The sequence below is a fragment of the Pimephales promelas genome, chromosome 7 (assembly GCF_988280905.1).
Source record: "Pimephales promelas chromosome 7, fPimPro1.hap1.1, whole genome shotgun sequence".
Taxonomy (NCBI): Eukaryota; Metazoa; Chordata; class Actinopteri; order Cypriniformes; family Leuciscidae; genus Pimephales; species Pimephales promelas.
In genome coordinates this window covers 19,162,794-19,595,979 of record NC_142775.1, presented here as the reverse complement: position 1 = coordinate 19,595,979, position 433,186 = coordinate 19,162,794, and the positions used below count along the sequence as shown (strand labels likewise).

At 38.1% G+C, this 433,186-nt stretch overlaps 12 protein-coding genes across 23 annotated transcripts; 7 read left to right on the top strand and 5 right to left on the bottom strand.

The window, feature by feature from the left end:
• The first annotated feature begins 5,815 nt into the window (after window positions 1–5,815).
• itgbl1 (integrin, beta-like 1) lies at window positions 5,816–47,116 on the top strand. Its single transcript, XM_039655474.2, has 11 exons — window positions 5,816–6,031; window positions 7,677–7,879; window positions 20,662–20,808; window positions 21,480–21,602; window positions 22,226–22,366; window positions 26,737–26,877; window positions 27,486–27,632; window positions 36,463–36,579; window positions 43,103–43,249; window positions 45,034–45,147; window positions 46,538–47,116. Exons 1-11 carry the CDS (start codon window positions 5,940–5,942, stop codon window positions 46,624–46,626), a joined length of 1,461 nt encoding a protein of 486 aa, XP_039511408.1. The 5' UTR covers window positions 5,816–5,939; the 3' UTR covers window positions 46,627–47,116.
• Window positions 47,117–50,158: 3,042 nt separating this feature from the next.
• fgf14 (fibroblast growth factor 14) lies at window positions 50,159–198,786 on the bottom strand. 2 transcript variants are annotated; one of them, XM_039655476.2, is made up of 5 exons: window positions 198,609–198,786; window positions 96,710–96,820; window positions 93,946–94,049; window positions 52,496–52,694; window positions 50,159–50,424 (listed from the first exon to the last, which is right to left on the bottom strand). In XM_039655476.2, the coding sequence occupies exons 1-5, from the start codon at window positions 198,697–198,699 to the stop codon at window positions 50,285–50,287; spliced, it is 645 nt and encodes a 214-aa protein (XP_039511410.1). In that variant the 5' UTR covers window positions 198,700–198,786; the 3' UTR covers window positions 50,159–50,284. The 2 variants fall into 2 exon arrangements, with proteins under 2 accessions (XP_039511410.1, XP_039511409.1); XM_039655475.2 differs by lacking the exon at window positions 198,609–198,786 and adding an exon at window positions 106,422–107,057.
• Window positions 198,787–208,779: 9,993 nt separating this feature from the next.
• On the top strand, window positions 208,780–210,303 carry cfap97d2 (CFAP97 domain containing 2). Of its 2 annotated transcripts, none has more exons than XM_039655968.2 (5): window positions 208,780–208,990; window positions 209,217–209,297; window positions 209,448–209,566; window positions 209,656–209,836; window positions 210,011–210,205. In XM_039655968.2, exons 1-5 carry the CDS (start codon window positions 208,802–208,804, stop codon window positions 210,086–210,088), a joined length of 648 nt encoding a protein of 215 aa, XP_039511902.2. In that variant the 5' UTR covers window positions 208,780–208,801; the 3' UTR covers window positions 210,089–210,205. The 2 variants fall into 2 exon arrangements, with proteins under 2 accessions (XP_039511902.2, XP_039511903.2); XM_039655969.2 differs by having other exon boundaries at window positions 208,792–208,990; window positions 209,986–210,303.
• Window positions 210,304–210,596: 293 nt separating this feature from the next.
• Window positions 210,597–236,462, top strand: pikfyve (phosphoinositide kinase, FYVE finger containing). 7 transcript variants are annotated; one of them, XM_039655397.2, is made up of 43 exons: window positions 210,597–210,755; window positions 213,380–213,555; window positions 214,648–214,695; window positions 214,929–215,087; window positions 216,424–216,533; window positions 217,213–217,384; window positions 218,948–219,155; window positions 220,974–221,000; window positions 221,182–221,265; window positions 221,370–221,508; window positions 223,067–223,224; window positions 223,446–223,557; window positions 224,571–224,718; window positions 224,807–224,974; window positions 225,903–225,965; window positions 226,454–226,583; window positions 226,815–226,995; window positions 227,076–227,150; window positions 227,231–227,338; window positions 227,441–227,581; window positions 227,687–227,813; window positions 228,216–229,459; window positions 229,864–229,964; window positions 230,103–230,174; window positions 230,341–230,512; window positions 230,609–230,787; window positions 230,891–231,004; window positions 231,079–231,187; window positions 231,274–231,428; window positions 231,513–231,609; window positions 231,967–232,021; window positions 232,101–232,241; window positions 232,326–232,446; window positions 232,548–232,643; window positions 233,333–233,416; window positions 233,511–233,605; window positions 234,179–234,238; window positions 234,708–234,884; window positions 234,986–235,089; window positions 235,222–235,350; window positions 235,495–235,756; window positions 235,836–235,910; window positions 236,005–236,462. In XM_039655397.2, the coding sequence occupies exons 2-43, from the start codon at window positions 213,390–213,392 to the stop codon at window positions 236,118–236,120; spliced, it is 6,282 nt and encodes a 2,093-aa protein (XP_039511331.2). In that variant the 5' UTR covers window positions 210,597–210,755; window positions 213,380–213,389; the 3' UTR covers window positions 236,121–236,462. The 7 variants fall into 7 exon arrangements, with proteins under 7 accessions (XP_039511331.2, XP_039511325.2, XP_039511335.2 ...); XM_039655391.2 differs by having other exon boundaries at window positions 224,807–225,025; XM_039655401.2 differs by lacking the exon at window positions 214,648–214,695.
• A 5,013-nt stretch (window positions 236,463–241,475) lies between these two features.
• ankrd44 (ankyrin repeat domain 44) lies at window positions 241,476–268,757 on the bottom strand. Of its 3 annotated transcripts, none has more exons than XM_039655442.2 (28): window positions 268,269–268,757; window positions 263,278–263,361; window positions 261,183–261,261; window positions 260,831–260,901; window positions 260,386–260,586; window positions 259,250–259,337; window positions 258,050–258,192; window positions 257,753–257,965; window positions 257,589–257,667; window positions 257,153–257,267; window positions 256,963–257,045; window positions 255,147–255,264; window positions 254,438–254,506; window positions 253,194–253,334; window positions 252,280–252,345; window positions 251,060–251,171; window positions 250,729–250,800; window positions 249,548–249,749; window positions 249,363–249,450; window positions 248,820–248,937; window positions 246,555–246,774; window positions 246,379–246,466; window positions 246,201–246,284; window positions 245,918–246,063; window positions 245,717–245,799; window positions 245,433–245,512; window positions 244,735–244,826; window positions 241,476–244,415 (listed from the first exon to the last, which is right to left on the bottom strand). In XM_039655442.2, exons 1-28 carry the CDS (start codon window positions 268,293–268,295, stop codon window positions 244,171–244,173), a joined length of 3,207 nt encoding a protein of 1,068 aa, XP_039511376.1. In that variant the 5' UTR covers window positions 268,296–268,757; the 3' UTR covers window positions 241,476–244,170. The 3 variants fall into 3 exon arrangements, with proteins under 3 accessions (XP_039511376.1, XP_039511378.1, XP_039511377.1); XM_039655444.2 differs by having other exon boundaries at window positions 241,476–244,318; window positions 268,269–268,756; XM_039655443.2 differs by having other exon boundaries at window positions 255,147–255,210; window positions 268,269–268,756.
• Window positions 268,758–273,248: 4,491 nt separating this feature from the next.
• On the bottom strand, window positions 273,249–283,548 carry sf3b1 (splicing factor 3b, subunit 1). 2 transcript variants are annotated; one of them, XM_039655237.2, is made up of 25 exons: window positions 283,400–283,548; window positions 282,565–282,737; window positions 282,374–282,475; window positions 282,103–282,217; window positions 280,072–280,151; window positions 279,769–279,957; window positions 279,187–279,436; window positions 278,890–279,102; window positions 278,670–278,791; window positions 278,379–278,576; window positions 278,141–278,242; window positions 277,881–278,060; window positions 277,708–277,794; window positions 277,329–277,599; window positions 277,092–277,237; window positions 276,832–276,978; window positions 276,618–276,743; window positions 276,312–276,533; window positions 276,039–276,221; window positions 275,830–275,941; window positions 274,794–274,914; window positions 274,573–274,704; window positions 274,214–274,486; window positions 273,903–274,119; window positions 273,249–273,817 (listed from the first exon to the last, which is right to left on the bottom strand). In XM_039655237.2, the coding sequence occupies exons 1-25, from the start codon at window positions 283,425–283,427 to the stop codon at window positions 273,659–273,661; spliced, it is 3,948 nt and encodes a 1,315-aa protein (XP_039511171.2). In that variant the 5' UTR covers window positions 283,428–283,548; the 3' UTR covers window positions 273,249–273,658. The 2 variants fall into 2 exon arrangements, with proteins under 2 accessions (XP_039511171.2, XP_039511172.2); XM_039655238.2 differs by lacking the exons at window positions 282,103–282,217; window positions 282,374–282,475; window positions 282,565–282,737; window positions 283,400–283,548 and adding an exon at window positions 280,451–281,954.
• A 1,224-nt stretch (window positions 283,549–284,772) lies between these two features.
• On the top strand, window positions 284,773–291,461 carry coq10b (coenzyme Q10B). The gene is made up of 5 exons (XM_039655942.2): window positions 284,773–284,929; window positions 286,905–287,057; window positions 289,725–289,917; window positions 290,057–290,158; window positions 290,991–291,461. The coding sequence occupies exons 1-5, from the start codon at window positions 284,829–284,831 to the stop codon at window positions 291,156–291,158; spliced, it is 717 nt and encodes a 238-aa protein (XP_039511876.1). The 5' UTR covers window positions 284,773–284,828; the 3' UTR covers window positions 291,159–291,461.
• Window positions 291,462–294,393: 2,932 nt separating this feature from the next.
• Window positions 294,394–303,994, bottom strand: hspd1 (heat shock 60 protein 1). Its single transcript, XM_039656096.2, has 11 exons — window positions 303,835–303,994; window positions 301,917–302,092; window positions 300,435–300,770; window positions 299,957–300,052; window positions 299,769–299,862; window positions 298,468–298,636; window positions 297,687–297,786; window positions 297,297–297,542; window positions 297,039–297,213; window positions 296,758–296,936; window positions 294,394–295,853 (listed from the first exon to the last, which is right to left on the bottom strand). The coding sequence occupies exons 2-11, from the start codon at window positions 302,088–302,090 to the stop codon at window positions 295,686–295,688; spliced, it is 1,737 nt and encodes a 578-aa protein (XP_039512030.2). The 5' UTR covers window positions 302,091–302,092; window positions 303,835–303,994; the 3' UTR covers window positions 294,394–295,685.
• A 518-nt stretch (window positions 303,995–304,512) lies between these two features.
• Window positions 304,513–306,721, top strand: hspe1 (heat shock 10 protein 1). The gene is made up of 4 exons (XM_039656099.2): window positions 304,513–304,672; window positions 306,068–306,226; window positions 306,329–306,418; window positions 306,529–306,721. The coding sequence occupies exons 1-4, from the start codon at window positions 304,670–304,672 to the stop codon at window positions 306,577–306,579; spliced, it is 303 nt and encodes a 100-aa protein (XP_039512033.1). The 5' UTR covers window positions 304,513–304,669; the 3' UTR covers window positions 306,580–306,721.
• Window positions 306,722–307,734: 1,013 nt separating this feature from the next.
• On the top strand, window positions 307,735–313,800 carry mob4 (MOB family member 4, phocein). Its single transcript, XM_039656098.2, has 8 exons — window positions 307,735–307,870; window positions 308,576–308,638; window positions 309,046–309,146; window positions 309,560–309,602; window positions 310,994–311,080; window positions 311,430–311,509; window positions 311,935–312,046; window positions 313,262–313,800. Exons 1-8 carry the CDS (start codon window positions 307,811–307,813, stop codon window positions 313,391–313,393), a joined length of 678 nt encoding a protein of 225 aa, XP_039512032.1. The 5' UTR covers window positions 307,735–307,810; the 3' UTR covers window positions 313,394–313,800.
• On the bottom strand, window positions 313,260–329,240 carry rftn2 (raftlin family member 2). Its single transcript, XM_039656097.2, has 9 exons — window positions 328,712–329,240; window positions 323,035–323,215; window positions 320,112–320,220; window positions 319,083–319,260; window positions 318,263–318,481; window positions 316,517–316,623; window positions 316,326–316,429; window positions 316,159–316,237; window positions 313,260–315,286 (listed from the first exon to the last, which is right to left on the bottom strand). Exons 1-9 carry the CDS (start codon window positions 328,848–328,850, stop codon window positions 315,089–315,091), a joined length of 1,314 nt encoding a protein of 437 aa, XP_039512031.2. The 5' UTR covers window positions 328,851–329,240; the 3' UTR covers window positions 313,260–315,088.
• A 6,343-nt stretch (window positions 329,241–335,583) lies between these two features.
• On the top strand, window positions 335,584–410,821 carry plcl1 (phospholipase C like 1). Its single transcript, XM_039655565.2, has 8 exons — window positions 335,584–336,321; window positions 389,458–390,081; window positions 392,650–394,329; window positions 399,490–399,852; window positions 402,572–402,775; window positions 404,051–404,126; window positions 405,253–405,362; window positions 408,071–410,821. Exons 1-8 carry the CDS (start codon window positions 336,148–336,150, stop codon window positions 408,227–408,229), a joined length of 3,390 nt encoding a protein of 1,129 aa, XP_039511499.2. The 5' UTR covers window positions 335,584–336,147; the 3' UTR covers window positions 408,230–410,821.
• Window positions 410,822–433,186: the final 22,365 nt, after the last annotated feature.

The following is a 433,186-nucleotide window of genomic DNA, read 5'->3' as shown; positions in this document are numbered from 1 at the left end:
CCATTGTGCCCTATTCTTTGAAAACCTCTTAAAATCTTATTTAAAATTTTTTTTTAAGAAAATCAAAAATTATTTGTTTACATATTTAAATAATATTTAAAGGAAAATATTTTTATTTTAAATTTTGTTTAACAATTTAAATTACAAAAAATGTATAGATTTAGTGGGAATAAGTGTAGCCTACTGGGGCACAGAGCAGAAAAAGGGGAAATAACTAAGTCTTGAACATCTTGACAGACTAACACTTGTCTGAAAGCTTGTCTGCTTGTCCACGTGTTTGTTTGTTTTTTTTTTTGTTTTTTTTACTGGCAAGTGAAGGAGACTATAGCTTTCAGCAAGTAAAAATAAATAATGCGAACAAATCAACAAATCTTTTGAACAAGTCATTTGCCGCCAACTAGGCCTATAGTTTCTATAGTTATTGTTTAAAGGTCCCCTGACATGAAATTTTCACTTTCTGAAGTTTTTTAACATTAATATGAGTTCCCTAGCCTGTATATGGTCCCCCAGTTGCTATACATTTCAATCAATTCGTACGAATTCGACGCATGATTAAAAAGTGGCTAATTCGTACTAATTCGTACGACCTCACTCGTACTAATTCGTACGATTTGTCTAAACCCACGTGATGGTTAGGTTTAGGGGCGGGGTAAGGGGTAGGTCATTCGTACGAATTCATACGAATTGGCCAATTCGTAAAATATGTACGATTTAGCAAAATCGTATTAATTCGTACGAGTGAGGTCGTATGAATTGTTACGAATTAGCCACTTTTTAATCATTCGTCGAATTCGTACGACTTGGTCGTGAGATCGGGTTGGTGTAAACCATCTTCCTCTGCCTTTGAGCAAATGAAAGCTCAGATGGGCTGATCTTGAATCTCCTCAGTATGATATCATACGGAGGAAAGGTAAAAGCTGTTTTTGGTCGATGTACCATTGGGTTGTAGATGTATCGTCTGAACTTCACTCTACAGGTGTGGACGGAGTGTTTGTTTTGTTTATGCTCATTAAAATGTTGCTGTCATGGAAAGAGAATGCTGATCGCTCTCTCGAGTTTAAAGTTAATGTATGAATTCCCCCAAGATCACAGATCTAAATCAACAGGATGTGAACACGTGGAAACACATAGGCTATATCTGTGATTTTCTAATTTGTGGAAGTAAATTCGGTTGTTGTTGAATGTTGATCATTTCCATTCCATGAATTACTGAACCGTGTGTCAATCATACAAGCCCATTTTATATTTTTTGTCACACTTCAATGGGTAAAGGAATTTATTTAATGGATAAATCAAACAGAAACATGTAAGGCTTTTGTTCATTCACATAACATTGAAACTATGGAGTGTGTGGTTCTTCATCTGACTCTTACAAGGCTTCTGGCTGCTTTATTTTAAATGATCACTAGACGGAGCTGTTCTCGACACTTGCAAAGCTTTGAATCTTTTCCCGGAAGGGGAAAGCCTCATTGCTTCATGGTTTCATTTCCCCATCCCTACTTTGTATGTCATCTACTCGCGCAAATCATTAACCCTTTGATGCACAAGCTATGGATACCCCTTCTAATGCGCAACATGGGTCTAAAAAGACCCATATTCATTTCCTATGGTATTTCAGTGATGGCTGAGTGTTTTCTTTGCTAATCTTTAAAATATATGTATTTTATCATTTGTTATTCCAGGTTTTCATTAAATATCTTTTTTTTGATTTCCACAAATCATTGGGTTTATGTTTCCTTTCTTACTTTATAAACAAACACAGTTTTTGTATTTCTACATCAATTTTACATACATGGGTCTAAAAAGACCCGTATTCATTTCCTATGTTATTTAATGCATGGCTGGACTTTTCTTTTCTTTTTATCTTTTGAGAACAATTTATTTAAGCATTTAATATTCCATTATCTATAAATTTCATGATTTATAAATATTAAAAAAATATTTTTTTTCAATTACCAAAAATATTTTTTTTTTCATTTTTTTTCTAGGTTTTGTGTTACTATATCAAATGTACTTATCAAGCATAATAAAACAAAAGAATAAAGACAGCATTTTGTTAAATTAATCATCTTAGAAGTAATTTAGACAACACATTTAACACTTGAAATGTTTATTTGCCACTTTGTCTCGCATAGCATTCACATATCACAGATAACTGATAACTGATAACACTGAAATTGAACTGTGGTGTAGTGTAACTGTATTGAATTGTGGTGAATGTGATCAAAGAAAAGAAAAGAAAACAGAAAAAATAAAATCACACTGGTACAGCGGCATCTCAAATTGCCATCTTAGTGCTTACATGCCTCACAAATGACAACTACATGTTTGTGCTCCTTGCACACAGGCCTGGTGCTCTGGGAACACCAGCTGCTGACTTTTCTGTCTTTAGCAAAGCTGGGCATCATTTCAATCATAGAATGATTTCAGTATAAGAATCATTTCAGCATATGAATGATTATGAACTGTTAGGCCTACTAAATGTAAATAACCTTTAAAAAACAATCTTTTTTGTGTATAGTTAACATTAGCTAGCTAGAATATGTCAACAGCTAGCTAGCTAATAGTATTGGACATGTTTCTCCTTCTCACAAGTAATTTCTCACTAGGTTTACAAGGTCAAGGTAACCATAGCCTAATATTGAGATATTATGTTGTAATCTTTTACAATATATAAAAAAAGTCTGTGGTTAAAATAAAATAACATTAATAATAATTTTTGACCCATGTATGTAAAATTGATGTAGAAAAAAAAAACCCTAACAAAATGATTTGTGGAAATTAAAAACAAGATATTTAATGAATACCTGCAAGAAATGATTAAAAAACATATTTTAAATTAAAGATTCAGCAAAGAAACACTCAGACATCACTGAAATAACATAGCAAATGAATATGGGTCATTTTAGACCCATGTATGTAAAATTGATGTAGAAATACAAAAACTGTGTTTGTTTATAAAGTAAGAAAGGAAACATAAACATAATGAGTTGTGGAAATCAAAAACAAGATATTTAATGAATACCTGGAATAAGAAATGATAAAAAAAAACATATATTTTAAAGATTCAGCAAAGAAACACTCAGCCATCACTGAAATACCATAGGAAATGAATACGGGTCTTTTTAGACCCATGTATGTAAAATTGATGTAGAAATACAAAAACTGTGTTTGTTTATAAAGTAAGAAAGGAAACATAAACCCAATGATTTGTGGAAATCAAAAACAAGATATTTAATGAATACCTGGAATAACAAATGATAAAATACATATATTTTAAAGATTCAGCAAAGAAAACACTCAGCCATCACTGAAATACCATAGGAAATGAATACGGGTCTTTTTAGACCCATGTTGCGCATTAGAGGGGTTGCTATACAAAAACTATTTTTATTCAAAAAGTAAGAAAGGAAAAATAAAAATAAGGCTTTGTGATGATTAAAAACAAGTTAATTGAGGAATACCTGGAATACTGAATGATGAAATTAATTTCTTGCAAAGATATAGAAAATGAAAACTGAGTCGGGTCTATTTAGACCCATGTTGTGCATCAAAGGGTTAAATTCACATTCGGTGTAGAAAAAAACCACACACCATAAGACCATATTTCGGAAAAATATTATAGGAATGGCGAGAGACAACAAATATTTTGATCTTGTTTGAATTGTGCCCTTAATTACACATATGATGTTTGTCAATTTAAAAGATACATTTTAAAGTCAAGAAAGTCGCAGTTTGATGTAAAACTGTTGAGGTATAAGACTGTGAAAATATGTTACAAAGACTACAAACCCCAAAGCCGCACATTTTCACAATGAATGAAGCTAACTTTACTGAAGCTAATGTCTGTCATTTTTTCTAGTTGTACGTCATAATCGTAATGTTACGCCATCATGCCTGAGTGTATTGTACCAAACTGCACACATGGATCAACCGATCCTGGGGTGCGTTTCCCGAAAGCATCGTTAGCCAACTATGGTCGCAAGTTCCGTCGTTATCAGTTCAACGAGTCGGTGTTTCCCGAAACCATCGTTCCAACGCACATTCGCAAACAGCATCGCAAAGTTGTGTGGAAAACTTGCAAAATAAGCAAGCTGACATTCAGTACAACCGGTGCCTTTTATTTAGAATACACACAAATGGAATTTACGTCTTTTAGTTTGTCAAAAGATTTGAAGTAACGTGTTTGAAGAGTGCGCATGTGCGAACGTGTTCTACTATGTAAGAACGCAACGCATTCTCACCCCAAGGCGTCACCTTTGACCATGCTTCAATATTTGACGTTTTAGGCGCCCTTTAGCGTCACTTACATGACGCGATCCTACGGCGTCATCAAACTGACGCTAAAGGAAAGCGTCTGTTAGAGGACGCGGTTAGGTTTAGGTGTGGGGTGGGGGTAGGGTACACGCGATCCTAGGGCGTCATCTAACTGACGCTAAAGGGCGCCTAAAGCGTCAGATATTGAAGCATGTCCAAATGCTTCCCAAGGCGTCAGTTAAGTGACGCCTTGGGAGTGAGAATGGGCTGAAGAACGAGCCAAATATTGAGTCTGGTAATAAAGCAAAACAACTGAGAACAATTATAAATAGTCCTCAGATGGCATGTCTGTAATTTATTTAAAACAAATCTAGCGTTAATTGGATCTCAAACAGTTTCATTAAAAGTATAGTTATATTACTCCACCACGTGCGAAACCAACGGGGTTGAACGATACTTTGCGACAGTGGGTTTTGGGAAACAGTCATGACTAGCTAGTTGATTTTTTCCAACGATGCATCGTACTATGGTAGTGAATCAGCGAACTACGTCGTTGTACGGGGAATGTACCTCTGATCGTTGTTTCGCTTCCCAGGAGATATAGTTCATTGAGCAATTTTCACATAAAACTAAATGTTACGCTTCTGTTTTATGACAAACTGCGACTTTCTTGACTTTCAGAATTATTTTTTTAAATTTACGAACATCATATGTGTAATTCCTAAATTAAAACCTAAATTAAATCAAGCGATCAAGTCTCTTCCGAAAATTTGCTTTTAAACCACTCAATTCATATGGATTAGGCTAGTTGTACAATCTCTTTATAAACTCTTAGAAAGGTCAAAATGGTAGTTGCAAAGCTGTCAATGGAGGGACAGAAAGTTCTCAAATTTTACCAAAAAAAAGATCTTCATTTTTGTTACGAAGATTAACAAAAGTCTTACAGGTTTTGAGATGAGGGTGAATAAATAATGACAGCATTTTCATTTTTTTGTATCAGTGTGATTATCTTTGCAAAGATAATCACACTGATTAATTCTTCAAAATATGCTTGAAGACAATATATGAAGAGTTCAGATGCAAAAGCCTCTAAATGCCATTTGCAATTTTCTTCTTTAATGATGTTTTTTATCAAACTTGTATATTTAAGTTCAGTAATTTCACTTAAATAACAATTAATAGGTAATTATCATTGCCATTTAAGTGAAATCACTGAACTTAAATATACAAGTTTGATAAAAATCATCATTAAAAAAGAAAATTTCAAATGGCATTTAGAGGCTTTTGCATCTGAACTCTTCATATGTTATACAGTGTTGGCCATATTGCTTGGTTGGTGTCTGTAGCTACTATATTTGTAATTTGTACATTTATTTAATGTAATTATTCATGTGGATTGCAGACACAGTATATGGAGTAAATTTTAAGCACAACAGGTTTGTCGTTAAATAGACATCATATAAATGAATGAATGTTTTGAATTATAGTGACCAATTTTTCTTTTTTGCCATTTTATCTCTTGCTCCAGCCTTTGAGTCACAACTAATCAAAGGCATTCATACGAGAGCGCTGTTGGCCTCTTAAGCATTCAAGCTAGATCTGGCCAGCCCGTTCTCCCTCTGTTTTGGAAAGTGGAAATTCCTGAAGGCACTTCACTTCAGGTTTCTGTTGGGGATCTAAACATGCATGCAGAGACTTTGGTGAACTCCGTCTTAGTTTCTTTGCTTCTAATTTTTCTCTCTGCCGTTGAAGGAACTTTACAGCAGTCACTAAGGTGAGTTTAGCTGTGTTGTTTTTCCAATCAGTTTTCCACTGTGCAACCACATTTTGCTGACGGACTGGATTTTTACAGACGGAAAAGTTTCTGTTGTGTAGTCACCGCTACAGAACTATGGCATGTAGCTATTTAACTTGCTATTTACTTTTCTTTCTTTTTTGATTCTCAGCTATAAGATGGTGCCAGCAATGATTTATTTGTTTTACCTAATAGAGCATGAAGTATTTCCATAAAATCAGCAACATATGCACCTTTTTGATCTCTTCCTGTGGTTTTGGTAAAAGTCCACAATTGTGTCACTGTAATTTTGCAAATTACTTAAGTGGTTTAAACATAGCAGGTGCACATTCACCATAATACTATCAGTTCTGTACCACATTGCATGTTTACTGAATGCTCTCACTGCATTGCACTTAATCAGAGACAGATTCTGGAATCAGAGTGTGAATGTGCTGTTGTGGCTGACAGACTTGTTCCATGTAAGTGCAGCCATATTGTACCAAGCCCCTGAATAGTGTTTGGTTTTTTTATTTTATTTTTTTCTTTAAAGGATTTTTATTACCCTGTAATGTGAGAAAGGCTAACTCCAGAGACGAAAAGCAGGAGAGGTATGTAAGAACACAACCAAATGAAACATTTTTTCACAGGTGAACTTGGGTTGGATAATAATAAACAGTGGAATACAGTCCACCACGTTTGTTTTCAGTAGGTTTGTAATGAATTTCTAGAGACCCTTTACCGGCTATGGACTGATATATTATATTATATTATATTATATTATATTATATTATATTATATTATATTATATTATATTATATTATATTATATTATATTATATTATATTATATTATATTATATTATATTGGTGACCTCAATTGTACAGAAACATGAGTAACCTTTTTACTTTTTATTTGTAAGATTATTATTATAATTGAAGAGTTCAGATGCAAAAGCCTCTAAGTGCCATTTTAAATTTTCTTCTAGAATGATCATTTTTATCAAGCTTGTATATTTAAGTTCAGTGATTTCACTTAAATGGCAATGATAATTACCTATTAATTGTTATTTAAGTGAAATTACTGAACTTAAATATACAAGTTTGATAAAAATCATCATTCAAGAAGAACATTTCAAATGGCATTTAGAGGCTTTTGCATCTGAACTCTTCAATTTCTTATTGCTTATAAATTCAGATCTTCTACCTAAAACATTGCATTCACAGTGTCTAGACATGAGTTTTTTGTTCTCTGTAACACTGAATCCTCTAGCTAGCAGAATCATATCTTATGACTTATGGCTCCACTAGCACTAAAGCAGTCATTTCCACATAACCTTTATAGTTATTGTATTATTTATCTCCTAGGGCTATTTGTTATCTTTAAATATTTGCTTGCAAGCTTACAAGAAGATACAGACAGGAAATCTGCCTAAATCTGATACATTGCGGTACCTATCTTCAGAAAGATGTTTTCCTTCAGAAAGCGAGAGGGAGTCTGGTTGTCATTACTGGTAAAAAAGGAGGATTGCAAACCACCACCCACCCATCCAACATCTGGCATATGTTCACCTACATGGGAAGAACAGAGGTTTGATGTAGAAGGCAAAGGTCACAGGTGTGACTGAAAGCTCTTGTGTCTTGCAGGCAGGTGGGCGGAGAGTGTAAGATCTCCTCTGAATCATCACTGAGGCGCTGTCGGACCTCCGACGGGTTGATCTGTAGCGGTAGAGGCGAGTGCGATTGCGGAATTTGCATATGCCAGGTCACGGATCCTGGAACGTTCTATGGACCGCGATGTGAATGCCATGACTGGGTCTGTCCGACATATGATGGGAAGACCTGTGGAGGTAAAAGCTGTCTCAGACTCTCTCAAAACACCATTCCCACTAAGTACTTCAGTTACCAGTTATTTGTGAACAGGTTTCAATATCTGGTGTCTTGTTTAAAAAAAAAAAAAAGGGCTTTGTAGACGTGTGCAAGAGACACATCCAGCTTGTGAAGGCCTTTGATGGTCCATCCAATATTGTGTCATTAGCTTCAAGGTCTCATTTGAATTTCACAGTGCTTCTATTCAGACAAACACGGGCAGTTTCAAAGGAGCCTTTTTAGGTGCCATGTTGTTCTCTAGCAACCCTCTTTCTTTTTTTCCAAAGATTTTTCTGACACTACTTCAAAGGATCATTTTCACAGATACTTCCTTTACTGTGTCAAATGTCATTTCAGTAGTTTCCACTGGATGGTGAGTGTGTGCAAAATGTGTTGTGAGCCCACAGAAATCAATTAGCAAAGACTCTCGAATAACCTGACATCCAAACCCTTGACTGACAGCCCCATGCTGACGGCTTTGAAACATTTTATACTTATAGTTATAAGGACACAATCGTGATGCTAGTGTAAGATACTTACATCGTACACTCCATTGAGCGACTGTCCACTTTTCCTTGGTGCTGGAAGTAGTATCCTCATTCATCTACTCCATTATTTTTTAAATAAAGAGGTCAAAGCCATGAACTAAAGCCAACTGAACCTGCACAGATACAACCATGTGGGCAGGGTTGAGCAACATCTACTGTATGGTTACATCCTAACCATAAAATGACTGTAAAAAATTATGATTTAGACAACTTTACTGTTCAAAATAACAGGTATTGACAGAAACGTTAATTTAATTACCTTTTTATAAAATAAAATGGTATATTTCACACTTTAAACCATTTTTTCACAAATAAAATGGATCAAAATTATAAATAATTTTATTTATGTGCATGTATTTATTTTTTTTTTTTTAAATATTATATAATAATTTTATGGGTAGTGTAGTTTTTCTGAGTAATTGGAAAATCAACACATAAAAGGAAGTCATTTTGACTAAAAATCATATATCATCACTTAAAGGGACACTCCACCCATTTGCATTAAGCTTTCCATTGTTAGAAATCCAGTTCTACTATTGAATGGTCGTGCAACACTCTCTCATTTTCCCCTGAGATGAGAGAAATCTTTTTTTTACCTTTTTCACTTCCTCCCACAATGACGCAAAAATCGTCATTTTACGTCATTGTAGGAGGAAGTGTAAGAGAGGGGGATTTCTGTAAAGACTACAAGCACTAGATCTCACCCTTTCAAACCCGCCCATAGGGGGTTGGACCTAATGCGCTAACAGACCTATCACAGATCAGTGCCAGTGCGTCTGATTTCACCGGCAGAAATGTTTTGAAAACATGGATGAAGCTGAACACGCAGACGGATGCATTATGGAGGATTGGGATTACACATAGAGTCAGCAATCATTTTTGGAAGCTAAGCTAGCAGGCTTGTGTTCTCTGGAGAAAGCTGAGCAGTAGCTTTAGGGGTTACTAGGGGTGTAACGGTACATGTATTCGTATTGAACCGTTTCGGTTCGAGGCTTCCGGTTCGGTACGCATACAAACCGAACGATTGCTTGGACCATTTTTCTTGCCGGCAAAATTCGTGCTGACGCGGCCAACACAACGTTGCGCAACATCCAAATGGCAAGCGTAATGAAAGCAGAACGAAACTGCGCTACTCGTTATGTGCTTCACGGATCGTTTATCAGTTCGGACCAGCAACATCTGTGCAGCGCGAGCCGATCTCGATCAAGCAACACTGTTACCACACAGCGCTAAGAGATCCGGTAAAGAAAACATTTGAATTCGCCACTGAGGTAATAACATCGCTGCCAGATCTAGTGAGATGGATTCACATTTCTCCGTTATTAACCGTAGATCTCTATTAGATCAAACAGCGCTGTCATGGAAACCAGGAGAAACATTGTGCCGTGAATGAACATTATTTGTTCATCCTTCAAAGATGACCCCTATTTATAAACCTGAAGATCACACTTATTATGAACTCACACTTATTTAAAAAAAAAATTTCTTTAAACAAATAGGAAATTTCTCTGGCATTTCTTTCTTTTTGCTGTATCGAAAACGTACCGAACCGTGACTTTAAAACCGAGGTACGTACCGAACCGTGATTTTTGTGTACCGTTACACCCCTAGGGGTTACCGTCCTCTTTTTCCATGACATGTCCGGCCGTCGACGTCCGGGATTCAGCTTTTGCTTTCTGCAGTCACCATGCATTGTTTACATGTAATTTACAGCTTTTGTTTCAATCTAACTGAATTCATTCTGATTGCTGAATCTGACTTTAGTGTTTACATGAACGCTAAACAAGTGATCGGTTGATGTGCGTTTTGACATTGCTAAGAAAATTCCCGCTCCTCCGTGAGAGATACGAGACCGGTGCGTCTCACAGGTATCGCTCATCGGTAATCACGCCACCGGCCTCGCGCCGTTCTCCACACGGCCCTCACTCGTCCCACTCGCCACAGTAAACATGATGAATGACGACTGTAGAACGCAAAAGCCGAATCCTGGACATTTTGGGCAATCTCGAAACACATTTTCGGGCAGACTCATCACGGAGACTCACTAGTAGCCAAAACTGGCGGTTACCGGTAGGCGTGGCCAAGTGCATTCTGGGAGTTGTTGTCTTTCATCCACATAAACCAAAAATACATTTTCTGTCTTTTCTCAGACTAGAAAGCTCCAAATTCAAAAATAATGTCACATTTCTTCTTCTTAAATTACCCATTTTAAATACATATTCATCTTTCCAGAGGTGGAGTGACCCTTTAATAACCTCAAAGATAATCATATGTCTCTCTTGAAAGGTTTTTACATTGCAATCTAATTTTCCATGAAGAACATGAATGGACTTTTTGTTTACTTTTCTGCAGTTGCTGTCTATAGCTATAGTGTGTTGATTTTCTGTACTGATTTTTATACTCTTGAAAACAGAAACAGCAAACAGTCCTGACAGACTTTGAACAAAAACACTCATCTATTGCGGTTCCAACTTTCATGTTCAGATTTGATCTGTAAACATGAGATGTTGAGGACCACTAATGGACATATGTGAAGCTAGAACATTTATTTGTGGGGGCATAGTGCAAGCCAGTGAAGAGCTCATTAGCTTTGTGCCATATTGGTGATAATAGGGTTTTTTTTTCTTACTAACATCAAGGCTATATTTACTGTCCATATCTTTCAAAATAACCCGCATCTCTTTAACTATAAGCTGGTTTTAAGAGCTTATAAAATGATTCTGATGATATACCATTGTTCACATCCCTTAACTTGGATGTATTGAAGTTTTAGAACAGCATCAGGTAACCGTGAGAAAGGCTGTGCTTTCCTTTTGACTTCTGTTCAGTCATTCTGACCGTCCATTACACAAAGATAGATGTGCAAACTGAGCAGGATTGTTTGTATATTACTTTAAAAATGTGTCTTGTCATTTCAATCAGCACACAGGGCATTTAAGGTCTTGTTTACATGCTCCAGTTTAATAACCATAACAAATTATTTTGAAAAACTCGTCGTATTCCCTGACAATAAGCAGAATTTCTTATTGTCAGCCTTTCTTTTTTTCTTTCTTTCCTTTTTTAATTTAATTTTATTTTATTTTTTTATTTTTTTTTTAAAGATCTGCATGATAAGTGGAGCGTTTAATGAGAAATTTCTGTGACTTAAGAAGAAAAACATGTCTTGGTCTCTGGAGATTTGTATTTGTTCAGGGAGACTCCATAAATTATTTTCCTTGGAAACACCTGTTTTTGTTCACTGACAAGCAGATACACGACAACACGGCTTGACCCAGCAATAAGACTGCAAACCAGGACTCTGTTAAAAAAAAAAAAATGGGGGTGCATATAACTATAAAATGTTTTACCTGACAGCTGGTCACCATCTGTGTGTGATTTAATTTTTTTTAGCTCGCCTTCATCTCCAGTGTTTCAACAGGCTACATGTCTAAGTAACATATGTGAAAATTTCCTTTTCATTTGTTGTCAGCAAATACTTTGAAAATCCAAATGTACTGAATTGCCATGGGATTTTAATTGTTTATACAGACTGGAAAAAAATGGAGCAAAATTACATTTTCATTCCCTTTTTATGTGACCTGGTTTTGCTTTTTTCTTCTAGTTTATGGGGACAGATCTCAACGTGGCAGTTCATTTCCACTTTTCTTTCTCATTTTTTCCTCTCCCAAAACAAGTTAATTGGGTTTTCAAGAAGTCACGTGAAAGATTTGGCACAGTGGTGGCTCAATTTTTCTCTCTGTAGCTTTTTTCCATCTGTTAGAAAGGATAGTTTTCTCAGGTACTGTCAGGCTCATGCTTTTGTTTTATGTCCTGAATTGTCTGTGGAAGCTATAGCCAGGACTATAAAATATTTATCCAATCAATGAATTCGGTCTGAATGCAACGCTATGATTTCCTACCTGCCTGTCAATGTATGTATTTCATATTTAAAAAAATACTTTTCATACTTAAGTACAATAAATATTACATACTTTATACTTTTACTCAAGTGTGGCTTTCAGGTACTTAATCCACCACTGCCTCCACGCACCCTGCTCACACAGACATCAAGTGTCATTAGCAACTGTCATGCTATGCAGAGTTAGACAGACCTCAGTCACCGAGCACCACAACCGAAACCGCTTTACAGTTGCTCCTGATCCAAAAAAAAAAATTAAATAAATCCAAATCCAAAAATCTTATGCTGTGTGATAACTACTGTAATTTGGAAGAGATGGAAATCTGTGACATTATACTCTGAATGGTTTGTGACGCAAATGTATGCATATCAATGGCAACACTATCAAAGCTGAAATTAATCTGCAGCAGTCAGGTGGTACAGATCAGTGCTCTTTAAGTTGTTGTTTGTTCATTATTACTGTAATCTTATGTGCTTTGAGACATGAGATATTTTAACGCTGTCTCTCATGACACTTTTGTTTGCTCCCTGCTGTACACGCTCATGTGTTTTGGAGGAGGCTTGGCTTTGGAGAGCGCTATGAAGGGAGGGTGGGATCTTATGCTTTTAAAGCTTTCAAACTCGCTATTGCTAGCCTCTCCAAAAACTGCCTACCCTACATTTGATGTAGTTAATTACTGTAGTTCATCACACCTGTCCTGTTTCTTTGTTAATTATCTCTATGTTTAAGCTCTAAGTTCATTCTGTTGTTTGTTTGTTTGTTCTGCAATTCTTCTGAGCTTGTCTGAGTTGAAATATTATATTAAAACCTTCTTTATTCTGAGTACAACGAGGCAGGGGACCCCTCTGAGTCATAATCCACCCTGGAGCCTGAGGCCAAGGACATGTCTGACTAGGTGCACGAGCTGGCAACAATGCTCACACCCAAGGGAATTCTGGGAATTATCCCCTCGATTCTCCCTTCCCTGCTGGTTCCACCCAGGCCTGAGTCTCTTGTTTCCCCACTGGTTCTGCTCAGCCCGAGTCTTCTGTTTTCCCACTGGTCCCGCCCAGCTCAGAGTTTCCTGTATCCCTGCTGGTTCTGCCCAGCTCCAAATTTCCTGTATGGTTTCCTGTATTCCCGCTGGTTCCACCCAGCTCAGATTTCCCTGCGTCCCGCTGGTTCCATCCAGCTCAAAATCTACAGAAATCCCTGCCAGCCTCACTCTCCCACCTCGTCTACCAAACTCAGCTCTTCCAGTCCCCAGCTGTACTTAGGCATGAGGATCCGCCTTCAACCACAAGCACCGGACTCCACCTCAGTTCTCCGACCCATCGGTTCTGCCTTGTCCATGCTCCCACACATCCACTGTGACCTGTCATCCCAACAGTTCTGCCGGACTCCCTGGTTCCCTTACATCCACCTTGGCCAAGGGATTCCTGGCTTGTGCTACAACTCTGTCGCAGCGCATCGGTATTCCGTATCCCTGCCACCACCTCGTCCCATAAGCCATCAGCTCCACCTTGGTGCTCCACACATGCAGTGTCACCCTGGCTCTGTGTCTCCTCGGCTCTGTGGTTTCCACCACAGCCTGCACCGTAGCAGGAGATCACATCTCTGGTCCCTCATCTGAGGTCTCTACCATGGCTAGTCCCCCCTGCGACTCAGCCATGGAACATCTTGTTGGCTGTGGCCTAGCTCCCTTTTCTCCTGGTTCCTCCCTCCTCCCACTTACCCATGGACAGTTTTGCCTGCCCCTGACTGTTTTCGTCCCATTCCTGTTCCTCGTCCTCCTCCGAAACCACCGCCCTCACTCCTCTGTTACTATATACTACATACTATATAGAGTCACTTGTGACTGCTATTTGGTACGACCTTAATTTTTGGCCCCTTTTATCAAACAAGTGTTGCTATCTAGAGACCCTTCCTCTCAGTATATATATACAGTATATATATATATACACACACACATACACAAACAAAACAGCTGAGATGCCTGTGATTTATGATGCCCTCGAGTTCCTTTTTTTGTGTGTGCTTGAGGAACCATGTCAGAAGAGTGAGATTTCATGTTTTCAGGTCCCAGTGGAACTCAGTCTAAGACCTTTTGCACAATCCATAATATTTTTGTTGTTTGACCCTTCTTCTTCCTTGGAACACTCTGATGGGGAAATGAGTGTTCAAAGGAAGGAATATCATGTATCTTGGATACTTCCTCTGGTCTGAAGTGTATGATTTGGAAATTACTTTACAATTATTACTGCTGATGAAATATCAGTTTTAGGTTTCCATTTTTTTTACAAATAGTAAAAATCTAGTGAGATTGTTAAATGAACAAGGAGTCTTACTACAACAGAGATCTGATCTTACCTTCATCGAGTCAGTCTGGGATTATATGAAGTGACAGAAGTAATTTAGTTTAAATCTATTTAAAATCTGTGGCAGCGTCTTCGAGATGCTTAGAACAGCCTGTCTCAATGTCTATTTTACTGACTTGATCTGGGCTGATTGTTCACAAATATCACTAAATTATTACAATACTTGGATTTTTTTTAAATATAAAACAGACATTTCCTATTGGCAAAACTTTTGCTCACTATGACATATACACATTTTAAGTTACCAATAATAGTTTTAAAATGCTTAAGTGATGATAGTTTACTACATGATGGGCATGACAGCAACGTTTGTGGTTTAGGTGAACTAAAATATGAATTCTAGCCAGCTTCTGTCAACATATGGTGTGGGTTCTAGCTCTGGCAGCAGTTCTGATATATACTTCAAATTACAAAAAGGTCACATGCCTTCCAGGTCAGTGTGCTTGGGTATACAGTGGAAGAGGAAATTGTGTCCACTGTGTCATTTCACTGCAAATATGAATGATGAGGCCAAAATGACACTTTAATATCCTCTATGGTATTTCATCCAATTAGTAACAGGCAATCAAATGTCAGGTGAGAGGAAATAGGCAAGAGATGAACATGACATGGGCCGGACATGAAAACGCATCTCCCATATGAGCACTACAGCTTGAAATGCTAGACTGCAGCACTGACAAGTGCCATAAATCATAGATTGTCTATAAACTTATTACACACAGTGACCCTCATTCTTTAGATGATTTGGCCTGTCTTCATCACTGCGGGTCTGCTGTAGGTATGCAGCATTATTAGCCAGGACAGATGTCTCCCTCACACCCAACCCAGCCTAGCACATAATCATTTCACGCTCTACAACGCAAAGCAGGAGAACAACTAGGGGAAAAAATTACCTCACTGTCTTGTTTTATACAAAGCCGCTGTTTAACAGGCTCAGTGGAAAAAAATATCTTTAAGATCAAGATACCTCATAAAAGCCCTGGTTTACTAAAGATTTGTATGGGGGGAAAAAACATGTGCTTGCATATCACATTGATTAACAAAGAGTCTGCTGGGGATTGCGTCTTTTGAAATGCATATAAAATCTTGTAATTTTTTATTTTTTTTTGGTTGTTCCTTAATACATTTCGTGAGCTATAGAATTATAAGGTTCTATCTCCGTTTAGGGTAGTTCTGAGATATTGAGCATCAAAGTTTTTTACATCCCAGCTGGCAAAACTGTTATGTAGTATAATCTTCTATTATAGCTTTATCTATTCATCTTTTTTACAAAAATAACACCACACAGGCATTAATAAACACCTAATGGATCAGATTATGTCAAACTCAATTTCGACCAAAAGTGGAGATAGTTCTAAGCTCACGATTTTCTGTAAAATTTTACAAAAAGTTTAAACATTAGTTAACTACATAAGTTAACATGAACTAACAATGAACAATACTTCTCTTACATTTCTAATTGAAGTTCAGATCAAGAGTTCAGATGCAAAAGCCTCTAAGTGACATTTGAAATTTTCTTCTAGAATGATTTTTATTAAGCTTTTATATTTAAGTTTAGTAATAATTTCACTTATGGCAATGACGATTGCCTATTAATTGTCATTTAAGTGAAGTTACTCATAGTTTGTAAATTGTATAAATTGGACTATTAAAAAATGACCTTTATTTGCATCTGAATTAATTGCATGCATTCATATTCTTCGTCACTCCATATTCCTTGTCAGTATTTAACATGGACAGCACTGTCTGAAATGGGAACAGTCGTTAGCATCTGATGACTCATTAATCTGCTCACTGTCTACAATTTATCTGATGAGGACACACCATCTATTAATACTGTTCACAGCTGTTTTGACTGAGTCATATAGGGTGGCTACGCGACCGCCTTGGCCCATCAGCAGGGAGGGGGTAAATTATTGCCCTGGTGGCACAAAATCAGGAACACAGTGGACAGCAAGGACCAAAGTCTTCCTCCCACATATCAGTGGGTGGTAGTTAATGTCAAAGTATTTATATCTGCATATATAGGATTAAACTCTGGCATCAAACGTCTTTCAAAACAAATATGACTAGTAATGTTAACGTGTAACAATGTAGCTATACTGATTTCCAGTGTTATCTGGAGCAAGAAATTCACATATTTGACAACTTTAGGACTTTCATGAAAACTACAGATTATACATCCACATTGTTGTATCAGTTTGATTGACCGAGGGTAATTAAAGGAAGGGTTGGAAATTTTGTAGACGCTAGCAATTCCAAGCTAGCTTTAAAAGCATAGATCCCTCCCTTCATAGCCCTCTACAAAGCCACACCTCCTCCAAAACACATGAACTCGTACAGCCAAAGCAGAGTCTGTAAAGCGTCATGAGAGACAGTGTCAAATGACACCATGTCTCAAAGCACATAATATTACAATAATGATGAACATAAACAACTTAAAGATCACTGATTTGTATGACCTGACTGCTGCAGATTCATTTCGGTGTTGATAGCATAGAAACTCAAAAATTTGAGTCTGAGGATGTGAACCGCTCCGAGTATAACATCATGGGAAGACCACAGCCTTTTTTCTCTGTTTTCTTCAGTCAGGTAGCACTGGTTTAAATCATAAAGAAAAAATCGCTTTTCTTTTATAAGGCAGCAACGTCAGGAACCCCTTTAAGAACATATTAAATGTAATTTAAAAAAGGATGAATTTGTACTTTTACTTTGTTCCTGTTTTTAGAATCATCTGTACTGCTGGTTTACAACAAGGTGGTTTAGGCAATTCTTCAAATGACCTGTCTGGGTTGAACTTATAGAGAGCCTTAGCTATGTTAGTCATTAAAGGGCACTGCATCCATATTATTATTTTTATTTTTCCCCAGGTTTATCATTATTTATAGGTTTAACATTTGTCTTTACTTAATGTCACTCATCGGTATTCTCAATGGTCAAAACAAGTTACTTGAAAAGGCATTAAAGGTCAAAGCTGGATCCTCTGAAAAAGTTCAGGGGAAGAAGACACTTTTTAAGAGCAAGCATGTTATTCTAATAAAATGTGTAATGTCTGATCTGTACTGTCTGAAACTGTGCCAGTTAGGCATCAGAGGTACATGGTGGCCATAAAGGGATGGACATGGTCAGAAACAATGCTCAGGTAGGCCGTGGCAATTAAACGATGCCCAATTGGCACTAAGGGGCCTAAAGTGTGCCAAGCAAACATCCCCCACACCATTACACCACCACCACCAGTCTACACAGTGGTAACAAGGCATGATGGATCCATGTTCTCATTCTGTTTACTCCAAATTCTGACTCTACCATCTGAATGTCTCGGCAGAAATCGAGACTCATCAGACCATGCAACATTCTCCTCTGACCTCTAGCATCAACAAGCCATTTTCACCCACAGGACTGCTGCATACTGGATGTTTTTCCCTTTTCACACCATTCTTTGTAAACCCTAGAAATGGTTGTGAGTGAAAATCCCAGTAACTGAGCAGATTGTGAAATACTGGCAAGACCGGCCCGACTGGCAACAACCATGCCATGCTCAAAATTAAATCAGCTTTCTTTCCCATTCTGACATTCAGTTTGAGATTGTCTTGACCAGGACCACACCCCTAAATGCATTGAAGCAACTGCCATGTGATTGGTTGAATAGATAATTGCATTAATAAGAAATTGAACAAGTGTTCCTAATAATCATTTAGGTGAGTGTGTGTGTGTATATATATATATATATATATATATATATATATATACATACACACATACACACAACAGTTCTTTCTGGTTCTCCAATCTGATTTGCTGAAAGCCTTCCGATATTCCCCCAGTGTCAGCACTCTCACTGTTTCACCGTTTGTATCACTCCACATTTTATTTTTAAATCATCTTTTGGCTTATAGCTTAACATTTACAATACCAATTTGCTTTTAAACTCTAGGGCACAAGATAGATGTATCCTCCATTTGGTATTAGCATAAATCTTGCCTTTCCCTCCCAGATTGGCTACGAAACACTGAATGTTTGTGACAAGCAGCCAAGACTCTCTGGTAATGAGTACAGGAGCAGAACAAGGCTATTGTTGAGGACTGATGGATGGCCCTTGAAGACGACATCAAATTTACATGATGGATTAGTGCAGGGAGTGATTGAGAATGACACTTCAGGATGTGGCTAAAAGAGCTTGATTTACAATAACAGGATGTATTTGTAGCATATTTTGTCTGACTTTTTTTTTTTGTGCACAAATGCACTTTCATCCATGGAGTCAAGAATTTTCTTTCTTGTATCACCTTGGTACTCTTGCATGCAGATTGTAGAGGAAGATAGAAAGAAGAGGAGGTGCCAGGTGAGAAAGAATGGTGAAAATTGAATGAAAAAAAATATTTCAGTATTTGTGAGTAGAATGACTTTGCTTTCTTTGAGAGTGAACTTTATCATTATTCAGTAGGCAACACACAAAGTGCACAAACGGCTGTAGAAATAAGTGCTTTGAGACTGCAGGACAGACTTTGATTACATGGTATTAAATCCATTTCTGCCTGTCCAACAGGAAGTCCATGGTGTGAGAAGCATTAAAGTTAAGCATACTGGCCCTGACATTGTGGTTGCACAGCACCTGCAGAACTTCATGACTAACCTAAGCCAGGTCTATTCAATTTCATTCCTGGAGGGCCACAACCCAGAGAGTTTAGTTCCAAACCTAATTTAATCACATCAGAACCAGCTAATCAAGGGCTGCATCCAAAAGCACACACTTTTATACTATAGGCCTGGTAGGCAAAAGACAATACAGTATGTGGCATAAGAAGTATGTCTGAATTGACTGTACTCATAAAAGGCAGATAGTTCCTGACAACCTATTACTCCCAGAGAAATTCTTTAGTGCGTATACGATGGACACTTTACTATCCCATGAGACTACGGGAGAGGATTTGTGAGTGCCAGTGAAACAACGTAACTGACGCTGGTAGGTCACATGGTGATAATGACAACATGGCAAAGATAGTATGTCCGGATTACATTCATACTATATAGAACATACTTTTTTAGGGATTGCGAAGTTACACTTAGTCAAAATAAGTAATTACACTGGAGAGTATGCGATTTCTGAAGCAGTCATCGTCTTCAGCATTACCTGCAGGTGTGATTAGGCTTGGAACTTAACTCTGCAGTTCATGGCCCTCTAGGAATGGAAATGCCCTGACCTAAGCTTTCCTTTAAGTTTTTTGGCCTTTCATTTTGTATTTTCATTTCAGATTTTTTCATAGTTTCAAGAGGATGTCAAGCAACCTATGCATGTTGGCTTGCTTCTACCATACCACAAATGGATTTGCACCAAAATACAATAGAATTTGAACACAGTTGTTGAAGTATGCAACAAAATATATGGGAAACGTTTTGCTTTGTTAACTGAGCAATTAAATAGCTACCGCATCATTCAACAAATAGTGTAAGAAAGTGTTTAGTAGAGATCTTTACATTAAAGCATGAACCTGTTCAAGACTCTTACCTGACCTGAGCATTTTATTTTTATTTTAATGAGTTGCAAAAATGAAATACGTTTACGCTGCTCAGGTAGCAGACCTCCAGTGTATATGGGAAATGGCTGTGCAATTTTATATTGTGTGGAAGTAGACCATAAGAAATCTTCAACACCTTTTTAGCTGTGAAAAGCACACATATGTGAAACAGACACAACTCCTATCCTCCTCTCTCAGGGTTTCTTAAGCATGCATGTGTGGAGAGTGTTAATTTTGCACATCACCCTGCTCCTCACCTTTCTCCAAACACCTTACAAAATGTGTTACTAATGACAAAATCGATCTCATAGGGAGCTCTTTGGCTCCTCTGACATAATATAATTTGTTATCAACCTATTTACTTTTATGCTGTGGTTTTGTATTATGACTGCATGTTACTCGATACAATCAATAATTGTAATCTGCATATGTGTCCACTACAGATCATGGGATATGCAACTGTGGAAAGTGTTTCTGTGATGAAAGCTGGTTTGGGGAATCCTGTCAGTACCAGGAGCAATGTTCCCTCTCCAGCAAAACCAGTAAAGACCTCTGTCGCAATGCCCAGGGTGTAGTTTGCTCCAATGCAGGTAAGACGTTTGATATTTGGTATTGCATGAGGGCATAAAGGTAAGAGAATTAAAGGTCAAGATATATGGTGTGCAGTTGTCCAAACATTCTTTCTGGGTGGCCTAGATAATAACAGCCTGCTTGTATTTCACACCTTGCCCCAAACCCTGTACTTAACCCTTACACTGACCTGAACACTAACTTTTGTTGATGTGTCTGTGTTGTTAACTGGGGACCCAGCTGCTTTGCAGATATTTGTCACCATGTCAGGGCGTGTGTACATGAAAGTACTGTGCATCAGGATTGATTTTCAAAATGTGATATGTTTATTTATTCTGAGATATATGTCGATTTTTTTTTCAACTGATTAGACTTAAAAATTTTTATTGAAATTATTATTATATAGAATTTTATATAGCTATATGTTCTTGTCACGATTAGCCACGCACTTCCTGGGTTAACTTGGACCACATACAGTATAGTTGTGCTTATGCTAACATGTTTCTGGGTGCTGAAATTTTTTTTTTTTTTTCTAAGAATAAATAAATAGCATGCAATTTTATAGTATTTATAGCCTTAGGTCGGGTGTTGTTGTGTGAGTCTGTGAGTGTCTTCATATGTATGAGTGTGTTTGATGAGTGACAGCATGAATTTAGTGGATTTTGAACTTGATGTATCTTATGGCCGACAGGCACCTGTCACTGCGGCAGCTGCATGTGCCATAATCCCGATGGGAAGGGCTTGATCAGCGGACGCTACTGCGAGTGTGATGACAGCGAGTGTTTGGATGAAGACTCTGGAGAAATGTGTGGAGGTATGACCACAGTGTGACCAGTGCTTCTAGATTCATCTACAGTAGTCCCCAAAAAATATTTGCACACATTCATTTTATTGTATTATTTTACACCATATTATATCGAGTGGCACCTGATTGTTTTCCTTACTTGAAATACTCTAAAATGGTGGCTTTATGCAAATGAGATGGCTAGCCTGGTAAACAAAAAAAAAGTACTGTATGTAAATATGTAATATATATATATATATATATATATATATATTACATATTTACATACAGTACATATTTTTTTGACCTGACACAATTGACCTGTTTTTAATTGTGTGACGATTTGTACAGCCCCAAGCAGCACACAAAACAGGGATTTTTCTCAATTCTCGCTATGACAAGTATGAGAAAGATGCCCTCCGCAATATGGCAGCGCTGTTGACTTACGCTCCAGCGGCCAATAGGGCGTCTATGTATTTATTATGTCTATGGAACCACCAACCTTCCAGTTTGTTGACAACCTACATGAACCACTGAGCCACTGCCACCCCCTAATTTACATGATGCCTGTGTTATAACCTGCTTGTTGCCTACAAAGATGAGATATTTTTTTAAAAAATCTAAAAAATCCTTTTCCCTGTTCGTGGTTGCAGGCCATGGAAAGTGTTACTGTGGAAACTGTTACTGCTCGGCTGGTTGGCATGGAGATAAATGTGAATTCCAGTGTGACATCAGCCCATGGGAGAGTAAGCGGAGATGCACATCTCCAGATGGCAAGATCTGCAGCAACAGAGGTCTGTCTTTGTGAAAGTATTTACCTCACTTGGAAATAACCAATGTTTTCTATCACCCTTTAACAAATAATAAATGAATTGATGCTACTGCTGGGGCATCTAAATCTAATTATATTTTTATTTGATGGGTTTCAACACAGAATCTGTTACAAAATATGCCTAACTGTACCATATCTGCTGTATTCAGCAAAAGTAATTTCATCAGACAAGCACAAATAAGAGTGGGACAATGTATTCTCCATTAAGATACATCAGGCTGCCAAAAAAGCTTTGGCTCTCATATTGCTGGTGAACCTACAGGGAGCTTCTCTGAAATTGATTACAGCAAAAGGGTGAAGAGGCACTGTATAAACTCAACCTCACATCTGAACCACTGTCTGTGGTTAAGTAATCTGCCCACAAACCGTATCCACTCATCACAAGCAACCACACTGGTTTTCTGCATCAAAAGTTGGGCACACAGCATTTGTTTCTAAAAACAACAGCATTTTAGCAGCAGTTAGACTTTCCAATAGAACAAATACAATCTCACATGGTCTTCCTTTGACATCTTATCTACTGTATATTTTTGACCACATATTTATTTCATCAGCAGTATTGTGTTCTGTTTGAAAGAAAAACCCTCTCTAACAGCAATTAGGATACTTTTGCTCCAAAAAAAGTGCACTTGTTTGTTCCAGTGCACAAAAAGGAATTCTTTTTTTTTTCCACTTTTAAGCTATCCATCCTCATTTTTCCTATTTTATATTCTGTTTATACCCTTCAATTATATGTTCTGCCCTGTGAATGGCAGGTCTACACTGAGCTCCTCCCGAGTCTCCCGATCTTCTCACCCTATCTCTTAAGGGATTCCCCAGCCACCCTGCGAAGAAAGTTCATTTCGTCCCCTGTTTTATCCTTATGTTCATGACCCAAAGCTCATGACCATAGGAGAGAGTGGGAACGTAGATTAACCGGTAAATCGAGAGCTTTGCCTTGTGGCTCAGCTCCTTCACCATGACAGACCGGTGCATCAACCGCATTACTGCAGAAGCTGCACCGATCCGTCTGTCAATCTCCTGATCCATCCTTCCCTCACTTGTGAACAAAACCCCAAGATACTTAAACTCTTCCACTTGAAGCAGGAGCTCTCCACCGACCTGAAGTGAGCAAGCCAATCTTTTCAAACTAAGGATCATGGCCTCGAATTTGGAGGTGCTGATTCTCATTCCAGCCGCTTCACACTTGGCTCCAAACCAACCAGTGCACTGCACGCTGAAGGTCCTGGTCTGAAGGGACCAACACACTAACATCATCCACAAAGAGCAGAGACAAAATCGTATTGTCCCCAAACCTGACACCGTCCAGCCCCTGGCTAGAACTAGCCTGCTGGAGTCCAACATGCAACGGGAAGAAGTCTGACTTACTGCTGCCAATGCAAACCAAGCTCCTGCTTTGGTCAGACAGGGAGCGGACAGCCCTTGGCAAAGGACCGCGGACCCCATACTCCCGAAGCACCCTTCACAAGCCACCGTGAGGGACACAGTCAAATGCCTTCTCCAAATCCACAAAGCACATGTGGATTGGTTGGGCAAACTCCCATGAACCCTCCAGCACCCTGTAGAGGGTATAGAGCTGGTCCAGAGTTCCACGGCCTGGATGAAAACCGTACTGTTCCTCCTGAATCCGAGGTTCCACTATTGGTCGCATTCTCCTCTCCAGTACCCTGGTGTAGACTTTCCCAGGGAGGCTGAGAAGTGTGAGTTTTCTTTAAGGAATAAGTCTGAAGCACACCATAAAAAATGCTATCAATTCATACAGTACTAGTATGAATTGCAGCTGTTTAGATACTGTACACATCCAGGTATCGGATCAGTACTCAGTATCGGCCGATACCCTGAGTCCAGGTATTGGAAAAAAAGGGTCTCAGAACATTTCTCTTATGATTGAAGATATAGGAAAAACAGTATTATGAAAAATGATTACAACAGTTTTTTTTTTTTTAAATACATTTAAAACGTAATTTATTCCTGTGATGGCAATTATAAATTTTTAGCAGCTGTTACTCCAGTCTTCAGTGTCACGTGATCCTTCAGAAATCATTCGTATGCTGATTTTGAGTTCTTTACATTCTGTCGCTGCTTAATACCTTTGTGGAAACAGTGATAATGTCCTTTTCTTTGATGTATGTAGGCTGCAGTTCAAAATAAAAGCATTTATTTCAAATAGAAATCTTTTGTAACATTTTAAATATCTGTACTGTCACAATTGGTCAATGTAATGTTCTTGCTGAATTAATTTTTTTCATTAAAAAAAAAACTTACTGACCCAGAACGATAATACATACATATCCAAATATCGGCCAATATGGTCAATTTAATTAAATTACGGATTTAAAACACCCGAATGTTGGCTGATAACTGATATTGTATGCATCCCTGATCTTTAATCATTTCTGCCTTCTCTTAATGGACTCCCACTGAGTCTTAGCCAAATGGAAATAAGCCTAACCAAGTCAGTAATAAGGTTATGGAACAGTGGGCTATATCATTGTATTTGCTTTTCTGACTATGGGTCTTACAGTAAGGAACAATATACTTTTACGTGCATAACTAATAATTTAGCTCATGCCATTAAAAAATGCATAATAATAAAGCTCATGCCATTTTTTAAGCATTCACCAAAGTTTGCATACAACAAATCAAGCGAAATGTAAATAAGGTCTATATCCATGAGAAGAATCTGAATGATGGCAGCGAAAGTGGTCTAGCCTCCTGCTCTCAGGGCGCCAGCTGGCTCGGTTCCCATGGTGCTTTCTCCACACAGATAAGAGAAAACAGGATTTCCAGTTGTGCTGCAACTGGTCTGTCTAGGATTCATCAGAGTTGAGGTGTTTCCCGCAGCTCTGTTGCCATGACTGTCGCCCCAGCAATAGATTAGCTGGAACTGAGTAAGCATCCTCATCAATCCTTGCCATGCATGGTCCCTTTATTGTCAGCTGGGCTCTGGAGGATTTGGCCCCCAGGAGAAATTTGGCTTTCCTTTTCAACATCACTTCAATTATAGTGCTGTGCAGCTAACTGTTTCACTGAGCTCTAATCCTCCCAACACAGACAAAACCATTTGAACCCATATTCCAACGATCGTAAAACGGCCTTACCTGGCACAGACCTCTTGTTCATGTTTTGGTTTTCTGTTTTAGGGTAAATTTACACTACAACGATATGCTTAAAACCAAGAGTTTTCCCCGTACAGATGATACCATTGTCAAAACGATCCCCATTCACACGAATCCGCGAAAACGACTAAAAACGCTGTATTCTGCTGCCAGGCCATTAGATCAGTAGCACCTCATTGTAGTACACGATATTCAGGAGCGGAGTTGGGCCCAGATCTAAGGGGTGGTGATGGGTAGGATTAGGGGTGGAGTTAGGGATCAGGGGGCGGAGATGGTAGGTTTAGGTATTTGTAACTCCTCCCCCTGGATTTCGTGTTCTGTACTGAGGACCATCTCCATTAGATGGCAATGAACCGCGATAAACTGAACAAGTAATCCGCATGTGCATGAGAGTGTTTGTGGTTGAGTTATTCTTCTGGTTATTATTTTGATTCTTGGATTAAACATTTATTTAAGATTACTCTTTCGTCATTTGCTTCATTACAGCCATCAACCATGACAGAAATATGGTTCAAATGTAATTTTTTTCTTTGAAAGAAAGTAATTATATTAATGTCATTGTTGGTTGCTAATTAGAGCTGGATCGAATTGCATGCCGTGAAACGTCTCTGGTTACTCACGTAACCGCAGTTCCCTGAGAGGAGGGAATGAGACGTTATGTATGGGGAAATCCATTTTCCTCGAATTATGAAGTCTGATAGAATACCTCTTTTGCTTGCAAATAAGCAATGGCAATCCTGAAGAAATATTCAAGTTATAGAATCTCGCGAACGTATTACGAGATGATCAGCCTTTGTGTTTCATCGCCATCTAATGGCCTGGCAGTAGAGTACAGTGTTTTTAGTCATTTTTGTGGATTGGTTTGAATGGGCATTATTTTAACAATGGTGTCGTCTGTACGCTGGAAACTCTGAAAAAAGGAAAAACAAGTGTTTCCTCATATGTGATATGTCTGTGCTATGGAAGAAAGAAAAAAGAATGGGAGAAAATGATTATCCCTATGGGACAATAAAGACTATATCTATCTATCCATCCATCCATCTATATTGTGATTCAATTGTTTAAGATTTCTGAGCTCCTGTAAATGGTTAAATTAACCTTTCAAGAGTCACACCTGTTAGTAAATATGATTGTCAATGTTTGACTGCATGGTTTACTGTCAATGGTTGATTGTGAATATAATAGAATATAATTTAATATAATGTCTTTGTAGGCACATGTGTCTGTGGCGAGTGCACCTGCTATGACGTGGATCCCTCAGGAGACTGGGGTGACATCCATGGAGACACCTGCGAGTGTGACGAGAGAAGTTGCCATGCCATGTACGACAGATACTCGGATGATTTCTGTTCAGGTGAAGGACTAGTTGAAACATTTCTGTCAAACTTCTCGTTCTTATTATCACATTCGTGCTGTATATATTACATTTGTTTCCCACATGTCACTCTGGCAGTGTGTTTCCAAAGAAAAGAGGTTGAAATGTTCAGTTTTGGCTTCATCAAACCCCCTCAAAAGGAAATGTTTCACATTCCAAAATCCAGTAGTGAAAATACTGACGTTGCTGAAAAAGAGGACAGGGTGGAACTGTTTGATATCCGTTCACTCCACCAATCTGTGATCTTGCATAAACACAGGCCACATGGATTATCCTGAGCTGAAGAACAACAGATGTAGTTCAGAAACATTTCAACATCTGTTTTAATGCTTGAGGAATGACTCTGCGGCCATATGCGAGGCTCGCTTCAATATTATGTTTGCCTCAGAGGGGTGTGTACACAATTCATTTTTACATTCATGGTCAACCAGACCTGTGAGCTGTGCCCTTTAACTTCAAATCCATAAACCGACACATGCACCACTGATGTATAGTCTTTTCCTGTATCTGGGGCAGCTTCAGGTATAGCTTCAGTCAATTGTTCATCCATTAGATGACGCTAAATCTTGCTATGTGTCTGTTTGAAGGTCACGGCCAGTGTAACTGTGGCAGGTGTGACTGCAAGGAAGGTTGGGCTGGAAAGAAATGTGATCATCCTCTCTCCTGTTCGCTGACTGTGGAAGCCAGTCAGAAGAAGTGTCGGGGAACCTCCAGCCTGCCCTGCTTTGGCAGAGGTAATTAAGTCTAGTGTCTATTCATCTGTGCCAAAGTGGGTTCCGTCAGCACCGTTTCACAGATCCGAGGTGTTACATTTGTTGGTCGCATGGTAGGCCGGAGGACTCTTAAAGGTGAAGTGTGTAATTTTCGGCTCTCCTGATTAGTCGCTCCGACATGGCATGATGCAAAGCTTGAGCGGAAAGATCAATGCTAAAATTAGCAATACTGTCATTTAGCATTTAACAGTCTGTTTTGAATGACACATGTTGTTACATACGTACATAATGTTGTGGCTCTATGCGTCATTCTTTAAGGCCTGCAGTTAATTGGAAGCTGTGTTTCAGCAATAATTATAAGAAACCAAACACGTCTATGTATATATATATATATATATATATATATATATATATATATATATATACATACAGTATACTGTATATGCATATATATATGTATATATATATGCAGTTACAGTATTTGGGAACAAAAAACTATAAAAAGATTCTGGCACTGTTGGAGATCCCATATTAATTTAATATGATTTTATAGTAACATTTACATATATAGATTTAAGACGAATTGCCACAATCATCTGAATTACCCTCGAATATGTGGTTACAATGGTACTTTTTGTAATGAACTTTTATAACGCTGGTCTGTATACTGTCTTTGCATTTTTAGAAAGAAAAAATAAGTCAGAGTAGATGAATCATAACTAGTGTGATTGATCTGAGACCATGCTATTTCCATAGTTCCCCCTGCCTAGGAAAGTGAAGGGTGATAATAATAGTCCTGTTTCACTCAGCGAGGTGATAATTTAACTTTAATGGAGCCTGCGTTCTGTGCACTTGTTTTTTTTTTTTTAAAGGATTTCCTCCCCCGTGCTCTTTTATACTCTAGCGACATAGAGCAGATAATATAACTTGACTCATTTTAAAAGGAAAAAATTAAATGGCTTTTGCTGTTATGGCTGGGTTGAAAAAGAATACACATAATTCAGTACACAAGCTGTTTGTGTTATAGTGCAAAAGTAAATACTTGCTTTAGACAAAGTTGATGATGATTACATCCAGCGTATAAGAAATACAAATGTAAAAAATGCAGTCTGGAAGAATCAGATACATGTAGCTTTTGTGCTTCATCCCTCAAGGCTTTAGCTCGGCATGTTCTCTCTGTAGCAGCTGAAATAACACTGAATCTGGCAGTAAGTCTTGAAGTCTGTGAAACTTAGAAACAAGTCTTTAAGTGAACCAGATGCATTGTATTGTTCTAGTTTTTAAAGGAACATAGAAAGCACAATGTGAATTCTCTCTCATAAAAAGGAAATGATTATTATAAGTGTAACAATGTCACTCAAACTAATTAGCTTGAATTCTTTCAGCTGTAAAATTCTTTCAAAAATCTAAAATCTGCTTCATCCAAATGGTGAGATTTCCTGGAAGGAAGCCAGTTTATTTATTTAAATTATTGCAGCACTGACTGAAGTCAATTTTATTAGTGGTATACCACTATGTATTCTGATTAACCATATAAAGCCTGCTGTGTTACATATGTGATACCCACTATGATTTCTAAAAGGTTTCTTCTAAAAATTTTCCAAATGATAAAAAAAAATGGTTGTCACAATATACTATACCTTCTGTTGTCTGATTTATGGTTTTTTGCTTAAAATGCATGTTAGTGTAATTCTAAAGACTTCTCCTTTCAGGTTGTGGCACGCCTTTTTACTGTAAACTTGATTATCCTGAAATCACATTTTTTCAAATATGATACTGTGGCTTTCGAGGAACATTTATTTGTACATCTCTCAATAATTTTACTGCATTACCGCACATGTCCACACAATTAAAACTACTGAGCTTTATTTCTAAAAATGTATAATTCAAATATTGTACTGATATTTACAGTACATGCAGTTTTTTATAAGTAGTCTGTTATAATTTTAAAGAGATCACATTGATTTACATTACATGCGATCAGAATTTCATCTTACTGTTTGGCCATTCAAATATCAGCAACTGAACCAAATTGCATATTTCGAGTATGAGCTCCATATTGAGCCTAATATATAAAATAGTTTTTCAACAAAAACACATATAAACTTTTTTAGATTAATATATATATATATATATATATATATATATATATATATATATATATATATACTCTAAAGGTTCAATAAACTCATCAAAAAAAAACTTTTAAACTATTATTTCATGTCACCATATTTCATGTGTTTACAGGAATAAATAATAGTTTATATATTGTATAAAAAAATAATTATTATTGATTTAATGATTAATAATCAAGTATGTATTATATTGTACATAAAATAAAGTGTATATATAATTAATATTTCTTTATATAGACCAGTGCATCATTCTTTTTTAAAGGGCTTTGAAATAGATTTTTCTTCCACACAGCTCAAGATGCACCAGCCAATCAGCACTGTAATGACATCATTTTCCTGCAGCTCCAGGGTCTTTTATTTACAGCTCAGGTTTTTGGCTCAAACATGTTAATACCTAAGACCAGCCCCAGCCCCAGCCCTGTACTTTCCGAGTCCCCTGTGAAACTGTCTTTATGTTGAAGTGGTACTGCTGCTCTGAAGCTTTACCGTTCAGCATCAATAATCATAGATTCACTGTCCCTCCATACAGTGAGCTTTGAGACGTGGCCAGCAAAATGATGATTTATACATCTGTTCACATAGAATTTCACCCATGATTGGAGCTATAGGTCTGCTTGCTGCATCCATTATCCTGACAGCAGCTAATTATCAAGGTTTCCTCTGTTCTGAATTTCATTCCCACAATTAAGCCTGAAGCTTTTTTGTGTTATCCTCGACAATTTGTCTTGAAATGTGTATGGATTACCTTTGGCATGATTGTATCTGTTTGAGATCATTGTTGAATATCAAATCAAAGAAAGACTGTCATCCTGGCTGAATCAATCAAACATTTACACACGCTATAAAAAAAAAAAATCTAAAAAAAATGTAAAATAATGGTAAAAAAATCTAATAAAAAGAAAAATTCATTTTCTTTTAATATATAGTTTTTCTGTGTAAAATAACAACAAAATGATGTAAAAAAAATGATGTTTGTATTGTGTTGTTGTTTTTTTGTTTTGTACAGATCCAATTTCACAACTTTGACCTATCTCTAATTAAGTACTTAAAGGTGCATTGTGCAACATTTAATATTAAAAATGCCGTTTTTTCTAACCCATACATGCTTGAACAATTGTCTGGTGAGCTGAATAAACCCTTCTCTGATCACTGCGATTGCCTCTATAATCCTGTACAGTAAAATAAATAAGAGGGATTCGGGACAGAATTTGAGACTGGGTGTGATGTCATACGCGTTCACGCTCACCTGGCTATGTCTGGCAGTTTTGTGTATTTGCCGCCACTCTCCGTATCAGCGAAGACAACTGAGCGACAATGGATTCAAAGAGACCGGCTTGTAGTCCATACCAAACCCGATGCAAACTCCACGTAAGACAAAGAAAAGAAAACTTTTGTCTAGTGCCACCAAAAGGGCCAAATTTGAGTCAGACAGGCGTCAGAATACGAGGAGAGTCAACATCGGGAAGTCTTTCAACAAATGGAGAGATCTCTGTTCTGCTCTAGGGCTCAAGCGAAATCCTCAGTTGGTTTTTTTCTTGATAACTAATTACATGTTGTGTACAGTTTCCCTTTTTTCGGTCTTCTAAAAGTATGAGCTATTGTGGCCTTGCCCAGGACAGCAGTTGAAAAGCATTGACACATTTCCCAAAAATGTTCATCAGTGTGTATTGTCCCTGTCAAAATATCTACTAAATAAATCAGCACCACATGTAGTTTAGTGATTCGCTATTCCAGTAAAACAGTTCAAGATTCTTGAGTGTGATATAAAATGGTGATAGTTAGTTATTTAGACACAAATTTTGCGCAAATTCCTGCCTGATTAGGATGTACTGTATTGCTATTGGAATACGCTACTTAGCAGTTTAATAAAACAGGCTAAACCCACGCAAACCTTCGGTGGATTAGCCTGTTTGGCTATTACTGTAAAGTTATACTGCCATTTGATTATTTATTGACGGCCGGAAGTAGTTATACCCGTTTTTTAGAACCCGTAAACATGTTGCGCATAACCACTGTACAAATCTCCCGCTTGCCCTTGACACAGATCCAAACTTGACGACAGATCTGACCAGCTAACCGTTGTGGGACTAAACGGCAGATGTAATGGTGTACATTGCCCATTACATCTGCCGTTTAGTGCGTCATCATGCACGCGAGCAAGCGAAAACACACAGTCACTCGCACACAAACCACGCAATGTGCTGCAACGCAGATTTGAAAAAAAAAATATTCATAAAAGACATAAAATATACATGAAGTTAGGGGAGATTAATACAAATGATGATAAAAATGAGCATCTATTTGCAAGACAAGATTAAAAGACCTTCCTACTGTATGTAGCCTGTGTATTATGAGCCCGTTCTCATCCCAAAGCGCCATATAGGACGCTTTTGCAAAAGCGTAAATATCAAACGCACATGGCACCCTTTAACGCCAAATTAGACGCAGATATATTTGGGCAGAAGGCGCCCCCTAGTAGTCTAACCCTTACCCTACACCATACCTAAACTTAACCATAACCGAAGCGTCTCATTAGACGTTAAAGGGTGCCATGTGCGTTGGATATTTACGCTTTTGCAAAAGCGTTGTATATGGCAATTTGGGATGAGAATGCGTTATTATTTAACCTTAAAACTCACTTTAACACCCACATGCTTAATGATCTTCATGGAAAACATGTTAAATGGCTGTTGATTTCTGCAGTTATAGCTTATTTTGTTTTATCTGCAATTATCTGTAAAATATTACTTAATATTTTATGTAAACATTACACATAATCCTTTAAAAATACAGACAAATTCCTTTTTTTTACAGTCAGTTTGCTTGGGATTGATAAAGTAACAGACTAAAAATAGATAACTTAATGGTTTAAATCAGGCTTGTGCTTGCCTCATTTAGTTTAGTTAAGAATGATGGACATCACTGCCAGTGACTTGTAGCAAATGGAAACAAAGGAAGCAGGATTCAGTAGAAAAGCTTGTAAAAGGTTTTGAGAGTAAACAAAAGCCAGTTTAGACGGTGAAAATTGGGAAGATTTCACATTCTCTTCAGCCTGGAAGATCCTCCAGGAAACACCTGTTCTGAGAGTGTTTCTGCTGAGGCTGAAAAGACAATTTCAACTGTAACTGAGAAGTTGATTATTTTGTGAATTTGTCAGCATTTCCATTGTATATGATCTTTAGGTCAAACATTTGGCATTTCAATGATATATGAAAGATATTTACTGTATGGTTGTATATCTTACCATTTGAGAAGCAACAAATGAGTGATTGCACTGGGTTTTTTTTTTTTTCGATTGCACGGAAGCTACTTAGTGTTGGTTTTTACACTATTCATTAGCTCACTAATGCACTCCATAGATTACCATGCAGAGCCCGTATGCAAAGAATGCATCTTGATTAAACATGCACAGCAGCAATCATTCAACATTCCCAGCCATCTAACAGGAGAGGGGAAAAAAGGCCTAATTTGCTACGCAGATGTTGACTGATATCCAGTGTGTTGTAGGAACTGCTTGGCATGATGAGCGATCTTTAAAGCAAATCAGCAGAATTAGGGCTGATTGCAATCACTTCCTCTGAGTTTAATAATGGTGGCCTTCTCTGGTGCACAAGGACCGAGTGGTGCTCTGCACTGAGAATAAATGTACTTTCTGAATGTGTCCAATTATGGATATGCTTATGTGTACTTATGCATGCTGTTGAATAGTAAGTTGAACTTTCAAGTCACGTAAAAAATAAATGAATATAAATACATGCCAAATATACAGTACATTTTAGAAATGACAGTTTCAAAACAAATGTGTTATATAAGTGAATTATAGTTATTTGGTTTATGAATGTGTTGCACACAGAGTGCTGTGTCATTGTGGTGGTCCTTATGGTTGCTAGTGGGCAGCTCCTGAAAGTGGACTCGAGATGCCTTTAAATGTCACATCTTAACACAACTCGCACTGTCCTCCCTGACCTTTCATTTTCTGTACTGATTGAAAGGCTTCCAAATGCTATGTTTCAAAATTGGCTGACAGAAATGAAATATTGCAAAAGAAAAAGTGTTAAAGCTAGTACTTCTCCCCTGATGCTCTATATTCAGAATCAGCAAATGATGAGAAGTGGTGCATTAGGAACACATAAAATATTAATGCCTCTTAAAATGTAGAATGCCGTATATAGATAACTTGGATCGTAGAGTATTTACTTTATTTTCTAAACAAAAATAGTGCTAAATGGAGCGAACAAAGGATGTGATATGCATTTCACAGCAAAGGATCTGGTATGCAAATCACAGTAGTGTTGTTTTTTTAATCATGTTTATCATGAATTGAATTAATTGTTTGCGTAAATTATTTATTGACTCGCTCATAAAGACACTCACACCTGAATGAATCAGTGTTTTTGAAAGAATCAGTTGAATAAATGAGTTAAATTATAATAATAGATAATATAATACTATATAATATTGTACTCTTACTTCAGTGTACTTTTATTTTATATTCATGTATACAAACCAACATGCATTTGCATCTAAAAACCCGTGAAATGGTCCACCTCTGGTTCTATGTGGCTCTTGACATTTCTTAATTGCACTTAACACCCTGGAAGTCTCATTTGCATGAACCTCAGTATTTGGCAGGTTCATGCTTCACGGGACACATCAGGATACACTCAGCACGACTCCAGCACGCTTGTCATTTAATGTCAGAGCTGGCAGTGGTCTGTGCAGCTAAACACTGGTGTCTTTACAAGCCTGATTGTCCTCGTCAAGTTTGTGGCACAAGAGTGAGAGTCTTGGCATACATCATCAGCATTCTTTCCAGATATACTAGAGATTGACTTCAGAATGGCTGTCTCCAAATTCTCATTTGTCATAAAAAGTATAGGAGATTAGAATGTCTTAGGTTGAAAATAAGCATTACAAGGGTGGATTTCATAAGTAAACTCATAAATAAAGGTTATTTATTAGCAGCTGGTTCTATGTAGAACCATAAACATCCATGGAACATTTTTTTTTGCACAAAAGGTTCTTTATAAAGGAAAAGAGTTTTTCAGATTATTAAACTAATACTAAACTTATCAATAAGTAAATAATTACTAATAATTAAACTAATTATTATTCTTCACACTAAGAAAAAAAAATGTTATTTTAAGAACCGTTTCATGGAAGGTTCTTTGGGGAACCCAACATTTTTTTTTTTTAATGCCATTTCTGTGAGAAAAAAAAACAAACAAAAAAAACCTTTTGGAACCTTTATTTTTAAGTAAATGAATATATTTTGACTATAATATCACACACAAAACCTTGAGCCCTAAAGAGTTTTAGGGTGAGATTAGCACCAGCACAAACCCTGTTTTGGCGTATAAAAAAAAAAAAATAGGCCTACTGTCAGGATTTACTAAATACATGCAGTGAAAATGAGTGCTGAAAAGGTTTGGACATGGGTTATTTTTGCAGCTGACCTAATTGCATATGCATTCGTAGAAGTTGCCCTTTCAGATATAAAATAAATCTGTAAATTGTGGCATAACCATATACAGAAAACTGCTTAACAGAGATGATAATATGATAGAAATCCCAGTCTAACACAGAACAGCTGGTGCTGCTCCCTGTACAGCGTTTACACTAAAACTTTCCCATCTCAGGATTTAAGCACCATGGTCATAAATTTATAATAATGTAACTCTTAGAGATGAATTAGGGGGTTATATTATTGGAAATTGATGATGCTGAGCCATTATGATGTTTAACAATTTAGAGCAACAGGGCTTTTGTCTTGGCACCTGCAAAGGCACGGCTCTCTAGAGAATTGAACTTGCCGGGTGGCTGTCTCTCAAATATTGTTAAGGAATTAATTGTTTTGATTCGGACCAAAGCTCAGTACATGATCAGCGAGGGAGCCATTAATCACACTAAAGCTGCCAGCGCTGCTTTCTCCATTTACGCACACATAATGCCACCAGCCACTATGAAAGCATATGGAAAAGACACACTTTCTCTGTTTTGTGCATCATGTGTTTCATGCTGTCTGTATAAAGGAATCGAATAACGCGCAGAATCAATTTATGCTTAATAGTTTAGTTTGTATGATAACTCAGGCTGATCCTTCAACCGAACTCGTTGAGCTCCACTTGTTGCAGACAGTTCTGCATAATTTGGTACTCGTGATGGAAAAAAGCTATTAGAGAAGTGAAAAGGAAATGAATAAGACAGAAAAGACAGGTGGTTAGTGAACACTCTTGCAGTTTAGCATGCAAGCTTAAGGGAAGGGCTACATGACGTCACTCATGCTAATCGATAAAGGAAAAGTGTTTTGACATCACCAGTTACCGTGGCAACGGCAGTACGCAGCTTTTATCTGCATGGCAGGCTGAGAGGTTGTCAGACAGGGCGTTGCTTTGTTGTTCTCCTCGCCAGCACGGAGCTGGAGTTGTAGCGGCTGTCAATGTCAAACAACGACAGTGCCACTTTAGCAGACTAATGTGCTCTATGATAAGCATAGACTAAGGCACTCTTTGCTTTTCAATGCAATGAGCTTTTCGGTTGACCTTGATAAGCCATATTCAAGGTGAAATGTAGTTTTTAACTACCTTCATACAAGATCTTGATAATAAAATAGCAAAAATAGCCACATGTTAGATTGTTTTATTTTGTTTTTGTTCATTATGTTTTATTGTCATTTTTTGCTTTCTGGCCAGTCAAAGAGTATTTGTGTGTTTCAGGGCAGTGTTTATGTGGCCAGTGCACTTGCCACCCACCCGGAGATAAGCGCGTTCATGGCAAGAACTGTGAATGTGACAACAGGCAGTGTGAGGACCTGAATGGAGAGATCTGTGGAGGTAACACACACAAACACACACTCAACAGGACAGATAAGCATAATGGTGCCAAAGTTTGATATTTAACTGGTCCTGGTTTATGAAAATCTTATGAAAAACTGAATGGAAATTGACCAGAAATGCAATCCATCATTGGGGCTTCCAGCAAAACTCTTGCCTCTTGTCTCACCGCAAGGTATGAGTTTTTCTATAATCATAATCAATGAAAAGCTTGTGAGTTTAAACATTAACCAATGAAGACTCCAGCTATTCATATTTTTATATGGTCTGTAACATACACTTACACCATCGGACTTTAGTGCTATTGATAATAAACACTAGGGAACTAATCATGTTATACATATGTTTTTTATACATAAAAACTACATACAGATATACAGTACATGTACATACAAAGACATACAGAATTTACTAAAGGCAAGTCTCGACCCGAAAACGTCGAAACATTGCCTTTTAATAAATTCTTTTGGAGCAGTTATTCTCAGTGTGTAGACTTCACACTTCTTTATTTGTTTATGTCACTGAGTTGTCCTGCACCTGAGCCGAAAAAATAATACGTATCGAAAGGACATTACATGTAGTCACGCAATACTGACGTTGTTAACATTAACAATTTCAGAACAAAGTATAATTTCCCGGGTTTTGCGTGATATGTTAATGTATAAGCGATTGTTAGATTAAATCAGGGCGATTTACTGCAATGTCATCACCAGAACAAAAGTGGATGTTTCTTGTTAGTTTAGATAACATCTTCTGGTGAAAATTCTTATGTTGATCATACTTCCAAAAAGAAAAATCTGTGATTCTGAATGCCAGTCTCCACACCGGCGAGGTGACTGACAGCTGCACACTCTCCTTAAACATCGTGTTCATCCACGCTGTGCCATGTCAAGGGTGTTAAAGTACAACTCACGTAAAGTTGATAATTTCGTGAATGACTGTAATTGAAGATTTCGAACAGAGATGGCAACAAAGAGGAAAAACGCCAGACTGCAGCTTTAACCATCCTCAAACTTTCACTTTTACCCATTTAGGCAAATGTGCAAACCAGTCACCATACATGACATACAAACAGTGTAATTCACGAGTTTACATGTTAATGAAATTCAGCTCAGAATTCAGCCTCACCCCAGAGTACTCCCCCTAACCTTAGAGATCATAGGTATCTATGAGCGGACCCAGCCGAATGTGGGGTAAAGGGGTGGTGGTGGGATGCTGAGAAATTAGTCATGAGACAGGCAGTAAGGGAAGGCTTTATGTATACTGGCTTCTTCTTGTGCTGATTGGATGATTACCTGAACATGCTCCTCCCAAACTTTGTTACATAAAACTTCATACAGCGAATCATAGTGCTCACATTATTTGTCACATGAATTTTCCCACACTTTTGGACCTCTATGAGAATCTAATGAGCTAAATAAAAAAAAATGAAATTGTATTTACTGGTGTTGCTCTTGGACATTGTTACTTTTAGAAATTGTTTTGTATTATATACTTACTATTTAATCTCATATGTTTTGATTTTTACTGTTAATTAAAACAGTTAATTATTTTAAAGGTAATTAGTGTTTATTACTTTTTCATTTAAATGAAGATACACTCCTCAGAGAAAATATCCATTCTATAAACCTGCCAAAATGATTAATTAAAAAGTTGGAAAATGGAATAAAACTCAAGCCTTTGAGCAACCGAACACACATCTCCAACCCATATTGCTCAGTGACGTGTCAACGCCTGTCGCTTTGGCCAAGTGGTATTTATAGCACAGGGGGTGGGACGCTTTAGATTCTAGAGAACATTTGAATGGACAAAAGATGAGAAGCGTAAGTCTCTGTGATCTATTTTATCGGAAGTGAAAGACTATAAGTTTGAATCTCTTAAATGCGCATTTTGTCATTGTTTTGGAACACACCAGCTTATTCATAACCCTAAGGCTAACATATTCATACTAAAAGCTAAAAAAATTACATTTTGATTTCAGGGGGCCTTTAAGAACAAAATTACTCCTCTTTTAGTGGGGATACAAATTTAATGCTGGTGCTTTCTGAATGCTTACTGCGTTGTGTCACTAAGCGACCAGCCACCATAGCTCGGCTGGCTGCCCTTGTGTGGGCCAGCCCTAGGAGATGTTTAAATATGTATAGGGCTCGGGACTGTGACTGCCCGAGTCAGTCAGACTGATGAGAGTCTGCTAACAGAAGAGAATCGTGGAAACGCGCCGTCCCTCCAGCTCTCAGCTCAGAGCGACAGCCGACACACACGCTGATGAAACGTTCATCTCAGCTAATTGCATAGATGGTTCTGCAGGACTGAAGCGGTGTTCAAATGATGGGCAGCCTTTAAATATGCCTTGCCTATCATGGGATCTTTAGCTCTTGAGAAGCCATTCCATCTGTATTAATATGAAAGTGTTTTACTGAAATGCAGGATCATCAATATTTCAGAATGGATTTATATAATTTTATGAGGCACTTGACTGAGAGTTTAGGACTAGACTACATTCTTTGGAAAATATGCTTCCAAAGAAAGGTGTGAGAAGCACCGTGAATTCAAACATGCCCACACTCGAATTGCATTTACAGGCGGGATAATGGGGAATCGCAGGTGCGCTTTAATTGAAAGGACTGGGGTGCCGCTCACCAAAGCAATTAAATGCTCTCGTAGGCTGACTGATTGAAGCAGTCAAGCATGTCGCTCTACCAACACTGCATCAAACTTCAAGCCTGTATACCATACACCCACAAAATAAACGAGTTTGAGAGAGGAAGACAAAAGAGCCACACAAAAATGTTTTCTTGCAGTTATTATAGGGTACAGTGGGAATACACTGCCACCCCATCTATTTATTTGAAATAGCCACTGCAGTGCCTTTTCTGTTTATTTAATCACTTTGCCATTGCATAACCTCCTAAATAAGTATTTTATAAGAACTCGGTGTGTAAGTACAAGCATATTTCACAAATTAAATCTCTGTTGTGATTTGGCCCACTTTGCACATCCTCCGCAACAAATATATTTCCTCCCGACTGTAGAAAATAAACTATTGAATTGGGTTCTTTCCTTCCAATTTTGATTTGGTGTTCCAATTTGGATAAAATCACCTTGCTCAAAACACACACACACACTGTAATGTATGGACTAGTGGTTCTTTTTAGGAAGGGAACACTACAGAAAGATTCCGGCCAGAGAATCATTTATCTATATTTACAAGATCAGGATGCCAATATACAAGTTTGTATAATTGAGTGTATGTGGTCTAAGCAAAGATAAATGAATCAATTGTAATAATAATAACTGATTAACTGAGCCGCGCGCTGCATTTCTTGTCCAGGCACAGTTCACGTGATGGAGCATTAGAACGCATTTAGGAAACCTCAGCGCTGAACAAATAGGCTTTCAGACAAAGCCACCCCCAACTGTCCGCATGGCAGTTGAAAGAGTAGGAGAAAGTCTATTTGGTTATCTCTTCTTCATCCGCAGGATGAACCTGGCAACAGGACAAATTTAGGTACGGTCCTTCACTTGAACACTGATAGTCCGTACGTGTCCATCTGCTCCTGGATGAGTCTGGGTAATCCGTCCTACGGGCCATGATGCTTAAGGAAGTTGGGGATCCACGCTTATGGAGAGTGGCTTACTGTCTTTCCTCCACTTACTGTGCTCTTGTAGCCCTGGTTGGTAGTGGCTGATGAAGGATGACCAGAAGCTATTGGCAATATCTTGACAGTGCCTCCAACGTCTTCTCCCGAGGTCACTGGGGTCATAGACTGCTTCAGGAAGCGTTGAGTCGTGACGGCCCATGAGGAGGAGGTTAGGCGTGACCAGGTCTGGATTAGAGGCATCTGATGTCAAGTAGCCTAAGGGCTTCGCATTCCTTATGCCCTCGACTTCCACTAGAATTGTCATCAGGACAGGTTCAGAAACAGTCTGATCTTTGAGGACAGCGCGAAGTGCAGTCTTGATAGACTTCACTTCCCTCTCCCATGTGCCACCAAAGTGCGGCGCACTTGGAGGACTGAATTGGAAGGATATCTGCTGTTCAGCGTGTTGTTCTCTCCACTGAGATGCCATGGCAACAATGGCTTCTCACAACTCTCTCTCTCCACCGACAAAGTTGGTTCCATTGTCCATGAAGAGTTTGAACGGTCTGCCACGTTGAGAGATGAATCTTCTCAGTGACAGCAGGAAAGTATCTGTAACAAGGCTTTCTAATAGATCCAGATGCACCAAGCTAGTTGTATGTATGTATGCAGTTGTCTGTGTGTTATAAACTAAAAGAAAGTTTATATATAATATTGTCTGGCTAGTTTACTTTTTTAAATATAATACACAACCTTCAGCCAAACTGAATAATTAAAAACTTAATTAATTTTTTTAGAGTCTTTTTTTATTTTATTTTTTCTCTTATTCTGTGGATTTTGGGGACTTTTTGTGTGAAATCCTATTTATTTTTGTCCATCAAAAGTGTGCTTTCACTTTAATTTAGCGTGAGCAGAGTAGCAAAAACAGATTCGATGGCGAAACCCCCACTTCACTGCTGCTCACGCACTGTTCCTGCTTGCGGTGTGAATACACTTATTGATTAACATGCATACAGAAAAAAATATGTGCCGCTCACGCATGCAGTGTGAAACAGCCGTTAGATACACGCCATTGTGTACACATAAATCTCTGACCCATCGTCTTCTTCCTCGTCTAATTTCTGTCGCTCTACATACGTCATCTGGTATAATTGAAACGATTGACTATATGCTACGTAAAGGCGCATTTGATAGACATTCGTAGCACCCAATAAATGCCTCTGAGCATTCATAAACCACGCCTCAAATACGAGAAAATGAACGTGTGGTTCCCAGACCCAAGTCTCAATAAAACTTGGGTCTGACGTAACGCAGTATAAACATACAACAATAGTAAGCTTGCTTTTCATAAAATGCTCACAAATGTAAAATGCACACCTTGTTTTTTATTTTATTTACCAAGCACTGATTTAGAAAGTAAGTCAATGGGTTTAGGAGTTGTTCTATTGCTCAGTGTACTGTATCACAGTGAGTCACCAACTGCTCTTTAAAGATTAAGGGGAAAAACACAGTTCAGCTTCAAAGAACATTTGGTTTCTTTGCAGCCTACGTGAAATAACACCCATGCAAATCTCTGAAATGACGCTCTTGTAAATGCCAAATAACCTGGTCCACATACGTCAACATATGCCTTTTTAGGGCACCCTTAAACGTCAGTTAGATGATGATCCTGGGGGGTCATCTTTACCTTTAACGTCAGTTAGGTGACAGGTAGGTTTAGGATTCGATAATGTCATCTAACCGACGTTTAAGGGTACCCTAAAACGGCGGATGTTGACGTATGGTCAAAAGCGTCAGTTGTATGACGTCTTGGAATGAGACTGTGCTGTTTTATCAAGTAATCACAAGTATGTAAATACTACAGATTTTCAACCCATTTCAAGCCTCCCTTTAAAAATTGGACATTAACAGCATCTCAAGTTCTGTTTACCACTGAGAAGCTCGGGAATATGTGTGTTATTAGTTAAATAACTATAAACATGTTGACAACTTACTAATGCTTTCAGGCTTGTTTAGCTACCATCACCTATGTATAGGCTACAGATGGATTTTAAACATTATCACGAGTACTGCTGTTCTTAATGCTGATACAAACATGACTGCAACTGTGATACTGTTAGTTCAATAAAGACAAAGTTCATATTGAGCAACTTAGATTATACACAATAATACTTACATACTGTCTATTTTTCTCAACCAATGAACATCCAAAGAAAGTGGAGTTTCAACAGACTGGAGTTCCAAAATGAATCTGGGGTTTTGAACAAATCTTCAGTGAATTAGTCAACAGCTCACTCGATTCGTTCCTGGACAATTCAGTGTTTATAAATGAACAACGAATAAATTGAATAAATTACAGAATTTCTCATTCTTAAAGACATTCACTTCTTGTCGCCACCAACAGGCATTATGATGTGACCAACAAAAATCATTGAAAATCCCTACCACTAATGCACAGACTGTGTGGAACTTGTCACAGACATCGCCGATTCACACAGCATCACAGACAATCTCTGTAATTATTACAAATGACTAGAGGTCACCAGGTAATTCTTATCCCGTGCTATGTATCAAGCTTAAATGAAGATCTAGGCTACGTATAAAAGTATTTTAGTACCAGTTAAAACAAGGGATTTGAATGAATTCAATTTAGACAGCTTGTTACAAATGTCGAAACCAAACATCAACCTCATCCAACGCAGTCCGAGAGGCTGAAGAATTTTTCATCCCACGGGGTCCATAAGTGAAAAGAGCCTTATAGCTCGCGCAACACCATTAGCCAGTCTGGAAACGAATCCCCCTGTTTGAACCAATTATATTTGCCTGGATCAATCAGACCGTTGCTTTGTTTTGGCAGATACAAATGGTGGTTTTCTTTGTTAAGGAGAGAAAGTCATTGTGTGTGCACGCGCACGTACATGTGCGCTGTGTGTCTCCCCTAGGCCACGGCTTCTGCTCGTGTGGCCGCTGTATCTGCAGTGATGGATGGTTTGGGAAGCACTGCCAGTTCCCCCGCAGCTGTGACATGACGGACGAGCAGAGCAAGAGCCTGTGCGAGACAGCAGACGGCATCATGTGCTCTGGAAAAGGTAGGAGGGACGATGCTTCAAGCGCCACCTTAAAAATCTCTTAAAAAGGAAAGTGGGTTCCCTCATTTGTTTGTTGGGAAACAAACGGAACAATTAAATTGATTCTTCACATATGCTTCTCTAATGAGGTGGATAGCACACACAACTATCAATTGTTATTTGGGGAGGGTTTGTGTCACATTTAGTTGATAGAGACGGAATGAGATTGCATCTTCATAGAGCTGTGGTATAGTGGTTAGAAATGAATGCTCTTTAAATTAAGCAAAAGGAAGCTGGAGCGCTGCTGGTGTCCCTTGTATCCTCTGGTGCTCTTGGAAGGGCTGAAAGTTCATAAAAATTGGGAAAAAATCCAAGTCCAGGCACTCAGGGTTACAAAAGTGAAAAAGGCCTTTATTTAACAATCGAGGGCTAAACCATTAAAAAACACCAACGCGTATCGGCCCACTGGCCTTCATCAGGGTGTTGGTAACCGCTGGTTACGTTGGTGTTGGTGGGCCGATACGCGTTGGTGTTTTTTAATGGTTTAGCCCTCGATTGTTAAATAAAGGCCTTTTCCACTTTTGTAACCCTGAGTGCCTGGACTTGGATTTTTTTCCAATTTTTATGCTCTTTAAATTAATTGAAACTAAAATGTCCTATAAGATTACAAAAGCACAACATGTCTGGAGCATGTGCACAAACCGCTAGACAATGATTCCCATGTATCTCTTCTATTTAAAGCTGATACAAAACATTTTTTTTAATCTTTTCTTTCAAGTCGAGTCAAAATTGAACAGTCTGACAGAACTATAAAGGGATAGTTCACTTTGAAAGTAATTTTTGATATGTTTTAGCTTACCTCAAGGGCATCCAAGATGTACGTGTCTTTGTTTCCACAGTATTTTCAATCTTGATATTTTTAGGTCAAACCGTTCTTGTCTGTCAGTCATATAATGCAGGTCTCTGGTCACCACCTCAAACAGCATGCACAGAGAAGTCCAAATTAAACATGATTTAATGACTAAATGTAAGTACACATTGATGGCCTAAGACTTTTGTTTAAGAAGGTTTGTGTGAGAAAACCAACAGTATTTATATCGTTTTTACCTCTTGTAACCACAGCCACGTCCAAGTGATCTGAGGGCGCAGAGAATGCTTGTCATAACAACATCAGCATTATTAAGAATGAAACATTGGAAGAATTAAATCTATTTTTACACAGTAAAGATTCATGGTGAATATGTGGGCTGCTTGTTCCTCCCAGTTGAATAATACTGAGGTATTGTAAATGACACAGGGATGTACTGTCTGAGGGTAAACTACATGGGATGAAATGTTCATTTCCAACTTTCTAACTTTTACCGTGTTAAATATTCATTTTTTTTAATGCACAGTCAAATTCCACAATACACAAAGTTTTAGTTTTGATTTTTTTTTCTCCGCAAATCAAATGTATAATCTGTAATAGTCCAAAACAAATAACTATTGGCTTATCGACATTTGCTTGAATTGTATTAATGTTGCAGCTGTATTATCGACCAATGCAGATTATTTCCAAATGGCCAAATATCAGCATATCGACTGGCCTAGCTTGTATATTGGTCTGTTGCTGACTCAGTAGAAACGTGAAACTGGACCTTGCAAACAACAGCTATTTCACACATTTAGAAAAACAATTTACCCTATTTAATTTCCAATTAGGAACCGTATCACAGCTTTAAGTGTTTTGTAATCACGTGAAATAATAAGGGAAGACTAATGCATCTCCAATGGTTGTGTTACTGAAGCCTAATTTGTTCTTGCAGGCTCTTGTCATTGTGGACGCTGTATCTGCTCACCACAGGAGTGGTACATTTCAGGGGAATTCTGCGAGTGCGACGACAGGGAGTGCGACAAACATGATGGCCTGGTTTGCACAGGTATGTGTTCAAATGCAGCACCGCTCCTCCAAACACCCACTCGTACGCTGACAAGATCTTTGTGACGGATATTGAGGTTCTCTGATGTGGCTGCTGTTTGATTAGACAGCTCTCTGCGACTCTTAGGCTGAGCCGTCCAATCAGCGGGCTCCTGCTGTGTTGTTCTCGTCCTGCTTTTCAATGGGAAAGATGCTCTGAAGAGAGCCGAGGTTTTCCTTTAAAGCCCTGAAGAGTTGACCAGTCATTGGTAATAAAAATCACAATGAATATTTGTTATTACATAGCTCAAGGGCTCGAGGATGCTTGGACTGCTGTTTAGAAACTGTTTACTTATTGGTCTAATGACTTCGTTATCATTTTCCGTGTCATTCAACCAATTATACAGTTCTTCGTGCAGAGATACGAAATTCATTACAAAACGAGATGAAAAACAATTGACAAAAGGAATGCATAAATGTGCCTGTTAAATGTCACTGATTAGCATATTAACGATTAGGGCATATGTCATAATTTCCATATTCATAAGGATTATTAAAACTATTTTCTCATGTTGCTCAGGGATAAACCTTCTTTTCTCTTTAGATGAAATGCAAACAATCAGCCAATTCTTTCCCTTACCTTGGGTAACAGTAATGCAATCAGCTTTTATAATTGTAATCATGCCAAAAATGTGCCTGCCAATTTCTAAATAATAATCTTCATGGCTTCTTCAGTAAGATCTTCTCATTACACCCACAATTGATGAGCGCTGTGGAAAATTCAATGTATTGGGGAAAGCCAAGGCTTAATTTCATGCACAGCAGATGCAAATTCCAACTGTTTGGGTATTGATACAAAATATAGCTCTCAAGCTTTCTTCTGAAAGAAAGCTGCTGTCACATACATTTTTTTCTAACGGCAAATGTAAACAACCTCACTTTAGCTGATTTACAAGTAGGCGATATCATTGACCCGGCCTATGTAGCGTTTTGTCGTGCAAATTAAGGGAATTCCTGATACACTTTTTTAAGTAGCTGTAGAAAATGTTAGACACGTCGGTACAGATCAATATGAGTTCGAGTAATACACTTAAGTGTATAATATACAAATTACACACTTGAATTATCTCAGTAAGCTTCCACAGATAATGATTTTTGTGTACACCAGATAACAATGTTTACTAAATGTTGAATAAAAAGGACTAATAATAACACTATGTAATCGTATACCAGTGCCGCCACATGGACTGAATCTGAACTGAATTGATGGGACCCCTGAGATAGTGGCTCCAAAACTTGGTTTTTCTTTGCACATTCCGCCAAGGGGGTGTGAAGAGAGAAAGCATGTTGAGACTTGGAGAGTGGTGATCTGGGTTTCTCAGTTCTGTCTCTTCTCTCAACTTCTGTTCCAGGGAACGGCGTGTGCAACTGCGGAAATTGTGACTGCTGGGACGGCTGGACAGGAAACGCCTGTGAAATCTGGGTTGGAGAAGAGTATTAACCCCTGGTGGAAACTTGAAGACTGTTTCTGTTATCAGTCAATACAAGAAAAGAGTGGCTATATCAACAGCAAACAAGGGAAAATTGATTTTTAGAAATCTGTGCAATATATCAGCCTTAATTTTCTTAAAGAGATGTGGTTTCAAATCCATTATCAGCATATAAAACAGCTATGGGAGATGACTTCTGTAATCCTCTATAGTTTTTCACATAACTATATAGTATATATATATATATATATATATATATATAAGTGAAAATGGTGTATAATAATGCTTACATAGACTATTGACTGACACTTAAGCTCATAAAAGGAGAAAAAATCCATGGAAATACATAAGATACATAAGATTATTTTATTATTATTCAGGTTTCTGTTTTTCAGAGCGCTGCTTGTGTGAAAATATTTGACCCTCTTGCAGTTTCATGTGACAAAACTCACAAGTTTTAAACAGCCTGATGCCAATAAATAAATGTAACCTGCTCTGAGATGTCATGAGAACGAAAAAGCTCTTTTTTGCAATCTGCATATGTAAACTATTAATAATTTTACTCTTGTATAAATCATATTATTTCCTGTCATATTTTTATTTATGATTTGCTGTGATATTTGGGGACTGTATGATAGTTAAATTTCATACTGTTCTTTCACTTAATGAAAATTTTGAACGAAATTGTGCCCGAGTTGAAGGTAAACAATACTGACATATTATTATAAATTAAAATAAGGATAAGGATGATACAATAACGTCAATATATATATATATATATATATATGTGTGCATTGCATAAATATCACATTGAATTGGTTGGAGAGATTTCAGTACCTTTATATAAATATTTTATTCAATATGTTGTATCTGTGTATACAACAAACACAAACTGTACAGTGCAGACAAACTCTTTGCATATATGTATGTAAAATTAGCAGAACATACCAACAGTCCATGATACACATAGCCTACGACATGCAGTTCATATATGCCACCCTCTTCCCATGCAACAGATGAAGTAACTGTCAAATTAATGTTCAAAACCAATCAACAGACAATGGAGACCTTCCTTCACCACTGAAAATCAGAAATACGGAGAAAACACAGAAATGATCAATTGTTCAGCGATTGCTCCTCATTACGATAAACGACATCACGCACGACCTGAATGGAACGAAACAAACACAGTCTTCTGAAAGAGGAGGAAACAAACGAACATACTAACAAAATGCACACGTACTCACCAGTCACTTACAAAAATAAATTTAACCTTCGTAAATCCAGTTCACTGGTCTGCAGGGCAGCTGTAGCCCAGCATGTAGAGCTCATTGGAGTGAGAGATTTGTTTGGTGTGGAAGTGGGACACCAGCCTCGAACTGATTTCAAATATGAAGCAACTTTTCCTGTATAGTGCTGCATCTCATTCTAGCATTAAATCGGCTTTGTACAGACAAATATCTATTGAGTCTAACTAATGTGCTTGAACATCTCCTAATATGAAACTAGCTCAAAATCCCAATAAATGAAAATATAGGTCTTCAAATGAAGTGTAGAATATATTTGTATTTAGCAGCATAGCCTCGGTCTACTTCATAACATTCTAAACGGTATTCATCATTCAAACTATGAAAACTTTTAAAGCAAGACAGGCTTTGTCAACTTGGCTGATAATTGACTAGTCGTTAAAATACTAAGTAGATGTGAGTAGATGACAATTTCAAACGCAAAGTGCAATAGTCTCAATCCAGAGTATGAGATAGCCTTATATAATCATGCCCATTCAGTGTAGCCCTACACCTCAAACTAGCTTTAGACACTTTTAGCTGTCCCATACTTTGGTCCTTAAGAAAACGCATGCAGGTGATTAGTAATAGGTACCCCGGTCTTGTACTAAATTAACAATTGTAATAAGTAAAGGACATCATTTGGAATCTCTTCAAATTTGAATCGAGACGATTAAAAAGTAGAGACAATTGTTCTTCGTGATGAACTCTAGTCACAGTGAGGACAAAAACTGAAGAGGACCACCGTCCTCCGAGTCATTGAAATTGTTCGGCTGGATTATCGTGTTTACGGACTTTGGTAACAATCAACTTTTATGTGTTTGTGGATTAAGTTGCTACTGAATCTGTGTGTGTGTGTGTGTGTGTCTGGGGCATGAGGCACCTTTAACCCAGCACAGACTGGGTACATGTTTTTGCATGCTGGGTTAGAGGTCATCACAGGCACATGATGAGCAGTACTGGACTCTGCATGCTGAGCTAGGAAAAACCCCTCTCATTTCAGAATCATAATATCTGGTAGTTAAAAATCTATTTATTTACTTATTTACGTCTCTCTCTCTTTTTTTTAAGATTTTTCTTTTATTTGTATACAGTGAAAACATCGTTATAGAAGCCATTTCTTGCACTGCGTCAGCGTTGCAAGAACAGAATGTAATACTAATCTTGCCCATGCCTTTGCTGAACAAAATGGGTTTGCAGCCAACAGTAATGGTGCTTACTTACATTGAGCTGTTTTACCGCACACGTCTGAAGTAGACTGTATTTTTCTAAGGCTGCCATTCTCGTCACATGTAATGTGCTCGCCAGAACTAGCCCATAGTTCAGAGAAGTCAGCATGTCAAAGAGGGGCCTTGACCAGAGGCCTACAAGGCCTATAGATATTCCTAGAGCCCACGCTCTAAATTAAGAGCAAAGAAAAGTGTAAATTCACCTAGTTACTGGGGTTGAAACCTGTCTGCACCATACTAGATAGTGATATGTACTCTATACACCTTCTCCAGCTCTTGTGTTTGACTGCAGCGGGCGTGGCTAATGCCCTCGCTGGCATTTGCTGTCGAAGTATACTTGTGTCCCTTTCTAGACATTACGAGAATGAGAAGACATGAGCGCTGAACCTTGGATAATGAGTTTGATTCTGTTTGGGAGGCTCCATCCACTTGATCAACGTCTCTTGACTATTTAAGTCGTGAAAGGATGGGTTTATGGAAAATCCATCATCGTGTTTGAATAACTACCAGAACGCATCGCACACTGCCCCAACAACAAATTTCGTAAGTAACCCACAAAAGGGAAAGATTTGGTTATTCGAGCTTTGAGTGGGGGACACCTAGAAAGAAAGAGACACAGGAGCATACTTTAAAAAAAAAAAAACAAGTTGTGGACTGCAGTCCATCTATGTATATTTTTACAGTATTACCCCAGAGTGTGGCTGGTGTTACTGCGTATATAGAAAATAGATCTGAAATGTACGGTCTCTGCTGCGACAGGGTTCAAGAAAAGGGTTATAACGGGCAACTGTTAGCAGGCAAAAGAACCGCCACTCAAGCGCCTGCGGTACACAATTTCATTCTCGTGGATTGTCTCGATTACAGAAAAAACATCGGCTTTATTGTATGTCAAAAGGCATTCCATTATCTGTTAGGGCATTCCATGGTGAAAGTTTAGCTGGTTTCTCCAGTTGCATCCTCCTAGTGCACAGCTGACCACTCTTCCGGAGCCAGTCCATTGTCGAATTAAATCGGAACAGTCAGAGGAGTGAAGGGGGAATGGAGGGAATGGCGAGGAGAGAGCAGAGGACGCCTGGATCTGATCCACAAACATGGAGAGTCTGACAAAAGGAGCACGTCTCTCGGGGGTTGAGCATGGCCGAGCTGGGATCTGGCTATGTGGTGGGCTTGGTTTCCTTGCTGACAGGTTTGCCTCCGTTCATGACGGCCGGCTCTGTGCTTTTACTGGGAGGCACGGCAGGTTTGGGCACTGTCTCCCCCACGTCATGCAATGATGGCTCTCGGTACATAGCGACTGCGAAAGACATTAGAGAAGGCAAGAGTCAGTCAGGCAACCACATCTATCTCTCTTATTGGAAAGGATTTTGGGGGCCGGCCAAGAATATGACTGAAATCTGTGAATAATTATGTGTGGAAAACTTTCTCCCAACTCGTTTTCATTTCGAAACCTGAAACTTGGCTAAAAAGACGACATTCATTAGGGCAAATCTAAAAGGCAATCGGTCATCAGAAAATGGTCTGATCCCTTGGGATGCATTTGAATGGGTTCACTGCTTCATGTCAGATCAAACTTACTGTATTATTTGCAATGCCGCTACACTGTGGGTTGCTGACTGGTGTTTAGGTGTTAGCGGAAAATGATGAACACACAACAGGATGAGAGACTGATTTAAAATGTGAGCATCTGTACACAGCAATAAAGCATCCCACAGGCAGGAACAGGCCACACATCATTACAAATTACACCTTAAACTGTACATAAAGCATCAATCTCACGCTAGCCAGACACATTTTACAGTGTGGCCATAAAAAAGCTGTAAGGAATATTGGGAAGGACAGGTTGTCCATGATTATGGTATGAAGGTGGGTCTTGGATATGTAGTGTTGTGAAATAATGTTTATTGAGTAATAAATCATTATGTAATAAGATAATGGAAATATAAAGCCAATGTTTCTGGTCTGAACCCTTATTATCAAGATAAATTGTTCATTTTACATCCTCATTTACCCAAAATCTGAAATTCGTCAGTTACTGGGACCTGAGCTTGCTTTGTACAGCGATGCTTTTCTAACACACATTTGAATATTTGAATATAAAAATTTGTTCATTTAATAGTTAGTATATGACTTCAGAAGACTTATATAAGGCAATACAACACACATGCCATTTTAAATAATGTTTATGCTATTTTTATGGTATTTTTTTGTCTTTTTAGGATTCACTTTAATGTAAAAGAGCAGTTTGGATATCCTGTTGTGTTCCACCAAAATCATACAGCATTTGAACATCAATAGGGTTTTTACCCACAACACAGCTAACATCATTGATAAGACCACTTTTGCTGATTAGTGTTTCTCAACTTATTTTACACATTTCTAAAGTCAGTGATTTCAAAAGTTTATTTTCACTTTATAGTGACAGCAAATTAATCAAAGCAGTTGTGTTTTCTATTGACTGCACCTCATATTCAGGTTATGCTAATCATAAGTTATTTCTTTTCATGTAGTTTTAAAATATTTCTGTAAGCTTTTATATATATGCCACAGAGTCGCAAACCAAATGTTCAAAAATGTTTGCTGCCACTAAATATATAATCAAGAATCTCATTTGTGAGAATTTCCTCCACATCAATTCAAACTTTGTATCTAAGGAAAGAATGGTGTACAGTAGATGTTCAATTCACAACTGGCATGCACGGCCCCACGAGAGCACAGATGGTGATGTTGGGTCTTCCCTTGGTTTTCTTGAACTGCTCACATTAGCCTAAACTCAGTCTGGCCTCTATCAAGAGACCACGATTCACTGTTAGTTAAACTGGCTCACATTTCATTTGAGACTGTCCCCTTGCTTCTCTTCTCACCTTTTCTACTCTACTCCTCTCTACTTAATCTCCTTTTGCTGTTTCCTCAACTCCTCTCCTACATGCACTCCTATTTCTCTTCCATCATCTGTCTTCCTCCTACACTAACTCTCTCATCTTTATCTTTTCTTTCCATTCTTTTTGTATTGTCCTCTACCTCCTCCATCTCTGTAGTTGCTTGTATTAAATGTTTTAAAAGCTTAAACCAAGGACTAGAGATTTTGTGAGTAGGGTTTTTTGTTTCACTAAAAATGATGTATGTTGTCAATTGTATGAACACAATGAAAATGAAAAGTGGTTTTTTTGGAAAAGCGTTCAGATGCCCGTGTTCCTTGTTTAGAACACCTTGACCTTAGTTTTAAAAAATGTGTAAAAACCAGTTGAGAAAAAATCTGTATAGACACCAGGCAAAAGCATATCTATCAAGGACTCATGCTCTTCATTACTGCTAGTGTCACAGTGACCTGGATGTTAACTGTTCTCTTTAAGGTTTTCAGAGCATACCTTCTAATGGCTTGGGCAGGAAGTGAGCAGCTGGTTTAGTTTTCTTCACCCGGTTCCCCTTCATGGCCTGGCCGTCTTTATTCAAGCCAAGGAACCATGCTCTCCCCGACTCCTGCTGCCTATACAGCATGGATGAGTAGATCACATAGTAGTTTTCAAACACAGACTCTTTAAACTTGCATTCCGGCGTAAACAGTTCCTGCAAGAAAGAAAGACAAAAAAGAGACAAAAAAGGGGTCACACGAGAGCTGTGGGAAATTTGTGTGGTATTTAGAAAAGATAATTTTGTCTTTTGTCTGCTGAAGCCCATGAATCTGACGTACAAATACACAAATCCTCACAAGTTGATATCACAAATAATAATTTATAATTTGAATAGTATATATAATGTGTATATATATAAATATATATATATATATATATATATATATATATATACATACTGTATAATGTTTCTAAATACTATTTCACAGAGTTGGGAAACCCTAATTTCTAACATATATATATAATGTTTCTAAATACTATTTCACCCTAATTTCTAACATTCAGATTTAAGACACATTAAGGTCCCTATTTATTTTGGCAGAGAGGGAAATCACAACAGCTCTGTGACATAAAGAACAGATTGTACTTCTGTACCTGACATACTTGTTTCCATTCATTCATTAAATATGGCGGCCACTCTGAATAACATTTATGAATATGTTAACAGACAATTGAACAAGTTTGTGGAGTTTTGGTTTGTGTAATCAACAGAATAAAAATAGCAAACCCTGGTATCAGAACACAGACTTCCCAGAATAACATTAAATGCCTGTACATTTTCCTATTACTCTTTCTGTATGCATGGTGATATGCCTGAGGTCTAATTTGTAGGCAGAGACTGCAGGTCTGTCTGCTGATACCTGAATGAGCATACAGACAAAATAATTGGCCCCAAGACAAAATGTGATATTCGCTCATGACAAATTAATCTCTACTTTCACCTTCACTCCAGGTGCCATGCTCAGCCAGGCTAAATCTATTATTTTGTTCAAATAGGTATCTCCCAGTAAAGTGACCCCTAGCCGCATGTCAGCCATTTTGACGGAATACATCCATCAGCTACTCAGTGACAGATCTATTATTAGGGGTGGGTAATATCGTTGTGGGTAATAGTATATTATTATACTATTAGCATATTATTATACTAATAATATAATTATTAATAATATACTTCGCCGAGGTCGTAAAAAAAACCTGCCTCTTATATTGTGTTTTTAGCCCTCAGAACTCCACCTATTCTAATATTTCGGGGTCTAAATTATATGGTAATGGGACGATGCCTAAGGCAGAGGAGACTCAAGCTAGCCATCTTTCCGCTGAGTCTGCTTCGTCCCTTAAGGCATCAGCTTTGCCCTCTAAGCCTCTCAGAAACACTTCGGCTTTGGTGGGCAAAGCTTATTTGGCAGCTGGTCAGGCGCATGTCTGCATACCATGTCAATATTGCAGACATACCAGGCAGATCTTTTAAAGGATGTGAGTGAGGAGGTTAGCTCTCATGTGGTTTGTGAACTACGTCAGGCTGCGGATTTACTGTATCTCTGCGTGCCACCACGGAGTCGGCCAAGCTAATGGGCCGTACTATGGCAGCCCTGGTGGCCACAGAGAGGCATTTGTGGTTAAATCTTTCTGGGTTGAAGGATAAGGAGAAAACTTTTCTTCTTGATGCTCCGCTCTGTGGTATGAGTATGAGTCCCCACCGTGAGAAAAAGGTGTCCACTGCATCAGACGGTGCCCGTTCTCTCTTGGTGCCCTCACGGGTCCCTTCTGCCAACCCCACTTTCGTGTCGGGGCGTACGAGTGCTTTCCCGTGGGACGCTTCGAGGAGGGGTATAGAGCAGTCAGACCAGTTGTTCCCTGCCGGTGCGCCGTAACAGGGCGCTGTGTCTGCAGCTCAAAATATTCCAGAAGCCAGCATCGAGATTCTGGTACCCTTAGTAGATTTTTGGCAGAGTGGAAAAGTCCAAAAGTATCTCAGTGGGTCCTGTGTTCAATAGAGAAAGGTTATGCCATTCAGTTCAGGTTTCGTCCTCCTCGATTCAGCAGGGTCCTGCCCACAGTGATAGGCCCCGAGCAGGCTCTGGAACGAGGTGAAAACCCTCCTAAAAAAGGAGACCATAGAACGGGTTCCCCTCCTCCCAGAGTGTCCCAAAGAGTCAGGGTTATCACAGACATTTCATTGTTTCATTGTTCCAAAGAAGGATGGGGGGGGGGGGGCGTGTATTTCCATATATCCATCCTTTCCGACAACACAGGAAGTTAAGGTTCGCTTTCAGGGGCGAAGCATACCAATATCATGTCTCTAGCATTATCTCCCCGCACGATCATGAAGTGCATGGACGCAGCGTTAGTTCCACTGCACCCCCAGAGCATTCATATCCTGAACTATATAGACAAATGGTTGATTCTAGCTCAATCGGAGGATCAGGCGGTCCGGCATTGAGATATTGTTCTAGCTCACATCAGGAAGTTGGGGTTGAGGCTGATTGTCAAGATCAGGGTGTTCTGGGTGTTATATGGGATTCGACGACGATGCAGGTGCGCCTGTCGCCTGCTCGTATCACTACAATTCGTGTGATTCGGCCGAGGTCACGCCTGTATGCTTTTCCCCCGATTGCTCTACACCCAGGTGTTCTGGAGAGGGTTCGCCGGGACGGGGTCAGTCTGTTATTGGTAGCCCCATTCTGGCCAGCCCGAGTATGGTTTGCGGACCTATCTCTCCTCGACAGCTCTCCTCCGGAGTTTCCGATCAGGAGGGACCTTCTCTCTCACGGTAGAGATCCACTTGTCCGACACGACAGTCGCGTGTTGTCGCGACGCCTCCCCACATTTGTACTTTGATGGGCGTTCCTCAAGTTTACTGATATGAGCGTGGTTTTGAGCCAGCGGCCAGTCTAGAACAGAGCCAGAGGACCTGCGAGAGAAGAGACTTCCCCCCGTCTCCATATGCTCTACTTCTATTGGATTTGCATAAATATGAGCATCGGCCAGCTTTTTGATGCACAGCATTTTTCTAAATGAAGCGCCGCCTTCCCAGAATGCTTTACGGGCTTGTCAAAGTTGCGTGACGTCACCCATCGGAATAAAGCGGAGCGCGACGCAACAGAAGTGCCGCACAGACAAGTGGATCCGCACCGTTAGGCGAGTGGGTTGATACTTCACCCCTGTCCAGAACCCTTTGAGTGGAATCTCTTTGGAGAGACACCCACTTATAACATGCTTTCTTCGTGGTACTTTGAGGCTGAAGCCTGTAGTCCACAAGAGGGTTCCATGGGATTTGGACATTGTTTTAGAGGGTCTCTTCGTAGCTCCTTTCAAGCTTATTCAGGAAGTTCCTTAAAAAAGTTCATCACTTTGAAGACTATATTTGTCCTCGCTATCTCGTCTCTCAAAAGGATTGGAGTCATTCAGGCTCTTTTGGTTTCTCCCTCGTGCCTGGAATTTTCGCCTGGTATGCTGAAAGCCTTTCTCCATCCCAGGCCGGGTTTTGTCCCTAAGGTTCCTACTAATGTGGCCAGACCTACAGTTCTGCAGGCCTTCTGTCCTCCCCTGTTTACGACATCAGATCAGGAATAGGCCTAAGTGAATTTACTCTGCCTGGTTAGGGCTTTATGTCCACAGAGCTTCCCTGTGGAGGAAATCTGAACAGTTGCTCGTTTGCTTCAGGTCACCCAGGAAGGGGTGTCCTGCATCTAAACAGAGAATGAGCAAGTGGGTCGTCGAGGCCATCTCACTTGCTTACGAGTCGGTTGGTCAGCCTTTGCCTTTGGCTGTTCGGGCTCATTCTACTAGGAGTATAGCGGCATCCAAAGTCTTATTGTCAGGAGTTTCTCTCCTTGATTAAGTGTTCAAGATCTTTATTTGTCCCCGAGGGGCGATTAGTTTTGCAACAGTAGCCAAATAAATTAACATGCATTACACGACAACATCAACAACAGTTAAAAATTAAAAAGTTAAAAACATTTAACATTTAAATACAAGTATTGTCAATGTGCATACAGACATTACCTATTCTTTACAGAGTTAAGCAGAGAGATCGCAGAGGGAACAAAGGAGAATTTAAATCTATTAGTTTTGGCTGGTGGCTGGCTAAAGCGAGAACCAGAAGGCAGCAACTTAAATTCTACGTACAAGGGATGAGAACTATCAGACATGATAGATTCAGCCTTTTTAAGTACGTGTCTATTGTATAGTTCAGATAGTTTTGTCTGATGAATCCCGATGATTTTACTGCTAACTTTATGCTCAATTTCTAAAGTGTTTTTCCGCTTGATGTTTGTAATGTGGCAGATTGGTCCTCACTGCTTTTGTCAGGTTCTATAACCTAGATCTTAGCTCCACTCCTGGGGCGCAGGTGCTCTCAGCTGGATGTGCCTCTTGATTCACACAGTCGGTCACTTGCTCTTATGGCGATGTGGGTATAAGCGTTCCCACAGCGTTTGACACAGCTCGAGTTTCTGAAAAGGAATGCCTCAGTCACATATGTAACCCTAGTTCCCTGAAGGGAACGAGATGCTGCACGTCGTTGCCATACTCCTGGCATTCCCGTGATTGACTTGCTTCAGACCTTTCAGAAGCTTGTGATTTTGGGGTGCTTTATAGTTTCCTGGTCGATGACGTCACCCGCCTAGCGTTTTCAGCTGGCTAAAAACGCTTTGGTGGACACATGGCCTAAATGTAACAACTTTAGTGTTGCATCACCTGACTAACATGTAATTTATTTAGGCCACAAAATAAACTTAATTTTGTAAACTAACCTACACAAAAAGCATTTTCAAATGCTTTCTCCAGCACTTTATATAATTACACAAAAAATAAACAGTTCACCCTTTTTGCACATTATAACATCCGTCAAAAAATTGTTTGCCTGTCAGTTGGAATATTAGAAATGAAAACATCGATATACTGTAACACATGGAAATCACTCACTTCACGGAATACTTTCCGGCTAAGAAATAAATAATTATTACCATAAGATCCATCTGTTTTTGAATCCACATCGTTTGAATATCACAACATCGATGTCTTTCAAAAAATAACGTGCACAATTCATAGTAGAATTTATCATGTGTTGGTTTTGATGGACATTTTCATTCATTCATTCATTCATTCATTCATTCAGCACTTTTACACAACAGGTCAACAACAAAGTGCTGTACAAGAATGGAGACATAAAAAACATACAAAAACACAGACATTTACGTCACAGTTAAAAGACAATAAAATAAATAGCTCAACTAGAAAGCCCACAAGAACAGCTACTATACCTTGTTAAATGCTAAATCTAGAAGATATTCCTTTAGCTTTTGTTTAAAGACAGTTAATATAGGTTCTAATCTGATAGAAATGGGTAGGTCATTCCAGAGTTTTGGAGCAATCGCTGCAAAAGCTTGATCTCCGCTTCTCCGTTTGGTTCTACAAGTCGTCAAAACCAGCTGGTTAGCTGACCTTAAAGACCGTTTTGGTTCATATTCTTAATCAGATTGGCTAAATACAGTGGAGCCATACCATGATATGATTTATAGACAAAACATAAAATTTTAAAATGTACTCTATGGTCAATCGGTAGCCATTTTAAAGTGCTCAAAACTGGGGTGATATGGTCTCTCTTAAGAGAACCTGTCAAGAGTCTCGCAGCTGCATTTTGGACCAATTGTAAGCAATTGATCAATGATTTATTTATGATGACGTATAGTGAGTTACAATAGTCTAGTCTTGTAAATATAAAAGCAAGAATGAGTTTTTCGAGATCACGCATGGTTAGAAATGGTTTCACCTTTGCTGATAATCTCAAATGATAAAAACAAGACTTAACCACAGAATAAATCTGTCTCTCAAACTTGAGATCACTATCAAACAAAACCCCTAAATTTCAAACTAATGGCTTACAGAAAGGGAATAGATCACCCAGATCAACAAAATTATTTGAAACTCCAAACCACACAACTTCATTTAAAAAAAAAAAAAAATTAAGGATAGCCATGATTTAATGTCATGTAAGCAGTCCCACAACAATTCTATTTGGTTTTTGCTATTCTGTTTCAGAGGGAGATACATTTGCATATCATCTGCATAAAAGTGAAAAGGGATTCCATGTTTCCTGAGAATTGACCCAAGTGGTTGGTAACAAATGCAATGAGAACAAAATTGGGCCAAGGATGGACCCCTGTGGAACCCCACTGAGCATGGGTGCGGGTTGTGAGTGCGCTTCACCAATATTTACAGATAGAAAAAAGCCAACAAGGCATCAAAGACGCTTGCAGATGCGTCGCCGAGCCCAGAAAAATATCTAGCATGCTAGATATCTAGAGCTGTCGCACGACTCAACCTCATGTGATGTCAATCAGCCAATCAGAGCAAGACATGTGTTGAGGTCACTGGGTACATCTTTTTTTTCTTTTTGCGTTTTCTCAGAGCAAATTATCACGCAAACAGTTTGCAGCACTAAGTTTCTATCTGACGACCATATTCGCGTGTTGTGTTCTTCGTCTTCTTTGCTATTGGCACGTGTGCTGTTTCGCGTCATTTCCGATTAGTTTTATCGTGTGATTTTTCCTGACAAAACGTGATTTGAAGACAAGATAGAATCGTTGGGTGACAGAGTTGTTATAAACTCGTGTAGTGTGTTATCTCCTGTTGCGGATCAATCACGTTGTGTCGTGTGGTGTAAACAGCTCAACAACTTGAGCACTCCTGATTTCAGAGAACAAGTCATGTAGTGTGAACCACACAGTTCAGCCCGACATTTTTAAAATCATGTAGTGTGAACTAGGCTTTAGTTGTTTAAAATATTACAGCAATTATCAAAGTTAGATCAAAATGTTGCTTAAACTTGTTTTAATTATTTTTTACATTAAATAACCCCTTAAAAAGATTTTGACTCATATACCATCCTGACTGATTTAAGGATTTTAAAATATTGCTGTGTATGGTCGTCTTCAAAATGACTTTATTTAGCCAGTGAAAGCCATTCATCTTCTCTGTATGATCCATTATTTGGTGTCATCTGTAAACACTGTGTGTATGTTGCATTACCCTGAAAATTACTGCATTGATTAAAGCTTCCAGGCTTGTATGTCAATTCAATATCTTCTTCATTCAATACCACTTCAATAATCCAAGGAGCACTTCTCTCTACTGGTAAATAGCACCCAAACTATCATTTGTAAACATACAAGTTCCACATTGAAGACCTCAACATCTGAATAAAGAAAGATCCAAATGCATAAATATGCCTTTCTTCTAAAAGTCTCTTCTAATTGGCTTTATGCACAGCTGCACTACTTCCACTACTAATCTGATTTGGGTCACTTGAACCATGCAGTGTAAATGGGGCGAAACAGAACTCAGGGTTTAAATACACAGTGAGAGATAATTAAAAGAACTAGGAACAGGTGTGGAATTAATTAACAACCAAAGAAACTAACTAAGGACACAGAACACAGTGAAAACGAAGCCAAAACAGAACATGCACGTTACAGTAGCACCTGTTCATAATATTTTATACATTTTTAAGAACAATTCTATTGATGGTTATTAATATGTTTTTAAAAAGATATAGGAGAAAGTAGTTTTAACTTTCATTGTAATGTATTATAGGGATTTCTATATGTGATTAACTGACCTTTTAAAATCTGAGATGCATAATCTCATATTCATCAGTGTTATTTTCACAAGTATTTAGGTGACAGGTTCTCATGTGACACACATCGTATATAACCAGTAAACATGTAAGCAGGAAATAAAAACACATGGATTCCGATTTTCTCCGATCGGATTCAGGCCTCACTCATATGTGGCAATAAATCGGAAATGAATCGGATACGTGCATTCGCGTGTGCCATGTAAGCAGACAAATCGGATATTCCCCAGTAAATGACTTAATATAGGCACGATGGAGGACAAAGGATACACACAGTGGAGCAATGTGGAGGTTTCATGTCTTTTGAGTGTTTGGGGCAAAGAGTGCTGGAATAAATACAGAAATAAATCCGTTTTTGAAGACATTTCACGAGATATGGGGAGGCACGGTTTTAAGCACTCGTGGCTATAATGCCAACAAGGGCTCTCCTCTTTTTTTCCCGCCGTACGAGACCAATGTTTTGCTGACTTTTTTGATGACTTTTCGAAATATTGTGGAAGGCAAAACACTGCATAATTTTATTTGCATCTGCATCCATTGCAATTCGTGCAGTTTTACTCCCTTTTCCGGGTCAGAACGTCTACATTTGTTTGTTTCAGCAGTGTATAGTGTAAATGCAAAAATCGGATATGGGTCACTTTTAACTCTTTCCCCGCCAGCGTTTTAAAAAAAAGTTGCCAGCCACCGCCAGGGTTTTTGACGATTTTCGCTAAATTTGAATGCCCCGCTGAATATTTTCTTCCATGAATATATGAAGATGATATATATAAAAATAAAGATCTGAGCCTCTACTTTTAGGCAAAAAAAACGTTTTTATTTTATCTTCATCTGTTCTTTTTTTATTGCCTCTTGAACAGAGGTAGGTTTTGTCAAAAACACAACATTTTGGACAAAAAACTGAGAAAAGGGTATTTTTATCAAACAAGTGCATTTAAAAGCAGAATACATTCAGATGTTGTTTCCTTCATATATAAAACTTTCCAAAATAAATTAAAAACATAAAATAAATGTAAAATATATCAAATTTCCCAGGATGTAAGGGAAATGTAACTTTTGCAATAAAACTTCTGCCTCTGCCTCTCTGTGTTCTACCTGTGAATAATGAATAATTGGAATTACAATAAACAGGCCTAGACACACACACACACACACACACACATACACACAAATACATATTACAATGTGGTAAATGTGCACAAAGAGAGAAATAATTTGACAATTACACCTTCATATTTAGACAGCCACACATAAATGCCTGCACACACACATACATATTATAGTGTCATAATATTATACGATCTATCTGCGGCACGTCCATGGCTAGAACTTTCTGTGACAACATGTGCATCTCTCTCACTGACTACTTCGTCCCGATCAGATTCAGAATGATCAAATAAAGAGTGATCAGACTCCGAGTCCATTAACCTCCAGTACTTCAGCCATATACCTCTGCATTGTCTGTCTGATACATTCTCACTACTCCACTGTTTGAGACGATTGCAATCTGTTTCTCTGATCAAAGAGTTGCGCAATCATTCAGGACATGCGCGCGGGTCTTCCTTACCGTATACCACCTAAAACACGGATACCCGGAAAATTCCGTGTTTGGCGCAGATGCGTTTTTTCATTAAACACGGAAAATTCCGTGTTTGGCGGGGAAAGAGTTAAAATTTGATGTAAGTGGGTTGGAAGACAACTTACGTTTAATAATATAAAATAATATGTATTTAAGGGGCAAGGCAGGCCAATTTAGCTCAAAAGGAATTATCAATTAATTCAGAATCACTTCGGCCGAGAAAAATTACTCGTCCAGAGTTCATTCGAACAGGCCGTAACTATAACCTCTGCAGCGGATATACACATACAAACTATAGTGAAACACTATTTATTAGCAAGGTAACGATCAGCAGTTTGAGACATTACATCTGTAAGCACATAACACAAGACAATTATCGTTAAAATATAAACAAGACTTTATTGATTATTCGAACACATACAACTAATATCTAACACAATCACATGCACACACACATTTATACGAATTGCAGAAAAAGAGAGTGAGGAAAGAGTGAGTTTTAAGAGTCAGATGGTGAAATCCCAAGTTTCTATATGCACGTATAAGACATGAACTGAATGAACCATCAATCATTAATTTAACCCTTCTTTTGTTTCTAAGGCAGGTTTTACAATTTTATCTCAATGCACCAGTTCAGTTCAGTCTGGAGTGCTACTTGCTCGTCCTTGCATTCGTTGTTTGGCTGTCTCCTCGTGCCTGGATAGATGTCTCTGGGCGGCCAATCACGTGGTGTGTTGGCAAATGGATGAAAGTCTTTTGAGGTTTGAAGCGCTTTGCAGTCGAAACGTGTTACCGAAACTTTGCAGCAAAACTTAACTCATCTCCAGTATAGGTGTTGTTGGAAGTGGTTGTCTTTTTCTGTGATTCTGTTTGTTCATTACTGGATTGTGAAATAAAGACTTTGTTTATTCTCTAATGTTGTGCGCTCATAATGTTGAAGCCACCCTACAGCTACATTTTTGAGAACTTTTTTTTTTTTCAGCTAAAAGAAAGGCATTTCCACAGAGCTCATTCCTGCCTGTTATTTCTGTGCTAAATTATTTCTTCTCAACTACCTAACTTGATTAGAAAAGAAGTGGAGGCAGGAACTAAGTGACATGTTAGTCAGAAGCAATTGCAAAACAAATGGGATGAAATTGCATTATGTAAGGGAGATGAACTCGGATGTGTTTTGGAGGGCTCTCTTGCACCCTTGATTAAACACTAACAGCTGACTTCATTGACTGCATGCTAACCAAGTGCTTTAACACAAACTAGATCCTACCAACTGGCGATCAAACCTTGGCAAAAAACAAAAACAAAAAAAAACATGTGCTTCAGGCCTATTGAAAGGTGAAAGTTCAATTGTTGAGTCATTTTTATAAGCCACTTTTATTACACAAAAGAGCTTAGTCGAGTGTGCCTTTAATTCAAAATGCACAAGGCTTAAAAAGTGTCTGCAATGTGCTTCATTCAACAGAAATGACCAAAGACAATGATATAAATGTTTACTGTAAGGTTAAATAGTTAGGAATAGTGGACACTGCAAAATGTTAACAACATCTTACAACAACAGGAATCTAATTTACTAGTTAGCCTTAAGGCCCTTGCACACGGATTCCGAAAATCACATCCAAAATTTTTGCACGTTAAAAAGTAAATACAACCTCACGTTATATCAATCACGTTTGCAAACTGGCTTCCAAAACTTTCGTCTGTCATGAATAAAATCGGGTTTAATTTTCTGCATTTTTTGCATCTGTAGCAAGCATTTTGAATGGTGTTTTGATTAGGGCTGAACGATTAATTGCATTTGCGATAAAATCGCGATATGATGAAACGCGATTTTGTAATCGCAAGAGCTGCGATTATACTGGTCACGTGACACGCGAGAGAAAAGCAGTCTGCAAGATAAAGCATCAACTTGTCACGCTACGCGGTCTGGCGTCCAGAAAAGAACAGTTTATTGTGTTATTTATTCTCTCCTCTCCTCAACAATCCTCGATCGATTCAGAGAATTTCAGAATCGAGTATGAGCTTAGTTTTTAAACACATGCGTGATGACGCTGCGCGTGCTTTTAGAAACGAACCGTGTTCTGAATCTGCTTAGCTTGCTTCTATTTTCTCGCTCTCTCTCTTCCTCACTCACACACACGACACCGCTCGAACCTTCCAAAACATAGTAACGTTATTTCATAAAGTTCGGGATTGAACCGAATTACAAGGACATTCGCGGGCTTCATTGAACAGGTTTTGCCAACACTATCTCACGACCAATTCGTACGAATTCGACGCATGATTAAAAAGTGGCTAATTCGTACTAATTCGTACGACCTCACTCGTACTAATTCGTACGATTTGTCTAAACCCACGTGATGGTTAGGTTTAGGGACGGGGTAAGGGGTAGGTCATTCGTACGAATTCATACAAATTGGCCAATTCGTAAAATATGTACGATTTAGCAAAATCGTATTAATTCGTACGAGTGAGGTCGTATGAATTGTTACGAATTAGCCACTTTTTAATCATTCGTCAAATTCGTACGACTTGGTCGTGAGATCGGGTTGGTTTTGCCGCTTTGCTTGATGTCATAAAGTTACACTTGCAGTGCGCGTTCTCTCCCGCGGGAATTTTCTTTACTTCACAGAGGCATTATTTATGTCTTTTGGAATGCAGTTGGCTTATATATTAAACCCATGAAAATCACTAAGAAGGCTGCTTCATTTTAAAATACTAACGCGTGCTTTGTGAAGAGCGTTCGTGCATGCGGCCGTGAGTGACTCATTGGTAAATGTACTTGCATGTCAAAATGCTTTTATGACGCGAAATTAATGTAAACACGGTCAGTTATATCTTAAACCAACAGGACAAACCACATTTACAATTTCAAAAGAGATATGCATTAGTGTGAATGCAGCTTATCGTATCTAAACTGAGGGGAAATCACTCCAGCTCTTGAATGAAAAACATTCAGACAGCCTACTTTTAAATACAGACACCACTCTTTCTTTATTGCTTGTAATGTTTTTTTTTGTTTCTCTTTATTTACTAGCTTTTATATTTTGAAGCTATATTATTTTATATAGCCTATTTAAAATTCTTAACATGTAATTGCTTTAATTAAATGTTTTTTTTAATATTTATTTTTTTAAAGTATGTGTTTTTACACATGTAATTAAATATTTTAAGAGTTATTAAGATTAATTAATAAGAAAAAAAGTAGATCGGATCATAAGCTATCTAAAGATTCCCATCCATACTGTACAATGATTTATTGCTTGTCTTTGTCGACTAATACAGAAGGTAAATAACTTTTTTTTAAATCGCATATTAAATCGCAATCGCAATATTGGTTGAAAAAAATCGCAATTAGATTATTTTCCAAAATCGTTCAGCCCTAGTTTTGATGATTCAGAGCCATCGAATCGGGAATACGAAAAACCGCACACGAAAATTAGAGCCCGACCGATAAAGGATTTTGAAGGCCGATACCGATACAGATATTTTTTGGTTTTAAAACCCGATATTCCGATATATCGGCCGATATATTTTTTTTTTCCGGAAAAGCGCAACAAAACATTAACAGATTTCCCTAACATAGTTATTTGTAGTTATTTATGAGTTTTAACTAAAACAATATGATAAAGCATTTTAAAAAGAAACTTGTTTCTTTTATTGTCAGAACAGAACAGAGGAACATCAAAATATATTAAAGTTCCAATTAACTTCTAATTAATTAGTCCCTACATTGCCTTATTTGCTACCTTATAATTACAATGTCAGGTTAGCTAGTCTATGATGAGCCATAATTTAGCAATAGATAACGTCATACTGCAAATTGTAAAACATACATTTTCAGGCCAAGGAGAGATTGAAGCGCGTTTCATCTGTTTTTATTTTATTTTTGAAATATTCATTTATCGGCCATTATAACTGCCGATACCGATAGTTTGGAAAATGTCTAATATTGGCCGATAATATCGGCCTGTGATGCAAAAGATGTACATGGTAACGAAAAGTACATTTTTAGAAGATAGAGAAAAATCATCGAGACCAGAATAGAATTAATCACTTCTTAATGATTCTCATAAACTACAAAAGTAAAATGATGATTAGACTGTTTAGATGTCTTTCAAATTTTGTTTCATCTTAGCAACTTTGCAACTTTCCTTTTGAAATTGATTATTGCGAATTCTTTGATTCACACACTTGTCTTAAAACAAAGCCTGTCATTCTATGATGTCACTCTTAGATGTCTTGAGTAGTTACAATAACTGACTGAACTTAATAATGAATTTAAATTATGAATAAATACAAGAGATAAAGAGAGGTACAAACAGACTGCTTGCACTAGAGATGGAAATTAACTATTTTGTACACCGGCCACTGTGGCAGGTGGATTTCAAACTCTACCAGCCACTCAATGTTTTTTCCAGCCACTTTCTTGTTTTTAACCGACAATATGTAACTGCATGTGAAAATTAATACAAGATCTGCAATACTTAACCAGTTTATTTAATCTCAAGTCTCAATGAAATACTCACATTTTCTCTTTCACTCTTATACACACACAAACCATGAACTGATATACATTTTGTTAAATTAGTAGGGCAGATTAAACAAAAAACTGAAACGATGCTAAACCGCACTCTATTCTGGAGGTTGCCTCTCTGCGAGAGTACTCCCATAAAAAATCAAATAATAGCCAAGTCCCAAATAGACGCCTGTCTCTTACACGCGTGGTGTGGTGACAGGTTTGGGTAAATAAAGGCTTTTTTAGTTTCGGGTTGTATTTAATCTTCTAAAACCCATCAGATCATCCGCTTTTTGGCGCCGCCAACGCCTTTTTTGATCGATGAGTGATGTAGAATAGAATGACTGGTGAGCCTGACAGGGCGCAAACGAGAGAGAGAGAGAGAGAGAGAGAGAGAGAGAGAGAGAGAGAGAGAGAGAGAGAGAGAGAGAGAGAGAGAGCGAGCGCGAGAGAGAGAGAGAGAGACAGAGCCCCGGCCACGCGCAAGCACTCTCACTTCTTCAAACAACACGAGCGCTGTCTTACTCTCAATGTCAATGACAAAATAGTATAAGGTCAGAAGACCGCAGTTTCACATGGAGCATTTGGGGATTTTTAGTGATTAGAGACTCTAGGAACAACAGAGTTATGTCATATTTACATCATGTGTTCGCGGCTAGCTCCCACCACTCGCGCTCAAGCCTCGACGGAAGAAGCGCACGGGTAAATGTTCGCACGGCTAACTCTTTGCTACACGAGAGCTACCTCGCCCTAAAAATACATCATGCGCTCGCTGCTAGCTCTCCCTTTGGACGGCAAACTGCCTCTCGCACTCCCACCTTTTGTTCCCTCATCGAGCCTCGATGGAAGAAGCGCGCGGGTGTTGAAGGTGTGCCTCCTCTAAAAGTGTCCGCCGTCCGGGTGAAACTGTATGCTATTTTTATTTACCCGCCACGGTGGCCGGTAGGTGAAGTGAGTTTACCCGTCACAACACAAAATCACCCACATTTGGCTGGTGGCGGGTGCTAATTTCCATCCCTGGCTTGCACAAAATTAAACACAACAACAAACCACAAATGAGTCCAGTTTAGTTAATGATTTTATAAATATATAAACTATTCTAATAATTAATATGTAAAACTCTGAATCACATGATGTGCAGTCATTCAGTTGTTTTGACATCCTTTAATAATGCGGACTGGAATTCAGGTTCTCATCTGGGATGAGAATCAGCACCTCCAAATCCGAGGCCATGGTCCTCAGTCAGAAAAGGGTGGCTTGCTCACTTCAGGTCGGTGGAGAGCTCCTGCTTCAAGTGGAAGAGTTTAAGTATCTTGGGGTTTTGTTCATGAGTGAGGGAAGAATGGAACGCTAGATTGACAGACGAATTGGTGCAGCTTCTGCAGTAATGCGGTCGATGTACCGGTCTGTCATGGTGAAGAAGGAGCTGAGCCGCAAGGTGAAGCTCTCTATTTACCGGTCAATCTACGTCTCTACTCTCACCTATGGTCATGAGCTTTGGGTCATGACCGAAAGGACAAGATCCTGGATACGGGTGGCCGAAATGAGCTTTCTTCACAGGGTAGCTGGGTAATCCCTTAGAGATAGGGTGAGAAGCTCTGGTCACTCAGGTGGAGGTCAGGGTAGAGCTGCTGCTCCTCCACATCGAGAGGGGTCAGCTGAGGTGGCTCGGGCATCTGTTCCGGATACCTCGGAGTGGCACGTCCCACTAGGAGGAGCCGCCAGGGAAGACCTAGGACACGCTGGAGGGACTATGTCTCCCGGCTGGCCTGCGAACACCTTGGTTTGAAAGGTTCGCACTGATAATGATTGGTTATCTTATATGAATTTGTATTTCTGTTGCATTTTAGCCAGAAACAAACAAGGATAGCTCACATAAAAATAGCTTGTATGCATTGTATACCGATTTATAGAAAAAAAAAATTATTAAAGCAACAGTTAATTGTACCATTTTAGTCTTGTATCTATTTAGAACATATTGTTGACCAGGCTGAGCCTCCCTTGCTTGCAACTTGATTGCTGTCTGCAAATGTCTCCCATGGGTCGGCACAAAGAGACCTGGCGGGCAATACAATGAAAGCTTTATCTAATTTTGCATCCTAGCCAACAAATTAGACAGGTGATATGTGGCACACGGTCTAACTTTGATCTCTGGCAGCAAACAGTATGAGGACGAGGCAATCCATGCCTTTAACCGTCTTCTGCCTGATGTTCTTTTCTTGACAGCTCTTCCATTTCACAGCCTGCTATTAAAACAGCACATACCTTTCTATCGCGTAACCATGGTAACGCTTGAAAGGCTCCTGCCTAGCAATTAAGTTTTTTCCCCCTTCTTTCCTTCTTTTCTCCTTTTTTGAAGGGAGACATCAGTATTTTTAGTGTTCGAATATGCATTCATGAAGTCTTTTGTTCGTGTTTCAAGAGTCGCTGCGTGAAACAATGCATCGTGGAAGAGTTGGTGATCCCAGTAAGAGCATGTTGAGAACTTAATTACTATCAAGTAATTAAAGACTGTAACTTTAAATATAATAGAACAACCAATCTCCTATGAATGTACAAATACAAAAAAAAGAAAGAAAAAAGTCACTGTTTGAATTTAAATAGACAAATGCTTAAGAATCTATAATTGGATCATTATTGCAGTGATTATTACTGTATGTTTCTGGGAACAGTTAACCCTAAATGCTTTTTATTTGTTAAACAACCATGTAGGAAGACAGATGATGGAAATACATGTGATGTTATTTCCATCAATTTATTATTATTTTGGCTGGGCAGTGTATTAACTTTATTTTAATATTCCAAACCAATGAAATGACAGAAAAATGTAGATATGGATATGATATGGATCTTAATAATGGAAAGGGTTAGAAATACTGCTTTGAAGAAACAGCCCTGTGTTTCACCACTTACGTTCATTCTGCTTTGAATGTGTGGCCGTAATTGACCTTGGCTGGTGCCAGAAAGGGCAGTTTACTCTAGACACAGATAATCAACCTCATCCCTTTCTGAGAGCAGATAGAAACGGGGGGATGAGAGAATGAGAGTGAGAGCCGAAGAAGTGAAATACAGAAGTGAGAGAAAAGAGAGGTTAGGGGAGTCTGGGCTGAACTAAGAAAAAAAAAAAAAAAAAAAAAAAAAAAACAAGGGGAGGCAGAACACGAGAAAGCGAGCGAGACTTGCAAAAAAAAAAAAAAAAAAAACGTGCTGGGCTGCCAAAGATTTCTCACTAACAGAGAAAATGTTTAAATTGTTTAAGGTTAAAGTATTTTAATATTGAAGAGACTGAGCTTCCCTCACATCTCTCTTCATGTTGAAACATCAAAAGAGGATCATATAATGTGATCTTCACTGAATTTCCTCAACCAGGCAAACACTACAGAAAGGATGCTGTTAAATATGGATGGTACATAAATATGTATTGTACCGACAGGCTCTGATGAGCCTCTTGGCAAAGTGTGCATCTTTTGACTTGATATGAGGAACGATAGGATATGGCCGCAAGAGGCTTGTTGACGGGTTTGTGCACGTGTAATCTGTCTAAAACGCAGTCCAAACAAGGCATATCAGCGAAACGTACTTGTCCCTGTTAAAATTGGAGATGAGGGTGGGGCCTCAACCACGACACTTTACGTGTTACGGTTCACTCTCTTCAGTGGCAGACATCCGCTTTCACACTATTAATTTCTGCCTTAATAATATTCCTATTTGCATATTATTCTACTTTTACCTGCTCTTTGGCATATTATTAAGCCTGTGGAAGCCAGTCTGGATATCCAGTGACTTACACTGCTGAACATGACATAGATTACCAATTCAAACACATATTTTTAAAGTGCTACTATTAATCCTTTCTCACTGTCATTCATCTCTTTGTTGATTATGGAGTGATTTTTTCCCATGTTGAATAGCTAAGAGCCCATTGCCTTTTGAAGAGCAGTCTAACCGCAAGCACTTAAAACTCTCAGTTCAGCCTCCCTGAAGAGAGTGACCTTTCAGATGTGTGGTAGATTTTAACACCAGCTCTATGAAAAGCAATGTCCCTAGATTTTGAGTGCACTTTATGTGTCTCTGCTTCATCTCCTGTGTTTACTCAGAAAAAAAAAAAATCCTGTGAACCCCTAAAGCAAATTTTGTACTGTGCGTCCTAAATCCTAAATGCATACCACATGAGAGGTTTAAAAATCCAAAATCAACCGAAGTATAGATAAAAACAAGCGAATTATTTCTCAGATGAGGATATCTCCGTTTCTGCAGTATGTATGCCACTCTTGTCTGAGTGATGCATCCTGCATAAAGCTCTCAAGACTGAATTGAATGGCTGGTTGTGGTCCAGTTCACACTGGCACAGGCTGCATCCGAGGGCTGAGGAGGGTCATTCTCTAAAAACAGTGCCATTTGAAAACCATGTGTCCCTGTGATTTACTACTTAAATATTTAACAGAATACTTCTATTTACACTGTTTACACATACATTTTATTTTTAATGTTTGCTTTTCATTAGAATTTCAACCAATTTGCATGCCCCCATTTATCACCATTGTAATTACAAGAAATAGATAGGGCCCATGATTTCCGTGATGTGGAAAATGTATCAAATTTTTGATGAATAAATAAAAAGAAGTCAGTACACTTCAATCAAATCATGATATATACTAGTGTCTGTGAATATTAAACTGCAAAAAAGACTAATTAAATATGAATCCTACACGTTCTGCACTGAAGACGTGGTTTAATTTACCACAAAACCACTGAGGCATATGTAATTCGTTTTGCACACACACACACACACACACACAGAGAGAAGTACGTATAATACTTGTGGTGTTTTTAGCCTCTGCCATGTCACTATATTAGGATATGAATGATTTAAATTGAATTAAACCATTAAAATGAAAACCTTGAAAACACAAAATTTGGTCAAAATAGAATGGATTTTGAGAATAATCGAATAAAGCGAATATTTTTTTAGCTTTCATCGAAACTATTATTTTAAATGTATATGTTCTATATATGTATATATATATACCTTTTTTAATTTATACAAAAATAATTATAAAAAAAAGTCCTTATCATTATTTAATTTTGTTTACTTATTACTTAATATTATTTCCCTTAAGTTTGACAGTAACCTTTTCAAATGACTTAATCAAAAAAAAAAAAAAAAAACAATTCCAGAAATTTTCTAGCATAAATGGCACAGTTTCCTGTGAATGACCCTGCCGCAAGTCAGTCTAGGAACTCAACACAGTGTTCGACCTTGAGGGAGATCTCAACGGATAAACTTCCTGCGAGCCAACAGTTGCCACCAAAGAGCTGTTGATCTTTAAATTGAGGCCAGTCTGGTCTTAAAGGAGTAATCCAGCAGTCATTATTGACTAGCCAGGAGATGTGAGGTCTCTCTAACGAGCTGACAGACTGCAAGAAGGTTGTACTCGGGGCTGTGGCAGTCACACGGTGCACAATTCCCTAGCTGTCAGCCTGACAGAGATGTAGATGACACACAGTCCAATGCCCTAAAAGAGAAACGTGGATTTTGCCTTTAGACTTTCAGCTGCATCATGGGATTGATTCGAAAAATGCATCAAATATCTGTGCGATAAACAACAGCATTTTGTCAGCTTGAGGAAACCCCAAATATTATGCAGTGTGCAACTTGTCCTGCATAACTTATTACATGCACATAAATAATACTTCAAATGCTGCAGCTTGATGCCGAGAGGCATACAATACTTTCCTAAGTGATCCTAAGAAAACAGGCACAAAAAAAATCCATAGACTCTGAATCCATTGAAGGAGGGTGACCTGAGTTATGTCAGCTTGGGGGTGGAAATCTTTGATTTGGTCAGTTAGCAGCCTCTCTTAGCAATCATATAGCAACCACCTTCTTGGTCTAGCAACAACCTAGAAACCTGTTAGCAAGAACACCATAGTTTCTGAATAACAATCACTTATAATACCCTATAGCATTAAATATTGAAAATCATTGCAAATATTGTTGCAGCAACGTTTGCATAGCCAGCCACTCACATGTTCTACACAAACAAGTGAAACATTAATTAATTAATAAAAATGCAGAATTCTTCCTAGGGTGAAACTATGAAAATATCATATCATGATTTTAGTGACCAAAATTATCAATATTTTTCATGTTCATCAATACTATCACAGTTTTGTTAAAATGAGATGAAAATATTCATGATACACACTGATACGCACACTGAAGACATTTCAACATTTTTTTTATTTAAATCAACAAATAACAAATAAAATTAGCAGCTAACCCTTTGATGTGCAAGCTATGGATACTTTTTGATCAGTTCATCAGTAATATTCAGGAAATAGTAGATATTGAATTGATGTTGGAATTTATTTACATGCTTTTTTTATTTTTATCCTCATTCCAAATGATCGGAAAAGAGGAAACCAACAATATAAATAGGAGAAAGTACTAAATCCCCATTGTGAAAATGGTCAAAATTTTCTGTTTGTGCATCGTGAACAGTCGCGCCTTGCACAGCAAAGTTGTAGCAGGAGAGGCGCGGGCGGCACCATTGCGTGGCAAAGATGTACCGGAAGAAGTGTGATCATTAGACGGCCGATCGTCACAAGGCAAATATTCCCATTCAGAGTCAGGATCGGCGAATAACATTTGCAACACATCCTCACAGTACAAGTTTTTACTATAATAATAATAATAATCTCACAAATCTCACAATTTACTCAGACGCTCTGAGCTGAACTGCTTCCACATCAATGACACAATCGCTCACTTGCTCTGCTGTTTCCTCCAACACTTTAAATGGGAGCATAATAGATATCCATAAAATAAAGGCTAGATGTCTTACGGCGGAGTCTCTGTCGTCATCACCGTCGGCCATCTTGTCACAGGTGAGCTTTCTCTTAGTTCTGTAGTCCCTGATGTAAAATGAGTAATCAGCACGAACACGTTTGTAAATCTTGACGGATTTACAAACGGTTTGGTTTCTTACAAACATTATTAACATGGCAATAATTCTGGATGATTATTTATTTATACACTTATTTATAAGTATGCAGTGTTATAACTACATCTCTGACGTTTATAACAAACCAAACCGTTTGAAAATTGGTAGAAAATTGAGCGAGTAATGGATATTTAAAAAGTACATGCACCATTAAAACAATGTTACGAGTGAGCCGGCTGCCTGTGACAAGATGGCCGCCAGGTGCGGGCGTCGACCTCCATTGGGCAGCAGTGCGGACGAGACATTAGCCTTTATTATGGATCTCTATGGAGAACACGACGTAATTTTGATCTTGAATCGAAGTATTACATGTCTGCCATCTAGTGGAAGGGAATACAAATTAGGATCTACAGCCTGTTTTATTAAGTGTGATGTCCTGTCGCAATTTTGCGACTTTGGCGCTTAAAGGGTAAAGGCTATTGTTTGCTTAGGCCTATTTTTATTATGACAAGAAATACCAGATTACTCAGTTAATTGTCAAAATAATCGACCGATTACTCGAGATCCAAACCAATCGTTAGTGACAGCTCTAGACTCAATTTCAACATGGTGGTCACAATAAGAGTGTAACATGCCTAATATATAATAAATATGTGACTCAAGTAGATCTGTAATACCTGGAGATATCTGTCTGTAAGCATTCCAGGCACTTGTTTGGCATGGATGCACAGCCCATCTAGTGACTATGTTGCCAGAGCATGAGCTGTGATGTCAAAGGCAGTAAACGGGGAAAAGTTCATTTCACGCCTTTAAGAGTCCTCAGAAAAACTCTGGTGGGCTGCAGCTAAAAATATCAGTAGAGCATGTTACCAGGGTTGGTTTAAACTTATGTATGCATACGTGTCTCCCTCGCAGACAGGATTTTCCTCCAGCAGGAATTCCTGTCTGCCAGCGAGCACAGTGAGTCACCTTCCACCTCACATTTACAGCTTGTGTCAGTGTGGGAGAATTTGTCTGTGTGTGTGTGTGTATGTGTGAGAAAAAGTGAAAATTATTATTTCCTCTCTTCCATCCAATATCTGTTTTGAACTGCAAGCCAGAATATTCATTGAAGTATTTGCTCTAATCCCTTGATATGCCTGTTTGGCGGATTTGGTACGAGCAATCTGGTTGGAGATATTTACTTTATCATGGATGAAAATCTAGGATGACATTTGCTGGGCCGTACTCTTCGAAGACCTACATTTCATTTTACATAGCCAAAATACAGGAAGGATATGAAGATCTCCCACTTTAAGGCTAAGGAAATAAAGAAACACTTTAATTCCACATATCCCTAATGTGGAGACAAATAGCACATCTTGATCAAGGAAAAGATCAAGCTTTATTCAGCAATATAACAAATCTATTGAAACCTTTTGTTGTCTCCAGATAACACAGATGGAATCTGAGTGATATGGCTGATGTTCAGTAAGAGACTTGAATAGGAGATTTCGTTTCTCTTTGTTGTTTCAAATTGGGCTCTTACACACACCCAGGGAGGCAGACTTTCCATTTCACTAGTCCAGAGCATTGCTCACAGAGATCTGTCAAACCCTCTACACAAAGGAATACTGTATGAACTGCACCACGGGGCATATTTAAACCATCCATCTTCACAAGCATGGGAATAATATTCTCTGGCAGTTAAAGAAGCCCCATTGGGGTGACATCTCTGAACCCCAGAGGAAAACTTGTAAATGTAAAATGTATATTTACTGAAGACATGCTACAAGTACAAAGATGATAGATATTATTTTGCTGTTCAGTCTTCACAGTAAAATTGGGACAAGGTGAAAACTAAAGGGATAGTTCACCCAAAAAAGTAGACTTCATTTACTTACCCTCATATCTTTTTCCCCTGTGTCACACAAACAAGGATAAAAAAAAATATCTTAAATATTTGTACTCTTTTGTGACCCACAGAAGACAGAATTTCAAACAGGTTTAAAACAACATGAGGTAATGATGAGTAAATGAGTAAAAATGAGTATCCCCAAAGAAAGCCAAATTAGATATCTTCTCTGCTTCTCGTATAGCAGTAAAATGAAATGGAAAGCAAACATGTATAAATACATTAAAAACATACACAATGTCCTTTAGCACTTGCATAAATTCATAGATGTCTGGGGTGTTTGTATGGGGCTTTCCATTAAGAGATCTGTAAAATGCAGCTTACATACAGTGACATGCTTTGTCATTTGATTAAAGAAAGGTTATACTTATGTAAATCCAAGTAATTATAAGCATGAATAAATCTTACATCGGGCTTTATTCCATGACCTGCAAATTAATAATGCATCTGTATCATCTCTGGAAAATAATTTAATCCTAAGCTAACCCGTAGCCTACATTAAGTAAATTCAATGCAACTGCGTAAATTAATCAGACAAAGTGCCCTCACGGGATGCTATGAGATTAGCAGCAATGGGTTTTACGCAAAAGAATGTATAGGCCTATATATATATATATATATATATATATATAATTCTTATAATAATATATATTAGAGACAAATCAAGGTATTAGGTATTGCAAATCAAATTACAAATCAAGGTATTAGGTATTAGGTACAAGGTATTGCTACTAATGTTCGACTGTTGGATTTAGTTACTACTGCATTATAAACAAGTGTCCAATCAGAGCAGTGAGGATTGGGAACTTATCAGCCAATTGGGAAGTTTTAAATTGCCACTGTGCTCATCCCAAGATGTTTCAGGTGCTTAGATTAATGATATAACCCATTAAATGAACTGGGAGATGCCTGCTAAAGGAGGGGCCCTTTCTGAATGGGCTGTTATTGAGATCATCTCAGGTTATGACTGGAAGGATGTTCCCTGTTCCCTTGTTCCCTGAGACATTAGTTGGGTTTACATGGACCCTTATAATCGGATTGATGGCTAAATCGGTCCGATTGAGCTCAATCCGACAGGAATTTTGATCGGATTGAAAGGGGTGGATTACTCCTTTTGTAATCCGGTCGAGAGAACATGTAAACACTTGATCGGATTGCAAACCGAAACTAAAAGGACTGCGCATGAAGCCTGGTTAAAACCAGACAATTCTCAGTTGTAACTGAGTTATTGTCAGGCAAAGCGTCATAGCGGGTAGACCTAAAACCAATCAGGGCAATGAAGGAGATGACGTATGCAGAACGCCGGCAGAGAAACATCTCTGAGTGTTGTTCTTTGCTCGGTTTTTAACAAAAAGGAAACGTTCAAATCGCTTAAAACAGACGCGATAGCTGATCGAGTGATGTTCGACGGCGGCATCCATCTTAGGCTACAAAATCTGCTTCAAAATCCCAGAGCTGTCGTCATTGCGTAAAGCCCGCCCCAACGTTTCTGATTGGTGCCGCGATTTCGACGGATTGGAAATGGGCTTGAAAGAGCTCTTTGCCAGACTAACTTTCAGAACAAATCTAAATTTGCTTTAAGACACAAAAGGCATGTCCACTTTAATAAAAACCTAAAAAAAAAAAAAATGTATTAATCAAACCAGATCAAGATGAGAGCAGAAAGGAAATAAAGTGCATAACTGAAAAATAAAGCATCAAAACAAATGCAAACAGTGGGCACAGCGCAATTGCACATTAGGTTTAGGCATTGGATTGGGCTAATCCAAAAAAAAGTGAAAAAAGGGGAAGTGGATTTGTTCGTGTCTCTAGGGACATCCCACTGTCCACTGTGGTTTTCTCTCACCCATCCAGCTTAATTGGGGTTGGATGCCATGGTACAGACGTGGCCGAGGCTACACCTGTACACTTTTCCCATGATCGTTCTGCTCCCGGGAGTTCTGGAGAGGTTCGCCCGAGACGGGATCAGCCTACTTCTAGTAGCCCTGTACTGTCCGGCCCAAGTAAGGTTTTCAAACATCATAGCACTCCTGGCAGGCCAGCCTTGGCAGATCCCTCTGAGGAGGGACCTGCTTCCACAGGCCAGAGGCTTAAAATTCACCCTTGACCAGACCTGTGGAAACTTTGGGCCTGGCCCTTGAGTGGGCTCAGTTCCTAGAAGCTGGCCTGTCAGCTGGGGTGTTTGAGTCCATACTCAATTCGAGAGCTCCTTCCACGAGGTGATTTTAGGGCCTAAAGTGAAATGTGTTTCCACTTGGTGTAGAGAGTGTCAGGTGGACCCAGTTAACTGCCTGGTTGACTTCAGGGCTTCCTCAAGATCACTTCTGTGCTGTTCTTTCCCCGTCTACACTTTAGGTGTATGTAGCTGCCATTGTGGTTTTCCACGCTCCTCTGTGTAATGGGCCTCTGGAGAGTCATCAGCTGGTTGTATGTTTCCTCCGTGGGGCTCAGAGGATGAGACCTGCTGCTCGCGCCCCAGCCCGTAAGGGAGGCATCTGTCGAAGCTCCTTTCCGGCGACGTGATGCTCCTAGCATGGGGCCTTGGGACTGAAACCAAGCTTTTTTCCAAATAGATAGAGAACAAAGGCATCTGTGTGTAACCCTGGTAATTCGGAACAGGTTCCCCTCGGTCCTCATGGAATACATCAGGCTGAATTGATTGACGTTTGACACTGCTACCATAAGGCCTAAAACTCTCTGAAAATGTTTTACAGTGATGGCTTGGCCTAGCTTTATCCTGGTCACCATGGCCAGAGTGGACTCGATCCATGCAGGAGACAATTGTGCCTACATTGTGACCGAGTCCCACACCACTCCCAGGAACGTGGTTCCCTGGGCTGGTGCCAACACGCTTTTTTCCGTGTTGAGTCTCAAACCCAGGCTCGATGCCGAACTCGAGGCCATAATAAGCCAGTCGTCGATATATATTTTAGCACCCTGATACCCTGAAGCCTCAACGAGGCTAGAGCTGCGTCCATGCATTTGGTAAACATGCGAGGGGAGAGAGCTAGGCCAAACGGGAGAACCCAATATTGGAATGCTTCACCCAGAAAGTGAACCACGGGAATTGCCTGTAAGATGGAAGGATGGATATGTGTATGTGTCCCTTAGATCTATCTTGACAAACCAATCCTCAGATTTAACCTGACTCTAGATGATGGAAATAGTGAGCATCTTGAACCTGAATCTCCTCAGAGACCGATTCAAGTGCCATCCTTCATGGGAACTTTGAAGTAGCGGCTGTTGAACCCGGACTTCCTGTCCAGCGGTGGAACACGCTCTATGGCCTCCTTTATCAGCATGGAATTTACTTCCTGTCCTGTGGTTTGACTGCAGTCCACACTACCCCGCTGAATTTCAGTGGGCGGAATCGAACTGCAGCCTGTAAACCGTCTCTATTGTGCGCAGGACCCAAGAAGAAATATTCAGCAGGTCTTGCCATGCTTTGAAATATTCTACTAAGGGAACCAGCCTCTCAAGACTGATTTCAGGCATTAGAGATTCGTTCTTAATCCCCTGAAGCGCCTCTCCAACAGGGTTTGGTCAAAACTATTCTTGATTCTTGATGTGCGGACACGAGCGCTGCCTGGCCGCAAGCTTGTGGGGCAGACAGAGCGGCGTGTGTTCGCTGGAAACTGATGTGTCCCAAAGCGCACTTAATGGCAGGATACAGACATCGATTTCCTAAGGGCTCCCCAGAGGGGAGGCTCTTTCGGTTATGTTTTCGACACCCTGAATCTAAGTACTGACAAGGAATAAACGAAAACAGTTTCTGATGTGCAGACGCAAACACTGCCTTAGATGCAAGCCTTTGGGGCGGACACTGCAGCGTGTATTCTCTAAAAACCGATGTGTTCCTTGGCGCACTTGATGCTGGATACAAACATTATATTCCTGAGGGCTCCACGAAGGAGTGATTCTTGCTCGCCCCACAAAGATTCTGTATTGCAACGCAGACCTTTTAATCTACGCGCTGCCTCGGCAAACGCAAGATCCTGGCCACAGAATCTTTATTGCAGAGTAGACCCAAAATCGACGTGCTCCTTCGGCAAACGCGAGATCCGAGCCACTAGATTCTATGTTGCAATGAAGACCTTTATTTGAAATTCTTATGGGACAAACACCACATAGGACAGACAGTTCGAAAGAATGCTTGCTGAAGAGCAAAAAGCTAACTCTGTTGAGTGCCGGCGTCCCTTTGTAGCTTCCGTGAATACCTTCACATGCTACTTCATGACGCAGCACCAATCAGGACTGGATTAGTTTCATTCATATTTCAGATAAGTTACGCTAAGAGCTTCCCCAAAGTGTCGTAATCGAAGCAGTTTGAGTTCCCCTCGAAAGGGAACTACGGTCAACAATCCTGGCTGTCATACACGAGTTACGACTCCCGGCAGAGCATTTGGATTTTGTTTACTGACACACATTAGCGTATGCGCTTGTTTGCATAGTTTATTATGATGTGATCATTTAATAGGACAACCATTAAACTGAGAAAAAAATCTCAGTGCATTCTGCCAAATAACACTGCCATAAAATTACAGTAATGTTGTCAACACAATGTTTTGGCATGAAATGTCTCGCAAATGCCATAAATATTTCAATACTACAAACTTAATTCAAATAGATCCTGCTCATGAATACGTTGATGGAGGAGTACTTCAAAAGGGAGGTCTAAGGCTGAATCCCTGCTCTCTCGAACATGGTTTGCAAACCAAGCCTTTAGTCTTTAATCCCTATACGCATCTGTTCAATAGTTTTGCAGATCCCGTGGAGCCAAATTTGAGCAGATATAAGCCAGGCAGCACAGTCCAAATGTACTGTGTGGTAGAAGAGAGAAGTGATTATGTTGGGGGTCTATCTTTGTTTATAGAGAACTGAGAGCTGCCACCCCCCATTGCACACACACAAACCATCTAAAGCTCAGAAGAGTGAAGCTGCCAGAGCTGTCAGAGCAGACGTGTATGTGGGAAAGCGAGTGGGTGTTCGTGTATGTTTATAAAACAAGACTGTGGAGGGATCCCGAATGGTTGAAAATATCTCCCCGCCTTGCAGCGGGGATGAGGCGCCCTGTTAAAGGTAGTGTGTGGGTTGAGCGTCTGTGCTGTGAGGAGCGTTACTGAACAAAACCATCTGGGCCTCAGAGATATCTTCTGAGAAACAACTGGAGACGCGGTATCTCGCTTTTCATCTCAAAGCGGGTGCATGCAGAAATGCCATGGCTTGTGCTGAGAGCTAAAAACGCATTCAGACACTCCAATCCATGGTTATAGCTGTGACATATATAGACCATAACTCAGATTAAAAAGGCCAACCGGTTTGGATTTTAAGAAACTTTGTTTCCTCAGCTAAGCTAGCAAATATTGTAGTGTTTGTAAGTCACTCTAGATAAATTAATAAACTATACATGCAAGCATGCACTGCATTTAAAGCCATGGCATAAACATAATACACATTTGTTAGCCTTGTTATTTGATATTGTGATGACCTGATGGGGGGCTGCAGATGTAAAGTAGCCCTGGGGCTAATTCTGGCATATTTACATTGCTGAAAAGCTAAGAAGTTCATTAATTTGCATTGTCCCTTTTAAATAAATAAATAAATAAAAATTTATGGCAACAGATGTACACATGCTAGACATTTGTCTGGTGTCTGTGATCATGTATTAGTGCTTCTGATGAAGTGGAGTGGATGTTTTACATTAGCTTATAATAACCTCTGTAGTGAGATTAAACTGTCATCTACTCTTATATGGGCGCTCCAATGAAAACGTGACCTTGTCTTTTTAAATCGCTAACTGCCATGCCATTTCATCCTCTGTGCACCTTACCCTGATACAATGCCAGCTGTTGTTTACACGTTTTTTTTTTTTTTTCCTTTAGTGTGTGTTTGTTATTTATGACCTACTTCTGGCAAAGTTCACATGCAAGCATTAGTCTCAAATTATGGCACTCTTTCCAACTCTTTCCACACCAGTATTTTTTTTAAGTTGCCAGCCACAAAAAAAAATTTCATGGCCCCCAGCATAATTTGTTGTATGAAAATCCGACCATGCTCTACGCTCTTTACTATGTAAGAATGAGCCCTGATTGAATCTGGAAATAAAGGGAAATAACAAAAAAAAAAAAATATTCCTCAGATGCCATGTCTGTAATTTATATCAAAACATCTAGCATTAATTTGATCTCAAACAGTTTAAATGAGTTATTACACCACCCTGTGCGTGACGTCATAAACCAACATAGTTGAACGACCACTTTGCAACAATATGGTTTCAGGAAACAGTCGTGACTAGCTAGTTGATTTCTTCAACGATGCATCGTACGATGGTAGTGAACCATCGAATTGCGTCATTGTATGGGAAACGCACCCCAGATTTGTTGTTGCCGTAGTATCCGAAGCATTAGCTGTAAAAGCTCCGCCCTCTTTTGGAAAGCCGGCAGGGAGCTTGATGTCAGCTCATTTGAATTTAAAGAGATACACGAAAACAGCATGTTTTTGCTTACAGTCAAAAAGCGAATTTAGAGCATAGTATAATAAATGATTTGTAGGGTATTTTGAGATGAATATTCAAATACACATTCTGGGGACCTCTGAGACTTCCATTACATATTGTATAAAGAGGCATAATAAGTACAAGTTACAAATTTACAGCATGCTGTCAACAAAATTATTTTCGACAATGCGCTAACAATGAAAGTCTATAACCTTAAACAAACATTAGAATACAAGATTTTGTCAGTCACAATGCACTGCTGGCCTGATTGTGCAAGTGAATATTCTGTCATGTCTTGACTCCCGAAACGCGAGAGTCTAGTATTGCCACCAGCAGCGTGCTTGACGCTTGCCTTGTGCAACCCATTTTGATAGCCAGAGAGATGGAAGACGTAGCAGCACTGCTGAATCAGTTTTTAAAAGACTTATTTGATTTTATAATCTGTGTGGATAAATTTACTAGTACAACATGCTTAAGTGAATAAATTATTGTGGGAATTTAATTGGGAGACCGCGGGAATGATTAGAATTATGCGCAATACCCGGAATCCTGCACCGAAATTCGAGTCTTGGCCTAGCACATGTTCCGAAGCTTTAAAGAGCTTTGTGGCTCAAACACAACAAAATTATTTTGTAAGGAATAATTAAATGTTTGTCTAAACCTGTGACTTTCATTACAATTGCATTATTGTAAATGTAATTTTTGACCACCAAGAGAGGATTCAAACTATTTTCTATGTTAATCGACAGTATGATGGTATGACAGTATGATAGCCGGAATATTCCAACAGACAGCTTGGAATGGAACAGATGAGTATTGTGTCATTGCATCTCAGAAAGTTTTGAAACTAAACTTCATTTAGTTTACTGCAACAATAACAAAATTTACAAATATAAATTCACAACATTAACCAAAAATGACAACATGTTATGAAATCAAGCAACAGAAGTCAGTATTGGTACATTTACTGTCATGGCTTTCTTGTGTGGTTTGTGAGGTAAAATAAATCTGAATGATTCAAAGCCTTTCGGTACTACCTTTCCCTATTGATTTCTGTATAGCGCTTTATACAGTATGAAATGCTTTCATTTTGAGAGGAAATAAAAGACACTCTAGAGCTCTAGGGTCTGTGTGAGTGTACCGTTTGCTGCAAGGGGTGAAGGAGTGCTGTATTCTTTGCATTTTCTGAGCACAGCTTCATCTCTGTGACTGCCTGGTGCAACGAAAGACTTATAGAACAGATCTGTGGGAAGCTGTCTGTACCCTTGTGGCCCGAGGGGCTGGCATGGAAACAGCTATCGAGCTTGCAATGGTGCTCATTACACTTTCACAAGCAGCCCAAAAACACTGCGTAATGAAAAATAGGCTGCACTTTGTTCTGTAGACAAGTGTGAACGGTGGATAAAAGTGAGATAAAAAGATGAAGGAAACCATGACGGGGACATCTGTAGAGAGGTGATTATTCAGGATCTGTATAGTGAGATTGTATGACAGCCTTGCAACCAAGCAAGCTGATGGAAAAATCAAACACACTTCACTAGAATGTCCTCCCTTTCTCAAGTACTGCTGGGAAATGGGATTCATTTCAGCCAATTGGTTCAATCATCCTTGAAATGTGTTCACTGAAGTCCAATAAATATTAAGGTTTTGTTTCACTATTGCTCATACTTATTGTTCTTCCAAGCAATAAATAAAACAGACAGTTGGGGAAAATACCATTGACTTACAGAATACCTAAGTCAGAATGCCACAGAAACTTAAGAGTGGGCCAGTAAATTACCACCCTGGCAACCATCTTAAAATCTTGACAACTGCATAGCAACACCACCCAGAACACCCTCACATTTGTTTAAAAACATTACTCATATTTTTTTAAGAAAACATAAAACTCTAGTATTATTATCTAGATTTTTTCTTGCATTAAAGTCTGTCATTTTAATTAAGATCTTAATATTTACCTTATAAACAAATGATGAATACTGTTCAGATTTTTCTAATAAATTGTATTGTATTGTTCAAAAGTTTGGAGTTATTTTATTTTATTTTTTTCAAAATACATGAATACTATGTGACCATAAAGACATTCATAATGTAACAATAGCTCCAATTCTTTATTCTGATTGGTCAATAGCTGTACTTTATTCTCGATAATACACGGCTATGACCGCTTCACCCAACGGTTCTATTTTTCACTGTGCAACACTGCGGTTGCTATGTTGTTTTTATTTGAGCTTTCATGCATATTACACATTGGAACATTGTTGCTGTTCACGGTCAGGGACTATTTTTTTATAGCGGAAGGAAGGCTTTTAGTGATTTTACTTTATGAAAGTTTTTTACTTTAATATTTGTATTGTGTGGTAACCGTTTTATAAAAGCAATAAGGTACTCGAGGCAACTGATGCAAGTGCTCCGCTTCACGTCGTACCTAACAACTCCCTTCAGCCGTTACTTATTCACGATACAGCACAGCCTCTCGTACCTTATTGCTTACATAAGGGGTGTAACGGTATGTATTGTATAATAATACAATAGTTATAAAATGAAGAAAAAACTTCCACCAAATGAAGTTTTGTTATCATATTATAGTGTTGCTAGCAACTTTTTCAAAAGGGTAGCCTAAGGCTGATGCTATTTGAGTAGCTTGGAGCTTGGCAAGCTGCAGTTTCAAACTCCGTTAATCGCTGAATGTGTTTGTCTGTAGAGTTGCCAGCTTGATGGCTCTAACATTGCTATCTCCCACAGCATAAAGCAAAGGCAAAAGTTTGTGATGCTTTTATGAAACATTCATCCAAAGCATGCCTGTAAAACTGAGGGTGGACAAGGCTGGGATTCGATCCACAGAACACACCACCCACGATCACCATCAAATCTTCTCTGAAAATAAATAAGATGCTAAGCTAATTACAGGTCCTCCAAGTCCACTCCGACAGTTGCTACGACTATACCCAAATCAGTGTTATCAGGCTGTTCAGCTAAGACACAACTAATTACATCTTTTCACTTAATGTCCTAGTCAATTTTGCCATTGTAGCACCTCTTTTATCCTTCTGCGGGCTCATTTGCATGTTTCATGTTCGGAAAGCAACAGGCTGCACTATGCTTTGACATATTCCACAATTAGAAAGACAAATTAAAGGAACTATTTATTCAAGGGTCATAAGTCTTTTCTCATGTGAACATGTTTTCCCAGCTAGCAGGGAATGTTCTCAGAACTTTGGCTAACATTCCCTACAAGTTTGGTTAATGTTTTAAAGAAAACATTTGAATTTAATGTTTAAAGAATGTTTTCATGACGTTTCCTCATTTCAAATAATACTCCTATAAGGTTAAATGTAAACTTAGATATAATGTTTTAACTGTAACATTTTGAGGATGTTTTAGGAATGTTGTTTATTATTCAATGTTCTCAAAAAACATTAGCACAATGTGCCATAACAACAGAGGAAGAACATTATCAAGTCAACGTTCGCAAAATGTTTTGAGGATATCGTTGAGGCCTGAGATGACGATTGATGATGATTTTTTTTTATAAAACGTTCTTGTAATGTGATGTGTTAACAAAGCAAGAACATTTTAAATGTAAGATTTTGAGCAAGATGTAAACAACACTGGTCCAGAAGCACTTCCTGGTTCAGTTTTTTAACACTACATAAATGCTGGGATAAAATACAACCAACAGAACATATCAAACTGAATCAAAAAGTACAAACATCTTCAAGATGTTTTCTTTACATGTGAAATAAAGAAAACAGTTACAAACTGAAACAGGAAGTGTTTCTGAACCAGTGTTGTTTACATCTTGCAAAATGGTCAATACAATGTTCTCAAAAAAAACATTGGTACAATGTTCCATAATAACAGAGGAACATTATCAAACGTTCACAAAACGTTTTGAGGATATTATTTAGTCCTGAGATGATAAAATGTTTTTAATAAAACATTCCTTTCATTTGACTTTTTTAACAAAAGTAGAACATTTTGCATGAAACATTTTGGGGAGTGCGCTGCATGTTGCTAAGCAACCACCAAAACCTGTCAGTCTAATCAAGGATTATATCGTGAGCGCTTTAGAATCTTTGGTTTGCTGTCAAGTAAACTGTTACATTTTATTTTCTTTATTTACTTTTTGTTAACGGTGTGGTAGTTGCGGTTCACAAAATCATACAGCTCGGGGTAACCAGCAACAGCCACCACAAGTTTCTCCTCCCTCTCCAGACGTTCAAAGCAACAGTAAACATTTGTCACTACAACAGAAGGCCCGTTTAACACAGTTATGTATCATACAGTACCTGCCAATATTACATTAAAAACTCTTATAAACCCCTGATATTTTTTAAGGGAAATTATCAATTTTTTAGTTACAGATATTAATTGATCAAATAAATATCACTTACTCCATGTATAGCACTTATTATAGCTTATTCCATTATACACACTTTACTTACAGTAGCAGTATGTAAAGATTTTGATTCCATAAAATTAAAACACACTTTCTTTCTTCCTACACGGGCAGCTCTATCCAATACAATGATTCTATTCATAATCATTCTATTATTTAGCCTGTCTATAACTGAAACAACCTCAGTCAGGAAAACAGAACATGTTTTGTATGAATGCATAATCCACAAGGGTTACAGTAGACATTGTCTTAAGTGAAGCTCTTTGACTGCTCGTAACAATATAAAAATTCACGACATACCCAAAGCTTATTTTCTACTGCGCCATCAAGAAGATCCTCCATCTTTCAGACCGTCTCTTGCTCTAATCGATACTGCATACATTCCACTCTGTTGTGCTCAGATTATCTGTCAGATACAGATAATGCACAGCTCCAAAAGTAGGTTGTCTCTTTTTTTTTGCAATATCCTTTTTATGAAGACATAGGCAGATTTTACAAAGTGATTTTACCTGACACAATCCCCCCACCCTTTTATTTGAGGATCACTGTAAATCATCATGGTTGTGCGGCGCTTCCAAGGAGGAAAACTGGAGAATCAATTGTCCTGTTTCTGTTTTGAGAAGACAGTTCCAAAGCTTTATAGTTAAAATGCCAGTAAACTTACAACACCTTCATGTCGATAAATACAAGGCCAGTTGTACCCACCAAATAATTAGTGATGCTGATAGTATTTTGTGGATGATGGCCTTTGACCGATTTGTGAATGGTATCTCATTACATTTACATTTTACATTTATTCATTTAGCTGAATGCTTTTATCCAAAGCGACTTACAATTGCTATATATGTCAGAGTTCACATGCCTCTGGAGCAACTAGGGGTTAAGTGTCTTGCTCAGGGACACATTGGTGTCTCACAGTGTATTTGAACCCGGGTCTCTCACACCAAAGGCATGAGTCTAAATTGATCAAAAGTAACTGTAAAGACATAATATTACAAAAGTTTTCTATTTTAAATAAATGCTGCTCTTTTAAACTTTCTATTTATCAACCCTCCCACCCCACCACCCCCCAAAAATGATCACATTTAAACGATGCCCAATTGGCACTAAGGGGCCTAAAGTGTGCCAAGAAAACATCCCCACACCATTACACCACCACCACCAGCCTGTACAGTGGTAGCAAGGTGGATCCATGTTCTCATTCTGTTTATGCCAAATTCTGAAAATCTCAAATCAAGAATCATCAGACCAGGCAACATTTTTAGTCTTCAACTGTCCAATTTTGGTGAGCTCTTGCAAATTGTAGCCTCTTTTCCTATTTGTAGTGGAGATGAGTGGTACCCGGTGGGGTCTTCTGCTGTAGTAGCCCATCTGCCTCAAGGTTTGTGCATGTTGTGACTTCACAAATGCTTTGCTGCAACCTCGGTTGTAACGAGTGGTTACTTCAGTCAAAGTTGCTCTTCTATCAGCTTGAATCAGTCAGCTCATTCTCCTCTGACCTCTGGCATCAACAAGGCATTTTCATCCACAGGACTGCTGCATACTGGATGTTTTCCCTTTTCACACCATTCTTTGTAAACCCTAGAAATGGTTGTGCGTGAACATCCCAGTCACTGGGCAGATTGTGAAATACTCAGACCGGCCCGTCTGGCAACAACAACCATGCAATGCTCAAAATTGCTTAAATCACCTTTCTTTCCCATTCTGAAATTCAGTTTGGAGTTCAGGAGATTATCTTGACCAGGACCACACCCCTAAATGCATTGAAGCAACTGCCATGTGATTGGTTAATTAGATAATTGCATTAATGAGAAATTGAACATGAGTTCAATTAATGCAATAATCCTTTAGGTGAGTGTATATATAGAGGGACGTATAGGACAACCCTAACCAAAGGAGAGCATCTTAAATGAACATTTATGACTTTTCCTGTGGGATGTTCCAGGCCCAAATAGTAAAACTTAATAAGAACAGAGGCAAGTTATAAACAGAGAGTTATACATATTGCACAAGCAGATGACCTCTATGCTTCAGTCCATAAAGCCTTTTTTTTTTTTGGTTCACAGCTTGTTTTCCAAAGCTCATAAAGTCATTACATGGCTGAAAACAGATGAAAAAAAAAAATGAATGTTGAAAACATGGCCAAACTTGCCTCAAGATATGGCCAGACAAAAAGCGACCAAACTGGCATGGCTGTAAGGCCAATTTTCAGGGAGCAAGTAAAGTATTCTATTTAGATATAGTCTGACAGTGAAATTGCTTTCACCTCCATTAGTCACCTGACCTTGTATTTCCAAATAACCACACAAGCTGGCACAGGGAAACTTTATCAGCATGCCAATCTCAATCTCACTGGTGGGGCTTCCATTAACTCTGCAACTGGGCTTTCACGCGACACCTTTCTCCTAATCCTCCATCCTCCTTTAAATGACTGCATTGAATTCTATGTGAGCGAGCCTGCTCTCTACTCCAATGCCAGTAAAATCAATGAAAAAGCATGGACATTTTGTCAAGTCATGACCCTTGGGCTATGTGTTGCAAAAGTGCTTAAGCTTAGTGACAGACTACTCAAAATGTAATTGTCTGCACAATGGATATAGTACTTGGGTTAGATACAGTTTTGACTATAGTTAACTATAGATAGGCCAAATGACAATAATGGAAAAAGACATAAAAGCAAGTGTGGTATTATTCAGGTAAGCAGAATGAAAAACTTGGCCTATTTATAAACGACGTGTCCCCAGATTTCATTTTCCAAGCCAGCTTGTAGCTTTGACCTTATTGTTCATTAATGCATGAAGATGGCTTCTCACCAGGTTCCTACCTCTGCTGTCTCTGTATTCAGGTAACAAAGGTTGGTGAAGCTTATTTAAAAAAAAAAAAAAATACAGGTCCTCATGACGATTTGCATTCAAGATGCCAATTTAACACAAATAATAAAATATTCCATTTAATAAGGTGTTTCATCATAAAATGCCATGCTCTGTGATTCCGCTTGCTTGCTCAAACAATACAAACAAACAAAAAAATGTGTAGGAAGATTTCGACCTGAGGGTGAGAATAATAAACACTTGAGAATATAATCAGACTGAGCCATCTGCCATCAGTGAGAAATGCAATGGGATGAACTCGCTCAAATCTTATCTATTATAGCTTATATCCTCAGGTTGTTTTCGGGCTGCGGCCTCTTGCCCATAGAAGAAGCGTGCCCCTTATAACAGAAATAAATATGTCTAATAAAGTGAAGGAAGGTATTTTAACAGAGCAGCTAATCTTTCAAACGTCAGGTGGTGACCATCAGCAGGAGGGCAGGGATAGGATGATGCTTATCTAGGTTGTGTGAAACCTCTGGTAAGATATGAGATTACTGCACAAAAATATGCTGTAATAAGACAACTTCTTATCTTTATACAACATATAAGTCTACCCTACAATCCTGGCAACCAGCTAACTCATAGCTAGATTGATTGTTTGTATAACCCTGATTTATAACCCTATTGCATGAGATTACAAGTACTGTAGAAAAACATCAAGTGAGCGGCGGAAATATTGTCATTATGTCAGAAGATGACAGATGTGATTATTTTAATTCATGAAGCTAAAAGCTCGATCACTCAGAAATATGCCAAAAAGATCCATAATGAGATTTATCCATTACTGCAATGTGTTGTGGCTGCATTGTTCAGTAATTGTTTAGAAAGTAAATCAAATACTTAACAAAATGAAAACTGTCTCTATAGAGTGAACAGAGCTTTGTAAGCAACCTCTGGTAGCAATAGTTCAAACACAAGCACCAAAGGGATGTAAGTCTACAGGGGCTAGTCTACTGATGTGAAGAGTCAATCTAACACTCATGAAAGCTATAGCTCTAACAAGAGTGGCAGGGCAGTATATCTTCAATGCATAGAGAAGAACAAACGGCTTTGAAGAGACCCAGAGAGCCACAAAAGGCCAAATCATATAACATTGACTTGAATGAATATACAATTCATTTTTTTAAAGTTCTTTGCCATTTGTTTTAATAGTTACATACACATTTCTCATTCACTCAAGCAGACAAGTATGTTTGCTTTTCAGACCAATACTCTGTTTTGTATTTATATAACTGCATAACTGTCACACCTGCGGCCACCAAGAAAAGGAGCTTGATTATTATTCCAAAGAATGAATCAGCCTATGAACATCAGCAGCAGAGAGGAAAGCAGAGTTTGAGCCCTTTGAATTAAAGAGAGGGATTGAAAAATGGAAGATTATTGAAGCCTTTCTTTTCTGCCAGGCATGAGTCCATTGTGCCGATACTCCAAGACGTTTCGATACTATCAGGTCACTTGTACTCCTGCACTGTACAAAAAAAGGCTTGACAGACAAAAGACCAGGATGCAGTGCTAGAGCTTCTTAATGGAATTCTGCTCTATTCAACAGGACTATTGTATTCTTTCAGTCTGACTCTAAGATAGAATAGACGACAACTAATTAAAGGGGGCTGTCAGCATGCCTTCATATATGTTTGATTGATGAAGGCAAATGAGTAACGATTGATCGTCCACAATAAAATGTCATTAATCTGCAATACGATAAAATGTTGGAATGACAGAAACAGACACAAAATAATTTCAAAACTCATTTTAGCCAGGGCAGACCAGTTTTAGTGGCCTGTGGTTTTTGATAGAATAGTAATAAATCTCATTCTAGTCTATTTCCCTGTTTAGCGGCCTATGCCAAAATGCTGCATACTATAAATGCCATCATTTTTATTCATTTAATTTAGCAAAAACTCTCGAGTATATGAAGTACGAAGCTCTTTGAAAATGGTCCAAATTTGCCATAGTGCTAGGATTAATAAAAAAAATAATAAAAATAAAAATGGCCCCTAATAGATGGAGGGTCAGGTAATAACTGCACACTCTCATAGAAAAAGGAATAATGACAAATGAATCTACAAACCAGAGAAAGGGAGGGGAGCTTTCTCTGCCATTACCAGAGTCATTCACACAGGAACAGAGAGAGGAGAAAAGAAGCAGTGATAGAAAGCTGAGAGTGTGTGTGGGTGCATCCATAGAGTAGATTATTAAGCCCATTAGGAACGAGAAAGATTTTCATTGTGTAAGACTCCACAGTGAAGTGTGATGGGTCAGCTGTGGCTGAATATTGGAAGTTTAAGCTTTGTCACCTGGGAAAAATCGCTTCTGCATTTCAAAATGTTTAGTCCATTATCCTAAAATGAATGTCTAGCTCTAAAAATACCAGTATTATTGGAAACACGTATGGGGCATATAGAGGGGCACTTTAGACATTCTTAAAAATATATATTATATATCAAAGCAAGTTTAATTTATAGACCATTTTGCAAGATTTAAACAACACTGGTCCAGAAGCACTTCCTGTTTCAGTTTGTAACTGTTTTCTTTATTTCACATGTAAAGAAAACATCTTAAAGATGTTTGTTTAACTTTTTGATTCAGTTTTAAATGTTCTGTTGGTTGTATTTTATCCCAGCTTTTATGTAGCGTTAAAAAACTGAAACAGGAAGTGCTTCTGGACCAGTGTTGTTTACATCTTGTGAAATGGTCTATATTACACATACACATACTTTTCAAGCAAAAAAAAATCTCAAATTGTTCAAATTATAAAACAACTGATGAATGAAAATCTTTAGACCATCTGGTCATTGTAAAAAACAGTTTTTATGAAGAAATGGTCTAGAATTATATGCTTGCAGACATGACTTGTTTTGACATTTTGTTTTTGGGGGGATATCTCCCATCTGCCTGTTTCAGTATGCAACGTTTTTTGTATGATGATGTAACACATTCGATTTAAATTCATATTGATTAGTTCAGTAGACACTTTTACCCACACTAAATTACAACAACCAATTCCTTACCCCCAGAGAGGAATTGTAACAGTAGCAGTGTTTCAGCAACAGATCATATCAATTAAACTACTAATGCTTATGTGGGTGTGCATAAGTGTGGTGTGCATTTAAAATTAAAACCATAATAGAGACATACTATTATATATTATAACTCGAACACCTAATTATATATATAATAATGATTTCAGCCATGTAAAAGACATTTATACACTCACCCAAAGGATTATTAGAAACACCTGTTCAATTTCTCTTTAATGCAATTATCTAACCAACCAATCACATGGCAGTTGCTTCAATGCATTTAGGGGGGTGGTCCTGTTCAAGACAATCTCCTGAAATCCAAACTGAATGTCAGAATGGGAAAGAAAGGTGATTTAAGCAATTTTGAGCATGGCATGGTTGTTGGTGCTATACGGGCCGGTCTGAGTATTTCACAATCTGCTCAGTGACTGGGATTTTCACACACAACCATTTCTAGGGTTTACAAAGAATGGTGTGAAAAGGGAAAAACATCCAGTATGCGGCAGTCCTGTGGGCGAAAATGCCTTGTTGATGCCAGAGGTCAGAGGAGAATGGGCCGACTGATTCAAGCGGATAGAAGAGCAACTTTGACTGAAATAACCACTCGTTACAACCGAGGTATCCAGCAAAGCCACAACACGCACAACCTTGAGGTGGATGGGCTACAACAGCAGAATACCCGGGCGGCACTCATCTCCACTACATAGGAAAAAGAGGCTACAATTTGCAAGCTCACCAAAATTGGACCGTTGAAGACTGGAAAAATGTTGCCGGTCTGATGAGTTTCAATTTCTGTCGAGACATTCAGATGGTAAAGTCAGAATTTGGCGTAAACAGAATGAGAACATGGATCCATCATGCCTTGTTACCACTGTGCAGGCTGGTGGTGGTGGTGTAATGATGTGGGGGATGTTTTCTTGGCACACTTTAGGCCCCTTAGTGCCAATTGGGCATCAGGAATTTAAATGCCACTGCCTACCTGAGCATTGTTTCTGACCATGTCCATCCCTTTATGGCCACCATGCACCCATCCCCTGATGGCTACATCCAGCAGGATAATGCACCATGTTACAAAGCTCGAATCATTTCAAATTGGTTTCTTGAACATGACAATAAGTTCAATGTAAAATAGCCTAAGCACTAAAATGGCCCCCAAAGATCCAAGAACCCAATAGAGCATCTTTGGGATGTGGAACGGGAGCTTCGTGCCCTGGATGTGCATCCCACAAATTTCCATCAACTGCAAGATGCTATCCTATCAATAAGGGCTAATATTTCTAAAAGAAGGCTTTCAGAACCTTGTTGAATTAATGCCATGTAGAATTAAGGCAGTTCTGAAGGCGAAGGGGGGTCAAACTCAGTATTAGTATGGTGTTTCTAATAATCCTTTAGGTGAGTGTATGTAACTTCTGTCAGCTACCTTTGTACCTATCTGGACATATATTGTCCCACATCTGTTTATTAATGCAACATGAATGAAATAATACACCACAAGATCCAATCGGAAAATTTGCAGGAGTTACAATGACTATGAGTTTGAGCTCTAGAGGTATAAAGGTAGCAATCAGCTTTGAGCCTGAGCTGATGTGTCATTGTAAATGAAATGGCCATGCCGACATCTGAGAAAGGGCAAATGACTGATACTGAGAGTGGGGGTGGGCAATTTTGTATGTGCAGATTTTGTATGTCCACAAAACCATTTCATAGTTAAACTATGGTAAATTTAAAATCCAACCAAACCCTGTTCCAGAACCAAGGGAGCTTCCTTGAAACATACTCGTCTAATTACAATGGAATATATTAACCAATATTTGTATGTGCAAAGTATTTTGTGGCTATTAAAGATTAGCATATATAGTTTAGCAATATGCTAACAGAAAAACTTCATTGGAATCAGTTGTGTATCACTTCTCCCATGTACAATCAATCAGTTGTTTCAGCTAGGATACCTAATTAGAAGGAGATTCTGGTACAGAGCACCAGAATCTTGAACAAACTGCCATCTATAAGACCTGAATTCTTCACAAACACAGTGTACTCACTGATGTGTACAGATGGCCTTCTCCATTCATGGCAATGTACAAGCCCGTCTTCACAGACTGAATAGCAACGACCCGAAGGCCCACAGGTATGAGGTTGAACAACGCTGTAAAACAATACAGGGGTTAACAAATGCGAATTTCCCATGAATTAAAATTTCAACAAATAATATCTGAAATAAGAAGTGTGAAAATGTGGAATTACTGTCAAATTTCAAAATGAAGAAGATTTGAGTACAGTAAAGTGCTGTTGAATGTCGCTATGCAGTTCTCAGAGTGATTGTGATGTAGAACAAACCAGAGTCCTGCATGAGTATGGGTGAACAGCTAATTTTGATGTGACAGGTGGAATAATATTTACGTTGTCATTTGCATTGCGAGTGCGGGTCGAAAATCAATAGGCACGGGCGGACTGCGGGTCCAATAGACAAAATACTATTTTGACTGAATTTGGTACCCACTGATAGGCAGCTGCTTAGTTGTGTTTGCACTCTGTAGTCTGAAGACTGCCAAATGTTAAAATGTTTCAAAGTGGTTTAGCGTTGAGCACAACGTTTGCGCGCTGCCTGCAACTGAAGTGATTGACAGCTTCAGTCATTAAGAGAGTAATGACTTTTCTATGGCCTACAATCTATTGTCAATTTGAATAAAAGTGTTATTGTTTGTGCTTCTAAGAGGACCAATGTCCACGTATACAATTAAGAGTTTCAGGAGAAACAGCCACATTTAAATGCAGAGTGAATCCGTAACAATATCCCTGATGTAATACCTATTACGACAATATAGGCTCATTTGGCCATATTCTTCTAATTTATGGAGAGCTCTAAGCCTCGGTATATGGCCTATTTATGCAAATTTCTTCAAAATAGCCTGCATTGGTTTATTGCTCACATAAGGAAAAAGTTTTGTTTACACGTAGGTTTCTGTTAATTATTAGCATGTGCTGCCGCATGTCTATTTTCCATAAATGCATCAACTCAGAATGCCATGTTGGTTTGATTGCTTGTTACATGATAAAATATATGATTAAATTAGTCAGGTGTTCTGTTAAGTACTGTGGGTTCGGGACGGGTGCAGGTTTACCAAACAGGGCCCATGCAGGACTCTGGAACAAACCACTAACCCCAAAAATAATAGCAAATAATAGCATAAAAATATCACTAAAATAGAATTAGAATGAATTGGGCTTCAAATCTGAACCCATAAACTGAACATGAGCCGTACTCCACAGCATGCATAAACGTGTGGTGCATAAAAAAACTGATAGACAGAAATTGAATGGAGGCCTCATATTATGTAAAATAATTGTTTTTATGCCCAGTGGGCAGCAACAGAAGCCTGGCGCTACAAGCTGGAGCATAGAAGTCTAGTGATTGGAGACAGTAGTAGTGCGTGTCAGAGTGGATCTTTTGTTGTTGGAGCAGCTCTTCGGTCTTGTTAGGTAACGGCCATTGTTTGTACTGGAGGGAAGTAACAGCCAAGCTGGAGACACTAAGTGCATCCAAAGGGGTGATTTAAAGCTAAAGTGTAATGAACTGATTTCAACTCACTGATAATTGGCAGAGCTCCCTGAAAATTATTTCAGAAAAGCCCTGTTCTGGTAGACTCTGGTGTGGCAAAATAAGAGTGGGACACTTATCAAAGAGAGTTTCTGGAAGTGCTCCACGGGCACATTGGAATGGTTTCTTCCAAAGGCACCAAAACAGACTTTGTATCCTTTCTTCCAAAGCAAGCATGATATTGAAATCTCTTTTGCCATTTCATTCTTTTCTCTCTCCCATCTCAATCTAAATATGGGTTTGCAGCTTATAGAATTTATATAAATAACCCAAAAAATATTATTATTTTACTAAAAATTTTAATAAAGATAACACAATAATTTTCACAGAAAATCAAATTTATTTCAGAGAAAAGGTGTAGAATTATTTTTTGCAGATCACTCTTTGTTTGGGATTTTGTTATCTAATGCAATTAAATGTTTTAATTTTTTTTGCAATTACAATACATCCAAGTGAGGCTTACAGTAAGTGTCTGAAACTATCCAAATACATCTGTGATTATATATATTTTTTAATCTATATTTGGGTTTGCAACTTATATAAATATTTTATATACAATTATAAATGACATAAATATAATATATAAATTATAAATCCTATAAAATAAAAATTATATAATATATTATAATAACATTATAATTTGACTTAAAGTTAAAACAGTTTGTTTTCATCCTTCTGTTTCCTTTAGGAACACCTAGTCACTGCTATTACCTTAAGCTAAGGTAACTACTTTAATTCCATTAATAAAACTTTGATTACTTTGAAAAAATTATTAATCAACTTTTTGGGGGGAATTTTTGTAGGTGTCACAACTGTCAAGCGTCATCTTCTCTTGGAGTGTTTGACTGACAGAGAGCCCTCTGTGTGTCACTCTGTCGGTACAGCTACATATTGAAATCAAATTAAGCAGCTGGCCCGAAGCATTGAAGCAGGCCCAGCAGAGGCTAATAATACACCTCTGCCTCCTGAGTTATCATCTCACATGTACACACAAGTCTCCCAGGACCAGCCTACTGCCATATCAGCAACAGTGATAACCACAGAAAATGAATCAGTAACAGGGATTTCAAAAGTGTGTGCATTAAAAGTAATGATATGCATATGTGCACACTTCACCTTTTAATTGTAGCATTTTCCCCATCAGAAATATCAAGCAGTAATATCGAGATGTTAGTATGTGCAATGATTAAGAAATAGGGGGAACTCACAAGAATTACTACTGTCATCCTTGGTCCCGTCAAGAGATCCATCTGGGTTCATCTGCAAGTAGTATCCCTGCCTGCAATATAACCTGGTCACTATACCCTTGAGCTGGGGATCTGTGGAGAAAGACAGAAAACAACAGTTCTTGAACTATGGAGTCTACAGACACCATTAATGTAAAAGGAAGTTTATGTAATCTACCAATAAATCACAAAAGCAATGTAAAGAAATAGTCCACCCAAAAATGAAAATTCTTTCATGATTTACTCACCCTCATTTAATGTAATTTCAACTCGATATTTTAAAGAACACTGGGAACCAAATAACACTGGAGCCCATTGACTTCCATAAATTATGTTCCACATAAGAAAGAAATTACACAGTTTTGGAACGACATGCGAGTAAATGATGACAACATTTTTATTTTTGGGTGAGCATGATTATGCAAAAGGATAGCTAAATGTTAAGGAGAAGATGTAAATAAAATCTGTGCTGGATTAACTATAAGGCATTTTGTGCTGTGCAGTGACTTTAATATGAAGTAGACTCAGTAGCGCCCTCTTTAGCTGGGCCTGATAAAGACTTTTCTTGACCTTCTAGTGCTGGAGTACCATACAGCAAGGCCGTAACCATGTCTTGAACATGTATTAACCATGTATTGGTATTTTTTTTATTTAAAATAATTAAATAATTACAGGTTTGAAAGGGATCTAAGCAAATAATAAAAAAATAAGAACGACAAAAAGTTCTAGGTTTAATTATGAAGTAATCAACTATTAGATGCGGTTTTATTTTAAAATATGCACACATTCACTCTTATTCATGTTTAATATATCAAACATGCAAACAATTCTTGACTTGTCACATTCAGTTAAATATCCTGGCAAAATCTCACAATAAACAAGTTAGGCCTAAAGTTTGCATGATATTACTGTCAGTCGTTGAACATTTCTATTGTAAAATTGTTGTAGCTAAACATTTATGTTGTACATCTTACCACGCACATTTCCACCATTAAAACTAAAGCATGTTGGAATTCACACTCATCTTCCTGCCTTCTTTGATCTGATTGGCCATCTCAGTCATTTTGATATTGATGAGCGCTGTCAGACCGCTGAGCCAGATCAGCCTAAAAATGTAACTTTTAAAACTTTTTGTCATCTTAAAAACATTCAGAGCAGAGCGTAATGGAATGCAGCAGAGCAAGCATCAAGAATATCAAATGCTTTTGGGCAATTTGGCCATTTCTAATTATTGGGGGGAAGAGCTTGTCCCCCTCAATGTCTATGGTGGTTACAGAAATACATTCTTTCTTAATAATAATAATAATAATAAAAGGATATTGTTGCTATAATGTAATGACATAATTGTAAAGAAGAATAGAAGAAGAAACAAAGACAATTATAATTTGATATCAGTTTATCGCTGTTCACATGAACAGTTTGGGTAGCACTGCAGTCGGATTTATAAACAGAAGGAAAAGGTTTTAATGATTACAAATGCCTCTTATTTTGCATGCACAATTTGTCACAGGTCTGTTTTTGGAAAGAATTACATTGGATTTGAGGATATCATACTGTAGTATGTCAATAACTGATTCTGTATGAATTTGCTCCTGCATGTGTTTGTCACGGTTTCTTGCTTAGAACAGTAAGAGGAACAAATTGTTTTGTCATATGAGAGTGGAAATCTAAAGGAACTAATAAACCAAAGAAGGTTCTATCAAAATATTCTTAACTTGAGTTAATACACACATTACAGCTACGCTGCTTCAAGATGCGTCTGTTTGGAAGTATCGCAAAGGGAATACCAGACGTGTACATACTAGGCTGTGCTAATTCAGAAAGACACAGAACAGCAGTTTGCACTGTTGGAACTCATCTAAATACAGTAGACATGGGGTGGAGGAGCGTTCAAAAGCAGCAACAGACATTCACACGAAATTATCACATTCCAAGTCTTCTGATGAATTACACAGGGAGACACGTTTCTCCAGGTTTGACTTCAATAATTGTGTCTTCAAATCAATCATAATGTCCCAAGTTTTAATATGTGGCTAAATGTGCAGTCATGTGGGTTTAGAATGACATGAGAAAGAGTAAATGTCTTTTTTATGAACTATTGAATTAAAATTGTAAATGCAGCATGTGAGGATTGTACGTAAAACCATAGTGTGAAACAACAACAAATACACTACCTTTGGATGTTTAACTCTGGGGAGGCTGTGTTGTGCTTTAGCAAATGCTGCTCAGGGGTAATCACATGATAAATAGATGCAAGTGACACCAATTTCAAGAGACAGGAAGCGAAAAACCAAAGGATTTTTAACAGCATGAAGTGCTTTAGTCTGATTTGGTTATAAGGGTCTCCTGTGATACACTTAACCAGTCTTGTTATGCTTAACTCCATGCTGGTAAACAAATAACTACCTTGTCATATTGATGTACAATGCTGCTGTCTACAGTTGGCCTGCTGCCCTGGATTTGCCTGTTTTACACTAGGGCAGGGCTGAAGAAACTGCCACATCAAAGGTGGAGAGAGAAAAAGAAAGAGCGGGAGAAAAGAACAAAAGAAGGGAGGAGAGGGAGAGTTTAAAGGGAAAGATAGATACAAAGAATGCTAATCACAGACGTGCTTTATGATATCTGCCTCCCCACACAGAGATAACGCTGAGACAGCATCCTGAGACGCTTAAAGATAGCAAAGATATCCCTAGAATTGAGGGCACTATGTGAAAAAAAAAACAAACAAAAAAACAACAAAGAACAATCAAAGTGATGGGCATTGAGCTATAGTTCCATGTGCATGCCCAAACTAACGGATGCAATATTGTGAGGGTGTATTGAGAATATGAGAAAATTGAGAATATTGAGAAAATGACATTTCCACATTTTCTGAAGAAAATATGTGGTGCTTGCTCTTGCAAAACTCACCAGGGTGATGCCGGGATGTTACTAAGGTTGATATGGTTTGTTTGTGTTTGGCAAGTTGCTAGGCAGTTGCTAGGGTGTTCTGTATGGTTGCATGGTGGTTTCTTAAGGCTGATTTTAGACTATGCGTTGGTTTTCATTTATACTTCTAGTTTTCATCTATGCTTCTCAATTACACATGCAGAGGGAGCATGTGAAGCGGTTCTAGCAGACCAATCACAACGCTTGCAGTATGCATAGATGTGACGCGTTGTTAAATTTTTGGAGAGGTGCATGTCATGGTATGCGCGCTACACACAGCCTACGACGTAACTACGGCGTGAGTTTGACGCAGAAGTATAAATTGGGTTTTACTGGCCCAATTCAAAAGAGCCCAATTCAAGTGTCTAGGTCAAATTCAATTCGGCTCCCTCCTTTAATGTATACCTATGGGATTTTTTTCAACTGGTTTATCACCTTACAGGGAAAAACCATACGCCTTATTCACGGCAGCGCCATCTTTGATTTTTAATGAGAATGAAAGCGAGGCTGTGAGGGATAGACTTGCATCTCTTCAATGGGCTGTATTGTTATTTAATGTGTTTTCGGATTGTTCTGCTCATGAAACACTGGAAAAATATCTTTCCAAGAAATGTCAGTTGACAAAAAACTCCCCACAATGTAAGCTGTGGAAAATTGTAAGTAATCTAGCTGCTTTATTCAGCTTTTTACAGTGGATGCCATAGGTAAGTCTATCCCTCACAGCCTCACTTTCATACCTGTCATGGCGCTGCTCTGAATAAGGTCTAAAGGCACAATTCTCTTCGACAAGCCATCAAATGTGAGGTATAATATAACCCTGCAGCACAAATGGTGCAAAATGAGTTTTGAAACATTATCTCTACACTTCAAAAAATTATAACAAAGCTTATATTAGCTAAATCAATGTAAATAAATGGCATCCATGTAATCAAAATACAGAACATACATTTCTCTTTTTTTTTTCATGAAAAAATGCTTAAAGGGGTCATATAATGTCATTTTTGTACAAGTTAATTTAAAACTTCAGGGTCTAAATGAAATGAAATTTGTAATATACTTTTATTTAAAATTATCATTAGTATTGTAAGAAAACACTAATTTTACCTGGTCAAAAGCAGCTCTGTTTCAGCATGCCGTTTCAGTGCATATGTCTTTAATGATAATGAGCTTCGCTCACTCCGCCTTTCTGTTCTTTGAGCCATTTTGACACAACGCACATGGAGTGTTGCCTTGACAACAGTTGAGGGTATATTTTGGAGAAAGAATGGCAGCGGGAGTCTCTGAGGACACATCTGTGCAACCGTATTTGAACCGGAGTCGGATCCGGAACAAGATGACAGCCCGAAGAAGTTTAACAATTAAGGCTCGAACAGGACGTTTCTGAATGGTTGGTTAACGTAATATCACTTTGATTTATTTTTGTGAACTAGCAGGGTAGAGTAGAGAGATATGAATGTTATGTATGAGTTTACTGATTAGTTCGTTGACAGATTGATGTTACAGCTAATTTCTTTTTTGCGATTTGCAAAGATTCATATAAATATTAATAAAACTTTACAATTACTTCTTCTGGAGGTGCAGCAGGGACACGAATAGTACTGATTCTTTTTGTCAGGAGCAGCTTTTTAGCAAAACCAGCTATATACTGACCCTTATTTATAAAGCAATCTAATGAGAAATGAATCGTGCAAAGATGACGTTGATCGTGGGGAAGATTCCCTTCGAAAATAAAACTCAGCCACTCGGATTTCGGATTTGGGAACATCTAAATGACGGCTGTGCTTGTTGTTACACCCGAGAAAAGAATATCACCATCGCTTCGACACCATTCCCATATCCTGCTCCAGCGTATCAACAACGACGGACTATAATGATCAGGGCAGGGATGTGTTGAAACGCATCTGTCAATCAACAATCGTGGAAGGAGCGTTCGATTTAGTGACGTCACGCGGTCGAACGGCTCGATTTGAGGCAGGGGAAAACATGAAGAGTTCAGATGCAAAAGCCTCTAAATGCCATTTGAAATTTTCTTCTAAAATGATCATTTTTATCAAGCTTGTATATTTAAGTTCAGTTATTTCACTTAAATGGCAATGAAGATTACCTATTATTTGTCATTTAAGTGAAATTACTGAACTTAAATATACAAGCTTGGTAAAAATGGTCATTTTAGAAGAAAATTTCAAATGGCATTTAGAGGCTTTTGCATCTGAACTCTTCACATATAAGGAGATTAAAACGAAAACACTTGATAGATTTTTATCATTATATGATGGTTGTGTACAGGCACTGCCAACACACATTTCAGTACAATAAACTTGCAAAAGTGCATGTACCAGACTCCTTTAAAGTGATAGTTCACACAAAAATAAAACATTCTGTCAACATTTACTCACCCAAATGTTGTTCCAAAGCTATATGACTTTCTTTTATATGTGTAACATGAAATAAGATATTTTGAGAAATATCTGTTTTTTGTTCTTTTCATATGAAGTTGAAGTCAATGGGCTCCAATGTTGTTAAAATAATCCACTTTTGCATTCCACAGACGAAAGAAATTCATTGATTTGGATTGATGTAAGGGTGAGAAAATCAAAATTTTTGGGTGCATTATTCCTCATAATCATATACCTCAAACTATCTTTACAAACTGCTTTATTGTCACACTGAGAATAAAGAATCAGGCATTGTGACATCTGAAAATTCTGGAAATACATCTATTTTTTAAAGATGATTGTTCATAACATTCATCCTTATAAAAGGTTAGCAGCAGGTGCAGGTTTTGTGTGTGTGTGTATGTGTGTGTGGTGGAGACAGAAGGAGACAGACAGGTGGAGGCAGCTATCATCAGACAGACAGCGATGGGGGCATGTCTAACTGAACACTGTACCAGCTGCAAACTAAATCACATGTGATTGACCCATAGACCTTCAGGAACAGAAGAAGGGCTTTTCCAGCTTTCGTAAGCACACCCGCATTATTCACAGGAGAAAGACCCGCCATTACATAAAATCTTGAAACTACTGGCAATATGAGATTCATACTGTCTTCCCAAACATTGATGTAACTCATTAGATTTTATGAAAAAGATAAGGCAAGAATAAAAAAAATTACAACCGTAATATTGTGGAACAAGGACGAAATGAATTAAACGTGTAAACCGGAAAGTAATTTAGTCATTACAGGCGAACTGACATCAAGCTCAGTAATTTACACAGTGCAAGAACAAGCACCACCTTACACTCAAGACTAAAGGAGGCGCTGTGCACTTTCAGTCAGGACTAATTGAGTGTATGCAAGATTCATCAGACTTTTTAATGAGACTTAGCATTGAGCGAGATTAAAAGACAGTCTCCACTGGTGGTCTTCCATTCCATTGAGCATTTTAATTGGTCGCAACATGTAATGTCCAAACAGCATGTTGAACCATGTCTTGTAGTGAAGAATCTCAGTCATATTTATCACTTATCCAAATAATAAGCATTAGACGAGCACTGAACTTTCACAGTGGATAAACACAGAACCACAAAATTACAATACCACAAAACTATATTTTGGGGCATTAATTGATACAGATGTTTTCTGCACCCTTCCTGGTTCGCTACATGCTTTTAGCGAAACTTGAATACAAGGTTACAGTTTGCAATAAAATAACTTCTTCAGCCTTCCACCAACTAAATGTATAGCTAAATTGAATTTGCCACAGGGCATTTTAGTTAGCAGTCCCTTCACAACAATGATTATTTTTTCATGGCCATGGGACATAAAATGTCCCGTGGAGTAAAAAGGGTAAGAAATTGCACTCAGGGATGCAATCAAAAAGATAACCTCTCTGTTTTGAACGAAGAGATTTTAAATAAATGAAAGATGTACTTGTTTTTACCAGCTTGACGGAGACCCTTTCATGATTTTTTCAAATCACCACCTCACATTATTAGAATTGTGCCATTCATATATAAGACATGGATGGATTGAAATGGCATAAAGGTGCAGCATCAAAAGAATAAATATGCCAACAGTTGGTAAACCAATATCTGACCTTAATCAATCTTTATTCTTAAAATACCTAAGCCAGCCTAAAGTAATTTGCAATTTTAAAACGTTGTTGTGACCCCAGGGAAATAGGGAAAAGCTAAAATATACAACTATCCGACTGTGTATAATATACATTTATCTAAGACTTTGGTAACAACTGACAGCATTGACTGGGCATTTGAAATAAACAGTCTGTTTCCATTCTGACATCTTAAATCGAAATGGTACCTTACAAACCCAAGAAAGACATTGTGCCAATGTTGGAAAAGCTTTGCTTGAGAATACTGAGATATTTAGGTTTTCTTATTAACTACTGTGTTACTATTGATTCTTCACTCAATTTTGCCCTATGAGCAAAGAAATAATTTATGATCCCAGAAATTTGTTTTAGACAATCATGGCAAAACTTTTCTTGTGCTTACTAGTGCTAACACATTTATAAAAGTCTTGGGGAAAAAACAGCATGATAATGTTCAATGATAATGGATCAAAGCAACATGACACATAGGCTATCTCTGTAATAATCTGGTCAAACCAATACACTGTCAATAATAGCATTTTGCTTGACAGTCAAGAAAGTCACATTGAAGTCACTGTTTCTTGTTAAATGTTTTTGAAAAGGGTGCTGACCAAACCTGAAATCACAAGACTGAGGTCCACACTAGTACTCCAAATGCAGGAGGAAAAAAAAAAAATGCTGAAATATCAAACGGATATTGCCATTATTATCAACGTTCATTCGCCAGACATTTGACTAACCGAAAGGACACTAAAAATACGCTTGAGGATTTTTTTTTTTTTAAACTATGTCTTTTCTGATTTCTGTTACTGCACTGCCACAAGGCAAAATGTCTTAGTTCATGGTCTGTAGATGCTTTTCCATACTCTGGGGGTATATTCCTATTGTCTGTATGTCACGACCTAAAAGTCAGAGTTAAAATGGAGACGAATGTAGCATCTCTGCCTCATATGATGGGAGGCTATGCTCAAAAGCTATGCTCAAAGTGCTTTTTGTGACCACTTCTAAATGACCACCACTAAGCTAGCCATGATTTCTCCTGAGCACACAGGTTACATGCGAAAGAGCCTACGAGGGTGGGCAGGGTAACGCTCAGCTTCACAGAGCCCCTGGTGAGCCCTCAAGGCTGTGAAAATGCTCACTGAAGATTTTGTAAATCTAGCTGCAATGGGAAATTAATGAGGTAAATCCCAAGGGGTGCTCCGTCAAAAGTAACTCAGACAACAACGCAACAGGCAGAAGGACTCAAAAGAGGCTGTCCAACCAGCTCTGAGCACTGGTAGTCATCTTAAACAGCAAATGCTTAAAGACACCTTATTTAAACGTTTTCGATTATCCAGTGTAATAAGTGACATCATGGGTAAGCTTAACCTACAAGCATTGTAAGAAGAAGCTTTCCAAAAAAAGTTAAACCTAGGAGTGTAAGGGGAGGCCATGAGCTGTTCGCCATCTGTAATAAGATGGCCGTCACAGGTGCACGTTAGCCGAGACGTTGCAGGGCTAATTCATCACTCTCAGTTTCTCCTGGAAACAGCAACATCTTTTACTCACTACTTATTTGTGCAAGATTCCCCTCTGGACATCTCTGACAGGTATCAAGATATACAGAATGCCAAACCACCACCTCTATTATAGTTAAATCAGACTGTAGCTCATCTATTGGAAAAATTGAAAAAAAAAATAATAATAATAATAATAAAAAATAATAATTAATTTCCTCATACAGCCAAAAATTTACACACAATACACACACAAATATGTTCTGGATCTAAAAATTAGTATTTAACACCTGGGCTGTGATTATATGTTAACATATTACCTCTATGACTGTCCTGAGCTGACTGTCAATTTATAAGATAAATTGGTTGTGTGCTGAAAGATTCCTTATCTTTTTCTGATTATATAAATGTTATCTTTATACAAGTAAAATTGCTATGTAAAAGTGTTGTATTATTAAAATGTATTTTTGGTGTTGTTATTATACATAATTACATTTATAATAATGCATATTTAAATCATGGCATTTTTTTTTCACACCTGAACAGGTCTCTATTACTGTGAGGGTGACAGGAATCTAATGTAATTTAATTTTAATCTTACCTAAACTGAATATTGTGTCACTGGCATTTCCATTAAGATAAGCTGTCATTGGATGTTGTTTACTGATGGAGTGATACAGTGATATATATATTTTTTTTCCTGCAACATGTAGGGCACCTGCTGCTTTACTTGCATTCATGAAACGTGCCAATAATTCAACATCAACAACACATCTCAAGGGTATAGCAAAGACTGGGAGAGAGATTTCCAAATCTCATAATATTTCAAGCAACATAGCTTAGAATTAAAATCATATCTAGCTCTGATATAGGCTAGTGGCCTTAAAACAGGAGAAAATACTGAGAATTATTTTGAAAGTATGACGTACATTGGTTTGAGTTGAATGCGTGGTCTTATTACTGACTTAACAATTTGTGACAAAAGAAATAATGACAGATTTACAGACTGATGGAGATAAAACTGTCTGTCAAAGAAATCTATCAAGACTCTATAAGCTATTCTCGTCGAGATAAACAGCAGCTCAATGCCGTAGGTCCCTCGTTGCCAAAGCTGAATGTGAAAATGAAATGTGGGCGTATTATCTTAAGACATTAGACATAGCATAGACTTCTTATGTGCACAATTATGGTTTGTGTACGGAACTTCCCACACCTTGTCGTCGTAGTCTGCGTTTCCTGAGGCCGAAGATTCGCACTTTGGAGAAGATGTCGACCAGGTTCCCATTGCAAAGCCCTTTATTCTTATTGGGGCTTTTTCTCCTCCTGTTGGTGGATGGTCGGTCTATATGCTGCTCCCGTGCCTGTCTCTTCTGGCGGATCAAACCGCTGGCAATCGCCGCTGCCATGTCTCAAAAACAGGGCTGTTGAACTCCTTACACACAAAGCACAGACAACAACAAACCGCCCGATCTGTCTCAATTATTGTCCCATTTTTGCGACTGTTTGTGTGCTCTGCCCTATGAAATGCACGGATGATGATCAAAGATATCCACACATCACGAACGGCGAAATAAGACACTGAATTAGCATAATGAATACAAAGGTGAAGTGTAACTCAACTGTCCGTATTTCACATGTTCTCCGATTTTCATTTTGAAGTCACGCAGGATACTTTTCATTCCTGATTTCACAATGGTTTTCGGAATATGATTCTGACATGAGTTACCCGGCTGCTCCAAAATATAGAATAGGAAAATATATTCACGTCACGCGTGAGAGTCTCTCCGATCCGTCACTTTCCTTCCTTTATTTCTGACCCGGTCCTGATGAAATTCAGCACCCTGGCCAGCGACGTCCAGTCCCGGAGTCTTATCAAACAAAGCGTTTTTCGTTCTGAGCTGTCAAGCGGAGAAACGCGACCACCTTCGTCTCCCAGGTGGAGCCCTGCGACTACACATATTCATGTCTCACATATTCACCAAGTTTAGCAGATATCCACGCCGGTTCTGGTCAAATGTTCACTCATCTTGAGAATAACCGACGGCGCAACGACGATGACTTGAAGTTTGAACGAAGGTGCTGATAAGGGATCTCCTCAGACGATCACTCCCCATTCAGTCCCATGTTGTAGCTCGCGTGGTTATTCAATAACGATGTGCGTTAGGTCTTTTTCTAAAGCAGCATGTCTTGAGAGAGAGAGAAAATGTAAGTAACACTGAGCGGCTCCGGAGAAAATGACGTCTACCCGGTGAGACGGGAGCGAACAAATAAATAAACTCAAATAAAAAAGTATTTGACAGAAGCGGGAGTACACAGATGTGCAGCATAAGTGCTAACGTTTGCCAGGAAAAAGAACACGTATTCAAGAAATGCTTCCCATCATCCTCCAACTCGGTCTCCAGCCGTTTGGAGCGACTGAGGCGCACGCGCTTCCCGCCTCAGTCTCATAGATCAACGGCATCAACAAGTATTAACGACCACGCGCTTCCCGCCTCAGCCTCACGGATCATCAACAAGTCTTAACGACAAACTCCTCCTTTGCCATCATTTCAAAGACGAGACAAACCCACCCTTCACTTGATGTCCATATGTGCACGGAAGGATTGTTCCGTGTGCACTGGCTGATAATTAGATTCAAACCCGCCGATGATGACATAACATTTATTTCAATTCTGATATAGGTTAATTCATCTGATCACCTGAATCGTCTGGTATAGCCTAGTGTTTATAGAAGCTATGAGCAGTTGAAATGCGCCAAACAAATATTTATTTATAAATATACCCAGATCCTATCTAAATAGAAGATATCAGACGCAAAAAAAAACAACATTGAATTGCTTAGGAACTATCACGCACAATTTGCTGTATGTGTATGAGACAGAAAGCCTGAGAAATTCAATGCATGAGAAATTAATTTTACTCAACCCCACCGACACGCCGCACGAGTGCAAAATGATCGAGTTGACAATACACCTCTGAGGTGCTATTGAGACCCAACCCAGTGCTTTAGACAAACACACCTGTGTAATGCATTGAACGGATGAGTGTCTGTGTTCCTATATGCCTACATATATCTTTCGTCTGCTTCTTTAATCGTATGGTAATGAGTGTTGCGATAAGGGCTGGGATGCCAATTTAATATCATGCCCCAATAACACGCAGTATTTTCTCATTTAGATTAATATCACCAGTGAAACACAATTACAGAGAATGAATTTTAAAAAAAGAAAAGAAAAACTCAAGAGGGCCATCTGCTGTTTGTTGGTGCAATGAAATATTCAGTCTTTCATCCCCCTGATGTTTTTCGACCCCTTTTACCAGACTGACAATGTAACTCTGGAATGGGATTTCCACACCGGTCACTGCTTGAGCAGATTACACAGAAAATATATATATATAAAAAAATATATGGAACATGCATTTAAATCTAATAATATACACATTCATAGACATTCACAAAAGTCTCATTGCATTAAAATGGGGGGCTGACCTTTTAAGCATACAAATCATATGAGCCATATGAGAAATACCAGACTGCTAAAATAATGAGAGCTTAAACTGCCTGCATCATTGCCGGTGAAGCAGCCACTGCAGTTTGAGCAGCCGCCAGCAGCGGACACTGTCAGCTTAACTATGACTCCATTTATTTACAATAGCACAGACAGATCACTAGGTTTCATGAATAAGCCATTTACACATCTGTTCTGCATGGACATTCAAATGTAAATATATTTGAAAATATATAAATCCAAATGCATTATTTAATGTAACATTAACGGATGATGTAAAGCATTTTATGATGCAGTCATTTTGGCTAATAGCTCATACATTCAAGTTATGCAGCTGTTATAAATAGCTTATATAGTAAATGCAAAAAAAAAAAAAAATGCAAGCAACATGAGATTCAAAATAGACATTTTACAGTCTGACAACATGACTTTGTGCACAGAAAAAGAACAAGAGATTATGTAAAAAAGTCTGTAATCAATGCAACTGCGGATGAAAGAGCATGCCGGTGGCATTTTCTTAGTTCCTCTTTTCCGAGTCTCATGAATACAGAATTGGATCGTTTACCTTTTCCTCTCCAATTTCATCTTTAGTGTATGTCAGGAAACTTTACGCTTCAGAAGCATTTACTCAAAATATAAGGAAGCAATCAGATGGCGAACGGACTGCACAGAAAATCCCATGACAAAAAGAGCCCAAATAGGGAACAAGCATTTAAATTCTGAATAAACTTGCACGCATGAGAGATTAGAAGAAAAGAAAAGAAAAGAAAAGAAAAAGAAAGACAACTGCATTGATATATATACGTGCACATACCTACATGCTTTCTCCTTCTGAACGTATGAGACTCCATAGTGAACCCATTTGTACATTCAACCGAGGTAACAGCGCATTTCTCAACTTGGCTGTCAATGACATGGCCCCATTTATAGGGTCTATACTCACAGATAACATTATTAGTAAGATCTGCCCAAAACAATTGCCGTTTCAGCCGCCTGATCTACTCAGAGGCTTCAGAGGCAAATTCTTAAATAACAATGTTCCACTTTGAACTTTTAATTATGATGAGCTAAAAGTGTTCTGTATTTTGCTCAATTTTACCTAGATTTTAATGTAGAGGCACCCATGCGAACAGCACAGATCAAAGATCATAAGAGAGCAGATGTGTAATTCAAGAGAAGCACTTTTGATGTAGAACTAATTAAGTGCTATATAAATGTGAGCCAACTCCAGCCTCCCACGCTGTCCTCCACCTGGTATTTTATGAACATTAGCTGACAAGATGAATGAAACATGGTGATTCTAGGAAATGCCATATGATACGACACAATACCACATGATATCAAAGAGAATGGACAGCTAGGCTTTTTTTCAAAAAAATATGAGATGACTGCAATTTCTGTTCTTTACAAATGTGCTCTAAAGCTGTCCAAATAATAAAAGGGAAAGAGAGACGGATGAGATATAGAGGTGGAAGGAATAAGAACTTCAAATTCACCAAAGCCCGGTGGAGCGACAAGAACAGGAGAATTAAATCTTACTTAAAGAAATGCCACAGCAGACAGAGACACCAAATAAACAAGTTGATACTTTGTATCACTATATGGAAGCCTTTAGGGTCGTCTGACTTTCATTAGCTGTCATGATGACAGTTGTAAATTGGACTTAAAGTCATCATACGTGCTGAGACGAGAGGAAAACAGGAGATTTAGTGCTTTGTTTAAATCAAATTGTTTCACACTGTTGGGGTGGGGAGAGGGAGTTTAATTTAATTGAGGAGAAAGTAATGATTTTCGGTTATGTTGTTGACATCGGGTTTAATCGGCTTGGTGAAATGTCACCGTTCTGAGAAGCTGAAGACACTCTAAGAGGCTCTAAGACTTTGAATGTGGAAGTGAATGTAGTGTTTTGAACAGAAATCTCACCATAGTCTACTTCAATGGCTTTAGCTAATATAGCAGACTTGATTTGGGAGTAACAAATCAAAGGATTAAAAGGAAAATGAGAAGTGGTGGAGATTAACTCTCTCGTCTTGAGGGAATTACTGGAGACAAAGCAAAATTGTGTTCTTTCATTTTCTATTATTTTTTTTTTTTCTGATACAACAATCGAAACAATCTAGACGGCAATTCCAAGTCTTGTAAACAACATTGAAGCAATATGACTGTAATTCTGGTTATAGTGATAGGCTGTTTCAGCATTAAAGATATTGCAAACCAACATGGCTATCAAAAAGTCATATTGTCAACACATCTACAATAACAGCACAGTGTCATTTTGTTATAGAACCAGATAACTTCAAATATAATTGACCATATAAGGTCTAAACACCTATGTATTCTGAATGACATGCATATTTCTCATATTTTATATGCAATATGTATATTATGTGCACAATGCAAATGCTACAACATTTGGCAACATATGCAGTACACAAGCAGAGGACACTGTGTGGGATATTCTGTATCCAATAATGCAATGCACTCAAAATCACCTTCCATTTTTAATAACTTTTTATTGAGTTATTTAATCAGACTAATTTAATCACATATTTGCATTTAAAAATGAAATTGTTATATATTTTGCCATATTTTCTTTCCAAGATGTTAACTTGACCTGCTATTAAATGAAGAGTTCAGATGCAAAAGCCTCTAAATGCCATTTGAAATTTTCTTCTAAAATGACCATTTTTATCAAGCTTGTATATTTAAGTTCAGTAATTTCACTTAAATGACAATTAATAGGTAATCTTCATTGCCATTTAAGTGAAATTACTGAAGTTAAATATACAAGCTTGATAAAAATGATCATTTTAGAAGAAAATTTCAAATGGCATTTAGAGGCTTTTGCATCTGAACTCTTCAAATGTAGAGAGAGGGAATATCCTGTGTTAATTTTGTTATGTATTGTTGTTCGAAATAAAACATGCATTGGTGCATATTGTTTCTACATTTTTTATCTGTGCATATTCTTCTATAATAAATTGCATGCAGTCTACACTGTAAAATATGCAAAGCTCTATCTTGACTGCATTGCAAAGAATACATCATACATGATTCTCTCACTGTAAGTAAAAAAGATATTCAGAAACTGATTTGCATGGCTGTATGTGCATGCCAGTGTTATTCTGCGTTTTGAAAAAAAAATGTGACTAGTCTCTAAATCAAGCTAAAAGCTTATAAGACGAGCACCTGTGTTAAATTAAATTGTAGATTAATTAGACAAGAACAAAAAGAATCCAGCAAATCAATACAAGTCTGTTTGAGCTTGAGGGTTTTGCCATTAAGCTTGACATTTAAATATCAACAACAGATCTCATTACAGAGGTGAGAATGTCAGTAATGTAGTAAAATGAGAAGAGACACTTTCTTGTAAACAACCATACATATCCTTCAAACTACAGACATTTTATCAGGGGCCAAAAAACGAATTAGCCTAACAATAGGCTCTATGCATGACGTATTTCCGGTGAAGGTCTAAGCATGCTGGACTTCCGCCGATCGTAGAGTCCTACTGTATATGCTATACCGAGAATTTATATTGGCTTCTATACTCTATGGCTATACTAAAGGAACATTAGTCAAAAAACAAAACAAAACAAAAAAAAAACAGACAAAACAGACACCCCTAATTTTGTTCATGCTTATTTGTTTATTATATTAAATAAACATAACTATATATAAAATAACATCTAAACGTGTTAAAGTTTTGTTTCAGTACATTTTGAAGACTCTGCTATAATCCCATTTTCCTCCGCTTTAAAACCTCCCCAACCAGAAACTGAAGAGCAGGCTTGCGTCAAATGCGGAACTTATGCATGCAAATAGCCTATACGCAATCAAAATACATTATTGTATATTAATTATATTATATTAGAGCAACTGGTCCTGACACTGTTGAGATATTGTTGTGTGTGATTTTATTGTTGTGACTGTCTTGTTTTGTTGCTTTTTCCTTTTATTAAAGCTGCAGTCCGGAGTGTTTCCTCTTTGTCGCCATCTCTGTACGAAATCTGCAATTACAGTCATTTGCGGAATTATCAACTTCACGTGAGTTGTACTTCAACACCCTCGGCACAGCGTGGATGAACACAATGTTTAAGGAGAGTGTGCAGCTGTCAGTCACCTCGCCGGTGTGGAGACTGGCATTCAGAATCACAGATTAGCTATTCTTTTTGGAAGTATGACCAACATAAAAATTTTCAACGGAAAATGTCATCTGAACTAGAAAGTAACATCCACTTTTTATCTGGTAATGACATTGCTGTAAATCACACTGATTAAATCTAACAATCGCTTATAAGTTATCATATCAGGCAATAACCATGCAAATTATACTTTGTTCTCAAATTGTTGATGATAACAACGTAAGCAATCATTGCGTGACTTCATGTAATGTCCTTCCGATATGTATCCTTTTTTTCGCATGGGGCGGTTGCAGTCTCTTTTTTTTTCTGTAGCCACTCCAAACGAAGTCTTTTGCATTTTACAACGGGTGAATCTCTAGTTTTCACTGGGATTGTCATCGCCATAAAATTGAGTTTAATTATATCAAGTGCTGTGAGAAAAGGGTATAAATCTCCTCCTCCGACATCCTCACACGCAATATAGCCTACTAGCCGAGACTCCATCTTTATGTGGACAGATGTAAAATAATGACGCAAAGACATGCTTGAATCTCCCACGGAAATTCAATTAAAAACATTATCACAAGCTTACCGCTTTGAATCGAGCTAAGGCAAGCAGATAGATTTGAACACTGGCTGGTTATGTATTGTCTCAAATATATATTTTGGATCATTTTTAACTCCAAATGTGGGGTTAAATGTGCTATAAACAACATAAAATAACATTGTTGGGTTTTCTTGTCATTAGTTTTTAGTCACTGTTGACATATTGTACTGAGAAAAGCAGTGCTTAGTGATATACACAGCTTCAGTGTTGACTCATCACTGAACTCTGAACAGTGAGAGCAGAGTGAATTTCTCTGTGAGAGTGTAATCTAAATGACAGAGAAGAACACAACGCATCACACGCCGTTACTCCCACCAGGGGGTGTGGGAAATGCCGGGATAAGCTCCAAAGAGATGGATATAGAGAGAGCTGCTCCCTGACAAGAGTTAAAAATTCAGCTCACATCTCTCCATGTCCTTTGATCCGGTTTTTAAGTATGCAACATTCAAAAGTGTCTTGTCAGCATTGGAGCAAAAAAAAAAAAAAAGAAGAAGCTCATCCGAGAAAGCCTGGGCAGAGACTGTGAATTTAAATGAGTTGATTCTCTGCCTGGAAAGCCCTCTTTTTCTGGTCTGTGAGAGAGAAGAGGAAAGGACTCAGCAAAGTAATCTCCCAGTGGAAACCCAAGGGACCTCCAAGCATACAAAAATGGGCCAAAAGCGTATAGCCTTGAGAAACCTATGTTCAGTTCAGTTGAAGTTAAAGCACTGCTACAAAGATCCACACTAAATGCTCTCATTTCAGTTTTAGAGAACATCAGGGTCCTGTCACGGTTCGTGAATTCTGTGTCCTTCTTGTCACGTGTCACTGTTGTGTGTGTGTGAGTGGGCGTGGTCTCTGATCATTACCGCTGATCAGCAGCGCCAGATGCTCATCTCAGCGCCAGCTGCACCTGATCAGCGGTGCCTGCCTACTCTTTTTCGTCTTGTCTTTGTCAGATCGTTGTGATGTTTTCCCAGTGTTTGTTACTGATCCTGTCTGGCTGCTGTTCCTGTTTTGGATTCATTGTGTCGTCTTCTCTGTTCTAGTTTGTCAGACTCTAGATTCGGATTCTTCACCCATTTATCACCATTCTACCCGCATTCCATCAAGATCCCTGTGTCTGCCCCTGTGTGTTTGTTTGTGTGGATTTGACTTCACAATTTATTCGTATTTAATAAACGTGTTTTACCTGCTCTTGCCTCATCATGACAGGTCTAGTGCACAGTCACCGGTAGCTTACATCAGTGTTTCCAACACAGCTCTGTTTTTTGCAGCAGGAATATGATAGGCTACTCATAGAAATACAAATAAATAATAAATGATACAAACATGGCTGATTATAATGAGGATTTGCAAGTGATTCATTAGCTCTAGTTGATTAAATTAAGAGAAGGATTCATCCCAGTAAATTGTCTCTCTTTAGTCTTAACTGCTATTTAAAATACCCAGCTCATACTGTAAGTAACATTTGTTCATGAATGAGGCTACATTGATGATACTGTGTTTTTGATTCACCAAAAAACTGGATCATGAGTCATTTGTTTATGAATCGGTTTACACTACTCACAGTTTAACAAAACGGATCATATTTTATTTGTTCTTGAATCAGACTAAGTTTGTGAATCGGACTACACTGCTCATGCTGTATGTTTTTAATTCACAAAAAGAACCAGATTAAAGAGTCATTTGTCTGTGAATCAGTCTACACTGCTCATGCTGTATGTTGTTGATTCACAAAAAAAAAAAAAAAACCTGATCATAAGAGTCATTTGTTTGTGAATCAGACTACACTGTTCATGCTGTAGGTCTCTTGATTCACTAAAAGAACCAGATCACAAGAGTCATTTGTTTGAGAATCAGACTACGCTGCTCATGCTGTATGTTGTTGATTCACAAAAAAAAGAACCAGATAATAAGAGTCATTTGAGCGCAGAAGACGTTTCTTATTATTTGACAGTACTCTGCCATGGAGGACTGACTTTGAAAAGAAGTGCAGACATAACCCTGGCTGACATTAACGGTCATGTTATGTTGAACCACTATTTCCCCATCATTCTCACACCAAATGCATTTTATCTCAAACTGAAGCCCAAGGGAAAAATGTAGCCTACCTACAGTCTGCAGTGACATTTGAGCTGTTCAAACACAATGACAGACTCTCAGAAAGAGTGTGAGAGAGTGAAAAAGCCCTAAAGGAGATGTTGGCACACAGTGAACGTCCCTTCAGTATATCGTCCACAGTGTATTTGCTCCCACACACCACATGCTAAATGGTAAATGGACTGCATTTATATAGCGCTTTCACAGAAATGCTAAGGCCACCAATCACAATCACCTCACAATCACCCATTCATTCATTCATTCATTCATTCACAGACGGCGGTGTCACCCATGCAAGGCACCATCCAGCGTGTCGGGAGCATCTGGGGTTAGGTGTCTTGCCAGGGTTATGTCATGGACACCTCGACACTTGGTCATGTGGAACTGGGGATTGAACCAGACAACCTACATGCACCAATGTGGCCTGTTCCTTACGCTGGCCTGAACCAAATAACATCAAGTAAGAAGGACACACCTAAAAATCCTAACAAAAGCCTGCAGGGCACCCACACAAAACCCTACATACAAAACACATTTTTTTTTTTTTTTTTTTAAATGCGTTTAAAGTCTGGCAAACATGAGAAAGAGAGACTGTGACAAAATAAGCATGAAAGCTGGAGGGAGAGACACGCATCACTACCCCCTACAATTCATGAGATAAATGGGATTTCTATTAGGTACATCCATTAAATGCTAATACCAAGCAAGCTGCTTATAGTCTAATGCCCATCCCTAATCTGAACCTTTTTCTCTGGACTGTCTGTTTCAGCAGTTACATGTAAAATGCCTGTTGGTCAACTTTACTATAGCTCAGTGGATTTTTACCCCCATCGTGTTCGCTCGTTTTTTTTTTTTACCATAGCTTGCTCCCAAGGATTTGTTCTCTTAGCTAAGATGGAATGCATAATGAATTTGCACACTGACAACATACATTTGTCATAGTGATATGTCTATGTCAGCTATTTTGAATGACAGGAGTAGATTACAATGTGTTAGAAATGTGTTATAGTCAATATTTCTCTGAGAAAGGTTTATACATCTCTCATGAACAGCCTGTAACAGGCCTTGATCCATTTGTCAATGCAATGTGTCCTCATGCAGAGCAGCACAGAAGTAACTCTAAACGCACATACACGCACAGGCCTTATCAGCGCTAACATTCCAGGTCAACTGACCTGGAACCAGCTTGAAATACTAATACAGTCTCAATTAAATCACAGTGTTGGAATTTTATACCTAAGTGAAACTCATTTAAAATGAGCAAAACCACAGATCAATAGGAACTGTACCTTTTGTTGCAGACTTAAATATCACTTCCCATGAAAACTGATCTCGAATGCCAAACAATGAGAAAGCTTAAGCTATGCCAACTATTTATTTAATACAGCAGTAATCAACCTTTATAATTTCACTTTATACACTTTAGGTTATACTTTATTTCAAAAGTCCACTTTATACATTTTACTGACTAGGCTTTTAGTAATTTTGTAACTACATTTCAACTAACTTATTAAGTAATAAGTTGACTTGTAATTGCAAAGTTACTTATAGTTAGTAGAATGCCTAAACTGGACTATTGAAATAAAGTGTTACCACACTTTTAAAATAAATTTCATCAGGAATATTAACGAACATTCTTAGGTTATGTAATACCTAATGGATCATCAGTTAGAAATGAATTAATAATAGTTAGAAATGGCATTAAAAAATAATTTGACACTTAAAAATAAGGTTTAATTTGTTAATATTATTTACCATATTGTAACATGAATTACAGTAACAAGTTGGAAAGGTCCAGTCCTTATTCATGGTGTGAAAAACAACACAGAGCACCACCATTGGGTGAACTATCCCCGTACAAACCATGTTGGGGGGGGGGGGGGGGGAGAGGTAAAAATAGCAAGTTTTACTTATTTATCCCCCCTTTTTCTCTCTAGAAAAGTGGGGATTGTGGGATATGGATCTCTGAGCTGCTTCGGATATCCAGTGTTTCACTGTGTCTGTTATGGGAATGACATTTAAATGTGTGTTTTCCTTCAAGGGAGAATCTGTTTGCTGTAAATATGTCAGAGAGAGTTTATCATGGCTGCATAATGGCTGGTTTGTGTTTGCAGTGGTTGTGCACACACTGTAAACAAGTAGTGTGTGTTGAGGTTATTGCACGTTTTCTGGAGGTACATACATAGTCAACATTTCCACAGTTAGTACAACAGTTCACACCTCACTAACAGTATTGAGTGCATTTCTGCCTGCTGTAGGCCAGACGCTAGACAGCTAATCTCTTTGCCTGCCAATGGGAAGGGTTCAGAGCTGGTCTTTGTCAGTGTGTGTTCTCTGCAGCTGACCTTCCCTTGGCTTTTAGCACCTGGTCAGCGGTTTTTCAAGGTTCTGTAGGACTTAAGGTTCCTTTAAAAGGATGAAAAAGCATTAAACCTTCTTACTATTGAGGACAAGATAATTGGAGACTTAGATAATATTGTAATGTATTGTATAAATGGTGTAATTGCAGGATTATGCAACATTATCACATATACTGTGAAGCAAGATTGAGGAAATGTTTGTGATTGTAGGACTACTGTAATGTAAGACTGTAAGATTACTGTAATGTACATGTCACTGACTTGCCGAAGTAGAATCACTTTTTTTCTGTTGAAAAAAACAACAACAACAACAAAACTGCTGTAATAAAGTAAGGGCTTTTAACCAGGGGTGCTGTGCAGTGGATATATAAAACATACTGTTAAGTTTTCGGAAACTCTTTACAACAAGGTATTTTTAGCATCAGTTAGTGCAATAGCTAATATGAACTAACAATGTGCAGCATTTATTAATCTTTTATAATATTATCAAGGAGTAATAAATGCTAAATTTATTGTTAATTAAAAAAGGACAATGAAAGTGGTCTGTATGACTTGTGCACTGTATTCCAAGTCTTCTGAAATCATAAAAGATTTTTGGCTCACTAAATCAGTGAGTAAACTTGTGGTGCTGTGTGGAAAGATTGTTCTTTGATCGCTTTCTGTATAATTTGTTCACAATATAAATATTATTTTCATCCTACTAAAAGAAACATTGTGGTATTTTAGTCACTAGCTTGACTTATGCATAAACAGTATTGAACGGTTTTGAGAGAAATATTATCTGTCTGAACAATTAGGCTACACATCCAAAATAGTTGCTTGGTAGCTCGATCGATTTATTTTCAGACGTTTATCGAGGCAAGGACTGTACTGGCCCAAGTTGAGGAAACAGTCGTCGGTGAAATGTTTGGACCATACAAAACTTTGGGAAGTTGTGTCGGCACATTTACAAGTAAAATAAAATTAACCCATTGTTTCTACAGAGGCTCGGATGACTAAAAAAAAACAACAAAAAAACAACTTTTGTGTTCATTTGTACATCCACACACAGATCAACTGCCATGCTTTGCTCATTTGCATGATATCTCTTGAGGACAAACTCAAAATCGCACTCGCACGTTCATACTTCTTAGCTCATTTTCTCATGGGCAAGCCAAATTCTCTAGGCGGGCAAAGCAGAGAAAGGGGAGGTTACCGTTGCCCCGTATGATGTCATATGAGGAGATTCAAGATCAGCCCGTCTGAGCTTTTATATTCTCAAAGGCAGAGAAAGATTTACACTGATTGACAATTTTAGCCACTGGGGGACCATATACAGGCTAGGGGAACTCATATTAATGTTTAAGAAAAAATAAAATAAAAAAAAACTCAGAAAGTGAAAATTTCATGTCAGGAGGGCCTTCAAAATTCCCATTTTATGTTCAACAGATGGAGGAAGGTCATACAGGTTTGGGTAAAAAAAAATGTCAATAAGTAAATCATTTATTTTTAAATAAAAAAAGTGTAAGTAATCAAATGAACCAATGTATAAGCAATGACAAAATACATAAAGGGTTTTAAGGGCTATATATATATATATATATATATATATATATATATATATAAGGTCGTTACTAACAAAGCAATACTGGAAAAAGTAGGATATTAGAAGACTTTGTTGGGAAATTGGAGCACCCACCCCCACAAAAAGACCAATTGAAATAGCAAGACAAATAACAGCACTCAGATCTGAACAGTTAGAGCTCAAAAATGTTTGTTTTCATTGGTGATGAATGTTTGTTTTATGCTATGCTGTTATCAAGCCACAAGAGGGAGGTCAAGACAAGAGTGCAGAACAGCTCAATGATATCATTTAGACATCAGACACACACTCCAAAAGGTGGCTAAACAATCCCTCATGACATCTATTATCCGGTATGTCATACCGTAATGACTCTCTCAGACTTTCAGCTGAATTGTGAATATAATACAACACTCATCATAACATCCTGAATGTAGGCCCCATGATGAGGTCCCCCTAGATAAAGGCAACAAGTCTAGAAATGCTATTTCTGTAGTTTATGTGTCTTATTTACGAATGTGCTGCAAAATGAAAATAACCATACTAATGAATAAAAAAGGCAAGATATGAAGACAGATAGCAAAAAAGGAAAGGGCCTTTATGTACACGTTTCTGACAGCAAAGATGCCCTCAAGTGGTCAGACTGGGCTACTTCAAGATTGAAGTCAGAGGAGTGGGGAGGGGAGGGGGGGGGGGGGTCATCACTGCAGAAACAACAAACAGTTCCTCGCTGATTTAATCATAGTACAGAACACAGCCACAGCACTGACCAGTGAACAAATTTAGCCAGCAGCCACAATTTAAACACACATGCTCTTTGCAAATAAATAAAAGAGAAGTCTGAAATTCATGCATATTAAATGTCATCGAAAGCAACAAACACTGGCAGTTTCTGGAACAGAAAACATCTGGTATGGAGCTGGATGACATGCTTCCTGTGAACTGCTGCAGGCGCCATTACTCACATTCAAAATCATTATGGCTCTGTGTCCTGGCCGACGTAGCGTTGTGCAGTGAAATGCATTGATCTATTGTCCTGTCCTCACCCTGCTATGACATCATCAGCAAGAAGATCTTTGGTGCATGTTATTAGGAAGTGTATTATTTCACTTCTAAAAGTTACGTAATACAGACTCTCTGTATAGTTTCTCACTGCTCTGAACCCCACAGCATGGATTACAGCCCGAAGCAAAAAGCGATCCAATTGGAGTGCAAGTGCATGTGTGTGTGTGTTGGCCCAAATTATACATATTGTGCAACACTCTCACACAGACAGTACAGTGAGAGATTTAAATGCTTTATATGAAGGTGAGAAGGACAGCTTGTGCCCACTGCAATTTGGGAATTCAGAGAACTAGCTGTTAATCGTGTCATTCATTTAACACATCAGCATTTTTAATTGATCCATCTAATTAATCCCCCTTACAATTAAGTAGTTAATGGGTTTATGAATTTATCTTCCAGCCACGAATGTGTGCCGTGATCATCCCAATATTGACAAGGTCACCTATCCATTGTCTTTGTGAAGCGACTATCAATTAACACAACTTAAATCCAAGTAAACGGATTTTGATGTTTTACTGCAAGTTACCACAGTCCATATGTAATTAAGGTTCCAGTAAGTGAAATATTACATTATAGAGAACAAAACCGATTTTGAAGCGATACTTTGAGTGCGATTGCATTAGTGAAATTTTGGCAGGCAAAAAAAAGGTCTATTTTCCATAATTTAGCGATTTATGAAGCACAGCTCACACATAGCCTATATACACCTAAGCAGCTTTAGCAGCTTAAATCAATGCATGACCAACTTGAACCCATTGTGAAATCTGCATGGGGAAATGCAGAATTCCAGATTGCATAGATTCCTATTGAATTGACCATAAATTTGTGTGCACATGTACTCATACTAGACCAGCAACCATAGTGCTATAGGATGTTGTGGGTGATTGCCAGGGAATTTACATTTGTATTAGTGACTCAAAGTATTAGTCTAGCAGCATGCCATCACCAAACTCTAATGAAATAAGGTGTAAATTGCATCTTCCATGTAAATAACCATTTGTATGGTGTGAAGAGTTGCTACATACAGTGTTCCTGATCAGTCACATAGGAGTTTTTTTGCAAGGAAGCTCACTCTTATTATCTTAACCATGTATCTGAGAATATATGAAGAGTTCAGATGCGAAAGCCTCTAAATGCCATTTGAAATTTTCTTCTTTAATGATGATTTTTATCAAGCTTGTATATTTAAGTTCAGTGATTTCACTTAAATGGCAATGATAATTACCTATTAATTGTTATTTAAGTGAAATTACTGAACTTAAATATACAAGTTTGATAAAAATCATCATTAAAGAAGAAAATTTCAAATGGCATTTAGAGGCTTTTGCATCTGAACTCTTCATATGGTTTTCCATATGAGAGCTACAACAGGGTTAAAATAATGAAAAGAGTAGACATCTAAAAAGTTCAATTTAGAAATTGGAGGACATCTTTCAGGCTGGAGAAAGAGTGGTAATGGAGCATGACAGGATACATCCATTTCACGGGAGACAGATAGACATGCAGAAAGAGAAAGAAAGAAACAAAAAAAGACAAAATGTAGCAGCGCTCATGTTGTCTACTCCTAGTTATGTGACCTTTTAGCACTAGCTATATATAGCTCTAGCTGGGGAGGGGGGCAGGATTTTTCCTCTCCATTTCGTTCGCCACCTCTTCTGCCCAGGTCTCTTTGACAAGTGGGCAATTCCAGCGAAAGCAAGTCTTATTGACAGGCTTTAATGAGATTGCTTGCCTTCATCTATCTTAAGTAAAGATCCATTGGCTCTCAGCTACAGTAAAGATCCATTGGCTCTCAGCTACAGTAAAGATCCATTGGCTCCTTAGCCACAGCTACATGATGCCCATCAGGCCGTGATTTACAGTGCTAACCCATCAGCTGACATCCAGTGTTTTCCGTAAACGTCTTTTTTCATATAGGTCCTTTTTTTAAAAAAAAAATGGGCCATAAAACAGGTACCTGATAGTCCTGAAAGACAAAGGAGCCATCTTTATCACATACATTTGGAAGAAGGATGGTACAATAGAGGCTCTATCTTTTTTTTAGCATCACTATTATTTTTGCTCAGATTTGGGGTTAGGGATTTAAACAAACCCCTCACCCTGCCTGTGTACTAGCGCGTGGTGAGCAAAGATGAGTGAGTAAATTTGCCAATTTATTCTTTATGGGTGGCAGATTTGTGCAGGGGACTTTAGGATTCACAGCAGAACAGAATAAATGGTGAAAGTTTCTTTAAAATGAGAGTTTAAAAAAGCGGGGTGGCAGTGATGTCAGTCATAGACCCAGAACGGATCTATTGGCTCCATTTACATTTTTATCACATTTACTATTCTCAAGACCTGCTTTTTCAGAGTTAGACATATTCCTGGGTCAACATATTTTTGTTTATCCTCGAACAACATTCCTGTCTGAAAATGTAATCCTAACCTATACCATAATCCCACTTTTAAACCGGTTGTAAGCCTACACTTTGCATAAACTGTAAACTTGACCCTCAAATCTGATTGGTAGATTGTAATGTTGTTCCAGGATCAACACATGTTGAAATCAGGTTCTGTGTATTATTCAGTAATAATCTGACAAAACAATACTTTCTCCAGACCAAAGTACTCTTATAAGCAGGTTCTTTTATTCATTTTTAATTTATTAAAAACATTTATCACAAGTATAGTCCAATTCCCAAACAACTGACTAATAATGCTTAATATTAGTATATATATTTGAATAATCAATAATATCATTACTATTAATAAAATGAATGAATTAAAAGTCAATACAATATTTTTTTCTGTAGTACTGTTGTTTGTTTGTTGTTATTGTTGTTATTATTCGTTCACCCTTGAAAATACTGTCAGTACTTATACTCGAAGAAAGAGATATTTTTAAGAAAATTATTATTATTTTGAAAAGTTCTTTTTAATATATTATTGTTTTAAATGTATTTTTTTTTTCAATTCAATTCACATTTATTAATAGATCATTTCAAAGCAGCTTTGAAGAAAGTAATCAGTCCATATTGCAATTTAGAGTGTTCACAGTTACAGTACAAAATCACAGTTAGCTAAAAATGTACTCATTTAAACAATGTAATAATTTAATGAACAACAATGAGCTCAATGAAGTAATGAATATTTGTTTGTTAACAAATGATAATGACAATTCATCATTATAATCATTTTGCATGAAACCGAACCGCTAAGTAACCGAAATCTTTAAGAGGAAGTAGAACCAGAAACATCAAAGTCCTACTCCTAACACCCTATAGTGGTGAGGACTTGTGCATGTACAAAATAAAAATAAAAATAAATAAAAAAAATCTGTTTGGTGTAGTGGCTGTGGTTTGAGAGAGCTGAATGTAAGGATGGGGTCTGGCTGAAAGAGGCTCTCAAGTCTACAGCAGCTCTAGAGCGATCCGATGGAAGTCTGAGTGTGAGCAACAGACGACAACAGATCTGGGATTCCCCAGTTTACTGATTCTCGACACGTTCCCTCTGCCCGACTTTCCTCCACCCACTCTCTCGCTCTTCTTTCTTTCTCTCTCATCCTTTTACAATAAAAAGGTGACAGCCTCAATGCGTTGGGAGACCACCACTGTTAGGTAACAGCCTGCAAGTTCCCTAAAGGCACGTGTAGACTGTTTATGACTATATCACTCCACAGGTGCATCCATACTGCATCAACACGCTTAGAAGCACATGCACAGCCACACACAAACTATCGAATGGGGCGTCTGCACTCTAGATGCCTGCAAGCATTCACTCACTGTTTACCCGTAATACATCAGTAAAGGTCAAATGCTGTAAACCTCAGACTGCTATTCCCTGAACCCCGCCATTTATGACAGTCTCCATCTATGTCTGCTCTGAGGCGTTTCTAAGAGGTCAACGAAAAATACTAACGCAGCCAATGTAACACTTCCTCATGCAGAAAGCTGCCAAGCAGAGCTGGAGTAAAAAAGGAGGTGCAAATGCCTGTGTGTTTGGTGGGAGCTCTCTATGACGAGCAGAGCTGGAAAGTAACGAATTATATTTTAGTTTTACAATCGGTACTTTTACTCAAGTACGTTTTGTTTGAAGTATTGTACTTCTCTACATTTGAAATCATATCCGTTACTGAGTAAAAAATAATAATGCAAGGAAAAAAAATCAAGAAGGGCGAAGCGCCCTCGAATTCTTATGAAGCGGATTATGGTATGGAAATACTTTGTAGAAAAAAGGCATGGTTGTCCTCGAGGATAGATATACAGTTTGAAAAAAATGTGGACGCAAAGTGGCTGGAAAAGAAGGATACATATGACACCCCTCCTGCAGAAAAAGGTATGTCCCGATTATAACTTAAAGGGATACTCCACTTTTTTTTTTTGGAAATAGGCTCATTTTACAACTCCCCCAGAGTTAAACAGTTGAGTTTTGCCGTTTTCAAATCTATTCAGATATTTACTGTAGTTTCTGGTCTCATTGACTTCCATAAAAAAATATACTATGGAAGTCAATGAGACCAGAAACTGTCTGGTTACTGATATTCTTCTAAATATCATAAAATCAGCTGAATACATTTGAAAATGGTAAAACCCAACTGTTTAACTCTGGGGGAGTGGTAAAATGAGCCTATTAAAAAAAAGTGGAGTATCCCTTTAAGGTTGAATGAATTACGTGATGCAGAGGGAATCCTGGAATCCAGTCATGAAAATGGAATTTACAAAACGCAGATGTTGCGCAAACATGCAAAATAACGGATAGATGAATTCATGGAAAGTAGAACGGTTCAATAAATCCAATCCGACATGGTCTGTGAATATTTGGGGTGGTTGATTATGATTTCACTTTGCTAACTTTAGTGAGTGTGTAATGTTGCTGTTTGTGCATAAACAACATCTGCGATGTTACAATGCTCAAAGTGAAAATCAAAGGGAGATATTTGCTTTTAAAAGAAATCGTTTTTTAAGGACTACAACAAACGGCTGGTAGGAACTACATGAGCTTCCTCCTGGGTTTGTTACATCACTAACCCTACAATTTCCATAAACCCCACCCTCGGGACCATGCATTCAGTGTTGAGAAGAGAAAGAGCTGTTGTTAATTTAACTGTCATTTTAACTGATGATGATAATAACCATAATTTAATAAAATAGAGCGTTTATTCATTTAATTGATTAATACTGTAAACCGTGAGACGTTATATTATCATACTGTAAAAATCGAATACCATTACAACCCTACACGGGGATTCCCCCACCCCACCCCAAATTTCACATGAAATTTTAAAGTAGAAAAACTGAACTAGTATTTTCTTGTTTACTCCAATAATCTTTGGGTTTTTTTGATAAACAGAGCAGCAGCAGAGAAATGTCCCCTGTAAGTTCTAATAAAATATTAATCTGATCATGACCGATTCAGTCAGGCAGAGGCAATATGGCTTTGACCACTTAGACCGCCATAATATAAAACCTTGTGTCCTGTGGGCTTGACCTCCTGTGAATAAATGTCCAGGTTCAGCAACTGGGGAGGATCAAGCTCCAATATTTCTGCTAGCATTACTCAATCAGGACAGATTGCACCAAAACGCCTTCAGATGATTAAATACCTTAAAGATTCTGGCGATGTAGTAATAGATCAAAGAAAACACAATTAAGGAAGCCATCTGTCCACTACCTTTTTCTTTGTGCTTGTATTGGGGTGTAGTATTATCGCTGTACTGTACAAAAGCATCTATCCAGAAGGCTCCTATTTCCGTAGTTTTAGCATTCTGGCACAGTTCACACAGCTAAATGAATGACTGCATCAGATCCACTGATGGTTAGAGCCATTAAGCCGGAGAGTGATATAAGAGAGTGGATGGATCAATCTCTCTGGAGTGTGTGTTGGAGTGTGTGTGTGTGTGTATGTGTGTCTTAAAGTAGATATTCAATTAAAGTAACTCAAAGTGTTATAGTGTAGGTCCAACAACCTGAGAGCTGTCAAGAAGGATCGCTCCTACCAAACATTCTCAAAATAATAGTCTGTTTTTATACCTGAGGAAAAGGACAGAACTACTGTAGATTGGTACCCCCTCTCTCTCCCTGTACTGTCCTGCTGATTCATCTCTGTCCTAGTATATAATATCATATATTGTGTCCCATTAATATTGTGAAATATTATTATGCTTTTAAATCATTTTAAATTTTAAAATGTAATGTATTCCTGCTGTGATGGTAAAATTGAATGTCCAGCAGCCAATACTCTAGATTTCACTGTCACATCCTGAAATCATTCTAATATGATGATTTAGTGCTCAAGAACTTTCTTTTCTTATTATCATCAATGTTGAAAACAGTTGTGCTGCTTATTGACAGCATTTATTTGAAATAGAATTTCTTTGTAGCATTTACTTTTACTTTTAATGCATAATTGCATTTAAATGCATCTTTCCAGAATAAAAGCATTAATTTATAAAGAAATAAAAAAAATCATACTAATCCCAAACGTTTGAACAGGATTGTAAATATGAGAGTAAATATTTTCTAATTCAGTTTTATGCATCTGGTTACAAGGTAATCTAATGAAAAAAAGTATATTTTATTTATTGTAGACTGTGTAATTAAATTATCAGTTTTATTTACCTAAGATACCTAACCCTAACCCATTATTACCAATTTTAAGCAAAAAGAAGAGATCAGTTCTTGATCCATCGGTCTGATGTAGTTTACACCATAGCTGATCAAAGATTGTCTGCTCTAACATGTCATTGTGGGAGCTTACACATCTGGTCCAAGCGAAATACACGGGCACCCTGATAATAAAACAACAGCAGCCTCAGTTTGCTTTATGGTCAAACTATTAATGATAATATGATCAGTCTAGGATAGGTGGTGCAAGATCAAACTCCTTTCTCATAGCGATCGAAGAAACAGGCTTGACGTAAGGGGAGACGATTGCTCTTTGACAAGGGCACTTGGTAAATCTTATGATACAAATTACACAGACATAATAAGAGCTATCACTAGCTTAATTTTCATTTTTGTGATATGCGCTAGCCTTCTGAGTTATTCAGTTGTCACTTTGGATAAAAAGGTTTGATAAATGAATTAATGTTAATGTACTGAAGCCACCAATTACAGGCAATCTACTTTATTCTATAGAAATAGGAAGTGATCCAGGGTGGTCTCAGTGTGCTGTGGGACTGTATAAGATGGATGAGGTTTAAATTCAGGAGGACTTATCACAGGGGCCATTTACTGTATGTGAAGTCCCTGGAGAAAGGCGATGTTGAGAAATGGCACAGTTGAGCTTCATGATTATCAAATCCAGACTGCAGAAAGCTTCACTTTTGTGTTAAACACTGTGATTCTATAATAGCACTATGAAAACATTGCTCTGTTTTTTTTTTTTTTTTTTTTTTCAGCATCCTTACAAGCCCAATACAGAAATATTGGCTAAACCAATGGCAATGGGCATTCACATTTCCAATTATATAATATTTAATATTATAATTGACATTATGACAGTTTATTTTTTTATTTGTGAAATTATATTTAAACAACAACCTTTTGTTTTAATAATATCATGTTTACTATTTTTCTCACACATGTCAGTATCGTTTTTATACATAAAAATGTCTTTACATTTTAGCACAAGAGAACCTAACACATTATATTATATATAACATATTATATTTTGAGGACCCATGGCATTTGAAAACTTTTGCCCTAGTTGGTTTACTTTACACCACTAAAAAAAACTTGTATTGCCATATGAGTTTATTGGGGTAATGTATTTATCAATTAAAACAGAAAAAGAAAATCAAATTCATGTCTTGTTTGGCAATCGGCTGGTTATTGGTTTTCTGTAAAATCACACAAGCAATATTTACAAAAAATAAAAACTAGAATTTAATACAATAAAAATTGAATGCATGAAAATCATAGGGGGGGGGGGGGGGGGAATCATAATCTATAAGCAATTATACACTACATCTAAAGAGTCATTTAAAACTGCATTCACCCCACAGTGGAAGTGTATTATATGGTTTCCTTTATTTTTTTCCAGTCAGGAACAAGATACATTTTTCTATGCCAAAAGAAGATTTCGATGGATCTTTAAGAAATTGCTCACCTGAAAATTCTGTCAATAATTACCCACCTTCATCTCATTCCAAACTTTTTATTTTTTTATTTTTTTGTCTATACAACGAATAATCTTGTTTGGACTCCATTGACTTTCATTGTATGGAAAGAAAAAATCCTTCAAAATGCTTTATTTCGTGCTCACAGAAGAAACAGAAGTCATACAGCTTTGGAACGACATGAGGGTAAATCAATGATGACAACATTTTTATTTCCAGATGAACTATTCCTGTAAGTAGTTTAACTTGTAATACTCCCTTAAATATGTGTGTGTACACGCGCATGTGGTCCCGATTAATCCTTCATTATGGGGACAAAATTATCCCCACAAAGATGCAAAATCTGAAATCCTTGTCCTTGTGGGAACACTTTTATTTCTTTTTTTTTTTTTGTCCTAATGAGGAAAACAACTTATAAATCATACTACGTGATGTTTTTTGAAAAATGCAGAAAGTTTTCTGTGATTGGTACTGGTAGGTTTAGGGGTAGGTTAGGGTTAGGGTTAGGTGATAGAATATACATTTTTACAATCATTACGTCTATTGTGTGCCACAAAGTACTATAATATGATTTGCAAGAATATGGTCAATCCTGCAACCTAACCTGTAACCGTCTGGCCCCTAGAGAGGGACGTTTTCATTTATTAAGTCAAACAGTGGCCGCAAATGACTCTGACTTTTCTCTGAAGTGGTGGTGGGGGGAAAATAATGGAACAAAACATATGATATAAGGCATGATATAATCCCGGTCGGGCCGCAGTAGACGAGCTGAATTCAGAGAAGGAAAATGATTCATAAGCACTCTTCTCCATGTCACTTCATTCATCGTAATTCATATTGAAATATAACCGAACTCAGCATCTGTGAACAAATCAATACATCTCTGCAGCCGGATCCAAATAAATAAATAAATAAATAAATTAACTTAGGCTTTATTGAGCTTCTTCAATTATTCAACAACTGCTCTATTAAACCCCAGGGACCTTTAAAGATACAGTAAGGAGATGAGGGAAGCATTCTGAGTGGCGCTCACTTCCAGGTCTCGGCCCAAAGACAGCTCTCTCCGCACGCCGAAACCCTCAGGAGGCCAGCGTTAAGAGACCTGCCTCTTTTATCTGTGCGCCGTTGATGTATGGCACTCGCGCTCGTACATCCTTAACTATACGTACTCCAGTGAAGCTTAGCTGGCGAGCAGGTGATCCTGCAAAACACCTACTACGCCACAGGGAAAATCGTCTGCCTGATATGTGGCGCCAGATGCTGATTTAGTGCACTAGCAGAGTTCTAAGGGGAAGGACTGGGGAGTGAATAGGGCATTAAATCATAAGCTGAGCTCTGGGTTTCAGAGCGGCAGAGATAAAGAGAACTACAGTTAAGGAGAGAGAGAGAGAGAGAGAGAGAGAGAGAGAGAGACGTCACCTCATTTAACCTCCTAGCAAGTTCTCCTGGGACCATCAAGCCTCTACCTGCACCCGCAGTCTCTGAAGTGGGTGGCACGCAGAGCTGGAATGCATGTGGGCAGCAGGCTAAGTGTTGCTATGGGTAGCAGAGAACCCACTGACCTGCTGAAAACCACATTGAGCCATCCCATAACTTCCAGCATGCACCTGTCACATTATATCACCTGCATTCAGGACAGCACTTTCTAAAGAAGAGCTCTTAACATCTTAGCTCACTAAAAAAATGCCAAAGTGAATGGCTTTGATCATCAGGCTGGTAAAAGCATCAACAGTTGCCATTACGGTATTTATGAAGCAAAGGTGCTGTTAAATGCGTAAGGCCCTGCTATGATTCTCCATTGCGTTAAAGGCGCTGTATGCAAGAAATTTATTTCAATTAATCATACATTTTCCCTGATATGTCACTAGACATTAAAAATCATGTTAATTTCAAATACTTATATCGCTGACAACAGTTGTCCGGTCAGGATTTAAAAAGTCAAGTCGCAACCCTTGACTGGTGTTTATGTTGTCATTTTGTGTTTTGTTCTGATGCTCCACCCTCCACCGATCTACCAATCATGAAGTCAGTAGTGTTGCGGCATTGGGGTTGCCAGCTCTTCTCTAGTTACCACAGCTGCAGATACAAACGTGTCGGAATCGGATAACAAAATGTCTAACGTTGCGAAACCAAAAAAAAAAAAACTCGATTTGAATCCGAAATACTTTGACGAAGTCCAAAATAAATAATTAACAGAGAAAAACTCACCGTTTTGGCCACAACCTTGCATACAGTTCCTTTACTATCAATGTTGGGGAGTCATTACTGTAAATAAGTGTGTGTTCACACTTTTTGTCTGGAGTATAGACTGTAAAAAAAAAGATGGACAGCGTGTCTCCGCTCCCTTCCACTGCAGAAAAATGCAGCCAAACATATTCCAGTAATGGTCATTGATAAGAACTACCTAAAATGACAGAAACCATCTTTGGAAAAAAATTATTTGAGATTTTATTGAATTGTTTTTAGTTTGGCTCATGTCCAATTTGTTTACATCAAGAGGGCGAAGTTTAAGCCATCAGGGCACAATTGAAATGCTTTGGCTTCACTTTTCAGGACTTGTATGGCACACTTGGACCATACCAAAACAGAATATGATACATTTAGGGGGTGTTGTTCACACTTGTTACTTCGGTTCTCTTGCTTCTTTTGGTCTGGAGGACCAACAAAGAAAATGAGACCCATCTTTTCAGAGGTCTTAGTTCTCTTGTTTAGTGCGCACCAGGGTTCGAATGGCAGCGTTCAGACTGAACTGCACTAATGGAACAATCGCATGAGAGTTCATTTGTGTGAACAAACCCATAGTCTAATTTCTAAGACCAAACCTAAAGATAAAAAAACAAAACAAAGAATAAATAAATAAATAATCACTTACAGAATATCCAAAACAATGCAGTGTGCTGATCTACATGTGCTCGCTGTATGTGTATACATATTATAACATGTATAAAGGAGTCAAAAAAGCACCAGGAATTCCACACAAACAAAGATCTGCTGCAAGGAGACACGGTCCCGACACCTGTACCAAACTGTAATGGGATATGTAGCTCCTATGATGAGAAAATCCAGGTATACTTGAGCATTTTGTCCTATAGGGTTGTGACTTGACGGTGAACTGTATACTGTGGGTGAAGGAAGTGAGGTATAATAGAATAGAATAGAATAGAATAGAATAGAATAGAATAGAATAGAATAGAATAGAATAGAATAGAATAGAATAGAATAGAATAGCATGTGGTTTACTTCTTTATATATATATATATATATATATATATATATATATATTATGCTATAACTGATACAAAATGAATCTGTGATATAAATACTGTGATATAAGATTTTGTTCATGCCGCCCACTCTCATATTGTACTCTTTCTGTCCCCTCGTTCCCTCCCCCCAATTGTATAAAGCAGCTCTGGGCTTTAGAGAGTTGGTGACAGGCAGAACCACTGAGACAGACTGAGAAAGCTGAGAGGAGTTGCCGGAAGAGCCTGCAGGACTCACAGGGATTAGCAATAGTGAGGGACATTGGGTCATAGCACTGCCAAGCGGGTCAGACTGCTGAGGACCGAGCAGTGGGGCATCTCTTCATTCCAACTATATCAGGAGTGCTGGGGTTTCTACTGTGTGACTCATATTAACCCCTGGTGGGGAAATTACAGTGATCGCATTACTTTTCCTAGGTATTCGTAATGCTTTAGATTTTGCCAGTTTGTTAAAAATGTACGTCAGGGTTTATCCAAATATAAAACAATGTATCTGTGCTAGAAACACACAAAAAATATCCCTAATGAGATCACATTGAGGAAGCACATTTACTGTTGTCTGTTTTCAAATCCAGAACCATGGACAGCTCCAGTAAGTAAAAATGCCTGCAGAGATACACAGTTCTTCTAACATTTGTCTACATTACACCTTTCTTGCTGGGCGCTGAATCCTGCAGCAGAAAATTGGGTTAAATACTTAAAACACATTGGGAAAAAAGTCGCTTTATACTAGTGCAGAACAAAAGGATAACGCAAGCATAATACAGCACATACAGCTTCATTCAATGCTGCTATTTAGAGGATGGCCCATAGAACTAGGCATGTTACACAGCATGGTCTCACAATTACCCTACGTATGTCACTGGGAAATGACAAGATTTATGGACTTCATTGTTTTTCAGAGCAAAATAGACTCCAAGTTCTCCACACAGTTTGTTTTACAATAGACAGCAACAGCAAAGGAGAAACAGAAACTGTTCAGATAGATAGATAGATAGATAGATAGATAGATAGATAGATAGATAGATAGATAGATAGATAGATAGATAGATAGATAGATAGATAGATAGATAGATAGATAGATAGATAGATAGATAGATAGATAGATAGATAGATAGATAGATAGATAGATAGATAGATAGATAGATAGATAGATAGATAGATAGATAGATAGATAGATATATAGATAGATAGATAGATAGACAGGTAGATAGGTAGATTGATAGATTACTGCTATTCCTCTCTATAAATCACTGTGTTCTTGACGTAAGGCAATGAGTAATGATAGCCAAGCACATCATGAGACTCACTAGCTTATGCACACACATACCCACTGTCTGTGGGTATGTAGAGTATGCTTGGTTAGTTGGAGGCATCTCCAGTGGGAGAGCGCTCTTTGGTGCAGTCTGGACTGATGAAAAGCCAGAGATGTGGGGGTGGTGTGGGCTGGGTCATGCTGACTGCACTGAACTGGCACCAGGACTGATTAAGTTCAGTATCGCTGCCTGCCTGGGATCAATGATTTCAAGATATCAAAAGGTCAGTCTCATCAAATGCAGTATAGCCACCACCTAACCGCCAAATGTTTAACATGGGTCTAAAAGCGCAAAGGTGATTTGGCAAGAAAAACAAGCAAAGCAGCACCAGATGTGGCCAAAAGTAGTCTCGGCATAAGACGCCCACAGTCCGCTCATTGACCATCTGATGCATATTGCTTACAAAAAAAGGAATGCAAGATATCAATCTGAAAGCTTTAATCTGATTGGCTGACTTTACACAACTTCCGGGAATAAAGGCACATAATTACTTTAGGACAGACAAAACTTCTTACTAGTCTTTATACTAGTCTTTTTTCATATGTTTTCTGTAAGGGATGCACAATATATATTAACAGCATATCGTACATCTACGTAACTGATAAAAAAAAAAAAACGGGAACACTTTACAATAAGGTTTAATTTGTTATATTTGTTAAGGTATTAACTAACATGAATTTACCATGAGCAATACATTTGTTACTGTATTTGTTAATCCTTGTTAACATTGTACAGCTGTTCAATGTTTGTTCATGTTACTTCACAGTGCATTAACTAATGTTAACAAGTACAACTTTTCATTTTAATAATGTATTGTTGAAATTAACAAATATTATTAAATGCAATTCATTATAGTTCATGTTAGCTAATGTTAACTAATGAAGCCTTACTGTAAAGTGTTACCAAAAAATGCCTATTTCATTTAAAAACTATCGAATCGGATTGATTTGATGACAAATTACAAGATGACTTCTTTATTACTTCCAAAATTACATGAAATGTCCTATTAGATATATTATAGTTATTCACTGTACAGAGAAAGGGAAATTTACCATAACATTTTTCAAAAAATGAACATCTATTTCTCATACTGAGCATTATGTTGTGAACTTAAAAACTTAAAAAAAACAACTATTTTTAGTATTTTATTTTTAATTTGTTCAATACATTTTACAAACAAGGAATTGTTCTATGGCTATGACATAAAGATGACTCTTAACTTAGCTTATCAAAAATGTAGGTGCATCTCAAACCCCATCTAAACAACAGTCAATACAAATGTCGGATAACCAATGAATGACACGATTGTTTAATTAAACATAATGGCATTAGTGCTTTTGCTATTTGGCAAAGTGCGAGATCAGCTACCGCCTGCCAGTACAAGACACCAATCAAGCACAAGCTCCATAAAAAACCTATTTGCATGCACTATGGCAGAGTACAAATGATCCTACAAAAAAGCACTGAAATGATCTGATCCATGAGAGTCTGCTGAGTGATTCACTCATACGGAAAATGGTACACTCTCCACACAGAGTCACTGTTGCGCATTAGGGTGCAATAGGCTATTCGAGAGAAGTACGGCGCATAAAAGGTGGCATAAAGATCCTACACAGCTTCCATTAAGCGATGAACATCCCCTCATTTACAGTGTAGCAGTCACATTGTTTCCTGCACTTCGGAGTGCACTTCTGCAGGTATGTTTGAGAGCAAATTAACTCTGGCTTTTATGCCCACTTAAAGCGGTATGATGCTTAGTAATGCAGCTCATTCACATTTGCTAGGCTTGAAAATGAATGGGCAGAGTATAGAGTGATTACGATCTCCACATTTGTCAGGATTACTTTTCCAAACACACAGCGAATGTAAATCACAACCGGACGTTGAGCTCTGCTGTAGAGTGGCGGGTTATGTGGTGGCTGATAATAAAACACTAAACCTAATTACACAGCTTTTGATACAGTATGAGAGTAATTTTAGTGAACTCTGAGCACTTGAGAAAGAAGGATAGATGGAGATGAGGAGGACCAGGCCATGACTTGAGAAGAAAGTCAGCGGAAGGACATGACATCAGAAGGAAGCCAGTGATCAACGTTAAGTGGATCATGTGACATTGAAAAAGGGGGTAATGATGCTTGAAAATTCATCAAAGGAATAAATTACATTTTAAAAATATAAAAAAAGACAACTGTTATTATAATATTTCACATTACTGTATTTTTGTATTGTATATCACTTTTGCTGTATAGACCCTTTTACAGTTGGTAAACATGGTGACGTTTTTTTGTGGGCGGAGCTTAGGTGGAGGCAGAAAGATCCGTCTGGACGCTTCACGAACGCTAGTTAGCAAGGATTGTTAGCTTGTTTTTTTAACAATGACTGGAGAAAATCCGATATTATCTTAATGTGTAAGGTCACTCACTGTCCAGGACTGTGATTGTTATTTCCAAAAGTTATTTTTTACGACGCAAAAGGGTTCTATACAGATCAATATTTATTTTCATAATATTTACATTTCTTTTTACACAAGCATACGATGACATCCTACTCAAAACCAGTCTGAGCAGCAAATGATCTAAATTTGAGATGCGCTTCTACAGATATCCCCCTGCTGAGAGTGTAGGGAGCAGTCAACATTGTGCGGGGACTCTGTGAATCGAAAAACAGCTTATGATTTTGCTAAATGGGGCAATTTTTATATTCTTGGTCTTGGAACCATATTTCTGTTTAACCAGGGCAGGGTTGGCCCAATCTTAATCAAGCCTTTTGCCTCTGATTTAACATTACTTAAAGGGTTAGTTCACCCAAACATTTCTCACCCTCATGTCATTCCAAACCCGATAGACCTTCGTTCAACTTTGGAACACAAATGAAGACATTTTTGATGCAATCCGAGTGGGGTTGAACCACTGCAGTCACATGGACTATTTTAACAATGTCTTTACTACATTTCTGGGCCTTGAAAATATCAAGATATCAAAAATATCTTGATTTGTGTTCTGAAGATGAACGAAGGTCTTACGGGTTTAGAACGACACGAGGGTGAGTAAATACTGACAGAAATTTCAATTCTGTTTGATGGGAATGTTGTTCTAAGAGCAACAAAAGCTGATCCTGGAACACTGTCAAGATGCACAGGACATTGCACGTGCACAGATGCACATGTGCTTTCTACGCCCCTACTGCATGTTGGGATGTCACACTTAAGATGCAACGAGTCAATGCTAGAAAAAGCAGGCCTATAGGCATTTTTTGAGTCACATCTATGTATCTGGCTCAGCAGCACTGCATAATCTAACTTTACTTGTCCATTCTCATTGAGGGATGATCATTGTTACTGCAGGCACATTTTCTGGATGTACACCATTCATTTCATACAATACCCATATTACGTTTGATTTTTATTTTATTTTGAATTGCAGTTCTGCATTCCTCTTGATACCTAAATTCAAATTCAACTCCATATTGAAATGGGAAAAGGGGAAGCAAACCTGCACCACAACACATTGATAAATGCAATTAAATCTAAATTATGAAAATGCATAGCCTACTGTAGTAATGTTAAGTCATGACTTTGTGGTGTGGTCATGACACCACAAAATGGCTGCAACAACAAACAAATCAAAGGAAATTAGAATCCAACTTGTCCATTCATACGTACTCATTAATATTCATTATTTAAATTAGATAGACTACTCAAAGTGCTGTTTGATTTTTTGTAATACTTCTATTCTAGTACAGTTCTATTCTATTCTATTTAAAGTGCAGACACAATATAAACCATAAGCAATAAATAGGTTAACTTCGCAAATACTGTAAACACTGTGGCCGTGTGGTACTGACACTGCTCTGTTTGTCTGAGAGGCATTGTCACGGTGTGGGTTTTGTGTCTTGTCAGGTTCTATGGTTCCCTGACTTGTCTACTAGTGATCCCAGGAGTTTCTGATTAACCACACCCCCTTGTTATCTTGTCTAGCTTGTTTGTCCCTGATTATTTAAGCCCTGTGTTTCAGCCTTGTCTTCATGAGTTCTTGTATGTCTTGCAGTTTGCTGTTGCATGTTAAAGTTGATTGCGGTTGCGCCTGTTCTCGTATCCTAGTCCCGAGTACTGTATCCAATCTAATTTGTATAGTTTGTGGTCTGTTAAATAAAGTCTGTCCTGCATTTGGATCCTGCCTCATCTCTGCTTCAGCCGCACCTTGTTACAGGCATGATACAGCATCTTTTGCTCAACCAATGACATGAGTTTGTGGCGGTTGAGAGCCAGTTGAAAATGAAGAGTTCAGATGCAAAAGCCTCTAAATGCCATTTGAAATTTTCTTGTTTAATGATGATTTTTATCAAACTTGTATATTTAAGTTCAGTAATTTCACTTAAATGGCAATGATAATTACCTATTAATTGTTATTTAAGTGAAATTACTGAACTTACATATACAAGTTTGATAAAAATCATCATTAAAGAAGAAAATTTCAAATGGCATTTAGAGGCTTTTGCATCTGAACTCTTCAAATGTTTGAAATTCATTCTTTTGTAATTCTGTTTGTGCATCGAGTAGTTATAAATACACACAGCTGCTGCAAATAAATTCAGCTGAATGACAGAATGACTGCATATGTAATTCACAGAGATCTATGCTGCAATAAAGTCAAACTACCTCATAAAAACCAAAGCCAATGCTCAATGAGACTTCAAGAGAAAAACATTTTAGAAATGATTTGTCCATGTGACAACAACTGTCTCAACATTCATAAGTTAACAGCACAGCTTTTTAGTGAATGATAACTGCTTCTCATCTGAAGTGTCATATTTAATATGGGGTTTCTTACTTTTTTTTCCTATCTGTCCTTAACTGTGAGAAAAGAGTTACAATTTACACTTCTGTAAAACGCTCTTAACGCCTGTGGTTAAAAGGGAATTCAATGCAAACAAAAACATCTACAACTCTCCCACACTAAACATCTTCATTCCTCAAAGCTCCACACGGGAGATTCGGTGTTGCCCTCACCGTGGAAACAGATCCTTAAATAAAGCTCAGAGGTGAGAAGACACGTGCAACACCTTTCCTCAGCTCAGCACTTTCAACACGCATTAAATCATGCTCTTAAATGTTCATTACAACAATTTGTTCATCTGTCTCTAATGTGTGTCTGATGGTGTGACTAAATGTGTTCATATGTAATTCAGAGAGAAACTCTCCTGTACTTCCTGTACACGTAGCGTTGTGAGAAGGGCATTAGGTGTGGTGTGTTATCCCGTGAGGATTTCATCACACCTTTTGGGAACATAACACACCTATGCACTGTTATGGGAACCAAAGAGAAATAACACCTGTACTGTTTCTCTGTTTTAGTAATTCTGTTGCAAATTATTCAGATTATGAACATGCAAGAGGGGGAAATGGAAATGTAGCACTTTTGGTGTATTTTCAGAATGTGCAAAACAGGGGTGAAATTATTTAAGTAAGTGTTGATGAGAAAGGGAACGTGAGAGGGATACTGTTAAAACAGAGTCCTGTGGAGCTGTGGTTAATGTAGGTACAGGTGATGTATGGTCTATCTCAATGGCTCGAAATAACATAAAAGAGTCTACTTATCCTATCATTGACTCATTGTACATGAGTCACAGTGTGGCACAGCAAGAACAGCAGAATATCCTCCACTGGGATATGAAGAACTCCCATAAATTTCTGCATGTGACATTTTCAGGGAGCTATTTGCAGCAATACCGATATGAACATAAAGTTGAAAATATATTTAAAAAAATAGTCCAGCTAAAGCCAGTTTAGATGTAGCATTTATCTGCTAAAGCAGTGCTTGATCATAGACATATACTTAGAGTGATCTTTATCGCTGTATATAATTTTAAATAATGTACATCTAATTATCATCAAGCAATTTAATACCATAACATGTACCAACACCCACATGATGCAATCACTAGTCCAATTGTAACCATCTTTCTGCAAATTGCATCACTAAACCAAGTGATTGTCTTTGAAAGTGAGTGTTTAAATTCATTCATCAAAATATGTAGATTCGTTCAGAAATGAAACAAGTGACTGTGAGTAGAGGTCCATTCAGACCAAGGACGAAAACAATAAAGATATCGTTTTAAAAATCATTCTAAATGTAAAATAATAGCAGAATACAGGCCCCACCACAACGATAATGGCACAGAGAAACAATATTGTTGGAGTCTCTTCAGAAGGATTTTTTTCCAGTTGATTAAAGATGCCCTAGAATTTGAAATTGAATTTATCTTGGCAACACCATTGTTTTCTCCTTCTTATTTAAATCTTGTTTTTGAAAAACACCCCTGAAAAGTATAGGCGAATCTCCACATAACAATGACAGTGGGGACAACAGTCGGGATCACTAAAGGAGTAGTTTACTTTAAAAAAAAAACTTTTGCTGATAACTTACTCACCCCCATGTCATCCAAGATGTCCATGTCTTTCTTTATTCAGTCGAAAAGAAAATAAGGTTTTTGATGAAAACATTCTACGATTTTTCTCCATGTAATGGACTTCAATAGGGAACCAAACAGTTCAAGGTCCAAAAGACAGTTTCAGTGCAAACTGCAAACTGTTCAAAGGGCCTTAAATGATTCTAGACGATGAATAAGGGTCTTATCAAGCGAAACGATCGCTCATTTAAAAAAAAAAAAAAAAAAAAAGTTTAAGTTTTATAAGCTCAAATGCTCGCCTTGCTCTTTTCTGTGATGCCCGTTTGTGACTCTCCAGTTCGAACTCGTTCATCAAAATGAACAAATCTTTTTTCCGAGTAAATTCGTTCATTTCGTTCGTTGAATGAACCAAATGACTCGATAAAAAGGTTTGTTCATTTTGATGAACGAGTTCGAACAGGAGAGTCACAAACGCGCATTACAGAACAGACCAAGTTTATTTATTTTTTAAATGACCGATCGCTTCACTTGAGAAGACCCTTATTCGTCGTCTGGATTTGTTTAAAGCCCTTTGAACAGTTTGCAGTTTGCACTGAAAGTGTCTTTTGGACCTTGAACCGTTTGGTGCCCAGTAAAGTCCATTATATGGAGAAAAATACTGGAATGTTTTCATCAAAAACCTTAATCGCTTTTCAACTGAAGAAAGAATGACCTGGATATCTTGTATGACATGGGGGTGAGTAAATCATCAGCAAAAAAAAGTGAACTACTCCTTTAATATGTACGCCTCCAAAAGTTTGCACATGACAGCTCATATTCAATGCCTTGTAGAACTGTGCAGCCGAATCATCGGAAGTTCTGCAGGTGAAGAAACAAGCAAGGATCATAGGGAAAATGGCAGACAATGGAAACAAATGTTATGTTCCAGGCTGTGCAGGGGATGTAAGGACTTTTCATACCATTCCCACAGAAAAGAAATGTCAACAGGCTTGGTTGATGTTTATCTATAATCGCAGCAGTTGTTAGTTTGCTCTGCCCATTTCACCACGGACTTATTTTCTAACCTGAGACAATATCAAGCAGGCTTCTCTTGCCATCTCATACTGAAGGAGGGGGGAGTTCCAACTATCAGGGGCAAACTACATTAGTTTAGTTGATCACAGATCATGTTAGCTCACTTGATCCATCTAGCTAATGTCACATTCTTCACCACATAAGTTGAAGCTATTTATTTGACAAGGCATCTAACGTTAGTCCATCTGAGAAAATGTTTTAATTTTTGAAAATTGCACGCTTGTATTTCAGAGTGTCTGAAGTGAAACAGCCAATCAGAGCAGAACTCCTTATTACTATTCATGACCCTTCCAAATAAGGTAAAAACAGACCATTTCATTCTAGGGCCAATTTCTAAAGTTGAAAATGGACCTGTAAAACCATTTTAACATTTTAAATGCCCTTAAATAAGCCACATACACTCTATGTAGATATCAGAGACAAAATTAAAATATTATTTCAACACCTTCTAGGGCAACTTTAATGATAAAAACAGCCAATCAGAATCCATCCTGCTTTAAAGATCTTGAGCATTTGTAGAGGCTAATATAGTTATCGTTACAGGCCTCCAGTCAATGAATCAATCACAGATTAGTTTAAAACGTATTTATTCAGAAAAGAAACAAGCCTGACTGAACTGAGAATAGCATACAGTACTTCAGTACCATTCTTACTATTTTGCCATATGAAGCACTGTTTATATGAAAGAGTCACTGAATCACTTTCACCGATTCGTAAAAAAAAAAGAAAGAAAGAAAGAAAAAAAGTTGATTCATTCAGAAATGGCTCTGTGCCCTTAAGGGTTAGTTCATCCAAAAATGAAAATGATCCCATATTTTACTCACAATAAATGTGCCGTATCTCTCTTACAAAGCTTGATTTCCACCAGAATTCGACTTGCATACAGCCATCACCGGTGTTTATAAGTTGTGAATATGGATACTTTTCGCACAAAAACGCATCAATTCACTCCAGAAGGCCTCTATTGTACCACTGGAGCCGTATGAATTACTTTTATGATCAATGGATGCGCTTTTTTGGCTTCCAAATTTAGGGTACCATTCACTCCCATTAAATCTAGGAAGAGCCAGGATATTTTTTTTATATATATAACTCTGATTGTGTTTGGCTGAAAGAAGAAAGTCATAGGATGACTTGAGGGTGAGGAAAATATGGGATAATTTTCATTTTTGGGTGAACTAACCCTTTAAGGCACACTAAATCCACCACTTCGGAGCAGTTTTTAAGGATTAGCCAATCATTCATCATGTTCAGGAACTCACGTATCCCGAAATCGTGAGATGTTGAGGAAAACTTTCTAGTATAAGTTCAATTAATTATTAGAAATTTGGAGTAAAAAGGTTTTTTTGCACAAAACTTGCAACTGCTTTGCAACTGCTTTGCATTACCTAATTAGAAGCACCATAAATAAATTGTATCATGTTACATATAGGGACTATAGGCTATATGCACGCATAAGTTCCGCATTTGACGCAAGGCAGTTTCTGGTTGGGGAGATTTAAAGCGGAAGATAACCGAGGAAAACGGGATTATGGCAGAGTCTTCAAAATTTACAGTCCACCTGTCTTTGAAATGAAACTTTAATAAATTTAGATATAATATAGTTATGTTTATTTAATATAATAAACAAAGAAGCATAAACAAAATGAAGAGTTTTTGTTTTGTATGTTTTTGTGACTAACGTTTCTTAAGTATAGCCAAAGCCATCGGCGGAAGTAATTCAGCATGCTTAGACCTTCACCGAAAAAATAGAATAGACATTTAGAAGTTTAAAGAGTTAAATCGCAAAGAATTGTAAATCAAAATGTGATAATAAAGCTCTGTAAAAACTTTTGTATTTTTACAACACTAAACAAATGATCTACACATGAGGTCTTCATGCCCACTTGTATAAACACTGCATAAAATGTTGTAATCAGTATAAACCTATTCTGCCCTACAAAGCCAAAAGGCAGTAACTGCATTTTTGGTCAAAAATGAGTTAATGGCATTTTTGGGATATTAAAGACCTCCTTTATCATGTGGATAAATATCTATACTCAATTTGACTGTTTTTTCGAAAAAATAGAGGGTTGTGTTCACAGTAACTCCCAAAACCATGCAAGCAACCATGGCAGAAAGCGGTAACTGCAGTTACACTTCTTTGGCTTTGATCTTCGACGCAAAAGTCCAGTTACGTACTCTGCCTTTGTTAAGCCATTCATAAAAGAGATGTTACGGTGCCACCTTGCAGTTACGATGATCTGCCTTTGTTTTACTGTCCATAAAAATTTGCCGCGCTTCAGTTACTGTCCATGTATTGTCACTAAATCACTTACTTCTATAACACACAAATATCCAAATAAAAAACGAGCTGTCAAATGTGTTAAGTGGTCGTTTTATCAAGTGTTGAACTACTGTAAGAATGGCAAATTGCTCTCGAGGGAGAATGATGGTGGAGTTGGCGTTGAAAAGAAGACATGAAGACCAAGGTAATAAATTATCTTATAAAATAATGCATTAGATGAAGTATGAAAGTGCCATATACTTAACGTTAATTTTGAATTGCTAGGACAAGCAACTGACGAAGAAGCTAACTAGTCTACTTATTAGCCAGCACACCAACACCAACCAAAACATTAGATACCTAGACAGCATGACATCTAATACTTAAATAATTAAAAATCACTCAGCAATCCATTCTGTGCCGACAATCCAGAGATGCAGACATTGCAGGAATGTAGCCTATTCAATGTTGACATGTTAGCCCCAGCCTAGCTATCATGCTACACATTACTGCACAGCGGCAGTAGCCTGCTAACACATACTGCACGGTGGCAATAAACAATCATTTCCTACCTTTTCTTGTAACTCCATAAAATCCATTGCAATACACGTCATCTACGATGTTTCCACAATCCTCAAAGGTTTTGAACATATAGTCCGTGTCCCTTGCTGGTATTCAGACCAAGCTATCCACAAGTTATCTAGGCTAGTTTCAAAGCGTCTTCTGTAATTAAGCGTCATTTAGCGTTAGTGAAACAGCATAAAGTGTATTTGTTGCAAAATATTATCCACGTACACATACAACTTTTTGTTTGGTCGATTCTCTTCCCATTAGACTTTAATGAAGGTGATCAAATTATCTTCTAAATGGTGGTAATCAAATTGATTATATGTCAGTTACTGCCTTTTGCCTTTGCACGACTCCTTATTTTTTAGTAAATAATACAAAGGCAGAGTACAGTATCTGACAAATAAGGGTCAAAAGTCAACTTTGAGCACAAGATTTTTTATATACACACATTTCTTGATCTGGGCAACAAGTCACCAGATTTTCATTGCTCTACCTATAATACATTTGTGTGGACAAAACAAAAAACTTTAAAGTCATTTTTCTCAGTTTGACACTCTGGTCAGTTACTGCCTTTTGCCTTTGTAGGGCAGTATTGTTTATTGACCTGTTGTATAAAAGCAAAGTCACTCAATTTCACAACTCATATCTTTTGCTGTGCTGTAGATTAAATAGCAGCTGAATATTGGTGCAGGAAATGATGTCAGAGTATTTTAAGACAGTGTTCCTTTTTGCATCGGCTAGACAATGCAGACCCTAAACAAATGACCGATCATAAGTATTTTTCTTAATGGAAAAGCTTTTTGATTCCCAACCCAAATGCTGAATAATTGAATATTTCATATTAGCCCACATTCGTCATTTCATGTTCTCATTAATTGCGATGGCAGTTCTGTTTTGCACCATCACATTTTTTGGAGACTCCAAACACAGGGATTAGGTTAAGTGCTACTCCAAAAACACAGAATTATCTAAAACTCAAAAAGCTAAAAATATATGCACCTCTTAAACTAAACACACATCTGCACAATCAATTGAAAACAATGCTGTCCCCTGCGTATACTGACTAAACTAAGCATGCATCACTTGGAATTGTCATGTTGGAGAGTCATGAATAAGTCATGAACTCAGTAATAAGAGGTTTGTAATTCCCTTGCAGTCACTTATCATTAGCGAGCTGAAAATGAAAACAGCATCAGACTGCAATTAACCGACATGTAACTTCTGCTACTGTGAAACATTTGCGAAAAACATTTTTCCACCAGAAATTACATTGTTTTTTCACCTTATCTTAGGTACACACAGACTGGCAGAAAATGTCCCGCTGAACAACTCACAACTCCATTACTCTTATAAACAAAGGTATAACAATGGTCATAAAATTCAAACAGGAGGGATTAGAATTTCATGTTGTGCTCTTTTTTCTGACTGTAAATCAATACTGAACATGTCTTGGGGCAGTGCATGCTGAGTTCTTTGCTGACATGTGCATTTGTGGCTGTTAGAGATGGCTATATTGAGATTTGGAAGCTGAGGTTCTACAATAATGACATTTATAATTGGATTCTGCACAGATCTTAACATTACTCCAGAACTGTGGTTTTCATATAGCTTGGCCATACATGTCAGTGCTCATGAATGAACAAGTATCATTGTTTGGGATAGAAAATCAATAGTTACCTTAATGCCGCCTCCACACTGGCAGTTGAAATCAGCTCCGTAATACAAAATACGCCCCCAACGGACGTCGTACTACACAGTGAAAAGCGCCGGACGCGAGTGGAACAAAAATGGCAGAGAGATTAGAAAGGTTGATTCTGTCAGTTCTGTATGATCTCTCTGATAAGGGTTTATAGAGATAATAATAGGAAGGCTGCTGCGTGAGGAAAGTTGCTGAGGATGTTGATATGTCAGGTCGGCTAAAAAATTTTATATAGTGGTATAGTGGTCAATAGTTCAGTGTCTGCCTATACAATTTAATTGTATTAACTGCCCTAATAACAGAAAATAGAAAGTCATGAAAAAAAAAAAATGACATGACAACTTATCGTTATTGTGGCATGGGGGGCGTGGTTCAGCGCCGTCTGCGGAGAGAGAGCGGGGGAGGAGTCGAGCGGGAGGTAAGCTGGTCAAGTTCAAATGATAAACACCTGTCTGTAATTTCAGTGATTGGCATGGGGAGAGTATTTAAGCGGGCCAGGCAGATGCTTCAGTGGAGAGAGAGCCTGGAGCTTGTGTGCTGTTGAAGGACTGGAGCTGAACACTGGTCGAAATTGAAAGAAGCTGTAATCAGCGGGAAAGAGTTTGAGCGTTGGTGACTGTCTGACTTTAATGTGAGTGCTACGGCGCTGTGGAAAGAGTATTATATTATTGAATAAAAAGCACACGAGCTCCAGCATTCGCCGACCCCTGTGTCTTCTTCCATCACCCACATTGAACTTTATCACAGTTATAAAATCATTATTTATTTTATTAAAAGTTAAGAATTCAGGTTTGTTTATCAGGACAATAGTAACGCTCAACTTCCGCTGGAATTGTTGGATAGGAACCGTCCGTAGATTTTCGCATGAGTTCAAATTTTTTGAACGCATCCTGATGACCAACGGACACGACTTTCTTCGCACCGCACTCGGTCGGACCCGTTTCGGACCCATTTCCATGCCTTCTGCAAATTTACATAGGAAATGAATGACTTACGGTCGTTTCGGAGCCCCATCGGAGCTGATTTCAACTGCCAGTGTGAAGGCGGCGTAAAAATGCTGGGTTGTTTTTAACCCATGGTTAGGTCAAATATGGACAAACCTAACTTTAGGTTTTAATTTTTATATAAAATTTTAAACCCAACGGTAGGGTCTTTCCATATTTGTCCAGACTTCCTGGATAATCTAAAACCTGGCTGTACCAGGACGGCCTTCTGCCCAGGCTTATTTGGCTCCTCACAGTCTATGAGTTCCCCATAACAGTTGTAGAAGGCATCAAGAGGAAAACCAACAAGCACCTGCTGAGCTTCTCTTTGGTGGGCCTCTACATCCGTTCAGGACAGCTGCAGCTCCCTCTGTCATCTGTCGTGGAGGAGTTCAAGGTGGCAAAATGCAGAGTCGCGCTAAGTCAAAGACTGTCAAATCATCAAGCTGACCGTGCAATGGGAGGAGGGCTGTGAGGAGGCTCATGAGAGGAAGGCCTTGAAATATGGCAGGCATGGCTGTTCCCTGTGGAAGTAGGGTGCAGAGGCTTTCCTGCCAAATCAACATGGCGGCTGTTGTCAGCTTTAGGCATGGACGAGAAGAGCAAAAAGAACGCTACTCGTAGGATGGGAGAGGAGGCTGAACGAGCTTCATGCTGAATATGGAGTAAGAAAGAGGAAGACAGCTGGAGCAGAAATTCAGTGATTTGGCCACCACTGCCGACCCACCAACTGGAGAGTTTTGTGGTTAAGAGTTGAAACACTCAAGGAAGGATGGGTACCACCGTAGCTTTCAGCCAGAAGGAGATATCATTATATCTCCTTCTGATATCTCCTTCTGGCTGAAAGCTAAGGTTATCTTAAGGGTAATCGATGAAAGCACCCAACAGGTGTATTCCACAATATTATGTTGATATTACAAACCGTTTTAAAGGGATACTCCACTTTTTTTGGAAATTGGCTCATTTTCCAACTCCCCCAGAGTTAAACAGTTTACCAAACTCATAAAAGAGTTTTACCATTTTTAAATCCATTCAGCCAATTTTCGGATATTTAGAACAATATCAGTAAACAGACAGTTTCTGGTCCCATTGACTTCCATAGTAGGACAAAATATGCTATGGAAGTCAATTAGACCAGAAACTGTCTGGTTACTGATATTCTTCTAAATATCCGAAAAACGTCTGAATGGATTCGAAAACGGAAAAACCCAACTGTTTAACTCTGGGGGAGTGGTAAAAAGAGCCTATTTCCAAAAAAAGTGGAGTATCCCTTTAATTCATAATTGTAATCATAGACACACTGCAGTGGTTTGTTGAGCAAAATAGTTTATTAGTCTTAATTAAAATATTATAATAGTCTTAATTATTTATCTAGCAGCTACTGAATCAGAAGTCTCACACATTCACAGGAAATAGCTTACTTCTGCATTGACAGATAAGGTTGTAACGTATCAGGGCCACGCCAGGGTGAATCATGCATTTCAACACCCTAAGAATTAAAACCAGAATCATGGTTCGTTCATCTGAACACAAATAATGCACATTCTTCTTCTGAAAGCTTTTAGACTCTGAACTCGCGAATGTAAATCAGGACTCTCTGCAATCAAAATTACTGAGCACGGTGCCAACATGTCTGCGATTAGTTTTCTGACAGCATTTACGACTCTGCAATATTCCCCAGGGACATCGTAGACTCTTCTCCACTCACTCCCCCAAACCCCCGACCCACATGCAAAGTTAGAAGACTCACATACACATACACATTTTTATGTTGGCAATGTCCTATCCGGGTATCTATGATTTTATCGTAGTATTAAATGGACTATAAGTGCTTGTAATAATGCATTAAGCTGTATCTTTGTAATTTCTATTCTTTTTCATGTTTTATTCGGTACCGTTGTAATCCTTAGTCTCAATGAGTTAACCAGATACAGTAAATTACAGTAAAATGTATTATTCTATGCACACCAGCTTTCTGGTTAGAAATTATATCTTTTAGTAATGTCATAAACTATACAGATGAGTTGTCCTGACAAGACAAAAGAATACTTTCCCGCTCACAAAACTCAAGAGGAGGTGTGGACTGTTTTATCGAGCTTTCAGAGCATTAAGATTTGTTTCCCTGTTGTTTCTCAAAGGTTTACTGTCAGGTAATTTGCCTCTCTATGATCCTTTGTGATCTCTCTCACTCTCTCCCTTTTTCTTTCACTTTCATTCTGTCATTGTTTTGTCGCTGTAATCTGTTGTATACATGTATGTATACGTAGTTTCTTTTATTAAATACTTTATATTCCTTTGATTGACTGTCTCGTGTGCATAATTTTTTTTATTTCGATCTCCATTAGCTGCACACAAGCAGCTACTCTTCCTGGAGTCGATGACATGTCCCCTTAATGTTGCGATCAAGCTACAAGCTTTAAAATTTGTTGATACTTAAATAGTAGAACAGGAAAGTTAATCATGGTGGCCAGAAGAATAGCGTCTCCTGGAAGTCTATCAGAAGGATATTTTTTTTCATGGGGTGATAAAGATCGGATGATCAGTTTGCTGGCCAAAACAGATTAGTCAGTACTAAATTAATCGAATGGGAATTGTCCTTAGAATGAATCTATTTTAGACAATTGACATGTTAATATTCAATTATAATTTGTTGTGATTGATTATTGATTGTACATTGTTTTTTGCCTACCTGTATGGGGAACTGATGGATAGTTCATTGTATTCACTCATTCATGCAGAACATTGGCAACTTTTTCCCTTACGGGTAATTTTATAATTTGCTGTCACAATCATGTTTCATGATTCGTTATTAAAATTATATTCCCTGTATCTGAGCAAATAGGAGTATCCCTACAAGGTGGAGAGATTTGGTTTAAAACCAAGATGATTTAATTAAGAAGCCAGAGACCAGAAACATCATGAGCTGAGTTTATATAATGATTTGAATTGCACAGCACCATGGCTCTGAGACACATTTTTTTACAATATTTTATTCCCCTCAGGGTCAATAAAATATTTTTAATTTTAGGTTATTTAAATATATTCCACATAAATTTCCAAGCAATCAACTAAAAAATACACATATAAAACATCAACACCAGATAGATCTGTTGGTTATAATGAGTCCCATCTAGTTTTGTTGCGATTCGATGTAAACGTCCAGTATAGACACAAATACAACATTTAAAACATTCCTATCCCAGCAATCACAGTCACACTACATAGGTCTATGAACTACACATCACCAAGTCACAGCAAACGAGCGGTGAACAAAGCTATCCTTTCTGCAAGCAAGGCAACATCTACACACTGTGTCTGTAAAAATGCTGTTCGATTTCAGTTACCCAAAAATAAAAAATAAGCCATGCCTCAGACAGCTGACAGTAGAACAAGAGGATTTCATTTTTTAGAATACAACATAAATATAACAGTTACTTTTTTACAATTAATAATAATATAGTATTTGATTTTTAGAGCAACATTTCTAACACCCACCTAATACATAACATTATTCAAACGAAGCATATTGGCTTGAATAGAGCTGAGATAGGCAGGTGTGTGTGGAACAGTCAGTCCAGGTCATAATAATACACTTGTTTCATCTAATGGCTCTGGATTATGTCCGGCAAATGGGGCTTGGATTGGATTAACAATATTTAGGAGATGAACTATTTTTTTCATAACAGATGAACCACAAAACAAAGGGATATAAGAACATCTGACTACAACATTCCAACAACAAAAGTGAAACACTAATGATATTACAGAATTTTGATGTCTGGTTTAAAAGTGTGTGTTTGTGTATGTGTACCATAAGATCAGGGTTATTATGCGAGGGTGTTAACAGCAGAGTGATTCACACCCGGGACTCTGCACCCTCAAGTCTCACTCAGCGCCACTGAGGCATCAATAGTGTGTTATCAGACCCATCAGGTGACATGCCTATTCTTGGAGTTTCCATTCAGCATGCAGAGAAACAGCACACCCAGAGCAGGTGCCCGCAGGACACTGGCGCTCAAAACCAATATAATATAAACCAGTTATAATCTTGGCTTTGGTCATTCACGCACACACATGCATGTGATATGCACTTACAGCCTCATTAAAGTACACAAAAGGCCAAGTGAACGTGAATTACTAAAAGGTGACCGTAAGGAAATGTTAATACGCTGTCTAAATGTGTGAGAGCATGTGACAGAAATCTGTGTACTGGACTATGACTTTCTCCATCTGCAGGACTGACGTCACCTGTGCTGTCTCTCTGATCTAGTTAAAGTGAGGAGATCTCTGACAGGAACCAGAGCAGTAGCAAAGAACTCATTATTTACAGACTTTTTCGCCAAATAACATTAAAAATAGACAGCTTAAAATAAATAATCAGTTAAAAATGTGATTGTTAAACCTAATAGTGTCCAACAAATATTATATGAGCAGTTTTATTTTCAATTCATTTTATGAGAAGTTTTAATAGTATAACAGTTTTAATCAACAAACATTAAATAAACATCAAAATTAAATAGACAAAATGTAAAAAAAAGAAAGAAAGAAAGAAAGAAAGAAAGAAAGAAAGAAAGAAAGAAAGAAAGAAAGAAAGAAAGAAAGAAAGAAAGAAAGAAAGAAAGAAATAAAGAAAGAAATAAAGAAAGAAAGAAAGAAAGAAAATAAATCAATAGTAAACATGAAAAGTACCTTTATACCTGTCCCACCTCGGAGGTCTTGAGCTTCACAAATGTTTTCAATAAAAATAAATTAATGACGTAACCTCGGTTCTCACTAAAAGAGGGATTTCTTACGCTAGGGGAGGAAACCTCTTTTCAACGAGATATTGAAGCAAAAAATTATCTTTAATTTTGAATTAATGTAAAACGTGTTGCGGCAGCATGCAAATATAAGCAAGGCAGCTTAGTGTGCCTATTGGCTGTCTTGCAGCATCTGCAGAAGCCTATTGAGAGAGGCCCTTTTGTGACGGTCCAATGGGGGAGCTTCGCACCCATTGCATCACACTTCCGTCGAAGCAGGCGTGGCCTAGCCCTATAAATATAGCTCGATGGGCTGATATCACTGGTTTTTCATCACCGAAGTGAACCAGAGTGTGTTGCAGGCACGGCAAAATAATGCAGTATCGTTCCCTCTTCTAGAGAGAACCGAGGTTACGTTAGTAACCGAGTACTTCCTCTTACGAGAGGTTCTTTCGTACTGCGTAATATCTTACGCTAAGGGAACACAATGTAAAACGCTGTGCATGCAGGGATCCAACACCAAAGTCCCAAGGGCAAGTGCCCGGGGCTCATATAGTACACAATCACCATAAACTCACAGAGAGTCTGAGAAGAGAGGCTGGCAGCATCTTTTCCAATAAGTTAGCCTCCAAAGGAGCTAATCACTCTAACAGTGTCACACACAGTCAGGGTGAAAAAGGTTCGGCCTGAACTGAGAATTAGTATGGGTATTATTTGCCCATGTGGAAAACTCTATCGGTCAGCGAGCGATGCTCAAGCGTTTGTAGTATTCTGCGCCAATGCAGCGGAGCAGATAATACTTGATTTTAAACCGAGATTAGTTTAGCCTAAGCGGGAACCTCTAGGTTATAAAACCTTATAAATGTAGACAGGGAGGCCCAGCCTGCTGCCATAAGATATCTTGCAAGGTAATCCCGCTAGACCACGACCATGACGAGGCCATGCCTCAAGTGGAGAGCGCTCTAACTCCTAAAGGGCACTTAAGGCCCTTTGACGTGTATGCCAGTGCTATGGCATCAACTATCCATCTGGATAGGCTCTGTTTCGATGCGACTAGACCCTTAGTGCGACTGCTGAACGAAACGAAAAAATGCTCAGTCTGTCTAAAAAATGGACGACCAAGACACATAAGCTCTTAATGCCCTGACTGGGCAAATGAGGCTTGCTACTATCTCCTCGTTATAAACCGGTAGGGCAGACAGGGAAATAACCTGGACACTGAACGTGTGTTGAGGGATTTAGGCACATATCAGTGTCTTGGTTTGAGTATGACTTTCAAGTCATTTGGCCCAAATTCCAGACACGCCGCGCTCACTGAGTGAGCTTATAGATCCCCTACGCGCTTTACTGAAGGGAGAGCCATAAGAAATGCTGTTTTGAATGACAGGCGTTTTATATCCGACATCTGGATTGGCTCAAATGGGGCACCTTTCATGGCTTCCAGAACCGTGGAAAGGTCCCACATGGGGAATGAGGAGGGTCTGGGAGGATTCAGCCTCTTAGTTCCTTTTAGGAAGTGGATGACCAGATTGTTTTTCCCCATAAACGCTGCTATGGTCGCCACATAAACTCTGAGCGTGGATGGGGTTCTGCCCTAATCCAGCAGCTCTTGAAGGAAGGAGAGCACTTCCGTCACCCCGCTGTCTATGGGTGAAAAACATCAGGCTTTGCACCAGTCAGCGAACACTGACCATTCTGAGGCATAGAGTCGTCTGGAAGATGGCGCTCTAGCCTTCATGATTGTGTTTAACACTCCCTCGGGGAGGTTTGCGGGTACCTGTTGATGGCCCATGCATGCAGGGCCCATGATTCCGGGTGAGGATGCCAAATCGAGCCTTTGGGCCTGAGAGAAGAGGTCTTTCCTCATCGGTATTGGTCATGGGGCAGTGCTCGTCAGCTACATCAGGACTGGGAACCAGGCTTGATTTGTCCTGAGCGGAGCCACAAGGAGCACTGAGCATCCGGTTTCCTTGATTTGTTCCAACACCTGAGGCAGGAGCTAAACTGGGGGAACAGCATAAAGCAGGCAGCGGGGCCAGACGTGGGTTCTTGCTCTTCGAGAAAAACTTCAGGCAGTGAGCATTCTCTTGGGACACAAACAGGTCTACCTGAGCTCTGCCGAATGTCTCCCACAGCAGAATGACCGTCTGCGGGTGCAGAGACCATTCCCCTGCTGGAATATTATTTCTGGACAGTCTGTCTGGCCCCAAATTCAGGAATCAAGGAAACCGTCCAGGATACTCATCCAGGCACGTGTGCTGCTCTCAGTGCTCTGCTCCCAGACCAGCAGGCGTTCCGTCAGCCTGTAAAGGTTTCGGGATTTGACGCCACCCTGGTGATTTATGTAAGCCACGACCGACATGTTGTCCAAGCGGGCTAAGACGTGGTGACATTTTATATGGGGATAGAGGTGCCTCATCGCTTTGGACTAAAACACACTCTTTCCTCATTTCGCCGGTGACGCATGCCAACGTAAATAAAGCTAGCCACGGTTTTGATGCTGACCCCTTTCCCTGACGACTCATGGACAGAAGGGGGGAGGTCCAGAGTTCGCCCAATCCTCACTGTCCGACGCCAGGATAGATCAGCTGGCCTTCTCTACAGATGCAGCTATCTTGTCATCATTAATGGCGGTTGTCCGTCAGTGAGCGACTCGAGTGAAGCTGGTGAAGCTTGAGGGCGAACTGGCGAGCTTTCACAGGCTGGAGAAGGATGGGATCGGCTGAGTACAGACTCAGAGAAAAAATGCCAGGAAAGTCCTCAGAGTCACCATGGCAATAGCCCGCCGAGCATGAGAGCTGCATGATCCTTACCTAGACGCGAAACGCAGATGAAATGGCAGTCCCCATCGCTAAGTGCGGCTCACCAAGAGCCACAGGAAGGAAGCATCTTTAAAAAGACGTTGCTCTTTTAGATACAAACCAAAGGGCCTCTCTCGATAGGCTACTGCAGTTGCCACAGAACAGCCATTAGGCATGCTAAGCCGCCTTGGCTATGTCTGCATGCTTTTACATTAATTCAAAATTAAGGATAATCTTTGGCTTCAATATCTCATGGAAAAGAGGTTTTTCTCCCCTAGCGCAAGATATTCCGTAGTACGAGAGAAATTCTCGTAAGAGAAAGTCATATTTTTAATACAATAAATTGAATTGATATTAGTGCTAAAAGTAATTCTTTTAAAATTTTAATCTTGTAAAAAGTATTTTATATATTACCTAAATTGTGAAATTGTGCAATAATAAAACAATTTGTATAATTTTTATATTATATAAACAATATCTAAATAAAAGGACACCAAAGTCCACTATATTGATGCAAAGTGTAGGTGGTGTAGGTAGTGCACTACTGTAGGTAGCATAACTACACTAATACCTCCTCTCAGCTTCTGTCTACTCTTATCATCATCCTCTCCCTTTTGTTCACTCACTACTGAATGATAGTAGATGCTGTGCACTGATGATCTTTGAGTGGGGCCACCTCTTCACTCTCAGTTTATCCTACACAAACAAGTGGTTTTCTGAGTCGCCCGGTTAGTGAACACTGTGTCCTTTAGCTCTTTAGCAAAGGAATGAATATATGAATGAATGAATGAATGAATGAATGAATTAATTAATGGATGAAGGAAGGAAGGAAGAAGGAAGGAAGGAAGGAAGGAAGGAAGGAAGGAAGGAAGGAAGGAAGGAAGGAAGGAAGGAAGGAAGGAAGAGGAAGGAAGAGGAAGTGTGGCTGCAAGATAATGACACATACATAAATATCAAATACACAAGTATACAAGTAGTCCATATTATTTACACTTCCTATCCTTGGAAGTAAGGCCGGAGACACACTGGTAGCGTTGCGTGAGCGTGGCGTTTCTGTTGCGTGTCAGCTGTGTGGCGGCTGCGTCGCGTTTTCTGTGTCTTTGCACACCAGAAACGTGTCTGACGCGGGCCGGCGCTGCTGCTAAGTGACGTACAGGGAGAGAGACATATGGCAGAGAGTTGTGGAAGACCTATACTTCATGTTAAGCAAAAATATAAAGCCTATTGATAAAGACACTGTCAGTAGTGTTGACTGCAAAATAGACTACAGAATATTTGGTTCTATATTGACAGGTGCAATATTTGAAAATTGATAATTATTTAATTATGTTTAAATTATATTTATATCTGAATTTGTCAAAGCCTAGACTTTCAACCATAAAATTTAATTTATTCATTTGTATTTGTACACAAAATAACCTATATACATATTTTCCTATTCTATGTTGCCTTGAAACGCTTCCAACACGAAAAATAGGCGTCGGTTCTATTTCTAGCATGCACGCGTTGCGTTTTCCGCGCAGCCTGAGACGCGTGTGCCACGCAGGCAGTGTGCAAGCTCTAATCTGTTAATCTGTTATTCCAATTAAAATCACTTTTTAAATCACAATTTATTAAAAATAAAAATCACAGGAACTTCTCTGATGGATTTCCAAACAGTATTATTACACACCTGGTGAGAGATGGCCCTCCAAAGTGCCAAATATTACACAATCTCCTGCTTTCTGCGTCTGGAGGGTTTTGCTAAGTTGGCTTGTGGTCGTATGGTTTGCAAAGCCATTAGACATCATTATGTCTGGCTGACTCTATGTTCACACACAAACTCACAGTCATATTCTCTGCGATATGCATGTGACCCTGTAGGACGTTACTGAACCGCATCAGTCGGACTCATAGTCACGCAGTCACTGCTAATACACTCTGACACTAACAGGAGGGGGATAAATTGGTTTGATGTGTGGAGCACTCAAAGTGGAGGAAAGCTATCTGGGTCAAATTCTGCTGACGTCCTTCCACACTTCCTGAGCCACCTGACCTGAGCAGACTTCATTACACAAAGGTGGGGAACGTGCTGGTCACCGTTCCGGCATCATGTGAACTTCGGAAATATAGCAATATCAAACAGGAACATAATGGAAAATAACCAAAGCCTGCTTCCACTGAAATCCCAGGATCCTGGGGAATCTGTTATTCAACACTTACTTATCTTTTCAATATAATACAGTAGGCAAGAATGCCATATTCATTCCAGGTGCAAGGTATAATTTATTTTCTTCTTTGATATTATTTTGCTATTTGCATGTTAATTATGTATTTTTCATTAAGATGCATATAGGGCCAGATTTACTAACATGGCAAATTTGTGCTAGAGCGAAATCCCGTAAAAGCACCAATGGGAGTGGAAAGTTATGTGGGCGATTTTACAGACAACGTGCGCATTAACCCTCTGGGGTCTAAGTTGTTTCTGGGGTCCTTGAAATGTTTTGACATGCCCTGACATTTGTGCGTTTTTCAGTTGCTTAAAAACATATTAAATGGCAAATGTGTAATTACACTCTATTTAGCAAAAACAGGACTACCATAATATGTGAGCAACATGTATGTATGTGTTTTTTTAGATAATAATGTGTATGCATGGTTATTGAAAAAAAAGTTTCTGAAATAAGGCCACAAAACACATACTAAATATGTGTCTACAAACAGAGTAGAGTTTTTACTTGAAAATTATCTGGAAATCATCCTGCCTAATCATTCACATAAACAAGAGATTGATTTAAACTTTGTAATACATGTTTTGTTTGGAAAGGCAATACGTGAATGATCATGGCTAATGCTCTGATTTGCACCTAAGAAGACAATGACCCGCATAATGAGCTGCATAATGAGCCTTTCAGCTTTCACACAGGTGTGTTACTGGGTACCACAAGAAAGAATGGGAGGACTTATTTTGTATGCATGCAAATTGTGTAATATCCAAGGTAAACATTTCTAGTAACTATGCAGCTAATTCGCATACTGTTTTTTTCAGTAAGTTTTGGAATATATCCTCTCCCTAAATGTGTCACTAATAAAAAACAATAATAAATCATTTAGAAGGCTTATATTGACCTATTAATTTGTTGCTTACATCTACCCTGTAAATACATTTTTTGGTATTTTCTTAAAAAAGTTTTCACATGTAAATCAACAATTACAATTTTAACAATATTTCAAATGTAATCTTTCTTCGTAAAAAGTATGCATTTCATCATACGTATTTCAACATTAAGGATTCATTGGTTTTAATATTGAAAAAAAAAACACTATAAAAAAATCTTAGTTGATAATTCAATATACTGTTTATTTTTGACAAAACATCCCAAACTGTATATTTAACATGAGCAGAAATTGGCGAACAAAAGCTTATTTGAGAAATTGGTGAACAAAAGCTTATTTGATATGACAGTAGTTTTTTTAGAGTAAAAACTTTATAATCTATCCAAAATTAATCAACGAAATCTTGTCTAAACATTCATATTTCGTCTGTAACATATCATTTTTATGATATGTCACGGAACGTGCAAGGCAAAAAAGGTGTGAGGACTCAAACGCAGGAGAATGGTAATTTATTATAAAATAAACAAACATTAAAAAAACACCCACGAGGGGGAAAACACAATAAATAAACATAAACAGTAACAGAACCTGAACGTGCTGTGACATCACAGGGAACTGGAGACATTAAACAATGATCCGACAAAGACTGCAAACAAGAGGAGACTTAAGAAGGGGACTAATCAGAACTCAAACAATAAACAGGTAACGAGGGGGGGGGGGGGGGGGGATCAGGCAATGTTTACACGGAAACGATTCTGAAGAGAAAACGCAAAAGTGGCGTTGCGTTATCACTTTTTATTCTTCGTTTAGACGAGCGTTTTGGGTGGGAAATCCGCGTGCGTATGGTGACGCAAAACTGTGTGAAATTCAATGTAGTATGCACTCCAGGTGGCTAGGTGGCAATGTGGAGCACTGCCACACAACAACACCAAGTCCGCGCGCCTGCGTACAACCTTCACTGTCAAGCAGACTTTTGCGTTTTTACCCTTTACACAGGAACGCGGCAGTGGAGCGTTTTTAAGATTTCCACTCTGGAGGGTGGTTTCACTTTTTTGCGTATTTAAGCCCCAAAAATGCCATCACCGTGTAAATGAAAGGCACATCCGATAAAATATTTTTACGTTTTCACCCGCAAGCGTTCTCGTGTAAACAGGGCCTGAGACAACGACAAGAGCACATGGCCCAAAATAACATAACACCCATGTGCAGCACAAGACAGGACAGGCATGTGACAGATATATAAATGTTAATTTGCAGTTTAATACTTTGCTTGTACGGCACAGATGCAAGCTGTTTTGTAGTAAACAACAGCACGCATCTGTGCAGTTCATTCATTGACACAAATTCTTATTTAAACAATCCTTTTACAGTTTACAGACACAATTGCATATCGCGATTAGAACAAAGCAAGAATAAAGAACTTACTATTAAATAAATAAACCAGCACTTCTGTGGTAAATTTTCCAGGATACAATAGTATTATTCCTCACAACGTTGTAAAGTACAAGTCTGATTAAACTTGATGTGTTTTATCGAGTTGATGTGGGGGTTGACACATTTGCATGTATTGCCTGAGATCATTTGCGTTTGAATAGCGTCCGCTCTCTGTGGGCGTGATTATATTTAAAGGTGCTCTAAGCGATGTTGGGTGATGTTACTTGTTGACGTTCGAAGTAATCAAACAAGTATTCAAACAAAACGGAGGTTAGCTAGACCCTTCCTCCTCCTCTTCCACTCCCAAATCCTTCTTGTCAGTTATTGGCTGGAACACTGTTTGTTATGTTTCGTGTTGGCTGGCCCAGTTTCAGTTTTTGTGTGACTGTATTCCATCCGAAGCATGCACCCTCCGAGGCGTAATTTGTTGTAATTTATTTATGCCTTTGGAATGAAATGGTTTCTTTACTGAAATGAAGCAGCTTCAATGACATATCTAATGTGGTGCAGACTGTATGCTAAAGCTGAATTTTATTGATCAGCCTTTTGACGTTCAGCTATTATGCAACAATCACCATTGTTCTGACTTCAGCTGAACACAGGCTCCGCCTACTCTGAACAGAAATAAATGTAATTAGGCAGCTGAACAGACTCGGGTGCGTGATACTGTTTCTCTATGTCACCCTTTAAGAGAAAAGCTATTACTTAATTTATAGATTTTATAACTAAACAACTCAAATTATATCCCATAAGCACACAGACACTATCAAAGAGCCTTACTAATTAAAAGAAGCATTGATTTCTAAATACTACCTGCAATGCACTACAGTAGCTGTTCACAGGCTGGTTTAAAAAAAAAAAAGGTGAGCAGACAGTCACTGGCATACTCAGGGAGCATGTTTCTCTGAATATACCAAATATATATATATATATATATATATATATGACCCTGAATGTATAAATTTGATTTTCTCTTTCTTATAAATATTTTGACCACTTGATTTTGGCATGGGTGACATGGGTAATTAACTTAAATTATATTTTCATACATTATAAGTCAGCCTTCAAACTACATTGTAAAACCTTACACAATAATCCTTAATTACATATTTTAATCACAACGAGCTGTCAGTAGTGCCATTAAAACACATGCTTACCAGATATTTATAGACAATAATACATGGCTCAAATGCTATTCTGCTTTTAAAAGGGAAAGTTCATCATATATTTGTTTTCTTTATTTTCTCACCCTCTTGTCTTTTTTTATTTTTCTATCTAGCAGAATGACAATATTTGTTTCCATAAAATGAAAGTATATGGTGCCAAGCTAAAAAAGGATGGATGGATGGATGGATTAAAAAAATGCAATGTAAGAGTTGCATGAATAATTATTTACAATTCTGGAGCAACAGGTCATCATATCAGTTATATTAAATATTCATCTTTCTCACCTCTTTTAAATGAGGTTAAAATAACAGCTCTATTTCACCAGCAAGTGCGTACAACATGCCTGGACTTGCCAGGTTGAAGACAATTAAAGAGCCAATTATCAGCGTGCTGTAGAGAGTGAGGCCCTCAGCTGTGGGCCAGTGGAGATCAACACCAGCATGGCCGCCTGTAGAGCATGGCAAAGGTGGAGTGTGAAGCAGTTCTCTCAGGGATATGGTCTGCACACAGATCTCAAAGAGCCATCTATCACAGCCAGACATTTCCAGCAAGTCGGCATTTCTACAGCGGCCACACACGATACACACCACGCCAAGCACTACCCATGGGCTACAGCAGAGAGATGAACCTGGGACATAAGCGCTTATATGCATGCAGGAGATAATAGTACTGATTGCCCTAATGCCTCATTTGGATAACGTTTGAGAAAAGTTGGCATCAAGCAGGAGGACACGTTCTCCCTGTGCTACGGTTTTGTTTTTCCCCTGGATAACCGAAGCTGGTTGCTTTCATTTAAAATATGAATAGCATCATTCATATTTACTGTGTTCCTATTTAGCACCCAAACTCTGGAATAGTCTTCCTAGCATTGTTCAGGAGGCACTCTGAATCTGAATTCAGACTAGTGACACAGCTTAAATCATAATCACACTGTATTTGTTTGTTGGCCAGAGAAGAACTGGCCTTCCCCCCGACTGAACCTGGTGTCTCCCAAGGTTCTATTCTCAATTCTGTCACCTGATGAATTTGGGTTCCTTGCCACTGTTGCCTCTGGCTTTCTTAGTTATGGACACTTAATTTTCAACATGACATCATGACTATTACGTAAACATACATGCCACTTTCAAGTCAAGCGCAAAATGAACCTTTGGTCTAATAAAACATTGGTACCTAGGCAACTGTTCTCTGAGATTTGCTTTTTTTTCTTACTTAGTACATGCCCCCAGTACTAGCGTTATACGCTAAACAGTTTTTAGAGATAAAACTCTTTACATTCGATTATCATGAAAACAAATCTCAGATAACGGTTGACTAGGTATCGATGTTTTATTAGACCAAAGGTTCATTTTGCGCCGGAGTTCTCCTTTAACTAGTCAAAAAAAAATATTATTTAAAAAATAATAATAATAAAAAAAAAATATGATTATCAGTGCGCATGAAATTACCAGATTACCAAGTGCCCTGTTACAGTGTTTACTTCCTTTTTATTTACATATTCATGTTTTAAAAAAAAATGACTTTATTTGTGTAAAAAACTGAAATGGGATTGCAGATTCAAGAAATAGCCATCTAAATATAGGGCATAAGCATGTTTATTTTAAAGATTTTTTAAATACAAGTTTATATATACACACACACACACACACACACACACACACACACACATATATATATATATATATATATATATATATATATATATATCGGCTTTATATCGGCCACCATATTTTTCCAATTATCACTGTGAAGCTGCTTTGAAACAATCTGTATTGTATAAAGAAAGCACTATAGGCGACTTGACTTGGCTTTTTTTTTTTTTTTTAATGTAAAAAATACATGTAATATTAGATATAATTTAATAATAAATGATCAATAAATATAGAAATAAATGTTGTGTATTTTTAACGATTATATTATTTATAGATATATAGTAAACCATTTAGAGGTCAGCACTGCACAGTTCTATTACAATGCAAATTAATGAATAAATAATAAAGAAGAGCTGTTGGCACCAAAAACAATCAAAGTCTCAGAGTAATCGAAAATAACCCTTAAAAACGAATACAGCATTCCTGGCCAAAAGATTGCTTACATGAGCATTCACTTGATCCATCCAGGAAGCCAAACCCTGAACGTGGGATGCAGCACAACACCGGAGCCAAAACTCTGAAAGCTGCTGGTTGCAAGCATTTCGAGGCATTTTTTAAGCAAACTGTAATGGCCAGTAATGAATTTAAATGATATCCAATGTATAAATAAGTGATATAATTTCTGCTAAAACAAATCTGTCATGAATTACACAAATACTAGCCTACTTTTTTTTTTTAAATGAGTCAATGAATTGTTAATGTGGTGGCCTTTTTATAGACTTTCTTTTACTACATTTAAAAAAACTACTTTAATGCAGTCCAGTCTTATTTAAAATTCATAGATTTATGTTTGAAGAAGGTAAGGGATAATCATTGTTCATGCCGCTGCTGCATTTCAGATGCAGAAAAACAGAAATGAGAAATCCTTCTCCTCTTTAAGAAAACATGAACTTGTTTCTAAAGAAACATATTTCTATACTAGTTTACTAATTCAGATCATATCATTTATAATTTAATCAGAATTTTACTTCTCTGTACTTTATCTGGACATGAACAGATACATTTACAAAAAACAACAATTACAACAACAACAGCAGTGTTTATCTAAATGTTCTTCTAAAAAATGCTTTTGGAGGATCTCAGATATTCCCATTTCTTTTTGAACATGACTCATGCAAAGGAATCCTCTCACTAAAACGAATTGGACTTTCCAGTGCAATAGCAAAAATCTAAGCATTAGTAGCATTTTTTTAACATGTTATAATATTACTTGTAGAAAAGTACACTACAGTAACTTGTTACTGAATAAAGTTTTATGAACACAGACTGGAATGTTACTGAAGACTGAACATTGAAGACTGAGCACTCCTAACCCATTTATTCTTCTAAACCATCTAAATAACATCTTGTGTGCATTATTAAATTATTAATAGTTTAAAGAACCTTTTCTCTTACTTTAATATGTATCCATACAGAAGGAACACATCTCCTGGCCATGAAAATCTTACAGATATGAAAGAAGGAAGAACCTAGTTCTAAATAACCAACACAGACCATACTGCTGGAGGGATATGACATTTCTGGATTCATAATGCAGTTAAGGCACAATAAAAAATACAGTCCCAGTGCTCTGCAGACACAAACACACACAAACACACGTGGCTGAACCTAGAAATGAAATGAGTAAGGCTGAGTAATCCCATCATTACAATCATTAACTCTAGATGTGACATATGTGACCTTGCTTGTATATATCATGCTTGCATAAGTGCCATAACCTTCCAATGAGGTTTGTTTAGGTTTCACCGTGTATATATATAGCCTAATAGCTCAGACATCTGCAACAGAATGTCCAGAAAGATGTTAAATTGGCATTCACCAGATGTTTTTTTTTATGTATGATTTAAAAATGTATACTTTGCATTGCTATTATGTATGCTATTTTAAAGGCTCCTGAATTTAGTCAACTACAATAGATTCATATTTTTGCACATCACCTAATTTCTCAAGGAGTTTGAAAACAGTTTGTTCGAAGATTCAGTCTCTCTAACCCTTTCTACCCCAGAGCATACCCTGCTCTGATTGATCAGACGGCTCAGCCTGTTGTAGAGCCCGAAGCCATTTGTTTTGAGAATAACGGCTGGCTGATGAAGTTATTGGCTGGCTAGCCGGCTCAGCCAAAACCTAAATGGCTGCTGCAGCCGCCAAACTTTTCATAGCTGCAAGTGGCTGAATATCTAATTATTCAGTAATTATTTTGCAAAATCTAATTAAATATGTGATAATTTGCATATATTTCTAACAAATGAAATCTGAGTATTGGATAAAGCCAGGTTAATTTTTTTTTTCCATTGTGTTCATATATTAGATGGGGAAAAAATTACAGAGGGATTTATGGATATCTACTTTTGTTATCTTGTAAATCAGAATATAATGATTTTCGCCATATTTGTTTTGGAATAAAATGTTATATATCAGGCTAGGAATAATATATTTACAAATCTCTCAGTAAATGTATTCATAATATAACTAGGTACTACTGAAGTGGAGATTTCTACAACAGACGAAGTGCAGTAAAATAAAGACCTAAATGTGTATTTCAGACTTTTTTTCACCACAAGTCTGAAAGAAGACAAGTTCTTTCACAAAAATTCAAAAGTTCTTTCTTCAGAAAACAAAAATCTCAAAACTGACCAGTAAAAAAACCCAATGTTTTTGCCTGCCATATCGCGCCTTAATATAAACACACACTGTTATCAGTATTATTGTAAGAGTTAAAAGTGTAGCACATATATATATATATATATATATATATATAAATTAATGCTGATGTTATATTTGAATATTTCAATGTTAATTCATCGGTACATTGTGTTAAAGTGGATGTTATTGGAAGGACTTTTATTATGACGAGCGGAAGAAAAAGAGTTAATAAAGAGAGACAAGAGGCTAAAGAAGAACTCGTCCGTGTCCGAGGGTTTTATTTATATATTTCTAAAGTTAGCTTTGGATTAAAGCCCCGAGAACATCCACAAACAAGCATTACATTATTTTGGACAAAGTTTTGACCATTTCACTTTAATTTACACTCAAGCATACATCGTGAATTAGCAATGTGGAAACGGTGGTTTGTTACTGCAGTAATATCACGTTCAGTGCTATAAATCTCTCCATTCCAGAATATTTGGTCCATAACATCAATCTTTGATTTAGGTGTTTGTGCAACCGTGCCCTGAAATTAACAAAAGTCTAGGTAGGCCTAAGTTTAAAGAAAAACTAGTAAGTAGAAATTAGGAAATTTTGTGAGAAGTGAGAACAAAATTACCTTGCTTGCTTCTTTCCTCCATTTCACCTCAGTGCGAGAAAAAAAATGCATTGCTTCTTCTGTACGGAAAACGAGCAATTTAAATTGCTCGTCAATTCACTGAGAGTCTGTGTATCGTAGCAACGAGCACAAGACTATGAATCCAATGGGAAAATTAGATCTTGTGTATTGTTTATATATTTCGTGTGTGTGTGTATCTATGTGATAGAATTATCATTTGATGCAAACAATTCTAACCGGCTCAGCCAAACTTTATCAGCTGGCGGCTCAATTTGGCTTACAAAATTATTGGCTGGCGGCGGCTGAAATTCTAAATGGCGCAATTGGCGGCTCCTGGCGGTGGCTTCGAGTTCTAGGCTGTTGTGATTGGTCTACTCCTTACAAGGCATGTCGACCCTTTACTATATCGAAATTCCAGCTCTGGAGGGTTCATCAGCGCTCGATACGCAGTGATACGAACGGTAACGATGGCGTCTGTTTTCCTGTTTGAATTCCAGTGCGGTAACTGAAATTCCAGTGCGGTAACAGTTATTCAATTCCATAACTGACCCTCATCCTTTTGAAGTGCATGCAAAGTGGATTTGCAAAGCTAAAAACAGCGTCATCTTGACATGTTGACAACAAGAACCAAACTCTTCCAGGACGTAACAGGAAGCCTAAGGCACACCCGTGCAATAATCATGCCTCTTGATATGCCACACCAGTGAGGTGGGTGGACTATCTTGGCAAAAGAGAAGTGATCACTAACACAGATTTAGACAGGTTTGTGAACAATATTTGAGAGAAATAGGCCTTTTGTATACATAGAGTATTAGATCTTTGAACTCAGCTCACCATCTAAAAAATGCTGGGTTGTTTTAACCCAACTTTGGGTCAAATATGGACAAACCCAGCCACTGGGTTAAATTTTTTCATTACATTTTTAACCCAATGTTTGGGTTTGTCCATATTTGACCCAAAGTTGGGTTAAAACAACCCAGCATTTTTAGAGTGTGAAAAATGGGGGCAAAAACAAAAGTGTTGAGATTATAATTTTGTTCAGTGTATTATTTTAAGCATAATTACACTTTAAGATATTTATGAGATTGTTGTACATGCGAAAAAAAAAAAAAAAAAACACTTTCAGTGCTTTCCAGAAGGGACATCTCTAACGTATGTTTGCATACTGGAGACTTATTCATTGTTGATAGCACTTCTTTTAACAGCTGTTGCACCAACATAGGTATCTAAAAACCATTAGGGTGATTGTGTTCTCTTTCTCTTGCTAACATGAAAACATTTTAAAAAAATGCAAATCCACCACTTAGGCCTACTACTGTTAAAGTACTGTTGGCCTAGTTTCTAAATTTCCAACACAATCTTTGCCAAATCCTATCATAAATACTAATCTACATGAGCAATCACATTACTCAAAAAAGAAAAAAACAAACCAAGGCATTTATTTCTTTTATGACTACATGTTTTAAATAAAGCTGTAGAACAAAATGCATCTTGAAAAAAATATTTGAAATAATTCTGAAAACTATTTGTTTTATAGCCCCCAGGTAAGTGTCCTTGCCTGTTCCCCTTACCTGTTTGCACCATCAACACTCCTGTCTGGCTTTAAGAGGGTAATCAAATAAGAGGCTGCGTGAATCAGGGAATCCAACAACAAAACTGACCCCTGATCTCCCCTTAAGTCACCACTGCAGCAAACTACAGCCACCTCAGCAGTCATGTACTTCAAGGACACGCTGGAGTTTCTCCATAATTAGACAGTGTTCATACACAAACAGCATTCTAATAGCAGTCCCACATTCTTCTTTCAAACCTTAGGATTTCAAATTTTGAAACAGATGCACGGAACAATACTTTTGTCACATCAAATGTTTTTCGCTTTGTTTTGTTTTCCATTGATGTACACCAACACATTCTCACCCCAAGGCGTCACCTTTGACCATGCTTCAATATTTGATGCTTTAGGCGCACTTTAGCGTTAGTTACATGACGCAATCTTATGGCGTCATCTAACTGATGCTAAAGGAAAGCGTCAATTAGATGACGCAGTTAGGTTTAGGTCTGGGGTGGGGGTAGGGTTACACGCGATCCGGCGTCATCTAACTGACGCTAAAGGGCGCCTAACCCTACCCCCAGACCTAAACCTACCCGGGTCATCTAACTGATGCTTTACCTTTAGCACCCTAGGATCACGTCATGTAACTGACACTAAAGGGTGCCTAAAGCATCAGATATTGAAGCATGGTCAAAATTGTCAGTTAGATGACGCCTTGGGATGACAATGCGTTATATGCCAACATATTCATAATTCATTTTTTTAATGGAAATCCTGTGGCTTATATTTATATTTAATATGTATTGTTTATACATGTTAAGCTCAATCAACTGCACATGTGGTACAATGTTAATTACCACAACAACAAAATAATAATCAAAAATTCTCGGTTACAGTGAGGAACTTTCATTGGAACTGAATGAGGACAATTCGTAAACATTAAAATGTTCCTTTTCTTTTTAAAGTTATCTAATTGTACAACTGTATTGCCATGACAATGTAACACCTAAATACATAAAATGACAACAACAACATTACAGCTCAAATAACACTGAATACATTTTAATAGAAGAATTAATGCAAGTGCTTTTATATTATTACACGATATTATTAAATCGTCCAAATATTAGCACTCTAACCTCAAATTTTTTAACCTCAAACCTCAAAAATTCGTAAATCTCATTATAAACATTTTATCACAAATGCTGTCCATTGAGCTTAACTTGACTTCAAGATCGATCAATAACGCTGTCTGACTTGTCCATTCTTTTTGCCAAACTTTCCCTTCCTCTTCCCTTTGCCAGAGATTCATGCATACCCCTAACATCCATTTGTCAGTGTCATCAAAGGATTCGGTTTCTGAGCGATAAGAGTTTTTTTTTCCCCCTTCTTGTCTCATTCCCTCAACTTTCTATCCACTCAGACCTGCTGAAGGACAGAGAGGTCATCTTAAGAGATTCAACAAGACACTGGCACGCAGAATCACAGGTCTATACTCCCCGAGGGGATAGGGTTCTACTGACACCTGCCTTTCCGGGCCGATCCAGTGCTGAGATGTTGCACTCGCAGGGAAAATTGATACAGGCCGATAGATTGAGAGGAAGCACATCTAGCCACAAACAGATTTCCCCCTCTTTTAAAGCCAGTAGAGCAGTCCTCTGTAAATACGCTGACATTTGACACGGGAATATTACACCACAGTGAATAGCGCTGTGTGTGCTTGTGGGCTTTACCAGCAACCACATGTAAATAAAAGTGTTTAAAGTAATGGACACATTCGATAAATAAATTCAATCTGTATCACTGAACATTTAGCTCAGGTTTCATTTCATATGCGTGAAAAAATGTTTTCGCTGATCTGTAAGTGTAAATCACCAGACACACAATGCGAGCTAAAAAAAATCCTGGAGGGAGGGGGGGAGCAAATGTATGCTTTCTAAATACTGATTGTAAATCAGGTAGGAAAATATTCAGTCAACTTAATACCATGAATTATTTTCCAGATAAAAAAATATATTTTTATAAATATTATTTTTCACAGTAAATAACTGACCATCATATTTAAAAATCCTAAATAGGCCTATCAATACAAAGCTCCATGATGATAGTTGGTTACCAGGGCGTTGCTATGGGATTGGTAAAGTGTTTTTGAGGCCCCATTGACCTATGGCTAAGCCACTCCCTCAGACGCGATTAGCCAATCACAGTGCACAGGTAACCCAAAACACTCAGACATTCTCTGCTTCCACGTCCATTGAAATGCATTGCAGTTAGTCAGTTTTCTTTCATTTTTTCTTGTCATTTTAAGATTAAAATGTTCATGGGGTACATGTAACTCCGACACTAGGTTCCCGAGAGGGTGTGCGACGGTGTGAATTTTTTTTTTTTTTACTGTTTCCAAAGCCACATCTCAACCGAGATAAGTGTCTGCTCTGGATTAAGTTATGCGGTAGACCACAACACCAACTAAACTTGGATAAATTAAGTTAAGTCAACAACGTATTTGAATGTTATCTTTAAAATCTCTAACGTAATGTTAGGCTAACGTTAGCCTTACATTAGAAAACGTTAGCGTTAGCTTCTAGCTGCATTGTAAATCATGTCACTTAGCTTCATTAACTTCTCTGTAAATAACTGAGATATCAAATGTTAAAAATGTCGTGCTGAATGATTCATGTAACGTTAAATACTGTACCAAATGGTGATGGCAACGATATGTGGTTTATCGCGTTTACACTATGACCTGTACATTTTTGCCTGGAGCTGAAGCTTTCCATCGACCTTCTCAACCATAAAATTATTAATGTAACCCTCCAATGCACAGTTAAGGCCCTTTAAGTAACTTCGAGATGATACTGTATATAATCTTTCTGTCTCCAAAAATCACCAATTGCCTCCTGTGAAATGTCTCTTACTGTGACAGGAGCCATAGCACCTGTCCCCGAATGTTGACTGTTTGTCCGAGTGAGTGGAGGGGGCGTGGCCTAGCCATAGGTCAATTATGAGGCATAGCCATAGGTCAATTATGAGGCAGTGATGAACTAAACCCTGTACCCTATATTGGGGGGGAAATTAAAGGCGTCAAATTCAATTTTTTTCCCTAATTTATTATCCCTAATGTTTTGTTCAATCACTTTAGTTTATGTCGTTCAGATAAAATAATATTTTGAGTTTTTGTTGATTAAACCAATCTCCTTCAAATCGAAACTCAAAATTTTAAGGCAACCAGGTTACTAACTTTTTAAGTTAATCCAACTATTCATTTTGAGTGAAGGGTTGTTGTTTTTTTGTCCTCCACGTGAAAACTGAAAAGGCAAGGCAAGGCAAGTTTATTTATATAGCACATTTCATACACAGTGGCAATTCAAAGTGCTTTACATGGAAGAAATTAAAGAAGTCAGAATAATTAAAACAGTTTAGAATAAAAAAATCATAATAATAAAAATAAAATACAATATCGAAAATAAAATGTACAGTAACAGTCGGACAAACAGTGGCACAGTGCTCATTCAGTCAATGCAATCAATATAAATAAAAACAGTTAAGAGTAAAAATAAAATAAAATAAAGTACCCCTATCTGCGATGGAAGAGATTGAGCTGGTTTACGGTGCTACTGGGCCTCCAGCCCAGGGACTTCTTATATTCTCAGCAGTAACTTACTTCTTCACTCGCCTCATCGGAGTGAAGACTCTCCCGCTCTCCATCAAGATCTCTTCCAGTATACCCCTATCTGAGGTGGAAGAGATTGAGTTGGTTTACGGTGCAACTGGACCTCTAGCCCAGGGATGTAGAGCGTCGTACGTACTCTGCTGGGGTGGTGCTACACCAGTAATGCCCAGCGGGGCCCCCACAGAGCACTTTTCTCCCCTTAACGACGCTCTCAGCTACTTCTTATACTCTCAGCAGTATAAGTAACTTACTTCTTCACTCGCCTCATCGGAGTGAAGACTCTCCCGCTCTCCATCAAAATCTCTTCCAGTATACCCCTATCTGAGATGGAAGAGATTGAGCTGGTTTACGGTGCTACTGGGCCTCCAGCCCAGGGACTTCTTATATTCTCAGCAGTAACTTACTTCTTCACTCGCCTCATCGGAGTGAAGACTCTCCCGCTCTCCATCAAGATCTCTTCCAGTATACCCCTATCTGAGTTGGAAGAGATTGAGTTGGTTTACGGTGCAACTGGACCTCTAGCCCAGGGACGTAGAGCGTCGTACGTACTCTGCTGGGGTGGTGCTACACCAGTAATGCCCAGCGGGGCCCCCACAGAGCACTTTTCTCCCCTTAACGACGCTCTCAGCGACTTCTTATACTCTCAGCAGTATAAGTAACTTACTTCTTCACTCGCCTCATCGGAGTGAAGACTCTCCCGCTCTCCATCAAAATCTCTTCCAGTACCCCTATCTGAGATGGAAAAGATTGAGCTGGTTTACGGCGCAACTGGACCTCCAGCCCAGGGACGTACTCTGCTGGGGTGGTGCTACACCAGTAATGCCCAGCGGAAAACAAACAGCATGAATCGATTTGAAGTCATAATAACAATTCTCAATACGATAAACCCCAAGTATGAACGATAACAATGGTGACACTTGAAAGCAGAGCACAATTAATAATTAATGAGTCTTGTGAACTACACTTTCGAAAAGTGCAGCCTATGTAAAGTTAAAGAAATTCGATGCCACTTTTTGGTGGGAAATATTGGTGCAATGGGAACTGCTGTTTCAGCATCTGCTTAGTCAACCTAACAATGTCCAGACTGGTAACTTAATTACTTTCAGACCCCTTACTTGAGCCTTCTATAGGAAGTTGCTGTGTTGGGTAAAACGATCACTTTGAATCTCCAGAGGGGGATAATGGATGCAGCTTAACTTAACTTAAAGCACTGCTCACATTCCTGTGAGACCAGCTGGCATCCTTAAATTAAATCAGTGAATTACAGTAATGATAGCAGATAACTTTTAGAGGTAATTTATTAGCCATTTCACAAATGAATGGTTCCTTACTTTTACGTTACCCGCAGGGTTATGTGAATATTTCATAAGAGACTTTGGTTAAGTCAGGCTTTTTTACTGGAATCTCACCCTTGATATATTAGTGACATTTTCCACTTTTGCACATTTAGGGCTACCATGTCCTCTGAGCTATAAAGACATTAGTGGTGAAAATGTTGCAGCCTGGTTCATTGATCCAGAACTTTGAACAAAACCCCTTTGTCTTCTTTTTCATGTCATTCTTTTATCTGTTACCTTTTTCTCTTTCAAACACTGACCCATCAGTTGACAACATGTCGCTCTGTCTGTCTCACTCTCTCCCTCTAACTGATAGCTATGTACAGTATAGTGCACATTACAGATGCAGAATTTGGCATTAAGTGGCACTGCAAAGACTGGTGTAAAATCTGTAAAAGGGATAGTTAACCCAATTGTGCAATCATCAAGTCAGCTTCATATTGTTTGAAAATCTGAAGATCATTCTTTCATGAATTGGATCACATGATTTTGGAAGAACCATTAACGTAACTCAAAGGAATAGCTAACTTCAAAATTAATATTCTGTCATCATTTACTCACCCTCAAGTTGTTTCAAAATTGTATGAATTTCTTTCTTCTGCTGAACACAAAAGAAGATGTTTTGAAGAATGTCGGTAACCAGACAGTTGATGTACCCCATTGACTAGTAGGAAAAAAAATACTATGGAAGTCAATGGGGTAGATCAACTGTTTGGTCACTGACATTCTTCAAAACATGTTTTTTTTGTGTGTTCAGCAGAAGAAAGGGAGGTTTTAAACAACTTGAGAGGGTGAGTAAATGATGACAGAACATTCATTTATTTTTAAAAGAACTATTAATTTAATGGATATGAAAATTGTCGAAAATCGACTAGTCATCCATTTTTTTTCTATAAGATTGTTCATAACTTTTTTTAAGTTAGTTACATAAAAACGTACTTTGGTCTAATTTGATACCGAACATTAAGACTGATTACCCTTAACGTTCTGCTAGTTGGTCATACTAGTTCTTAAAGGGATAGTTCACTTTGAAATTCAGTTTTGATATGTTTTAGCTTACCTCAAGGGCATCCAAGATGTAGCCTAGGTGTCTTTGTTTCCACAGTATTTTCAATTGAGGTAAGCTAATTTCAACTTGAACTATCCCTTTAAGACACTGTCTTAACATAATGGCTGTTTATGCAACTGGCCCCTGGTCTCGATATTCAATAAGATTGAGTAGATTAACTATCCCTTTGACAGTTGTCAGATGTGACCCCATACTAGGAAGTAACTCACAGCATGGTAAGAGAGTCTCATCAAATCAGTGTTCAGAACTGATCTTTTCCACATTATTCCTCACTATCCTCTTCTTTGCCTGTTTCTTGCCGTTCCTAAAATGAATGATGAATCATGTAGCAGCAGCTTAGCCCACTCATGGAAGACATTAAAGTCAGTGCAACAGGTTAAATGCCTGTACGAGAGAATGTCAAACATGATAATTACTCTGTTTTAAAGCTACAACCTTTAACAGAAGACAAGAGCCCTGGAGAAATATATATATATATATATATATATATATATATATATATATATATATATATATATATATATAGTATATTTATACTACAGGGCTGTTGAATGCTTGGTTCTGATTGGTTGAGAACATTCTAAGGGGTGCAATTATTTTCAGTGAAACGCATGGCTAAATTAGTTTCAGGCAGTCTTCACCAAAAAGCATGCACAGAGAAGTCAAAATTAAACATGATTTAATGACTCATAAATGTAAGTACACATTGATGGCCTAAGACACGAAACGAGCGTTTTTTTTTGTGAGAAAACGAACAGTATAATATCGTTCTTACCTCGTGTAATCAGTGACGTCCAAGTGATCTGAATCAGTTGTTCAATGTCCAACTGAACCGAACTGAATCAGTTCAATGTTACGCCGGAAGTGATCGCTTGCGTGTGACGTCACTCAATATTTACACGGAGATTTCGGAAGTTTTACCTTTTACTAAACATATTTAGATATACCGAAATCGTCTTCCATTGCGGTTTCCCGTATATCTAAATATGTTTAGTGAAAGGTAAAACTTCCGAAATCTCTGTATAAACAAAGAGTGACGTAGGCGCCCAAGCGATCACTTCCGGCGCATGCGCAGACCGAAGCGCCCGTGCCGTCAGATCATTTTGGTCAGATCAAGGCTATGATTACAAGAGGTAAAACGATATAAATACTGTTCGTTTTCTCACACAAACCGCTCGTTTCGTGTCTTAGGCCATCAATGTGTACTTACATGTACGAGTCATTAAATCATGTTTAATTTTGACTTCTCTGTGCATGCTTTTTTGTGGACCCCCTTAGCCTCCAGTGTATGACTTATAGACAACAACGGTTTGACTGAAAAATGTCAAAATTGAAAATACTGTGGAAACAAAGACACCTACATCTTGGATGCCCTTGAGGTAAGCTAAAACATATAAAAAAATAATTTCAAAGTGAACTATCCCTTTAACTGTAATAATGGAAAATAGGATACGATACAATTCATAACAAAACATGCAGCCCCATGCGCTTGATCTGCAATTTTCGATATCTAACGTCACAATCAATGGACACAGTTTAATTTTAATAAATAAAGTATGTAGTCTTATCTATAGGCTAAGACAATTAAACTGAATAGGCTATATAAATAAATTGATAGTCCTGCTGCACGGATTTTCGTAATTATTCCAGATAATATAACAAATAAATAATTATTGATAGGCCTACTTGTTAAAAGGGCTTTGCGTGTTTCATTTAATAGGGTTATCTACTGTCAGTTATAGAAAACAAGAATGAACAAATTAATTAAAACAAATTTAATTAATAAATAAATAATAATATTCACGCACATGCTTTTCTGTCTCATTAAAACATTATTTCAACATCTCTCTCTTTCTCTCTCGTCCTCTCTCTATTAACTGCATTAATAACTGCATAAAGCCAGTTGGTTAATATTGGGAGACACACGTTATGAATGTAATTTGATACTTATGAGTGATCATGCCCAAACAACGCATTCTCATCCCAAGGCATCATATATGACACTTTTGCAAAAGCGTAAACATACAGCGCACATGGCACCCTTTAGTGTCAAATGAGACGCTTTGGTTATGGTTAAGTTTAGGTATGGGGTAGGGTTAGGGTTAGACCACTAGGAGGCGCCTTCTGCCTAAATATATCTGCGTCTCATTTGACGTTAAAGGGTTTACGCTTTTGCAAAAGCGTCGTATAAGACGCCTTGGGATGAGAACGGGCTGGCCCAAACCAAACACGTGTTCAGTCTGTGTTCACAGTCTGTGTTCACAGTTGGTGTAAGACCTGCTACAGTCGATGGAAACAGTCGGTCTTCGAATGTTTCAGCGAGTCGTAAGTGTGTCCCCCATCATTAGTCTGCTATAAGTGGCTACGTTACTACCTCTAAAATGACGTTTTGGAATTAGCAACGGAGGCATGGGATTAGATATGTAAGAAGTACTACATACAAAAGAGTTTTAATTAAAAAAAATTGACAAAATGTCTTGATATGCATCATCTGAACAATGTTTTGAGGTGTGGTAAGTGTAGTATAAGCGGAATAATTGACTTCTGACTTCAGGCCGTTGAAGTCGGCTTCGCATCGTGACCGCATTGCCACCTCGGGTGTGCATTCTTTTTCTAATAATTCAACAGCCTGTTGTCAATTATTCCTTACATATATATAGTGTTGTACAGCACAACGCCTTTACCTGCCAGAGAAGCAAACCCCCTCATGAGGCCAGTTTGGCATGTCATTAACTGCTGCGATTTGATTTAGAATAATACATCATCATAAATGAGACAGCAAAGGTGAGACGTTGCAAAACTTAGAATGTTGTGACTAATTGTACACAGATTCCTTTGTGAGAAAGACAACAATTGTGACTTGGGATGAGAGGAAAATAATGTGAAGATCTGAGACAATACAGCTGACTGGAAGCCAAAAGCAAAGAAAACCTCAGCACAAATAAACAGTAAAAAGTATCCAATTACCTTTCTGAACAGTCGTGCGAGTGCAGAAACAATGTTAAAACTGTAATTCTCCTAAGTTTAATGGCAGCAGTACAGTATGTGTTATACTGACACCTATTAGTGGGGATGTACTTATGAAGTTTGCTTACCTGTTGCTGCTGTTTAATTTTTCTTGTTAGTTTTAGTCCATATTTTTACCTATATGCTCTGTATCAATAACTTTTTCATTAAAATTCATATTTTAAAATCTGTTGTTCAACAGCCAGTTACACCACATAACATCACATAAAAGAAGTAGCCTACAATGGGTTGTGATTACCACTTCATGTTGAATTTAAGGGTCCAAATTTGTGTCTTCTTTTATCAATACACCAAGCAACTTTACAGAAACAAAGACGCATCCATTCTTTCCTAGCGTTTTATATAACTCCTTAATATCTAACATCTAAACAAGACAAAGACAGTGAGTCAAGATCACTCTATTCAAACAGATTTCAAAAAGCAGTTCTGAAGTTCAGTTTATTTAGACAACGGATCCCAACTCTGTTGCTATGCCACCTCTGAAAGAGATAACTATATTTAGATGGCCATTATTATGAGGCTTTTCACACATCACGACCAAGATAGATGGAGGAGGTGTAGGTGCAACGACCTTATGTTTGTTAAACGTGCTTTACGCAGCGTGATGCCAATCTGACTTTTGAACTTTTGTGTGCCATAGTTTTGGGAAGGACTAACGTGCTCCTAAAAAAAATGTAAGGACAATGTTTGTTTAAGGAGACCTTCATCCTCTAAATCATAAAGCTTCATTCAGCATCAGCACTTCTTTAGAGTTTGAACCAAGTAGATACATTGAAAAAAAATGTGCAATGACTACAAGTCCCCCTGTAGTCAATCATTTTATCCCTTAAAACTAAGCTTTAATCACCAAAATTACATATTTAAAAGTTTTTTTTTCCTTAAAGTCCTTGTAAAGGCAATAAAAAAATTTAGGCACCTTATAAATATTAGAAATGTATTGCTAAAATATATTACAAAGACTGTGAACTGTGAAGTACTGAATTGTGGAGTTAGACTGTTAAACAGTTTTCCATTCCTATTTTCCGGATTTTTTGGGCGTGGCTAAAATGGGGCTTGATGATGCACTGGAGGCCCTGAGCTCGTGGACATGCCCCTACTTGATGACCCACTGAAGCCACTGAGAATGCCCCCTCCCCTAACAAATGAGCACATTCACATTAGTTTGAGACAGCCCTGCGGACGATTCTGAATCGATTCACAAAATGTCGCAAAAAATCGTTTTTCAAAAAAATTATTTTTTATATATAAGACTGGAAAACTAGAACTCAGTCTCACCAATGTCCTCTGAAGACAAATGGCATTGCTTGCAGATTAACATTTGACACCCTACCCCCTTTCTCTGAGCATCTTATCTACATCTCTTTCTCTCTCTCAGCCAGTAACACTGAAAATTCACACAAGAATATGGTTTTTAATATGAATGTGATAATCTTTAAGGGGTGTTTGATATCATTTTGAAAGTCTCTGGTAATAGGAGGTGACTGGTAATAATGTCTCATTTCCAAAGAAGTAAAAAAGAAGGTAATAAGGTTTTTTTAAGCACACAGAATGGTGTGCCTTTGACTTAACACCTTCTGCCTTTTGTCTGAATGCAATTTGCAACTAGGCAAATGGTTACCTACTAGTAAATTACAAATGGTCTGCCCCCAATAAATATAGTGGGGGGATTCAGTAACTTTCCATTGTAATTTGGCGATTAACATATCAGGTAAGGTCTGGCTCTATTTAAGGAAAATGCAACAAGAGTTCAGGGCTGCTTTCTGTATCAGATCAGCCCATGATGTTGTGTCTTCAAGGCTCAGCTCATGTTGGCATGTTGGGTAAAGTTCTTTGTTTCTAGAAACATTGGATGGTTTACATTGATTATCTTGTGGAATTGTAATAATTTACCTGACATAATAAATTGTTATATTTGGCTATTCTAACAGACTTTGATTTTATTTTCATTAGAGTTAAAAGGAATAGTCAAACATTAACATCTATTTAATGACACACAGATATCATTGATAAACCTTTTCATTTTAAGGAGTCAGACGAAACGAGTTAATACATACGATTAAATGTGTTGCATTTAATTAAAAATCACTTTGCCATGGAAAAGACGGAACACGCTTGAAACCTTCACCACGAATCGAATTCCGCCATTGGACCGATTTCGTGCCGACTTTACATATATAATGTAATATTGACGGAAAGCGAAAGATGGAACACTGAAGTTGAGGCTGACTTTTTTTTTTTGGGAATCACGTGGGTCACATGAATCACTATGTATCACGGGATTGGGATGGGAAAGGAAAAAATGCCGGCGAGAGTGGGCGGGACCGGGAATCATAAAAAAACTATACCCAACTTTATACCCAAATATAAAGTTTTTATAAATACATTTTGAACTAAATTCTATTTTGCTCCGTTTCTTTATGCTCTCCTGTTTGCTTTGGTGTGGCTGGTAAAGTGAATGACGAGCTCCACACACCCGTACCAGTTGGTATATTTACACTTGACCTAGGACGGTGACACAAAATAAAACGTTACGATAAAACGAAACGATAACTATATATTGTATGGCGGAATACCACAGCAAGTGCTTAGGAGCACTTCGACTCGGCGCATATCTATTTATCTATGGACTCAGTGCAGTAATATCATCACTGCGGAGAGTGAGGACTTTTCACGAGTGATGATATTACTGCGCCGAGTCGAAGTGCTCCCAAGCACTTGCTGTGGTATTCCACCATACAATATACTTATCCATTTTACACGGTCACAAAAGCACAACGTTTTATTTTGTGTCACCGTTCGAGGTCGAGTTACACTGCTCGAGAATCTGTATTTAAATAGGGAAAACATGGAGGTGTTTGGTCGCTAACCTGCTTGGCCCATACTGAATGAACTGGGCTAGTTAAGTGCGATCAAACTGTCTCGCGCACCAGAGCGATTGAGTGCACGTACTTAAGGGAATAACATAGTTTAATATGAAAAAAACGGTGGAGTATCCCTTTAAATTGGACATAATACCATGTGAGATTAATCTGTGAATAATTGGATAATGAATAGTGGGTGTTACATAAAGGTACCACAATGAAGCCAGACCAAATGCTAAGTTTGTTAGAATGGTTGTTAAATAGCTATTTGGCAATTAACTTCATATGGCCCAAATGGACATGAACTAAAGGAAGATAGGGAAGGCAAGTTACATTTTAATTTAAAAGCTGCAAACATTTTTTTTTTTTCCGTTGGCAGCACAAGCGCCAATGAATAATTCAGAATTAGACCAGGACTGTGCATTAACTACTAAATAGGGTAAATTTGACTTTAATAAGGTGCTTTAAATAGAGAAGGACTAATAAGCAAGTTCTATGGCTGTTCTTGCATGGGCTTCATACATACAAAAGCCTTCAAAGACTGTCCTCTTGAGCTCTTGTATTCCTGAACACCTCCTTGTTTGATGTTAATGTGATGGACATGGACATGGTTTATAGCAAAATATAGGATATTTTCTGCATCAACATTTGGAACAACTATATATTTTAGAGTTATTGGGGCTGTAGCTTGAACAATCAGTCAATAAAGCCGTGTTTCCACCGCATGAACTTTCCCCAGGAACTAGGAACTTTGGGGTGGTACTTTGGGTGTGTTTACACCGCAGGAACCAGGGTCTAAATGAAGTTCCGGGTAAAAATGCCCCCCCTTTGTTTCTGTGAGAAAGTCAGGAACTTACGGGGTGGGACTTGTGCGCTGTACATGCTGATTGGTTCTTACCATACTATTCTTTCTGCCCGATGGCGCGCGTTCGTCCCATCCATCTCACGGTCAATGTCCGCTGATAACAAAACTGTACTTTTATATCTAGCATTACAAGCTTTCTGAATACGCTTTGGGTGCTCATCTCTTTTCTGCCGTTTTGTTAATTACCTCGTTAGTAAACCAGTCGCACACAAAAGCAGCAAAGCTTGAATCTCCTCCATACAAAACTCAAAACAAACACTCAGGCTAGGAAGAGCAGTCGCACGCAGTTCAATCTTCCCACCCCGGACCGGTACTTTAGTAATTGGTGTAAACGCAGTAAGCAAGCGGTCTGGGGAAAAAAAAGTTCCAGTGAAAAAAGTTCCTGGGACAAATAGTTCCTGGTAATTGCAGTGGAAACGCGGCTTAAGCTATAAAATTACAAAAAACACAATAAAAGTATCAAAAGTGGTTCATTTGAATCATGCACTTTTCAATGACTTCTAAAGCGACAGCATTGTTTGAGGGGCTCACACTTAAATGGTTGGATGAATTACTGCAATGCTGTGATCCAGACCTCTGGAATGGCCATCTAAGTGCTGGCGAGAGAGACTTGAGTCTGTTGAGTGCTACCTGATTATCAAAACATTCCCATGTCAAGCATGTACATGTATGCTTGTGGATAAAGAGAGTTATTTGTGGGACACGTCTGAGTATGTGAATGAAACTAAGATAGGCAGCAGAGTGACAGTATAAACGTTAAGGATCCAATATATTTCTATAACTTAACCAAACTTGACTTAACTAAAGTCTCTTATATTTCTCTCAGGAAAATCAAAGCTCCACTATTTACAATGGTTTAACTGACCAAAGAACAAACAGCAACTTAGCAGAGAGTAAACCAGCCAATGGCTGGATCAGACTGAGTAACAATAGGTTCAGAGATCAGAGTGTCCAGAGAGCTGGCAGCCTTGCAGCCCTGCAGCACCGGGGTCTGCCCTTCTCTCACCAGAGGAGCTAATGAGACTCGCTCATCTCACACTCCAGACAGGTGAGGGGATGCCAGATGTCGTCAATGCATGATCAAATCATTCCCCCTACTACAAAAAAAAGTAATAATAAGATAAAAACTTGACCTTCTAGTTTTATTATCTGCAATGCAGCGATTAGTTTTATCTATCTGGCAATAGCTATAGATAGCTGTCTTACCCGATATATTTATGAGAATGACTGCACATGATTTATACTTTGATTCATTGTTTATTTACAACCATGCAGTGAGAGGAAGAGGAAAATGAAGAGAGTTCTGCTCAAATCACTCATGCCTTTGCACGCAGTCCCTGGCCCTTGTGAGAGAGAGAGAGAGAGAGAGAGAGAGAGAGAGAGAGAGAGAGAGAGAGAGAGAGAGAGAGAGAGAGAGAGAGGGGAGGGGAGGGGAGGGGGTGGCAGATTTTGTTTGCGGATTCTGAAATTTTAATCATGCAAGATCAGCATATCTGCTGTGGTGTGTGATATTCGGCAGACATTACACTGTCTCTCTGACTTAAAGCAGATCTCAAGAACAGTGTTTCTCCACATTAGTTTAACAGCCTATTCTGAAGGCTGTTGCTCATTTGATTATATATTGTTTGTTTGTTCATTCCCTTAAAAGGCCATTGAACCGTTGTTTTGTTTTGTTCTTTGACAACATTCTGTCATAATTCAAATGTAATTTCAACAAGTGCAACTACTAAAAACAAAAATGAACAATTAATTTCCTTTTCAATATGTACTAATAAAATATAACACTATGCTATATACACAATATTAGCTTAAATTTTTAAATAGTGTATACTATAGTGTATAAAATTACTTAAAAACGTCATTTAAAAAAATGTTAAATAGAGGAACAATTAATAAAACAAATAATTGTTAATCATAATTATGGATTTTACTAGGAATGAAACCAGATAATGAGTAGCAGACATCCTGATTTGCAAGAAAATTGCAACTGTAGAGCTAAATAATAAAACATTTTACAAATAAAAACAAATTTTTTAAAACATGCACAAAAAATGTGTGTGTCTGTGTGTGTGTGTGTGTATATATATATATAGGCCTATATACAGTATATATCGAAAAGTAAAACTCTATTGAACTCGTAGGCATATGATTGGGAAAAATGCACTCAAAAATATTTGTATCTAAAACTATAAAAAAAAATTGCATATTATTCAAAACATTTTATATAAATCTAAATGGAACAAGGGAATGAACCATTTCAGTTCACATGATAATAAATGTTAATAAATTTAAACTTTTTTATTTATAAATACAAATCACATAAACTGAAATGGTTAATTCCCTTGTCCCATTGAGATTTTTACAAAATGTTTTATTAAGCTCAATTTTTTTACTCATTTAAAATTCATAATTCATAATATTAATAATATTTTGATATTCAAAGTTTTGAATTTCACTACACAATTGAAACCGGCTTAAATATTTTCTGAATGTTGAATTCTGGTTATGTGAGCCTGGAATTTGTATGAGTCGAAACTAAATAATGCATCTGTTGACCTGGAATTATGGCATTAAAATTGCATTAGACAGCATTGGGTGTAATCCATTGCTAAGTAATTAATCACTGTAATTTCATTTCCTTATTTGAAAAAGTAAAGTAAGGGATTACTCTTTTTTGTAATTTAATTACATGAATTTCTAATGCAATTGCATTAAATACTTTATTTGCAGTAGAAAAATTATGTACATAATTATTCGTTCTACATCTATATTTAACATCAAAATATAATCCCTAATGTTAAAATGTTTTAATGTAACCTTCTACCTTTAAATACTTAGTTCAAGGTTTGTTCAAGGATAACTTCTGCGATTTTACATTATTTATTATGAAATAATTAAAAGAGCAGTTTCATGTCTTTCCTTGAATTAATTAACTGGTCGAAGTTGACATGGCAATTAATAAGAAGTATGCAATACTTTTTAGAGAGAGTTATCAGTTCAGTAATCTAATTACACTGTTGAAGATGTAATTAGTAGCTAATAATTAATTACAATAACCCAATAACTGATATCATCGATATGAACCAGTACTAGTCAAATTCCATAACAGATGTCGGATTGAAATTTGGACTAGTCTAAGTACATTATAACTCACAGCTGAAACAGAGCTGTCAGTAGCAACACAAAATATCAGGCAGGTTGCACTTACCCTTCACATCAAGTTTGATTACACTGCGTATGCGTCTCTCAAAAATCTCGATTAACCCAGAGGTTTCCATTTTCCAGCTTCTCAACATCAACCAACCTTCACCATTGAGCTGAATAGCCAACAGTGAACTTGTGAATGCCACCCATGCTCTTATGGCCTCTTTCTTCAGAGGTAAGCAGATGCTATGTGGCACTGGTGACCACTAGAAACACTGATATGCTGTTGAATAATGATAACCTTTGAGAAATGTCAAGTGTTACCAGTACAGCACATCTCTATCACTTAGATATTACATTGTGCCTGATATTGTTCTTACAGGTCAGGACAGACCATGTTGCCAATTTCCAGTAATACCAGTCTCACCATGGAAACATAACGCATACAGTGCTGCAAAACACAAGAGCTGTATATACAAATGTTAGTGTTCTGAGAAGTCCCTAAATGTTGTAGTTCCAACAAAACTGTTCCAAGAAAAAGTCACAGGGTTCAGAAGGAGGCCTTCGTGTTCCCAGCAGATCTCTTATTGACAAGGTCAGCTTGTACCTTCTGTATACACTATTATTCAACCTGTTCTCAATCCCAATGTGTCAAATACTACCGCTTGAACAAGAGTCCTACATGTAGACAACAAAAAGAGGCCTGAATCTTTATAGCGATGTGGTCGATAACCCCATTGCTTATAATGAGCAACATTTGGTGTCAATATACTGACAGAGAGAGCAAGGAAGCACCTCATTATGAAATTAATTTCTCACAATATCCTTAGTTAAAATATGGATAATCATTTTAATTTACTACTTAGTTAAAAAATTCCTTATATTACCAGAAGTGCTCTATTAGGTTTCTAAGTTTGTTTTAGAGGTCTCTTATAACAGGTTTACAGGCATGCAAGGAAAATTTTTTTTTTTTTTCTCGTAACATACATTGCTGCATCACCTCTTTTCTCACAGTGTCTGAAACTGTTTGATAAAGGATTTGCTCTGTCTAAACCTCTTCTTACCAAGAGCCTACTCTGCTCTGATTGGTCAGATGGTCCAGTCTGTTGTGATTGGTCTACCACTTACAGTACAGTTTCGGAAATAAAACCATGTGCATTTTGATCTTAGAAACTTTTACATTCACAAACAGCTATATTACACACTGTATGAAAGGTAATATCAAATAAAAAAGAATAATTGGGGTACTTTAAAACAAGGAGATTTATTATTTAGACAAATTAAATCCAATTACGCACTATTTTTTAGAAGCCTGTTGCATGCAAATTGTCATTGCACCTTCTTATTATGTCCGTTTGCCTTCTGACATGGAAAAACGAGCCCGATCTCATGAAAGTTCGTATCTATACCATGAATGAAGTTTTTGCGTGTATATGGTGCGCATTTTTCACGTGCATATGATACGCACTTTATGGAATATAATACACACGAATTCCCCATTCCCCTCCCCCCTAAACCTACCAAAGGGGTTTTCAGTACGTAGCATATGCACACAAAAACCATTTTTGGCGTAAAAATGGCACGAGAAATGACATTCGTAGCATAGATAGGCACTTTCATAAGACTGTGTTGGGAAAAACATTCAAGTTGGTGTTCTTTAAAATCTCAACGCAACTGTCTGTTGCTCTCTGGAAGTCTCGTCCTCCTCCTCTCTACTGTCCCCTCTCTGTTTAAAAGCATTATTAGCGAATGTATTAAATTAGCCTAAGGGCAGATGAGTAAACACTAACGGTCCTCTAAATAATAGCAATTATCCATAAACCTACAATTAGCTGTGCCATGACGCCATCCGCAATGGTATCATTACCAATTACCGCAAGAAAAAATGCCAAGGGAACTTACTATAGTAAAAGTTCAACACTGCAAAAAGAATTGCATGATAAGTTGAATACCCAATAATGCCGGGAATAATAACTTTCTAAAGGTCAGCATAAAACGTTGACAAAGCTAAGAGTAAACGTAAGGCTACAAAGCACAGGGGATGTCAATGATGATGGATGAAAACGAAACTTGAGGACTAATGCAATTTTTCTTAAACAAAGCAGTTTGGAGGTGCTCCACAGCTTGGAAGCAGTGCTGCAAAAAGGCAGACATTCTGCGAGAGGCGGTGTTACAATACTGTCAGCTGCACTGCAGCAAAAATTAAACAGCACAACCTCCAGTAGCTCAGATCCCTGACTAGACTGCTGGAATAAGAAAAGGAGAGAGAGAGAGAGAGAGAGAGAGAGAGAGAGAGAGAGAGAGAGAGAGAGAGAGAGAGAGAGAGAGAGAGAGAGAGAGAGAGAGAGAGAGAGAGAGAGAGAGAGAGAGAGAGAGAGAGAGAGAGAGAGAGAGAGAGAGAGAGAGAGAGAGAGAGAGAGAGAGAGAGAGAGAGAGAGAGAGAGGAGGAGTGAGAATCTTCTACTCACACACACACACACACACACAGTCAAGCTGAGAGACAACTGTTCGCTTTCACAGGTTATTCATACTGTTCTCAATCCAAACAGTTACCCGCAATGTAAACCCATCAGCTAGCACAAGCTACAGGCTAGAGCTGTCTGCTCCGGCACTTTGACAACCAGAAACTAATAAACCAACACTACAAAGAGGAAAAAATACCATTAGCCTATCGGCTGGCACACATGCTTTGACACAGTGGTGAATTTATGAAAACAGTAGGATATCTCAACAAACGTATTCACTGACATCATTAAAGTATTACCGCTGTAAGCGGAATTTAATTTAAGTGTTTGTGTTCATTTTCTATTGATTGTGCAAATAAGTTTTTTAGGAAATGATGATCCAGTGATAAAGAAGTATTATAGCTGGCCATATAGTGTTGCCACTTGCTGTATTTTAAAAAGCCAAATTGGGAACCTGGATTGCAGTGATGAAGCGACGCTGTAGAGTCCCTGCAAAGTATGTCAGGTCATGGTAGTCTGCTACGTCCTTCATAACCTAGTACTAAGAAGTGGCTCAAAAAAGCCCACGTGTAACATGCTATAGTCCATGTGGTTAAAAGATTTAGGCTAGTAACTTAAAAATGAGGGTTTATTCATTAGCTATCACCATTGTTACATTTAAAAACCTATATGTGTGTGTGTAATAATATACAGTATATAAACTGCCGGCTAAATGTTAACTCTACGAACTGCCTTTGTTTAAAACAAGCAGAAAGGAAACCATTTCACCCAACTGGTGAAATCAAAGAAATCTGCAATCTGGATCCAATAAACAGAGAAAGAAAACAACAACATAAAATAGTATGTGGTAAAATGAGATTGCATCATTTCAAGCTTCTGTTTGCATGAACAGAAAACAAGGCACTTTCACATCACAGTCACACCAACATTAACCTGAAATCCGTGAAAACAACAATGTCTGGCTATGAAACTGAGATGTATGATGCACTTTGTAATCTATGCTCAGTAGGAATTTTAGGTGTATCAGTAGCCTATTTAATGCCTAAAACATACTTTGTACAAGTATGTGATTTCACACGATAAAACACTTTGAAATATGCAGACATTTTCTAATAGGCCTACAGGTCGGTTACGCAAAACAAGTAAGACACCACAGCAGGCAACTATGGTCGGTTTTCTTGTTTTTAGGTCAACTAAACTGTCACAGCAACATTTTGGGCAGTTTTTCAAACATTCACATCTGCGTTTGAGTGTCTGGCCTAAGAATGAGAGCAAATTCACCAATACATGAAAAAAAAACATTAACGTGTGGAGTCACCATCAAGCGACATGCGGGTGATTCACATTGATGACTACATAAGGAAACCCAGACGGGTTGCCGAGACGCAGGAAAGTCTGTAAGCAGTTCTGACAGATGAAAAGATCTGGCTGGTGCAGAGGAGTTGTTTGATTTCAACAGGGTGCAGCAACCATTTCAACAAAAGGAAAAAAGGTCTCTTACACAGCAGACAAAAATCATACAACCTACAGAAATTTTTTGTTAGCGTTGCAGTTATTGTATTATAGCCTCCGGGGACCCATACTTTTGTCCACTATTGTGGACCTTATATTTTAGTGAATATCTCTGAGACCAAAGCCTACATGAAACAGTTCTGGATGTCCTGTAAAGACATTCAGATTCTAAATGTTTGGAGGTTTCACCATGACAACAACATTTATATTTAATCATTTAGCAAATGCGACTTATAAGGAGAGCAATAGAAGCAAAATAGAGTGCCGAAGTTACGACGTCAAACGCGGAAGTGAGTTAGCATTTTAGCACTCCCGGTTCCCTCGCTCTAAAGCCTATGGGATTTTTGAATAGGTTTTTGCTAAATCGCCTGAAATAAGGTCTGTGGTGAACAAAGCCTCTAAATATTTTCACGTTTTGATCAATGACATAGAACACACAGTTATAACCTGCTTGTGGTTTTTTAAACTTTATTGTGTCTGCTTGTGTTTTTTAAAAACTTGGCTTCAAAATGAATACATTTTGGATTAACTTGTAAAGATTATCTGGATAGACAAAACGTGTAAAAGTCACAACTCTTTGTTAAACACAGATCTTATTTTTTGCGATTTTCCAAAAGTCTATGGGGAAAATGCATAGCTTTTCGATGGAGGGAACCCATGCGACACAAGCTTCTGTGTTGTCCTACAAAGTGACGTCATCACTTCGGCACTCTATTAAACTAACAATATGCAAGTACTGTGACCCTTCCTGATTTCGTCTAAATACATATTTAAAAATCTATAAAAATGTCTTTAAAAATGACGGACATTAATTTAGTGATCAAATTTAGCATCTTATGAAAATTAGATCATATTTTGTAATTATCTATTAAAACAGACTAATTTTTTAAAAAATTGTCATAAATCAACATCTCAGAAAAATGTTATGGGGTTTCCAATCAAAATTTTGTAGAGGACACAAGGACTTAAAGCATTTGGGGTGACAGCACAACTGAATAGGGACAAGTGAATTTTCCTTATGAAATATTAGATATTAATATTATTATAAAAATGTTCCCAATTATTACTCCCATTATTACACTTCTTTTTTCACTATCTGTTTCCCCAAGAATGCATTTATATGCAAATTAGAGATGCATTGTATTGTGTGCACTACCCATTTATGGCCATTTTACCCACATTTTGCATAAAGAAAAAATGGTAGATCATTTCATTCCATTATATCTTTCATTACATAGCTGAAAATCATATTTATACAAAGTTCGGTTAAAAAATCCTGAAACTTAAAAATGTATTCGTGAATGAAAAATAAAATAAAATAAAACATCCCATTGTTTTTTTTTTTTCCTATACATGCAATTCCATGTAATTTTGAGGATAGATTGGAAGAGAAAAAAAATCAATCCCACACATGACTGTTGACATCACCACTACTACAGCTCATCTATATCAAAACAGCGCAATTATATCAAAATATAAAAGGTGCTATTTTCAAGAAGGTGCAAGTGAAAGCTGCATGCCCTATTAAATAACTCCATTGTGTGGCCTGAATAGACACAAGCCTGCTGTATCTAATAAACAGGCCCTATTTAGTCATAGTGATTACTGCAAATTACATTTCAAAGGAAATGATGTACCAAAACATCAGTATAAAGGGGGGTTGGGGGTCTAATGAGGCATCTGATAAGCTTTGGCCATGTCAATACAAATATACAGGAAATGTATTTATTGTGTGCGTGTGGAAAGATCTGACACCTGTATGCATTACTCCATACGTTATTTGAACATTTTCCTCCTTTACACTTGAAATGAACAGGTTAGTCTTTGCCTTTGTGAAAACATTATTCAAAACTGACAATTTCTTTAAGTTACTGTCAGAGTTGGACAAAATTCATGATGTAAGAAATAGCTCCTTTTAAACCCCCAAAGAAATTTGAACTTTAATGAAAGGATGAAAAATGTATTAAAATGCAATTTCATGGAATTAAACAGAAAAAGGAATTTCATTAGTCTAGTCATTTTGGCAAATTATGTATATTTATTCCCTGAAATGTAGAACACTTTTAATCAAAATAATAATTAAAATAAATAGTCCAAAACAATTAACACCATTTTTTTATTTAGTCAGATAACTCCACAATGTCAACAACATACATAAAAATATATTGACTTGGGAGGCACAGATACTGAAATCCTGAAAAAATCCAAAAATTATTTCTAAGTTATGACTGATGTTAAAATTCTATTCTATTTTGTCTAAATAAATTAAAAATCAAACAGTAAAAACTGTTTCATTTTTTTTTATTTTTTTTTTGTGAGATCTGGAAAATGTTACATTAAAATTATTATTAAATTAGTGTTTTTAAAGATTAACTTTATATCTTAAAACAAATTGTGTGTGTGTGTGTATAGTTATAGTTATACTATATAATTTATTATTTATATTATGAAATTGTTATTATTTTTAATCATCAATTTTATTCCATTTTAATTCTAATTTAAATTTGATTTACAGTTCTCCTTTCTTTTTCATTTCATTCATTCAATTCATTTCTGAACGGTGCACAATCCTGCTTGCTGCAATATCTCCGATCCAAAGCGGAGCAACAACATTTTCTGACAAAAACATTTCTTGCTCATATCATTCATTCTAATTTGATTCTCAACCATAAAGTGTGATCTGTTTCCTCTCAGCGAAAGCCTATATTGCCATGTATGAATCTGTGTCCTGGAGCATGAAGAAGCTTGGTGTGCACAAAAATCAGTTCACTGTACCAGATAATGACATAGCTCACGTGACCTGGACTCCAGAGCTTGTGAGATAGTGCTGAGATGTGTTGTAAAACAGAGATAGGTTCAACTATAATTCCCCATCCAACTACAGTAGTCCAGAACATGGGAGACTACGGAAACACTAGTACTGGGAACCTGGGACCCTCCAAATTGCTACATGATTTATTGAGGCAGTCTGAAACATGCTGTTACAAGCCATGTGAGAATGATCCACTTTAATCAGTGGGGATCTCTGACAACATGGGAAAAAAAAAACATTAAAAAAAAAAAGCTTGCGCACACCTTTGTTATTGGCTCAGTTCCGATACATGGTTATATGCGCATGCAGTGCAGATGATTTATTCCCACTATATATGATACAAATGCATCACATCTCAGCAGAGAGAATATAGGAGCATCTTTCACAGATAATTTGTCCTTGAAATGATATTATATTTTAGAGCAATACCTGCTGATGAAGTAAATTGGATAGCTTAAAAGTTAAAGGGAAAATATTATTAGTATAATGAAAAGTAACAGCAAATCGAATGCATTCAATAAAAGCACTCAATAAAAGTACATCACAGATTTATGTCACCTGGAAACATTCATAACACTAACTGCAGTATAAACATTAATGTAATCTGAATTACAGCCTTACTAAATCATGTCTTTATAAAGTAAATATTTTCATAAAATACCCAAGAGCTATTTGCAATGTAAAACAGTACACTTGTAAAAGTACAATTTGTGTGGATTTTTTTGTATGCTGTAAACAGCTTTTTGAGACTTCAGATCTTCATAAATTCACTGTTAATCAGCGTTACCATAGTGTCATTGAGTTACTATAATAGTTTTAATAAAATATTTTGAATTCGATTGTTTTCTTTTCCATTTTAATATCAGTAAAATGTATTATAAAAGCTATTATAGTATTATTATAGTAATTTTGTTGTCTTTGCCATTTTTATTATATTTCTCTTAAATATGTCAATATAGTTTTTTTAACATAGAAATTAGTTTTATATTTTATTTTATTAAAATTTAAAATGTTTTTTTTTATGGTTTTAGTTAACTATAATAATCCTGCTAAAAGAATATTAAAGCTACACTGTGTGATTTTTACAGCCATCTAGCGGTGAAAATGTATATGATCATCTAGTGAATATTAGTTTCTGTTCCTCTCAATTCCGATTTTGTTTTAACTCCTACGGTGGCCAATGTAGTCAAAGATTAACATGGCTTCCAGTTCGACCTCATCCATGGTTGTTAACTCAAACGTGAACACGAAAGGCGAAGCTTGAATAAATGGGTATGTCCCTCTTTGGCTAATGTACTTTCAAGATGGAGGGGCAACATGGCGACCGACATTAGAACCCATTACCCGTATGTATTTTCAATGGCATATTAAACACTTACGAGAATACTTTATTACTTGAACAAAGTAAATATACATTAATGAGCACATATATTTTTGAAAGAACTAAGTGTTTTTAGCTATAAAATAAACTAAAACTGTGGCTTTAAAATCTGAAATTTTAAAGAGATTTGTAGAGAGAGAGGAAATCATGTTTTGATCTGTTGTTCTTGTTTTATGTATTTTATGAGCTAATGTGTTTTAATGTATAAGTATTGTTGATTGTCTGAATGTATTTTATCGGTTATTATTGCCCGCTACAGTTGAAAATTAGCCAAGATAGCTAAACCGGCACATTTACGTAAGCGTTTATTAATCTGCACCGTCTTAACTTTAAACTGATTAAATAAATACAAATTACAAAAACTATCTTTGGTATTTGAATCAACATGAAGTTACGGTCCCACATGTTGCATTTACATTTTAACGGCAGACCCACACACACACGGATGAACACAAACCAATTCAGGCTGTTGCTTAACCATGAGCGCTCGCTGATGGATGCAAGTACAGAGAGCACTTACTTTGTCCTCTGGGGGTATCAAGGCTAATGCCACCTTCCAGGGAAGCCGGCCAAGAGCTATAAACTCTACCTGCTTCACTGTGCCATGTGGCGCTGCAGCATGGAACCACAGGAGCAACTTGATGGCAGCTTTATGTAAATGTCTACTGCGTCTAATGTGTTGCAGAGGGGCTACGGACCGTCCTTGTTTTAATTGGACTGCTCTATATGTAAAGTTTATTCCATTAATGAGACCAGGAAGACACATGAGACAGGCCATGAATATTATCGGCATCACACAAACACAGCTTTGAGTGCAAGAAGCACTTTCAAAGACAACGAACAAGTCTTTATCCCTGCAGCATGCTGCAAATGCAGCAGTCGGTTACATCAACTGAGACACTGTGGGCTATTTTAGCTAATAGCTCAAAAAAGAAGGACTTTTAGTTGTACAACAACCACAGCTAAAGTTTCATTACAATGACACAGTGGAATTAAACTGCTGTTGTCGTACTTGACAAAAAAAACACAAGAGATTGAATAAAAATCTCTTTTCAGCGCTGTTCTAATTAGAATGTTTTGCAATATAGTGCATTTCCTAAACTACTCTGACAGCAATAATGTCCTTTGCACAAACATGAGAATTTCATGTAGCAGATACTTCAGCAATATTCAGATATCGCACAACCCAACAGGATCTTTGTCACCCGTTAGTGCAAAGTGCGCAAGAGTGACATTCGCTAACAGAGAGGGAAAGCTGCTGATGAATGTTTCGAAACATTCGAAATAGCGGAAACCACTAGTAATGGAAAAGCAATGCTGACATGGCTAAAAACAATAGTAAAAGAAATGCTTTAAACAGGAGTCAATTGTTTGAGAAAGTGATAAAAGGAGAACACGATTCGTTGTGTGAGCAGAAACCCAGCTGTGCTTGACCAATTATGACTTTCTCACTGTCTTTAATGTTTCCTGGGTGATTCTTCATTTAGAGGCACTTCTCCATCTTATCATGACCTGCTTAATGACACTTCAGACACTTTTAAGTACCTCATGTCTAAAATATTCAATATACTGTGTTGCCACCAAAAAAAAAAACCTCACTGAACTAAATGGCTACAGATCTGTCCCTATTACATCATATTTCACTGAACTGATCTGAGTTTATAGGGAACTTTCTTTAGCTTGGCAAGCTACAAGTTTATTAATTATGTAAAGCAGCTACTACCATTAATTGTGCAGATTGGGGACTCAAAGTTTATTTTACCATTTGATTTAAATGAACAGATCAATTCACTTAAAGCTACACTGTGTAACTCTTTTAGTTTATTCTTAGCTAAAAACACTTAGTTCTTTCAAAAATATATATGCGCATTAATGTATATTTACTTTGTTCAAGTAATAAAGTATTCTCGTGAGTGTTTAATATGCCATTGAAAATACATACGGGTAATGGGTTCTAATGTCGGTCGCCATGTTGCCCCTCCATCTTGAAAGTACATTAGCTAAAGAGGGACATACCCTTTAATTCAAGCTTCGCCTTTCGCGTTTACGTTTGAGTTAACACTCATGGACGAGGTCGAACTGGAAGCCATGTTAACCTTGGACTACATTGGCCACCGTAGGAGTTAAAACGAAATCGGAATTGAGAGGAACAGAAACTAATATTCATTGGATGGTCATATACCTTTTCACCGCTAGATGGGGCTAAAAATCACACAGTGTAGCTTTAAAGTCCCCCTGTAGTCAATTGGCTTTATGCACAGCTGCACTACTTCCTGAACTTAAGCCAGCTCCTTGTTTCCTGTCTGCCATTATTGGACAAATTGATTAATCCAGGTGTGCCTGACCTCAGTAGTCACGGCAACAATAATCAGACACACCTGAATTAATCAAGTTCGGCCAATAATGGCAGACAGGAAACAAGCGTTGGACGAGGGTTCGATTAGAACTACAAACACGAGTAAAAAGTGTTTAAAGAAAAAAAAAACTACAGACATGGAGGACGCGCGAGTCTGGCGGTTGTGTAGACAGGTTTAGATAAAGGGGTTTGAGTGATTATTTATTAGTATCTAACCTGAGGAAAATCTATTTATTCAATGTTGTCTACACTTTATTACATCTGCATCAGCATTGTGAACATTTGTAAAGATAGTTTAGCCATTTAGGCCACTTTTAAATGCATCATTATATTCAAATTGTAACTGGCTGGCAGATGAACTTGCTACATTTCTCTCCGAAACTGTAGGAAATTAAATTAGATTGAATGGAGGATTTTTACTGTGACGAGATGATTGACAGGACAGTTTAAAGGGATACTCCACTTAGACTCCAACCAGACAGTTTCTGGTCTCACTGACTTCCATAGTAGGAAAAAAATATACTATGGAAGTCAGTGAAACCAGAAACTGTCTGATTACTGATATTCTTCTAAATATCAAAAAATCGGCTGAATACATTCGAAAATGGTGAAACCCAACTGTTTAACTCTGGGGAAGTGGTAAAATGAGCCTATTTCCAAAAAAAGTGGAGTATCCCTTTAAGGTGACAGGATGCACACGACAGATCAGTCCGTTAAAGATGACGAAGTAGTAGTATGTCCCAAAGCTTGCCTACTCTTTTGCTACACACTCAAAAGTATGTACTATTTCTTCACAAAATTAGTACATACTTTTAGGGCACATCATAAGTAGGTGAATTGAGACGCAGCTCATGTTTTTGTTCACCATCACAGAGTCAGACAAACTCCCTTCTGAAAATCAGCATCCTAGAAATGCTTTTGAACAGCATCAGTGGAGAAAGGCATATTTCATCATAACATTGTAATATCATAGACATTTCATCTACATCCAACGCACATGGCACCCTTTAGCAGCAATTTGAGACGCAGATATATATGGGCCAGAAGGCGCCTCCTAGTGGTCTAACCCTAACCCTACCCCAGACCTAAACCTACCCATAACCGAATAAAGCTATGTGCGTGTTATATTGACGCTAAAGGGTAAATGGTGTTGACATGAATTTGCACATGGCTTGTCTTGAAGCATATTAAAAACACCACACTGACATAAACAACATTAAAACTTGATTTTCTTGATTCATTTTACATTCATTTTACATGAATCAGACATCACAACACCACTTTCGAGGGAGAACATTCAGATTGTTGTGGATTATTTCCTCTGACAGCTCACTTGTGTACAATACACAGTGATGAAAAGTGATTGCATGATTTTGTCATGCTAGTCAGAAAAAAGCATCTACATTACATAAAACCAAACTATTTTGAAATCAGCTGAGTTACTGTCACACTATGTAGTTAGGTTAGTATTGTTAGCATGTCGCTGTACTGTTTGCTTGTTAATAGGTATTCTTGCACGACTACAGTACACAATTGTTGCATATTGTCCACTCACATTGCTAGATGACATCATATAGCTGTGCATTTGCATAAAGTTGAACTCTGCTCAACTTTGGTGCACCGCCAGTGGTCAAATATGTTGCCTCAAATCGCCAACTGTCATTGAAAATGAATGACTTCTAGTCACTTTGTTGCTGTAAATCACTGTTGGTGTTAATGGCCCTGAACTGTTTAATCTCGTCTGAACAGGTAAGAGGTAGTTAGGTAGTTAGTCTGTTGAGAGGAAAGCACAAAGGAAATAAAATAGGAAGCTAAAAAACAAGCACACACACCACAAAAAAATATGTAATTCTTTGACTGAAGAAGAATACGAAATGTACAACCTGCAATTTGTTATACAAGTGTATTCTATGACAAAGATAGTTTCAGTCACTCAGTATTAATGTTAAAATGGTGTAATATTTATTCATTTGATTGTTTCATTGTGAGTGCAGTGCACCTAGACAAATACAGACAAATTACTTTCTCCTTAAAACTGATGAATAAACAGAGTTTGACGATTACATTATTAGATACTGTAATACAAACCATACACTACCATTAAATAGTTTGGGGTCAATATGATTGAATACTTTTAGTCAGTAAGGATACATTCAATTTATCAAAAGTGACTGAAGACATTTTTAATGTATATAAATACACAGCTCTTTTGAACGTTTTATACACCAAAGAATCCTGAAAAAAAACTAGCATGATTTCTAGAAAAATAATTTCAACACTGCTAAAAATAAAATATTTTAGCACCAAATCAGCATATAAGAATGATTTCTGAAGGATCATGTGACACTGAAAATTCAGCTTAGCCATCACAGGAATAAATAAGTAATTATGTTTAACAATATTACTGTTTTAAGTCTTGGTGAAGAGACATTTATTTAAAAATATTTAAAAATCTTACCAATCCCAAACTTTTGAAAGGTGTACCTAAATAACTTTTTGCCTGGGTTATTAAAAAAAAATGGATGAACAACAAATCCTGTAGAGTTGCACTGAGAAACGAAAAAGAAACAGAGTATCATAGAAACTTGGGTGTATGCTATTGAGACTATTGTACCATGCAATGGTACAATATTGTTACATTACATTATTGTATAATGCAATGCCATAGCAACCACCCAGAATACCTAAGTAACGATATAGCAATATACTAAAAATCCTCCAGAGCAACTACATAGCAACACACAACACCTTAAAATCATAATGCCGAATTTTGCATAGACTAGATAAGAACCATTTTCCATTATAAACCTTCAGGCCTATTATAGAGCACAAGATAAGCTAACTTTTTACCTAAAAGCGAAATATTTACTCATTCCCCGTGTGGAAGAGATAGTGCTTATAATATTTTTCAAACTCCTGTGTTTCCCCTATGGATCACATGTTTTAAATTTTAAATGGAGAAAGAAACAGCACTGACAAACATGAAATGTCCATTATGAGCTATTACTGGGAGTCTGGCACTGTTTTGACCACAGTGGATAAGCAGATGCAGTAGCAAGCAATTTGAGCTTTTAAGCAGGGTTTCGGAAATCTTTGATCAAAAGAACAAAACTGGACTGTTATCTCAGACTACTTAGTTATAAACTAGAGGAAAAGCCAGATAATGTATCATATATTGTTTAATTCACGACCTGGATGTCAATTTTTTTTAACAAAAAAGGAGCTTTGATGGAATTTTGCTGCAAGTTATTCTTGCGTAATCAAAGACAAACCGTCTTGCTTCTGAAATTGGTAGTTGTGACGTGAACAAACAACAGATGGCACCACAGAAAAATGTCAACACCGCAGATTCAAATTACTGTTAAAAGGGTATATATATATATATTAGCGGTGTAACGATCCTCGTGTCACGATTCGATACATATCATGATACTGAACTCACGATATTATTGCGATACTCCAAGTCATATGGTAAAATATTAACAAAAAATGTACTGTTGATTAAAATGACACCAGAATATTCATGATTGTGAAGCTGAAAACAGAATTATTTTAGACGAATATGCGAATATTCGAATATTTAGATATATTTAAAATAATGTACAGTAGGACACTTTTACTGGCAACATCAGACATTTGGCATTATCAGGACCAACATTGCATTATTATACATTATAATCAATATTATGTATAGTAGTTTAATGTAGTACTGACACTAAAACTTTTTCTCACAGTCATTTTTATTTTGGGGGACCACGATATATTACTATCCACGACACGTATTGTTGCATTTTTGTATTGCGATATATTGTGGCATGATATATTGTTACACCCCTAATATATATATATATATATATATATATATATATATAGCTAATGGATGCCCTTAAAGGGATAGTTCACCCAAAAATGAACGTTTACTAATCATTTACTCCCCCTTATGTCATTCCAAACGTTTCTTCTGTGGAACACAAAAGAAGATATTCTGCTAAATGTGTCAGTGCTCATACAGTTAAAGTCAGATATGGACAAAAATAGTTTCTTCTATAAAATATCTGTAGAGTTTCACCGAATATTTTGGGTGAACTATAGTATGCTTTAAACAGTCTACTTGGTACAGCCTGAATGGACTGTGTGTGTCTGTGTGTGTGTTCTTTGTTTTGTTTTGTTTTTATATTTGCAATATTTTTTAAAGTTGCAGGCTGCAGCATGATCCAGTCTGCCAATTCTGCACAGAAGACTGATCTAACAGTGTTATGACAAACTATTCTATAAATAAATGCCATCTGAGAACAGATTGTCTATGTGAAAAAGAGTCCTATGAGTCTTTTTATAAAAAAAACAAGCTACAGCCATTATATGGATTGTTATACCTCAAGAATGAAAGGTTATACTGTAAGTGGCCCTTATTCACTTGCATCCAGAGGGAGAAAGTTCTGTCACGCCACGCAGATTCCAGCAGGTTGACAACCAACTGTGTTTACCTTGGTCCTACGGCATCAGCAAACACAAACCTTCATTGCAATCCCCATTGCCAAGTGCAAGACTTTGTCCCTGCCAGGAAAACATTAGCCAACACAAGGCTATCAGAAAGTGCCATCTGCTGGAACAGAAGACAGCCATTGAAATCACTCTTATGGAAAACGTTGCCTGTGACTTCTCCCCCCAAAAAAATTAAAAAAAGAACCAGGTCCAAGGGAGTGTTGCATTTAAGTAGGTGTGAAGTGATAGAACTGAGATGTTCAATACAACAGAACTAAACTAAAGTGATTATATTTCATGCGGCCCCTGCTGCATGTGGTGCTTCTAAAAATACAGCCTGTGTCATAGACTATAACCAGCAGCATTATAAAGAGAGTATTAATCTTTTGCAGCTAAGAAGACCGTAATAGCCATGGTAAACTAATCAAAAAACTCACGCTTTCCTACTTCTAATCACTGACAGAGTAAAACAAATGATGGATTCATTTGACTATGAATGCATCACACTGGACATTTCGGCTAGATAGAGACAATCACTGCTGGCTATGATTAAACTAAAAAATATTTTACAGTCACAACTATCCATTTAAAAAGAGATTTGCCCAAAAACAATGTGCTCTTGCTTAATAACCATTAAAATGTCTATAGCATTTAAGTGCGATATTTGAGTTTCTTCACATATTTATAGGTTTATATTGTATTTATTATAGGTTTATATTGTATATATTATATTTATTGCTTAATAACCATTAAACGTCTATGGCATTAGTGAGATACTTGAGTGTTTTCACATATTTATAGGTTTATATTATATATAATAGGTTTATATTGTATATATTATATTTATTGTATTATTATATACGTATACTTAGATACGCAACATGTTACAGGTCCATTCTGTCAAAAAGCCCAAAATTGTTCTTAAAAGTTTGTAGACATCAAATGTATGTATGCATAAAGTCAGATAAGCATCATCAAATCCTTCTGGAACATCAAATGAAGTGGTAGTGGTACAGTATTAAAATAAAGGCAAATACATTGTCAAGAATGACATCCCGTCCATTAAACAAATGTGTCATGTCAGCATGGGGAAACTGCTATGATCTACTACGCTGCAGTGTCAACGTCTAGGAAAGAAGGTGTCAACATTAACTTAGGACTGCACGCTCTGCACAGTTTTCCTTTGTGTCCATATTTGTCAACAGCTTTGTTAAAATAAAACTGCGCAAGTGTGCCCTGCGGACCGCCTTGTTGTGATTTGTTTTTGGGGAAATTTGTGTGGAACAACAGGATAGCTGTACATGCTTTGACCGGAATAAACTGCAAGCTAGTGATCTCTTAATGAGCAGATTAATGGAAAGAGACAAATGACACCATGCACATAATCACCTAAGAATAAATGCTGCACACGAATGCCAGAGAGCAGCATCACTTTAAGTGATGCAGGACTGAGAAGGATGCTGCAGCATCCCTGAAATGAACCCCCAACCTAAAATGTGCTTCCCACGTACGGCCCAGGTAAGACTGCTCAAGCTGTCTTAACACTACATACCTGTGGGATTTAGTTGAAAAAAGTTGAATGTTAAAGCCTTCGGCTGTGATATCTGTGATTGGTCTCACCACTAGAGCTCAAGTTATCCTCAGCTTTGCCTGCATTCCCTGACTTGCTGCACAAATTTGACTGCAGATCAGCACACATAGAGGGGAAGAAGAAGACGCAATGGCTCTTACCACTTGGGTTCTTGTTCTTCTTAAGACTCTTGCCACAAAGACACTGCAGCATATGCGTTCCTTTGCTGAAAATGTTCCAAAGAAACCACATTGATTTGGGCGAGGAGCGATCCAACAGCTTAGACACCCTGATAAAGAACAGATCCCTGCGGTTGCATAATAATAAGAACACAATGGGATGCTCAGTTTTCCAGTAGTAACATAGAAAAATAGGTATTACTATCCAAGCGTCTTCATGCACGAGGTAAAATATTCTCTTTAGAGCAGGCAAAACAAAGGTATTCTTCTTAGTAATAAAGGTTTGTCGGTCATAAAAATAGATACTCTATAAATTGCATGTGCTGCAGAGGGGGAACGTGCAGCCCGTTAGAAACTAACGTGAAAGACACGGCGGATCTTTGCGTTCCCTATTAGTTCATCACTCAGATGAAGGGTGGATGGATGTGCACGGCATCAGAAGCCTGGAGGGGATGCATCCCATTTAAAAGCAGCGATACCTCCGAGCAAAGCGCACATTTCCAGCATCAGCTCAGTGTTTCTCAGGGAAGTCTTCCTAAAACCTGCTGCTGCTGTTGCTGCTGTTGCTGTTGTTGCTGCTGCTGCTGCTGGTCAGTAATATCCATGAGCTTTCATCAATGTGAAAGCACTGCACTGATCCTGATGCTGAGGATGCGGTTGGAGTGCGGCTTGATGTTTCACCTGTGCATTACAGATCCAGTTGCCTCCTGAAAAGTATCTCGCACGTATTCCTCTTTGCCTTGGATCTGTGTTGGATATAGACGAGAAGGAGGAGGGGTTGAATTGAAAGATTGCCTTTCCATTACGTAAAACACGTGGTTTGGACTCTGGCATATCACTGACGCTTTCGGCATTTCGGCATAGAGTAGCGTTGGGAAATCCGATGCGTTGTAGCGAATCGGTTCGTTCGAACTACTCGTTTCGGTGGAGCGGTTCGTTTGAATCACCACTCAGAAAGTCTTCCTCATTTCAGTTTTCATTCTTCTGAAGTTCAATTAATGTACGTATGGTTTCGGTGTTTAAATTACGATGTTGTGGTATCTGTATTCAGTAATGTTTTGCAAAAGCTAGCCAAATTCTACCATAAAAGAGACTCTGTTTGTTTGTTTTCCCCATGCAGTCACGTTCAAATCTGCTTGATGAAATGAAAAAGAAAACCACTGGCTTACAGTTTACAGAAGGTCCCTCTGAATTTTTTTAGCCTACAATGATTTACAAACTGAATCGGTTTGAATGGCTTTGTTTCACTCAAACAACCTGTTTGAGTGTTTGTTTTTGAAGCACTCAAAAGTGTTTTACCTTTCACTCTTTTGCAATAAAATGAATATTTGCCTAAACTACTGTTATGTTTTCGTAGTTTAAGTAGAGTAGGGCACAACACTGTCAGTTAGTATACATGCACTTGGGATTCGGAGTTGGCTATATTTAGGCGTATTTTTTGCCACTTTGATATCACAAATGTCTAGTACAATTATGTGGTTGTTTCATTAATACAATGTATACTTTTTTCTTGATTTACCCTGAAAGATTGGAAGTGAAATGTGACAATATGCCCCATGAGGAGCACATTGTAACATGATATGACAGCTTAAAATGTTGTCTGATCTAATAAATAAATAAATAAAACAAACTGAAATATTTTGTAAATAAAATACAAGTATTAACTTTTTCATATAAAATAATGCAGCTTTTTAATAATTAAAAAATATATATATATATATTTTAATTTGACAATAAACACAGCAAAAAAAAAACAGCTATACAGCTTAGTTCAAAACATAACATTGACTTTCAGTCTTTATTCATTTTTTTTTTTCATTCATTATTTTTCCTCATGGTTTCTCAATAGAATTTATGTAGCAGTTCTACATTGTATGCAGAGTTACAACATGCCCCACCTGCGCAACTGGGATTTAAACCCTGTCATCTGCTGGATATATCAGCATTGAAGTACTATCTTAACTGTTAAATAATAGATATAAGATTAAAATAATATCAGATCTATCCTCATTTAAAGTAAACACAAAAAACAGAGATTAAAAATGAACTTGAAATGAAGTAAGAAATTTACTTTTGCATTTTGGTGCAACTATTTCTCTATTGTTGATATGCAGGCGTGTGTATTTTTAAACCATGTGTGTTACAACTAGCCCCTATAGGTTGTGCCCATATTTGTAAAAAATTGTACAATGTAGAAATCAATCAATCAAAGTTTTAATCTAAACAAATCTCCAGTTTGCTCTTTGTTGTCATAATCTTGTGTGTTGTATAGCCTATAAAAAATGAAAAGATATAGGCAGACATAAAAAGGTGCATACACCGTTTGCCTATCGCTTGCATCTGACGAGCAATATTGGTTCATTATGGGACACACCAAAAAACGATTCCAATTAACAATCTAGTAAACTTTCCATTGATGATATAAGTGCATCTTCTAAAGGCATTAAACCATGTTACAAGATATGTCTTTATATAACCTGCTTACATAACAGGTTCCTTATAATTTTGATAATGCTATCTTTCGTATAATTGTTTTCCTTGAAGAAAAACAAACGAGCAGTGTTCAATTAACAGGAAGCTCCACGCTTTGATTTTCTGCATTAATCTACTTTAACGACCTACTTTTGTTCAGCCCAAGACTTGCCACTCTTCTGTGATGTCTAGTCTTCAGGGAAGTGGGCTCCTTTGAGGCTCAATGTTTCTTGACTAAATTCCCCACAGAAAGTCTGACACAGCCCAATCATTCCCACTACAAGATGATCACAAAACCCCAATGAGTCATCCAAGCAAGGGGCACTTCCCTGATTAAAGCAACAACACATTGTCGTAAATCCTTAAAAGATGAGCAAAGTGCATCAAATTTGAACACTATAGTACTCTGTCACTGTTTGAACCAAGCGTGACATCTATGTGACACAGGAAGTTTGGTACCAGCACTTTAGAAAAACGACATTATGACCTGATTTTGCAGATAAGTGTCTGCAGAGACTGTTTGTGTAAGGGATAATGCAGCACTGAGGTTTTCTCTGCTCCCACTGCCAGACCTAGTATTGATCTGTTTCATGATATGTAAAACATCATTGCACCCGAGGGAAGATCCTCTGACAATTTTGTCAGGCATCATTATTAAACTTCTTTTTGATTATGCTGTAAATTGCTCATGCTGGAGGATGAAGATGTGTTATTATTGGTGTACTGCATCAATCATTTAAACTGTAAAAAAAAAATTAAAATCAATTAAAATCAACTTCTCAAACCATCTCTGATATGTGAAAAATGCAAAAAAAATGAACATGCATAAATTGAAGTCTAAAACAATTTATTACATGGCTCTCTGGAAGACTTCAATGTTCAATCCAATTGGTCCTTTGAGGTTGAATATTGTCCCTGGCAATCAATCAATTACACTGTGCTAGTTTGGTGTTTCACATCTTTTTTCTCATAAAAATAAAATAATGAAAGTTTTATTGATTGAAAGTATTAAGTATCCATGTAATAAAAGAGATAATGTAGAGTCCTCCAACATTTTTAAATAATTTTCTGAATGCATTTTATCCCTTACATAACTCATAACCCCAGTTATGAGTTATGTAAGCGGGATACATTTTTTGTTTTTTACTTAAACTCCCACTTGTACCAAAACTTCCCCTTTCAATGAAAAAAGGCGCATGGGAATCAAATTAAGCTTTAATATGAATCGTATGTGATGAGCACAGTGTCCGAATATTCTCTCTGCCTAAACCCTCCAGTCTGTCCCTTCTGTCCTATTTACTAATTACTAGCACAACATTCACTTGAATGAATGCTGGGCATGTCGGGACCCTGGGTGACTGCATTTATCAGGCCTTGACCTTCCTAGCCTAGCAAAAAAATAAAATACAAATCCAGTACTACGTGACTGTCCATGTAAAACCGCTTTTCTACAAATAAGGAAAAGGCTGACCCAGGCATTTCTGAGAATAAAAAAAAAAGTTTGTTGACCGTGTTTACAAAATCACCTTTATACTAGCCTAGGTGAAAATATCTTAAAAGTAGTTTTGTTCATTTTCATAAAGGCAAATAAAGTGCAAGTGCCTCCACAGTATGACTAACAGGGCAAGAGTACGGAACCTGACTAAACCCACACACATGTGAAGCAGCACCTCTTCAAACAGTCATTTAGAGATGTTTTATCAGAATGACATTGACTTCAGTGCTGGCATATGCCTGCTTTTATCGTCTTTGGGTTTGGTTCTGTCTGTGTTCATATCAATTTGTGCTTCTCTCGTGCATGTTAAAAGTCTCTATCTGGACCAATTCTGCATGAGCGCAATGTTTCATATGGAGAATGAAATGTAACTTTACAGCACAAAACCCTGATTGAATTAGTCAGCCCATCCAAAAGCAGATTTCCTGTTCTTTTGGCAATGCATTTGGTCCAGGTTACCTGAATATCAAGGTTGCATATAGGGATGAAGGATTGTTAATAACCTAACATAAAACGTTTTTTAAAAAAAAATCTCCCTTGGTAGAGCCTATGGGCAAGTTAGACCTTTTACTGTCAGTTTGGCTTTAAAAGCACAGTATGATTGAGCCGAAATGGATATAGTGGGCATATCGTCTTTAATGTCCCAGAGCTGCTGATGCACATTTTCCCCTTCCATCGGATGACTTGACATAGTTCTTTGACCATGCCTATGGATATTTCCCCATGCAGTACTTTTATGATGCTAAAACACAATACAGTCTCATGCTCATGATAATCATCTCTCGGGGAGTATCCTAACCAGCACAAGCTGAAAGGAGCAACATGTTCCATCACTCAACTTGGAAACAGTCCTCAAATAATTCTCTGCTGCTTTGCTGATGTTTTCAGTTTGTGAAAAACATATTAAGATGCATGTGTAAAAAATAAAAACATATTGATGCATTATGTAAAAAACATATGCAAATACATGCATATGTATTTGCATACTGTATGTAATATGCAAACATATTAAGATGCATATGTATGCATATGGCAAACCACATATAACTCACTTATAAAAACTAACAATGCTGGGTTGTGTTAACGCATTTTGGGTCCAATATCAACAAATTGGTTCGGTTTGTTTGTCTGTATTTGACCCAAACATGGGTTGGTATTTTTTAAGAGAGTAAAATTCACTGTAAAAAAAATATATATATATATATATATATTCATGATTTGTAATCACAGCATTTTTTCTTTTGTCAAATCAACTTAAATAATTTACGTAGTTCAGATAACATAATATTTTGAGTTTCTGATGATTAAATCAATCTCCTTCATTGGATTAACTCAATTTTTTCATTTCAATGAACTTAACATTTTAAGGAAACCAGGTTACTTAATTTTTTTTAAGTTAAACTAACAATATTTTTTACAGTGTTCAAATAAATATATCTGAACTCACTTTAAGACCATCTCTGCTATTTTTTTTTTTTTTAAATGTGCAATAATTTGATATTTTCGCTGCTGAAGTTGCATGGCTGTCTGTCTGGAATACTTAATTCAGACTAAACATTCTTGAATATTATATGTATAATATATTAATATAACTTTAACCATTGCTCCTGGCAAACAATCTACTGCTATTTGTTTCTTTTAACACTCAAAATTTGTCACACTCTGGAAATAACATTATGCCCCTCTAAATTTGTCCACCACAAATGAAAATTTGTAACTTAAAAAAAAAAAAAAGAGTTGCTATTGGGTGTTGCTGTCACAATTTATATTATAGTGGTTCCTGGCCTAAATTTAAAAAGAAAAAGAAAAATCCACTCCCAAGTCTCGATATTACAATAGATTGCACAAAAGTGAGAGATAATTTACATGCCAAAGTTTCATACTTCCGTAAGTATAATTGATGCTTGCCCTAGAGATTAGGATAAATTAAAAAAAAAACATAGATATTATTCAAGGTGTCCTCTGCTGCATTATTGATATGCGCATATAAACAGCAGCTGGCACAGATACTTTAGGCACAAACACCCACAAATACTGTGCATCAGACGACAGAGAGTTTTCAGTTACACTCTTAATAAGAGCACACTTCCCAAACATGTCTCCTCAGCAGCGAGAGACCCTGTTGAGGATGTGACCATCACTAGACGTTGTTACCCCTCCTGAGACGTGTTGCCTTGATCACTTTCCATCACAGTGAGAGAAAAACACCGATCTCACAGGCTCCTAAAGGAGCACGTCTGGCTCTTCATTTTCAGTAGAGACTACAGTGCTCCCCAGCAAAACAACAGGGAACAACGGCTTTTTGTATAAGGCAACGCTTCCAACTTCCATGATATCTGTAGCAAATTCAGGCATAAATTAAAAAAAAAAAATCAAATAACAAGCATTGACTGTTTTTTTCTTTACTTCCTCACATTATGAGACGATGAGTGGAAATAATTACTGATAAGTCCTTCACAAAAGAATGTACTTTACAAGTCCCTATGCTGCTGGCTTATACAGCAACGTAACAGTATAAGGGCAATTTGCTGTATCATGCCACTATTAGGCATCATTATAGCATATGTTCCTGCAGCATGATGTTCATTTGGTACTTGAAGTTCGCAGAAGACTAGGAATAGATCATACAAGACCGCTTGATAATTAGACACCAACAGGTCCATTTGCGCAAGAGGGAATTTTTGCACATGGGCATCATCTTTAGGGAAAGGAGCTTACCAAACAGGCTTTCTGCTAATGACGCCTGGCTTTACCCGCTCCCTTTTGAGTTTCCCTGGAGCTAATTTACTGGAACATCGCCACCGTTGAGACTTTTTCAAGCTTTCGTTCCTTTGGATACAGATTCTCAAGACATGGATAACGAAGGAAAGCAACTAATGCATGTCAGGCAAAAAGAAGGCCGCATCCTTTCCAGGTCACGTCACCAGAAAAGATGATTCATCCTAATCAGGCTCAAATTGGGAGTTTTTAATTATGGCAAGCATAATATGTTCTTCATCATTAATATTACATCAGGACATGGTAATGATGGAATGCAGAGAAAGCTTGCTTTTATGTCTTCCAATTTAACAGCCTTACACTAAAACAGGCCATATCCTAAGAGCAAATTCAAAATGTTGCTCTGTCATCCAGCTTCAGAGATTTAAAGGAGCTCTCAGTCATATTTAATTTAAACATTAACTTAACTTAGTTTCAGATTTTTCTTCTGAAGAAATCAAACAAAAACAAGCCAATTATAGAACATTCATGAAGCTCATATACAGTAGTTTGGTCATGGAAGAGCTGAATGAAATGTTTGATTTCAAACGGAAATGTCTGACTTTTGATTGATGATTTTTGTTGCTTGGCAAATATGAGCACAATTTGAGACATTATTGTCCTCTTGGAGTATATAATTATTAAAGTCTATTGTGCTGGAGAGAAAAAAAAAAACTTAAGCATAAGTTTCCATTTACTTTCAGCCTCATTGCTTTCTGAGAGAAGCAACTGAGACATTAATCAGAACTCATTTGAGATTTTTCTTGTCAACGGGGCAGCCTCAAGAGAAACTTGCCGTTTTCACCTGGCAGACAATAAATTAGGCAGAAAATTTCTAACCACTGCCAAATTTTACAAAGTGTGCACATTACAGAGAAAGGCTCTTTGTTACTGTCTGATAAATCGCAATTCGATTCAATTCACAATTCAATTCAGTCTCTGCTTTGGGGTTAAGGAAGCATATTTTGCATAGTTCTGTCCCATATGCCCTGCATTAATCTTTTCTTTAATTATTATTCATTACAATGCAGGTCAATTTGCCTGTTTGGAACCTGAAAAAAAAAAAAAACATGATAAATCTCATCTCATGTGATATGTGATAAGCTGCCATAGTAACAATATGTGTAACGGAGTAAAATAAAGCAAGACGTTTGTCTGTATTGGTTATAAATGGAGAGAAAGGGAAAGACTGAACATTTTCAAATGTGTCCTGGCAAAAACAAAACTGACACACTTCAATTATATCTGAAGCTGAGACCAGGCTGGAAAGAAGAACGTAAAGGAGTAGTTTACTTTTAGAAAAACTTTTGCTGATAATTTACTCACCCCCATGTCATCCAAGATGTCCACGTCTTTCTTTCTTCAGTCGAAAATACATTTTTGAGGTTTTTGAAAATTTTTGAAAGAAAGATTTTTGATGAAAACATTCCAGGATTTTCTATGGACTTCAATGGGATCCAAACGGTTCAAGGTCCAAATGAGAGTTTCAGTGCAACTTCAAAGGGCTTTAAACGACACCAGACGATGAATAAGGATCTTTTTAGGACTTTTTGTGTCATGACTCGAAAAAAGATTTGTTCATTTTGATGAACAGGAGAGTCACGAACGCTCATCACAGAACAGAGCAAGGCGAGCATTTGTGAACTTAAACATTACAAAACTTAAACTTTTTTATTTATTATTTAAATGGCTGATCGTTTCGCTATATAAGACCCTTATTCATCGTCTGGTGTCGTTTAAAGCCCTTTGAAGCTTCACCGAAACTCTCATTTGAACCTTGAACCGTTTGGTTCCCATTGAAGTCCATCATATGGAGAAAACCCTGGAATGTTTTCATCAAAAACCTTAATTCATACAAGTGAACTTCATGCATCCTTCGGAAAACTGTCAACATCTCCTCAGAAGAAAGTCAGTCATACGGGTTTGAAACAACAAGTAGGCTAAATCATGACAGAATTTTCATTTCTGAAAGAACTATTCCTTTTAACAAAATGCCAAATAGAAAGAGCCCTATCTAGGCGTCACTGTCTCCTGAGTGTTGCCATCTTGTAATCCTGCTAGCAGTAGTATGTCATTACTCAGCTAGGGTACAAATTAGACACGTAACATTTTATTGCCAGTGATTAATTCATGAAGCAATTTTCAAGGCAATAACTCAGACCTCAGTTGAGAATGAGGGGCTAATAATAAAAGAAGTCATCGAAAGAAACCGACCAAACATGTAGTGAGGCAAATCTGCCAGGCATTCAATTTCTCTGGAATAAGAAGTGTGACAACTATACATCAGATAACCAATGTTTGATAGAATTATGAATTATGAAATTAAACAGAGAAGCTGTAATATCGAGCAGTAATAATAATGCGATGAAACTTTACAACATGGAATTCTATTTAAATTCTGTTTTCAAGCATGGAGATTCCTGTTCATCTGCAAGTGATATTGCACTCTTCAGACCATCACACCCTGCATGTAAACCACTCTCACTACTGTAACAGTTCATAAACCTGCACAAATGACACGTTTCTAAAGAAAAAGCCAAGAGATGACTCACTGCTATTCAAACCAAAAGTCAAGAGAATAATTTGCACTCATTTAATCATTATAGTATATGAAGATAATCACTGCTGTTTGGAGTGACATACTCTGTACAGTTTAATAGAGGTTACGTTTGCACGAACCACAACAGAGACATCAAAGTAACTAAGCAACTGTTGTCAGGTTTTAAACTATTACTATAAAGGCATTATATTAACATAAGCAAAAGGCCAATATCCTTGCTCTTCATACAACTATGGTAAACAAACCAGCAGAACGTCAAATAATTCAAGTTATCTAAAACCGACACAATACTGGGGATATATGTGTGTGTGTGTGTGTGTGTGTGTGTGTGTGTGTGTGTGTGTGTGTGTGTGTGTGTGTGTGTGTGTTTGTGTGCGCTTCTTGAGCTACGTGTCAAATGAATCACAAACGCAATGAAAGCTACAATCTCCACACTCAATGTCCTTGGGATAGAAAACACAAAAACATCACATAACATTAACCTTTACTCGCATATGGACACACGCATATATCTGTGCTTCTTTTAAAAGGTTACATATGATTAAGGTTGCTTAAATTCTGTTGGGTTCACAGTTTATTAGAGGGCTTCCAGCTTTTATGTATGCTGCTCTGCTAAAACAACAGAGCCCTGCAGGACACAGAATATTGAATATCGGACAAGGACACTATGTAGGCCATCCTTTAAATGGGTGAGGGTGGCCTCTTAATGGTGCTGCTGGGTTGAACTTCTTAAGAAAGTTTGGATAAGAGGCAAAAGGCAGGCAAAGCTATTTAGGATGCATTTAGGAAAATAAGTGTTCATCAAACTGAATGAATGGGACCCATTTACAGTGAGAGTATCATAGACTAAGCTGCTGTTTCTTTCTGAATGGCTGCCATGGCAACAACCACATGACTAGCTCAAAACTCAAACTGAACTCATATCTCTGTTCATTGTGGTTTCTGGTGCAGCTGGATTCAGGCTACAGCGAAGTAAAAACTAAAATGCAACATCAAGCTTACCAACCTGTTTTGCCCTGTGTTAATAAATATCTGCAATACAGATGGGACAAAAACTGCTATGAGATGCACAGGAACAAGGTAAAATGGCAAATTGCTGGTTTATTTTTGGCAAAGTACCATAATATGGAATGTTTTTGGTTATTTGAAACACCTGTTGATACCATGTTATTTGTCAAAGTAGCCTACAATGGGCCTACATTTTTGTACGGGATATGACATGGCCAAAAAAATACATGTTTAATTGACTGAGATTACACCAAGTGCTTCTTTGTATAACATATGTTAGCATGCATATTGTTTGAAGGTTAAATCCGCAAAATCAACTATCAACACTACTCCCCCGAAAACCTATAACCATCTACTTGTCAAGTTCAAGAAAAGTCAGGTAGGACAACTGAACAACATCGTTTCATGACCACCAGATGTCGACATTTCCGTCGATTATCAAAGAAAATCTCTCAAAAAAGAATTATCAAGGATTATTTTAAGTATACGTGTAATGTAGGCCTATATTTCTCGTATCTATCATATCCAGCTTGAAGAAGAACGGGTTTCGAGAATTGAAAGAGAAAATCAGATGCTTCTCGATAAAATGGCCCATATAATGCAGACCAACGGCGGAGTTGACTGCAGAAATGACTATGTGAAGAAAAGGTATGAAATTTCCAACAATATTACATATTTAATAATTTACATGATATTCAGTCATATTTAAATATTGCAATTTGTGGCTTCTGTTTTAGTCTTGGCTCAGAAAAAAGACTGCGGGAGCTGTTTCACATCACCAAAGAGAATCAGCGTATCCTTCAGCGTTTGTCCACAAGCAGGCCATGTTACAGCGTTCAAGTGTGGCACGAGCAGTGGCTCAAAAACCTTGAGCTCATGGAGAATATAGGGAGATATCCGCGGCTGTACAACGCACAGGTCGGCAAATTATTACTAAAATGTATAGAAATTTACGTATGCATGATTAATCATTATCTGATGCATTTTTGGCTATTTATGCATATTCGTGCATACATAGGCTAATGCATACTCTGACTTGAGTTTTTCCATTTTCTGTGCTATTAAAGAGATCCTCCTTGCCACCCATTTCAGCTGACAGACACTGAAAGGGAGAGAACAAGAAAACTGCAAGAAAGAATGAATGGTGTAAGGAATGAAAGGAAGGAATAGATGAGAAGACGAAATATACACAAGTTACAACTGAAGACGAGCGTAATTACAGATTACAAAATGCAAATCTATATTATAATCGTAAGTTAATTTGTAAAGATGTTTTCTATATGTCTATAAGGCAAGAATTAAATGTTCTTTGCTTTGGACAAGTTAAATTATTTGGCTAACCATTAGGCCTAACTGTCAATGTTTTAACCATAGACTGGAAAAAATATGTTTTGATGTTTTTCTTTTTTTATTTGATAATTTATCCCCCCCCCCCCCCCCCATACTGTTTCTGTGCGATGTACATATATCTAAATAAAATGATTAAGCCAATAATGTCTGAACATGTGTCTGATATGACCAGATATGAACATGGGATCTCGACTCCTATGAAAAAAACAAACAACAAAGAAACAAACATGAGATTTCCTGAATATATATATATAAATGTTTATATAGGCTATGTTTAAATGACAGGGCTATTTTTAATCGATTAGCTATGCCTGATCACGATATCATAACAACACACGAACTTTCTGAATCGATTAAGCGGGTCTGATCAAGTCGCCGAGCATCACAAGGGTGGAATTAACTGAAAATGTCTTTTGGTTAAATGCATTAAGGATTTATGACATCTCTAAACAGCTGTCATTGACATGGTGTAAAAACGATGGTACAGGTACGTCTAAGATTTATGCTATGCTATGATACAAGAATGCTGTTATTAGTTTATCAGGCAGCTAACGTTAGCTTTGCTAACTTTACCGGGGGCCTTTGATGTAAACAGGAAATTTGACGTTGTTGTTAGTAAATAATTATGTGTGTTAAATATATTGTGTAAGTTATATATTATGTCAAATAACCACAAACAAAGTAGATGTGTGTGAATTATAAACCTAGCAAATTAAATGAATGAAATACTCTCCGATAATATAGCATCATCACATCTTAAATGTAACGCATCTCATTCTCAGTATTCATCTGTATTTATTTGCTCTGTATATTCTATTATGTGTCGGCATGTTCTCTAATATGCATTTACCGATGCGCTAAACCTATTTATAGTTTTCCTCATCCACTTCACACATGATTTGTGTTTTGAGTTTTCTAAAATAATAAACACTTTTCCTGCCGTAACACCGTGTTTTTAATAATGTATACGTAGAATTAACGCTCTGCAGCAGTCTTAAAGTTAGCTCGACGTATATGATAAAAGTAAAATAAACGCTACGGAATGTGAACTTGTCATACTATGGCGAAGGCTTCCTGAATGACGCCTGCTATCGGAAATTTCCTACCTCCCACTTCTGACGTCGTGGTTATGAGCTTATCGTATTCAAATTGACTTGAAAGGCTATTCATGTACATTTTTTTAAACAAGAAACAAGTAGGCCTATTCCCGATAATTCCAATAGCATGTGAAGGGAGCACTAGTAGTACACTTGCCTAATTTCGTGAAAGGCAGACATTAGTTTGTGGCACTGGTAATGTGGGCAGTTAGTTGGTTGGATGGGGGTACCGCTAACGTCATAATTAGTATTCACATACGTAGGCCTTCGCCATAGTACAATTCTCAGGGAATCACATGACATATTAAAACTCATGTTTTCGTTTTCCTGCCTTTTTGAGCCATTATTCTATACACATCAATTGGTCACATACAGTTACTTTAAAGTAAACATCCTGTTTTTAAAATCAGTGGATAATATATGATAAATCATTAGTTATTACTTTCTCACTGACATGCTTAGAGGAATCATTTTATAAATCTTAATTGTCTTGAGTGTTTGAACTGACAATTCAATTTGGTATTGTCCAGAACATTGTCCAGAAGTACTATAAGGTTAACTTTCTTTTAGTCTTCATTGTAAATTTTTGGTCAAGTTTTGTTCTGTAGTCAGCAATCCTGTGATGTAATAATCACATGTTTTAAGTGAGGTTAACATTACATAGTTCACATGACTGACTTCCTAGAGTTGCTTTGAAATTAGAAAGGTTTTGTTTAGAATGCAATGGGGATTCATCATTTATAAAGACATCAATAGTACGAAACAGCAGCATTTTATCAAACGTGTACCTCTTAATCAAAATTGTGCATAATTTATTTCTGTGGGGTTATTTAAGGATATTTGTGAAGTTAACATATTCAAAATGTAATAAGAAATTCTAAATAAAATAGTATGGCATAATTTTAGGTTTGAAACCTTTCATATAAACAAAATGTATAAATATAAGTAGGTTTAAAGGCTTAGCTCACCAAAAAATTATGTCATTAATGACTCACTCATTTATCTTCGGAACGCAGTTTAAGATATTTTCGATTTAGTCCGAGAGCTTTCTGTCCCTCCATTGAAAATGTATGTACGATATACTGTCCTTGTCCAGAAAGGAAATAAAGACATCATCAAAGTAGTGTGACATCAGTGAGTTAGTTAGAATGTTTTGAAGCATCGAAAATACATTTTGGTCCAAAAGTTACAAAAACTACTGCCGACTCTATTAAACATTGTATGGGCTCTATGCACGGCGTTATTTCCGGTAAGGGATTAAGGATGCTCGATAACTTCTGCCGATCATAGAGTCCAATGCAATACTGAGAATTTATATTGAATTTTATACTCCATGGTTATACTAATGAAACGTTAGTCACAAAAACAGATAAAACAGACACCCCTCGTTGTGTTTATGCTTCTTTTTAAAATTATATTAAATAAATATAACTATATATAAAATTACATCTAAACGTATACGTTTCGTTTCAAAGACGGGAGGACAGTAAATATTGAAGACTCTGCCATAATCCCGTTTTCTCCGGTTTTCCTCCGCTTTAATCTACACAACCGGAAATGGACGAGCATCCTTACGTCAAATACGGAACTTATGCGTGCATATAGCCCATTGTCTTCCGGTTCTGTTGTCAATCCGCGTTCAGTGACACTGATGGGACGTAAGACGCTGCTGACATGTTCTCTAGTAACCAGCAATGTTAATAAAATCAACAATAAACTAAGAGAAAATCAACCTCTCACTGCTCTGAGAACTTTAATAATACTTTTATAAGTATCAATGTATATTTTATACCGTGAAGTCTATGTAGAGTTTTATTTTTATATTTGTTCATTTCATTTCTTTCTTGAATACTTCTGTTAAATGCACCTACTGTAGCAAAAAAAAAAAAGATATTCGTTTGGTTGTAATGCTCAGGCACTTGCAAAATAGTAACAAAAAATCATGACATGACCAAATAAAAAAAAAACAAAAAAAAAACAATATGTTTGGAATTGGTTTGCTCTGAATTTGCAGGGGCAGTGACATGGCTGCCGAAGACAAGGCTGAGATGGACTGGAGCTCTGAGGCGCCACTCTCGCCCATCAGTCCCTCCCATCTAACGCACTTCAAACCCCTGACCCCCGAGCAGGATGAGCCGCCCCTGCGCTCCGCTTACAGCTCCTTCGTCAGTCTGTTCCGCTTCAACAAAGGTGAAACAGATTTATTTCTCGCCATTATGCCATACTCAACATCTGCACCTGCATTTCTTTTCTTTTTAAAAGTCTATAAATCATTCATTTGTTTTCAAAGTTTTACCGTTTGTTTTCTGACATCATCACTGAATCTTTTCGGCTAAAGTTGTTTGTTTTCTGTCATCAAACACTGATTCATTGATATCTTGCTTTATGCAATTATCTGAATGTAGTCCCTTTTAATGGATCAATAGCACTTATTTGGATGGATGCATAGGATTTTATATTACTGATGGCCAAACACCAAACCTTAACTGCAATCATTTTTATCTTTTGAGTAACGTTTGATTTCTGAAATAAAAGTTCAAGGTTTTGTAATAGCTATTCTGCTGGAAATTCCCGAATGGCAGAGCAGGGAATTGTATTGAAGAGTCATGTGACAGTGCTCGAGATGTGCCAAGAACACAGTGTGCATTCCACTCCACGACTTCTTTTACTCTCATGTTGTTGTTTTTTTTGTCCCTATTTATAGTCTCAACAGGCTATTTCTGCTAGAAGCATTGCAGTACACAACTGAAAAGGGAATTATTAAAATTAAGTTATAAAAGCATAGGAAAATTACTCCAAACTGAAGTGACAGCAATAGATGATTGAATAAATGCTCTCCATTAAAGAAGTAGTACACTCGAAATTGAGGGGTAAAAACAAAAGCTCACTGTGAAAAGATGATGTTCTCTAAAGAACACCAAAGAAAACTGTATGTGTACTTAATTAAGAAAAGGAAGAAAATCAGACAGGTTTAGCAACATTTCAGTCTTTATAAGTATGACAGGACACACAGATTCTCTTTTGCTCTGTTATAACGAAGTTGCATTTGTGTTTGACATAATGATTAATGATTATTTTTATGTAATGTATTCAATCATCAACTCATTGGAGCTAAAGAACAATCTGACGTACTACAAAAGAGAAGTTCCTTGAATTCAAATTACATTTCTTTTAATATTAGTCTTGATTTACAGTTAATCAGTGTGATTATCTGTAAATTCTTCAATTCAAGCTACAGTTATAGCGATCAACTCTCTAACCTCTCCCTTTCATTCCTTTTAGAAAAAACAGGTGCAAACATTGCACCAGCAAAAAAGCTTGCTAAGCTTGGTAAGTCTAGCTTTTGTACAGAAATGAAAGTAAAGCAATTAAATAAAAGTATAGAATTAATACATGGGAAAAATGATTTCGGAATAAGAAAATTAAAAGAAGAAATGTCAACACAATGCAAATTCTTTCAATAAAATCAGACAATCACCACAAAATTTCTACCCAAAATCCACCATTTCCTCATGAATCTTCCACCTTCTGACCAAGCTTTTCTGTTGGTTTCAATCATTCAGAGGAAGGACGGCCTCCTTCAGTGACAGAGAAAAGTCAGTCGGCTTCATCATCACCGCAGGGGCCACGGCACACCTGGTCAAGTCCTTCCCATTCCATACATGGCTCTGAAACCCACAGGAAATATCCGGAGATTCTCCGAAGAACATCCACTGCTTCGGGTACAAAAGAAAAAAAAAATTTACATGTCTTTTAGTCTATCCACAATTAACATCCTGGTTTTACAATTGTTTATATTGGGGTGAAATATTGACCCGGTCACATTCTACAGAAGACGATGCTAAAATCATGTGTTTTACTGTAGATAAAACTATCGTTCTGAATTCTTTAAAACATGCGCTTTCTAGAGTTAGAAAAGGCAACCCTATCATTGATCTCTTTGATCGATGACTAGTCATTGCAGCCTGGTTCTCACAGGGTTTATCATTGAAGATAACAGTTGATTCAAAGGCTAGACTCTGTACTCAAATAATCCACTCTCAGGAGGGCCACTGGACATTTCTGTAAGTGAAAACTCAGGCAACAATTCAGGAAATAAATGAAATTTGTTTTTTGTGTAACGATAAACCTGTAGAACTATGTTCTGGAGTTATGGCCAAAATTTGAGTGGGAAATGAGTATTCCCCACTTATTAGGAAGCTTCAAACAAGAGGATTTTGGGGATGTTAATTGCATTTAATTAAACCGATAAACTTATAACGTGCAGAAATCTTTTAGGCTAAAGTTGTGTTTATGTTCCTTTCTGTTCACAGTGGAGTGGGAAGGTGAGGATTCTTTATTTTATTTCCCTGAAAATATTATCTGAATTCATCAGCACTGATTTGGAGTATATGTGTATACTGTAAAGAAAGGATTTTCTTTATCAGTATTTTTTTTTTCTTTACATCTTTAAATTAATAAGATAAATGTCCTTGAGAATCAAATATACTAAGTCTTATTTTGCAGAGACTTTATCTTTAATTAGATCTATTTTTCTTACCACATTGGCCAAAATAGCTAAACTACTGCCCAATTAAGTCAAGGTAAACTTGTTTTATCTGAAAACCAGTCTTAGAATCTCTAAGTAAATGTATCATGTTTTAATGATGATGTGCTTTCTGGAAAATAATACAAAAATACTGATTAAGAAAATAGTTTTTGCAGTGTATAGTTTTAAATGAACCACATTTGTTGCATGTGAAAGGGTGAGCCGAACAAACTGCCTGAAGCTACCTTTGGTGCTGTGAACTGAACATTTAGTGGTTGATCTTAGTAATTTCATATGCTTCTATTCTTTAAATCTATTCTTGAGAATCATAATCCCACAAAAATGGCCTATGCCGGCTTACATAAGCAATTCTTGATGGAATCAAGAGTGCTGGTGGATATTTCACTGCAAGCTTTGGCTTTGAATGAGCATGTGTGCCATGTATTTTCAACTGCATATTGTACTTTAGAGTAGGTTTAACATCTTAATTTGTACATTACTGGTGCTTGTGTGTTTCTTTGCATTTATAGAAGGTCGACGGAAATCAGAAGCCCCTCTGGGCAACCACGACCCCCGAACTGCTGTCCAGTTACGCACAGCCCTGAAGAGACTCAAGGAGATCATGGAGGGGAAAAGTCAGGTATTGATTTCAAATAAACTAAATGGGACAATTTCTATACAAATGACTTAAAGCTTATAAACAAAAGAAGCAATGATTTAGATTAGTGATAGACCGATATTGATTTTTTAATAACCGATACTGATTATTTGCATGTTTATGAGCTCAAAAATAACAGATATGCAGAACCAATATTTATTTACTGTTATACTTCTGTTTTTGACACATTACAACACACAACTGAGCTTACAAAAAAAAAACCCAACTAATGGGGGGTTCGTGCAAAAAAAACAAAAAAAACTAATAGGGGTCTGAGTGCAAAAAATAATAAATAAAGTGCCTAAATACCAAATGCCTAATCCTAAATACCAAATTCATTTTCGACTTAGACTTTTAGCTTTTGACTTCAACTTTTAGTTTTAGACTTTTAGTTTTCAATCTGACCCAATAATCCCTCCATTAGTATGACAAATTCAGGCTACAGACACGATGCTGCAATGGCAGAATTCTCAAAACGCCCACAATCCGATATTACAAAACCGATACCTGATTATGGGAAAATCCTTAAATATCGGTAAACCGATATATCGGTCGATCTCTAATTCAGATGTGAATGGAATCCACTACAGAGTAAAATAGTGTTGTTTTGTTGTTGTTGCAGTTGGATGTAAGAGATGTGAATCATGTCTGTATGTTTCAGGACAGTGATCTGAAACAATACTGGATGCCGGACAGCCAGTGTAAAGAGTGCTACGACTGCAATGAGAAGTTCACAACCTTCCGACGGCGTCACCATTGTCGACTCTGCGGCCAAATCTTCTGCAGCCGATGCTGCAACCAGGAAATTCCTGGCAAGTTCATGGGCTACACGGGTGAGTGTTGTTGGGGTGTTTGCTTTGGGGAGCGAGGGACTCGTTCTAACCGCAGGTTTGTGGACGTAGCCTCTTTAAAGAGGCTTTCGACAAGGAGACGAGCAGCTTTGTCAGATTAAGAGTAAGAGCACCTCTAGCATGTTGCTTGTGTTTGCAGTGTTTTTTGGCCTTTGATTTAAATGGGTTGTAGTCACTGATCTACTGTATATATAATGTCATTATATAGATAAGTGGTTGTGTGCATTTTGAACTTTGTGGATTAACTGGCGTGATTCTGAAAAAGGTAAGAATTTGTCTGTGCACTTTGACCTTTTAGGAGGAATCAGTACTTGCTTAAAAAGCCTCATTATTTGCTTGATTTTAATGCTTTAAACTCACCTTAACAATTCAAAACAGAAACTGTAATCTTACTTCGGTTGTTCTTGTATTCAGGCTGGTTTGGGACCCCAAACATATTATAGACATAGACATATAGACAGAGTACAGTAGTCCCTGTGGGGATGACAAGGGAGTCCTTGGAAAATGTATGATATATAACAAATATTTAGGGCTTGAAGAAATTGATTAATTAATATTGAATCAAAATTTAAATGGACTTATTTTTTTGATGTAACAATCTACTCATTTTTATATCACAATCATTCCCTTATTTCTCTTGACAGCCAAATCCGTTGTTAAAAATTGAGAGCACTTTCCAAAAGGTCTCATGGCAGCTTGCTAGCATCTGCATCTCCAACATTCGTAACACAGTTCAGTGGCTATGACAATTTCCATAGGGACCTCATGACGTCAGTCCGATGTAACGTTGAACGTGACTGACTGAATGGGAACGTTTGGATTACTAATGTAACCCTCGTTCCCTGAAAGAGGGAATGGAGACGTTATGTCCTCCTGCCACAACCCCGAACCACCACTGAATGGCCGAGATCCCTGTCTCGAGTCCTCAGCAAAACATGAGTTAAGTGAGTAATGCCAGTCATATGGATGGGTAGGTGTGACTCGGCATGCAAATCTCACTGGCCAATGGTTGGCTCATTTTGTTACCACTTGGAGGTGATTTGGGCTCCCAGGCGAGACCCCATGACATCTGTCAGACGTAACGTCTCCGTTCCCTCCTTCAGGAAACGGGGGTTACATTAGTAAGAGTCCTAGAAATTTTTATTTTTTGTTTATTTTTTGCTCATTTAAATTATATTTATTGAATTTTCATGTTAATTTTTAGTCATTTCATTATGTGAAATTTTATTTTATTGGTTTTGTTTTTTAAAAAAATATTGGCTAATAATATTACATTTAGGTTTCATTTATTTGTATTTCGGTTTTAGTTAGTTTTACTGTTTATTTATTTCCAGTTAATAATTTCAGTGCCTCAACTTAAACTTATTTCAGTTATTGCCAGGGCAACATTTCTGATTTACCTGTAGTTTATGTTTTTCAACAAATATTTTATAATTTATTTTATTTCAGCTTATTTTAATTAACAGAAATGTTTTAATAGTTTTAGCTGTAGCGGTAATAACCTTGGTCTAACTTCTCTTTTGGCATCATATCCCCCTACTGCAGGTGATTTACGGGCATGCACGTACTGTCGTAAGATAGCGTTGAGCTACGCTCACTCAGCTGACTCGAGTTCCATCGGAGAAGATCTCAGCGCTCTGTCAGATTCAGCCTGCTCTGTGTGCGTGCTGGAACCCACCGAACCACGCACACCTGTGGGGGGGCGCAAAGCTAGCCGAAACATCTTCCTGGAAGAGGACCTGGCCTGGCAAAGGTGAAAAAACTACAGAAAAGGGGCAGGGCATAAAGACATATCACTATCTATTCCACTGTTCCTGCTCACGTTACCTTTTCCCTATGGTGTTTCCTTGCTCTGTTTTAACACTGCATTCTTACCATACTCATTTCTCTTGCTGTTTATCTCTTTCATATGAGGACTGTTGGAGGATTGGCCCTCCAAGGTCCATCTAATCAAGTATCTGCCTGATGATTTATGATTCATCAAAAGTATAGAAGCAAATTGGTAGTTAAGAAATATCATGGGATGTACAAAGAAAAGTGAACCTTAAAGGGTTAGTTCACCCAAAAATGAAAATTAAGTCATTAATTACTCACCCCCATGCTGTACCAACCCCGTAAGACCTTCATTCATCTTCGGAACACAAATGAAGATATTTTTGATTAAATTTGAGAGCTGTATAACTACCACATTGGCTCCTAAGGGACTGCCTCTTGACGGCCCAGAAAGTCAATGAAGAAAATGTTTAAATATCCCAAGTGACTACCGTGGCTCAACTATATGTTTATCAAGCGACGCGAATACTTTTTGTGCGAAAAAACAAACAAAAATAACGAGTTTATTCGACTATTTCTTTTCTTCCTTGTAGGCCAGAATGAGAATTCCTTAGATTTCCACGACGCATGCGCGAGATTTGCGATCTGCTTACACCAGCTTACACTACTTCAGATCGCAATTCTCGCGCATGCGTCGTGGAAATCTAAGGAAGTCTCGTTCTGGCCTACAAGGAAGAAAAGAAATAGTCGAATAAACTCGTTATTTTTGTTTGTTTTTTCGCACAAAAAGTATTCGCGTCGCTTGATAAACATATAGTTGAGCCACGGTAGTCACTTGGGATATTTAAACATTTTCTTCATTGACTTTTTGGGCCGTCAAGAGGCAGTCCCTTAGGAGCCAATGTGGTAGTTATACAGCTCTCAAATTTAATCAAAAATATCTTCATTTGTGTTCCGAAGACGAACGAAGGTCTTACGGGGTTGGTACAGCATGGGGGTGAGTAATTAATGACTTAATTTTCATTTTTGGGTGAACTAACCCTTTAATATATTGTTTCTTTGAAGTTTATCTTCATTAAAAAATGGTTGCTGTTGAAATCATTTTAAATGGAATAAAGCATGAAACCTGTCAAGAACATGTCTGGGGTTATGTTTCACATTAAAAAACAAAAAAGAAAATAATACATTGTATTTTCCTTAAAGGAAAATTAAGCCTTTGTTTAGGACCAGTAAGAAAAATTAAGCTATAAACAATAATATATTAATTAAATTGTTTATTATTTTAAATCTTTCACTTATGTTGATTTAATAATTGAGAAAGTCATTGAGAAAAATTGGAATAAAAAAAGTAACTGTCATAAAAGTAATTTTACAATGCAAAAAAAAAAAAACCTAACTGTCCCAAAAGGCTTAATTTTCTTTATTCTTTAAGGCTTAATATAATGAATTTTTAATTTTTGGAGTGAAATATGAACTGGACATGTTTTGTGGGATTCACTTTGCTAGGGTCTTCAAATAATTTAGACTTGCAGACAGTTTTTAGACAGTGTGCATTGTTATTCAAAATAAGGTTTTGAGCAAAGTCAGAACTTGCAGTTTTTCCCTCCCATTTTGACCAATGTTTACTCTTTTTTTACTCCCCCGCCATGACAAATTACGTATAACGCAGTCACAGGACTTTTATGATGCAAATGAAACTTTAACCCTCTCTGCTCACCTTTATTTAATCAGCTGGCTTCTTCTGTGGTGTGTGTCTGTCTCGATTCTCATCTTTTCTCCTTTCTCTTTCCATGCATAGAAAAAATTCCATTGGGATGAGGAAGAAGTGAGTTTTAGTGTTACTTTTGTTTTGCATGACCTCCTAGCGAAGACATGCTGCTGCACTTGAGTGTAACTCTGTTTCATGCAAAGCTTGACTGTCATTTATTAACATAGTATTTCAAAGGGAAACGATTAAGATGTCACTGACTTTCAATTGCATGTATGTGTGTGTGTGATCACACTAGTCATCAGGAATCTCAGAACAGTGGTCTCAGCTCCAGACTTACAGTAGTTCAAGAGGATATGGGCAAGTCACCGGCCAGGAAGAGGTGATTATGGTGTATTTTGGCCAAAGATTCTTTACTCATTTCAATGCTTACTGTATGTTTGCAGACTATAAATACAATGCTATCCATTTATTGCTTGTGTTAAGGTCAGCTAGTGTGACCAACCTGTCTTTGGACCGTTCTGGCTCAGCCATTGTTCCTGCCTACGAGAACTCAGTTAGTCCACAGAACAGTCGGGCCGTATCCAAAACCGACCACAATGAAGAGGAGCGAAAGATCCTTCTGGTACGAACTTGTTTTTCACAGATTCCTCCTCAACTCTCCTTAACCTTTGCATTGTTGGGTGATTCTTTAACTATGGTACTTTTCTTGTCCCTGGATGAAATAATAAAATCTTAAAAACATTTCTTCTTTTTTGTTTTTGTCAGACTTACTTCACCCTAAGGGGAACTTGTAAAAAATGTGTCATGGCTCAATCATTATTTTTATTATATAATATCAGGCCTTTAATGCATGTTTTTTACGGTTTTCCCCCTGTCCCTAAGCCAGACTTTGTACCTTCAAACTCACTTAATTCTAAATTGAATATTTAAATAATGTAGATTTTAAGTATAAAATAATGTCTATTCAATTACACATATTATATATTGCAATATTTATTCACATTTTCTTATATATTTCATAAGTAGAACCCTTGTCCCTTGAGTTCACTGTCATTTCCACCACACTGTACAAAATAGAATCCTGGGATCATTGTTTTAGGTTTGAATACTTAGTAACCATAGCAATAGAAACTCCACAGTGAACACATGGCTGGGTGAAAGGGTGACCTCTTTAGGGGGTAACGAAAAAAAGAAAAATCAAGGTAAATTTGACTAAAACTGAGAATATGTTTATTGGCCGTCATTTCCAAACGGCTCATATTTCACATGGAGGTAAAAATAACTGGATACAATTAATTTAATAATGTGTAATTTTTGTATATTTAATGCTAACTGTAAAATTAATATTAACAGGCTAACATAGCATGATATTTTAGAGGAAAAGGGGGAACATGTCATTTCCACCACAGTCATTTCCACCACGGTGTTCATTGTGGTGGTAAAGACAGGTTGTGGTGGAAATGACACTGTTCATGCTAAACAGCAAATTATTTTGGGCTATAATACTAAAACGTCAATGTAAAAACAAAAAAAAAACATACAATTAATTAAGTTAAGGTAGTAAGAAATATTTTATTATTTTATTTATTTATATATATATATATATATATATATATTATTCAATAGAAATCATCGCACCCAACTTAAGGGAAGGATTCTAGACAGATTGAGAAACCAACTGATAACCAATATTATTTATTATTGCTACAATATTGTTGGTAAATAAGAGAACTTGGGCGTTTTCTTGGGCTGTCAGATAAAAATGCCAATATATATATATATATATATATATTATTCAATAGAAATCATCGCACCCAACTTAAGGGAAGGATTCTAGACAGATTGAGAAACCAACTGATAACCAATATTATTTATTATTGCTACAATATTGTTGGTAAATAAGAGAACTTGGGCGTTTTCTTGGGCTGTCAGATAAAAATGCCAATATATATATATATATATATATATATATATATTATTCAATACAAATCATCGCACCCAACTTAAGGCAAGGATTCTAGACAGATTGAGAAACCAACTGATACTAAAAAACTGTTTGTAGAAATGTTTTTATTTTCTGAAACTGTCTAGCTCAAAGAGTACCATAGTTGAAGAATCCCCCTTTTATATTATGTGTGATATATGTTGTTATATAATTATAATGGCTGATTATCTTGTAGGATTCTTCTCAACTTAAAGATCTATGGAAGAAAATTTGCCACAACAGTACAGGGATGGAGTTTCAGGACCATCGGTACTGGCTGCGTACTTACCCCAACTGCATTGTTGGTAAAGAGTTGGTCAACTGGCTCTTACGAAACGGCACTATTTCAACTAGGTAAGAACTTGGTTCATTACATCTTCGAGTGTGGTCAGACATTAAAATATAAATTAAGCTATAACAGTTTTTGTTTCCTTTGCATTCTTCTAAGACAAGTCACATTTATGTAAATAGTGCTTTATACAATATAGATTGTTTCAAAGCAGCTTCACGTTAATAAACAGTGAAATAACTTATAACATGTTAATTTTGTTAAACTTTCAATTATTCCGACACAGGGCTCAGGCCATAGCTATTGGGCAGGCTTTGGTAGATGGTCGCTGGCTTGACTGTGTAACCCATCATGATCAGATCTTCCGTGATGAATATGCCCTCTATCGCCCTCTTCAGGTTAGTATAAGTATAAATATGTGCCATAATTTTGTTAAAGGCACAAGATGAAATATATTTGCTTTGAAATATCCCCCAAAAAAACACTAGCACAGTGTTATATATTTTGTTCAGTTGTGTACTTACATTATCCCAAATGTTTTCAACAATGTTTAAATCCAGAGAAATGTACAATTTTAGCCATCGTATCCACGTTACCCTCGATTTCCGGTTCTAGTACTGTTTGGATCCCTTTATCGACAGATAAGTTATAACTTAATCATTGTTATGGTCTTATTGTTTGACTCACATTTTCTTGATTTACGCTGAGTAACATGTTTGTACCATACCTGAGAGACAACACATTTTTGGTCAAGTGGCTAACATGGCATAATCACCATTTTCTCCCCTATATAATATATTTTATAATTAACTTATTCATGCCATTTAGCGAAACAAAAGTCATCCAGCTTCTATAATGTAATATTCTAATAACGATGTAGCTTAATGCAATGTGCAACAAGTGTGTTATACCAGCCACCGAGTGAACGCACAGTAACGTTTTAACATAACTTTCAACACAGTTGAATGTATTTATGATTGTTTTGACCGAGTAAAACAGTGCTGCATTACCTCACAATTTTTATTCATCAAATACAGTAACCTGTATCAGTTGTAATTCAGCACTCGCGGCTATTTCCTTAGAATGAGATTAAATATGCAGATATTTTTTGTGGAGGTGTAGATGACAACTCCCATGATTCCATGCTCATTAAAGCTACGCCTTTGTTATTGTTTTAAAAGCGACCTTTAGCGGAGAAACTTACATACAGTCCCTTTAAATGTAATATTCAGTTTCTTTTAAAATTACATGACTATAAAATAATTGAGCAGGCTAGTTACACGCTAACTGAATACACTATTTTTGTAATTCTGATTTAGATTGTGTTTATTGTAATTAGCACTTTACAAATAAAATGTAATTGGTTTGATTCCTTCTGTCATCATATTGCAATGTGTTTGTTGACTTTCAGAGCACAGAGTTCTCAGAAACCCCCTCTCCAGACAGTGACAGTGTGAATTCTCTGGAGGGACACTCTGAACCGTCATGGTTCAAAGACATCAAGTTTGACGACAGTGACACTGAGCAGCTAGCAGATGAAAATGACTTTGTCACACCAAGTAAGTACCCCTTGACTGCTGACTGTCCTATTGCAGTCATTATGTCTTTCCTTTACCAACTTGCTGGCTCCCTCTCACAATTTTCCAGACTCGGCGAGCCCCAGCAAAAGAACATCCGTCAGCAGTTTCCATTCTGCAGTGGACAGTGACTCAGCCGCCTCCATCAACCTAAACATGGAGCAGGACAATGTCAATTTCCACATCAAGAAGCAGGCCAAGTACCCCCATGTGCCTCCTTACCAAGCCGAGCAAAAAAGTATGGAGCCCCATGACCCGTTCACCCCAGAAACCGACATCCATGCACCAAGTGAGGAGAGGCGGAGAGGCCCATTGGCCATCCTGGTTTGCCTCTGTCTGCTTCAAAAGCAGCACTAACTCACTGGCTTTGTTCCAAACCCTAGCGAGCAGCCTCACTAAATACTGTCTACATAGGCAGCAACCTTTTAAGGCTACAACCTAACGGCATAGAAACCTTATTGATGAATTGTCAAAGGCACAGCAGGTTGATATTCTGGGTCAAAGAGTTGGTGTAAAATGGTGATGAAAAAAAGAATTATTGTGTATAAAAATAAGTTTTGACTAACAATTTAAGTGCCCCTTAGGAAAAAAACTAAGAAATTATTATTGTATTAAATGTATAGTGTGACCTCTTTATTAAGCACAAAACACATTTTAATTATTATAATAATTGTAATTATAATAATATATTATAATATATTTATTTTCTTGTTTTTTTACAAATGCTAGGCAGCTCACTAGGGTTAAGAACAGAACCAATGTCTTGCTGATCTGACACCCACCACTCAATACTAGTCCAACCCTCTAAAATATAATTAACAATTGAAGTAACAGCCCTAATTATAGCATACAGTCATGCATGGCTGATTTCTTCCTTCCCAGCCTCACATTATTTCCCTTCCCAGTCCAACATTTCATATGCATTTCCAGTTTTTCATACTACCTCAAAAGCATGGCTTGCTACCATGTCATGCATGCCTCACAGTCACAAAGCAGTAACGTTGACTTCCACTTCCTCAAAAAGACTGGTTGAAACTAATCCATTGTTATGTACTAGACTTAAGGCATCGCCTTATTGCAACATTTAAATCCATATAATCCAATGTGTCTTCCGATGTCCGCTCTTGACTGTCCTGACTCATACGCACTCTCTGTCTCTACATCAGTGGAAGTCCTGCTCTCTGAAGATGGAGGTCAGCATATATCCATCAGTGATGCCTTCATTAAAGGTAATTGTTTCTTGCGTGTTTAATTGCAGTTTGTAGCAATACTTCCATTCAAAAGTTTAGAATCACTAAGACGTGTTTTTAAAGCTTGAAGTTTAATTTAAAGTTTCAAATAAATCTGAATCTGGTGAGTAAAAACAAGGGTAGAATGGTCAGAAAGAACTTAAAGTTGGTATACACCAATAAAAGAGAATCATGAGAAGATGAATCAAAGTTTGAGCTGTTGTGGGAATCATAAGGTTTCATCATAAAGACACCTATGGGAAGTGCAACAGAAAGTATTGGACGAAACTACACCTAATTATCTTCTTAAACTGACTGCTTAGTTGAAGAACAGCATTAAATTAAAAAGTCATTTGTAAGTATGCATGTCTTTACTGCATTTTTACCAATTAAATGCTCCCTTTATGAGGAAAGGTATGTTTCTTTAAAAACAGTGTAGTGTAAATGAACCCTTGTCTTACCTATGCTGATGGGTTTCTCCTCTGTAGAGTCTTTGTTTAATCGGAGGGTTGAGGAGAAAGCTAAAGAAATGCTCTTCACTCCTCTCGGCTGGCATCACAGCTCCTTGGACCAGCTGCGGGAAGAGAATGGGGAAAAGAAAGCGATGGAGCGTTTACTGTAAGATTAAAAAAAAAAAAAAAATTTGCCCAACATATAAGATGTTATTTTTAGGTTGATAACTTGTATTCATAAACTGTTGCTGTACTTTTATCAACATGTAAAATACTATACTAATATATATAGTAAACACTAAATAAAAATCACATGATTTGTTTGTTTCAATCACATGAAACAAATGAGTTCAGGGACTTTTGGAAGCACATATCATGATTAATGCTTCCTCTTCAGGTCTGCTAATCACAGCCACATGATGGCGCTGCTGCAGCAGCTGCTCTACAGCGAATCACTGTCTCTCTCCTGGCGTGACATCATCGTACCTGTGGTGAGGCAGGTGGTGCAGACGGTGCGACCGGATGTGCGCAGCTGTGATGATGACATGGATATCCGTCAGTTTGTCCACATCAAAAAAGTGAGGAACACAAGTGGATGCAAAATCAATTAATTTACTTTTTTTCCTGTTCAATTAGTCTAATACTAGATATTTTGTAGATTCCAGGGGGGAAGAAGTTTGACTCTGCTGTAGTAAATGGCTTCGTTTGCTCAAAGAATATTGCACACAAAAAGGTTTGTAATGATTCAACATTATGCCACAGAGGAGGCCATACTGTATATTTGTGCTAACAGTGTTGGGAATGTCTCAACAGATGAACCCTTACATCAAAAACCCCAAGATACTTCTCCTCAAATGCTCTATTGAGTATCTGTACAGAGAAGAGACCAAGTTCACCTGCATTGACCCAATTGTGTTGCAGGTGATGCTTGAAATGTGATTTCAAGACTTTTTATCTCCAGACAATATGCTAAACCTGCAAGAATCTGAAAAAAAATTATCATTTACAATTTGCTTTGTACAGGAGCATGAGTTTCTGAAGAACTATGTTCAGAGGATTGCTGATGTGCGACCAAACCTAGTGTTGGTGGAGAAAACTGTGTCCCGTATCGCTCAGGACATGTTACTGGAGCATGGCATTAGCCTTGTGATTAATGTCAAACCTGTTAGTACCGTCTTTAAGGCATTTGTTTAAACATTATTCCCACATTGAACATCAATAATGAATTGTGAAGAGTTATTTTGGTTTTTCTCTTTTTAATCGCCACAGCAAGTCCTGGATCGTGTAAGTCGAATGACACAGGGAGATTTAGTCATTTCAATGGATCAGCTCCTTACGAAACCTCGTCTGGGTACCTGCCACAAGTTTTACCTCCATTCCTTCCAGCTTCCAAATAGTGAGTCTCTATTTATAATGTATGTTACTATTTATGGCATTAATGAGCTTTAATTTGCTTCTCATTTTACTAAAAGTTGTTCCCTTTAGGGATGCGATAAGTACCATATTGGCTATTCATTTATCAGTATCAGTTCCTTTTGACATCATCTAACACTAACTAAAAGCTAATCTTTAAAAACACTAATAATTTAATAATGATATTCAGTGTAATCTTTAACAAATCTGAAAATGGACATCCATTTTTCATACTGTACGTCCACTTTAATGTGATGCTTAAATTCAAGTCTTGATCAAGACAGTTGTGATCAGACTTATGATTTTCACCAAATTAGTTTTATTTACATTTTTCAGGTCTGGCATATTTTTGGTTTTTATTAGTAATTGTAATCTCTGTTTACAGATGAACTGAAGACCCTGATGTTTTTTGAGGGCTGTCCTCCTCAGCTGGGCTGCACTATTAAGCTCCGCGGTGCCTCAGAGTATGAATTGGCACGGGTGAAAGAAATCATCATTTTTATGGTGTGTGTGGCGTACCACTTACAGCTGGAGATCTCTTTCCTCATGGATGAGTTTGCAATGCCTCCCAGCCTGGCTGAGAGTTCCTCCTTCCCATGTCTGCTGGAAAACACCACTTTGGAGGAAGAGGAGGAGACTGGTGGGGAAAAGGAGAGCCAAGATAATGATGGGTCCACGCTGGGGGACGTTAGCCTCACGCTTCTCCCAGAAGCAGACTTTGAGCCAGGACTTCAGGAGATTATCAAACTCCACAGTAGAGAGACTTCCATCTCAGATTCTTCCTATAAAGACGGAGAAAGCCCCGGAATAAATAAAAACGAATCCGTTGCTTCCTTCTCTGGAGGAGAGGAAGACATTATAAAGACCTCCACACCCCTTTCCTCCTTCTCTTCCAGCTTTCCCCAGCCAGTTACACCACCTTTCCTGAATTCAGACCTGAAAGAGATATCACAGGAAGTGAACAAGGGGCCAGTTGAGGAGGAGAAGAACAAAGAGCTGGAGGAGCATCTGGTCCATCAGGACAGCACAAGCTCTGAGACCTCCCTTCCACCAGCCCGGCTCTTCAGGGATCCCTTACAGGACGACACAGACCTGTATGTGACCGAGCATGTAGCTTCCTCAGATGACCGCCTCAAGTCCATCTCAGCTTTATTCAAACAAGAGCTAAAAGACATTATCCTGTGCATTTCACCTTTTATTACATTTCGGGAGCCTTTTTTGCTCACGGGGGCTGGATTGCATTGTCCTAGCCGGGATTATTTTCCAGAACAGGTTTACCTCTCACCTCTATTAAATAAGGACTCGAAAGAGCTGGACGGACGCCGCAAGCGGCAGTTGCTGAAAGAGTCTAGCCCGAGTTCTGGCAGCCTGACTAATGGTACTGTGTCGCATCAACGGACCATCCAAATTTTGCCTTGTCACAAGCTCACGAGTGCCCGTATAGCAGACCAGCTAGGCAGCAGTCAGAATCTGGCACGCATGCTGGCCGACTACCGTGCCCAGGGAGGACGCATTCGGCAAAAAGAAGGAATGCAATTTCGTGAAGCCCCGCCCACAAAGGCACCAATAAAGGCAGATAGTGAAGATGATAAAGGGGCAGGACAGAGTGAAATGACATGGGCTACAAAGGTGAGGGTTTCTCATCATCTATTATGTTTATTCTTTTACTTTATTCCACATTCTGAATAGTGTGAGGCGCTTTGCATAATTAGGACCAAAACTTTTAAACTTTTGTTTTGGTCATCTTTTAATTTTATGAGTGTTGATGTTTTTGTAACTTGTTTCCAAATGTTTGGATCCCTTTATCCAGTTGTAAATGTAGCTAAAATGAATTGGCTACTCATTAGGTATATATTGTGGAAAAATAGTTGTTTTCTAATTGTTTTTTTTTTAAACAAATAAATTGTTACTTTTTTGTAGCGAGAGAAAGTCATTATTTTACTGTCACTGCATGTGAAATGTGGGGCTTAAATCAGTTAATGATTAAAAAAATATTTTTTTATTACAGTTAATTGTTTTTTTTATTGTTTCAGTTGGACTGTTTAAATCCAATCAACCATCAGAGGCTCTGCGTGCTGTTCAGTAGCTCATCAGCACAATCTAATAATGCCCCAAACCCCTGCGTCAGTCCATGGTAAACTCTCAGTACACTTATATTATTATCATATTAATTCAAGATGTATTAACATTAACATGATTGAGTGACAACTGTGTTCTGGGTTTGTAAAAGTTAACGTGTAGGTTTGTTAATGTATCTGCTATGTATTTACAGGATTGTAACAATGGAGTTTTATGGCAAGAATGACTTGACTCTTGGTGTATTTTTGGAGAGATACTGTTTTAGGTAATTTATTCATTCACACATTTATTTTTGTCATTCCTAGGGTCACAATACCAACATTTTTCATTACACAAGTTCTGATACTACAGCAACAATACACCTTTATTTAAATGTGTCATTATAATATTTTTGTAATGTTTTCCTTCGTTTTTATATGGGTCCAATTCAGACCCTCTTACCAGTGCCCCAGCATGTACTGTGAGACTCCCATGGTGCACCACATTCGGCGCTTTGTGCACGGTAGCGGCTGTGTCCAGATTGTTCTGAAAGAGCTGGATTCGCCTGTACCCGGATACCAGCACACGATCCTCAACTACTCATGGTGCCGTGTCTGTAAACAGGTAACGTGGGGAGACTTTGATTTTTTTTTTTTTTAAATATAATATAATTTTTTGCTTCAGGATCATTCATGTGAATTGTTACCTTTTTTATTTCAGGTGACTCCTGTGGTCCCTTTGTCTAATGACTCCTGGTCCATGTCCTTCGCCAAGTATCTAGAGCTCCGTTTTTATGGTCACCAGTACACCCGTCGGGCCAACGCCGAGCCTTGTGGCCACTCCATCCATAAAGATTATCACCAGTACTTTTCCTACAACCAGATGGTGGCTTCCTTCAGGTGTGCATCTTCACAGTATAGATCTCATATCTTTGAATCTTAAAAGTAAATTTTTATGAACTTTTTTAATATAAATGTGTTTGCACTCTTCTGTCACCTGTAGCTACATCTCAGTGAGACTGCTAGAGATCTGTTTGCCGTCTCCAAAGATCATCATCAGGAACCAGGGTCCCTCTAAAGCCAACTTGCAGCAGGATCTCAAAGACTTCTCCCAGAAGTAAGATTCCCTATCTCTCACCCATCCTTATTAACCTCCTCCGGCTAAATGAATCATTTCTCCATCGTTTGTAGGGTGGCTCAGGTGTACCTGGCCATAGATGACCGTCTCACCTCTTTAAAAACTGACACTTTCAGCAAGACCAGAGAGGAAAAAATGGAGGACATGTTTGCACAGAAAGACGTAGATTTCTTTTCATGACTTTACTTATTTCATCCAAAGTGTTAACCAATGTCCAGTTACTTTAAATGAATATTCTTCTGTCTTAGATGGAGGAATCCGAGCTTCGCGGTTGGATAGAGAAGCTACAAGTGCGTCTGCAGACCAGTGCAAAGGACTCGCCACAACAACTTCAAGCTGTTCTGGAGTCAGTGGTGGTCAAAAAGCAGGGCTTGTGTGAGACCTTGCAGTCTTGGAACAACAGGTGACGACTGCAGTCATATAGCAATAGAGATGGACTAAAAATCTGCCATTAGAAAATCGAACCGATGTTTTATCTCATCTTCAGACTTCAGGACTTGTTCCAGCAAGAGAAAGGCAGGAAGCGTCTATCTGTTCCTCCCAGTCCTGGCAGACACAGACAAGCTACATCAGATGAGAGCAAGGTCAGTAATTTATTTAGTAAATAATGTATTAATCACCAGGTAGTTTATTAGTATTTTTAGCAGGTTAAAACCCTCTCTGAGAGGTTGCTTCTCTAAGTGGATCCCCTTAAAATCATAGAAATAATTTGTTTTCAGAGGTTTTTTTTTTTTTTTTAGATAAATCAATTACCCAATTGCACAGTTATTGGACCACTAGTTGGCAACTGGGTGGCCTTGTACTAACTTGTCCTGGTTGGATCTAGGGCTGGTAACCAAAAAGTAGTGGGTTCGAACCCTGTGCTTAAGTAAGCCACCTCCTGGACTTGAAATAAAAGCATACATACTTTTGATCATTTATTTGTTGTTTTTGATCCATAGACTAGTGCTTTGGAGTCCTCTCCTCGTAACGCATCCCAAGTGGATGGAGAGAAAGGTGAGATCATTGGTCCTTTATTCATCTTAAAATAGTTCTTGATTGTTGCGCACAGTCGACTCACAGCCTTTTCTCACAGAGGACCGTCATCTCAACACATTTCCATCAAGTTCAGGGACCTCATCGTTACTACAGTTACCGTCTCCGGCTGATCAAGCTTCTGATGTCATTACAAGCGGACCATCTTTTCCTGATCAGGATTCTCTCAGCATTCCAGAGGGTAAACTTACGTTGAACACTTGCTGGTGTTTTAAATCACATAAACATCCCAAATGATTTACTCTGTACTTCTTTTTTGGTTTAGACATGTTTGATGGACACTTAGTTGGATCTAATGACAGTCAAGTAAAGGAAAAGTCCACCATGAAAACCATCCTGGCCAACCTGTTACCGGGCAACAGCTACAATCCCATCCCTTTCCCTTTGTAAGGCTGTTGTGATATTGTGGATGCTAAAAAGCAAATCAATGCTCTTCTCAAGCTAATAAAGGTCTTTATTTTTTTTAATTTTTTTTTTGATATGTTAGTGACCCAGACAAACACTATTTGATGTATGAGCATGAGAGAGTCCCTATAGCAGTGTGTGAGCGAGAACCCAGCTCCATCATTGCTTTTGCACTCAGGTACAGCTTTCGTACACTTATAATTATTAACACTATAACACTTGACTAACACTTACTATTCTTATTTCTAAAAAAAACACAACCTTTCTACATGTACTGTGTCAGACTAACTGGGAATAGTCACAGCACTTGCATATTGTTGCCCTATTGTTGGGTTGATCTCTTCTATTGTTCTCCATATTTGTAAGTCGCTTTGGATAGAAGCATCTGCTAATTGGGTAAATGTGAAATCTAAATAACTAAAAATTAGATATTTATAGATATTTAGATATTTATATTTGTCTATTTGTTCATTTGGAGGAAGCATTGTTTTAACTAAACAGACATTTTTGCAAAGTAGATCCAGTAAATCAATGTTGTGAACCAAGTCACTCACTGAAGCAGACTTGCTTCCAGATTTCTGAAAAACGAATCAAACTTCTCAGTAGTATCAGCATTTTAAATGAGACACTATTAAAATATTGTGTTAATGTTCTTGTACTTACAAATTGTGAAGCTGGCCAACTGGCATAGACGTAAAGTCATGTTAATTTCATTGTGATATTAATGATAGGGATTCATTTTAATTTTGTCAAAAATTAATATCAAATACTTAATAAATATTCAATATATATAGCTGAAATGTCACTGCAGTTTTGTTTCACTGATTTCTTAAACATTATCCTAATTCTTCTATTTCCATCATCCAGCTGTAAAGAATATAAAACTGCCCTTGAAGAGCTTACAAAGACTACATCGAAAAGCGGAGGTGACGACACATCTCAGGCCATTAGGTACATCAATCACTCATTCCCCTTATTTGCTGTATTTTCTCAGTGTATATTGGTAAAACAGCAAGCTAATTTCTTCTTCTCTTGCCATCTATAGTGCTGGAGAGAGTAGAGCAAAGAACAGCCCAGCCAAACCTAGTGACAGCAGCATGTCACAGCTGAACCGCAGTAGCATTGATGCTGACCCACTCAGTAAGCCAAACCACATTTTACCAAATACTAGCCCAGGGCTCGACAATAAGGACTGCCTGATGGCCCGGGGACAGTAGACGGAACTGTCATTTGCTGGATCAGGACAGTGTTGCACCTTCACGATAGTTTTACTAGCCAATTTAAATATTCAAGCACAAGAATACGCAAAAGAGAACTCTATTTAATACTTGCGTTCCGTGTGAAAGTTTTGTGCGCACGTGCCCAGAAATTATACGCAATTTTTTTACATTTGATTATTCAATTTCTGTACCGGAAAATTATTGTAAGACCAACCTGAAAAGCACTGTTTACAAAGATTGCATTTATCTTTTCGTTTGTGCATGCTTTGAATTAGCAGTTTACTTGTCTTTAACAATATTTGAAATTTACACGAGTTAAGCAAGTAGTTTGTGGTGTCATAACCTCATAATTTTGGCTAGGCAAGTAAACATTTAAACCAGTGGCCGAACCGGGAGAGTAGAAAAAAAAAATCCTTAGTGTTGAGCTCTGTAGCCACTTACAAATAGCATGTGATGTATAGTTTTCTAAATGTTTATGGGATCTCTTTTGCAGAGGATCCTGAAGGCGGAGACAAACAGAAGAAGCAGACCGGAAACCCACACATTGAGCTGCGTGAGTATCAGTCTCAAATGGCAGGTGAAAACATTCCTTATAGTTAGGTCAATATTATTAAATAGTAGTAAATAGGTGCTAAAGAAGCCTCTAGAACTGAAATTCAGATTTGGTTATGTATGGGCATTTCAGTTTTTTGCCGTGCTGTAACAATCACAACAAATTATCTGAACAATCAGAGGAGGGGTTTAGAGAGACCATATCCTTCATCGAATGGTTTTAGACTGTGAGAAAATAGGTGATGCTGCAGTGTATATTATAAGAAAATGTAAGTGTGTTTTACCTTGGATGCATATAAACCTACAGTATTGTAGGAGACTAACTAAATTAGGAAACTTTAAAATATCATAACAGGGAGAATTTAATGTTTTCACAGATTTGATGTATAAATAAATTAGCTGTTTGATTAAAATGATAATAATTGGTATAATACAAATATGAACATCTGAAAATTATACTTTTGATGCAGAGTTCTCAGATGCCAATGCCAAGTTTTACTGCCGGATCTACTACGCCGAAGAGTTTCATAAGATGCGGGAAGAGATTATGGAGAGCTCAGAGGATGAATTTGTGCGATCACTCTCCCACTGCGTCAACTGGCAGGCTCGTGGCGGAAAGTCCGGCGCAGTTTTCTACGCCACTGAAGGTGCGACTTACAGACTTGAAGATTTACAGATGATTCTTTACTGAATTTTATCAAGGTAGACTTGTTGGATGTGTTTTGCTAAAGGTGCTGTTTCTCCTCAGATGATCGTTTTATTTTGAAGCAGATGCCCAGATTAGAGGTCCAGTCTTTCCTTGACTTTGCACCCCACTACTTTACTTACATCACAGGATCAGTTCAGCAAAAGGTAAGCGTATACTGTACGTACCTGTATATATACAGTATAGGTCTTGTCATAGCTTTGTATGAGGCAGCATTTTTCGGCCTGTTTTAGTTTTTTCTTTCTAAATTCCTTTTTTTTTTTGCATCTGTTTTACAGCGGCCCACAGCACTTGCTAAGATTCTGGGAGTGTACCGTATCGGCTACAAGAACTCTCAGAACAACACAGAGAAGAAACTGGACCTGTTGGTGATGGAAAACCTTTTTTATGGGAGAAAGATGGCACAGGTATATTCATTTAAAGAAAACAGCCTTTAAGCCTTTAAATCTGCAGCTTATAACTGATTTGACATTGGTGCTTCAGAAAAACTGAAAGACAATTTGGGTCTTTTTATGCTCACATTTACAGTCCTCTTTACTGTTTTTGTGCAGGTGTTTGACCTGAAGGGATCCCTGAGAAACAGGAACGTGAAGACGGATCAGGGAAAGGAGAGCTGTGAGGTGGTGCTCCTAGATGAGAATCTCCTGAAACTGGTGCATGACAATCCCCTTTATATTCGCTCCCACTGCAAGGCCATTCTGCGTGCTGCCATCCTCAGCGACGCCCATTTCCTATCCAGCCACCTCATCATTGATTATTCCTTGCTGGTGGGCCGTGATGATGCCACGGATGAGCTAGTGGTGGGGATCATAGGTGAGAAAATGTCATGTCATTGTAAAATCCATTTCGGACTTTCCTTTTAGTGGTTGTTAAAATTGTTGTATATTTGAAGATTATATCCGGACTTTCACATGGGATAAAAAGCTGGAGATGGTGGTCAAATCTACTGGGATTCTTGGAGGTCAAGGTACAGTTATGCTGTTTTGAATACATTCATATCTCTGATATTCTCAGTAGAAGCTAAGACACTTACGCGTGTTATGGTCTTTCCATCCTGACAGGTAAAATGCCCACGGTGGTGTCACCAGAGCTGTACCGATCACGTTTCTGTGAGGCCATGGACAAATACTTCCTCATGGTCCCTGATCACTGGACCGGTCTCGGGCTCAACTGCTGATGGCCAAGGGAACATTACAGCTGGAAGCTGCTCTCTTATGTACTTTGCAGTGATTCATTGGAAAGGTGAACCCTCCATTATCTGGTGTCTAAAGTTAGGTAAAACTGAACCTCTCTTTTTATGCTGTTTGACCAAAACTGACGTGCCAAGACCCAGTTCCTGAAGATCCACGGAAGAGACTGAACTGAAATGGCATAACCGGTTGAACCCTGATTTGCAGTAGTGTTTGTATATAACCTATTAATCAGAACTGTGGACAATGTAACATTTTATAAATGTACAGAGATGTATAATTAAAGATTATTAATACTAATAAAAGTATCAGCCTTGTGTCACTGTCAAGATGTGTACCTCTATGATATTCTGATTTTTCAAACCTAAAAAAAAAGATATTAGAGGTACTGTATTTTTAGATACAAGTTCTATAGAACTCCCGATAGTGCGGCTTTCTATAGGAGAGCTGTATAGAACTAGTTCAAATATAAGACAGAAATTAGGTATAGGTTCATCATGACACATTTACTTTCTCAGAAAAGCATATCTGTACATAGCTGACTACAAGTGTATGTTAACCACTATGCTACACCTATATTGATATTACTGGTCTTAAAGGGGTTTGAGATGACTGCGAAGGCTTCAGTAAACAACAGTTCTTGAAACTAAACATCTCTGACCCTCTTCCACTGACACTTCAGATGGGGGTCAAGAGCTACAGACACACTTGAATTCTGGGAAAACTTCAGTAGACTTTAGAAATGCTTGTGTTCAAAAGAAGCTGTAGAAGCAACTTAGAAAATTTCAAATGGCACTTAGAGGCTTTTGCATCTGAACTCTTCATATATATATATATATATATATATATATATATATATATATATATATATATACTGTATATATTATTTTCAAGGTGAAAAGGATTCATTTGCCTGGATCCACCCCGAAGAAAACGTCTATATATATATATATATATATATATATATATATTGCATTTTAAATAATAGAACATTTCTCAGTGATCGTAAATAAAACAAAATTCCATTTTCTCGGTTTAATGAAAACGAATCGGTTACCTAACGTAACCTCGGTTCTCTCTAGATGAGGGAACGAGTATTGCGTAAGCTATTTTACGCTACGGGAAAGATTCATCTTTGCTGAGAAGTTGAAGCCAAAAAATTAATTTTGTAATTTTGTTAATCATTTAATTTAATTTAATTTTGTAATCATTGTCAACGCAGTCTCTTCTGAGGCAGACCATGAGCGGGCTAGCTAGCGGCTCATTGGTTCGCTCAGAGAGAATGCACGAACCTATGGGAGAGCGGCGCTGAGTCCGCGGCCAATGAGCGGACGGCGCTCGCTCACTGCGTCACAGCCCGCCAAAAGGGGCGTGGCTACAGTGTATAAAGGTCGCTCTCCCAGCTCGTTCGTCGATTCTGTCAGCTTGAAGCGAAACGCTGGTGGCGCAAGCACGGCCGGGAACGCAATACTCGTTCCCTCATCTAGAGAGAACCGAGGTTACGTAACCGATACGTTCTCTAACGAGAGGTTCTCTCGTATTGCGTAAGCTAGCTTACGCTACGGGAACACCTGGTCAACGCCGTGCGCGCTAAGTAACGACTGCATCCCAGGGGGGAAACACCGGGGGAATCTTAAGTGGATGAAGATAATAAGGCGGCCAGCATAGCGGCCGTTATCATCTAGTGCAAAACGCCCTAAGGCGGCCGGCGTAGCGGGCCGTGAACGTATAATGCATAAGCACATAGGGGAACACAAGGGGTGAGCCGGTTGTGATGGAACTCCCGATAGTGCGGCTTTCTATAGGAGAGCTGTATAGAACTAGACCGCCAGAATTTTAGCATGTAAGGCTGGAACTTCCAAGTTATAAAATCTGACAAAAGTGGAGGGGGAGGCCCATCCCGCAGCCACACAAATGTCGTGAATGGAAATTCCGCAGGACCATGCCCACGATGAGGCCATGCCTCTGGTGGAATGAGCCCTGATGCCCAGAGGGCAAGGCAGGTCTTAAGCGGCATAAGCAGAGGCAATCGCGTCTACTATCCACCTGGATAGAGTCTGTTTCGAGGCGGCTAATCCCTTGGGAAGAATATTGGGCAGTGAGCGTTCTCTTCAGAGTTCAAATCTATTCCAAGGAATGAAATAGTTTGACTGGGCTGGAGAGAGCTCTTTGTCCAGTTGACAGAGAGTCCCAGCGCTTCCAGATGGTTGAGGAGAACTGCGCGGTGCGACAGAAGCTCCGTCTGGGAATCTGCTAGAATCAGCCAGTCGTCCAGATAATTCATTCAGTATGCGCAGCCCCTGACTTCGCAGGGGGGGCGAGCGCTGTATCCATGCACTTCGTGAACGTACGGGGTGCTAAGGATAGGCCGAACGGGAGAACGGCATATTGGTAAACTTGACCCTCGAAGGCGAAACGTAGGAATGGCCTGTGATGAGGGTTTATCTGGATCTGAAAATAGGCGTCTTTCAGGTCTAGAGAGATGAACCAGTCCCCCTGGCGGACGTGCGCGAGGAGTTTCTTGACTGTGAGCATTTTGAACGGTCTCTTCATGAGCGCTTTGTTCAAAGCCCTGAGATCTAATATCGGCCTGAGGCTGCCGTCTTTCTTGGGAACCAGAAAATAACGGCCGTAAAACCCCGACTCGGTCATAGATGGCGGGACTCTCTCTATAGCGCCCTTCTGCAGTAGCTTGGCTATTTCTAAGCGAAGCGTGTTCATAGCAGCCGGGCTGACAGTGGATTCGAGCCGCACGCGCGAGCGTGGCGGGCGGCGATGAAACTTTAATCGATAGCCATTCTTTATTATGCTTAAAACCCACGGGGAGATGCCGGGGATGGCTTCCCACGCTTCGCAGCATGCGGCTAGAGGTTGAATGGCGATTTCGCCCTGATTGCTGCACATAGCGGGCTGGACACTGGGTGTGGGCGCGCTTATAATGCGGTTGGCGCACGGGCTCGTGGGCGTGTTTATGTTCTCTGCTACTGGAGCGGATAGAGCTCGCTCCGTTAGAATGGGCTCTGTGTGAGACCCGGGGCATATGGTGCTTGTGTGTATTCGTGAGCACATGCTTGTGGGCTTGAAGCTTTTATGCTCTTTTTGTGGACTCTCTGGGTAGCCGTGAAAACGGCTTTTAGTCGCTCGCAAGCGGGCAGGGAAACCTGCTTGATTGTGGCGGTGAACTCCACTGTAGTCGGCGGGGAGGGGCCTGGGTCGCTTTCTGTACCTCGGAGAAGCGGTCAACGATGCCCGTGACGGCAGATCTGAAGAGACCGGTCGGAGAGATAGGCGCGTTGAGGAACACGGCGCGTTCTGAATCTCACATGTCGGTAAGCGTGAGCCATAAGTGTCTCTCAGCGACACAGAGGGCGGCCATGCATTTCCCCAGGGCTTGTGCGGCGGCTTTAGTGGCGCGAAGGGAAAGATCCGTAGCGCTTCTCAGATCCGAGAGGATGGGCGGGTTCCTACCGCTGTTCGCCATCTCGCACAAGATGTCGCTCTAGAGCACTTGGAGGACTGACATGGAATGCAGTCCTGAAGCGGCCTGTCCGGCGGCAGCGTAGGCGCGGGCATGAAAGTTAGAGGTCGTTCTGCACGCTTTTGAAGGAAGCGTAGGGAAAGAACGCCATCTAGCAGAGGGCGGGAAAAGATGAGCGGCGACCAGGTCCTCGACGGGCGGCATGGCAGTATAACCCTTCGCGGCGGCTACGTCCACTGAGCGCCTTTTTTGTGAAAGGGTTGAATAAAGGATACGCGTCAGATGGCGCTAGCTTGCTGGGCGGCTGAAGGTGGCAGAAAGCCGGCTTCCTCAGACTCCGGAGATTGCTAGAAGGTGTCTTCTCGACGACGGCGGCTCCTTCCCAGGACAGCGGATGCGTGTAGCTCGCTGAATGATGAAGAATCGATGAACGAGCTTGGGAGAGCTACCTTTATACACTGTAGCCACGCCCCTTTTGGCGGGCTGTGACGCGGTGAGCGAGCGCCGTCCGCTCATTGGCCGCGGACTCAGCGCCGCTCTCCCATAGGTTCGTGCATTCTCTCTGTGCGGACGCGTTTTACTCATTAGGCTGCTTCATTAAAAACGTGACATTTAGACGTTTTCTTCGGGGTGGATCCAGGCAAATGAATCCTTTTCACCTTGAAAATTATATATACATATATATGTATATATATTGCATTTTAAATGGGGTTAAAACCGGGACATCTACGCATTTTCAAAAGTGCACCAAAGTGATTATTTCACGTACGTCTGTCGTGATACCGGGTTGAAGAAATGTTGTTTTGGCCACTTTGTTTGATATAATCACAACAATTTAACGTAAGCAAGAATGGGAATTAAACTCAGGTCTTCTTGATTAAAGCCCAACGGTTTATCAACGTCGGTGCGCTTATGCACTCTGACACTCGAGCGGGCTGTGTCCGCTTTGTGGGAGTGGGCTCTGAGAGATACATGGGACATGTGGTGCTTGTGTGCAAGGGTTAACACAGGGTTGTGGGCACATTTTTACACAAGAGGCTTTAATGCTCTTTTTGAGATTTTTTCTGTCTTGGTCGCCGTGAAAGCGGCGTATTGGCGCTCGCAAGCGGGCAGGGAGACCGGCTTGTTTGTGACGTCAAACAATGCTGTAGTAGCCAGAGGATCGGGGACTAGAAGAGGGCGAAGGTTTGACGGCGGTCCGGCCGCAGCAGGAGAAAGCATCCGGTTTCTCAGCAGCGCTAGGCAGACTTCGGCTGATCTGGCTTCAGCGCGATCTTGGGACGAGGCCCCCGGGGAGGCGGGTGTCGGAGCGAGAGCAGCCGCCCTGTCTGATTCATGGCCTAGGTGGCTTTCTGAACTCGGAGGGAGAACTCTCGAGGCATCTTGCAAAAGACGCTTGCGCTCTTTTGGATGCAGTAACAGCAGAGAAAAGGTTATAAGTCGCCGGATGGCGCTAGATTGCAGGACGGCTGAAGGTGGCGAAGGCGGCCGACTTTTTCAGAATCATGGATGCTGGCTATTTATACACTCGAGCCACGCCCATTGTGGTGTCCGCTTCTCATTGGCCGCGGGTTCAGCCCATCTGTGAGCGAACCAATGAGCTGCTAGCCCGCTCAGGTGTCTGCTGCAATTGAACTGCGTTGACATGGATACAAATTATATGATAATTTTTTGGCTTCAACTTCTCAGAAAAGATTAATCTCTCCCGTAGCGTAAACTACCTTACGCAATACGAGAGAACCTCTCGTAAGAGAACTACAATATGACACTGGTTAAATACAATGCATTTGACAAGTCCCTACTTAAGAGTTAATTCACTGAAATTCATATTGGATAAACAAAAAAAAAAAAGACTACACAAAACTCTGTTCAAACATTTTATATAATAGTCATACAATTTATTTGTATATAAAACTTGAGCTGACATCAGAATGGGGGAAACCACGATCTAGATTGTCATACATTTCAAAGCTTTTTTTTTTCTGTTATAATACTGTTTGACTCCATTCCTCTGCACCCTTCTAATCTAATTATAATCCATCTAATTTATGAAAAGAAAATCAACCATGTGCTTTTGTAATAAGACAGTTGTGTGCAATTTTTGCTCTGGTGATGATAATGTCCATGATCTGATATGTACAAAAACTATTTCCTACTGTAAATCAGACACTCGTAGGCACAAACATCAGGACTTGGTAGAAAAACATTGGCTTACGATTGGCAGACTCTGAAAATGCAGAACAAGGCACCGGACACTGAGAAACTGGCACATTGTGGACAAAGGCAAACAGATAAACAGTGGTTTACATTTTCATTTAGAATTTTCTGACCAGCAAGAGTTTAAAACACCATCTACACTAAAAGCTCTTTATCTTTTGAAGCAAAATGGATTCAAATTTGAAAGCAAATAAAAACGCTTGCTAAGATCCCCCAAAAGAATGTTATAAATCTGTTTTAAAAGGATTAATATTCAACCAGTGCAAAAGAAAGGGGGGAAAAAAAGAGAGGACGGGGTAGGTTACTCTACGGGGTAGGTTCTGGATTCAATGTTAAATGAATAGTTAACCCCAGAATTCAATTTCTGTCATTATTTACTCCCAGTCATGTCATTCCAACACCGGGTGTTATTTTTCTATTCATGGAGCACAAAAGGAGAGGTCTTCTAAAGCCCTACAATCATTTTGAGAGGGGAAGAGACTGAAATTTAAGTCATTATTCACTGATAACTGAGTCAGTGAGTTCACTGGATAAGTCCAATTAGTGAACAAATCATTCTTTTGAATTAATTGATTGATTTGATTCACAAAACAAACTAAATGATTTGTTTTCATGATTAAGTTCTTGAGTTCATTTCTCAAACGCAATGATCAAGTACCAACAGCTCACTGAAGAGGAAGATTTTCAGAGGTTAACAGCTTAAATGTCATCCTCTTTCTCATACAAAGCTTTCATTTGACTTCAGAAGACTTGGAATACAGTACATAGTTCTTTTTGGAGGTATTTCTGTTATTTTTGGAGCTTGACAGACATTGGTCAGCATGGTTTTAAACAACAAGAGTAAATAATGACAGAATTTTTATTTAGGGATGAACTATTCCTTTAAACACAAATTTACTGCTATACATAAGTGCATACAATTGTCGTACCATTGTTATCTAAATGTAAATAAATATTGGTACAGGCTTGAAAACATCCTGGTTCACATAACATGCCATAGCCTCTGACTAGAATCTAAAATTTAACCTGAATAGAAGTATTATTTGAACACTGTCTCTATGTCTGAGAAGGAACAGAGTGACAAAGTGTCACTCTCCAAAAGCGTCAGACTTCAAGGCCTAGAAATGTACGTGTATCTATAGCATAAAAATGCTCTTCTTTATAATATAAATCTCAAGAGCCTTCCATTCACAATATGTCAAATTCAAAGTGTAAAGTACAACTCGTGTACGATCTGGACAATGGAGAACTTGCATTGGATTCTCATCACATTACAATGGGTTTTATGGACTTACAGTCAAAAGGCTGGAATACACTACACAACTTTTCAAATCTAAACGGCGTCATGCGCTTTGCAGACTTCGTAGATGGTTACAGAGAAACAATGGGCATTATAAACAAAACTAGGATCACATACACTAACTAGACTTCACTAACTAGACACTAACTAGAAATCACTCCGAACAAAAAACCTTTGTTGGTAGATGCATGACAAATGAAAACAATGTGCTGTAAAATTGGTTCAAAATATCAAATATGTTTGATATTCACAGACTCGATGGAATCTTATGGTGCATTCCATTTAAGTGGGACTTTTAACTGAAATGCCCCCTCAAGTCAGAGTTGCAAATGGGAAACTCTAAGAAACCGCAACAAAACCCGGACTTCATAATCCAATATGGCTGCTCAGCGCATCAACCATAGTAAAACAGTAGTGATATATTGTTTATTAGCATGTCTGTTTGTCTGTGTCTCAATAAAGTTAGTTGTCTGTGCCCATCATATACAATGTGATTTTCTGTCAAGTCATCTGCAGTCTGGCTCTGACTTTTGACAAATTGTCCAGACTTAAATCAGCAAAAATCTGCACCAAAGTCATGTCGTGTATTCCAGCCTTTGCTCTTACAAATAAATACTAAGTGACTTTGATGCAGTGATGGCCTGATCCCCTGTTGTTCCAAAAATGTGACTTCTTGGTTCCTGAATGGTCCCACAGTGACAACATGAGTGAAATGACTGACCTCACCTTGTGCAGGGTTTGTGCTTTTAAAAGTCCACAGATTAAGACAGACCACGCCACACTATAAATTATCGTACTTTGTCGGTCAACATTTGGCGATCTCAATCATCCTGTGTTAAAGTGATTAAAATGGCTTTCGAAAAAAATCTCCTGTGCAAAAAAGTGTGGCAAAACAAAAGCGTACCAAGCGCGCTATGTCATGTTTCATAATCTCTTGTTATTGAGGTTGAGCTCCATAATCAGAAATCTGTAAAAATTCTGTAAGGTTCATGACAATATGTGCTTTGAAAACTATGACGGGCACCTCTAGAAGGAGCCGGGGTCAAAATGTCTCTGAGTCCGAGTCGTTTTCAGTGGTCGTGCCCTCGCTGGAGGGACCGGAGGGGTCCCTTGGACTGCGGGGGCCTTGGGGACTCTTGGCCTGGCGGGGCAGAGATTTCAGCAGGCCGCCTGGGGAAGGAGTTCCAGAGCTGCAAGGGGAGCAGAAAGGCATCATGGTAGCCAAAATGAGAGCCAGGCAGTCAGCCACTTCCCTGCTGGGAGCGCAAGCCAGAGCAGGGGTGAGACCTGCGTGGAAAGACAGCCAAAGAGCGAGAGAGACAGGATAGCAGAAAGAGGTGAAGGGAGGGACGGAGCAGTGGAACAAAAGGACAGTGGTGGGGAGGTGATGGACGAAAGCAGCATTCCATTAGTGCCTCGCTAGTCAGGAAGCCAAACACATGGTTGGGGGGCAAAAGGGACACACATGACACCGTCAAAGCTTTGAGACACAGTCACTGCTTTGGCAAAAGCTTCTATGGCACTAATACAAGAAGACTGACATAGACAGATGCACATACACTGACAATCTACACGTGAACAAAATCGGCCGAGATTTCAGACGCACCATTCTCATCTAGTACTTGAACGCTGGCCCCACGAGAGAGCAGCTCTTGCACTGTCTGCTTCATCCCGCTGCGAGCAGCCAGATGGAGAGGTCTGAGAGAGGGAATGAGAAACAAGTGAGCGAGAAACTCAGGGAATCCCCAGGGAATCCATGAACTGATAAAATGTATTCCTTCAATGCAATGTAAGATTTGGATAAAAGCTAGCCTGGTTAAAACCAGACCATTCCCAGTTGTGGTCTGGCAAAGCATCATAGACAAATCATTTCCAGTGGGGCGCCACCAACTGACGTCGCGGATAGACCTAAAACCAATCAGAGCGATGAAGGAGTGGCGTATGCTCCGAGTTTTGTTATTTGCTCAGTTTTTAACAAAAAGGAAACATTTAAATCGCTTAGCTGATAGCTGATTCGAACGAGTGATGTTCGACGGCGGCCTCCATCTTTGTAATGTAGGCTACAAAATCTGCTTCAAAATCCCAGCGCTGTCGTCATCGTGTAAAGCCCGCCCCAACGCTTCTGATTGGTGCCGTGATTTCGGCGGATTGGAAATGGGCTTGAATGAGCTCTTTGCAAGACCGACTTTCAGAGCAAATCTAAATTTGCCGGAAGTTGTCTGGGTTTTCCCAGGCTAGATAAAAGCATCTACCAAATGCATAGATGTAAACATAACATGTAATATAATGTGGAAGGGAACTCACGTTTGCAGTGCAGCGTTTGTGGCAACGAGTGCAGATTCTGGAATTTTTCCAAGAATGAGCAATGCACATTCCTCCATTCCCTGGAAAAAAGCAGAAGAGAAAATCATCTTTAGAGGAAGGTAATGGATTAATAAAAACATTCAAAAATACTGTTTGCAATGTTTGTATTCACATCTGGCATCATTTTTTGTTTCATAGTAATAATAAATATAAGTAATATTAACGGAAACCCCATGAGAAGAACAGTCATACATGTATTATGGCATGCAATTGGCTCTACTTACATTACTGCAGGCTAGATGAAGTGCTGTATTGCCCTTCTGGTCAGTCAGACTGAGATTCACATTAGCATCAGTAAGCAGAGCTTCTGTTTAAAACACATGCCACACTTTGCATAAGTGAGCTCATTTGCATAACCCTTTTATGCAAATGAACAGAGGCATAATGCAAAAGAGGTGAAGAAAAACATGGTGAAGAACACATACCTACAACCTCAACTCTTCCTTTCTCTGCTGCCATAATCAGTGCACTGTGCCCTGATTGGTCAACATCATCCACAGATGCATTGTGGGCCAGGAGCAGCTGAACACAGTCAATGTGCCCAGCGAATGCAGCAGCATGGAGAGGTGTCCTGATAAATCGAGACAACAGTTCTTCTTTAAAATAATTTCCTCTGGCTCATTTCTATTATATTTGTTCAAATTTTGGAGCCACTTTAGGTACAATTCTATTATATTCTATTATCTGTTATCTAGGACTGTTACTAACCTGCCTTTGGAGTCTTTGCAATTTACAATCTTTGATCCCATGGCTTCTAATAAAAGGGTGGCACAAGTCTCATGGTCATTGACCCTGCAAGGCAGATGATTCAGAGACAGACAAGTTGAAACAGAGAAGAAAAGAGCAACAGATGACAGAGATGAAGACAATCTCACAGCAGACATACACAGCACAATGCAGCGGAGTGAAGGGGTTCCCATCAAACTGACGAAAGTCTTTTTGTTCGAGTATGACCTCCACACAGCCTTCGTGACCTATAACACAGACAATACTAGTCAACCATACTTCAAAAATAGCATTCTGTTTACTCATAAATATTGTTCAACTCATATTGGAACTAACCATAGTAACAGGCCCAGTGCAAGGGTGTGTATCCCTGGTTGTCTCGCAATGGGGGCATTGGGGGTTCAGAACATGCAATATTGAGCAATTCGCTCAACCAGGATGCGTGACCTCTCGCTGCAGCCATGTGGATGGCTGTCCGACCCCTGGAGTCCCCCAGTACCACTGATGCCTCTAGCTCCAACAGGGACTGAACACATTCCTCCTGTCCACACAAGAGCTAAGAGAGAGAGTTTAAAATAAATAAAAATAACTCATTAGTCATGACAACCAAATAAGAGTACATCTTAAGATATGTTAATTGTCTGTCTTAATCAACTTTGTTCTTCCTGATAACAATATCGTTCCAAGGTTTAGGGACAGTATGATTTTTTTTTATTTCATTTTTATTAATACTTTTATTCAGATAGGATACATTCAATTGATCAAAACAGCAAAGGCATTTACAATGTTACTAAAGATTTCTATTGTAAATGCTATTATTTCTATTCATTGAGGTGTGTAAAAAATATTCAGCAGCACGAAAACCATTTTATTCACTATCACCATTTTATTTATTCACTATTTTAACACCATATTAAAAATGATATCTGAACGATGACACTGAAGACTTATGAATAAGTAACATTTAAAAAAATGCAAATCTGTTATTTTAAATTGTGATACAGTTTTACAATATTACTTTATTTTTGATCAAATACATGTAGCATTGGTGAGAAGTAAAAAAAAAAAAAAAAAAATCAAAATCTCACGACCACAAACTTTTGAACGCATTGTGTATAAATTGCAAGGAATCAATTATGTCTGGAGTTTGTGCATCCAACTAGCTCGGCTTGATTACCTGAATGTGCTCCACATGCGTTTAATTAGGTTTAATTATCTAAACGTGCTCCACCCGAACTTTGATAATAAAACATAATTTAGTATTTTATTGTATTAGCATTACTATCAACACCAAAATCAAGTAAAAGTCATTGCATATCTTGAACTTCAATGGGCTCTATGCACAGCGGTATTTCCGGTGAAGGTTTAAGGATGCTCGATAACTTCCGCCGATCGTAGAGTCCAATACAATGCCGAGAATGTATATTGAATTTTATACTCCATGGTTATCCACAAGTTTCCTACGCCCCATGAGGCCTTGCGTCAAAAGTGGGCGCGACTTCCGGTTGGAAGTAAACAAAGCGCGATTTGACATGCTTGACACTCGTTCATTCAACAGTTGACAGTCATTCAAGTTATAGCGATCCAAACTAGCTAACGATGTGGGAACACAACCTCAACGAAATTCAATAGGGTGAAATAACAGTACCTTTACCTCTGCAGTAGTTGATTGGGAGTATTATAATAACATTATTAATAATCAATACTCATCAAGGCATGGTGACAGACAGTTGTGCGAGCTGACAATCAATTAAAATAAAAAAATACACACTTAGTCATTGTGCTTTGGAGTTTATTCAAAATTATAAATGAATGTGCTGCTTGAATACATTAACTGGCACATTTGGTATTCTGTCACCTCAGGCTTTGATCCTGAGTTTAGGTGTAACATCAGTAGCGAACAGCCAAACACATGCTGATAGTTTATAGAACATTAAGAATTTAAACAAATGTACACAGGAAGATTCGTCGTCTTTTGGGAGGTGATGGAAACTACAGTCGTTGGCAGGATCACTCAGTCTAATTTCGTTTTCAGCTTATGTTCAAAACAATCCCGTTTAAGCCACTAAATTAGTTTAGTCCGGCTTTACACACAACCGCGAACAGCACATGTTGTCCCTGAGCTCCGTAACGACATCTTTTATAAAGATTTGCGTCTTTAAATAGTAAAATAATTCTCCGAAAAACAGCTAGCCTCTTCGCTAACTAACACACAAAATACCATTGGAATGCTACTTCCGCCGCGTCACCGGAAGTTTCACCCACTTTATATTTTACAGGAGCGCCCCTCGGAAACTTGTGGATACTAAAGAAACATTAGTCACAAAAACAGATAAAACAGAGACCCCTCGTTGTGTTTATGCTTCTTTTTAAAATTATATTAAATAAACATGACTATATATAAAATTACATCTAAACGTATGCAAGTTTCGTTTCAAAGACGGGAGGACAGTAAATTTTGAAGACTCTGCCATAATCCTGTTTTCCTCGGTTTTCCTCCGCTTTAATCTCCCCAACCGGAAATGGTAGAGCATCCTTGCGTCAAATGCGGAACTTATGCGTGCATATAGCCCATACAGTTGACGAGATCAGGAAACTCACCCCCAGGTGTAGAGCAGTCAGACCCTGATGATCAGCCATGTCTACAGTGGCCTCACGCTCCAACAGAAGAGACACAGCGTCCACATGACCCCCCATTACTGCCAGCATTAGAGGGGTTCTGCAAATACACATAGTAGGAATACTCATCAATGCAATCTCAAGTGCAGCAATGTGTCTCTCTCCAGTGCACTTTAATTTCAATTAAACACCACTTCAATCAATCAATCAGTGGTATTCCCATAAGTCCATAGGCACATTTTTCATCTTAATTTAGGAAAAATTAATATTTTGTTAAAATACAGCTGTTTATAACAGTAGATATAGTTACGTTCTATTCATTAGTGAGTTGATTCAATTTATTACTAGTGTTAGTATGTAGTGTGATGAAGTTTTTTGTTGACACTCCAATATTTATTTATAACAGAAAAATAGTAATTGTTGTTTTTAATGAATTTAATAGATGTATAGTAATTAAAAAAACATGCATAACAGGACATGACACACTCATTTCACTCCAAAATATTTAATAAACAAATCACTCACTGTCCCTGAGAGTCTGCTGTGTCAACCAGATCTGCATTATCAGAGTCTTCCAGCAGGAGACGCACACATGATGTATGACCATTCATTACTGGAAAGAATCACAGTCTATTAAAAAATGTAAAAAAAAATAAAATAAAAAAAAAATTGCACAATTATGTAATTTCCACCACACATAGGTGCAATACCTGCAAGGTGGATGGGTGTACGTTCTCGTGTAGTATCTCTGCTTCTCGGCGAGGCCCCGTGGTTCAGAAGTGTGAGAGCGCAGTCGTTGTGGCCCCTGAGGGCAGCAAGGGCCAATGGAGTCCGACCCACCTCATCCCCCTGATCCACCTCGCAGTGACCCTCCAAGAGCACTTCTAGAGCCTGTGCGTGACCATGGTATGCCTGGACACAGACATATGCACTTGTCAAGGTGTAAGATTAACTGTCTGAAATTGTCACAAACAAAAATTGTCACAAACAAATAATACAAAAATATGTTCTAAAAACATTTAGCTAACGTTCCTATTAAATTATGAAAAAAGGTATTTCTGAATGTTCTCTGAACGTTCAACAAAGTTTTTAAAATGTTTTAAATGTTTCAAATGTTAAGGGAACATTTCATTTTAGCATTTTGCCAAAAACATGGGAACATTCTGTAAGCATTCTGAAGTAGTAAAAAATGTTTTTAAAGTTTAGTGTTACTGGAATAATGTTTGTCCATAACTTTGAGAGAACCTTGCTAGAACGTAAGCCAAAGTTCGGAAAACATTCCATGTCAACTGGGATGATGCCATTATTAAGGTGTTTTGTTTTTAGCATGTTGCTATGTGGATGTTCTTGGAATCTACTAGGTGGTGGGATGGGTTTCTTAACTTTCTTTAAATGCTTATTTTGGAGGGAGGGAGAGAGAGAGAGAGAGAGAGAGAGAGAGAGAGAGAGAGAGAGAGAGAGAGAGAGAGAGAGAGAATGTAGCCATGAGCTGGTATGCAGACACACGACAGGTCAAACAATACTGCTATTTGTCTGAACAACATTGGACAACGGGGTGATAACTAGTTTTGTTATTGTATTCATGCATTTTTAGGTATTGTTTTTGGGTGTATATAACACTGCTTAATAAGCTTCATTTACAATAAATTGGAAGTAATGTGAACCGTCCTAAGAAATGTGTGTACACTACCATTCACAAGTTTGGGGTCAGTAAGAGTTTTACAATTTTTTTTTAAAGAAATTTATATTTTTATTCAGCAAGGAGGCATTAAATTGATCAAAATTGACAATAGTTAGAATAGACAATAGTATATATATATATATATATATTTTTCCAATAAATGTTGTTCTTGTGAACGGTAGTGAAAAGAGAAAAGGTATTTGGACTTACAGCCAGATGCAGTGGACTTCTGGTTTGGCTGTTTTCCATCTCATCTGGATGGTTCTCATCTCTGTCCAAAAGCTGAAATCAAATTTAAAAATCTGAATTACATCTGTTCTCATTAAACTTAATTAAAAAACGAATCTAAATTTAACAGGCCCACATTCATTCTTGCACTGAAAAGTTAAACAAATTGCAGGCATTAACACGCATATCATTCTACTACAAACAATGAAACCACAAACTGACTTAATAATTTGCGTGTTACGCATTTAAATCTAATGTTGTTGAGATGGAGGAAGTGCCCTGAGGCACACACTGGAAATGTTTGTGTCCTCACCAGTTTCAGACAGTGTCTGTGGCCGTACGCTGCAGCGTAGTGAACGGCACTGTAGCCTTGTTTATCTTTAAGTGACGGGGTGGCACCGTGCTGCAACAGGAACTCAAGACACCTACACACAAATATAAATGTATATTTAACAAACTAGTGTAACAAACATACATTGTCTACTATGTATATACTATATGTTTATATGTATTATATTTATTATCTATCTATCTATCTATCTATCTATCTATCTATCTATCTATCTATCTATCTATCTATCTATCTATCTATCTATCTATCTATCTATCTATCTATCTATCTATCTATCTATCTATCTATATATATATATATATATACATATATATAAATAAAAACACCCTTTAGCCATGACTTATTCATCATAAATCATAGTCTCTTGTACCTTATTGCTTTCATGTACAGTACACCATGGTTTAATTACCGTTCAATATTATTGCGCTGTTTTCATTGAAGCACACACATGCATACATTTTGCGCCGTTTTCATATAAGCACACAAACACATGCATCACTTGGAGACAGCGCTGCGTGCACACAGAAACTTTCAGGAGCACAGAAACTTATCAACGTTGCCCCGCAATTTTTGCCCCGCAATCTTTTCTCAGCATCGAGGGGTTACATTGCTGGTTTTTAAGTAAACACTCAGCTTCGTTTTTAATAGAGAACTCTATTAACGCTGAACAGACAGGTAATTTATCTCTCTCTAAATAATTAATTCAAATAATCGCTATAAATCATTCATTGATATAAATATGATCTTTAGGACAACTTTCTCTGTGACTGATTCAAAGCAGGCAGAATGCTAGATCTAATGAGCTGTAACTGACAAAAATAAGTGTCATTTTTACCCTTCTGGTCAAATATTGTGCTGCAACCATCAAAAACAGTTGTCAATGCTGGAAAATTACCATGGTAGAAGCGAGGTAATACACAGCAAGCAGTGCATTAAACATTTTGTACGCACTCCGTGGAGGTAAGGCAAACGTATGCATTTATGTGTGTACATTGTATGTATACATGCCTAGGATAAAGCATAATTATGTATGTGCTCTACTGTGGAAGCTGAGAGAGGAAAAGTTCATTAAGGTTGTCCCAGACAGTAAAATGATGAGGTAATGCATGCACACAGACACAAACACCCAGTGTTTTCGAATCAAAGCATGAGGCTGAGCACACATGGACCAGAGAACTCACAGAGCTGCCTCCTTCTCCCTCTCAGCCTGAACACCGTCACTCTCTGGTTCCAGGACCACACGCCGCCTTCAGAGAAAACATGTACACAAGGTCACTGCTCCTTCAACAATCAATAAAACCTTTTTTTTTATTTTTTTATTTAATTAATTTAAAAAAGCATCAATAAAACACAATATAATTAATATTACAATATCAAATGTGATCAGGCATGAGATCAGCTTAAGACAAAAAAAGAGATAATAAAATAAAATGGGGTATCTTAGTATAAAAAACAAGGGTATACAAACTTTTTTTTAAGTTGTCTGTGTTACAGTGTAATTGTACATGTGATCACTGAGTAGTAATAACTACATGTAACGTGTAATAAGGACACTGTAAAATAAAGTATATTAATTAAAAAAATGTTACAATGACAGAAACTACAGTTACCAACTCATTACTTATTTACAATTTGTGCCAGTGAAATCTGGCAGCTAATCTAATTAAATAAAGCACAAAGGTGTTTCCTTAACTTGATGCTGAACCCCTGTCTCGGCACATAAACTATCCCAATGACATGAGACTTAAAAATAGCCTGTGGTTGCCATGGTAACATAGATATATGCGTTACTGTAGCTGCTAGAGGATTATATGGGTGGGGACTGGCAGTGCACTCGATTTCCCCTGCTGTTGGACTACAGCTGCTGGTGGCTACATCATTTAATTGTGTTAGACATGCATCTATATCCATCAATTACATGTTGTTTGGCCACAATCAGCTAAGCTCCATTTGAACACTGTAAAAACTCCATTATAAGTCTATTACTGAAAATGCAATATTTGTTTATTTTTACAAACTCAGCGCCACATCCATTATTTAACTGAATCTTGAAGGAGGAAATCACAGATGTGGCTGTTTGTGTAAATGTGTATACCTCCTGTCCAGATCAGAAGCAGCAGCGTAGTGCACAGCAGAGCGCCCCCAATGGTCAGTGGCATTAATGGAGGTACCGCAGGACACCAGAGTCTCCAAGCACTGAAAGTGTCGACTAGCTGCTGCATAGTGGAGAGGGGTCCTGTCCACAGCCATAACAAAAGAAAGAGATAAAATAAGGTTGACAAAATTTAAGTATGATCTAAAAGTTTAGAGTACAAAAAATGAGTTCAAAAGAAATGATATAATTTAATGTGTGCAGTGATAGTTGTACAATCAGAAAATGTCTACGAAAAAACTTGAGATTTGAGTTAAATTTAGTGATTACTACTCAACAGTTTTCCATTAAAGGTGCAATGTGTGATATTTCTGAGGATCTATTGACAGAAATGCAATATAAGATCCATAACTATGTGTTCAGTGGTGTATAACTTTACCTAATGAACCGTTTACCTTAGAATGAGACATGTATATCTATATAACCGCGGGCACCCCCTACCGTACGGTGTTTCTACCGTAGCCGACAGCGAACAAACAGCGCTACAGAGCGTGTTTCGTTCATACCTTAAAAGAGAAGCAGCAGAAAGCTAGAAGCTAGCCATAAACACCATGAGTAGTGACTTTTCCCTTGTCAGTGGCGTAAAATATGTACGTAGTTGGATTGTTTCATGTAACTTCGTTCTTCTCCCTGGCTGTGTTATAGCTTTGACAATCAGCTGATTAGTACTATTGACCGTAAAACAGTAACGTTACAGGAGTCACCAACCCATCAATCGCGGTCGACAAGTCGATCTTGGAAGCATTTTAAGTCGAGTTTTCAAAACCAGAGAAAAAAAATAAAAATGTATTTATTAATTTGTGTGTAGTAAATGGTGTCTAGGGATGTGGAGGTGCACTCGCGCGCACCTTTGCGCTCATGTGGACACGTCGAGTATAAACAATGGTTATGCTTTAACCAGCTCAACCACAGCCCTACAGCATAACAGCTCATATTAGCCAGCTAAACTTTTACTACCCTGTTAGAAAATATAAGTAGTTGGACACACTACACACTGCACCTTTAAGCCAACATTTTTAAATCTTTTGTCTTAATCCAATTCAAATATTTAATTATGCAAAGAATACCACAGATGTTTTATTGTCTAGAAGATTCAGTACTTTAACTGCAGCTGAAGTGAGCACAGGCATGAAAAGTGAATGAGCAATTATCCTGATGAACATGTCTCATATTTACCCATAACTCACCTTCCATGTTTGTCCCTGTGGTTATGATCAGCTCCACTGCTAAGTAGTAGCTTCACACATTCCACATTACTGAGAGAGAGAGAGAGAGAGAGAGAGAGAGAGAGAGAGAGAGAGAGAGAGAGAGAGAGAGAGAGAGAGAGAGAGAGAGAATTTAGCTGGTATGCAGACATACAACAGGTCAAACAATACTGCTATTTGTCTGAACAATGGACAACAGGGTAATAATTAGTTTTGATGTTGTATTCATGCATTCTTAGGTATTGTTTTTGGGTATATATATATATATAACTTAATGACTTCTACATTTTGTATCACATTCCATGTAATATATAACTGCAGTTACACAAGGTCCAATCAGAAACAGAATAAGGAACTAGACAGATATCTTGTAGAAAAACAAAAGGGAGAAATAGAAATGCTCAATATGGCAGATGTACCAAAAGATGTTCTACCTTTCAGTTAAAAGGTTCAGTCACATTATTGGCCAAGACTACCTATTTGTATAGCTCTACAATGTGTATGCACACTTGAAATATACAGTTTTTAATTTCAGCTAAGCTAAGTTTATTATGTATTTTTATCAGATTTTATAGGATATGTTTTAAAATGTTTTTGAAAAGTAAGCTTAGCTAACACCAGATCAAATATTATTAGACATGTATTTTTTTTCCACATTTAACAGAGCTGTCTGCAAGACAGACAGACTCACCCGCCCGCAGCCGCGGCATGTAGACATGTCCTCCCAAGGTTGTCTGGTGTATCGATTTGATAGCCTGCAGACAGGACCGAGTCATTATTGAGAGGGCACATTATGCTATACCTCCGTCCTGTAGAGGAATGAAAAGATGGGGAGGAAGGATGCAGTGCGCCCACAATCAGACGCAGACAGTCACAGTGTCAGACCGCAGGAGGGGGAAAGAATGAAATGGGGAAAAAGGAGTCCAAAAAGAGACAATGTGAGAGAAAGAGAGACAGAGAAAGAAAGTATGTTAGTGCAGGAAAAACAAAGACAGTGCACACAGGAAACACAAGACAAACACATCGCTCACACAGGTGAGAACACAAACGTGAACAATCAAACAGAATGATTTAAAAGTACAGATAGAGCATCTACATTCAATCTAATGTTTCCTCTACAACAATCCCATGATCAAGAGTCCAAGTTAAGCAAGCACACAGAAATTAGGGCATTCCAGACTTGAGGAAATATTCATGCCAATCATTTCAGAGTAAAATATCTTTAACTCAGAGAATAAACCTAATTACATAAAGAAGAACAGCATTTAACACAAAGAGTAGTATGAAGTATTTTTTAAAGAGGAGGGTTGTCTGAGTCACATCAATTTGAAGGGTACCACTTGGTTCAGTACTTGGTCCCCTACTCATCTCAATATAGACAACAACACCATATGGCCAAAAGTATGTGGACCATAGCCACTGATTATTTCATTTCAAAATCATGGGCATCAATATGGAGTTGGTCCTCCCTTTGCTGTTGTAACAACTTACAGTTTTCTGGGAAGGTTACCAAAATACAAAACAGGCTCTTAATAATGAGTGCCCCAAAGTCTCCCACACCTGGTGTGATATGTGGTCAATGATATTAAATCTAACACATTTGCAAATAATTTTAATTCAGAAAGGAGGATTCATTATTTTATTCAAATAATCAAATTGATAGAAAGTGACAGTAAAGACATTTCAGTCATGACAACTCTCAGACTGTTTGGCATTGTAATGGGTATGACAATGTTAATATATGGTCTTGGCGAAATAGATCTGCTATTCTGCTAGTAAGACATACTGCTGCTGTACAATGAATTACCCATAGCAGATCTATACAGGTGGAGCTGGGGAAGGTGGAGGCTTCTGAAAGCATGCTGCAACTGCTAAAGCAAATGCAGACCAAGTATTTGAGGGTTGACCACTCAAGCTCATTGGTTACTGATACAGCAAGAACCAATCAGCAGTGCCCTATATAGAATGATGTGATTGCAAGCAGGTTGAGTTAAGGACCCATCATCTACAGCTTCATGACAGAGCTTTGTATTTATGTTTCAAATAAATGCTTTATTTTGGAATGTTCTATTCATCAAGCAATCATGGAAACAATGTTTGATAATAATAATTATAATTTCATAATACGCATACACTGAAGACTGGAGTAATAGCTGCTGAAAATTCAGCTTTGTCATGACAGGGATAAATTACATTTTAAAATATATTCAAGTAGAATATATCTTATCAATTGTAATAAGATTTAACAATATTACTGGATTTATTCTATTTTGATCAGATACATGCAGACTTGGTGAGCATAAGAGACTTCTTTCAGTAGAGTAAAGTAAAGTCCTATAGAAAGAACAGGAAATAATGGGGAGAAGTAAAAGGAATGGGATCAGGAAATGTCCAGTCAGATTCAAACTTGCATTTTCAGCATGAGTTTAATGTGTACATCACTTGCACATTGTTTCATTGTATTTTAATGCGGTCCAACGAGTGCGATTTGGTGGCATAGTTACTACCTGAGGAGAGGAGTTTCCGGCAGCAGTCGGCATGAGCATTCAGAGCGGCAAGGTGCAAGGGGAACATGCCGTGAACCCCTCTTCTGCAGAAGAACATAGGGGAGAACGAAATAGTCAGAAACAGAATCAGAAACAACAAGTTATGATGAGTTACCAATATTTTAACAAAGATCCAAATGCAGAGTCAAACCTGGTGCAGTCAGCTCCACTCGTGATTAGAGTGTTTATTAAAAGTTCATGGCCGTATCGAGCAGCAACGTGCAGCGGAGTGTTTCCATCCTTATCAACACAGTCAATCTCTCCACCTGTATCAAAAACACAACTGTACTCACAATGTACCTGCAAATCAGTGGATATCAAAATCAAAGGTAGTTTAGATTCAGACATTAGACAGAACAAGTTTTCCATTCCTCTGAGCTAATTTTCCATTCTTTTTCTATGTAAACACATGGTAGACACACGTATTTGGCCGCTGAACTTGCCTTGCGTTTTTTTGCAGATTCTTGTGCATGACATGGCATTCTAAAAATGAGGTGCCCAAGTTCATATTTTATAAAAAAACATGTCTCTTTTAACTCAAAAAACGCTGTGTGAATTGTCCTTCAGCCGGCTAAAAACAGCTTTACCGTTTTGGATGAGCGTCTGGGAGCGTGTGAATCGTCCGTGCACTGCCGTCAGGTGAAGAGGGCTTTTACCATCTCGACTCTGAGGAAGCATCACAAAATGTTTATTAGCATACAGGACACAGAATATGAACGGTCTGTCTATATTTAGTCCAAGTTGGGTATACCTGGACGTTGACATCAGCTCCACTGTTGACCAGGAACTCCAGACACAGGGCACCATGGGTGGACGCAGCAGCAAAGTGGAGAGGTGTGAAGCCCTTGTTATTTGGCTGACAAACATTAGCACCATAGTCGATCAGCTCGCTGACCACTGCGTCCTGCCCATTAAAACACGCCACATGCAGCGCTGTGTTCCCAAACGCATTGGCTTCATCTATCTACGAGTGAAGCATACAATGTGATGGTCAGTCCAATGACCCCATGCTCTCTTCCCTTTATGCATCTATTTGCATCCTAAGTACCTCTACAGCCAGGCTAAGCAGATGTTTCACCACAGCGATCTGACCGTTGGACGCAGCAGCATGTAGAGGTGTGTATCCTCTCTTGTCCTTGCAGCTGATCTCGGCCCCTTGACTCACCAATAAACACACTACATCTAAGTGACCTGCAAGAGTATAGAGACGAGCTCATGAACACATAAACACAGATATAGCAGATTAATTACTCTCCATCATGTCTTTTCAAACCCGATTCTGTGAAACACAGAAGGAGATGTTTTCCAAAAGCTCCATAAACTGGTCCGTACGACTTGTGCACAACATAATAGAAGTCTTCAGAAGCAATGTCATTGTTTGAGGGAAAACCAATATCAATGTTAGCAAGTGCTAATTTCTTTTTGAAGACTGAGAATATTGCACATGTAGACCATTTTTGGGTGTGCGATTCTGACTAGTGATGAGATCTCAATATTTTGGGGGGATTTTGTTAATAACGACAATTAGACAACATTTTGTTGAGAGTGTTTTCATGCTGATTCCTTGGCTGGTTTAGGCCTGTCATGGAAAGCTGACTCCCAAAGATTTTCCTTTTCATAATATTGCAGTGAGAGTAAACTGAGCAGTGTTTAGTTCACAACAGCAACAGAAATTATAAAGGGTCGATATTTGAACCTTTTTTGACCCCGTCTTCTAAGTCAAATTCTTAGATTAAATGAATAAATTCAATTAGAATAATTAGGCACTATAGGCTATTACCAATCGAATGAAACCAGTATCAACAAAATGCAATTCTGCACAGCATAGATGCCACAGAAACTGCATCTGAAGTGGCATTCGAATGATTCGTTCGAAACGGCTGATTCATTCTAAAATTAAACAAGTGACTTACCAAACAAGTGTCTTTATGAATGGGTTATCCACTTAAATGATTTGTTCAGTAATGAAAGGCTGCTGTGTATGTTTGGAGACCTCCGAGTATTCTGCTTCGGACAAGTTTTAAAAAAAATTGTCATTCTAACAACAATTACACTATTATTGTAGAGTTGGTGTGAAAGTAGTATGGACTGCTTGAGTGCTGATTTAATGCCGTTTTTGGAGCTTATTAGCCCCCTCATAACTATTTTTCACATTTGAATGGAAGAGAGCAGCATGAACACCTCCTTTTGTGTCCCAAATGAAAACAAGGGCATACATGTCACAGTTTTTATAGGACCGTTCCCTCACCCATATACGCTGCCCAGTGCAGTGCACGGCAGTCTTTCTTATCAAAGGCGTTGATGTTGGCACCCTTGGCCAAGAGAAGGCTAACCATCTGAAGATAGAGAGAAAGGAAATTGAATAACAGTTACAAGACTGAGATGGAGAAATGGAGGAGAGAATTTATAAAGCATGAGCCAATAATGCACCAGTAATTATGGGTCTCCTGAAGCTCTTATTGTGTGCTGCGTGTTTGTGTCACAATTTATATTAATGACTTTCTAAACCATTCTGCATTGTTGAGAGCTTAAGAAATTTCACTCTGTGTTGACAATGCAGTGTGGGAAGTAATTAGCAGCATCCTTGTGAATTTGTTATGTACTTCTCAGAAATATACTTAAAATTGCATTTAGCCTAGGTATGCTAGGTATAAGTATTATTTGGCCAATTCTCAATATTTTGATCGAAATATCATTAAAAGTATACTTTGTTTGTAGTTGTGTTTACTCTTGATTGAGTATAGCCTACTAAATACTTTTTAAAGCAAAAAGATTGCTTACGAAAATCATCAAATGCGATCATCAAACATTAAACACCCATTTGGGTGTAGAATACCTATTTAGGAACATAGTACTATAGTTAAAGTGCAAGAATATATACAATGGTAAACTATAAGGATGGTGTTATGTTCACTTAAAGAAAACTTGCAAGCATATTTGCAGTATTAAACTATCAAACTAAAAATGTGCAACACGTATATGACTAGTAAACTATCAGTATACCATTACCTACAGTATATGTTTACTTGTAGTATATTTGCGGTATAATTGAAAAACTTAAGATGTAAACTAGTTGTGTACTCAAAGTTTAAAATATACTTTTATACACTAAAAAGTGGGCCAATTTAGTCCCAAGTCGTATTACTAATATATAAAGTAATATACATTTAGTACATTGATATTAGTATACTTAATACATAAGCTTTACTTAAGTATACTTAATAAAATTAACTTGAAGTACACTTATTTGCCCACTTGGAGAGTCACTGCCTTAGTCCTTTGGACTTGCAACACGTATTGCGTTAGACTGTCCCAAAATAAAATATGATCTAATTCTGTATTGCAATGAATTAACCAAAAATATTTAGTCTCAACTTGCAATACCTCCGTGTGTCCATTGAGGGCAGCGTGGTGTAGGGCGGTGCGTCCCCCGCGATCTGAAACATTGACGCTGCTCAGAAGCGGGATGATGACTTCAGCACAGCGCAGGGCCTTGTTGGCGGATGCGACATGCAGCGGAGTCTGCCAGTTCTTGTCCCGTGCATTAACATCGGCAGAATGACGGATCAACACGCGAACGGCCTCCTAGATTTGTACAAAAGAAAACGATTGTTGACAACTGTATTAAACTATATTGTGAACTTTAGCACAGCTGTAGAAGTATTTTGACCAAACAGCATCCAGGCTTGGGAAAAAAAAACCCTTTCTAAATCACACAAGAGTTGCTGCATACGAATAGCATTGTTTTAAAGGCATCCTGGCGCGTGACATCACACAGCAGCTGTTTCTCATTCAAACATGTTTTTGCGTGTTTAAAAACTAAGCCCACCTCGCTACGTGATGCCACTGCCCTGTGGAGTGGAGTCAACCACATGTTGTCTTTGGCATTGACCCGAGCCCCTAAAATGAAGTAGTACAAGACACATTAAACAATAATTATAATAAAGATTCGCTGGATTTAGGAATAGTCCACCCAAATATTTAAATCATTTACATATAGAATAGTAATAAAAGACACAGGTTTAGAAAGATGCACGTAATTGATCAGATCATTTTTCCTTTTGGGTAAACTATTCTTTATTGGTTTTGAACATGCATTTATCTTATATGAGATGATGTAAAGCTACAATGGAAGGGAGGTGGGGAATGAAAGGAGGGAGAGAGAAAAATAGCAGCTCTACCTGACACAATGAGGAGATCTGTGATCTCAGCATCTCCGAGGAAGGCTGCTGCATGAAGGGGAGCACGCTTATCAGGGTCCTGAGAGAGATTGAAAAACAAACAAACGAAAACAGAGTGAGACACATCGGAAAAAAGTGGGAAGATGAAAAATCAAATCAAAGTTTTGTTACTTTTTCTACATGTCTGTAAGCTTTTAACCTCTCTACTGTATATGCTCTATTCTCAAAAGTTGATACACATTTAGGGTCTGTATGATTTTTTAATGTTTCTGAAAGAAGTCTCTTCTCTTATGTCCAATGATCACCAAGGCTGCATTTTTCCAATCAAAAATAAAGTTTAAAAAAATTTATATTGAGAGATATTATTACAATTTAAAATGACTGTTTCAATATATTTTAAACTAATTTCTTCCTGTGATGGCAAAGCTGGATTTTCAGCCATTACAACAGTATTCAAAATCCTTCAGAAATCATTCTAAAATGCTGATTTGGTGCTCAAGAAACATATCTTATTATTTTTCATTATTATTATTAAAATAGTTTTTGAAAAACGGTTGTGCTGCTTTAATGAATGGATTTTTTAATGAATGAAATGAAAAGTTCAAAAGAACACTTTTAAAAAAAAATATTTTTTAAGGCATCATAGATGTCTTTACTGTTTTTATTTACTGGTTTCTAGTCATCTTGAAGACCTTGATTAGCTGGTCCATGTGTGTTTAATTAGGGTTGGGCCTAAACTCTGCAGGACGATGACCCTCTAAGAACTAAGGCCTCATCCACACTAGTGTTTTCATTTAAAAACGCAGAATTAAAACGAATACGATCTCCGGTCAGACCAGCGTTTTATCCGTGTAATTGATCTCCGTCCACATTAAAACGACTGAAAACGTGGATCACGTCACGTGACCATTCACCAACACTGGGCATGCGCGTGCCGGAGTAAACGGTGGCTATGATGGTGGCTCGTGGCTGACAAATCAGGGAAGGACACATTATGACTGATGACATCCAGTCAGAGAGCCGAGCATGAGCCTCTGCGTCATTGTTTCTAAAGTCCTCCGGTTTGTCCCGTCTTCTTCACTAAAATGCCTTCCGGAGATTCAAAACGCAAAACGGAGCTGCAGCGTTTCTAAACTTCTCCGTTTTAGGTCTTAGTTTTTTCTGTTTTAGTCTGAACGGTAGGTGCAAACATAGCAAAAGGTCTCCGTTTTTAAAACGAAAACGCAGTAGTGTGGATGGGGCCTAAGTTTGACACCCCTGGTTTAAATGGTAGTGCATCTTGCACTTAGAGGTGTAAGATAGAGACAGATTTTAGAGGTTTTTTGTGTCCAATAAAATGGACAAAATTTCCCTCTAATATCATCTATAACCACATAGCAAGAGCAAGCCACACATCATATTTTGCAAGCTGTGGTATAAACAAAAAGCTACTGGCTTATTAAAAAAAAAGGATAAGCAATTATATGTGTCTTACCCTGACTTCCTGTTTCAATTGGAAATCTACATCAACGCTAGAAAGACTCATACTAACCAGACTCATGTGACCTATACAGTACATTCTGCTCAAAATTTTGTACATTTTCAAAAGTCTTATTGTGGACTGCAAAGCTTTCACAGAAAATTGGGCAGAGCCTTGATCACTTCTAAAATGAATATGCTGAGTGAGGGGTCAATGCAAGGGATCCACAACAAAGAAGCATTGACTGGCTCTCTTCAATCACTAAAGGGGATGTCAGTGTGTGTACTAATGTGCTCACACACTTGTGGTGGTGACATCTCAACGTGTGTATTGTCTGAATCTGTTTGCCCATGCAGTTTAAAATCATGACTTTAGTCCAGCGGCTCTTTAAAGAAACTTTCGGACGGCGAGCTAATTCTTGCTGGAGCCATTAGGGCGGACACAGACAGACAAGCAGAATAAATAAATAATCTGGAAAAAGAATGGCCTTGAAAACTGTTTTGTGTCCTGTCGCCTTTACGGAGACAACTGTATATAAATCTCTGGCTGTTTTCCATTGAGTTTCTCAGCTATTGTGCTGCAGGGAACAAAGAGATGAGATATAGTGAAAAAATAATAGAGGAAACAGATTCATACCAGTGCATTGATGTCTTCAGATTTGCATATGAGCATACGAATCTCATCGGGGTCTCCATTAAAGATGGCTTGGATGAGGGGTGGCTGTGAAAAATAAGACATTATTTAAACATGATGTTATTAAAGAATAAAATCATGAATCCTTGGTTTGAAATTAACTCGGTTGCTATATTATTCACTATATACGATAGACGATTCCTATTTTGCGACACTAGTCCTGCCAATAGACTGACCATCCTTGTGACCTTTATGGTTACAAATTTAAACAAATCCTAAATGCAAGAAACCACCCATAACACCCAAAGACACCGCCTACTAATGCCCCCAGCAACCACATAGGAACACACTAAAAACCACTCAGAACTGCTTCGAATCATACAACAACCAACAACCACCATTACATTGTGGCAGCAAGTTACGCAATGATAAGTGTTGCATTTTTTTCAAGAAAAAGTGGTAATCTAGATTATTTTTGTGTTAATTACACAAACCCAATGTTTGAAATAACTGAAAAGTTTGTCATTCAGAATCAGTTATGGTCTTCAAATCCGTTTGGCCTTCAAACTCGCAAACCAGACAAGTGGGCTTTGAAACCACACAGTCTCACCATTACCATAAAATAGCGTCATTACAGGGAGGCCAAATCAGGACCCAAAAAGCCCCAAAGGAAGCTCTGCACCACACACAGCATTTAAGTCATGTTTCCTTTACATAATTATCATATTCAGTCCTTGTTTATGAAGAGAGACTAAAGACTAAACCCAAATATATTTATAAACTGTATTTTCCAGCTATTTTCTGGAAGTGCCAAGTTCCAAACATTACTGGAAGCACAATGATAATCTGACGCATGCGTGGGATAAGAGATGAGAGGTGGTTTGAGCCAAACTTGGCTGCATCTATACGTCTCTAATCTATCTGCAATAACCCCCACATCTCACTTCCTGTTGCTTTTTTTTTCACCTTCTCAGAAGTGACAGAGGAAGCGTGGAAAGCATTTTCACTTCCGCTATACAACAGGACACATGCAGTAAAGCCAACATGTAAATTAACACACATGGTGTTTCAGGACTCAACACTAAGGATGAGGATTGTGTCAACTTTTAATCTCTTACCAGTATATCAGCATACATCGCAAACCCCAGTATATGAACTGATAGCTGTGATGGAGTAACATTATGGCTTTTTGTAAAGAAAAGTTATGTTTAATGAAAAAATATTAATACATTTTGTCAAAATATGTTTCAAACAAAAAGCTTCTTTCACTCTTTGAATTGTTCTTTATCATACACGCGGGCAAACAAACTCTCAGTGTAGAGACAACAGGAGATGTGTTGTTGAGATCTGCTCTATTTTCAGCTGCAGAAACAGGCCATCTAACACCCACTCACTTCAAACTCATTTAATCATCCATAAAAAAAAAAAAAGATCTCTGCAGGGCCAATTCGCCACAAGCCATTAGTCATTTCTGTTAGTCATTTTAAGCTATTCAGCTCTCTAAAAAAAATTCATAAAGGAATAATTTCATGCATTTTTCTTTTCATGAATTGTATAATATTAATATATATATATATATATATATATATATATTCATATACAATTTTACAGTATACAAACACATTTATACAGTATATGCACTGTATATCGCCTGTGAAAACTGTCCAAATAACAATAAATGGGACCTCACATTTACTGCAGGTTAAGCTTTTGTATCAATTCAGTTTCTATTTTCATTCCTCACAATTTTTTTTTTATCTGAGACCAAGCTGAAACATCTCCTGAGAGATGAAAGCAAATGTACTTTCTAAGAGGATATTATATAAAGAACCATACCCATTAATAACTATTAGACCACCATTGAAACCCCAAAATGTCTTCTCTTGGTGACATTTCAATCAGAAGAATTCGAAACACAAAATATTTAAGTTTGCAAGACATAAAAACACATGCCCAAGATCAACAAATAAGCAAGTTTTACAACACAGCACTGGCCCAAACTCTCTCACGCTGGCACCGGGCCATCCTGCTTTAGCTCTTTTATGAGAGCATTGAATCTATGAGAAGAGAACACAATGTTGAATTCTCTTCACTATGAGATGTTGCCTCTGTCTTGATCACATACACAAGCACACATCTTGTCTTTCCTTTGAAAGAGAACACAACAGCTGGTGACAACAGAGCTGTCTGTGTTGTGGCACCGCAAAGCTTCAGGACGAGATTGCTGAGCGCTGGCACAAGCGCACAATCTGGACGAGGCTCATCACAAATGAGGACATTCCCCGACCTCCCAGCACCATCCATGCCAAAGCCAAACACTCCAACACTGAAGCCATTGTTGACATGCATTTGGCTACACAGCCTTCCCCCAACTCCTCGTTCCCATCATCTACCTCTACGCCCAATAGCCAATGAAGGCTGAGGTTTCTCGGTTTCTCCACTTTTGACACTGCAGGTTCTTCTTCAAAACAGCAGAAATGAGGAACTGCTGATGTCTCATTTTAAATGAACAGCGATACTGAAATCTAGTTCCTTGTGACCAGTTCCAGATGTGTAAAGTCACAGCATGAAATGGAAATTCAATCAATCTATCTATGAACAATTCCTCCATGCATAGGTTTAATTTTTTTAAATGTTTTGGGGGGTAATTTTTTATAAAACTTGATCTTCCAGTGAAACAACAACAGACTTCTTTTTGGTGACTTCTCCAATATTTTCTTACATTTAACTGCAAACTCAGATGTACAACACTTAGATGTATGTCACAATAAAGTGTAAAAATAAAACTAAAACTATTTATGTCATGAAGACCATAAGAGAACCATCAAAAGTCTTAAGCACTAATGATGTATAAGTAGTAAACACACTATCCTCTATTTCCTCTCTCTCTGGCTCTCTAAACTTGTGTCATGTAGCCTAACCCTCTGAGACTAAAAAAAAAAAAAAAAACATGAGAAGGGAATGTTGAGATTCAACAACTTCCTGTTCCTTTCCTCTTTGGGCCAAAGTATGGAAATCAAACTTTACACAAGACCAAAATGACTGTAAACATTACTGATGCTCCGAACACTTGGTGTCACATATTAACTTTCTAAATAAATGTCATGGGTTTAATGCAAGTTAAACTTTCTGGGGCATGGTGTCAATTACCAAGGCACTGTGCCAGAATGAATGTTAAAATACAGTTTGAATACAGTGCCACAAGACTTAAACAACTTTACAACATTCTACATTTGATATGGTCCTCATTTGTAAGCCTCTTTGGTTCAAATGCAGTCTGCTAAATCTATGTGAAATCTAAATGTGTTAAAAGTATTATCCAATCCTATCCACCACTAAAGATTGATTTCGGCCAAGAGTTTTCAAACTTTTTCAGACTAAGGACCCAATTACAATGATACCCTTGTGAGGGAACTCATTGATAAATATAAAGGCAACATATGTTCATGTATAAATTAAAAATCAATTTACAGTGTGAGGAAAATACTAAATATTATTAAGACAACTAAATAAAAAAAGGTTTCAAAAATTAAACAGTTGGCCTTTAAATCATCATTATAGCCTACTTGAACAAACTATTAAAATATTTTCTGCAAAATAATTACTTGTTATTAAGCTTGCTATTGAGTACATATCGGCAATTAGCACATTACTTTTTCCCAAAAAATATTTTATTTATTTTCGAAAAATAAATGTATAAAATTACTGCAATTAATGCCAAGATTTGTGACCAGTCTTTAGAAAGCACATTTTTTAATAAAGGGGAATGTAAAAAAATACAACAATTAATATCTCAACTGCCTTTTGTAAAAGATCCTAACTCTTCTGCTTTTAAACCCTCTGGAATCACATACCCTTTTTGTACATGCATTACTATACACACAATTTTTAGAACATTTGAAGGACAAGTCAAGCTGTTGTTATTTTCTGTGGCAAAAGATTTAGTGCACACTTAGATTAAGTCTCTACATTCTCACAGCTGAAAAATCTTCTTGACCTTGACATGAAGTCCATGGGGCCCCTAATAGCCATCAAGTTACTTGTTGCAAGGACAACTTCCTAGAACATTTGCAAGTGTCTAGAAGCACATCACATGACCGTTAGGGAAATAGATCTTCTCTACACAAAAACTAAATCTTCTCACTTTTTGCCCACCAAATGACACATGAAAAACTAACAAACAATTAGTGGAGGTGACTAGTCTCAAAATATGTAACATGTAAGTGTGTAATATAACTTACATAAATATAGCAGCTCAACATATCGCAGATAAAAATCAGATGACAATGAATTCAGTGTTTACGAACAAGGCTGCAAAAAACAAAGCATTGTTGGAACCTAAATTACTGCTACTATCACAATAAAAGATCCAGTGAACAGTGATATTAATGACAATAAGGAACTGAACTTGACTATCTGAGCTTTAGCTGGGTGGAGCTCACCCATATTGGTATATTCAAATTACACTAGTTAAAACAGAAAACTGACTTGGTGTGCTGATAATGATCTAATGATTTTTTTTTTTTTCTCAAAACCTGGATCGGAGAGCAGATTAAGAGAGCCATTTCAACATCAGCATCACAGCACACTACAGCAGGAAGTTTGTTCTAGATGAAAGCAGATCATTTCCTTACACAGGTTATGCAATAAATGTGAACAACGACTTGCACGAATTGCTCAGGATGTTGCCGTATTTTACTGTCAAGGAAGACCTCAATCTTCCAACAAAAATAATGTCGTTTCAGTAAATTGTCAAAATCCTTTTTATATGGCTCACGCAATGCATGTGCTGCACTTATCCTGTGTAGCAAGCATAATATGCTCCATGCTCCATATTATGGAGCATCATCACACATTATGTATTTTATGCATTCATTGAAAAATACATTTAATCATGTGCAATTTGCAAACCCCTCACTTAGATGCTACATGACATCCTGCAATTGAACTGTTCATTATGCATATATAGTTAATTCAAAAAAACGTGAAATTACCTGGTCGACTAGTTTAAGAACAGCCATATCATGTGAGACAGCACATCCAAACTCCTAAAGAGACCTAAAGGTGACGATTTATCAAATCCAGAGGAGCCTGTTCGCTTTTTTACAAGCGGCTGGTGCTGCACAATGATGTGGCATCAAAAGCTTGCTTCCTGCTTTGCTGTGGGTCGCACCCTCCAGGGGGCCGGGGTGATGTGACGGCCGTGGCCGGGTCTGCAGGCGCTATCTTCGGTCAGCGGGAGCAGCTGTGGCCGCTGCCTCACCACCAGCGCTCCGGCGCTCCGGGATAGAGGAAAAGGGGAGGGAGGAAAGGATGCGAGGGCTGCTGTAAACAATCCGCATTTACAGCAGTGGCAACAACAGCAATACCGATTTCAGATATATCCCACTCGCTTATGCTGTGCGTTATGTATTCATTCGTTTAAAGAAAATACAGGAAGTCAGCGTTTTTTTGTATGCTTCCCCTTTCTATTTTCGAGATCCTACTATGGCAAAGACATGCCTTATGAATATTAATAAAGGACCGATTGGCTGAGAGGCAAAGTGGGCGCTGTTGAGATGGCCAATTAACACATCCTAGATCGGATTTATAAATTAACTACTGTTTCATGAATATTAATTAATATAAATGACTGGATGCTTCAGGGACAGTAGGAAGTAACGTCACCAAATCGGATTAATATTCATGAACTATTCCGTCACCATAGTAGGTTTTGCAATTTCGTTTCTTCTCTGTATCTGAGGCACAGGATTGTCAGTTCTTCCGAGGGGCCATCATCATCATCGCCTCACTGATGCCCTCGCTAGTCTGACGAACGAATGAATCATTCTAGTGAATCTGTTTTTTTAATGATTCGATCACAGTGAGTGATGACTCCAACGTTTGTGAATCGTTTTAGTGAGCCTGAACTGTCCTACGAACCGATTTGCTCCAATGAATCAGAACTTTTCAAAGCAAAGTCCTCTGGTTTCATCTATCTATGCATCGAATACAGCTATCTATCTCATTCTCATCTTTTGGGTGAATATGGATGTTTTTTTAGATCAGATAAGAAGGGTATGGTATGAAATAGACCTGTTTAAATAACATTTGGTTCATTGATACTGTGAACCATGATGTAGCCTTTTAAACTCCTTTCAAATTTCACACTTTTTAACTAGTCTGTTGAAGCTATTAAATGAATGAACTCATACTTTTCATATAGGAGGGAAAGTGTCCGTGTTGGTAATAGTTAATCAACATATCTAAACTCTATTGGAGTTCCTCAAGGTTCAATTTTGGGCCCTATCCTGTTCAGTTTATATATTAATGACTTGCCTTTAGTCTGTCTTTCTGTTCATATTCAAATGTATGCTGATGACAGTTATTTATGTGCACGCTAAATAAAAACAAACAACAAGCAGCAAATTATTTAACTGAGGCATTGGTCCATGTTTCTGATTGGTAGTGATTCACATTTACAGTTTAATATAAGCAAAACTGATTGTATGATTCCTCATCCTGATGTATCTGTTAAAGGAGAAAACCTTAACGTCATTTCTGATTTTAAATATTTAGTAGTCATTTTAGATTCTCAGCTGTCTTTTCAAAAGCATACTAAAAAGGTAGACAATATTATTAAATTAAATTTGGCCAGATTTAGGCATATAGGACCATATTTAAGGCAGCAAAACCTTTTATGAATTCTATGGTATTTTGTCACATTGCATATTGCTTTACTAGTTTACATTTTTTACAATTTTAAAATCAACTGAATCTTGATGGGAGGACTAACAGTTGGAGCCCGTTCGACAGTTCTCTTACGAGAGGTTCTCTCGTATTGCGTAAAGCTAGCTTTGTAGCTTAGCTTACGCAAGGGAAAGATTAATCTTTTCGGAGAAGTTGAAGCCAAAACATTTTCCTATAATTTGTATCCATTGTCAACGCAGTTTAATTGCAGCAGACCATGAGCGGGCTAGCTAGCAGCTCATTGGTTCGCTCACAGAGAACTGCTACAGCGTATGGGAGAGCTGGGCTGAACTCGCGGCCAATGAGAAGCAGACAGCTCTCATTGCGTCATAGCCCGCCAAAATGGGCGTGGCTCGAGTGTATAAATAGCCAGCCCGCCCCGAAAAAGCAGTTAAGGTGAATTTTTGATCTTTCAGCGAGCAACGCGCATCAGCTGTTCGAGAAGAAGCCGTCGCCGGCGAGAAGGCATCTTAAACGAGCGTCTAGGACTCTGTAGAAGCCGACCGTCTTCGCCACCTTCAGCCGTCCTGCAAGCTAGCGACATCCGACGACTTGAAACAGACATGGGAGACTCTGAGCGCGCTGTTTTTCTCAGACTGGCCTCTTCGGGTCCGCTGTCACGGGCATCGTCGTCCGTTTCTCCGAAGTTCAGAAAGCCACCTAGTCCATAAATCTTTTTCTGCCGCGCTAGCTCTTCTGCAGGCCGTTCACGTGACCAGCCTCATGCACGAGACCCACCCTAGGGCCCTTCTCAGCAGGGTCGGTCCTCTCAGCGCAGACAGGGCGACCGCACTCGCTCTGAGATCCGCCACAGACACCCGCCTCCCCGGGGCCCTCGACTCAAGATTGCGCTGAGGCCCGATCAGCCGAAGTCTGCCTAGCGCTGCTGGGAAAACGACGGCTCTCTCCCGCTGCGGCTGAACCGCCGTTAAAGATTCGCCCTCTGTTAGTCCCCGATCCATTGGCTACTACAGCAGTGTTCACCGTCACAAACAAGCTGGTCTCCCTGCCCGCTTGCGGGCGCCAAAGCATCGTTTTCACGGCGATCCAGAGAAATATCTAAAAAAAGCATAAAAGCCTTTTGTGAAAACACGTGCCCACAACCCTGTGTTCATCCATACACACAAGCACCACATGTCCCGTGTATCTCTCAGAGCCCACTCCCACAAAGCGGACAGACACAACTCGCTCGAGTGTCCAGAGTGCATAAGCGCGCCCACGACCCTCCCCTCTGCCCGCTCTTTTACAAGGCCCATAAACTCATTTCTCATTGGCCGCGAGTTTAGCCCAGCTCTCCCATACGCTGTAGCAGTTCCCTGTGAGCGAACCAATGAGCTGCTAGCTAGCCCGCTCATGGTCTGCTTGACAATGAATACAAATTATAGGATAATTTTTTGGCTTCAACTTCTCAGAAAAGATTAATCTTTCCCGTAGCGTAAGCTAGCTCATCTAGAGAGAACCGAGGTTACGTTAGGTAACCGATTCGTTTTCATCATTGCAACAAAATGTATTAAGTTTCGATAATATTACACATTTTGTTGATTCTTGCTTGATTTTTAAAGATTTAAATGGTTATGCACCTCCCCCATAATGTTAGTTTATGATGCAAAAGGATACTAATGGCAGAACAATTACTAGGAGACTGTATTGTACAGTTTTGGTGTAACGTTACAACTTTCGGACGATTAGTCTTTTCAGTAAGACTTAGAGCCATTAATTTAAATTAAAGAAATGGCTAAAAGCAAATCATATTTGAAATACTATGTAAATTATTGTTATTTTGATAATACTGTCATTATTATCCCTAGCAGCGTTACTTTAAGTAATTTGATATTTTGTCAATTTTTTGTGATACACGTTTCTTAATATGGGTAATTTGGATTTGTATATCTGATAACCTACCAATCATGATTCATGTTTATATTTTAGGTTGCCTTTTAAAATCTGGCAAGGGGCAACAGATGAAAATTAGCTTGAGGGGCTAACTCTGGATCATTTACAGTGTTTGACTGTTGATGAAAGAGCATTGTTCCTATTAAAGAAATAATAATAATAATAACTATATGAAATTCAAATTGTTGTCAGTAATTAAAACACAAATTACATATTAAGGTACCTGACTTTCAGGAAGTTTGTAATTTAAAAGCTGAACACTTGTGTGATAAGAATTTCTAACTTTTTGTTTTGATTAAGTTCTGTTTGTATCGTTACCTGTGCAGTTAATAAATGAGCACTACATTCTTCAAGGAATGAAAAACAGGAACTTGCCCTCAATGTCACTGGAAGCAAATATCAGTGTTTGTTTGTGCTCCGCTGGATGACATCACCTAACAGATTCCATGTGTTTCTGACTGATACAGAGGCTATATTTAAAGAGGCATGGGAGTTTGGCCTGACAGGTCATGAGAGCACAGGAAGTAGCTGTTGCTTGTGTAGAAACGCATTTACTGAAGGATCTAGTAGTGAAATTAAATTATTTCCTATAACATTGTAATATTTATTGAAAACTATGATCAAACATAGTTTTCATGAATGAACATGCAGTCTGCCAGGTAAAGACATCCAAATCAATCTTTTATTTTAACTCAGCAGCCAACGACCATTGTTCAAGAAAAGGGTTGAGGAGAATATTTTCAGTCAAGATCAGCTCAATCATATAGTGCAGTCCATGATAAACCGATTGCTTACAATTTCATGGAAAAGAGCAGATGTTATCAAAAAGGGTGGACATAACACCGATAATATCTGAAATTCTCTACTGGAGTAGCCTCACATTGTTTCTGACTGAGAAAATCCAGGACCCTCATGTTTGTGCAGAACCACAAATGACAATCTTCTCTCCCTGTCTGCTGTTTTGTCTAAGTTAGAATATGGGAAATAAACAAATCCTCACATAACTGATGCGTTTAACCATGATCCTTCCACAAGAAAATGGCAAAATAAAAGTTGTACAAAAAAAAATAAATGGTAAGTTTTTTTATTAAACATGATTTAGTTTTAAAATGTCTTGCAATAAGTATTTCGCTACAGGTAAAATCTAGAAATAAAAAAGCCAGTTCACACTGCAGTCCAATCAGATTTGATTTCCAAATTCAAATGTTAGCAATGGCTTTGCCAGTTGAAATTTGGCAGGTGATGAAACTTGTTCAAACAACATTTGAAAAGGATTTAAAAAAAAAAAAAAAATCAAATCAAGATTTAATTTGGTTGTGCTAACCCATTAAAAACATCACAGAGGAGCTCAATCACTTTTAATACACAAACGTTTATTCAGCCAAACTAAGCAACATTATAATAAGAACAGATGTGACTGAGCAAGAATGAACTTGACAGACCAGCACAAGTCTCAAGTTAAAAGACATGAATCACATTCCTCAGAAACTCTGCTACTACGTTTACTGTCACTGTGCTTGGTGCCACGCCGTAAAAACAGAAACGTCTAATCCAAAGATCTAAAAGCGACACATTTAACAGATTTTTTTTTTTTCGACATTTTTCTGTTCTTTAATAAGAAATAAATTTTAGACCACGTAATCTGTGGTACTGGTTTCAATCTACCAGAGAACATAAAAAAATGGACCAAGTCCTATAAACCATGAAATAGACAGATATAGGAGGAGAGAGAGAGAGAGAGTGCACATGTAAGGGTAGACATTCACAGGAAGTAATCCAGCTCGTAGCGAACGAACGAGTTCTTCTCGTCGTTGAAGACAAGAGGATAATGTGCGATCAGTGCGTCCTGGGAGCCGATATAGATGGAGTTGTAGATCTTCCAATATACATCACGCACTTTACGAGCAGGATGGAACAAACCCTATTGAGGGAGAAAAACCATTGCGCCATTAGACAAGTCTTTAAAACTCAATGGAAAAACACCAAACAAGTTTGGTGAAACGTACCTGTAAGCAATACTGCAGCATGCGGCAGGGTCCAATCGCCACCCGCAGACCTTCGAGGGCCCCCATTACAGCTTGGATGACATGCGGAGACGTTTCGAAGACATTGGGCCAAACATAGTTGAGCAAATGATTGAGAGAATCTTCACAGCCAAAGCCATACACTCCAAGAGACATATGCTGCACCACAGCACTGGCTGTTTGCCTGTGTACGAGATCCCTGCGACCGAGAGCAGAAATGCAGGAGGTTAGAGTACTATTGAAAACAATCTGCATGCAACAGTCTTGTGAAATGAAATAATCTACTTCCTTACCTATCCATCAAAGCGTCCTCCAACAGAGGTGTGACAGCATAGATATAATCTTTGCCCATTTCACCAATGTACTCAAACAGGAAAGACAGAGACTTCAGGACACCGTTCTGAACATTAAGCTCAGGAACACGGTACTCGTTCATCAATGCAGGAAGCACGGTGAATGGCGAACACGTCTCAGCCACGATAGCGATGGCTACCGTTGTGCACACACGGTTCTGACGCTCCTGCACCTTCAGATTGTTGAGCAGCGTGGCCAGCACATCATGAGGACTAGAAAATTAAGAACAGGACAAATTAAAATCCAACATTTTCATACCGCTAATGTCAGATTCTGCATAATCAGAGAAGGATTTTACCCAATGGCCTTGGCGATGTAGCCGAATGTGTTGACAGTAGCTCTACGAATGGCCTTCTTGTGGGCTTTCAACAACTCCAACAATTCAAAACAGATACGCATCCATTCCCTGGCAGACACATACTCCGCACCCCTGGAATGGATAAGATGCGTTTAGGAGGCATTATTGACATTTTTCAAAAGTTAAACAGCTTAAATTCTGTGAAGCCCAATAGGACTGACCTGTCAGCGATTCTGCCCACTAGATCAATACAGTTCTCCTGCACCTTCTCATGTCTGTTCTTCAAGATGGGAGTCAAACGTGGAAGCAGGTCTTTGATAGGTGGGGTCATCTTGTGCATACCTGAGAACAGAACATTTAAACATTTATTCAAATTCAAAAGAAAATTGTAGAAAAAAATATCCACATTTATTAAACACTGATTAAAACAACATGTGATGCACCAGAATAAATTTAACCAAATATGAATTAAAGGGTTAGTTCACCCAAAAATGAAAAACCCATATGTCGTCCCAAGCCCGAAAGACCTCCATTCATTTTTGGAACACAGTTTAAGATATTTTAGATTTAGTCTACCTTTCTGTCCCTCCATTGAAAATGCATATGATATACTGTTCTTGTCCAGAATGGAAAATTAAGACATCAAAGTAGTCAATGTGACATCAGTGAGTTAGTTAGAATGTTTTGAAGCATCGAAAATACATTTTAGTCCAAAAATAACAAAAACTATGAATTTTGGTCTTCTGGTTCTGTTGTGGCAGGACAGAAAGCTCTCGGACTAAATCTAAAATATCTTAAACTGTGTTCGGAAGATGAACGGAGGTCTTTTGGGCTTGGAACGACATGAGGGTGAGTCATAATTACATTATTTTCATTTTTGGGTGAACTAACCCTTTAAAGTTTCCATTTAGCCAAAAACCAATACTTAATTGTTGTAAATATTTGGGTAACTGAACTTGGTCTGCTGTTCAGGATATTGTGTTTTCAGTGACAAGTTGCCTCTCGATATTTAAGTTGAACACATTTTAAATACTGCTACAGTCACGGTGAAGTGCATCCACAATGCTGACACGTTTAACTGTTGTAGCTAATCATTACTCTTTGGGTCAATGACATGAGCCCCTCAAAATGATTTTTGCTGCTCTGGATGAAAATTGTGTGCACCACTAAAAACAACCGTTGTGGTCAGTTTAATAATTTGATTACCGCATAAATGCTAGCAAACAAAACTTATAAAGTGCTTTTGCTGACACTCACCAATGACATTGACGATAGCTTTAAGTGCTCCAAGAATGCTACCCAACACTTCTGGGTATTCTTCTCCCAGATACTCATACAACACCACACCCAAATGGCCCATGAGCTTTTCCTAAAGGGAAATGTCATAGCAGGATATATATTATTAAGCACTATAAGTAGTTTCATTTAACCATTACAAGTATTTTGAACATAAGGGCTTCCCTCACCTCTTGGCAAGTCTTCATGACCACCGCTGTGCGAGAAATTAGGTCAGCAGCCTGTTGACGGACCTTTGCGGATTTGTTGTTGAGACGCCACAGCACTGTACCGCAGATCTGAGGCAAGTATGGTTTAACTCTCTTACCCAGAGCATTCACCACTGTACCGAAGCCATTCAGCATCACAGAGTCCTGGATATACAGGCAAAATTATAAGTATTATAACTATAAATAAGAACAGAGTAGGATTGTTTAATAAGTGCAGCAAAGTCTGACACTCACCTCAGTGGTCTGTTCTTGAAAGGCGTACAGGATACCATCAATAAGCTGCTCCTCCAGTTTGTGATCGATGTCAGCAGCACCAAGGTTGCCCATGATTTTCTCAATAGTTTCCATCACCATCTTTCTGTACTGCTCAGCTTCATCCTTCAAGTCATCCACGATACGGGAGATAATCTCAGCTGCGCCTACCTTATTGGCCAGCTCCACTGTAGTGTCCACTAACTGTAAAGTGGATAACGACAAATAAAAGTTAAACATATATTGATCATGGTTAGTTACTCCTAATTAGGTGATGATCTCACCAACCTGTCTGTAGTTGCGCCTATCCAACGCCATTCGGTGCTGCCAGAAATGTTTAAAGAATGGGGGCAAGATCTCTGTTTTAATGTAATTGGCTTCCACACCATCAGTGCCACAGCACTGCTTCACCACCTACAATATATAAGAAAAAAGGTTAGCCTAAAATGTTCAGGAAGATCTTGTTTTTAAAGCTACTCAATATTTTTTGAGAAGGAAGCACCTTGAGGACAATCTTCTTCATCTCCTCGTCAGGAGACTGGAACTCTCGGATGAGGATAAGCATCACTTCTCTGGTGTAATAGTTGGCATATTCAGCATCCATAAGAGGAATCAAGTATCCAATAGCTTTCAAGAAGGCAGCAAGACCCTGAGAAGACAAATAATAGTGTTAAAAACATTTACTACAGTTAAGAAAAAAATAAGTTTGAAATCAAACTTGCGGTTGTGTACAAATAAAAATTTATCAAAATACATGCTCACCTTGCCTCTGTGTTGCCTGATACCTTTCCAAAGAGGTTTCAGCACAGAATCAAATGACTCGATACCGTATGGCGTAGCAGCTTCAGCCAGGGCAGCGATAGCCAGAGCACTGATGGTTCGCACTTTCTGCTGCTCATCCACGAGACCTGAGGGAAAAACAACGCATTGAGACTGGCCCATATAACAGACAATGTTAAAGAATTTTGGTCCACCCACATATAGACCACCCATACTAACCATGCTCGATAATCTCCACCAAGCTGCGGAGATGGGGCAGGATAGCACAGCCCATGAGAATAGCAATCTGCTGTACGATCTTGATGCCTGTGTGACGAGCCTGCCAGGATTTCTTACTCTTGCAAACAGCCTTGAGGAAAGGCAGGAGAGATGGAATGCCCAGGGCAGACGCCACGACGGCAAAAGCACGAGCTGTCGTATTTCTCACATACTCGTCCATGTTGTCAATGTCAGGCCTCATGGTGGAGATCATGGTGGCCAGACCGGCAGCCTGTGAAAGAAATATAGCTTTGATTAAATCATTAAATCAAGATCGGTTAACAATGGAATACTGTTATCAACCAAAGATGATTTCTGCTATTTAAGTCAACCATCTTACCTTTGCCAAGTTGGAAATGATCTCTCTACCCTCTACTCTAGCATAGTAATCTTCATCAATCAGCAAAGGCTCAATCACCACAAGAATCTGCAAGAACATACAGGCAAGTTAGGAAAGAAAAGTAATACATTTCTCATCTCATATTTTAAAATTGATGCTTACAGGTAACTTACCTTGTGGACATATGGTCGAACCAAGTCGTCAAGTTTGTAGAGAATACGATCAATGACTTTCACCAAGAGATGACGCTCTTGGTCCTCCAGTGTAGGGGACATCAGCAGTGGTAGGATCTGGTTAAATAGGGGTCCTGCACCAAACTCTCTGGCCTTATCTGTGATTTGACGAAGAGCAGCCTGAAATGAGAGTGCTGGTTAGAGACCATATTTGCAAAATTACATGTTACAGTCCACCAAGTTTGAGAAAGGATACTAACCTTTCTCATGGGAGGTGTGCCATTCTTGATCTTCAGAAGAAGCTTCATGATCTTGCGCTCCTTCTGTTCTTCTGGACTGAGGGTGGACTCATCAACTTCAACCTGCAAACAGAGATGATATTTTATTTTTGTTTATTTCTATTATTTTCACTTAAATTAACATAATAAAAACATTTCAAATTATTTTTGAAAGTATCCCAATTTTGTACAGGAGACATCCCTGGTGCATGTGACTCACCAAAAGTTTGTCAAAGTACTGGATGTCATCTGGCTTGAGGAAAGGCAGGTTTCCAGAGGGCTGGTCATTGACTTGTTTCATGGATCTGTCCTCCGTTTGCATGTGGAAGCCAGTCATTCCTCCGATGGGGGTGGGAGTGGCAGCTAACTTGCGTGCAGGGGTGCGGATGGGCACATAGCCTGCTGGTGGGGGCAATACCTGGAAGACGTGGCAAATGAAAATCAGGAATGTCAAGAAATTCATTTTTAGACAGAAACAAAGTGTCCTGTATATGTTAAAATAATTACATACTTTGTATCCTTCTGGAAACATGGCATCAAGTTCATCATCAGTCAATGGGCGGTTCCTCTCATCAATCTCTCGCTCCCAGCGCCAAGCCTGCAGCTGTTCTGGGGTCATGCTCATTAGGTGACCTGCAAACATAGAAAATTTTACAACAACATCCACAAACCGGTGCAGAAAACGTTACATTCAACAACAATAAAAATAAACAACAGCATTTGTCCAGTACCTGGAGTGGGCGTGGCCATATTCATGGCAGGTGTTCCCAGAGGCGTTTTTCCAGGGGTTAGCAAAGGAGTTGAAGAGCCCATCTGACTGGCTGGTGTTTCATCCCATCTCGACTTCCTTTTGCTTGCACCCGGGGTGGGCGTCTCACCCACTGACTCATCTCCTCTATCTGTACGAGGAGTCTCAGCCCAGCCACTGCCATGACCAGGTGTCTCTGAAACACACAATAAAACAACTTAAAATTACTCTGCTTTACATCTACTATCAGCAAATACAAAAAAAGGACAAAATAAAAGACCTCTCTCTGTCTTTGGTGTCTCATCCCAGCGGTTCTTGCGCACGCTGGAAGAGGCGCCTCCATGTCCAGGAGTAGCATGTCCGGGAGTGTCTCGACCAGGTGTGGCAGCTCCGGCTGGCGTGTGACTCGGTGTGGGCTCCCACATACGGGTGCTTGGGGTGGCTCCCGGGGTCTCACTACCTTTGGCACGACCAGGTGTCTCGTCCCAACGACTGTTGGAAGGCGTATGTCCTGGTGTATGTCCAGGTGTCTGGGTACAGAAAAGATCATGATTAGCAATATTCCTGGGTAAGTGGCCTTGTGATAATGTTGTTCAGGCTGTAACAACTAATTGATAAAATCAACAAAAAAAAAAAATATATATATATATATATATATATATATATAAATAATGATATGCACACAACACATCTGACATAACAGTCAGACTTTTCAACATGCTGTGGGAAAAGTGCATGAACCAAGTTACCCAAATATGAGAATGCTTTATGTTGTGCGCTTTAAATGAACTCGCAAGCATATGTTTTACAGACTGATTGCAATACTTTGCTGCTCTGATATTGTTAGTAATAACAGACTCACCTCAGAAGACCCATCTGCCTGGTCCCAACTGGACATTTTTTTGGGTGTGGAGTTGCTGGGGGTTTGGTCAGCTGTCTGGTCCCAGCGACGTTTGCGTTTGGCCACAGCAGCCTGAGCAGCAGCAGAGCCGTTCACTGCTTTCAGATCTCCAGATTTTGCTTTCTCTACCATCTGCAGCCTGATCTCTCTCTGGAGAAAGTAACATGAAAGGTTTTAGTCTCTTAATTTAACTCAAGGTTCTTATAAACAACATCTTATAAACCAGCGCTTCACTAGAAGACAAGCACATAGAGAAACATTCACCTCTTCTTTGGACAGATGCTGCTCCTTCATAACATCCATGTACGTCCTGACCTGCATCTTGGGGTCCGGCGTTTTGCCCCCTATGCGAAAGAGCACCAACAAGATGCGAGACCGTCAGTCAAGTGAGTCTCAAAACCAGTGTTTTCACACACAAAGCACTACAGTCAACTGTCCCTGAATAGATGGCCTTAATGTTTAAATTACTGTCCTCTCATAACACAAAACAACCCTAGACAATAAAAGCTAAGCACTCTTTACAGTCATACATTAAGAACAGGCAGGTACAAAAAGAGGTTTCTGTTGCTTTTAAGAGGAGATAAGGAGAGGATATAGCCATCACTGATGCAGGGTCCTGGGCTGCGCTCTCCAGAATACGTACACTTTCAGTGCCAAGGGTCCCTCTGCAGTCAGACTTCAACCGGCAGAAAAGAAGCCTAGAAAATTTCTCTTTACCATTAGTAACACTTTGGAAAAGGGTTTGAACTCACACACACAATTGCATACCACCTGTTCTGTTTTTGTTACTCATTTATAAACAAAAAAGGGAAAAAAAAAAACCTTGTATTCCAAAAAAACCGACTTCTTAAATAATTTATTGTACAATACGTGTTGCAGCCAGAGACACTGAACACTTTGGGGAATTCTAATAAAATCTTTAAAAAAATAAATAAATCAAACAAATTAAGGATTTAAAATGCACACTTGTGTGCATAATTGTGCATCTGGTTTCCTTAAAAAAAATAAGCTATGATGAATTGTTGTTGTTTTTTTTAAAGTTGAAATGAGAAGGGAGGACATGAAGTTGAGAAAACTGTCCTTGATGAGGCTTTAAAAATGACAAAACTTCATAAAAGTAAAAGAAAAAAAAAGGTTTTGTGAAACCATTCCCCTTAAAGGCCCTCTGGCCTCACACCAAAGCAAAACTACCAACTATGGTCTTGATTTATCTGATAAACACGCTTCTTTTTGTTGACCATAACCTACACAGGACGAGTTGCTGCACCCTTAAGAGAGTGCAGACAGGACTGGCATAGCAGTACTGCTGTAGGAGAGAAATTAAGGACAGTTAGTATGGGCCTGTGGAATCTTGGTACACAGATTCTTCAATAGATATATCTCTATTTTATGTTAATAAAATAGAAATATATTTACACAACAGTTTTGTAAAGCTTCCTCTATCTGGGACTACATGCAAGATGTTTTGCCTGATCCAGAATCAATTCCCTCCTATAATCTGATCCTGAATGCTGCCATTTTGAGATTGTGCAGCCTGTTTAAACATGTTCTATACTTCCTAAACTCCTTGCTAATTTGTAACAGTACGAGCACCCACAGGCCATAGGTTTAAATATACTAAAATAGCTGAAATGTCATTGGATGTTCAGTTTGGCTTTTTAACACTACAAGCAGTTAATTTTAACATTTTTCCACAGGTGGCTCAAGTTTATTTAGAGTTCCACTCTTGTTTGGAAAAAAAAAAAAAAACTCTGACTTTGACACATAAGGGGTTTCTAACAAGCATGCCATTGGGCAAATATCTAGAATATATTAAGGAGCAAGAGAATGCGGAAAAGAACACTAACTGCACAACCACAGTATGCTGCAGCCTCTTGTAATAATAAACTTTTACTTATACTTCAAAGTGTCTTTGTTGAAGGTGCCTGACTATTAAATTGCCTGTTTCACACAAAAAAATACATTAACCCTTCGAACAACACACCTACCTGCAACCTATGCCTTGATGGGACAGATGACACCACCCAACCAACTGTCTCCCAAAACCTTTGCTGCCCAACTCATTTGTAACCATTAATCCATCATAATTAGTTCTCAATGCACTCCATTAAATGATTGTGTCTTACTGAGACAGTCTTACAGGTCAGTTGAGTCCAGGGAGCAAGCTGTTGGGTGGTGTTCGAAGGGTTAAGCAGAAAAAAAGGCCAGTTTGGACCGGAACTTCATGGGCAGAGTAAATACTGGTCGGCATGGACAGATAAATTAAACAGAGGAGAACGATGGTGTGAAATTTACCATCAGCAAACGGGTCGTGGCGCTCTGGGGAGATGATCATCTTTTGTCTGCGTTTCTTGTACTCGTCCTCGCGGTCCGAAATCTTCTGTGGTCTGTGTTCAGCAAAGGGATCATACTGCAGGAAGGGCAAAAAAGACAATATTGTATAATCACAGTTTTCTTTTATATCCTACAAAAAAATGCATTTGGGAAATACATAAAGTGACGCTTTATTGAAGACTTCACAAAATTTAACAAAAATAATATTGGAACTTGAAAATCTGTTCATTACCTGCTCATCTGACTGAGGAATGGAATTGAGTATTGCAACCGGTGCATGATATCCTGGTTTCTTCTGACCAAGCAGACTAGTGGAAGAATCTTCATCATCATCCTGAAATAAAAAATAGTAGGGATCAGAAACACTTACACATACTGACATGGCTTCTTATTAAATATTGAAAGCATTTTGTCATCGCTTACTTCTTCCTGCTCATTGGCAGCAATTGAAGTCACATATCCGGCAAAACGGCTGTCACTGCCTCCATAGATCTCCTGGTCATAATATCCAGTGGAATCAAGCCCGACACCCTGGTCAGCTCCCTCTGCCAGGGCGGCTTTCATCCCCTGGATTTCCAGGATCTGAGCCTCTATGTCTAAGAAGAAAAATAATAATAATAAAACCAGATCAGAACCCCACAAAACCTATAAACTGCGTACAACTATTATACAATCATCAAAAGAGCCATCAATTATACGACCTATATATATATTTATATGTAGATATATATATATATATATATATATATAGAGAGAGAGAGAGAGGGAGAGAGAGCGCGCTGTACGGAGAGACAAGAATGCGTAAACTATGTACTATGTTGTTTGTTTTAAACAATATTAAGATCATTAGATATTAGACATCAGACAAGTTTTGTTCTGTTTTTGACTGTTTGCAACGCCATTTTGGTTTCAGTAACGTTACATCGGTGTTTAACCAGTGTGTTTTAACATGTACACAGTAACGGCAATGAATATAATACGTAATATGCATTTCTGCAAACGAATGTTAGAAATAACTATGCTATAAACCACAATACAAATCTCCAGATACAGGATTTATTGATATTTCTCATGTGCGCCACGGCCAGTCTTATTCAACGATCAGACGCCATATTCTATTCACCGCCTCACACAGGTCTAATTCGGCTAAATTCTCGCTAATTCAACTTCTTAAGACTAGAAATAGCACCCAAATACAATATATGAGTATGAACAACAGAATGCGATAAATTAATTAGAGATATTTTAACAAATTTACCGTCATGTGTTTTGGCGATCTGCGCCATTTTCGAGCTGTTGTGTGCGCCTCAGTACCGGAAGGCCTTTGACTGCACATCCGACTTTACTGCGGCCACAAGAACGCGCATGCGCAGAGCACGAGCATGAGACATCATCACAGCTGGCAAATGTCAACAACACCCCACGCATCTGCTTGAGAAATGTAGCCATAGTGCAGCTTTTGGGATATTTCTTTCTGCGTATATTTTTAGTTAGACTCCAAGATAAATATTTAAAATATTTATGTGGCAAAGACCACATTTTATTCCGAGGAATGTCATCAGTTCAGGATACCTCTTTCTAAAATAGCCGTTCTAAAGAGCTTATAGAAACCTATTATAAACAAAGAGATTATATAAAAAGCATTTATTGTTTCAAACTGATATGTTAAACAGCAATCAAATGAGGCCGAGATCCAACTACAGTTTTAAAAAAGCATTATGGAGAATAAAGAATAGTGTCCATTTCCATAGAAAGTCTTATGGAGTAACAGGAATGAAATACATTTGAAAAACTGAATAAAATAACAAATGGTAAAATTTAGCATTTACAGATATAAACCAAATAATGGCATTAGTCTTGATCTGGAAGAAATGCATAATATACATGCGATTTGTGTAGCTTAATGATTTATTTATTTTATTTCAACCCAGACAGCAACATAGTGTCGGGTCGGCCCAGATCCGGCTCACATCTGGTATGCGTTGAATACTAGAACAACACTATGTTGCTGTCTGGGAAGTATTCTAGTTGTTCTAAATTAATAGGTGAGGTCAGAGATCAACCGCCAGGCAATGACCATTTTTCAAAATCTGATAGCTTTAAGGGAAATTGAGAGATAATCTACTTTGGAAAATACATCATTACAAAAAGTTTTCCAAATTTGATCAGGTCTAACTTATATTACATCAACAAGCAGTCTAAGCCAGTGTAGTTCAGTAGTATTTTTATAACAGCTATAATACGGGACAGACATGAGGGGTGATTGGGACACTTTTTCCAAGTCATCTCAATGACAACTCTAAATTCACCCCTATGCATTTTAAACTAAAGATATTTTCCTCAAATGTATTCGTTTTAACGCATCCGTCTTAAAATTATTCATGATTTTACATTGTGTCCTCAAACAAATTTAGCTGTAACCTTTACTATGCACTGTAGGTCGCGCAGTCTGGGCAACCCAATCCTGCATCCCGTGACAATTCTGCGCACGCAAACCCTCTGCACAATTAAAACTCTGACGTCAGTAGTATGGCTATGTGAAGGACGGAAGACTCAGCCAATCGGAAGTCAAGAAAAACAGCTTCAGCCAATGAGATCCCAGGGAGGGTCTCTCAGAAGGCTGGTCTTTGAGAAGGGAAAAAAGAGTTCTCGACGGGAGGAGGAGGCGAAAAAGAGGTGAAGTGAAGATGGCGAGAGGCTCCCGGTGTTTGAGGAGAGCGGTGGCGGAATGTATCAGAAACGTACCTTCCACAACCAGTCGAGAAACACCGGGCAGGAATGGAGTGAGGTAATTAACGACGGTTTAATGTTTCGAACGGCCTGTTGTGCGGTAATGTGAAGATCGAAGTGATTGTTGAAATAACTCGCGAGCTGCCGATAGTTGGAAGGTTAGTTTCGCTCTTACAAGTTGAAACAATATAAGGCCAACTTGACATTTGTGTTAATAAAACCGTTATTTATTGTCCAACAATGTATTCATGTATTTGACAATACTCAAATAAATGTGTTAAAAAAAAAAACACACACTAACTTTAGGAGGAAGGGTGGGAGGGAGTCACATATCTGGTTGCCAGATAAGTTACAGTGGCAAGGTTAAGATATTATGTAATTCACCAGGTGTATCGAACAAGAGCTTTTCTCATTTTGGAATAATTGCTTATCAACTGCATGCAGCGGGTGTTTATTTGAGTATTTTTATTTTATTATAGCTTCAAGCTCAGATGCAGCCACATTTAAGGGGAAATAACAAAACGTCTTTTTTTGAAAAATCTGGTCACCAGCTGCATACAATTAGTGTTAGTTAAGATTTAGTTATTATTATACTATTATAGCAGGATATCAGATTCAATCAGTTTTTTTTTTATTGGAGAAACAAACTTTTGGCACCCACCATGTAACCAAATGCATAGTGCAACAATGATTTCATTAGCAATACTTTCAAGACACCTTTGCAGGTATGAGTTTACAGAATTAGCCACACTGTGACGAATAAAGCCACACTTTTCGTTTTCACGTTTATCACTTGTGGCCTGGGACGTAGTGTACCCATACCAAGTGCTGGGCAGCCAAGTGCTATAACTGCTTGGCATAAGGCCATCTGAAGTTTCTGTTCTGTCACTATAGTATCTGCTGTCACAGTTACGCATTGCTTGACAGCTCTTGGGAGCACTTGCACTGACATGAATGAATTTGGGTGCCGGTCTCTCCATTGAGGAGATATTGTGCCATTTTGAGAGCAAAGCCCCATCCCCTTGCATTTCAGATGTGTACGTGATTGATCTGGCATACATGGGACACATTTTTATGGAATGGGCTGTTACTACCGCCCTTGAATTTTTTATAGTGGTCAGTGATCTCGCTCTCCTTGTGATTTATGTCTTGACAAATAGAGGGCAGGTTAACATGTTATGATTTGCATAGACTATTTCCTTTAACCATGCTCCCAGTCCCATAAGGATTTGTAGTCAATGATGAACAGTTTGTATCAAGAAGGACACTTTTTTTTTTTCTTCTAGTACACAACTGATTTATGCAGCTTGTATTTTGCATTGGTTGTGTGGTATAGTTTGTAAGGCTGGTAGCATCACAGTCGGCATTTTAAGCCCCTCATTAACATTTCAGAAGCTTGGCATTCAAAGTCTTTTAAATTAAATTAGCTAGCGCATAACAATTAAAACAATACCGAGATCTCCTAAATGCTAAATTTTCACACATAATTGCTTTTAAAATTTGCACAAATGAGTTCTGATAGAGCATTGCCCATAAACTCTGCTGCAAAAACGTTTGCTGTTTATTCAATGAAGGACTCGTCTGCCTGGTAGAGCACAAGTTTGTGAATCTTGAAAGGGTTTTTTTTTTTTTTTTTTAAGATCTGGCTTGAGTCGTTTTAAGATTTGGACTACATTGGTTGTGGTATATACTTGTGCGGCCCACAAGGACAACTACACTTTAGAGTAGTTATTGGGATTTTGCATATTGTTGGGATTAGATTAAAGCTAATGAGCAACTGTTTTCACTTTTGTTATCAAGGCTCTGTCTTGATTGAGAGTTCAAATCGAATTGAAAACAGCTGTCTATGTTGTTCATACATTCTCTCCACTCTTATCTGACTCAGGAGTCGTCTGCTATCTTGACACATCCAACAAGCAAGATGGTGCCTAAATTATCGCTCTAAAAAAGTACACAAAGGCTTGGACAATGCCACCACAGGTACTAAGTATGCTTTTGCTGAATGACACTCTTTCACCCTGTTTTGTCAACAGATATCTGTCTTCATGTGGAATTCTGATGACCAGAGTGCCGCCTCTCTTCAGGGCTGTTTCAGGTCGTGCTGTGGTGACTCCTGCCAGGAGCTTCTTCAACTTCTCAGATTCCTTCAACAAGAGGAAGGAGTACTCTGAAAGACGTATTATTGGGTATGTTCCCAACCAAGTTTGATAGGGTGCATGATCTGTTGCTATTTAAAAAAATGTTGAGGTCCATGATTACGTTAGCCCCAGCGCCACTGCAAAAATATTGTTTATGTAACAAGGCATGGGAATATTTATTGTGTCAGCTTTCTATGTATCTGGGGTTATTGGAGTATGGATCTGTTCTGGTTATCTCATGTCATCACAAGTTACTGAGGAACCGCTTATGACAACTGATGCCTGACATTTTAGAGCAACGGATCAGCTGTAGGGCTGCACAATATATAGAAATTATCGCAAATGTATATATCCCAACAGCTTGCAATGACTGGGGTCATGAACAAAAGGCAAGGAGAAAATCACTCATTGCTCTTGGCTGAATAACCTTTGTAAATTTAATAAGAATCAGTGTATATATATATTTAATTCATACATTGAAAACTAAGCAGTGTTTTATTTTTACAATTGATTATTCATTTTCTGTTGCTAAATAAACCTAATGTAGGCCTACCTGAAACCCTAAACCCTGTGGTTTACACTGATGTTAAAATAACACTTCTATTCTACAGTAAAACACTGCTTTTGACTTTCAGACGTTGTAGGGATGTTTTCTTGTCACAAAAAGAATGTGAAACACATATGTAGCTGATATATTTTAAAGATAATTTGTTTAAGCATTATCGTATCACATATTGAATATCACATAATGACTTATCGGATATCTCATTTTTCTTCAATATTGTGCAGCCCTAGCTGTCCTGCAGAATAGAGCAGTAATGCAGCACATGAACACATACTTAATTTGAAGAACTTGTCTGCAGCCTATGACACAGGACAGGACACCCTACATCTGACACGTTGGCTTTCTCCTTTGACCCATGTGCTCTGTGACCTATGACATGCTAACAATAACCTAAACAATAGCCTCTATGCACGAACCCTGCTGACGTGTGTCCGAAAGAATCTCAGTCAGCGTCTTTACTTCCGGAAGCGCGTTCTGCAGGCCAAGTGTATAGCGGCAAAACTTTAATAAAATCCGTTTTCTCAGAAACTGGGACAACGATTTTAGGAACGCCGATTCGCTAGTCGAATTTCGTATGATATGAGAGATAACTAACCCTCAAAGTTGTTGATGTAGCTTGAAATATATAATTTAAATAACTTCTCTTTTTTACTCTTGTGTGACAGCTAACTGCCTCACAGTGTTGTTAACATCATTCACGTTAACCGCAGGACGTTTTTATAAACAGCAAGTGTGATTTGACACTATCTCCACCTAACGCAAAATTGGCTTCTGACCATAGACTGACACAGCACCGGATGTAACTGGGCGTGCTGAGACAAACCCGGAAGCGATCGTGCATAGAGGCTATTCACTTTGGTGTTACTTACACTTGAAAAGAGACACCTAGCTCACAAGTCCCCCCTCCCCTATTTATTTACTTAATTATTTTAAAAATATATATAAATGGTTTATTTAATGGTCTTTGTTAGTTCCTGTTCCATTGGCCTTATGGAATAGCAAAATGTCTATATGTTGCACACTTCAGACTCAAAACATGCAGTATGTTATATTGTTCACCTACTGAACACATACGGTGTAGGAGTAAGAACTAGCCTTAAGAACTTGTTTGTCCAACTAAGCAATATCCAAGGAGTAATCAGACTTACATTTCAGATTCAGATTAGACCAATCTACAGTACCTTTTTATGACCAGTCTAGATTCTACAGGAAGGTGGTTCTCCTGAAACATACTACTATCCAGAAGGCTGTAAGGAAGGAGAGAGCCATGAGAATCACCATTGTACCATACATTGCTTCAGTCCTTGTAATAAATGTACCATTAGTAGCTTTGGATAAAAGTATGTGCTAAATGATTACTTGAATATCCAGGAACAAAACTGAGCACCTGTGTAGTCAGCACGTTTTAAAAAGAATCATATTGGTGGGATTGTGGCTTACAAGCAAATGGTGTGGGACTTGAGTCATTTCTCTTAACAGTTTATTTTACCTTTCATCTTTAACTTGAAAGTCTAAAAATGCTCAAATGAGACGTTTAAAGTCAAACCTAAGATGTCCCCACTTTACCTCTGATGGGACCCGGTCCCTGTGTACAAAAAAGTGACCGTAAACAAACAGTGTTTGACCTTTCTTCTGTCTTGATTCCATTCTGCTGTGATGTTCAGCAGTGACTCAATCCCACACTGATATCTGTGCCTCCCTTCATATCTGATTGGCTGTCTGAATCGACCTGACCATACACACCTGGTCACACCTGTATGGTGATGAGTTATATTTAAATCATCGAATCTCTTTTGCAGTGAGGTTATGAGCTGCCATGCCGGTATAGTTAGATATATAGGAAAGGTCATTGCTGACTGTAACGGTAGATTCTGTGGTGTGACGTAATGGCTAAAGGAGCTCAGGGCTGGTAATCAGACAGTTTATGAGCTATTGTGACCTTGAGCACTTAACCCTGGATTACTCCACTGTATTCGGTGTACTGCAAGTCACTTAGTTTGAGTTAAAGTGTCTGCCAAATTACTACTTGTCTGCGTAGAACTATCCATCTCTAAGACATCTACTACTGAAATAAAAGCAAAACAATTGGTGTGATTTACACAGAGCATTATTGTATTATCTTGGCTAACTGTCTTTTATATGGCATGCAGATACTCAATGCAGGAAATGTATGAAGTTGTGGCCAAGGTAGAAGACTACCTGCTGTTCGTGCCCTGGTGCAAGCGTTCAGACGTTGTATTTCGCCGCACGGGATTTTGCAAGGCCAAGCTGACTGTGGGCTTCCCTCCTGTTGTAGAAAACTACACCTCTCTCATTACTACAGTCCGCCCTCATTTGGTTAAGGTATGTACATCTTCATTTTTCTTTAATATAGATCTATCGTATGAATTGATGGCAGTGATTTAGTGACATATACAGTGTTATCAGACTTGATTAATAATCTGTGAGCTGCAAGTCATTTCTAATATCTTCTGCTCTTAAGGCATCTTGCTCTGATGGAAAGCTTTTCAATAGCCTTGAGACGGTGTGGCGCTTCAGTCCTGGTCTTCCTGGCTACCCCCGTACATGCACCCTTGACTTTGCTGTGAGTATTACTTGCACAAACTGGTTTTTCATCCTCAGGTTAAGCTGTGCTTTTTTTTTGTTGAATGTTTTTAAAACTGAAGTTTTGTAAATGAGGGTCCCTACATGCAAAACGAAGCATTGAGAACTTTGTAAGTGTACAGACCGTTTAATAAGATACTTTATAAAGACAGTTCACTTTGTGTATACAAAGTTCTCAATGCTTCGTTTTGCACGTATGGACCCTCATTATGTTACTGTGTTAGTGTGGGGCTATTTTGAGCCTTGTTAGTTGTATAAACTAGCGATTTCTTTTTACTTAGTTAATGCCCCCAGTACTAGCATTATACGCCAAACAGTTTTTAGAGATAAAACACTTTACATTCGATTATCATGAAAACAAATCCCAGAGAACGGTTGACTAGGACGGTACCGATGTTTTATTAGACCAAAGGTTCATTTTGCACCGGAGTTCTCCTTTAAGAGGAAATTAAACATCTACTCATCCCATAAAGCACTGCGAAAAATGTAAATGAATCAGTTTGTGTCTTTATAATGGTATCCTACATAAACGAACTGCTTTGATTTCATAACGGTGGCATTGCTGCAATGCTGAAACATGATTCACCAATCAGTTTCATTGCTTCTGGTGTTTGACTGTTAAACATTTTTGTAATTATTTTGTTTATAAGTCATCACACTGACTTTTACACAAGCTCGTACCATCATTTAACAAACTTAGAGCTTATGTTAGGTCTCTCTTAGAAGGTTTATGGTATTACTTACCCCGACTTGTGAGCTTCATAATGTCTAAGTGGAACTGTCTGTGATTCGCTGCTTCTTTCTGTTTCTAGATTTCCTTTGAGTTCCGCTCACTCCTGCATTCTCAGTTGGCCACTGTTTTCTTCGACGAGGTCGTGAAGCAGATGGTGTCAGCCTTCGAGCGGCGGGCGGCCAACCAGTTTGGCCCAGAGACACAGATCCCACGTGAACTCATGTTCCATGAGGTCCACCACACGTAGTTCATTCCTCAGCTTCAGACGGATGGGGAGGGGGTGTTGTTCAGGGAACTGGGGGTTTTATCGAACGCATACATTTAGAGTATTATAAAGACAGTCGAGAGAGTGAGAAAGCTGTGTGACTGAATATCGTCAGTGCCTGGTCCAAACAAAACAGTTGATTTAAAATATTTCAAAAACATGGCTGGATCTTTTTATGGGGGGCTGTCCCCACTGAGCCCTGCCCCACTACCTCCATATTAACTTTTTTAAAACCCACTGTCAATATGGCGCCAGGAGCTGTATTTTTTTATATGAGGACCTTGACGTGGTTTTAAAAACAGCTGCCAAAACCCATAATGGCTTCATGAATGGCACAGTAGACAAAGGTCATGGGTTTCTTCGAAAATACATTATTTTGAGGTATTTGAAAGTGCATTATGGAAAGATTGTTCCTCACGTTACACAGTTTATGTGACCGGTGAGTGATGTATTTATTTTAAAGCTTGTAGGTGATCCTTTATGATTTTGAAAAAGGGACGAGGAGACTCGATTTGAGTGAATACGTCACGTGCAGAGGACTGACAGTTACTGCAGGCAAATGCACTTACAGCGCTATCAGGATATCAAGGCTGCACACCGGACTCAGGTCTGTTGTATTCTTGAATACCAGCACAAATTAAGGCTTGGAAAAACAAACGCTAAGAGGCTGACAAAAAAACACAATGCCTTGCGTTACACAAATTTGTGCAGTTTATTTCTGGTGGTGGCGCTCCAGTTCACTCCTCTGATGGAAGTGAAATCTCATGATTTTAAGTGTCCATAGTAAAGACTGCTTTTCTCTCCTTGAGGTGTGCAATATATTTGTATGTTTTTTTTAAGACTGCTCACCCATATATGATATTCACTGCTTTTAAAAGGGCCCAAACTATGGGAACAGAGAACGTACCGAATCTTTCCCAGAGCTCTCGTCAGATTGTAGTGAGATATCCGTCGCCACCGACCTTTAAAGATTCCAATCCACACCCTGCTCACATCATCATGATTACTGCTTTTTTACAGAGAAAGTTACATATTATTTATCCTTATCTTAAATGCGTGTAATCCGTGTATCCTATATTTATTTTGGTTATGGGTTAACCACGTGTACATATCTGATGTAAGACCACAGATTGAACTTTATTGTGCAACTGAGCTACATAAAAACAAAAGAATAATCTTTTTTTTTTTTTTTTCATTTCTTTTTTTTTGGGATATCTTTTTGTTGTTGTTGTTTTTCTTTTAATTGAGGTGTTTTAATGAGTGTTGTGGGTGAATATATATCCTGCCTGCATGGTTTATAAACTATTTTTATATGTAAAACTTAGCCTTGTCTGGTGTGGTTTGTTTTGCTTCTGACTAGTTTCTAAACTTAAAATAGGTTGATCATGTGAGGGGGTAATATTAGAAGGCTTCCAAGTAACCCATTTTATGACCCCTAGTGGCCAGTGTCAGTGACGGCTCTAAGATCTAATTACAACACACTGAGTTGGAATGGAAAATTAGTGTCATGAAAATGTGCAGAATGGACGTATGCTGCCTACTATTTTTAGTTTTAGATAGTGAGTGTGTGTGTGTGTGTGTGTGTGTGTGTGTGTGTGTGTGTGTGTGTGTGTGTGTGTGTGTGTGTGTGTGTGTGTGTGTGTGTGTGTGTGTGTGTGTGTGTGTGTGTGTGTGTGTGTGTGTGTGAAATGAAATTAATTATGCAATGGTATAAATATCCAACTGAAGCATTTTACTCAGAAAGAAATGGTTATTTTGCATTGTATAGACTAATACATTTCTATTATTATTCTAATATAAGTAATACTGCTGTTTAATAGTATTAGTATAATAGTATTATTATGTTATCCATAGCCTTTGGACCATTGAAGCAGTCATTTATCATCCTGAGATGTTTTGGTAACACTGTCCTTACTGAGGTAATAACAGCAAGATATGCATAATTACATGCAATTAACTTCAATTCAAACCCTAAATCCTAACCTTTACAATATAGTAAGTATGTTCTAAATTAATATTACTTAGTACTTAAATAGATAGTTACACTGTAATTACACATGATCTTTTAGATCTCAGGCGTCTTATGCTGACTTGGTGTTCAAGAAAACAATTTTTATTATTATTTTTAAAAAAAATTATATAATTATTATTTATTTTTGTAGGATGCTTTGATAAATAAAAAGTTTAAAAGAAATAGATAAATAGAAACATAAATGGCTCAACTCACTTTTAATCAATTTGAAACATCCTTACTGAAAAAAAAAAAGTTTTGATTTATTTAAAAAAAGAAAAACGTACTGAAACCCAACTTTTGAAAGGAAGTGTATATGAACGACTGATCTGGATTAGTTCGCCTAAAAAATTAAATTCTGTCATTTACTTCAATCCTGTTTGGAGATTTTTTTCCCTTTTTAGCAACTTCATGCAGCTCTTTTAGACACGACATTAAATTAACTATTGACAATGCACTGTCAAGCTCCAAAAGGACAAGGTAATGGCCATTACAAAGGAAACAAATGTTTGTCTTTGTAATGATCAAAACAAAACTTCACGACTTTCGTTTTCAGCTGATGTCACTAAGGCTGCTGGTGTTTTGAGGAGTGTGTATCTATGGAATGCATTTTCATTTTCTTTAAAGAATTCCAATCATTTCTTCAGTGGATGAAATTGAGCCTTGAGTTTTCACAGACAGGGTTTCGATTAAGCCAGAATTACGCCTTAGTTCAATTAAGACATTTATGAACTGGCACTGACATATTTTGAGATATTTCAGTGCCAGTTGCTTTCAGTTAAAACAGCTCAAACATACATTTTAGTCTTGTATTTAAGCTTAAGCCTTCTCCGTGAAACTGGGGGAAAATATCTCAAGTCATTAGTCCTAGCCATCACTACAATAAGGCTACGTCAGAATGTGGACGTACTACATTCACCATATTGTAATTATTATGTGACCTACCAGGATCATTTGCGTTGCTTCACTGCCATTCATAAATCCTCTCCTGTAGCCTCAAGGGATAATAGTGTCCATCGCACGCCAAGAATCTCACTGGAAGAGGTAATCTGGGGACTTTTTGCCTACTCTTTCTATGAGTACTGTGATTTCAGACATACTCATGTCACTTTTCAGATGCAGGCTAAATTCATCACTAATTTTAATAGATTATTTTCCAGAGAAGGAAGCCACTGAACAGCTAGGACATTGAAGGGACAAAATTAATGTCTTTGTGAACACTGAATTTTATTAAATAAAAAATACAGAATGACTATATTGTACAAAACATTGTTGCACATTTATAGAGAATATAGCATTAAAAAAAAAAAACTAACAAAAATTATCTTATTGAACAGCAGTTTTTCACACATGATTCTGTACCACTAGACTACTGAAGAGTTAATCTTTAAAATCATTCACACCAATTGTTTTCAGTATATTATTGGGCATATGCTTATATGTCTGTTTTTAAACTAATGTGCAACAGGTTCACCCACCCTTCCACTTAACCTTCCTCACAAACTCGTAGTCTTGACCAAAAGATGTTTAACACTCAGATTTTAAAAGATTGGTTCACCCAAAAATATTCTGTCATAACACTTTTTTTTTTTTAAATTGAGAATATCTGTATAGAACTTTTTTTTTAAAATTGAGAATATCTGTGTATATATATATATATATATATATATATATATATATATATATATATACACAAAAAAAGTCAGTCCAATGTTTTTTTTTTTTGTTTGGTTTTTTTTTTGAGCCCATTGGTATTCAAAGTATCAACTTTAACAGAAGAAAAAAAACAGGTTTGGAACAACATGGAAAATAACAGTTTTCATTTGAGTGAACTATCATTTTTAGATATTAAACCAGAAAAAAATGAAAACATTACCAAACAATTCTGTAAGCTGATATCCAAGTATTTCCATTCAGTGGGAAAAACTAACTGAAAGGCAAAACAAGTACATGCTTTGTCAGAGTTATCCTCAAATGAGGGTTTTATTTCTATATGAAAACAAATGAACCATGTACAAAAAAAACTGAACTGTAAGCATTTTTTTTAAAAAAAAAGATACAACTGGTCAGAGTTTCAACTACTTTCTTGCTCATGAAGGCAGACTTTAACCATGTCTGGCTTTTTAAGCCCCTACAGATGGTCTGATTCAGAACCAGCTATATATCACATGATACAACAACATGACAATATGCAATTTGTTAAATGCACTTTCCCATTAGACATTAGTGAGCACAATGTTACAGAACAAAGGCGAACAGACTCGTTATCCCTGGTCACATCATCAGGAACTTGTCTTTAAAGAAGTAGGGTGATGTCTTCAGCCATGAGTAAAGATAAGATTGGCCAGTGGTGGAAGGATGGGTGACTAACGTCCATTTCTTTTGCTCCGTGTTCAGACCACAAGCACTCAGTTTCGGCAGGTTTTTCCAAGTAGAAGGGGAGGGGCGAATCATGTCCCCTGCCCACAACCCTTCCACTAAAGTCAGTGCAAATCGGTTTAGAATCCCATGCCTCCCATTCCACCCATGCCACCCATTCCTCCCATGCCTCCCATTCCTCCAGCCGGCATGTCCTCTTTCTCCTTCGGTAGCTCGGTGACAACGGCTTCAGCGGTCGACAGCAGAGATGCAACACCTGCGGCATCTAGCAATGCCGTCCTCACAACCTGCAGGGGGAGACAAAATTCATTTTGATAAAAGAGCATTACGTTTTTGTTAGGGATGCACCGATATTACAATTCTGGCAGATACTAATAAGCACATTTTAATTTTATAGCCAATAACTGGTAAATTGCAAATGTTAAAATTCAATACCATTTTAAAAATAAAAAAATAATAAGTTTAAATGCTACAAATGAATTTAGGCAATACATTAAAATGTATTGGGCAATGGGCATCACAAATATTAAAATCTAGTGTCAGTGTGATTATTATTATTATTTTAATTAATACATTCAGAGCAAGGACTTTAATTAAAAATGACTGATTTTTAATGCATTTTGATAAAATAAATGCAGCATGGGGTAGCATAAAACACTTTCAAAAACTTTTTTTTTTTAATTGACCCCAAATGTTTTAATGTTTTTAATTTCAGCTAATATGGTAACGTTATATTAGACCCCTGAGGTGAAAGACATATAAACAACATTAAAAACTTGATTATGTGGTGTTTTTAATATGCTTTAAGATAAACCATGTGGAAATTCAGGATTACATAAAAACGCATTACAATTCTAATGCATTGACTTAGACAAGCCTGTATAATTTTCACTTCTTCTGAATCAGTTTCTGTTTCAAACATTTATGGCTGAATTATACCAGTATTTCCACTTGCTATTGTGCAGCGTTTAATAGGGTAAAGTTTAGCGAGTGGATCTCTGAGCTTGTGTGAGTCAAGGCAGAGCTAATTTGAGTTACATTCAAACAATTTTAAGTCATGAATAATTTTTGCAATTTTGATCATCAAAGAGGAGTTTTAGGGATACAATTATTGAATACAGGGGGACTTCATTTAAAAGCCACTTTGATACAAGTTATCGGTTTAAATCAGTGACAACCACACATACACACCTTTGTGGGGTCGATAATGCCTCTTTCAACCATATTGACATATTCTCCAAGCATAGCATCATATCCAATCTCTGTAGAGCTCTGCAAGATCTTTTCCACCACCAGAGATCCTTCAACTCCTGCATTCTTGGCAATGGTCATTGCAGGAATACGAAGAGCTTTGCGAATAATGTCGATACCTGGAAGAGCAAGCAAAAAAAAAAAAAAAGACAGTTTTAAAAAGTTAACACAGAGTTATTTCTTTTAGGGTCTGGACTGAGGATGAGATCTCTAGTCCTTACCAATTTTCTGATCAGAATTGGCTGGCTTGATATTCTCCAGGGCTGGGATGCAGCGGAGCAGGGCGCATCCTCCTCCAGGAACGATACCCTCCTCCACAGCAGCTCGAGTGGCATTCAGCGCATCAGTGACACGGTCTTTCTTCTCATTTACTTCAACGTCACTTGTTCCACCAACCTAACAAAGAGAATAGTGATTTTTAATTAGGACGATGGTAAATAAATGCATTACACTAAGCTACATGCTTCCTGCTTTCATACCTTAATCACAGCCACTCCATCAGAGAGCTTGGCCAGACGCTCGTTGAGTTTCTCCTTCTCGTAGTCACTGCTTGTGCTCTCCAGCTGTTCAGCAATCTCATTCGCACGCTTCTCAATGGCTGATGGATCACCGCGGCCTTTGAGGAGCATCGTGTCATCCTTTGTCACGATGACCTCGCCGACCTTGCCAAAGTCATGTAACTGGATATCCTCAAGGGCCAGACCCATAGCTTCATCACCAAACACCTAAAAACAGTTCAGGGGTGTTAAAAGACTGGGCAATGTCAAATACCTCATGATATTCAATTCAATACATTGATGCATCACATAAGTAAGACATTTTAAAGAGTTCATTTAAAATCATGAATAGAGACGAAGACAAGTACATACTGTGCCTCCAGTGGAAACTGCCATATCCTGCAGCTGGTTCTTCCGGTTATCCCCGAATCCTGGAGCCTTGACTGCCACAACTTGAAGCCCAACCTTCAACCTGTTGGTGATATTTAGGATTGACCTATTAACCCAGAACCTTTAAATAACAGGCTATCCATAAACATCAAAATAACCATCCCTTACAAAAAAGAAAATAGGTTTCCACCAAAATACTAGTACTAGAGTAGTTCATATATTTGTAATTATATGGAAATGTACAGTAGTATTAGTCAGTCATTACAAATATAATAAATATTTGATAGATTTAGTAATAGTAGTTTATTAACAATTCTGTCAACTTCTAAAAATAATGATTTTAATGAATGTAACTTCAAAACTATTTGGAAAACATTTAAGAATTTCATTTTATTTATTCAACAACAACATATTTTGTTGGGGGTGACAATCAAAATCAGTCATTTTGTTTGAAGCCAAAGTCATTAAAACATATGAATGGAACAATAAATTAATATATTTATTAATGTCAAAGATTCTGAAAACTGTTTAAAGGAGATTCCATAATTTAAGAACAATAGTATTTTTTATGAAAAACAATTAACTACAATTGTATTAATTACAATTAACGTGGTATTATTTGTGAGAGATTGCAATCAAAATCAGTCTTAGTAAAAGGACTTTTTTGGAAGTTTAGGCTTCATAAAACCTCGCTCTTTTTCATATTTATTCCTTTCACACATTTCTTGTGGACTTGATGTTATTTATTTTTTGAGAAACAAACCTGTTGAGGACCAGAGTGCTGAGTGCTTCTCCATCCACATCTTCAGCCACGATGACCAGAGGCTTGCGATGCTGGTTGGCAATTTCCAGAGCTGGTACAATGCTCTGTACACTGGAAATCTTCTTCTCACTCAGAAGCACGTAAGCATCCTGGAACTCACACTTCTGGCCTGGAAGCAGAGAATGAACGCTGTTGTTTCACCTTCCTGTGCTTTCAATAAAAGCGGTCGCATTCTCTCCCTCCCCTTGTCACGTCTAGTCTACTGTCTTGTACTTTGAGAGACTCTCATAGCAGTGCTCTCCAAACTAAGAAATTATGGATTTTGATCAACTGGTCTCAACGAGAAGCTTGGGAACAGGGGAACCTGACTGCCGTAACATTTGCAGCAGGCTACACGATGGAAGCATGGGAGAGGTGGCGGGTCGTGTATTTGGCGGCTCTTTTCGTGGAGGACGTTAAAGAGATCAACCTTTCCGGAACCATAATAACAGGTCTTCTGCAGATTCGATTGGGCATTGTCCTGGTTTAATCAAGGAATTAAGAAGACAGTGACAGCTATTCAAAGCCTCACAAGGCTGCCCGTCATGATTGAAGAACTGGGCAGAGATGTCAACACTCAGACTGGGTCTATGAACCACAATATGGATTACATCATGGAGAAGCTCACAGCTTTGCAAAGCAAATGGATCGTTTCGGAAACCAAAATGGCCGCCCTCAACCAGCACAGGGCTTGGCCAAGGCCGCTATTGGAACAACTCCCCAAGAAGAGCACTGCAGTGAGCTGCTCTTACGTTCCTTCCCCGACTCCCCATACACCTTGTGATTGCTGACTCTATCTGGAACCTGATCGAGGTTGTCTCCATGGCAACTTGCTGTGTATCGCTATGACAATCCTGCGGACTGAGGCACCTAGATTATGATGCCAGGCATAGCGACTCTCCAGGCCTACACATGCATGAACTCTTACCAGGGTTTCCGTTGTCTGGTAATTACGGGACATTGGCCGGGAAAAAAAATAAATAAATCCCTCTCCCACTTAAAATGGCCTAATAATCCAGACAACCGCCGCTCGTTAATCAACTATTAACCGTTAACTGATAAGATTATTATATTGAATTGGCATTAAATAAAAATTAAATTGATATGTGACCCGTTAAAAATATAAATCACACAGCATTTCTGACATTGACAAAGAAAAAAATACAAGAACAAAATTGGCCAACAATAAATATGTTTTTTTTAACTTAAATTAAAAAAATTGTCGGTTTTTGAAAGCTTTGTTCAAACAGATTCTCACTCACCTTTAGCAGTGTTGATGAAGTAGGGAGAAATGTAGCCACGATCAAACTTCATGCCCTCAATGATCTCAAGCTCGTCATGTAAAGTTTTACCATCCTTTAAACAAGAATAAAAGTTCAGTCTGAGATATTTTAAGGACCAAACCATCATTCCATCTGCACTAAATACTACTTTCACTGTAGCAGCCTACCTTCACTGTAATAACACCCTTGCGTCCAACTTTCTTCATTGCATTGGAGATGATGTTACCAACTTCAATGTCTCCATTGGCAGAAATAGTGGCCACCTGTATCAAAAAAAGATTGATTGTGTGTGTGTATATAAAGACCATATTTAAGGTTAAGGTCACCAGGAAATCTAAACTGACCATTCTTATTCCATTTTATATTGCCATATTTATTTTTATTAATTCACATGCTTTAATCAGAATAACTTCCCCCTTCCTCGTGCAACTATTTATTTTCTGATACTTTCACCAACGCAAGGGTAGGACAACTTAACACTCACATGAGATCACAGCAATAGCAAACCACAACAATCCAAACAATTCCCTGAAGTCCCGCCCTTATTTTTTTCTTGTTTGAGAAGTTTTCACTTGGATATACATTGCAATTGGGAAAAGACTACCGCAACTACAATTTCATGCCGAATTTAAGACCACTTTTTACCTGAGCAATTTCCTCTGGTGTTGTGACTGGCTTGGAGAGTCTCTTAAGTTCACTGATGATTTCTTCCACTGCCATCATGACTCCTCTACGGATCTCCACAGGGTTGGCGCCTTTGCTGATGGTGTCAAAACCCTCCTTGGCAATAGCACGTGCCAGTACTGTGGCGGTTGTAGTGCCGTCACCAGCCTCCTCATTAGTGTTGTTGGCCACGTCCTGTACCAGCCTGGCCCCGATGTTCTTATACCTATCTTTCAGGTCGATACTTTTAGCAACCGTGACACCATCTTTGGTGACTTTGGGGCTTCCCCAGCTCTGCTCAATGATGACGGTGCGACCCTGAAGGAAAGAGGACAATCTAGTTGTTTCTTTCATTAATGATTACAAACTTGGCTTTAAAGGGAAAGTTCACCCAAAACTTAGTTCTGTCCTAGTCTCAGCCTCAGACGTCACGCCCACGGAACGTTGGCTAAACGTCTGATGCATATGGTACACTTAACTGGAAACACTTCAGGAATGTCGAAAACGTCATCTGATTGGTTGAATTTTATCGGATTTCCGGGGGGCGTCAGTGTCGCGTTTATTTTCGGTCCGCCGGGAAACAAAGCGCAGATGTGTGATTGCGGAAGAAAAACTGTTGTGTTTATATGAGTGGCCTATGTGAGTGACAATGAGCATTTCTCAAGATCAGCTAAACGTAGTTGTATGTCCCCTCCAATCTATTATGGAAGATCAAGTGAAGTACTTAATTGCGAAGGGTATATCAGCTGCGTTTGTGGACAAACATGAAACAGACGCTGACATCGCAGCTGGCCGATTCAGTATTCATATATAGGTCGCGCACACTGGATTATAAGGCACATAAGATACTGCAGAGTGAAACGTTTGACTGGGTTTGCGTTATGCATCCACTAGATGTGCTAAAGGCTAAAGGGAATGTAGCGAGTGCGCGGCGCCGGAGGTGAGGCATTTATTTAGTAGGTGTGAGCGCACTGGGGCGGGGACGTAACTTACATTCGTGTGACAAAGCAGACATAAGATGGACATGAGCGAGTTCGTGGGTGAATTTAATAACACGGAGCGTTGTTAGCGCCTCCGGTGACTGCTGACTGACTTGTTGCACACCGGTCTGTTGTTGTGGGTACATTTCCACGCCCCGAAACATGACGCTGAACGAAACGAACTGTAATTGGTTGTTTGACATGTCGGTCTAACGGCCTTATGGGCGGGCCTTGACCAAAGAAAGCTGCTATGAATTCCAGACCTTCAGCCGTCAGTCTGAAGGTCTGGCTACGCGAGACTAGTTCTGTCCCTATGTCAACAAGGATCTTCATTTGTGTTCTGAAGATGAACGAAAGTCTCGCGACTTTGGAACGACATGGGGATGAGGAATTAATGACGCAATTTTCATTTTTGGGTGAACTAGCCCTTTAAGAGCAATAACATGTCTGCCATTCCTCTAGAAACTTGTCAAACTAAGCATACCTTTGGTCCCATAGTGACGGCCACAGCATCAGCCAAAAGGTCAACACCCTGAAGCATGAGGGCCCGGGCATCTGCCCCAAACTTGACGTCCTTGGCATATGCACGAGTCAAGTGTGGGGCCAGCGCCCTGCACACTGGCCTCATCTGTTTCATTACACTAGGTAAACGCAGCATTTCTAAGAGAAAGAGAGAACATTAGAAACATTAGATTTACATTTGATATAAGAAAAGAAAAAAAGTACAAGTGATTTTTTCTACACCATTAAAATATTAGTAAAAAAAAAATTGTTCTCTGAAGGGGAATGATTATTAACTTTTAGGGTCAAATGCCCCTCATTGTCTGCTTTTTTGGTTGTTTGTAATTTATTTATTTATTTATTAATTTATTAATTTATTTATTGCATAAGGATAATTATTTTTTAAAATATTTTTATTATATCAAAAAATCTTGCCAATTCTTTATTAAAAAATACCCACAAGATTTTGTTAATTTACATAGAACTCCCACTTTGAGAATGAGGCTTCCTCACGTATCCAGATTTTACAACACCCTGGAAATACTGGTTCTTCAAAAACTAAATTAAAATATGAAATGTGAATTTTTAGTTGTTTTGTCTTTGTTAGTCACCCTTGGAGGTTTACCTTGGCCTGGGTTTAGAACCAATCATTTAAACTAACAGGTAGCCCCGCCCAAAACTCATGGTATTGGTTGAGGGTGGTACACAGCCGTTTCTGATTGGCAAATATCCACAGACAGCAGCCACAACTCAAGCTTCTTTATTGATTTACATAGCCTAGTCACAGACTAATGTAATTTGTCATAGGGATTTTAGTGATATCTGAACGACAGCATACATTAATACATAGTAATGTATTAATTTATAAGAAAATACTTTTTTTTTTTTCCTTAAACCACATACAAAAATAAGTCTATTGTCGAGGTCACATGATAACACACCAGATTCCAAAAATTAGACTTTGCCCCCGCTGGTCCTTCAATGGATTACACTGCCTGATTTACTCATCCGATTAAGTAATTGTGAGCAGACAATCACAATTTCATAGTTCTCAGTGATAATGTTTCGGGAAAAAAAAGAAAAGATAAAAACCAGATAAAAAAAATAATTAACAAAAAAAAAAAACAGGAAAAAAGGTTTTATACCGCAGGGCTAAAGCGTCAACTAAACTGAATTGTGTGATCACGTAAACGTGAAGATGCAGAGTTCTATTACTGTCTATCGGAGTCCCTCATTTACCCCACGTGTGTTCAGGGCGACCGTCACAAGGTCAAAATCACTCCGCGTCACGACAGAGACGGAAATGATCCCTTTCATCTCCATGAGTTCACGTTACTTCCCGGGGTGTCCTTTAGTTTTGTTAAAACTGTACATATTTACCCTGACACCGATTAATGATTCCATACATATATAATATTCGTAGGCCTCAGTTTCATAGAATTTGCTACAGTTAGTTAGCATGCGAGATAATCATCACTATATTTCTCGTAAGACTGCGCTTTACTTATTTTGCTTATAAAACAGTAACTAACGTTAGTCAATGCAGCAGATATAATCAGCAATGCATGATAATGGTTAAGCAGTGTATGTTATGCGAAACACGTTTGTTAGTCTAATTCTGATAAGCAGCATTTACAATAACGTATAAATGTACTAAAATATGCCTAAATGACAGCTAACTAGTCAATAAACATGCACGAGGCTATATTCAAATCCATGAAACAAACTGACAGTCCTTGCATTAACGTTAACGTTACATGATGGTGTTACGTACTGCCTGTTTGATCTCAATAACTTATTACCAGGCCTGTAAAAAATATTACCAGGCCTGTAAAAATCATTATGCAATATAGTAAGTTCATATGCTTTTATAGAGGTGGATAATTGTCTAAATGACTTACTGCAGAGTGGTCTGGAGGTGAATGAAGGGATGCTCGTGACCGTCAGCACAGCAGACTGAATGATCTAAGATGAAGAGCCGCTTGCTTTAGATTTGCTGCAGTTACACTTGTGCACATGTGTTCTTCATCCGGGTAACCTGCCCGCCGCCCTGACATCTGAATAACACAATACTCTCATTCAATATATGATTATTCTCGATAAATACATTAATCCTTTCATTTGCTTTCCCCCCCAATGACACTAAACACATTTTATTCAAACTGAGGGAAAATATAAATAAATTATACAAAAATTGGCCATTCAATTGTTATTATGCTCGTTCCTGGGCATCAGGTTCGAGAAATTTCTTTGATTCCATTGGAGAAAAAATAACGTCAGAGGTCATGGTTGTGCAACCACCGATTTTATTGCGTTTTACAAATGCCTATGGATTTGTTAATAGTTTTATAATATATTTGTACTTTGTATTATAGAATTATCAGTGTTTATTGTTATTTATTGTATTATATTCCCACTTTTATCATTCACAACCTTTATTTTGTTTATTACTACTTCTTTGGTTATTTGTAATCCACTTTAAATTGTGTCCTCTTTTTAGAATAGAAATTGCACAAAAAATAAATATGTATTGAAATGCCTTTGTGCAACTTTTAGGCGATCGAGGAACATTCTAGATTGCAGGACGGGCACGGTAAGGATTGTGTTTTGGCGCATGCGCAGTGGTCTTCCAGACATTTCTTCTTCACGTGGATCGCAGGAGTGAACAGTGAAGTGATCCAGTGTGACTGTCTTATGCCTCTCTGCCGCACGCTCATTTCATAAAGATCAACTAAAATGGTAAGACACGTAAAATAATTCATCTAGCTGCATCATCTGAATGAGTTGTAATAATGATTTGGTCTTTGTGAATGAGATCGCGCAATGTTTTATAATCTTCCCATCAATTGCAACTGCAAGGTCACGGTTAGTAATATAACGTTAGTCAATGCTCTGACTTATATGTGACAATGATGTGATGCTAAGTATGTTATTTAGTACACGAAAAGTGTAAAATTGTGACACGTAAAATTCGTGATTTTCTGTCACCAGGATAAGGGATTTTCGGAGGTAAACCGGTTTGTTTTATGAAATGCTAAATGATGGCTGTTTTTAGACAAGTAACGTTATAGACTTAACGTTAGTATAGTATTGTTTAAAAGCTTGTATAATTATTTTGCTGCTTAAAATTTCAAATGACAGTCTAGTATGAGAATATTTGTTCACGCGTATAAAGTATATTTGTTTGCAGGTATCTGTTACATCTTGCTTATTGAAAACTGAACATATTTACATGATCATAACTAACGTAGAAAACGTGAATCGGGTTTTCACGTTCAGCTAAACTCCAAGATAATTTCAACCAATGGCATTTTAGCAACATATGAACTTCCGGGTCATTTTGAATGGAGTGAACACGTGTGATTTGTGACGCACAGTAACTGTTGTGTTTTGTCTTTAGTTAGTTTGAGGCATACAGATGTAGTATTCTCTTGAATGACTGTATCTGTATATAAGAATTACTGTTATCTGTGTTCGTTAACCCTTGTGATAAACTGCCATAGCGTAGTAAAGTATGCGCATACTTCATTGGCTACTAACCAGACAATTGGAAACTTCATTTGTAAGTTGAATTACATTGTAATTCATCACACATGTTTTATACGGTTAGGTAAAATACACAGCTGATTCATTCTAGAATCTTCTACATTCCTAACTGTTCAGCCTTGGGGGTTGGGGTTATCTTGTTGCCTGTCCTTTTGTCCTTCACCAGTATGGTAAACATTTACAAAACCTCCAAACTTTTCTCCTCCCCTACATGAACCCTCAACATCTCTTATATTCCATCTACCCTCCTCCATACACGACCTTCTCTCAAGGTCAAACACACACATCTGTTCTCAGACAAGCAGCTCGTGTCTTTGAAACTGTGTACAGGGTGATGGTCTCCAAGTTGTCTGCTTGGCATCTAGTTTAGCAGACTAAAAATTGTCTTTTAAAGAAGGTCAATCGAAGATTTTATTATAACTGAAATCAAGAACTCATAAGAGAAGGAAAAGACTTTAAAACAGTTGGTTTTTGCTTAGCTGGTCTGTAACGCCCCCTGGTGGGTGTTTGTTCTTTGGAACATTTACAGTGTTGCAAAACATGAATTGACTATTTCTACATTGCACTAAGCATTTCTTTACCCCACAGCAGGCTTTCCGGAAATTCCTTCCCATGTTCGACCGCGTGTTGGTGGAACGGCTTGCCGCAGAGACCGTTTCTAAAGGAGGCATCATGATTCCAGAAAAGTCTCAAGCCAAAGTGCAACAGGCTACAGTGGTAGCAGTGGGTCCAGGATTCACCAACAAGGTAACTTAATCAGAGTTAATCATGTTAAATGGTCTGATTGAATCTCTGATTGTTGAGATATATAGGTTGTACTTCAGAGTTTAAATAATGTCTGTCTTTCAGGATGGGAAAGTAACACCTGTCTGTGTCAATGTTGGAGATAAAGTTTTGCTGCCTGAGTACGGAGGAACTAAAATTGTACTTGAAGAAAAGGTTAGAACATTTGCCATGCTTAGATTGATTTGTTTTTTGTAATTTAACTAAATTCGAATTTGCATAAAAGTTACTTGATTATACAATTGCCATTTTCTTTTCTTTTGCAGGACTACTTTCTTTTCCGGGATGGAGATATTCTTGGCAAATATGTAGAATGAAGTCTGCTTGTTCAACCATCTGCGTCATTCTGGAGTTTGTAGAAAGAATGGCTGTTCAATGTTTGTTTTCTTTTTTTTCTATGTCATTTGATTGTAAATAAGTATGATCATGTTTTGTTCAAATAAAGTGATCTTGATGTTTCGTCTTTGCTTCTTCTTGTAACAGAACAGTTTGGAATTGATTATGTGGGTGGACTGTGGAAGTGTTAATTATATTCTTAACTTTGTACAAGTTTATAATTAATTCAGATGGAGTTTGGGCTGTGATGATAAAATAACTTGTGAATTGCTAATGCTAGGGTTTGAAAAATTGTTTTACTGAATATCTTTAATTTCCTTTTTATTATGAATATGTGCTGCAGGTGTGATCAGAAGGTATAACTAACATAATTAGTATACAGTGCCTTCAGAAAGTAATCAGACTCCTAGACTTTTTAATCACTATAATTCATTATATAAAATGTGTTTTTTCAACTGACATTACATTTTTGTTCATTAAAAATGATTGACATCTGAAGAATGGCTTTTTCTTATTTGACATACAGTAGCTAAATAGAAATATAGTGTTGGTGGATAGATCTAAAAAGGATAGTATTGTTGTATGGGAAGTTACGTTTACATCGGCTGTAATTAAGGAAAACCATCAAAACATGCAGCAAAATAAATATGAATGGATACAAGGCTTTTCATTTGTATAAGAAGGGCTTTTAAAATAAGAACATAAGGGATAATTCTTACAGTTGGCTACTTTATTAGTCAGGTCTTTGTGGACTTGCTAGATGGAAGGAGTAAAAGTCATGTGAGATGCCACCTAGAGTTTTTCCACTTTTCATAAACCGCTTAGCCTTAGGCTATTACACTTAAGTCATTAGTTTTTATAGACATTTTACAAAATCATTTTTAAATCATTGGTCAAATCTGATAAAGAAATGTCCATTGGTTAACTGCTAGTTGTTCAGACGACTAATTCTTAAGACATGATGACTGTGTTAGTACAACTGGCCCCAGGTCTGTTAAACCCTGAGAGTATCAGTGCATAATGGCCTTCTCAGCGGCAAGGATGAGAATATTTGACATGTTTAAAAATAATTGCAACTTTTTTTGCGATGCAATCCAATGACAAGCATTTTGTCCAATATTTTTTGGGGTCACTGAATCTGGGCTCTTCCTGTAGTAGCTCTACTCGTCCATTGGGGGAGCGCGCTGTCAATCAAACTCTAAATCTGTCGAGATGGTCATGGCGGAGGGCACAGCTGTTCTGAGGAGGAATAGACCAGGCACCAAGGCGAAGGTAAAATGAACATACGAATAACAATTTAAATCGTTTTCCAAGCTCAAATGAGTTCTCAAGGTATTTTGCAATGTAATAATAAAATAAAAATGATTTGTTTTCATGGGAGCGGAAGCCGCAGATATGCTAAATAGCTAAGCTAAGTTACCAGTTAACCGTGAAGACCAGTGATTCTCAATTGAAGGGTTTTACCTGAATATTCTGTTAAATTAATCTGGTCATAATAGGTTTTTAGTTTCTCTTTTGTAAGTAGGCGAATATGCTGTGAAATATATGCTAGAAGGTGTTAGAAATAGCAGGTTTTCATGATTTAGTTATTTGGCTAACAGCAGTCAGCTAACTTAGCAGCAGCCGTTCGAAAGTTCCCGGATGCACACAACTGGCAATGTTTATATATCTTACATTATTGTATTTAAAATATATTTGATTTAATATAACATTAAATAGGCGAGTCCTGAAGCCTCTGCTGCATTGACTCACTAATACTTCATGCAATTGACAAAACCATCGGGACATTTTATCACGGATTTAGTATAGATACAGATTATGGTTACAACGTAAGATGAACTGTAGTAAATTGTCTCAAATTCCCTTGAAGTGTATATCTATCAAAGATGTTCTGTCAACAGCAATTAATACAGTTGTGTGGATTATCCTAGTGCTAGCCCTAATAACATGTTATTAAAACTGTTTTTTTTAAATTAGGACTTCTATAACTGGTCTGATGAGTCTTTTGAAGAGATGGACAGCACCCTGGCAGTGCAACAGGTGAGAACTTTTCTTACTTGAGTGGATCACAAAATAATATTTTTTAGAGGTGCTGTTTTCAACACAGACTGTCAAGCTCTAAAAATAACACTGTAGAAGTTGTCTTGTCACTATGCTTATTATACTATATTCTAAGTCTTTTTAAGCAGTACAGTAATTTTACATGAGGAACTGGTGCTAGGGCGGGAACCCCTGTCACTCACGTGAGATTGGAGCAATAGTATACCACAACAATACAATCATATCCCAACTGACAAAATCAAGTTCTGCCCTACATTTATTCTTGCTCAAGAAGCTGTTTACTTATATACATCACAATAGGGAAGAAAAGACATGCAACTCACATTTCTTAAAAGTAAAGTAAAATTCTAAAAGTAATTTATAGTAATGTTTTTTTTCCTTTTCAGTATATTCAGCAGAACATCCGCTCAGATTGTTCCAACATAGAGAAGATTATGGAGCCCCCAGAGGGACAGGATGAGGGGGTGTGGAAATATGAACATCTCAGGTATATTATTAATCTCTGATTAATCTTTAAAACTCTGACCATTTAATCCTTCACATATTTTAGTGTTGGAATGACTATGTGTATTCCATTTGTTTTTGATGACTAAATGGGTCCTACTTTATATTAATTGTCTTTATCTCCTATTTATGTCGAAATGTTGAATTGCAAAACACGAATGCTGTTATTGATGTGGAAATGAAAACAGCTGTAATTACAGGTATTTTTTAAGTACAACAAAAATATTTTTGTACACAATAAGTGCACTGTTTTTCAAATGAGTAATTTAGTTGTTAGTACATACTTGTTAAAGACATTTAATATAAAGTGGGTCCACAAAATGTTATCATACACTTGTTGTTGCAGTGTCCCTGGGAATAGTGTAATTGTAAATATCATGTGCTTTTTATATATAGACAGTTCTGCTTGGAGCTCAATGGCTTGGCAGTTAAACTGCAGGTAATTATCTTTCTTACAACTATTACTGTTATCTCACAAACTACTCAAGTAGTCTGTACTGCACTATTTAGTGATGCACGGTGTGAAAATTGTGGCCGATACCGATAACCGAGATTGATATTGCTGTTATGGCCGATACCGATATTTACAGATGCCGATATCTTTGTATAGAAAAGATTAGGGCCGCACAATATTGGTAAAAAATGACATTGACATTGAAAATGACAAAAAATGATATTTTTTTTTCTGTGATTAAATATTGCAAAATAAAAACAAATTCACCGGATGACTCGAATAGCTCTATTTGGAAAGAATGAATCATTCTAGAATGACTGGGGTGGTTTTGTCATGAAGCAAATCTGCATAGAAACTAATATTAATAGAATTTTAACTAATGTAGTTAACTAGACTATAAAATAGAACCTTACTGTAAAGTGTTTCCGATTTATGTCTCTTGAGTTCAGTCAGTGATGGACAGATCAGTTGTTTTAACCATTCATTAAAGTGAATCGGTTCAAATGAGTCATTAGTTTGTGAATCGGACATGTCATTAACGGACCACGGCACACTTTGTGTGATTATCCAGGCAGTTTAAGATCTCGCACAAGATTTGTCTCAACACAGAAAACATTTCATCACTACACAGATTTTCTATTTTGTTTTATTGAAATTGTGGTTTATGTCATCTGAATTTGTGGAAAGCTTTTCAGAGAAGATAACGTTATTTTAGCACAATTCACAACCAGTGGTAGTTCAGAAAAAAAACTTTGTTTTTCTGACCTTTCATCAATGTGTATTCTCAAAGATATTCAGTCAACTCAATTCATTAATATGTGTGAGTGAGGGAGAGAGAGCAAGACAGCTTGAAGAAGGCGAGATTGTGCGCGACCGAGGCTTTCACTCTCTCTACTCGTTCTCTCAGTTAAACAAGCTCAGCAGTCAGTCATCTACATCACTCACCGGTCAAAAAAGGCTTTGGCGGGACAAAAATACGCCTTAGTAAGGCTGACAGAAAACAGCGCAAGTTCCAGTCTTCTTGTGCTTGACGTTTAAACTGACAGGACTCTCGCTCAGCACTTGTGCAAAAACAAACATCCCCGCCCCCACACTCACATCTACACACGTCAAATACACAGGAATGATTATCGGCCTGTTCGTTCACATCGGCCTGTTGACATCGGAACGATACGGATGTGTAAAAAAGTGACCAAATCGGACGATATTATATCGGCGGCCGATATATCGTGCACCACTAACTCTATTAAAAACTCAAATAAAAATTGACGTATGACTCCTTGTCATACCAGGTTGGTTTAGTTGACAGCCTTTACAGCTGTATTAATATTATATAAATTTTAATATTAAAATATTTATAATACTTTCCGCCATAGAATGAGTGCCATCCGGACACATGTACCCAGATGACGGCCACTGAGCAGTGGATCTTTCTGTGTGCTGCCCATAAGACTCCCAAAGAGGTGAGTGTTCTCTGTGTCAACAGTTTGGAAAGACTGAATTTATGTTTCCCATGATCTTAAAAAACCTCTAAAAAAAGACATGATCTTAAAGTGTACATGTATGAATTTTAGGGCTGCAGCTAACAATAATCAGTTGATTAGTATTCAGTTAATCGAATAAAAATACCATATTTTATTTATATATTTTTTTTTCTGTGAGCAGAATGTGATTAATCAATGTACATTTGTTATTGGTTATTTTTTTATTATTGATTAGGCCTAATGAATTTCTGAACCGACTTGATCTGGAGAAGCTAAAGTATAGATGATTGTGTCTTATGTTGATTTGTTTGTTTGCTGTGGCTCACAGTGCCCTGCCATCGACTACACAAGGCACACCCTCGATGGAGCTGCGTGTCTTCTTAACAGCAACAAGTATTTTCCCAGCCGGTGAGTTATTGAACATCTAATCTATTAAAGCAGGGGTGTTCATTGTTCCTCCTAGAGATCTGTCTTCCTGCAGGGTTTAGTTCCAGCTCTGCTCAAACACACTGGATTAGTTTTTGACTTGATTTATTTTCTGCTTATGGGTGGCAATATATCTTCAAACCTGTCATTTATATGCATCATTCAATCATGGCAGTGATACTAATCACTAAATAGTAATTAGGCTTTTTACTACACCAAATTTCTATTATTAATATTATTAAAGATATTTACAGAGTTCAAACTTTTCAATGCACAATGAAAGTCCTCTATGAGCCGCGTTGAGCATCCATGCATTACTATGTTAATTTCTAGGATTTTCTAGCTGTAAACAAGCCTTTGGTGTTCTGTTTGTGTAGCCACTGATCCTCTCACTGCTTTCCGTATAGCGTCAGCATTAAGGAATCATCTGTGGCCAAACTGGGCTCGGTTTGCCGTCGCATCTATAGGATCTTCTCCCATGCATACTTTCACCATCGCCAGATTTTTGACAAGTATGAGGTAAGCAAGAATCTTTTTTAAAATTTTGTTTTATTCATGAGCATAGATTTTATAAAACACAATATCAGCTTTGTTCCAAAACCTACTGCACTGCCTTTTTCTGCATCATTTCACACTACTGAACCTCTTGAAAAATAGGAGAACATACTTCAATCATTCAACTGTTTTCAATCATGCAACCCAATATTTGTGTGCAGTATTTTTATGCTCAACAGAGCAATTGTATGTTTTTGCACCACAACAGGAATTGCTGCTCATTAAAGGGATAGTTCACCCAAAAAAGAAAATTCTGTCAGTATTTACTCACCCTCATGATGTTCAAACCCCGTAAGACCTTCGTTCATTTTCGGAACGCGAATTAAGATATTTTTGATGAAATCTGAGAGCTTGATCACTCCTGCATACTAGTCCATAGGCTTGTGGAGGGATTGAAACTTGCCGGCCTCAAAGTTATTAAAGGCATCGTTAAAATAGTCCAAGTGTCTACCGTGGCTCAATCTTAACTTTATCAAGCGACGAGAACACTTTTTGTGTGCAAAAACAAACATAAATAACGACTAATTTCATTCTCTTTGGGCCTCTAGTCAGTTAAACGTCACGCGTAGGCTCATTATGGCTGACGCTGGTCATGTTTGCGATGCGTGTGACGTACAACAACAGATCGCCCAGTGAGAACGAATGGAACAGTTGAAATAAAGTCGTTATTTTTTTTTATTTTATTTTTTTTGTGCACAAAAAGTGTTCTCGTCACTTGATAAAGTTAAGATTGAGCCACTGTCGTCACTTGGACTATTTTAACGATGTCTTTAATAACTTTTTGAGGCCGGCAAGTTTCAATCCCTCCACAAGCCTATGGACTAGTATGGAGGAGTGATCCAGCTCTCAGATTTAATCAAAAATATCTTAATTTGTGTTCTGAAGATGAACGAAGGTCTTACGAGGTTGGAACAACATGAGGGTGAGTAAATACTGACAGAATTTAAATTTTTGGGTGAACTATCCCTTTAAGAATGTTTCCAGTTTGTCACTTAGGAGATTTCTGTCTTAGCGTTTACTTTAATGTAATGGCCTCTAAGCATGATAATGACAGTGTTCATGACAAAGCAACTTCTGTTCATGCTGGCAACAATTCCTGCTATGGTCAGTAGGAGGCAGTTTCCTAAAAGGTGTTTCAGATTGGCATCCGATTGACATTGTATTATCTCTCTCCCACAGAATGAGACTTTCTTGTGTCACCGCTTCACTCGTTTCGTGATGAAGTACAACCTAATGTCTAAGGATAACCTCATTGTTCCCATCCTGGAAGAGGAAGTCCAGAGTGCCACTGCTGGGGAGAGTGACGCCTGATCTGTATCTTGTGCATTTTCAGCCTCTTGCATCCAGACAGCAGAGGCATACAACTTTAATCATTTTGTTACTTTTCCACTCACTAATGCTTTGTTTGATCCAAATCTCTTCATTCAGCTGTAACAGTCAAAATGTAACAACATCAGCAGCTCCTTGTATATATCTCACTCCATCTCCATTGTAAATCCTGCTTAACCAATAAGAATTTCCTTTCTTTTTTCCCCTCTCTCGGCTATAACAAGTCTGGTGATATTCACCCTGTCTTTTCCCTTGTTGTTAAGTTATTACATGGGTGGAGGGTTCTTACCTGGCCCACTTCGTCCTTTTTTTTTTTTTTTTTTTTTTAAATGAATTAAAATGTATGGTATTTTCATTATGTCAATTGTTAATAAAAGACTTGTACCTAGTTTACGCTTACGTGTTAGCTTTTTATGTCGCGTGAAGTAACAACACAAACAGCCACTTTAAAATGAGGTAAATACCTATTTAATAAAATATTACAAAAAAATGGTCAGCGTTCAAATACTACAGTTGGTAAATAATACTGATCAGTTCTGGCATATTAGAATATAATTTTGAAATATCTGAGCTCCGCTTCTGGAGTGAAGAAACATCTTAATAGGTTCTCCAGGCATCAAACAATTACAGCAGCCTGATAATCTATTTTGCCAGCTCAAACGTGCTTATTCTATTCTGCCGTTCCTCAAAGAGGGATAAACATTGTCAAGGCAATATAAGATGCAAAAAGTACAGAGCTTAACTCAGTTAAAATTATACAATGTACAAGTGAATAAGGTGGCACAAGCAGCACCATTGCAGCTTAAAAAATAAAAAATCCAGTCTGATAAGTCTAAATTGATCACCAGGCTGAAGAGAACTAAAGTCAGAGTAAAACAGAATTGTTGCCTCTTTACATGCAAATCACCTTTCCCTTTTGGCTAGCAGAAATTCCTAGGAGATTAACATACAAATTCAACAACCACCACTTGAGTTCATGGCAGAGATCAGATAAACCAAACTACAGCACCAAGTTCTGGGTTTAGCGCAGGCTAGTTCATGGGGTCCTGCCTCAAACGTCGTACGTTTACAGTGCGTATGCATTTCCCTTAAACACTGGTGTCCCAAGCTGCATTGAGCATTCCTGATGTTTTGACTCCAAGGCCTGGAAAATTCCTGCAAAACAAATCTTAGCATGTCCCAAATATGCACACCAAATGAATAAACAACTCAATAGTCAGTTGGTTTGAAGTAAAAAAGGAACAGTGAGGAAGGACACTCGGTGATAAGAAGAAAAAAAGATTTGTTGAGGTGTTGAAGCCTTTTTCTTGTTTCTTTTGTGTTGTTATTGTGCTACAAATGTGATATGAACTGTACATGTAGTTGTGTCGTGCGAGTGCTGTGAAATACTGCTGTTGTAAATAAGTGACTTTCAGTGCTGTTTTTGATACTTTGTGTCAAGAAAAGAGAAGGATTGCACATACTTTGTGCCTTCAATTAAAAATGAAAGGGTAAAATAAAACTGACCTCTATGATACGTTATGGCTTGTTAAAAAATAACTTACGAAAAGTTAAAAGTGCTATGAGTCCGTTTCTAATACAAGAATGCCAATCTCTTTGTCCTTGTGGTGTAGTTGCAGCTCGTAACCATCAAAGGTATCTGTCGGACAAAACAAATTGCATCTTTGATTCGGTGCGTCACATACAGGTGACTTCTGCTGCCCCATCGTCTGGCTCAAATCCTCCCTCATCTAGGTGGGAGAGTGCGCTGAGATACCCTCCTCCAAACACTGGGAAACCACCGATCCCCCCTGAACATGGAGACGACAGCTCTGTGTGCGCTTCCTCCACACCTCGACTCACAGAGTGACTGGACACCTCTCGCCGTGTGCTTCCCTGGAGGAACAAAAACAAGGGTTTTAAAAAAAATTTGTGAACTGACAAAGCTGAAATAAAAAAATATATATTAGATGAAACAAAATATAGAAATCAGAAACCAATCAGTGTAAATTTAGTATCATTAATATACTATGATAGTATTTGTTAACTTTTTTAATTGTTTATATATATATATATATATATATATATATATATATATAATTTTAGTTCAAGTTTTAGTATATTTATCACTTTAATTTTAGTTCAAGTTTTAGTATATTTATCACTTTAATTTTAGTTCATGTTTTTGTAATTGTATTAGTTTGTACAATATCTAGTACAATATCTGTGTTAACATTATATATATGAATATATGAATATATTATTTCATATATTAATTTTATTTCATGTGACCTTTATTTTGTTTCAAGTAATTATTATTATTTATTTTATTATTATTTTCTTTTTTTTATGGTTTAGTTTAAGTTAACGATAATAACCCTGCTGGCAACTAACTGAAATAAACTGAATCACGAAAATGATTCACTGTAAAAAAAATTAAAAAAACTAAAACTTAAATTAAAACAAATTAAACCTAAATAATATAAATATATAAATAAATAATATAAAAAAAACTAATAAAATGACAAGACTAACAAAAATGACAAAAGCAAATAAAATGTAAAACACTACAAATGTAACATTAACAAAAATAAAAAAAATTGTAAAAATAAAAGCTACTCATTAATAAATACAATAATGTTATATAAATAACACTGGATTGTTTAAAAAATTTGTTCCCAGTTACTCTTCCTCACAAAAATAGACTGTAAATACATATAATTGTTTCTGACAGACTAATAAGAAAACTGACACTAGTAAAGGGGTACCTGATTGTGCTGTGGTACCGATTGGCCTTTGACAGGTCTTTGAAGAAAAACAACTTGTTTAGTGGCGAGATTTCCTTCACTGCAGGAAAAGAAAAACAGTCAGCTTTGGAAATGGTGATGGGGTGTAGATGAAGATGATTATACAGCTTGTAGTGTGAGGGTCCCACCTGTCATGGCGAATAATTGGGGTGGGCAGCACACAGGTGAGCAGCCAGCCGAACTCTGCTAATGTGTGGAGCAGAGGACCATAGTCGGTCTTCACATCTGAACCCTGACACACAAACCAGAATAAATTAAGGAGAACATAAAAATGCCATTCACAACACAATTAATGTGACACCTTTCAGACATTTCACACCTCTATAACAGTCCACTGTTCCACTACAATAGTGTCATTGGCAGGTGGCGCTGTGCTTTTCTCCTCATAGACAAACAGCCCCTCTAGAGACCTGGGCACTGGCTCACCTGTAAAAACAAGTCAAAATTGACATGATACAGTAAGAACTGGTATATAGCAATTCACAGCTAGGTTTTTACATTATGTCTGTATGAGTACATGTATATTTGTATGTTAATGTAATTGTTCAAAAGCCTAATCTGAAGCATGAGCAGTATTAATGACTTCCTTTTAACATGATGGATCTGAACACTATAAGTGGCTGTTTTTTTAACAAAAGAGACTATTTTATTCTGATATAGTTACCCACTGAACCACAGAGCAACAATTTGTAGGTCTCATTTAGTCAGTGCTGGAAGTGTGTCAATGACCTACAAAAGATAATGAAACTGAACTACTTATAAGACAGCAAGACAAATCCATGTGCACTAACATGTATGAGAGGACAAAGAGGGAGAGAGATTTGGTTTTAGAGCCAACAATGAGAACATATTTCAAAGATTTCTGTATTTTTACAACTAAACTATATAAATAGTCAATTACGTTTTAAAATAGATTAAAATAGATTTTTTTTAAACATCATTACTTAATTTATATTTTTGATCAAATAAATGCAGAGCCCCGCACATGACATGCGGACAAAAGATATATATCGTGGCAACAAATGAATAAAGAATTCCCACAAATTAAAGGGTTAGTTCTGTCTGAAAATTCTGTCAGTAATTACTCGCCCTCATGTTGTTCCAACCCCGTAAGACTTTCGTTCATCTTCGGAACACAAATGAAGATATTTTTTTTATTAAATCTGAGAGCTTGATCCCTCCTCCATAGGCTTCTATTGTAATTGAAACTTGCTGGCCCAGAAAGTTATTAAGACATTGTTAGAATAGTCCAATTGACAAGAGTGGTTCAATCTTAAGTTTATCAAGCCATGAGAATACTTTTTGTATGCAACCCCCCCCCCCCCCCCAAATTAACGACTTTATTCAACTATTAATTTTCTTGTGAGCTTCTGAGTGAGTTCACATAGTATAACAGCACAGCGCTTCTGTATTGTATGTCAGAACGTAGGCTCACTATTGGAGCATCACACACATGACCAGTGTGGGCCAAAGGGAGCCTACGTTCTGACATATAACCCAGAAGAGCTGCTCTGTTACACTCTGTGACTACTTTTCTGGGCTGGCAGATGAACTTACCTTGCATATTTAATATTTAAAATATTTTTTAAAAATCTTGACCCCGTTCGTACAAGCATACATTCATCCATGCATGCATACATACATACATACATACATAGAGTATAGAGAGAGTGAGGCCAGATGTCTCAAACACCCACCCACACACACACACACACACACACACATCTGATTTAGCTCCTATTAGTCTTGTGCGAAACAGGAAGCACGGTCGTGAGGTTAGGGACGTGAGCTCTAAATTTAGTTCTGTGAGAGACGGGAGAAGAGAAATCTTGGTTTTAGTTAAAGACAGAGAGATGTGGCGGGTTTAAAAAGAGGAGGATCAAGAACGTGACTTCTAAGGATGAAAAGATGTACTTGGAGAAAATGAAGTTAAATGACTTCCTTGGAAAGAGCTAAAAAGAACGTGGACTTCTTTCTTTTGCAAACAGAGAAACACAAACACGACAGCCAGATGAACAACCAGCTCAAGAAACCACTCAAATGACAGTCAAAAATAAGTAACTACCTTTAGGTGTGTCCCAATATATAAAGGAGTCGACCAGTGACCAGCCCTTGCGGTAGTAAGCTGCGGTCAGTTCCAGCCAATCAGCTTCCAGGGCACTAACAACTTGGCCCTTTCTGGACACACGCATGGACAGCGCCCCCTGGTGGTAACAGCAAGCGAGAGAATCCAGTGGGGCACAGCCCGGAGCCCAGGAGTGAAACAGCACCAACAATCTTAGGTCTGAAAACGACAGTGACAGTCACACATGTTATATGGCAAACAGATAATAGAATGCAATAGAATAAGTCATGCAATGATCATTGATTTAGGCACCATTTTTATTAGGTCAAACTAGCAGTCCTAGATCCTAGTCCCATAAATAATAAGTCAAATGGGGCAGAGAAATGAGGTACAGTTCTGGTGTTAAGACGCTAACAGCTTCTGACTGATCTCAATCTCACATGTGACCCCAAAATGGTTGGCGTGGAGAATCAAGCGGTTGGTTTGATGCCCAGAGGGCGAGGAAGCACTGTGGCTCCACAGAGGGCAAAGATATTACAGGGTTAAACCAAAATTAAACTGACACCACTCAAAGAGGTTATACACACTGGTTATTGTTTTCACGATGCTATATTTTTGTCTTCATGGTAAAAATTTTGATTTTGCTTTTTGATTCAAAGCTGAAATATAAGTTCTTCGAATCCTGCATTGTAGGGTGAATATCACAAGGCATTTATAGTTCATATGTGCAGTCAAACATCATTGTATATGATTTAAAGCTATAAAAAACAATAATCGTTTAATGATTGAAGCCTATAATGAGGTTTGTGGAAAATCTCACCTGGGCTGTAGCCACGGCCCTCTAGATCTCCGTCTCCGGGCGGCGTGCGAGGTGGGGTGCGGGACGGGGAGCGGCAGCCCCTCCTGGGACTGGGCAGTCTACCGTTACACCCCCCTCCTCCAGCCTGCTGAAGGACTGATCCCACAAACCTCACACCACCCCGGGCATAGCTGTTCACCTGAGGATGCAGACAAAATACATACGGTTAGTAATAGGAGTATGGTCAGTGTGTCTAAATCCTCCAAGAGGAGCTGAAATTTATGATTTTTTTAGACAAAATCCTCTGACACTTAAAGTTGCCATTAAATTTAATATTTTCTAAATGCATGTTATTGATCTTATTCTGAACAACATTTTTGAGCTTGTAATTTTGAATCAAAATGTCATCACTCGATACAAGTTGTCATAGCTTCTCTAATCATTTAGTCAGCTAAACCCGACCCTTTCATATAATCAGCTGCCATCTCACAATCAGATTTGCCACCAACCAATCAGCAACCAACAGATAGTAATCACAATCTGTCACTTTTTCTATTACAATGTGCCTTCAAAATTGCCAGACCTCATGCGGTTTTGGGCTCTAATATGACTTTTTGGCAAATCTGATTGCGAGTTTCCAGTAGGTTTTAAGAAATGGGATTGTAAGAAAAAACGTCCGGCATTCATTGAAAAAATGAAGCACAATTATGCTTGCATAGAGGACTCGTTCACAATAAGGTCAAATAAGATGAATTTACAACATAAATTGGGTGCATTTCCAATTTTAAACAGCACATTCTATGGACCCGCACAGATCTATTAATAGTACAATGGTAATTATTATAATTGTGCAGCCCTTTTAAATATAGCTAGCAAATATAAATGAGGTTGTAAATCTTCCATTTTAGTTATATGAATTTGTTCAACCTATTTATTTTTGTAAAAGTTTATAAACCTAAACATTTTGTGAAAAAGTCATTATTTCTAGTAACTATAAAAATACATGGCTAAAATAAAAAATTTTTGTTGAAATAAAAAAAAAACACAGACCCGGTCTATGAGCAGTCTCACTGTGTCACTGGTCAAAGATTCTCCAGGTAGAGGCCACTCCTCCACTTGCAACACTGGCAAGCTGTCAATCATCGGCACAGCATGATTACTGCAACCACACACACAACACAAACAAATACACATCAGTTAAGGCGGTTGTAAACATTATGCATATTTTATAATTGCTGACAGTAACAATACCCTCATGTCACGATACTGAACTCATGATACGATATTATTGCGATACTCCAAGACATGATAAAAGGTTAACAACAAAAAAAAATGTACCATTGATTAACATGCTAATTTTGACATTATATTGTGGGTTTCAATGAATAGGTTTGGACTTGGACAATGGTGACACCAGAATAATTCTGATGAAAATACAGAATTATTTAGACGAATATGCTTGCACTCTGTCACTGACTACATATATTTAAAATAATGCTGGCCACTTTTTACTGGTAACATCAGACATTTGGCATTATCAGAACTCATAAATATTCTTACATTGCATTATTATACATTATAACTGGCATTATGTATATTAGTTTAATGTAGTACTGACTCTAAAACTCGTCATTTTTATTTTGGGGGAACTATCCACAATACATATTGTCACTATCCACGATACGCTGCATTTTTGTATTGCACGATATATTGTGGCATGATATATTGTTACACCCCTATTGCTGACATTTGCTATTTTTCACATGTCCTCGATTAGCAAAGTATCAATTTGCTGAAAGGTTTAACCCTTCTAACCCCAAACTGACCGTATAAGCGGTGTCCGAAAGTCAATGATTTAACAGACAGCTATACTGTATGAAGCCAACACTAGATCTGATTTCAGATATGTTTTCACAGCACCATAACACAAATGACCTAGAACTGATTCAAGTGCGCTTTAAATGCGAGCAAACATTTAACGGCTACAATGCTTATTTCTTTGTAGAAATGGGTGAATTAAAAATCCATTTATAAATCAATTCCCATCAAGCCAGCCTATTTCTAGTCATCAGACAGCATTTTATTCTTTAAAACAACCACTGAATCACATAGACACAGTGCTCGAATTGAGGGGGGGCTGGGGGGATCCGGGACCCCCCATAAGGTATTAGGGACCCCCCATAAGAAGTAAAAAATAGAATTAGGGGGGTCCCTCATATATTTTTATTTTAGTAAAAAATAATAATAACAAATCTGATTAAATGCATGCAATGGATACGGTAAATTTCGTGAATTGATTATCTACAATATTTTTTTTTAAGTTGGCTAGTTGCCATGTCGCTTTAATATTTAAACGCATTTAAATACGCAATAATGTTGCTGAACTACTTCCGCCACCTACTGGACGTAACTATGTAAAAATCGCATGTGCTGAAAAAGTTAAAAAATCCCCACCATATAATATCTAATAAACAAGTTTCATCTATTTAATCAAGTCTTTTGGAACAAACATCGTTACCACAGTGTCAAATAATTCAAATTAATCATCCAGTTGTTTTTAGGTTAAAAACAACATTTGTAAATAAATCATTCTGTTGGATGTACACAACTGTTCAAAAGTCTCTTCTGCTCACCAAGCCTGCATTGATTTGATGCAAAATACAGTAAAAACAGTAATTTTATGAAATATTATTACAGTTTAAAATAATAATATAATAAAATATTGTTTATTTCTGTGATCAAAGCTGAAAACGATCGATTCTCCAGTCTTCGTCATGATCCTTTAGATCTGAAATATAAACTTTTGTAGCATTATACACTACCATTTAAAAGCTTGCAGTCAGAATGTATTTTTTAAAAATGTTGTGAAATAGGCCTAAATTAATACTTTTATTCAGTATGGTCGCATTAAATTGATCAAAAGTGACATTAAAGAAATTTATAATGTAACAAAAGATTCTATTTCAAATAGAAACTGTTCTTTTGAACTTTCTATTGAAAAAAAATCCTGAAAAATAAAATAAATGTGTATTACATAAATGTTTGTTGATCATCATATTACTATTAGAATGAGTTCTGACGAATCATGTGACACTGAAGACTGGAGTAATGATGCTGAAAATTTGTGAAAATTCTGCTGCCCTCTAAATCCAGTATTACTTTAGTAAGTAATTTAAAAGAATAATTATATATATAGCCTATATAATTCTTTATCAAGCGGTTTAATACATTGTATATATTTATGCATATTGTGTATAAATACCCCCCCCCCCCCCCCCCGAAAAAAAAAATTGGGGACCCCCCATAAGACTTGACTCAATTCGAGCACTGCATAGACAGTACTGTTGGGTATCACAGGATGCAAAAATACTTCTATGCTGCCTTGCTTCAAGAAATGACCAGATGGAGGCATCTTAGTAGACAGGAAGTCAAGCAAACAATGGATGTGGATACGTCTGGATGCCACTGCCTCAGAAGTTAGCTTTTTGCAAGTTTCATAGCTATTGTCTCTGCTTGAAAGTGCATTCAAGCTTATGCTGACTGGATGCAGACATCATTCATACAGTATTCACAGTCGGAGTTGGCATTACACAGCTCAGCGTGTTTCACACCACAATACTGTTAACACACTACAACTGTCCTAGACTTTACTGTTGAATAATTTATTGTCACCTAGAGCGTCATAGTGGAAATCGTGATCATCCACAGCTGCTTTGCAGGTTCTCATTGGTTGGTGAAAAACTACACTGTTGTCAGGGCTTTCTTATAACTTACATTTAAAACCCACATCTGCACCCCAGTCTGACTTCACACAAGCCCCGCCCACTCTAGCTAGACTGTCTGACCTCCAACTACTGATTATTAAATATTCATGCAGAGCAGACTCATTAAAAGTTAATTATCATTTACTTGGAGGGAGCTGGTCTGGGTTTTTTGGGATGCAATGATGAGGTATGGACACGGTGAACATTACCTGGACCGTGGGCGGACCAGAATGGCCCTGTAGAGCAGGCTGCAGGGCAGAGAGCGGGTCCGGCCCACTGAGAGGATGATGGGATGCAGGGCGGTCAGTACAAAGCCTTGGGTGTAGTAGGACTGCAGGGCATGGGGCAGCTCACACAGTGAGGAGAGATACTGCACTGTGGGCCGACTGCCTGTGGAACACAACAGAACTAAAACTTACAATGCACTCAGTCAAAACCACCATACTTTGCTAAAAGACACTGGCAGAATACCACAAGCTGTGCTAATATTAAGAAGATATGATGAAAATATTATAAAGATACAGTCTTTCGCAATTTATTTTCGACAGCGAAGGGTTATCTGATAGACATGTAAAGTGACCAATCACAGTTGATTTGATTATCTGTGGGTAGTCTTTAATTTTTAGGGGTGGAAAAAATGTGAAATTGGATCAAATTTTTTTTTATTACTCCTGAAAATTGCGTGAAGAATAAGAAGACTCTTGAAAAAGCGTCATTTTAGTGTCCAATATACAGTTCATTAGAGGTTTATCTGACAGTTCACCACAGCTGATATTATATTATTATACTATATAAATTGTCCTAAATGTGACGTACACTACCGTTCAAAAGATTAGGGTCGGTAAGACTATTAAATGTTTTTTTAAAAAGTCTCTAATGCTCACCAAGGCTGCATCTATTTGATCGAAAATAGAGTAAAAACAGTAATATTATGAAATATTATTACAATTAAAAATAACAGTTTTCTACTTTATTATATTTTAAAATGTAATTTATTCCAATGATGCCAAACATTTTTTCTCCAGTCTTTAGTGTCACATGATCCTTTTATCAAAGTTGAAAATGGTTTTGCTGCTAATATTTTGTGGAAATCATGATTTGTTCAGGATTCTTTGATAAAGCAAAAGAAAAAAAAAAAAAGAAAAAATAGAAAAGCATTTATTTGAAATACTGCATTTAAGTATTTGGCCAATTTAATGTGTCTTAAAGTGTTTATTCTTAAATTTACAATGTGAAAATGTCATTTTTGGTAAATCGAAACCAGTACATACTTAAAAGCAGTAATAAAATATGTTTTATTACTCATTATTTTACCTAATATGTAAAAAAATGTTATGCATAACTATTAACAAAGGTTACTGAGGTCAATTTTAGTCAAGTCAAGAGCTATCTGTATGATGCAAACTGTTGCTGCCCATGTACAGCGTTACATTTCCGAGTTCCATTCCACTTTGGATGCTGTCTATGTAGGGCCGGCCACTGAGCCAATGTTAAGGTTTCTCTAAGCGGCTCTTCAATAGCGTGCTACCGTTTAGTTCGCTTCTCTTCCTCCTGTCTGCAGCCTCTGACAGAAGATCACCCTGACGTCTCCCTCATCTCCCCCAACCCCCCAACACACTTCCTGTGTCCACAAAGAGCTGCTGTTCACAGGGAGGCCTGGCCCCATTCCACACACACTCAGCCTCACAAACACAACATTCCACCACACACAACACAAACATACTCACGCAAACATTCAGTCTTTCGGTTCCCACAGTGGAGCAGATACTAATTTTTTAACCCTCACATGAGAGACGATCTCACAAACTCATTCTCAAACAGTAAACGGCTATGAACTGTTTGAGAATGCTATCTGATTTGGCAGCTACCTGAAAGTTTCGCCATCTACTGGTGTGTGTCTGTGGCCACTAAAGGGCTTTAACTGGCCCGTGCATGCCCGCCCTTCACACCTGAGCTTTAGAGACTCGTCATGGACACAACGACCCCGACGGGCTGGGGAGAGCGGTGGCTCGTTCACAGAGACACAGACCTTTTTAGAAAGGCCTGCAATTTGTCCCAAACCCTTGAACCCCCCCTCCTGTCAACTCTCACACAGAGGCCTCTGTTCTCCAGAGACAGGGAGAGAGAGACTGTGTATGTGTGTTGTTTATAAAAAGAACAAGCAGAAAGGATGAATAATAAAAGAAAAGGGGGTGTGAAGACATGGAGAAGAGTTTGAAGGTGTGAAAGCTGCAGAGGGAAAATGAAAAACAGATAGACTGGGATATGAGAGGGAGACGAAGGAGGTAGAGGGAAGGAATTTATGGGATATTTTATGACCCAGAAAGGGTTTAGGGGGGAAAAAGATGTCTTGTGGAATGTGGATGGAAGTAGACCTTTTCAGATTGTGGAAAAAATTCCTTCAATCAAATATTCCATCAATTCATTAAAACAGTGTGCTTTTCTTATAATTGCTGATATATTTCACACCAAAATCAAAATATCTATAAAAGAATTTGTTTTGCATTAAGAAAAAGAGAAAGCATATGGGTGTCTATATATGTCTATATACATATATATAATAATATATAACAAAATATTGCAAGGTCATCATCACAGTAGTTCGTTTTAGTTACTGGCCTTGAGACAACCCGATTAACCAGTCTTGCTTGATTAAACATTGCCTGAAAACTCATTTTAATACTCATAAATCCATCAGCATGCCAGAACGAGATTAATCAAAAGGGAGATTACACCGACATACTTTCTGTACACCTTACGTCTGGCTATAATGTTGAATGCTATCATCTAAAGGATTAATTCACTAAAACAATTATGCTTGATTCTGGAGAGGGTGAGACCATTATGAATTGTCATTTTTGGGTGAACTAACTCTTTAAGAATATTATTGACAAATATTATAATCGAATGGTGATTTAAGGCCAAAATTAGACATTGAAACTAATCCCTTTTTCGACTTGACAGCAGTGAAACTGATCCAAGGCAGAGATTAAGGCCACTCGTAATTCTGTCTGGTGCCTCTGCAACATCTGGCTTTCTACAACCAAACACCCAAATTAAGCATCAGACAAGCTTCTGTGCATGCCAATAGCATCAATGCTGCATTCAATGTCATACATTAATTTCTAAACGAGACATTTTTGAAGTTATGGATGGGGGGTATTGTGGGAATCTGGTTAATGAACATTACAGTACTTTATTTTATTTCTTTTTATTAAAAAAAGAGAGAGAAAAGGTTAATAGTTAACCTTGTCCTCATCCAAATGATACATAATTGAGTGTCCAAGAGAGACACATATTACGGAGCACACCAAAACTTGAACCTTCCCACAACCAAGAAAGAGGAATCACCGAAGATCCTTTAGCTTTCCTCTTGCACAACAGACAAGACCTCTAAAGTTATTGACAAAACAGTTTACACATTACAGCCCTGCACTCTTAACAATTAAGGTTCTTTATGAAAACCATTTAACATCCATGGAACCTTTATATTTTACAATATGTTATTTATAGTGGAAAAAGGGTTCTTTAGATTATTAACAAATTCTTTAAAGTAACATGAAGGAAAAAATGAATGGGAACACAAATGGTTCTTCTATGGCATCACTGTGAAAACCTCAGTTTGTAACTTGTTTTTACGAGTGTAGAAACCAGCATTGTTCCTGTCCTGACATGAGATGCAGGACAAGACTAGTCCAAGTGAAGAGAGCATGCATGGAGTATGCAAGCGAACAACAGCTGAGGTATTTTTCCACGTGATACACTTCTACCATGAGGTCTTGCAAATGGCTGCAAAGAAGAACTGAGTCAAAGGTATCACCACATCTTGTAACCATTCGAACACTCACAGGCACACAGCCGAGAAAGAGTTTCCACAGGTTACATTTGATATATGCAGATGGAACAAGGCAAAGGAGCACAGTCTGTGATGCAGATAATGTGATGGCTCCGGTGAGCAGACAAACACCATCGCTTCAGGAGTCTGTACACCAGGTGTTCTCGGAAATGAAAGGCTAGAAAAAATATCCAACTCCCACACCCACAGACATGTTTATGTTCAGATAAAAAAAGGAGAGCTAATATCTGGATTAAGATGTGTTGCATTAAAATATGACTTGTTGCCCTGTTATTACTGAGGCTTTTTATGTTGGCCTTTATAACCAGCTGATAATAATTTAGGTAGCCTAACTTATTATCAAATAAGTTAGGCTACCTAGATCAAATAATTTGCCTCAAACTTCTAAAGTGGTGGACTTGGGCTGGCCAGCTGGAGACCTACATGTAACCTGCATGCATTGCGTCTGCAGCGGTTCGGATTTGGGGACATCAAAATGACTGCTGTGTTCGTTATTACACCCAAGAACAGAACACCACAATCGCTACGACCCCATTCTGCTCCAGCGTATCAACAATGGCAGACTATGATGCCTGCTTGCTCAGAGCGGGGATGTGTTGAAACGCTGCTGTCAATCAACAATGTGATGTCACACGGTCGAAAGGCTTGATTTGAGACAGGGAAAAACAGAGATTAAAACAAAAACAATGGATAGATTTGTATCATTATTATGATAGTTGTTTACAGGCACTGCCAACACACATTTCGGTACAATTAACTTAAAAAAGTGCATGTACCATTATATTACCCCTTTAAATATATTTAGATTCTCTATTTTAATTTTTATAACTCGAGTAGGCCTATGGTTTTCGGCCAAAGAAGCTAGCATGTCTTTAAAAAAAAAAGAAAAGAAACACACGGTAGTGTACACTATTCTATGTACATCTCATTTCCCATCAGAAAATTATTTTATTGTCCTTTAAGAAATATTACTCAATCTAAGTGCCGTGATATTGATCAGCCAGGCTGCTGCTTTGTTCCTCAGCATTTCACAATAGTGCAATAAACAAAAAGTTAACATTTATAATGTTAAAATTTAAGATTGTACAGTTTTTTTTTTTTTTTTTCAGTTCTAACGCACAGACTAAAGTAGCCTACGGTCTGGAGTAGCAAAATGAGTGAAATGGAGTGAATGAAGTTTCCTCTCGGTGCTCAAAGGGTTCATTATCACTCCAGGTGTCCCAAATCCATTACGTGGTTTTTATTTCTCGCTCCCAGCTGGCTAGCGAGAAACCCGCACCAACTTTCAAACAATCGCTTCTACTTCAGGCAAAATAATACAACACGTAACAATACACGGAGTCACGGACTATACTTGCTGCTATAGCCTACTATATGTGGGCAGTACTTAGTAAGACTGTGGATGGTTCCTTCAAACCATAACAAAAAAAAAAAAAACGCTTATGGGAAATGCAGATAGTGGAAACTGTTGCACGGAGGAAGTCTGAGTATGGATGTCATCTTGAACTGGCGCGGGTGAGCTGCTGTAGTGTCTCAAACCCTCTGACCTATTTCCACATGTGAGGCTGCAGCGCTGTTGCTGGGTAAAGCGGTATAAGCTCTCGCAAACTCCAGGACGCACATGCCAGGATCCATCATTGCCAGAAATTTAAAATATGATATATTGTCTCAAATCCTTGCGTGCTTCCTGTCTAGGGAGCATTTTGGGCATCACTGGCACGTGCCACTGTTATCTAGCCAGGCAGAGGGTTGTGTGAGACACAGCCGAATAAACAACTGGAGCTCTTTCTCATTCATTAACTAACACACTTGGCTTGCAAAATGGAAAAAGTAGCCTACTACGGAAGGGGTAATTTTCAGGGTGTAAAAACAGTTTACAACTACTAAGTTAACGCAGTTTTATTGTATTAAGAATAACGTAAGTATTTTGGTGGAAACTATACCATGGCATTTTTTTTTTTTTTTTTTTTTTTTTTGTAAGCGAACAGCACATCCACACTTTTGTTTACTGAACAGTCCTGTAACGTTACCTTCCAAACTGAAGTCCAGAAGCACATACTCGTACACGGAGTCTGTTTTGGTCTCGACCTGTGGTCTCTTTAAAGTAGAATAGATTTTCCCCGGGCTGCTGTCCTCCGGGTCTTCCAGTTTCCGTAGTCCGCATCCCATTATAACGGGATCTCCAGCACTCGCAAGGCCGGACACGGGGCGACCCACTCGGCCACACAAGAGGACTCCCGCTCCTGTGCTTAGTGGCTTTGCTCCATATTCCAACAACTTAATCCTTCGGGAGTGGCACTGAACCGAGGATGACGTGCAATGTATCCGATCCCCTTTAAGAAAACGGCTTAAGTCTAAATGAGCAAGCAAAGATCACCAAGTCCTGCTGCTGCGAGAGGGTTTATGAAATCAAATAGCCTACTTTCTGAAGTTGATGTTTAGTAAATAAATCCAGATTGTTTTCCGTAAAACTTCTACCAGAAAAAACACATCACCTCCAGACTCCCTAAATGGCCGCGAAATAATAAAACAAAAGTTGTAGTGGGTTGGAAGCGTGCTGAAATAATGAGGGGCGTGGCGAAGGAAGAACGGGATTGCTGAATAATTAATAAGGGCGGGGCTGCATATTAAACAGGAGGAGGGGCCTGTATAAATCATAAATATAAGGTTCCGTTTGGTTATTTTGGTAAAAATACAACATTTCGCACATGGAGATTAAGACAGACAAACAAACCTCTCCCATTTTATCCCTGAAATGGAAGTCTTAACTCCGCAATATCATTTTATTCTAACATACGTTTCTAATAATTGCTTTATTAAAGAATTGAATAGTATTTTTTTCACCCCAACCATAATTCATTTATCCATCAATTGTCTTGACCACTTTTATCCCTTTTGCAGGGTCATAGGGATGTTGGAGCTTATAATTCAATAATTTTAAAATTATAGGCTATATAATTCATAATAAAAATAAGCAATAAGGCAAATGGCTTTTAGGTCACTTTTGGCACTTCGACACAATAAAGGGATGGAAACTATATAAAGTGACTTGAAACCACTTTAAATGAAGACCGTTGCACAAGAAACATCTGCTCAAACTAAGTGGTGAGCTAAATTTGTTCACCATACAAGCTAGGAGTAGAAAATTACATATGAGCATGAGCGATAAAGTTTTTTTTTTTTTTTTTTTTGAAGAGTAATGTCTAAAATAATTAATTTACTAACCACATGGTCATTTATTTAAAGAATTTCATTTTAAGTGTTATTGTATGTTATATAGCCTATGCTCATGACTTTCATAATTTCATACCTGTTTGAAGTATACAGACTTGTGGGAGTGAGATATTGTGTCACATGTGGCCCGTGTGTTTGCAGTCGTTATGCAGTCCTAATGTTGAGGTTTCTTTACAGGGCATCTGGATCTTGTTTGTGCATTTAATAAGGAGCACACGACTGAAGCACAGACCACTGTGGCTAAAAAACAAGATAGTGCCTTTTCTCTTAAAGCAATAAGAGCAGTATGTTAATAAAACAGAACAAAAGAGAGAGAAGGAAGGAAGGAGGCCTCTAAATAGGGGGAGCAGAGGAAAGCTATATGGGATACAACTAAAATCCCTGAATGTGTATTGTATGGCTCTATTTTTACACATTTCTGTGAGTCAGAATTCACCCAGGCTAAAGCGGAACCAAAACGCAAAACATGAAACTGCCAAAGTAGCTCACTACCACCTGTCAACCTTACAGCTGAAAACAATGCCCACCTGCTGGCCGAGACCTCCACGCTGAACAACAGTCGCATTAATCAGTCACAAAGTGGCATATTTTTGAAAGCAGCTCATTTTAGTGGCTTTGTGTAGCTTCATTGTTTTGGCTCAATTGCCGCTCACGACACAATTATTAGGGATTAGTTTCAAAATCGATCCTTCATAAACAACTTTGTGTCAAATTTCCTGTAATTCTTTTTAGATTATGTGGCCTTGGGTCACCCTGCAATACAAACAGACATCTGATGCATTTATAGATTAAGAGCCTAATCCAAAATTGGAATAAAATGGAAAGTATTTGTTAATCTTTCATATAAATGAAAGAACATCCAAATTTTAGATCTTGACAGCATGCATGTCACACATCTGTCTGCCCATGTGCCTCTTAGTCAGTGCTCAGAAATAACACTGAAAAAAAACCAACAAAGTCTGGGTCCTAGACCGGAAACCACTGTCATTCTGAGACCACACCCAGAGGACACTGGGAAGGAAACCCATGCTTTCTTTGAACACACAGCTTAGGAAGGAAACAAATATACAGTAGGTAAAAACCAACACAAAAGCTTATGCAACAAACTTCCAAGAAAAGTGAAACGTAAATGCATTATTTAATCTTAAACTAGTAGTACTTCTGAAAATTACATTCACTATTCATTAACTTTTCATCTGTCTTCATATTTTCATCCCAAATACAGACATCTCCATCTGATGCAAATTATACTCCACATTATAATCCCACTTCTGTTACTGTGAGATTGACCTGGCCTACATCAATCTCTCTGACACATAATCCGGACTCTAAAACCCATTCATCTATTCCTGAGGATATTCAAGAATCAAGAATAACTTTTTATAGTCATTTTCAACAATAAAGTGAAACAACACTATCGCCTCAAAGCAAAAAGCTTTAAAATGGATGGATGGATTGATTTCAACTTTTATATTCAAATAGACACTTATTTGTATTTCATTTAGTGATGAATTTGCGTCTTATTTTATCTTTTAAAGTCTTAAAGTTTAAAAGGCATTTACATAATGCAGGAGACCAGATAACAAGATGTGACTTTCAGCCAATCAGAAATTAGCCTATGGTGAAATCACTATCAGACATGACATGTCTTTCTAAATTACTTTAATTCACGGAAATATGTGAATATTATATCAAAGTTTGAGACGTCGTGTGAACAAAATGTGAAACACTCCATTCTCTCCAAAATCTCTCGCAAATTGCCTTATTGAGATCTGATCACAAATTCAAATGGGGCTACTTAAAGACACAAAGGCACTAAAGTGGGCTCAATTTCTTTCTTTCTTTCTTTCTTTCTTTCTTTCTTTCTTTCTTTCTTTCTTTCTTTCTTTCTTTCTTTCTTTCTTTCTTTCTTTCTTTCTTTCTTTCTTTCTTTCTTTCTTTCTTTCTTTCTTTCTTTCTTTCTTTCTTTTTTTTTTTTTTACTAAGCTGGGCTCATGGTCGATCTTCCAAATGAACACGCTTCGTCTCCAATACTTGTGACACAGCGCCATCTACCATTCGACACATGTAATCTTGTATTGAATAGTGTCATTATAGACATAAAATAACAAGTGGCATTCACATCGGTTAGATTTTTATCTAAGTTGTAATAAAATTGGTTGTGGATCTTTTGCAACTAATAAATCATTAAAAAATGTCTAAAGGTGAAATGTTAATTTTTGATTATCATTTTGATAATTTTTGATTATTAATAACTGATTATCCCTATTATAGAACAAAAAATATGCTGAAACAAGAAAGAAAGAAAGAAAGAAAGAAAGAAAGAAAGAAAGAAAGAAAGAAAGAAAGACAAAGGAAATACAGATGTTGATATGCATTGATATTTGCTGTTGGCCTCTGAAAACTATTACTATGATTTGATTAACATGTTCTCTGTCTGTAATTTAAACATGACTATCATGACTAAAGCTATAATGTAACGCCTTTTTTATTTGACTGCTTCTTTATCGTTTTTAGCATTTTTCCGTCTTGTTAAAAAAAGTGTGATTTCGGTACCAGCTGTTCCTAGTCTTTTCATTACTCGAGAGTAGGCTACTTTCAACACTTTGATCCAACACAAAAGAAATGCAATTCAATTTTGAATGACGTGGAGAGATTTGTTGAGTGCAGATGAAAAGACAGAGCAACCTACTACCTGAAATAGGTCTGAGATAAGGGTGGAAATAACAGTATAGGCTACTGCTGACAGAAACCAATCTCCTCAGAGATATTTTAAATAAAAAGAAGCTATGATGCAAATATTATTTTAGACCAGCATTTCAAATACGTTATAGACTTCCTTATAAAAACTTTGGGGGTTTAGTGCATTTAGGCTACCACGTCTTTTAACTGACCATTTAATTTTGATTTTGTTTTGAAGTACAATTGATACTATACTCTCTGCACCTGCTGTTATCTCATTCTTCAGCGAAAAGGGAGCAAAGAAGCTGAGGAAGGACACAGAGATAAGAGCAACACGACCCTGACACACATCTGTCACCTCTCACACTCGCCTGCTCTCTGGCAATAACAAGCTCTTGTTTTATAGTGCATTACACATAACTTCATAAAGTAGAAATATTGTAGCAACATTTTTACAGTTTAGCAAAGTAAACAATCCATTTAAAGTTCATAAATCACAAAAGTATCTGTAGGCCTACCATATTTTTAAGGTAGGCCAGCTTTGTGTTTGTTGTTAATTGTTTTAAGGCATCAAATGTGTGACGTTTTCCATAGGCTATGGAAGTAGGCCTACTCATATTCTTCAAAACATCTTCTTTTGTGTTCAATGAAAGAACGAAATTCATAGAGGTTTGGAACATCTTGGGGGTGAGTAGAACTATCCCGTTAAAGTTCTCAAATCTTTGTAGCAGCCTACACTTGAGGGCGCTGTTGCTAGTTTAGTGAAAACCCGCGTTGATAATTATTTAGGCCTACACTTCCGTGAAAACTGCAGTATATTGTGTTGTAATATATTTCATATTCAGTGTATGAATGTACTCACATTTGCATTATTATAGTGGACATAATTGTAAGGTTATTTATGTAAAGTTTGCTGAGTTAAGTTTTCACCTGTTTCTAACATGTGAAAGAAAACAGGCCTTACAAAATCTTATAGGTAGGCCTAATATGAATATAAGACTAAGTCAATATTTTTCACATAAATCCTCCAATTTTTTGCTCATATAATTCATATTTAGTGGACACTAGCCTACCACATTTTCTAAGATGGTAACAGAAACAAAGTGGCGACTGTTGTGGAGATGAACTTCGCTGAGAAGACCTAAACTGTTAAGTCAAACACATATTCAACACCTTACACCATCTGTCTACTTTTGGCTGAAAGGGCTGACTAAAACGGACCCCATTCTTACACTGTTGTTTTTCTTTTTAATTTTGAGAACATTTCATAACCCCTCAGTTCCACGTCCTAAACATTTAAGTTAGGCGTGGTAACGCAAAGTATGTTAAAAACAATATTCAGTCTTAAAGTGTATATTAGAGCTCTCTTTAATGACACTGTTCTCATAGAGAGGGTTTAGTTTTAACCAAGGTAACCTGACACTAGGGGAAGATCTACAGAGAGGTGTTAGAGTTTTTAGCCCTGCGCTAATGACCCTCGGGTTCTGTCTACTTTTCACAGAGGGCTTGCATCTTGAGCAACCTCTCATTCGTCCGGTACATCAGCTGGCTCGTCACCAGGGTTTCACAACGTTCTTTTACTCTGCATTTCTGTGCGAGTTTTATGAACCAAATTCACACACTTTTGTCATGAGTTCTGCACACACATCAGGCACATAGAGGGCAGTTCAGATACAATTTAGTTTTAGATACAATTTGCTAAAAATAGACAGCAGAACCACACTGAGATGAGGCCTTTAACACTTAAATGATGAATGCATCATTTAAGTGTTAAAGGCCTCATCTCAGTGTGGTTCTGCTGTCTATTTTTAGCAAATAGACATTGTCTGATAATGGAGAATACATTGCAAAAACCTGCTATTTCTGCTGTAAAGACGTTTGAAAGACACTAATTTTGTAAGGGACAGTCATTGAGAAACAATAAAATATCATTTTACATAGGGACCAATGGTATGCTTGATTTTTTTTTGGATAAAGATCGTATTAAAAATTTCAAATTCATCCTAAAAAATGATTTATACATTAAGAAAAAAATAATATTTCAATATTTATGAATAATAAAATGTCATTTAATTGCTAAAATCACTAGAAAACCTTGGAATTACAGCATTTTTGCATTGAAAAATTATTTTTATGTAACCTAATTTACATTGACCTATTTTATGTTATTTTTCATGTAAACATATTTTTTCCTTTTTGTTATTTTTCATGCAACACTGCTCAGCAGTGTAATTTTAGTAGTTTATAATTGAGATATTCATTCATATTGTATAATTGTTTTTATATTTTCATTTGAATGTAGTGTTTAATGTTTAAAGTTTTTAATATGCATTTATACATACATTTGCAAACATTTTTGTGTCACAAAGTGTCACAATTGACTTTATACACAGCTGCACTACTTCCTGAAGTTCAGCCAGCTCCTTGTTTCCTGTCTGGCATTATTGGAGAAACTTGATTAATTCAGGTGTGTCTGATTATCGTTGCCGTGACTACTGATGTCAGGCACACCTGAATTAATACATTTGTCCAATAATGGCAGACAGGAAACAAGGAGCTGAAGTTCAGGAAGTAGTGCAACTGTGCATAAAGCCATTAGAAAGTCAAGGTTTGTTAAACTTTATCAGATCTTTCAATTCAATTGTTATAAACAACAGAGCTTGTGTTAATCCAACGACTGCCAAATAGGCTATAGCACATTACATATATCCTTTTGATACACGACACAGTTTTCAATAGTGATACCCCAAGCAAGCTTCTTTTCTCCTAAACATCTGGTAAACTTAAATGAGTAACATTCCTGAGGCTCACACGCATGGCTCCTCCTCTATGAAAAAAAAGAGCTATTATAGTTTGTGGAAATTTGAGGGTGCCGGTTGGTCACGACACCAGTCAATCAAGAGCTTACGGACGAGAGGGGCGGGTTTAGTGGATCTAAGAGGCTGTACCAGTGTCAGGGGCGTGCCTCATTCTAGACTAACCTAACAACACACACAACACATACAGAGTGAGATGAGGCGATCAACAGCCACAACTCTGGCGTTTCTTTTCCATCACGCTGACACAGAATCCGCACATTTGGGGGTTGTTTTGATGCCCGTTAGTATCTGGTGACCCTCAGTCCTTCCGCTCTACAGCATATCTGTTAACAAAAAGTGCATTTTTGCACCTCTATGTTTTGCACGTGTCAGATTCAGATTGTTGACGCACGCTGGATCAATGAGAGAAGTTAGGTAGACTACGGCGGTGCTTTTTAACTTGTTGCGCGGTGATGCAAGTGTCCTATTGCGCAAGAGAATGATTCATGAGTCAGTTATTATACATATAACTTCTTCTTCGAGCTATTTGACGGGCAGAAGTTACTTTAGAATGGGCTCAAGGGACGAGATACATTCTCAACCTGCCGTTCAGTCTGCGCAATTTAGTTAAAGTGGACTACCGGAGCTACCCAAAGACGCAAATCAAGAGTTGGATGTGGACGTTCTTGGGTCCTAATACGTGCACCTTTAGAGTAAAATTATATTGATTTTCTAAGCAACTAATCTTGGAGATGTCGGAGTCTTACGAGGACGGGGTGTGCGGAGATGGAGCTCCGGACTTCATCCCACCGAGAGCGATTCGATCATCCCGGCGGAGTGGAGTCACCATACCGCTGGTGGAGCGCGATGAGGCGGCTCTCCTGGAGTCGGTGAAAATGGCACCGAGGAGGAGCAGCATCATTAAGGTAATAGCAGAAACATACCTATGAGTTGTCATGAGTTTGGTAGTGTGATTTGTAATATTGTTGAATAGAGTGAAGCGAGTAACCCTCATCATGTAAACAACATGTATCATTGCCGTTCATACAGATTCAGTTCTCTTAAAGGTTCGTGACTTGATCCAGGACACAATGTTAAAACTTGTGCGATTTAAACCTACAACCTTTTAGTTAGAGTGAAACTGCTAGTGTTGTGGAGCAGGCGTGTTACGGATAGGCTTACGTGGTGTAAATTTTTTTAGCAATCAAAAAGCATGTCTGATTAATTGAAATAATGTAGGCTATTATGAATCATTAAACATACAACATTTTTTAAAAAATATATGAAAATTCACACTAATTCTGTGTTGTGTTTTTTTTTTCTGGTAATAAAATGAAGACATAAAACACATAATCAATTATCATACATTTTAATCATATGAAATTAAATAAACCTCTTTGTCAAATAACGTGCTGCACAATGAGCTTTACTGATAAAATTAAAACATGGATTATTCCTTAAAAAAGTTTTGATTATAATTTATTTGGTTTAAGTGTTAATATTATTAGCCTATTGGGACATATCAAAATTCTACTGTACAACGGTAATATATTTCTGTCAAGTTAAACCGAACTTTTATTTGGATGTGTTGCCATGAAGACCTTTTGAGTTTCTGCGTGTTTATGTCATGATGATAGTTTTTCTCAAATGAAGCGGTTCAATGATCATGAATTGACTTTTGGAGTGGGTCTAGAGCCTGGAGAGGAAGTTCATGCATTTGTGTCTTCATATAGACAAAAACAGTATTATTATTACAGTATATTGTTTTTCCCTGCTCAAATGTGACCCAGAACAGACCTGTGGCCAATTTCACAACCATTGGTGTAGATTCATCTCAGAATTTCTTATGAATGGAAATTATGACAATGCCCATAAATATTAGGCTACTCTGAGCCTGTTGGTCAAAGCATTACAGATCTTTCTGCTGTGCCTTGAATCCTTGAAGTTGACCCTTTAGTTTCTTGCTGAATTCGCACATTCATACCTGTGAAATCACATGACAGTAAAAATTGAACTACAAGAGAAATGCTGTCATGCCTTTAGAGTACTAGTGATATTGCCATGAGTTGATGTTCATAGACCTATCATTTTCTTTATCCTTTACATAGTGTCAAACAATGTTTTTAGCTAAGCTATGATTTTACAAGTCATTAAATCTCTAGTCATTAAATTACATAATAACCATAGATGTTTGGTCTGCTTTACTTGGATGGAAGCATTTGTGTCCCCTTTAACACAAAAGCAGTGAAACGAAACGTGCCAGAGGCCGTTTTCCACAGAATGGTTGTTACAGTATGTAAACCGCAAGGCCATTGTGACCTATAGGGTTGACCTGAAACAATTAATATTTTGCACGAATAAGCCAGACAATGACTCAAAAGAGGTACATGAAATGCAACTCAGCATTTATAAGGATCATAAAGAGAAAATGACATGTCAACATGTCAGATCAACAGCCAAACATTTTTGAAAAACACAAATGCCCTTAGGGTCTTGGGTTTACTAATGCTAGATAATCATTGATCTAGTGTTGTGGAGTAATGCAGCAATGACTCTCAATCAGTGCTTTGCAATGAAGGTCAACCAATTATCTTCAGCATGATTAGGTGGTAGAAGGATTATGGAGCAAACCAACGGGGCCAGTGACTGACTGAGGGACCTCCAGCTATGAGACACTGCATATGTAACATTTATAAAACAGCACTTGCCAGTGACTGTTGTTGCCATATTGTGACACAAAATGTTAACCTTGCACATTGTGTTTGATACATTGAACATTGAGGCTTGAGTGTGTTTGAGTGTATTTCTCATATTTACAATGCAATTTTGTCTAGACAGTAAATTTGCCGTTTGTGACAAAGGTAGTGCCACTCTACATCACACGACTGTAATTCATATTTGGGTGCTGCCCATAACTCAAGTTCAGAACACTCTTAAAAAATAAAGGTTCCAGATGAGGTTTTTCACAGCAGTGCCATAGAAAAAAAACATTTTTGTTTCCTCAAACTTTCAGTAAAGGGTTAGGGCTAACCCTTAGGGTCATTTAAACATTTTAAAGAACACTTTTCCACTATTTTAGAACCGTTTGTGTAATAGACAGGTTCTATGGATGTTAAAGGCTCTTCATGGAACCATACAATCAGTAAAGAATTTTAAGAGTGTACTCGCAGGTCTTGAATAGGCTGTTTTAGTTCAGTGAGCAGGAAGTGGCTCTGGATAATTGACAGATGGCAAAGAAGCTGATGATGTCAGTGACAGGCACTGTCGATAGAGCGGAGAGGGGGCAGCGTTCATGTGACTCATCCTAGCCTGGTTACTTGGTTCAGTTTGTTTCAGACCCAGAATGTGAGTAATGTTCCCTGTCCTCGGCCAAAGTACGCAGCCCTCCAAGACAATGTCCAGAGCCATAGTTATTTTTTAAATGGATGCAGAACTTGTGGCTTACACCTATTTGAATGTGTTGCTTGATATCTGATATCTAGAGCTCTCTCTGTGCAGTGTATGCGCAAGAGTTCACATTAGCGTAAGTGGTTGAGTAGGAGTGTGAGTAGTACTGTGTCCAAATTTTACTCAAACAAGTCTTAAATTAAAAGTATCCATTCAAAAACATTAGTGAATGCAAAATGTTTTATTTGATTGTACTTCAAGCTGCAGTCTGTAGCTTTTTTGGGGTTAAAAATGATCCAAAATACATATTTGAGAAAAACCAGCCAGTGTTCAAAACTATCTGCTTGCAATTGCTCGATTCAAAGCGATAATCTTGTGATAATGTTTTTAATTCCAGTGGTACTGGTCAATTTACGTGGGAGATTCGAGCATGTCCTTGCGTCATTACATCACATCTGTACACATAAAGGAAGAGTCTCGGCTAGTTGGCTATATTGTGTGTGAGGATGCTGGAGGTAGAGATTTATAGCTTTTTCTCACAGCACTTTTTCACTTCAGAGTGGCTAACTTACAAAAAAAAGAGACTGCAACCGGACCCATGCGAAAACAATGATACAAATCAGGACATTACATGTAGTCACGCAATGCTGACGTTGTTAACATTAAAGGATCCATTCAACACCCATAAATCACCCATTTCAACATTAATCTTTATTGAAAGTGGATCATATATGTAGTCGAAATGTAAAAGAAAAGACGAAGAAAAGACAGAAAATATCTGAAGGGCGCATTGGTATGTAAGACAACAACTCCCACAATGCACCACATTGCACAACTCCGCAAGCCACACCCACTATTCCAGAACAGCGCAAAAACATCAGAGAAATCACTCACGTCTACAAGGCTATCGTTAGACACCAGAGTTTGAAATTCATTTCGCACAAAATTTCCAGTTAGTTAGCTGTGGCGAGCAGGACGAGGGCGACTGGGCGAGGGATGTGAGAAGACGGCGCGAGGCCGGTGGGGTGAGTGATAATGAAAGACACCTGTGAGACACACCGGTCTCGCATCTCTCACGGAGGAGCGGAGGCATAAAGGAGGGGCAACGACGGAAGATCGAGAGAGAAAGAGGATTTTATGTTGTATTTTGTTTCTGTTTGTAACGTTACAGCAGTCGTCATTGAGGGGCTGCAGGCTTATACTTTTGTTTTGTAATGTTCATTATACTATTCAAATGTTTAAATGGTCGCCGGTTCCTTCTTCTTAACATTACATTGGCAAGCAGCCGCCTCTGGTTCCTCCGTCAGCCTCACCTGTTTAGTTTCTTCTGTCATTGTCATTACTTCCTATCTCCACAGCACTTGTTAGCTTAGCTTCCAAACAAGATGGCTGATATTGATTTCAGTTTCTGCAAGTGAACCCACTAATAATAGGTCTGTAATGAGTGGGGCCCACACCCTTGAATAATGAGCTAATGTTTGTAGTCTCTACGGTTTTCAATGAAATGTGACTTCCTGCTTATTATGGCGCAAAATGATGATTTTTATGTCATAATAATCCCATCTCAGGGGAAAATAAGGGAATAAACCATGATCATTCAAATATATGACTGGGTTTCTAAAGATACAAAGCTTAATGCAAATGAGTGGTGGTGGTTGAGGAGATTCCCCTCTCTATGTAAAGCGCTTTGAGTCCAGAGAAAAGCACTATATAAATGTAATGAATTATTATTATTATTATTATTATTATGAGTGAAGTGTCCCTTTAATAATTTGAGAATAAAGTATAATTTGCATGGTTTTTCTTGATATGACAAGCAATTTTTAGATTTAATCAGTGTGATTTACTGCAATGTCAGAACCAGAGCAAAAGTGGATGTTACTTACTAGTTCAGATGACATTTTCCGGTGAAAATTCTTATGTTGGTCATATTTCCAAAAATAATAATCTGTGATTCTGAATGCCAGTATCCACACCGACACGATTATTGACAGCTGCACACTCTCCTCAAACATTGTGTTCATCCGTGCTGTGCTATGTCGAGGGTGTTGAAGTGCAACTCACGGAAAGTTGATAATTCGGCGAATGACTGCAATTGCAGAATTCGAACAGAGATGGTGACAAAGACGCCGGACTGAAGCTTTAAGCGTTTATAAGATGGTCAGCGTCTCAGCGCATCTCACATCACACAGGCACCGTTGGAGAACTGAGTGTGTACCCTACCGGCTTCCTTCTCATGTAAACTCTATTCTATTCTCTTTTTATGTATCCTAAGTCTTTCATTAAAAATGGGGAGAAAAACATTCAATTTGTTACATCGGAGTGGAGCGACTTTCTGTGCATTATATTAAATTGACTTATAATGATTATCCTGGTTCTAAGCAAACTTGACATAAACTGTAAACATGTCCTTAAAATATCCGATTGGTTGATTGTAATGTAATTCCAGGATCAACTGGATTCATACTTTATGAATCGCTAAAATGTTTTCATCGTTAAAAAATTTCAGTAAACCTAAACAAGTGCTCGATAAGCCTGTCTCGCGAGCTCATTCAAACCCTGCGTGCACATGACATCTTGCAATACAAGCCCTCACCACACGCATATGATCATTCCTCACGCTCGTTCTGCTCTCGTAGTCGAGGGGTGGGACTTACTGTTTTAATAACCTCAAATGTTGTTGGTTATTTCGCCTTTTCTGGAAGTCAGTTGTGATTGGACGCCTGTCCAATGACCCGTAATTCACTTGGCTTGGGAACAAGTGGCAAGCTCCCGGGGTGCTTCTCATTTCTTAGTTGTGCATCCTCGCTTCATTCTCTCGCTTCCTTCCCTCGCATCTCCTGTAGGACGCGAGGGAAGGAAGCAAGGAAGGAAAAGGAGGACAGAGGAATCTAATAAAAGCTCCATGTACATTGGAATACTTGATCACTCGAGTGTCATAAGGAACGCTAAAAGGATCTGCCCTTATGTTGTTGAACTTTGTTTTTTTTAATACATTTGAAGAGTTCAGATGCAAAAGCCCCTAAGTGCCATTTGAAATTTTCTTCTAAAATGATCATTTTTATCAAGCTCGTATATTTAAGTTCAGTAATTTCACTTAAATGACAAAGTGAAATTACGGAACTTAAATATAACGGTGCAATTAGAGAATTGAGATGTCCTTCAAGATGGCTGAGCTCGATCGGATTCCGGGTCATAGGATGGAGGATGGAGGAGACGAGGAGGGATATTGAGATGCACCCCTTGTCTCTCTCTTGAAACACGGAAGTGAATTAAACTGCAATTCATCGACTGGCCGCTTGAGGCTGACAGCAAAAGTGAGTCAAATATGTATCGCCCCTATGTTAAAATGCCCAACTTCACAGCAGAAAAAAATATGTTTACAGCCTCATGGCAAATAGTTGTTCATTTACCTGAACTTCTGGGGTAATTCTTTGGTTTAACCCATCCGAGAAATTGAGTGGCGGCCAAAATCAGATTTTAAAATGGACTGATTAAAACTGTTTATGAACTTGACATGTGATGCCATGCTGACTGACAGGTATGCGCACAAATCACTGTCACACGCACAAGCTCAGAGCAATATTGTATGTTACTGTCTGCATGATAATACATTTTTAACTAGCAGATATAGATAATAGATGCATTATTATCTATATATTGATAATAATGCATCACGATACACATAGTTGACTGCTTGTATGTTGTGAGAAATGTGTGTGATTTGTGTTATGTACTTGCTGCTCTTAACGAATTGCCCCTTGTGGGATTAATAAAGTTGATAAAAAAGTAAAGTTAATAGTTTCACTTTTAGCTACGTCTTTTAAAGGTGCCATATGTAATAATTGAGGTAACAATATACGAAAAATGAGCTACACGCATCAAAAGAATGAGAAGAAATAAGTGCAAAGATGTCATTAAAAAACTGACAAGTTATAGTGCTGCCGAGATATTAACCTGAATTAGCATGCTAAATTACTAGCCTCAGCCCGGCAGGTATCGTAATACCAGTTCCGGCCATGGGAGGCGGTATGCGGACAGGCAACGTTAGCACCAGCCAAACTGCGATACGCGAGTGAGTCGCGCTCGCGCCGGCTTGTGTGTGTGTGTACTTGAACCTGATGTCAGTCGTGTGGAAATACAGCCCACTACTACATTTCAGTTCAGGGAAGAGTTCAAAAAATGATTGGTCGACATTATGCATGAGGAATACATTTTGGTAAGTTGTAGCATACTGTATCTTTCAACAGAGTTCATGTTCTTTTTCCAGCTAGTAGAGACGATCGGTTCACGTGCGCTAGGGATCTGTAGTGTAACATGTACAAGCGCCAAAACGGTATTTATTCTTTGAATTGCGTAATATAATTGACAGAATCTGAGAGCTTAACTAACCTGCTTGCTAAGTGTCAATTGCGTGTGTCTCACGGTGAATTCACGGCGCTAGCTTGATCAACATCAGCGAATGCTGTCTGTCAAATTAATTCACTAACAATAAAAGTGTAATATGAACAAAACGAATACCATAAACTTCAAATAATTGCCCAAGCTTTTATTTTCCCATACCGTCGAAATGCACCAGCTTGTTTTTGAGATCTATGAGGCGGTCTTCATCATTTAGTGTTGAGATTCATAGTGTTTAGTTTAGTTCACTCTAGTGTTTAGTTCATTCAGTCTCTGATCTCTAAAAATCTCCAAATGTTCCACGTGAAACTGCGGTCTTCCAACCTTTTACTATCATGTCAAATGATTTGAATAACATGCGCGATGGTAGGAGCACAAGTCATTTTTTGGAGGTATACTGCCCCCATCTGTTATGGAATATGGAGTAGGATTTGATTTATTATGGTAGATGGCACCTTTAACAATTATAATATTTCGAAGGGCAAAAACATTAACTTTAACTATAGGCTTTACTTTTTCAAACAGCTGTCACTTTAGTGCGAGGCCACCCAGCCAGCAGCTCCACCCACGACCGCCTCTTTACCCATTTTCTTTTATGGGTGACACGCTGCCAAGATGGCGACGGTCGTTGACGCCCACTTTAGGCTTCAAAAACGTTCTTCAGAAACCTACTGGTGACATTTTTTTTACAGTCTATGCTTGAGACATGAGACGTCACATGACTTTTCTTCTGTGGAACTCAAAAGGAGAGGTTTTGAAGAATTAACAAGTCATTGAATTTAGATATCTAAATTAGATATTAAACTGAAAAAGCTGTGAAGAAACCTTCAGGCCCCAATCCTTTATGCATTGTTGTTTACCAATTTCAGATGCTTTATGATCTTTTTGATCACAGTAAACTTTGTTCTAATGTGTTGTGCTCTGTTCTGGACCGTGATTGTTTAGAAAGCGTCACTGGCTCCTAGTCAAGATCAATGACAATGTAGCTGCAAAGACACTGTGTATCTTTGTGTGACAGACTTTGTGGTTAAGTAGGCCTGTGTATGTGAATTTGACGTTGTCCTGAAGGCAGACTGGACCCTCTGTCCTCTAGTGTCACTCAGATACTGGTGCCACAATCCACTGAATGCTGTTATCCTTCCTATCTGACACAAACACTCATCCCTGTCTCTGGGACCTCTCTTGCGATCATACGGTCTAGTATGTGTTTTTCTGTGTTTGTATTATATAAGTTGGTTTATGATCCAAATCTACATGGGGTGGGTAGCGTGGCGAACACTAGATGTTTCATCGCTCTCAGTGTGCGTGTCAATTGGGAAGTATACACAGTCTTTTAAGAGGATGCAAATTTTGACATTTCACAGCCCTTTTCCTGTGTATTTCAGTGAACTTGGCCCTGTTTCCTAGCAGTACCTCAGGTGCCTACATCCTGAAGACACTCATTAACATTTTTTTTTAAACATTTCCTTGCTATTCAGTGCCAGGTGAAAACTGGACAGAAAGTTTGCCTTGTTTGGCCACTTTGTGCGAGTCGAGTCTTGTGAAGAAAAGTCAAACTAATGCCAAACTTTTGTTTTTAGACAAATTGCCAAAAGCTGAAGACTGTGAAGTTCAAAACATCATTACCCACATTTTTTTTATTATCATCACTCCTTTGTGGGAGACTGCTGGAATACAAATAAGTCAGGAGGAGATACAGAGTGAAATAGAGAGAAGTTATGAGGTGAAGGAGTATGATAGCTGAAGAAACTATGCTTATAGCTTCCTGTTTGGTAACACCCAAACCACAGCTTATGATCTGTTGAGCTTGTCTGGTGCTAGAGCTGCACGACTAATCATTAAAATTTCACAATCTCGATTCAAACACACACACATGATTTCATTCCTAAATGACAATGATTCACCTGCATCTATTAAACCTTTGACAAAATCATACCGGAACATTTAAATCTGTGTTGGCACTGATCCAGAGAAAGCAGTTATCATGTGTATAAAATAGCTTCACAAACAATCTTTTCAACCACACAATATTGTTATTTCTGTGTTAGAACAATTCAGATCATCACAGAAGTACTGGATATAAACACTGATGTCTTTACAGTAATGATCAAAATAGAGCAGATCACCTTTTAAAAGTAACTTGTAACTATTGTATCGATTACATTGTTATACCACTAGGTGGCGAGTGAGTGTTTAAACAATTTTATTTGTCATTGAATCATTCATTAAAAGAGATTTGTTCAAGAAGTATGATTCATCCAAAAATGAAACCTGTGGAAATCATTGGCCCTTTCCAAAATGGCACCCTAAGCACTTCCTGACACCGCACTTTCGTGACGTAATGCTGATTTGACTTTTGGGTTGAAGTCTGCTGCTGTGTTCGCATCAGTACGGATTTGGCAAAAGTACGCATGGAGGGCGCATATCGACCACAAAGGGGGCTCGGTAACACCCTTCTGAAACCTAAAATGACAAATGGTACTCCGTATGATCTCATGGATTTAACAGACACTCACACAGGGCAGCCATTGTAAGTCCACAAGACCAAAAGTGTCTATGAAGTGTGCAATTTGGGACAGTCATTGAATCATTAATTCAAACCGATTTACAAAAATAAATCAGATTAATTATTTTAAATAGACAGAAGCTTTTTATTACGTGCTATTTTGTTTAGTTGTCGATTCAGAATCGTGATCTCTGTTAGAAACAAAAAAAAAATATTCTTAATTTATCCAAATTCATGCAACTCTATGTGGTGCACTTTTACTCATGATCACTTATCTCAGAAGTACATCTGCGTTCTGCACTGTACTTCACTGTATTTGCCATCACAATAACAATGATATTCAAAGTGGGGACTTTAGGGGATGAAAGTCAGAGGTATACTACAAATGTCACAGCGTGACTCTGAACAGCAGTGACAGGGGAAAGCCGTGCGTGCTTAGATGTAGACGGAAAGTACTGTATAACTTGTACAACACTTGTACTGTTGTACAACAGATCGTATCATAGCATGAAAATATGAGCAAGCTGAATGAGAAGGAGGGGTGTTGAAATAGATGGTTGGTAAATTTCATCACTAGAGCCAGTTTTACTTTAGGGTGGAGCTCTTCACAACTTCTCTCCTGGTCAGCCGCAGCCCACAGGGGGGGGGGGGGGGGGGGGGGGGGGGGGGGGGGGGGGGGGGGGGTGGTTTGGTATAGTGTTAGATGTTTGGGGCTGGGACACTGACATATGCTCACATAATGCTCTCTTCCATGATGCATGGTAAACATAAGAGGGATGAGGTGACTTGAAAAAGACATATATCTACTGGTATTCAGGTTCTTACATTGGTGTGTATTCACATCTTGGATGAAGTTCTCACCATGTCATGGTGAAATTTACTCTGTTATTCCAGTCTGCATTTTGTCATTGAAGTTTCCCAGCCCTCCCTGGGCCTGGCACACAGGGTACAAGCAGGAATCTGAGACCCTAGAGGCAAATGTTTTCAGCATGCTAGATGACGTGCTCATCAAATGTTCAGTGTTTTTGGTCCAGAGTTTTGACAAATTAGAATTCAGCAAAAAAAAAATTTCTGATTGGATATTGTATAGCGCTACAACCAATCAGAGCTACGAAGAAGGTGACGACTGAGTCCCATGCGTTATTCCACCAGCGGAGCAAGTTGATATATTAGACTTTTACCGTATCCAGTCAGCAAAACTCCAAACACATCTTTTTTTTTTTAATGACTCAAGTGCCGTTGTCTGTTCTGTTTTCAAAGAAAATCTGAAGTTTAAATCATTCAGAGTAGCGGTCAAAGCTGAATCGAAATACAGCTGTTCGCCAGCAGTAGCCATTCTTTGTTTTCAAGTAGCAGTGAACCGTCTGTCGTCATTATGTTTAGCCCGCCTGCCGACTCTATCCACGATGTGATTGGTCTGACCAGAGTTTGGTTTTTCCAGCTAAAACGTCTATGGAGATTTTCTAGACCACACTGGTTGCAAAATAATTTTTGCTGCCACTAGGGTGCGCCTAGATTTCTAGGCTACAGTAAAACAGTAATCTTGAGAAATACTATAATAAACGTTTTCTATTTCAATATATTTTATTATAGTAATTTATTCCTGTCACGGTAAAGCCGAATTTTCAGCATCATTATTTTTTCAGTGCCATATGATCCTTCAGGAATCATTCGAACTCCATAACCTAACCAGACACGAATCACATTGCGATAAGATTCCAGCAGCAAGCAATTTCTGTCCACACACCAGATGCGACATGATTACGAAATGTGACAAAATCAAAAAAATCACATCAAATGTCAAAAATCAAAAATCACATCAAATGAGAAGAGTGTGTGGGCGGAGTCTCTCTGCAAGCTCACACTGCACTCCCAATGAAACATAATTAAATTTATAAATATTACACCATTTTGACGTTATTGAAAATTGTGACTGAAGCGATCTTTGTCACAGCATAGGCTTGCAGTTTGAACGTTCTTATTTTCTTTAATTTATTTTCAAGATCTGAGGTGAATTATACATTGTCAAAATCAATATGGCTATAAAGGTCACGCAAAATGATATTCAAACTCACATCAGAGACTTGGGCTACCTGAGGTTATCTTTGTCATACTTTGTTGTTATTCCAACCGCAACGTTGCAGAAATAGAAACAGTTTCTAAAATAGATTTGTTCCGGCTGGTTAGGACAAAAGCTCTGATTAACATAGAAAAGACAGCTTTTATCACGTGTCATGTCTCGTTAGGACATGGTGTTACTGTGCTGAATAGGTGCTCAACTAACATTTTCTATTATTAACAAAGTTAAAACAGTTTTGCTGCGTAACTCTTTACCCACCAGCATTTTTGAAAAAGTTACAAACCACCGCCAGCATTTAAAAAAAAAAAAATTTCACAAGTTTCAAGGCCCCCAGAATATTTTGTTGTATGAATATCTGAACATGCAATACGTCAAAAGATAGAACAGTGTGTGGGCGGAGTTTTAAAACAACAACAACAACAAAATTGTATTATTATTTATATGCTGTTTAATATTGATTATTGCGTTATTTTGAATATGCATCTGCTTACATGTGATCTTGTTTGTTTCTGCTTCTTTTTCGCCTGTGTTTTGATCAGGAAATTCGGTACTCTTTCAGAAGATGCCTAATAGCGCCCCCGACCATGTAACAGTGAAAACATGGAAAGACGAAAATTTCCGTCAAATTTCCGTTGAAGCGCTTTGTCACAAATGACTGAAAGTTAAAAAAAAAGGCATTTATTTGATAGAGAAATCATTTTTAAAATTAGAAGTGTTTATACTGTCAGTTTATTTGTGACATGCAATGTCTTGGCCATAGACTTCTATAATAAGTGCTTTACAGTTAAATTCTTGTTTGTTTTATTGTTGTGTGATATTGTTGTTAACAATTACCTAATAAATATTATATTTTAAAGGTAACATGCCAAGGCAAATGCAAGTTGTTTGCATATTGCTTCATTTACCATTACACCGATTGATGTGTCTAGTGGCGTTCTACAATCTTTCAGCAAGAGTGTGTCCAAGAATATAAAGGGCAGGCCAGCAAGAATGTGATATTGAATTCGGAATTGCGATGATTTCATTCCAACTCGCCATGGAAATCACTGGCACACAGTTGGGCTACCATGGCAACAGATGGCCCTGACACAATCCACCTCAGTGTTCATTGACATGCAGAAAGCGGTTTTGTAGTCTGGGGTGTGGTCACAACTGTGTCAGATGAGGTCTACCCAACATGCACTCATATTCTTGTTGCTCTTCTTTAAGCACGGCCTGGCGTGTGTCTCTTGTGGGAATGTGATAGTTCACTTTGGAAGAATTACAAGGAACACTTAAGAGTTCCGCAGAGTTTCACCCATAAGCACTCCATCAAAAGGTCTGTCCTCTTCTTGTGAATAACAACCGACGGAGAGATTCTCCATGCACAAGCACTAATTTCCTATGTGAAATTCTTATTTTGATCCCTCCTTCCGCAGATAAAAGCAGCTTTTGGCCCTTTGACAGTTGACAGAGTGTGTTTAGGTACAATTGAGGCATGCTAGAGGTGCATTCTGAGCGCAGTTTCTGTAACATGATTACATTTCTAATCATCTCCTCGCCGTCTCTAAGCAGCAGTGAAGGGGGAAACGAGAGGAAAAGGTGGACAACCAGAGCCAGACATTAAAGCGTTAAAATTAGAATATATTAATACAATTTAATATAATTTGACATGCTTTGGATGACCCTAGTCTGTCTCTCAGCCTTTAAAAACATAAAATCATTGTGCGTGAAGTAATGCTCTTACAATGTTTGAGAAGGACATTGGATGGGAATAGACAGTCATTTATTATTACCACTACAAAAAAGTTCCTGTTCACCCTGTTTGGGTTTTTTGAAAAAATGCTATCAGTCAAATTCACCATTAACTTTACTTTGTTTTCTGTTTTTGGCCTACACTGTAGAGATGATTAATCGTTAAAAGTTTGGGATCTCTAGTATTCAAACACACATCTTATTTCTAAAAACAACGATACCGGTACTTTGATACTATGTATATTAAACCCTTGACAAGTCCGATCCAACATTCAGATCTGCTTTGGTGTTGCCGCTGAGCCAGAGAGAGCAGTTGTCATGTATAGGTATGAAACGGATTCACAAACAGTCTTTTCAACCACACAGTAGTATTGTTATTTCTGTGCTACAATAATTCAAATCATCCCAGATGTGCTGGGATAAAAGTTTTATAGTTTGGATATAAACACTATCAATCAAAACAGAGTACCTTTTGAAAGTAACTTCACGCTTCAAATATATTGCATCAATTACACTGTTAAACCAGTAGGTGGAGACAAGTAACTGTTAAAAATGTATTTGTCATTGAATCATTCAAGAGATTCATTAAAGGTGTAGTGTGTATTTTTTTAGCAGCATCTAGCGGTTCGGTTGCGAGTTGCACTAGGGCTTAGCCTCTCCATACCCCTCCCTTTCGAAGAAGATACGGTGGCTAAAACGGGACAAACATATCGTCGTCTGAGACCGCAGAGAATAGCCAGAGTAAGCCAAGTTTCTGTACCACGGTACATTATAAGCCACATCATGGATAAAGTTTACAAAGCCATAGTCAGGTGAGGATCAAGGGTCTTAATATATAATACACATTTCTCCCCACATAGCAAAATACAGTGAGGGAGAAGAACCACATGAATCTAAGCAACTATATATTTTTTTCTAACAGGGTAGTAAAAGTTTAGCTGGCTAATATGAGCTGTTATTGTAGCTGAGCTGGTGCAGCGTAAAGCCTTGTTTTGACTCGACACGTCCACATGAGCCCAAAGGTACGCGTGGCAAAAATTACATGATTGTAACAGCGCGCGCCTCTGCATAGACACCATTTACTACACACAATAGTCTTTTTTTTCTCTGATTTTAAAAACTTCGCGATCAACTTAAAATCCTTCCAAGATCGATTTGTCGACCATGATCGATGGGTTGGTGACTCCTGTAACGTTACTGTTTTACGGTCAAGACTAAGAGTACTTATCAGCTGTCTCTCGACCGTAACCACCACATTCATCCCCACTAGGTCTGCAACTAACGATTATTTTTATAATCGATTAATCGGATGATTATTTTTTGGATTAATTGATTAATCGGATAAAAAGATTCTATTTCATTTTTGTTTTGTTTATTATAACTAAATAAAACCCTAAGGGTTGTGGCGAGCTGAACGAGGCCTAGATGATCTGATAATCACTCTTTTGTGTGTTAAACAATCTACTTAAGAAAAACTTAAGTTTTTGAATTACTTAAATTTCTACTTAAAGAAAAACAACAAATAATATATATATATGACCATAACCTATGACAAAAATGCTATTGTAAACTAGATTAGTGGATAAAAAAAATACTGCAACATCTCTAGTGATAGCATTTGTTAACTTAACTTGTCTCTTTGAAGATATGTTGAGTATTTAAACTTATGCCATGACCATCACAGGGTCTCCAACTGTTTTAGAATTTCAATGTGAAATGCTTGAAACTTAAACCTGAATATAATTAAATGTGCTTGGGTTGAGGTGGATTTTCTGGAATTGTGCATAAATCAAAATGCACCCCCCCCCCTCCCCCATACAAACAGTAATGTGTTTAATCAGCTAAATAAGTATAACACTTTACAGCTTAAATAACAAGTATTATTTTACTGAAAACCTTCATCTAAGTGCTTTAACAAAATGATGAGTTGCACATTTCTGTTTTCACCTCCCGGCCTGCTTGCCCATTTTCCACTGTAAGCGCATTACTGAAAACCAATTCTTTTCTGTGGTAATCAACAGAACAGTTGCATTTATCATGGAATATTACTTAATGGGAACAGATGGAAAGAATAGTTTGTTGGTTTAAAGTTAAATGTAAATTAAATGTAAAATTTGTGTTTTGCTTTATTTTGTGCATGTAAAGCTAGCCAGGAACCAGTAGCACCTCATTGCAGTACACAAGATTCAGGGAGCAGAGTTGGATCCAGATCTAAGGGGTGGAGATGGGTAGGATTAGGGGTGGGTTTATGGATCAGGGGGTAGAGATGGGTAGGATTAGATTTGGGGTTAGGGATCAGGGGGCGAAGATGGGTAGGATTAGGGGTGGGGTTAGGGATCAGGGCGTGGAGATGTGTAGGATTAGGGGTGGGGTTATGGATCAGGGGGTGGAGATGGGTAGGATTAGGGGTGGGGTTAGGGATCAGGGGGCGGAGATGGGTAGGATTAGGGGTGGGGTTATGGATCAGGGGGTGGAGATGGGTAGGATTAGGGGTGAGGTTAGGGATCAGGGGGCGGAGATGGGTAGGATTAGGGGTGAGGTTATAGATCAGAGGGTGGAGATAGGTGTTCTGGATTTCGTGTTCTTAAGTGAGGACCATCTCGGGGGAACTGACAAAATAAGACAGTGAAACAGATGGAAAATTTGGGAAGACAAAAGTACATCCACTTATGCTTGAATTCAGAAACTGTGATGTAATCACACTTATTATATGTATCTTTTTGGTCTTTAATTTTTTCCATGTTTTTCCAGACTCTTCCAGTTCAAAACCTCAAACCGAACCCTGTTACAATTAAGTTCTTGTATCCAAAACAAACCTTTGTTGACTATTATATCTGATTACCCATAATGCCGCCATACTCATGCATGTCTGATTTTGGCTTGAAAATTTCAATTGGCAGTTTTTAGACATCAGGCAGTTGTTTTCCCCTCATTTCCCAATTATTTGCTCTTTTGTTGTTTTGGATGAGATTCATCCGTTCTCTTTCACATTTCTTCTTCTCTATCAGTGATGCTTAGCAGTCACAGACATTTCCTTTGCCACACCAGGATTGAAAGTGCCAGTGACCCTGTGATCTTTGACTCTTTGAAAGAAGGTTAGGTAGTTTCTATAGTAATAAATAGGAAACATTGGCTTTTTCAGCTTCATCCCTCTCTCCCTTCGCGTCTCTATTGCCTTATCTCCATCTCAGCTTGCTCCCTGCTGTCCAAGAACGCTCCTGTGAGAACTGCAGTTCGACACGTTACAAATCACCACTGCCAAAAACACAGGCTTATCTCTCTCTTTTGGCCTCCGTTTCGCCATCTCTCGCTCTGATTTATCTGATCCCTGTAGTTTTTTTCAGGGAGGGACAAACAGACAAACAGGATGAAACCAAAACATACATGGCAGAAAGGATCAGGCCTGCAGACAGAGATTTATCAGATAAACTAGAGAACGATGGAGAAAGCCGGATGATGGAGGCAGACAGTTTTGCATCATTAACTCTTTGTTGTCTACAATCATACTGGTGTGATCTGTCTAGGCTTGTTCCTGGAGCATGCGATCACACTGGTGCGATAAGAATGTTCAGTGCATCATGTGATCAACTGCTAAATTCAGTGCTTTGGCTGGAGCTGATCCAGAGATGGACACACTCAGTGCTTCTTATAAATCTCAACTATTCAGTGTTTTCAAGTGTTGTCGATCTCCTATGCTGTTGACGTAAACACAGTGCAGCGTCAGAACGCCGGCTCGCGTCGAACTCCTGCGTCAGCACCACACGCATGCATTGCTCGCTGTGCTCAACAATGTAGGAGACTGACCCAGAAAAGAAATTGTTGAATTAAGTATGTTTACATAACATTAAGGTTGAACCACTGTAGTCACATGGACTATTTCAACTATGTTTTTACTACCTTTCTGGGCCTTGAAAGTTGCAATGACGTTGCTGCTTGTTCAGAAACCGGATCAGATTTCATCAAAAGATATTTTAATTTGTGTTCCAAAGGTCTTATGAGTTTTGAACTAAATAACTTTTGGTGAACCCTTTAAGCTAAAAAAGCACCATTTTCCATAATTGATTTCCATTTTGAACCTTTTTACCATATGAAAAACATACAATATAAAGCACATTGTCCATTAAATAACAATCTGAATGGCTGTTAATTATAAAGTTGTGTGACTAGTTGGAATATTTGTAATTTAAACATTTTCAGTGAAGACAAAAATTGGATTAAAATGGTGAATATTTAACAAACCGAATTTCTGACCTTAAGAAAGTGTGACAATTACATACGCAGGGTTGAATAATGAACAATGGGGAAGTATGAAAAGCCCATGAATTCCCACAGGAACAGTAGCTTTAGTTTTTCTGTACAGGATGTATAGATGACACCCGCCCCTCTGTAACAGGCTCTGAGCTGCAGGCTAAAACACACACATATACACAAACACAGTGACATACACATGCCTGAAACCGCAAACATGCAGCGAAACAAGAACAACCCTGGGCCTGCATTCAAATACAAACTGGGACTAATTAAGCCAATTAGCGTTTTAGTAGTATAAAGAGATCTATTCGGTGATGTGGTTTTGCTGCTGTGGCTTTTTTCCCTTTGCCCCGCAGGCCCTTACCCATATTACGGACCACTTCAACTTTATTGCTTTGTTGGAGTGGGCGAACCATTAGAGGTCCAGCTTGCTGTCATAACCCTTCACTCTCCGTAAAATGTAAAATGCATGCTTGATTTCAGTTCACTTGATTTCAATTTTTTTTCAAATATATAATTTTGATATTTTTTTTGTATTTTTTTTGTGTGTTTCTGTAAATTCCCACATTGTCCTACCTCAGTCTGTTGAGCTGATTTACCAAAACATTTCAATGAATCATGTAGTTCTACTACTACAGGGAAAAAAGCAAAACATTTTTACATTTGAATAACTTAGCTTTTGCTTTTATCCAAAGTGTGGCTTTTATCAAAGAAATAAGGAATGCAAAAGTGATTTTTTGTTGTGTTTTTGGCCTTTTTTGGATTGGTCAATAGAAAAGCGTGGGGTAAAGAGAAAGGAGAACGGGATTGAGACTTTGAGCTGGGAATTGGACCTGGGTCACACAGCTAACACGGAAAAAAAAAAAATTCCAGAAGAGAAAAATAAACACCCTATTAACAAAGTGTGGTGCTGTAGATTAATCCTGATCTAATGACAGAATTCTAATCTCATTATTTATAATCCAACCAAAGCACCACAACAAAGAGAGATTAGCACTAGCATTAGAGCAAAACACAGAGCAGGGACTTGTTATAGTTTGAATATTGCTGTGCATGTAAATATTTATTTACACAATCATATACACATACACATTGCGCAAGAAAATAAAATCGATCTTTATTTAAACAAAGTCCTCATTAAGTTTGGCATGTATCTATTTATTTATTTATTATTAGGGCTGCATGTGCAAAGATTAATCGAGATTAATCGCATCCAAAATAAAAGTTTGTGTTTACATAATATATATATGTGTGTGTGTGTGTGTGTGCTGTCTACAATTATATTGTATACATAAATACATATGCATGCATGTATATACTTAAGAATTTATTTGCACGTAAATACTGTATATATATATATAAACACATAATCTATATTATATATAAATATACATAATATACATATTTATATGTATGTGATTAATCGCAATTAATCTTTGCACAGCCCTATTTACTATACATTATGCATTATTATCAAATGTTTGATCACAATGACTGAATTTGTCTCCCATATATAGTCCTAAATATTTGCCCTACAGTTTTGTCCAATTTACTTTATTTATATTTATTGACATGCATATTTATTTACTTATTTTACACACTACATATACATTTATTTATTTTAGTGTGAATTATTTATTTTTATAAACTATATATTAAATGTTTGTCCTTGATGGAATTTGTTTTCCCATAATCTTAAATATTTGTTGTACAGTTTTACATTTATTTATTTTAATAAACATGTATAATTTGCATAGTTCTCCCTAATAACCCATCTTAAAAGAAATCATGCAAGCAAAAAAGTTTGTAAACCACCAGCATCATGTTTTAATTCTCATTTGTCACAGTAGTAGATTGAAAGTGATGTGCTGGAAGTGGCTTTGAGTGATTGCTAATGAGCTGACCTGTAAATAAACACAGCAGGGCCTTGTGCTTTACCTTTCACCTACCTTCCACTGATCTCAAATCTGATTACCACTAGAGCCTTCCATTGAGGACTTCCTAATGCATATACTGAAGTAATCTTTCGCCCTAGTTTAGCTGCCTAGTTGTGCAAATGAGAAGGCCTCCCAGAGAGAGGTCCAGTTACCCATGTAAATACTATGTACTTACTTTAGTAACAACAATTACTGGGGAACAACTTGTACTAACCCTGAACTTACCCCTAAAACAACCCTTGTTCCATGTACTTACCTTATATCAGCAGTACTTTCTAAGTACACTGCATGTAAGTACTGTACTGTAAAAGGAAGCGTTACCAAAATAACCTCATAGAAATCTTTTTACAAATATTTCTTACGTTTTCTGGGTGATTTGCCTGTGCAAAAACCGCTCTGAGTGGTCTCTTACAATCCCAAGTCAAAAGAGCCCATGGCCATGTCTCTATGATGTTCAGGTATTTATATGAGTATGTGACTCCTTCAATAGAAGTTAGCCTATGTATTTGCAAAGGCACACATCTCTTTGTTTCTATAGTTACCCAGTTTGTCATTCAAAGTCACGTACACGGTCTCTGAAAGAGTATCCTCTTTGTATCTATGGTTACCCTAACTGTCACTCACCCTCTTACGATGAGCCTCCACATAGGGGTAGAATTGCCGGAAGAGCTCAGGGTTAAAAAAAAAAAAAAATAGGGCATGTGGTGATGACATTGGCTCTTCCTGATGGATCTGGTGTGGAGTTTCAGGTCCAGATGAGAGCCTTCTGGAAAGCATAATCAACCATATGTTCCTCCTGTAACTGCAAGGAATAATTATAAAGTACCTGTGGCTCAGTCTATTACTTTGCTCAGTGTGCTTGGTATAATTAAAACAGCATTTATTTATAGCTAATTTTTATCCTTTTACAGTAATACGGCAATGTGGTAGCACATTTCCTACAAAGAATTACAAAAACAACACAGGAACAAATTACAGTACATTTTAAAATATATTAAAGACCTCCTGTGGTGAAAATGTGCAAATTCATAGGTCACCATTGCAGAGTATTTTTTTCCTTAAAAATGGAGTGGAAAAAGTCTTAAAAACGCTGTTTGAAATCTCTAGTGTTTTTTTTTTATTTACATCACAAACTACCTTGTAACCAATCACATCAGTGTGTGTGTGTGTGCAGGCTTTATATCATTAACTTTGCTGTGAAGCAGGGGAGTCTCAAGAGAAGCCAGTTATCCTAGTATATTTTTCTGTTGATATGAAAAATCGTGCACATTTAGCTATATAGTGGGTGAATAATGTATATGTTTATGCCTATAAGTTTATCTAAGGATGCAGATTTTCAGAGAGCGATACCATTGTGCAGCATTTACTGGAGTAAAGTTGACAGAGTGGATCAGATAATCCGAGGTGGTGTGAGTGGCTAATTTGCATATTCATGGTCCCGCATATATTAAATGAAGCAAGGATGTAGAGTTATACATTCAAGCTGTTTTAAGGCTTGAATAAAACAAATTCACAGGTAAAGTATTGGGTAGGAATTGGGTAGGATTAAGGGATGTAGATTATGGTAATGCAAAAATAAGTCATTAATATGTGTTTTAAGAACTAATAAACAGTCAATATTCTAGTAATATGCATTCTAATAATTAACTAATAGTGAGAATTGGACTGTAAACTAAAGTGTTAAAAAATTGTTATGGAAATATGAAAGTATTACTTTTTTATTGTATTTTTTCATCAAATAAATGCAGGCTTGGTGACTTAAAAAAAAACGTCTTACCTCAAACTTTTGAATGAGAGTGTATTTTAAATAAAAAAATAAACCATGTGCAGTAATTATTTACTTGTTTTCCTGTTTTAATGAACCATCTATATCTCCGGTTTACTTGTTGTTGGTTGTATGCCATTTTGTAGATGTATTTCAAACTCTTTTCCCCTGAATTCTATTATATAATATCCTGAATATTGACATATATTGTATAAAATTCTCATAATTACGTTTTAATCCCTTCTGCCAAAGTTGGATGGGTCAATCACTTCCTCACAATCGCTTTTTCTATATCCCATGATGTCGATGTGTCATAAACATTTCAGTCATTAGTCACAGCGCTGTCTGATTTATTACATGTTCCTGTGACTCTGCCTGCTCTCTAATCGTCCTGCTCCATCTTAGTGTCTGCCTGTCACTATCTTATCTAATGTGTCTTCACACTCCAGTCTCTCTGCTCTTCTCTCCTTCCCCTGTCCATCCTCCCATTTAACACATCTTACAGCCTGGCTGTCCTGTTTACCACTCACGATTCGTCATCTTTGCGTCTGTGTCCACGTGTCCCCTTCTCCTTCCAGACTCCTTCAACATCCGCCCATCACTTCTGTTGAAAACATTTTGTCACACTTAACTTGTGTGTCTGCGATCATCGAGTGAGTCGATGTGTCCTCCTGTCATCCATCTCTCTTTCTATTACACTTTCTCATGTCACCACGTCCCCATCTGCCATTCCCACTCATCTATTTCTCGGAGTTCTCTTTGATGTGTCCTTCCTCTCCTCTCCCTGCTTGCTTCATTTCATTAAGCTGTCTCCCACCTGTCCATCCTTTACTCTCGCTCTGGTTTTCTCTCACTTTCTCTCTCTTTCTCACCCACTCCCACCATTCTTTCTTTCCTTGGCCTAATTGCTTTTCACAGTTTCAATACTCAGTCATTAATCCTGTTGGCCCCTTCCATTAGTGAAGTCTAAGAAATTCTATTCACAACGTTTTCCAACCTTATCTTCTGGTTACACAAGCTAATAAAACTTAAAGGTGAAGGTAGTTTTTTTTTTTTTTTTTTTTTGGTGTTAAAAGGATACTTAATCCCCAAAATAATAATTATGTCCTCATTTACTTACACTCATGTCAAATCAAATCTATGTATGACTTTCTAATGTGAAGCACAAAAGGAGAAATTATGGTGCCAGACTTCTTTTCCATACAATAATAAAATTATAATGCAATGGATGTTGACTGAGGCTTTCATGAGGCTTCATAAAGGTCCCCATAAATGCACCATAAAAGTAGTTTAAACAAAGTGTGAACCACATTTATTTAATTTAAGTTGTTTTTAGACTACTTTAAAGGAGTAGTTTTGCTGATAATTTATTCACCCCCATGTCATCCAAGATGTCCATGACTTTCATTCTTCAGTCGAAAAGAAATTAAGGTTTTTGATGAAAACATTCCAGGATTTTTCTCCATATAATGAACTTCAATGGGAACCAAAAGGTTCAAGATCCAAATGAGAGTTTCAGTGAAGCTTCAAAGGGCTTTAAACGACACCAGACGATGAATAAAGGTCTTATCTAGTGAAACGATCGCTCGTTTCAAAAACAAATAAAAAAGTTTAAGTTTTATAAGCACAAATGCTCACCTTGCTCTGTTCTGTAATGAGCGTTTGTGTCTCTCCTGTTCAAACTCGTTCATCACAACAAATGTTTTTTCGAATCATGACTCAAAGGGTCCTATATAAGACCCTTATTCATCGTCTGGTTTCGTTTAAAGCCCTTTGAAGCTGCACTGAAACTCTCATTTGGACCTTGAACCGTTTGGACCCCATTGAAGTCCATTATATGGAGAAAATCCTGGAATGTTTTCATCAAAAACCTTTATTTCTTTTCGACTGAAGAAAGAAAGACGTGGACATCTTGGGTGACATGGGTTGTGAGTAAATTATCAGCAAATTAAATTATCAGTAAATTATCAAAACATTTTTTTTAAAGTGAACTACTCCTGTAATGTCTTAATTATGTATTTTATCTTTATTGTCTTTATATAACAAAAAAAAAATGTATATAACCTCTCTCTCCTCCTATCTTTTGTCTCAGCTCTGCCCTTGCCCCTCTCTCCATTCCTTAGCTATCCCCTGATGGTGTCTAGACTTCTTATTAATGTCAGTTAGACTGTGCTGCCCACTGTACTAAAATGAGCCTCAAGCATCGGACAAGAGTAGGTCATCATTTGTTCTTGGAGGTTCTGTATGCATTCCTTTTTTGTCTAGAACATTACATGTGCACTAAGCTTAAGTGTACGCTCATGTATGTTCAGGTTATCTTGTCATCTACTTGTCATTTATAATGTACGTGTGTGCGTGCACAAATAATTGGCTTGACTGAGAGGCAGGTTTTGTTTGTAAGCAGATTTTAGCATGACAATGCAAATAGCATTGTGACTTCACATGCAGATGCTCATTTGTTTATTTCTCTATTTGCCAAGATTGTATGAATGCAAAATCAGTGTTAGAGTTACACATGACATGCAGAAGAGTGCTTGAAAGCAGTCAGATTGAACTGTGCCCTTTATCAGCACGTTAATGTCACTGTAGTTGTGCCATCTGAACCCCCCAATGATCCAATGAAGAACACTGAAAAGGTCTATATCCTTTCAAAGAGAAGTTCAGTGTCGCATCCTGCAGCTTACAGTTCACTTATCGTAGGGTCAACTTCGACCTTCAGTTAAATGCCTTACCCATAAGCACAATGGTGAGAGAATATGTATAATTCCTTACTTAAATAGATCATCCTACCTGCATCGTTCAGTTCTTCGCCATGTTAAATGAGCCATTAAATCAGGAGTAGTGTTGATTTCTATCCAGGCATCACATGGTCAAAAAGTCTCTTTTCCATTTCCTTCTAGATCTTTTCTATTTCAGATCAGGTCATTCTTTTTTCTTCAAACGACATCCTATCATGTCAGCATGCCCTTAAGCAATCATTCCTTGTCTTCCATTTTGTTCTCTTCCATCCATTCCATCTCAATAATATGCTGTTTTTAAGCCATTAAAATGTCTTATGGGCTTTCTTCCGATCCTTAGGCAGCTGCCTACCTAGACAGGATTTTAAATCAAGTGTAACCCCTCCACCCGGGTCCAACTCGACCTGCTCCGAACGGGCCTCCGACATGAGAGTTGGGCGCTCTAACAAGGAGGCTAAAGACTGCAGCCTCTAGCGTCTGTCGCTAGAGAGCCTATTGAGATCAGGGGAGTGAGGTTTACTCGCACAGCAACTACTAGCTGGCCTCCGTTACACTCACCCCTCTAAACCTCACTCTCATCCGGTTCACGGCACCAATGTAACCCCTCACACCAGGGTCCAACACGACCTCGAACCTGGGTCTCCGGCATGAGAGTCGGGCGCTCTAACAAGGAGGCTAAAGACTGCAGCCTCTAGTGTCTGTCGCTAGAGAGCCTATTGAGATCAGGGGAGTGAGGTTTACTCGCACAGCAACTACTAGCTGGCCTCCGTTACACAAGCTATTCCAGAAGTTTTCATTTCTTTAAAATGAAAATCGTATGGACGCTAACATGTTGGACAGGATATGATTGAACCTTTTGGAACATGATAATAACAAAAATGGATCATGATCCCAGTGATGTAGCATATGGACCCGGGCGGATTGGGGGCGAAGACACGCTTTCGAAGGTGTGTTTCTAAATCGCTTTCACACGAATTCGCTCACATTTAGAGGGAAGGGGATGGGGGGGCATTGCCCGTGAATAAATGCAATTTTAACACTGCATGATTTTTTTAATTGAGTTTTTGCCTATGTGGAGCAATTTTTAGGGACCGCTGCGTTCACATGGGCAGCGTTATTTACACATGCACAAGATAGATGGCTTTGACCGTTATAGTATATCTTATTGTTTTTTTTTTTTTCATCCTCATTGTTCTATTATGTTGCGTTCCCTCCCTGAGATCTTCTAGCACTTTCTCACCGATTTCTCACCCTGACTGAGAACCTTATTTTCTCTGTCAGACAGTCAGCTGACCTTCACACCTGAGCAGTGGGTCATGGCTGGCTGCTTACAGATTGATAGAGAGAGGCATTTTGGGACTTTAAGGAGCTTGTTAGGCTGCCTCCAACATCTACTTTCGCCGTCATACAAAAATGATCGCTGACAGCAGGTGTTTGCAATAATTTGAATGTAATATTTGGCTGCGTGGCATCAGATGCATATTGATTTTCATAGCACCTGCCATGCGTGTAGGCCACCGCAGGTCATCTGTTGTGCGGCATGGTCTTTATTATAAGTCGATAATCATTTGAAATGGAATAAATTTGCTCTTTGTGTTTCATTTAGGCCGACCGGAGCATCTGTGCACCCATGTGCCGTTGCCCCCATTGCCATGGTAACCATTACCCAGCAGCACTGATGAAAGCATGTCTCCTGCAGACGCCTCTATAGGTCCTCATTACCTCACCATGTGTGTCTGCCACCAACAGCGAGAGTGTGAGAATGAGTGAGAATGTCTATGTGTGTAAGAGAGAACGAGGTGAAAACAGAGAAAAAAGATTAGGAATATTTATTGCGTTTAGAAGAGCAGAAGGGGAATAGAGGGATTTTATTATACAGCGTTATGCCTTCTTAAAAGGAAAACGTGGCTGCACTCAAGGTTATTATTTCTCTTTAAGCAATGTGTACATTTTGTTCCCATGTAATTACTCAGCTGTCAATCATCTGTTCTTATTTAGCTTAACTGATTTGTTTAAAAATTGTTCTTGCCAGCAAAGTATGTTTGAACATGAACAGAATTGGACATCAATGGGGAGGAGGAGGACGCAAAGCATTCCTTCCCTCTCTCTCGGTTGGTCTTTAATCATTTCTCTCAAATGACCTCTTTAATTGCCTCAGATGTCACACTGACAAGACCACCCATGTTCAGCTCAGGTAGCATCTGATGCATATTTTACACATCAAAATGGCTAAAGCTTTTTGTAACGGTAAGCTCCAATCTGATTGACTGACTTAAAGGGGTCCTATAATGCTATTTTTAAGTTAATATGAATCTTTAGGGTCTAAATGAAAACTTTGTAATATACTTTTATTAAAAATTTTCATTAGTATGAGATAACACTAAGGGCCCTATCTTGCACCCGGCGCAAATTACTTTATACTCAAACGCATGTCTCATTCCTATTTTGCACGTGCACAAAGCGGGACTTTTTCCCCTCCACAGACGCACAACGTCACCTCTCTGTCTTTTACTGCTCTGACAAGAACGTCAGTCTCATCGGCTGTGAACGCTCCTGGCGCGCGCCTGGTAAACCCGCCGTTATAATAACAATCCGTCATAGAACATGTGCACCTGTTCTTAAAGGGTATGTTGGATGGCGCTCTGATTGGTTTATTTCACGTTACGCCCAAACCACACCTATGAATAATGAAGCTACTTCAGACCAACCCCTTTTAGATTTGCACCAGGCGCAAGAGGCATTTATCCCGCCGGGAAAATAGCAACAGCGCCGGGACCCTCCCACAATGTTACTTGCGCCATGCGCTTTGACACTGATTTCAGATTTCACTGATTTTTGACACTTTGTTTCAGATCGTTAAAATAGGGCCCTATTTTTACCTGGTCAAAAACAGCTTTGTTTTCAGCACGCCGTTTCAGTGCATATGATAATGAGCTTCACTCACTCCGCCTTTCTGTTCTTTGAGCCATTTTGACACAACGCACGTGGAGTGTTGCCTTGACAACAGTTGAGGGTATATTTTGGAGAAAGAATGGCAGCGGGAGTCTCTGAGGACACATCTGTGCAACCATATTTGAACCGGAGTCGAATCCGAACAAGATGACACACAAAATCGAACGGCTCAATTTAAGGCAGGGGAAAACCTTTAAAGGAGATCAAAACAAAAATATTAGATGGATATTTATCATTATAGGATAGTTGTGTACAGGTGCACTGCCAACACACATTTCAGTACAACTTGAAAAAGTGCATGCACCATTATATGACCCCTTTAATATAATTTATGGATGTCAGCGTAGACAAGTTTTCATCAGCATGCTAGAAAGCAAAGTCATGTTTACAAGTTGTTTTTGGTTTGCACGCTTCATGGCATTGAATATTAAGCGTAGCGTCAGTTCTGGCAGAACACTTTGGTCAAGCTCGCATCAGTTGACTCTCATAGGAATATCATAGAAAACCTATAGGAATATGATGCCTATCACTGTATATATATATATATATATATATATATATATATATATAAGCTTCTTCAGTATTATCAGCAGCTATCACGTTTCTCAGGAGCCAATTACCCTCCTCCATCCCCAGCTCCTCCTGTCGACCAGTCAGTTTTGCATTCTGATTCCCCTCAAATGAAGTTGTACTTTAAAATCTTAAATTAATGGTATCTGCAATACATTCATGTTGGTCCATTCATGTTATTGCTGCTCTTATCCATGCTAGGCTACATGGATGCGCAGAGTTCTTGCCCAGAACAGTATACCATACCGCCAATCCTAACTGTATGCTAATTGTCAATCGTATTTGATAATGGTCCTGATAGAACTGTCAGTTTACCAGTTTTGTTTGAGACACTTTAGCAAGTTCTTGTTTCAGTTCACTTCAGTTCATTTTTTGTATAGCGCTTTTCACTATACATATTGTTTCAAAGCAGCTTTGCAGAAAATGCATGCGTCTACATTACAATTTAGAGTGATCTGTTTTTCAGAGGTGACTGTGTACAAGTAATGTCCATATTTTAGAAATGTGCAGTTCTAAGATAGTACAAATCATGCAGTTAACTAACATCACATATTGATTTAATGAAAAAACATTAGCTCATTAAAGTAATTATTATAAGTTGTGAACATAATGATTACAATTATTGAAAATTTGGCAGTGGCACAGAGTTGGCATCATCTGAAGTCCAGGAGTTGATGTCATCTCTTCACAGGTGTTGGGTTATCTGAAGGCTTCATAAGAGGATGGATCCAAACAGGAGCTGGTGTAGTCTCTAGTCTCACATCCCGGGATAAAACAGAAAAGCAAATAAGCAAATGGAAAATAATTAGCTCAGCTGCTGTTTTTAACATTTCGATCAAGGATAATCATGTGCATTTGATCTGATATAACTTGGTGTACAAGATTATGAAAGATGTATGTGAATGATTGTCTAAAGAGATGTGTCTTTAGTCTTGATTTATACAGGTATAGTGTCTCTGAGCTCCAAACATCATCAGGAAGGCTATTTTAGAATTTAGGAGTCAAATGCAAAAATGCTCTCCATCCATTAGTGGATACATTTAAATTTATTCATTTACCAGACGCTTTTATCCAAAGCACCTTACAAATGAGAACAATAGAACCAGTTAAACTAACAGTAGTTAGGCAAATCATTCCACCAACAGGGAACAGTCATGGTAAAGGTCAGCAAAAGAGATTTTGTACCATAAGACGACATTCGCTAGCAGAGCTCAAGTTTCTGGATGGCACATAAGTCTGAAATAGTGAGTTTAGGGAAGAAGGAGCACTGGCACTGTTCTGTAGGCAAACGTCAGTGACCTGAATTTAATGCTGGCAACAAGTGCAATTTTGTGAGAAGAGGCGTGATGTGTGCTCTCTTTGGCTCATTAAAGACCACTCTGGCTGCAGCATTCTGGATCAGTTGTAGAGGTTTGACAGAGCAAGCTGGAAGACCTGCCAGGAGAGCATTACAAGTCCAGTCTGGCTAGAACAAGCACTTGGACAAGGAGTTGTGTAGCATTCTCTTTTAGGAAGGGCCTGATCTTCCTAATGTTGTACAAGGCAAATCTGCAGGACCGGGCAATGTGATCTGAAGTTCAATTGATCATCAATTACAACCCCAAGGTTCCTAGCTGAGCTTGATGGAGTTATGGAGGATGAGCCTAGCTGAATGGAGAAGTTGTGTTGAAGTGTTGGGTTGGGATCACAAGTAGCTCTGTCTTCACAAGGTTTAGTTTAGAAGTTGGTGGTCCTTCATGTGAAGAAATTTCAGTCAGACAGGCTGAGATACGAGCAGCTATCGTCAGATCATCAGGCTGGAATGAGAGGTAGAGGTGTGTGTCATCAGCATAGCAATGATAGGAAAAAACTTGTTTTTGAATCATAGATGTCATGTAGATGGAGAAGAGGAGTAGTCCAAGCACTGAGCCCTGAGGCACCCCAGTAGCTAGATGTTGGGTTTTAGATGCCACAACTCTACACGCCACTCTAAAGGACCTAACTGAGAGTTAAGACTTGAACCATTGGAGTCCAGTTCCCCGAGATTCCCTTCATCTTTAGGATTGATAGGAGGATTTGGTGGTTCACTGTGTCAAAAGCAGCAGACAGATCCAACAGGATGAGAACTGAGGATTTGGAAGCTGCTCTTGCCAATCTCAGAGCTTCAATTACTGAGAGCAGGGCAGTCTCAGTTGAGTGTCCACTTTTGAAACTAGACTGATTGTTGTCCAATATGGTTGTTCTATTTAAGAAAGGAGGATATCTGGCTGAAATTAACTCGTTTAAGTGTTTTTGTGATGAATGGAAGAAGAAATACCAAGAAAAACTTAAACTTATTTCAGTTAGTTTCCTGTTTTTTTTTAAAGATAAAGTACTAAATGGTAACAATTTCCATAATCCACTTCAGACATTCTACTAACTATAAGTAACTTTGCAATTACATGTCAACTTATTCTACTAACCCTAAGTCTGCTAATAATAATTAATTGAGAAAAAGCGCATAACAAAATTACTACAACTTAACCGAAAATGAAATATGAAAATAAAAGGCAATTAAAAATATTAATAAATACTATAATACCTAATTAGCACTGGTTTTAACAGTTTTCAGCGTTGTGTCCTTTAAAGGACTAAAACACAAAGGGATTACAGATGAAAATTAGCCTGTATGGCTAAATCGGGCACATTTACATGATCCTGTTAATTAATGTGACTTGACTTAATGTGCATTATCTCTTTTACAAACAAAAATAATAAAAAATAACTTGAAGGAGAACTGCTATGCAAAAATTCTTAAGCTATAGTCAACCAAATAAATCTAAATTCGTCAAACTATGAACACCGTGGTCTTTATGCAAGTAAATGAGACCGAATTGACATCAGAAAGCTTTTATAGGGGTTTATTATGGTATATTTATGACACCTTTGGCCTCATGTGGTTTTATGTGGTGCAGTGTGAGGCGTAAGGCAGACATTATAGATATACAAAAGTAAATAATACCTGTCACATGATGAACTGTCTCTACTATATGTGTTTTATGTGTGCTGGTCTAACACCTCTTGTATTGCTTTGAAAAAGTCTGGAGTGAACCATTTCACCTAGCCATCGGGAGATCATTGATATATTATTTGGCTCTTTAAAATTCACTAAAGTGACAATCAATCTATTGAACTAATCCCTGAAACCACAACAGACTCAACAAAATAAACTCAATTCTGCCTCCTTTTAGCTCACCCATTGGCCTGTGTGCTTATTACTTTGTTTTGATACTCGTTTCATCTGTGCTGCAGAGACTATGGCTTGTTAGCCAATCAATCATCCCGCAGCGACAGTTGTCATCTGGGGTCGATATGGTTACAGTGATGACCTCATGCTGTCACCGTAATCAACAGGACAAACAAGAGACCATTGGACGTTATTATAAACTCTCTGAACAAGAAGCCCTTCAGACTGAGTGGTTATATTGACTGTTCCAATTAAATATGATTGGACTAGTCTCTGAGGACAGGGACGAGTTTATATGTCCACATGTCTGTGACTGTTTCTTGAACCGTTTCGCCAATCTGGCTGATTGGTCCAGGGGGTGTATTAGCAGGAAACTGTGGAGGAAAAGCTCCATGCCGGCTATATGAACTGGATTAGTTCAGATCACGCTTGGTTGGACCAGTGAGATCATTTGAAAGAACATACGAGAGGGAATTACACTCATACAGAGGTATTTGTGTGTGTGAATTTTTATTTTTAATTGAAGGTGCCAGAATGTTGAGCCCAGTTTAACCCTGGGCTGTGACTCACTGTGTGTGACATGCTGTTGACGTTTACAACTTCATGCATGGGACTCGTGGAGTCTACCCTGAAGCACATGGCCTGTGCGGGTTTGAAGAGCCATCCGGGTTGCCGTAGTTTAGTTGACACAGTGTGGGAACTCGATGGAGTGTCTCTCCCTCTTCCCTGTTCCCACGTCGATCTTTGAGCACTGCTCCCATAAACACACACCGCACACTCATAGATGCACATCTGGCTTTGGCCCTCAGCTAAGCATTGGGCTATTGTGTGTGTGTGTGTGTGAAAGAGAGTTAGAGGATTTCATGCTGCACAGCATGTAGGCGTGAAGAGGCATATTCATCTTTTGGTAGCTAACATTACCCCCCGATCTGTTGAAAACCAGTCTTTTTAGCAAATAGAACAGTGTTTATTTACTCAACATGGGCTTACTGAATGTTTGCATGTGCGTTTATTGTGGAGGTTTGTTTGTGTGCATGTGTCCGTCACATGCACACCAATCACTACAACAACAAAAAGCACCATGGAGTTTTATATTTTGGGGATTTTTGCCTTTGAAAGGACAGTCAAGTAGAGACAGGAAGCAATAGGGAAGAACACAGGACGTTTATGTGCGCATTAGAAAGTTTATGTTCATGATCACAAAATTAATAATGTTACGACTGTTCTAAAGTCTCGATCCTTAAGTCATCAAACATAGTACATTGTACAGTACATGCAGTGAATTGTTGGTTAATTTGTTCATTTACATGAACCATCCGAACAAACTGATTCACAAAAATTAAATGGATATTTTAGTAGCGTTGGAAGTCTGATTAATTGATTCACTTTAAACGTTTGGGTTTTTCCTTATTTGACCCTGATTTGTTATGGTTTCACATGGGGCCTAAATGTGCACATTGTTTGTCTGTTTATATACTACGTGATGGCTGGTGTGTAAGAATGGAATAGTTTGTTAGTGTTGTATATGTTTGTCTTTGACGGCCCCCCAGAGCTGATCTGTCATTCATTTGTTTCTGTGTATGTGTGAGGTTGTGTGAATGACGTTTGCAGAGGAGGTCATCTCTCAGAGGAGCGAGAGGCAAAGAGAACAGGAGTGGAGGGTGGAGAAGGATGCTGTGCTCTCTCGTATGTTGCATAAGCAGATTATATTATGTAAGAGCTTTTTTCTTTTGCCCCTAAGGGGGTCAGACAAACGCTTTTGCTTTAGTTTATGTGTTGGCTCCTTCCATCCTGACTTTGTCCCAGTCCCCCCACACACCCTCCAGTTCCCAGAATTCATATGTACATACTAGTGTTGGGGAGTAGCTAACTAAAAGTAGCATTGCTGCTAATGGAACTACATTTTTCAGTAGCCTGTCAGTAGCTCAGCTGCTAAAAATAGTTGAGTTTCTACAGAAGCAAGCTTCATTTGCCAACAAGTTGCATTGTGGTGTGACAAAATGCTACATCAATGTTGAATTGTATAAACAGCTTTTTAGCTGACTGAGCTGAGTCAGTTATTGAATGTCCTAAACTGCCCTCTCTTAAATATAATATTGGGAAGTCTTTATTTTAGATGTTTATTTATTGGACATTTCATTTAATTAACTAACTACGTAAATAAAATAAAATCCCCTGCAAAGTATTTTAAATTCGGTTACTCACCATGTTTTTAGGCATTTGGAATTTTTATTACCTTTTAGTCTTTTCTTTCTTTGTTTGGTTTAGTTAGTTGGTATTATTTATTTATTTGACCATGATTAACTAATTCTTTCACCCAGTGAATAAACTACTAGTCAAAATTTTAGGGTCTGTAATATTTTTTGAAAAATGTTTTTTTCAGTAATTATATACAGTAAAATAATAGTGAAATATTATTATGATTTAAAATATTTTTTTTTCTATTTTAATACATTACAATTTACTTTATTTCTGTGATTGGAAAGGTGAATTTTCAGCATCATTACTCCAGTCTTCAGTTTCACATGATCCTCCTTATATTCTTAAAATGCTGAAATGAAGATTGATTTCTTATTATGTTCAGTGTTGAAAACAGCTACTTAATATTTTTGTGAAAACTGTAATGCATTTTTTTTTCAGGATTCTTTGATGAATATAAAGAATTCAAAAATAATTTTTGAGTTCTTTATATTCTTCAAAAGAATTTTTTGTAATATTATAAAGAACTTTACTGTCACGTATGATCATTTTTAATGCATCCTTTCTGAATGAAAGTATTCATAATATATATATATATATATATATATGAAGAGTTCAGATGCAAAAGCCTCTAAGTGCCATTTGAAATTTTCTTCTAAAATGATAATTTTTATCAAGCTTGTATATTTAAGTTCAGTAATTTCACTTAAATGGCAATGAAGATTATTAATTGTCATTTAAGTGAAATTACTGAACTTGAATATACAAGCTTGATAAAAATGGTCATTTTAGAAGAAAATTTCAAATGGCATTTAGAGGCTTTTGCATCTGAACTCTTCATATATATATATATATATATATATATATATATTTCTGAACCCAAAACTTTGAACTACAGTGTATATATGTATGTGTAAAAAGCAACTTTATCTCTATCTTGTGTCTCAGGATTTTAGGCTATTATTTCAGTAGCCTTCCCAACATTATTGTTTGTGCTGCCTCTGTGAATCTGAATACTTCTCTACGCTCTGTCAGAAAGCATAGGTGTTGCACAGCTAACCACCACGGCTCTGTCGCTCTCCATCTCTTCAATCCCACCATGCAGTAGTGTTATTTAACATCCACTGAGGTCTACATGCGTGGCGGTGTATAAGCAGGCTATATTGAGCAGCAGATATCTGCTTACATCCCACTCCTCTATACATAGCCCTAGATGTTCCACCCTCGTGTTCTTCAGTACTTATCCACAGAGTTTCCCTCACCTTTCACTTGCTTTGTTCCACGCTGATCGATAGAATACATGCGGTATTCAGTACTTTCTTTTTTTTTTTGAACAGTATAACTGTTGGATATGGTTAATAATCTATAAGAATGTGAAAAGTGTGTATTTTGTAATAGTCTACAGGATCAAAAATGCTTTTAGAATTAAAATTCGCCAGATGAAAATGAAATCAGTGGTATTTTTGAGCTTATAGTGTATATTTTGACCCACTGCTCTGTCCTTTAGCAATGTCCTGATGAGTGTTTCTCTGAACCTTGCGTGCTCTGCTGACCTGTCCTCTTCCCTTAGGCGATCCTTCTGCCCTCGATTTTCATAATGATGCTTGCCAAAGCTGGAAAATAATGACATCAGTCATAATCTCTGTTATTCCCCTCGCCACTCCATTTTCTTTTTCTTTTTGTGCCTCTGTACATCTGCTTTTCACTCAACCTAGGGCCACTCCCCTTAATATTTCCCCCTCTTCACTTTATCTGTTATCTCGAAAGTGCTTTTTCTAAAAAGTCGACTTGAACGATAGGCCAATATTTCAATAACATGACAACTCATCAGTAGTCGTATTGCCATCAATCTTTTTTTAACCAGCATAACTTTTCTTCTGCAAACCATAAAAGAAGATATTTGGAAAAATGCCTTGGTTTTTTTTTTTTTTTGTCCATACAATGGTATTTTGGACCCCACTCACTTTTATTGCAAAGGCAAACACATTCTTCAGCTTATTTTGTTTTGTGTTCCAGTGAAGAAGTGAAATGTTTGGAACAACATGAGGGTGAGTTAATGAAGACATAATTTTAATTTATGCTCCACTGGTAGCATCATTGCTTACCAACCAATGCGTTCTTCATGAGTCATGCTGTTAGCCTTTAACCCCCTCAGCTGAGGTCCACAGTGGTCTTTAGGTGACCTCGCTCTGTGCCGCCCCATTCCTGCAGGCACCCGGCCATTCACACACAGCTGCCAGTGGACAGACATTTCCAAACACACAGCTAAAATGTGCCCAGCTAAAGTACACATTGACTTTCACACACAGACCTGTGATAGCACAATGTTTTGATGCACAAGTATGCCACTGTATTAACACTCTTATCACAAGCTTTTTGCATAATACACACACATCCTTCTATCTGTAGCTATGACCCCGCTCTCCCTCCACTGGGCTTCATGCATGTCTTATCCCCTTTCCAGGCCCATCTTCTCTTTCGGTTGGTAAGATTTGCTCTCCAGGCCTCATTGTCTTCCCCTCTCTGCATTTCCTTCATGTTGCTTTAGTCTTTTCTGACTGCCTTTTCCCTCTGGACTGTTTATTGCTCAGTGTTGTTATTTCCCCATTGTTTTCAAATAAGCAAAAGATCATGATGCCTGAGAGCATTCCATCCCATAGGAGATACTGTGCATCATTGGGGACAAGCCTCCTTTATCGAATGACCTTTCTGTGTGGCTTTCAAGTTGCATTTTAAGTGTCCTCATTGCACATCTAATTCTCTCTCTCTTTTATCTGCTGCTCTCCTGTGGTCTTTCCTTTCTTCACTTTTGCTTATGGTTGGCTTGAGGATTAACATAAGAGGTTTTTAAGCTTTGGCATCATTCATGACTTCCTGTTAATTTAGCATATTTAGCTTGATAATGTATTTATGTGGTTGACAGGTTAGGGTTGCTCCCCTTGTCCTCAGGAAAATGTAAAGAACTGCTCTTTTTTTATTCAGTGTGCAAATGTGAATCATTTTATTTGATTGAAAGCCCAATAATTAAAGGGGTGGTAAGGTATGATTTCACTTTTCTAACTTTAGTTTGTGTGAAATGTTGCTATATATATATATATATATATATATATATATATATATTGTTTAACTTGAGTACCAAATCAGCATGTCATGTGCCACATTACTAGGGAAACTTTCAGAAACATTTAATATATAACATTTGATATGGTTTTCAAATCTCTCTCTCTCTCTCTCTCTCTCTCTCTCTCTCTCTCTCTCTCTCTCTCTCTCTCTCTCTCTCTCTCTCTCTCTCTCTTGTAGGATGTAGTTGGTAACGATTATTATAGAGGACATATTTTGAGGACATCTATCCACCTTGATGGTCTTGTGGTTTTGTATTTTGTGTGGTTTACTAGTAGAAGATGCTTTCATATATATATTCAGGGCTGTTTTGAGGTTCTGGCAGATTTTGACATTTGAGGTATCCAGTGGCCTGAACATTATTTAAGGGATGTAGGTAAAGAGATGTACTGCAACAAAGAAGGTACAGCCTTGAGGGAAAGCACCAGTGGAAATCACTTTACACCTCCACAAGTTAATACGGGTCATTTTATAGATCACTGCTGCTGTTTGTTTTGTGTTATGATGTTGTTATCTCTCTAGTAGTGTGGGTGGCTTTCAAAAAAATGACAAAAAGAGCTGACCCGTTAAAAAAGAAATAGGGATAACCTAAAATAGAGATCCTTAGGAAGCGGGAAAATCAGTTTTGGCAAGAACAGAGAAATTGTGAGATAAAAAGTCCAAACCATGGATAAGTATTACAAGTAAGAGGTAAAATAGTTGAAATTATTACTAAACATTGAAAATTTGATTTATGTGCCAGAACAGTAATAAGTTATATTGTTTGAGAACCACAGTGGAAAAAATAAAATAATGATAAAAAATTGTGAAAGATTTTATTTTTGTCTGTGTTGACTAGGACAAATTACCTCTGCTTTTTGTACATGTACTTTTGATTATTATTATTTTTTTATATATTTTTTTACATTGCTGCTTGTTATGGATGGAGCCTGCAGTGACACATTTAGATTTCATTGATCTGAAATATGTCTTACCCCAAACCTCTCTCCTCTCTCTTGTACCTTTCACCATACTTCACACTCATATAGTCATGGTGCGCAGCTGAATTCTTAGATCCAAGCGTGTTTCTTATGCATGAGTAAGTGCCAGCCAGACAGTTAATTTTCCCCCTCTCTCATTCTCATTCCCAGCCCTGTAGCTTCTCTTTGCACTTGCTTTGCTGCCTTGTTTAGCATGCTGTGATGGCCCGGATCTCTTCACTTGCACTTTCAACAGAGATAAGATTGCTTCCAGGCTAGCATTTCATTTTGTGCAAAAAACAAATCAAACAGGAAATAGGTGTAACCACATTTGGGTGAAAGTTTATTAAAAAAACAGCCACGCAGTCAAACAGATTGCACAGTATTGTGGATATTTCTTATTTATGATGACACAAACAAGGGGTTAAAATTTCTTTTATTAGGTCTGCCAATCAATTTATGTATGCATTTACACAATGTACATTTAAGCTATTTACATCATTTATATACTGTGTATATATTGTTTTCATATTGGTGATTGGAGAAAAATAACAAAATGCAGATATAGAAATGGAAAGAAATGATTGGAGTATTTGGAAATCAATCGATCGATCAATCAGAAATTGGCAGACATGGAAGCATATTCGTTTTAAAAATAGCCGCACCCACTCTTAAATTGAAAATTAGGTGCATAACTACACAAGTGGTGTAAATCTCCTTCCACGGGTTGATCAGTTCTCCAGGCTTGGCCTAGCCTCTTCCCCCATGTCTGCTGTAATTAACCCGAGGGATTGGGAAAGCTTTTCTAATTAACAGCCTGGAACAGCTCCTCAGAGTTTGGCAACTGAACCACATCCCAACAACGATCCTTGGGCCAATCAGTCTACTAAAACAGCAGCTGCTTCTGGAGAGAGGTGTGCGCACTGCACACTTTAACTTGGATAAACAATGTCAACCCAAGATTGTGAATTCATGCTGGAAGGCATTTTCTACCAAGGTTATGCAGCAGAAAATGCAGTCATTACTTATGTATTACCCAGTTGCATGTTTTTCACATCGAGTTGCTAGGCAGTGGAGAGATAGTTTAATAGCTTATTCTTTTTGTATCGCTAAGAAATTTATAACTGTAACTGTCTTACCTTTAACTGTCTTCTGGCTAAAGTTTTTTTTTTTTTATCTGATGGGTGCTTTAACTTTTGCCATAGAGACAATTATTAAAAGTTCCTAATTCCCTGTCTAAGTCCGTGTGGGTGAATAGTAAAAGATGCATGAACTTGTTTGTAGTCTTCCATGAGTTCTACTGTGCTGGCTGTGTGCATCCAGAGTTTTCCCTCTCCTACTGTATTTAACTGCATGGAAAACCATTCAGATGTGCTGGGATTTTAGAGAGCATGGATCTCTTGGCAGACTCCTGTGCCAGCTTGGAGTGGAGCAGCAATGTTAATATGGAATGACAGACCCTTTTATAAGTCTGTTTTTATGCCCTAACTTGCTCTCGGTGAAGACTCTCAGCATGGTCTGGGTGTGACTTTGAGGTTCTTTGAAAAAGGGTGGCAAGAGGAGACAGCAAGTTTAAACTGATTTTTTTTAAAGGGGTAGGTTCTAGTTCAAAAATGAAATTTTCATAATTTACTCAACTTCATGTTGTTTGAAACCTATATGACTTTTTTTTCTTAAAATCCAGTTTAACTGTTAAACTGTTTTGTCTAATGGTACGTTCACACCGGATAGTGTGTCAGGCGCGAATGATTTCAATGTTAAGTCAATGCAAAGATGTGTTACGTGTGTAAAAAATTCCTTGGGCGCGAATGAGGCTTAGAGCGTGGGGCGGTAGATGCAAATACATCTTATTCACGTGTCAAGTTCGCGCTAATGGCGTGAATTGAGCATCTGGCACGTTAAGCAAATGATTTAGTTTGTGCTATTTGTGCATTCACGCGTTGCCGCCAAGTTGAAAAATCTGAACTTTGGCGTCAAATTCACGCCGCGTTAACCAATCAGGAGCCTGCTGCTTGCTCACGTGGTTATCTGGATGCTTCAATAAATGAAGAGTTCAGATGCAAAAGCCTCTAAATGCCATTTTAAATTTTCTTCTTTAATGATGATTTTTATCAAACTTGTATATTTAAGTTCAGTAACTTAAATATACAAGTTTGATAAAAAATCATCAAATGGCATTTAGAGGCTTTTGCATCTGAACTCTTCAAATTATTTTGTAATGTGATTAAATTTGTGTGGTTCTAATGCACAAAAAAGCAAATATTTTATCACTCAAAACTTTATTTCAATATACAGACATGTTCATTTTGTATTGAATGTTATTTATTCCATATCTAGATTATGTGAAATTATTATGATGTAAAGACAATCAACAAAGGCTATGTGCATAAATTCGTGTCTGGGCGTGAGAGAGAAAAAAATCACAGGACAGGTTAATAAACTTTTGGAGGCTGATTCTATTTATCATCAAAACAAAAATAAATTACAGATTAGATGGACGAGGGCGAGGGTGATCCTCACTCCGATGCGGGACAACAGGTCATCAAACTGGGCGCGGGACAGGCGGAAGTACTGCTGACAACGGCCGTCATCCAGGCACAGCTCCTGGAGCGAGCAAATGGTGAAACTCGCCAAACGGTTCGCTCTCCAGAGTAAATACAGAGCGGTGACTCTCTCGATGAATACTCGGTCGACACAAAAAAAAATGTCCGCCAATAGATTTCGCGCGTCACACCCGTAAATTTAGCTTCAAACTTTTGTTTTTTTACGCGTGTCAATTTCGCTCTTGACGCACAAATGGATTCAAAGTGGTCAAGCGTATAACTAGACGCGGTAGACACGAATTTGACGCGCTATTCGCGTCCGGTGTGAACGTAGCATAAGCAGTGGTTCAGATTAGAACAAGATCAGACCCTATCGACCTTCACTGTATAGACAAAACAGTTTAAAAGCTGTGTTAATTTTTTAACAAATTTGTGCAATTTGCTTGTTGGTAATAAACATTTAAACTGTTTTCCACATTATCCATATATCCATGTTATATTTTATGTTGTTGGGCATCACAGAATGGAATTATATACGAAAAAGAAGGTACTATCTTACAGCGGTTTGCAACGATTCTCCTTTCCCCCACAATGCATTGCATTACGTCACCTTGGGGAGAGAATTTACCAAAGTGGATGCGGCGACTACGTTTGCAACAACATGTTCACCGGAGGAAGAGATAAACACTGACAAAGACAAAGTTTACCAGTACTACGACACTGTGACAAAGGTACTTATCTGAACTAACGTCATGATCACTGTCACTACTGTCACATGTTAGATATAAAGAAAACGTTGAGTTTTCACTCTGTGCTATTTTTGTTTTGGATTGCCCTTTTTTGGATTTGTTCTGGTAATGGAGCCAGCAAGAAAGAGGAGATCCTCCCGTTTCTGGGCTCAGCAGAAGTATCAGTATCTTCATTTATACCAGCTGGCACTGGCATTTTTATGTTCCCCTGCATCCTCTGTACCTTGTGAAAGGAACTTTTCCAAGGCTGGAGATGTTTTTGTCCCAAAAGAGGAATTGTCTAAACCCCAACACACTAACAACATTTTTTGTTTCTCAATAAAAATTTAGTGTAATCCTTCCTTTTCCCACCCCAAACTGCAGTTTTTAGGTTCAGTGGCTCAGGAAGTCTCATTTTGCCATCACTAATAGCAAGTCACCAGGGCACTTCACCAACTCTTTTGCAAATTTACAGCAAATACATTTATAAAAATGGACATTGACGTACGGCACGCTCAAATCCGACGCCAGCTCAGGAGGCGGTGTACATGTACGCTCGTTTTGAGTTAGTGTGGAAATGCGCAGAAAACCTATTCCTAACACCACAAAACGCACTGACAAACTAAAAGATATGATATATTATGACCCACTGTAAAAAACAACAACATATTATAAACTTCAGTGTTTATTTTTGTGCAACATGGACTTCAATGTTTAATTTGTGTGACTTTACCGAAGCATTTGATTTGTAGGCATATTTATTCCTTCAGTTGCGAGCCTGTGCACTTTACCTGACGTTTCAGGGTGGGTGCGCACGGACTGGGTTCAGTAATAAAAGGCTTTCAATGACCAAAAAATAATTCAGACTGACAAAATAATAAAATAACAATAAATAACAATAAGTGTCTTTAATTATAAAAAATCATAATAATAATAAGAAGAAGAATAATAAGAAGAAGAATATTCCAAATTTCCATGCAATTATTAATGCAAATGAATGGTACTCCACATTACATCATCATCATGACTATTGTACACCCCAATACATGTGACGTGATACGAAATTAAATGCTAATTGTTTCAAAACACGTGCTGTAAAATAATGCATTGTGATGTCATTTCGGCTCCACGTCGGGGAAGTTTCTCTTGCCGTCTTCCGTGTGTCCATGACGTAAAATGCGGGCGTGGGGGAAGCAGAGACTTGAATATATACAGTACATTTATCACCTGGTACACCTGGATTTAAAAGGTACGCACAGCTTCATAAATCAGGTGGTGAGAGAAGTGTAAGCATAATCTTACGCCAACATATACGCCCGTTTTTTCGCAAGACAGTCGCCATAGTTCTAATACTAGACTGAGGCGCCCTTTCCTCCACTTCTCCCCAACGTGACGTCATCACCGAATTGAGTAAAAAACCTGTTAATACCAAAAATGTAAAGAACTGGTCTTTAAGACCATGTTTGAGACATTTTAAAATGATATACATATCTTGAGTGATGTACCCATTAATCGACAGTGGTGGTGAACCTGCAACACGGCCAAAAAAATCTTCTTTTGTATTTTATGGGAGAAAAGGTCATAGAGGTTTGGAAGCAAATGACAAAAATGTTCAATAAATAGTTTCATTGATAAACAACATAACATATAACATAATATAACAAACCATTTATTATTCTAGTCATCATGGTTGTAAATCATCATCAAGAATTAATCTGCCAAGTTATAGTATATTCTTTAAACTAACTGTGATCTGTTTATGGTTGCAAAGAAAATAATTTTAATAAGTGCCTTTAAAATGTGGCCCACCAAATCAAAATTTATAGACAGATTTGTAATTGACAATTCTTCAAATGCATAAACAACAGAAGTGTGATTTACCAGCCTGACAGGAAGACACTGGGCCAAATATTTTATTAATATTAATGATTAGTAAGTGACAGATGAATGCACCAAAATACTGTAGTTTGTTGGGACGCACAATCTTGATTTTCTTTGCCTATTTAATGTTTAGTTGCATTTTTTTTATGTACATTTTAGCACAGGCCTGTGACCCAGTTTTACAGCTTTCCGGTTGAGATCCTCTGGTTTAGCTAACTAGTTAAGTCTTTCTCTCTTCGGTCTAAGAAAGTATGACTGCTGAGGAGCTTTTTAGAAAACAAATAGTGCCTGAAAATCACTCTTGGCAGACGTGTGAGTAAGTGGCATATCTGAGCTTTTCTCTGCTTGTTCGGGGTAGCTTTGAAAACTGCCTGAGGACTGATTGTTTTCAGAATGGAACCTGTGAAGCGGTGTAGGCTGATGAATGTGTAGGCTGTGATAAGAGGAGCCTGATTGTGGGAATGGTCTGCAATTACTTGATCGTGTGAGACGAGCCACGCTAGTTTGCAATCATGCTTATCGACGTGAACTGCTTTTCTCTATTCCAGAGCTTCTAGTTGGCTCGCAGAAAACTCATCTGCTTAGAAGTAAAGCAGTTTGGATAATAAATCCTGGAAACTACTAGATTATTAATAGTTGTTGCAAGGCTAATAGAAATCATTAAAGTTTTGAACGCCGAATAACACCATTCATAAATCAATTTATTGAATGGCTGTCTCATATGGTTTAACATTTATATCCTCTACAAATGGTTTCCAGTACTTTTACACCCAGAAAATGTTATGTTTATGAGTCGACATAGATTAGATTATAGGGCAATGATGCGTCTGTGTGAAGTAAGTAATACAACTATTTCTCAATTCCAGGACAGACAGGTATAACAGAGGTTTCAGTGAGTGTAATCATATCAAAGTCCTGTTTAAGTTTTACAGCTTACATTTAATTATAAAGCAATTTCCAAGTGATGAGTTGGAGCACTGAATTCTCCATAGCTGCCAGTTGTTATTAGGGAAGAGTTATTCACTTTCTGCTGGAAGATTTTTTTTTTCACACTCTGCTCTACTTTTTTATTAAATTACTCATCAGTATTACTAAGAAAAAGTGAAGGGTACCTAGGGTACCTAGATGAATTTAATGTAGTCTTTATGCACAACCTTCGCTACCATCCTCTATATTTTGCTCCTGGGAAGAACAGGTGTTTGATAATCTCTCTTTTGCTGTACTCATATTTGCTTTAACAACACATTTCATCCCTCAAGCTGTTTATAGACAAGCTCAATGTCAAGAGATCAGCTCTGCCTCATATTCTGCATGACATATTTCTATTTTGATCCATACATCAGCATTTTCAATTAGTTGGACAGTAGGATTGACGGCTTGCTAAACCCATTGTCAGTTAATCCATGAGCGTTACCCTCTAACCCTACTAAATCACTGGCTCTCCATCCGGCACGGATTACCCCTCAAGTCTCATGGGGTGGGAGCGCTGCGGCTGCACTAATCTACTGCTTTCTCAGAGCTGGGATCATTGGCTGGATTGGAGTTCTGTTCCGTGGCTTGGCTGGAGTGGATTACAGCCACAGGTGTAGTCCCAGTTGAGGAAGTCAGTGGTACGGGGTGGTATTTTGGGGTGGGGTTAGTGGACTGTGTTGTGAGTGGGTTAATGAGCTGATACATGGATGGATATGCTGTGTGCCAAAGGAAAAGTTTACAGTAATCAATTACTCTCATGTTGTTCCAAACCTGTAGTTTCTTTCCTCTGCTGAACACAAAAGAAACACTTTGAACTCATGCAGAGCAATATCTGTATACTACAGTTTTTTCAGCGTTTAAAATTTCTAATGCAAAACAGTCGACATGTATTTAGTTCACTACATTTTACCTCACTCTCTTTCAACATGAAACTGACACTTGTCACTGGAATTTACGCTCTGCTTCGGTGAATAGTAAAAACCCGCCTACTTTGATTTGATTGTCCATCATTTTGACATTGACAAGCGCTGTTTGACTGCTGAAGCTGTCAGACAAAAAATGTTGTCATCCTAACAACATACAGAGTGATGCATAATGTGCCTATGGTGGTTATGGCCCTGCACTATATGGCTGCATTTATTTGATCAAAAATACAATTTATTCCCATGATGGCAAAGCTACATTTTCAGCAGCCATTACTCCAATATTCAGTGTCACATGATCCTTCAGAAATCATTTAGAAATGCTGATTTGAAATCTTCTTGCACACCCATGTATTGTAAAATGTATTGACTGTATTCCTTTCAGTCTTGAGTGTTTGAATTGGCTTCAAGCAGATGACAGTAGTAAACACTGTGCTGTGTGAAAGAGTGAAGCTTCAGAAAGCATTGGAAAGGTTCAGTGAGGACTCCGAAGTAGTGAATGCTGATGTCATTGTGGGTTTTAGCTGCCAAATCACTGATGAGCTTGAAAATGTCCCTTAAAGGGCAGGGATGTTATTAAAATCAGTCTGCTCTTGTAGGATTAGACCAAGGGTTCGCGTTTTAGTGCTATTATTTTTTCCCTTGCCACTCTTCATTTTCTCCTCTGTCCTCAGTTTCTCTGTCCACCCAACCTCCAGTTATTATCTCCTTCTTTTCTAGTGCCTGTGCTCCTTTTCTTCTCTCCTCCTCTTTTTCTTGATTAAGTGGAGATGGGAGCACATCTAAATTTAACCACACTTCATCTCCTAGCTCCCCTTGCTGTATCTGATACTCTTATTCCTCTCAGACTAATGGTGGGAAATTGCTTATAATGTCCGAGTCATTTTTATATTGAGGAAACATGGTATTTTACCTACTACCTAGTTTTTCCAGCAGTGTTTTTGTGTTTTGTTGCACTCCTCCCTCCACCTCTCTCTCTTTTTTTGGTACCCTTGCAATGTGCCTCACCCTTTTTTTCATATTCCTCGGCTTTTCTTCTAACACTTCCAAACTCACTTACAATCATTTTCATACTGTCATCCTCACCAGCAGACTCTCCATTCTTAGGTTGTAAAAGACAAAAAAACAAAACACATTTATGTTTTAAAAAAAAAACAATGCAATGTGAAGTGCGCTTAGGGGGATTAAGTCTGATTCATGTCCTTTTAGGCCAGAACGATACATTAAAAGCTTTGCAGACTTTCCTGGAGAACCCTGATGGGTCGGTGGCATGGATGGATGGACAGATGAGTGACCTGATTATTTTTGCCCTCTTTCTCATGGTGCCCTTGGTAGTCTAACCACTAAAGTTGCATTTTAGACTTGCGTTGTCACGGCTGCTAACCTGCGCGACTTGTACTGCTTGGCTCACCCCGATTGCTTCAGTCCCGCTATCACCCAGTCTGCTCAAACACCTGCTGACCTGGATTCACAGCGGCAGGCTGTCGGCTCATGAGGCAGGTTCTGATCCAGAAGCACGGCAGCTTTGAGGAATGGAGTCTGCCAGCTGAATGATAAACAGACAAACTAAGACAAATGAGCATGTCAGAGTGTTCAGTGGCTGCACACTGTACTCTCTGACCTTATCTGATTCTATGCTTCTCCGGTCTGAATGTCAAGGAGGTTTTTCTCAGCGGAAGAACTCCAGAATTGTGGTGTTTGTTAAAGCTCTGTGGGTGCTAGTTTTATCTTTGACAAGTATATGAATTGTAATAATAAAGAAGCAGAAATTGAAGCATGTGAATGTGAAACTACAGTGTAAGTGTAACCCCTCACACCCGGGCCCTACTCGCCCCGCTCCGAGCGGGCCTCCGGCGTGAGAGTCAGGCGCTCTAACAAGGAGGCTAAAGACTGCAGCCTCTAGCGTCTGTCGCTAGAGCGCCTATTGAGATCGGGGAGTGAGGTTTACTCGCACAGCAACTACTAGCTGGCCTCCGTTACACTCACCCCCCTAAACCTCACTCTCATCCGGGTCATGGCACCAATGTAACCCCTCACACCCGGGTCCTACTCGCCCCGCTCCGAGCGGGCCTCGAACCCGGGTCTCCGGCGTGAGAGTCAGGCGCTCTAACAAGGAGGCTAAAGACTGCAGCCTCTAGTGTCTGTCGCTAGAGCGCCTATTGAGATCGGGGAGTGAGGTTTACTCGCACAGCAACTACTAGCTGGCCTCCGTTACATAAGAAAAAAAAAATGTTGAAAAATTTTGTCCTGGAAGAAAATTACTTGTACGTTTTCCGTTACAGACATTTTCTTTAACCCTAAAACCTAACAAAATGAAATGCATAATTCAAAATACAGGAAAAACACCTTTGAAAGGTCAATAAAGAAAATTCCTTTAAATTAATAGTGTATTTTTATTAACTACATTTTACAATAAATTAGATTGTTTTTACAACAGTCAATCTTCCATGTGCAATAAACCTGCTATGTGCCATGTGTTGTGGCATGCCATGTGTTGCTAGTCATTTCTAGTTTGTTGCTAAGGTGCTGGAGCTGGTTGCTAGTTAGGTGCTTACTGGCCCAAGTCACAAGAGCTCACTTCTCAAGTTTACATGAAATTCTGGTCCTTAGTAGAGAGATATGGTTGAGTCTTTGGTTGAATTTTTTTTTTTTTTGCATATTTTTAGATAAATTATATGTCTGGTTGACTTGAATAGTTATGACACACAGAGTAACTGAAGACATTCCAATGGGACCATTCATGTCTTAATTGTATTAAGCCCATCTTTGAAATCTGGTATGTCTGAAGTTCATTGACTTCTACATGAATACTCCTTGCATCTAAGAGCCAGTCTGATTAGTGTCAAATAGCTTTGGGTGGAAATCCTAGATTACACATTATCACTACTGCAATGACATAATGTGTTTCCATCAGGAGCCTTTGCTGTAGATTCGATTTTAGGTATTAGGAAATAAGTAGGCCAGTACTGCAAGCAATTTTTTTTTTTTTTTTTTTTTAAACAGCAACAGCCCCAGGAAGCATACACCTTTTATCTCCTTTCCTTTCAGTAGGTCAGGCAAGGTGATATTTCCACCATAATTTATCATATGGTGTTTAAAATGAGTTTCATTATCATATCATCACTCTGAAACTTTGGGGTGAAATTATTGGCAACAAATAACTGTTTTTCAAATGTTAATAGTCATAATTGCTAATCAATGTAACCGCATCATTGTATTTGGGAATTCATTAAAACTTGAATATTTGCACAGCATTTTTTTGTTTCATTTTGAAGACAGAGTTTTCAGCTTCCTACATAAAAGTAATATGGATACTGAAATATAGTTAAGTCACATACAAAGCTAGCAATGATTTAAAATAAATACAAAATTTAGGATAACAGAGGGGGGAAAACAGGGTTATTTTAGCATCTGACAATGGCAGTACACAGTCCAGTGCTGCTACACTGTAAAAAATTTCTTGTCAAATTAACAGTAACTTACTGGCAACAATTATCCAGTACTTGCTGTATTTCATTTAACAGTAAAATTACCGTAACACTAACTACAGTACTGTTAAGCATACTGCAAATTAAATAACATTATTTTACTGTAATTTCTTACCATATTAAAGTACAGAATTACACTGTTAATTTTTAATAATACTGTATAGTATGAAATGTTATTGTATTTATTTTATAGTGCTACTGTGTAACCTGTAGAAAATCCGTAGAAATATTATTTTAACTGTTAATGGGAAATAGAAAAAAGAACAATTGAAGCTTTAACTGCACAAGGTTTATTGTGTATTTTCAAACACATTAGTACATTTACATAATATACATTTAAATACATTAATACAATTAAATACATTAATAATAAAAATGTAATATAATACAATAAAAATCATGCATGACAATCATGAACAATTATGCATAAATACATGCAAAAATTATCATGAACAGGTAAAATAGAAAAGATTAAAGGGGTGCTATCTGATCAATCTATTAGAAAGATAGTTCATAACAACTCATCCACCCACTCCCTGCTGGGGTAAAACAGCTTAAACTAGTCTAAGATTGTCTATTGGTTTGAGATAGACTGTCTAACTGGTCAGTTGCTGATTTTAAAGGGTTTTTGGCTGCTTTCTATCTAAGGGACCAGATTTGCAGGGCTGGGAGACACATATAAACTTATAAACTATAAAAGCTTTGACAAGTAAACCACCAATCCAGATGAGTATAACAAAATGACAAGTTATCCAGTGTCCTTTAAAAAAAAAAAATAAATAAACACAAAACAACCTCATCATGCACATGTGCCATGAAAAACTTGCATTACGGTATCAATAATTATTTATATGCAGACTTATGTTCTAACTTTTGCAATAGGAAGTTTTCTATCCAAGCTTTTATGCAATTAAACCTTAAACTGTACTGTAACGTTTATTTTCACACAACAATTCTAAACAACTTGCAGATAGACAAAATTCACAGATGGATAAAAATCCGTTTAAAATGTTCTCAGTGGGTCAGTACTGGACCAAGGTAGTAGTTAGATAAATAGAATAATTAAATTAGATTAGATTTACAATTCATCGGTCGTCAAGATGGATATGGGTCTTCTTAACATGCACAGCTCACACCTGTGGAAAAGGAGAACAGACAAGACAGTTAAAATATAGTACGTTTTTGTTGTTGTTTTGGCTAAACAGCAAAAACAGACAAAATGATGTCTAAAGTGTAATTCACTTAATACTAAAATCTTGTTTGTTGGACTGTTGTTTAAAATCAATTCATTTACGATCACGTGAAAACGTAGGCTAAATCTTGCTTGTGTGATACTAAGTTACATGACTTAAAAAAAGATTGACAAGACATCGTTCCCTTCAAATGAGTACATGTCAGTTTACACATAGTAAAAAAAAAAAATGATATTATAGCCGACAATACTGTAGTATATGCAGTGAATGGTTCCTACCGGAACACCCCCAGGCAGTTTGTGTAGTTGGTATGACCCGGGGTTTTTTTGTTGTTGTTGATTCTAAGTTCGCTAGTAAAGTGTTCAACACCAGGCTAACTCCCTCGTGTATGTGTCGTTAATGATAACCAAAGATTAACAAAGACCACAACAAATACTGTAAATGTCACACATAGCTTTGTATTTTGGACAAAAATACACCTTGGGCGCTTTCCGCGGTCCAACTTTATCACTGAGGTAACTTAACGTTATAATGGCAGAACGCCAGGTCAGGATTTACACGAAAATAAGCGTGAAAAAATCAATAAGAGGAATCGGCACTTTAATTTTATAACAATAAATCCGAATCCTAACCTTGGATGTCCGATTTCAGGATACATTTATCGATTATCAATTCCTAACCCCTGTAAGTCATAAAATAATGAACGTGCTGGCGCTTCCACCGACTTAACGTGGTAAATAACAAAATGATTAGACCATTTTGACCGTATAAGAGGTTACATATGAAATATATGTTAATAAAATCACATTTAATCAAGTAAGGCTATCAACATAAAAGAAATCCGCGTCTGACTTATACAGACGTTATCGAACATTCCGCGGCCACTTCTTTCTAACGGTAATCTGTTAACTCATATGGTTTGCATAAAAATATGAATTACTAACCAGATGTATGGCGAAAACGTTGCCGACCGACAGCGACGCGATGCACGGCCTGCGTGTTCTTACAGAGGGAAGGGAACTGAAGAGTTCTTCATAAAATGGCAGCTTGTTGTGGTTATTTTTCGCGGTCATTTGTACTAATGTATTTGAATTTACAGTAACATCCCAAATGGCTACATTGAAGAGTAGCCTATCATATACATATTATATTAAAATGTCTAGAATATAAATTGAATATAGAAATCGTGGTCAGCTATTCTAAATAACTTTAAAGTTATTATTAGCTAGAATCCGTTTGCATACCAGTGATTCTTGGGAATTTGGATAAAACAGGTTTTAATTTTGAAAATAAAAAGTTAGTTAAATTACAAAATCTGAAGGTATATCATTATAAAGCAAGGTCTTGGCTGTTCTGCAATGCACCGGTGCAACCTCCTCATTTTGTATTTTTTTCATAAAATAGGCGTTTCTCCAGTTATCACTTTGTTTTTGTCAACACCGTCAGACAAAATAAATAGCAAATTATTTTTTATTTGTTTGGTCTAATATGTATTTAGAGTTTTTAAATCATTATCTGGCATTCTTGGTACACATATATGCTGTTAAATGTTGAATATTCACTTTTGTTCATTTTTTATACTGTTTTGCGTGTACTCCTTTAAAAGATATAACATCAAACAACATTTACTTTAAGCCTAAATAGAAAAATTAATGTTGTTTTATTTAACAAACATATTTTTGTATTAAAAGAGACTATTACTTTAATAACTCAACAGCACTGAAGAATCATATTTCAAGTATATTCATTTAAAACCAATAAAACTCCCTCTGACGGTGGTGACTTTAGAACTGACGGTGGTGACATTAATCTGACGGTGGTGACTGTGGCCTCTTTACAACATACAATTCCACAATGTATACCACTCAAGTCAATCAATTCTTGCTTAACAACTTCATTTAACTCTTTGGTCCAAAAAATAACAATCTTGAGCACTGTGATAAACATTTTTTTCCTTTTATGAGGTATTCCTCATTTAACTCTGCCTCACTGTGTATTTTCTCTCTCAGCTTTTTTTGGTATTCCCTGTTTCTTCTCCTTCTCTCCTCTACAGATAGCTGCTGCCTAGCCATAACTTTCGAAAATACATAAAGTCAAAGTTGAGTGTAATGACTATGAAATTGGGGGTAATTACAGTGAATGTTAGATTTGTTTAAATGATGTCATGCCATTTTCATTTGGCTTTAGTCATTGGAGATGCATAGCCTGGAATGGATAGTGCATACTATGTGCTGTGTAGGTAGGCAGTAGCTGCACTATGTGCATCCTTAGTTCTGGTTAGTTCTGGCAGGTCACATTATTCAAGCTCGCATCAGCCGACTATTAGCTGATCCACCTCCCCCTATAGGAATATGACGCCTATCACTGTACACATATATAAGCTCCTTCAGTATTATCAGCAGCTATCACGTTTATCAGGAGCTCATTACCCTCCTCCCTCCCCAGCACCACTCGTCAGTCAGGACTTGACATTCTGATTCCCCAAGAATCTGAATAAATTCTCGAATTATATTGTACTTTTAATTTTGAAATAATCTGCAAAACATTCATGTTGGTTCTGTTCTGTTTACCCCAAGGGGGTTATTGCTGCTCCTATCCATGCTAGGCTTTAACAAATTTTTAGTGTGGGAAAAAATCTAAATGAACGTCATGAAACACAATTTAATCGCATCAAACGTGTTCAGATTAGAACTGCTGTATTCCTGCAGCTGAACCACAGCCGTGAGGATATCAGGAAACATCCTCACTCTCACTCGCGCTAATAGTAGCATGCAGTGTAAGCCTGTATGGAAGAAATATGGGGGGAATTAAATAAATAAAAATATTAAAGAGGTGAATGGAACATTACAGATAATATATTGGTATTTATTGTGATCAACAATTATATTCTAGCCTCTGTTATAGACCATTTGGGGGGTTTTGTCACCACCGTCACACGGTATGTCACCACCGTCAGATAGAAAACCTGACGGTGGTGACGTCTGACGGTGGTGACAAAAACTACTCTTTCACATGATATGCATGAGTTGTTCACATTATAGCCATCTTGTTTCCCCTCTGTTGCTAGCTACTTCAGACCTCTTCTTAAAAAGTATACAATTATGTCATAATCTAATCTAATATTTTCTATACAAAAGTGACGGTGTTGACATGTTATGGTTGTGACAGTAGCAGTGCCCAAATATATGAACAAGTTTAAGAGAAAATAGCAAAATTACGGGAGCTTGAGTGATCTTGAAGCATGCTGTAAAGCTGAAGGTTTGAAAATGGGGTATGGAGGAATGTAGTTGACCTTGTAGTTGCCTGATTTTATTACTTTTTATAAATATCTGACGGTGGTGACGAATATGTGGGACACATTTTGAACAACCACAAAATAATAGTAAATATTGTTCAAAACTCACTGTTTGTAGTTTTTAATACATATTGCAATGTACTCTTTTGTGTGGTAAATATATTATTCAATTCAATTATTCCTTTTTGTTTTTTTAATCAAGTTGAAATGATTATCTCCTATCCGAGGACAGCTGATTTTGTAGGCAATGGGCCAGCATATAATCAATAAAATAATAAAAATGAAAAATAAACCTATAAAAGAACCTTACATATGTGCAAAGGACCCCCTGATTATAAACTTGATTCTTTTCATTCATGAAAATGTTATTAATTTCCAACAGAATTAGCACTTTTTTTAGTGGGACATGTTTTTGCCAAAGTTTCAATACTTACCAGATGAAGAAGTTGCAGGTCGGCAGAAAAGACAGCAGCACCACTGACACGACAGAGAAACTCTTCCAAAGTCAAATATGCTCTCATGCACACCCCACTGACATAAATTATGTCATAAATTATGACTGTTAATGGTCAACCAGTGCTACATTTTTATTTTAAATGTAAGAATAACATTAGTAGGCTAGCAATTTTACCCGTGGAACTGTGTGTGGTGTTTTTCGCGGTCAATTGCACTGCTGTATTTAGATTAACAGTAACTGATAATTTCCCAGAATGCATTGCAATTCTACAGTAACATACTGTCAACTGTGTGCACAGTACATAACTGTTGAAAAAACAATTTAATACTGTGAAAACAACTAAATCTACTGTAACTTACTGTACATAGATTATGCAGTAAGAAACTGTTGAGAAAAACAGTATAATCCTGTGAAAACAACAGAAATCATTTACAGTGTAGTCAGTGATGTAATGTAGAATGTGGTTGGTTTATTCTAAATAGGCCATAGTTCATAGCACTGTTCATTTCCCTTAGATGGCATGAAGTTCCATTAACGTCCAAATTTTGCCTCGTTGGTTTTGTGAAAAAGCAATTTCATGCTGAAACATGCCACATTTGTTTGGACTTAAACCTAGATACATGATTGAACACAAAGCTTTCTGTGATGAATGAGATGATTTCCATCTTGCTTTGTTGCTAAGATGCTTTACTAAAACAACTCTTTGTTGAATGACATAGAAGTTTTCTTCATTTGTGGGTCACATGGTGCTTAATGTTTTTCTTTCTTTTCTCCCAAGGACCCTTCAGTGGCTAAGGTCAGTGGTGGGAGGAAGAAAACGGTTTCCTTTAGCAGTATTCCATCAGAAAAGAAGGTGAGCAGTGCTGCAGATTGCCTTGCCTTCATGCAGGGTGGCTGCGAGCTAAAGAAGGTCCGTCCCAACTCGCGCATCTACTCGCGATTCTACACTTTAGACCCTGACCTGGCCTGCCTTCGTTGGGAACCCTCCAAGAAAGATGGTGACCGAGCCCGACTTGACATCTCCGCCATTCGGGAGGTGCGCACTGGGAAAAGCACAGAGACCTTTCTTCATAATGGCCCATCAGATCACCTGGCTGAAGAAGCAGCCTTCTCCATCATTCATGGTGATGAGTATCAGTCTCTGGACCTGGTTGCTCTCTCTGCCGATGTGGCCAACATCTGGGTGACAGGGTTGCGGTACCTGCTGTCTCACCCTGGTGCCATTGGAGGAGGGAGTGGAGGTGATGGAGGGGTTGGAGAGTCCAGCATTGGAAGCAAGATGAGGCGGAACTGGTTGGCGGCAGAGTTTGCTCTGGTTGATGAGGATGGACACGAAATCGTGTCTGAAGATACGGCAGTAGCCACCATCTGTAAACTCTGTCCTGGAATTAAGGAGGCAAAGGTAACACATTTCCTTATTGTTCAGTTTATCAACCGCAAAATCTTGCATTTCATGATTAAAGGGTTTCAGAAAAATCCAAACAATACTGAATATGCGATTCCCCAAATTGAAAGCAATCAGAAATACAAACACTGCTGCAGTTTTTATGTAGGACCCATCAAATAAGAATCATAGGACTGTCCTATAGCAGTGAGAGATAGTAAAACGAGTGCTGCGAGTGCCTAGAATGTAGAATTTAGATGGCTCTTCCAGAGCTCGTCTCTCTGTATTACTAATTAACTTGACTTCTTATGGTGTACTCCCACTAGGCACATTGACTTGTACCCTGCCCTGGCACTGCAGACCTCGTAATAGATATATTGGTAACACTTTAGAATACGGTTCCTTCGTTAATGAATAACTACACAAGAACTAATGAGTAACAGAATATTAACAATCTAGTAACTATTATTAACTAACAAGAAACTCTGATTAACGAACTAGTAAGTAATAGCGCACAGACGAAAGTGGTAGTTCACTATTAAGTAATCAATAACTACTATTTTTTTAATACTTCCCAGAGAACTACTGAAAACGTTTATTAACAATCTAGTAACTACTATTAACTAAAAGAAACTCTTATTAACGAATTAGTAAGTAAGAGCTCACAGATGAAAGTGTTACTAGATACTTCTGTGGGAGTTACTAATTATTTGGATTCGTATTATAAAGTGAAGATCATTGGAACTAACTAGTAATTACTCAAGTGTTACTACATGATCTAGTCATGATTTGTGCAATGTTTGAGATTTTTTGGTGAACTTTAGTAACTTTTAGAAAATGTCTTTAGTAACACTTGATTAATTACTAGTTAGTTCCAATGATCTTCACTTTATAATACGGATCCAAATAATTAGTAAGTAATAGCTCATAGATGAAAGTGTTACTAGATACTTCTGTGGGAATTACTAATTATTTGGATCCGTATTATAAAGTGAAGATCATTGGAACTAACTAGTAATTACTCAAGTGTTACTACATGATCTAGTCATGATTTGTGCAAATGTTTGAGATTTTTTGGTGAACTTTAGTAACTTTTAGAAAATGTCTTTAGTAACACTTGAGTACTAGTTAGTTCCAATGATTTTCACTTTATAATACGGATCCAAATAATTAGTAATTCCCACAGAAGTATCTAGTAACACTTTCATCTGTGAGCTATTACTTACTAATTCGTTAATAAGAGTTTCTTTTAGTTAATAGTAGTTACTAGATTATTAATAAACTTTTTCAGTAGTTCTCTGGGAAGTATTAAAAAAATAGTAGTTATTGATTAGTTAATAGTGAACTACCACTTTCGTCTGTGCGCTATTACTTACTAGTTCGTTAATCAGAGTTTCTTGTTAGTTAATAATAGTTACTAGATTGTTAATATTGTGTTACTCATTAGTTCTTGTGTAGTTATTCATTAACGAAGGAACCGTATTCTAAAGTGTTACCGATATATTACTTATGCTGCAAATATATTTTCACTTCAATTGTGCTGCACATATTAAAAAGATTATTATGGAGGCAGCTGACATTGATGGAGGAATTTGCAGATTTATTCGCAAACGACAATGTCTGTTCGTCAATGAGGTGAGAACCAGACCTGTTATAAACTATATACTTGATTTAATTAAATTTATTGAAAAGTTTACTTTCCAAGTAGTAATAGATGTTTGCTGTCTTAATGATGACAGTGGCATACAGCTGTTCAGTGGTCTGGTGCAGTTAGCCCTTGCATGCGTTCCGCACCCGAGCCTAACTAAACCCTGCTCTGGCCCACCACTTCCAAGCAGGCCAGGGACGGTTAGGAGCGATCACACTAGTCAAACTAACCAGAATTTGAGGGTCAAATGCCCTCAGGCACGGTTCTGATCGCCTAGTGCGAGTACACCCCTAGTTAGCCCTGCTGAGGCGCACAGCAATTGTTGAGTTTTGAATATGGCAGTAGATTCATACGTGTGTTTGTATGTGAAATGGACAGCTGGGGACAGGAGGAAGACAGACCGAAGCCACAGGGCCATGTCTTTGTGACAGCGGGTGTGAGGCATCTGCTTCATGTGTCTAGAGAGACAAGTAAAGGCAAAAGGGCATGCAAACTGGGCTGAATAGGAATGACTCGCTTTGCTTCTGGCCATGTCCTAATCTTAAAAAATAATGTATACAATATATATTTGACTTGTGACATTTTGTCTCTCAAGATTCAAATCACTATATGCTGCGAGCTGCTTCTTGTCTGTGTAATAGTTTTGGTCTGTGATTGCTCATTAACTCAGAACTCTCAAGGCCTTGATTGTCAGTGATCATCTCTCACTTGACAGCAGTCCTTGTGTTATTTTATTTATCATTCAGTATATTCTTTCAAATTCAAAGCAAAGCATCCCCCCTTGAGCAGTTGCATAATGTTCATAGTTTGTAAATTGTTCCTTTCCTAATCACACTTTAAAACAACAGGATTTGGGTTACTAGCTTAAATTGTTATCCATAAATGATCTAAAACTTAAATACGTTAATACCTCTCTTTCTTTATTTTCTTTTCATCAGGTGCGTTTGCGCTTTAAGGAAATTCAGAGGAGCAAAGAGAAGCTAACGTCTCATGTTACGCTGGAAGAGTTCCAGGAGGCCTACTGCGAGTTGTGTACACGACCTGATGTCTATTTCCTGCTAGTCCAACTCTCTAAAGACAGAGAGTGCCTTGACGCTCAGGACCTGCGTCTTTTCCTGGAGACGGAGCAAGGTCTGTCATTGGCCACCAATGAGGGCTGCTTAGAGCTTATTCGCCACTTTGAGCCCTCTGCAGCTGCACGTGAGCGAGGTTTACTGGGATTGGATGGATTCACCCGCTACCTACAGTCAACTGAGTGCCAGTTGTTAGACCCTGAGCATCAGAATGTGTGCCACGATATGAAGATGCCCCTGTCTCATTATTTCATCAGTGCCTCCTACCGCTCCTACCTGCTAGATGACCAAGTGCATGGCCGGGCTGATCTCGGGGGGCTCACTCGAGCCCTGCAGGCTGGATGTCGGTGTCTGGAGCTGGGGGTGACAGATGGGCCAGAAGGGGAGCCACTACTGGGTGTAGACTATGGTACAGATGGAAAACATCATCACCATCACCACCATCATGGTTCTGTTACTCTGCGCAGTGCCCTAGAAGTAATCAACAAATATGCTTTTCTCACCTCCCAGTATCCTCTGCTGCTGCATCTATGCCAGCGTTGCTCACCTTCCCAGCAATGTACTCTTGCACAACACCTAAAAAAGGTTTTTGGATCCAAGCTCTATACCCCTGAATCTCTGCCTGTCAGTCTGGGAGGTCGCTCAACCACTTTGCCCTCTCCAGAGCAGTTAAAAGGTAAGGTGATTCTTGTTGGAAAGAAGCTGCCCCCAGAAGAGGAAGGTTCTGAAGGAGAGGTATCTGAGGACGATGAGGAGATTGGTGGCGGCGGTCCTCTGGCTGGCCGAAGAATGACTATCCCTGGGGAAGAGGAACTAGGGGTGGTCCTTGTTGTCCCCCCTCCCCCACAGCCAAGGCGCCTCCGTTTGCGGCGTGAATTGTCCAATCTCGTTGCCGTTGCTCGTTCTGGAAGTCGCAACTTTTATGCTCACCGTGCGAGTATTCAGCAGTCCCAGCAGCATTCTCCCCCTTCTACTCCTTCTACACCAGGTACACCTATGACACTTGACCCACCCTACTGGACCATGTGCTCTCTCGGGGAAGGGGAGGCTGGACGGCTTGCTAGCGAAAGCCCAGAGGAGCTTGTGAGCTTTACCAAGCGCAATCTAACCCGTGTGCGGCCAAGTTCAGTAAGGCTAGACTCTAGTAACCCAAATCCACAAGGCTACTGGAAAGGAGGAGTGCAACTGGTTGCGCTCAACCAACAGACGCCAGGTGCCATGCTAGACCTGAACCGAGGCCGTTTTATGCAGAACGGTGGGTGCGGGTATGTGCTTCGTCCAGCAGTCATGCGAGAGGAGGTTTCCTACTTCAGTGCCCAGTCGCAAGGCTGCGTGCCTGGTGTACCACCGCAAACACTTAGGGTGAAGGTCATTAGTGCCCATAGTCTACCCAAACCACAAGGCTCTGGTGCCAAAGGAGAGGTCATCGACCCATATGTGGTGCTGGAACTGCATGGTGTGCCTTCAGACTGCACAGAGCAGAGAACTCGCACTGCTGCCCAGAACCAGGATGACCCACTGTTTGACGAAACATTCGAGTTCCAGGTGAGAGAGAAAGACTACCATATCATGAACGTTAATCAGATTTATTTATTTCTTTCCCCAAAGACTTTATTAAACTAAAGCCGCCTTTTCACTATCTCTGAGAGTCACATAAGGTTTTTGTATTTTGCCCCCTAGTGGCAGTTACATTTAACTTTCAGATTGGTTGTGAAGAAGCACATATAATAATTTATAACTGCCCATTTTACAGAAATCGTGTTTTTGAAAACAAAAATTTCACATACGAATATGATCGAGATGCAGGACTTGGGGTCTATTGTTTGATGTTTGTCTGGGTTAGTGAAAAGTTTGCATAAGAAAGAGATTGATTGTTGAGACATGGGATGTATTATATGATACCATGCCCATTGGGTTTTTGCCTCGTTTTCTGTGGTGTGGTCACTGGCTTGCAAAGGTGAGCTTCTCTGTGTGTGGATCAGTCTTGAGGGCAGAAATCAGAATTATTCAGTCAGTGATGCAGCAACTGAGCCATGTCTCACTAAATACCTACTGCATGCAAAATTTACACAGTTCCAACTGAGCTCAGCTATGCCACATCTTATATAAAATAACATATGTACTCCGTGACCTCCTTCAGGAGGTTGTAATGATGCATTTTACAAGGTGATTCCAATGCATGGTATATTTTACTGCCGTTAGGTAAAAATCTCAATGACTTTTGTGACGGTAACAAAAATGGTATTGTCACTGCTTTTGTTTTGTTTTTTAAAAAAAAAATAATGTCAGATTTTCTGTCTATGTAGTTAAGACAAACATGTCCTGATAGTATGTGGTGAGTTTACTCTGTTAGCTCTCACTGGTTGCTGCACTTGCTTTCATTTCTTAGCATACATTAGCCTGAGCTAACAACTATAACAGAAATGTCACATACATGAATAACATGAATGTATTGAATACTGACCTGTCATCCACAACAAGAACAAGGTTAATGGATGCAGTCTGTCCTCATGGTTGCACAGGGATGACGCAAGTGTGTGCAACTTAACACAGCTCTTCCTAGATCGGTAATTAGGGAAGATATCCATCAAAACTTAATAGCCTGCTGACACAAAAGCTCCTGCCCTGGTCTGTAGTTCAAACCTATGGTCTAGATAACTCATTGCATTGCTGTATAAGTGGGTGCCAGTTTCTTCCAGCATAATTATTTTTCAATGATGTGACCTTTCTTTTAGCAGGGCCTAATTACACTTGCATGCCAAATTTAGACAGCTTTAATTACAAGATGCAGATCAAGGTAGCTTCTTGGTACAGGTGTTTATTTTTCCCATAAAATCCAGCGCAAAAAAAGTGGACCCAAACATTCAGGCTTAGAACTCTGGGTGTAAAGCAAGACTGCTTGAGCCAAATCCGTAACTTTGACATTTTTGACATGATTACTAGTTTATATCAACAAGTACAGACACATTCAAGCACTATAAACATGCTATCATCATGTGTTTTTCATTGATTTTTTTTTCATTGAACCAGAAACCATTAGTTTTGCTAGTTATTCAAAAGTTTCTTGTCCCTTTTTGGTCACATTAAAAATCCTTGAAACTATGCACACACACACACAAACCAGGGTTGTGTTTCCTAAAAGCATCATGAGGTAAGTTGATAGAAGAGAGACCATTGGTGGAAATGAAATGGTTTTTATTAAAAAACATCCAATAATGCAGAATATGCAATGATAAATATTGAATTGATGAGTTGTTAATATATATATATATATATATATATATAACAATACAACATATATGGGTATGGTTTTACACCTAAATTCAGCATATTGACACAAAATGATAACCGCAAATCCACCTTTCGCTGACTGGAGTCTAGTTGTTTCTGTGAATTGCAGCGATCCATTTGCTCCTCTTTCTATAGCAGTCTGTAAAAATATACCTCTGATTTTTTGTCAAATCTAGTTGTACAGTCAATCACAAAGTTCTTTCCCACTTTATATGTGTTGTTTTTGTTTTTCGCGGCATTCACGCTGAAAACAAATACAGCCGATCAGTCTTTTTGCCACTCACTGTGAGTAACTGCAGGCAGTCTGGCCAACGTTGACGTTACGCGCATACCCTCTATTATTATTCATTAGCTTTTTGTCTTTATTAGATTGGACAGTAGAGACTTTGACAGGATATTACAACAATATATAACAACAATATTCTTACTATATACAATACTTTACTACAATTACTATACTTTTTCTTCCATGTTCTGTACCTTTTGAATTGTTTTTTACACAATAGAAATACTGTTCTGTAAGTAGACAGTGATATAAAAGTGTGTGGGTGAAACTTGCCCTTGGTGCTTATAAATTTAAATCCCTGCTATTGTGATTTAAACCAAACACTGTGCCATATGGTTATTTGAAGAGGAGGTTTTGTGAGGGATCCAGTGAAATCAAAATATATCTCTCACGCACACACTTATTCTGTCCTAAGGGATTGTGCCTCTTGTTTGCATTCGTTTGTCTCTTGTTGCTTGGAGCTCGAGGACGTCATACTATTATAAGTCATGGGAGGGTGTACACCTATCAGAGTCCGACTAACAAACACACACACACACACACACACACACACACACACACACACACACAAACACACACGCACGCACGGTCTTTTCCACTAAACGCATAAGCTCTGAGCCTCTTTGGGTGCCAGTCTCACTGTCAAGTAAAGTCAAATTTATTTGTATAGAGTATTTCTCAAAACGAGTCGTCTCACAGCTTTCATGATTTTCATAAGGTTTATAATATTTTATTATCATGCCATAGTCGCATTTAATAGATTATAGCTGGGTGATAATATAGTTCACATTTTTTGACCATCCAAATTCAAGCAATTGAGATTTGCTATACAGTACATCACTTTTTTTGAGTATACTGGATGCATGCGGATAAAGTTGGATATACTTATTTAATTAATATAAAAAGCTGGCTGATAATGTCTCTCGTTATGTATATATGTGTAACATGGTACCATTGTTTGAACATGTTATTACCATGGAACATGTCTGAATGGTAAAGTTTTGTCTGTGGAGTTCATGAAATTTGTATGTCCATGAATACAGATGTATGCGATTTCTGAAACGTGAAGTACACTGAAAAAAACGAAGTACAATTTACTTTTCTTTAACAAGTTTTTGTATGCATATTATTTTAAGTAAATTCACATATTGAATTAAGTTAAGTCTACTTAATTCAATTCAGTTAACTTAAATAAGTACTTACTTATTTCACTTAAGTTAAGTCTACTTAAGTGAAATAAGTAAGTACTTTGAAGAAGACTTATGGTGCGTTCTATTATACCCAACGAACCAACTCGGACCTCGGATTTGACGTCACGTCCACACTTCAAGCGTTCTATTATGTTTTGCGTGTCCGAGTTGGAGAAAAAAATGGACGCCACCCGGAAAGCTGTTATAATGGTAGCACTGGCTGAGTAACAGGCTAACATTAAAAAAAAATATATATATTATAACTACATCTTATCAAAACGCAGCCATTTGAACTTGACAATGTCTATTTATTTAATGTTTTTCATGTTAATCTTCTGTTAGCAATGAACGTTAGTAATTGCACTCACAACAACCGATTCCCATACCTACAGGGGACGCAGTAATACGAATGATTATAATTGTCATTTAAAATACCAAAGCGGTTCAAAAACAATGAAAACAATTCATTCTTACAAGTCACATAGGGTGCAGCCATCTTGAATTCCGAAACGGAATTCTTGCTCGGTGTCCTCACGGTTGTCCGACGTCCAAGAGGAGAAATCCGAGGAAAGGGGGCGTGTTGCTAGGCAACGTCTGTCATCCGATACGGATCTCCGAGACGGATGAATAATAGAACGCACCATTATTTAAATAAGTCTACTTCAAAGAAAATAAGTCATTTTAACAAGGCTAGTAAAAGGTAGAGTAATATCTATTTAGTTAAAGTTTCCTTTGCAATACATTTCACTCAAACAATATAACATTGAATTAAACCACACTTTTGCTTTACTTTGAAACACTTAGAAAGAGAATAATACAGACGTGTGAGACACCATATCTGCATTTTAGAAACTACTCTGTTTGTGAACGCAGAGATCTTAATACATGGTAGACAATACACAATGACGGTCGGTAACATTTAGGCCGTTTTTGTGTTTGAATGTCATTTTGAGTAGAAAATGAACTCCAAATGTCACAAAATGGCAAGATACTAATCCAATCATCAAAACCAATGATAAAACAGTGTAAATACAGCTGGAAAACTGTGAAAATTAATTGAACGAACTTTTTCTTTTTTATGTAGAATTACTTCACTACAAAATAATTTCTATCAATTTAGGTTCTTTGAGATGTTGCACACCTGTCTTTAACTATTTTCTCTTGTTTAGAGTTGTCCAGGAATCTGTGTGGGTGTCTTCTGCCAGCTGAGGCATTTTATCTTTGTTGTCTGTGTTTTCCTGCCAGATTTCTCTCTCTTTTTTCTTTCCTTAGTGAATATGCATATTCAGTGTGGCATAACTCTTTTGTGTCTCATTTGTTTTGTGTGTTGTGTTCACTTACAAATGTCATCACAAGGATTTTGGATATTGCCAGCTTTGTCCCCATAATGTAGGGTATACATGACACACGTTGTCCCAAGACATATATTCTATTTATTTTTCTGACTCAAAGGACTTCCTGTTATTCTCAATTTACAAGTCATTTACATGCGAGTAGGCTTATACAAACCAATAGTTACACAATCATTTTTGTACTTTGTTTCGACCTGTAACAGTCCCTCAGTTATTCATGCTATGCAAAATGTATTGTTTTGTTTAACTGTGTCCTTGCTTATGTATGTGTGTTTGTCCTACATAGCCAGATGCCCAGGTGATGTTGTGTGTGCATGCTAAATATTTCCATATTTAAATAGATGAGACTGAGGAAATGCGCTTCATGCAAATTATCTTTCTGCGGTGTTGAAGTTACACATTTGGCTCAGTGGTCTGCACTAAATTTTGCATGCTTCATATTTTAAAGGGACTGGACATGTGTTAAGTGTCTGTTTACATATCCTAGATATGTATTTCCTGTTACGGCTGCAACTGTAGAAATTTTAGTTCGAAAAAATGTTGCACACCTGAAGAGCCAAAATAATACACTGTTTTCTCTTTTCAGGTGAACATGCCTGAACTAGCCCTGCTGCGTTTCGTAGTTTTGGATGACGATTATATAGGCGATGACTTCATTGGCCAGTACACCATCGCCTTTGAGTGTCTACAGCCTGGTTACCGCAATGTGCCCCTTCTAGGCCTCGCTGGAGACCCTTTGCTCCATGCCAGCTTGTTTGTACACGTCGCCATCACTAACCGCAGAGGTGGAGGAAAGGCCCAGAGACGGGGTCTGTCCGTCATGAGAGGAGTGCGGCGTGGACGAGAGTACGTCACCCTGCGCAACACGGGCATCAAAGTGCTGGATGACGTTTTCCGCCCAGCCGGCGGACCTCTGCGAGAAGCTACAGACCTGCGAGAGGATGCGCTGGTAAGTGAGGTGGTGCGTGTTCAGACAACAGTAATACTAGCAATTGAACTTCTTCAATACCTGGCAGCCACACCCTGCTGAAAAGACCAGGTTATAATTTCCATTCTTGTTCAGGTTGGTTTATGTTGATTAGTGTGGTTTGGTGTTAGTCAGCTTACATGTGATGCTGTGTGATCAAGGAAATCCTGCTAGTTAAAGGGATAATTCACCAAAAAATATGAATTCTATAATAATTTTCTCTATAACACAAATTGATCCAAAGGCCAAAAAAGGTTGTAAAACAAATCCATCTGAATTGGGCCAGTTAATCCAAGTCTTGTGAAGACATCTGACTGCTTTATAATGACCAGATTTAAATTTAGGCTTTCATTTATTTTTAATATTATTTCTTACATTTGTTTAGTAATGTGTTTCTGTTTTAATGGATGTAGCCGTGATTGGACGAGGGCACATTAGGGTCAGGGTAGCACTGGTCCGCCCAGATTGACAGGTGACTTACCCAGTAAAAAATTTCTGAATGTAATGGTTTGGAAATGGTGAGCAAAACAATTAAGGTGCATTTTGTCAGTGGTATCAGTCAATTGTTCTTGAGTAAATATGTCCCGACTCGTTCACTAATAACATGGCCATGTCAGACACTGATATACTATAGTGAGACATTAGTTGGATTATTGTAATTGTTTTCTTTTTATTAAACAAATTTTACTTAGCTCAAAAGTAATAGGTTCGACATTATAAATTCTCTCACCTGAAGATTTTGACCTCTGTACTTGTGGCAAACCTAGAGTGACTGACATTCTGATGCTTTTATTTAATAATAAGCCAGTACAGCTGACATGAATTTAGATCTCTGAACATGTAAAAACCAGACACCACCACACCTCCACACTGGAGTTTGGCCATCCATTGTGAAAGCGAAGCTCGGTTTACCTACTCGGTTTATTTCTGGGGGTGTCTTAACTGTGTAATCAACACGCTCACTCACACATTTATAGCAACTTGATGCGTTAATCTGAGTTTTCAAGCAAGCCCTAGAAATAAAACCAAGCAAAAAAACAACAGTTTTGCTGGCCTAGGCTCTGCAAAGTCAAGGTATGATTTGTGGGTGATGGTAAGGGGAGGAAGGATTAAGGGTAGAGTATCAGTGGGAGGGGTCAGGTGACAGGACTGGGATCAGATGCCACCACAGTGTGTTGTGTGTTTAGGGAGAGGAGTTACTCCATGTTCATAATTACTGTGTTCACAAAAACCTACTGATCCCAGAGATGCACACACACAACCAGACAGTGACCCCCAAAACTATTTGAACCATTGCTTTTGTTATCTTTGAGATTACTGTTAACCATCTGGTCCCAAGGCCATTTTTTCTTAGATTTTATGAATCTGTTACCTCACACACCATGTACAGTATCTCTTGCCTTGCCATTTAAAACAAATCTGACTTTTTTGTTACATTTTGTAATATTTAGCCCAAAAAATATGTACTTTCATACCTTTCATTAAGTTAAATATCACTTTCTTTGATATTTCTAATCTAATGCAATGACATTAATTTTTTTTTTTGTCTCCAAATTCTTTATTGGGCCAATACACACTGGCCCCTCTTTGTCCTTCCATGCCTGTACTTTTTCCATCTGCTAATATTGCTGAGCCACAACAATGTACATTTTATTCACACCCTATGGACTCATACAAATACAAACTGATGTACATACTGATCACCCGCATTAATTCCCCTGAACACACATACAGTACATCTCCAAATAGCTTTGGTAATCACAGTTGTGGGTGTGTGATCCTGTCAGGTGGAAAATAGAAACAGGCTCTCTATCCACCACAGCGTAATGAAGGGTAATGTATGATCAAAAGCTGAAATGCAATTAAACTCAAAGCTGAGGCCTTTGACAGTCATGCAGACACAGAAAACAGTTACATTGCACATGTTTATCTGTCTGTATAAAGGAAAGCAGTTCATTATTTTGATTTCGGCTCATGAAAGTATCTGCATAACATTCAGTTTCTATAGCATTTTTAAATAGTATAAATGTCATCAGTTTTCAATGACTCTTACCTCTCTTGTTTCTCTCATTTGAGTGTATGCTGCCATTAAAAAGTTTGGAGTCCGTAAGATTTTTTTTAAGTACAAAAAAAGCTACAGAGGCTGTCACTGGGGCTGTACCTTTTCAAAAGGTAAACTTTTGTACATTTTACGTGCTACATTTTAGCCTGCTAATATGTACATTTTAGGTGCTAATATGTACATTTTTAAATGTTAATATGTACATTCCCGGAGCTAATATGTCCATTTTACTGTAGGTCCTAATATGTACATTTTAGGTGCTATTATGTACATTTTAGGTGCTAACAAGTACATTTTAGGTACTAATATGTACCACTAAAGTAAGAAAGTGTACCTTTTGAAAAGGTACAGCCCCAGTGACAGCTTTTGTACCTTTTTTCTGAGTGTAATTCATACTAATATTCAGCAAGGACATTATATTATTGATCAAAACTTTTTTTAATCAAATAAATATACCCTTGGTTACCATAAGAGACTTTCAAAAACTTATCAAAAATCTTTCCAACCCCAAAACAAGTTTCAGATTTATTTCCTCTTTATTAACATGCCATTTTTTTTGTCATATTATTTGTTTTTATCTCTGTCACTTGGGCTTACTGAAATATCTGTGGTAACCAAGTGTGTTTTCTCTTTCTTTAGAGCGTTACAGTGGCTTTTAAAGAGCAGTGTGGGCTCCCTCCGATGGCCACACCAAAGCAGTGCATCCAGAGCTTGGCCACGAGGTTGCAGACTCCAGACGGGCCCCCAGGGGCCACACTCACTCTGAAGGAAGGTTACCCATGCCTGGAACCTGTGGGCAACTTGACTGATGCCACTCGTAAACTGTTAAATGGTTATGACGCGGTAAGAGAGACACATTTATGTTGCCCGTTTTAATGTCACGCGTCATTGCCATGCGTTTTTTTTTGCCATGCAATGGGCTGTAATGGTGGTTCCATTTAATAGACTATAATATGCCAACTTTATGCTCATGCTAAATTCCTCGGTTATTACTAATGTGCTGATAAAACTTAGGATGGAGAGACCTCTCTTTTTTTGCTGACAAAACAACATGGTATTTTACTGCTCTAAATATGAACAGTATCATATCGGTGTCTAATATTAATATCTTAATATAGCAGCTATCCTCCTCTCTGCATTACCTGCCATTACAATGGCATTATGGTCTTTTTAGCCATCCCACATATAAATGTGTTGGTGTAAGAACAGGCATTGGAATGAGTAAGACATTTGAGGATTTCGTCACCATCCTCCTCCTCTCCTTTCGTAGGTTTACTGTTTCTCTTCTCTCCCTGTGGGTTGATTCTGGGTCCTGTTGTGTTTTTGAGATTGGGAGAGTCAGGCAGCGCTGACTGGCAGGGCTACATTTTATAAATATCTTAACTGTGGGAGAGGGCAGCAAGGGTCTTCTCAGAAGAGTTTTATAGCTTAAAGATTACTTTTTCATAGTTCATGGAGTTCTCAGATGTGCGTTATGATTGAGCATCAGCTTTGTCTAAAAGATTATACAATGGTTAGCATACAATAAGAGTACAGAGCTATAAAATTAAGGTACAATTTAAAACACAGATAGAATTTTTGGAGAAAAATTTCCCTTTCGGTCCACATACTTTTACCCATATTCATAAACTCTTATGTTTTATTGTTTAGTAATTTGGGGTCGATACATTTTGGTTAAATGTTTTTGAAGAAGTCTCTTATGCGGATCAAGGAAATGATTGATCGGAAAAACAATAAAAACATTAAAATTATGAAATATTACTACAACTGTTTTCTATTTGAATATATTTTAAAATGTAATTTATCCCTGTGATTGCAAAGCAAAAACGTTTTCCAGCAAATTTTGCCTCTAATATGCTTTAAGAAGAATTCTGAGTATTATCAATGTTGAAAACAGTTGGGCCGCTTAATTTTTTGATAAATTGAAAGTCCAAAAGAACAGCATTTATTGGAATGGAAATCATTTGTTACAATGTAAATGTCTTCACTGTCACTGTCGATTTAGTGCATCCTTGCAGAATTAAAGTATTTACAGTTTTTATTTATTTATTACTTTTAAAAAAAAAATCTTACTCAAATGACCATATCATAACTTAGTTCCTCTCTGCATCCCCTCAGATGGTCTCTTCTAACAAACAGCTGATTGAAAATGCAGATGGAGTGCAGGAGAGAATTGCACAAGTGCAAAAGGAAGGTGAGTAGGGGTGTGGGGCAGAAGATGAGAGGAAGATGAATCATTTTTGTCTTTTCTTTCCACAGAATGTCAGTTAGGCACCAGAAGATGCGTGGAAATCTTGAGAAACAATTCACAGATTTCTCAAATTTGCATTTTAAAGTAGACCCTGTTAACTACAACACTCACAGTCCCCTGCCGTTGTTTTTTATCCTCAAAATACCATTCATAAAGTGTTTTTGAAATGAATACATTTCACAAAATCCACACAGTGCCCAGTGTTGATGAGTTACTAATTAGTGATGGTATTAACTAAATTTTCTTAGTGGTGGCCTCAAGTGTTTTATAAACTGGGATGCATTATACTTTTTAAAATGTTTAATTCAGTTTACATCTAAATTAAGTACTATTCAAGTGTAATCCAATCTGTTATGCTAATTGACATTCAATAATTTAAAAACTCTTCATGTTTTTGGGCTAAAAAAAACAACCCTAAGTAAATTATAATTATATTAAAATATAATAATAAAAAACTTTTTATTAGAACATATAAAGATTGGCTCATCTAAATTAGCATGTGTTTAGTTACTGTTTTTTTTTATTACTATAGCTTGGACTGTAGCTACAGTAACTACATTTTCACATTCATTTTCAGATTAGCCGATTAGATTAAATTATATGAACACTTAATTATTATTGTTTCTACCTGTAGTTGTACAGTTATTGGGACTTTAGTTGAAATGGTTTCTGCAAGGACAAGAATATCCTCTCTCTGTTCCTGGCCTCATTATCTCTCACACACATATTATTTACACCCAATTACACACATCTGAGACACTTACGTCAAAATACTGTGTTTTTCATGTCCTTATGGGGGTATATGGATGAAATGAGAGAGAGTGAGTACAGACAACACAGCAGATTAGAAGTGAAAGGGCAATTGACAGAAGTGATGCCAAAATTCATCCAGGGAAACACTATTGCCAAACCAGAGGATAAATGAACACACACACTACATAGCATCCATTATTTGGCAGCTTGGTTTCTGCAGAAGCATGTTCACACCATAAATGGCATTTTGATCATCTTAAACCAGAACAAAAAAGATAAAATGATACAAATGTGTTTGTTTTCTATGTCCTCTCAGGAATGGTGCTTCATGAAGACCTGCCCAGGTTAGGAGAAAAGGAAAATCTGAAAGGCCGTAAACAGAGTAAAGCTGTGGAAAGTTTCACTTGGAACATCACGGTACTGAAGGTAAATACCATGAGCTTTTCCTTCTCTCCCTCAAATAGCCTTGAATTTTTGGATGATATTTTCGCTTTGCTTTTAGATGAAAGGGAGAAGGGCTTTTGTTGTTTTGAAATTCTGTCTCCCAAATGTAAGTTGTTTGACCTTATAAAATACAGTGTGTGTGGCGGACTTTCAATATGAGAAGGCAAAAATCCTCTCTCGGGATTTGGGGGACTTTTAGTTAAATGTATATTCATCATGTTCCAATTCTATTTCATTTTTATGGCTTAAAAGATTATGCAACTCTCACTTGGGACTATAAACAGTACCATAATGGTTATTTTGTATATGTATGTGATTGTGAACATACTTTTATTAAAAACAAGTATCTTCAAAGTATTTAGCTATTATTACTTATTGCTGTCTTTTTAGAGCTTAAGTCAATACATTTTTCCATGTCCTTTATAGGGGACATACTGTTGTCACATAATGGTTAGGGTTAGGATGGGTTAGAGTTAGGGTTAGGCTTGTTCTAAATATCATAGTTCTTTTACTAGAGGTTCTCTCGTACTGCGTAATATCTTGCGCTGGGGAAAACCTCTTCTCCACAAGATATTGAAGCCAAAAATTATCCTTAATTTTGAATTCATGTAAAACGCGTTGCGGCAGAATGCAGACATAGGCAAGGCGGCTCGCGTGGCTATTGGCTGTCCTGCGGCAACTGCAGCAGCCTATCAAGAGAGGCCCTTGGTGACGTCAGATCCAATGGGGGTGCTTCACGCACACTACGTCACCTTCCGCCAAAGCGGGTGTGGCCTGGGCCTATAAATATGGCTTGATGGGCTGATATAATCTGAATTTTTATCTCTTTAGCGCAGCTTACGCATCACTGTATCCACGGCTGCCATCATTGCAAGCTGTTGCCAAGTAAGTCCTCAGTCCTTGTGAGAGTGGTGTCCATGGATGCCTCCACCTCGGGATGGGGAGCGCTGCACGAGGGCAGACCGTTCTTCGGCCAGTAGTCAGAACGGGAGAAGCTCCTACACATAAACTGTCTAGAATTGATGGCAGTCGACAACACGCTGAGGCGTTTTTGTCCCTAAATAAAAGGTCACCACGTCTTGATCTGCTCGGACAGTCTAAATAATGTCAGTGGTGGCCTACAAAAATCGCCAGGGTGGCGTCAGGTCCCGAAACCTTTACAAGCTGACGGAACGCCTCTTGGTCTGGGCTCAGCAGCTGCACTCATTGAGAGCAGGACATATGCCTGGTCACCTGAATTTGGGACCAGACAGGCTGTCCAGAAAAAATGTTCCAGCAGGAGAATGGTCTCTGCACCCGCAGACGGTCCTACTGATCTGGGAGAAGGACCGTCTAAAGGCTTGAAGTGTCCTTTAGGTGTTAGAGTGCATTCCACAAGAGGCGTGGCCTCGTCTTGGGCTTGGTCTAGCGGGATATTTTTATGGCTGCAGGCTGGGCCTCCCCGTCTACATTTATAAGGTTTTATAACCTATAGGTATATAGCGCTTTCACAGATCCGATGGCCACCAAAGCTCTTTACATTTGCCTCACATTCACCCATTCACTTACTTATTCATACACCGATGGCGGTGTCAGCCAGGCAAGGCACCATCCAGCTCGTCAGGAGCAGATGGGGTTTGGTGTCTTGCTCATGGACACCTCGACACTTGTACACTGTATGAGTCCCGGGCACCTGCCTTTGGGACTCTGGTGTTGGATACCAGTAAGTACTGTGTTCCCCTAGCATGACAGAACCTCTCGTAAGAGAACGTACTCTGTTACAACTCTGGACGTACACAGGCCATGTCCGCTTTGGCAGGAGGTGACGAAGTGGGTGCGAAGCGCCCCCATTGGATCTGAAGTCACCAAGGACCTCTCTCGATAGGCTACTGCAGTTGCTGCAGGACAGCCAATAGGCACGTGAGCTCAGCTGCCCGTACCTATGTCTGCATGCTGCCGCAACTCGTTTTACATTAATTCAAAATTAAGGATATTCTTTGGATTCAATATCTCACAGAAAATAGGTTTTCCCCCTCTTCTAGAGAGAACCGAGGTTACATTAAGAACCGAGTATGTTTTCTTACATATTGTTACGTACATGCCAGTCTAGCAGATTTTCGTAAAGTTAAAAATCTGAGGCGGGATTGGTTCTCTTCAAATCGATTGATTAAAACTTATGCGGTCTAAAATAAAATGAAACCTTTTCATGGATAAATAATTAACAAGAAGATCTCTAACATGCATATTAGAAATAGATAGGATTAATTTCCATTTCGTGCCAACGTTCAATTTTTTTACTTCATACTTGATGCTGCTCTTCTTGTCTCCTCGTGAAAAAAAAGAGCCTAGTTATTAATATTGTTAACATGTTTAAAGTTATATGGATAATTGTTTTCGTTTGCAAGTGTTTTTCTTTATACCACAGTTCATTAAACAAGAAGTTTAAATTAAGTAACTCACATTTTAGACAAAATATTGTCAATCAGTGACTATTTTTGCTTTGCCAATCAAAAATATTGCTAAGTTAAGCCAATATCAACAACCAAAAGTCGTGCACCTCTGTGCCAAACATTTTTTCATTCCTGAATGAATCAGTGTTGTTGAACACTAACTCAATCATAAAAAACAGTCACTTGTTTCCTGCATAAATTGTCTGTAACAACAAATCAGATTCATGCTCCAGAACTAACTATTGTCTCTCTCTTTTTTAGGGTCAGTGTGACCTCCTGCGCAGTGCTAAGATGGATGCTTTGGATACGTTGAGGCAGCTGGCGTTGGCCTGTGAGGCATCCGGTCTGATCTTGACATCTGATGGTCAGTACACCCCTCACGGCAGACGCGGCAGTAGCCATGGCAACGGTCGCATCTGAGCCTCAAAGACACGCAGAGGGATTGGAAGAGCATTTATTCGTAGGTGAATGAATGGTTGAATGTCAGACAGACCGATATATAGTTGGGAAGATACAAGTAGAGACATTTGTCCTCTATTGCAATGGGTGCTTGTTTTTAGCACAGCATGGACCAGAAGTTATTTGAGGACAAAATGAGGAATGTTCTTATCAAGACCTACTGAATGAAGGACGTGAAAGGAATTAAAGCGAATTCCTCAGCGATATAAAATTTCACAAACATAGATTTGGATGGAATGAATATCGTTCCTGCAATATTTAAGAGGACTTAAGGGTTGAATTCATTCACAGGCTAAAAATAGATAAACATGCTTTCGAGCATTTTAGAAAAATGTATAAACCTAAAACTTTGTGGTTCCCCTAGTTCATGACTTAACCGCCAAAGTGTGAGGTTTGTTTACTCAGGTTAGCACAAACACATCTCAAAAGTCATTTTTGGAGGGTCTACCGAGGGTCGGTCTGCATCACCTCCAGGACTTTATCTCCTTCTGTGTTGTCACTCAATCTGATTGACAGGTGACGTCCACCAGCAGGACTGTACTGTTTCTACCCCTAAGAATAAGCCCAATCCATCCCAGCATGGATGGGGTGTATCTGGTGCCTCTCCATTGGAGGGAACCATATCCTCACCTTCCATCTTCCCCAGTGACACGGATTGTTTTCAACTTATTAACAATGCAGAATGAACTCAAGAAGGCTTTGTTAAAATACTGCTCATCGCTCCCTAACAGTGTTAACTGAGCCGGTTGCTCAATGGGACGACCTGTACCGATTACACCACATTTCCCCGTAATCCGTACAGAGCTCAGCACCTGGGATTGGAACAATGTTAGTGAATAACTGCACATTTTGTGTCAAAAGTGACTTTATTCACAGCGTACATTCCTTAGCTTGAATGAATGAAGAAGGACAAAGACAAACAGTCCACTGGCAGGGTTTTTCTTTTTTGTCATAACGAAGATAAAAAATGCTACTAAACATGGAGGATAACTTCAGGATGTTTGATTAAAAACATCAAAAAAAATTATAAACTGCTTTAAGCACTGAGAGTACTAAAATAGATTTTAAAAATTCTTAAGTATAAACTGCTTTACAACTTTCATTGTGTAACATTTTACAGTGTTGTGTGATAGACAAGGAAAACGCTGGCAGGATTTTGTCAGACACTTACAATAAGACTAGGTTTTAAAATTGTATTTCCGTATATTAACAGGATAACAGAAATTAGATATGTGAGATTGTGAGACTATATATATTATTTTTCTTATGGTAGACATAGAAGTGTCTGGATGTCGCGTGCGTATGTGAATGTATGTGTGCAAGGGTGCTAATGTAAATGTGTTTGAGACGTTTCAGTGGCACATGTTCTGAATGTGACCAATCTGGTGCCCGATCGATTCGGGCGGTGGTTTTTAAACGAAAACCTGACTGTTGGTTGATGTCAAATATTTTATTTTAGAAGACCAAATGAGCAACAGTCTGATTGTGTGTGGAAGATTTGAACAAGAAAACGCATAACTTTTCCACACAAGCAGACTTCCTGTTGTCCTGTTTCGTGTTTCCACAAGTCTTTGTACCCTTCTCTACTTCCTTTATGCGTTTAATTTTCTCTCCCTTTATCCATGCCTTGTTCTCTTCCTGTTCTCTCTTTCTGACTGAGGGGTGAGCGTTCCACGCATGTCCTGTGACTGTTTGTGTACATGTCTGAACTGAATGTGTACTGACTCCTAAAGTGTTCCTTAAAAAACAAATTGTTTGCTGAAGAGTGAACAAAAACATTTTGTGAATTATATAAGAGAATTGTAGATAGTAATATCTTTAAGCTTCAAACATAGTTGTCCTCTTTATAATGTCAATGCGCGTACGTGCTTTTGTAACACGTAACCTTTGTTCCTTCGGCCCTTGGACCTGAACCCTGAGGAGGATATGTGTACCTGTGGGCCAAAGTCTAAATAATAAATACCCATTTACAGTATTATCTTTCCGTTCCAGTTTAGATGGCGCTTGAGACCAATCAGACATGTGAAGTGAGTTGTCTCACTTTAGACGGGTACAATTACTCTTATGAGCAATCTGGTACAAATACAACATGTCGCTGTCCGTAAGAGTCCATGACAAGCAACACGAACCCCATTCAGGTGCACTTTAAACAAAACAGAGCAATCCATTTGGACCGGTCTATGATTCCTGCAGTATTAGGTAGTGGTTAAGATCTCAGACGGTGCAATATTACTCTGCAGTTTGACGTTAAACATAATGACTAGTCTAATGAGGAGCATTAATCCAGCTGTCTTAACTTCCAGTTTTTGCTTTTTTTTCCATGCGTTTGTCGTGACTGCATTTCCTCTGACTCTTAAAATTCACATTCTTGTTAGCAGTTATTGTCCTTGTAGAAATGGAGAGTATTTATTAAAGGTGACAAGCGTGCATTAAACGAAGTAAATTTCAAAGCAACGTTGCTTTTATTTTGAAATGATGGTTTGTATTTTATAACATTAACAAACTGATGTAACACAGATGTGCCCCAGACTAAATAAAGCTATCTTTTACTGACTGCTGTCTTTTCTGTTACCCGTAACTGTTTTGTCTTATCAGTACTCCTGGAGCTCTTTAGTCATTTAATGACTTGTGTTTGGGATGCCTATCCGGACCACTTAACATTATTTAGTAGGGAAACGGTAGCTACATAAATCAATAATGACCATGGAAATGTTTCAGTATTAGCCAGCAGGTGGAGTTGTTTCCAGTCTTTAAAATCACATGATTCCTACTGTATAGGCCTTGCTATTACAGGAGTTATATCCTGCCTAAAGCCTGTTATGATTATGTATTAAAACTATTTCAGATGTGTACCAGAGACTTATTTTGAGTTAATTGCAGTATAGCATCTATACAGGGATTTGAAGTACTTCAGAAATTGTGCTATATTGGATTTCAATCTTTTCAAGTCTTTATTTTAATTCCTTGCAATTGAATTTAGATCTTCCAACAACAAATTATACATACCTCAGGCAAATATTTCATTTTTTTTGTTGATCTTGCTGAAAACAAAAACCATGTCTATTACTGTAAGTTATATACACTGCCACAAATTGTACATTTATATTTAAAAGCGGGAAAGTGGCCGCACTATGCATAAACTAATAGTGCGTAGTGCGGCGTCTTTCCTGCTTATATATTCTAATCATCAGGCCAGCACTCTTAAAAATTTAAGTGCAATCATTGAGTGAAGCCTGCTCCTATCTCCATTTATATTTATTAAATGTTTCAGAGTAAAGTAGTTACTAATTGACTTCTGTTATTGTCAAATGTATCATCAGTCACCAACACTGTATTTGACCTGAAGCCTTGTACTTTTTTAATAGGCTAATTGGCAATAATATCTGAAACTGAAATAACTGAAATGGACTACTTATTTGTAGTGTGAATATGGTTAATGTTCAGTCTATAAGAAACAAATGTAATTACAATATATATGGTTCCTGTGCATCAAACCTCGTATTTTTTTTCGATTTCATCACTCAAAAGGTATAATTAAAGCCTACATTTTCTTTTATATAATTAAGTAGAAATGCATTTTAGTTTTTTAATTTGATACTTGGACTTTTAATAAGTACATTTTAACTACTTAATTTTAGCAACTTAATTTTTACCTGTAATTATGATGAATGAACTAAGATTAAAGTAAACTATGACAAGCTGATAGTCTTTTGCCTGAATGCAATGCAATCACTATTATTTATTTTTTTAATTATAGTTATTAATCTAAATACGTTTTCTCATATAGGCTGGCTGCTATCAACTGGAAGCACATTTTGTCTTATGCTGTCTCCTGTTGTTAGCAGAATTACCTCTTGGTGGAGACAGTGACACAGAATAATGGTGCAAAATGAAAATCCACATCACTTTCTGGTAGGCTCCTTAAAGGCTGAAAGCAAAAACAACAACAACAACAAAAAAAACAAAAAAACAAACAGAATTTAACATTATAAGTTATTTTGGGGAAATATATAAAATAAAAATAATTTTGTTTTCTTTTTTTGTTTTTTTTTTTTTTTTTTTTTTAAATTTTATATATATATATATATATATATACATATATATGCGTTCAGTGGCATTTTTCATATATATGTTTGATTTTGTCATGATCACTTTTTCATTTAAGCTGTCATAAAACCCACATGGGTCGATTTTAACCCGCACAGTGAGAATAAAGCCCGGCTGTGGAGTTTGCCGTTACATATGGCACGGGTTCTATAGACACACGTCCCACAGGAGTAGATGTATGTAGATGTGACATTGTACTTAGCGGACAGGTGAAATGACATGCTGACAGCCTCTAATGCAGCAAACATCTGTCTGTTTATGGTTTGTGTCAAGAGCATGCGCAGATCTCCCCTCCGTTTCCCGCCTGAGGCCATGAGAGTCAGAGTGCTGCCACGAAGATCGTCTTCATTCCTAAAACACTTTTACTCTGGTTCTATAATGCCCCAAATGGGGTCAAAATGACTGTATATTTTTGAAAACAGCATTTTAGACCAACCTAGGCCTGAAATTGATGGGTCAGATAAGAGAGACATCTAAAATGTTTACTGTTGGTGTGCCTCCAGGAAAGGGGTTGGGAAACACTGACTTTAGATGTTTACCACGAACCTTAGATCTACAGAAAAGTTTATTTGTGCTTTATAATGTTGCGAACTATTTTTGAGAGGTGTAGTTTATATAGATGTACAGTAGCACGGTTAATTTAAACCTCGAAAAGTTTAAGTAGGCTAACGCTGAATGTCTTTGGCGCGACTTTTACTTAACAGCGGTGAGAGCAATCAAATCCTTGACACAGCTAGCATTAAAACGGCTAACCATTAGCAGCTGGAGCTCTTCGTGTTTTTGTTCAGATTCTCACAGCAAGTCACATCGCCGGGACGATTTTTTGCCAAAGGCGCTCACCAACGATGACGCTGTGCTTCCCAACGCTAATAGGGCCCTGTTAATTTTAGCCTAGCGTGTGCCTCAGAGGAGAGCCACTTTGAGTTTAATTACAGTCTTCCTGAGACAGCAATTTAACTATGATTTTGGCGGAGAAGAGGGAAAAAAACGCGAGAAATGATCACCTCTTAAAAGTGTCTAAATTGCATCTTATTTTTCCCCTCTTTTTAACCACAACAAAAGGGACGGGCACAATAGCGCGGCATGTTTCCTCCCAATCTAGCGCGCTGTGACCAATTACCAACGCCATTATCTGTGCTGTATTAAAGATGGCACAGGAGGACTGATGAGGCGTGATTGAAAAGTTTGTCATATAAAGTTTCTTTACAGAATTTTACAGCATAGAGATACGGCACATTATTAACTGCTTACTTTCCACTACATAGGCTACACCAGGTTCCTTTCAAAACTATCATTTCAGTATGATTTAACAGTATGCACTCCTGTACTCACTTCATGATATGTTTCAGGATTAGAATATCTGAAATTTACTTAGTATCTTACTACAATGAGTAATATCCAAACCCATTGTATTCTGGTTTTGAATTACCATTTTGAATGATCTGTCGTGACAGACAGGTTTGCTCAAAATCTCAACAGAAAGAAAATGAAAAATATGAAGAATCGTCATCTAACATTTCATATATTTCCTTATATTCTATCGTAGGCCTATCTATTTGAGTTTAGACACTAGAGACATTCGATTATTTGCTTCTGACTGAAAAGAAAGTTATTGTATGGTATGTCTTCAGAAAACAATAGCAATCATAAAGCAATACATAGCGTATTTGATATGAATACTTTTAGCTTTAAAAGTTTCAGTCAATGTTGATTGTAATCGCATTGGAAACGGTTTTAAAAATGTAGCTATTTTCTGACAAAAGTCATGCGGGTTTGGTAGAGAATGATTTTGACAGAATTTTCATTTTTGGATGAATTGTCTCTTTCAAGGAGATGTATTGTTTATTTTTCAGTTTAATTGCTGACTTTGCACGTTAAAATTGTTATTTCAAACAGAAATGTAATATTTATATACACTCACCTAAAGGATTATTAGGAACACCTGTTCAATTTCTCATTATCTAATCAACCAATCACATGGCAGTTGCTTCAATGCATTTAGGGGTGTGGTCCTGGTCAAGACAATCTCCTGAACTCCAAACTGAATGTCGGAATGGGAAAGAAAGATGATTTAAGTAATTTCGAGAGTGGCATGGTTGTTGGTGCCAGACGGGCCTGTCTGAGTATTTCACAATCTGCTCAGTTAATGGGATTTTCACGCACAACCATTTCTAGGGTTTACAAAGAATGTAAATATGGAAAGAATGTGGGCGAAAATGCCTTGTTGATGCTCGAGGTCAGAATGGGCCGACTGATTCAAGCTGATTGAAGAGCAACTTTGACTGCACTCGTTACAACTGAGGTATGCAGCAAAGAATTTGTGAAGCCTCAACATACACAACCTTGAGGATGGGCTACAACAGCAGAAGACCCCACTGGGTACCACTCATCTCCAGTACAAACAGGAAAAAGTTCCTCCAATTTGCAAGAACTCACCAAAATTGGACAGTTGAAGACTGGGAAAATGTTTCCTGGTCTGATGAGTCTCGATTTCTGTTGAGACATTCAGATGGTAGAGTCAGAATTTGGCGTAAACAGAATGAGAACATGGATCCATCATGACTTGTTACCACTGTGCAGGCTGGTGGTGGTGGTGTAATGGTGTGGTGGATGTTTTCTTGGCACACTTTAGCCCCCTTAGTGCCAATTGGGCATCGTTTAAATGCCACGGCCTACCTGAGCATTGTTTCTGACCATGTCCATCCCTTTATGGTCACCATGTACCCATCCTCTGATGGCTACTTCCAGCAGGATAATGCACCATGTCACAAATCTCGAATCATTTCAAATTGGTTTCTTGAACATGACAGTGAGTTCACTGTACTAAAATGCCCCCCACAGTTACCAGATCTCAACCCAATAGAGCATCTTTGAGATGTGGTGGAACGGGAGCTTCGTGCCCTGGATGTGCATCCCACAAATCTCCATCAACTGCAAGATGTTATCCTATCAATATGAGCCACATTTCTAAAGAATGCTTTCAGTACCTTGTTGAATCAATGCCACGTAGAATTAAGGCAGTTCTGAAAGTGAAACGGGGTCAAACAGTATTAGTATGGTGTTCCTAATAATCCTTTAGGTGAGTGTATATGAATATGCAGTATAGTTGCATCCAGTAATATGTAGGTAATTTAGTCCTAGTCCATTCATGTAAGAAATCCAGCCACATTCTGTATTACTTTATGGTGAAGTTGAGAGCTGACTGATGGATCAAGCTCTGACCTTCATAAAACAGCAGTCAGATTTAAAGAGCTTCATTTCCTCCCTCAGCTTTTAAAGAGAGACAATGCCTGATGATCGTAAATCATTGCCTATTGTTTAAGCGTATGGCAGAGTTGAGTTGTTTGGTATGTCTCTCAGTATCATATGTGTGAGAGTGGACTAAGCACCACCCCCTACTGATGAGAAGATACCTGTGCAATCAGACGACACACTGAGAGCAATTGTATCATAATCACTCTCATTCACACACTTTAGCTTTCATCCTCATGATTCATTATCCTTTTGTCAAAGTCATTTACCTTTTCTTCTTTTCTGGCCTTTCACTTATGTTATCTCTCATGGGTCTCAGTTACTCTGTTGTTGTTTCCGACTGTTTCTCTCCTTCTCTTCTCTTCACACTCTCTTCCCTTCCTTTCCCTTCTATGCCCTTCCCACTCTCTTCCCTTCCATTTCCTTCCCTTTTTGTCTTGTTTCATCTTTTGACTCTTCTCTTCTTTTCGTCTCATCTCTTTTGGTCTTGTCTCTTCTCTTCTTTTCCCATCTCATATCCACTTATCTACCCTTCTCACTTCTCGGCTCTTCGCGCTCATCTATTCTCTACTTTCAGCTTGTTTTTGTCCAATCTCTTCTCGTCTGTTTGCCACTCTTCTCGTGTTGTCTCTTCTCCTCTTTTTCTCCATACCATTCCCCATTCTCCTTCCCTCCTCTGCGTAGTACTGTCTTTCCTTGCTCTTTTGCATCTCAGCATCACTTGCTGAGATAAAGAAGAAGCCAGTGTGATTAACACACAATGCCTTTCTGCCATTTATCTTTCATCATTATGATGACTCCTCAACGTTCTTTCTTCCCCGCTCTCCATCTCTTATAGCACAGGAGTTGTTAATGGCCCGCGTTGCTTCAATTGGTTTCTAAATGCTTATGAGCGAGGGTCCAACTGTGCGCTTAATGAACAGGTATGACTGGGTAATTACAGCAATCTCAGCCCCCTCCCACACACACACACACACACACAGAGAGAGAGACGCGAGCGCGCACACGCTAGCTAGCCCGGACCACACAAAGCCCAACAGGAGTCTGCAGAGGCGGAAAGAAAGGGCAGGAATATGGAGAGAAACTGAACAGGAAAACAAAGAAGACTGAACGGAGAGATTTAAATGTAGTAACTGGCTATTATCGGTCATTTAGATAAATGCTCAAGACACTGGAGAGTGTAAATGCTGGAGATGCATTTGGTACATAAGTGTGTTCATGCTAGAAATAAAACATGGAGACTTCACTAAAACGTTTGAATTATACAGATCCTTTTGAAAAAAAAAAATACATTTTTGTGCATGTTCTTTGCAGAAAAGAAGTATTAAAACTTTTGTGTCTAACTCGTCCGGCACAATTTGTGAAAACTCGTTTCTCCGAAACATCTCTCCATTTCCCTTCTATTCTCCCTCCATCTGTTTTCTCCTGTCTGTCTTCAGGCAATGAGTGAAGTTCTGCTCCCTACGGCCGTCTGTTGCAACCACAACAGCCACTGTGCACACGCCCCAACCAGGGATATTTATCATGGATTTTATGGAGAGAAGACAAGTGAGTTACTCAGGGATGGGGTATAGAGATCCCATTAGTATGGCAAAGTCTACTAAGAAAGAGAAGGAGGGAGAAAGAAAAAGTGTGGAGAACACCTTAAAATGTGTGCAAATAGCAGAGCCAGCCTTGGGACTTCCGCTGCTTGTATACATTTGTTTAAACGTGCCAATTTCTGAAAAATGGAGGCAGACCCACAAGCAAACAGAGAGAGAGTCCGAAAACTGCGGCAGTGATGGGGCTAAGAGTGGGGCGACACTTTACCAGATGCCTTTTTCTAAATGAACGTAAGTCCTCGAAGGGGCGTTGGGCATCTTGTTCTCGCCAGTCCCTGAGGATGCAATCACGGTGCGCTACTGTCTGCAGGGAGAGCAAGGAGAGTTAAAGGGGCTCGGCGGAGGGTGTCTGTTCTGTATGAGCCCTGGTTTGACACGGCCAGGCAGCTGGTTAATTCATTAAACCAAGGCTCTAATATAAACAGCCATTCATTTCACTCTCTGACAGTGTGCCGTCTGGACAATGTGAAGCACCCAAATATAACTGCCATACTGTGTCTATGTATGTGTGTGTGTGTGTGTGTGTGTGTGTGTTCAGGGGGGAAATATGAATGTTTATGTGTACATGATGTTGTATCGGAGCAGTCAGCGAATACATGGGAGAGGGGCCAGCCAGCGCTTTTCGTTCTAAACACAGAACGTTTTGAGAGACGCCGGGAAAGGTTCGGCTAATTGGCAAGGCTTACTGCATTGCTATGGCATTTCTCTGTACAATGCAATAGAACCGCAGATCTGTATGTAGGTATAAGCACTTTGACATGTTTCTACAATGCAGACGGATATTTTGAAATAAATGAGGCCCTTTTGCATTTTTTTTATCCATGTTTTTGTAAATATATGTTATTTTTTGGCAGACAAATGTAATAATAACAAATTATACATTTATGATTTTATACATTTTATGACAAATAAAATAGTAATTAAACATTTATAATTCATTAAAATCTATTATCAATAATTCAAAAATCATTGATGTTTCTTGGTTTGTCTGGAAAATAGGGAACACTTTACAATAAGGTCTCATTTGTTAACAGTATGAACTACACTATCTCACGACCAATTCGTACGAATTCGTACGAGTGATTCAAAAGTGGCTAATTCGTACTAATTCATACGACCTCACTCGTACAAATTTGTACGATTTGTCTAAACCCACGTGACGGTTATGTTTAGGGGCGGGGTCAGGGGTAGGTCATTCGTACGAATTCATACGAATTGGCTAATTCGTAAAATATGTACGATTTAGCTAAATCGTCCGAATTCGTACGAGTGAGGTCGTACAAATTGTTACGAATTAGCCACCTCGTAAAATTCGTACGAATTCCCGTGATTAACTAACAACACACTCTGAAAAAATGCTGGGTTGTTTTAACACAATTTTGGGTAAAATATGGACAAACCCAGCCCATTGGGTTAAAAATGTAATTTAAAAAAATGTAACCCAATGGCTGGGTTTGTCCATATTTTACCCAAAATTGGGTTAAAACAACCTATGTTTTAGAGTGCAGATGATACATTTATTTATACAGGATTAATTTCTTTTTGATAACATTATTTAATATAAATGCTACTGTTCATTGTTAGTTCATGTTAGCTGAGGTCCATAAAATAATATGGTTACACTTTACAACAAGGTTTCATATAACATTAGTGACCAACAATACTAAGAATGAACTTATACTTCACAGACTACTGAAGACCTCTTCATTTATTAACCTTAGTTAATAATAGCTTTAGCTAATTCATTTTTTTTTTTAAAATGTAATGCTCTGAACTAACATATGATCAACTGTACTTGTATTAACTAACACTAACAATTAATAAATGGTTGAAAAATATATTTTGTTCACTGTTTAGTCAATTTAGAGTTTTCAAAAATGAGACCTTATTATTGTAAAATGTTTCCAATATTAATAACAAAGACAACTTTTGAAATTAACATTAAGATAAATAAATGCTTTGATTTTAATTGTTAGTTTATTTTAAGTAATGAATGAACTATAATATTAACAAAATGTAACAGTTTTGTAAAGTGATACCATAAAATGAAAGGCCAAATTGGATGCATTGCATTATGGGAGACAAATTTGTGCAATCTGCTTTCGCAAAGCAGTTCGGCTATTCTATGCATACAGAAATCAGTAAATACAGAGTACAGTACATACTGCAGATACACAGGCATAGTGATGTGAACATTCATAAAGTCCTATATCATTCGATACAGTTACAATTGACATTGACATTGTTTTTTCTGAGTTGTTTTTGTGTTTTAGTTTAATTTAGCATTTTTTATTGACATAAAGGTAATTTGTTGAATATTACTTTTAGAATGCCTATGTGTAGTGGTATACAGAAGCATTTGAAACAATACATCACATATACACATGTATGACACAGGCACAGGGGAGTGAATGACAGAGGCCTCCTGCTGTGCCCGCACTGTGTTGAATTGTTTAGTGGATCACTCTCTCCTACTGGAGCTTTTAGCTCCATGTCGCAAAAAGAGAGAGAGAGGAAAAACAATTGTGGAAAGAGGCTCGCCTTGTGTATTCTTAAGGTAAAATGAGAGTGATTTTAAAAATGGCAGGATAAAAACAAGTGCTTGAAAAACTGGAAAGCCGCACACTTCTCAGCTGTTTCGCTCTTGGCACTATTTGCAATCTTCAAATTGGCAACTGCATATTCATTACAAATTATCTGTGAATCATTTTTGAGGACTCGCATAGGAAAGAATTGTTTTCTCAATTGTTTAGACACAAATGAGATTAAGGGAAGAACATAGAGACTTAGTCACTTCCTTTAGAAGGAATACAGTATATTTCCTCAAGAGTTACAGAAGAAATATATTCTCATATAATATTCCACAATTATTTTATAGTGCTTGTCAAAAATCAGAAAAATTGGAGACAATATTTAAACTGACATACTAGGATCTCATGTCAATCATTTTGAATGCAGCTGTGAGGTTATTAGCAAGGCATCTTGTTGTCAGCACATTCAGCTCAGGTGCGAGTGTATCCCTGGACTGACTGGATTGGGTTGCGAGCAGACGGAGTGTCTGGTGTTAAGGAGCACTGCCTCGTGTGGTTAGCCTGCTAAATACTGGCTTTTCATGGCCCTGTCATTACCTCTCCACCACCGCTCCTCTCTGCATCTTCATCTCCTCAGACGTGGCTGCATTTCTCCCTCTCTCTCACTGCAGCAGCGCGGCCCTGCATTCCACGGCACGAAGGGCAAAATAAGTGGCAGGTTGAACAAACACAACACCAGCCATTAATGGTTGCAGTCAACAGTCTGTACAGAGACAAATGACTGGGCTGGACCCAGGCAGTGGCCCTTTGACCTCCTCCCATACTGTTTTCTCATCTTTCAATCGGAATCCATTCATTTAGCTATTCTCGTCTCTTAAAAACTAAATTCCTGGGTTAAATACAGTGTTATCACAGAAAATAATTTTCAGTTTGAAAAAAAAAGTGGGTCAAAGAATATTTTCATATTCATATTTAGAAAGGCTATTGGATGAAATATAACACAAAATATCACAATGAACCTCAAATAGACACCACGAGGTAAGCTACTCTAAATCCGTCACTGAACATTGATTAACCTTAACTCTTTATTTACTATTAAATGGTAGGTTGTAAATAACATACAATTAATAAATTAAAAACATGTCGTTTAAATTATAAATACTTCCATAAATTACAGAAACACATATTCATTGTTCAAAACTAAGGTTCTGCAAATGTACAGAAGTGCGCTTACAGTGCAAGAAAGTCAATGGGGCAACCATTGTACGCAACAGGCTTTCATTGTACGGTAAATGCATAGTTGTAGATAGTGCTTTACTTGCATTTAATGTTAAATATAGCTTTATAGTGCATGTATGCCCAGACCCTGTCCAGACTGTTCCGATTATAAATCAAGTTGTTTATCTGTTTAGATTGTCCATTTAATCACTGTGTGTTGTTTGGCTGAGACAGACACCTTTCTTAGCAGATTCTTGACAACAGTTTGACCACCAACAGTGCTAGGCTCTGGTCTTAATGCTAAGCCAGTCAGCCGTACGACATCCTACGAGGAGTGTGTATGTGCGCCGCGCATGTCCACGTGTTGGCGACTGCGTGTGGGGTCGCCAGTTCACCGTGCACCATCACCCTGATGGCTTCTGACACGGGCCTCCTCACTCCTAGCTCACTTCTGCTGCCCCAAATAGAGGATGAAAGCTCTGCCCTTTCTCCTTTCCTCTCTCCCTCCCTCCCCTTGCTTCTGTCTCCAATATGTTTATCTTATCATCAGAGCTCTTTATTGGTAAATAAGGGTAGGCTGCCCTCCTGGTCTCTCCCGAAGTTAACCGCCGCTGATGTGCCTGTGTAACCATAGCACCCAGTGTTTAGGCTATTAGAGCTGCCTATTTACAATCTGGAGTTTCCTATTGATTATGTCTGCCTTGAATTCTGTTTACCCGGGAAATAAACAACACATGTGTCTCTTACTCTCTCTCTTTTTCTATCTATCTCTCTTGCTTTACCACTGTTTTCTTATTTTTTATCCCTACCTTTTTACCACCATTTATGTCAGTGGCCATTCTTTAAATTCTTTCTGCCTTAAAGTTGCAGTTATAGGATATGTTACACAAAACGAACAGCATAGTGATCCTTAAAGTAACATTCTGGGTTCAGTACAACCTAAACTCAATTAACAGCATTTTTGTATAGAAATTACACTACATTTCAAAAGTTTGGGCTCGTTAAGAGGTTTTTTATTGTTTTTGAAAGAAGCCCTTTATGCTTAACACGGCATGTATTGCTACATTTACAATATCGCCGTTTTCTCTTTTAATATATTTTTCAGCAGTCATTATTCCAATATACAGTATCACTTGATCCTTTAGAAATCATTCTAACATGTTAATTTGATGCTCAAGAAACATTTATTATTATTATCATCAATTTTGTGCTGCTTATTATTTTTGTGGGAACTGTGATACTTTGATATTTTGATATTTTCCCACTGATCTCACTGACCCCAAACTTTTGAGCAGTAGTGTTATTTCCACTTTATTTTTTTTTAAAAAATAGTGGACATTGTGTTATGCATGTTTGGCAACACTTTGGTTTTGGGTCCAATTCTCGCTACCAACCAAATGCTGATTAGCATGCATATTACTAGGATATTGGTAGATTACTACTACATTATAAACATTAATTCCTTACTCTGCATGATCATATTTTACATCCCTCAATCCTACCCAATTCCTGAACTTAACAACTACTTTACTATCTATTAATAAGCAGTAGGAGTTAAATGAGGCAAGAGTCATAGTTATTGATAATAATGAGAATTTGAAGCCTATACTAAAGTTTGACATATATCTATATCTATCTACACTCACCGGCCACTTTATTAGGTACCCCATGCTAGTAACGGGTTGGACCCCCTTTTGCCTTCAGAACTGCCTCAATTCTTCGTGGCATAGATTCAACAAGGTGCTGGAAGCATTCCTCAGGGAGTTTGGTCCATATTGACATGATGGCATCACACAGTTGCCGCAGATTTGTCGGCTGCACATCCATGATGCGAATCTCCCGTTCCACCACATCCCAAAGATGCTCTATTGGATTGAGATCTGGTGACTGTGGAGGCCATTTGAGTACAGCGAACTCATTGTCATGTTCAAGAAACCAGTCTGAGATGATTCCAGCTTTATGACATGGCGCATTATCCTGCTGAAAGTAGCCATCAGAAGTTGGGTACATTGTGGTCATAAAGGGATGGACATGGTCAGCAACAATACTCAGGTAGGCTGTGGCGTTGCAACGATGCTCAATTGGTACCAAGGGGCCCAAAGAGTGCCAAGAAAATATTCCCCACACCATGACACCACCACCACCAGCCTGAACCGTTGATACAAGGCAGGATGGATCCATGCTTTCATGTTGTAGACGCCAAATTCTGACCCTACCATCCGAATGTCGCAGCAGAAATCGAGACTCATCAGACCAGGCAACGTTTTTCCAATCTTCTATTGTCCAATTTCGATGAGCTTGTGCAAATTGTAGCCTCAGTTTCCTGTTCTTAGCTGAAAGGAGTGGCACCCGGTGTGGTCTTCTGCTGCTGTAGCCCATCTGCCTCAAAGTTCGACGTACTGTGCGTTCAGAGATGCTCTTCTGCCCACCTTGGTTGTAACGGGTGGTTATTTGAGTCACTGTTGCCCTTCTATCAGCTCGAACCAGTCTGGCCATTCTCCTCTGACCTCTGGCATCAACAAGGCATTTCCGCCCACAGAACTGCCGCTCACTGGATGTTTTTTCTTTTTCGGACCATTCTCTGTAAACCCTAGAGATGGTTGTGTGTGAAAATCCAACGCATTCTCATCCTTTAACGTCATATAGAGCGCTATATGACAAAACGGCGCTATACTACGCTAAAGGCACCCGTTATCGTTAATATAACACGTGCTGTGAGGGCTAAGTTTAGGTGTGGGGTAGGGTGTACGTGTCATATTCACGCTAAAGGATTTATAACGTCTTGGGTTCGCGTGTTATATTAACGATAACGGGTGCCATGTGCGTAGTATAGCGCCGTTTTGTCATATAGCGCTCTATATGACGTTAAAGGATGAGAACGGGCTGGAAAATCCCAGTAGATTAGCAGTTTCTAAAATACTCAGACCAGCCCTTCTGGCACCAACAATCATGCCACGTTCAAAGTCACTCAAATCACCTTTCTTCCCCATACTGATGCTCGGTTTGAACTGCAGGAGATTGTCTTGACCATGTCTACATGCCTAAATGCACTGAGTTGCCGCCATGTGATTGGCTGCTTAGAAATTAAGTGTTAACGAGCAGTTGGACGGGTGTACCTAATAAAGTGGCCGGTGAGTGTATATCTATATATGAAGAGTTCAGATGCAAAAGCCTCTAAGTGCCATTTGAAATTTTCTTCTAGAATGATCATTTTTATCAAGCTTGTATATTTAAGTTCTGTGATTTCACTTAAATGGCAATGATAATTACCTATTAATTGTTAGGTAACTATTAATTGAAGGCTTTTGCATCTGAACTCTTCATATATAGATATAGATAGATATAGATATATGTCAAACTTTAGTATAGGCTTCAAATTCTCATTATTATCAATAACTATGACTCTTGCCTCATTTAACTCCTACTGCTTATTAATAGATAGTAAAGTAGTTGTTAAGTTCAGGAATTGGGTAGGATTGAGGGATGTAAAATATGATCATGCAGAGTAAGGAATTAATGTTTATAATGTAGTAGTAATCTACCAATTACTGAACTTAAATATACAAGTTTGATAAAAATCATCATTAAAGAAGAAAATTTCAAATGGCATTTAGAGGCTTTTGCATCTGAACTCTTCATATCCATATCTATATCTATATATATCTATATATATATATATATATATATATTGCCTGCTAACCTTTCCTTAATTCCTAAGACGTTCCTAAAGTTATTTAAACCGCTTTACAGCGGTAAAACATAATAATATGTTTTAAAACATCAATTAATGAAAGTGCTTTTGTAAAACAAACGTCACATTGGCTCCATTCACTTCAATGCATTCATTTGGAAAAAATAAAGTAAATGAGACAAAATAAATTTTTGCTACAAATGCTGTCGATTGAGCCTTACTTGTATTGAACCAGAAACAGTCCTCGCATATAACAAATAAGCATACATATACATTACTGATATTTTGACCCAGTTGCACTGTAATGAAAAGTAGATACGGAGAAAATGTCACCCCTGGGGAGAGAATACATAGATCACCAGCAAACAAACAAACTGAGTCACTTGCATTTTCTTTAATGCACTTGGATTTCTATATGCTTGTACTGTATGCGTTCAAACAGACGCACACACATACCTGCTTCCACTCAGCCTGCTATGCTATGCTTCCTCTCATTGGTAACAGAATCCTTCGTTAGAGGGGTTAAGGCCTATGTATGTGTCATTCGTTCCATCCCTCTCTTTCCCCCTTGCCTGATCACACAGATAGAGATGCAGATAAGAAAGCAGTCCATGTTCATATGTTTGTGTAGGGCTGCACGCCACACTGCTCACACCAGTGTCTCATTGAAAAAGACTGCATTAACCCACTCTGTGCTACCCAATCCCATGTGTCTTAATCAGACACTCAGAGTTAACCCTTTGTGTACCACAGCAGAAGGTTCCAGGCCTGATCTTAAACTGTGGTATATCCGGGGAAGGTTGGATTATGTTATATACTTGATTTATCAGGCTGGGACATCTTTCTCCGTTTTGATCCTTGAGTCACATTAGCCCTTACTGTCCTTTCAACCTTAATGTGCTCCTCCAAAAGACTGACACAGGCCTCTAATGAAAAGGCTATGTGAGCTGCTGACTGAGAGCAGTTTATGTTTGTTCTGCCTGTGACCATTATTTGGAGCTATGTAGAGTGACCTCACACGGCTGGCACCGCCGTCATGCTAATAAAGCTTTTCTTGATTTGAATCAGAGTGACAGTGGAGAAAGGGAGTGGACCACAAGACACAATAAAACCAACAACCCTGCAGTGCACTGGCGCAATCTTTTAAATTCAAACACTAATAGTTGTGTTTATGCTTATACACTTTGGTTAGAGTGTATATTCCGTTGGTAGTGCTTATAAGCCATCATGAGATTCCACAAGGCTCTGTATGTGGACCTCTTGTTTTGTCCCTGAATGCATGGCTACACTGTGTTCTCTGCTTATGCATGACTACACGCTCAAATATTTGTATAACAGCGCTTTGCTATTACCTTTGTATAGCAGAATGTCTTGAAGTGATTAATATCACCACTAGATCCTGTCTTCTTTTGATCCTCGTCTTTGCCACCCCATTGGAAGTCTCTCATTTATGTGCTGCACACTTCAGAGAAAGCTTGCCTGTTTACAAGTTCAAGGCTCCAGTTTATCTTAACCGAGAAAGACAATAGTAATTATATGTGTGAAGTGAATTGTGTGTTTGTATTGGGCTGATGGTGGGTGGATGGGGAGCGCTGTAATCTTAGCAAACTGAGTACACAACAGCATAAACAGCAAACAGATGAGATCTCGTTTGGTTTATCAAAGCCTCACATCCAAGTCTTTGAGATGAGTTATGCGGTCTGGATCAGTCAGTGCTCTTTATAATGGCTGTTTTGTTTGTAACCTCTAGAGGGAGCTAGAGACTTAGCTAAAGGATACTTTACACAACATTAACAAGTTTAGTACTGTATGGTGGAGTATTTAATACTAATATGCATATGTGTGATAAACGTTGAAAATATGTAATTAATCACATCATATATTATGTAATTAAGACATATATATTATATATATATACATATATAATTTTGTTTTTATATACTTTTTACATTTGTTATCATTTACAATTATTAAGTAGTAATCTTATTATTTATATTTTGCATTTGGATTATTCCCAAATTATAATGGATAACATAATAAATGTAAAAATGCCAAGAATCTTAACTCAATTTTTTAATTTAAATTGTTGATTATATAATTTGTGGCAATAAAAAAATATCACTAGTGGTCTCAGACTTTTGGACTCTACTGTATATATCCAAGCAGGTTGGGTTTGGGTTGAGTGTTTATGAATTTGTCCTTGGTTTGGACACTGACTCAACATGGACATAAAGATGTAGAGGTGCATGCAAATTTGTGTGGGTTACAGACTGTGTGTGTGTGTGTGTGTGTGTGTGTGTGTGTGTGCGTGTGTGTGTGTGTGTGTGTGTGTGTGTGTGTGTGTGCGTGTGTGTGTGTGTGTGTGTGTGTGTGTGTGTGTGTGTGTGTGTGTGTGTCTGCGGCTATTTTAACTGGCAGAGCACAAGGTGTTGTACTGTGAAGGATCCATCAGCAGTGCCGAACACCGCTCAGGAAACCAGCCCTGACAGACCAACGTGATCTCATGAGAATACGTATGTATGTGTACGTAAAGTGTCGTTCTATCATACGTATACATAATTACGTTTTATATGCGCAGAAACGTATAATACTGACGTATTTACAGTACTAAAACGTAAAATATTTACGTATTGACAGCACAAAAACGTAATTTATTTACGTATGAACAAATCCACCGACGTACACATTGTACGTATCACAATTTATGCATATTAATATCGTAGCATTATGTTTTGACTCTATTGCATCCCACTGTCTTATTAATGAAGTTTTCAGTCGCATTATTGATGTAATACTCATAAATATTAACATTTTGCTCGTTTCGCCTGCATGGTGTTAAACAATACACTATAAAACCTTAAAAAATACATTCTTTAACGTTACTCGTTCAACCATTTTGTAATAGTTTATTTACCTTGAGACACATAAAGCGTTTTCTCCTATAAAACACAACAAAAATTCACAAAAGACATCAATTTTATTAGTTTGATGTAATCCAAATCTTTAGAATCCATAGTTGTTTGCAAGAAACAACTCCTAATTCAGCGATTTCAGCCTCTTGATCTCCATTCTCAGCAGCGACCGTAACGTTACATGTCAAACCCCGCGCTGGTGATGAATTCAAATTCAAATATAGCTGCAAGCAGCCATTACCGGGGCCAAGCGCAAGAAGCGGCAACATATGCCAAAATGGCAAGGAGTGGCAGACCAACTGCAGCAAGGAGCAATTAAGGGCATTTTGAGAGAACTTTGGGCAAATGGCTAAGAAAATCACATAAACATTAACTTATAAGATGATTTAATGGGTTATCACTTTCGAACAATAGGTGGCGCAGTTACGAAATAGATGTGATGTGGTCAGAGTGAGGTGACAATGACACATGCAAAGTTTGGTGTCAAAATGTGAAGGCATTGCAGAGATAAAGCCTAAATAGTAATTTTGGCAGCATGCCTGAACTTTGATGCTGTGGTATACGAAAACGGTTTTGTCTATCATCGTGCAATTCATAACTTTTAGTCGGCACCGTCTGGAGATGATACGATTCAATTTTCGTGAAAATCGCACAAACGGTCTAGGAGGAGTTCGAAAAAGAAGGTTTTTCAAAGAAATAAAGACGGCGGACAGGAAGTTTGGCTGATTATGGCAAACCTGATATCTATGTTTTCAGCATAACCCAAGGAATCTATTAAGATCAGTTTCATTGCAATAGGCAAATTTATTCAAAAGTTATTAGTGTTCTCAGAAATTATTTATAACTTTTGACCAACAGGTGGCGCTGTCTCAAAATCTTTTGAGTACCTTCAGGGCATGCTGCTTATGGCACACACTGAGTTTCGTAATGTTATACCAAAGCATTTATTTAGTATAGCATTGTATTTCACAAAACTGTATTGAAGTCAATGGGAATTTCACGTTTTGTTCTATTATAGCGCCACCAAGAGGCTCAGTCCCACAATTTTTTGTGTGTGTCCTCAGAGTGAACCCATACATATGTGTGTCGATTTTGGTGAAAATATCTCAATTCGCTTCCGAGTTATAAACATTTATATGAAAAAACACGTAAAAAATGACTGACACATGACTTTGTTTGAATTTTACTACCCCTTACTATCAATATTTTCGCATTTGGGCATTAGCGTTTAGTTAACAAGCTATGATTCCGTGTTTCTGACGGTGGTTTCGTCTCGATCGGAGCAGCGGTTTCAAAGATATCGCCACGTGTTTTTTTCGCGCTAAATCGCTATGCTACGCCATCCGTGAGACGAAACCCGACATATTTGGTATCGTTGGACTCGGCAACAATTCAGGACCTCAGAAAGATGACTCCCATGAAAATAAGTGTACCACACCCAAAGTTATAAGCGTTTGAAGAAAAAAATTCACCACTAGGTGGCGCTGTTTCGAAACTTCTCAGGCTCCTTCAGGGCATCGTACTGATGACCCATACCGAGTTTCGTAACAATTCGTTCATGCGTTCAAAAACTACAGCATTTTAGCACATAATTCAAAATGGCCGACAGCCAAAATGGCCGATCTGGGAAAATTGGATATCAGTCGACTCGGCATGATGCCCTGAATCTAACAAGATGAAGTTTATGATTTTTGGACAAACCGTTCAGAAGTTACGAGCAAAAATAGCCATTTTTCATATCTCCGGACCACTAGGCGGTGCTGCGCCGAAACGCTGCATGTAGCCTCAGGTCATGCTTGTGATTACATGTACCAAGTTTGGTCTGAATAGGATGAAGCGTTGCGGAGATACAGCCTTACGTCTGTTTTCGCAAGCGTTACGTAAAATTAGTTTGTGCGTTTATCAAAAACCGTTAGGCGAATCATCTTGAATTCCATAACTTTTTGTCAGCACTGCCTGGAGATGATCCGGTGCGATTTTGGTGAAAATCGGACAAACCGTCTAGGACGAGTTCGCAAAAGTACGTTTTTTAGAAAATTCAAAATGGCGGCCATGTTTTTATGACGGAAAATGACGTCATAGGGTGCGATCGAATCGGCATGAGCTCAGGAACAAGAGGAAAAAAGAATTTTGTTGATAGGCCTTACGGTTCAAAAGTTATTAGCATAATAAAAGTGAAACTTTGGACAGTTGGTGGCGCTAAAGGGAATGAGTTAGAGACACCAAAATTGGTGTATTTAAAGTTGGGACTGTCCTCTATCAGAATGTCAAACCAAAACAACTTTCCCGCAAACCGGTCTATGGGCTGCCATAGACGCCCAGTCGGAAGAAGAATAATAATAATAATAATAATAATAAGAACCGGAACAGATACAATAGGTGCCTCCGCACCTTCGGTGCTTGGCCCCTAAATATTGCGCCCATACGTCATCTTTTACGGCAGCGATATCAAACGTTCATTGGCTCTTCCCTGCTTCGTCACAGTTTGCGACATGAAGGACTGTAGACGGTTGGTTAGTTTAGTTCATTTGAATTTTGAAATGGAGAAGCGCGAACCAACCGAAGCCGGATTAACATTTTCATTAGTAGGCTAATTTAATTTCTGCTCTGTACTTCATACAAAACTATTACAATACTGCCAGAGAGAAGACTGCGACTGCAACGCTTCATCATGTGAACGGCTTTTGGTATCGGTTTTGACATTTTCGCAATAAAGAAATTATTGTGATTATACTTGTCTGTTAGTTATGTTTTTCTTCATAATTGTAGTTTTTTACGTAGTTTTAAGGAATTGTTATGGTAGGTTTAGGGGTAGGAGTAGGTGTCTCAAAATATATTTTAATGCTATATTGTTAATAAAACTGCCCTTTCCCAACACCTGTCCGTTACGTTTTATCCTTTTTTATATTAAGTATAAAATGGGTATGTTTAGGTTTGGGATTAGGGTTACGGGATCTTACATTTATCTATAAAATAGTAAAAAGGGAAATTATCCAGATATCTTTATGATATAGAATATACGTAAATAGTTTACGTTTTGTAGCTGTAAAAACGTAATAATGTTACGTTTAAATGTTGCAGATACGTCTATATTGTACGTTTCAGCATCTATCCAAACGTACTAAAAAGTACGTTTTCTATCTTTGCAAAAACGTAAAATAGCTACGTATTAACAATGAGACCAGGCTGGACAGACACACACCACTGACATAGCTGCATATGTGTGTGTGTTTAATGCAGAGAAAGAGAAGAGATGAAACTGAGTCTGAAATTACTCTGTGCCACCTGCGTTACTGCACTCTAAAAAATTGAGGATAAAAGCTTGTTTCTGCTTATTTCATCATCAGAATTGTGCTATTATAAAACATTACAGATAGAGGTCTTTTGAATGGTCTTCGTTGCTGTGGATTTGTTCATTTTATTTCAGTGTGATGAACAGGAAATCACACGTTTCGATAAATGCAATCATCTTCAGAGGCGTTCGTATTTAAGTAAAGTTACAATGAAACCTAGTGTGGGTTATGTTGTTTTCTACTATCTCTCAGCCCTGTCACAGCCACGCAAGAACAGCAACCCATCAAATTATAGACTAATCAAAATACACTCTGTATCCATGTAAAATAGCAGCAGTAATTGCTATCTAAAGTATAGGGGAACCTTTTGGAATGAGTTTTTATGAGTACACAAATGTGTTGAAAAAGTGTTTCCGCAGTGTGTGTGTGTGTGTGTGTGTGTGTGTTTTGGTCGGTCTGCATGTGTGGCTTGTGAGAGAAAGTGGGAAAGACATTGAAGGTGACACTTTGTGACCATAATCAGAACACCGCAAAAACCATGGACGCTCCACACTAAAGCAAACCCTAACCTGTTATGCTGACCCTAGGCCAGTTTGGCCACCATGGTTACAAGAACCACGGATGAACACATAGTGCAGAGAGCTGATCTGGAGTTTGCGGTTGGGCGCAGGGAGTGTACAGTCGCCGTAATGGTGCACTTCCACTAAAAAATCCTCCAGCCTCTCAAAATCCAGCCTGGCTTTTCCAGTTCCACTCCATTACAGAGTTGAGCGAACATCCTAAACGCTCATCCAAGAGCTTCTGCCTCTATGTAAACAACGCAATCCCCATGATTACAGCAGGGTTGAAGGGAAGACAAGACAGTGAAAGAAATCAAATTTAGTGGCCACAAATAATTGCGCAGGCCGACCATTTCACGCAATCTTGACAAAAAATCATTACCTTTTGGTCTTCTAGAAATAGATCGGAATCCAGAGAAGTTGCAAAGAAATAATGGCGGTGAGCTGTTTTTCCTCAGGCATGTGCCTCCTTGGCCCGTGTGGTCTACACGCCCTGGTGACAAGTGGCCCCTGATTGTCTGGTCTCAGAGGGGCAGGGCAGGCGCTGTGGGCCATAGTGACCACGCCGAGTTCACGCTGGCCCCACAGGCGCCTGCTCTCCGGGCCAGCTGAGGTCATAAACAGTTAACAGAGCAGGGCCCACGAAGGACACAAGACAGAGAATGGATCTTTCTGACCACATAAAGAGTTAGCCCGTTTTGCTCGGTGCCCACAGGGAAAACACATTCCCACGGACACTTGCATTTGCTCATCATGCTTGGAAAATGTAATTTATGAAATATCGATTTTGAATATATTCAAAATATGAGATTTTATGTTAAAAGTAAAATACATATTTACACTACCGCTCCAAGGTTTGGCATCATTACTATTAAAAGTTTTTGATAAGTCTTTTAAATTCACCAAGGCTGCATTTATTTTATCAACATTTAAAATGTAGTGTATTATGGTTTCCACAAAATATCAAGCATTGTAAACATCCAAATCTGCATATTAGAATGATTGTTGAAGGATCATGTGACTCTGAAGACTGGAGTAATGATGCTAAAAACACAGCTTGACCATCATAGGAATACATTACGTTTAAAATACGTTAAAATAGAAAAACTTAATTGTAATAATATTTCCCAACATTCCTGTTTTTACACTTTTGATCAAATAAATGAAGCCTTAATGAGCATAAAAGACTTCCAAAAACATAAACTTAGTTATTTCAAGATTTTGACCAGTGTGTGTGTGTGTGTGTGTGTGTGTGTGTTCATATTAGCATTTAAAAAAATGCTAAAAAATTTAAATATCTCAATGTGAATGCAATTAAAGTCTACTTGGTCCCATGCTGTTTGACTTCAATTATATATATATATATAAAAAACAAAAACATGTTGAGCTGCAGTTGAAACATTTTAAAATATATATGTATATATAAGATATATAAAATATATATAAATATCCGGTAAAAAAAAAAAAAAAAAAGGCGTTCAGTGTTGTGAGTGAATGATGATGATTTTTCCTTTTTGGGTGAACCCCTCTAAGTCTAATGTAAGGTTTCATAGAGTAGTGTGAATGCTGAGTTTGGTATAGGGCGAGAGCGACAACCACTATATCATTCCTTAATTAATGCAAGCGTGACAGAGATACTTGTGGCTCTAAATCTTTGTAAGCAGTTACAGTTTGCTCCCAGCTGCAAATGTGTGGGTGTGAGAGAGGATGCATGTGTTCTGTCATGATCCAAATGTGCAGAAAAATGGTGGCT

Coding starts and splice junctions, on each gene's coding strand:
- itgbl1 (XM_039655474.2), top strand. CDS start 5,940: ATGCATGCAGAGACTTTGGTGAACTCCGTCTTAGTTTCTTTGCTTCTA. Junction 6,032..7,676: donor ACTTTACAGCAGTCACTAAG/GTGAGTTTAGCT, acceptor TGTGTCTTGCAG/GCAGGTGGGCGGAGAGTGTA. Junction 27,633..36,462: donor CCTGCCCTGCTTTGGCAGAG/GTAATTAAGTCT, acceptor TGTGTGTTTCAG/GGCAGTGTTTATGTGGCCAG.
- fgf14 (XM_039655475.2), bottom strand. CDS start 106,614: ATGGCAGCGGCGATTGCCAGCGGTTTGATCCGCCAGAAGAGACAGGCA. Junction 96,821..106,421: donor ACGCAGACTACGACGACAAG/GTGTGGGAAGTT, acceptor CTTTCTCCACAG/ATCCCCAGCTCAAGGGTATA. Junction 94,050..96,709: donor GGATGACAGTAGTAATTCTT/GTGAGTTCCCCC, acceptor ATTGTTTTACAG/CGTTGTTCAACCTCATACCT.
- cfap97d2 (XM_039655968.2), top strand. CDS start 208,802: ATGACTAGCTCAAAACTCAAACTGAACTCATATCTCTGTTCATTGTGG. Junction 209,298..209,447: donor TCAAGTTCAAGAAAAGTCAG/GTAGGACAACTG, acceptor TATCATATCCAG/CTTGAAGAAGAACGGGTTTC. Junction 209,567..209,655: donor AATGACTATGTGAAGAAAAG/GTATGAAATTTC, acceptor CTTCTGTTTTAG/TCTTGGCTCAGAAAAAAGAC.
- pikfyve (XM_039655391.2), top strand. CDS start 213,390: ATGGCTGCCGAAGACAAGGCTGAGATGGACTGGAGCTCTGAGGCGCCA. Junction 232,022..232,100: donor CCAAGTGGATGGAGAGAAAG/GTGAGATCATTG, acceptor CTTTTCTCACAG/AGGACCGTCATCTCAACACA. Junction 235,351..235,494: donor ATGGGAGAAAGATGGCACAG/GTATATTCATTT, acceptor GTTTTTGTGCAG/GTGTTTGACCTGAAGGGATC.
- ankrd44 (XM_039655442.2), bottom strand. CDS start 268,295: ATGGCTGTTCTTAAACTAGTCGACCAG. Junction 258,193..259,249: donor GCACTGGGCAGCGTATATGG/GTGAGGGAACGG, acceptor ATACTCTTGCAG/GTCACTTAGATGTAGTGTGT. Junction 252,346..253,193: donor GCTTCTGATCTGGACAGGAG/GTATACACATTT, acceptor TTTTCTCTGAAG/GCGGCGTGTGGTCCTGGAAC.
- sf3b1 (XM_039655237.2), bottom strand. CDS start 283,427: ATGGCGCAGATCGCCAAAACACATGACG. Junction 278,577..278,669: donor TGTTTCCAGAAGGATACAAA/GTATGTAATTAT, acceptor CACGTCTTCCAG/GTATTGCCCCCACCAGCAGG. Junction 276,979..277,091: donor TCAGGCAACACAGAGGCAAG/GTGAGCATGTAT, acceptor TTGTCTTCTCAG/GGTCTTGCTGCCTTCTTGAA.
- coq10b (XM_039655942.2), top strand. CDS start 284,829: ATGGCGAGAGGCTCCCGGTGTTTGAGGAGAGCGGTGGCGGAATGTATC. Junction 289,918..290,056: donor TCCGCCCTCATTTGGTTAAG/GTATGTACATCT, acceptor TCTGCTCTTAAG/GCATCTTGCTCTGATGGAAA. Junction 290,159..290,990: donor CATGCACCCTTGACTTTGCT/GTGAGTATTACT, acceptor TTCTGTTTCTAG/ATTTCCTTTGAGTTCCGCTC.
- hspd1 (XM_039656096.2), bottom strand. CDS start 302,090: ATGCTGCGTTTACCTAGTGTAATGAAACAGATGAGGCCAGTGTGCAGG. Junction 298,637..299,768: donor CTTCATCAACACTGCTAAAG/GTGAGTGAGAAT, acceptor CTCTGCTTCCAG/GCCAGAAGTGTGAGTTCCAG. Junction 296,937..297,038: donor CAATTCTGATCAGAAAATTG/GTAAGGACTAGA, acceptor TTGCTCTTCCAG/GTATCGACATTATTCGCAAA.
- hspe1 (XM_039656099.2), top strand. Junction 306,227..306,328: donor GTCCAGGATTCACCAACAAG/GTAACTTAATCA, acceptor TCTGTCTTTCAG/GATGGGAAAGTAACACCTGT. Junction 306,419..306,528: donor AAATTGTACTTGAAGAAAAG/GTTAGAACATTT, acceptor TTTCTTTTGCAG/GACTACTTTCTTTTCCGGGA.
- mob4 (XM_039656098.2), top strand. CDS start 307,811: ATGGTCATGGCGGAGGGCACAGCTGTTCTGAGGAGGAATAGACCAGGC. Junction 309,603..310,993: donor GCTTGGCAGTTAAACTGCAG/GTAATTATCTTT, acceptor TTTCCGCCATAG/AATGAGTGCCATCCGGACAC. Junction 312,047..313,261: donor AGATTTTTGACAAGTATGAG/GTAAGCAAGAAT, acceptor TCTCTCCCACAG/AATGAGACTTTCTTGTGTCA.
- rftn2 (XM_039656097.2), bottom strand. CDS start 328,850: ATGGGATGCGGACTACGGAAACTGGAAGACCCGGAGGACAGCAGCCCG. Junction 323,216..328,711: donor TCTGGACTTCAGTTTGGAAG/GTAACGTTACAG, acceptor TGTGTTCCACAG/GCAGTCGGCCCACAGTGCAG. Junction 318,482..319,082: donor GGGCCGTGGCTACAGCCCAG/GTGAGATTTTCC, acceptor TGTCGTTTTCAG/ACCTAAGATTGTTGGTGCTG.
- plcl1 (XM_039655565.2), top strand. CDS start 336,148: ATGTCGGAGTCTTACGAGGACGGGGTGTGCGGAGATGGAGCTCCGGAC. Junction 390,082..392,649: donor CTGGAATTAAGGAGGCAAAG/GTAACACATTTC, acceptor TCTTTTCATCAG/GTGCGTTTGCGCTTTAAGGA. Junction 402,776..404,050: donor TGTTAAATGGTTATGACGCG/GTAAGAGAGACA, acceptor GCATCCCCTCAG/ATGGTCTCTTCTAACAAACA.